The sequence below is a fragment of the Meriones unguiculatus genome, chromosome 9 (assembly GCF_030254825.1).
Source record: "Meriones unguiculatus strain TT.TT164.6M chromosome 9, Bangor_MerUng_6.1, whole genome shotgun sequence".
Taxonomy (NCBI): Eukaryota; Metazoa; Chordata; class Mammalia; order Rodentia; family Muridae; genus Meriones; species Meriones unguiculatus.
Genome location: NC_083357.1, coordinates 71,504,529 through 72,081,244, shown reverse-complemented (window position 1 = coordinate 72,081,244; position 576,716 = coordinate 71,504,529). Strand labels below are relative to the sequence as shown.

The 576,716-nt window shown below is 44.2% G+C and overlaps 7 protein-coding genes and 2 long non-coding RNA genes across 26 annotated transcripts in view; 4 read left to right on the top strand and 5 right to left on the bottom strand.

Annotated features, from left to right (window-relative positions):
- The window catches only part of Cby2 (chibby family member 2), an 8,776-nt gene extending 4,265 nt beyond the window's left edge, over positions 1 to 4,511 (top strand). For all 3 annotated transcript variants that reach the window (XM_021635076.2, XM_021635075.2, XM_021635077.2), the window contains one exon: positions 3,099 to 4,511. In XM_021635076.2, the coding sequence (XP_021490751.1) occupies positions 3,099 to 4,286 (1,188 nt within the window). In that variant the 3' untranslated portion in view covers positions 4,287 to 4,511. The remainder of the gene's footprint in view (positions 1 to 3,098) is intronic.
- A 48,811-nt stretch (positions 4,512 to 53,322) lies between these two features.
- On the bottom strand, positions 53,323 to 119,572 carry Siah3 (siah E3 ubiquitin protein ligase family member 3). The gene is made up of 2 exons (XM_021635068.2): positions 119,108 to 119,572; positions 53,323 to 57,371 (listed from the first exon to the last, which is right to left on the bottom strand). The coding sequence occupies exons 1-2, from the start codon at positions 119,240 to 119,242 to the stop codon at positions 56,703 to 56,705; spliced, it is 804 nt and encodes a 267-aa protein (XP_021490743.1). The 5' UTR covers positions 119,243 to 119,572; the 3' UTR covers positions 53,323 to 56,702.
- A 96,758-nt stretch (positions 119,573 to 216,330) lies between these two features.
- On the bottom strand, positions 216,331 to 283,233 carry Zc3h13 (zinc finger CCCH-type containing 13). 7 transcript variants are annotated; one of them, XM_060391458.1, is made up of 20 exons: positions 282,923 to 283,233; positions 275,178 to 275,303; positions 274,602 to 274,711; positions 272,966 to 273,077; positions 256,831 to 256,939; positions 253,142 to 253,281; positions 252,461 to 252,618; positions 245,398 to 245,595; positions 240,045 to 240,352; positions 238,314 to 238,922; positions 236,141 to 236,332; positions 233,410 to 233,493; positions 232,496 to 233,090; positions 230,345 to 230,448; positions 228,835 to 230,025; positions 227,704 to 228,210; positions 224,326 to 224,475; positions 223,049 to 223,249; positions 221,020 to 221,183; positions 216,331 to 217,156 (listed from the first exon to the last, which is right to left on the bottom strand). In XM_060391458.1, exons 2-20 carry the CDS (start codon positions 275,292 to 275,294, stop codon positions 216,986 to 216,988), a joined length of 5,220 nt encoding a protein of 1,739 aa, XP_060247441.1. In that variant the 5' UTR covers positions 275,295 to 275,303; positions 282,923 to 283,233; the 3' UTR covers positions 216,331 to 216,985. The 7 variants fall into 7 exon arrangements, with proteins under 7 accessions (XP_060247441.1, XP_060247439.1, XP_060247440.1 ...); XM_060391456.1 differs by having other exon boundaries at positions 224,326 to 224,478; positions 282,923 to 283,232; XM_060391457.1 differs by having other exon boundaries at positions 224,326 to 224,478; positions 275,178 to 275,300; positions 282,923 to 283,232.
- An 807-nt stretch (positions 283,234 to 284,040) lies between these two features.
- Positions 284,041 to 327,552, bottom strand: Cpb2 (carboxypeptidase B2). The gene is made up of 11 exons (XM_021635049.2): positions 327,314 to 327,552; positions 311,693 to 311,768; positions 310,220 to 310,344; positions 307,298 to 307,406; positions 304,960 to 305,061; positions 302,029 to 302,133; positions 297,673 to 297,783; positions 296,371 to 296,464; positions 293,728 to 293,930; positions 288,833 to 288,920; positions 284,041 to 284,356 (listed from the first exon to the last, which is right to left on the bottom strand). Exons 1-11 carry the CDS (start codon positions 327,382 to 327,384, stop codon positions 284,172 to 284,174), a joined length of 1,269 nt encoding a protein of 422 aa, XP_021490724.1. The 5' UTR covers positions 327,385 to 327,552; the 3' UTR covers positions 284,041 to 284,171.
- Positions 327,553 to 338,177: 10,625 nt separating this feature from the next.
- On the bottom strand, positions 338,178 to 429,556 carry Lcp1 (lymphocyte cytosolic protein 1). Of its 3 annotated transcripts, none has more exons than XM_060391454.1 (18): positions 429,470 to 429,556; positions 391,462 to 391,526; positions 389,874 to 389,986; positions 370,093 to 370,182; positions 368,897 to 369,060; positions 368,043 to 368,172; positions 366,120 to 366,252; positions 364,191 to 364,272; positions 362,578 to 362,743; positions 361,297 to 361,439; positions 358,658 to 358,753; positions 356,706 to 356,901; positions 354,742 to 354,820; positions 354,086 to 354,200; positions 353,014 to 353,147; positions 345,529 to 345,652; positions 343,014 to 343,138; positions 338,178 to 339,792 (listed from the first exon to the last, which is right to left on the bottom strand). In XM_060391454.1, the coding sequence occupies exons 4-18, from the start codon at positions 370,157 to 370,159 to the stop codon at positions 339,660 to 339,662; spliced, it is 1,887 nt and encodes a 628-aa protein (XP_060247437.1). In that variant the 5' UTR covers positions 370,160 to 370,182; positions 389,874 to 389,986; positions 391,462 to 391,526; positions 429,470 to 429,556; the 3' UTR covers positions 338,178 to 339,659. The 3 variants fall into 3 exon arrangements, with proteins under 3 accessions (XP_060247437.1, XP_060247438.1, XP_060247436.1); XM_060391455.1 differs by having other exon boundaries at positions 389,874 to 389,947; positions 429,470 to 429,537; XM_060391453.1 differs by lacking the exons at positions 389,874 to 389,986; positions 391,462 to 391,526 and having other exon boundaries at positions 429,470 to 429,552.
- On the top strand, positions 359,402 to 371,475 carry LOC132656512 (uncharacterized). Its single transcript, XR_009594266.1, has 3 exons — positions 359,402 to 359,553; positions 370,365 to 370,674; positions 370,926 to 371,475. It is a non-coding gene; the product is annotated as an uncharacterized LOC132656512 (long non-coding RNA).
- Positions 429,557 to 429,881: 325 nt separating the features above from the next.
- Lrrc63 (leucine rich repeat containing 63) lies at positions 429,882 to 466,507 on the top strand. The gene is made up of 9 exons (XM_021661001.2): positions 429,882 to 431,193; positions 433,860 to 434,549; positions 434,864 to 434,908; positions 436,718 to 436,878; positions 438,941 to 439,039; positions 447,524 to 447,660; positions 455,853 to 455,936; positions 463,110 to 463,352; positions 464,654 to 466,507. Exons 1-9 carry the CDS (start codon positions 431,079 to 431,081, stop codon positions 464,892 to 464,894), a joined length of 1,815 nt encoding a protein of 604 aa, XP_021516676.2. The 5' UTR covers positions 429,882 to 431,078; the 3' UTR covers positions 464,895 to 466,507.
- A 27,719-nt stretch (positions 466,508 to 494,226) lies between these two features.
- Positions 494,227 to 501,956, top strand: LOC132656511 (uncharacterized). Its single transcript, XR_009594265.1, has 3 exons — positions 494,227 to 494,320; positions 494,616 to 494,718; positions 501,724 to 501,956. It is a non-coding gene; the product is annotated as an uncharacterized LOC132656511 (long non-coding RNA).
- Rubcnl (rubicon like autophagy enhancer) lies at positions 499,305 to 535,361 on the bottom strand. 8 transcript variants are annotated; one of them, XM_060391445.1, is made up of 14 exons: positions 535,207 to 535,361; positions 534,911 to 534,983; positions 519,450 to 520,091; positions 516,200 to 516,282; positions 515,585 to 515,795; positions 512,648 to 512,708; positions 510,479 to 510,614; positions 508,796 to 508,941; positions 508,110 to 508,174; positions 504,518 to 504,756; positions 504,091 to 504,152; positions 502,511 to 502,664; positions 502,005 to 502,095; positions 499,305 to 500,282 (listed from the first exon to the last, which is right to left on the bottom strand). In XM_060391445.1, exons 1-14 carry the CDS (start codon positions 535,240 to 535,242, stop codon positions 500,170 to 500,172), a joined length of 2,112 nt encoding a protein of 703 aa, XP_060247428.1. In that variant the 5' UTR covers positions 535,243 to 535,361; the 3' UTR covers positions 499,305 to 500,169. The 8 variants fall into 8 exon arrangements, with proteins under 8 accessions (XP_060247428.1, XP_060247430.1, XP_060247433.1 ...); XM_060391447.1 differs by having other exon boundaries at positions 504,518 to 504,684; XM_060391450.1 differs by having other exon boundaries at positions 534,911 to 535,005; positions 535,207 to 535,352.
- Positions 535,362 to 576,716: the final 41,355 nt, after the last annotated feature.

The following is a 576,716-nucleotide window of genomic DNA, read 5'->3' as shown; positions in this document are numbered from 1 at the left end:
CCGTTAACCCCTGAATGGGTTCACCTGTTCCCTCCCTATCCAACTCACCCTGAAAATGTCTTCCTTCTCAAACACCATTATCATGTGATTTGGGGGATTAAGTTGCTAGCACATGAAAGACAGAGGACACGTGCAAACCACACCAGTGCATGTCCGGCTGCTCGCTGTCCCGGCCCATTCCCGAACTCTTCACATGGAAGGTCACCAACCCCGATAACTCCATTTAAGATTTTACCCCAAGAGTCTAGTCTTTAGAGATCACATAGCACCAGTAAGAGACCCTGGGGGTGTCACCGTCCTTTCCCCATTGCCTTTTGTTCCACTTTTCTCAGTTGGTTGCTTTGCTATGTTTTTTTCAGGGTCCGTGGGAACTGTATGCCACACAAATGCATTGCTGATTTAAAGCAGCTTCATTAGAAAGAAAACATCAGGAGAGGCTAGGCCTGTGCTCGGGAAGGATTCCAATCCACAGGCATCCTTTGGGTTTCAGGCATTCTGTGAGGGCTTTGTTGGTACCCAGGGTTCTTCCTGGATCCCCAGCACTCACACATTGTTAGGTCATAGCTATGAGTACATTATTTGCTCCTTGCTCCTGAAGACAGTATCTTGGTCACCTAATTCCTGATGGAGGAGATATGATGAGTCTCAGAGTCACAAGGTCCCTCCTATAACATCATTCCCTATACTCTTACAAGGAGCCAGCTTTGCCCCTTTTCACTTGTTGGTCTCTAAGTGAGAACATGTCCCAAAGATCAAGAAGAAAACTTTCTTCGTTGGTTGAACCTCCTAGGCTCAGTAGAACCCCTCCATGATGTTCCAAGCATGGACAGACCTCTTGCCAGGACCCAGGTCATCAGATAGAGTAGTTCAGCCAATGGAAGAAATCTGGGAATATCTCTGACCTGGCCCAGGTCTGCTACTGTGAAAGGCTGGGCTGTGAGCACCAGCTAAGGGAGCCTGGGGTCTTGAATCTATGTGTATTTGCTCATCTTTGTTGCTCGCATTTTGGCAGAACTTTTTGTAAAGCAATATATTCAGTGTTTCATGGTGGTTTAGAACTGGGATTTTTAAAGATTACCGGCAGGACTCTTTGGTCCTTGTGACAGCTTGTCCACTACTTGTCCTCCTATGAACTCAGGAAACAGGCACAGCAGCCATGTTTAGGCTCCTTTTAGAGGTGATGGAGAAACAGTAACTCCTCGATAGGACTCAACCATGGGCGTTTTGAGATCAAGGCTCTCGAGGCTTGGGACCATTACTTTGGGTTCTAGGTACAAGATGGCCATTGTCCTGTCCTGGTTTTATTTCTGTTGCTGTGATAAAACAGTCCCATATAAACAGCTTAGGGAGAAAGGGTTTCTCTGATTTACAATTACAGGCCACGGCTAATCACTGTAAGGCAGTGAATGTAAGATGCCTAGTCACATCCAGAGTCAAAAGCAAAGGGAGGCCGATTGTACACTTTCTTCTAGTATTTAGCTTGCTCTCTCCACTCTTACACAAACCCCCAGGGTAGAGTACTTCCCACGGAGGGCTGGGTCTCCCGGAAGCCATTAACCCAGTTAAGAAAATCCCTCACAGGAATGCCACAAGGACAACTCAATCCAGATAATTCTTCATTGGGAATTTTCTTTCCCCCTGGGTGATTCTGGATTATGTCAAGTTGATGATTAAAACCAGCCATCATGATGCTTAGTATATTGTGCAGGAGGCAGCCTTTAAAGGAGTGGTTTTCATATTTGAAGAGAGAAGGCAGGCAGGCTTCTCAGGGAATAGAGACCATGCATAAGCATTAACACACACACACACACATGCTCTCTCTCTGTGTGCACATATATACTCAGTAATTTTATACACTACTTTAGTGTATCTGTGTCTTTTCATGAAGGCAAGTGTGGGATGTTTTTCACTGTGGCATCAACAGGATGCTCAGAAATCTTCAGATTTTGGAGCACTCTACAACTGGGATTTTTCAGATTAGGGATGTTCAAGCTAAAATAATAATTCATTCGCCAGTGTTGTGAGGAGTAAACGAATTATGTAGGTAAAATGCAACCACATAACTGGCAGGGCTTCCTGCAAATCTCTGTAACCACGGCTCTGTGGAAATTAACACCTTCTTTGAGGAGATAGTTTTTCTCAATTAAAATTATAGAAACTGTAATTCACACAGCTGGCCCAGATTCTTATAACTTATAAATAGAAAGGTCAGAGTTTAAAAAAAAAAGTTGATTCTAAACTCAGTACTTTTAGTTTCTACCATATGATTGGATCTTATTATCTGTGGCTTTTCATTTTTTTGAGATCAGGGTCTTGTTGTATGAAACCCAGGTTAGCCTGGAACTTGCTGTATGGATCAGGATAGCCCTGAAATTGCCTTGAAGTTCTGGTTATGTTTCTGGCCTACACTGCCTCCGAGAAGTTGGGGTTACAGGCCTATACAGGGCGTAGCTCGTTATTAATAGACTTCATAGTTGTGAATTTATAGACTTTGATTAGAGCGCATCGGTGGTCATAGAATACTTGTGGTCATTTTTGGATCCGTAGTAAGATTGGGGGGAGGGGGAATGCGGCCAGGAATTGGGGTTCAGGTGCCTCTCGTTTGAACTCTTGTTCTGGGAAACGGAGTCCTGTTTATAGTTTATGCACCACTATGTTTTTGAAACTTTCGTGCTTCCTGTTGGTTTCACGGCTTAAAGTGGCATCTCCACAGCGCTGTTAAAGACTTCCTGAGTACAGTGTGCCTGTGCTGTGCCTCGTGGAGCAAGCTTGGTAGACAAACTCTACTCAGGCACGTAGACCCACTGTCAATTTACGTATTTGCGGGGGTGTCTTTAAATAGAAACATAACGTTTTGCTTGATCAGTTGACAGAGACTTTATGTCCAGAGCCTTCGAGGAACCTAGCCCAGCATTACCCCTAGGAACCAGGGTTCAGTATTCATTAATTCATAAGAATGCTACCCAGAAGAGCAAAGGCTTGGCTGTGTTTCCTCTGGAGGATGCCGGGAGGTCAGGTGAGGGAGTCTCTAGGCCTCTCGGCCCACCAGCAGTCCTTTCACAGTCCCAAGTTAACAGTTTCCCTTCTCTCTCCCATAGAGGGGAGCCACTGAGCCCTCCCTGAGGCTCCACAACCTGTACAGCACTCCTCGCTGCTCCAGGCAGGCTGCCTTGCCCCGGATGAGCCGCAGGGTAGCCAGCCAGCACTCCTACCCGCTCAACCGCTTCTCTTCCGTGCCTTTCGACCCGATGGAGCGCCCCACCTCCCAGGCTGACTTGGAACTGGACTACAACCCTCCCCGGGTGCAGCTGAGCGACGAGATGTTTGTCTTCCAGGATGGGCGGTGGGTGAACGAGAGCTGCCGCATGCAGTCGCCTCACTTCTCTCCCTCCTCCTCCTTCCACCATAAGCTGCACCACAAGAGGCTGGCCAAGGAGTACCTGCTGCATGAAGAGAACAAGTCTCTCCGGGATGAGAACCGGGCCCTGAGGGATGAGAATAGGGCCCTCCGCAAGGAGAACAAGATACTACAGATCTTTTGGGAAGAGCACAAGGCTACCTTGGGCCAAGAGGAGAGTCAGACGACCTCACCGTTGCTGCACAAGGACACAGCCTCCCAGGAAGCGATGAAGAAAGACGCCACTTCGCCCATCCAGCGCAGCAAGGAGAACACCCTACATCTCATTCGAGAGGAGAACCGGGCCCTCCAGCAGTTGCTGGAGCAGAGGCAAGCCTACTGGGCCCAGACAGAAGAGAATGCAACTTCCACTGAGGAAGGCAAGCACACCTCCTCATCCAAGGAGGAGCCCCAAAACTCAGGGCTTCTGCCGGACCAGAGCCCAGGCCTCTCCTCCCCGTTTGAGGAGCCCAAAGGGCCAGCCGCCACACAGGAGGACTCGAAGATGCTGCGAGCCCTGAGGGAGATGATTAACAACTTGTCTGGGTCATCTGGGGATGAGGAGGGCAAGGTGGGCCCCATCCTGGCTGATAGCGGGCAGCCGCTGCAGCTGCTGAGAGAGATGAGCCAGGCGCTGCAGGCCCTGCGGGAGGAGAACCGGCTGCTGCAGGAGGAGAACAGGGCCCTGCACGTCCTGCGTGAGGAGCACCACGCCTTCCAGGAGGAGAACAAGGCCCTGTGGGAGAACAACAAGTTGAAGCTGCAGCAGCGGCTGGTCATCGACACGGTGACTGAGGTCACAGCCCGGATGGAGATGCTTATTGAGGAGCTGTATGCCTTCATGCCAGCCAAGAACAACAAGGATCCCAAGAAGCCCAGCAGGGTCTGAGGCCTTGGCAGCAGACGGAGACACTGACACCAGGCCAGAGAGAATCATCAGCCTTCCTTTGTCTTCCTCACCTTGGTCTACCAGAGCAGAGCGTGCCTGTGGAATAGCGGAGAAAGGGCCATCCTAAAACCAGTGACACAATAAAGGCAGAGGAGGCTGGCACCAGCCAACACCGGTGTGGAATTATGGCTTCTCCTCTTCCCCTCTCCTTACTCTTTTAACTTCCTACTTCCTTTTCTTCTGCTCCCTTACTCCTCCTCTCCTCATCAACCATCTCATTATTCAGTCCCCCTTCCTCTTCCTTCAACACCTGCACTTTTTCTCCCCTTCTATAGTTAGCTGGGTGTGGTGGTGCATTTCTGTACTTTTAGGAATCAGGAGCCCGAGGCAGGAGGATGGTGAAATTTAAGGTGTACCTTGGTTACATAGTAAAAAGAAACAAAACAAAACAAACAAACAACACTGGCTTTACAAAAAGCAAGGGGTTGGGGAGGGGGCACAGGACATAGACAAGGGATGTAAATCTTTCGAGCAAAATTGAACTGAAGTCAGAGTTCCTGTAGACCTCTGCCCATACACATCACCTACCTTGGCAAAACTTATAAAACATGATGAATCCCTATGGACTCTTCATTGGCATGCAGAGTCCGTAGTTTGTTAGGATTCTCTTGCTACGTTCCTTAGACGGTGAGCCTCAAACTGTAACCCCCCACGCCTAGAAGTTTTTGTATGTTAACTGTGACCCTCAGGGTCCTTAGAACCCTGTGTGGAGGGCACTGCCATCTCTGACATGAAAACAGGACTTCCAAGCCAAGCCATTCACTGGTTGACAGTTAGAAAAAGCCAAATGGGGGACTTCTACCACAGAACAACCAGGTCAGGCTCTTTCCACTAATACTCACTGCCAGTTTCCTAGTGTCTGAAAATTAAAAGTCACGTTGGCCCCTGTTTTCCAGACTTAGAACTTGACAAGCCTTGGCCCCAAAGCAGCATCAGAAATCCCAGAGAGAGGGGGCCAATCTTGAGTGGCTTTGCTCTCACTCTTTAGTGATTCATTCACTTTGTGCACAGGGTGGACAGGGATGGATGTGCAGGAGAAGACTGGTGATTTATTTTTCCTGTGGTGCCAGAATCAGAAAAATGGGAAGTGGTTGTTGATGGGCCCTCTAGGCCTTGGTAGTTTTTTCCTCCTCCATTTGTTGAATTAATTCATCATTCAGGGTATCACAAAACATCACGCCTGTTTAAGTCAGTGTACTAACCCCAGGGTGTAGGGGTGGGGGTTACTTTTGTCTTCTGAGGAAACCAAATCGATTCTGTTGTTCTAGACAACAGGAAGACAAAAGACACATTCTCCTAAGGTTTGTGCTCCCAATAGTTAGCTTGGATTGATCTAGACAACAGCAGGTGGATGTCTCATGAGCTGAGAGTGCTCAGCGAACTTAATACTATTTACCCATGTCAACTTTCTGTGTTGATCAGAGTCTAAATGGATGAAAAATAAGCCAGACAAGCCATAAAATGCTATTTTTATGGAGTGGGGGGGGAGATTTATTTTAGAAAATTGCTCCATTGCAGTACAGCACCATCTGTCAAAGACTGCCAGCATTCTAGTGGAATCAAACTTCTGCCTCTAGTCCAACATTAGACCTTTAACGAATAGCTGAAATATTCTCTTTGCAAGGTGGATCTTGGAGCTGAGCCTCGTAGGTTTGCATTTTGAGAGCCAAACATGCTGAATTTCTTGTGCTCTATCACCTGGCCATTGGCTTGGCTGCCTTTCTTGGTTGCTACAGTCAACTATTCTTTGCTGAGTTCACTGGATCCTGTCCAGAGGATTAGCTAGCTAAAAGCTGAAGGTCAGGGTCAACAGAAAATATCCACAGTCTGAAACAGCTAAGTAACAGAAACTACAGCCCCAGAATTCATGGGGTGGGATTGGGGGCCATATTCTAACAGATAAACCTTTTGTGTAGGGTGCATCACTGTATGTTTTTTAAAATTATAAAATAAAGATGTACTATTTCAAACAAATTTAGAGTTGCAGAAATTCCTAGGGCATGGAGCTAGCCTTGGGAGATGGCAATTCATGAGTAGAAGTACATAGGAAGGAGAGCATGTGACCTTACGACAGGGAGTTTGTTTATAACAATCCTTTTGAGAACTAACCAAAGGGTCCCCCAAGAACTGGATTTCCCAGGAGCCCCGTAGTCACATTTCTGTTGCTGTGATAGAACACCATGTCCAAAGCAATTTATACACGAGTTTGTTGTGGTTTATGGTTCCAGAGGGTTAGAGTCCGAGATGGCTGGGGCAGCATGGCAGTAGACAGCAGGAGCAGGAAGCTGAGAGCTCATGTCTGGAACTGTAAGCAGGAAACAAAGCAAATGGAGTGGCTCAAGGATTTAAATTCTCCATCCCTTCCCCAGCGGTATTCTTCCTCCAGCACGAGATGCACTAACCAAGTTTCTCCAAGCTGGAAACCAAGCTTGAGACTGTGGGTGATACTTCCCATCCAAACCACCACAGGTCCAATCACCTGAAGACAGTGCATTCTGTAACTAGACACAAATCCACAAAACCCAAACAAGCATGGCCAGGAAATAAAGGATTTATGATCTTCAGCCGGTAAGAATACAGGAGTTATTTCCAAAGGGATCAAAAACAATGACCCCATAGAAGAGATATGAGGACAGATTCTTTGAACTCAGTACACTCACGACAGCACTTTAATGACAAGACTGAGCATGTGCAGTTAAGGAGTGTATTTCTGGGCATGCTCAGTTTAAGGTCATAGTTCAGGCAGGAAATATGGAGGCTGTATCTGGGCATTCTCAGCTCAAGGTTATGGAGTACGTGTTCAAAAGCTAAAATGATGGGCACATGGTGAGTTTGTGACTTAAAAATGGGATCAGTTGGTAGGGGAGGAGGGCTTCCCCTTTCTGAGGACTAGGGGAGGCGGCTAAGGAGAAGAAAGGCGGAGGGAAAGTGGGACCGGGACAAGGTGAGGGAGGAGGCTACAATAGGAATGTGAAGTGAATAAATTAAGAAAAAAAGTGAGGATATACCATGTGTATCTTTCTGCTTCTGGGATACCTCACTCAGGATGATCTTTTCTAGTTCCCACCATTTGCCTGCAAATCTCATGATTTTCTTATTTTTAATTGCTGAGTAGTAGTCCATTGTGTAAATGTACCACAATTTCTGTATCCATTCCTCCACTGAGGAACATCTGGGTTGTTTCCAGACTCTGGCTATTATATATACTCACTTATAAGTGGCTATTAGTCACATAATATAGGATAAATATATTAAAATCTATACTCCTAAATAAGCTAAACAAGAAAGAGGACCCTAGGGAAGCTGCTCAATGCTCACTCAAAGCAAATGGGATAGAAGCGGGAGAAATCAGGGAACAGGACAGGCGCCTGCCACAGGGGGCCTCTGAAAGACTCTACGCAGAAGAGTATCAAAGCAGATGCTGAGACTCATAGCCAAACTTTGGGCAGAGTGCAGGGAATCTTATGTAAGAAGGGGGAGATAGATAGACCTGGAGGGGACAGGAGATCCCTGTTGTTGGAGACAAACAGAACCAAAAAAGTCTGGGCACAGGGGTCTTTGCAAAGACCGATACTCCAAGGACCATGCTTGGGGATAACCTGGAACCCCTGCTCAGATGTAGTCCATGGCAACTCAGCCTCCAAGTGGGTAATGGGAACAGGGACTGTCTCTGACATGAACTGATTGGCCTGCTCTTTGATCACCTCCCCTTGAAGGGGGAACAGCTTTGCCAGGCCACATGGGAAGACAAAGCAGCCACTCCTGATGAGACCTACTAGGCTAGGGTCACATGGAAGGGGAGGAGGACCTTCCCTATCAGTGGAGTAGGGGAGGGGTATGAGAGGAGAAGAGGGAGGGAGAGTGGGATTGGGAGGGAGTGAGGGAGAGGGCTACAGCTGAGATAAAAAGTGAATAAATTGTAATAAAATTTTTTTAAAAAAACCAATGATAAGCTAAAAAGAAAGAAAAAAGAATGACAGATAGGAATGCCTTTGGGCATGTTCAGTTTTCTCCAAAAAAGTTTTTAAACCTAAAACAAAAGGAAATGATTGGTTGGGCTTGGGAGGGGAGGAGTGAGGGAGCTACAGGGGGGATACAAAGTGAATAGAATGTAATTAATAAAAATTAAAATAAGAAGGGGAAATGATCCTTTGAAAGTGCTTCAATGCAGGAATTTCCCCTTACATGTTCATGCCAAGCTTAGTGCTTAACCTTCCTACTTCTTAAAGGTCCCATAACATCTTAACGTTGCCACTCTGGACACCGAAGTTCCCCTCTTAATAAAACATGGAAGCTCCAACTAGACCATAATAGCCATCTCGAACTTTGCAGAATTCACAATGAGAATCAGCATCAAAAAGACTCTTGAGGGAAGCCCATAGTGCCAGATTCTGTTCTTGAACCCTTTGTTCTGGAATTTCCATAAATTAAAGTGACTTCAGCCTTCACAGAGTCGATGCTTGCCCGGTATGGACATGAGTGGAGAGGAGAGAATGATTTGATAAACTGTTTGATGGGGAAAGCCCTTCTCAGTGAACAGTTTATTGTTTTCAGGGTTGAGTTTCTGACTCTTCAGGTGAGAAGGGACTCACTGTGAAGCAAAGTCATTTTCATGCATTGCCGAGAGTTGCTGCTGGAAATGAGTTTTCTTCCCATTCATAATTTGGAGCCTCTCGTAGGATGCTGTTTTACAGCAAACTGAAAGTTCCTGATTGGCTCTACTGACTTCATTTGCATGCAGGTCTTCTCCAACCTGGACTCTCATCAGTTTCTTTCCCATGTGTTCGCTCAAACAAAGGCCTTTGTATCCAAGAACAAAGTTAGGGGCAGGAGACATTATTCTTTGTGCTGTCAAGAAAAGTGGTGGTTTAATTTATGGTGCTTTCTCTGTAAGCTTGACTTTATTTTTTTGCAGACAGCTCAGCCCATTTGGAAATTCTCCCCTTGGAAACTTTTAAGTACAAATAGTTTGTTAAGAAATGGGTCCGTGGGCTGGAGTGATGGCTCAGCCGTTAAAGGCTAGGTTTACAACCAAAAATGTAAGACATGGGTCCTTTGCTGTTCAGGGAATGTCTCATAAGCTACAAGAGAGTTTCTTGGTGATCAGTTACTTTCTGTGGGTCTCTTTGGATGGTTCTCACCTTTACCATCTCCTCTCCTCAGCCACACAGTCACGTGATAACCATCTCTCCTCAGCCTCCCTAGACAGCCCTAGTACCTTTCCACTTCTCTATTTACACTGGTCAAATCCAGTGCTGTCCAGTGTAATCTGCTGGGTGACAGCCGCAGCTACGATTTGATCTTTCCCTAGCATTAGTTCTAGCCATTCTCCATAACTAGGCTTGATTTTCTTAAATGTGAAAATATAACTATGGGGATTTCTTCCATAAAATCCCCCATTCTCTCTCCATGTCTTTCAGTTGAAATGGTACTAGGGTCTCTGACTTAAGTGATAGACCCTACTTTACATTCTCCTGGCCTCTGAATTCACTTATCAATCATTGCTTCTGGGGCAACCACTGGACTCCTTTAACTGGTTCCAGATGCCACCCCTGACTCATAGTAGTAACAAGACAGAGAGACAGAGACAGAGACAGAGAACAACGATTTTTCCTTCTGAGAAGGACAGCTGGAGGTCTGAGGAAAATGTACCTGAAGGAATGAAAAAGGCTGGCCCTAGGACTGAGTTGTGTCACCTTAATGTGATCGTGTTTGGAAACGAGGCCTTATGAGAGATAACTAGCCTTAGAGGAGGTCACAAAGGTGGTTTGAGGATTAATCTTCAGTGTTAACTTGACTGGATTTAGAATCAGCCACTCCACTGGTCACACAACAGGCTCTGTTACCCATACAACAGAATATACGCATTAAAAAAATCGAAGTCTGTCTCGCAACACAAAGATACCACCTGCCACACTTAATCTCAATTAGCAGCTTGATGGAATTGAGAAGGGCTTGGGAGATCAGGGAAGCTGACCTCAGCGTATGTCTGTGAGGGCATTTCTGGATTAGCTGAGGAAAGACATCCACCCTGAATCGGAGTGATAGTAGATACTAAAAGGGGGGTGGGAAGGAGGCCAGCTGAACACCCACATTCTCTTTTCTTTGCTTACTGGCCCTGTTGTGACACGAACCCTCCTGCTTTCTAAGACGTGGTGGACTTATACCCTCTGACAACATGAGCCAAACTAAATCTTTCCTCCCTAAACTTGCTCTCTCAGGTATTTTGTTCACAGCAATGAAAAAAAAAAAATAATATAGACTGTGCTCGTTAGCCAACTTGACACAAGCTAGTCATCTGAGAGGAGGGACCCTCAAATGAGAAATGCCCCCATAAGATCTAGCTATAGGGGCGTTTTCTTGATTAGTGATTGATGGGGGAGGGCCCAGCCCATTGTGGGTAGTGCCATCCATCCCTGGACTGGTGGTCCTGGGTTCTATAAGAAAGCAGGCTGAGCAAGCCACGAGGAGCAAGCTAGTGAGCAGCACCCCTCCATGGCCTTTGCATCAGCTCCTGCCTCCAGGTTTCGAAAGTGAGTTCCTGATCTGACTTCCTTCAGTGATGGGCTCTAATATGGAAAGTAAGCCAAATAAACCTTTCCTCTCCAACTTTCTTTTGGTCGTGGTGTTTTATCACAGCAATAGCAATGCTAAGATCCAGGTAGTGTCTTCATGATGGGGCTAGTGTCCTAAGAAGACACCAGAGAGGTGGCTCTGCCTCTGCCATGTGAGGATGCAACGAGCCAGTGGCTGTAAGCCAGGGAAGGCTCTCACTAGAGCCCAGATGTTGGCAGATGCTGGAGTCTGGTGGGCACCGGCCAGGATTTCCAGTTCCTTGTGCTCTGGAGCAGAGGCAGAGCCAGTTTATTAACAAAGAGTGTACTTCCAAGTAAGGAGCTGGGCCAGAGCTAGAGGAAAGGTTAGAACCCTGTGCCCAATGGATTGGGACCTTTTAGGTTGCTCGAAGAGTGAGAGCTTTGTTTTGTGCATGCTCTATTTCAGCTTGGCTTCAGTGGTGGTAGCGCTTTCCTTTTTCTTCTCTGGCTGGGCAAATCAGACTGAGCTTACCTGGGAAGCCGTGGTCTTTGCTGGGCTTCCTAAGGTCCTAAATCAGCAGGCGGGTCATTGGGTGGCTCTGATTCGAGCTACTGGCTGGCCGTTGGGAAGCTTTGGTTGTTTCTCACGTGTCCTCTGTCCCTCCCGCCGCTTATCCCAGGCTTGGGCAAAGGTCCAAGAGAGGCAGAGCAACAGCTTGTAAGCACCACCGAAACCTAGGCTCAGAGCGGGTCACACTCTACAGGTGAGCAGTAACAGGAGAGTCAGCTGAAGTGGAAGAGAGGTGAAATACTGTACGCCTCTTGAGGGCAGGAGCTGTAAAAGCCACACAGTGGGGCCATTGACGGTGGCTGTCAGTGTGTGGCTCTGACCCACTACCTTGTAGGGTGTCACGAGGCCCAGTTTCTTATCCGCCTGTCACACAGGAAACGAAGTTGCTTACTTCCTTCCCTCCCTCTTCTTTCTTCCTGTGATCACAGGCTCTGTCAGTTATAGGATTCTAAGGAAGAAGAAGGGGCTGTTTCAGATGCCCTCTTGGCTTGTCTGGGTTAGGGAGTCTTTAAACGTTTTTTTAGTTCAGTGGTCTGGTGAGTGGGGAAAGATTTTCCTCTTCAGACAGGACAGGTTTCTGTACTCATTCAGTAGGAGCCAGAACCCAGGCATTTGCCCTACCCTCTGTTCTTGCCCTTATTTCCTGTGATCATGAAACCACCAGCCATGGACAGTTCTATCTCTTTTGTATTTCCTGTGTCTGTAAGAGACAGGGTCTCCTGTAGCCCAGCTTGTCCTCAGAATTGCTTTGTAGCTGAGGATGATCTTGATCCTGATCCTACTGCCCTGTATCCCTGAGTTCTGGGGCTGTCCAAGGGGACGCATACAGGTGTGTGCACCAAGCCTAGTGGATGCGGTGCTGCAGCATGACTCCGTTCATGCCAGGTGTGCTGCCTGGTTATGTCAACTTGACAACAAGCTAGAGTTATCTGGGAAGAAGAAACACGGAGGGAAAAATGCCTGTATCAGATTGGCCCATAGGCAAGTCTGTAGGGCATTTTCTTGATTAATGATTGATGTGGGAGGGTCCAGCCCACTGTGGGCAGTGCTGCCATGGTCCTGGGTGGTATAGGAAAGCCGGAGGAGCAAGCCAGTAAGCAGCATTCCTTTATGTCTTCTGCTTCAGTTCCTGCACTGACTTTCCTTTAGTGATGGAGTGTTACCTGAAAGTACAAGATGAAACAAACCCTTACCTCCTCAAGTTGCTTTTGGTCAGGGTCTTTATCACAGCTATAGAAAGCCCTAACTAAGACTCTAGGCAAGCACTGAGCCCCCTTGCTTGCTCCCTCCCTGCTTCCTGACCATGTCCTTTTCTCTTTCTCTGTCAGGTCACTGACCCAGTTACGGCCTCATCTACTCTTGCCTGAATGATGATGGTCAAATCCCGTTAATCTAATTTCTTTTTACCCTGTTCCAGGAGAGCAATTTAAAACAGTCTTGGCTCTGCCACAACCTTTCTTCGGTGCTTTGAATAGCTCGTTATTTCTTTTAGTGAGCTCTCTCACTAATACATTGGGTTCAATTACAGCTGTGTAGGCATATTGATTCCTTTAGCTCAAAGAGTGTCCACGCTTTGAGCAGCCTCGCTGACTCATTCCCCCACCCCACCCCCATTCCCCGTTCCCATTCGGGTATCATTTATTATAGGTGCCATGATGTGGGAAAGATGTGTAGAAGGGCATCCAAGATGCTCAGAGCACTCTGGTGCCAGGTCTATCATCTGCTGTCTTGCCTTGTGCAGTACTCATACAGTGCCCCTGGGTATTGCATTCCACTTTTGAAGTTCCCTGCATCTCAGACATTCTTTGAGCTTGTGTATGTGTTTGGGTGCTTAATTATCTTCCAGGACTCAATTGGGAATCATTTATGTCAGGAAACTTTCCTAGAAGCTCAAGGTTAGGCTAAGGATGCAACCATTAGCTCTTTCCCCTCTTCTCCTCTGGGTTTAGAGCAAGAGGTTAGGAGTATGTTAGGGGTTAGGGGTTTGAGGTTACTGTTAATGTTAGAGGTTAGGGGCTAGAGGTTAGGGGTTAGGAGTTAGGGGTTAATGTTAATGTTAGAGGTTAGGGGTTAGGGGTTAGAGGTTAGGGGTTAGGGTAAAAGGTTAGGGGTTAGAGATTAATGTTAGAGGTTGGGGGTTAGGGTTAGGTAAGGGGTTGGATTTAGGGTTATGTCCCCGGTTACCTTGGCCCTTACTGTATAACCAAGAATAAGTTTTCTGTGTGTCTGCCTCTCTTCAAGCCTAAGAGTTCCTTGATGACAAAATTAGTCATTTTTCTAGCGAGCACCATTTCAAGCACATGTTATATACTCAGTAAATTAGGAACTCAAGGGAACATTTGGAGGTCGGGTAGGGTATGATGTTCACTTGTATGCTGGCAGAGCTCAAAACCCAGGTCTTGATCAGAGTGTCTTATGTAAATTTCATCAGCACAACTCGCTAAGATTTTAAGTCCTATGCGTTAAAATGCTGAAGTGAGTATCATTAAGAATAGATACGGTGAAGAATCTCTCATTCTCAGCCATCTTTGATCTTTTGAGCAGCAGTGGATGTGAAGGGTCATGGAACCCCAGACAGAGAGACAGGAAAGTAAGGATTTCTGGGGTAGAATGCGTGCTATTGGATGCAGCACGTGGGGTGACTATCTCCATCTCTACAGGCCAAGAATTTAATATTATCTTAGCTGTTAGACTCTGTAGACTCTTAGTTGTTACCAAATGACCATTTCCAAGATCACATGTGTACAACTAGGCTGGTGCAGAATTGATATTAGAAAACAAGGCTACCAGTCGTAACAACCAACAGTCAGTTTATGAAAACCTCCCATTTTGTTCTTGGATACTCCATCCCACCCCCACATAGAGGAAGTTGGGGAAATCTAATTTGACGCTTTTAGAAATCTAATTTGTTGGAGTCCAGTGACTACAGAAGTTTTTACCCAGGTGCAGTGCTTAGAGAGGTCCTCAGAGAGATACCCTACATCAGTGTCCTAAACAGCACTGTAACTGATCACCCTGCTGGGACAATGGTGAGGAAGGAAGGCAGATGCATTTCAAGTACTAGGGTGAAAAGAGGGTGGAAAAACTGTGCTGGTGATTTTCTAAGTAGTACCTGGTAGAGGAGACAGCTTCTACACAGCATGGGGAGGTAGAGCCAGAAAGTGCCCGTGAACTGTGTATGTTGTATACCATGATCTTTCCACTGAGTATCAGGCTATCCACTGCAACAGAAGGAGCTGGCTCATGGATGTTGAGAATCTGCCACCTGCAAGCTGGAGAACCAAGAAAGCTGCCTCTATGTCTTAGTCAGGTTTTTTATTCCTGTGAAGAGACACCATGACCATGGCAACTCTTATAAAGGAAAGCATTTAATTGGGGCTGGCTTACAGTTTGAAGGTTTAGTTCATCGCCGTTATCATACAGGCAGATGTGGTGCTGGAGATGGAGCTGAGAGTTCTGTATCTGAATCAGCAGGCAGCAGGAAGGGAGAGAGTGACACTGGGCCTGGCTTGAGCTTCTGAAACCTCAAAGCCCACCCACCCCTAGTGACACACCAATTCAAAAAGGCCACATATCCTAATCCTTCCAGATAATGCCATGCCCTCTGAGCCTATGGGGGCCATTTTCATTCAAAACGCCATAATGTATAACTCATTTTTTTTTATTTGAAGGCCTGAGAAGTGGCTAAGAGGTGGAGAGGGACAGGAAAAGATACATATCCAAGCTCAGAAGATTTTCACCCTCCTTCACCTCTGGGTTCTGCTGTATCTGCCCTTTGTACACTGGATGCCACTTGCCTGGGCTCATCTTGTTTCCTTGTGCTAATATCTCTTAGGCACACCAAGAACTGATGTTTTACCAGCTACCAGGAATCCCATGGCCCGGTCAATCTGGCATACAAAATTAACAGTCACACAGTGCAGTGGGGAACAGCACAGCTTAGCTCGTTTGTCTGATTTCAGGGTCTTCAGATTTCCTGATATTCCAATTAATTATTCTCCACCATTAATGAAAATCCATACCTGGAATAGATCAAAAACCTGATCTCCTGCAATGAAGCAAGGAGGGGAGGAAGGAGGAAACTGTGAAATAAAGTTGGGTGTGGCAGTATGATAAAAAAAATAATTGTGGGAAGAATCACTCTGTATCTCACAGCAACCCTAAATACTGCCTAATCCATCAAATTTGTTTTTCTCCATGAACGTGTGCCTGGAGGAGACTGCCCAGTGGCCTTGGCTGACAACTTTCAATATGGAAATAGTTTGTTGCTAAGTGTGCACATACCTATCTTCATATTCCTCATACAGGGCTGGAGTACAATTGAACAGTCTATCTATCCATACATACCTACATAGTACATAGGTATGTATGATAAACACATAGATACACAAGAAAAATGAAAATGTTGCTTTTGGATTAGAGAGAGAGAGAGAGGGAGAGAAAACAACCTGCCTACACTTCCTGAGAAGACACATACCAGTGAGTCTGCATTTATTTAGTTATTTATTTAGTGTCACACTATGGCCCACGCTTCAGTATGTGTATTGAAGAACAAAGCAGGCAAGGAGTTTACGTTCTAATAGGACAGACAAGTGATAGACTAGTAGGTACATGAGCAGAGTAACCTTGGGGAGGTCACAGGAAGAGGAAACGAGCTGTGAGGGTGCCGACAAAGGTGTCGGCATGGTCGGGAAAGGACTCTACAGCTTCTTAATAAAGATCTGCGATGCTGTCACGATCTGTTCAGGTGGCTACAAAGAATACCTCAGACTAGGTGGCTGTAAACACAAACTCTCGCTCGCCGTTCTGGAGGCTGGGAAGCGTGCTAGGCGTCATTATCTGGGGAAACTTGGCTTTCTGCTCTGAAGATGATATCTTCCTTTTTTGTCGTCCTGTGCTGGAAGGGACAAGGAGTCTAGTATATAAATGTGGGGGGTGGGGAAATGTACCAGCTCAGACCATCGCCACTGCACAGTTCTGGATAGATTTGTGACAGCGCAGTGTTCCATTCTCCCATAGTCTCGGCTTTCAGCATCCTGTGCCCACGGCTGACATGAAAGTGCTTCCCAAGTTCCCCCTCACACCCCCTGGGTAGGAAGGAGTGGCTAGAGTGAGCTGGAGTAGTTTAGGGCTCATATCTTCTCACTTTCTCTTCAACATTAAGCTCCAGATACCCCGAGGCCTTTGAATAGGCCATTTTCCTGCCTGGAAAAGTCTCACATATTCTTCATACAACAACTCTTTCTCTTCATTCACATCTCAGCACAGATGTCACGCCGGAGCCTTTAGGCTTTCTATTTCTAGTTTCAAATCCAACCTTACAGTCTTCAGAAGTCAGGGGGCTAGAAGGATAGCTCAGCGGTTTCTTTCCTCTCTTAGGTAAAAGGTCTTTGCTAAAACTCCCAAAAGGAGATGGTTTAACAAAACCATATATATATATATATATATATATATATATATATATATATATAATAGAATGAGGTGGCTCTGATGGCCCTCACCTGTAATCCTTGCACTAAGGGTGAAAAGCAGGACAATCATGAGTTTGAGGCCATCCTGAGCTACATAGTTATGGACCAACCTGGGCTATATCATAAGACTCCCTCATCTAAAACAAAGCAAGCAAGCAAACAAACCACCACCACCAACAACAACAAAACCAAACAAACTGAAGTAACAAAAAATGAATGTTGTCCTATTTCAAAATGGCCCAGTGCCAGACGCTTTTCTCTGATTTTCTCTGTGTGAGCCTGGGCAGGTTGTTGGAGCTAGAACTCCAGCAGCGTGGGGGTGGGGTGTGCTTATGACCGGGGCCCCTAGAGGGTTTTCCTTTCTCTTTTTACGCGTATGTCTGCATGTCTGGTGCCTGCGGAGGTCAGAAGAGGGCATTGGATTCCCCGGAACTGGAGTTACAAATGAGGGTGAGCTGCCATGTGGGTGCTGGGTCCCAAACCCTGGTCCTCTGCAAAAGCAACCAAGTGCTCCCAGCCAGTCGCTGAGCTCGCTCTTTAACCCTGCACCTCCACCCCTCTCCAGAGCTTTTAAGTCTCAGGAGTGTCCACTGTAAAGCCCCGGCATCCATCGATTCCTGTTCAGAGCTGTGTCCGCAGGCGCTGCGGATGGTCCCTGCAGACCTTCTCCTTCTGGAGTGATGGAATTCCCTGTGAGCCTGATGGGCGCTGGAATCAGCTGGGAGCTTAGCTTCCGGCACGCCCGCGGGAGATTATCCCTGAGTGTGTTCACTTGGGTGAGAGGAGCCGCTCACGGTGGTGAGTCCTTGGCCGGGAAGCGGGACTGTGTAAGCGGAGAGATGGAGTCGAGAAGCACCGCGCAGAAGCTGTGTTTCACGCCTCTGCTGCCTTGCATTTCCCGCCACGATGCAGAACAAACCCTTTCTCCCTCGAGTTGCTTCGTCTTGAGTATTTTATCAAATCACGTGCTCCGTCACACCCCCTCTGCGGTGGGAACCCTCGGAATCCAGGCCAGGCACCTCGGCTCCTCGCTGTCTTACAGATGCCCTGAGCGTGCTGGCTCCTCCGGGCAGACGCTGGTGGCCCTCAAGATGGATTCCCCTGCTCTGCGGGCCGGGCGGATGGAGGGAACGAACCAAGGCGCGGTGATGGGAGCAGCCGTGCAGCCTGCCCACCACCCCATCTGCGGGTGACACAAACACACAAATGGGAAAACGGCCGCACTAACCACTGGGCTTTGTTCTCATTCGGAAGACAGCCCCAACGCTGGATAACCGCTTTCTCCTCAAGAAGCCTTGGTATTTGATTCACAGCCCTGGCGACCCGCTTTGCCTCTCTGTGTCCTGCCCACTCGTTCAGCTTAGCTGTTCTGAGAGCCGTGTCTTCTCTCGTCTACCTGTGGAAGTCATCCTGCAGCTGCACCGTTCTCCATCTCACTCATCCCACTGTTTCTTTATCCCACCACTCCCCTTTGTTAAAGCCTCTTGCTAGCTTAGGAAACTCTTGTTCTCTCTCAGGGATGTCCTGGCACTGTGTATTGTTCCTCTGGGATTTCTTCCCAAAGATGGAAGCTCAAGAATTTTTTTCTTTTAATTTTTAAAAAATTACCTATTTATTATGTATACAATATTCTGCCTCCATGTACACCTTCACACCAGTAGAGGGCACCAGATCTCATTTGTCGGGAATTGAACTCAGGACCTCTGGAAGAGCAGACAGTTAAGAGCACTGTCTGCTCTTAACGGCTGAGCTATCTCTCCAGCCCTCTTTTAATTTTTTTTTTTTAATTCCCAACTTCTTCCCCATATAGGCGCTTGACCTGGGAAATAATCAGCTCTCTAGTGTGACAATACCAGGGACCAGGGCTTCATATGTCCATGATATTATGAGTCCTTTTCTGAAAAATCCACGGTGAGGGCTCAGCTTGCTTCTCCATCTCATCATGAAGATAAGAAGACCCCTGTGTGGTTTCAGAAAGGTTCCTCACAAATGTAATTGCATTATTGTCCTGGGGCCACCATAACCGATCACCACAAACTTAGCAACTTAATTGCAATTTGTTCTCATAGATCTGGGGCCAGAAGTCTGAAATCAAGTTGCCCACAAGGCTGGTCCCCCAACCAGGCTCGGGGTGTGTCAGGGGTTGGGGGGTTTCCTTCTTACATTTCCCAGCATTAGACATCTGTAGGCGTGCCTTGGCTTAGAGCTACCTGACCTCAGACTTTTCATCTTTCCACAGTCTTCTGGGCTGTCTCTTCTCTTCAGTTTAGGACACTTGCCAGTAGGTTAGGGCCTACCTGGTTAAGTGAGGATGAGCTCATTCTGAGACCCCCAAGTTTATTATAACTACAATGTCCTGTCTTCAAATAAGATGAGTTCCATCGGCCCCAGGGTTTAGGGCATGGCCACATCCCTTTACGAGCCACTGTTCTGCCTGCTTTTATGACCATCTCCCTCCCAGCTTTCTGCCTTGGTGTGACATTGTAACCAATTAGAAGCACATTGGAATTTGTGTGCTGGATCTCTAGACAGTCCCTATGACAAAGTAAAACATCTCTGAGAAAGGTCACTTGAACACTTAGTGCCCAGTAGCATGAGGCAGTGAAGAGGATCTTGGGGGAAAGGGGAGAAATAAGACCATTTTTGGTAAAGCTTCAGGAGCCAGCAGTGGTCTGGTGTGGGACATTAGGAGTAAATGCTATGGAGTATTAAGTTGAAAACTGTGGGCCTCCAGCGTCCCAAACCCATAGAAGGAGCCATGAATGAGAAATAAAGCCCCAATCTGAGTTCAAGTAGACCTAATTTTGCCTCATAAAAATGTGCAGTCACTCTCTTGGGCACATAGAGCTTGACCCTGAAATGTTCCCTGTCAGCTCATGTTGTAGGGCCTCCCCGCCCCCACGTGGTGCTATTTGGAAAACTTGTAGAATGTTGGGACCTGGCTGTTGGAAGCAGGTCACAGGAAGTGGATTGTTTGGGATCTCCTGACTTTGTCTCTTTCCCTGTCCTGCATGCTGCTTCCTGTTTGCCATCATATTGCTTACTTTCCTGCTGTGTAGGAAAACACCATGACCAAGGTGCCATGGAAGTTTTGACTATGTTATGTGAATATGTTTTTGTGGTAATCCAAAATGTGGGACTCAGGTACCCAGAGCTGATAAGAGCCTTGTGAGAGGGTGTGTGATCCTCGTCAGGTAGAAACCATCTCGTGCAGGGGTCGTGGTTTCTGCCAGCTGTAAAACCTCCTGGTGCAGACTCTGAGAAGATATAAATAGCAGTGGGGCGGGGGAGGGGAGAGAGAACTCTCTGCTTTGAGATGCTCCTAGAGAGAATGATTTGGAGAATGCTTCAAGGAGGCTGCTGCTGCTGGTGGTCCTTGTTGCTTTTGCTATTGCTGGGCTGCTGGGCTGCTGGGCTGCTGGGCTGCTGGGCTGCTGGGCTGCTGGATTGCCGGACTGGTGGTCTGATGATTTGTTACACTGCTGTGTTTGCCACGGCTGCTGGTTTGCTGATTTACTGGACTACTGGCTATCCTAACAATGAAGATAGAAGTCACCCCAAGGAACTACATCTGAAGAAGTCTACATTCCCTGTCCCTATTAGCTTTCTTTCTCTCCTACCTAGGGTTGGGGCATTGGAAGGGAGGTAGAGCCCCAAATGAAGCAGGTTTAAAAAAAAAAATCTAAGCCTACACCAAGGCAACTTGTGGAAGGAAGGGTTTATTTGGGCTTATGGTTCCAGAGGGGTAAGAAGCCGTCATGGTAGGGAGACATGGCAGCAGGCAGGCACGGTGGCCAGAGCAGGAAGCTGAGAGCTCACATCTTCAGGGTCAAGCAGTAAGCAGAGAGAGAGTGAACCGCAAGTGGGATGAGGCTATGAGATCACGCGCAGTCTGCTCCCACTGACGCACTTCCTCTAGCAAGGCTGCGCTTTCAAAATCCCTTCAACAGCCCCACCAACCTGGGACCAAGAGTTCAACTACATGAGCCCATAGAGGATATTTCTCATGTAAGCCGCCGCAGCCACGATGGACCAGCTGCCTCACGTGCCTGCCAGCAGGAATTGAACCGTTCCCGCTGTCATGAATACCATAAAGGATGCAACGAGCCACCCTGACCCCACGAGCCAAGATAGCTCTTTCCTCCCAGAGGCGGCTCTGTCACGTGTTTCTGCCACAGTGATGAACTGAGCAGTGAGCCTACACATCATACAGTCTTGCCCTTGAGGTATGTGTGTGGATCTTCTCAGTGGTTATTCTCAGAATGTTCTCCTTCTAGAATATTCCCCCTACCGAGCTGAAGGTCCCTAATGACCCCAGTTGAATTTAGGAACAGGTTCTCACGTATGCAAAACCCTCGGTTAGAACTGGGTCTTATTCTGACAACCGGTTGTCACAAAATCCCGTGTTTGCTGAGATCCAGTTGTACAGAGCTGGCCTCAAGGGGAGACGGATTTTGATTTCCCCATTGTATTTTAACTGCAGCACACTTTGGAACGAACCATTTGTGATGAATAAATGAATGACAGGAAGGATAAATAATTCAGACCTGTTTTCCTTTTAAGGGCTTGGAATGTTTGCCCAATGCTCAAGGTTAGTAATTGTAGCTCCAAGGGATGGAGATCTCATTTTAAATATCTTTTATTTCTATTAATAAGGGGGGGGGGGAGCACATCTCTGCTAATAGAACCACCTACAGTGTTTGCCATGTGAGGTTTTGTGTGGTCCTGTGTGCAAGAGCTTTGTATTTTGGAGCCAAACAGACCAAGTTCAAGCTTTGGTTATCTCATTTAATTAGTTAGGAGTTTGGGGGTAATTATCTTATTTCTCTAGGGCTCAATTTTCTGATCTGCAAAAGACGGGAGAGCAACCGTAGTTATCTTAGAGGTATGGGAAACCTGTGGCAAAGCACACTTTGAGAGCCTGCATCTCCTGCAAGTGTCTGTCATTACGACTTTCCTCAGAAAATCATGCTACCCTTCGCAGAACTGCTCAGCACCAAGTGGATTCAGAAGGATGGGCGGTATTAGGTCGTTTCCGTGCCCTTTGTGCTGGTAGAGGGGTGCAAAGGTGTTTAACACACTTGTTTATTAAGGATCCAGGCTTGCCAACCCTGCTTCCCCCAGGAGGATATGTTCTTTCCAGCTACCCAAGCTGGGGCTTAGCTCGTCTGTGATCTGCTCTTCCTGAGCCAGAACCCCGTCCGTGTACAGATACCACAGGGAAATTCACCGTCCAGGCTCACCAAGCACACAGAATGGCACACTGGCAAATATGAGTGTTATGGGGAGTGGGAGGCTTTATACATCCGTTTTACGGAAGTGAGGGTGAGTGTGGCGACACCCTGCTGTGGGTCTAACCCTTCCCCGAGGGAAATGAAACATCTTTTCTCTGATCCCGTATTAAGGCAAGGAACTAACAGGAATCTTTGATCCCATGCCAGTACCTGGAGAAATTACGAGGTCTCCAGGATGGGATAATAGAACATCATGGAGGCGCCTGGGTTAGGAAATTACTTAATCTCCATTCTTAGTGGCTGCTGCTTTGAGACAGCTGTGACAGAAAGGTCCCAAGTGCTATTGAGAACAGCTCATCAGTTCAGAACAAAGCTGATTATGTAAATTGTGCATTAAGATGCAGCTTCAATTTAATTTTACTCTGTAAATAAATGTCCCATTAGCATCCATCTGTTGCCAGTCAGGTAAGGCCTTCTCTAAGAGGATATGGCCAAGACCCCAGTGGCTTCTTTTTAAATGCTGATGGGGTGTGGGAGGGTGAGGATTAAGACACCCAAAACTCTCTGCGTAGAACTTAATTTTGTTCTTCAAGTGGCAAGTCAGCTATAAAATCAATTGAGGGCAAGAAGAAGCTGTGATTGGCCAAGAACAACGGGACTCCGCATCTATTTCTGGCCCTGCTCGTCAGGGACACACGAAAGCTTTCTCTGATTGTTGTCACCAAGATCAATAATAATTATAGCCAGCCGATTCCCTCAAAAAATAAAAACATTTCAGCTGATGAGAAGTGAACACTAAATTAGTGCCAGCTCCTTCGGCTGCAGGCCAGTTTATCAGGCAGAGACTCTGCTGAACCTGAGCTCTGACTCAGAACAGAGAGCTTTGGACAATGCCACTGGCTGGTTTCAGGGAGCAGAGGGAGGGCAGCAGGGAGAGCATGTTTCCTCCAGGGCCGTGCTGTCTAGGTGTCAGGAGGCTGAGTTCTAGAAGCTTCTGATACTCCAACAGGAATCTGTCACCACAAGAAGCAGAAGCCCTGCCAATCATCCGCCCAGCGGAGGATTAAAACCTGTTGTGTGTTTGGATAGCACTGTTGGTGGTGATGATGGAAGAGGGAAGAAATGAGGAGAAGGATCAGCAAGAAGCTGGCTGGGGACAGGCCCAGGAGACCCGTTGTGGCCTACACACTCTAACTCCTAAAGCATCGTTTTCCATGATGTTAGTGACTGCTGCAGCTTCCTGAGGACGTCCTGGGGAGGAACACACAGCGGCTCCTCAACCAGGGCAACCAGACACAATGTCACTATGAACACAGGCCTTTGAACATATCGTCAAAAGGAGACAAAAGTAATTCCTTCCTCCAAGATAATGAAGCGCGTGGATTCTGAAGAAGATCCATCCCTCTCTCACCTTCTTTTCTCCGCTGTAGGCCATGTCTGAGGCTGGAGCATCTTGCTCATACTGTATGTCCTCTGAAGTAGCTGGGGGTAGGGTGGTCTTTGTCATCGTCTCCGCCCAGCACTAATCTGACACTTTTCCTCAGCTCTGTAGCAGAAGGGATGAAACCTTCTAGAGCAGAGTGCAATAGAAATATAATATGGGCCACAAACTCGAGTCACAGACACAAGCTCGTGTTTCCTAGTCACCTTAGAAAACCAATACGGTAGCGCATGCCTTTAATTCCCAGCACTCTGGAGGCAGAGGCAGGTGAATCTCTGTGGGTTCAAGGCCAGCCTGATCTACAAAGCAAATTCCATGATAGCCAAGGCTACAAAGAGAAACCCTGTCTTGAAACGAACAAACAAACAAAATGATGAGACCAAGTCTAACAGTATATTTTACTTTACCTCCTATAATTTCAATATATTGCTAATTTTAAACTATTCCTGAGTTATGCCTGCATTTTCAGTACTAAATCTTCATAATTCACCGTGTTTTGCACTTACCAGAATCTCAGTTTGGACTGCCCACCTAGCACGCTCTCTTAGTCACATGCAGCTAAAGGGTACCACACTAGATTCTGCTGCTCTGCAGGGCTCTCTCCAAATACATGTTCAGCCCTGCAAGTCACACACACACACACACACTGCACACACACACACACACACACCACACACACACACACATACCACAACACCACACAAACACACCACACACACACACATACCACACACACACACACCACACACACACACACACACACACACACACCACACAAACACACCACACACACATACATACACACACACAAATACACCACACACACATACATACACACACACAAACACACCACACAAACATACCACACAAACACACCACACACACATACATACACACACACAAACACACCACACAAACATACCACACAAACACACATACACACACACACCACACAAACAAACACACCACACACACATACACACACACACACCACAAACAAACACACCACACACACACACACCACACAAACACACCACACACACATACATACACACACACAAATACACCACACACACATACATACACACACACAAACACACCACACAAACATACCACACAAACACACCACACACACATACATACACACACACAAACACACCACACAAACATACCACACAAACACACATACACACACACACCACACAAACAAACACACCACACACACATACACACACACACACCACAAACAAACACACCACACACACACACACACCACACAAACAAACACCACACACACACACACATCTCTGCTATTGTAACTTATTGAACAGAACATTTTTAGAGGGCTCATCCAACTACAAAGATCCATGAGGCATGTTTTTCTCTCCTGCTTTTATGAGTTGGGAAGAGCCAGGGAAAGCAAGCATGGCTATCAGGCTTTTCTTGCTCAACCTGTCCTTTACTGGAATATCCTACCAGACAATCCCTCATCTCACATAAAGTCTCCCTGGCTAGCAATCTATTTTGCTTGGTTCCGTCTTTTCTGGGTCAGGAACATGACCCAGAAAAGGACCAGTGCCTGATCTTAACAAACAAACAAACAAACAAAATCTGACTGTATAAGGTAAATGCTAACTAATGGGAGTGAAGAAAGGGGGAGGCAATGGAGGGAGGAGGAATTTGTAGAGAGGAAGGCATTTTCATTCGTCTGTCTGATGTTATGTTTTTGCTAACGTCCTTTGCTTCCTTTCTTGCTGCTGTGTTGCTGCAGTACTCTGAGCTCCCCTCCCCCACCACTCACAACCCAGTAACTAGGTGACACTCTCTGAGGACTGCTTCACTTCAGGAACCACAGGCTGGGCTAGTCACTGTCTCTCAGGACTGGAAGCTCTTAGTGGTTTCAACTGTGACTCAGTGTCCCAATACCTACGGGCCTGGTCCATACCAGATACACAGTAAAGGCCTGCATGAATACCTTTATATTAACTTTCACGAAATGACTTCTAAGCTGTTACTATTTTCAGTGGTGTCACGATTGAAAGCCAGAACTGGCCCATCTGCCAGCCACATGGCTGTTACCAAAGATTACCGAGACAACCACTAAAGCCCTTCGAATAGTCATTGGGACTTGTGCTTTAAAAAATGCCCACAGCATACTTCTCCACTGTTTGAAAATGTGGGTGTGCAAAGCCAGCAGGCAGGAGAAGATGGCTACCCCCAAAAAAGCAGTTGTCCATGGCTCTCAAGAGGCGGGATCATGCCATGCCATGCACAGCCTCCTGAGGAGGAACTGGCTCAGTCTAGAGCTCGAAAGAGTGAGAGGAAAGCATGGCCCTCGGTCCTGATTATGCTTTCCACAAAACAAGGCAAGGCATGGTGAGTGAGCTTAGGATTTTGACCAACTTCACTGATTTTAGGGGCTTTCTCTAGTGACCTGATACCTGGTCTAGGGTCTTGAGGGGTGTCAGACAGTGCCTCACAGTGTGGACATCTCCTGGGACCTGGGCATTGCAGTGTCTACAGGTGTTGAAGTGGCAGAACTACAGGAGATAAAAGGCTGGGCTCATTTGTGCACAAGTGACCCTGCTGTGGTCAATGGGGACATCTTGGTCCTTTAGGCTTTATGTAAAACTGAGCCTTACATGGCTTTGTCACTTGTCTTGGGGGATGGAGGTTGAGAACACAACCTGAGCTGTATTTGAAACCCTAAGCAGATTTTCTGACAGCTCCTTGAAGACTTCTGAATACGGGGTGCAAACAACGCACCCCTGATGATACCTAACTGTATGCTCCGCCCAAAGAGATCACGTGTCCACAAAGGATAAGTGTCATTACATGTGCATTTGCCTTCAACAAATTAGATTTTTAAAAATAAATAAAAACAAAGATCTGCCAGCTGGGATGAAATGAGGGCTAACTTCTTTTCTTCTGCTCTCCCCGTCACCCATAAAGTAGGCTCACTTTTGGAGGGGGAGACCAAATCTGGGAGGGTTGGGGGAGATGGGGATATGGCATGATGGGTTACCACATGTCCCTATGCAAATTGGACTTTGTTGTTACTTTGCATACCGTATACTGTGGAATGGTCCCTGGCTTGTTGCTCTTATAGCCTGTGGTAGGCACCGAACAGAGGGTAGTAGACCCATGGGTGTCGTATGTGCGAAAAGTCAAGTACGAGGGGACCCAGTGCAGCCTGGGAAATGTCAGAACATCGCCTGGTTGTCCTCTGGACTTTTCTATAACTCTTCAGCCCGTGGTTCACTTTTTTAAAAATTGAGTACTGAGCTCAATGATAGTTAAAAGTGAAGCCTATCTCAAAGTGTCCGACTGTCTCAATATGTCCCACCGAACTGAGGAGGTGACATAAGACGCAGCAAGGGGGCCTCCTAAATGTTGGTGTCTAAAAGGCCCTTGCACAGTTTTTTTTTCTAAATTTATTTTTGTTTATTTTTCTTTATTCCTGAGAATTTAATATAGACATACTGCTAAAATCACATATGTCCCCTGTTTCCTCTCTCCAACTCCCCCATATTGCCCTAGCACGTCTCCCTCCCAACTCAGTTTTTTTTTTTTTAATAACCCATGAAGTTCAGTTAGTAATGATCATACAATGTGGCCACGCACCAGCTAAGTTTTATCCAGACTCTAAATCTTCAAAAATTCTTTTCAATAAGCCCTAGCCTGAATAATCACAACAAAACCATACAAAACCAAGCACTCTATTGTTTGAGTAGATTAATAATAACAATAAAATTAAGAGTTACCAAAATCCTGGAGAATGGTTTTGTCTGGAAGTATAAGAAACCTTTAAATGTGCTAGCAAATTCTTTCACTCATATGATTGGAGGGTTATATATATATATATATATATATATATATATATATATATATGTGTGTGTGTGTGTGTGTGTGTGTATCAAAGGATGGCATTTGAGTGCTTCCTGATCGCACTGCACATGAGTGCCCCTTGGTAGCAGCTCAGTGCTTTTCAGTGAGGACTACCAAGCCATCTGAATTTTGGGACTGGAAAAATAATGTTCAGAATCTATTTTGCTCCAAAATGCTTCAATCAGAATCATTCCTTATGTACACACTCAGACTTATCGTCTTATAACAAAAGGATGTTTATACAGTGACGGAAATAAACTGTAGACAGTGGTAATACTGCTGAGGTGGATCCAAAGCTTTCTCAGAGGCGCTGGTGAGAGGACAAAGAAGACCTAATTCTGTTCTTGCCCACAGACAGACTTGGCAGGGTGCAGTCTGAAGCTTGGGCCATGGCCTCAAAGGAGTTAAGATTTCAGCTCCTGGGAACTTGGCTTTTCCTCCTGAAGAGACTAGGAGTTACTCATCCCAAGGCTGTTTTGTGCTCAGTTTCTGACATCCCTAAGAAGCCCTGTTCCCCCTGTGCAACACTCCTTGATTTGCTTCCTGCTGGCATTCTCTCATTATATGGTACCTCTCTGATGCCTCTATCCCATCCCCCACCCCCAAATATTGCATAAGATGCTGCAGTTCTTAAGTTTTTTTTTTTTGCTTGACACAAGACATAGCTTGTGCAAAAACTTCCAACCACAGATTTTCTATCTTCTTTGTCGTCTCATCTCCTGGCCCTCCCACTTAAGACCCTATCACTGAAGACTGACCTGGTTCAGGTCAACTAACAATACGTTACTTTGAAATAGCTTCTGTCTATATGATGCTCCATGTGTGACAGGTTCTTTTCTCTGTGTGTGCATGTGTGTGGTGTGTGCATGTGCACATGCACATGAGCATGAACATGAGAAACCCATATGGGAGCGGTGGGGGTGGCGATAGAGGTTTCAGGCAGTGGGTGAGACTCTCATAAGACAGACTCTCCCGAGGCAGGTTTCACTGGGAAAAGGCTATTTTAACCTCCGGGGAGTGGGTAGAGGCCTTCAGGTGAGTGTAAATCATTGGCCAGGATTAAGGTGCCAGGAATGCCTTATTTGCATGCAGGGGAATCCAGGTGCTTGCTGGACGTGACCTGATAAGGAGAGAATGTTTAACCTGGCTCCAACCGCTTGACCTCCTCCAGTGTGGGCCAAGTTGTGGGGTGCAGGACTTCCATGCACCAGGACACACGGGCCCGGGGCAGGGGAAGGAGTGGTCCCCACTCCTACCACTCTCGAGATGAGATTTCCAGCATTGGACATGACTTAACCCCACTCCTGCTCTGGACCAGCTCCTCCCAGTTCCACGGTACCCTGGATGAATGTAAAACACAAATAATTCATGAGTGCAAACCGGTTACACGTTCCTCTTCCAGTCAGCCATAGGAGACCAGAAAGAGCTGGCAAATAGCTGTGGTGACCTCGTATTTATCAGTCTGAACAAGGGTGGCAAAAAGGGTTTCAGAAAACAGCCAATATACTAATCATAAAAAAAAAAAAAATAGTTTGTTTCTCATTGCTTGAGGAGGCCCCAGGTGACAGAGAGCAGCTAGAGAAATCAGGCCTGCGCCTTGACTGTGGTTTCCAGGGGCAGTTGAAGAGAGGCAGGGCAGCTGCCAGCCCTGAGGTCTTGTAGAAAGTGAACAAGGATCAGTGCCAGGCTTTATTGAATCTGGCTTAAGCGCATTAAATTAGGAAGCACTCAATTTAGCTGGTTGTTTTCCTGATTTCAATGACTCCTCCATCTACTTGTTTTCTCTGCATCTCTCCTTCTCTCATGTTCCATCTACCCAGGTCCTGGGATTGTTAAAAGCGGGGCTGTTATTGGGACCAGCAGACCAGTCATTGGGAAGCTTTTATTTCCCATGATCCAAAAGGTTGAGTGAGTCCGTGACGACAAAGGATGAGGAACAAAGATGTGTTTGCAAACATTTTTGTCCATTTGCTGCTGCTGCTGCTGCTGCTTTTGTAAAAGGGGGCTTCCGGGGTGGGAGCTCCTTTCCTTCCTCTCTGCTACAGGGCCTTTAACCTTTGTCTGTACAGTTTCTGGTGTGTGCACGATGCAGCTCTTCACCAGAGACCCTCCATCAAATATGATTCTAAAGTGACCAAGAGCAGCCGCAGAGAGAGAGAGAGAGAGAGAGATCTGCCACTTCTCCTTACTGTGACTGATTGCGGGGTAATGCTTTGGTGCCTGACGTTATCAACCCGATGGCATTCGGAATAAAACTCGGGGCAGGTCTCTGAACTTCTAGACCCACTGTAACTGAGTTCAGCACCATCCCATGGGCTGAGGTCCAGGACTGACCGTGGAACAGTGTGCCCTCAAGCTTCTGCCGCTCTGCCTGCCCACCGGGATGGACCGTACCCTGGAACTGTGAGGTAAGACAAACCTTCCTTCCCTAAGCTGCTTTTTGGCAGGTGTTTTGTCACATCAACGAGAAGCATAACCTACCACAGTACCGAAGTGAAAACGTGGTGGACCTTGGTATGTTCTCTATAAGAAGAGGGGAGGGAACTGATTTGGGGGTCACATAGATGTTGGGTCGAAGTCTATAATGTTGAGGATCCATTTCTCCTCCTTGACAAGTGCTCAGCAATTTGGTCCCTTTAAGCATAGTAAAATAAAGAAAGCAAAGTCCTCCACACCCTTGTCTTTCATCCTGGTATGTTAGGGATCGGAGGAAAGTCACAGTAGGTCCGTTTGGGACAGTAGCTCTGTGTTTAGATGACGACCTCCCTCCTTTCGAGGAACCACAGTTAACGTATTTCAACATATGGGATATATTTAAGGGCTCAGTGAATACACACAGCTCACTGGAATGAAGGACATTCAGTGAAAGAGAGGCCATAATAGCCCACAGTGCACGCCTGTGTTGGAACAGTTTGTACCAATGTCGAAACTGATTATATAAACTACAACTCACTGGGCTGGGAAAATGGCTCCGTGGGTTAAAATGGTTTTTGCAAAGCCGGACAGCCTGAGATTGATCCCCGGCACCCACATAATAGAAAGAGTGAAGCCAGCACTGAAAGCTGCTCCCTGACTCACACATGCATGCTGCGGCACACGCACAGACACACATTCACGAACCTACATGGATAAATTACATGATTTTTTTTTTTTAAAAAAAGACTTTAAAAAGCTATGGCATACAAACACATTGAAAACAGAAGGGAAAGAGAGTCCAACCAAAGTAAAAAAAAAAAAAAATCATTCCATCGTTTTTGAAGGGAAACGCATATAAGTGCTGGGTGAATACACCCGCTGCATTTCAGATGTCAGTCAGTTTCTTGTTCACCATCTCTTAGAGTGAAAGGTGTAATAGTGACATTCAGCTGATGCAGATACACAAGTTCCCAGCACGCCAGCAGTCTCTAAGAATCAGACGGACACCAAAGAGGAGGCCCCTTGGGCTCTGTTGGCTGACGCCCCTCCTCCCCACAGGAAATCCTCAGTGTCCAGGCAGTCCTTCTGTTTCTCCTTGTCTGTACCTGTGGATGGGTACAACTGCCTCCTCGGAGGCTTGTTTTCCATAGAGGACAAAGTCTTACCTACCGAGCTTTTTTATTTATTTGTTTGTTTGTTTGTTTGTTTGTTTTTATGGTCTTGGTAGTGATAGTGACATGGCTAGACACTCCTAGGATTTCCTGACTGAAAAAAAAAAAAATCACCCAGTGAACCAAGAACCAAAGTCCCTAGAGATATCCTCAAGGAGTCTCAGTTTTTTGTTTTTTTACAAGTTCTAAAAAATACTAATGTTTGAAAACCAGTAACTTAGTGTTTGAAATGGTTTCTGAAGGCTGTTGCCAGCAAAGAGAAAGCTCACCTCCCAGAAGGCTGTGGACCAGGGGTAGGTTTATAGAACTTCCAGGAACCTAAGCAGGTGACCCCTTCCCTCAGCTTTCTACTCAGTTTTCCAATAGACCTCACAAGCAAGAACATTTGCGGAGGAATCTCTTAATCTTCTGTTTCTCTCGTTCTCGAACCTTCTGTGGACTAACCTTAAGATGTTAGTCCACAGAGGGCTGATAACTTTCCTGTAATGACAGAAAACTCTTGTCAGCTCCACTGGGCTCTCACAGACCCCTGGAGGAGCTATCCATGGCTTGACTGTCTTGATCCATGCCTTATGGGTCTGTTGCCAAACAGGGGGTGGGGTGGGGGGGAGTCCTTGTGTCCTGCTGAGTTAGATGGCCTTTCACTGACTTCCTTGGTTAAAGGCTTCACATCTTCAGGGGGAGCTGTTTGGGCTGCCAATCACCGGTAAGCTCCCAGCATTCCTCGGGGATGCTGTCTCCCCAGGCTAGCTCCTTAGGAGGCAGTGTCAATGCCATCTGACTTCCTAATGGACATATGCTCTTGGTGGTATTTCTAACTTAACATGTCCCAACAGAACTCCTTGTTTATTCTCATCTACTCTAGAGTGGCCCAGAACTTTGGGATTTCCCCTTAAACCTATGCCTCTCAAGCGTTCCACATCTAATCTACAAGTTCTCACAGCCTTTTTTTTAAATGAACAAATGATCTTCCTAAAAAATTCTTCTCTCATATGTCACACCCCATCCCAGTTTCCTTCCATCCTTTCCCCCCCCAGCCTCTCGCGAGACCTCGCCTCACTCCCCTCAGAAAAGAGCAGGTCCCTCGGGGACATCAACTGCACATGGCCTAACAAACCACAATAAGACCAGGCACATACCATCACATGCTGGACAAGGCAGCCCAGTAAGGGGGAAAGCGTCCCACAAGTAGGCAAAAGAGTCAGGCACAGCCGCTGCTCCCACTGTGAGGAGTCCCACACGAACACCACGCAACCCAGCCATAACATATCTGCAAAGGACCTAAGGCAGACCCCCACCCCCACCCCCGGTTGCTCAAGTTCCCACGAGTCCCAGTCAGTTGATTCTGTAGGCTGTGTTACTGTGGTGTACCTGACCCCTCTGATGCCTTCCCCCTTTCCTCTCCTTCCTCCACAGGACTCCCGGAGCGCTGCCTAATGTTTGGCTGTGACACTTCGCATCTGCTCCCATCAGTCGTCTCACAGCCCATCTTTAAGGCCTTTCTCGAGGATGACCACATTTCGGCATCTGGGTGAATGGTTTCTTGTCTTGGCTGTTTCTTTCCCCTTTCTGCAGCCTCTCTGCAATGGCCTCGTAAGTGGTCCCCTTCATTTCGCCCTCCCCTCCACTCTAGTCTGTTCCCAATAAAACAAGGTAATTTTCTAAGAACCTATTAGATTATGGCATTGTATTGATTTAAAAAAACAATAACTCCATCTCCCCCCATTTCTCCCAGAATAGAAATGAAAATCCAGGTGCTTTTCCGTGCTCTCTTCCATCTGCCCGGTAACGCCAGTGCCTCGGTTGTTCAGACATAAAACCTGTCGCAGGACACAGCCATCCTCAGTTTGGCACACATCTTCTTCAAGAACTTTGTGGGAAAACTCTCTCCATTCCTTCATTTCTTCATTCATCTTTCCCATCAAGTTTCATGCTTCAATATTTAATTTAAAACTGGACCGATGCGCTGGTGTTTGTAATCTTCTTACCCGTCCCAATTTCCCCACCTTTTTTACTATTCCCGGCCTATCCCAGTTTCCTTTCTACATTTCACTATTGTGAATATTACTCCCTGTGTCAATTGCTGTTTCTGTTCCTAGTCAGACTAAAAGTCGGGGATTTCTCTTTTGATTTCCTTCTTCTCTGTTTTGCTCCAATGTGTCCCACACGTTTGTATACGGCAATGTAATATTACAGTGTTCGAAGCTGGGACACCTGTGAGTCAGATAAACACTGGAGAGAAAGGAAAGGAAGAAAGCAAGGCAGGGAGGGAGACAGCGAGGAGAGGAAGGTGTGGTAGAGGTCTTAAATATTGAAATCAAAGTTGGTGGAGTTGGAGAGACGGCTTTCGCAGTTAACAGCATAGTTAACAGAGCCTAACTCGGCATGATGGCTCACAATTGTCCTTAAGTCCAGTCTTAGGGGAGCTGCCAATGTCATCTTCCGGCCTCTTCAGGCACTAAGTGTGCATGTGGTTCACATACGTACATGCAGGTGAAACATTTATGCAAAAATAAATAAATAAACTGTTTAAAAAGTAGAAATTGCTAGACTTAAATCAGCCCAAAACCACACCAAGAGGGAAGAAGAGCAACTGTTTGAAAACTGAAACAAGAGGCTTTCAGAACGCTGATGGCTTCTGAATGAGCTCATGAGTGGTCTGCGGAGCCTGCTTGCATTGATTAATGGTCCCCTGCCTCATCGATCCTCCATCAGTTCCTATTTGTGTTCTCACCTGTCGGCCACATTGAATTGTGAATAGCTTTCTTGCTTCTACCAGGCTTCTGGAAAGGGTAGAAGGAGACAGTCACCTAAATTCAGGTCAAGACAGCATCTTTACTGGAAGCCAAATGTCCACAGTGAAGAGATACCCCGGAAACGAAGGCATTCTCAGGGGCACTGGCGTTTATCTGAGCCTGATGTGGAAGCTTGCGTTCCTTCACTCCTGATGTAGGAGCAGCTACTGTCTATGGTATGGAGTTCTATCCAAGAAACATATTGGTAAGAGCTGGCAGTGTAGCCTAGTGGTAAAACAAGTGCTTAGCAAGCATAAGGCCCTCAGTTCAACCCCCAGCTTTGCAAAAACCAAAAGGAAAAAGATGCAGTTTCGTTAACACCAGTTTTTGCTTATTATCAACAGCCCTTGCGTGAGCATCCCACAGTGGTCTGGATGTTCCCGGGAATGTGGTTGTCTGTACCCAGTCTTCCTTGCAGGGTGAATTAGAGGTGGACTCACTTTGTTGGTATCTTCCAGCCTCCCAGATAGACCCATGTGATCCTGTTTGGTGTCCCGATTACCTTGGGCTGAGTTGTGAAAAGACTTCTGCTTAGTTTCAAGAACCCCGGGGTTACAAATGAGAATGACTCTTAAGTGACAGGGATTGTGGTAGCTTAAATAAACAGCCACAGTCCTTTGGCAGGTACCTGTCCGATCAGAAGACAGCTTTTGTGTCTTGCCTTGAACCTGAGTGGGACGTGGGATTAAGATAGTGATCCTGTATGATTTCAAAAGGTGGGACATTAAGTTCCACTTCCTTTATGTGAAGACTCACTCTTGAGCCCCTGAGTCACATACAATCTATCTGAGACAGACCTAGTGGAGAACCTGGAGAGGTGAGGAGAGAGGAGAGGAGAGGAGAGGAGAGGGGAGATGCAATCCAGTGAAAGTCCGAGTCCAGTGTGGGTCACTCTGCAGGTGGGGTTGTAGATTCACCTGCCCTTCATGCTTCCCGCTCCCCCAGGCCTATGTGAAGCTAGACCTGCTTCCTGTAAACGCAAAGCTTAGCCCAGAGCCAGCTGGAAGGAGCTACTTAATGGCCTCTTGAGAAAATGTGCTGAGGAAATGCCCAGAAGCAGGGAGCTGAGCATGTAAGATTTCATGGTGCCGTAGATGAGTCTGAGAAATTTAACTCGTAAGAATTAGGCCTGATTTATTTATTTTTTTAAAAGTTAGTTATCAAAGACATCCTGACTTTGGCACCCAACTGTTTGAGGTCAAACTCTATTTCTTTACTGGCTATGGATATTAAGCAACTTATATGAGCTCTTTGTGTCTACTTTTCTCTGATCACAAAAAGAGGAAAACAAAAACAAAAAACAACATTTTCTACCTTTGAGGTCTGTAGTGACGAGTGAGAACTAAACAGTAAGGCCTTGTATCCATGCCCGGATCAAGGTGGCACTATGTCAGAGTGGCACGAGCCTGGAGCACCCATGTCATCGATGAACTCCCCAGAACTACAGAGATTTCCGTTCTGATCCCCAAGGACCAACTCAGAATCACCACTTCAACAATATGCCCAGATCATTCATGTCTACTGGGATTTGAAAAACACTGTTCTTATAAGCTTCCATTATTATTGTGACACAGGAGATATTTAGAAGGTATCACCCTATCTTGAGTTCAAGGCCCCCCTGGATACATGGGGAAATTCATCTTAAAAACACAAAAACAAACAAACAAAAGACTCAAAAAAATTCTTAAAAAAAAAAAAAAAGTGTAGCACAGGCATGGTGGTACACGCCTTTAGTCCCAGCACCGAAAAGGCAGAAGCACGAGGATCTCTATGAGTTCAAGACCACCTTGATGTACATAGATAGTTCTGACCAACCAAGGTGACAAAGTGAGAGGAAGATCTTGTTTAAAAAAAAAATCATAAGGTTTTTACAAGATGGTCTGGCCTTGGGGATGTGGACACATAAAAGACAATGCCAAGTGGTACCACATGTGTCCAGGACCATCCTTTTCTCCCTTCCTGTTCTACTCTGTCCCTCAGTGCACGCTTGCTCCCTTGGTTTCCAGGCTTGCGTGCACCATTGCTGATAGCTCTTGGGGTGAGCATCTACCTCTCACCGCTCAGCTGTCATTCTGTGTAGAGAGAAAGCAGGAGCATCCTTGGCGTCCCTGTGCTGTGCCGTGGAAACTGGCTCTGGGTGCACACGGGCATCTCCTTTTGTTACCTGCAAGGGCGCCTGTAAAGTTTCCCAATCTTGAAACCCATTAAGAAAGAAAAATGCATTCCCTTTTGTAAAGCCTTAGACAGATTTGGCCCATTAGCGCTCTGCCAAGCTCTTGCTTGTGGGGTGAGTGTCTTAGTTACCCACACCTCTGCTGGCTATGTGTGTCTCCAAGGTGCCAGTTATTTAGACAGTTTTTACAGTGAAGAGAATCATCAATGTGAAATGACTACAGGCTAACATCTCATTAAAATTTCATTATTGCCTTTCCTGGGAGTATTACATGTGATGCTTTTTAAAGTACTGTTCTACTCATTTCTACAAGCAGTGTCTACCATGTTAATAGCCTGGAATATTTCAATATCTCTGAAGTTAAGGCATGAGAATGTAATGCGGAATGACTGAACCACGGAAAAACCCAACACCGTATCAGGAACTCTCTTGTCGCATTCCCATGCTTCACTAGCTCTACAGGAATCAGTCAAAGCAGGAGAGACTCGCTGCAGACATCAGTTAAGTAATCAATAGCTTCTGGGTTAGCTGTCTTTGGGCTCCAATGTCGTCACTTGGAAAAGTGACACCTCGGGCTAGGAATGTGTGACATGGCTTTTCTTTCTTTACTGGAGTCCTGTGGGTGGTTGGGTCTTGTAAGCAGGCTGACTAGCCAACTGCTCCCTGGAGCATGTGGCCTGTTTGACCATCAGGGAGGCAGTACCGGGGATGGTAACAGCCAGTTTCGTATTCTACACAGAGGAACTTAAAGCCCTACTTCTCCTGTGGACCCCAAACGGCCTCCTCTGCCACACTCAGCAATAGCATCATCAGGTGTGAAATAGCACAAAACACAAGGAAGGAAGACGCAACAGTCTCACCAAAGAACCTATGCCCAAACTGCCCCCTCTTGCTGCAGTAGCTTAATTCCATTGTGGACAAATTAACCAGATAACTTTATGTCCCTAGAGAGAATCATTTAAACTTGTTAAGCCTTATTCAAGCCCATGGGTGTCCAAAGGATTTCTGGACAAGTGGCCTCTCTCAATGAAGACATTTTTGTTTTACTATAATGAAATATTTGGTGACATCAAGACCATGTGATAGGCACCATCATCCATCCTTTCCAGTCACACATTGTATTCAGTAAAGAAATAGAGGAACGAGGGCGTGTGAGGCAGGCTGCTCCACTCACTGTTCAAGTTCTTACACAATCGACAATATTCACTTTCTTGCAGTTTTCCAATTAGTGGGAGAGAAATGGCAGTTGGCTACCCTAGGATCTTCAGGGAGATGAAGGAAAATTTACATAAAACTTAGAGAAACAGAAAAAAATTATTGGGACTGCAACCCTTGCTAATTTTCTTATTGTCAAAGGGATTCGGTAGAGAGCTGTGGACGTGGGGTATTAATCAAAGGTGCCCCTAGAACTTCCATCAAACATCTAAATTATGCCCGTTGCTTCTTCTACCTCCTCATTGTCACCAGATCCTTCTCAAATGACTTGGAGCCTTCTGGATTTGCTGTGTTGTCAGCATACAGTGTTCCTTCCACCATTAGCTCAGAGAACCCTTTCTTTGCTCCTGGGTTCCTCCGCCCTCCCCCTGGGCTCCCGCTCACTAGGAAGCTTCCTGTCATTCACATCACCCTAATATTGTCCAGGTAGTGGAAAGAGTGATGGTTTAAATAAAATGGCCCTCACAGGCCCAGAGGGATTGGCAGGATTAGGAGGCATGGTCTTGTAGGAGTAGGTGTATCACAAGGGGGTGGGCTCTGAGGTCTCAGAAGATCAAGCCAGGCCCAGCCACTCACTTGCTCTTCCTGCCGCCTGCAGATCCAGATGAAGAGCTCTCAGCTCCTTCTCCAGCACCATGTCTGCCTGCATGCTGCCATGCTTCCTTCCATGAAGAGAATGGACTAAAGCCCTGAACTGTAAGCCAGCCCCAGTTAAATGTTTTCTTTATAAGAGTTTCTGTCGTCATGGTGTTTCTTCACAGCAATAAAACCCTAAGACAGAAAGGATATCATATAACATATCATATAATCTATTCAGCATCCTGAATAGATTAAGAAAGAAAAAGATTTCAACTTGTTGTCAAAGATACTACTGTATGAACTAAGTACATAAAACTTTTATGTACCTATTTGTTTTTAAAAAGTCTCTTCCCACTGGAATATAAAATTATTGACAGCAGGCCCACCTTGTGTGTGTTCATCCTGACATGTGGTAAACAGTGCGATTTGCAGACCAATCTAGTCAGGCTTCTGCTTTCAATTCAGCAAACCACCATTGATCTTCCCTTGCAGGCCCAACCTTGTGTTGGATTCATGGACACAGCATGGTTAGCAGACACAGATCTGGGAAGATAGGCCCCCAAAAAGTTACCACATGAGCGTCCTGCATGGCGGGCACATCAGGTCCTTTGAAGATGAAGGGCACAGAGAGTGCCAGGAGTCCTTGGTTTCCCTCATACCCTGCCCTGTGCATCTTGCATTTGATGGTTGCTGAGTTCTGCGCGCATACACACACACACACACACACACACACACACACACACACACACTCACTCCAAGCTTATTATCCATGGCACTGTTTTAATTATATTTAAGTAGGATCTTTTTTTTTTTTCAACCACTGATTTCTTTCCAGGGATTGATTTTTTTTTTCCCAAATAAATGACCTCATTTTATATCATGCATGAGAAGCTTATATACGTTTAAGACCAAGAGTATTAAAATGAATGCTAACCTTGCTGGAAGGCTAGTGAAGATGTCTTAGTCTATAAAATGTTTGATATGCAAGAGAAGGACCCAAGTGCACTTCCCGGAACTCACGTACAAAACTGGATGTGCTTGTGATCCCAGCTCTGGGGAGGAGGAAACAAGCAGATACCTGTGTCTCACTGGCCAGTTAGTCTAGCCTGGTCAAGGCAAACTTCAGATCTCAGTGAGGCCTGGAGTACATGGCCATCCTAAGGAATGACACCTGAGATTTACGTCTCTCTAGCTTCCACATGCATGTCTGCATAGATATGCCTCCTTGCACACATGTGAGCATGCACACCTACACACATAATTGTGTGTAGATAGAACTTATAATTATCTAGGGAATTTTTGCTGAGAGCATTGGACTTTCCATGGCAATAAAAGTAATTATACAAAAACTGATTTATAAGTATGTTCATGGTTATCTTTTTCGTTCCGTTTTTATTTGGATGTTAACTGAAGACAACACATCTTATCAGTGCTTTGGAATTCACTGTAGCAGCAGTTTATTTTGAAAGCACAGTGTTAAATATAAAGAAAACTTCCTGGCACTTTGTTGTAGACAAAATGAATGGGGGTTACTAAAACAAAATGTGATGGTTTAAATGAGAATCTCCCCTGGGCCTCCCCCACAGGCTCATATATTTGCAGGCTTAGTCCCAGACTGGTGAAATGTTAGGAAAGGAATAGAAGGTGTGGCCTTTTTGGAGGAGGTGTGGCCTTGTTGGAGGAAGTCTGTCACTGGCAGTGGGCTTTGAAATTTCAAAAGCCCATGCCAGACTCAGTGTAACTTTCTACCTGCGGCCTGTGGGTCAGGTAGAAAGCTCTCAGCTGCTGCTCCAGTGTTAAGCCTGCTTGCTTGCCGCCATGATGATAATGAACCAAGCCCCTGAAACTGTGAGCAAGACTTCAATTAAATGCTTTCTTTTAGAGAAGTTGTCTCTTCACAGCAATAGAACGGTGATGAAGACATCAAGTAACACATAATGCACCTAGCAAGTTCAGCATCTTACATTAAAGCCTTTTCATAAGAACAGGACACAGAATAGAACTGTGACTAAGAACTGATGGATTAAACTTCTGTTCTATGGATAGATTGGAATGTTACAGGTCCAGAGGCTAACTACCTTATCTTGGACTAGTGTTAGACCCCAAACCCCAATTCTTGCCCACCACTGTGCCAGAACTAACATCCTGGGGCTACTGGGTAAAAACATCCTTAGAGGCAAGTACTACTGTCCCTGAAGCAGGCAACTCAAAAGAGTGAGAGGTTGGGGGGGGGGAATGGTCCAGTGCAGCAAGAGAATGCAGGAAGATCGGTGGAGTTGGAGACTCGTGGGCCTTCTGCAGAAATCCATGAGCATTTACCGCATTGACTGTGACCCAGAATTTGAGTCAAATGGAGACACTGAAGATTATGACTTTGAAAGGATAGAGGTAGCAGAGTTGTATGGGACAGGGAGGGAAGCCCACAGTGGGTAAAGAAGTAAATGCATCAAGGTTTTCAATTCTGGGCCTCAAGGTAGAACTCCCTTTGGCCTGTCTGTGTCAGGTTTTTCTGAGGCTCTTGTCAACGAGGCTTTGACCTTGGACTTTGGTGTCTTCCTTGCTTGGTCTGCATGACTAAGCCTTAGCCGGAACCCATTTAGAGAGAGCCTCAGTCCTTCATATTTTAGCTCTCTCAATATCTAGCCAAACTCCTTATCCTCAAGGCCATAAAGCTGACCTGCCTTCAGAAAAACCCTGTTAGGACAACTAATTCCCATGCCCTCATGTCTTCTCTGCATAATTTTCCACTTTTAACTCCTCCAATCTGTTCCTTGCCCATGAACTTCCAGTTTTCTGTGTATTCTAGGTTGAGCTTGGTTCCATACTGGGGGCTTATTTGTGGTAATTTCTGGGCAAGCTTTGGTATTCTTTCTTAGCTATCAGGAGCAGGGAGTGGAAAATGAGGGTGGGTATAGCGTGAGGTGTGTGTGTGTATTTGTGCACCTATGCCTGTGTATGAAGACACAGATGGGGACATGGAGGCAAGATAGATACTTTTGACATGAGTTCCATATGCAGAGTTCATTGAATAAGAATAATAATAAAATACCACGAAAATAAGTTGACAGCAGTGACTCCACTTTGTGACCCAGACGCCTTCTTGTTCTGTAGGAACCTCTCTGGGAACTTGGTGATTAAGCCAAGAGACAGTTCTTTGCAGAGAAGGAATACCTGGAAGATTGGGCAACTGGGCTCTTGAACAGGTGATGTGGATGGCTGGACTAGGCCCCACCGATGAGTGGTAGAAATAAAAATTTCCAGTCGCTATGGGCTGAAGTGGCTACGTAGACCATGGCGGCCTTGAACTCACAGAGCATCACCTGCTTCTGTGCCCTGAGTGCTGGGATTAAAGGCATGGTCTGATAATGACCCTTAGTCTGGCATCTAGTCATTATTTTTAACGCAAAGGCTGCTTTACCCACTTTATCCTTCTCCTATGACCTTAAAACGTCTCTAGATTGCTCCCTGAAGGGGAGTGCTGTGGTCTCTACTGGAATCTGTGCTCTCTGCATTTACAATTCTAAGATTTCAAATAAAAAGCTATATATATATATATATATATATATATATATATATATCACGTCAACTCTATTTCTTACAATGACATTATTTAAAAAAAAATCTATTTGTTTTTGTCTTGTAAAAGGCACTTAGCCCTGGGTCCTGGGTGCTTTATCACTGTCTCTTGAGTCAAAGCATTAGTTGGCCTTCCAGGAAGCTGGGAAGTTTCTAAATGAAGTATGTAAATACAGCTGTGTGCGCCTGGACCATGCCAGAGGGCCGCCTGCAGCGGCCAGAGGTTTCTCTTTGGGGAGGCTGTGGACAAATCCCAGCTTGTCACTCGTCCCCTAAAGATGGATGAAAGGCAACGTGGGTTTTACTGAAGTCACCTGTGTAACATCTGGTTATAAACCCACCGAGCCTGAGCTGGGAGATCAGGGTGGAGAGCTCCCCCGCCCATGTCAGCCTCCCTGAAAGGTGGCACAGCTCCTCAGCCTGCCACGAGAAAATTCAGCCAGTGCCATTTGCCCTCCCTGACCTGCCGTGCTTTCTGGTTTCCCTCTCTCCCGTTCACCCAATTGTTTAGAACAACTGAATCAAGCTGACATTTTGATAATAAACTCCAGGCTGAGCCCGAGTTTTCAAATTTAGTCTCTCTTTTCAGTAATGCTGTTTTCATCGATCCTGCTGGTTCTTTTGCAAGCCCTGGGCAAGAATGCAGACATTCTCTTGGGCATGTGTGCAAGAACAGGCTGTCTTTGCACAGAGAAGGCTAGGCTGCCTCCTGTTTTCTCTCCTTCATCCACTCAGGAAGCAGAAAGAAGGCTGGAGGGGTTGGGCGGGGGGGGGGGGGGGGGGCTGTGTCAAATGGAAATGTTTGGTAATTTCAAAGCTACCAAACCAAAACCAATTTTCTGTGGCGACATAGTCCTGGGCATAATATTTCCTCTTTTTTTTCCTTAAGTTGTGTCTTTTGTATTACTTCGACGCCAGCAGAAAAATAAGATTTCTCACCTACAGATGGAAAAGAGAAAAGAGGCCTGCCTAAACATTAGGTAGAAATTGCTTGTCAAGTTTGATCAATTCAGAGAAAATCCAAATCCCCTTTGAAGAGACACAGTTGATGCTGTGAGATTAGCTGGGTTGTCCTGACGAAGCCATTGTGTGGCTAAATTGTCTGCATATGCAGCCTGTTTCCTAAATGCACGATACATTTGCATCTAAATGGCCCATAAATAATTTGATTCTGCTCCAGAAAGTGCAACACAGAAAGCCCCTCCCCCTGTTGGGCATGGGAGAGGTGTCAGTAGGACTCTCCTCCGTTATTGCTTCCACAGTGCCATTAGCCCACAAGACGCTGGGGAAGACTACAGGAATCTGTTAGTGAGAACCCACCTCCATTAGGAGCTGAGATTTGAGTGAGCAGGCAGAGGAATCTTTCATTACGTACAGTGTTTGGTCTCCAGGTCTCAGGGCCAAACTGATAAAAGTAATAAGGAAAAAAAAAAAAAAAAGCTGAAGCTGGTACCAGGGGCCCGTCCCCCACGCCACACAACCACCTCTGTCTCAGCAATTTTGCTTTACCTGTTGCAGAGCAGTGTGAGGTGTTGATCACCGTGTCCTAGAGGCCTCCTGTGAGGACACAGACTACCTGTTCCTCCTGTCCAACACTGGGTTGTGTAGTTATAGCACACACATTCCTGCCGGTGGGGGGAGGGACTGGATACACCAAGGAGCTTTCAGCTGCTCATTGGGCATGACCGGGTGTTAGGGTCAGACTTCAGGGAAGGCCTGGAGAAACGGCTTAGTGGTTAAGAGAGCTTGCTGCTTTTCCAGAGGCCCTGAGTTCGGTTCCCAGTGCGCATGTCAGGTGACTTTCACTCTGGGGTCAGGAGTTCCAATGCCTTTCTCTGGCCTCTGTGGACACCCACACAACTGTGGCATGTGCCAGTTCACTCCTCCCCTGTCCCCAGCAATATGAAGAAGAAAAACAAGTTCAAAGTGATGGCAGAAAGCTAATACATTGCAGGTCAGAAGCCAAATCAACCTGGGCTATTTTTAGCCCTTCAGAGTGGCCATCACAGCACACCTCTGTGTGAAACCTGACGTCCTAGTGACTGTTAGGTCAATCTGGCTGGAATATATAAACAGGTCACTAATTTCCTCCGACCCAAGTCAGATGGCATCACCACCAGCAACCTTCTGTCTGCACTTCTCTTGTGTCCATTACTGCAAAGCTGTGATTTTTTTTTACGGCCTCCTTTCACGAAATTCGCAGTGTTCCATTCTTTTAAAAGGTTCCGGGGGGATGGTGCGTCTTGATTTAAGAAAGTTCAACACATTAAATCTAGTAGTTTCACACAGGAGAAATACGGGAGGGCGGTTATTCACTTTGTGAAAGGGTTCACAGAGGGATGCTTAGGGTGATAAATATTATATGTGGTACTTAGTGGGTGATTTAGGCCGTTGGTTCAGAAATATGTCTGTGGGCAAAATGCTGTGTACTTTCTTAAAGGGTCTTGGTGCTTTATTCTCCGGATTACTCAGCCTTTGCTGCCCAGTCCCTCTTGGTTGCTTTTCTTAACGTTGTAAACAACATCCCCAACAGAACGATGTAAGGGAGGGAGGGTTGGTTTGAGCTCACAGTTTCAGAGGATCTAGTTGGCGTGGGAAGGCATGGCAGCTGGGGCAGCTGCATATGTGCTAGAGGAAGGGTGAGGAGTGGGCTCCTCACATCCAGCACATCAGGATTTGACTTTTTTGGGGTGGGAGGGGGCAGGCTCGATGGCAGGATTAGCAGGCTCTTCTGAGAGACCAGGATCAGAGCAACCGAACTCAGGGTCCAGTGTCAGCAGGAACACACACACAGCTCGACTCTGTTATTCCATTGATCTTGAGGTGGGTACCTCAACTCAAATAAAATCAAATTCTTGGCTTCAGTGTAGAAAATAATTTGAGGACAAGGCAGTAGGAAGAAGTAGTGCTGGAATTTATTAAAAGTCAAAAGAAAGCTGCTTAGAGAAAGAATAGAGAGGAAGAGAGCTCAGGGGCATAGGCCTCCAAGAAAAGTTTCAAACTATTAAAGGCATTTAAGACATGTATGTTGGGGGGTGGCCTTGTGTGCTGTGTATTCAGATGCTGATTTCTGTGCCCAGAGATCTGGTTGCAGTCCACATGTGGGCATTGTCATTTCTATGACGACTCTCCTGTATCGAGGTTGTATAAACAGTGCTCTCTAATGATCTCTAATTGGTTAATAAAGAAGCTGAAGAGCCAGTAACTGGGCAGAAGGCAGGACTTCTGTTCCTGATCAGGGGGGGTGTCTCAAGTTGCGACCAGAGAGAAAGGAGGAGGAAAAGGTGGAGGAGGAGACCAAGGAGGAGGAGGAGGAAGTCACCATGGAAAGAACCAGGAGGAGTTCGCCATGAGGACAGAGAGTTACAGCAGAAGGCCAAGGCAAGACTAAGGTGGCAAGTAAAATGGCACATGGCTGAGAGGTAGCCAGACTAGCTTCATTGGGTTAGAACAGAAGAATAGCTACACAATTACAGAACTTAAAGCTTGTTGAATAAATCTAATAGGTCTCTGTGCTAATTATTTGGGAGCTAGGGCAGGAATCAGGAAAAGCCCCTACTAATACTTTTATTCAACACATATATGTTAAGCACAGGGGTTAAGGAAAGAAAGGTGCCCATGGGGTGTGGGAGGTGGGGAGGGCAGACACATCCAAGTGTGTTCTTCTCAGGAGAAAGCCACATTGTTTTTAGTGGCTCTCAAGACATATGTCAAAGTGCTGCTAAGAACCTTGGTTTATTTTCCTTTTCTCTTTGTTCCACAGGTGCCTTGGATGGAATTATTTGATAAAATCAAGAGCCACGGAGAGCTGTAAATGCGGTTTCTGATGAGAGTCCTGGAAGATTGTAGGCTTACAGTTGGGAAGGGAGGAAAGGCCTAAGCAAAGGTTTTTATTTGAAAATTCCTTCATAAAAATGGAAGGTTGCCTTCATGTAGGCAATTGGTACAACAAACGCTGTCAGTTTTACTAGAGTTCTTGCTTCTCAGCAGGTGAAAGCCTTCAGCCAGAATCCAGCGAGATGGACTCCTCTCCCTCCTATGTCCCCAGAATTTTCACCATTTTCCTTTCTATCCTGCCTCACCAACCATCATGGTATCTAGCAGAGAAAGTGATAGCCACAGAATTTCTGTTAGAAAAGTTATATGTTGTAGCTGGGTGGGGTTTGTTTGCTTGTTATTGTTTTTATTAAATCTGTTTACTCCCTGGCAGTATAACTCTCTCTAGTCCTGTAATAGCCTGTAAATATTTTCCTCGCCTCTTCCTCCTCCCCTTCTTCTTTCTGCATTGAGACAGAGCCTGCCTCTGTAGCCCAGGCTGGCCTTGAACTTGAAACCTTCCCCTCTCACCCTCTTTTGTGCTAGAATTACAGGCCTGCAGCCATGTTCCTGGCCTTGATCATTTTGATTCAACTGGCTGAAGTGGGTTTTGTCGTTTGCCACTAGAAAACTTAACTGGCGTGTTTTCCTTTTCTTGGCTGTCCTGGGGCACACCCACAGAATCACTGTCATCTTATGTCATCTATGCCCCTCCTGACAAGCTGCTGACTTCTCTAAGCTCTACCGTTCCCACTGTCTCCGTCTGGGCCTCACCCCACTTGCCTAGCCAACCGTGAAGGGAAGATTTTCCACAAAGATTACAATTTCTTCCACCCACAAGACCTTCCTACAAGAGATGAAAGCTATTAGGTTACAGTTTCATTTGTCCAGAAAATCTGGATTTTACAGGGAAGGGGTTGCATAAGTCATGTTTTATCCTTTTCTATACTTTTTGATGTGCTGACACCTGGGTCTTACAGGCCTGGTAGGGGGTGGGGTGTACTGTTCTCCCAGGATTAGCTAATTGCTAGAGATAGCAGAAAGCGTGCAGCACAACTGATCCAGAGCCCATATCCTGTCCTTTTATCTGTTTGAGAGACCGTTCTCTACCCTAAATCGCCCCAAGCCTAGACTCCAACCCTATAGCCCAGAATCCACCTCCCACCTTTCTGAAACTAGCCAACAGCACAATTATTCACACATTTACTCTGCTGCCTCTGTTCCTCCAGTGAAAGCAACGTACAAATCCAGGCTTCTTCCCTCCATCCTTCTGCCTCCTGATTGATCCTGTTCTTCAGTGTGCTGTGTGTGTGTGTGTGTGTGTGTGTGTGTGTGTGTGTGTGTGTGTGCAGGGGGGGGGAGGTGGTGGCGGCATGCTCTTCTCCCAGACTGAGAAATGTAATAAGCTTTTCTTGTAAAAAGCAATTGTCTCTACGTGTGAGACCCGGTGCACATTGTAAAACAGGAAGAACAAAGTTGTTTGCCCATGCGCCATCGCCATCATTTTCCCGAAGACTTTGTCTCTCACTGTGAAGTAGGTTTCCCATCCTAGAACTTTGGTGGTGTGGCTGTCTTCTGCCTCAGGGAATTCATTTGCAGGGCTTGCCACCACGGATGCCCCCTCGCTGCTGTGACGAAGGCTTTCGGTGTTAGGGACACCGACAGACTCAAGGATCCCTTTGCCGACTTGGAGCTCTTCTTTTGTGAGGAAACATTCAACCACCAAGCTCCCCTTCAAGCCGTAAGAGTTCAGTGGGCCCTTCATTTCCTCTTCGTGGTGTAGACGCCGTTGGAGGGAGATTGCTCACAAATATTCTCGTATTTCTGTGTTTGGGTCTGAGTAGCTAATTGTTCCAGAACCAGCTTCAGTTTCTGAAAGGAGTTTATTTATTGGCATATGTGTGCTGTATGCATGTGTGTGGCACATTCACGTATGTACACGTGTATGTGCCTATGCGTACACCCATATGTACACATGTGGTTGGCAGAAGGAGACACAGGATATCTCTTTCTGTCTCTCTTCACCTTATGTTTCTGAGACAGGCCCTCCATTGGAGCCCAGGTTTTGGCTGGGCTGCCCAGATAGCATGCACCCAGGATCCACCCGTTTCTGGGGTCATAGGTGTGTGCTGCCATACCTGGCTTTTATGTGGATACCTGAGACCCAAACCGGGGTCCTCATATTCCACCCATTGAGCTGTCTTCCCAGCATCCCTAGAACTATCTTTTCCGCAATGTGTAGCTAAGCACAATGACGACTCCCTGTGGACCAGATTAATTTACAGCAGCAAAGACAGTTGACTCTTGGGAAGGATTTGCTTACACGTTCCAGGATACTTCCTTCAGAAGAGAGGGTGGGCATGTTCTCCTAATCCCTGGGTGCTTTTTTTTTTTTTTAATGCACATGTCCTGTGTGTGCCAAGATACACCAAGCCCCTGATGCGTTATCCTATTGACTTGGTCGCTTGGGGATCCTGCCTCCAAGTGTTTCCATTGCTGTAAATAATAGACTATTACATTTGGGTGCATTTTCTGCTTATTTGCCAGCCTACAGGGGCATCATAAACCAGCCCAGCTTCGGCAATTGCTAATTGGGAACGGCTGTTGGCTTCTATTGTGTGTGTTAGGATCAACCTTGATGGTTACTTGATTAGGTGAAGGGAACAAGAAATTCCTGAGGGCGGGGACCACGTGTTCCTTCCCCAACTGTTCCTTCCGTTTGCTACAAGAGACACTCAGCAATGTTTTGGTGTTCAAATATTTCTCCTGTCTCCACACACTCTTCTTAATGGATCAAGAAGACTGGAGACCACTTTTTGCGTTGATAGCTTCTCTCTGCGTGAATGGTTCTGCTCTCTGAGACTCTGGGATTTAAAGGCACAATGAGAGCTGGGGAGATAGCGCGGTGGGTACAAGTGCTCGCTCACGTACCTGGTAGCCCCTCCGTGATCACATTTAAGTTCCCTGACAACCCTTTAAACCCCACCAATGTATGAAGACATTAGGCCTGCCCCCACACTTGACTATGTCTTGGTTTCTCACAGTTGCTGTATGGTTGCCTATACAGAGGTAATATTCTTTTTATGTAAAGATACTTCCAAATCATGTTAAAATAGCAGTGGGCTGTGCTCAAGGCTTCAGAGCATATGACCTCAAATATGGCTTCCCTCCTCATGAGAACAGGAGTTTAGATACAGAGACTTGAAAACCAGCAGATATACTTCTAGTCCATGACAACTAATTCTGTCCTGTCTAGAAGCAAGAATTGTCCTTGATTCTATAGCAGTGCTGTCCTGACCAGAGCCCAGAAACACCAAAATGCTAAAAGCTGATGGTTTAATTTCTGCCTTCTTGTTTTCGTCTTTCTTCTCCTAAAAAAACAAATGGCAACTTTAATGAGCTCAGACACCTACAAGCTATGGGAGACACAGATGCCCTGGAATCTGTGTCCAAAATAGACATCTGCCCAGATACGTGTGGGACAGCCGGACTGTCCAACTCACACCCTGTACCTCCGTCCTTACTAACCTAGAGCAGGACCCCCAGTTGCTGCTCTGTCTGGGAACCCTCCTGCTCCAAAGGCACCCTGTTTGCATCCTTTCTCATGAGCTCCATCTCTAATAAGATTTCTTTCTGAAACTCAGCCTTCCTTTGTCCACTCAATTCATTCTGAGCCTGCAGAACAAAGGCCCCGAAAGCCTTTCGCTGCATATGGCTTTGGTGGCCTTTGTACTCAAGGACCTCTGCTCACCACGCCCAACCCTGTCCCCATCACTCCTTTCCCAGACATAAACCTGATACTCACTGGGAATCTCACAAACAAAACTCTAAACTTTTATTGCACCGAGAATATCCTAACTTCCCTTACCACTCTGCTTGTCTCTGATTTTACCTTTCCTGCTGTGAGCCGCTCACGTACCTGGTAGCCCCTCCGTGATCACATTTAAGTTCCCTGACAACCCTTTAAACCCCACCAATGATGAAGACATTAGGCCTGCCCCCACACTTGACTATGTCTTGGTTTCTCACAGTGCCTTTCTATCCATTAATTCCTGTGCTTGAATCTATGTTCAAAGGTTCTTCTAAAAAAGTCCAACCCTGGTGGCTGGGGAGAAGGTTCAGTTAAGTGCTTACCGTGTAAGGATGATGACACAACTCTGGGTCCCTAGGGCCTATGTGAAAAGTTGAGCGTAGTGGTGAGCATCTGTAAGCCCAGCACTGGGCAGGTGGGGAGGGGCAGTGAGGGTAGAGACGGGAGGGTCCCTGGAGTTCACCTGCCAACCAGCCTGAAGTTCCTTTCTGCAGTGAGAAATTCCTTTTTGCTCTCACCAGAGTGGGAGTTTCAGAAAACTCTCACCTGCAGTGTGTCCAGCACCCGCTATGGCTGATAAAAACTAGAGAGAGAACTAGATAAAATAGTGAAGTCCTACAGAGAAGAATGGGCCTTCTCTGCTTCTCATCAAAGTTATTTACTTCCTAACCAGCCAGAAAGTGTTTGTGATTTAAGATGTCAGTCCAATCCGTGTACCGCCTCCCAAAACAACTTTTGTGGAAATCTATCAGAATGAGACGTCTTCCTTTGAGCTTGGTTTTCTGGCACATTCTCTGTGGTGCCCTGACATGGTACAATCCCTAGTTTACAGGGATTGTATAAATCCAACTGGATGCCATTTCCTTTGACCTCGGTGTTAGATTTGAAACCGGAGAAGTGTCCACCTCCTGTGTATTAATGGAAGTGGATATGGTACCTGGCAAAGAGCTCATCTACTTCTAGACTAATGGGAGGTAGTTCAGCGATTTCCTTCTCTCCTTCCTCTAGGCAAAGCTCACGTGGGGTTTAGCTCTGAGCTGTTGGAGGAAGGAGAATGATAATTCACACCACTCAGGGAAGGCCCTGAATGCCGCCCTGGTTTAGGCAGCTGGGGATTTTCAGGGTAAATAACTGCCTTCCTCAGGGATTTTCTGCTGAAACTCTTGGTCAGGGATGGGTCAGAGATTTAAATATAAATTCCCATCTCCACCAGGCAAGGATTTAAAGGATAAACCCCTTCTGCTCAAAGGAAGATTTACACAGTTGTAGTCACTTCACTGGGGGCTGTTTCCGTGTGCTGCTTGAAACCCTGGGGCCTCCACACCCTGGTTCACCCATCCATCCTGGCCGATAAACTGCCGCATCTCCATCAACCTGTACAGCCCTTTCTGCTCCTCTGTCCCCTCTACCTTTCACTGCCATCCCCCAGTGGCAAGAACAGGGACCTCTATTAAACACCAGATGACAAAATCACCGACTGTTCACAGCTGTTTGGGTCTCTGGTTATGTCTTGCTTCGACATCCAGACGCTGCCTCGGACCATCTTTATCTTCCCTCCCCTCCTCCTCTCCTGTCTGAGAAATGTTACCTGCTTCTCTTTATGGTGAGCCATTTTTCTCACTGGACCCTGATTTCAGAACCTGCAGGGGAGAGCATTAACAATCAGAGTCCTGGGCTCCACCCCGGCCCTCTCAATCAGAAATGCACATACTGGGGTTTAGAAATCGATCGAGGCAATCAACCCTTCAACAACTCCTGGATTCCAGGGTGCAGTGGAGCTGGGCCTTCCCCCCATGTCTGATTTTTGGAAAGGCTCCATTTTCCCTTTCATTTAGGCGATGCTCTCTCCTCAGTACTGAGTACCTTACTGTAGGTCTCTGAGGATATAGAGGGAGAGACAAAGCAAGTACCTGGGCTACTATTAAATGCAAGGTAGTCAATGACTTGGCCTGAAAGGTGCCCAGCTCATAAATATTCATGTTAACCTTCTCTGGTCACTTTTGTTCACTTTTGATCATTCAGATCAATTCAAGGCTCTTGCCCACCTCCCTTCCCCCCTCTCCCAAGTCTCTAAAAGCTTTTGTGAGAGCAGGAAACAGGTTCTGGGAATAAGGTGGTAGGAAGATTGAGGTTAGAATGAATTGACAGGCAATAGGATTAGAACCTTGCTCAATTCTGATCTTGGGAGTAACTAACAGTGGCTTGGAATTAAAGAATTAAACCACGAAGGCTTCTTTGACAAGCGATCTGATAGACCCAGAAGTAAATTTCAGAGACAGTGTTGTCAGGCAGAGGCAGGGGACAGCTGAGATAAGGGGTTCTGGGAGGCCAGGGCCAGGGGTGAAGCTCATTTCTTTCTTTAGAATGCAGGCAGAGAGGCATCGGTCCCACTTCTCAGGGCAGCGCAAGGTTCTGAAATAGTCCGAGGGGCACGGGAGTTATCAGTTTCCATTCACTGCTGGTAGCATCCTCTCCCTTCCATCCAATTATGACTTTAAATGGAGGCAAGCATGAAAAGCGAAGGGAGATAACGGAACATGAGGCAAGTGTGACAACTAGCAAATCTTCGTGCATTGCCCTCGGCCTGGTAGCTCTATATTGCTCTTCCCTCACGTGGCAGGGAACAAACAAGAACGAGCACATTCCAAAGGGCTCAAAGAAAGTATATCAAATGCAGTGTGATGGCTTTCCGTGGAAGAATATCACGCTGGTTTGCCACTGCTGCTTCTCTGCGATGTCATAAGAAAATCTTTTTTTAAAAAAAATCTATATCTGAATTAGGAGAGAGTGAAATGTTTCTGGATGTCCATCCTCTTTCTTATCTCATCCCCCAAAAGAGGTTTGACAAGGACAGGGGATGTTTCTGGTACACTTGAAGTGAAACATTTTCCCCTGAGGTTGGAAATTCGAACATAGGTAATGGCTGTGTTCCGCTGCTGGGGAAACTAACACGTAAGTACGGTAGATCTCCCAGGCCTCTTTTTGGTGGCGTTTCTTCGGTTGAACATCTTCAGAACAAATAATCGGAGCATCTGGATGCTAGTTAGAGCTGGTTTCAATCAAAGTCAGATTTTATGTTCAGCCTGAGACCCTCTCTCTCTCTCTCTCCTTCTTCCAGAAGTCAGACCCAAGTTGCAGCCTTGGGAAGCCTCACTTCTATCACACCCTCCTGGTTGGTGTGTGTGTGTGTGCGCGCGCGTGTACATGTTTGTGTGTGCATGTGTGTGGTGGAACTGGGAGTGTGCATACCCACCAACAGGTATGTAGAGAACAAAGGTTGATGGCATGTTGTGTTTCTCTGCCTAAGTTTTTGACTCGGGGTCCCTCACTGAACGTGGATCTCACTGATTCGGGAAGATGATCTGGCCAGCAGACCTGGGCAGCCTCCTCTTTCTGCTCCCCATTGCTGGAATTACAGACGCAGACCGCATCACGTGGCTTTTATGTGAGAGCTGGGGGCCCGAATGCTAGTCGTCACCCGTGCGCAGCAAGCGTTTTCCTGACTGAGCTTCCAGGGTCTTGAGACTTTTGTGACGGTGGGAAGCATGCCCTCCCTGGAGGTGTCCTTGATGAGGTGCATCAAACGAAGTAGTCACAGCAGGAAGGAAAGGCTCTGGGCTCTGTCTTCCCTATGACCTTCCCCCCACCTAGTACCTGCTCTGCCCCCTGGCTTCACAGCACATCAGGGTCTCACATTTCTCCCTTGGCAACGCATATTATGGGATATTTAAAACCACCACTTATTATTGTCCTTCTCAAATGTTCCATGTTTCCCATCTCAAGTTTCAAAGGAAAGCATTTCTTTAGAGAACATTTTGACCTACAGGAAAGCAAGATGGAGGGAGGGAAACCTGTGAGAGAAAATGATAGAGGATTCCAGTTTTACAGAGCTGGGTTTTGCTTTTAGGTCAGGGTTGCCAATAGGCTGGTTTTGTGGGTCATGGTCCTCTATGAAACCCATCAGATAGGATTCTGCACGGCGGCATAGGTTGGGGTGGAGTGGAGGGCAGTTTTGAAGGGTGTTCTAGGTGAGAAATACTCTTGGAAGCCTTGGAACTTTCTGGGGCTATCTTGGCTTGTAGAATTTGCCAATGGCTATAGCGTAAATCCTCCCGTACCGGCTAATTGCAAGCTATCACCATGGAGTCACTGCACGCTGAGTTGGGAGGCAGGCAGCGGGGCATCATTGTAAGCCCGGTCCTTGCAAATGGTTATCTGGGGCCCGGAAAGGAAAGAGTGGTGAAAGAATCAGGAAGTGATGACGCCTGAGTATTCTCCTTGTTTTAAATAGAATTTATTTATTCATAAGGTTATATATAAGTTAATTTTTAGTAATGTTTGTAATAACAGACCTACAAAAATTCTAAAAACATAACAATCTGAATACATGTCAGCTCTTGGGCTGGAAGAGAAGGAGACAAAAAAAAAAAAAGCGAAAGGCTACATTTAGTACTGAAATACTGAAGCAGGGGTTTCCATGCCGTTCAGAATTTTTATGGCTGGGTCCTTCCGAGACTCCGGAACGTGAGTTCATAGAAATGACAGGGATGGAGCTGGTGAGTAGCCTAGACTGTGGAACCAGTTCTACTGTTTGCTAAACTGCAGTTTCTCATCTGTTACATAGGTACAACGCATACACAAAGCAGCAGCTTCACGGGATTGTTTTGAGGGTTACATGGGATAATATGTTCCAAGTACTGACGCCCCTGGGTCACACAGAAATCTTCCAGTCAGTGGCAGCCACAGGGCCTACTGTGGCAAATATCCTGATCCATTTCTACGTGTCCCCAGCAGCTGCAGGAACGTTAGCTCTGTCCCAGGTACAGGTGCACATGCATTCTGTTAGGAGCAATTTTTACTGTATTGCTAAACCCCCCATCAGCCATTCATTGAGGCCGAGACTCAAGGGGAAGCGTGTTTCCCTTTAAATACCTTCCCAACAAACTGCTCACAAGTGCCAGTTCAAATATAGACAACTCATTTCTCTCTTAAGTGCTACTGTCTGTCTAGACCCTCTGATAAAACACAAATATTCCTCAGAGGGTATCATTGAGTGTCTTGGCATGAATGAGGCAACCAGGTTCCATTATCTAGGAACAAGAGGCCTGGCAGTGGGTGAAGGAGACAAAAGGACACGGAGCCACCAAGACTTCCACGTGCCTCTTCCCTCCCACCGCCTGGCACCAGCTTACTTCCCGTTGCCAAGATGCCACTAAAAGTAGATTTGACTCCAGGCTTTCCCTCCAAATTCTCCCCATCATTCTAGGGTAAATACAATCTATTCTCAAGTCTCCAATCCACTGCTGAAGCAGGACCCTGCTGAATACTGGGGGGTTCGCCTTCCTATACTGAGAACACTGAGTCCGGGGTGGGAGAGCTGAGTTTTAATTGTGGTCTGATGTGTGACGTTGAGAAGGTCATGATGCGTCTCTGAACCTGTGTATTGAGGAAAGTGATGCGGAATTTACTCAAGACTAAAAGAAAGAGCCTCTTGGTAGCAATAACACCCAGACACTTTTTTTTTATTACTGTCTTCCATTTCCAATTCACTTTGTCTTCTGTTTTTCAAATATTAGTTTGTAGAGAAAAGCCGTCTTGGGAGCACCGTAGTTGGAGGAAAAGAACACATTTCCTAACCTTTATTCTGAAGATTTCAAGGAGCCCCCGTTCCGATCTGTGTGGCATCATCGACTCATAATACAGTGTGCACTAAAAACAGCCTGCAGTTGCTCCTCGTTTGGCTCAGTAGAAAGGCAAAGGCAGCGTTGCAGGAGGCCTGTAAGCTCTAAATGCATTCTTCTTGAGGTGGTGTGTGTTTGTATAGTTGGGGCACCTATGAGGTCACAACGACCACTGGAAGCCAGGAAAGGAACTGTGGCCTCTGATGCCTGTAGACAGCTATGGAGGTCCTCGGTTGCAGGCAAGGAGCTTGATGATGACTCCCGGGGCTGACTCTGCAGCCTTGGGTCTGAACCATCCACGGTTGGGTGCCAACGGCCTAGAGCTGCATGTGTGATAGCTCCCAGAGCCCACAGGACCCAAACTGTCGCTTAGCACCTCACAGCTTCATCTTTGTGCTCACCTGTGAGCATAGTTGGTTGTGCTCCTCAGGCCCTAGATAGAGAGGAAGCCTAGGCTGAGAGTCCCAGGACGACTGGGAGATTGGAAAGAACTGTTTCTGTATCTCTATAAATTGATGCTTCAGGTGTGGGTTGACAGCAAAAGTGGCTGGAAAAATCACCCAGTTCGGGGGAAGGGTAGTGTGTTAGGATGAACTAATTTTGGTGGAGACAAGATTGCTGATGGCCAGCCAGGACAGTCTGCCTGAAACTAAATGTTCACTTGGAGGCTGACCAGGCCCAGCTGGTGTGCCTGAGGTAAGGGAACAAGCTGGAGAAAGTCCCACCCAGCCCTGTGGAGAGCTGTGTTGGATTCAGATACCATATTTTTCCCTAGCACCTGGACTGCGATGGAAAGGAAGTTGTGGACACAGTGGAAGGCTTTAAGGTGTCCAAGTTAGATCAGAAAGAAGGTGGAGTGTAAGAAAGGCTTCCCCCAGAGGCTGCTGCATGTTTCTAAAAACCAAACAAGAGAACACAGCCTGTGGGAGGGGGGAGTGGAGGGTGAGGCTTCCTTCTGCATATGCCAAAGTGACTCCTCGGCAGCCATATTTATGTACTGAACAGGGTCATAGAGCATGTTAGAGAGTGAAGAGTGGCCCAGAGTGTTTCAGGGCTGGAGGACCTGGTTGCTTCCCTCTGGGGTCCCCATGTTTGATGATGGGTGTAATTTATACACCATCAAGAACGGAGCGGCTCGCTCCCTGTCTGATATAAAAAGGTGTTACTCTAGTGAGGGGGCTGATGGATTTATAACTTCTACATTTAAAAGGTCTCTTTGAGGCAGGAGCGCCTTCCCTCCCGGAGGTGAGAGGTTAATTTGATACCTTCTCTTCGGCTGCTTTTCTCCTGCATCTTACCTAGCCTGCTTCTCAGCAGAGGCAAGATGCTGTTCAGAAAAGCACTGAGAACCTCTGGGTTTTAATAGCAAAGCAAAAGGAAATGGCACAGCCAGGGAATAAGGCCAGGAGAACCTGAAAATAAAAAAGAGCGTTTTTAATCTGACCACTGTCTCCAGCCCAGGAGTGGGTGAGTGCTTCTAACACAAAGGTTGCCTCCAGGGTGTGTGGAGGAGACACTGTCTCATGTTCATGCAGCTTGGCTTTGACCCCAAGGCTCCTGGAAAGATGTCGGTCACTGCTGCCTGGGTCTTCTCCCCGGACACACGGCCTCCCTCATGACAAATTAGGCTCTACCTAAAACAGCCTGAAGAGAAGAAGAAGGTGCTGTTTGGAAGCCCAGCCTCCCTTTAACTCCCAGCACTCTGCTTCTCTGTAATAGTGGTGTTCTCAGGGAATAACTATCCTGGCAGACTCTCCCAAAGGTTCTACAAAACTTTACCAACAACACAGGACAGATACCACACCAAGACCTCAAACCACAGATGTTTACATAGTATAATGCCCGTGGCAGACGAATACTAACACCACAAATTACCTGAGACGAAAAAGAAAGAAAGGAAGGAAGGGGGAATAAAAAGGTCCTGACATCTGGAGACTGGAGGCGCACAGGCAGCGATGGCTATCCAGTGACTCCCTCGCGTCTCACATCTCCACATCTGTGGCACGGACCTCTGTGGCGGTGATGGCAATTCCGATGGCGAGGCTGCCGTTGTCAGAGAAGAGCTGGGCCAGTGAGGTGTTGAGAACCAGGCAGTCCCCATCGGTGATGACTGAGTCCACACACTCCAGGACGGATCTCGGGGTGGCCTCCCATTTGAGACGCCTGTGGTTTCTGTTGAGCTCCAGGCGATAGGTGAAGCAGTCGGCCTGGGTCGGGGTCCCAATCAACATCATGGTAGCAAAGAACTGAGGGTGCCCTTCATGCCGTTCCTGTTTCCTGAGCACCAGCAGGAAGTGGTGGCCGAGGCAGGAGTGCATGATGATCCAGTCGGCCGGCGCAGGGAGGTGCATGTCTGTGGCCAGGAACACGATCTCTGCCCCCTGCAGGATGTCAATCCTGTGGATCTGCCGCAGGTGAGGAACCACCACCTCCAGGTGGCCCTCCCACGGGCAGGAGAACAGTGGGCATGTGCAGGGTGTCACCTGAGCGCTGTGCAGCCCGGCCTCCTGGTGGTGTAGGTGGCGGGGACGGGCATGGTGGCACAGGTGGCTGTGGTGACAGTGGTGGCGGTGGTGGTGGGGAAGATGGTGCGGGTGGAAGCTGCCGTGCTCGGCGGAGTTCTGAGTGATGGCCCGTCTGCTGGACACATACTGGAAGGAAAGAGAAAAGGGTTAGTGGGGTGTGGGGCTTGTCTTTGGTGCTGTGTGGCTCTCCTGATATTACAGTGCAGGTTTCTTTCCTTCTTCCTTCCTTCCTTCCTTCCTTTCTCCCTTCCTTCCTTCCTTCCTTCCTTCCTTCCTTCCTTCCTTCCTTCTTTCCTTTCTCTCTCTCCTTCCTTCCTTCCTTCCTTCCTTCTTTCCTTTCTCTCTCTCTCTCCTTCCTTCCTTCCTTCCTTCCTTCCTTCCTTCCTTCCTTCCTTCCTTCCTTCCTTCCTTCCTTCCGGGGGGATTAACCTCCTTTATCATCCTCACACCCACAGGCCAGGTCTTGAACTGGTTCTGCCTGATAAATGTAACGCTCACATTTCATCAAAGAAGATTCTCTGCAACTGATGGAGACCAACACAGAAACTCACAACTGGTCAAAATGCAGAAGACAACTGGCCGTGAGGTACCCAGCCACAGGTGATATATCTACCACACAGCTCTTGCACCTAAGGCTCATAGAACCTTGTGGCAGAAGGGTGAAAAGATTGTAAGAGCCAGAGGATCGGGACATCTGCTGTGAGACTGTCTCCTGGAAAAGATAGAGAAAGGACAAGATTTTCCAACAACACGGCTGCCTAAACAAGACCCAGAGAAGCACAACACCAGTAGACATGCTAATATGGATTGGGAAATCCTATAGGGCCTCACCCCTAGATAAAGCAATACAGGCAACTGAGGAATGTTGGTGGGGTGCCGGGAGAACTGGTCTTCCCCAGAGGTGAGCCCAGTAATCAGTTATATAATACCGAGTGGTCAGTCCTGAAATTGCGTACATAACAAACAGTAAATGGATATCCAGAAGGTCATGGTTACATATTTAAACGCTGGTATAGATAGACGTAACAGTAACAATTAAAGAAAATCGGGCCGTGAATTTGAGAGGGAGCAAGGAGAGGCAGGTGAGTTTGGGAGGAGGAAAGGGAAGGGGAGAAATGGCGTAATTATGTCTTAATTAAAAGATGTTGGAGTAATAATATAAATGAGAGGAGTAGGGTGAGATGGCTTAATGGCTCAGAGATGGCTCTCTTGCCCCCACGCCCAATAACCTGAGTCCTAGCCATAGGACCCACATGGTAGGAGGAGGGAACAAATTTCCTCAGGCTGTCCTCTGACCTCCAACTCAACTCCAACTATGACTCGGGGTATGTACACACACACACACACACACACACACACACACACAATGTGCGTGTGTAAGAACAATTTAAAAACTGAGGTGGAGAGATAGATAGCTCCATAGGTAAAACGCTGGGCCTGAGTTTGACTCTTCAGAACCCATATTAAAATAAAACCAAAACCATCAAACTGGGTTTAGTAACACACACTGGCAGTCCCAACGCTGAGACGGTGGGGACAGGCATTTCCCTGGGCTCCCTGGCCAGTGACTAACCAATTTACCTGGTGAGTTCCAGGCCAATGAGAGAACCCACCTAAGAAAAAGAGAAAAGAAAGAAATGGCGGGTTGTGTCTGAGGAACGACACTGACAGTTGTCCTTTGGTTTTCACATGTGCGCATACACTATACAGAAAATACATCTATGCACACACGAACATATACCCACACATACGTACATACTAAGAAACGTGGAGCACCTTGGGTGCCTGGGGGAAGGTGGAATTGAGATTCTGAAGACTCAGACCATAGAAATTCAATACTTGTGTCTTTCTGATAGGTAATGTCCCTTTCAAGTGGCATTCACTAGGATGGCCATCAAGCATAAGGAATGCTACTCCCCTGCCTCGTCCTCTTTTATGCTTTCTTGATGTTTGCTGTTGATTTTTATGTAGACAGTGGTGATCTGTAGATGTTTTTTCCTTTTGGATCATGCTTACTATTTATAGAAAAGAAAAAGACTTGCTGCAAAACCACTTGTCTTTCCACTCTCCCTGGGGTCATGCTTGTTGCATACTCTTCTGCATCCTTAGTCAGCCTGTGGGATACAGAGTGTTTGTGTGCACTCACGGTCCCCAGGGAGGGAACACCACCTGAAACCCCAACTCCGCCCTGCCAGACGCGTTTCTACCCTATCTGCGGCTCTCCACTCTGTAGCCTGCTCATCTCCAGGCAGCTTCCATCATGCAATCTCTCACTTCCTCTTCCTCATGGCAATGCGTCCATAAATGCTCTCAACACCAGACCCATGGCAGCCATTCCATAAACACTTATTCGGTACTTGCCACGGGCAGACACTGTAGACACTGTACTGCTAGCCGTACAGACACGAGCTGGTTCTAATGAACTGCAACTTTGACAAGGATCCTCCCTGTGACGTGAGAACTGCGATTCGTATTTCTCATCGGAAGAAATGGAGCTTTAATAGTAAGGAATATGCCTGAGGGTACAGAACTGGCACGGTCGCCTGGGGTTCATTTTTACATCTTCTGATGCTGGACCCAAAAGCACGTATCCGTGCCCACTTACCCACACCTTCCAGGCTCTGGTTCTTGTCTCAACTGGTTTGTGGGATTTGACCCATGGTCGTATTCCGTAGTGGGCCAGGCATGAGGCCTTCATCTGGAGCCCTTTCCTAGGCTACCCTCATGAGAGAAAAGTCCCTTTTAAGTTGCTTTGAGCACCTGTTCCTTCAGCTTGCTCCAGCTCACTCAGTTCAGGGGACAGGGTGAGAGTGTCTTTCACACTGGCCACCGTGGCTTTCGGAGGAACCGTCAGCTCACCGTGTCTAACGACAAAGCCTGCCTGGCTTCCCTTTCTTTAGGACATGTACATACACACGGGCACACATGGGCACACGCATGCAGATGCCTAGGCAATAACGCACATATGTACACAAGACAGGGAGATGGCCTCCTGGCAGTGGCCATCACTGACAGGCAGGTTGCTGTCAGAGAGCTCTGCTTTCAAGTTGTAAATTCCAGCAGCCAACGTCTATACTCTGGAGGAACTGAGCTCTGAGGGGCACTTCCTGTAGCTCTTGCATGATAAGCTTCCGATGGTCTACTGTTACTTATTCTATAAACCATGCCAAGGGGAACAGTTGTCTTTAGCAGCAAAGCAACGGAGGAATCCTGCAAGGGACGGGCTTGTTTTACCCTTCAGCATTCAGATAGGGAAGGGAATAATTAACTAATAATGTAACCTCTGCTAAGTGCTAGGGACTGTGGAAGGTAGATATTTTTTTAGGCGAATATTTCATCTACTTATTTTTCCACAGTAGAAAACAATTTCCTTCATGAAGGCCTGGCAGGTGACCCACTCTTCTTCTGCGCTCTGGGCTTTCGGACACTCGTGAAAAACCCTACAAGCTGTCTCGTACAAGACAACTCAGACTCTGAGAAGTCCGTTACCCCTCCTGGATTTTTCCAGCCACTGTAGCAAGGAACATAACGGCTGTGTCTATGGAGAAAATGAGTCACTTGTCCAAGGTCGCAAAGCTCATAGGACTGAGGCTGGGGGTAGAAGTGAAAGAACTGGGACATGGTGGGCTAGTCACAGGCTGAGTACGAGGAAGCACCTGTTGGCTTTTCTACGTGTTGGTCCAATAGCATTGATTAAGCCAATTTTCTTTTTGAGAAAATATTTCCCTCAAAGGATTGTCAGGAAATCACATGGAATGATGCCTGCAAAATGGATAAAAATGAGGTTGAGTGAAAACAAAACAAAACAACAAAAGCAAAAACAATGGGGTGATTCATGTCTGTAATCCCAGCACTTGGGAGGTGGAGGTAAGAAGAGCAAGAGTTCAAGGTCATCCTCAACCAGAGAGAGAGTTCCAGGCCAGCTTGGGCTATGTGAGACTTTGACTCAAAAAAAAGAAAAATTGGCAAGCCAGCAAAATAAACAAATAAACGTCACCCTCGCCTACTTGACCTCCCCTCCCCCACCAAACTCTGTTCACTGTTATATCACCATTTAGATAGGGTTTAGAGTGAAGACTTTGGCAACCTTGAATCTTGGCTGGCGCTTGCTGCTCTGTCTTGATGGGTTGACTTTCACACTGGGCAGCAATTTGGTCGAACACAGGCCACTGTAAAATCCCAGAGGCCTCAGTCTTGCTTTTGGCCTGGGCCTTCTGTTCCAGTGCTGGCCCAGTGCTGGCCCAGGATAGCAGAGTGACCTGTGAGTCCCTTCTCTGAGCATATGCCTTTCCCCAGTCCATGTCCTATTGTTTCCATTATGATCTGTGCAGCTGGTGGCAGATACAAATGTAGCACATTTGTCTTCTATTAGCTATTATAATGTAAAGATGTCTTAAAGCAGTGGTTCTCATCCTTCCTAATGCTGTGACCCTTTAATATAGTTTTACATGCTGTGGTAACCCCGAACCAATAACATTATTTTTGTGGTTACTCTGCAACTGTAAATTCGCTACTGTTATTAATTGTGATGCAAATATCTGTGTTCTTCAGTGGTCTTAGAGGACCCCTGTGAAAGGGTCCTTTGACCCCCTAAAAGGGTTGACATCCCTGGGTTGAGAATCATTGCTTTAAAGTATCTGGGAGGAGGTTCCTGGGTTATATGAAAATACAAGACTATTTTATACGAGGGATTTGAGCTTCCAAGGATGCTCCCTGTAGTATCCACAGGGAGCGGCATTTGGAAACCAAGCCCCACGGGTACTAAAAGAGGCCCACATGGCAATGGCCTCTGGAAGTTAACACTGGAGTGAGGAGCTGTTCTAGCTGGTGCAAGATGACATTACACTGAGTGAAGAGAAAAGGAGGCTTTTCTAGCAAGAACGAAAGGTTTCCCAGCAAGAACAGAAGGATTTGAGAAGCCAGAAAGAACACAGGGTGCATTAGAAGAAGTTTTGGGAACTTTCCTAGAAGCCGAGCAACATGGTACAGACGGCGAATAATGGGGTCATATGGCCACGGTCTTGTAAGCCAATCTTACAGCTGAAAGGACCTCCATGCCCAGAGGGGAGTAGCGGGAGGCTCTGGAGACCCAGTCGCTAGCTTTAGGGAACTCCTGTTGGTAGCACTGGCCTTTCTAAGGCGAGCGGCACAGCCTTCTCCAAACCGGCATTCAGAACGGGGCCAGCTGATGGTCCCTGTGACCGGTCCCAAGTGATGGCCCTTCTGCCTACTTTCTGGTTGCTCCCTTTCGGTTTCATCTTCCACTGTCACTAGCCATTTTTGTTTTGTAATTGAGTTGGTGTCACATGGTATACAGGGGCGAATTTGGAGGAGACTGAAGCGAATGCCTATGCAAATAGAGTGGGGCATTATGAACTCCCGGAGACCTGTGCGCTGTCTGCACTCGGAGGAAGAACTAAAAATAGATGCAGCCTTAATTCTTCGTTTCTCCCAGTTCCTTCTTTTGATGCAAAATAAGTTTCATTTAAATGATCCTGGGTGAGGGAGGTCAGGGGGCTGCTGGCAGGGAGAAGGGACTCATTTAATTGGCAAAATGCTAATCATTTTTGGAAAATGAATTCTAATCTTCCCATCTAATACAGTGGAAGTGTGAGTAATTACTTTCCTTCACTAAACTGTTAATGCAACATTAGTGATTACACTAATTAAAACTAATGAACTCTTAGCACTGATAAACCCTCAGTCAGTCAGCAGATGCCATCTTTCCATTGGCTGTGTTTAACTTCCCATTTGGAAGAGAGGTTTTGAATTAACCTTTAGAATAATGCACAAAATTGGGTTTAGAAATGTTAGGCGTTATAGACTGGGTATAATTCTATCCCTAACCATTAGTGAGGCTATTTCCACCAAGGGTGTAATTGAATTTTAAAACACATTTCTTAATTCGATCAGCCACACTCCTATGGTTGGTAATGGCTGTCCTTCTGAATCCCGGCTTCAGGAGGGGAAACCTGTCCTTGGAATTATCCTTCGCCCAGCTTCTGCTCCCTGTGGTCAGAAGGCTCACTCAGAGGGTTGTTTTTTTTTTTTTTTCTTTCCACTTACCTCCAGCAAATGGGCCATGCTATTTGAACAACAACAACAAAAAGATTCCTCACCCAGCTTTGAAGATGCTCTGACGTTTGTTCATGCTAGTTACCTGAGGGTTGAATCCTGGGAGAAGGGACAGATGCGATATTGCCGAGGCCTTTTATTCAAGAGTGGGAGAACAAACAGGTCGCATGGCATAACGTTAGCCTCGAGGATTAGAGAACGGGTCTAACGTCAGGGCCTGATCGCCAGTTAACAGTCAGGTCAGCCAAACAGTGAGAATAAACATGAGCCGGTGTTTTAGTGTCTAAACATTTTGTTTCCAGGAAGGGTAGTCACGAGAGAGAAAACCAAATGTTGTTCATTTGGTTTTCCTGCCTCTCCACACCTTTTACCCAAAACTTGCAGTGACTGTGAACATCGCAAGGAGGGACCTGGAACGCTTCACAAAGGGTTGTTAATAAGCGAGCTAAGAGAGAGGAGTCAGTGAGGCTGCATCACTGGAACAGGGCATCCCGATGTAGCGCAGGCTTCCCCACTGCCTCCCCGACCCCATCCCTGCTTCCTCAGGTTCAGGGCTCAGCTGAATTTCAGGGCACAGCTGGGTGACATGTTCCCGTGGGATGGACGATCACGTCTGAATTCTTCTTTAAAATACTTTTGCATAGTTTACGGGATCTGAAGGCATACATTTTAACACCATGCTTCCGGGGGCTGTCAATGCCTGGTTCAGGAATTCACACCTCAGCATGATCACCTAACATTTTATTGGAGAAGACCATGCACCAGAGATAATGAGTACAATCGCCTCAATTGGTATCCGTAGTTCTGATTCACACCAGATGCTGCTAATTAACACTTATGCATGGGTTCTCATTGGGGAAATTAGTGGCTTGTCAATCAGTGTAACAGATGCTAAGAATGGACTCTCTGTGCTGTGTGAGATTCAGTTAAGAGAAGTTGGATGAATTCTTCATTTGGCGAATAGGTCTTCAAAGCTCCTTCTCTAAATACTTAGTACCCAGCCTTCGAGATGGGACTTTCAGTAACTGGATACCATTCTTTAAGAATTCAGATTTGACTTCATTGTGTGCTGGAATTCCAGCCCTTGGAAGGCAGAGGCAAGAGGATCATCATGAGTCTGGGGACAGCCTGGGCTATGGTGTGAAACCTTGTCTCAAGACAATTGTCAAGATGCTTTCTAAATACTCATATTTATAACCCATAAATTTATACTGTGGTCAGCCTCAGCCAGAGAAGCTTCTTGGGGCAGGGAGTGGAGTTAATGCAGAGAATCATTAACATGTCAGAGTGCCAAGAGTAAGTGATGGTGGAATGTTTTGCCCTGAATGGGACATCTGTATTTCTCCCTCCAAGGCTCAGGGAACGTCGCTGAAGATGCGATAGGAAAAAAATGTTAAGAGTCAGAGGATGGGAAGATGGGCAGAAATACATCTTTTGGACATGACGTGGTCACTGCACTCACAAACTCACCGAAGCTGTGGACTTGTACAAGACTGGTCCAGCTAACACTTCATCATGGGTGGGAGGAGGGCTCATTAGGCCCTACCCCTCACAGGGAAAGCTATGGGTAGTTAATGGTTGCTGGGGAAAAGGTGTCACTTTCTTCAGTGGTGTAGCCACTGAGCAGTAGCTCTTGTGCCAGAAAAAAAAAAAACAAAAAAACCACCCATGCTCATGCCGGCAACTCTAACTGAATGAGTGGATCACGTGCAAAAGGATTACAAGAGAGTAAAAGGGAGCTCGTTGGGAAGAAGGTTTCAGAGGGAGCGGGATGAGAAAGGGCAATGAACATGACTGAAACTCACTATATACAGGCAGGACATTGTCCAAGACTTAAAAAGTGGGGGGGGGGCAACCCTCCAACACAGACAAAAAGAACCATTCCCAAATGCAGTTTCTTTTCTAGTGACTAAAATCCCTGAAGTTGGGATTGAGACTGTCGAGGCAGGATCTATCTATGACATCAGTTTACTCAGGAAGCGATAAGGGGGAAACGGGATGCTACTGCCAACAGAAGTAAACAACTTTGATGGACAAATCTATTTTAAACCAGAGCCCATGAGTGACAAGGAACACAAGGGCTCTAAAGAGACGGCCACACAGACAATGGTCTGTGGCCTCAAAGCCTCCGAGGCTGGTTCTCTTATAAATGAGATCCCTGTTGATGTAAGGGATGAGACAGGAAACAGGGATGGCCTTCTGAAAACAATAACAAAATGCATCCTGGAGTTTCTAGCCTGAGAGCACAGGTCTCTCCTTTAGAGTCTAGGTCCACTTTTTTGCCTGGACAGAATTAGTTGGTTTCATGTTTTTTTTTCTCTTCTCATTAGAATTACTGTTGATGTGAGGGCAGTGCCCGACACACACAGGTGCTTGGCACGCATTTGCAGCACAGATGTACTAGTGATCACCTCCTTTAGGACAACCACACTGGCTCAGTCCCTTACCACACTCAGCTGTATCAGCCATGGCCCCACCCCGATGCCCGTTGAGGCAATCAGCTCCGGGTAGGGATACTGCCTCGCCCCCTGACCTGCGATGTGGTCAGAAGGCAGCTGAGCATCAGACAACTTCTTTATCCAACCTGCACCAAAAGTCACTAGCTGGTGGCCTCTCCTCAGTTGGGCTGGAGTCACTGATGACAGGGATATTTAGTTTGCCCAGTACCACGTCCTATGGTGGGCATGAGCAGCACTTTGCAGCTCATTCTCAATGAGTGCACACTATTGGAATGAAAGAATGAGCACACATCTCATCAACTGAATCCTCTTCTTGCCCATATGCTCTGGTGGCTCTGTCCTCTGCCCTGGAGAAATGTGTGTGTGTGTGTGTGATCCCATGAGAATTCACAGTTGTGAGCTCATCGTAATGGAGTCCTGGAAACTTCTCACCCTGAACCCGACAGGTATGGGACACAAAAGCTGCATTCAAGCTTGACGAGTAGGCAGGCTCAGACCCATTTCTAGCTTTCAGGGTGGGAAGTGAAGGGGAAGCCTCAAAGAAGAAACTTCACATGCCACAGAGACATTTATTTTGCTTTTACTACTTTTGAGCATTTATTGGGATACATCAATTATTTGCTTTTCAATTTTAAGGGGCAAATGGATTGGGAAGTGCAGTCTGGTAGATTAATATAGGAAATTTGTCCATCCCCTGGGTAGTAGATCTAAACTGATTTTCTCTCCTGCACGTTTACAGGACCATTAACCTAACAAATGGGCGAAGAGCCCCACAATTCCTTATCTCTTATCCATCGCAGAAAAAGCTTCAGCACAAGCAAAGATGGTTGTTGATTTCTAAGTCTATCCCACCAGAAGATGAGTAGCTATAGTGGTTTGAATAAGAATGGTCCCATAGGCTCACAGATTTGAATGCTTAGTTGCCAGGGAGTGGCACTATTCCAAAGGATTAGAAGGATTAAGAGGTGTGGCCTTGTTGGAGGAAGTGTTTCACTAGAAGTCGGCTTTGAGATTTCAAAAGCCATGTTAAGTCCAGAGTCTGTCTGTCTGTCCCTTCCTCTCCCTCTCTCTCTTTGCCTGCAGTTCAGGATGGGACTCTCAACTATCTCTCCAGCACCATACCCGCCTGCCTACATGCTGTCATGCTCTCCACCATGATAGATTAAACCTCTGAAGCTGCTATCAAACCCCAAACTAAATGTTTCCTGTCGTTAGAGTTGCTTTGGTAACGGTGTCTCTTCACAGCAGTAGAACTGTGACTAAGACAGAAGCTAATGTGTTGTGTCCACCCAGATCCCTACAACACACCATATTCCATCCATATTTCCATACTCCATCCAGATAACTAGAGTGCTGGAATTCCTTCCTAATGGCTGAGTTAAGTCCCTGCAGTCTGTGCCATTCAGGCACAGAAGAGCTGAGCTCAAAGAATGTCAAATCCTTGAGCTCAAAGAGTGTCCAGTGAGTGGGTATTTAGGGGCAAGTGAGAAGAATTTGGATGTGTGAGCTGTCCACTTGGCTTTATGTGAGGTTTCTCACAGTGTGGGTTGAGCCCAGTATAAAGGAAAGAGGGACTGTAGTTTGGAACTGTGCACATAGTTTATTATGAAGGTATTAATTATTCAGTTAGAAAAATGAAACATATTTGTAGAGTCTATATCTGGAGTTTTTACTTTAAAGTATTTTAGGTGTGTGTGTGTGTGTGTGTGTGTGTGTGTGTGTGTGTGTGTGTATGCTTTCACTTGTAATTTTGCCATGAGCTCTGCAGGTGTTCTGGGCAGACCTAACTTCAGTCAGAGCACATAGTTAGAAGAAAGCTGCTTTCCCTCCATTTATCTCTGGCTCTGATTTTTGTCTGTGAGCCGTGGAGCATGCTAATGAGTCTTGTAGATGAAAGGATTTTTCTTAGAAGCAACTTTTTACAGACTTGAACTTTTATATTGCAGCTCCTGAGTGAGTGGAAGCTAGGCCTACCCGAGCAGTTTAAAGGTTAAAATTTAATTACCAGGAACCCCATTAGCTAGAAGCATTCCTGTAGCAGACGACTGAGGGAGGTGGGAGAGCAAGCTCAGCAGATCTGGACCCCCCCCTGGACTGTGGGCAGTAGTGTTGATCCATTAACCTCAGAGGCGGCTACGGCTGCCTGAATGCTCTTATTACAGAGAGAAGGCCGGCTTCTAGAAACTGATACATATGCAAGTCCAAGCATGGGGGGCAGGTATGCTTACACAATTCTGAGTGGTCAGAAGTGTGTCCTGGGTGGCATGAGACAATATAATGGCCTGGTTGTGCCAAGGCCAGGAATGCTTGTTTCTCGGTTCTTCAAAGACATCATGACCTAGCCAGGCATGGCAGTGCATGCCTGTAACCCCAGTGCTCAGGAGGCAGAGGTGGGTGAAGCTCTGAGTTCAAGGCCAGCCTGGTCTACAGAGTGAGTTCCAGGACAGCCAAGGCTACATGGAGAAAATCTCTGTCTCTAGGAGGGAAAAAAAAAATGACATCATGACCCAGAACTCTAAAAATTCAGCTTGTTCCAAGTCTCCAGCCTTCCCACCCTCTGCAGAGCACCCTTGAGTCAGCTACATTATATCCACCTACAAAGGTTCCCTTGCTCTAGATGGGTCAAGTCTGTCTGTTGCATGTTCCTTATAATACATAATGTATTTCTTTATCCAGCATCTTTCTTGACTGAGGGAAACGCGAAGGTTTCTTCTGCCTGCCTGGGATCTCTGCACAGAATTCTGATTTCTTACCTTAGTATTTGACTCTTGCCGGAATAAGTGAAACTGGAGAGCACTCTCAGAAGACATGGTGTCTACACCCTAGCATGGATGTAGCCCAAAGGCCCTTCCTGGATGCTTGTCACTCCATGGCCCATGCTAGCAACCAGAAAGCTGGAGCCAAGGGTCATGCTCTCTCTGTCTCTGTCTCTGTTTCTCTCTGTTTCTGTCTCTCTCTGTCTCTGTTTCTGTCTCTGTCTCTGTCTCTCTCTCTCTCTCTCTCACACACACACCCTGACATTAAGTTCAAATAACCACATTAGGCTTTCATAAAAATTTATCCTTAAAATGGGATATATGCTACTTTAGCAAGAGTAGATGGAAATTCAGGGATGTAGAATAGAAAGAAAATTGATTTTTGAAGTCACACTAATATGGGTATGAATCCTGAACTCTTTAATTAACCTCTTCATGCTTCAGTCTCCCAGTTTATAAAGTAGGAATTATAAGATCTCACAGAGGGTGGGTAAGGACTGAATGAGATTCAGAGAATGTTGCATACTGCTAGAGTCCAGAGTGAGAAAGCCTTAGGTGATAGCTATAATCACCACCATCAGCAGCAAACAGCTGGTTGACTGGGGCACAAGATAAAGACATGCCCTTTACATAATTTCTAGAATCATGCCTAAAGTAGATGAGATCATAAATCATGAGTGCCCTTCTAAATGTTCTTTAGAGACTCTTAATAATTTCAGTTGGAATTAATATTTTCATTGGCAAAAGCCTTTCACTGAGTATTGCCACCTAGCCACTAGAGAGTAAATTCTGACTACAATGCCCAGAGGAAGCCTAGCTGAGTACCTGGAATGTAACTGGTATTCACAGATGATTGCCACAGCCACCACCACCATTGTATCGGCAACATCTTCATCCTCATCACCACCACCAGCACCATCATCATTATTACCACCATCACCATCATTATTATTACCACCACCACCATCATTGTCATCATTATCATTGTCAAGCATTTGGTTAGAACAATGCTGCTTTGTGAGTTTAGGTGATCCTATGTACCATTATTAGTCATCCTCCCATAACTCTCTTCAGCAACTTCTTTCTTCCCCGAGTGTCTCTCCTTCAGAAGGAAGTAGGGGGGGAGTGAGAGAGATGTATGTGGCTGTTGTCTCTAGGTCTCTGATAAATGGGACAGTCTCTTAGGAGTAAGAATTTAGGAAGTCTGCCTTCCACCTTTCCATTTGTTTGGCTCACCTGTTGGGGGTTGTATTTGGTTGCCTCTGTTGTTAATAGCAATCTGGGGATGGGAAGGAGGATATGAAAGTCATACCTGAGTCAGAACAATGGATACCAAGAGCCCTGTGGGTCAGTCCTAGAGAGCCGCAGGACCTGGGCAGTTGAAGATTGGTGCTAAAGAAATTCACAGTCCTGCTTTGTGAGAGTGTGGAACTTGTCCTGTGTCCTGGAGCCAGAAAGCTCTTTCCTGAGACTAGAGTAAAGGGCTCAGCTCTGACACCAGGAAATAAATAAATACCTCATTGAATACGTGTCTCCCTTCACCCCAACCTGAGAACTACTGCAGCCTTCAACAGCTACTGATATAGCACCAAGTATTCTCATAAGTGAGGTGGGGCAGGTGTTTTATTAAGTCTAGATCTTTGCCAGATGTTAGGTGCATATTTAATAAAAATCAGGCTTCGGGGAGGTATGAAAGGAGAAGGGAAAATTGCTGCCCTCTGGGCTTGGGAGCTTAGCCATCCAGCCAAGTCCCAAATAATTCATTCATCCACTGCTCTTCTTTGAGTTATTACAGTTGCGAGATGTCTCTAAGGAGCAAGTTTATTAGTGTTCTAGGATAATTAGTTGGTGCTACTTCAAGGCAATTCGAATTGTCCCCATGTAGGTATTTCTTCTCAGAATTCACCATGGCTCCATTTCTACCACGGCCTATTTTTTTTTTTTCACTTCTCCCCAGGGGAGCGCGCTCACTTTCTATGCAGTTCCTAGACTCTCCAACACGCCTGGTCTCTTAATCAGAGATTAAATTTTCAGGCTCTAGTTCAGCCTTCTCTGGTATAAAGTTCTTGTCTTGTATAATGCCTCACACCTGGGTTCCCTGTGGCCACCCAGGAGAGTTGGCTTGCTTCCTCTCTCTCCTTTCCATGTGGATCAGTGGAGTGGAGGGCAGATCTAGACAGAGCTCAGCCCAGCCCAGAGCTCACATGTGTATAAATCATGTGTAGCATCCCTAACTGTTTCACAAGCACCAGGGTGCCCCTTTCACAATGCTGAGTGGACTAGATCCACCGTCCTCAACTCTGTGCAGTGCACACCCAAATCACCTATGTAACTTGTGAAAATACTAACTTGTCCTCAGAGGGTATGGGCCAGCTCCCAGGGGTAAGCTAGAGCTTCTGATCACTGTACCTTGAAGAGTGAGACATTTACTCACTCTCCTTTGGCCACTTGCATCAGACCCTTCCCCACGTCACGAAAGTACCCAGTGTCTCTGGAGGAATCAAGGAGAAGGTTCTAAATGACCCCAGCCATCACCCTCTGGGTTTTTGATTCTTTTCCAACCAGGCTCCATTGTCATCTTTACAGTGGAGGTAATGAGGCTGTACTCTGAGTTGGATTGCTGCTTGATTTAGTAATCAAGCACAGCCCTGCAGACAGCTGTTAAAGCAGGAATTCACGGAGGGATTTGGAAAGCAGAGCCTTGAGGGAATTCTTATCCACAGAATGGGAAGTTGCTTAATCTTCTTTCTATTCTATTAAATATACAGTATTTAAATTCATCTGTTAGTAAGGAACTTAGCTTTAATTAGTAAATTATCCATTTGTATAGCTGCCTATAATTTTCCATTTGGCTTAGTGGGGTTTTTATGTGCAGAGTTCCAAAGCAGCTTCTCTCTCTCTCTCTCTCTCTCTCTCTCTCTCTCAGTTTTAAGTAATAAGACATAAAAAATTTTCTTTTCTCTGGGGCCTACTGTTTTTCATACCTCTCTATATAAGAAATCCATCCATCCATCCATCCATCCATCCATCCATCTATCCATCAATCCCTCTGTCCATCCCTGTGCATTTTATGCTGAAGTTTGTGAGGTACTAGGGAAAAGATGGTGAACAAAGCAAGTGTGAGCCCTCTCCTCTGAGAGGTCACTTTTCTCAAAGGGAAGGACAATATTTCACCTGTAGGAAAAAGGTCAGAGGGTATCTTGGTCAGTTTCTATTGCTGGGAAGAGTCATCACTACCACAGCAACTCTTACAAAACAAAACATTTAATTAGGGCTGGCTTATAGTTTAGAGGTTTAGTCCATTATTGTCTTGGTGGGAAGAATGGTGGCATGCAGGTAGATATGGAGTTGGAGAAGGAGCTGAGAGTTTTGTATCTGAATCAGTAGGAAGAGAGAGTGACCCTTGGCGTGGCTTGAGCATTGGAAACCTCAAAACTCCATCCCCCAGTGACAACAAGGCCTTCTGCAACCCCTACTCCAACAAAGCCACACCTACTCCAATACTGCCATTTTTTTAATGACACTATGGAGGCCATTTTCATTCAAACCATCACCAAAGTGATTGCTGGTTTTAAGGTTAACTTGCCACAAGTGAGAATGACCTGAGTAGGGAGCCTTAGACAAGAACTCGACTGTTTAAATCTATGTGGCAAGACTCTTCCCCAATATAGGCAGCACCTTCTGGCAGCAGCTCAAATATGAAAGGGTCTGGCCAAAGGAAGATTCTTTGTCTCTTGCAGGCTTGGCCTATCCTCTTGAGGTTGAGCTGTTGAGTTGATTTACCCCATCGCTACTGTTTCATGCCAGTGTTTCTAGGCTTTCACTGTTGACTGAGACCAGCAGCTGTCCAGGAGCTCTCCAGGGTTTTGGCACCAGATTGGGACTGAAGAGGTGGGCCCAGCCTTGTGGTTTGAGCAACTATGGGATTGTTGGCCAATCCAGTGTGGGGCCATTATTGTCAGAATACTCTCACTGGTGATGCACCAGCCTTCAGGACAGCACATACTGATAAGGAAGGGGACAGGGACTCTGTGAAAAAGACAGAGTGGACATGTGGGTCCTGTTCCTCCTCTGCTTCCATGGTCAAGGGAAAACCCCCTTCTCTTTCAAACCTCAGTTTCTATGACTGCATAGGACATACAATACTTATGCCTCTCTTGAGAAGTATGAGAAATGACGCTTTAAAGACAAAAATCCACTTGTGAAGGAAGTCGTAGGTGAATGGAGCCCATGGAAGACTGTGTCTGAATCACATAATGCCCTAAAGTGGAGAAGGTTGAATCTGTCTGCATGGGGACACTTCCTGTCACTCCTTATGCTGCCGCCACACTCATCCCCATGTAGATGGTTTGCAGCTCATATTGCATTCCATTTCAAGATGAGCTTTTCTTCCTATCCTGCTTAGCTCATTCGTTGGCAGAAGAGCTAGGGTCCTGGATCTAATCCTAATGTCAAGGAAAGAGCAACCATAAAGAGGAGGAGGATAAATCTTCTGCTCAGAAAGGATGTGTGTAACATTCCAAAGTCAAGCCCTGGTGAGTCTTTCCTCCTCTGGATGGGTCATATCAACAGTCTCTTTTCTACCTCAGGTATCGGGCTCATGGGAATTGTTTTTATGTTGCTGTTTTCTGATTAAGAATAACATTTTCCCATTGCAAAAATTTTAGAAGGTTCTACATTGTACAAAGACAAGACTAGCATCCTCTCACAATAATACTCATCCCAATAGGAGTCTGTTAACATTTTCCTAGACATCCCTCCTGCCATGTCTTTTAACACAGATGCCTAGATATTGCAAATATTGCCTTACAAGTAACTTTCCCAGTTTGATGGTCATGAAATAATATGTGTCAAAAATGCAAATAAAAAGTGCCATTTTAGGAGCTCCCTTGGTCTTGGAGAACCCAAGGAGAACTCACACGGATGGGATATAATTGGCTTTTTTTTGTACCTTGCTGAGCAATATGGGATTGCTCCATGCAGTCCATCATTTATTTGTTCATTCATTAGGCAAACCACCTACATATTAAGGATTAAAAAGAGAGTAGGGATTTTTCACTCAGATCCTCAAAGAAGACAATGTCTTGTCCCAGAGTCGCTGAGGGAATCTCTATTCGTCTCAATGTCACTGACCTCTCTAGCTCCGGCCTCTCTTACCCACATGGTTCCCAAAGTTGCTGGCTTTGTCGTTGGAAACAGTGAGGCTTTACATGTTGACCATCCCCCCACTTTCAGCCCTGTCTCATTTTGCCTCTGGGTTTAACAGTGGCATAAAACTAATTTATAGCTCTTGCCAGTAAGAACACAAATTTTCATCTTCGCCTGTCAGGCGGGAGGAAGCTCTTGTTCAAATGAGTAATTGTTGACCCGTGCTACTTATTAGAGACTGCACTGGGGTCATCCACCCCATTTGTTGTTTTAGCACAAGAAATTAAGCAAGGGCTGTCTTTGTGGGTGACCTCTCCTGGGGCTGTGTCCACAGCAGACAGAGAGATGAAGCCTCCCTTTTACTGCCATCCCTCGAAAAGGGCGGACCTCCAGGGTTCCCCCAAGAACCCTGAGGAAAATGACTGTGAACCTAAAGGCAGGCGTGATTCCTTTATGTCGGTGGAGCACCTAGAATATTCTAGAAGTGTTGAGTGGAACATGCTTACAGAAATCACTACTTTAGCCTTCAGAAGCTCACCAATGCCCGGCACACAGGCAGCCATGTATTGATTTCCTGCCAGATGCATGGCATGGAACAGGGGATGTTCTCTTCAGAATCGAATGGCTTGAAGTTCAGGGAAGGCTTGTGTAACAGCTGACAGACTCACAGATAATAGGCGAGTCTGGGTTGTGGACAAGGAGCAAGCTTCAAAGGATGGTGTCTTAGTCAGGGTTTCTGCTGCTGTGAAGAGACACCATGGCCACGGCGACTCTTGTAAAGGAAAACATTTAATTGGGGCTGGCTTACTGGGTTCAGAGGTTTGGCCCATTTTCATCACGGCTGGCAGAATGGCGGCATGCAGGCAGACATGGTGCTAGAGAGGTAGCTAAGAGTTCTACATCTGGATGCGCAGGCAGGAGGAAGGAAAAGAGGAGAGAGAAGAGGAGAGAGAGACTTGGCCTGGCTTGAGCTTCTGAAATAGCAAGATCACACCTACTCCAACAAGGTCAATGTCCTAATCCCTTCTAATAATGCCACTCTATGAGCCAATGTGGGCCAATTTCATCCACACCACATCTTGGGAACAGGGAGGACTTGGTCTTTTCAGGAACTGATCCCGGCAGAACACGTAGAAATGAGGCGGCATAAGGACGCTCCTTAGTTTACCATGTCATTACATCCTGAGAGTTTCGTCACAAGGCAGAAGGGTTGTGAATCTGAAGTGCGTTTCATATAGCTAACCCACTGAGCATTCTAGCATAGGCCTTCTTCTGATGGGGAGGGTCGTTTTGCATTACGGTCAGGGCTGACTGGGGGCTACAGCTTGCTGCTGCTCCCCAAGAGTATCCTATGCTGTAGCCAACCCAGAGAGACCACATTTACAACTCAGAGCACAAGCTCTACCCAAGGTGCATTGCTCTTGATGCATTAGTGAAGCTGGAAGGCTGTAAACTTGGGACCATCTGTACAGAGCACTTACAAAGGCAGAGGAGGGGGAGAAGAGGTCCTTTTCACACTTTTAGTTGGTCCCTACGCTGGCTATATGAGTGGACATACGTTCTTTTTTTTTTTTCTTTAAAAAAAAAGGATTTATTTATTTTACTTTATGCATATGGGTATTTTTCCAGTACACACTACGTACGCATATCATGTGCATGCCTGGTCCCATGGATCCCCTGGAACTGGAGTTACAGACAGCTGTGAGCTGCCATGTGGATGCTGGGAACTGAATCCGAAGAACAGCCAGTGCTCTTAACCACTGAGCCGTTTCTCCAGCCCTGACATGTGCCCTTCTAATGTTGGTGTCTAAAACTATAATGGAAATATATATATATACAGCCTTTCACAGAGCTGCATACATCCTCTTGCCGCCTCTCTAGTAAAGAACAATATCTTGAGACATTGTCTCAGCATTATACAGTGTTTTCATACCCGTGTCTCCTGTCATCTCTTAGGTAAGGTCGAAGGCATTGGTTACTATGGTGGTTAATTTTCATGTCAACTTGACCGGCTTTAGAATCACCATGGAAACATACCCCTGGATGTGTCTATGCTTGTATTTCTAAAAATAGACCCAAAGAACCAAAGAGGGATAACCTGCTCTGAATGTGAGTGACACCATCCCATGGACTAGGGTCTCTGAATAAAAAGGAGAAAACAAGTAGAATGCCAGCATCCGTCTCTTTCTGTTGCCTTCAATGTGGCTAAAATGCAGCCAACTGCTTCATTCCTGTGGCCATGACTTCCTCGCCACGATGGACTGAACTCTCAAACTGTGAGCCAAAATAAAGCCTTCCTTGGTTTTCTACATTGTTCTTGTCAAGTGTTCTGTGACATTGAGAAGTAAAGTTACTAATACATTTGCTCAGGGGATGGCTATTGCTCATTGATAGACTCTGTGTCCCAGGCTTTGGTCTAGGCCACCTGATGAAGACGCAAATCGGTGCTGAGATAAGTTTTGTGGTGATGTTGACTGTTCATGCTGGTTCATGACCCAGCTAGCAGGAGAAGAGAATATCTTTCCTAGAAATTGTGACATTTCTTAAGAGAATTATTGCAATGTAAACAATTCAACAAAGTGGTGAGAATTAATTTTCTCCCAGTCATTGAGTCCTAATGAAACATTAGGGGGTGTTTCAGGGAATGAATGCTACTGAGTTAGTCTTTCCTTTGGAATTGGGGGGGGGCGCAGAAAGGAGAATGAGGAAAATTTCAGGATTGTCAGGGTAATTCTAAGTAGTAATAGTTACATACTAAACCGGAAAGCTCCATTTGCTGTCACCAAGGGCCACAGAAGCTCATGCCTTGGGACATTCAGCTGGTAATGCTGTATTCTGAACCACAGCTCAGAGCCTTGGTGTGGTTTACAAGAGTCCCCAGCTGGCTCCAAATCTGCATGTGTGTGTTGCTTTCTCAGGATGCAGTGGGAACTTCAAGACAGCAGAACGAAAGCCAGGCAGTGGTGGCACCCACCTTTAATCCAAGAACTCAGGAGGCAGAGGCAGGCAGATCTCTATGAGTTCGAGGCCAGCTTGGTCTACAGAGGGAGTACCAGGACAGCCAGGGCTACACAGAGAAACTCTGTTGTGAAAAATCAAAACCAAACCAAAACAAAACAAGACAGTAGAGCAAGAATCTGTACGGAAGCAGCCATGGACAAAAAGGCTTTCGGTTGCACTCCTCAAATCAACGGTGAGGCCCTATTGCTGAAGAGGACACAGACACAGCTTCTAGAACCTAAAGAAGTTCAGCTGTTGACTACCTAGAACCTTCACCCCTATGGACTAATGTCCATGGTACTGTAAGGTACCCTACACACTACCGAAGGAGAAAGGTGAACACCAACCCAGCTACAAACTTTTTATAGGAATGACCTGCCTGAAAGGTGCTAGTGCAATCATGGCACAAAGCCTGCTGGAGTGACCAGTGAGATGGATCCTATCCCTGATGCCATTTGTGTCACTAAGAACCTGAGACCAGATAGTCCAGGGCCCAGGGAAAATCCAAACACTGCAGCTCTAAAGGAAGACAGCCATAGAATGACTTCTAATGGCATTCTGCTGTGCTGATTGGTCAGTTTCTTGCTCGGCTGTCATTAGAAAAGCTTTCTCCTGCAGCAGACGGGGACAAATACAGATCCACAGCTGGACAAGGTACATACAGTAAGAGTCTTTGGAATACTCAGTTCTAAATGAGATGTCCCCATCAAATCCCTTCCCTTGGGGCTCAGGAAACTCTGTGGAAAGAAGGTGAGCCAGAGAGAATGGAGAACACCAAAGAAACAAGGCCTTCTAAACACAACAGGACCAAAGCACATATGAACAAACCAAGACTGGCAGCATGCACAGGGCCTGCCTGGGTCTGTGCCAGATGGGGTCCCAGTGCTAAGAGAAGTGGGCACATGCCCCCATCCCTAACCCAGAGGCTATCTCCAATTGATACCCACTCACAAACGGAAAGTGGTTCTCTCTGACAGTCTCACTTGGAATACAAACCACTCATGAAGGCAGGCTCCATGCCCAGCACAAAAACAAACTCATTTGGCATCCTTGGAGGTTCTTTGTCTCATAATGTTTTGTTGGAGCATTTTTTTTTTTTTACTTTACAGCTCCTTTGCATATATATATAATGGCTTCCCAGTTTGTGTTTTTATGGGATTCCTGTGTGTCAAAGCTATGTGTATCTGTGTCTATATGTGGTTTTCATGCTTTTTCTTTTTCTTTTTTTCTGTTTGTTTGTTTTGTCCTATTCTGGTGTGTTTGTCTTTGTTTTATCTTACCTCTGGGAGGAGTTGGGGATGAGAAAGCCGTAATAAGAATATATTGTATGAAAAAAAATCTATTTTCAATAAAAGAAGAATAAATAAATGTCCTAAGAAGTAAACTCTGCTTGGAACTTTGACAAACAGAATGCTTTGCATATTATGTTTTAGAAGCAGAATCACTGTAGTATTTTACGTGAGTTCATTATTGGCAGTAAGTTAATGTTTACATATTAATATCGTCACCTTTATTATTACCTGCCACAGTGTGGCTAAACTTTGGAAACACCAAGACAGGTGAAAGAAGCCAGTTACAAATGTCCATATGTTGCATGGTTTGCATTTGGCTAAACAAAAAGAACAAGAAAGGGGGTCTCTACAAAATCCATCTGAGTTTGTTCAACAGTGTACCAACCCGTGAGCATAGATCGTTAACATGTCAGGAGTTTTGTGAGCTGATAATGAAACATAGCCATTATTAAAATGAAATTACATAAGCTCAGAATTACCTAAATTATATTAAAAACACAGGAACACAGTGCATTAAACTTACTATTTTTAGTTGTCTAACAAGTTTGCCTCATATCTGTATCTGATGGCAGTAACACTGCAGACTTTAAAGCATTGCTTCCTAACTTCACGCCCCACAATGTGACAATTTGGGATTAGCCAGGGTACGAACACTTAAAAGCATGCTTTGTGTTCAGATGAAACTTCATGGTAATAGCACAAATGATAGAGGAGATGTTCTTTCGGTAGCTAAAACCATCATCTGATTTAGCTCAGAAGCTATTCTTGTCACTCGGGAGTGAGTGATGGGCTGGCGTGTATCTCTGCTACTTCATTTTTTATCTTGTTAGCATACAGGAAAATGTTAGCCTGCACTCGCACTGAAGATATACACAGTGACATGGTGACTTCCTTCCTGCCCTGGAGAATCATTGCAGTCTGAGTGTGTCCTATGTTAGAGCACGGCCGGTGGCTGGCTGTGAACACAAGAAGCCAGCAGAGCCATTGAAGGCTCTTGTGTAGTTTTAGAGAAGTTAAAACAAAGAGGGGCAGGAGAGATAGTTCAGGAAGTAAGACACTTGTTGTATAAGCGTGAGGACTGAGCTGAGGTACTGATCCCCAGGATCTGCACACAAAGCCAGGTGCAGTGGCATGGGCCTACAATACCAGCTGTAGGGAGATAGATCCAGGAGGATCCTTGAAACTCATGGCCAGCAGTCTAGCCAGACTGGTGAAAGGTTCAGTGAGAGGCTTTGTCTCAAACCAAGGTGGAGAGCCTTTGAAGAAGACATGAAAAATCAACCTTTGGCCTCCACATGCATGCATGTACAAAAACGTATACACACATCACACACACACATAAAGTAAAATAAAGATTATGAAGCATTTCATTGTGAATTGTGCTACATATTGTTATATTCTCAAAATTTATAAGACATGCACACACAGAGACATGCACACACAGAGACATGCACACACAGAGACATGCACACACAGAGACATGCACACACAGAGACATGCACACACAGAGACATGCACACACAGAGACATGCACACACAGAGACATGCACACACAGAGACATGCACACACACACACATACAGATCCACATGCTCATATTCACATACATATTCCTCCAGAAGGAAACATTTGCCAAAATGTCCCTTCACAGGTCTTCAAAACTTGGTCCCTGTTCTGAGGGAAGCTGAGGAATCTCCAACTTGGCTAAGCCTAAGATTCTGCTCCTCATGGGATGGGATTCCCCAAGTGCAAATTAAACTCAGCTATAAAGGGAAGAATGTCACCTTTACTGCCCAGCTCCAACTGTGAGTGTGCTCAGAATTTATTCCTACCTTGCATCGAAGGCTGAGCTGATCAAGGAGGCTGCGAGGCTGATGCCGCCAGCAGTGTGCCCCGTTGGGAGAGGGAAGGGGCTTCCAGCCCTGTTGTAACAATATTGATGATCCCTGCCTGGTCCCTACTTATAAAAGGAGCTGATGTGGGTCAATGCATCCTGAAGTGGATATAAATCCTGAGGCTGTCCCGCCTGACCTCTGACCTTTCAGCAGCTGCTGCCTTCAGGTAATCGGCTGAGCTGCTGAAGGGAAATGGGGACGTGGGTGGGGGTGGTCCCCAGTACCAAGACCTTTACACAGACTTCATAATTTCTGTGCCATGCTTCAGGTTATGCTGGGAATTTGTAGATTTCGAGTTAGAAATCATTACAGCGTTCTTTGTTGTGTTGACGGATCCATGGACTCAGAAATTTCTGTATACTGTAACAGAGGCCCCAGAAAAATCACGTGTGCCCACTAGAGATTGTACTTCATGGAAAAGTGTCAGGCACGGTCCCTTCTCAGGCCTAGAGTCTTTTGTTTTGCTACTTTGGATGAGAGGATCAATGGCTTAGGTCATCTACTTCTAGATTGGACAGGACTCAAATCAAGGGGTACTGAGCTGACAAGTCCCCAGGCTCCTTACCAAAGAAGGCTCTGTCTCCATAATATAAGGGTGTTCACAACGAATTCCCTTTCAGAAAGCGAACTGAGAGGCTGGGGAGCTAGCTCAGCCAGGCGTGCTTGCTGCGTCTGCAGGTAGACTTGGAATTAGATCCCCAGATTCCATGGGAAAGAGCCAAGCGTGATAGAGGCACCTGTAATTCCAGTGAGGTGCAGACAGGTGGATTCTGGGGCTCCCTGGCCAGCCAGCCTAGCCTACTTATGGAGCCCCGAACCGGAGAGAGACTTGTCTCCAAAAATAAGGTGAAAGGCTTTCTGATGAAAGACACCTGAAGGTGACCTCTGGCTTCCACCTGCACATGAATGCATGTGTATGAACATAACCCAACATACACACACAGAGAGAGCAATGCATAACTATACGTGAGTAATGTAAATTCTCTTATAAAATATAAACATATTACATTAAAATTTACTGAAAGCACCAACACCAGGTAATGGTGTCCTCAGGATGGGATTAGAGGTAGTGTGGCATTTACAAAGCATGCACACTACTTTTTTGGCTGGGGAAAAAAAAAGCATTATCTTAATCATAATGTAGTTGAGGAAGGAGGCCTGGAAGAAACAGGCAAAGAAAGACCAACCCAAAGAAATTCAGAGCAGCGATTGCCTGTCGCTCAGCCCCGACTGAACTGGCCTTGACACATGGCTCTGCATCCCGTGGCAGCAGGCTGATGGTTCAGGCCATGAGCGCAGTGGAGCTCAGACAACAGCAGCTGCTGCCAACATTCAAGGGCCTTGAACCCTCCCAGAAGGGACACCGGGATACCCAGATGCTCAACCCACCTCCAGCCGCCAAAGGGAGTGCAAGATGCTAGGCCAGCACCATCCCTCATTCACTGACTCTGGCTGATGAAGGCTTGGCCGGACTGCTATTTAGCACAGGTGCCTGAGTGAGGAATTGCCCACGCCGGGTGCTCACATATATCTTGGCTCTCATGTGCGTTGTGGGCTGATAGAGTACTGCCACCATCGACTCTGGATGCTTCAAACCCGAGAGGTATTTTTTCAAACTCTGCCAGCAGCAGCTGGTGTTCAGTGGCTCAGACAGGGGGCTAGTGATGTGGCCTGGAATAAAAGCAAATTGTCCTCTGTGACAGCGGCCAGTGAGAACTAGAAATTTAGGCCAGTGCATTTGCCTGGGGCTGGTTGGTTTTTCCACGCTGGGCTTGGAGTTGGGAGCAGTTGCTGTATGGGTGGGGATACTGATAATGTAACAAAATGATTAATTTGGATACATTTGACTGCTAAAGGTTGGCTATATTGTCACTGCAATTAGTTACAGTCATCTCTGGAGCTGAAAACGGCAAGTTTCCCTCAGTTGATGGTCAGCATGGATCTTTCAGTTAGAATAAAACTTGGCATGCGTACTGCCTACACGGGCCCAGGACGGATGCTCTGGAAATCCAGCACAGAGTCTAACCCAGATCAAACATGTGCAGCTTGTGCACCCATATCTAATGGTTGGCTTCCGAGGGCGTGTGGCTGAAGGGTTGTTCTAACGTGCCCAAGAGAGGCAAAATGAAGAAGAAACTTAAAAACTGGACCTGGAGTCCTAGTACAGTCATCTGCGTGCTGTGGGGTCCAGAAATATTTATTTAAACTCCATCAATTTTATCTGTAAAATGTGAATAAAAGCCAGAACTCCTGTCAGGGGTAAATTTTTGTAACTGAAAGGATTTCATGTAAAACTAAGCATACTTCCTGGGACAGAGTGGAAGTCAGGGATGTTGCTTATGATGGTGATGGTGATGATGATGGTGATGGCCATTGTCATGATTCCTCTCGGAGTTCAGAGAGGCAGAACAGGTGGGAAGAGGTGGGATGTGGTGACAGTGTTCTGGTCATGGTGGGAACAGTGAATGTTTCCCAGGGCAAATGGATGTTTTCAACTCTAGAGTTAGGCTTTGTAGGAAATGTGTTGATCTGCACTTTCAAGGACCTCTACATGAAACTCACTGGGTGACACTTTGCCAGCCAGGGAGCAGTTTTCTGAAGCCTGTGCTCTGCTGTCACAGTGTAGGAAGGTGTGACGACTTGCCTTGTCACTCCCTCTGGCTCTCTCCCTGACTGTCCCAGCCAGTCTGCTGGAGTCTTGGAGTCTACTGCTCTGGGCTTTTGTTTCTCCTTTTGAGCACTCACCTCTGCTGAGCTAGGTGTTCAAGGTCATTTGGAGGTGGGTTCTTGAGGGGTAGGTAGCCCTGTCTTAGGGGAGCCGGAGAACCTCCGCTCTTGACCTATGATCAGAGGGTTCAAGTCTGAGTATGTGAATTAGACATGGGAATAACAAGGTAAACAATCAGTGAGCCCCAATCTGGATGACCAAGAGACTTGGCAGTGAAGGACCAGGCTTGGTATGATGTCCAGAGCTTTGTAATCTTCACGGAACATTCACTCACAGCCTCTCATTTCATCCTTGCCCAGACCCCAGGAATGAAAACTTGAGCTGCTTTTGACAGATGAGAAATCTCTAAGAAAAATTGCCTGACTGGCTTAAGGTCCCACAATCAGGACATGGCAGGAAGTGGACAGATATGACCCAATGTGTTTTTAAACATTTTTCAAAAGGCCCCGGGAAGTCTATGGGGGCCATTCGAGCTGAGACTCCCAGCGGCAAAGGATATGGAGCCTGAAATGGCCTCTTTCTGTGGAGAGATAAGGACACCAACCTACCCACAAAAGCTGTGATCCAGAATTTGTCCTTCCTACAAGATGTGCAGTGACAAACACAGAGGAAATGGCCAACCAAACTGGCGCTACTTGAGACGCACCCCATAGGAGAGAACCAATCTCTGATACTATTAATGATCTCTGCTATGCTTGGAGACAGGAGCCTAGCATAACTCCTCTGAGAGGCTTCACCCAGCAGCTGATGGAATCAGATGCAGAGACCCACAGCCAAACATTAGACAGCTTGTCGAGTCCTATGGAAGAGTTGGGGGAATGATTGAGGGAGCTGGAGGGGTCAAGGACTCCACAAGAAGACCTATAGAGTTAACTAACTTGGGTTCCTGGGGGCTCATGGAGACTGAAACACCAACCAAAGAGCATACATGGACTGGTCCTAGGCCCCCTGCACAGCAGATGAACAGCTTGGTCTTTATGTGGGTCGCTAAGCAACTGGAGCAGGGACCCTCTTTGACTCTGATGCCTGCCTTTGTATCCTATTCCCCTAACTGGGCTGCCTTATCTGGCCTCAGTGGGAGACAATGTACCTAGTCCTGTAGCAATTTAATGTACCAGAGTTGGTTGGTACCCAAGGGTACCTCCCCGTTCTCTGAGGAGGAGAATGGAAAATGGGGGAGAAAGGACACTTGAGGGGGGCTGGGAGGAGAGAAAGGGGGCCGCAACCAGGATGCAAAGTGAACAAATAAATAATTTTAAGAAAACCTAATCTCCACATACAGCAGAGAGAAAAAAAAAAGAAATTAAAAATAATGCTTGCTTAAGAGCTTTCCCCCAAAAGACTCCTGGAGCAGTGTGAAAGGCGTCTTATTAACCTTCACGTGAGTGTAGGAGCAGCATATGACTAATATTACCGAGATTATAATGATCACTGTCATCACCCAGTCACTAAGCCTGGGCTACAGCTCTCTTAGTGCCTCCTGTGATATACGTGGATGCATGTACATTTATGAGGAAACTCCTGTGTGTGTGTGTGTTAGACATTCTTATTTCAAAATACCTTTAGCAACCATGAGGATATGATCTGCATTCCCTCTACGATTTTTCTGGTGTACCAGTGACACGACAACCTTTGAAGATGATCTACATGGGGTGGGGGTGGGGAGGTAGCACCCCCGGGGAAAGTTTGGGGTGTCTTCACCAGCTCATGTGCAGGCAGCACGCGCAGTTGCTGATTGCCTCTTGGGCTGGAAGGGGGAGCCTACATCTCTTCCCAGGAATGGGAAGGAAGTCAGTGGTCCTGAAGCCCACTAGATCTTCTAGGTTCCCAGCAGGATGTGTAGGGCAGCGAAGGGGTACCTTCCCTACTGTCCATCCCTGATCCTCATCCTTTTCTTGGAATGCTACACAGCTCAGATCTTTCTAGAATACAGTGGAAGCCATGAGTTTGCTGTCTTCAGAGATCCAACACAAATGAAAAAGAAAATACGATATTGATGGTTCTTGATGGTGAGGACTGTTATATAGGTCTGGGGGAAAGGAATGAACAGTTTTTACGTGTCAACTTGGTGAGTGCTCAACAGCAGCTAAGGGCTTCAAAAGAAAACAGACTGAGATCTGCTGTGGCTGATAATGGAGCTACTGTGTATTCAAGGGAAGGAGCTTGCTCTGAGGATTGGCATGATGGGGAGAAGCCGCCCATGCATGTGCAAGTATTTTTGAGAAGTCTGAATGGGATGTGTGACTAGGAGATAACGAGGTAGCTTGGGGGAGTCAAGATCTGCCCAGATCCAGTGTTTAAGGCATATTAAAAATCTAACAGGTGTCTGTGTCATATATTCCTATAAGAGTGGGTTAAATGATGACTGCTGCATTGAATAATCAAATGAATCGATATTGAATAATAAGCTTTATACAACAGAGATCCTGCAAAGCAGAGGAAATTTTGCCTCTTGATCATCTCTTGTAGTCATCATCCAACTAGTAGTGCTCAGACATGATGGGTGTAGAGCCATCCACTGGGATGTCTGCTCCATAATGGTGCCACGTTGTGGGGTAGGTCTAGATCTATGGATCAGGAGGCGACATCAATATTGAGACTTTATATGTGTGTGACGCCAGTTTATCCATACGTCTGTACAGCAGTTCCACGTCTTCAGATTTAACTGCTTACGGGCAGAGCTTGCACGTAGCTTTGCCATGAACGTGAGTACGGGTTAACTACCGTTCTTCAACACACGAGTAACAACCGTTTTAAGGCCTTTAACATTATCTGTTACACATAGTTCAGAGACCATAAACACCGAGGAGAGCGGGTAGAGTTCATATGCAAACGTTACGCCATTTGTACGGCAGACTCGAGCCTGTGGATTTATTTGGATGCCCACAGGGTTTGGAGCCGATGCCCCGGATGGAGGGATGGCTATCAATACTTGCTCACTCTCTGGTCCCAGGGGAACTCCGGCTCTCCCTGCCGCAGCCTGAACACTTAGGCCTCTCAACATTTCAGATTATTACATCCTGACCCGGAGGAAACACCAGGCTCCCTGGCATTTCCTGAAGCTGCCAGGCGTTCGCAGCACGATCTGAGAATTTGTGGTAGGGCACCCCTGAGTCCCATTCTTGCTCCTGCCTAGACTACAGAGGCTACACAGGTTGATGAACTCCCTGGGGTTGTTTTCTATGTGTGTGACGCAGCTGACGAAGGCTGGGGTGACACCGCACCGGGAAGAATCATGCAGCATGACGATAACAGTTACGACTTGTGTCGTGTATTCCACGAATCACGTCAATCACATGGCATATATCTTTCCAGTTGTTCTCACGGCAGAGGAGCCATCATCGGCCCGTTCTAGAGACAAGAAAACCGAGGCCCAGGGAAACTCAGCTGCCTGGCCTGGGTTCCCATGGGCAGCTGGATGAAGGATAGAAGTCTCGTGGTCCAGGCTGGACCCCTCCTCTGCACAGAGCTACTGGACTTTGATGAGCACCAGAAAGAGCTCACAGCACCATTTAACTGATGTTTCTGCTCTGTGCCACCATGTCACCCAGCCTCAAGGGACCTCCCTCTCTTCCAACAGAGTTTAGAGCTCCTGCCTTAACCTACCTGGAGGCCTTGTTTCTGCCAGGATTTCTACCTTAGATGCCAATGGCTGGACCACAGTTGAGACATTGTTGGGAGATTTGCCCAGGAAAATACGGTAATAGTTTCACTCAGGAAGAACAGGTGTGACAGCCACTTATTTCCACTAACGTCTACGCTGGGAAATAACGCACATCTATGTTTTAAAATCCTGTTATAAATTAAGGCAGCTGTGCTATAAAAGACTCGGGGAGGGCATTCTCAGGAACATGAATGTCAACATGACCCTCTCAGCAACAGCCTGTCCAGGTCTCTGCAATTACACATCCTCCAGTAGTGCGTCTCTGCCTCGCTCTGCTCGCTCTGACCAGCTTTGCTGGCTGGGGAATGCCTAGGCCTCTCTACGCTTGTAAGTGCTTCTAAGCTACTCTGGGACAGGATTGGCTCAGAGCGTGACAGCCACCGGGAGAAGGAATGCTGTAACTAACATCGCCCACAAGTAACGGCAATTAGTGGTGATGAAGACAGCTCACAGTGCTGCACTGAGTGCCTCGTGGCATTTGGTAATTATCTCATTGAAAAGAGGCAGAACTCGACACTGAGTAGGAATCTGCAGTAAGCTGCTAGATCTGCCAGCACCCGGGTTTCGAGACTCTAGCTTCTAGGACCATAAGATTATGAAGTTATCAAGTGACCTAAGTCACAGTCACTTGACGTATGACGTGACACTCCAGTCAACCAGCCTCCGAGTGTTTAGCAGCGGTCTTGCAATACTGCGGTAGAGCTGAAAAGTCACTATTGCCCAGCGCCCAGTAGCTACGGTGGGGCCGTAATGCAACAAATCACTCACGCGTTAGTGTTGGTGCTGATGTAAACATGCCCGCTCTGCCACTGGTCCTATGAAAATGTAGCATGTGAAAACTGTGGGGGACATGTTATGCTGGGCAATAATAATAAAAAAAAATGATTATAGAACTGCTTATACCGTTACGACGTTTTATCACTATTTAGAGCATCCCTTTTCCACATGGAAGCAGTTTATTGTAAGTACCATCCTGCTCCATGGACAACAGCCTCATCTACATCCCCTGCGGGGTCTCCTGAATGCACCGAGAGGCCACATTGCACCCCTGTCCTAGTCTGTCTCGGTCTGAGAAGTGCATGCTATGATGTGCCGGGGACGGAATGATGAGGCGTGCATCTATCAGAATGTATCTCTGTTGCTAAGCGTGCTGATAGTCCAGTCAAATGTGTGGTTGGTGCCTTGTGTGGTGGGTTTGAATGGCCCTGGCCCCTGTAGACTCATATATTTGAATGTTTGGTCCCCAGTTAGTGGGACTGTTTGGCAAGGACTAGGAGGTATGGTCTTGTTGGAGGAGGTGTTGTCCCTGGAGGGATGGGCTTTGAGGGATGGGCCCAGTCTCTGTCTCTCTCTCTGTCTCTGTCTTTCTCTCTCTCAACTTGTATATCAGGCGTGAGCTCTCAGCTACTACTCCGGTACTGGGCTTTCCTGCTTACTGCCATACTCCCGACCATGGTGATTATGGACTAAGCCTCTGAAACTGTAAACAAGCCCCTCATTAAATGCTTTCTTCTATAAGTTGCCTTGGTCACACTGTCTCTTCATCGCAACTGAATAGTAATTAAGAGACCTTGTTTCCACAGCTACACCGTCAGCCGCTGAAGGGTTGGGGTCACACTGCCTTCAGACCCAGTGCAGTGCCTGACACTCCGCATGCAGTCAACAAAGGTTGGTGCCGTAGGAATAACCGTCCTCACAGTGGGAAATGTGAGCTAGGGAGACCCCAAGTCAGGAAAGGGCTTGTCTTGCAAACACAGTGAACTGAGTTAGATCCAGACCCAGTGAAAAGCTGAGCTGGTATGGTAGCACATGCTTATAACCCCAGAACTGAGGCAGAGACAGGCAAATTTCCAGGGCTCACTGGACAGCCAGCCTAGCCAACTTGGCCAGTTCCAGGACACTGAGAAATCCTTTCTCAAAAAAAATAAAAACAAAAATAAAAATAAAAATAAAAAATGTATAGAGTGTGACAGAGGAAAGACATCAGGTCTACACACACACACACACACACACACACACACACCCCTACCATGGAGAATCATAACCACTGTCCTAATTAACTCAACAAAGATTCTAATTATGAGAGAGTGTATTGCAAATAACTCTGTGGCCCTCTTAATTATAACATCAGCTGAGATGTGCCCTACCCTCAGGAAATAACTGATCCTACTCACTGGGTTGCTAATCAATGAGTCTGGGAAAGAACAGCACTGATGAGCTTCCGTGCTCCACAGTAGGGCAGAGAGAGAGTTTGGACCGTTGAAGAGTCTTTTCCCCGTACCAACCTGATTTCTGGAAGACCTGCCTTTCGGTACAACCCCTCACAGACCGGGGAGGAGGAGCTGGGTGCCAGCTACGGATGACTTGTCAGAACCAACGGTGGCTGGCCCAGGGATGGTCACAGCTGTGTGTTGTAGCCTGTGCTGTCTGCCAATGTCCTTGTGGCATGGATCCCTGCTGTGACAAATGTCATCCCTGGTGTCTCAGAGGAATGTGGCCCATGCCCCTCAGGACCTGCTCGGAAATGACACTTTCCTGAGACAGGGGGATCTTGACTCTGACCTGGATAGTATTCTATTGCATTAAATCAGAAGAGGCAGGCTTTCTGAGCATGATCTGGGGCCGCGTTCTCGGCTCTGATACAGGCTCCCTAAAGGTGAGCGTCTTTCCATGAGCAGTTAGCCGTTTCATCCTGCAGTGCAGGCGGCATATTGAGAAGAGACGAAGATGAGAGGTAGCTGATTTGTATCTAAACAAGCCGCAATTGTGTTTGAGTGCTTTCCAAGGGAAGCTGAGTTTCTGAATTGCCGCTGGAGAGTTCCTCAGTACATGGAAAAGTGAGCTACACTTTAATAAATACAATAAGAAAAGATTAGGGGAAAATAGTATTAATAATGATTACCTATGGGAAATAGAATTGTGGGTTTATTTTTAGTTTCCTAAGTTTGAAAATGAACACACACATACATATGAATATATAATATAGAGCCATATATATGTATATAAAATCAGAAAAATGTCACTCTTTCAAGTGTATGTTCCTTTAGCATAGATGGCAGGTGTTTGAAGCTGCTATCTTTTTTGTACCAGCCTCTGTCCCCGGGAGCAACAGCGCCAGCTTGAAATGTCACTTTGTGAGGGTCTCTTGATTCAGAGGCTCTGAGGTTTCCCCTGGAAAACTGGTTCTCAACCTTCCTACTGTTGCAACCCTTCAATGTAATTCCTCGTGTTCTGACACCCCCCCACACACACACAATTATTTGACTGCTACTTCATGACTGTAATTTTGGCACAGTCATGAATCATAATGTATCTGATACGTAGGATATCTGTCACACGTGCCCTGTGAGGGCTACGACCCACGGCTCGAGAAACCAGTGCCCTAGAGAGAGAGGCAAACATCTGGAGATTCCTTAACCTAACTTCAACACAAAGCTCCTCCTTCTGTTCAGCCCGTCCCTGCGTGAGATTAAAGCTGAAAGGCCTTTATGTGAGCCTCAGTGGAAGATGGTAGCCTATAGCAATCCGGGTTTGCTTAAATAGGAAACGAACTACAATTCCTATCGGCAAGGTGCTTGAGAGTGGTGGGGTCTCAGCTCCAATTGTACAAAGGTCAGGGGCTTGTACCTGGCCCGTGCCACCACACTGGCTTAATCAGTCTGGGCTGGGACACCTGCCTCAACAGTTTCAGAATGCAGCCGGTACAGAGAGCTGTCTTGTCCACTGTCTCAGCTAGGCTCAGTGCGGGTAGGGCAAGCCTGCCCTATTTTCCTAGGCAGGTCTTTTTATAGCTGCTACTTAAAACCTTAAACCTTACCCTGCCTCTGGAGTTTCTCCAGTTTCCCTTTTCTTTCACCAAACATACAATTGATAGACCTTTCAGCTTGAAAACTCCGAATAGAAACTCTTAGCCCCCGAGAGCCCCATCTACTCCCCTTCCCCGAGCATTTGGAACAGTTTGGTGTCAGCATTCTTCTTTTTCAAAGACGCCGGAAGAGCCTCCTTGCCACTCTGGTACCAGTAATGTCTTGTACTCTCTTTAATGCAGTCGGTGTTGAAGAGGGATGAGGAAAAAAATTTTTTTCCGGTGGTTTAGCTCAGTGGACTCTGGGGTGGGGGTGGTGCTGATGAAGCCTGGGCTGAGGGTTGTGGCCTTGGGCGGCTGGCAGAGCAGCCCTTGCCTCCTCAATAGCACCGGGAATGTATCTCTGTCTCCACAGCGGTCCCTACAAAGCTCAAATATATGATTCCCTCTGTTTCATGTTCTAGACTGTATCTTAGGCCCAGTTTTTCACATTGCATATGCACTAGGCGAATGCGACTTAGCAGAGGTTTCAGTGAACGCCAGTGTGAGCTTTAAACTTGCAGGGTAGAAATGGCACAGCTCGCTCTTGAAGTCAATTCCTTTTACTGCCTTTGTTTCTATAAGCCTTTTGTTTGTCCACTGCACCATGTCCAGGTCTCCGAAGGTGGTGGCTGTGTTCCCTGTGTCAAGGAGTTGATGGAAGGATGGAGTGTGTAGAGTCTGGGCACTCAGACGCCCGAGTTGCTGTCGCTAAAGCATTGCTACTAATGAAAGGGAGAACGGAGACTGACCAAGTGGCGCGGGACAAGCTCCCTCCACCTGTCACCAGTCTCCCCTTGCTCCCCCATTCTCTCAACGCTTGATGGTTCTGGAGCCATCTAATAAAAGAAGAATTCCTACAGGATGGGACTCCAGGTCCAGCATTTCGCCTCCGTTTGCAGCTTCCTACATGAGGGTAATATTCTGGCAGACTGAAAACCACTGTTTGAGAAGACATGTGCTAAATGTCTTTACATTCCCCAGACGCACACCACCTGGCACGGGAGGCCCCAGAGTATGCTTAGAAAAAAACTGTTCACCAGAGTTGAAAAATCTAGATTAAAATTTGATTCTATGCTCGGTAGAGAAAGGAACCTATTCTCTTCGGGCCTAAGATTCTCCATTTATAAAAGAAAATGAAGTAAGTGGCAAGCAGTCCATCCCCTACTCTCTTCAGGGCTGTGTTGAGAAGCCAGAGAGCAGCGTGGTATGCTGATGTGATCACACTGCAGAATGCTGACGCTACGCAGGGGAAGGTAGCGTGACAGCATTATAGGGCTTGATACATATTTATTGATCCTCACGTGGTCTTACCTACCCATCTTTTCTTCACCCTTAAATATGAGACCAGGGGAAATAAATAAGAAATATAATTGTGCCTCACACCTCAGGACTCCCTAGGCATGTCACATTAATAGGTCTCTTCAGCTTTCCTCTAAGTGCTAATAATTCCTGGGTGTTGTGATGGTAGCACTTTCTCCCCCAAGATGAATTGGCCCAGGCTGAGAGCCAGGCGCCTTCCCAAATCTCATTACAATCAGCCTTGATGGCAGCCAGGCTTCGGAATGTAACACAATTAGAGCTTTTAAATCATTATCTCAACTCGGGGAGCGTGATGCTAATAAAAGGGAATGTGAGTGTGGAGGCAGGGATGGATGGATGTGCGGCCCGGACGCCGGTGCCTTGCCCCACAGCCCTCACAGTACGGGGAGAGGAATTGATTGACCTCACCATGAGCAGAGCTCCGGGCCAGCCTGGCAGCGTGCTCAGTGTCACAGTGCGGGGCATAACATTGAGCTGACCCCAGCCTGGCAGCATGCTCAGTGTTAGAGCTCAGGGTAGAGCACTGGGGTAGGTGACCCTCTTGCTACTTTGGATGCTCATCCGCTGTGAACTGCCCAGTTCCCTCTCTGCCAAAGAAACAGAACATTGGTGCCTTTACACGGCATCTTTATGAACAAAGAGTTACGTAGGAGACAGTGTGTCCTATTCTGTGGTTCTTTCTTCCCCTGCTGCCCAGCTTGAGTGGGTTCCTGATCCATCCATTCATTCAGCAGCACCTGGGCACGTTTGTAAGAGGTAAAGTACCAGGAGGACAGCATCCAAAGATGGCAGTCTTGCCACATTTCTACTTCCTGTTCAGCCACTGCGCCAGTAGTGTTTGCCACCCTTTTTATGGTACACGTCCTTGCCATTTTCCCCCCGGGGTACTGTGGTAGTCTTCACCTCCAGGCCCTTCTCACAGTTACCACACTACCCTGCCATGGAGTTCCTAAGGTGTAGGGCAGGGTCCCTCCTCAAAGACTTTTGTGTCTTTGCCCACATGATGGCTCCCTGGCCTGCTGTACTATCCTGATTTTCTTCAAACCGAGCACTCACACCACTTGGAAAACTCCTTCTTCTTCCTTTTGGTGCCCAACAGGAGCCCTCTGCTTTTGTTTCCGGTTTCTTCTTGGCCTTTGACCCAAACGTGTTTTCCTCTAAGTCTTATGTGGCTCATTCCAGGAAGATTCTTGCAATTCAGATGTGAGCTCCTAACATCTTTGTTTTCTTTCTTTTTTTCCCCTTTCCTTTCCTTTTCTTTTTCTATGCATGCAGGGCCGTACACGTATGTGTTTGTGCTACACAGTGAAGCTCATCCTTTCTTGGTGGCTCTTCCACCAGTTTTTCTTTGAGGCAGGGTTTCTCAGCTAAACCCAGGACTCTGTCACTCAGCTACTCTCATTTCTCATTTAGAGATAGCTTTCCTGGATGATCCAGCCCATAGAAGTTTGTTTTAATTCTTTGCAAAACATATACTCAACGTACTTGTCTATTAACTTATTTTTTTTTTAAATTCATTTCCTAATTGGACTGTAAACTCTGTGATAGCTTACTCATGTCACACATTGTCATACCCTTAAAGCTTAGAGGGGACTGGGCTCACAGTGGATGCCGACCAATTATTTGGGTGGGTGAATAGGTGAGTGAGTGACTAGGCAGAGAGGTAGATGGATGGATGGGTGGGTAGATGGACGAGTGAGTGGTGAGTGGATGAGTGATTAGACAAATAAGTGGATGGATAGATATATCAGCGGATATATGGGTCCTGGGAACTCAACCTTATGCTTACAGAGTAAGTGCTCTTACCCTCCAGACCATCCCCTCAGCCCCAGCCCCTAGATTCAGTTTTGTAAGGAAATAATTCTGTTGTTTGGTTAAGATGCTATTATTTGTCCTGCTTTTATAGATGATCTTGTTCCTAAGTGAGACAGAACTCTGCAGACGTTTCCAGTCTAGACCGAGAGATGCTGTAGCAGTTCACAGTTCTTTGAGGGATTTGGAGAGTTCTGGACAGCAGGGATGGACCTAGCCATCCTCAATCCCAGTGGCTTGCTACTCAGTCGATTCAGGAGCCTCGCAGGCTCTCAGAGACCCTCAAGTTCCTGCCTACATCACTACAACAACAACAAGTCATCAGGGAGGCTTTGTGTCAGAGCTGAAACCTCTTCCAATCCATGGCTGCTCCCATCAATAAAACCCTTGGCTTCAGCTGTATTCCCAGCCAGCATTGGCTTTCCCCTCCTTTATGCCTCCATATTATTTGTAACTCCTGTACAGTGAGCAGACTCTGCAGACATCCAACTGATGTCATCCACAGGCTCTGGGTTCACAACTGCCCCCCCCTGACTTAACGTGGTAAGTGATTTTAACCAAGAAGCCCCTGCTTTCTCTCTGCATTGCATCCCACCAATGACTTGGCCAATCCAGGTTCTGCTTGGAGTCTCTAACTCTGGGCCATGTCTCAGCCTCGCTGAGCCCTGGTGCTCTCATTTGTGAAATGAGAATTATTACTTTGCTGTGTTGTTGGAAGAGCCAAATGGGACGCCATATGCGTGGCCCGCCACAGACTCTAAACTCTCCCCCTTCTCCCTCCCCTCTTGCTCCTTGCCACATTCACACAGGGCTCAGATTGGGCACGTGTCCATCTCAATGGCTGAAGTTCTTGATCCAAAGCCTCTTCTAGAGAAATGCCATTCAAGCTCTTTGAGAGCCGAGGCTATCCCTTTTTCTTCCAATGATGCCTGAGATGGACCCTTATCCTTAGAAGGCATGAGATAGATAGATACGCTGTGAGTTTAGAAATGCTGTTCTGAATGTTTTTAGGAGTCTGTACAGAGGCCAGCCATTCCTTTGGAAGTTGCACTTAAGGGAACAGTGGGATTTTACAACTGGTATAATAAAGAAGCCATCGTCAGGACTTTGTGAGACTCAAAAACCAGTGCCATCCCAGCTGGCCCAATAGGACAATCAAAGTCTCCTCTCTTCTAAGAGGAATTAGATTAGAGCTAAAGCTTAAAATCAAAATCAAAAATCAAATGTAGTCAGCACCAAACTTCTTCCAGGAGCCCAGAATGAAGTTTATGACAAGAGCGGAAAAAGCCTGTTTCAATCAGCCATTATAAGCCCCAGGAGCTTCCTTCGGGTTAAAACCATGCAGAGAAGCTGATTGTGACCAGGCAGAAAAACAAACAAACAAACAAACAAACAAACAAAAAACAACAAAAAACAGTCAGCACCTAAATGTAGTAGCTTAAACCGAATGGGACAGAGAGAAGGGAGGGGATTTGGCATAACAGAATGGAGGAGACCTTGGTGATAGAAAGAACTACTCTACTTTTTCTTCATTTAGAAAAGCTGTAACTTAAAAAACAACCTGCCTTTTTCCACTCAGAGCATTATAGTAAGCAAGGGCCTACGTGGCAAATCCACTGGCGGAGAGTGTGGAGCTGACAGCACTCTAGTTGTCTCCGCACTGACTCTGGTTATCTCCGCACTGCCCTGAGAGAGAGTCGTGCTGCCTCAACCCACTTTGCAATCAAGTAAACTGAGGTTTCTGAAGACCGGGCCCTTGCTCAAAGGCAGCTCACTGGCAAGCCGAGCTGAGTGGGACTCCAAACACAGCCTGTGCAAGAAGTACGTGAATCTCAAGTGTGTTGCTTCGAGAACTGTAGCCCCTGTGTGCTCCAGGATCTGCTACTGAGGCCCTGAAAATGCACACTGGCTATTTTCTGAAAGGTTCTGTCATGCTGCATCTTACTTAGGTCAGAGAAGATGCCCCCCCCATCCATCCCAGCAATTATGTTCAGGTAAATTTGGAATCCTTGTTTCTCTGTCTTCACCAGTGTCCCTCACAGAAAACCAATGGGTGGCTTCCTCTGAAGCTGGCTGATGTCCCTCAGATACGAATGAGGCCACGAGAGCTGCATCCAAGAGCTCGCCTAGGCTGTGGCTCCGTCCTTTTGACTACATCTAACATCTGAAATGTTCTGGTGTTAACAAACCAGGCCAGCGGACCATTACATTAAATCAATCAATAAGTTTCAAAAACATTTTTCTCCTGCTTTGTGGAGGGGGGGGGCGCATCAAAACACGTTAGAGGACCAAGTTTGGATTGAGAATTCACAGATTTTTGTACGCCGAGTTCTAGAATGTAGCGAGAGAGCATTAGCTCCACACTGACAACCGCCCTGGCTCTTTCCCACATGTGGTGGGCATGCCACCTCAGCCTGCCCATCTGAGTTCCGTCCAGGCTCTACAAAAGCAAGTCTTGCCCTGTGGGCAGAGGGCCATGCTTGCTGCCGGCATAGTTCACGCTTGCAGGGGGTAGAGATGTGTAGATGACCAGTTTGGGATACCCAGAAAGAGGGGGTGGGAGGTGCAAGAGCCAGGCAGGAGTCACTTGTGGTTATCCTTACCTCCAAGGTGGAGCAAAGCCCTCTAGAGCTTGAGGCTCAAAGAATCTTCTTAGGAGCCTCAAGCAAGAGTGGCTGTGCAGACTCACTGAGGAGGAAATTCTCTTCATTACCTTAACTATGACTACCACTACCACCACCACCACCACGACTACTGATGATGATGATGATGATGATAGCGACGACAACAATAATTTGCTTCCCTGAGAGCTTGCCATACATCCACCAGGCAATGTTCCATGTATGGAGAAGAACTCATTAAGTGACAGCTTCTCAGAGCTTCCAGTTTGGTCTGGTGTGGGGATAGAGGCTTGGCAGTCTTGAACCACGATAGGCATATACAAAAATAGTGACGGAGGGATTCCTGACAGGGGATGACATTCAAGCAGTCCTGGAGGGTTAGAGCTCACCAAAGAAGCAGGGAAAGGTATTTTGTAGGGAGAACAGAGTGAGGCATCAAGGCTGTACATGGTATACAAGGGTATACATATGGTGCTGGGACCAATACAGAAACAGCAGGTATTGAAAGAAAATAATCAAGAAAGTGCTAGACATGGCAGGGTACCCTGTAAATCCAGCAGTTGGATGGGTGAAGAAATGGGGATAAGGACTTCAAGGCCAGCCTCAGCTACATGACAAATTCAAGGCCAGTGTGGTTGCATGAGATTCTGTCTTAAAGTTCTCTCTCTGTGTGTATGAATGAATTAACAAAGGCCTGGTTATTCACTGATTAAATAAATATGTATGCAGCCCCTGAAATATGCCAGGCATGGTTCTGTACTAGATATAATGCTGTGGGAAAGGCAGAGAAGATCCCTGCTCTCACTGGGCTTTCATTCTAATAAGGAAGCAGGGGTATCACAGGCATCAATAACACAAATCAGAGATGACAGATGTGACTGCTACGGATGACGGGTGGTAGAAAAGAGCGGATGAAGGAGACATGGTCAGAGATGACGAGGAAGCTCATTTAGTTGTGTGTTCTGCCACCTGCATGTGTTTATTGAGGGCCTGCTTTGGAAGGTGTTTTTATCATGGAGACGGAACAGTCACTGGTCCTGCTTACGGCATTTCTGTCTCGCAGCAGACTCACACACTGCTTCAACAGTCACACACCACATGGGAACGTGTGCATCAATATCAGATGTTGAAGGCGCTGGTCCTGTGAGATGATAATGGAGAGGAAAGATGCCATGGCTTGGTATTTTTACTGTACCTTTTCTGTGCATAGATGGGTCTGTATAAGTGGATACCGGGGTGATACAGCCCCACAGCATTCAATACAGCAGCCTGCTGCATAGACACGTAGCCTAAGCGCAGCAAGCTGTGCCAGGTATGGACACCTAGGCTGTCAAATATACCATATATTCACATGATTATGGGATTGCCTATTTGTGAGTATCTCAGCCGACATCACATTGTTAAGTGATGCTTACATGCTTCTAACCTACTGCTAAGTTGCATCCTGAAAAAAAAAAAAAAGATTTTTGACAGAGCAGAGCCAAGGATCCTGGCCTACACTGGTGTCTTGTAAAGGCTGCTTTGGGAGGTTTAAAGAGAAGTCCATAGAGGGAGGAGGCAAGGAGAATTCACCATACCAAACGGGTGGAGGGTGAGGGCCAGCGGATTGTTGACTGAAGCCAGCCAGCAGGCAAGGGTCCTGCCATGTCCAGCTTTGACCAGGGACCACACTTCTGTTGCTGTTTCTTTTCTTTTGTCATTCACTCTGCCTGCTCCCCACAACCCCTGCACTCATGATGTGCCTTGTGCATGAACGCACGTTTTGCACGCGGGTGGGCCTATGTGCCTGTGGATGTCTGTGCACCTGTGTGCAAGCGCATGGGGAAGCCGGACATTAATGGTAGGAATCATCCTCAGTTGCTCACCTTATGATTTGAGGTAGGGTCACTTAAGACCTAGACCTAGAGCTTGCCATATGGACAACGAGACAAGCTTGCTCTGGAGATCCCCTGCCACCACCGCCATCCGGTACTTAGACGGGCTCTGGGGATCAGAGCTCCCATCCTCACACTTGGATGGTAAGTACAGTCATTCCGGAGCCATCTCTCGGGCCGCTGTTTTTATCTCTTAATTAGAGCGCGTGTTTTTATTGTGGTAAATGCATCTGACATAACACTTAGCGTCTCAACTGCTTTCGAGCGTATAATTCGGTGGAGTTAAGTTCACAATATGCAGCTGTCATCACTGTTCCCAAAGGGTGCTCATTACTCTAGGCAGGAGCCGGGGCCGCCCAGCCGTAACACCCACTTCCTCCTCCCCTCGCCCCGGTTACTTCTCACCTACCTTACGTCTCTACAGATTTGCCCGTTTTATATAATCCGTACGAATGGAAACGCACCGTTTGTTATTTTGGTTTCTAGCAGATTTTTAAAAAATCATGATGCTTTTCATCTTTCAGGTGTCAAAGGCACTGGTCCGGTTAGATGATAACGGAGCTGAAAGATGTCACGGCTTAGTACGTTTCTTGCACCTTTTCTGTTGTATAGATGGGTCTGCATAAGCAAATGCCCAGTGTGACACAGCCCTACAGCGTTCAATACAGCAGCCTGCTGCATGGACACAGAGCCTAAGAGCAGCAAGCTGTGCCAGGTCTGTACATCAGAACAGCATTCTTTTTCATGGCTAAATCACGGTCCCACTGTATGCATTACCATGTTTTATTGAGTGACCTGTTGACAAGCCCATGCAGGTTGTCTCCACCTTTTGGCCATCGTGGGTAATGTTGTGATTGATATTCGTGCATAAGGATCTGCCTCCGTTTCCGGTTCTTGGAGGTACATAGCTGGAAGCAGAATTCTAGGTCATATGGTAATTCTGTGTTAATTTTTTTTTTTTTTTTTTTTTGGAAGGAAACTCCATTTGGCTTTTTATAGCATCTGGGTCATTTACATTCCTTCCAGCAATGTTCCAAGTTCTCCGGGTTCTCGGCAGCACTTGGCAGTACTTGAACCCTCAGAGCCCTGGCTCTACATCCTCTCAGAACCCCTGATCACCCACATGTGCGTTCTCTGCAGAGCCCTCAGTTTCCTCTCGTCAGTGGGAGGAATTCAAGGGGCTCCTTCTGAATTCCTATCACTAATGATGGAAAGCAGAATCAGAAACAGGAGGACTCTGGGTAAAAAAAAAAAAAAAAAAACTGGGTCAGCCTTGTGGGTCCAGAGGTTTCAGCCCGTGTTGCCCCGCTCTGTTGCTTGTTGGCTGTGGTAAGTAAGGCATGAGGTCATGGTGGGGACCGCACAGTGGCAGAGAGCCATTTATCTCATGGTGGACTGGAAAGGGGAGAGGTGTGGAGGGAGATAGCTCAAGGACAAGAACGGTTCTTCAAGAACATGCCCCAGTGACCGACTTTTTCAACTAGGCCTCACTTCCCAAGAGATTAATTCAGTGTTAAAGCCAGACTTCTGGACAAAGCCCCACATTTGAACTTTGCTTCCCTGGGGACCAAGCGTTCAAACACTGATCTTCCGAGAACATTTCATATCCAAAGCGCCATAGAACTGGAGAGCTGGTGAAGAGTTTGGGACCTCGCCATTGGACGACTGTCTTCCAAGGACTACTTCAACCTCCCCCTTACAGCCCTACTCCTCATAATGGAATAAAACTGCTCAAGGCAACAGCAGAACATGGAACAAATCAGCCGCTCCGTCATCTTCTCCCCACCTCTCTTCCATCCTCCGTGATCTGCAGTACTTTTAGGAGCCTGAAGCCTGGCAAAGCAGAACCTAAGCTCAGGCTCCCCAGGCTCTCTTACAGCAGGCCAAGCCCCTCCCAGGGCTCTCAGAGTATGGTCCAGCTAGCCTGAGAAAGCATCCCAGGTCTGTCTGTCTCTCTCTGCCTCCCTCCCTCTCTTTATATCTGTCTGTCTCCCAGCCCCCCCCCCCCGTATATGCGTGTACACTGCACCTGTGCGACAGTTGATGCCAAGTGTCTCCCTGTATTACTCTTCACCGTATGTATTGAGACAGGGTGTCTGATTGAAACCACGCAGTCATTTGCTAAGCTAACTGGCCAGCAAGCTCTGCACCCCCACCCCTGCCCCAAGAGCCTCTAGTTCCTGCCTCCCATGGCCGAGAGGCTCATGGTGTGGCCTCCTAGGACGATGCTGGTGGTTGAGAGTAGGCCCTCCAGTGAGCCCAGCAAGCACTTCTCCTCCCGAGCCGTCTCCCCAGTCCCCACAGCAGCTCTCTTTGATTCTGAACCTTTTCTTGCCAGTCCAGATATCCTGCATGGCACCCGGGGGTTCTGGAAGGAGCTACAAAAACACATGCAGGCTGGTTGGAGTCCTATTTGGAGCGAAGCAGGGCAAACAAATAACAGGATCAGAAACGGGTGATGTATGTATCCATGTCACCTTCCGCGAGGTGCCTACTGATCTGAAGCGTGCTGATGTGCCAGACATTCTCATCTGAAACCCACAATCCACCCCGGGAGCTGGCAAGGCGCGTGCTTGGATTCGCTTGGATTTTGCAAGCCGAAAAGGTGACTGCCCAAGGTCAGGGCTTAGAAGAACAGGGAAGGTCTGACTCCAGGACCTGAGTGGGCTCCTCTCCCAGCAAGCAGATGACTCATTTTGGTCTTGTTGGCTCCAAGCTGCCCAGGGCCTTTGGTAAGAACTGAGCCAGGCTTCCAACAATCAATCAAGAGTTTTCCTGAGGCACCTGCATGAGCTGCTCCCTAGTCTTCCCAGGCTGTTCTTCAAAAAAATAAAATAAAATAAAAGGCTTTCTCAATTTTTTGACCAGTCAGTGCTGAGGTCAACCTCCCATCCCCCGCCTCCCACAGAAACCACTCTTCTGTTCTGTCCCATTCAGCCCAGCAAAGCCCATTTCCCTCATGATATTCAAATTGGAAACCTCTTCCTGTTCTCATTAGTTTGGTCCGCAGCAGTCATTACAGACTAAACAATTAATCCCTGAATGCCAATTTCTTACTAGAATTATCCTGGACTCAACAGCTTATTTTCTTAGCAGTGAGGCTGAAGCAATTACTCCAGGCTTTTGTAAGCAAACCTGCTGTGTTTGGCACTTTGCGTGTGTTCATCATTGCTGGCTCCTTGTCTCTGCTCTGTATAACTGTGAAGGGCCAGCGCTGGTGGCTGGCAGCGGCTTCACTGCTTATCCTCCTCTGGTCTTGAACCTACTCCCTGCCTTGTTTCACCTCATGGCATGCCTCAGGAGACAGGCTCACCTTAGACTGTTTCTATCTTGGTTACCTGCTCAGGTATGACTTTTACTCTTTCTTTCTTTTCTTGTTTTTTTGCGGGGGTGGGGGGGAGGAAGGAGGGTAGGAGTCATCTAAGGATGATCTTGAGCTTGAAATTCTCCTACCTCCATCTCCTCCTGCCTCCATCTCCAATGTACTGGGTTACAAGTCTATATAAAGCTATACCTCACTTGACACAGTGCTGGGAATTGAACCCAGGGATCTGAACCTAGTAGGCAAGCACTCTACCAGCTGAACCACATCCCAAGTCCCTCATATCTTCAACCTCTTGCCTTCTTCTTGTAGTCCTTAGCTTCTGTTTATTAATTAGAGCTCTGTTTGCTAAGAACCCACCTTACACTAGTCGTTTTATTTACACTACAGCCTTGGGATATGGGCCCCTGGGGAATTCATCATCTGATAAGGACACAGCCATGAGAATGAAAGCAGAATGAGGTCTGAGCACTGCACTTTGAAGCTCTCCAGGGACCCAAGATGCAGCAGTAGCAGTAGCAGCAGTATCTGATCCTTCCCCTGGGACAGGCTCATCAGGAAAATCTTTTGCTGAAGAAGAGGCATGAACTGGGTCTTGGGAATTCCAGGGTGGGTGGCTAGTCTTTGGCTATGGCTGTGCTTCTTGCCGCTGGATGTCCCCAGTTGCTTGGGATACTTGCCAGTGTCATACTCTGCAGATGTGACATTCTGTCTATCTGGTCACATCCCCAAGACCTTAGGGAGTAAGGCGTTACATCTGCCATCTTGGTTCTGTGACAGCTTAGTGATAACTGCAGACACCTGCTGCCTGCTCCAGACAGAGGGAGGAGCAGGTTCTAGAGCCCCTTGGGCTGTCCACTGTGAAATTCTACCCTGTCTGGACGTGTGTCTCCTGGCCTACTACAGCAATGCCTATCTCTAATTTCCCAGATCCATGGAGGGAAATAATAATTTTAGTTTTCTCTTTTCTCCTCTGGGAGTTTTTAGGAGAGATATGCAGAAGTACACAAAGAAACCAATCTTACTAATTCTTCAGCAAGATGATGAAATGATGCAGACATGGTGGTACACGCCTGTTATCCCAGTACTTGGGAGGCAGAGTCAGGAGGATAGGTGTAAATTTGAGGCCAGCCTGGGCTACATGGAGAGTTCCAGCCCAGCCAGCAATACATGGTGAGACACTGTCTCAAACAAACAAACAAAACGCAGAGAATTTAACAGATACATCTGGTGATGTTGGATTGCATAACAGTCATTTCAGCATTGGAAATGTGTCCCTTCCTTGTATGTACGGCTTACTTCCATTCATAATTTGAAACTTTCATTCCCAGAGACTCATCTTGAGGTTACTAAGTGAATATGAGGAGACGTTTCCCTGAAGACTCTTTACTTGACTTGGGAAAAGAAAGTGAAAGAGAAATGCTTTCATGAGGACGCCTATATACCAGGTACTGGACTAGGTGTAATGGTATGAACCTACCTCATCCGCCTTCATTAACCTCACTATGTGTCTCACATAGTGAGGAAATCAAAACTCAGGGTGGGTAAGTGACTTGCCATAGTTAGGAACATTAGAACTAAACTTGAAGTCACATTTGAGTCCAAAGTATATATGCTCTAGTTTTATTTCTGTTTCTGTGATAAAATACCCTGAACAAAAAACAACAACAACAACAACAACAAAAACAAAAACAAAAAACAAAACAAAAAACAGCAACTTAGGGGAGAAAAGGGCTTAATTCAGCTCACAATTCCAATTTATTGTCCAATGGAGAGGTCAAGGTAGGAACGCCAAAGACCCACACCCACAGTCAAGAGCAGAGAGAAATTACTTGCTTGCTTGTGCTCTGATCTCTCTTCTACAGCTCAGGACATCCTGCATAGGGAATGGTGCTGCCTATAGTGGGCTGGATCTTCCCACATTGTTACTATAATTAAGACAATCCCCACAGCATGGCTTCAGGGCACATCAGTTTAGACAATTCCTCAAAGAGACTCTCTTCCCAGGTGATTCTACACTGTGTCAAGTTGACAGTTTAAGCTAACCATCACAATCTTTGCTCTTTCCAATAAATCCGTGGATTTTTTTTTTTTAACTTTTAAACCTCTGCTACCTCTAAATAAAATGAGTTCTGCTATATAATCAGCCTATACTTGCCCTTTCCGTTTTATTCTCTCAGATTCAGGTCAGGAGCCTTATCAGTTGAGCTGTCCAAGCCTTCTTCCATTTTATTCTCATCTCATTTATCCTGTCACTCCACCATTTGCTGTGAGTTACCTCAAACTTCAAACTTTGTTTGGTTTGAGTTGTTTTTTGCTTGTTTGTTTTGTTGTTGTTGTTGTGCTTTCTTTTTTTGAGACAGCCTCTCACGTGGAGCTCAGGCTGGCTTCAACTCATTAAGTTGCCAAAAACTGGTACTGAGCTTCTGATATTCCTGTCTCTACCTCCCAAGTGGGATGACAGGTGTGCACCATCACATCTCACTTTCAAGGCAGTGTCTAAAGTCAGTCCAACTGCAGATCCCTAGCTCTGCGCATCAGGGTTACCTTGGAGAGAGGCACAGAGCAAGTGTCACCCCTGTCATTCGTCAGATGGAGAGATCAAGGCTGAGTGCTCAGACAGAACCCTCTGGGAAGCAAGGAGGAGAGCTGGCGAGGCTTCACCCCTGAATTCTAGGTAGACCTCCTTCACCAGGTATGTTCAGAAGGAGCTGGGGGAAAGGGCTGGGGACTAACCTTGCTGTTCCTCATTTCTCCTGGATTATGGGCAAACAGTGTGCTTCTGGCGTGTGTGTCGGTGAGAACGCTGAGCAGGGTCCAGCCGGCATTTATTTAATTGTCAGAAGCAGACAGATCACATTGGCTTCAGTGAGGCAACCTCTTGATGCATACCCTCCCTAGCCCTTCTGGGCAGGGTGTGTGCCAGGGGAGAGCAGTCTGCTGCTTACCAGGCCAGTGCCAGCCTACTTACCTCCACATCACCCCCCTGAGAGATGCTGTGGTGATAGCAGGCAGCCTGGGGGGGGGGTGCAACTATCTGGCATGGCATTGAGTCAGAGTGTGCTGTGAGCCTTCTGCAGCCACTAGCGACGGCTGCCATGCCTTGCCTTCCTTGGGTGATTTCCCCCTGCCAAACCGCTGGGTGAAACTTTTCCTTCTCTCTCTGGGGCCACGGCTCTTGAGGACGGTGGCCTAGCATATTCATTCTGTACATTGCACGCAGGCTTCCTCCCCACAGATGTCTTATCAATAAATAAATGGAGAAAAGTATAGGGCATTAGGGAAGTTTGCCAGAAGCCTAGGTGAGGCTGAGCTGAATTAGGGAGGAGGTGCTCATTAAATTTTCCCTCCTCTTTGATTTTTAGGGAGATAAATTTAGCAATAACCTGTGGCTGCTGGTGCTAATGAGAAAGATGTTTCAAAGGCCCATGGTTCTCAGAGAAGGTGCTGTAGGAGAGCCATGTCTCTCAAAGGCCCCTTTTCCTTCTGTATAAAAAAAGATCTTTTTCCCCTTCTTTTTTTTTTAACCCTAGAGGAAAAACATGGAATGACAGTCTAGTGCCTAAAGAAAATTTGCATTCCCCACTGTCAAAGAAAAGCAAATCAGATATTACCCAGACAACCAGGCTGTCTCAGGTCTCAGGTCTCAGGTCTCAGGCTGGGGTTCAGTCCAAGTTTCAAACATTTTGTCTATAAAACAGGTAAACCTATTAAAAGCAAGTATCTGGTGCACAAACTTCTTTTGTTTGAGACAGGTGTTAGTTGGGAATTTTAGTGAAACTGTGGCAATGGTTTCCCTAGAATATTTTATAAATTTTTATACACCCTGAATTGGGAGAGCTGGACACCTTGTAGAAGCTTCCAGATAAACTATTCTGAAATCAGAGAAGAGAAACACATCTTAAAACAAGATTGAAAGTGTGAGCCACTTTTGACAAGTTGCCTTGTCTCAATTTCCTCTTGTGTAAACAGGTTGTGATGTCTAGTTTTATGTCAACTCAACACAAGCTAGAGTTTTTTGTTTTTTGGTTTTTTTTTTTGTTTTGTTTTTGTTTTTTTGTAAAGAAGAAACCTTAATTGAGAAGATGCCCTTACTAAATTGGCCCATAAGCAAAACTGTGAGGCATTTTCTTCATTAATGATTGATGTAGGAGGGCCCAGCCCATGTGGGTGGTGCTACCCTCAGGGTTCGTGGTCCTGGGTGTATAAGAAAGCAGGATGAACAAGCCATGGGGAGCAAGACAATAAGCAGCACGCCTCCATGGCCTCTGCATCAGCGCCTGCCTCCAGGTTTCTGCCTTGAGTTACCGCTCTGACTTGCCTCAGTGATGGACAACAAGCTGTTGCATGAAACAAAACTTCTTTCCCCAAGTTACCTGTGGTCATGGTGCTTTATCATAGCAATAGAAACCCAACCTAAGACATGAGGCACAGAGTTAGGCCTTTATTCTGGGAATGATATGTGTGATTTTTTTTTTCCTACATGAAACTATTTTGTAACAAATTTAAATAGTTCTGCAGATCCTTTTACTTAAGAGCATTTCATCCTTAGACACAGTGTTTTAGCCAGTTGCAACAGACTGTACCAAAAGTACTTTAATAAGATACTAAAACAAATGCATAACACCATATTACACACCCAAACACCATGAAGAGCATACCAATTGACAGTTTATACGAGTTTTTCACCTTAAGAAGCATAGTAATTGAAAATTTTTATTTATTATTTGTGTATGTGTGTATGTTGTGAGAATTCTGGCATTTTGGTTTCTTTAAAAACACAGAAATACAAGAACATGTTTTTGTGTTAATCCCAGGTTAGGGAAGTGGGGCTGCTTTGGACAGTCACAGCAGCTGATTATGGTCTGCTTCATGCTCTAGCAGAATCGTGGTTTTGCCAGCTGCAGATAGTTTTTGCAATTGTGTAACATTTGGAATTCTGGAAACTTTTCAGAGGATGTATAAATGCTAGGGCATAGGCAAGGTGGGTGGTTGTTGGTTGTTCGGGGAGGGATGCTTGTAGTTGGTTAGTTGTGCTCAAAGAAGAAACAAAGAGAAAAAATTATATTCAAGGATCTCTCTCTTTCTGTCTCTCTCTGTCTCTCACCATCTCTCTGTCTCTTTCTCTCTCCCCCCTTCTTTCTTTCCCTCCCTTTTATCCTGGTTTCTCTTCTATCTAGTGATAGGGGTTGAAACTGGAAAATTAAAAGGTAGGAAAAAGAAGAACTCACAAAGTAGAAAAGACTAGCTAGGAGCAAAGAAGAAACCAAAAAAAAAAAAAAATTAGAAATTAGATTCAAGGATCTCTGCCATACACTCTATCCTTCTTTCTCTCCTATCTGGTGGTAGGGGGTGAAACTGGGGGATAAAAGGTGGGAAAAACCTACAAAGTAGCAAAGACCAGCTCTGTGTGTGAGTGTGTGTGTGTGTGTGTGTGTGTGTGTGTGTGTGTGCAGGCATGTGTATGCCACAGAACATGTGTGGGTCAGATGACAACTCTTCAAGAGCCAGCTCTTTCCCTCCTTCTGTTGAGGCGGGGTCACTCTCATTGTCTCTGCTACCTGTGTGTTCCAGGCTAGCTGGAAGCTGAGCTTCTGGGTTATTCTCCTGCCTCTGTCTTCCATGTGACCAGAGGAGTGCTGGAATTACAGACGCTTACCACTGCATTTGGCTTTCTGAGGGTTCTGAGGATCAAACTCAGGTCACCAACCTTGTGTGGCAAATGCCTTTACCTGCTGAACCATCTCACTAGCCCAATAAGCACAGCGATTTAACCAGTGAACCAAAATTTGGAAGGCTAGGTAGTCACCTCTATATAACCATCCTAACATCTGCAAGAAACAGATGGATGACAATTTAGAACCAAAAGCATGGCTCAAACTGTATTCCTCTCCTAAGATGTTCATTCATGTGGACGTTCTTTCCCTGATGATGCCTGCTTTCCAATGTCAACTTGTGCTAAGTAGCCTATACATTTACAACTTTTGGACTTTGGAATAAAAAATAATGGGTTTGGTTTAGAAAAACCTTTAAAAATATGATTCACATTAATGAAAGCTTTGCTTTAGAAAAAAATGAAGGTTATGGCTGGTGGCAGTTCTCTACTGGATCCTCTCACTGGGATATGTTTTCCATATATATATATATATATAAAATCTCCATTGTGTCTTCCAATTAGTTAATTACAAATAGGAACCACCAAGGAAACACGTTTGTAACAGAGGTCCCTTGTAGAAAGACACAGCACATATTGCTTATAATTACATAATAAAATTTGCTTCATGATAGACCTATGTGATACAGATTTCCAAATATGTTTTCTGCATTTGAAAATTCGTCAATTTTGCCACTTAAAAAAAAAGTTTTGGTGAGAAACTCATTATTTCTCTTTCACTAGAGCCAACGTTGACATTGCTGTGTAAACACTGTCAACAGTAAGTATCTATTTTCTATTATCTACCCACTCATTTCCAAGGCAAAATGGAAAGGCACTTATCTCCCTCCTGTCTCAATGCAAAGACCTGTGCTATGTGACAGGTGGGAGCCAGAGAAAGAGACATCCTTGATGCAGATTTCCAAAGGAAGGGATGAGCCAGGGTAGATTGTTATGCGTACAACTCTCTTCTGTCATTCTTGGGTGTTATTTTCTTAGGGAGATACTAAAGCCTGGTTTTCTGAATAGCGTTTCTACTACATTTCTATGGATCATCCAGGAATCCAAATGTGTCCCCCACCTCTGATATGGTGCCTCATAATATTGGGAGCAGGAAGCAGGAGCAGCATTTTAAAGAGATTCCCAGGTGATTGTTACCTAACGCTATTGCACCAGTAAGACCATCACTGCTTCTGGGTCCTGGATCCATTCAGGGAGTCTGTAATGTCAAAACTTTTTGAATAATTATACATGTCATGCTCTTGTTTTTCAGTCATTCAGGGGTGTGCTGTGGTGTCTTGGCTACTTTTCTAATGCGATGCTAAGATAACCATGATCTGGACAACAGTTTCCTGCAGGCCTACAGTTTCAGAAGGTGAGTTGTGATGATTTTGGCAGGAAGCACAGCAGCAGGCAGGCAGGCATGCACTGGAGCAGTAGCTGAGAGTTTACATCCTGATTCATAAGCACAGGCAGAGAGAGAGAGACACACACTGGAAGAGGGAATGTCACAGGCTTTTTGAAACCTCAAAGCTTACCCCCAGTGACATAACTCCTCCAACAAGGCCACACCTCCTAATCTTTCCCAAACAGTTCCACCAACTGGGGACTAAGTATTCAAACACATGAGCCTTTGGGGGCCATTCTCATTCAAACCACATCAAGTGGTGTCTTCTAGAGGCTGCATGATGTGTGATATTGTACGATAAATCAGATTATTAATGTGTGTTTATTTCCACACTAACATTATAAGCAATATTTTCCCCTCTGTGTATTTCTATGAGGGCCTTCTCTTAAAAGAGCGTTTCTTATGTACCTATAGAACAGCCTCCTTTGTGGTTTCCAGTTTTAATTAACTGGAAGGTACAATGGATATTTCATACACACACAACTATATCTATATGTAGATAGATAGATAGATAGATAGATAGATAGATAGATAGATACACACACATATGCAAAACATACCCCATGAGAGGTTTCAGTAGAGAACTGCCATCAGCCATAACCTTCATTTTTTTCTAACTGGAAAAACTTTTGTTAATGTGAATAATATTCTCAGAAGTTTTCTAAAAGGAGCTGAAGTTCCAATAAAGCTTTTAGCTTTTACATGAAGATTCAAAAGTTGTAAAGTTGTTAATGTATAGGCTACTTAGCACAAGTTGACACTGGAAAGCAGACATCATCAAGGAAAGAACGTCCACATGAATGAACATCTTAGGAGAGGAATACAGTTTGAGCCATGCTTTTGGTTCTAAATTGTCATCCATCTGTTTCTTGCAGATGTTAGGATGGTTATATAGAGGTGACTACCTAGCCTTCCAAATTTTGGTTCACTGGTTAAATCGCTGTGTTTATTGGGCTAGTGAGATGGTTCAGCAGGTAAAGGCATTTGCCACACAAGGTTGGTGACCTGATTTTGATCCTCAGAACCCTCAGAAAGCCAAATGCAGTGGTAAGCGTCTGTAATTCCAGCGCTCCTCTGGTCACATGGGAGACAGAGGCAGGAGAATAACCCAGAAGCTCACCTGTCAGCTAGCCTGGAGCACACATGTAGCGGAGACAATGAGAGTGACCCTGCCTCAACACAATTTTATTCCTAAATGAAAATGCATTTTAGATGCTGTTGCCAAATTAATATTTGAACCTTTCTCGCCACACAAAATGAAAATGGTTCAGGAATAGCTATGATGATAAAAGGTTGTCCCAGCCTTTATTCTATCTGTGACGGTTAGCTTTAATTGTCAACTTTCCACAACCTACAGTGACTTGACGTGAGAGCCTCCATTAGGAAATGGCTACATCTGGTCGGCCTATCTATGGGGGATTGTCTTTAATTCACTGGTAGATCAAGTTCATTGTGGGCTACGCATCCCCTAGTCGGGGTTCTTCAAGCATATAAAAATGGAGAAGTGAACTCAGTCTAAGCAAACAAGTGGGTAATCAAGAAGCTTGCAGATGCTTATTCCCTCTCTGTTCTTGGATGAGGTGGCACAAGCTCCCCCTGAGTTGCTGCCTTGACTTTCCCATGATGATGGACTGTGACCTGGAATCCTAAGCCGAACAAACTCTTCCAGCCGTAAGTGGTTCTGTCACAGCAACCTAAATGCAACTAGAGCCATATCCCAATTATAAAATAATTACATTGATGCTTTCTTGACCTTCCTTAATGTACTGCTGTTTAAAAACTGAGATGGCTAATATTTATATAAATACATATTATTTGGCAATAGTGTTTCAATGACTAATGCTAAGAATTTTTTATTTTTTTTTTAGTAATTTAAAACTCACTGGGACTCTAGCATATGCAAATTCACTGTTTTGTTTTTGTTTATATGTTTTTATTTGTCTTTGTCTTTTGGGCTAGGCTCCTGCTCTGTAGCTCAGGGTGGTCTGGAAACTCACCATGTAGTCTCCACTTTGGCCTCAAACTCATGGTAATTCTCCTGTCTCAACTTCCTAAGGGTTGGGATTACAGGCGTGAGCCATCATGCTTAGCAATTAACTGGCATTTGAGAAAAATAAGCATTTTTTTTTTCTCCAAGTGGTCTTTTGGAAAAGGCGCCCTGAATGTCGCTTCCAGCCGTGGTTATGTTCATAACTTGTGATTATTTTTAAATTGTCCTGTCAAGAGGAAGTTAAATCTCACTCAACCCAAAAGCTCAGTGATTGGCTTCTCCTTCCTCCCCCTTGTGCATGCTCATTCCTGACTATCATTTCTCTATGAAATTTCCACTGAGTCTCTCAGAAATCAATACCATGTACATTTTCTGAAAGGCTTGGGCAATTTGCTTGAGTCTGAATGATTACTGCATTCTGCAGATCTGCGCCTGCCAGAGCGAGGCCGTCATCTCCCAGAATAAGGAAAGAGAAGCTGTCGTCAGGGAAAGCAGAGGATGCCTCTGAGATCCTCGCTATTTTCCGATGAAGTCTTCGACGTGGCTCACCCTATGAGAGATGCTATTTTTGGACAATCCTTTTCCCATTGGCTAACCGGATCTGTGTGTTAGTGAGACGTTCCAAGTAGATCAGCGGAATGGCAGGTGATAGAGCTTTCCTTTCAACTTCAATACTCTTTTTTTTTTTTTTTTTTTTTTTTTTAGAAACATCTTGTGGTGTGACCCAATGAGGAGAAGGGCTGAAACACAGATGTCTTAGGCATGGGTTCTAATTTTGACATCCACTTCCGTGTATCAAGATTTCCATGCAATTCCCCTCTTTAATGGAGTTCAGAAACTATAGACCACATCCCCTAGAACCATCATTGTGAATCCATGTTCCTATAATTTCACATGTACACCTACCTCTTTTGACTGTTTGGTGGGAGGATAAGAATTTGGTACCAATGTTCTGAGCTTTCTTAAAAATGCTGTCAACAAAATATTCCCAACTCCTTGGGTTGATTGTCTTTAAAGGGCTAACAAGCCCTTTTCAAAGCAGTTTAAGGTAGCACAGTTAGTACTGTGCTCAATAACTATAGGGGGATTTTAAAACTCACAAACTAAAAATTACATGTACAGTCTTCACATGAGTTCCCCCACAACGGAACCAGAGATAAGGACTCTGAGGCAATTGTTGCCTTGGAGGTTATTCCAGCAAGCAGAGGAAGAAAACAAAGTCAACACAAGCTGCAGGTGTCCAGCTCCCTGAGAAGCCTTGAGAAATACAGAGAAAGCCTCCTACGGTTACTCAGCAGGGGCTGGAGCACCATACCCATGTATATATATATGTTGATATACACATATCATACCCGTGGTCATACACACACACACACACACACACACATATAACATGAATGAAACATGCTCTTAGCTCAATATTTTCCAGTGAGAGAGAGTGCATTCAACATTCATCCACAACCTTGCCTGGGTTGTGATTTGTGAAGAGTCAATGTGAAAAGGCACCACATAAGAAGTGCCAAAAGGAACAGGGTTTTCATCCAAGAAAGAGAAAGCTGCTAACCAAAAACTCATCCATATCGGGTCAGCTTATTAACCCCTTTCTGTTTTGATATTCTGTAGGTTGGAGTGTGATAATAATACACTCCTTCCTAGTGACCATTAAAGGCTCAGTTCCACGCTAGACGGTTCTAGGACGTAGCCAGCCTTCAGTAAATGATAGCTAATTTTGACTGTTACCGCCATGACTAATCCAGAGTGTATCTGAGACAGTGAACAACTATTAACGCGAGAATCTCAGGATATGTGATGTATGTCACATGAATATCTAACTTATGGCACAGGAGCCTGAGTCTCTGAGTGGCTACTTGCCTCGGACTCCTTGACACATTTTGGCCGAGTCCTGTGACACACTGGGTCCTGTGAGGACCCATGGTGTCTGGGTACAAGGTCAGGAGTTGTCTGGGTTAGCTGGGCAGCCTGCTGTAAAACCTATATTGTTGAAATGATTTGGGTTCTGTCTCTGTGGGACCTATTAGATAAAATAACATTGTCTTTCCTCTATAAGCATGGCTTTTGATGACCCCTGCCTCTCACATTGTACCCTCTCCTCCCTCGTCACAAGGCGTTGTAGGGGTCAGGCGTAGGAGAGGCCTAACCTCACTCCCATCTTAAACCGCCCTCTCTTTGCTGGAATCTGATGCTGTGGGCTGGTGGAGACAGACCAGCAGCACAGAGCACATCCCTCATCATGGATTCATGATTTAAAAATACATCAAAGAACCCACGCATGGTATTAAGAGATACGATACCTTAAAAGTACAACTGACATTCCCAGGTAGACCACAATTCTAAATTATCCACACACAAAAAACAATCCTATTCTGCAATCGGAGGCTGGTTTCATCCTGGACTCTCAGCCAACGTGAAAACCTAGCCTTTGGTAACAGAACTTGATCTGTCCCGCTATTTGACCCTCTGGAGTGGTGGCTGCTTGGCTTTGGTGGCCCCTCATACGTGTCCAGGTCACGCATCTGTATCAGCCTTTTAGATATAAGAAACCGTTGTTTCTCTGATGCCCCATTGTAGCCCAGCTGGCAACATCCGAGAGCAAAGCTCCTCTAAGATGGCACCCAATATTGCCAGTGACTCATCTTACAGGAGCACCATTCCCTACCAGGGTGCCTGTTCCCTCGTGGTATTGGCACAGCAGAGCAACAGTCTGAATGCAGACCGTGAGGAGGAGACCTGTCCCTCCTGCCGCTGTGACCTTGGACTGCCTCCTTGATCTTTAAGCCTCATGGTTTGGACCTCGACTTTGAATTGGAATGTTGTTCTCCCTTGGAGAACATGCTTTGAAACTTTGTGCTGCAACAGGTATGTCTCCCATTGCCTTAACTCTGCTGTTTTGCTTCTCTGACCAAGATAGTATAAAAGGAGGGGTTTATGCGAGTCTTACTGTTCCATAGGGTTAGAGTCCATGATGGTGGGACAGAGGTAGCCGGCGGCAGGTGGTGGGAGCAGCCGCTGAGAGCTCACATCTGGAGCCACAAACAGAAGGCACAGAAAGCCCTCAAAATGGCTCAGCTCTTCTGAATCCTCATAGCCCACCCCATGACATAGCTCCCCAGCAAGGCCACGCCTCCTAATTTTCCCCAAACAGACACCAACCAAGGACCAAATATTCAAATGCCTGATAATTTGGGGGGGGACACATCTCTTTCAAGTTTTCATACTTCCTAACAGCTAGTTTGAAGAGTTTGTTCAGCCTTCCAAGTTAAACACAAAAACGAGGTCATATTTACACTAGGCCCAAGGATTCAGAATGTGCACCCCTGCCCAGCTGAGGATAAGCCACGGCGTACATTTAATTTGTGGGAAAGGCATTTCTGATGAACTCAATAGCAACAACAACAGGCATGATCACCACTAGCAATGGTATGATGCTGGGCCATTTTGTTGTGGTTTTTTTTTTTCTTTTGAACCCACACCCCCATTTTACAAAGAAAAAGAAATGAGGGTCACAAAAGATCAAAGATATCACTCAGGACCAGAAGTTCCTGACCCCAAAATAATTAATGCTGGAGGAGATGGAAATGATAACTACCACAATGTGATAATGATGCATTGTGCAATGAGTTGAAGTATCACCCTGGGCCCCATAAATGTGTACATTTACATGTCCACTGGGAAGCAAGAAGAGCCTATCCATTCGGAACTAGGAAGAGGTGAGCTCAAAAAAAAAAAAAAAAAGCAGCATTGGATCCCACCCTGCTCTGCCTCCAAAACCCACAGCTGGCTAAAACACCAAGCTTCCTTCCCAGCTCTGCCATTTGTAGCTGTGGCAGCCATAAGAAACTAGCACAGGGGAGCCCCCCCTTTGTGATCCCAGTCTCCCTGGCTGCTTACAAACTTTAACTTCCTTGCTTTGACATGCCCTCCATCACTCCCTGAGATCAGAACCCATGGGAAGGCGAGTCTCCATTCCCCAGGTGGACTTATTGTTCATGACATTGCGTATCTGAACAGGTCACCACACTGCTTGGGGCAAGATGACACTTTAAGCACAGTTAAGACAGTTGGCTTCCACCTCTGCTGTTAACTGCTAGGAAAGTCATCTGTCTTAACTTGGGGAAGCCATTCGCATATCTCTGACCTCTCTGTGGGTTTCAGAGGAACTCTGAGCTCTCAGTTGTCTCATTTCCCTAGACAGTCCTTGTAGGTAGAGAGAGCCTAGTTAGGGGAATTTCACAAAACGGGCTGGAGGATGCTGGGTAACAGACGTAATTTGCTCACCTCTGTCCAGCTCCCAGCCTGCTCTGCAACTCAGTCACTAATATACAGCTAACCAAATTACTGCTCCAGGGCCTGGGGCCTCCTGTTATGTGGCTCAGGAGCCTCATTTGCAATCACCATTAACCAGCAAAGCTGCACGGCTGTTTGGTGCCCATAGTGTCGTAGAATATTTGCAGAAATCAAGGGGCTGATAGAGGCTAAAGAGCCTTTGGTGTAAATGTGATAGAGGGTGGACTTTAGCCTGCCCGCCCCTCCCCCCCCAACTTCTCAGGTGGTAATAAGCAGTGAAATGGCTCTAAACTGGGCCGGAAGAGAGCCTGGGGGAATGTCAAAAGGACTGAGAACGGGGACCCTCTGATGTGACTATGTGGGTAAGAACTAGGTAACCCACATACCAGCTCTTCAACAATCTTACTGCTTTGAACTGCTTTAATGTGGGCATTCACAATGGGCACTCTAAAGGCTGCTCCTCTGTCTAGGAAAACACTGAGGTCCTCCGCTCCCTGTCCACCCCCCGCTGGGCTGTGTCAGGCACAATTAGCAAAGCCCCGGGGCAGTTCAGCAGTTTCAAAGACCACCCCACACAGCAGAGGCGCAACCCACGTTTGACTTGGCCGGTCTCACTTCTCTCCTTTCTCATGGAACTCTCCTTAGAGGACCGCCCCTCTGCCCCCTCTCCTTCCTCCCCATCTCCTCCTACCCTCATCTTCTCCTCCTTCTAACCACCTCTCCCTCAATTCCTACCACCTCTTTTCCCACTTCTTCCTCCCTACCATCCTCGCTCCCCCTCCCCTCGTCGGCTGCACTCACATTCATTTACCCAGTGAATGGATAGTGAGTGGAACCTGAGCAGCCCCAGTTTCAGATTTTGCCTCTGCCGGGCACTTAAATTAAAATCACCATTGTCCTGTATGCCCCGTGTGTGTGCATGTGCGTGCGTGCGTGCGTGCGTGCGTGCCTGTGTGCGTGTGTGTGTGCGTGTGTATGAGCGCGCGCGTGGTGTTCTTCTTGTAAATCCAAGATTAATGAATTATAAGAAAGAATGGCTGGGACCTAGCTGAATGGAGGCAGGGAGGTGAGGTAATAATGTTCTCTGGCCCAGTGTGGAGGAGGGCACTCGGTTATGCATCAGACAGGGCCTTTCGGAAGTTTGCCAGAAAGCGTTTTGCTAGCATTTCTTTTGAAAAACTCATTTATCAAAGCTGTGGTCAAGAGGAGGAAGTTACCCAGCCGCCTCTGCTCACTGTAGGCTTGGGAAGGGCTGAGGACTTGGGTGGGGGGAAGGGGGAGCCTGCAGACCCTTCCTTGGAGAACCTTGGCTAAAGGAACTGGCTGCGACACCTCTGCAGACAGGGATGCTTCTAGCGGGTAGGCCAATGGGCAAGGAACCAAGAGAGAAAAGCTGCCTAGTTTGGAAAGGGGCAGCAGATACAGGGAGTATGAGCTGGAGGCAGCCTGGGGCTGGGCAGCACCTGGAGACTGCTAGCCTGAAAGCGGGGCTCCCTGGAAGAACATCTTTTATGGGGGGGACACCATTTGGAATCCCAATCTAGGCAAAGCGTTACCAGTACAGGCAGACACAAACAGACACAGGAGAATCCAGGGAGTGAGTCCTGCTTACTCATTTCTAGGCAGGCACTTAAAGCCCTGACCTGTTCCAGGTCAGCCGTTCATGCCGAAGAACCCTTTAGAGTGGGCTCATGAGTATAAAAGCTCTATCCAGAATGTCTGCAGTCCCTGGGAGGCTCTGCTTTCCATCAGCTCAAAGGACTCCCAGGTTAGTGAGACCGCTAATGAAGGTGACCTATGGAAGCATAGAAGATACAATACATGGTCGTCTCTGCTCAGCACTTGCTTGCAGTCTTTAGATGCTGTCAGGAAAGCCCAGAACTGTTTCCACACAGTCACAGCTCCAGGCAGCCCGGGAAAACAAGGCTATGTTCTGCAGCCTCCGTCACCATTCCAGGTCTCAGCCTGCCTTACAAAGTGCGGGGAAGCATCGCAGATCAATAGCTATTTTGGGTTAACGTTGCCACAGCTTTCTTTTTTCCTCCAAAAGAAAAAAAAAAAAAGGTATCTTCTCCTCCCCATAGATCACAGCTTATTATAGCAAAGACAACCTTTTTGTGTGTGTGTCTGTGTGTGCGTGGTCTATTTAAGGACGTGAATGTTTAGGAAGAGAGCTCTTCTGCATTGGCTTGCACTTTTTAGTTTAATCAGCAGGACAGTGGTGCTTTTAGGTAGCTAATTAATTAGTTAGCGAATTAATTCATTAAAAAACATAAAAGCCTGAAGCTATCTGCTGGCCTCAGGTTGAGAGGTGGGTCTGCTGACCTTCCATCACCTGGGTCCTAGGTAAGCATGAACTGATGGGGACCCCACAGGAGAGTTCGGCTGCTGGGTGCGTCCTCCCGCCAGCCCATGTCCTCCCAACAGTGTGTGCACGGCCCAAGCACCGTGACATACAATCCACTGTGTTTAATTGCGGCGAGGCTCTGATGAGCAACGTTCCTAAGGGGATTTTAATGGGAGATGAAAGGCCAAATGAGCACATTCTGAGAAACTGTGCCACGGCATCTATTTCTCCGTTCTGTGCCTACGCCGTCCTAAGTTACCTTAAAGCTTTAAGTGACACTCTTTGAAGAGTCTATACATTACATGTATGCGTGTATATGTGTGTATGTGTGTGTGTGTGTGTGTGTGTTTAGAGGGGAAATTGCTACAAACACATTTATGCACTCCCCCCCACCCCCACCCCAAACGTAACTGTCTCTTAGCTTCAGAAAGCTGTGGAGGAGGCAGAATAGACATTCCTGTTGGTCTTAAGGATGAGGAGAGGGAAGGCTCAGAAAGGGTGAGTCATTCAAAGGCAACCTAAAGCCTTCTAGCCCTACTCTGAGCCCCTGAATTGGAGCAACGGGGCTGTTGGGGTCAACAAGCAGTATGAATGATTGCTCCTTCCCTCCCAGCAAGACCCGAGCACCCTCCCTCCCCCCATCATTGGCTGCAGTCAGTGAACCATGTAAATCCAAACTTTAGAACTGCTATGTCGCATAATTTTAAAAGGTATTAAAATGCAAAACAGGAGTAAACAATATTTCTTGCCACAGGGAAGTAACTAATACAAGTTGACAAAATAATGGGATTGGAGTAAGGTCTCCAAAGTGGCCATAAAATGAAATTCAAGAGTATTTTTAATATGGAAACTATACACTTGCTCTGCCAAGGATGACTGGAAGAGAATTCTCATTTATAAAACCAAGCCATAAAGAAAGAAAGAGAAAAAAAAACAAAAACACTGAACAGGAGAAAAGAGACGAATGAGTGGACATGAGAGAGGGAGAGCATACACGAATGCTTCGGGGAGATTTGTGGATTTGTCACAGTCTGGGTACCACAGAAAGCATCTCAGTACAAGTTCAGATCCCCTCCATCACGCTGCCCCTGGCCTCAGAGGCTCCAGACGGCCGTCAGTTTAAAGACTTCCAGGAACAGAAGTGAGGCTACTCATAAGAACTGCTCTGCAGCAAGAGGGCTGAGGACCATCCATCTGATCTTGAGAGTTTACCATCACACTGCCCAGCCACAGTGGTCAGAGCCACAGCTTTGGTCTCCCGGAGACAGACTCCCAGACTCTGTTGCAGACATAGCCCCTCCCCCTTGTTCCTCAGTCCCCCTGTACAGTAAAGATGGGCAAGCAACTCCCTAATGAGCCCTGCATTCTATTTTGTTTTCAGATGACTTAACCTTTGTGGAGTTCCTTGTCCCAGCATGCCCTTACCCCACTTCTCATCTTCCCCACATCCCGGGGGCAGTGGCTCTTCATTAATTTCCCCCTCTGGACTGTGATACGTAGAGGGCCTTCTAGCCCTGCGTCTTGGCTTAGAACATTGACGCGAAGGGATGAACACAGAGAAAGCAGCCCCGAGCGAGCAGCGAGGCAGCCACTGGCAACTCGGCAGCCAGCCGCCTGCAGGCTCCAGGCAGCAGCCGCAGCTCCTAGCCGGTTCCATTATTACACAACTGAAGCGAAGCCCTCTGGCTGCTGTCCTTGGTGGTGAAGGCTTACGTCCTGCTGGCAGGAGGGAAAGGAGCTAAACTCCTCCCAGAAGCACACAGACAGACAGACGGACAGGTAGGCAGACAGTCTCCCACGCGCGCTCGAGCACACACACACACACACACACACACACACACTTTGACACAGTTTGAGGACAAGGGCAAACTCCTGCACGAACAGCCCCTTGCCGACAACCAGGTCTTGTCTCAAAGCCCGCCAGTTCGGAAGCTACTTCTGCAAGGCCAAATCCTTGTGCCGATCGGCGGGACAGACAGCGATTTGGGTAACTTCTCAGAATCTTTTTTTTCTTTCTTTCTCCTGGGCACTGGCCCGGGAATGTTTGGGAGGGAGGTAAGGACACCTCTACCCTCCTCTACCCTTCCTTCCGTCCCTCCCCCTGGCTCCCTCCCCTGCTCGGAGGGCAGAAGGCACTGCTCCCCTGCTCCACTGTTGCTTGCGGGTCCACGCAGTCACTGCTAACAGCACCTAGCCACCCAGAGAGCGAGAACGAGGCAAACATCTCCAGGGCCCCGGGGTCCTAGCACCAGCAAACTGTTTGCGTGAGCTCCCCGGTAGAAGTCTCCCGGGGAAAGGCTAGAGCCCCCACGGAGGTGGCAGGAAAGCGCGAGAGGAAGTGACTCACCTTTAGGTTGTGCGTGGGGTTCACCACACAGACAAGCTGCCCAGCCGCAGAGAAAACCCGCTTAGCCTTGTAGTGCTGAAACCGGAGGTGAATGAGATCCAACACAGCCCCAAAGCACTGTGTAAAGAAAAGCATCACAACTTTTGGGGGGTTGTTGGCACAGCGAGGCAAGCGGAGGAAGCCGCAAGTCCTTGGGCTCTGAACGGAGCACAGCTTCTGAGACACTCCGCTCCAAGCCGGCTTAGCGCGCCTTCATATTCATCATCAAAATAAGACGGTTAGAATCTTGCAGCAGCGAGGCAGCCAATCAAAAGGACAGAAATGTTATCCTTGAGGTGCAGAGACAGCCAATAACAAATACCTCCCCTACTGAAACTCCCTGATGAATCAAGCCTGGCGGAGAATGTATTATTGAACATTACCATAGATCAGCACATTGCATTTATCTTGTGATTACAGCCAACCATACATAATGCTGGGTTAGATAGGCTGACAAAATTGATTGCTTAATGTGTCTCCATTTATTAATTGACTTAATTTAACATGAGAGCCTTTCTTAATGCTCTGAGCAACCCCCCATCCAAAAAAAAAAGCAAAAGAAAAAAATGTAAAACATTCACACCACCGAACAGGAAAGCATTGTGCTCCCAACAGGCAGATGGGTTCGGCAGCTTGTGGCTCACCAGAGCTGCCGGGAGAAAATCAAATACTACAAGACACTGATTCTAGATAAGAATTTGGCAGCTGCAGAAATGTGTATCTTTCAGTCTTATGCTCTGACTCTCTGCAATTTGGATTGTAGCCCCTTGATAAATCTAACCCGCCACTCTTTATTAAAAAAAAAATCTAACAAATGAGTTTGGAATTGAGGATGAAAATGCATAATATATATATGTTTCAAAATATAGTAATCACTGAAGTCTCTTTTATTAAAGCATAAAAATGCACAGAGCACGCGTCTAAAAATAATGAAACCCCTGATGCATGAACACACACAGAAAAACCTACACAGGGAAGAAAGTGCCTTGTACATCAGCAGAATAATTACAGATGCAGAGAACCTGTGCTTGTCACTCATTTGCATATTGGTGGGCAGCAAATTGCTAATTAACCAGTAGATTGTTGGAGACATTAAAATAGAGACTAGGAATACACACAGCAGAGCATTTACTTGTTTGTGTGAATGCCAGCAGCGCATGGTTGTGCCGGAGCAGGCAGAGACCGGTCCACTTCCTAGCTCCAACAGAGAGCGCTGCCCACCCCATGCCCAAGGTGGGCTGTGAGACCTCTCGTTGGCTCCTCAAGGAAGGCTCCTAAGCAGTATCTGGGGGGGCTTTGGGCTTCCAGGGAATAAGCTCCGTTTGTTCATATAGTCTCAGCCACGAAAGCCCAAGAACTGGGAATCTGGAGTTTTAGCTCTCTGGCTGTCTTTTCATTGAGTGGTCAGATAGACTTAGCTGCAGCCATTGCTCTGAGGTCATGGCTCTTTCCTGGACCCTTTCTGTTCCACCCCAGGATGGCTACAAACAGAGCCAGCACAAAATTGTAAAACTACTTGAAACATTGAGACTAAACAAACAAACGAACAACAACAACAACAAAACCCAACAATACAAAATAAAAAACTCTACTGCTTGGTTCACAGTAAGAACTCTATAGATGACGATATCTTTCTCGGTGGCACAAAGGCTAGATGTACTGGGGTCCCAGGGTCTAGGCTGCAAGAGATACAAGACACCTGAGTCTGTGACCTGGTCAGGCACTTACAATAAGAACAAACTAAAATACTGAAGAAAAGAACGTGCCAGGTTTAGGAAACCAAAGCAGAACCAAGGTTGATTTTAACTTGACTTTAAAGCCAAATCAAATTTATTTGTTTGTTTGTTTATGTTTTTCAAGACAGGGTTTCTCTGTGCAGTCTGGCTGTTCTGGAACTCACTCTGTAGACCAGGCTGTTCTTGAGCGCAGAGATCTGCCTGCCTCTGCCTACCAAGTGCTGAAATTAAAGGTGTGTGTCCACCACCCGCCGCCCAGCTCCAAATCAAATCTAAAGCAGGGTTCTCAACCTTCCTAATGCTGTGACCCTTTAATACAGCTCCTCATGCTGTGGTGACCCCCAGCCATACAATTATTATCGTTGCTACTACATAACTGTAATTTTGCTGCTGTTATGAATTGTAATGTAAATACCTGTGTTTTCCAATGGTCTTAGGTGACCCCTGTGAAAGGGTTGTTTGATCCCAAAGGAGTCAGGACCCAAAGATCAAGAACCACTAATTTAAAACCACAAGCTATTTAGTAAAGGAAATAGAATGTTAATGATTGCACTTTAACAATAAATGCACCTGCCAAATATATGACAATGTTTGAGCCAAGGAAACCCAAATCAATGTGATCTAAAAACAGGGTGTGTTTTTAGATCCACAGCCTGGGTCCTCGTTTGCTTTCTATTGCTGTGGTGAACACATGACCAAACGTAACTTGAGAAGGAAAGAGTATTTGGCTTTCACTTCCGGGTCATAGTTCATCACTGACAGAAGTCAAGGCAGGAGTCTGGAGACAGGAACTGAAGCAGGGCCATGGAAAACACTGTTTACTGGCTTGCTTTCTTTGGCTTTCTTAGAGTGCTTTCTTATACAACCCAGGACAAGCAGCCCAGTGGTGGCAGTGCCCACAGTGGGCTGAGCCCTCCCATATCAGCCATTAATCAAGAAAATGCCTACAGGAAATCTGATAGAGGCAAACCCTCAATTAAGGTTTCCTCTGTCCTACTGACTCTAGTTTGTGCCCAATTGACAAATGTCTAACCAGTACAGACCGTTTGAAACTATGTAGTTTATCGTAGGTTTTATAAGTAAGTGTTCTTAATCTATGGATGCTGTTAATTTCATGGTAAGGTCTAATAATGTTTATCATTAACCCTGTAATTATCACGATGGTATTGTCTAACCTGCTATCACAATCGGTAAAGACACAGACACCTGATAGATTTTAGAATGGCCTTATTTCACCTGGGGCATGGCAGAAATTCCCTCCTAAGCTATCTTTACCTGCCAAGCCCACATCCCACACCATCTGCTTTAATAATTTCTGTTTGGACTACCTCCCAAAATACTTGCTAATGTTCTCTATCTGGGCCAGTTTCCTCCATCCATGCCAATTGGCCATGTGTTCCTCCATGCTAACCCATCTCCCCCACCCCCTTCCCTCCTCCTCTGATACCTCTCTGCCTCTCCCATGATCCCTCTATTCCCCAAACCCTTGAACCTTAGCCACACCTACCTCCTTCGCCCTGCCCAGGTGTGTGGATATTTTATTATTAACCAATCAGGAATAATTTCTTAGGCAAGGTTTACACGACAAGAGCAGGCATACGTGAGAATGTGCTTCACTGGGCAGCAACCAGATATTGGGGGCCAGTAATTACCATCAGAACACACGGCACCAGACAATCTACAAAATCAGAAGCAGCTTTCAAAAGTTTATATCACTTGTAATAAACTTCCAGCAATTAAGCAGGATAACAGTCAATGTTTTTATGGTCTTTGGGGGGGGATGCTTTTTGTTTGTTTGTTTTGGAGTTGTTTACATGCAGTGTGTGTGTGTGTGTGTGTAAGTCAGAGGACAATTTGCAGGTGTCAATTCCAGCATTCACGTTTCAGGGGGAATTGAACTCAGGTTGTCAGGTTGGGCACTGAGCCTCTTGACAGCTTCCCCCTCCCCCTTACACACACACACACACACTTTTTTTTAAATAAAATTGAGCATATATTTCCATGTAGCCCTTGAAGCATGATTCAGAAGGTCTAAACTTCCACTTCTACATTCTTGGCTAAAATGGAGCTATTATTTCACTTACTTTTCATTTGGGTTTTTGTTTTTTTGCTTGTTTGTTTTTCTTACCTTACTAGAAGTAAATCCAGTGACAGTGGGATTTTTGCCATTATTTATTAAGATGTGCATTTTTTAAATAAAATGGCTATAAACAAGTAGGATGAGGGCCGAGTACTTTGAGACACAGAAATAAATGCTCTTTTAGTTTCATTAAAGGTTATTTCAGAACAGTTTCTGATTCATGGCAAAGTTGACGGAAGGCACGGGGAATTCCCTATGTCTGTGCCCCCCACACTTGGATAACTCATACACCATCAACACGCCCACCCGAGTGGGAAAGTGCCTTTGTAGCAACTGTCAAATCCCCGCTCACATGTACCTGTAACGCGGTGTGTGTTGCTGACGTGAGGCTTCACAGCATGTGTAGTACCTCAGGGGTCTGCACACATGTATCACAACAGATCTCTCGCTATGGAATCATACCAAAGAGTCACGCTGCTCTGAAAGCCCAGGTCCCCTCTGCTCATCCTCCTTCCTTCTTCCCAAGGTCCCGGCACCGCTGGGCCTTTGTTGTCACTGCTGCCTTTCCTGGACTGTCCTACGACTAGCACCACAAAGTATGCAGTCTTTGCAGAGTGATTTATTTCACTCAGTAACATGCATTAAGATCTCTCGTTGTCTTCCCGTGGCTTGAGAACTCATTTCTTTTCGGTGATGAATACTGTTTCTTTTCCTGAACGTGCTGCAGTTCATCTGTTCACCAATTGGAGAGCATTTTTGTAGCTTTCATGATCCCAAGCAATTATGAATTAGGACTCTAGAGGTATCTGTCTTAGTTACTTTTCTGGTGCTACGAAAAAATCGCCATGACCAAAAGCAACTTAAGGAAGAAAGCCTTTAATGTTTTATTATCATTTGTTTGTTTGTTTATTTGGGGAAGGAGGTCACACACATGCCATAGAGTGCATGTGGAGGTTAGAGGACAACTTGCAGGTGTCAGTTCTCGCCTTCAACTGTGTCAGCCCTGGGACTCGAACTCAGGTCGTTAGGCTTAGCAGCAAGCACCTGTACCCACCGAGCCATCTTGTCAGACCAAGAATGAAAGGCTTTACCTAGTACAGCTCCAGAGGGATAGAATTCTCACGGCAGGAAAGGCACAGCATGGCAGTGGGACTGGGAGCTGACTGATCTCATCTCATTCTTATACAAAAAGCAGAGAAAGAGCAAGAAGTGAGACAAAGCTCTAACCTCACAAAGCCCATCATCCCCAGTAACAGGCCGCCTCCAGCCAGACCCCTCCATGCTGCTGACACTTCCTTGATGCCGTGGTAACCACAGAAACATTTTATCTGCTCAGTAAGATGACAAACCAAGGGTCTTGCGTGTGACCAAATTCCTCGATCTCTCGATGTCTTCTATAAATGATGTCAGTTGTGTCATTCAAAAATTAAGCAAGAGTATAGAGGTGAAATGACCATGACTCACACTGAGAACTCCCCCTCCCCATCTTGTTCTCTCCACAAAGTCATGTGTGCAAATCAATACAAAGCTCTGAGAAGGACAGGAAATGCCAAAACTTGGTAGAAACCACTTTTGAAAACTGTTTGATATTACTTACTAAAGATAGGTAGCTAGGTAGGTAGGTAGATAGATAGATAGATAGATAGATAGATAGGTAGATAGATAGATAGAGACAGATTTCATAGGACCCAGAAATCTATTCCAGTACCTAACCGAGATGCTAATTTGACCTCCCCAAAAGATGTGTTCAAGGATTTTCATAACAACATGCTGAAATAATTAAAAACTGAAAGCATGCAATCAGCAATAAATAAAATATTTTACATGAGTCCTCTCTAATAAACTATCACACAGAAAATAAAAGCAGAATCCACTATTACTACATAGGCTACAGCAGGGACACAAAAAGATCTCACAGATATGGTTCTAGGGTAGAAAAGTCAGACAGAAAGGAATACATACACCATGGCTCCTTTTATACAAACTTCCCCTTTCTAGAGAAGATGAACTGGTGAGATGGCTAAGCCAGTGAAGGCTCTTGATACCAAGACTCACGTCTGGAGTTCAGTCCCTAAAGCCCATGGTGAAAGGAGAGAACTGACTCCCTCCAGATCATGCCTCCAGTGACTTCCTTCCTCTAAGTAGCCCTGACACCCTAAAGTCTCCAAAGGAGTACCACCGGCTGGGGACCAAATGGACCACACGTGGACCTATGGGAGGAAGTCCCTATTCAAACCGTAGCATCCACCCCAGCAAACTAGTGCGATAAATACGTCGTTTCTCAGAAAGTCATCAGATATGACCAGCACACTTTTCTGTACCGAAGATTTACAATCCCAATTATGTTAAAGTAGCATGTATGAGTGCACTATTGAATTCTGGCAAAAATGGTATAAATCATAAAGATGTTTAAAATCCACTGAAGTAATCACAAAGGGAGATACTCGATTACATGACATATTAAATTCTTCATGTCTAACTAGCAGAGTAGTATCTAACAATTTGAACACAAAGGAAAATAAAATATTGGGGATGTATTTGTCATGACTATGGTAAGATGTTTCCGTTCCTGATAAAGAACGCAATATACACTTGAAAGACTGAGGTTACATAGAAGTAAGAGACAGCAGATTGGGAATAGAAGCGAATAAAGGAAGAAACTAGAAGGCGACTAGAAGTAGAAAGCCAAGCTGGTGGACGGCAGAGCTTGAGGGGTCAGCTGTCCCCTGGAAACAACAGTTTCACACCCACCACAGCTGCTGTGAAATCGCCCTAGGAAAGCTCCAAAATACAGAATACATATTAAATGAATATTGCTTTTTTTAAAAAATGTTTTTATCTATGCTTATGTGTCTGTGTCTGTGAGAGCCTATGTCATATGTGTGCATGTGCCCAAAGAGGCCAGAAGAGGCTGTCTGACGTGGATGCTGGGATCTGAACTCGGGTCCCCTGGAAGGGAGAGGAGCAAGCACTCTTAACTGTCATCTCTCTATCCCTGTCTGCAGCTTTCATTGCTTAATTATCTGACAGTGAAGCAATTTTGAAAAAAAAAAATAGTTCACTAAGTTAAGAATATTCAGCAGAATGAAATCAAGGAAATGTGAATGAAAACAGGAAAATGTCTTTATCAAACTGATACTCTGTAAGCAAGCAACAACAAGGAATCGGTCATAGCTATACGTGCCTGGAAAGAATGGACAGGGATGTAGGCGCAGAGTCAATCAGTGCTGCAGTATTTGTAACAGTGAAGGATTTAGGCAAATAGTAATGAATGGAGAGGTAGTAAAAGATTACAAACCCCAAGATGATCCCTGTTTCTAGGACTGATCAAACAAACTCTCTTCATGACACTGACCGTCAGACAGACAAGATCATAATCTGCAAATATAATCTGCACGTCATGTGACGCAGTCAGTTCTGAGGATACACAAATGTCAAAAAGTAAACTCCAAGTGCCGTGTGCAGCATAACTGGCTTAGTTTGACTCTGAGGCCCCAAAACTTATTTCACGTGAATTTTGAACACAGCCATTCGTCCATAAATCTTAACTAGGAAATACTCTCAAAAAGTACGAACGATCTAGCTGCTTTTAGTAATTATTCTGTTAATGACGGTATTAGTATCAGTACAAAAATGTATCTCCATCTTCAGGAGCTGAAACGATTGTCCCTTCCCTGAATGTGTGAGTAAGCGTGCCGTGATGGTGTGTGGCACCTGGACCTTCCCTGACGGGCCTCAGCGCTGCTGTAGATCAAGGCCCCTGTTCATCTGTGTTTTCCCATTCTGAATGCTATAGCAATCACTACACTGATTCCCCTGTGCTTTATGTCTTAGGTGTGCATGAGACGGGGAAGTGAAAACCTTACTCCTTAACATCAAGGGTCTCCAAACCATGAGGAAGTGGGCTTAGGAAGCCATACGTGGGAGCCATGTAAGTTGTAGCCGTGAAGAAAAGGAAATATCCTTCACCTTCCCCATTCAGTAGACCAAGACTTTCTTCTTTAACTGTGTGGAGGACATATGGTATGACCCACTGCACAGAAACAACGGCGTACTCAGGGGCATGGCTACTCTCATCTCACTCCCCGGTAGCATTTACTTTAGAGAAACCAGAACTCACACGTAAGGACCCTCTAGCACCCAAGAGAATACCGCTGAAGTTTTCTGTTGCGCAGAATGAGCTTGCCAGCCATATGGAGTAGGCCCTGCAGGATGCCCCAATGCTAACCCCAGTCAAGACTTTAGATGACGGAAGCCTGAACATTTCATCTGCCATCAGATGGGAGTCTCTGACCGGAACAGGAGCTTAAGTGCTTAAGGTGTGCTCACCTGTAGAAGCTGTGATATAATTAGGGTTAACCTTTGCCTTTCGGCCACTAAGTTTTGAAGTTGTTTGACATGTGTATATTATGAATGAAGGCAATGAGTGATTATTTATGTTGCTGTAAAAGAATGGCGCTATGTTTGCGAGGCTGAGGAGGTTAGATTTGAATTGTAACGCCTGGTGCTCTGTTGATGTCCAGGGAGAGAAAAGGTAGGGATGTAAAAGGAGCAGATGGAAGAAAAGAAAGAGGAGGGTGCTAGAGAAATTGGGAAAAGGAAAAAGAGAGAGGAGGAGAAAAGTGTGGGAGGTAAGAGAAGAGGACGTGTTTTTAGCTCTTACTAATGAGAAGAGCTCCAGAAAGGAGTGCCCTAGAGGCCAGGGGTGGCCTCTCCACCATCATCCCACTTGAAACGAGAAGCCAATAGATTACAGCTCTCGGAAGCAATGGAAAGGTATAAGATGAGTTTGCTTTATCTCCTCATCCCAGAAAGGAAGGAAGGGGGGAAAAAAAGACCAGAAATAATGCCATGGTCTTGTTCGAGACTGAGAAGCCAACACAAAGTGTTCCCTGATGAAAGGGGATCACGGGTGCATCATTCAACATGCTAACTGCAGTGGGTGTCAATGTGTCATGTGTGCTTAAATCCCTGCACTCACGATGACACCAGAAACTAGTCAGCAACCTCTAGATCATGTTTGGCAAGTAAATGTATTTCGTTAGTACCTGGCAAGTAAAGAGAAGAAATGAAGTGTTGTGTTTTACCTTTTGTGAGTTACTATAAGGTGGCCATTCTGCTTGAAAGAAAATTTAAAAAAGCACTTATTTTGAACCAAATATGTGTGACATGATTGGGGAATATGGAATTGAGTTTCTCTGAACAATGCTGTTGCCTAGATGATCGCCGCCATGTAAGAAGTGACATGAACCTTTACAGTCACAGAACAAAAGAGGTAGCTCAGCTCATTCAGGAGGCCGGCTACAGGAAAGCTGGGAAGTTTCTTCTATAGGATTCAAATGTTATCTTTAAGGGGACAGTGGAGTCTTATATAGGATTCCTGTGCTACCTTTAGCATATTTGAGGAAGTTACAAGAATTTCATCTAAAACATAGAAGTTGATAGCAAGTGGATTTTATTGAAAGGGTCTAAAAACAGCTCAAAGTAATTTTGGCTCTTTTGTTGTTGTTGTTGTTGTTGTTTATTTCTCTTCAGAAAGGACCTTGCTCTGTAGCCCAGGCTGATCTGTAACTCATTATGTAGCCCAGGCTGGCCTTGAACTCAGGGCTATCCTTCTGTTTCAGCCTCCTTAGTGCTAGAATTATGAGTAACAGGCATGGGCCATAATGCCCAGCATAATTTTGGCTGGTTTTTTGCAACAGTCCATCACTCCACAAACACATGCTGTAGTCAGCCATAGCTAAGCAGTCTGCAGGCTATTGAACGCACATGTGGCTTCTTCACAGAAGTCTGGTTTACACCCATATAAAGGCACTTCCATATAAGCACCTAGTTGGAGGAGAATACTTGGAGAAGTAAATACGTGAGAAAAGCAGCCAGTCGAGACATGTAAATTCTTACTGAAAGAATAAGCTCAGACTCTGTCCATCAATGATGGCTGCTTCCGTCGAACAGAAAGGGCCGATTGTAGCGTCGCCTGTGAGGAGACAACACTGCTCATGGTGGAGGCTTGACAGGGAAAACAGACGGCATTTGCAGAAATGCAAATCCTCTAGATCCAACTGCCATGTTTTAGGAGAATGGAGGGACAAGAACAGTGGCATTACAATTACTAGCAAATTCCAGCATTTAGGAAAGCAAAGTATAGGAAAGTCCCATGATAGATATGAATGAATGAATGAAGAATGAATGAGAATGAATTCTGTCATTAAGTAAGAAAGAAACTGGAAAAAGAAAGAGGTATTAATCAGATGTCTGGGGGAGGGTGGCATACACAAAGGAGAAAACACATGGGGGGAGGAGGGTAATCTGCTTTAAATAATGTGAAAATGCCCCACATATGTTAAATTAGGAAAACCAGGATTGGGCACTGGAGTTATAAGACAAAGCCATTTTATTTAAGTAGAAATTTATATATATACAGGAAACTAGCAAACACAGTGACAGTTCTGGGTAAGAGAATTACCGGCACTGGACAATGCTACTCTGTTTTGCTGTGTGTGGCTCAGCCTCGGAGCCTGCACTCACCACCTGGGAGGCCCTAGATCTATTTCCTGTGTACTGGCTCGTTCTGTGTGTCACCATGACACAAAGCTGGAGTCATCAAAGAGAAGGAACTTCAGTGGAGGAAATGCCTCCGAGAGACCCAGCTGTAGGGCATTTTCTCAGTTAGTGATCAGTGTGGGAGGCCCCAGCCCATGGTGGGTGGTGCCATCTCCGGGCTGGTGGTCTTGGGTTCTATAAGAAAGCAGGCTGAGCAAGCCGTGGAAAAGGAAGCCAGTGGGCAGCAGCCAGCCATGGCCTCTGCAGCAGCTCCTGCCTCCAGGATCCTGCCCTTTGTGAGTTCCTGTCCTGAACAGTGATGTGGAAGTGTAATCCTAATTAACCCTTTTCTCTCCAACTTGCGCTTTGGTCTTGCTGTTTCACCATAGCAATAGAAACCTTAACTAAGACACCCTGACACTATTAAAAGCAGACAGACTACCTAACTAATATAGCGGTTAATAAAAATAGAATAATTTTGTGTGGTTTCCAAATCTGATTTAAGAATCAAATATTTTCAATCACCATAGCATATATCCTTTGGAATAGGAGAAATAGATAAAATTCGGTTTTTAAAAGTGAAAAAAAAAATTCATGCCAATAATTAGACTCTCTCTTTCTCTCCCTCTCTACCCCCTCTCTTTCTCTTTTTAACATGATAGCTCTATGCTTCCATTCACTGAGGGGGTTTCTACAGGAGAACTGATCAGTTCCCCTGGATTATAACAAGTTGATGGGTCTGTCTCCCTAACTACGTACCCTGTATTTTGAGAAGGTTGGTGTGGGCGTGTGTGTGTGGGGGATCTGCAGTCGATAAGATGACTCAGAGCCCTCCTTGGGGCTGGAATTGCCCTCTTGGCATTACTCAGACATCGGGGGCTCAGCTAGGAGGTTTGACGTTTAGCAGATGACAAACAGGAAAAGGAAGCGAGCAGCCTCCACAGAGCCCAGGTTGGGTACAGATGGTCCAAACGCAACAAGTTTACGCAGTAGTGTTGCCATGGCAACAGCAGCTGCTTCAAGCGACGCAGAGGGTGGGGGAGGGGAAGCTCTGGAGCTAGAGAGGCAGGGCGACTCTGTAAATCTTTCCTAGGAAAACGAGAAAGGAGATTGTAAAATAGGGACTCTTTTCCAGGAGAGCCTACTTTCACTGCATTGGAAGTGCCAATGATAAAAGGCAAATGGTGTTTCTCACATTATAATATGCCCAGAACCAAATGGGAGCACGTTGTCTCTTGTCATAGTGTCATTTTCCCTTTGGAGTCTCCCAACAACAGTGGACAGGCTTTCTTAACAGCTTTATCCCCTTGAGTGTTAACTACAGTGATGGTTTTCTGTGACAGTTTCTGTGGCATCAGTTCCTGTGGTTGAAAGATGCTTATTATGTTTTTACAGTGTTTGGACTTGAGTGGGAAGAGAGGGGAGCCATAGCTCTGCTCCCTCTCCCCTCCTCCTCTTCCCTCTCTTCCTCTTCTTTTTACTCCTATTCTCTTCCTCCCTCTATTTCTCTTCCTCCTGCTGCTCCTCTTCCCTCTCTTCTCCTCATCCCCTACTCTTTCCCCTCCTTCTCTTCCTCTTCTCTCCCTCTCCTCTTCATCTCCTTCTCTTTACTCTCCTCTTCCTATTTTTTTTTCTCTTCCTCTTCTTCCCTTTGGCTTTCACATGTAAATCTTTTCTTCTGTAGAGGAAAAGGATGAAGACAGGAATGGGAAGGAAAGAGGGCAGATTCAAGGCATGCTCTCAAGACATGTCAGTGCAGAGGAGGGCAAAGACAGGCCTGAGCAATTGAGCTGAGAAACCAGGAAGCGCTGAGTCAGAGCTCCCCGTGAGCCAAGAGCCTACCGTGAAAGTTATGGGGCAGCCATCTATGTAGCTCAGTACATCATGCTCAGCCTCCAACTAGAGAAAGTGAGAGTTGTGACACACAGAATCAGGGAAGTTTCTCTCTTGAGACCTCATCTGTTCAATAGTCAACTGGGAATTCTAAAGAACTTAGAGCCCTGCCTAACACTTTTCTGAAACCTATGTCAGGATGAGGCTGAGAGTCGGGCAGGTTAAGGAAGCATGGATCCGAAGCCAGCTTTGCTGCTCAGTGTTGCCTCATTTGAGTCACACCTGACAGGGGGCCCACCTCTGGGACCTCAGCTCCTTGCTCTGTGAACAGCACTCCCAAGACCAGCTTTTCCAGTGTTGGGGTGTGGGTCTGGCGCAGCACCTAGGACATGACAGTCATTATCACTTTCACACCAGTGTCTTTGAAAACTAGAAGAAAGGGGGGTCATCTGTGCTTGCTGCTGACATTTAAAGGTAAAATAATAAGAGAGGAAGTAGGACCAGAAATCTATGTTCAAGTTACTAATAGGCCCTGCATTAGTCAGAGAGAGAGAGAGAGAGAGAAAAGGGAGGAGAGAAGAGAGAGATGCTAAAAAGATGAGTCTCCTAGGGCCTTCAACTGGTTACATGAAAATGAACCACAATTGTCTTTTATATGAGAATCTTATCAAGCAATGTTTTCTGTTTTATTTTTAATGCATGTGCATGGCCTGCATGTATAGATTTATTGGTGCGCCTGTGCTTGTTTATGTGGCGGGCAGAGGTCAATGTTGCAGGTTTTCCTTGATTGCTTCCGCCTTGTTTTCCTTGAAGCAGAGTCTCTCTCTGAACCTAGAGCTCATTGATTAGTTGGCCTAGCTGGGCCAGTGAGTTCCTCTTGTTTCGCCCAACCTCATGCCCCAGGTCTGGAGTTACAGACTATACTCCGCCTTACCTGGCTTTTATGCCTGTGCTGGGAATCCAACAGATGCTCAGACACTTTCAGCAGGTGCTTTCTCTGAGCTCTCTCCCCATTTCCCAGGAAATGTTTTCACAGAAAGAGTTACGCTAGTGTTTGGGTGAATATCCAGGTGTTACAGATGACCCAAGCTGACGCATAAAATTAACCACCACAGAGTACTGTCCCACTGTGGGTCATTTGGTGCCATGGACCTCCTCACAAGTCAGTAGCCATGACCCTGAGGAGTCACATGCACCATGAACAGTGTCCTCCTGAAGCAGGCTGTAGCATGGCTTCTATCCAATGACCAAAGATTCTAGTTTTCATTTATTTGTGCTTCATTAGGAGTGCCACAGTTTGAAATATGAAATGGAATGTTCCCCACAGGCTAATATTTTAGACACTTGGTTCTCAGCTGATGGCACTGTTTTGGGAGGTTGTGGGGCCGTGCGGCACAGGGCCAACTTAGCCAGTCTTCAGTGTTACAGCCCAGTCCTGCTCTGGTCTCTCTTCTACTGCTTCCTGATCCACCATGATGTGAAGAGCACCCGCCACATGCTGCTATCACCATGCACTCCTCTGCCTTCCCGCCCTGCCTTCCTCACCTTCCTTTCCCCACTTGCTCCCCACCCTCCTTCCTCACTTGCCTTCCCACAATGATAGGTTGGAAATGGGACCCCAAATGAACCTCTCTTATTTGAAGATGTTTCTATCATGTGTTTTGACACAGCAACGAGAAAAGGAATATAAGGAGGAAATGAAACAAGACACCAGACATCTATACCATCATTATCAAAAGGCATTTCTACCCAGACCCAAAATCTAATATATGTGTGTGTTTGTGTGTAGATTATAAGTGTCTGTATCTATCTCTCTATATGTAAAGATGTATGTAGATTACTATATATGCCTTTATCTATATATGCATGTATAGAGACACATATATAATTTACATGCACACATCTATGTTCCTATCTTACATATGTGAAGGAGAAAACATTTAAAAGAAGCCTGAATTTGGGCCAGTCCTGCCTATGCTGAATGAGGAAGATTTGCTGCAATGGCCACTGTGTTAGTTGACACTTGAACCAGAAGGTAGTTGAAAGACAAAACTTTGTCAGGTACTCTAAGTTTCTCAGAAGAGTGATGCTATATAGATGCGAGCTCTGGCTGCTTTTAGAAAAGAAAGAAAGGAAGGAAGAACTGAGCAGACGTCTCTGAGGGCACCTGGCTTTTTTCTCTTGAGCAGGATCTCACTAGGTCTTGACAGCCCATCCCAGTTATTCCTCCAGGTTCTGGCTGCCTGCCCATCTTCTTTTGTGTGATGCCCTCCAGCTGTGCTTAGCTCTTTCTGTGATGTGCTGCTGAAAAAGGAGAGAGTCAAGGCTCAGAAACCAAGGACAAAGGTAGCACACAGGGAGGAAGCAGAGGCACCCTGCGACTCCGTAGCTGGATATGTAGATCAGAACACTTCTCCGGTACAGGCTGGAAACACTTAGTAAAGCCCTCTGGTTCCACCCCCAGCAAAGAACAGACAAGTGTGCAAAATGAACCGCAGCCACCTCAGGAACAAAATGTTTAATCATCAGAAGCTGGGCCTGGTGGCCCGTGACTGCAGCTCCTAGCTGAGAGAAGAGTGCACTTTCAGGGCAAGCCTGGGCTCCCTAACATGACCCTGTATCAACCACACAGACAAGGTGGAATGTGTGTGTGTGTGTGTGTGTGTCACACACACAGAGAGAAACATACCATTTATATACCATTATCACCTGGTTAAAAATAAAAGGGAGATTCAAGGAGGGCCTCCTCCCTAGAATCCTCCTTGTTACTTAGCTTCTTTGTGCCTGTGGATTGTAGTATGGTTATTCTGTGATATATGGCTAATATCCATATATAAGTGAGTACATACCTTGTGTGTCTTTCTGATTCTGGATTATCTCACTCGGGATGATCTTGTCTAGTTCCATCCATTTGCCTGCAAAGTTCATGATTTCCTTGTTTTCAATAGCTGAGAAGTATTCCATTGTGTAAATGTACCACAATTTTTGTATCCATTCTTCAGTTGAGACATCTAGATTGTTTCCAGTTTCTGACTATTATGAATAAAGGTGTTATGAACATAGCTGAGCAAATGTCCTTGAGGTAAGGTGGAGCATCTTTTGGGTATATGCCCAGAAGTGGTATAGCTGGGTCTTGAGGTAGTACTATTCCCAATTTTCTGAGAGAGCACCAGATTGATTTCCAAAAGTTTGCACTCCCACCAGCAATGGAAGAGTGTTCCTCTTTCTCCACATCCTCACTAGCATGAGCTGTCAGTTGAGTTTTTGATCTTAGCCATTCTGATTAAGTATAAAATGGAATCTGAGTTGTTTTGACTTGCATTTCCCTGATGACTGAGGATGCTGAACGTTTCTTTAAGTGCTTCTTGGCCATTCGACATTCCTCTGTTGAGAATTCTCTATTTAACTCTACCCCATTTTTTAAATTGGATTATTTGGTTTGTTGGTGTTTAACTTCTTGAGTTTTTAAATATATTTTGGATATTAGCCCTTCATTGGATGTAGGGTTGGTGAGGATCTTTTCCCATGCAGTAGAGCTGGTTGTTTTGTTCTATTGACAGAATAGACAGTGGAAGTGGATGTAGAGAGGGCACTGGGAAAGAGAGGGTTTGGGTAGGGAAAAGAAGTGAGGGATCAGATGTGGTGAAAGTGAGGCGGGAAGGTGAGAGGACTTGAAGAGAAAGGGGAAACTGAGGATTGGGGGCATCACTGAGACAAGCTGGATACCTGCAACAAGGTAGGCTACAGGGACGTTACGGGGATGGCTCTGGCTGGGCCTTTGAGCAGTGAGGTAGGTGGGAGGTGAACATGGACGCATGGAGACTGAGGAGGCCACCTTCTAGCCAGGCAGGACTTATAGTGGTAGGAGGAAAACATCAATCAAACTTCAACCAAAATTTACCTCACCTAGAAAATGTGCAGAGATAAAGATGCAGCAGAGACTGAGGGAATGTCCAGCCAATGCCTGGCCCAATCTGAGACCTGCCCCAAGGGAGAGAGCCAACCCCTGACACCATTAAGGATACTCTACTATGTTTACAGACAGGAGAGAGGCCCCACCCAGCAGCTGACTGAATCACTGAATCAGATGCTGAGACTCACAGCCAAGTATTAGACAGAGCTTGGGAAGCCCTATGACAGTGTGTGTGTGTGTGTGTGTGTGTGTGTGTGTGTGTGTGTGTGTGTGTGTAGGAGCAGGGGTTGGGGAATTCGGGATATAGGAAGGAGGTTGGGAGAAGGATAGAAGGACCCAGAGGGAACAAGAATGCCACAGGAAGACCAACAGAGCAATGAACCTAGACCTATGGGGGCTTACAGAGATGGAATCATCAACCAAAGAGCATACATGGACTGGACCTAAGCTCCTTACTCATATGTAACTGTTGGGCAGTTTGATCTTCATGTGGGTCCCTTAGTAAGTTGAGCAGGTGCTGTCTATGACATGAACTCTGTTGTCTGCTTTTGATCAATTACCCCTAACAAGTCTGCCTTGCCTGGCCTCAGTGGATAAGGATTAGCTAAGTCCTGATATGACTTGATGTGTTGGAGTGGGTTGGGGGAGGGGAGACACTCCTCTTTCTGAGATGAGGACGGGATAGGAGAGAAGGGTGGGAGGGAGGGACCATAAGGAGGGGGTGCAACTGGGATGTAAAATGAATATATAAAAATTTTTTTAAAAAAGAAAAAATTAATAAATCCAGAAAGCAGAGGGGGTACCTTTCTTAGGTACCTCTGAGTTCCCACCTCCAACTACAAGGGTTTTGTTTGGTGTGTTTGAAGCCTATGCACCCAGAAGGGGGATGGTTCTCAACATTATCTGCTATTTCCACCCTCCACTGTCGTTTTAACATCAACCTTGATGGTAACTTCTCGGATGAATTTTTTTTTTCTTGGATGGATTATTTTTCTCTCATGTTAAAAAGAAAGTCCTTTGCAGACACCCACACTGGATGACCCTTCCCAAACAGTCTTTGCAGTAAAGTAAACCAGCAGCTAATTCCATCGGAGGCCTGGGCACCCTCAGTACCACAAGGACGGCCTTCTTTAAGATTTGTTAACGACTTCTTCAAGAAAACCCTAATGATAATAGCAAAAAAAAAAAAAAAAATCAAAACAAACAAACAAACAAAAAAAAAAAAAACAGAATCTCTGGAACATAAACAAAGAATGTACAGAGAAAGGCCTGTTTCTTTTCTTCCTTTTTGCTGCTCCTGAAGTCTGGTTATTTGCAGTGGTTATAACAGCGGGGCCTGAAATGGTTGCTATTTCTTGATAATGCTGACAGAGTTCACCTTGAGTGCAGAAAACAGCCAGCACTTTACAGGTTGGGCACCACAGGAATGTCAGCAGATAATCGAGTTATCCTGTTCTGTTGGACTTCAGGCGGGTGGTCAGAGACCGAGTCTTCTGACCACATAAATGTGAAGAACCCGCAAAATGGCCTCAGACTTTCAGAGCCTGAGACACACAGCAAGAGAGGGACAAAAGAGGGCAAAAGTCGCTGTGCTCCTTAAACATCAGCAAATGGGGAGTCCACAGGGAGGAATGGAGCTGAGCTGGGAAGACAGGCCACCGCTTCACCTGCAGGGCGGGTTTACAAGGACAGCTTCCCTCTCCTGATTCTCATGGAGCAATGAAGTGGGGTGCTGCTTCTAATTAGGTAGCACCCTGCTTGAGTTTCCCTAGGAAGGTATGCACTCCATTCCAAGCCCAGGCATCCTTCCCTCCTTTGGGTCGCCTGCCCTTTGCTGCTTCTTCACTGGAGAAGTCCAGCTTCCCCTATCTCTCTGATTTAAATGGAGACTCACATACTGCCCAAATCTCCAACCAAACCTGCCAGGCATCCTAAAGAGGAAAAGGGTTTCAAGGAGGGAGTTATATTTGGCAAACGCATCATGAGCTCTGTGTAGCTCCTCATTCCCTTCCATTATGTTAATTCTTCTAACTCAATAACCTACTTCCCTTCCCCCATCACACACATTTTTCTTTCTCCTGGCGAAGGAGCTGATTGATGCTAAGGTCGGAATCTATCCAATTTTGTGATGGTCTAAGCACTCCAGGCAATTGGCTGGCAGCTGCCAGTGGCTGTCCTAAGCCCACATTAAAACAACCCCCACCTCTTCCGGGGACTCACTGAGGGTTCTGAGGAGTCTGGTGGGGGTATGTGGTAGCCGTGCACTGGCCAGTTTCTTTGCATGTAGCCACTTGTCCTGGATACGTGCCAACGTCAAAAATCCATGGAGGGTTATCCTAATGTTTCCTCTTAGATTTGTCTCAACCCGCCTTTGCCCTGCCCTGGGGAGGCACTGCCCCGGCTTGTTGGCATTGCTCTTTCATACACACTGCCCAAACACAATGCTTATTTATTACTCAATTATTAAATTTATTGGATGTGCTCCGGCTTATTACCCTCTGGGTGAATTTACAAGCAGGACAGGAACAAGCCACCGCGGCTTAATTTCCTCTTCTTTCTTTAATCAAGAAGTGTACACCTACTGTGACACACCCTCGTTGTTTAATAAAGCTTTTATGACGTACCTGTCTTCTCAAAAGCTAATCTTTCCTCTCGAGATGACCTAAAAGGCCCATATTGGTCCTTGACATAGAGAGGGCTCAAGATAGGACTCGCTGGACATCAAGTGTCTGCAGTGATGGTGGGGATGCTGGGGTCGGTGTCAGGAGTCCAAGCCAACTCAGGAGGAGTCCAGTCTCACCCAGGGTTGCTGTGGGAACGACAAGGACAAGAACGAGAAGCAACACACCAGAAGAAAGAGCAAAACCTCCACTCCCCCATCCTTCCCAACCTAGAGGGAGGTGGCGGTCAGAATAATATAATTCAGGTTCCCGAGTTTTCCTGTTCCAGTCCTCTCTCTTGGTAGGAGGAGGACTGTCCTGACACATCGTGTGCCCTCTGTCACTTACATGGGAAGAGGACCCTCCTCCATCAGCCAGTGTAGACCCACAGACTTCGCCATGTATCTGGCTACATATGAAAGGCAGAGAACTGGGGCTGTCTGTCATCTTCAAGTGTCCATGACGGCGCATCCACTGACATGCTACCCCTTCCAAAAAATGTCCTGCTTCTTTCATGGGGAAAGAGGATGCAACACTACAGCTGTGTGTGTGTGTGTGTGTGTGTGTGTCTGTCTGTCTGTCGATCTGTTTGCTTGTGTTTTTTTGTGCGTCTATTTGTGAGTGTTTGTCTGTATGTGTGTGTATCTTTGTGTGTGTGTTGCGGGGGCATTGCATGAACACACATGAGTGTATGTCCTCTCTCTGCATTGACCCCTGAGTTGTGGACAGACAAGAACATCAGAAAGTCTTGGAATGAAAGGAGACCCTGTTCAACTCATGCTGGCATAGCCAGGAACCAGACAGCACTTTCTGGAAAGGGGCTTTAGCTCACAGGTCCTCTTGGACTGGGACTCTTGGCTTTTACCCCAGGCTCTTGTTCAGCAATACCTGCTTTGAACCCACTCTATACCGAGGCCTCATACATGCTTTTTAGGGCTCTAAATTTGTCAGTGCAATGCTTTTTGCTCTACCTCTCGTGGCTCAAGGCTGGAACTGGGCAGCAGTTAATGCTGTTGCCCTCTCCTGGGTGCTTGCTGCCTCCAGGCACCTTCTCAAAGTATCAGTGGAATGTGGCCCAAACTATTTAGAAGCAATTGTAACCCTCATCTTCTGATTTTTTTTTTTTTAAGACTCAGAGAGCAGCCCAGAGCAGAGCTTTCTGTAACACCCATGTAGGACTTTGCTGAAGGGCTGGGGATCTGGAAAGAGGACTCCAAAACTCTGCTAAGCTTTGCATGCATTTTGTATCATGGATGAGAGTCAAACTTGCTGGAATGAGCAGTGTCCATGATATCAGAGGTGAGCCTGTGTTCACTCTGTGGATTCTGGAAGGCATGAGGGCTTATCCAAGCCAGTGCTAGCTCGCTCTTCTCCCAGCGAGAGTGTGACTCCACTGTACTTGGGTCAAGGGAGCTGGCTTGTTGTAGCCCAGGTCACACTCAAAAAGAGTGTTCAGAGAGAAGCGCCGGAGAGGAACTGGAGAGTGGTGAGTAACTCAGCTCTGAGGAAGTGTTCCAAAGTCGCCTGTTGATTCTTTTTGCTGTTGTCTGTGCAGCAGGAGGCTCTTGCAATCACCAGGCACCTGAGGGGGTCTGTGTAATTCCATACCACACCAGGGTGATCCCTGCACACTCCTGAGCCCGGTGAAGCTCACAGACTGCTTAATTACAGCTTCCCTGTCTTCTCTACAGTCTTGACCCTTTGGAAGCGTCTGCAAAAGTCTCCCTCCCTCCCGCATGTCAACTGTGTCAGCTTGCCTATCGCTTATGTCCTGAGGACACACTTCCATTTATCACTCACGTAGATGCTAGTTCTGCCCCAGAAACAGTGTGTGCACTTGTGGGGGCCCATGTGTGGAGGTGCCTGTGGAGGGCAGAGGTTGGTGCTGAGTGTCTTTCTCAGTTGCTCTCCTTCTAATGTTGTTGAGACGCTTGAATGGAAGCTCAGTGATTCATCTAGGCCGGAAGGCCAGTGAGCGGAGGAATCCACCTTTCTCTGCCCACTAGAGCTGCACAGAGAACATCACAGTGTATGGATGTTTACTTGAGTGTAAGACTCTTTACCAACTGAGCCATCTCCCCAGCTCTGCCTCTTCACCAGGACCTCACCCGCTCGCTCTCCCACTGCTCTTCCCAGCTGTTTGATGGGTGATGTGGTGCATCCTCCATAGGCGATATGGTGTCTCCTCCTGCGGGACCCTCTGCCGTCCCTTACTGGGTAGGCTTCACGGAAGACAAGCTTTCCTTCTTGGACCCCAAGGGGCAAATTTCCTCAGAGAACAAGGGCTACCTGCCATACTGGATAGATAGTCTTTCTGAGGCAGCTGAAGGGAGATGCTCACAATGCTTCTCAGTCTGAGACAATGTTCTTAATAGGTTGTGATTTATTAGTGGGCTCTGAAGTCAGCTTAGTGCTTTGCAGCTGGCGTGAGCATGTACACGCTCACGTGCGCGCTCCCACGGAGGAGAACAGAACCAAGCAGAGCAGAGCATCAGAATGCACTTTATGTATTAAAGGTCAGCGTCTTGGTGACATTTTTCTTCTAGTATGCTCGCGTACACACAGATAGGTTGAGTTTGTGTACTGAGGTGGGACCTAAAACATATTTCTGTTTATTTTCCAGCGTTTACTTTTATTGTGAAATTTATTAAATTCTGAGCAGCATGCATATGATTGATGTATTTTGGAGTCTAAGAAAATAGAAACTTGGGTTCCTACCATTTCAGCTCAGAATACAGGTACCCTGGACTCCAGCTCTGGGCCCTCTTGGTCTTCCTTTTCTCTCCCTGTAAAGACACAACCATTCTGGTTTTTTTTTTAAAAAAAAAGATTTGTTTCTTTCTATTTTATGAGCATGAGTGATTTGCCTACCTGGATACAATCTTGATATATATGCTAAGTTCTTAGAAGAGGGTGCTGGGTTCTCTGGAACTGGAGTGATGGACAGTTGTAAGTGGTCATGTGGGTGCTGAGAACAGAACCCAGGTCCTCCGCAGGAGCGACAAGCACTCTTAGCCACTGAGCATCAGATCTCCTGCCCCGCCATTCCAATTTTTATGATTATACCCCCATTATTTCTCTAATCCTAACGCTCGCGCATACACAGCGGGGCAGGTGGAGTGACGTGTGTCCTGAATTTGAATTCTATCTAACCTAGTCTGAGATACACTTACACTTGTCCGCTTCCTGTAACTGCTCAGTGGCCTCTGGGCCTCTCCATCAATGGGCAAGAGCCTCGTTCCAGACTGGAGGTTGCCAATTAGCGCCCGCTGCTTCCTCGGCAGGACTGGTGTTTCTCGGTACACACAGGATGGAGCTGCTGGAGGTTTGACTCCCGAATGCACGTGCTGATGTAGGAGAGCTCAACATTTTGATCTGTCTACCTTCCACCAGCTTACCGACCACCAGGTTGGTAAGAATATATGCAATGGTTGGTCTTAACTGTTAATGTGGAGTTAAAATCCAACCTAGGGGACACACCTCTGTGTTTGTGAAAACGTTTCCAGAGGGGACTGACAGGGGAAAGATTCACCCTCAGACTGAGTCACTGGCAGACAGCGATGAAGGGTCTGAGGAAAAGGTGGCTGCTTCTCTTGCTTCTTCCTGAGTCAGTACACCTGTCACTGCTGACATCATCCTCCCCCGACATTAGATTACAGCTCGTCAGCCTCCCCCACGGGCTGAATATCCTCAGTGCTTAGGAGGGCTCCAGAGCTCCAGCAGTGGAATGGGAGGTACCCGTTTTTGAAGAGAGAGCATCTCCCACGCTCTCAGCCTCTCAGTGTGCAGACAGCCACTGTGGTACTTTTCAGCCTACTGTATAGCCCAGTCTAAAATATTCCCCTTCCTAACATATTCTGTCTATCAGTTCCACTCCTGCTTAATGCAGTGCCTTTCTTATAAAGAACTGTGGTTAAAAAAAATAAAGCAGAGGAAAAGAGGCCGCATCTGCTCTTCTCTATGTGTGAAGAGAGTTGGAGTAGAAGGGTGCTGGCTCTTCCCATTTGGACAATAGTTGTTACCCATCATGCACCAAGCTCAGACCTTCATATTCTTAGACCACTTAAAAGCCTTTCGAGCCCATGAAATAACCAATGTACTCAGATAGACTAGTCATTTCCCAGCAAGACCCTTGATGTCCGGAGCACTGCCGGAGGCAGAAGACTCACAGTGGTTAGCAGAGTTAATTAGTCACAGTTAAGATCATTTATAAGGCCAGTGGACCAAATAAAGTCTCAGGAAGCACTGACCACCAGAGACAGAGAAACGCTTTATCTAGGGAAAAAGGATAAGCCTCCATTGATCAGATGGTGTTGATCCCTAAGGGGACTTCCATTCAAGGAGCTGCTCTGGAGAGCAGCCTCTCCAGGGGCAGGCCTTCGGCTGCTTGGCCACAGAGCATGGCTGAGGAGCCAGAGGGCGGGTATACATGTCACCATCCCGTCTACCATTGTAGTCTTCGAGGGCCACTGTCACTTTGATATGCTGAATCTCATACCTCAACCGGAAATAGGGGCAATAAACTTCCCCTGTTCCTATCGTAGAGCTGTGAGATAATTGCTTATATATCAGCTGAAGTTCTGAGTACGTAGTAACATGACACACAGCTGTGTTGGTTTTGTGTTTAGTTTTTGGTTTCTACCCATGGGTAGCCTACCCAAGCTGGCCTTGAACTCATTGTAGAGTCAAGGATGACCTCGAACTTGAACGTCTGATCCTCCACTTCCAGACTGCTGGGATTAGTGTGTGCCACCACACCTAGTTGTTTTGGTTTGGTTTGGTTTTTCTGGGGTGTGTGGGTGTGGGTGTGTGGGTGTGTGTTATTGAAGATTGAGCCCAGAGTTTTGTGTATCTAAACAATTGCCTAGCATGCGCAAGGCTCTTGGTTCAAGCCTCAGCAAGGAGATCAACCACACAAAGAAGCAAACAAAAACCCAGCAGGGACTAGGAAGTAGCAGTAGCACAATGGCAGAGAAGTTGCCTAGCATTTAAAAAGCCCTGGGTTCAATCCCTGCACAATCACAGAAAACAAAAAACAAAAAACAAACAAACAAAAAAACCCTCGCCAAACACAAAGCAATTACTCAGGGGGTACAGGCACCAGCTTCATAGGCCTGACAATCTAAACTAAGCTCCTGAAACCACTGGATAGGGATGCAAGGGGAGAACTGACTCCACAAAACTGTCCTTTGCTTCTACATTCCTGCCCACATTTCCCCCTCTGGTAATAGCAGCAACTATTATAATAATAGTAATGATGAAATACGTTTTAAGAAAGAAGACATTGAAGAATAGGCTGGCTGAGGACCCAACTGAAACTATGTGAGCAGACGCCTTACATGTCTCCTATGCTAGCTTCCTGAAGTAAGAAATCAAATCTTGCCGTTTAAGTGTGCGGCCTGCTCACGTTAAGAAGGCGTCTCTTCTACTTAGAGTCTGTTGACTGTGGAGGTCAGTGACAGCCTAGAAATACCTTCACAACCATTCCCAAGCAGTGTCGGAGCAAAGAGCTTGGTCTATGGCTTATCCATCGGAGAGCCATACTTCTGTCTGTACCCCTTGACTTTGGGTCAGATCTTGCCAATGAATGAGCAGCAAAGGAAACAACGGTTTTCAGAGCTTGGAGAAAGGGATTTAAGCGAAAGAAAATAAACAGAGAAAAGATTAATCTCCCTTCCTTCATGCTTTCGAGCAGTGGTTTCTCAACCTGTGGGTGGTAACCCCTTTGTGTGGGGGATAGGGGGAACACCTAAGATCATCGGAAAATTCAGATAATTACATTACAATCCATAACAGTAGCATAATTATGGTTAGGAGATAACAACAAAAAATTTTATGGTTGGGGGGTCAGCAAAACATGAGGAACTTGTATTAAAGAGTCTCAGTGTTCGGAAGGCTGAGAACCAAACCTCGGCTCTGAGGGGTAGATTTGCTTGCCAAAGCATATTGAATCCCGGTGCTCTTATCTAGTCCTAACGGTGATAACAAGGGGTGTCGCTTATAGATGTGTCATATTCTGCCATGTGTTAAGTAGGATTTTTTTCCCTTTCTATAATAACCCAATGAGGTACATATTTCAGAAGAGAGAACTATTCAGAGAGGGAAATTAATTTCCCCTGAGTCACACAGCTACAAAGAGGCAGAGCTTGGCACAAGTCCTAACGGGCTTGCTATGCTGCCTGCTCCCAGGAGGGGAGGTGTTCAGAACACGGGAAAGCATATTCAGAAAACAGAAAAAGTCCAAATCCTGAAGCCTCAGTCACCACCAAACCACTGGCATTCCATTTGCTCTCGTCCCAGGTCTCTGCAGGAGGAGCACACCTAAAGATACCGCCATATCGTTAGGCTATCAATGGCTGCCCTGGACTCCTCAGCACTGGTGCTGTGCACATCTCAGGGGGGGGGAAGCACCCCCACTCCCACCACCCCAACTTAGCCTCGCCCTGTTATTGAATCCTTCAGAGGCACTAGGCTCCAAGGCTTCCTCCCAGTACCACCCAAACTGGAAACTACCCCCACGCATGCTCCTGCACTCCCTCCTCTGAGGAGGCTGAAGGGAGCTGTGACAGCACGGAAACAGGACCTTCTGGCACCCATTGGCTATGTCCGAGCCTGAATGAACCTCAGGAAGTTGCTTTGAGACATCCCTACTGTCAGAGATGGACATAATTGTGCCCATGCCACAAATGTCAGGCAAAGGTACATAAGTGTCATGCTCAGGGAGCTCCAGAAATATGGCTCCTTCCAAAGAAGTGCTGGAGCCAGGTAGCAGGGACAGGCTCCTGGGTGCCTGGCCCAGGAAGGGGGGGGGCGCGTTTAGAGCCCCATTTCTCAGCAGACAACTGGCCTCACACCTCTGGCACATAGTGTCCTGGCCTAACTCACTCTCTCCAGAAGCCACTTGGTGATGGCTGGCCCAGCCTCATGATGAGAGCTCCCTGGAAGGGTCTCCTTTTCAGCTCCATACAGCTTTAGGATAAACATCATGTCCCTGTGTGTAGAGTGAAATACCCACCTGGAAAATATCAAGGCTGCCTCACTGTAGACACACACACACACACACACACACACACACACACACACATACACACACACGAAAGCATGTACAATTTACATTTTATTCATTTATTTTAAATATTTTTAAGATATGATCTCATGTATCCCAGGCTAGCCTCGAACTCTCTCTCTGTGGTGAAGGATGGCTGCCTCCTGATCGTCCTGCTTCTGCCTCCTAAGTGCTGGAATTAGTTGTGTGTCAGCTTTTGGCCAACCTGGGACTCGAACCCAGTCCTATGTGTATGCCAGGCAAGCACACTTAACTGAGCTACATCCCAGCCACTCTTTGCAATTTTGGTTTAAGGGAAAACAAAAACCCAAACCCTGCAGAGGAAGACTCATTAAAAAATAAATTATTTCCATCTTAAGGAGGAATATGAAACAACCTTCCTACAAGCCGTACGAAAAATGATTTTCCTGATGTCTCTCTAGGGCCCATGTTACATATGACAACCACCTTCTTCTAGCCAGAAAATGTGTCCCCAGAATTTGGTGTCTGCGTAGCCAAAGAAGTCAGAGGGATTTCTCAGATGTTTCCACTCAAACGAAGAGCAATGCCATGGCTGTTTAATGGCTCTACAATTCCATGGAGATAATATACCTTCTTGGTAGGATATAGGAATGTTAGTGAGAAAATGAAATCCCTGTGTTTTAAAAGTAGCCTGAAGCCTTGCTGCTGTGTGTGTAAGATTGCTGGTTCCAGGGGACTGGGAATGAGGCTTGTGATCTGTGTGGTGTAATCATTTTCCATTCCTTCCCTGGCTTTTCAAAATGTACGTTGCCTCTTTACGGAGCTTGGACTAAGCTTCTCTTTGCTCTTACTAACGAGAAACTCAAATGGGTCCCCTTGTTACTCAAAAGCAATCATTGTGTTCCAGTTATTATCATCTGAAATATAATCCCTGGGAAATAATTTGATGTTCTTTTTAAAAAGACATAGTATAAAATTTACCATCTTATCTATTTAAAGTGTATAGTTCCAAAGCACTAATTGCCTTCATTCTATACCGTCCTGCCAATTATCAGCCTGTCTGTCTGTCAGACAGTGACGCATTATGTAAACTGCCTAGGGTAACCTCAAACTCTCCAACGCTGGGATTACAGATTCGAACTGAAATTCCAAAGAAAAAACCCCCACTGTGTCAAAGATTCTATAAGAGGGTAAAATGTTGCAGACCAGAGCCAAATTATCTTGGGCTATTTCAGTCCCTCTGCAAGCCACCCATTGCCACCCCTAGGCCTGACATAACATCCTTTTGATGATCAAAAACTCCAAGTTGTATTTCCCACAGGCCATTGGCCTCACCAATCCAAAAATTCAGAAAGCCGTCAGATTGCCTCTGAAACCTATTAACAGAGTCACAGCTGCTTTGCTGCCACCCACCCACCTGTGGCCTCATCACACCCACCTGCGGTCTCACCTCTGTCGTTGGTAAATGGCTTGATTTATGACTTCTCTGTTCTGGAACGAATAACATACAACTTCTTCCACCATAGAACATGGTGTCTGGGGCAACACGCACCTGTGTTCCCATGCCATGGTCATTTTCATTTGGCTCCAGAAAAACTACCTCTTACTAGCTTTAAGATGAGAGATTGTGTTTTGGGTTCATGCGAGCACATCTGTGCCACAGCACCCATTTTGTTGTTCTATTTGTGGCCCCTTTCAATTCTCTCCTATTTTGGTCCTTGAGCAGTGTATATTCACACAAGTCACAGCACTTTTGTTGACTAATGGATATTTCTGCTCATTTTCTTCCAACTCTATTGAGATATCGTGCTTTCATCTTGTAGGCATCTCTCTTACACTTGGGAGTACTTTCATGCTCTTCTATCATTCAAATACTCACAAAAACACAGATATGTTTTTCTATACTGTATAGTCACTTTTATTATGGGGTGGGGGAAGAAGGAGACTTGGTCTTTCTACTGTAGCTTGGACTGACCATTTAAAGGCCTCGTGTGTGGGAGAGATTAAAAGATGAAGTCACACAGTGAAGATTGAATTCCACATTCAAATACATGTGAAACCCATTGTAGTGTATCTCCTGAGAGAACAGGAACTTGGTAAGAACAGGAAAACTCCATTAGATAAATGAGGAATAAGAGAGGTGGCCTCCCTGGCTAGAGGTGGGACCATTGATCCTGCTCTGAAGATCACCTACAGCGGCTTTGACTGGCTGGCTGCCCTTCTTAAAGAGAACCTGTTCCAAAAGCTTTAGGCCACTGTTTCTCAACCTCTGGGTCATAACTCTTTTGGAGGCTGAGGGACTCTTTCACAGGGGTCACAAATCAGATATCCTACATGCCAGATATTTACATTATGATTCATAACAGCAGCAAAATTATAGTTATGAAGTAGCAATGAGAATAATTTTATGGTTGGGAGTCACCACAACATGAGGAACTGTATTAAGTAAGGTTTTGGAGAGTTAGGAAGACTGAGAACCACAGCTTTAGGCCCTGCCCACTGCCTTGGGAGGCTGAGTACTCACTGAGGAAGCTCTAAGCCTCAGGCAGAGCTTCTTGACATCTGTCTCAAATTAGCATGTCTGCCCTTTGTCAAGACAGATTTTCTTAACAGACAACCTCCAAGTAGTGGAATGTGTCTCTGCCTATTTAAAAATGCCCCTGGGAGTTACCATGGTAACCTCCATCCATCGATAGTAAGATCAAATACTAAAGAGAGACTTCCAAATTGGTGTGGTCACTTGCAGCCACCGGGCTCTAGTCAGCTTTTGCTTTACGTCCTTATCTTCAGGAACCATGAGGAAAGCTCAAAAGTGACAAGGACATCAGAAGCATGTCCCCAGCCTCAGGTGCAGGTTTGGAGCGTCTTTCTCCAGCTCTGCTGATTTTCCTCTGCCCTTCCATCTTCTGGGCTCAAGGTCAGACACTTAAAAGCAGATTTGCTTTTTCATAAACAAGCACTGATGTGCAAGCCAGTGGCAACATAGCTGGCTCAACAAAGCTAGATAAATAAAAGATAGAGACATCTGAAGGCTTGAAAGGAGGAATTAGGTTCTGATAAAAGGTTAAGACAATTTCAAGAAAACTCAGTGACTGGTTTGTTTGTCCCCCAACCCCCACCCCATCCTACCCCCTTTGGGAACAGAACAAAAGTTACCAACAACCAAAATATTTGAATTAAATAATGTGACATGCTAAATGTGCTTAAAGTTATATTAACTTCCCACACAGTACTTTGTCAGTGTTTGGCTAGTACTATGATCCATCTCCAAGTGACAAACAGTATGCCTTGTGTTGGAAGATGTGCTAGCTGAGGTATGTGCTCAGGATTGTGATCAGGAAAGGCCTGTGAATGCTGCTGCAGCTTTGAGATTTCCCAGTGCCTTCTGTCTGAACTACCTGTGTTATGCCCAAGACTCGAGGACCCCAGAGACACCAAGGAGCAGATTCTGTAGCAAATGCAGTAGGGTCTTTATTACAAGCTGGGGGATGCAGCCATTCTCAAGTGTAGAGCTCCGAGCTCAGGGAATGAGGAATTTTTATTTAGGGTTAGAGTGAGAGACCAAAGAATTCTGGGTATTGGTTTAAAGTTTAAAGCACAAGCCTGAACGAAGGCCAGCCAGGTGGAGACACGTCAAGCCACCTGCAGGGGAGGAACTAGCCCTACCCCATTCTTTTCCTGCCCACTAGAGATGCAGTTGCTAGGAAACTGACCCAGATGGCCAGGCCAGAACCATCTGTGGTCTTGTCACCTAAAGTAAACCAATCATTTCAAAAGTCAATTTCCCTTACCCAATAGTGTAATGTCGAGGCATGTAACCCGCCTTTTGTGGTTTTTCCCTTTAAAAACCCTGTTTTCCTAGACTGCCCCACTGCCCTTCTCTTCAACCAAGGAGGTTGCTGCTACCTGGGCTCGAGCTCGTAATAAAAAGATCCTCATGTGTTTTGCAGTGGAGTCCATTCCTGGAGGTCTTTGGGGGGGGGGGGGGAGTCTCACGAATTGGGCATAACAATAGCACAGTTCAGGAACTTCCAGCTTAGTAGTTACATGATTGGGTGATATTCAACAAGAGCAAGCTTGTTACAAAGTGATTGGCTAACTAACATAACTAACATTAAATAAGCTATGTGTAGACCTCAGAAATGTTAGGTATTTCTGTGCTATGAATGCCATGAATGTTCTACTATAAGGTCGGTGGGCAGCCCAGTACATATGCCCTATCCTGAGGTAAGACACTTTCCCATAAAGTCTTGTTCCTGGAATTGGTGACCTATGGCCTAGTTCCTGGGACTGGAAACTTTTGGGGGGTGGGGGGAGAACAGGCCTAGTCCTCTCACGTGATCACTTTTTCATGGGCTGCAGCCAGCTTGGGAAGGGGGAGGATAGAAAAAGGCAGGGAATACTTATGGGGATCTCGAAAGAAAAAGATGCCCCAGTCCTGGAGTCTGGTAAAAGCCTCCTGAGGGCTGAGCATCAAGAATCCCAACACAATTAACATTTGCTTAAGTCCTTGCTTGCTTCCCAGCTATAAACTTACAGTTTTCTGGGAATCTCACTCTTTGCCATAAAAGGGCATGTCTGGAATGCTTTGTGCAACCCCAATGGCTCCCGGTTTTATCTTGTGAGACTGTGATTCCACTCAAGGCATCGTTGGAACCATTTATGACTTTATTTCATTTTTTAAAAGGAGAAAACAAAAAGGTTCTCATCAGCCCTGTGAGATGTAGCTAAGAGCCACAATAGGTCTATTTGGAGACAGCTCCGATACTTGAGAGTCTCAGCCCAGAACTGCTCACCGCACCCTCAGGCCTGCTCTCTTCTTTCCAGGAAACCTTCATTTCTGTTTTAAGTAAGTCCTACCTCTGATTAATACTGGATCATTCTGAAATTCTATTCTCCATAGAAAAATCAAGATTTACTGATTCAAACTCCTGAAGGATTAACTCCTTTGGCTCCTGTGGGTGACAAGGTGGACTTGGATCTCTGTCCTTGCTCCTGATGATGACAGGATTCTAGAAAAGTCCATTAGCCTTCTTGGTCTGTTCCATCCAGACATTACAACCTGACCCCAGAGCAAGAATAATGCAGGAAGCACTAGCTGAGGAGCCCAGGCTCTGGAAACATTCAGGTGAGGCAGCCACCTTGGTGTATCAGTTTCCTGGGGCTGTCATAAAGAAATGCCATACACTGGAAGGTTCAAAGGAATAAAAAAATTAACTTTCAAGTCTAGAAGTTCAAAATCCTAGTCTCCATACAGTCAGCTCCTTCCGGGAGCATTGAGGAGTACCCTTCCCATGGGTCTCCGCCTCTGGCCTGATGGCTCTTGGAAGGGCAGATGTGGCCCCTCCTCCCTGTCTCCATCTTTACATGATATCCTTCACTGTGGCGATCTGTCTTCTCATTTCAAAAGGTTATCAGTCACATTGAACTAGGAACTACGCAGACATAGGACAATCACATCTTGATTACTGGGCAAAGATCCCATGTCCAAATTCGGACAGGAATGGGAGAAGGGGTTGGGTGTGCACTCCCAATGTACCTTTTGGGGGGACACAATTGAAACTCCAAAGTGAGAATAATAATGAGCTGTTAAAGTAGGCAAGAATATGTTTAGCAAAGATTGGTGGGGGGCGGGTAGAGAAAATGTGCTGCAAGGAGAGACAGGGCAAGGAGACCCAGCAAACAACTCTTCAGAGAGGGAAGAGGGAAGAGATGCTTTTCTCTAGTAGTGGAAGAGAAATTATGTGGCCTCATCTTGTGTGGCATTTGTGTGGGGTCCATATCTGAATGGGTAAGTGGGTGTCTCAGTATCCCCTCAAGTAGTAAAAGTCATATCACCAGTTGTCTGACTTGACACTGGCCATTTGTGGTAAGGTGTCACGGGTCATTAGGGATCAGCATGTTTGTATATGACATCCCAAGTGACTGGGGTCCAGCTCAAATGGCCAGGGTCTGTTGACATGTGGAGATTATTGGTTTTTCTTTCTTTTGTCTCCATATAAATTCCTCCTGAAAAAGATCGTGACTCACAGATTTGGATGCAAGTAGTTTCTTTGGGCTGTGATCCCCAGAGACACTGGGAAGTCAGTGAGTAGAGAGAAAAAGAGAGAGAAAAGCTGGCTGAGAGGGCAGCTGTGAGCTATGGGCAGTTAATGCCCCATCTCACTTGGGCTTCTGGGAGGCCATGTTGGATGGCCCCCAGTCTCCACCTGAACAGGTAGTGTGTTTCTCCTGTTCTTGATGAGGGCTCTCCATTTGCAGCCTGCACGGGGAGGCTGAGCTTAGCTAAAAAGCTGAGCCAAAAGTGCAGTCAGTAGGAGAATTGCCCAGGAGAATTGCCAGGACTATCATGGACTAACAGTTTCAGGCAAATGGGGCTTTTCTTCTTTTCGTTGAGAATAAGGGAGACGTGTTATGAATTATCTTGATTTCTTTTCTAACATTGCCAGATAATTGCTTGATCAATTTTGAGAGAAAAGACATTTTTACTTGAAAATAATTTTCTTCTAGCATTGCCTAGCTTTATGGCACCATAAATATTATAAGTGGATCATCATATTGTTTGAGCCTTAAGTAGCTTTGTGCCTCTGCCCTAAACTTTCTTCCTTTTTTTTTTTTTTTTTTTTTGATTTGGTTCTCAGTCTTGTGCCCAACTCTGCCCCATCCACACTTATCCTGGGAAATTCCCACTCAGTCTTTGAGACCAAAACGTATTTCCTAATTGACTCTGACCTCCTCTTAGACGTAAGGATGCTGCACGAGGTCATGGACCCACACATATGTAGATAAGAAAATGAAGGAATTAATTGGATCACAACGGTGACAACCCAGCGACAGGTCTGTGCAATTTGTTACGCTTCCAAATGTGTCATAAGCCATAAACACCTTGAAAATAGACTAAATTTTGTTTGAGTATTAGTAAAATGGCCATGGTATGACGAGTTATCTTCCTGTGGTGTCATTGTTCTTTGAGAGGCTACCTTCCCTGGGCCTGTCAGTATTCTGCTCATGTCTTCTGTTTGACTTCACGCAATGCCTCCTTGCAAAGAGCCAACCCAACCCCCATCGTCCCTCTCTTTTCCTCCCTTTCTCCCTCCCTCCCTTCCTCCTCCTGTCCCCATCCTTTCCTTCACTCCTCCCTCCCTCCCTGTCTTCTTGCCTCTCTTACTTTAAAATTTGTATGGATTTGTAGCTGCCAGACAGGTTGATGATTGGAGGAAGGAATATAAGGACAGATGAGATGCAGCTGCTGTGACCCTCCAATCCACAATGTGCACGGCTGCTGCTCTCCATGCATCCCTGCTGCCATGATGCTCTGCTTTTGAGTACAACAGCAAAGCGCTCGTGGGCTGAACCCTCTGAAATCAGGAGCCAAAACAAATGATTCCTCCCTTTGGCTGTTTCTGTTATGGATTTTGGTCACAGCATTGAAAAACTAGCTAACACAAGGCCCAAAAGACTAAGCAGTTTGGAATCAGGATTTGAACCAAGCTTTCTTGATTTTTTATGGGGCATAAACTTGAAATAGGACAAAATCTCCAACTGAAATGCCCACGTTAAGCTGAAAAAATAGATAAGAAATAACACATTGTGGGGCACTGCTTTCCCATGTCCACTGAGGGCAGCTTCCTCTGCAATTACTAAGCCCTATCTCTTGCTACAGGATCCAGCTACTGAAACTTAACATCACAGTCAAGAAATGGTGGATCAAGGACTGGCAGGGACAGTAGGGGGAGTAACGCCAATGACTGTCAACATGTTTCCTTTTTCTTTAAAATGTTAAAATGTGAGACCAGCATTTAAAACTCAGGAGGCTTTACCTGAGACACAATTACTACCTTCTCTTGGCTGGTGCCCTGGGTCTGCATTCCTCACCCTCCCCTACTTGCACTCCATCATTCATAGGAGCATCCTGGTACCCAGACTCATCTGTGGCCTTGACCGCTGTCGGAAGCTGTGTCCCTCCGCACACAGTTGAGGCACCTGAGGTGTTTGAGGAAGGAGGAGGGAGTTGCATGCAGAGTTGAGTTACTTACTTCTGTGTGAAGGCCAGAATTGGCATTTTAAAAATTCATCGTCTTCTAGTAACGAAACTGTGTTTACAGAGGGCTGTGCCTCTATAAGAGCAGCCAGCTTTGAGCAAACATTATTCTGGAATGCTCACAGCAGAGGCTCTGGGAAGTGGGGAAATGACTGAAACTGCCACTGGTAAAAAAGAAACAGGCATAGAGGAAAAGCCGGCTGTCCCTGAGGGCTTATAGTAGCCAATGTGACAGGATTGTCACATAGGAGGCACATAGGCAATGCTGCCTATAGCTGAGAGCTTGGCACACAGTAGGTGCTCACACTGGGGCTAATGAATTAGATTCCAGAGTAGGAAGCTCCTCTGTCCTTCTCTGATGGAGGCAAAATGCAAAGCTGCATGTTTAGCCTTGTAAATGCACTTTCCAGGCTGGGCTAGAACAGGTATTAGGGTTTGAACAGGAAGTGTTTCCCACAGACTCTATGTCTGAATCTTGGCCCCCAGCAAGGGACGTTCTAGAACTTTCAGAAGGAGGTAGGAAACTAGGGGTGGGCCTTTGAAGGTCATTCCTCCTTCCGGTTCCGGCCCAAGCTTTCTGCTTCCTATCAGCCTCCTCTGAGCAAGCAGCTAGTTCACGTGCCTTCCCTGCCTCGATGGATCCTCTGCCGCTGTGAACCAAAGCAAACCAGTTCTCCCTTTCGTGACTTGGCCAGGTAGTTTTCCAGGTGATGGCAGTGTTTGGTAGGCAAGGGTCTCTTATCTTCAATAAGGTTGATTACGAAATGAAATTATTCTACCTTACAATGCCCGAGGACAAAGATCTCTATACTGAAGGAATAAAAGCAACATAATTTTTTGGAATTTCTTATTTCAAGATTGGAAATAACTTTGTGGGATTTAGATTTTTTTTTTTTATTTCGTGTGCGTGTGTGTGTGTGTGTGTGTGTGTGTGTATGTATGAACATTCATGTCATGGCTTTTTTGTGGAGGGGTGGTTCTCTCCTTCTATCATGAGGGACTGTGTTGGTTTGAATAGAAATGGCCCCCATAGACTCATGTGTTTGAATGCTTGGTCCATAGGGAGTGGCACTACTAGGAGGTGTGGCCTTGTTGGAGTAGGTGTGGCCTTCTTGAAGGAAGTGTGTCATTGTGGGAGTAGGCTTTGAGGTCTCCTATGCTCAAGCCCCACTATGTTCAGTCCAGTGACACAGTCTCCCTCTGCTGCCTGGGATCAAGATGTAGAACTCTCAGCTCCTTCTCCAGCACCATGTCTGCCTGCACACTGCCATGTTTCCGCCATGATAATAACGGACTAAATCTCTGAAACTGCAAGCCAGCCCCAATTAAATATTTCCTAAGAGTTGCCATGGTTATGTCATCTTTTCACAGCAATGGAAACACTAAGACCAAGGGATTAAACATCAGGCTTGGTGGCAGCTGAGTTTACCTGAGCCATCTCACCTGTCCCAACTTTGCAATTTTCTTGAAGAACGTTTCGACGTGAGAGAAAAGACTGTGCATTCCTAGGCACAGGACTGGCCTTTCAAACCTCCTCTTTGGACAAGAGTGTTCAGAAAAGAGAAATGAGGGGAGTCCTGGATGTAAGGAGACGAGACACCCACAGCAGATGTCAGCAGATGGTCGGGTCTCAGGTATACTTTTTTCCAGGCCCCAGAGAGATGATAATTGAAGCCGTACAACTTGTGGAAACCTATTACAAGCTCTAGGGAATGATAAGGCAGAAAGCATAAAAATGGAATTAATAAGGGAAATGCAATCAATATCTTAAGACATCTGCCCATGGGGCAGAGGAGCAGAAAGTGGAATTTTTCCCGAGAAAGTGAGAAGCAAATAATGAGAAATTAACAACCAGTTGACAAAATAAGTGTCCCGTAATGACTGCATCTCTCTGTTGTCATGGTACTGAGGCAGAATTAACTTCTCAATTTAAAATTTCCAGGCCATACCAAGGATATTTTTTTTCTTCCATCACCAGCACACCCCACCCCCCTCTTTCCCTGTAAGCTGTGAACTGACAGTGGAAGCAGGACACCAGGGAGGTAGGCAGGGTGAAATTCACCTGGTGTCAGGGCTGTCACGGCAAGGAATCGGGAGGCAGCAGGTCCAGTTGTTGGATAAAATCCTGCCAAGACAGGAGTCCCATGGAATATTGACAGGTTCCTTTAGGATACATCCTGTCGTTCCCTGTCTCATTGCTGCTACCAGCTAGGTGCCCAGCTTGAGCACTGGCTTGCCTCTTGCCTTGTGTTGATGCTTAGCAACTGTCCCTGTTTTCTTAGCCTCTGTTGACTAAGAAATTGTTGGGCAAGTTAAATGAATGCTACGTACTGCAACCTGCAAACATCTTGTTTTGCTGTGGGCCTGAAAACTTCATCCTTTCTGGCCTACCAAACACTTTGGTGGGAAAAATTTGGGCTGTTCCAGTCAAGAGAGCAGCATGAACTGTTTCCCAGAGCAGCATGAACTGCTGTTCCAGGAGGCAGGGCTGTTCTAGGATGGCTGCCTGCAGCCCTGATGTGGAAATGATGGCTTGATATAAAAATCACACTCACAGTTGCTTCCATCAGTTGGGCTGATTTTTGTTCCAGGCATGAGTTAATCTTCCCCTTCACCTTTCAAGATAGATTCTCTGTCTGTACATGAGGAAACTGAAGCTCAGAGACAATGCAATGAGCTTTATGTAACATACTCAGTTTCATCACGTCTGGCCCTGCAAGTGTGTGTCTGTCCGGCCTTTGCTCTCTGTGTTTTCCTTCCCTGACCCCATTTCTTTCTCATCAGGTAGAGGGAGAAGGGTGCCCAGCAGACCAGAAAGAGAGCTCATGAGAAGGTCAAAGACCTTCAGGACGACCTGTCTGGGTCACATCCTTTTACCAGAGCTGTAATCTTGACGAGGGGCAGTCCCAGCCTCTATAATGAAGATGCGGATGGTGCCATTGTGCAGGCCAGCCAGGGAGATGGAGTAATCATGGGACACGCTTCCGTGTATTTAAGGTTCCATCGGCATTGATTCACATGATCACTGTGGGATTCATCCGCTCAACCAGAGAATTCTTGACAAGAGAAAGAAAGAAAGACACAGGAGAAGCAGTGAGGCGGAGGAAGCAGAATGTGGTCGTTAGTACTAGGCAAACCTCGGAGACACACAGGGCAGTTTCCCTGCTAAAGAAATAACTAGCCTTGTGGCCGCCAAACTGAACAGCAGTTATGACAGACCTTCTGTCATCTCAAAAGCAGCAAGGGATGCTGTGACGAGAGCTGGTTGGTAAAGACAGAAGGAATGTTAGCCGCTTCCAAAGGCCACGTTTACAACGAGCACCAGAAACTGCCTCATCTTAGAGGAACATCACATCCCTGGAGATTTTGTTCTTAGTGTCTAAGACCAAACCTCAAATGCCTTAAAATCGAGGACCCAGGATTGACTGTGATTCCACAAATGGGAGGGCCCTGTGTGAGGTACTAATGAAGCATGGAGGTGACCAGCAAGTTGGAAGACTGGGCCTCAGCTGCTAACTGGGTGGTTAAATCTCTCCCCGTCCTCCTCATTCTTCTTCCCCTCCCTGCCTGACTCCCTGTGGACCACTCTATTCTGTGTACGCTTTTAGCTTTTACTTCCTACTCGGCTTAGTTTATTTCCGCTGCCATAACAAAATTCTATATGCTGGGTAATTCCTCAGCTATACAAATATTTTCTGAGCATGAGGTAGAGGCTGGTGCAAATCTGGTCTCTGGTCAGAGCTCGTTCCTTGTAGGTCCTTTTCCGTGTTCTCTTGTGGCAAAGGGGACTAAACAGGCCACTACACACACTACACACAGGCAGTCTACACACATTGGGTAATGTGTGTAGACTGCAGTGTAAGGCTTTATGGTCCCACCCTCGTGGCCTGGTCATTTCTCGTAGGCTTTATGGTCCCACCCTCGTGGCCTGGTCATTTCTCTTAGGCCTGGACTCCCAAATCATCACACTAGGAATTCAGTTTTAACTGAGGGGTTCTGGATGGGTATGTACACTCAGGCCACGGTGGCTGTAAATCTGGGAGTCATTGCAGTAAGTCCATCCCCTCCGCCCTTAGACACAAGGGAAATTAGCTGTCACCTTTTTTGGTCACTGAGTTTTCCCACCATCTGATGGAGGGTGGAGAGGGCCTTCCTGAGCCAGGGTGTCATTTGGAAGATCACGGGCATTCTATCACATATGTCCCCCGTGGGGCATCTTAACTAATGGCTTCTCCAATGGGCAAGTGCTTCTGGCCTCTGCTGACTGGACCAAGGAAGTGACTAGACCAAAGCTGCCTAGATTACAGAGACAGGGTCAGTGGGTCCAGTCTTTGACTCAGAAATCTTAACTTAGAGGGGCTGAGATGTAGCCCGGTTGGTAAAATTCTTGCCTATCATGCATGAAGCCACAGTTTGATCTACATAAAACTACATACAACCAGATAGAGTAATGAGTGCCTGTAATCCTAGCGCTTAAGAGGTAGAGGCCTCGGCTACCCAGTGAATTTGAGGCCAGCCTGTGTTATATGAGAACTTGTCTTAAAAGAAAATAGAAAATCCTTAGAGACCAATTTAACTACCTTCTGGCGGCCAGCGCTATTGCTGAAAGGCTGTGCTGTAAGTAGGGGACGGGACTGTCATCTGGGATGCAGACACCATGACCACAGCAACTCTCATAGAGGCGTTTAATTGGGACTTATAGTTTCAGAGGTTTAGTCCATTGTCATTATGGTGGGAACATGGCGGCATGCAGGCGGACGTGGTGCTGGAGGAGCTCAGAGTTCTACCTCCAATCCTCAGGCAGCGTGAAGAGAATGTCCACTGGGCCTGGCTTTGGCAACGTTAAAGCCCACCCCCAGTGATGACTTCCTCCAACAAACAAAGCCACACCTCCTAATCTCTTTTCAAGCAGTGCTACTCTCTGATGTCTAAGCATTCAAACCCAGGAGCCTCTGGGAGTCATTCTCATTCAAAACACCGCCTGGCCTGATTTAAAACAAAGAGATGTGAGAAGTGTGGCCATTCCTGACTAGGGTGGACCCCCCCCACACACACAACAGCTTCTGTCCTCCCCCCAACAGCTTCCGCCCCAGTGCAGCCACCCGGTCCCCACTCAGGGTGAGTGGCAACAGACTCGTCCTGATTACAGGTCTCAATGATAAAAAGTGCAGCGGTGACAGAGCTGGCTGAGCCGGTCCTCTCTACTTCAGCCAAGGAGCCAGTCCGGACATCCATCACAGCACGGAGAAAGCCTGACATCATTCCTGCTGCCAGAAAACGCCGGAAACGACTTTCTTCTATCCCAGTTTAGATTCTTCTACTGTCTTCCAGGACCTCTTCTCTGAGACCCCTTCGAAATGCTGTCTCAACATCAAAGCAAGTCAGCTTGGTGTGGTTCTGAGACCGCAGTGGGCAGTGGAACCCTGACCCTGATGATTGCCAGGCCTGCCTTTGGGCGATGGGGAGCTAGGTCCCTGGCACCGGCCTTTAAAACCATCCCAGCCTTTCTGCTCTTTTTATTTTGATACAGGATTTATTTGACACACTACTGGCTTAGGCTGGCCTTGAACTCACCCTGCAGTCCAGGCCGACCTTGATCTTGTAAGCCCCCTGACTCAGTCTTCTAAGTAGCTGAAATTACAGGCCTGAGCCACCAAGCTAGCTCGTGGAAGATTTTCTCTTTTCTTTCTTTACTTTTTTTTTTTTTTAAAGTATGCGATTCACTTATTCAACATATATTTATAAAATCTATTATGGCAACACATTGTTTTAGTATATATAGTACCTATGCAACATACTGCACAACACCCATTACCTACTGTGTGTAGACTGCAGTGTGCTACTGCAATGTACACTATCACTCTATATAATATATATCACCCTATATAATATAGAGGATATATATTGCATGGGCTGTATACTATAGCAGATTGTCTATAACGTTTAGGATGCAGAGTCTAACAGCATCGCCTGGCATATAGCACGCTCTCAATGAATGTTCTGCGGAGGAGGAAAAGCAGCTTTTTGCAGAACTCAGCTTATTTAACTCATTACAGCTCAGGCTAAAGAGGGTCCAGTTCAGGGCAGAGGACCCTGTTGTTGGCACCAGGAAGCAACAGGTAGAAAGGAGGTTTTTGAGAAAAAACCCACCATCCCCTCTTTCCCATGCCGTGCCTGGAGCCAGCTCCCACCCCAGGGCCAGGCTGGCCTTTGGGGGCAGGTTTTTGAGAGAAACAATGGTGAAAGTGAGCCCTTGGAAAATATTAAAAATTATAGGTAAGGGATGGTGAAGCAACTCGGTGCTAGAGTACTTGCCTGATGTGATTAAGGCCTCGGCCTCAATTCCCTTGGATGTAATTCCCTCCAAAATGAAGGGTGAGGGGAGGGCCACACCCTTAAAAGCAAGACAAAACTTTGCATCTCACCCATGTAAAGGGAAGGTTTTGGGTTTCCCCACCCTGAAGCACCCCGGTCTGCAGTTTTCCCTAGGGTCTGACCCCACCAGCTTTTTCCCTGGCTGACAGATTCCTATTCTCCTGCCGTTCAGCCTCTGTAAAACATTGCCAAATGGATTGGATTTAAATTCTAGGTAATAAAAACATAGAGTAAGGCAAAAATAAATGGAATGCTTTGAGTAACGTGCTCCGTCATCTCATAAAAGCCTCTTAAATTGATTACCTCAGAGCGCGTGGTGTAGACTTCAGAAAGACCATATCTGGTGTGGGGACCCTGGCAGAACCCCAAGCGGAGCTGGACTGCAGTTGCTGCAGTCATAATTCTTCCTCATGCTTTATGCTTGAAGCACAGGGCTTTGCATGATGAGTTTTTCTCCCTCCTCTAGGGCATTTTCTTAACGTCAAAACCTCATTATTAAAAGCAAGTCCAGACTCACTGGGTCAGCAGATATGTTGGCTGCAAAAATTCCAAGGATTGTTTTTCAATGGTGACAAAAAACAAACAAACAAAATCCACAGGAGCATATAAGAGTCACCCCATTATTTGGAAGACCTGTTTTGCACAAGTCCAGTATCCCTTTCGTGGGGCTGGTTGGGCCCAGGATTGATGGGCAATGACTCTGAGCCCTCATCCTGGTACTTAGAGGGAAATGGTGACACTGTTTTGTGGCCAGAGCACTCCTGAGGGAAGGGAGATTTCTTTTTTCCATCCTATTCTGGAATCTCCTCTGACCTGTATCTTCCTGTTTCCTGGTGGCTGCTCCGGGCTTAGGGGAGGACTGAACAGTGGAACCAGGATGTAGATGCAGGAGTTCTACAAAGTGTAAGGACCACATGAATGATTTGAAGGTAGGAATGTTTGACTAGACCAGGTCACTGTCATCTATGGCTTATAGAAATAGAAGATTTTGCAAGCTGTGTGTTAGATGGCCACAGAAGGTGACTGATCCAATGAAGAAAGGCAACCTAGGTGTTTTCCCTGGGCTGCTTCACACTTTGTGGTAGTTAGCCTTACCAAGTTGGTGGGAGTTAGAATTAATACACAAACACATTTATTGGTATAGTGTATGTCACTAGAGGTAAAAAGGCCCATCCTAAATGCACATGGCACCGTCCCATAGGCTGAGGTTCCTGACTGAATAAAAAGGAGAAAGTAGGCTGAATACAGGATTTGTTCTACTCTGGTCACATGTCACTGAGGTCACATGTGACCCACTGGCCTCTTGCCCCTTTCACTCTTGGTAGCATACCCTCTCCACCATGACAGAATGGTTTCCCCCGGAACTGTGCACCAGACAGACCTTTCTTCCTTTGAACTGCTTTGTGTCAGGTAAAATAAGTACAACTGGCAATAACCATATTATGAGAATTAAGTAAGTTCCAGAAACACAAATTTCGCATGTGTGATAGTTCAAATGAAAATGGCCTCATAGGCCCAGAAGAACTGGCATTATTGGGAGGTGTTGTCTAGTTGGGGCAGGAGTGGCCTTGTTGGGGGAAGTGTGTCACTGGAGCAGGCTTTTCAGAACTCTCAGCTCCTTCTCCAGCATGTCTGCCTGCATGCTGCTACACTTCCCACTGTGATGATAACAGACTAAACCTCTAAACCGTAAGCCAGGCTCAATTAAATGCTTTCCTTTCTAGAGTTGCCATGGTCATGGTGTCTCTTCACAGCCATGGAAATCCTAACTAAGACAACATGTTTTCTCCCATTTGTGGGTCCTAGACATTATAGAAGCACAAATCATACATTCCAGAGGACGGAGTAGAAGTGAAACTTCTGCTTAGGAAGAAAGGGGACTCAAGAAAAGGGGAAGGAATAGGGTATGAAGGAGGGCAGGCTCAAAGTACATTATATACTTGCATGAAAATGGCCTATATAATCCTGTACAATAAAATTAAAGTGATAGATTATAGAGTAACCGGAGAAGTACTGTCCCTTGGTTTACACAGGGACAGATGGACGTGTTTGGAAAGTGACTGGTAAATTCTGCCTGTGTGACTCACACAGCCGTGTTGAGCTCGTGTTTAAGCCACAGTGATGCTGAGCCTGTGTTTTACATGACCGGAAGAACCCCTTGCTGGTCTTTCCTGCCTTGGCCTAACAACACCGCCGTGGGCTTACTCACCTCAAATAGAAATGCAAATCCGTTATACCCTCTTAAAAAATCTCAAGGTTTTCCCAGCAGACAGCTAACGCTGGCATCGCTGGGCTGCCACTCTGGTCACACCTCAACACTCTCCCTATTTATTCATGCTATCCCAGCTGTGTAGAGCTGAAAGGTCCCTAAAGTGATCTACAGATCCATCTAATGACCTCTCCTATCTTTTGGTCTTTCATCTGCCTACCCAGTAACAGACTCCTATTCATCCTTCAAGACCCTGTTTACCCTATGACCTATTCCCTACCCCCAAATTTCTTAACAACTGTGTTTATGGCTTCTTCCCGCCAACACAGCTCCTTGTCCAAACCTCTTTCCCAGCACCTCCCACAGACTGTCTGACTCTCCAACAGGTTAGTTGTTACATAACAAAGTCACAAGGAAGATTTTTCCAAACCCCTTTCCTAGTCTGTGCACTTGAGAATTCTAATGTGGCAGGTCAGTATGGGCCTGAGATTCTTGTATATTTAAGTGCTGGTTTGGGGGGGTCTGATCAAGAACTTCAGTGTTGAACTGGACCTGTTCTTTTCTCACCACTTGACCTCAGCAGTGGGGCATTTGGTAGACTCCTAGTTGATGTGGGAAGTAAAAATAGAGAAAGAAGCAAAAGGATAGAGGTGGGGGTGGGTGGGAGGAGAAGGACAAGAGGGAGAGAAGGAAGATGGGAGGGAGGCAGAGGAAAAAGAGACAAAGGGAACAGAGAGGTGAAAGCAAGAACTAGATGGAGATGGGTGTTTAAGGCTTACTGGAAGGATCTCAGCCTCAGTTTCCCATGCAAATGAAGTGGATAGTACTTCTCCCATCATGCCATGATATCACCAACCATAGACTCTTGGTATGGAAGAATGGTTTTTAGGTTTGGTGGGCCCTGGCTGCTTGTGGAGTCTAGGTCCTGAAGGCAGAGATGAAAAGGGCTGTGCCCAGCCAGCTGCACCCTATGCCCTGCTTCCCATGCCCACAATTCTACCATTAAGCTGGCAGGTGACAGCAATGCAGCAATGAACACTCTTCATGCAAAGGATGTTTCCCGGGAAGCATGAATGTCTGTTTTCTGATTAAATGAAGAACAGTTTGGAGACAGTCTCTTGACGCATCCTCCACTTCATATTCTCTACCCAAAACATAGAATTGATCCAAAAACAGAGACTTCCCCCAGAAAAACAGAGTTCTCTCAGAACCCCCTGCACTGTTGCTAAGTATATTCTTAAATAGATCAAATATATCCTTGAAGTCAGTCAAATACTTACCTAGATCTCAGAAGTACATTTGAGTGACCTGCCAGACATGTGTAGCCTAAAAAGCAAGCAACTGTAAAAAGCACATCATGCGAATGAGGTTGAACAATGTCAGGAAAAGAAGGGAATGACAAAGCAGGCTTGTTTGAGATCCAACTGGTAAGCAGAGTGGTGGGGTCCATGCTGTGGTTGAATTTCACTAATGAATGTTTTAGAAGGCAACAAGAGTAGTGGTCACAACTCATACTGGGCTCATCATTTGATATACTATTTATGTTTTTTAAAAATATTTATTTATTTATACAGTGTTCTGCCTTCATGTAACCCTGCATGCCATAAGAGGGCACCAGATCTCATTATAGATGCTCATGAGCCATCATGTGGTTGCTGGGAATTGAACTCAGGACCTTTGGAAGAGCAGCCAATGCTCTTAACCTCTGAGCTATCTCTCGAGCCCCTATTATTTATGTTTTGAAGGTTCACTTTGCTTTAATTACATGTACATTTGGATGTCTTTGTGTGGCTACGTGTGTGTGTGTGTGTGTGTGTGTGTGTGTGTGTGTGTGTGAATGCAAGTACTTACATACTCCAGAAGAGGGCGCTGGATCCTCTGGCATGTAGTGCCAGGTGTTGGTGAGCCACTCCTTATGGGTGCCGAGAACCAAAGCCAGGCCCTCCAGAAGAGCGGCAAGCATCTGCTATCACTGAGCCGCCTCTCCAATCTCCTGGTATCTGTTATTTTGTACTCAGGTTGGTTACTGATAACTTCTCTTTTAACTTTACAGAAGAAAAGTACTGAAGCCAGACTGAATGTTGCCTGGAGACTTAAATTAAGCTCATCAACCCAAGTGTGATCTTTCTAGGCCTAAACTGGGATGGCATTGTTAGAGGTCAGAGAAAGTCACAAAACCCTGGAGGAGCTAGTAACAGTTTAGCATTTGAATCCCCTTCGCCAAAGATACATTCAGAGATGGCCTTCACAATGATTAGGACCTGTGTCGGTTAGGGCTGTGAAAGGCGGAACCTCACTAAACGGGTTTATAAGATGCAGACTCCCAGCTGTGTGGGTTGGCAATGGAGGTCCCAGTTGGATCCCTGCCCAAGCTAATTACCATTCCAGTTCAACATGTACAGTGCTTTTCTGATTCTCCAAATGGCTGCATGTTGTTCTTAAGTAGCTTCTCTGATTATCCTCTGAGCACTGTGGTGGCCTCTTCAAACAGAAACAGCTGTGCAAGGCGAACACATAAGCAGAAAGGATGGTAATTGGGGGGGGGGAGAAATGAGGACAGTTTCATATGTTCTTCTGACTATAAAAAAAAAGTATACCCAAATTTCAGTCAACTGTGCTATGTTATCTGGGAGGCAGGAGAGGTGGGAAACGCTAAAATCATGTGTTCGTAGCCAGCTGGAGGAATCGTGGGAGCCTGCAAAGTGAGGGAGAGTGGAAATGGAGAAAGTAAAGGTGGAGAGGCTGGCGAGCAGATGAAGGGAAAAGAAAAGAGACTGTGTGCAGAAATCCCTTATCTAAAACGAGTCCAGCAGATGGTAACGCGTACCAAGGTGCCTCCTACGATGATCTCAGCGTCACTGATGGCAGAGAGATGCTGTGGCCCAGTCTTTGCTTCACTAAAGGGAACGCAAGGATATTGCTTTAACCATTTATCCCTATTTTCAGAGACTTTTAAAAAATTCTTTTCTATTTATGTGCATTGTGTGTCTGTGTATGAGTATGTGCACAGGGGTGTCAGTGCCCACGGAAGCCAGAAGGGGGAGTAGGAAGCTTCCCTGGAGACAGAGTTATAGGTGATTTGTAAGGTGCCTGACAATGTGTTTTGAGAAAGGAAATTCTGCTCCTCTACAGGAAAAGCAAACATGCTTCACTGCCGAGACATCTCTACAGCCCTTCACCCAGCCCCACGTCATTAAATTAAAAGAAAAGAAAATGGGATCCCTTCAAGAAAAGTGTACTGTATACTTGAGATTTATGACAAAAGAGGAAAAAATGGGTTGAGGGGTATTTATTGGTTCTCTGGCTTTTGGTTTTAAGGTGGAGGCTTAGGCCGTGTTTAAGCAAGTGGCAAAAGAAGAGAGAATACAAACAGACCAGGCTCTAACCCCTGTCCCAACACAGATTTAGACTTGATGTCTGCTCAAAGAGACACACTGGGCTTCTAGAAAAATAAATGTTTACATCCCACCCCTACTCAGTGAAAACAGCATTTTTTTTTTTTTTACCATTATCTTGGTTACTTTTCTGTTGCTGTGATAAAATACCTTGACAAAATTAAATTTAAGGAGAAAGGGTTTATCCTGGTTCACAATTCAAGGAAACAAGGCATCCTAGCAGGGAAGTCAAAACAACAGGAGCCTGAAACAGCTGTCTGGTCAAAATATGTCCGTAACAGGAAGCAGAGAGTGGACAGGAAGTCAGGCTGGGCTGCGCAACCTACATAAGGTCCACCCTGCATTGACTTACTTCCTTTAGCAAGACTCTACCCCCTAAAAATCTCACCACTTTTTCAAATAGTACCACCAACTAGAGATCAAGCATTTCGGGGAGGGGACCTGTGGGTGACGGTTCACATTCAAATCACAACCATAGAGACAAAGACGTGAATGCCAGTCTAGATGGCTGTTACGGTTTGAACTTGAAGTGTGGTTCTGTTCTGAAAGTCATAGAGCATCATCAGGGTGGGCTTGATCGGCGGAAGCAGATTATCAGCAGGGGGTCTTTAAAAACTAACCCTGTCTCTGGTTCCAGCCATTGGTCTCTGAATCCTGTTCACTGTGGTGTGAATTACTCTGGTCTCTGCTCTGTTGCCATGGGAACACCTTCAGCTGCACATTCCATTCACCACAGGTTGAACCTGTTTCTTCTGTCATACCTTCCCTGCCAGGGAGGCTGAAATCACTCTGAAACCAGGAGCTGAATGAAGTAAAGCCTTTCGCTCTTAAATTGCTCCTGCCATATATTTTGTCATGACAACAATAAGTAATACGATGATCTACTTACATGAGAAAATAGGCACTATTTTGCCACAAAATAAACAAACAAACAAAAATGTGAAAAATCTAAACTGATGTGAAGGTGATTTCTCAATACATCCTCCTGGAACCGAATTGTAGTCTAGGAGAGAGCTCAGGAGGCCTCATGAACAGCAGTTGATGGAGATGATACTCATTTCTTCCTGCTTCAGAATTCTTCATGTCCCTCAACCCTACCCCACCTATCCCAAAGATCCCAATGGGGATAATAGGGCCTTCTTCCCTAGAGGGTCTGTAATGAGTTCCTCTTTATTGACCTAGAACAAAGAGAGCTCAGAAAAGGCAGGAAGGGTTTTTGAAGACCCCAGAAGTAGCCATCCATATCTTCAACCAATTATTTAGAAGGATATATCCTACATCTGCAAGCCTCTCGCAGCTAGGAGACAAGGAAACATCATATATGGGGCCCTGAAGAGCTCAAATTTGTAATGCTGGGGGTTTGCACTAAACAAGGCGGGCAAAGATTTTATGGACTTAAATTCTAGCAGGAGGTTGAGACAGTGAACTGAGTACATGATAAATACATGGCGTAGTAAACGGTATCGGCCCAAAGTGATAACTATTACGGAAGAAAGTGGTACAGGGCCGTGAGATGAGGGCGGTGCGATGGGAGGTTTGGGTTGCAGGAGCTGGATGTGTGGGGGTGGCAGTAGACCTCACAAGGAGGCTTTATCCCATTCTACAGTTATCTCCCTTGGCTGGTCTATATTCAGTTACACAGCCACGGCGTCCTTCTCCAACTGTAATGATCATACAGATCCCCAGGGGATGCTGTTAAACTGAGATCCTGATGCAGGAAGTCTCTGAGCCCACACATTTGTAATAAGCTCCCAGGGGATGACTCCCAGGGGAGTCACTGGTTGTCACATGATAGCTGGACCCTTGAGGCTCCATGGAGCTGTGGCCACACCTGACTTCTCCCCTCTCCATCCTTAATGCAGCCATCCCGAATGTTCTCCATAAATATGTGAACTGAGAAAAGACACATAATGGGGGAGATGTCAAATAACACTAATGAATAGCCGGACTCTGATGACTGACTAAATGGGTCCCTTTCAGAGGCAGGGCCTCATCACAATTATGTTCATTTGTACTTTACTGTAATAACATTTAAGGCATACAGAATTAATTTAGTCTTAAACGGGGATGTCGTTAGTGCCCCTGAAAGATTTCTTGTCCTGGAATTTTTAATGAATTCATCATGAATTTGAATTTGTTCTATCTATAGCCTCAGGGCTGGTCCCGTGCTCAGAAAATGACCCATCTAGTCTAATTTGATGGGTGCCCGGAATGGGCCATCTGCTCAAAATAATTCTCGCTCTGACTCCAGAAAATTCACCATCGGAGTTTAACTTAATAAATCAACAAATAATTTGACGGATAATTAAAGTCAGAAAATATTTACAAAATACTTATTGCTTGCAAAGAACTGAAGATCGTGAAAAGATGGATGACAGTTTCTGCCTGCAAGGACCTTCAGCAGTCTGTGAAGATTAAAAAAAATAATAATAATACACATTCAGATGTGTAGACAACATGAAGCTTCCTCGGTGGCTTTTTTTTTTCCTTTTGCAATCTCTAGGCAGTTTCACTGGGGACAGAATGTAACAATGTCCCCCACACTTGCTCTGAAGTCTGACAGGGGATGATGATGTTCATTGTGGCTGACGGGGGTCCTTTCCGATGAACTCTCTCTCCCTCTGAGCCTGTTTCATTATCTAGAAGAAAAGTAATAGACCCTCCTGCTCTTCTTCCTCTCTATTTAGCTCTGAGACCTACAGAAATAACACTGCAAAAGCACTTCAGACACCACAGCATGCCCGAACCAGACTTAACACAATGGGTAACTCTCGCTTCCTTGAGTGGAATAAGCTAGGATCATCGCTCCTTCTCTCAAGAGACCCTTCAGGGTATTTTCCCAGGGTAGGGTCAGATGTGGCGGGTTATAGGACAAACTGAACCATGGCCCTTTCTTCTCATGATTCTGCAGGTCACCCAGGGATGTAAATACTAGCAGTCTATTCAGGCAGGACAAAGGTCAGGGCAGGACTCCAAGGGGCACGCTGAGAACAAGTGAGAGGGTCGGGAATTCTCGAAAGTGACACAGGAGTCAGGAGGAGGGAGAGATGGTCATTTCCGGAGGGGGGGATGCAGCACAGCCATGGAAGAGAAGCCGAAGGCAATCAGAGGAGAGGAGAGCAGTTGGAGTGTGCTGACAGAGATTTTGTCATTTCTTACGGAGATAATTACAACCCAAGGCCACCAGCTGAGAGAGGCTGGAAATAGAAATGGCACAGGAGCCACTGAAATGAGATTGAAGGATGCCTGAGTGAGGGGTCAAAGGCACGGGGGCTCTCAGAGGCCTGGGAGATCTCCACCTCCTTTGTTTGTTAGTTGTTTCAGTGACAGGGATTGGACCTAGACCCTAAAGCCTGCTAGGCAAGCCCCGCCACTGAGCTATATTCCCCCAAGCCCCTTTTGAATGTTCTGATTTTGAGGCAGTTTCCTCGGCTAACCTTGAACTTCACTGTTAGCCCAGGCAGGCCTTGATCTTGCAATCTTTCCATCTCATCCCTCCAACTAGCTGGGGTTATCAGCTACCAGACTTGTAAACCTCAGGGCCTCCAGCAGAAGAGAAACTAGGGAGGAAGCGTGGGAGAAGCACCATTCTTCCAGGTTCACTCTGACCCACACCGGAACCACAGGCAAAGGCCGGTAGCCAGTCACATCCTGTGTGTCCTTGCGTTTGTCTCACATGAGACACTGTGTGCAGGAGACTAGAAGCTAGAGCTAGAAGCTAGCATGTGCCTGAGGAGGCAGGGAAGGTCCCGGCCCTTTTGAATATACAGGACCAGCAAAGGAGCCACCTCACCCTGCCAGGAGCTCCAGGGCCACAAGCTGAGCTCTGCACTCGAGTGGGGTCATGGGAGCTCACTCCTAGCTTTGGTCTCTTCCTCCCCAGTGCCTGGGAACACACCAGAAGAGTCTCAAGTCTCTGTTCTCTCTAAAACCAATCTCTCTGTGCTGCTGATGTGTTTCCTGGGTCCCTTGAATTCCTTGTCATTTTCGTTTCTCTGCCTTGAGTCTTGGGCTTCACCCCTTTATTGAGTCTCTGCCTCCAAGCATGGAATGCTGTACTGTGTCTTTAAAACCCTAAATCAAGCTTCCCCAGACTGGCCACTCCTTGGCTGATCACTCCTTCTCCTCAACCCTTCACTGTTAAACTTCTTGAAAGTCAGTCTTTGAGGCTGAACAGATGGTTAAGAGCCCTTGCTGCTCTTTCAGATAACCTGAGTTCAATTCCCAGCACCCACAATCAGGCATCTCACAATCTTTTGTAACTCTAGGTGCAAGGGACCTGATCTCTCTCTTCTGGCACCTGCACTGGTGTGGTGAACACTCAGGTGCACACACAGGTATCCATAAATAACTCTTTTTTTTTTTAAGTTGCTCTTCTTTCCTTGTTTCTCCTTTCCCGCCACCAGCTCATTCCATTTTAAAAGCAACATGTTTTGAGGCTGTCGTGGTGGGAGATACCTGTGATCCCGGCATCAGAAAGGCCAAGGCAGGAAGACCAAGGGTTCCAAACCAGCCTGGACTATGCAGTGACATCCCATGTCAAAAACAAAAGATGGCATTAAAAGGTTTTTGTTTGCTTGGTTATAGGCTTGAGTCAGATTACTGCAGAACTTTGGAGAACACAGAAGAATATTTAAGTACCCACAAGCCCACCATGAAGAAATAACCACTAACTACTCATATCTTAGCAGGCTTCCTCCTAAGTCTCCTTATCTATGGGGTTTGATGGATAGATGGTAGGTAGATGGGTGTATGTCTGGACAGACATACAAGCAGTTACAGCCATTCTAATCTTTTATTTTACAAGTTTGGCTCATTCGGTCTTGTACTCCAAAATTTGCTTTAAAGTAATATTCTAATCCCAGGCGCTTAAATGTTCTTAATTGAATTAATGACTAAGTATCATTTCATGTTTGATATCCTGTATTGGACATTGACATATTTTTTCCCCACAATTATAAACAGCTTTCTGTCAAAATCTTTGTACAACATGCTCAGAAATGATATCCTGGGCTAAAGGTCTGTGACTTTTTAAAGGTGTGACATTAGTGCATTCAGTTGTCCCTGGATATCCTTGGAAGTGTTCTTATAGAGCCCTGATTAACACAGGTAGCATTTGATAAATGTAGGTAAATCTCCCCACACTTTAAACCACACCTAACACCAAGGAATGATGCAGTCACTGCAGTGCATTGTGTAGTAAATCGCAGCAAGAGAAAAGGTCTGTTTACATTTGGTACGTGCCCGACTTCTTGCCAGATATTATGGACGAGTCCACAAATGTGAGCTGACACAAGTGGAGGCCCAGCTGTTTCTGTGAGCCACGTGGTAAGGCATTTCACCAGCGCTGTGTACAGCCCGTTCTTTCTCTTTCTGACTCTTCAGCCTAACTTTGCTCTTTCTAACTCGGTCACAATCGGATCTCCCCTCTCCACAGCTCCAGTCTCCTAATTCTTAAATCCCAAAGGCTCCCCATTTAGCACCCTCATTGTCTCTGCAGTACCGGTGAGTCACATGGCCCCTTCCTCCTGCCTTAGCATTCTGATTCTTGGCAGCTCCGCTTCCCCCGCGAACTCCTGGATGGTCTCTCTCCCATGCTGACTCTTCACTGACTCCCGGGGTCCCTGTTCTTCACTGGCTATGTAAATGGCTCATAAAGAGGAAAGATCACCATGGGCAGTGCCACGCTGGGCAGGTGGACCCGGGGTTGTATATGAAAGCAAACTGAGAAAGCTGTAGGGAGCGAACCAGGAAGCAGGTTTCTTCATGGTCTCTGCTTCAGTTCCCGCCTCCAGGTGCCTGCCCTGACTTCCCTCAGTGATAAATTGTGACCTGGAAGTTATAGATGAATGCATCTTTCCCTCTCCCTGTGTGGGTTTTGGTTAGTATTTCATCACAGCAACAGGGAGCAGACTAGAGTAACCACCAAGGAAAACAGTGACCTACATTGGAGAGACAAAGATGCACAGAGAGAAAGAGACGCAGAGAGACAGGCAGTGTGGGATAGATGGATTGACAGGGATTAATTTGGAGAAGTGGGTCCGCTTTGGAGGGTGATGTGGGCTTGGCCAAGAGAATGAGGAGGCAGACGGTGGACATACCTTCCTGGTGCTCCAGAGCTGGTCATCCTGGTAGAGTGCCCTTGCAAGCCAGACCTGGCCTGGTCCTGCCCACAAACTCCCTCTGAGTTCAGTTGCTTTCTCTTGCCTGAATCCTTCTAGTTTTCCTATCACTGCAGCAGAGGCCAAGAGGCCATAGGCAATGCTTTTCTGTGGCCTTACCTTCTTGCCCCAACCCCAGAGTGGGTCAAATTCTGGTCCAGTTGTAATCCATAGAAACAAAAATAACAAAACTGCCTCTACCATCCCTGGTAATTCTGCTGGGTTCATGGCAGGCTCCTATTAGAACATCAGAGCAGGCCCCTCTGCTCTTTCTTTTTCTCTGCCTGACCCCTCACCCTCAGTATTTTTACACCAGAAGACACCATCATTTAGAAATCATCACTGCCATCCTTAGAACACCCAACAGCCCTCAATGCCTTAATGGAGAGAAAATTATCAGTATGATCACGGTTCAAGCCCTCAGCTCCCTTACGGGATGTTAACTCCTCGATGTCCATTATGGGCCTGTGGAAACAGCAGAGACCTACCACTTGAGACTTCCTGATTGCAATCGTAAACGCCTATAAAAACAGACATACAGCTCTCATGTTTATGAAAGATTGATTCTAAGAACCTTGCAATCCTCCCGAATCTACAATTTTCCCCATAAAAACAGTCACACTTCGCCTGCTAAATGACTTACTCCTGTTCCCCTCAGTCCTGACATCAGCAGCCAAGGTGCCTGCCCTCACATCTAGTTAGCAGGGATAGGATGCACAAACAGGCAAATTTAAGTGTTATTCGAACTTGTGTGTGTGTGTGTGTGTGTGTGTGTGTGTGTGTAAGTGTATGTGTGGCATGTGAGCAGAAGCCAGGAGAGGCCTTCAGGTGTCCTGCTATAGCTCTCCCCCTTCATCCTCTGAGGAAGAGATTCTCTCAATGGACTTGGAGTGAGGCTGGTGGTCAGCAAACCCACTGATCCTGTCTCTGCCTCTCACAGCGCTGGGGCTGTAGGTACACACATCCAAGCCCAGCGAGTTGTGTGGGTTCTGGAGACCCCAGTTCAGGCCCTAAAGTGTAAGACGCTATAAAATAGGTGGACTGCTCTACTACACTTGTGAATAAATATTGCACAATTATAAACTATTAACTGTTCACAACCAGGTGTGTGGTTCACCCCCCACCCCCACCCCCTGTAACCCAAGTCCAGAAGAGCCAACCTTGGCTACAAAGTGAGCTCCAGGCCAGCCTGGATGGTACAGTGAAATTTTAAAAATAAACTATTTGGGCCACTCAAAGGTAGAAATACAAAAGAATTTTATAAGTAACCTGATTTGTGTTTTATATCAATATTTTTTAATATGAGAAGAAATAAGCAATGAGCATGCGAAGATTCCAAATTTGAGCATGCCTTCAGCACACACATCATATTTCATTAATAATTGTCCTAAGTAGTCGTCTTTGTTTGTCTTCTTGCTTTCTGCTGAAGGTTGAAGCACTGTACACATGTAGATTCTGATTTCTCTACTAGCTTTTTTAGCATGATATAAGCTTATTAATTCTTTGAAAATTTCATGTACACACAATGCATTTTGATCATGTTCACGCTCACAACAAACCTTTAACTCTTTCCACCTTCACCCCACCCCTCACCAGCTGCTCCGGACTTTGCGTCTCCTTCCTTCCTTCCTTCCTTCCTTCCTTCCTTCCTTCCTTCCTTCCTTCCTTCCTTCCTTTTATAATCGACCTACTCCAGTCTGTGCTGCCCAGGTACTCACAAGTGTGAGGCCATCAGCCAGAGCATGCTCAGCCTACTAGGGGCCCCAACATTAAAGAGACTCTCCTGATCTCAGATGCTGTTAACTGCCAATAACTCCTCCCCTCTGGGTAAGGACACATGAGCTCGCCTCTCCTCCCTGATGGAATGCTGACCAGTTTGGTCTCGTGCAGTTTTTGTGCAGACAACCGCAGATGCTGAGAGTTCATGAGTGCAGACGTCCTGTTATGTCCAGAAGACACCGTTTCGCTCCGGGTCTCCCTAATCTTTGGCTTTTCTAATCTTTCTTGCCCCTCTTTCAAGATGCTCCCCGAGCTTTGTGAGGATGGAGTGTGATACTGAGGTCCCATTCATGACCGAGCACTCCACAGATCTGTGTTCCCTGCACTTGGATCAGTTGTGCATTTCTGCACAAAGGAACTTCTTCAGTGAGGTCAGAGAGCTGTGCTAATCCGTGGGTACAGAATTAGAAATTTAGAGGGCAGTTTGATACTGTGAGTTTACCACGGGGGCCAATCAGCTCCCCAACCATGGGTTCTTGACCAGATTTACAATACTAGGCATACATTTACTCCTGTGGGGCAGGTCTTAAATCCAATCAGAAAGCAGTTGTTTGCCTCCAAAACATTTGTACCACTGTTGTGCCCATGGTCATCTCTTGTCACACTAGTCCTTATTGTAGCTTGTGAGATTCACAGCTGGGTAAGATTGCATACCATAACACACACACACACACACACACACACACACACACACACACACACACTAGCAGCAGCAGCAGCAGCAGCAGCAGCAGCAGCCTGCATAGCAACTTTTAATACTATGGAAGTATTAATACTAAGTATTTATGGAAGTATTTAACACTAAGCCTGCGGGGAGGAAGTTCCCTGGTCAGTGCTAATTTGATTTCTCCAAATCCTTTGACAAAAGTGCATGGTGTCTTCAGCAATAGGGTCTTACTGTCAAGTTCCAGTGGGCAAACAATAGAATAACAATAGCTTGTACGGAGGCTGTGGAGGACAGAAGAAGCAATGACAAGAATGCTTTGAGCTGTTACTTAAGAGGTTACTTAAAATAGATCAGATGATCTGTTAGAGCAGGAAGAATCATGCCAGAACACAGCATGCTCTTAGGTAGCCTACTAATCCAGCCCATGACTGACACCTCCAGAAAAGATACCAGAGCCTGTTGAAGAGGAAGCCAGCTAGCATCTTCCACTTCAGCAGGACCTGGGGTGGACAGGAGAGTGTAGTACATAAACCTTTTGCCAAATCCTCTGCCATTCAGAGGCACAACTAGAAAAGAACTATCTGGAACCCATTGTCACTTCTGGTGCCTGATATGAGAAAAGAGGAAGTCAGTTGGCCATACAACCCAGATGTGCCAGAATGCAGGAAACAGAAGCAGACGCCCAAGAAGAGGTCCATACAAACAACTAGACAAAAAGGAGATGGTCTGAGAAGGTGCAGCTTGGCACTCAGGAGCCTCAGTTCTAGCTGTGGCAGTGGATAGCACATTCCTCTCTGGAGTTGCGGGAAACCTCGCTGCTTTTTAAAAAAATGAATCCTTGGCTTTGCCTTGTCTTCAGTGTTTTTAAATGAGTTTGTTTGAAGGTAAGGGTGTGAGTTCTCCTTAAGCATTAATAAAAATGTCCTCTGTGGGTTGCCCTTCCATCACTCATTAAGATTGATTTCACGGGCCACGCTTTCCCTATATCTGGAGAAAACAAACAAAAAAGAGGGACCCAGAAAACAGAGCCTTCAAGGGGAGGTGTGTGGCCTCAAGGTTACTGGCCACAAAGACAGCCAAGGTCTGGAAGGAGGGGGGTGGGCTTCAGATGATACCATCACCCCTGATGCTTGTGGGGCGGAGACAACACACCTAAGTTGGTAGTCCTGATTTTAGCTCAATGGCATCCACAGGCTGACTCAGTGCCTCACTTGGGCCTTCACAATGTGTCTGGGCTGATTTACTTATGGGTGGAGACAGTCCCAGACACTCCTCCCCCCCAGCGCTCCAATGCTCACAGCTTTTCATGTACCCCTCCAGTGCAGAGACCTCCCGTGACTGGCACTGACAGGCTCGGTGAGCATATTAGAGAAGAGGAGACACCCTTCCTGCCCTTCGGGGGCTGCTGGATAGCAGAGGATTCAGGCTCTAAAGAGCTGTACATACACTATACAGCTGTCAATCTACAGGCTCAGTCTAGAGGCTCCAGATGCTATGTAGGCCTCCCAACTACTTGGATTTTTTCCTCTTGCTTTGCTTCAAATTCCAAATCCTTCTCCCTCACTTTTCCTATCGTGTCTGCAGCTAGCAATGGCTGATGCCACCAGTACCTCAGGGATGGAGAAATTCCATCTCTGTGTAAATTGATGTCTCAAGCCTGAATCCAAGGTGTCCATTAAGTAATTCTCCGACTGCATATTAAATAAAATCAGTTCAACAGAGGCTCTAAAATCCTCACTTAGTTTTTATATATAAGTTATATAAAAACCCAGCAGTGGAAAATATTTCTTACCTCACAGACAGCACTGTTTTGTTCAGAACATATTTTACTCCATCTGTTGATAGAGTCCAGCTTAGCATCTGGACTAGTGTTCTGAGTGGACAGATGTTACGTTTCAAATGAAATGTCATGAAAAAAATGTAAAACATCTCATTCCATGTTTTCCCATTGCTTGCAGGATGACATGATAATATTTTGAACATGTTTGATTAAATATATTATTAAGCTTTATTAGCATTTCAGTTTGCCTTTTTAATTTGGTACAAGAAAGTGTAAAACTGCCGCTATGGTTCAATTACATTTCTATTGAACAGTACTGGTCTCAAGCCTGTCCCGTGATGGGGGTCAGAGGTCTTCCAGAACCTATATCACTCAGGAAAGGTCAAGTTGGGCCTGTGAGATGCCTCAGAAGGTAAGAATGGGTGCCACTCCAAGAACCTGAGTTCAATCTCCTGAACCCATGGTAGAAAAAAAGAGTCAACCCCTAAAAGCTATCCTCTGACCTCTACATGCATATGGTGGCATGTCACAGCTACACACACACACACACACACACACACACACACACACACACACACGGGTGGGTGGGGGAGAGAGATTCATCATTATTATCAGCGTAACAAAAAGGTAAGGGCTCTATTTCTTGCTGCCTTCTCCTGTCTGTCCCAAATCCCATGTTACAGACATGCTGGGGTCTATTGAGCTCTGCCAGTGGCTGTCCTGGAGCAGCAGATATAAAAGGGCTTCCCACTGCACTACCATTCCTCCCTAAGGAAAGGATGCCCAGGCCTGGCTCTCATTTCCAGACTTCAGAAAAAGGTCTCTGTCTCTCCTGCCTCCCCACAAAGGACACAGATGATATTCCGTAAGGCCAGACTCCCATCAGGGTGTCCAGATGTCTGAGGCAACTACTTTAATACAGGAAACTACTCTAGTCCCTTCTCTATTGGAAACCTGCAAACACATTGTTTCTGTGGATCTAAGCACAGACTTAAGAGCCTTGAGTCATCCTAGGCTACCTACCCGGGTAGAGGTAGCTTTTAACATGAACTGGATGAAACAAACATAAGAAATGTGACTAAAGAAAGACAATGGAATAGAGGTAGATCCAGCAATTGGGGACCCCAAAGTTTACACAGCTGCAAGAAAGCTATGGAAAAAAAACTAATGTACAAATGTTTTACATTTTTAAAATTTTATAAAATATATTATCTTCCAAATATATTGGCAAGATCTCCTCTATTGCTTTAGAACAGTGGTTCTCAAACTGCAGGTCGTGACCCCTTTAGGGGTCAAACAATCCTTTCACAGGGGTCACCTAAGACCATCAGAAACACGGATAATTACATTATGATTCATAAAAGTAGCAAAATTACAATTATCAAGTAGCAGGAAAAAATAATTGTATGGTTGGGGTCACCACAACATGAGGAACTGTATTAAAGGGTCACAGCACTAGGAAGGTTGAGAACCAGTGCTTTAGAAGGGGCTGTGGGAAGCGGGGCACTCATTAGCTAGCATCGCCACATGACACAAGGGATCCCAGACCACCACCAGCAGAAGCAGCAACCGGGAACTTGTTGCAAATATCAATTCTCAAAGCCCAAGCCAGAATTACTGGGTCAGAAATTCCTAACCTGGGCCCAAAAGCCTTAGTTCCACCAGCACTTCAGGAGACACAGGAGCCAGAAGCATGGTTTTGCCCAGTTTTGAGTTTACATTCTTGCTCACCCTGGCAAACCGCTCAGCCACTGTGGGCCCCAATTTCACTATCTTTAAAATGGGACAACAACAGAAGTAGCCTCAAAAGGTCATTGTGTAGATAATGCATACAGAATTAAGTTAGGACTTTCCATCCTTCCTCATGAGCTTAGCGAGTTACAGGTTGTGATTTAGGAAGGTCTGTCTTGGCTGTAGCATTGAAGGGAAGGTTGTGGGAGAGGCAGATGTTACAGAAGAAGCTCTATCCATACAATCACAAAGGAACTCACAAGCAACCTTAGCCCTCGTCTCGAAGACCAATCTTATGGCTGCTCTAGTTTGGATCTGTTCTAAAAGCCCATCTCATTAAGGCTCAATCCTCAGTGTTGTTATAGTGGGCAGTGATACAGACTCCAAGAAGCAATGCCTGTTGGGAATCTTCAGGTCATTGTGAGTGCCTTGAAAGGAACAGTGAGACATTAGCCCCTCCTCTTCATTTCTCTTCATTTCCAGGCCTGCTCCTTCATTTGCTCCCCAGCATGGGTTGCCACAGGCTCAAAAGCAGTAGGGTCAACTAAGCATGGCCGGAAACTGAAATTCTGAGCTCTAGCTCTCAGTGCTCGTTACAGTAAAATCTCACCTAACAGAGGCCTTAAACTGGTTTTTCTTTCCTGGTATCAGGTAGGTGAGTCCTGTGGTAGCATCTTGTCTCATCCCTGTGGTTAACAGGGATGGCCTCTTGTTCAAAGGATTGGAATAAGGACTCACATATCTGCAAAATGGCAAGAAGACTTTATTCAACGCAATGTGATAGAACAGGTCAGGCACATACATCGCCAAGAGTCACCGTGGGCCACGTGAGTGAAGATGCATGGCTTTCTTTCATGGGATTCAAGAGAAGGGTGAGTATGAATGTGTCTTTTTCTTTAAATCTTGATTGACAGATTAAGTTATATAACCTCTTTTCTATTGCGAAGTCCCTTCCCATAATGCATATTAATCTAATCACATGCATGCCCAAATATGCACAAGCATAAGACGGTAAATAGGATGTCTCTCTGAAAGATCACTTAGAGGACAAAGTTCATTTTATTGCTCAAACCAGTCAAGGCTGGATGCCACCCCCACACACTCCCACAGATTTGATGGAATCTCTCTGAGTTTGATGGCTATTTAAGGGACGAGAAATGTAGCCCAGTGTTCAGAGAGGGGTGTGTCTGGAGCTGGATGAACATGGAGGTCCTAGGCTGCTGACGGGTTTCTAGGTGCATTGTTTGGAGTGGGGCTGTGTGTGCAGGATGTGCAGGCAGAGGCCTGAGGCTGCCGAGAGCACTATCAGAAGAGGACTGTGTGTGTGGTGCAAGCCAAGCAGAGTCCCAGGAAGCTGAGCCGTTCCCTCTGCTCGTCTGCCTCAGAGTCACAAACCACCAGCAGGGCGCACCTGTAAGAGACATTTTGGATTAGGTTTAACCGCCAAGCTGGGTTTAGCGCTCTGTGAGCAATTATCTTGATTAGGCTTACTGAGGTGGGGCCTCACTAGTCCGTGGTCTGAAGGCTAAACTGAGTAAAAAGAAAAGGAATGAGCTAAGCTCAAATATTCATCCCTCTCTGTGTTTTGGTGATGGATGCAACGTGACCAGCTTCCTCAAGCCTCTGCCACTATGGCTTCTCCATCGAGATGGACAGTACCTTCAAACTGTGACCCCAAATAGATCCTGCTTTACTTTTGTTGCTTTTTTTTTATTTTTTTAAGGGGATTTCATCACAGCAAAAGAAAAAACTAAGACAATGCCTGTGATCAAATCCCCGAGAAAAGCAACTTGGAGGAGGAAAGGTTCATTTTGGCTCACAGTTTCTGAGGATTCAGTCAGTGGTTGCTTGGTCCTCATGTGCTTGGACGAAACAGCACGGTGGCAGGAGTGTGTGGCAGAGGCTGCTTCTAACAACTTGGCAAACAGGAAGCAGTGGAAACGTGCTACAGGAAGTTACATTCAAGATACAGCTTCTAAGGACATATCGCCAGGGATCTGCTTCTTACAATTAGGTCCCACCTCCTACCGTTCTCCACCTCCCTACAAAGTCATATTAGGAATCCATCAAAGGACCGGTCCATTGAAGACCTAACTATCTCTGGAAATACCTCTTGTTCCACCCAGACATTCTAACATCCTAACCACTTGTTCCTGCAGTCACACTGATTATAAACTCCTTCCAGGATGGCTGACCAGTGCCCCTCTTTTCTTCTGGATGGAATGCTCCATCCAAAGACATTTATGACCCCAAAGGTTCCATTAAGTGGCTGAAGATTATCTAGTGCAGATAAATGTCTAAATGTGGTTAAATTAGAAAAACAGACAAGCCAGGGACGTGTGTATGACATATTAATTTTCAGCCTGTTTCTGCTCGTCATTGAGCTTACAAGGTCTGTGACATGCTTTTGTTCTAACTGTCAACATCTTGCAATTTACAGTGTTCCCTGGAATCCTTCTTTGGGTTGACTGGGGCAGAAAGAGATTCATGATGACAACCTTTGTGGCTGCGGGCATCTGCAGCCACACTGGTGATGTTATTGGTGTGAAAATGAATTGGAAAGGAAACAAGGGCAAAGACCATCTCTTCTCTGGAATGAACAGAAAGGCCAATGGTTGGAGCATAAAAGGCAAGAGGTTGCTGCCAGTGTGGGGGCGGTCGCAGGCCTATTTTCAGCATTCTGACCCTCTACTGCCTTCAGAGGTAGGGGACTGTGCCTGAGTGCAGAGAGGTCAAACGAGTCTGACCTCCAGCCTTGAGTGCCCAGGTTAACTAGTGTGCTTTTAGGGAATGAGGTTAAATGCTGGGGGGGGGGAGTGGGCAAGGCAAGGAAGACAGGAAGAGAGGAGACAGTGGAGACAAGAATGGCCACCTTACATCCTCACCCTGTATCAGGATGGGCTTTCACGGCCTTGTGTCTCCAGGGCCTTCTTCTGTATACCACTGCGGTCACTCTTCTTGATCCCCATCTTTTCCAAACACCAGACATGAGCCTCAGCATGGTTTCCCGGATTACAGGTGTGCTCATGGTCTCACCTCTCTGAAAACTCTGTGGGAGCTGAGACTTGACACTCCAGGCCAAGATCCCGCCCCACTCTGTACCTGTCCCTTGGGTTGTTGTTTTAATGTGGGGAAAAATACCCAGATCTGAATGAGGAAGAAGCCCAAGAGGCAGGAAGAGTCTCTACCCTCTGTTTCCAGAAAGGAAACAGGAGCTTCTAAAAAAAAATAGTCAGGGCCTTGGTGAGGTGCTGGCCAGCATCATGCTGGAAATTAGCTGGACAGGGCTGTGACAGGGGCCGACGGTGCTCATGCTCCCCGGTTTTGATTGACAGAACCACAGCAGCATAGTAGAGAGTAAGCAGACTGTGACTGGACTGGGGGAATCCAGCCACAGCCAACAGCCAGCAGAGACAGGAAGGAAGCCCCTACCCACTCCTGCCTGTCTCCTCTTGCCCCACCCCATCACTGTGCTGTGCTACACCACCTGGATCCTTCCTCCTCTTCAAACATGAAGTGGGGAAGGCAAGGGCATGTTTACTGGGTTCCATAGGTTGAACTATATGTGTCTTATTAATTGGTATCATCTCAGCAAAGGCTCGTTTTCTAGATGCTGGTGGGTACAGAGTTTGGGTGATGTGGTTTGAAGACTGAGTGTTCCCCAAGGTTCACATACTGAAGCCTTGGTTCTTGGGGTGGTGCAGTTGGGAGGTGGCTGAACCTCAAAGAGCTGGGGCCTAGTAGGAGGTCTGCAGGTCACCGGGGGACATTTCAAAGGGAATCATGTTCTCCGTGCCTCTCTCTCTTTTTCCTTTCTTCTCTCTTTTCTTTCCTCTTCTCTCTTCCCTTTCTTTTGTTTCTCCTCTCTTCCTTTTCTCATTTCCTCCCTTTCTGTCTCTTCTCTGTTTTTCTCTCTGCAGCCCTCACCAGAATGGAACCATTTCAGACACCATTCCAAAGCTATGTGCAACATAAACCTTTTTTTCCCTATAAGGTGACTGTTTCAAGCATTTTATTACAGTAACACTAGTCAATTAATACAAGTGACTTGTTCCAGGTCACAGATCGGCTCATGGAAGATGAGGGAGGATCCACACATAGACAATCCAGATCCAAAGTGAACTTGGCTCTAATAGTTCTCACCTGTAGCCCCGGAAATGGTGCATCAGCATGACTTGGGGGTTTGTTGGATACTAAAATTCCTGAGCCATATCTAGTGGTGTATACCTGTAATTCCAACACAGGAAGCAGAGGCAGGAAGATCAGAATTCAAGGTCACCCTCCAGTTCATAGAGGTTCAAGGCTGCCCTGGGCTACATGAGATCTGGTCTCAAAAGTAAGGGGTTGGGGGAAGGGAGGGCTTTATCCTTTTTTCCCTCTACTCCTGAGACTTGGGTAGGGCTATCAGTGTGTTCTCAAGTCCTCTGGGGATTCTGAGTCTGCTGAAGTTTGGGAAGCACCAACTGTGTCATTTCCAGTAAGCTGCCCAGGGTCTCATATCCTTACAAGCCTACATGAAATTGACTACAGCCGATAACATCTTGTTTTTGAGGGTATTGGAAGGAAATTGATGGAGAATATTGATGTGGGGTGAGGAGAGGTTGGATGGGAACACCAGGGCCTCCTGGCTCCTTCCAGTTAAAGAAGAGAAGAACCACAGGCGCCAGGGAGAAACCTGGGCCTCAAACTGGCATTTTCCCTGCCCCTTGTTTTTGACCTGCTTATATGCAAACTGCCTTCTTAAAGCCTCTATTAGATCTCTGGCTCCAAGGCAGGGCCTTAGCCATTAATAATGCAGACCTGCAGAAAAAGCCTGGGTGCTTGCCTTTAATTTTCTTCTGCTTTTCATACACACACACACACACACACACACCAAGTCTTATACTTGAATTAACCTTTCATTTTCTAGGTCTATTTTTGAAACTTTATAAGCCAGACTAGTACTTTCCAGAACTGCTCTGTGAGTCAGCACAGGCCGTGCGCTGCACAATACAGGAGGAACAGTCACAGACACAGCCTTTCCTGGCTCCTGGAGTCCTGAGACACTACAATCCTGATGCTTTCAGGACATGACTCCTGCTGGTAGCCTCCCTGTCTTCCCTTCCTACTTGGCTTCACTTCTTCCAGGTTACCCGTCCATCCATCCATCCATCCATCCATCCATCCATCCACCCACCCATCCATCCATTCATTCATTCCATGGTTATCCTACTTGACATTTTTGCCCAGGTTGATGTGCTGCTGTCCTCATGCTTCCCCTTCTCCCAATCTTCAGGCCACCCAATACTATACTTTCCTGCTTGGAGATCCAAGGACATTGGGTTTTCAAGATCCGGAGCAGAGTCCCCTGGGAGCTATCCCATCCTTAAACTGTCCTAAAGTCTCCCAGGTGAATGAGGAAAGGGTGAGCCTTCTGGATGAAGCCAAGCAGAGTCAGTAAAATGAGTCCTCAAGAGAAGCCCAAGCCTTTCGTCTCTGTTTAAACAAAGAGCCTTTGAGAGTTGGTAGGGAGGAGCATCTCTGCCTCTAGAGGGAATGGGGGGGGGGAAGAGACACAATGACCTTGTCTGACTATGTCAGCAGGCTGCTAGCCAGGAGAGGGACTGAGCAGGTAGAAGGAGGCAGCCTGACGAGCTGAAGACCACATCCTAAAATCTGGACCTCCCTACCAGAACACTCACAGCACCTTTTCCACCCACAATTCCTGCACATGGACAGCTCATGAGCATTTTGATTGCTTTTGGAATGAGATCAAACTCCCTACTCTGAAAGAAAGCCAGCCTTCACCTAGCACCCCAAACTACGCCTAGTGCAGGCTTCACCCAGCACCCCAAACTCCGGCCTAGTGCAGGCTCTTGGTTGCCAGGTCTAAGGATCAGATATTACCCTCCTTGTGTTCTTCAAGACAGGGTCATTGAGCCCAAAAGGCACTTAAAGAGAACACGTCTCTATTGGCCACCCGCCCCTCCCCAAAGAGGAAAAGTGTCTGCCACAGCTCTGTGGCCTATGCTTGTAGGTTCACTAAGGTTCTCCCACCTAACCCCCAAACCCCACCACCACTTACCCCCACCTGCCCCCACTCTCCTCTGAGGTAATGAAGCTTAAGATTTTAAGAAAATGAGACACTAGGCTTTTTGGAAGATGCACTGGGTAGTGATGTTTCAACTGTTAGGGACCCAGAATCCCCTGTGCCTAAAGAAACATGGATGTTTTCTCAGAGTTTCAAGATTGCAGAGGTAGGGCGTGGGGACCAGGGGGTTAGGATTTCCTCCAAAGTCCCAAATCATGCTGACTTGGCCTGAAAGTCCCGGCCATGCTGTGCAGTGGTCAAAACTACCTGGACAGAAAGCTTACAGCATTGCTCTTTACTCTGCTGCCTATGAATCCTCACCGTTCCCTTCTCTTCCAAGACCTGGAGTGAGAGAGCCGGGTTAGTCAGCGGGATGGTGTGTTTCTGCGAGGTGGAAATAAAGATGAAAATTGCATCTGCCCTGTGGGGCCTCATGGGAGCTACCCAGCTTTTCTAGGAAGCACCAGACAGTGCATTTTCTGGGCTCCAAGGACCTGAGCAGTCTCCATAGCAGCCACTCAATGGCGCCACCTTAGGAAAGTGGCCATGGTCCTCAGAAGTGCAGGGCTGGCCATACTCCAGAGGCAAAAATAGGCAAAGAGCAGGATTCAGGCCTCAGCAAGGGGTTGCCAACTCTTGATTTAGCAGAAACAAGAAATGCCTGCGCAAGTCAGCTTGCTGCTAAGACATGTCTAAAGTAAGAGCCTGCTCACTGCCCAGCCTGTGTGGTGTCAACAGGAAAATCTGGCTCTCACCTAAGAGACTAAGAGGGGGCTTTAGTCTAGAGCCAAATATGCCTGACCACAGTCCAGGAACACAGCTTCAGGTTAGCTCAAATCCCATGTTCCAACATGGTGACAAGTTTCGTGAGGTTTCTATGGTTATAGAAAGAACAAAGTTACAAATCGAGGCTCGTTTCCAATGCATCGGTGGAGACGTTGGGCAGGTGGGTTAGAGCAGAATGGGAAAACCTCTGCTGTAGGCCTTACTCTGGTGACATATTCAGCCTTTGGGTTGGTAGAGGCCAGGGATCTGTTAGCGTATTCACATGAGACTGAATGGGTGCACACTGAGGAATAAATTAAACACTTCAAGGTCAGGTAACAGATGAGAAAATGAAGGAAGAAGTGGGCGTGGCTGAGGAGGTGTCATCCTTTGGCCAGAGCCAGCAGCATTGTGTACCCTGCTAGGTGCACCCCCATATTAGTTGCACTTCACTCTGGGATACGGGAAGAGTCCACATTTAGTGGGCACATATTCCTGTACACCTGGGTTAATTTTATGCGCCCGTTTGTCTGGGACATGGGGCAGGGGACTGGGTGTTCCTCAGATGACAGTTTTCTATGAGTTTAGCATTCAAATGGCTACCCTAGTGAAGCAGAAGGCAGGCTCCCGGGTAGGAGGGCCTTGTGTTATCCATCAGAGGCCTAAATAGAATATCGACCCTTTTGGGAGAGAGAGGGAATGTCCTCTGCCTTGGGCCTTGAGCTGAGACAGCAGTGGTTTCCTTTCAACAAGGAAGAGCTAATTCATAAACTAAATGCTTTCATAGGCTGAGGAAACAAGGTGGGGAAACCCTCACTTAGGCCTAGGTTTGAGTGTCCAGGTAAGACCCCCTAGAAATTACTGCCAGGTTGGAACTTAAGAGGCATGGTGAAAGGTACATGAAAGGGCATGGACCTCAGGGGCATGCCTCAGCATATGGGGTCATCAGCCTGGATGGGGTGATGGCTAGTTAGGGAGAGTGTGCAGAGTTTGATGAAAGGGCTGCATTCTGAGCTGTGTGAGAAGACAGGATAAGGAAGGCAGGCCACCAGCTTGGGGCTCAGGGAAGACAATGCAGGGGCTCAGACTGCATTGTGGGAGAAGTAGATGTGGAGCTTAGAGAGATGAATCCCACTACATCTAAATGCACAGCCACAGGCGAAGCCAGAGAACAAAGACCTCCATCTTGTGTGTGTATGTACACATGTATGGTATGGACAGGCTGGAGAGCAATGTCACATATCTTCCTGGATCACTTTTCGAGACAGAATCTCTCACTAAGCATGGAACTCAGCTTGGCTAGGATGGTTGTAATAGAGCCCGGGAAGGATCAGATCCTCCCACCTCACTTTCCTCAGTACTTGAGGCTGAACTCAGGTCTCTGTGCTCGGATAGCAAGAACTTTACCAACTGAGCCATCTCCCAGCCCTACGGCCTTTTCTTCTTTTCCTCCCTCTCCTCCTGGCTCTTGTATACCCCTGGCCAGACACATCAGGAAGTCATTGCAAGGGTCCTTAGAAATGACACGCTCTGACGCAGTGAGGGAGAAGAGCACACACACACTAAGCATCAGGAGACAGAGAGAAGAGAGGACCACAGCAGAGGCTGGCTTCCACAGCCCACGGTGCAGCTTATTGAAAAACAGACAGACATTCATCTTTTCTCTTGATCATCCAAGTTACCAAGACTTCTCCAAAGCCAACTCAAATTCCAGAATCTTGTCATCTGCCTTAGCAGGGACACGTCTCCCCGAGCACAGGTTCCCCCAATCCATTACACCTTGAGGTTCAGGGGTAAGCCATCCACCCACTCTCCAACCCCGTATGCAGCAGCGGGCTGGGCAGGCAATGCTGAAGAGCTGCTGCCATTCACACACGGGTAGAGAGGGGTGCACACGGGAGTCACGGCCCACGGGAATTCTGAAGTTCACTTGGCACAGGTGAGAATTCTCTGCCAGGACTTGAGATGTGGGGGGGTCACTCCGTGATGCTCCTCCCCCAGGGCGTCCTTCATCTTCTCGGACAAGCAGCCTCTGTTTGCAGTCTGCAAAAGTGGGAGGGCCCAAAGACCTTCCCAAACTTTGTGTTCTTTGTGCCAGCCAATCGCAGCGTGTCTGACAGCCTAGCGCCTGAAACCTTCCGAGTCTGTGTCTCCTCAGCTGCATTCACCCCATCCCTCATAAAGAAGCTGGAGAAGCAGAACTGAGACCCTGATAGACATGTGTGCATGTATGCATGTGCTTGTATGTATGTAGAGCCATGCTCTGGGCAAGGGATAAAGGCTGTGTCATGTGTCTATCATAGGTGTGTGTTTATGTGTGTGAATATGTATGTAAATACACACATGCATGCAAATATGTGTATGTGTATGTGAGTGCTTGCATATGTTGAGTGCATGTGTGTGTGTGTGTGTATGTATGTGCACGAGTGCACGCACATGTAGCTCCTGTCCAACTGGTGCCCTTTCTTCAGGGAAGAAGCTGTGCGCCAGCAGGCACAACTGTATAATAATGAAAGAGTATAAGAAAGTGTAGCGCACAGGGAGGCATTTCCAGAGGTTCAGCTGTAGAGGGTACGTGAGTGTGTGAGCGTTGGGTGCCCTGTGATTCCAGGGCGTGAACAGGACCTTTGTTTCACGTAAAAGCATGAACGCTCTGTGAGAACTCCTTTCCATCAAAAAGTTGAGAGCAGCCTGGGTGCATAGAGAGACGTCTCAAAATGAGTAAATAAATAATGTTTTTTTTTCCTTCCAGTGGAATATTTTACGTATGTATATAATTTTTGAAACAACATAAAATCTCAACTGCAGTAGGGAGAAATGGCTTGTGTAAAAATGTCACGTCGGTGTGCTCACTCGCAGCTGCGGTAGAAGACACAGTGACTGAGGGAGTGGATCCCTCGGCAGGGTTGCGAGTGTGACAGCCATGTGGTAGGCTGCCTGACACCGGTGTGGCCAGAAGTGCTGAAGCTTCCTAAGACTTGGCAACGTTCCAGACAAAACAAATTGCAAATCATTCTTTGAGTTCCGGAGCAACGCTCCCGTACTTTCAGCTCATGAAAAAAGAAAAAGAAAAAAAATTTAGTATTTATATGTAAAATGGAATTTGGTCAAGATTTAGTTAATTGAGGGCTGGAGAGAGATGTCTCAATGGTTAAGGGCAGTTGCTGCTCTTACAGAGGACCAAGTTTGGCTCCCAGTACCCACATTAGGAGGCTCACAAACACCTATATCCAGAAGTTGATACCCTCTTCTGGCTTTTGTAGGCACCTGCACACACACACACATTCATACATATAAATAAAAAATTTAAATTTCAAAAAAAAATTAAAACAGTTTAGTTAACTAAAACCAATTTTCGCCTACCATTTGTCTGTTAGGACATTCAAAAAGATGCAGGTTGTGGGTAATTCTGCCGTGACTCCGAAAGCTGCTGACATTTCCTTAGTCAACCCGCACCAACGCAGCAGCCCCTCCCCTGGGCGATAGGAGTCCAGAGTCTTCCAAAGTTCCAAAAGGTTCCCTGGGACTGTGACAGGCTCCCATACCCAGGCTCTACCCTACGACCAAATAGAGAGCTACCAGACAGTGGTCGGTGTCTTATGGGAACTATGGGACTCGTGCCTCAGTTGGTAGAACGCTTGCCTCGCATTCACGGAGTTTCCACCTCTGCGTACAACCATGTATGGTGGCACACGACTCTCATTCCAGCACAAGAGGAGTGGGGGGCAGGAGGATCAGAAGTTCAAGGCCACCCTGTCGTTCTTATCAAGTTCATGGTCAGTACGGGGTACCTGAGACCCTGTTTCAAAAGGGCAAGCCTGAGGGACACGGATGCAATTTAAAATTCTCCAGGTACTGCACCGAAGAAGTAACAGGAAGCAATGAAAAGCGACTTTAATAATATCTCTTATATAACCCAGTTTACTAAAAGTATCATTTCACCACCATAACCCATAGCAAATTCTTAGACAGTTTTACATATCTCGCCCTAACCGAGCTTTGAAATCCATGGTGATGGGTCCGTCTTTGCATGTCAGCTCAGGGGAGCCTCGCTCTGTATGCTCTAAGCCACAGGCAGCCGCTGGCTTTCTTATTGCCTTGTACGGCTCTTTAGAATCTCAAGTCCCCTTCCTTGGCATAAAGACATCTTTAAACTCTTTGTCATAGATTTTTTTTTTTTTTTGAAACTTAGAAAATACTGAGTAAGGTTTCTAGACAGGCATGTGGGCCCTGTGATGCAAGGGATACCCTGTTCCGAAGGAGCCACAGGGGTGAGAGATGGACGGAATCATGCCGTCCAGCTTCACGGAGCGCCCAAAGCCACAATTAACCTCCACTAGCCACACTTGGCTGAGTGCTGGCTGCAAACTGAAGGCCCCCCTTGAAAACGATGGAAACAGATGTTCTGAAGATGATGACCTCTCCTCATTAATTTCAGAATACACATGCCTGTTAATCTCCACCCCACCCCCACCGCACCCCTTATTGCCAAGCTCCACATAGCAGCATATTCAATGTCATTGGGAGTCTCCTTTGGGGATGTTCAATACATCAAATATGAAGGTTTTGGAGGCACTGAGAGGAAGGGAGGAGGAACAAGAGAGCAGGTTGAGGGGGCACGTTGGGTCCAGGGAGGGGCTGCCTTTGCCTCTGGCAAGTAGTTGAGGCCTGAGCTGAAGAGAAAGCACCAACCTGGGGCACAGAGACAACAAAATCAGAACAGTGTGGAGGCTGAGGAAGGCAGACCTCAGGATTTCCAGGGACACGACTCGCTCGGCTCATCTTACGACCTAGCGCTGGCTGTCTTGCACTGGTTGCCATCACAGGGCGTGCCATTGCAGCTCCAGTCAGGCTCGCAGGTTCAACATCTTTGCACAGTGCTGGGAAAACCATTGGGACTTCGTAAACTCCAGTTTCCTTCCCTTTTACGACCTTCTCCCACAGACCTGGTAGATGAAATTTATAGAGGCTGGTAGCTCCAGGGACCTTCCAGCACTGTCTGGGAAATGGAGAGTGCATTCCCCCCAGAGGTATGTGTGTGGCGGGGTAGGGGGGAGAGGGGAGAGAGGTAGATTCAAGGTGACTTTCTCCACAGAGTTGAGGCTCCAGAAAAGTACTATGGCCAAAGAAAGCCCTGCTCCTAGTATGCCCGTGCCTCAGTCCATCGACTGGCTAATGTGCACAACCCTCGGAAGGGAGATCAGCAAACACAGAGGTGACTCCATGGATTCTCTGGTGTCACCCTAGCACGGCTGTGTAGGGCAGTAGGCAGCGGTGGCAGCAGCAGCACCCGCTGGCTGGGCCCTGGAAGAGAGGAGTGCTTGCCACCACCCATCGCCTCTGACATCCCAGGACAAGTGCTCACCCCTTCCCACTGAAGGTTTGCTGATGCCCCGGCTGAGGACTGGGATGTCATCCGTTTTCATGCAAAACCTTATGCTATCAGTACTTAGGCGAAATTTCTGTTTCCTTCACAAAAGGGGGCCTCAAGGGGTTTTAACTTTTCTCCTTGAAGGAGGATATAAAATGCCCTCAGCAACCTACAAGGCCTCAAGCAAAGCCTTGGATAATGTCCCAACCCTCCTGCTCTCATTCCTACTCTAGTTGGAGTTCTACTCCCTGGCAAGAACAGTAAAGAGAGGAAAGACCCAGTGCAGACTCACTCTACCTGTGGAGTGAGTGAGATGTTCCCAAAGTGGAGCGGAGATGCTGCTTGTGATGTGGTAAACAGCTCATATGAGCCTTGGCTCAACTTTCCTGACTTTGCTAATATTGGTGAGGTCATTTTACTAAACCGGAGTCAAAGGACAAGCAGTGATTCCCTCAATTCAGGTCTTGTTTTTGATATCTGTCTCCATTTTCTGGCCCAAAAGGGGAAGTGAAGCCAGCATGTCCTAGGATGTAGAAAACAATCCATGTCCCTCAAGTCCCCTGTTTCTTTGCTAACCGCATGGGATTCATGGCCTTCTGGGAAAGCATGTTTGGTTTTCACTGGACTGGGTAAGGTATGCTGGGAGTCCTGAAGAGCCTTCTACATCTGAGTAAGGGCTGCATGTGGTACACAGACAAGCATGCCTCAGGAGAGCGAGAGGGTGACACGAGCTCCAATTTCTCTCCATTTTAGGATCAGGCCTGACTTTAGAAGAAAAGTCATCAGTTTTAGAAATTAGGCCATAGGTCACCAATTCCAGGAACAAGACCATAAAATCCCCTATCCAAGGAACAGCCTAGAAATAACCTCAAGAATGGGAAAAATATCTTAGTCCAGGATGGGGTATCTGTGCTGGGCAACCTTATCTCATCCTGTAGTTAAACATTCATGGCAAGGGTCTGCCCTGCAGACTATCAAAGCAGATGCTGAGACTTATGGCCAACCTTTGGGCAGAGTGCAGGGAATCTTATGAAAGAAGTGGGAAACAGTAAGACCTGGAGAGGACAGGAGCTCCACAAAGAGAGCAACAGAACCAAAAAATCTGAGCATAGGGGTCTTTCCTGAGACTGATACTCCAACCAAGTACCATGCATGGAGATAACCTAGAACCCCTGCACAGATGTAGCCTATGGCAGTTCAGTGTCCAAGTGGGTTCCATAGTAATGGGAACAGGGACTGTCTCTGACATGAACTGATTGGCCTGCTCTTTGAGCACCTCCCCCTGAGGGGAGAGCAGCCTTACACGGCCACAGAGGAAGACAATGCAGCCACTCCTGATGAGACCTAATAGACTAGGATCAAAAGGAAGGAAAAGAAGACCTCTTCTATCAGTGGACTTGGGGAGGGGCATGCGTGGAGAAGGGGGAGGAAGGGAGGGATTGGAGGGGAGGAGGGAGGGAACTACAGGGGGGATACAAAGTGAATAAAGTGTAATTAATAAAAATTAAAAAAAACATTCATGGCACAGAAATGTAGCTAACTACTGCCTGGACACAAGCCAATGAGGAATTTACCCTTGGAACTTTCCTGACACCCACCAGTGACATTTCAGATTACCTAACCCTCGCTAGAATTCCTCTAGTTTCCTACAAAAAGGACTGCAAGCATTTGTCTAGGGTCACCATTTTTTTTAAATGTTTGACCCCTGCATGCAGGTTTTTGAGAATAAAACACTCTTGCCAATTGCATACGTGAGTGGTGGTCTCCGTGAGATGATGTCAAACTTAACAGAGGGTGTTGCTGAGTATTCTCTGTGGCCTAGAGAATAATTTATGATAACCATACTTTGAGTTTTGAATGAGTGGGTTTATTAGCTCCATATAAAGTGAAAGTAAAACAAAAATTAGTGAGATTGGTAGATGTTAGATAGATCAACAGACAGACAGACATATAGCAACACACCATTACATCATATACTTAAAACATCCCTTAGAAACCAACAGGGGAAGTCCCTTTAAGGCAGCCAGCTGGCATTCCCAATGGACAGAGTTCCAAAGCAGAGCCAAATGACACCTTAGGAAAGGCTTTCAAGAAAAAGAACAAATAGTAGAGATGACATTAAATCAGGGGTCCATAACACCTAGTAGAAAACAACTGGGGAAGTTGAGGCAGTCAGCTGGGATTCCCAATTGAGTTGTTTCTGCACAGACTCACTTCCAAAGGCTAAATGTCCGGCCTCCTGCTCCCACAAAGACATTTTTATGGAGACTCAACAGTAATGTCTGCTGGAAACAGTTAACCTTCTAGATGATCTCAAGGGCACAGCGATTTGTTCTTTTTCTTCCTTGTCATAGATTTGTCATATGACAAGGTGTCTCGAGGACACTTTGAGACAAACATGCCTGACTCTGGAAAATCAAGGGAAATCCCACTTTCAGACCCAGCTTCTCAGTGAGCTCAAACAGCACATGACAACTCACCAATATAATGCTCATTACTACCCAGAAGCTCCTAAGCCACTGCCGGAGTTCTTGGACCCCGGTGTGACAGAACTCTCTAGGGTACAAAAGTAAATGAGACATTGCATCCTCACTTGCAAATCTATCTGGAGCATCACACAGATCCCAGAAGGTCTAACTCCTCAGCGTTGGACAGCAGGAAGAGATGTCAGTGGCAGGCAGTGCCCTCTGGCATTACAGCTGTTCTTCAAGGCATGGGTAGTGGCTCTAGCTCTACACGTTACAGCTCTTGTGGAGGCCCAGGAAGTCAAGATCCATAGCCCTCAGCAGCAGCTGCCATTGCAGCTTTCAGGCAAGCCTAGCTATCAGGATTCCTTGCCAGTGGCCAATAATACAACTTCTGAGACTTTTTACCCTAAGGCTTGCCATCCTCATTTCTCCATTCCCTTGTTCCCACCTTGGCCACTGTCTCCCGGTTCAGTGGTCTCCTGTGATGGCGTCTAATGCAGGGGCTTTGGGGAGGCAGTTTGGGGCACCTTTTCGCTGTGGCTGCCGCTGTTTTGTGCTGCTCCTGAGTCCCAGTCCGTGGTTCTGCCTCTTTCACAGCTGTCCATGCTGCTGGTCTCATGGCGGTGTTGGCGGTCTTTGCAGTTCAGCCTGTGACGGCCTAGTTCTGCTTCATCAGCTGTCAAGCAACCACTCCAGTGTTCCTGTGGCTCTGCTGCCTGCCCTGCCATCACCACCACTCAGCTGCTTTCTGAACCGCCCTAGTGTCTCTGATTTGTCTTCATGTTACCAGCCGAGTCAGCTCTAGTAATGGCAGGCAAGAAAGGACTACAGGAGAGGACCTGTGTATTGGATCTAATGTCAGCATGCCAAGAGAGGCAGGAAAGAGGGATGTCGATCAGCCTAATCAGTTGGTGAACTTATACATAGGCGAAGGGATGACTGACCAATCATATAATGAAGGCTTGTGCTTGCACCAGCCGTAGCAAGTGTCTCTTTTATATCTGTTCCCCTCTACACGGCCACCAGGAGAAATGTTCCCTTCAGCGACCCAGCTGGAAATGGCTGCAGGGTCATCTAGAGTTGACTTGTGATAGCAAATGTGTGTGTTACAAACAGGTTAAAAGTCCTGACTGCAGCTATGTATCCTCAGGAGCCAGGCAAGATACTTCTGTAGTAAGTAAGTAAGTAAGCCTTCAAGATACTCAAGGCTTCTGTCCGGTGTTCAGGGTAGCAGCTGCTCCTGGGGTCAAGGTAGTCTGTCCTTGGCCATTGCCTGCTCAAGCAGCCAGGACAGCAGGGAATCAACGGCTGCCAATCACAGTCTCTGAGTTACCCCTTCTCATTACATTGGATCTAATGTCCAATCTAACCTACATTAGAGCCAATCACAGAGTCGACCCATCCCCCAATGCCTTCACCTGTTTATAGGAAAACGGACATAGAGAGAGGAGTGCTTCCAAGTAACAAACAGATTTTAAGAGTTAGTGCTTTCATAGCCTAACGCTCCTGCCCAGTACCCCAGGGAGAGTTGGCTCTCTCTTCACCTTTCTCACAAAAATCCATCTTCCAAAGCATGGCGGCACAGGCTTGTAATGCCAGCAATATGCGAGTAGAGGTGGGGGGGATCAGGAGTTCAAGGTTATCCTTAGCTACACAGTGAGTTCAAGACCAGTCTGGGCCACATGTAACCACACAAACAGGCCTCGTGAGATGGCTCAGTGGCTCAGTGCACAAACCAGCCAACTGGAGTTTAATCCTAGAACCCATGTAAAGGCAAACTCTACAACTCACCATGTGCATTCACTCCTCCCAACACACACACATTGTACACACACACACACACACACACACACACACACACACAACACAGCAGAAACCTCCCTCATGGGCCCCTTGCACGTCATCTGTTGCTCATTCTCACACATTGAAATGAAACATGTCAGACGTGTCACAAATGTGCTAACAGGACAGAAAACTGGCATAAGATAAGTAGGCAAAGGTAGTGATCCCAGAAGGCTTCTTTGGCTGCCACACAGTGCGAAGAATAAGGACTATCATGGGAGGGGTGCCAAGGAAGGGTGGTGTGTGGGAAAACAGAAAGAGAGGGAGAGAGGAACGGGAAGGCGCTGAGGAAAGTGAGAGGGTTGAAAGCTGTCTAGGAAGGAGAGGTGGGGGAGACCGGAGCACAGGACCTCAAGTGCCTGAGAAGAAGTATTGGAGAGGAGAAAACTCCCGAATCAGAAGTGTGAAGAACCACACATGGACGGCAGGTGTGCTGTTGGGGGGGACCAGAGCATGGGAAAGTGGTGCACTTTTGGACAGCGGCTATGGTGCCTGGCTATGTCTTCCCACTTCAGCTCACTCAGGCTTTCTCACCATAGGCCCTTGAGACAGGCTCTCTCACTGAACTGGAAACTTGCTGTACTGGCCAGGCTGGCTGGCCAGGAAGCTCCCAGGATCTATCTCTCTCTAACCCCTGGGTATGCTGGTTTGACTGGCTGTATCTGGAATTAACTAAAACCCCATGCTGCTGAGTACGCCTGTGGGGCAGTTTTAGTTAACTAGATCATTTGAGGTGGGAATACTCACCTCTGATCCGGGCCACACCTTCCGCTGGTAGCCTATGTCAAGGACAAGGGAGGAAGGGGCTTTTGCTCTTTGCCTCCCCGCCCACGCTGTCTTTAGCAAGTCCACACGTTCACTGGCATGAGAGCCTACTTCTTCCAGATTCTGGCATATACTGAAGACCAGCTGAGATATCCAGCCTCGTGGACGGAACAGCAATTGGATTCTTGAACTTCTCATTGGGAGGCAGCCATTGCTGGACTAGCTGGACCAGAGCCTGGAAGCCACTCTAATGAACAGATCACCCTGATAGGCCTCCAAACCACGTGTGCAGCTGCTGCTGACACATTCAGGTGTGTTCCTCTCACCTGACTCCGCGTGTGTCTCGTCCTATTCCTTCTTAATCAGTAAAACTTTTCAACCTTGTTTCATTCTCGCTGGTGGGGAAATTCTTTTCTGTGGAATCAACTAAGAAAATCTGGGTACTCCAGAAGAAGCCCCTGAAAACCTCTCAGGCTTCAAAGCCCTGAACAGAGGGTTGTAATTTCTGGGGCCAGAAGTACAATGCGGTTCTTCAGAAAACCTGAGTCCTACATCTGAACCAGGGTTTTAGATCCTCTCCATGTATCATCCTTGGTGGCAGTATTGTTCTCTTCAGGGCCCCCAGGGCTCAGTTTTTATGGCTCTGTTGTTCTCCTTTTAGAGCTCCTGTCCCCTCCAGGTCTTTCTATTAGATGTAGTTCTCTGGCATGAACTCAGTGGAAGGCTCTCTGATCACCGCCCTCTGGGGAGGGGAAAGGGGGGACCTGCAGCCTTGCCAGGCCACAGAGGAAAACAATGCAACTAGTCCCAATGAGACCTGATAGGCTAGGGTCAGATGGAAGGGCAGGAGGACCTCCTCTATCAGTGGACTAGGGGAGGGGCATAGGGGAAGGAGGGTGGGATTGGAAGGAGATGAGGGAGAAGGCCACAGGCAGGATACAAATTGAATAAATTGTAATAAATGATAATACTAAAACTTTTTTTTTTTTTTGAAAAAGAAAACCTGAGTGCTGCCTTTGCCAGGATTATGGCTCCCTCCTTGAGTCAGAGAGTGCTGATAGCCAGATATCACAGAGGGATATTTTAGGCTGTGGGTTTTCCTGATTCTCAGCCTAAGCTTAGCCTGTCTTTTCCTGGCTCCCCACTATTTTGCCCACTCCATTTTATTCTTTCAGTTTTCACTTGAAAGAATCAGTGCAAACACAGAGGGCTTTCACACAGAAATATCTAACATATAGAAAAAAAAAAAACCACAATAAAAATGAGGGCCACCTCTCTATCTAGTCAGCTCTGGCTAGGGTGGCAAAATGCTGCTGTTTGGGCAGTTTAAGCAACGAGTATTTATGAGTATTTATCCCTCATGGTGCTAGAACCTGGATGTCCAGGACCAGAGCATCAGCATTGTCAGAGCCTGGGGAGGGCAGTGCTCTCCTCATGTCCTCACATGGCCTTTTCTTGGTGTATATACAGTGGCAGGTAGGCCTGTTGTGTCTTCCTTTCCTTTTGAGTCCTGCTCCCAGTCATGAGGTTTCTTATTTACCCCCGAAGCCCTCCAACCCCCATTACTTTTGGGATGAGAGTTGCAAAAATTTGTAGTCCTGTTTCTGAAGTGTTGCCTGGTTGTAGCAAGAGCTGGGAGATAGACAGGCCTGGTCCTTTAGAGACTAGCCATCTCCACTTCGTAGCCCAAACTGCTGACCCTTGGCTGCTCTCCTCAAGCGCTGGGGTTTCACTTTGCCTTCATTGGTGATGTTTGGGAATCCCTGAACTCCAAGGCAGCTTCTAGAGTGAATGATAAAGCAATCCATAAATTAGACAAAAGCTGGAGAAGAAAGGAAATGCCCAAATCATGGTTGTTTGGGAAGTGAAAGAGATGGTTTGTCATCTAGGGGGGAAGAATAAAACTGAAGGATGCCCTGCTCCATCTCACCTGTGATGCCAAGATCATTCCAGGGATTACTTACTGTCAGGATTCCCATTTGACAAACAAAAACCCCACAGAACTCTGTAACCTTTCGACGTTCCTAGACACAGGGCAAAGAGCAACTGAGGACATTAAAGAGAGGCCAGGATTTCTCTTTGGGAAACAGAAGGGAGGAAAATGGAAGTTTCTTTCAAAACTAGGACTTTCCCACCATATGCGGGGTTAACATATGGGCCAGGGCATTGGTGTGATGGCCAGGCTTACAGGTTAAGGCTTGGTTTCTTCATGGTAGATTCAGCCACAGATCAGTGATGGGGTGGTCGGGGCTCTGTCCTGTGGATTAACTCACTGAGGAATTCCTAATGTGATATCATCAGCAGATGCCGGGAGGTAGAGCCTGATTGGAGAAAATAGGCCACTGAAGGAGTGCTTTTCAGCATCTTGCCCCTGGTTGTTCCTTGTGACTCCGATGTCCACATGTAAGCAGGCTCCTCTCCTATGATTCTGCCACCACGGTGCTTGGTTTCAACACGGGACAACACAGCCACCGAAGCTGCAATTATTTTAACAGGACCACAGGACTAAATGTATAAAATGCCACAAACAACAGTCTCTCCATAGCCTGCAAACTAAGCAGTGTCGTGCTCTGTCAAGAGATTAATCTCCGTGGTAGGAGGAGTTGCCACCATTCACACAGGTTTAAATACTTCCTCTCCTCTTCTTCCTGAAGCACTGGCTTCATGAAAGATCAGCCCTTGGTTTGGAAACCAGACTGAAATCCTGATGGTTTCTGTCAGTTCCCAGATGTGGGTCTTTTTGTTTGTTTGTTTGTTTGTTTGTTTCCAGGCAAGCTGAATTGAGAGTTCATTTTTGTTGACTGTTCTTGTTCTTTGTCCTCGGGGAGCTCCCATGTAAGTGCTTTGACTAGAAGATTAGATAGCTGTCGTGAAATCCCAGGAGAAAGATAGAATCTAGTAAACGCACTTCTGTGCTAGCCGGCTACTCTTCAAGCTAGCAGGATATCTTCATTAGTTAATGGGTCTGTCGAAAGAACTGATAAGGTTGGGCTAAGTATTGATCATTTGATCAGCATTATTTAAAAATTTCCTGGACTGAGTTAGTTGTGATGTCTTTCCTGGGTGTGGAAAAGGGCAAGAACTGGAAGTAGTAAAAGCAAAAAGTGTAATAAAAACATACTGTGAAAATAAGCAATGGTATTTGTCATTTCCTGTCACTATTGAACTCGATGCCCTTTGAAGTTATTCCTACTTACAAAAGCAGTTTATAAGGTCATTAAAACGTGAGTCATTTTATCCCAGGTCTCCTGAAATCCCCAAGTTTTCTCTCTCACCAGAACAAGTTCCTCAAACACCTCTTACACATGTTCATTTAAAAGGCTGGGGTCCTTTACTCATTGCTTAACCAAAGACAGCCAATAATCCCGTGTGGTGTCTGAGCCCTGAGAAGAGGCATGGAGAGGTTAAATACTCTCCCACCGAAGCTCTCGTTCGGAATCCCAGCATCTCAAATTTGCCTAAGCATCTTGTATCAAAACATGCACTGGCAGAGAGCTAAGAGGAAAGAACGCAAGATCATCACCAGACTTTGTGCAGCCATGTATTACAGCAAAGGTAAGGAGTGGGGAACAGAAAACACATAAGGAGTAGAAATATGGGCCAGGACTACCCATAACTGACTTTGAAGGACAGTTACAAGCACATAAAAATTTAGGAATAGAGTTTCCACGAACCCTTCCCAAGGAACTGATTTGAGGACAGGTTTTAAACAATCAAAATGATCAGTGGGATGTGGGCACAAGGACTTGGGAGGAATGGTAGACATTTACTTGAGGAGCTTGGGCTGGTGGAAAGGAACTTAGAGAAGTTGATGCTGAAACTATGGGAGACAGTATGCTTTAGATTGCTGACCATAGGTTGTCTTAGCGTTACAATTGCTGTGATGAAACACCATAACCAAAAGGAAATGTGGGGAGGAAAGGATTTATTTGGCTCACATGTCCCAAATCACAGTCCACTGAGGGAAGCCAAGGCAGGAGCTCAAGCTAGGCAGGAACCTGGGTGCGGGAGCTGATGCGGAGGCCATGGAAGAACACTGCTTACTGGCTTGCTCATTACGGCCTGCTCAGTCTGCTTTCTTATAGAACCTAGGACCACATGAGCCCTCCCCCCCCAAATCACCAATTAAAAGAAAATGCCCCACAGGTTTGCCTGCAGGCTGATCTTATGGAGGCATTCCTCTCAAATGACTCTAGCTTGTGTCAACATAAGCCAGCATGCAGACCAACCACTGAAATATGGAGAGTGAAAGTGGAGAGCATGTGGGAAGTGAAGAAAACAATTATTTTATAATAACTATAATTATATAATATAATAACTATAATAATATAGTCATTTTGAGTAATATGCTTGGAAGGATCTGGGAAGAGGATGGGAAAAATTACTTGTCACTCTCATATAGCTTAATGTGAGGAATTGATGAGTAGGATTCAAAAAGAGGGACAAAATGTCATACACAAAAGAGAACATACAATTAGGATACTCACCTTCCCTTTCTTAAAGTGACCACAGGTGACTGTGAGAATGGTTTCTTAATCTCCTGACCCAGAACACCCTACAAAATCATGCAAGTTAAGAGGTTCAAACCTTTGTGATCACTTTAAGAACACCTGTGAAACTGCCCAGGCCATCCAGTGTACCATATCTAAAATCCACCAGGTGTCCAAAAGATGTCACTTTAAAAAAACAATTTTGCCCTTCCAACAGTATCATGGACTCCGTAGGTGCACCCAGGCCAAACACTAGGACTGGGCACAGTATTGGTGGCCCAAAAAGAGTGCTGTATTTTTGTTGCACTTGTTTGAAAACGCAGAGAGTAAAGCTGAATTTAAGGGTCTAGATGCAGATTCTCTAGTCATTGGACATAGCCAAGTGAACAAAGGAGCTAAGGTGGGCCATCAAATTTACAGACCTGGTAGCCAGATTAGCTCATTGATGGGCTGCCCCTGCCACATTGAGATGATCCTCACTGAAGAGAAACAAACCGGCCCAAGCCAGAAGAGGAGGATACATCAAAGAAAGGTACCACCAAAGAAACAAAAACATAAGAGAAGGGGGGGAAACTAAGAAAAAAAAATGCAATGAAAAGTAAAAAAACAATAACAAAAAAAAATAGATACTTGGACAAAAGTATAAGCCTTTTTTTTATAAGGTTTATTTTATTTTTATTTATGTGTATACATGTGTGTCTGTGTGCTCGTGCCTATGAGTGCAGATGCCCACAGAGGCCAGAAGAGTACATCAGATGCCCTGGAGCTAGAGTTCACCAGTGCCAAGGAGTGAACTTGGTTCCTCTGACGAGCAGCAAGGTCGATCCAAAACTTTGCCCGAGGCCCTGATGCGTGGAGAAGGGATATAGTTCCCACATGCTTAGCAAGGGCAGTGATGGCCTAGAGCCTGGGCCTTGGGGAAGCTGTGGGTTTGGATCCTGAAAACCAAATTCTCCTCCCAAGGTCACTGTGTGCCTGGTCTGTGAAGCCCTGAGTTTCCTCTGTGCAGGGCTGCTTGATTAGCTCCCTGCCGACTTTGTTCTGTGGTATGCTAGCCTTCTGTGAACTCCGGAAACTGCATAGGAGACGCTGCACTTCTTAAGTAGTCTGGCATAAGATGCAGCTTGTGCAAGGCCTCCTGACCCCAGATTTTCTCACCTTCCTTATTTCCTCAGCCCCTGGTACTTCCTCTCAGGAACCTGTCACTGAAGACTGACCTGCTGGTCCAGGTCAAGCAGAAAGTGCTCTTAACCACTGAGCTATCTCACCAACCCCAAAACATAAGCCTTTAACCACAGAAGGTCTGAGAGAACACATAAACCAGGAGCCACCATAAAAGACTAGGAGGTGGACTGTATCAACCATATCATTAAAAATAAGTGAGCCTACCGAATCCATAAAACTAGACAGAACTTCAGGTTGTCCAGTCAAGCAAATATAAGCTCTATTCCTAACGTCTTATTAACCAAGAGATTTGGATATGTTTAAAAAATTTCGAACCATTTTTAGTAATCCTGATATACCAGACTGGTATCATTATTCTATGTTTGCGTGTGCTGTCTCAGGGAAAGGAAAGCGCATGGTTCTGATGCTATTTGGTGAAGCAGAATTTGTGTGTTTGTGTGAGCGCATATGTGCATACCAGTGCATGTGAACATATATGTGGATGCCAGAGGTTGATGTCAGGTGTCTTTGTCAAGCTTTCTCCACCTAATTTTTTTAAGACAAGGTTTTTCACTCATCTGGAGTTCACTGGCTAGGTCATCTCCTAGCAAGCCCCAGGGATCCGCTTATTACTATTTCCCCCAGTACTGGGAATGAAGGACCACTGCCGCTCCTAGTTTTATATATTCGTGCTAGGGCTTGAACTCAGGTTTTCATGCTTGCAGAGCAAACACCTTACAGACTAAACTATCTTCCTCAGCTGTGAGAAGCAGGTTTTGAACGTAAGAGAGAGGAGATAGTGGTGTGAGACAGGAGAGATTAATTGAAAACTTTGTGGTTCTGAATTGAATTTAAGTGTGCTTGTCTTGATATGAACTCAGTGTTTTATGGGAAAATAAAATATATGCATTTCTTGTTCCATTCATTTAAAAGGCCTGGAATCAAGGTTATAGTCTCTATCATTCCCCACCGTGGTGATTTGGATGAGAACGGTCCCTATAGGCTCATATGTTTGGTCCCCAAACAGTTGGTGGAACTGTTTGGAAAGGATTAGGAGGTGTGGCCTTGTTGGAGGTGTGTCAAAAGCCCATGCCAGGCCTAGTTTTCTCTTTCTCTGCCTCCAAGTCATAGAGCTGGATGTAAGCCCTCAGCTCCTGTACCATAGCTTCTCACCTGCTTCTATGCTCCCTGTCATGATAGTCTTGGGCTCTAAGTCCCTCAACTGAATAAATGGTTAAGAGTTGCCTTGGTCATGTTGTCTCCCCACAGCAATAGAAAAGTAACTAAGCAAGAAAGCAAGAAGGGGTTTTAGAGAAATGGCTGAGTAGGTCTTGGGAAAGACATGCATGTAATGATCCTTAAAAATACAGGAAAACAGTGAGCTCTTTTTTTTTTTAAATGCTGAGTTATACCAAAAAAAACAAAACAAAACAAAAAACACCTTGAAAAATCAATCTGATATTAAAACCTCATTCCTCAGAGAGGCTCCTGCTTCGTCCAAAGCGAAAGCTCTGCTCTTTAAACTGCTTCAGCTGTCTTCACGGTGGTTACTAACTGTGGATGTGCCCGTGAGTCTTGGATGTTCCTGTTTGCTGCCTGTTGGCACAGGCTGTACGTTGTGCATGGACAGGGAGTTCGTCTTCACCTTGGGCTCAGCATCTGGAATGCTGTTTGGTGCTTACAGGCATGAGGTATTATTAGGAAAAGAATATCTCGTTGACACGCAGGCAAAGCTGAAGGAATCTGGCAGGTGGTTTCTTTTTGTAAAAAGGCTATGCTAGAACTGAAACCAGGCTAGTAAGCATTCTTGACCCAGGCCCATTTTTTGTCCCTGGAGAAAGTGGTGACAGTATCTTGTCCCACTAGTAAGAGCTTGGTTTTATAATTTGACTTAATTGCCTAATTAAGGAAAATGGGAGGGAAGAGGTTCAGGAAATATGAGCCTTATGAGGCTGACTAAAAAAAGACATTCTTTTTTTTTGGGGGGGCAGGGTTTTTATGTGTAGTCTTTGCTGTCTTGAACTCACTTTGTAAACCAGGCTGGCTTCAAACAGAGATCCACCTGCCTCTGACTCCCCAGTGCTGGGATTTAAGGTGTATGCCACCACACCTGGCCAAAATAAATAAATAAATAAATAAATAAATAAATAAATAAATAATTCTTATAGTCTATGTTTGGATCAATAGTTTTATGATTTCCAAAAGGACCACTTCATTATCAGCTAATATCTTGCTGAAGAGCAGTTGACCAGAAGTTAAGGGTGAGATTCTGCAGGATGGAAAAAAGAGAGAGAGAGAAAGACAGCAGAAAAACTGGAATGAAGAGGGCTGTGAGGTTGAGGGAAGAACAAAGGAGTGCAAAACACCAGAGAGAAACAATTAAGAGCCACAGTGGCTCATAGTTTAGAAATACTTCAGGCCAACATGCTGGCGAGGGCATGGTGGTGTTCATGATGTCGGTCATGTGGCAGAGAGGATCCTTCTGCCTGGAAATACAAGCAGAGATATCTAGACCAGAACCAGTGCCAGGTATAATCTTCAACAATCTGGACTCGCTGACCCACTTTCCCCAGTCAGACCCTACCTCAAATAGGCTCCAGAGTCTTCAAAAACAATGCCAGGAGCTGGAGGCTGAGAGATCAAAACAGGATCGGAACCCCAGAAAGGGGACAGAGTTCTAAGCTCAAGCCTGGGTGGCTGTGACCAGTTCACAAAGCGAAACTTTCGCACCTGATTTCCTCTTTCTGATGCTGGCCTCCCTCTGAAGGGAGGTGTCACATGCCTGGGGCGGGGGAGGCTCTTACCTCATGCCTTGAGGTTGGGCCAGGTACAGCCGTCTAACCTTGAGTAAATTTCTCCATTGTTTTCAGCCTGCAGGATTTCATGAGAAAACAGGCTGATAAGAGCTCCCTTAGGAGAACTTGATAGTAAATATTCCAGTTGGAGAGTGCAGAAAGTGAAAATTAAGTTGATGGTTGTGACTTTTGGCTCAGTAGATCGGCTCCACCTCCTGAATCTGTGCTTCCTTAAGTCAAGGAAGTAACTCACCTCCCCAACCCCTCTCTGGAGCTGGGCCAGGCACCCTCACATGGATCTGTGCATAGCTCAAAGCCCGTGCAGAAGGATTTTCTTTATGGGTGGAAAGGAGAGCTGTGGGTTCTGAGACAGCAGGCAGTGGGCTGGGCCCGTTGAATTTACCCTGCAGTCTGCCAGTTCTCAGGAGGGGATTGCTCCCCAAATGGATGCTCTACGTTTCGAATGCTCAAGGCTGAATTAAGATCCAGGGGTGTGGGGGATGTCTGAAGTTCAGTCAGGTTAGGTCAATGGATGTTTAGTTTGGTCAGTGGGGACTGTGGAAACCATTAATTGGGTCTACTGGGCTGAGGCTGCTCCACCATCTTGGGTTCCCACACAAGCTTAGGGTAACTTACTCCCTATACTAGAACAGAACTCAAGTCTGACCGGTCAGAAACCACCAACTAACCTCTAACTAGGGGTGCCCCACTTTAACCAGTCACATGCTGCCCAGCTACTGTGCTGTATTTTAGGAACCTGTTGTCAGAGTCTTTGACATCACTTATGACTTAGACTCAGCAGGTTTATTTAGATTCTCAGTATTTAAGCTGTTCCCACAGTGGAAATACCAAAAAGGCTTACTCAACATTATGCACCAACAGCGGGGGAAAACATTTTCATAATTTAAATGACTTTTGGTTTATGTGTTCAAAACACATTCAGGATCAAGGAAATGCCTCCGACCCATCCTTCGTATCATAAATAAGCATTTTTTTTCCTCTTCCCATGTAGAAATACAATGAGGAAAGACTGAAGCCTCCACACAGATGGGTTTTGGAGTGTGGGTATGAAAGAAAGGAAAGTGGTGTTAAAGGCCATCAATTATCTGCTCTCCCCTTAAAGAATCCTCTATCCTACTGTTTGTGGCAATGGAAGGAACTGGAGACTCATTTCCAAAGAGTAGAAAATTCACTCTTCGTTTTCATGCAACATATTGAATTCTCTGCATGTATGGACTAGATGAGTCGATAGAAACCTGTACATATTTGTTCCATTTTAAACCCACAAGGGAAAAGAAACAGTAAAATGGTCCTGGGATACACTGTATAATTAGTGTAAACTGAAATTTCTAGAAGAAACGGTTGTGGATGTTTTGGTTTATGATGTGTTTTTGTTAAATTCCAAGTTGGGGACTTTAGTTTGTCCACACCTGTTAAGTGTCTCAGGCAGAGTGTGGTCTTTGCCAGGTAGAATTGGTTGAATTCTGAGGACTTTGAGGGGTATAAACATGACAGCCCAGAGGAAGAAGGCACAGCTGTTTGGAGGAGGACTGCTTGCTGCTGGGTCGTCCTGCTGCTGCATTTGCTGTTTGCCAATCTGCTGGTTACCTGGACTTCTGGATTTCTGGGCAACTGATATTGGTATTGCTTCCAAAGGAATCCTACGACCCCACCCAGCGGGAAGTAGCAGAGAGAACTCTGCTCTCTGTCCCCACTAACCTTTTTTCCCTCCTATCCAGGGTTGGGGGGTTGGAAGGGAGGTAGAAGCATAACCTAAATAAAGTAAATTTGTTAAAAAAAATCAAGAAGAAGCCATACATGTGTTAGGGATTCTACTAGGCTGACTGGCTGGTAAGTATGTCATGCCTGTGGTCTAGGCTGTCCCACACTAAATGCATCTGATCTGACCTGGGAAGCTAAGCAGAGCTGGAAGTGCCTAGTACCTGGATGGGAAAACGTCTGGATGGTAGAGCCTTGGAAAAATTCAGATCCTTTAGCCCCTTAATAGCATTTAGCACCCGCTTTCTCTATGCGACCTAACAGTCTTTTATTAGGTAGCTAGTCAGATACAGACAGGCCTAGGGGACACTGAGTGTGGGCCCATCTCCTCCTGATCCCCAATCAGAATTGGACCCTACCTCTCAATGTCCCTGGTAAGACATTAATTTTAAGAAAGAGAAAGACCCACAAATGCCCTCCTTAAAATACCATATGAAAGGAAGCAGGGTATCATAATTGACTCGCCCTAAGATTTAGAGAACCAAATAAGATGAAGGAGAACAGGGTTTTACGGAGGCCCATTTAAAGGAAGACCACCTCCTCTTGAAAGTGTCTGTTTTTTTTTTCATAGATTTATTGTTATTTTTTCTCTTTTCTATTTCATGGTTTTTGGTCAAAAGAATGAGATCTGAGTCATATGCCCCTGCCCTGGATGGCGACATTACATTCTAAATTGCTCAAAAGATTGTAATACTGCAAACAGTATTGTCGCTTCAAGAGTTAATTAAAATAGACCTGTCAATGACTTGGGCAGGAAACTACTCTTTAGGAATACTATCTGTTCCAGATAAGTAGGTGGGAGGAATAATTATCCCCTTATTGATACATGCACTGATATACCCTAGATGCCCCTCCCTTGATATGAGCGATTATTGATTCTCAGGACTAAGCCTATCCACTTCCTGCAACTAAAAAAGGATAACTTTCTAACTAGAAAAGGATAACTTTCCATCTCACCTTTTGGATACTGACCAGTATCCTGAACCAGCTTGCCCTGACACCTGGGGCATTTTCACTTTCTCTAAAGTCTGGCTCCCACCCTAATGCAGCAGCTCACAGGCTTGCCAACCCTGCCTGCTTTCCTGAACGCACACTCAGAGAACATGGCTTTCCTCCTCCTCTCCACCCCCTTCCTTCTGGCAGCTTCTGGAGCCCCCACCTTGCCTGTGCTGCTTTTCTCTCAAGCCCTAAGAAAACTGTCCTTGAGTTTCCTTTCAAGTGAGTCCATTTAAAGTCTTTTGTCTTCGAAACTAACTGGCAAAAGTGAACCTTTCCTGGGAACACATTCAGCTATCAGGTAAGACCTTTGGAACGTATTAGCTCAGCAGTCACAATTTCTCTACCAACCCTAAAGCTGGCAATATCATCTAAGACCTCACCTGCCTGCCCACTGTTTCCACCAATGTATTCAGTGCCTTGTTTTACAATTTCCTTTGGTTCTGTGTCTACAAAACCTTCAGATGTCTTATTTTCTCAGTGGAGCATGAGCATCAGACAAACCAGCATAAAAGGCAGAAGCCCTGACTATTGTGACACTGTGGAAAGACACAGTTGTGTTCATGTTGTTTCTGACATAGCACACTCACGGCAACTGTGGTTTGCATTGACATCAGTTACCAGTATATCCATGAAGTACTTAACCGACTGTGGTCTGGGTTATCATCTCTCCACAAAGCCCATGAGAGCCAGCATGGATGAACTGAAGCAGCCCGTTCCCCCTCTCTCTACCCTTGCCGCTTCTTAGAGATGCATGCTACAGTTTAATTTAAGCTGCACCCAAGAAGTCTTGATGGGAAAGAAGAGGTAATAGATACTGGCTATCTAGTTAAACACTGGAATGTAAGATTCTTTTCCAAACAAAATCAGTCAAAGGGCTAGCCTATACTATGCTAACATCTACAGTATACTATATTATCATTTATACTAACCTTTCACGTGTGGCCACTGAAAATGCCAGCATGCCGTTTCACAGATATTTGTTAGCCTTTTACACTTCAAAATAACTAAAAAGGCTCGTTGGTCAGGTGCATAATGTTAAGAGGAAAACTGACTACATTTGCCCTTTAGGGGAATTCCCATTGTCCGTGAATAATCAGATTCAAGGTTGAACCCACTTAGAATTGTCATTAGCACAATATGAAGATTAATTAGGGAACAATCGCTTTACCACCTGCCCAGGGGTAGATAATAGGTTTGTCAGCTTAAGCGACATTTTTAAACTTAATGTCTGTGATGGGGAACTGTTCTAGGCAGTTGGTTGACTGTGATGACAATTTTGACAAAGCTTATTACTGCTTCAAATGGCTCTTGATGACTTGTGACAGTTGAAATTCTTCCTAAGGGCTGCACAGGAGGTGGCAGTATCCGGCTCCTCCATTCTCTGTCACATAGCTAGCCCAGGCAGATCACAAGCTGTAAAACTCCCGACGCCCACTAAAAGGATATAAAAGCCAGATATGTTCCTTTGTTTTAGAGCAGTGGTTCTCAACCTTTCCTAATGCCGTGACCCTTTAATCTGGTTCCTCATGTTGTGGTGATCCCCAACCCTAAGATTATTTTCAATGCTACTTCATAAATGTAATTTTGCTACTGTTGTGAATTGTACTATAAATATCTGTGCTTTTCAATGGTCTTTGGGGGCAGTGACCCACAGATTGAGAACCACTGTTTTAGAGGGTTTTTTTTTTTTTTTCTGGAGGCTCTCTTTTCCCTGACCCAATCATCCTATTCCTGACAGGCCTTTCATTACTCTTAGTTAGGCCATCTTGTCAGGCAACCTCTCTCCAGCCATCATGGAAAGGCTCTCTTCCCCTTAAGGAGCTATCATTCTGTTTTTAACGTATTGTGTTGCATACCGTTCCTTTCCAACGCTCTCCCATCTCAAGGCCTGCTCACAGGCTTGAGACCCTTCTGTTCAACGAAGCTAATTCAGAGGGGCTCCTTTCCATTTGCCACATTTTTCTTTTTCTCTACATAATAGTTTTTTATGTACACAAACCAAATAGAACTCGGCATTTAAAAGAAGATGAGACTTTAGCTCCCTCATTCACAAGTGGCTACCCTGGGCAACTGAACTTAGACAGGGATGGTCCAAAGAAGACAATGTCTCCAACTTGAACAAGCAAATCCCTTCTTCGCTGCGAGTTTGTCCTGAGTTTCCCACCAGAGCTGCTCAGTTCATGAGTTGTTGATTCAAATCTGTGCTTTGAAGGTGGACACTTTGAGGATGGGGATGTAGCTCAGTTTGTAGAATGCTTGTTTGGTACGCACAAAATCCTGCCCCAGCACCGCATAGAACCAAGTACATCCCTTCAATCTCAGCACTTGGGAGACAGAGGCAGGAGGGCGAGGTCATCCTCAACTCATATCTAGTTTGAAGTCAGCCTGGGAACCAGAGACCCTGTTTTTAAAAACAAGCAAACAAAACCCAGCAAAGTTGATATTTTAACCATAGTTTGGAAAATAATCACTTAGTGTCTAAATATAGAAATGTGTTACTGCAGATGATAGTAATATACTGTACTGTTAAATATGTGCAATAATAGAAAAAGTGGTGTTGAGAGGACAGGATGAACACAGTTATTTTGCTGAACTGTTATTTGATGTAGCTGAAAAGCAAGTACAAACAGGGAAAGGAGGCTGGGGGGGGTCGGGGATTGTGAACAGGATAGAGGAAGCAGCAACAGACATTCATGCAGAATGCTGTACCTTCATGACACTTTTGTGCTATGGTACAATCCTGACAATGCTCAGGATGAATAGGGGAGCTCAGAGTTTCATGGATAGCCCAACATTGACCCAGGAATATTCAGACAATGTAAGAAGAATGAGGGCATGATAGGAAAGGATGTGGGGAGAAGGCCCATTTGGGAGCAAGACTGTGACTTTGGACAATGTCCCACAGAAAATCTAAAGCATCCATGAGTTTTTAACTTGAAGCGAAAATCCTAGGAGCTGGAAAAATGCTACAGACAAATGCCCTTTCTTTGGAGATGAAGTGATGCTCAGAGGGATAGTTTACACAGCATTTACACAGTGTTCTGGTCACAATACTGAGAACAGATGAAGAAGATGGAGCTGAGCCTAAGTGTCCAAGTATGGAGTAACAGCCGGTGGCTCTAGAATGGTCCACAGGAAGTGACATTCAGAGCTGGCTGTAATGACTTACATCTACAATCCTAGACCTCAGGAGGCAGAGGCAGAAGGATTGCTATGAATTCCAGGCCACCCTGAGCTGTACAGTGAAACCCCATCTCAACAGAAAAAGAAATGAGATCTAGGATCTTGTATTAACTATTTTTGTATTATTTTATTTGTTAGCCACTTGAATGTATATTTATGTCAGAATTATTCATTTTCACATGATTTTCCTGACCTGTACCACATTTTAGTGACCAGAAATAAGGTATGGCTCCCACCTCCTGCATGCAGGTGCCAAGCAGGCATCCTGGGTAAACTGAAGGATGCTTTGTCCTAAGCTGCTGATTACACAAGAATGAACTTCTGTGGGTTTAACCAACTGCAGACATAGTGCAGTATTGTACTTTAAAGGCAATTTTCATGTATATTAAAAAAAAAAAAACATGCAAAGCTGCATTTGAAGTGTAGTTTGGAGAAGGGACAACATAATCCTGAACTTCTGTTGAGTATCATACAATTGGCATCATCAGGTCTGAACTGGCACCATTGTTCTGTTACTACTGAAATTGCTGAAGAGATGGGTGGTTGGCAAACCTAATACCCATGATCAACTCTCATCTCCATTGGGCATTTCTAAGGTAAGGGGCCAGAAAAAAAAAAAGTCTATTTCCCAGCCTCCTTTGCTTTTAGAGGTATCCATGTGATGAAACTATGACATATGATTCCTACCATTTATCAGAAATATAAAAGATACAAGCCAACCCTTGTTTATTTAGTCTACATTGAGAGTGTAACCCCAATAGTATTTACACATGGGTGTTGAAGAAAATGCATGCCGAGAGAACTGTATGGGGGAGGAGGGTCCTGTGAACAATGCTTTACATTTAGTGTGGCTAAAACTTCAGAAGAAACATGCTGCCCAATTTTGTTCATCCCCCGCCCCCAACAGCATGTACACAAACAAGCAAAAAGACTGGATATAAACGGAAGTTCTATTTCTAGTGAAACCAGGAATAGTTTCGTGTAGCAAGATATTCAGAAGGGCTTCCCATGTCTCTTGTTTGGAACAGTTAGGGGCAGAGAAGCAAGACCAGCCATGAAGTCTTCCCAGACTTGTGCTGGTTCAGGTTGGGCAGGGCTATACAAAGAAGGGGCCCCACTAGGAGGTGGCATGTCTCTCTGGCATCAGCTAAGAAGATGGTACAGCCATGAAAGACAGAAGGCAACCGTGGGCTGGATTTCCTGCAAATCATTCAATAACATACCATTCAGAAAAGCCATCAGGTGACAGAGAGAAAAACACTACAAAAGAAAAATGGGAGGGAAAATTTTGAGCGCAGACGTTACAGAAAAAACACACACTGAGCAATGCAACGAGACAGAGTGAAATAGAGGAATAAAGAGTTAAGTTTGTTCCCTGGGTCATAGGCTGAGAATAGTCCTCACAGCAGGAATGAGGGAAAGTTGAGATATCACTTAAATAAAGAAAAGGCTGCTTGGATACTAGAAGCCAGTAATACAGTGTGTGTGTGTGTGGGGGGTGTCTCTCTATAAAAATTCTAGAGGAGCCAGAAATCCAAAGAGAACCTGGCACTTGTGGTTTCACCTACACATCATTTGAAAGGTCAACTGAAGAGCTGATCAGAAGTTGGGATGTTCTTCAGGAAGGCAGAAACAGGCACAGAAGGTCCAAGGACATGGCCTCTGATAATGATGGTGGGTGACAAGTGCACAAGCATAATCTTTAGCCCAGGATGGGTCACAGGGAGTCCCAGAAAACCTATTCCTAAAGCTCAATTAGGATGTGCCCGTGTGACAATGACTCCCCAAATCTGGCAGAAGCAAACAAGACCTGTCTCTGGGTTGGAGGGTGGCAACTCACATCCCGAATTTTTCCTACATACAACTTTACAAACTTTATTTTGTAAGTAAAATGACTAAGCCTAAAGGTAACATATATAAAAAAGAAATACAGACCCCAGAGCAACACTAAATATTAGTATCGTCAAACACATACTCAGTCGTTAGCAGGTAAAACATGGGTATTTAGAGAAAACAGCAGTGACAGCAATGCATTATAGCCTCTAAAATAAAACAGAAACCCGTGAGTTCATACTGATAAGAGGGAAGAGACAAGAGGGTAAGGACAGCTGCCAGAGCAGAATTCTGACAGATGTGGGAGAAATGACAGAACTAGAAACCAGCACTTAGCAATCACGGAGGCAACAAATACAAAATAGATATAATTAGTATTAATGGTTTCCCTTCAATGTCTTCAATGTGTATAAAATATAGACAATATCAGCAGTTTTCTTTTATGTCTACATACCTTTTCTTCTCCAGTTACTTTCAAACACTCGTTCTCGTCTTAAAAGTAACACGGAGTTACTTCTCTGCCTTTAATAATTACTGTCATTACTCTCATTGCCTTTAATAATTACTGTCACAGGAATCCTTACATATATTATCATGTAATGTAACTTATAAATAACTTGCTTTATTTTATTAAAAATATTTTAGAGACAGGGCATCACTATGTAGCCATGGCTGTCTTGGCACTTGCTACATAGATCAGGTTGTCTTAGAACTCGGAGATCTGCTTGCTTCCCGAGTGCTGGGACTAAAGGTGTGCAGCACCGCACCCAGAATACCCATGTCTTAGACTCGTCCTACCTGGCCATGCTCCTGTTTCTCTACTTGGCTTTTAGACCATGGCTGAGTCTCTCTCACCACTCATTATCCCAGGCTGTGCTTCCCAGCCCCACAGTCTGCACACTGTTAAGACCAGTTATCTGCACACCAGTGTTTTGTCCTAGTTCAGTAACACAGGGCCTAAATTTAGTAACGCATATTCTAAAAGCCTGAGGTAAATTTGCAGCATCACTTACTGTCAGGGACAGTCACCCAAGCAGTGATAATTTACAAGGGCTTTGGGGAAAATGTCCACATTCTGCTCCAGATAGCAGTGCCGAGCCACCTGTAACTCTTCTATGTTAAACAAAAAGGCAACACTTTGGTTTGTTACAGGTTCTTTCAATCAGGTGATGCTTATACCACAAGAACAACACTGTTTCAGACCTCTCTAAGCATCACTCTCCATCCTGGTGCTGAGCAACCAGTTAGTATCCATCAGGTACCAAAGAAAGCCGTTCTAGTCCAGATGTCAGCACACCTGTCTCTCCAGTCCCTCAGCCCCCAAAGCTCCTTCCCATCTTTGCCCTGCTGGCCCTGCAGGTTTCAGGTCTTTTCTCACCCAGAAGACCTTACCCAGAAACCTAAAATAACACCTACCCTACGCAGTCTTTCCTTCTACCTACTGCGGTTCAAAAGTCTGCTTATGATTTCCTTGTTTTAAATAGCTGAGTAGTATTCCATTGTGTAAATGTACCACAATTTCTGTATCCATTCCTCCGTTGAAGGATATCTAGGTTGTTTCCAACTTCTGGCTATTATGAAGAGCTGCTATGAACATGGTTGAGCAAATGTCCTTGTCGTATCCTTGAGCATACTTTGGATATATGCCTAGGAGTGGTACAGCTGGACCTTGAGGTACCACTATTCCTAACTTTCTGAGAAAGCACCAGATTGATTTCCAAAGTGGTTGTACAAGTTTACATTCCCACCAGCAATGGAGGAGGGTTCCCCTTTCTCCACATCCTCTCCAGCATGTGTTGTCACTTGAGTTTTTGATCTTAGCCATTCTGATGGGTGTAAGGTGAAATCTCAGGATCGTTTTGATTTGCATCTCCCTGATGGCTAAGGACATTTAACATTTCTTTAAGTGTTTCTCTGCCATTCGATATTCCTCTATTGAGAATTCTGTTTAGCTCTGTACACCATTTTTTAATTGCATTAATTGGTTTGTTGGTGTTTAACTTCTCAAGTTCTTCATATATTTTAGGTATTAGCCCTCTGTCAGATAAAGGGTTGGTGAAGATCCTTTCTGGTGGGAACTAGAAAAGGTCATCTTGAGTGAGGTAACCCAGAAGCAGAAAAACACACACGGTATATAACCACTTATAAGTGGATATTAGCCATATAATACAGGATAAACATACTAAAATCTATACTCCTAAAGAAGCTAAACAAGAAAGAGCCTAGAGAAGATGCTCAATCCTAATTCAGAAGGACAAACGTGATTGACATTGTAAGCAGAAGACAGGAAACAGGACAGGAGCCTACTACAGAGGGCCTCTGAAAGACTCTACTGATCAAAGCATTGAAGCAAAGGCTGAGACTCATAGCCAAACTTTGGGCAGAAGGCATGGAATTTTATTAAAGAAGGGGAAGACAGAAAGACCTGGAGGATATAGGAGCTCCAAAAGGAGAGAGAGAGAGAGAGAGAGAGAGAGAGAGAGAGAGAGAGAGAGAACGCCCTGGGAGCCCTGCAGAGACTGATACCCCAACCACGGACAATACATGGAGAGGACCTAAAACCCCAGTTCAGATGTAGCTCAAAGACTCAGTCTCCAAGTGTGGTCCCTAATAAGTGGAACAGAGGTTTTCTCTGGCATGAACTCAGTGACAGGCTCTCTGACCACCTGTCGGGGGGTGCAGCCTTGCCAGGCCACAGTGGAAAACAATGCAACCTGTCCTAATAGGCTAGGGTCAGATAGAAGGGGAGAGGACCTCCCCTATCAGTGGACTAGGGGAGGGGCATAGGGGGAGAAGAGGGAGGAAGGGTGGGATTGAAAGGAGATAAGGGAGGGGGCCATAGCTGGGATACAAATTGAATAAATTGTAATAAATGATAATAAGCCACTGAAACTGACAAATCCACAAAAGTGCACACCAGAACAATTTGAAGAAATAACTCTATAGTTGGGAAATTCTATCTACAGCTCTATGTAGAAAGGTAGTCAACAAAAACTGACATCACCTTCAGAATAGTGTATCACTATGACCAAAATGCCCACACGGAAAATGCAAAAGGACTAGTGAATTAAAAAAAATAAAAAATAAAAGTACTATAAAGGCTTTTCAAGGAGAAATGGACTTTTTTCTCCTGAGCTGGGATTCAATCCCAAGCCACAAAGCAAGCATTCTACCTATGAGCCCTACTTCCCAGCACCATCTACCTTTAAGATTTATCTTATTAAATTATGTCTGCATGTGTCTGTACACCTGAGTGCAGGTGCATGCTGAAGGCAGAAGCAGCGATCCTTGGAGCTGGAGTTCTAGGTTGTGTGAGCCCCCATATATGGGTGCTGGGAAGAACAGCAATACTATATTGGAGGCTAAATCACCTCTCCAAACCCATCTGCCTTTAACACTAGCAGCAGGGGTTCTGCTGGCAATTCCTTCCTGAGGGTCTGAAGCATCAGTGGTCACTGGACACCAGCAGCCTCGCTTGACTGGACAGTAAGGAACAAAGCGGGCTTAATGTTCCACAGATAAGGCCAAGTCACAAATTGCTAATGTGGCGATGAGGTAGGATGGGCAGCATCTGACTTCAGTGGCCAGGGTGGGGGGTGGGGGGGGATCCTGTGTTCAGTGGCCAGGCCTTTCAGCCTAAGTTACTACTTAGGCATGCTTGGAAAATTTTGTCAACAGGTGCCCACGGAAGAGCTGATTCAGTTACTTGACCATGTAATTCTCATTTATCTTACACTGGGGAAGCAATTCTGCCCTTTCTCTCTACCTAGCATCTAGAATTAGGAGGCACTATTACAGCAAGCGAACCAGCTTGTGAAAACTTTAAAGTACAACAGACCATACTTACAAACTGGAAGGTTTTCCAAGATATTCCAGAGTTCTTATAAAAGACTCAACAAGACTCAGGTGGCATTTTATCTGTGAAATACTGGGTTTAAAAACAAAGACTGAATAATCTTCTCCAGCTGGGCATGTGAAGCAATGGAAACCATGATCTCATGCAAAATGGATGACTCTAAAGCTTTCCTCTGCTGCTTCACAGAGAGGCAGAGTCGGCCATAGAGTTTCCATATGTATATGAGACAAGGTTTTTGTAGCTCTGGCTGTCCTCAAGTCTGCTATGTGCACCAAGCTAGCCTCCACATCACAGAATCCCACCTGCCTCAGCCTCCCAGGCTGGAGGTTTAAAGGTGTGTACCACCACACTGAACATAAATAGGTAATTTCAGATATTCTCAGTACTAGTGGACAAATGAAGCCATAATTTTTGTTATATTTCATAATCCTGGGAGCTATTAGTTCTAAGACTTTAAATGACTTTTTTAAACTTAATCCTGCAGAGAGCAATGCTATCCACATCAATGAGGAAGTGGTTTCCTGCTGGCACTCACTCTCTGAAGTCATAACTTTTTTTTTTTTTTTTTTTTTTTGGTTTTGTTTAGAGCATTTGGAAATAGAAAACGACCCCAGGAAATTTACTTACATTCACCCTTCCTCCTCTGGTGAAGCATTTTTCTTAGATAATGTTTTCAAAGTTACTTTGAAAATAAGACTATTTCCTTTGCTTTGTGGTGGATATCTTACGTAACAAATGTTTCTTGAGATTGATGTAGAAGAAACTCAAAAAGAATTGATGTTATTAAGAGATAACATAGATCTGCTTAGAAGTCATTAAATCACACAAAGTAGAATTTAGCTATGGGAGCGCTGCCAACAAAAACCCCAAAGATAAGTAGTATGCTAACTAGCCTGTTAGAGGTAAGTGGAATTTAGGATGTGGATGACGTAAATGTTTGTTTATCAGGATGGAGCAGCTATCAGACCCAGCCCCAAAGAATATGCTTCTAGCTGGCAGTCCAAGGGGCAGCACAGGGTCACAATGAATGTTAAATCCTGTCTGCCACTAAGCCCACAATTCTCAGTTTTCATTGAGAAAAGCATGATTCCGCCAGGTGGGCAAGATGACCGTGGGTAACAACTATTCAAAAAGAACACTGGTGTACTTAGATAAATCTGGCAATATTTTTGTGGTGTAAATCATCTGGACAGACTTGTAGTCTCCAGTCTCTGTTACATTTGTTCAAAGTGTAACCCAGGGCCAGGACCTAACAGTGTATATACAATGTATAAACCTAAGGTATAGACAAGCTGGCACTATCTTTTACTCTAGGCCGACCCTTATGTGGGCTTCAGTCCCAGGCAGCGTGAGATTAATTCTGAGCTCTTCCTGGATTTCTCCCTGGGAAGACATGCTATTTCTAGAAGAGGGTGGACAGCAACACTGCCCTACTGTCATTCTGCAGTCTTCAGAGATGGGCATATGAAGCCAGAGACAGGAACACAGGCTCATGGCTTCAACAAAACCCCTGAAAAGCCAGGAGCAGATTCAGACACTTCCTTTACTATCACCTCAGTTCTACTGTCTGCCTGAATCCCTCAACCTGCAGTCCGTCCCAAGTCCTCCTAAGAGGACGTCATGAGTTAAACACACAGAGAACAAAGCATTCTCAAATTTAGAGAAGTAAACTTTACATAGTACAGGATGGAGGAAGGCGGCTCAGCATGAACATGTGGTGGGAGGGTTTTTACCCTGATGACAGGCTGGTGAACTCTTCATTTGCTTCCAGAATTTTATCTTCCAATATCCTCACACATAGACATGAAACTATAATCCTGATGATATATGTTTCCAGGTGTCTGGAGTGCGATTAATAAAGAGCAAGGGAAATCTACAACAAGGGAACATACATTTATTAAAAATAAAATAGCACACAGTCTCTGATAATGAACAATTAAACCCCATCAAGAGTTCAAAGACTTCCAATATATAATGTAGCAATGTACATGTGTAAAAAAATCCCATGGAGTCATTTATTTTAGAATATTCAAAGAAACAAAAAAGCCCACTTGGGCTTTTGGAGGAGACCGCCTCCAGATGCACCCTAGGCAGGATCCCTTGGTGCTCTGTACGGCACTGCAGTCTGTGCAACAGCTTCCATCTTCGTCCTTTCTGAGCAAGGTCAATTTCTGTGTGATAATCCAGACTAAAAATCAGTGCTTTTATTTCACAGGAAGTATTCATAGGCTGGAAGAGCAGGGGTGACCTGGTCTCCTAAAATCTTCAATTTTAATGAAGACATGGACGAAACTACGAAATCTAGATGCTTTCACATTATTTTGCCTGAGTGTCAATTACTGTATAAAAATTAATGTAAAATCTTAAATAAACCAAAACTGGTGTCTCTAAAGACTGAAGTTCTTCATTCGTGGTGTGGCTGATGAATCTTCTGTCTCTGTAATTAGCAATGCCTTCAAACCGAAGAACTTCAAGAAAGATGACGCACTGCTGAGAAGACAGAACTGAAGGGCCGTCCTTGGTTTCTGTCTAGGACACACACAGCTCGTGCTGGATACTGGATGGTGCTACTTTACCATCATCAGTCTTCTCTTGCCCGGGGGCATGGCAGGTGGTCTTCCTCTTAAATAACCGAAGGCTCAGCCGAAGCAGCTCATTGTCTACCATGGGAGCGCTTGTGTATGTCTGCTTCACAGTCCCCTATTTGGACGAGAGAAAAGCAACAAGCTGTACATTGCTGGGCAACGGGGGGAGAGAGAGGCAGGGTAGCCCCACCCCAAGCCCAACATTAGCTGAGCCCTGACTCTGAAGTCCACCAATGTTAAAGCAAAGTTGGGCTCTGTCCAAGACCAAGCAAGCACGCTTCAGAGGACAAGGTGGGGGACCCAGTAGTTCCCAACGAGTAATCACTGCGGCTAGTCCACATCTCTAATGAGAAGCAAGCACTGGCGCCCAGCAGAGGCAGCATGTGCTGAGCTCCTGCTTCTCTTGGGGATGCAACAGTGCCCATCCTGCTGACGCACACTTGTACTCAACCCTGCTTTTGCCTGACAGTGAGAGAAGAATTGCTTCTTTCTCATTTGTCCTTCACAAGCTAAACACTCTTCACGCCTTAAGAGCCTGTAACACCTGGGCTGAAGGACTGGATAAAGCGAACTTTTTATGTGCAATTCTATGAGATTAACTATATACAGACTCATGCAAACACGGTGGCGATCGGGTAGACAGGGTCTGTCCTCAGTGAAACACCCGCTCATATTCTCAGCCCTCACCCTGGCAACCACTGCAGTCTTCCATTGTTGACCTCTCCCAGAATATCACAGAAATATAACCCAAGCCTACGCTATTGCTGTTAGTTCCTCTCTTTAGCATAATGCCTTTGAGATTCATGCATGCTGCTCAAGATGCCAACGGTTTGGTTATGATTTGCTGGTAGCGACTACTATTCGGGCTGTGTTACAGTTTACCGACTGGCTACAGTTTACTGACACGGGAGGTGGTTTCAGTCTGGGAACAGTGTGGTCAAGTTTTAGCTCCTTAGGCTATTGATACAGGTAATTAACAGAATTTCACTGCAGTCTTAATTTACACTCCCTAATGGCTAGTGATGACACATCTATTCATGTGCTTAATAGCTATCCACATTGGCATAATGTCTGTTTAAATATTTTACCATTTTTAAAAACTTAATTTTCTTATTAATTAATTTCTTATTAATTCTTGAGAATATTTGGGATACTGATGAAGTACATACTGTAAGTACTGTCTCCCACTGTTTGTCATTTCATTTTCTTATCAGGTTCCTAATTCACGAAGATGAATATTTTATAATAAAAAATTAATTTTAAAAATCAAAACTATTTTATACTCTCCCCTGCCTCTCTTAACTGGTCATCTTTTTGTCTGTCTGCTTGCAGAATCTGCTCACTTCCATTTAGCTCAAATTCTATTCTTTTACCAATACTAAAGAGATCTTGGTTGGATTTTTTAATAGAATTTTATAAAATCTGCAGAGCAGTTTTTCAGAGACTCATAGTAGGGGTTTGATATGTAGATCATACTGAATGACTTTAGAACACTGACCAGTCTTTCATTTCCAAGGTAACTCATATTTGCCTGTTGTCCAGGAGTCACTTCATATATTCCTGGATTTGATTCCCAACATTTTTGAGGATCTTTATGACCATCTTCACAAGAAAGGATGAGGAGCAGTTTTATTGCTAGAGCTGTGATATCAGCTGGGAAGTGCTCCTGATTTTCCTCAGCTTTCTGGAAACACTGTGCAGAATCAGTGTTTGTTTTCACTGTTGTATCTCTTTTCTTTTTCTTTTTTTTTAATATTTAGCAGATTTAAGAGTGGAAAGTTCAGTTTTAGAAGGATCTAAATTGAGGTAGATATAAAGCTACTTAAGCTTCCTGTTACTTCTTACACAGACTTGGTAGTTTGAGAACTCAGTCTACTCCTTATTACTAAACAGAACTTTATATGGGAACTTTTATTTTCTTGTTCAGTGCTGGGGATTGAACCCAGAGCCTTGGGCATGTCAGTCAAACCCTCTACCACGGAGCCATACCCCAGGCTCTACTAATCTCCTACCAGCCGTGGTATCTGTAGTATCATCTCCACTTTTATGCTCAGTACGGCTCATTTGTGGATTCTTCTTAATCAGTTTAGCCAGAATACTATTCATTTTTTAAACGAACAAACAAAAACAGCTTAAGGTTTAACTATTTCTCTAATGTCCTTCCATCTCCAATCTTGTTAATTTGCTATTATTTCCTTCCTTTTATTTGCTATATGTGTGCTATTTAATACTATGATGCTAAAATGATAAACTCATATACAATAGGTATTTGTTTCTTCCTATTTTTTTCCAAAGGTACTTTATACTTAACACACTTCAAAGTAATTCTCCTATAAAGAGACGATGTCAACTATGTGGTTAATAATTTTTCCACTTTTGTCATTAGAAAGGAATTCTAGCCCTTCTCCCAGGATACAGTCTTGTTTAATACTTCTCTTTTATAATAAGATAAAACTTAATCTCAGCATTCCTCACGAGGATGTTGAGCATTAGAAACTGTTCTTTGGTTTTGTCTCCTTCTTTCACCTTGTGCTGTTATTTGTAATCCAGGTTGGCTTTAAACTCAAGATCCTCCTACCTAAACCTGAGTAGAGTTCACAAGCCTGAACTACCAGGCCAAGCTAGTGCTGATGTCTTTAAGACTGAGAAATCTAAATGCTCGCAACTCTTTCTGCAGATGGGTCAATTAAAACATTTATAATGAGTCATTCAAGTGTCACAATGTGTCATATGGTCCATTCATTAATTATCTGTACTCTAAATGACAAGATGAAAGGTTCTAAACAATTCTCCACAAGAGTTTTCAGGGGTGTCCGAGCTGCTATAGTTTTTGAGGGACACAATGGTCCCATAAATATTTTTTATACAAAGCAGGCAGTATCCTGAAGATACTGGCATACTTATTAGAACCAGCTATAACATGATGCAAGTGCTAATTTACAATTGAACAATTAGGATGATGGTGGCTGTTGTTAGTGCCCAACTGCAGAGGACTCACGATACACATGCCTAGGGAGGGGGGTGGTAATACTCTCAAGAGAAATGTTGAGTTGAGAAAGGCAGCCAGCAAAGATGGCCATCCAGGCAGACGAATGAGGAGATAGTAAGTAAAACAGGAAGAGCAAAAGAGAATGATGACTATAACTTTTTCAAAACATAATTTTGAGCCAGGCCGAAAGACGATAGATAGATAGATAGATAGATAGATAGATAGATAGATAGATAGATAGATAGATAGAGAGATAGATAGATAGATAGATAGATAGATAAGTAAGATAGGATGGATGGGTGGGCAGGCAGACTGGCGGATGGGCTGAGATAGACAGGTAGACAGACAGACAGACAGACAGACAGAGAGATAAACAGAGTGTGTGGGGGGAGACAGAGACAGAGGGAAGGAAACAGAGGGGCAGAAGATATGGAAAGAGATACAGAAGGAGAGACAGAGAGAACACTCATAGAAGCCAGAAGACTGCACAAAATAGATTATTATTATTTAGAGGATTGATATTTGCCCAGCTTTAGTGATTTAAGCTTACAAAATAAAGTATAGTTTCTCTGTGTCAATTATTTTGGGAGTTAGGGGGGGTTAAAGAAAAACTGTTGCTTTATTAATTTCATGCTACAACACAACAACTAGAGTCCCAGTTTCCAACTTTAAAAAACCAAAGACTCCTTCAATTTCTCATCAGATCCCTCGCTTATCTAAACTACCTCTTATTTCTCATCTTTAGTATCCTCCAGTAAATGCTTATATACTTCAATATGTTTTCTTTTCTCACATGCAAAACATTTCATATAAGGTTTTTGTGCATGAAGTGTAGAATGACAACTGCCAACCACAACCACCACTCATCAATACTCCTGAGGATGAAATGTGAATTCTTCCTTTATGTGTCTGGCAACTAGGAAAGCAGATTCACAAAAACAGTCAAGATTAAAAAAAACATATTATTCCTACCACCCACTGCGTGGTACCTTTTCGTTCTTCACAAGCTGCTTCCGGATTGCAGAGTCCCGTCGGAAACATAATGCTTTACAACATGGCCCCAGGTCACTAAGAAGACTGGCTCGCTCCTCTTTTCGCAGTAAAGCAGCCATGTTGAGAGCCCCTAGTTCATGTTCGAAAAGGCCGTCTGCATCTTTCAATCAAAACAAGTATGCATTAAGTTTCCCTAGGAGGCAAGTGTCACCACTGACTTATCTGAACACTTCAAGAACCTTAGTGAATGACTTGTAGCAGCAATGGCTTCCTGTGAAGGGACCTTCAACACGTAGTTATGTTTCAGTTCTTAATAGAAACAATTGTGTGATGCGATTTTAAATTTAAGATGTTTCAAAAGCGGACTTCAGAGGGAAAATGAGGCCACTGATAACTGACTTGGAAGGAAGGTCCAGGAAGAACATTTACACCAACTCCAGTGTCTGGCCTAATACTCTCTACCACACACAGCCCTGGATTTCAGGACTGTTCTACACCAAGAGACAAATGTAGTCACGGCAGAGACAGTGACCGCTACAACCTCAACTAAGAGCAGTGAGGTGGTAGCCAGATGTCTCAGCCACATAAACGCCAGGACAATGTGTTAAAGCCACAAAAACGTGGCTTTAAATCGTACCATAGAAGGGAAAAAGAAGAGCACTCGACACACGCATCGACTCTCTCATATACACACACACACACACACACACACACACACACACACAGGAGGAAAATTTTGATTAAAACATTAGGCTGGGATAAGGTAAACAAAAAATGGGGTTAGCAGGAATTATTTTCTGAAGGCTACAGATCTAACCAAAGTAAAAACAATGTGGCAAGAACGCTTAGGCCACTTTTCAGGTTACAAAATATTCACAATCACAATTTATTAGTAGTATTAAAATTGAGAATTTTACTGATTATGGGAATAGGCCAAAGAAAATGGGCTCATGAAACTTTTGAAACAATTTCCCCCCAATTTTTTGTTTAAACTTTTATGGACATAATATAAATGTGTTAAATCATGGCGTTTTCGCTTTCACACCATCCCCTTGTTTATGTATCTGCTCAGCCTCAGCCTCTCACTGACAAAAGAATTAGTAAGCTACAAAACAAACAACAGAACAAAACCACTAGAATCCATACATTAAAAGGTTCAGATTTGCTGGATGTGGTAGCACATGCCTTTAATTCCACACTCAGGAGGCAGAGGCAGGTGGATCTCTGTGAGCTCAAGGCCAGCCTGGTCTACAAAGCCAGTACAGGACAGCCAGGGCTTCCACAGAGAAACCCTGTCTTGAAAAACAAAACCAAACAAAAAGTTGAGATTTACTAAAAGTTGTTGAGATAAGGTGAAAAATAATTCAGATAAGTATTTTCTGACTAAATCCTAACAGTCAAACATAAGCACAGAAGCACTGTTGGCAGTATTTTACCTGGTGGAGCAATTACAACTACACCTCAGGGGAACAGAAGACGACGAAGAGATGAAGTGACAAACAAGGTGTTCTCTGGGATACAGATCATGGGCCGTACCCACCACGCTAAACCACTCTGTTAAAGGCTCAACCTAGATGTTCCAGTTTGGGTAGATTCCTCTGCTTGTTTCCAGGTAAAAAGGGTGTCAAGTCGCCCACAGTTTACTTAGGAAAACACCTACCAATTTCCTGGAACTGTTTGTTTAGCCTTGGACAAACCTCTGCGCACCCTGACACATGAACTTACCTGTTAAAAGCAATGTTCTCTTTTCTACGGGGCTGCAATTGAGCCTAGCCTTCTGCCTATGCTCTGCCACACAGAGCTAAACCTTCAGCCCTCAAAAATATTTTTAATATAGAACGTTCTTTTTCTTACTTTACAACTTTTTTCCCCCCAGAATTAAGCCTTTCTTGAACCTAAGGAATAATATAAATAACTCTTAACACAGTTCCTAGAACACAAGGTCTACAAGACAACCAAATGGAACTGTTCCCAAGAGCACACTAACAGCTACAGCATGGTACAGTTAAGGAAAAATGAAGTTACCTTTTGGTTTTTCTAGAAGCTGTTGACATGTTTCTTTAACTTTAGTGAAGAGCTCAGAACCTGCCAACCTTTTAGAAATCCCAACTCGTAGTAGAACAGCTCCAGGTGTGAACTTTAAGAGTGCAGCCCCAGGCTCTCTTGGTTCTTTTGGATGCTTTGGCATAAGCCCAGACCAGTCCACATCTATCACATCTAATGGATCTGTAAGAAAGTTAAGGAATTAAAGACAGGACTTTATTTTACACCAAGAAACTGCAATCTGAGGCTGGGAAGATGGCTCGGCAGAGAGAGGTGCCTGCAGTCAAAGCTGTCAACCTCAGTTTGAGTCTAGGAACGCACATGGTGGAAGAGCAGACTCTCAAGAGTTGTCCCTTTGAGCTCCACACACGCCACATATCATATGCCTCACCCCCAACAAAAAAATAAGTGAAAGAACGTAAAAGACTAATGTGGTGAATATTAATGCATAGCAGATAATCTACTGAAAAGGATGTCACAAATATAAGGTCAAATGAAGTAAGTATATTTTATATATCCAGACCAAGTAAAGCGATTCCTTATGATAAAAACAACAAAATGAAATAAATTAAGTAGGTGTGCGGCACATGCCTATAACCCCAGGGCTTGGGAAGATACAGTCAGGAGAATCAGAAGTTCAAGGTTATCCTCAGCTATAGAGCAGGTTTGAAGTCAGATTGGGTTACTCCTGTCTCAAAAAATAAAATAAAATAAATGAATGAATCAAATGAATGAAAAAATTGTGCAATAAGACCCTGACTGATTCAAACAGCTCCTTAGTGTGTCAGGAGTACTGCTTCAGTGTCCACTCAAATGAGCAGGAAAATACGCGGAACACAGTAAGGACACATGGAATGGACACATTTCAGAAAAAGAACTACATTAACAAGGTTCAAACAGCTTTCAACTACCTCAGTTTTCAAAAGTTGTTTAAGTTGGCTTGGGCCACCACAGTTGTGAAGGCCTGCACCACACACCTGCCATGTCAGACACTGGCAAGCAACTGGGGTTTGGTGAGGTTCTGGATGAGATAAGTAAGAATCTTAAACTCTGGAAAAGAAATCTTACAATTCTGCTCTTCCTTAGGACACTCTTCCACAGGCAGTGTGGATCAAGAATACAGATACATGCACTGTAACATTCTTCCTAGTGGCCTTCCTTCATTAAGACATACTGGGAAGTCTAAGTGCCCCTTACTTCTTACAGCATGGACGAGAACACACGACACACCAACTCTTCTGAGCTCTGCAGTGTATTACCTGGCATCTTCTCCTCCTCCTGCTGGTCCTCTCTCTTTTCTGCATCCCCTGCCAGAATTTCATCTAGCTCGTCATCACTGATGGGCTCATATCCTTCCCCAGCACCAGATCCTAGTGAATGTGCATCATCTAACTTGGATTCGTCGTCTCCTGCTACACAGACAAATTAAGCTCATGTCATAAATAAATAAACAAACAAAACACAATAAACAGAAGGGAGTGATATCTAGTGGAACTGAAAGGCAGAGACTATTGGGAACAATAAAAGGTCATAAAAAAAAAAAGCTGAATTCTTTTTTAAAGCCAGAAAACTACATTTCTTAGCCAAACACTTGATAATTTAACCAGAAAAATAAATTTTACTAGTTATAGTTAATATTAAGAACACAGTAGCAATACCTAAACACAATGTAAGGTCACAACTAAAACACAGAAGCAATGCTGAGTACGCACACTATACTGACAGTTTCACACATGTGTTACCCTGCTTCCCTCCCTCTTCCCTCTCCTTCCTGTTGGAGCACTTCTTCCACAAGTCCCCATTCCTATGTTGTGTTGTCTCTCTGATAATAACACCTGAGCATTGAGAAAATCTAATTTCAAAAGGCTGCAGTAAAAAAAGCAAGCTATAGTAACTTTTTTAACCAAATAAACTCATTTTAAAAACTCACAAACCTATTTCAAACTGTACTTTAAGCTCAAGTCTTAGTCTATGATATTTAGCTCATAATACATACCTTATAATAGTGAGGCACAAATGTGAAAATGCTTTTAATTGCCCCTACCTCTCAATTCTGCTTCTCTGTCTCAATATTTTCTTTTCCTTAATGAATAAAAATTTTGGAAGAATGCTGTAATAATATACGATCAAAGTGTTTTCTATGGCACCAGTAGCATAAATTCTATTTTGTTATTTTATCGACTTTTTCTCTCAATTGTTCCCAGGGTACACTTTTATTTCCTGCTGAGTTAGTTGTAAACCTAGTCCCCAAACTATAAATATGCTTAATTATTTCTAAACTATGTATTTTATGGATCTATAACCCTTGTTTTCAAACTGTAATAACAGGCTCATGGGCATGCATTTGCAGCTTAAAAAGTATGAGGCTATGAAATCTTTCTAATAATTCTAATAGTTTTTCTACTTTTCAAAGAAAAGCCCTTTATGTACTCTCTATTATTCTCAGTAATATCAAAATGCTCCTCGTTTATGAGGTCAGTGCACAGCACCCTTAGTGAGCTTTCATACAAGAACACCTTCTTTGACCACCCTGAGCAGTGAACTGTTACTAAGGAGAAGCGTGACCTAGGGCTTTACCCCTTCTCAGCCAATTACACTTTTATGCTCTGTAACTTGGTTGGTCAGCAGAGCTGATTTTCGGTTTCTTCAGTTTGAAAATCTTGACCAGCTTAATCTATACACACAGCCCACAAGCAGAGCAGCTGCACTGTTTCATCAAGATCGTCAGACCTGGTTGCCTGGAGCAGCAGCAGCTGATGGCTTTGTGCTCCCAGCTGAGTGGTCCAAGGAAGCACGGGTGGGTCTGAGACACGTGCATCACTGAAGCACAGGTCAGCATGGGTAGCAACCCCTGAGAGCGGCACTGCTGTGGCTCCTGAACGCCTCTTCCACAGCAGTCTCCTCCCCATCGATGGCTTGCTGATTACTCTTTACTATTAAAAAGTCTGCACTTCACCAATATCCCCACTAACTCATCTCCAAGCAAACAATTCTATATTATAATACTAAGACATTTCTAAACATAAATGTACATAATGGAGTTTAGGTTGTCGAGCTTATCTAACTGGCTTTTTTCTACCTTGCGTTGAGTAAAATATTTACACAGTACAGCAAAAGATTCACTTCTAAATTTTTATGCCCTATTATCTGTGGTCACAATAAAGAAGTAATATATTCAATATGAAGACAGTGACTCCATCCTAAAAGACCTATTATAATAATTAGTTCAATTATATTCAATTACATCTACACTGTGTGTGAAGAACGCACACATAGGCAGAGTATCCGCAACACAATACATCCATCCTCACATAGTCCTCATGACAAAGGATAAAAGCAATGAGTCATAAAAAGGAGGCTATAGGGAAGAAAACACGGGAAAGTCATTCTCATACAGTGCAGAGATGTTTACGCAGACAGACACAGCACAGTGGAGGCTGAAAGGGCAGCTGCACTTCGCAGAGAAACCTCCACAAGACAAGTGATACAATAAGGTTTTTGGTTTAAGAGACGATAAAAGGGAAAAGGAAGGATAAAGAAAGGTGAGAGAGTAGAAATGCCTGTGTCACGTTGTCTATGGCCAGGGATAAATACTTAAACAGTAATATTTCATTATTTTTGAATTGCTGTAGGACAGCATTTGGCCACCATAAAGTCCACTGATTTAAAAAGTTACTGTTTAGCATGCGTGTGCGCGTGCACACATGCGCACACCCTTTGACTTGACAGAGACAGCTCTACCTTAGCTTTCTTCCTACTATAGTTCACCTCAATTCTGAGTATGAAGAACATGAAATCATGAGTCATGGTTTTAAAGATTTAGGCTTCCTTCATAACTAAAATGAATTGAACTGACCTGAGCTGTAACAAACTGAACTAATTGTCATAGCTTTCTTTGACTCAAGCTACTATCCTTCCTCTTCAAAATGAATCTGTCTGGCACAGTGGAGTGAAAGATGGAGGAAAAAGGCAGTGGGGACAAAGGTCCCTTTGACTCAAGACTGGTTCTGACTGGGCCAGATGGCTGATGTGGCTCCGTGTTCTTACTGGAGGACAGGGAGTGCCATCAGGCTGCTACGGTCAAACTGCCATCAAATAGTTTGGTGGGTAGTGTTATAACATGGTCACTTTCAACTGCCCTAGAAAACAGGAACCACTAACAGCTATTTCATTCCTCACTTCAAATACTGTCATGAGCTTAGGCAAGGTCCTGCTATGTAGGCGATCCTGAACACAACTCCTTGCCTCAGCCTTCCTGGAGTCAGGACTATAGATGTGAACCATTATGCTCAGGTGATTTTTTTTTTTAACATTTAAGTAAAAGATGTGGTTATTATAAGGTGATAGGTAATACGCCTAAGTGACCTTTTATTCCAATATTTAGGCAGCAATAGAAGTGACTGTTGTAGCTTTTGATGCTCTGCTCCCTACCTTTTACTTCAATCCTTACTTCTTTATTTCATTAAGCTCTTTCACCAAAGTTGCCTTGCTACTGAAATGAACACACTTTTACTCTCACAGGCTTTCAAGAATGGAGCTGGTTCGTCTGCTCACTGGTAGATGACTTGGAGAATGCTGCCCTGCAGCGAGCTGGAAAAGGGATGGGGCAATACAAGAAAGAACAGTGGCACCCTCACCTTCCAGACTCTCTGTTCTTTCAGCTTTACTCACATCTTCAAATCCTTGCACAGACCCCAGGTCTCTATCCATTCTTTCTTTATCCAAGGCTACAGAGTCCCTGGAACTGCTGTCGAGGTCTCTTTCATGTTCACTCTCCAATTTGGCTTCACTGCGTTTCACAGATTCCGAATGAGAAGTCTCAAAAGTTCTATCTCGTTCTCTGTCCCTTTCTATGGGGTCAGCAATCAGTCTTTCTCTGTCCAAGTCTCTTCTTTTGTCTCGTTCTCTCTCTCGTTCCCGAAGTCTATCTCGGTCTCTGGTCCGAGGCCACTCTTTATCAGCTTCCCGGTCCCATTCCCTCTGCCTTGGATCTCTCCGGTCCCTCTCCCGCTCTCTGTCATGCTCATACCTATCTCGTTCTTGAAGTCTGTCTCTACTATCAAATGACCCAGACCTTGAATGAACCTGCCGATCTGACTCCGGGGAGCTTCTTCTTGAGCTGTGGCTTCTGGAATCCTGGCGATCTAAAGCAAGGTATACATATGTAAAGTTATCACAAGAAGCAGAAACAAAATGCTTCACTTTACAGGTCCTTACAATGTACAACGTCTCTATTTTCTATGCTCTGTTTATATATTCTGTACTTTTAGATCTGTAATCCCATACATCCAAAACCATTTTAAGGAAAAATTTATCTCTCAATTAAAGTGCTAATTAAAGTATTTTCTCAAGTGTCCTTGTCTATTTCCACTATAGACCAAAGCATCTGTAACACACACACACAGAGGAGCAGGCATTGATACAGTTGATTGTTCTAGTCTTTGATCTCTTCCCTATCTTGTTTTCTGTAGCACTGGCTGCAGGAGCGCAGAGACAGACAGTGAAATACGTAAGCCTGATCAGCAGTAAGACATACCACTAAGATCCTCATGTGAACGCTCCATTGCACATGCTTCTTCACAAGGTCGGTATGAAAGAGGCAAAAGCTGAGATTTTAATGAAATGGTTAACCGTTTGTTTTGTTTTCAACTTGTATGCAATTTCAGGCAGCACGTAAAATAACCAGTTTGGCACCACTTTAGGATTATAATTTGGATAAAATATACTACTACAGAAACACTTACTGGATCACAATTCAATTTTATTACCTGAAGAAGTACTTCGACTGGGTTCTCCACGCTTTAACTGATCAATCCTAGATTTCCTCTCTCCTGTGATCTCCAGACTTTTTGTTTTCTCTCTATCTCTGGAAGCACTATGCAGCACTCTCTTTCGACTACCCTGGTCATCCCCACTCCGATGAGCAGAATCATTTGATGGGGAGCGCAGGCGACCAGAAGTGTGGCTACGGTGACTTCGATTGCTTCCAAGACTGCTGCTTCTCTTCTGATCCACCAGCTTGCGATGTGGTGTATCTTCTAAGGTCACATGAATGGCCTCGACTTTCTCCCCTCGAGTCCGATGGCATTTTCTATGTGAGTCTTCACTGGCATTGGTACTGGAGATGGAAGCAGAGCTGGAAACGGCGGCAGAGGTAGTAGCAGCCACAGATGAGGAGGCAAGAGAAGTGGCTGAAGTACTTGTAGCAGCCACAGGAGGTGGGGGAGGGAGAAGAGAAGACAGAGGGGAAGGGGTACTACCAGGAGTGGCTGTGGCTGCACTGTGCTCTGGTTCCATGCCCTCTGTGCGATCAGGCACATCCTCATCGGACCAGTCACTAAAGGCTGTATCTTCTTTCTTCAGTGGGTCTTCGAGAATGCCATCCTTGTCAGTGGAAATGTCAATCAGCTCCTCCTTGATGGCCAGAGGGGGCGTGCGTGGACCTCTCCTCTTTTTACTCTGAGGGGCTGCTTCTTCATCAGAAACATCAGAATCACCTTTGGATCTTTTACGCTTTTTTTCAATGTTTTTCCTCTTCTGTGCTTTTTTTGGTGAAAACACTTGCCCATCTTCAGATGTCTCAAGGTTGCCCCTCTCTATTCCAACATCGTCCTCTTTTTTTTTCTTAACAGGTTTCTTTAGAGCTTTTGCTTTTTTCTTTTCATCATGGGCTCGCTCAGACCCATCGCGGTCACGATCTTCAGCTTGGCGGTGGCTAAGTAGGTCTTGTGCACGCACTCTTGAGCTATCCATGCTTTCCGCCTGCTCCCTCTGCCTATCTCCGGAAGAAACCTTCTCTTTGAGTTCTTGCTCTTCATAGCGCCTTGAACTCTCTTTTCTTTCTGATTTACGATCCTCCTCTTTCCATCTACATTGCCTGTCATCTGTGAGGTGTGATGGGCTGAGAGAACGAGATTCCTGTGGTCGTACAACCTGGCTCAAGAGTCTATGCTTTTCATCTATACAAGAAATAAATGTAGTCACATCTTCATTAGGTCAGTAAACAGAACATCACATTTAAACTACAAACTCACTTTTCATTTTAAAACCTTCAGAATGGCAATAAAAATAAAGACTTAATCTGTAAGAAACAATATTAGGAAAGGATAGTGGCCTTGTGTACAATGGTATTCCTAACACACTTCACTCACACGAAGAAACATTTAGCAGCAGAGAACAACGGCATTTTGCAAAGTCTGACTCATCAGTCGCAATGAATGTAAAAGGATGGGCTCCCGGCTGCGATGAGCATGCACAGACAGAAAACAGACTACTCACTTTTGTCATCCCCACTGTGGTAGGTGTCACTGTCTGGAGAATGCTCCCGCCTGCGCTTGGGGGACAGCCGGGGGCTGGGACTCCCTTCGTTTCTATAGCGCTTCCTAAATTTGGACAAATACAACTTATAAGTTTCCACATGGAGAAAAAGACTTCTGTGCTCTGCTTTTTACCAGGATTTCTTCACTGTAAGCAGAATGTACAATCACAGGACAGCAACACTGGTCAGAGCTGTACTCACAAAGGCCACGTGGCTTTTAATAAAATTTCTTTTACTTCATTTGCTAAAATGTACAACTGTGAATTAAAAGTCCACAGGGACACTCCTCTCATCACACACAAAACACTCAAGGGAAACTTGCCAGATCTAAATACTAGAAGCTGGTAACATACAGCAGAAAATCAATCCAATAACATTCAGCATTATAATTTGTCAACTTCATATGCCTCATGCCGAGAAGAGGAATAAGAAAAAGCCAGTGTTACTTTGGGAGCTAAAAAGCTGTGAGCATCACTTATAGCCACATTACTTTCATGCAACCTAAGTAAGTTCCTTGGGGTCCCCAAACCTAAGTTTTCACATCTGATATTGGGAGAAAAAGTAAAAGCCCTTCTCATAAGACTAAAGTGAGTTAAATACATAAGTCCAGCGCCAAATGGGCACACTTTGGGTACACTATAGAAAGTCCGGTAGTCATTTTCATAACTAAACTTTAACTGAATAGTGGCTTAAGCACTTTGGGTAAATTTTTCTCATATGCTCATTAAATTCTGACTTTTTTCATGAAATTCTAAAATTTTAAGAGTTAACACTGTTTCTAGAGACCAGGGTGAAAAGCTGAGAAAGAAAAACAGCTCCTTACACAGATGAGTGAGCATGTGAACCGGGCAGCCCAGGAAGAGCGTGACAACTCATACTAGCCCCAGCTCATGCAATTCACTGTGCAATGCTTTTTCTAGCCAGAGGTGGCCTGTTTCCGTATTGTTGAAATTGGGGTTGGCTCAGATTGTTATACATGAGAGAGCAAAGTAGAAGTCACACTATGAATATGGAGGGGCTCTGGGTTTCCGAGTCTGAACTACCTCAGGCAACAAGGTTACACAGAGGAGAAGTAGGTCCCTGGACTGCTAGACATGTGATGAGGCACTTTGGGCTATTCAGGCAGGGTAACCTTTCACATCAACTACAGATGTGTTATCAATGCTGAGTGACAAGAGCAGAGGACACACTGCCAAGCCCAGGTATAAGCTGGCCCACCTACAAAATCCTGAGGAAGAATTTATTATTTGACTCTAACTGCTCACTCTTGGGGTAAACTGCTAACACAGCAAGGGATAGTTGATATACTAGGATAAAATTAAATTTAAAACACAAGAAAACCCATCTAAATTTAAGAAAACCCAAAATTAGAATAATAAAACAAACACTATGGTAAGTCAGCAAAACTATATAAAACAATGTTTTTTTAAAAAAAAGTTCTATGTATGTTCAGGGCAAAGAGATGAAAGAGCAATGAAAACATGAAGACACTAGTCTCATTTAACTATTTTTTTGGTTACATGTAGCATCGTTTCTAAGCTTCTAGGTTCAACTTTTGGGTTGGATATGAAAAAAAATCAGGAAAAATTGCTACTGCAATATAATATAAACATGAAAAAGTATTAACACACCATGGAACCATAGACAAACCAAGATAAAGACTTAAACATTTTAGTCTTAGGAGACAGAAGAGAGAGAAATGTACATTTGCCTTACAATGTCTAAAGTTTACATTCATTACTTTCTGTGTTTGTTTGTTTGTTTGTTTGTTTGATCCTGGGTTTCTCTATGGAGCCCTCCATGTCCTGAATTCACAGAGATCTGCCTGCCTCTGGCTACCGATGTGCTACCACTGCTGGAGACATTCATTATTCTTAATGTAGAGTGAGGGAGAGCGCAGAGATAGACTATTATGGAGAAATATAGCCCTGGAGTCCATAATAAAACTCCGAACTAGTTTTCTAGACAGCTACAGACATTTGGGCATGAACGGCGTGCGCATGCGCGCACATGAGGCAACTCTGCAGTACAGGGAGGAGAGCGACACGGAGCGTCCAACAGAGCACCCAGAACCCTGGACTCGACAGAGATGAAGGGCCCGCCCTCCTTACTTGGACTTCCTCTCCTCGTGGTTGTCTCTGGGGTTCCTGTCCTCTCGGACATCCTCGCGCTTCTCCCTTCGGTCATCACGTCCCTTGTCTTTATCTTCCCACTCTCTTTGCCGCTCTCGTTCTTTTTCTCTTTCTCTGGCCCTTTCTCGCTCCCGCTCCCGCTCCCGCTCTCTCTCGCGTTCCCGTTCTCTCTCACGCTCCCTTTCCCGTTCTCTCTCCCTCTCCCTCTCTTCTCGCTCTCGCTCCCGTTCTTTTTCCCTCTCCCGCTCACGTTCCCTCTCTCTTTCTCGCTCTCGATCATGGTCACGTTCTCTCTGATCTCTCTCTCGTTCTCGCTCCCTCTCCCTCTCTTTCTCTCTCTCCCGCTCTCTAGCTCTCTCTCTCTCTAGTTCTCTTTCTCTTTCCTTTTCTCGCTCCCGATCTCGTTCCCGCTCTCTCTCCCGCTCCCTTTCTCGCTCTCGATCCCTGTCTCTGTCTCTAATCCTTTCATCTCTTCTCTCATCCACTCTGTCTATTCTTCGTTCCTCTCTTCTTTCATCACGCTCAAGCTCCTCACTCCTTCCCTGATGTCGAATAGGTGAGCTTGGTCTTTGATCTACAATAAAAATCAAGTTTGTCAGTGATAGGTTTGTCAGGTAAACTATAGGTAAGTCTTAAATTTCATCTGAGTACAGAGCATCAGGTGACAGTAGCAACAAATTATACATCAAGTACTGCACTTTGAAATTAACCATGTGAACCTTTAAAAACTATTTTCTTAAAGATGACATTCAACTGCCCTCTAGCTACCCTGCTTTCTGCTTCCCATCACGCCCCACCCTGGACTGATCCATCCTTGATTTCACTCTGCATGTTCGCTACCCTGTCTGCAGCCCACTACTTTAATCCCGCTTTCTACCATCTCTATGCTTCACCTCTTATCTTCTCTGTACCCCCAGCAGGATCTGAGAACACTGATGGCAAAGGATAGGGGCAGCAGGAGGTGTAGAACATAGAAGCTGAAGGAAAAAAAATTTCCCTTGTAAGTCACACCTCTAATTTCAGTCCCAAATATATACACACTAAAGCACAGCTATAACGTAAGAAAATAAACAAACCAATGTTTAAAACTTGTGGCTGCAATATTAATTTCTAATAAATTAGAATTAGGGGTACTGAATGTCCAAAAACCTTTGTCAGGTTATCTGATAAATCAAATCTACAAAATTCCACATTATGCACTTAAAATAACTGACTCATTGCCTCTTAAGTATTTCCCTCCTCCAATCTTCACGCAACTCCGACAGAGAAAATGGATACATGCTGCTCAATAGGAAAGTAGTTTGGGATAAAATACATGCACTGGGGCATGGCACGGGCTCTTCTCTAGAGACAGCTAGTTTACCAGCAACCACAAAGATGTGATCTAGGCCACTGCACTCCAGGAGACTACTTTCAAGCTATATAATAATGTCTACTGGTTGGTTATCACTAAATCATGCTACAGTATACTCAACAGGCTGGCAACAAAAATGTCTATAAGTAGATAATTTTAGAATATTTCTAAGTTCAGTATAGTTTATTTGCCTTATCCCTGATGAAAACAAAACAAAATTTGTCTACATTTTCTCCTTGAGAGTTTGTAGGTCTTTTTCAAAAGTTCATAGAATTTTAAAGTTCAAACAAATTGAAATCCTACTTAGTCACTGTTCCTTCTTTAAAAACCTAGGAACTATGATGTAGAAGTGATTCTGACAACTTTGCCAGTCAATCAGAAGCATTAGAACCACAGTCTGTTTTTCTCCTTTTTACTTTTGCTGAAATCCATTACAACTTTAAATAGATCTATTATATCATAACTTTTTCCCAGCACATCTATATTTAGGAGGAATTTCTGATTCTGTGAGTATAACCAAAATCACCATTATGAAATAACCTGATAAAACAAAACCAAAAAACAATATGGCAATTTCCCAGTGGTTCCTATCAGTGACCTCTGGTGCAACAGCACCAGAAACTAAGTCCAGTCACTTTAATGGCAGATGAAACCTTTATGATCCCAACCAAAACTTCCCATCTTAAAGGAAAATACAAAGGACCTACAAATGCCACAGTAACATGCCAAACTGTCTTTCTTCTGATCTCTCCCAATAATGTATTCTTCAAAGCTGTGCTTTCTTCATGCAGGCCCCAGTCCCGTTCTACAGAAGTACATAGACTGCATTCTAACTCTTCTTTCTGTTCCAGCCCCTCTGATACAGTTGTTTTATTAATGCAGAACATTTTCAGCTCTGTCAGATGATGACATCATCAACAGTCTAAGTGGTCTGTATCTTTGCCTTCAGCTCTCAGGCTAAATGCATAATATGTTTCTCATAAAAACTCGGATCCACATGCTTAAAAGCAGTTACTTGTAGACAGTGAAAAGTAATTAAATCTGATGACCTAGAGGTTGTTTACAGCCTGTACTTTTGTCCCTCTTTAGTCTTTTCCTCCAACTGCTTTGCACTAATTACAGGAGACCACACTCCAGCCTCAGAACCTAATGCTTGCTACTTGGGAGCAGATGAGCCTCTCAGGCCTGTATGTCTGACATCAAACCATCTACGCTTTCCCACCATTTCTTCCAGCAAGCTGACACATTCTCTGGGCTAATGCAGGCAATACCTCTTTACTTAAGAAGCTTTCTTGATATTTCACAGAACTGTCACTTTGCCTAACAGAACTTTACAGAGTCCTGGCAATCACTCCATCTCAGCTGTCTGTGTTGTGCTTAGACTGTGGAAGTGAGAAAAAGGTCCATCTAGCCTCTCTCCATCTCCCCCCTGCTCACTGTACTACAGCCACACCAATTCCCCCCCCCCCCCCCAGCTCACCATACTATGGCCACACCAGTTTTCTTTCATACTCTGGGACATGGTAGAATACCTCCCATCTCAGGAATTTGTACCTACTCTTTATTCCCAAAAGAATATGTTTATCATCTTGCAAAGCTGCTGCTTCTTTCGCCTTTACACCTCTGCATAAATATCTTTTCTTGATGTTTAATAGAACTATAAAGTAGATGGTATCACAGCGACTCTGTTCTGCATCTAATCCTTATGTACTTCCCAGTAATCTGGCTACAAAATTGATTAAAAGATCATTTAGTAGATTATCAGGAAACTTGTACTTGAGATGTACAAAAGAAATAGCTATAGCAAGTGTGGATTCTCAGGACAGAATGTAAGCATCATGTTTTTCTGGGTAATCCTCACCGTATTTTCCCTCTCTTTCTCAATCTCTCCCTCTCCCTTCCTTCCATTCTTTCTTATTTTCTTAGCTGATCTCTGACACTCTGTAAAATTACTGACAACAGGTAATTATTGAGTAGCCAGAACCTTCAGCTGCAAGGGTTTAACTGGTAAAGGCACACAAAAATCCACATTCTTTAGAGCTGCCTACCGCATGCAATAGTGTAGCCTCAGCTCTTCAGCTTTTCAGATCAGATGCTGGTAGCTACTGACATGATCCTGCACTCCACAAAGATTATGTGAATACCTTCAAATATGTTAACAAGTATAGATCCTAACCTATATTTCATGTTAAAAAATGACTTGATACAACTTAAAAAACCATTTTTCCCCAGCTGTCGAGCACGAAAGGATACGACACTGTTTGACAAACCTCGCTCTCTGTTGTCCCGACGGTCTCTTTCTCCATGCCTTCTCTCAAAGGAAGAGTCCCTTGCTTGATCTCGAGTGTCTCTCTCAGGGTATCTGTCTCTTTCAGGATAGCTGCTTCGAGTTTCCCAGCTGTCATGGTAGTTGCTGCTGCCACTGTGGCTATCCATTTGGGAACCTCTTGTTCCTCGACTTCCTAAATAAAGGGTGTTCAAATACATTTAACAGAGCCACTTTAATCAACAAGTTTATCAGTCGTAATCTTTCCTCAAAACAGTATAAAGTTTTAATTTTTTTTGTATTCTAAAACGTTACAGACACTGTTAAACAAAATAAAGTTATATGGACTATATAAAAAACTATAGAACCCAAGCTCTCTAAGGACTGACTACACCACAGTAAAATAAGACACAGTTTGTCCTGTCTATAAGGAAGTCACCTGATGGGAACATAAAGCTACAAAGACTGACTTAAACTAATTCCCCAAACAGTAAAACAAAAAATAAAAGCTATTTCTTCATATTTAATAAAGATACAACACGAAAAACTAAAAAAAGGGGGATATATACTATTACTTTAATTGTATGTTTATTGTGATGACATTCTAATATAGATCCAAGGTAATTTGACAACATGGAGGGGTATCTAAAAGATGTGAGAAGCAGGCATGGTTGAAAAATCCTGAACAAGCTTAGAATCTCAACAGGAAAAACAAGAGATTAAAGCCAGCTGAGGCTACAATGAGACCCAAGTCTCAAAACCCAACAAAGTAAAATGTGAGAAAAATAAATTATGTTCATTGTTCATAGTAACAAAACTCATAACAGTCACCAAACTAAAAGGTACCTGAATGTCACTCTCAGTGGTGATGGGTTAAATAAAGGTAAATCTACCATACAATCATACTTGGCCAGAAAAGAATGACAATAAATTGTATGTACCCCAACAAGATTGTGCTAAGTGAAAAAAGCCAGTGCCAACAAGATTCATACAGCATGACTCCATTTATAAAACATTTCATGAAACAACTGAGTCCAAGATGGGGAGGAAATGGGTATGGTTACAAGGAGCAACACACAAGAATCTTTCAACAGTCTGATCAGCCTGGTTAGGGGAAGGCAATATGACCACTCACATGATAGGATGTACATGCACAGACAGACACACATATGCACATAGCTTGTGGCCTTGTTAATTTCTTTTTTTGATACTGTGTTAAGATGTTAACACTATCAAAGCCAGTGCACAGAAGATTTCATTTCACTATAATATCCTATGAAACCTTCAAAACAGGTTTTAAAATTTTTTTAAATGCATAAAATCTTAATGGGAAAAGGTATAAATTAATATGCTAAATATAATTCAATAGTTTTTCATGAAATTGCAAAGTTTTCTAATATTTACATGAAAAAAAGTAAAGGATAAAGAAAAGCCTAGAGGCTAGGTAGAGTAGTGTATGTCTATACTTCCAATGCTGGAGAACAGGGGCCAAGATGATCTCAAGCTCCACACCAGTCTAGGCGTCACACAAAGACCAAAACAAATAGACATTTTCCTAAAGCAATAGCCAAGACAACTATAAAGCAGTTGAAAGACCTTCACATTTAAATGTGAGTCTCTTGTAACCCAACAGGGCCAGAGCAGCAACCAGTGAGAGGCATAAGAGATGTGAGTGTGCAGTGCTTGGGAAGAGGTTAGAGAAAGGGATGAGGAGAGAGGTCAAACTAATTAAATCTCAGCAGCCTGAGACAGTCAAAAATATCTCACAGTTATCTGGATTAAGAAAAATGATATGTGATGGTTTGAAGCAAGTATAAATACTGAAGAATACATAAATCAATTATTTTTTTACATCAATTTTGAAAATACATCAGTTTAACTCTACTTGAATAATCATTTGCTCACGCACACACCATTTTATTAGAAATTACTTTCTTGTGATTCTCCTGTACTTGTAGCAATTTTCATTGAACTCTACATTAATCAGTACAGTGGGCATGACTTACCCAACTCAAGTTTATAATTCCAAAACGCAATTCAACTGATTTTCACCTGACTGCATATTCTCACAAAACACTAACAACAAATGTAATGTATTTAGAAAAGAAACTTTAGATATTTAATGCTTTCTATATACATATACAAGGTACAATTCATTAGTATGCCAAAAACCTTACCCTTTTCAGGCAGCTCTGGTCCTCTGCCCCTACTTCTGCCCATCCGGTCATTTCTAATTTCACTTCGAGACTCACTTCTAGAGTCATTCCTTAGCTCAACTCGAGAACTCTCTTCTCTCAGGTGGTTTCTGCCATAACTGCGCGTTTCTTCCTGGTACACATCCTCCTTCCGATGACCATCACGAGCATCACGAACATCGCGGACATCCCGGGCATCGCGAACATCCCTGGCATCGCGAACATCCCTGGCATCGCGAACATCCCGGGAATCTCGAACATCTCGGGCATCCCGAGCGTCCCGAACATCTCGAGCGTCCCGAACGTCCCGAGCGTCCCGAACATCCCGAGTGTCCCGGGCATCTCGGTCCCTGTAGTCATGGACATCCCGAGCAGATCGAGAATCTCTGAGGTCACGGCTCTCCTTGGTATCTCTGCTATAATCCCTCATCTCTCTGGAGTCGCGGATGTCTCTGGAGTCTCTCAGTTCCCTGCGGTCTCTAGTGTCTCTCCGGTCCCGGCTGTCTCGCAGTTCTCTGTCATCCCTGTGGTCGTGTTCAGACTCTCGCTCTTCTCTGGTATCCTTTTCTCTATCCCTTTTGCCTCGAGTTTCTGTAAGACAGTTTTAGAAACAACTCTAACTCTGTTTACAGTTGCAGGGAACTAGATAATATTTCACATAGAGCTCTTGAAATTTTATTGAAAAAGATTCATGTTTTAAACAGAAGAAGAGAGAATAAGAATAAAACACAAAATTAAACCTAGTATGGTGACACCCACCTATAATCTTGGTTCTGGGAGGAAAAGACAGGACGATCCCTGGGGCTGTCTAGCCTACTTTGTAAGAGAGGGGTCTCAGCACAAGGTGGAGGGTAAGTAATAAGAGGAAGATAACTAACAGATGCACACTCTGGCCTCCACATGCACACATGTACACCCAACTGCCATGTATGTGCACACACATGAACATGTACACATGGGGATCACACACAAAGAGATGAGAGCTATTACTGTACACAGCATCTCAGCCTGAACTGGGAGAGCAGACCCAGCCTTAACTTAACTGTCAGGGATCCAGAAAGAAAAACTCATCTTACTGGCTTCTGGGGCATCAAGGACTCACACATGGGAAGAGCTCTGCTTCTGGGCCATACTCCCAACCACTACTCACTTCTTCACTATGATCTACACCTGGAAATCCCATGTGTCAACTGCACTGACCTGGGAGTTTACCCTGGCCTCTCTCCTTTATCAAACTTTCCTAGTGCTTTCAAACTTGGATCATATTTTTCTGCTTTTCTTTCACCTTCCTTGGGTTGTCTGCCTGTCTGTCTGTCTGTTCTGTGGTGCTAGGGACAGAAACTTGTACTCACACAAACTTTAGGTAAGTGCTCTACCACTGAGCCAACTACCCAGCTCATTTTTCTTACTGTTTTTTTTTTATGATACAGTAAGTGACACTTTAACACTCAGACGGCCAAAACTACTCATTAAAATATCTTAGAAGGTGGCACCAGCTTACATACCTCTAAGTGCCCTGCCCACTTGTGTATACATACTATTTTACATTTCTCTACATTTAAGCGTTTGCTAGTGCTGTAGTCTGCATGTTACAGAAGACTCAACACAACACTGTCCTCTTCTAGTCCTTATGTAATGAGAAATACAGATGTGCAATTTTTAATTAAAGTCAAGAACGACTTGAAAAACAAAAATCACAAATATGGAGTATACCTTCCCTCCTTTCATGACGCCGATCATGTGATTGTGAAGTCCGCTCATGATCATGCCTCCCTTTCTCTCGCATTGGAGAGCGATGTCTTGGAGGACTTTGCTTTCTCTGAGGAGAAGATAGACAATGCGTTGGATAAGGAGAGGCAGAGCGTCGTAAAGATGGAGTTAAAGTCCGCTGGTAGGATGGGGAAGGAGTTCTTTTCCGACGAGGAGAAGGAGAATGTCTCTGAATAGATGATCCTGACTGTGAGGATGAAGAATGATGTCTAGAAGATAGAGGAGAATGGTGCTGTCCTGGAGAGGAGGACCTATGAGTAAAAATAACAAGAAACTCATTCAAGAGTTTTCAATTCCAGCCAAGAAAAATTTTTAAAAATAAGATGGGATATAATGTTAAAACTGGAAGTATAGGTAATAACTCAGGATACATTTTAATTCACAATGCTCTAAAAGGGCATTGCCTTTTAAAGATACAACTGATCAACAAGTCAAGTGCAAACAAGCTCTAGAAGAGATCTTGGAGATGAACCTGCAACTGCCACTTTACTGAACCAGCACAATCCCTAACTACATTCTAAATACGTGTCCTCACACCCACAAGTGCAACAGACAGAGACCATTACAGAAGCCCACAGCCAATCAAAATGCAGTTGTGGAGCCCAGGACCAACTGCTACATCCAAACATAGCTCTTGCACTTAAAGCTCAGGGATCACCGCAGAGGAGGGAGTGGAAAGATTCTGAGAGTCAGAGGACCAGGCAGTTTATTGTAAGCTTATGTCTCCTAAAGTCTCACCAACTTGACTGCCTATACATGAGCTGAACAAGGATGACATCAAGAGACATGCTAACATGGGTGGGGGGCTGAGCTCATGAGGCCTCAACCCTAGACAAAGAACTACAAGCAACTAACAAATACCTGAAGCAGGAGAAAGAGTCTTCCCTAAGGAAAGCACACCAACTGTTCACCTAATACCAGATAGTCAGCCCTGAAAATATACATACAAGTAATATTATACAGACCAAGAACACTGTATTATGTAATTAGGAACACGAACACACACCCCAAAGAAAAAGAGGCCATGGATTTGGAAGTAAGCTGGGGAAAGTACATGGGAGGACTTGAGGGGAGGAGAGGGAAGGGGGAAATAATGTATTTATATCATAATGCTTCAAATAAATATTAAAAAATGAAAAATGACTGCCACAGAACTGCAATTCCAAGTTACAGTTAAAATTAGTTTAAGTGGTCCTCTTGATGCTTGGGCTTAGGTTCCGGTAACATGGCTAAATGTACCAAGAAGGTTAGAATCATTGGGAAATATGGGACTGGCTATGGTGCTTCCCTCCAGAAAATGGTTAAGAAAACTGAAATTAGCCAGCACACCAAGTACACTTGTTCCTTCTGTGGCAAGACCAAGATGAAGAGATGAGCTGTGGCACCCAGCACTTTAAAATTTTAAATTATATTCTGCTATACTCATAGATCACTGCCTAGCCCAATTGTCATCAGAGGGATGTCATCCAGTAACTGATGAGAGCAGATGTAGAGACCCAAAACCAAATACTAGGCACAGCCTGGGGGAAGCCCTGCAAAATATGGGGAGGAAGGATTGTAGGAACCAGAGAGTCAAGGACACCATGAGAACACAGCACACAACTAAGTAGGGCTTATTGGGGTTCAAAGAGACTGAAGTGACAAACACCAACCCTGTATAAACTCTCCTCTGCATATACCTTATGACTGTGCATTTTTTTTTGTTCCGGTGGGAATCCCAACAGTGGGAGTGGGGGGAGGCTCTGACTCGTTCATCTGTGCATGGGACCCTTTTCCTCCTGCTGGGTTTCTTTGTCTAGCTTTGATATGAGGCTTTGTGATTAATCTTACTGTAACTTGTTATGCTGTGTTTGGTTCATATCCCTGAGAGGTCTGCTCTTTTCTTCTTTTTGTTTAAAGGGGAAACAGTAAAGGCCTGGATTGGGATGTGAAAGGAGGTGGGGAAGAGGCTAAGAGGAGTAGAGGAAGGGAAAATTGGTAGCGATGTGATGTATGAAAGAAAAATAAATATAAAAATATTTAAAAAGAAAAAATAATTTAAGAGTATCTATAATATTTTTTGATGGCTGGCTCAAAGAACATACACACAAAAATTCCAGCAATTAATAACACATATCATGCAGCCCATTTCTATTAGATCTTGGCTTTATCATCAACTACATTTTTTTTCTTATATACCCTTTTAATTTTCAGAAAAATGTTGATTTTAAGATTCTCACATTTTTCTCTTTCCTAATACTATAACAGTCAATGACCAGCAGGCATAGCAGCCCATGCCTAATCCTAGCACTTGGGAGGCAGAAACAGATGTACATCTCTGTGAGTTCTAGGCCAGCCTTGTCTATAGCGAGTCTCAGAATAGCCAGAGCTATATAAGAAAGATCCTCCCTCTTCCTTGACCCTCAAAAAAAAAAAAGTAGCAACAGCAGCCAATGACTGCAGATCAATACAGGAAGTGGCAACTATGGCTGAAGCCTGACTGGAAACTGATTCTCATATGCACTGCTTATATTCTGGTAGAAAAAATAGAGCATGGAGCATATATGCATATATATATATATATGTATATATATGTATATATATATACATATATATATAATGCATATTTTGCAGCTGAAAAATGTTAGAGAAAAAGTAATTTGTTTAGTATCATCTATGGAAGGGAGTCAAGTAAAAAGTCTGTCCTGTTTGTGTAACTTCAAAATTTTGATTACACTAAAATTCAAAAGGAAAAGACTAGCCTCTCTTGAGAAGCCCAAATCATGGAAAGTGAGTGTTGTATCCTTTCCTGTGCCTCCCCTTTAGTTCCTGTATTAAAATCTGTATTAAAATCCTTCTTTGGAGAGGAGATGCACGAGGAGGCCAGAGCAAGATGCTGAGCAACTTCCTCTGTCAATCCCTGTCTTATGGCCTTGAGAAAGGCTCTCAAACTGACCTAGGAGATCACTGTATTTGGTAGGCTGGCTAACCAGTGAGCTCTCAGGATCCCACAGCAATGGTGGTTATAGACATGTACAGCCATGACTGGCTTTTTGTTGGCACTTGAGAATTGACCTCAGGTTCTCATACTTGCAGACCAAAGCTCTTACCCACCAAGTCATCTCCCTATTTCCCTAAAATCTTTATCAATTCCAACTGTTAGAGAGAGAGGGAGAGAGAAAGAAAGAGGGAAAGAGACCAAGGACACTATAAAAGATTATACTTTTCAAGGGAAGCATTAATCTGAAAAGTGATTAGGGATGCATCTGACTCTCATAAAATTTGTGTTTCACAAATCTCATAAACCAGGAAGATAATGAATACAGATAAGAAAATCTTCAATGAGGTCCATGCAAAGTAATTTACACATGTTAAAGGTACACATACTATGACCACATAGATTTATTTCTAAAATCCAAGAGTGGTTAAACAATTTCGAAAAATGACTAATGCAGTACACTGCATTAACTAAAGAAAGAAAACAATCACTCAAGAATATTAATACACAAAAACATGCAACAGAATTCAACACCACTTACTAATCACTAATCCTCAGTAGAGATGGGCATGGTAGCACATGCGTTTAAGCCAAACCTGTGAGTCTAAGGTCACTCTAGCCTACATAGCAAGTTCCAAACCAACTGGAACTATATAGTGATGCCCTGTCTAAAATAATGAGGAGGAGGAGGATCAATAAGCCATTTATGAAAAACTCACAGTTAATATGTCACTCAACAGAGAAAGAGTAAAGTTTTCCCTATATGACAGGAATAAACATGAGTGCCCTTTTTATTCAACATAGTATGTAAAATTTTAGCCAGAGCAATTAGGCCAGAAAAATAAAAATGGGAAAGAAAAAACAGTAAAAGTATTTGTAGATGATATAGTATCTTGTATGTAGGAAAACATGATTCTACAAAAAAAAAAAAAAAAAGAAAGAAATTTAAGAAAGAAAAAAGAAAAACCCTCTTAGAATAAATGAGTTCAGTAAAGATGTAGGAGAAAAAACAAAACATCAGCTATATTTCTACATACTACAATGAACAAATCTGAAAAGAAAATTAAGGAAACGTATTACAATGTATCCAAAATAATATACTTAGGAATAAATCTAAGCAAGGTGGCAAAAGACTGCTAAAAGAAACAAGTAGAAGTCAGGTGTGCTAATGGATTCTAGACCTATAAAGCTGCTTGTACTAATGAAAGCAATCTACAACCAAGGCCTATCAGAGTTCCAATACCTTTTTTATTTTTACAAGAGAAAAATTTTATCTTAAAATTTATATAGACACCTAGGAGAGTTCACATAGCCAAAATAACTTTTGAAAAGACTGAAGTTAGAGGTTTCACTCTTTCAGAAATCAAAACACAGTACACAGATTTTTTAAAAAGCACAATACTGACATATTTACAGGGACCTTCCTAATGAATTTGAGTGTTATCGCATGTCCATATGCTTCCACACGGGAGCACATACAGAACCCTGCCGTTGAATGGTTGAGCGCTCAGAAGGAATCCCATAAACCAATGCTCAAATGCCCTTCCTCAAAGATGGCAGAATCAGTTAAAGGGGAAAGCAGTCACTTCAACAAATGTGATGGCCAACTAAATCTCCACACGGCCTGGCAAATGCACACACCAAGACAATACAACCCTCACAAGAAAACAGTGGAAAAGTTTGTGTACTGGGCTTGGCAGTGATTTCCCAAAGAAATATTTGTAGGCCTGTGGTTAGACAGTACTATTTAAAAACAACGTAAAGGTGAAAGTAAACCAAATGCTCTTCATGGAAGAATGAATAAGCAAAGTATGACTTGTGCCATATGAAATATTACTCACCCTTATGAAGAAGAGATTTCTGCTACATGTACAATATGAATGAGATATTATACTAAATGAAGTATTATCCAGATAAACATTATCCAGAGACATTATACTAAATGAAGTATTCCATGATTGCATGATTCTACTTCTGAGGAATCTGAACTCATTAAATTCACAGAAACACAGTCAGAATTATGTGTGGGAGGGTACAATGTGATGAATACAGTTTCAAATGTGTAGAATGACATTCTGGAGATCTGTCTCACACGGCCATCCATACATGCAACACTACACATCTAATACAGTTATCATTTTCAATTTTCACTTATAGTAAATAAACTAGAATAAGTTGAAGTTAAATAATGTATAACTCATAAGTCACTGTGGGAACTATTAAATGTAATACACATTTAAAAAACAATAATAATTTTAAAAAGCCTATGGCCCACAGCTTCTGCAGCTTCATGAGTCTTGACTTTACAATTCTACTTACCTTGGCTTGTCTCTTTTTTCTCTTTGCCTTTCAAATTCCCGTCCTCTGTCCTTTCCATCTCTTGGTTTTTCTTCTATCCTGTCTTTCACTTTATACTTTTCTTTGTATTTTTTCCCCAGAATGATATCTTCTAGTATAGGAGGAGGTGGACTGGGAGTCCGTGGACCTTTCTTTTTACTTTGGCTGCTTTTTGAATTCCTGAAGGTACACAAAGTTACAGTTAAAAAATCTCAGTATTTCTTGAACCCTACCTGGAAAATTTTAAAGGAGTTTTTAAAAAGCAGCAACAATTCTTTTCAATTATTTGCCCTCTTACTATGCTGTATTCTAATAACCAATATTCAGGGGAAAAAGGAGGAAGAGTTTCAGGGAAAAGCTTTTTTTTTTTTTTGGTTTGTTTTTAAAGCTTATGTACAAAAGTAGGTGAAAAAGGTTAAACATCACTAGCTGCAGTGATGGATGCCTGTATCAGCCCTTGGGTGGCTGAGGAAAGACTGCTGTGAATTCAAGGCCAGCCAGTGCTTCAAGAATACTAGGTTAGTCATTATCACAGAGCAAGACCCTGTCTTAAAGCACTCTCTGTAGAAGACATCAAATACAAAAGAAAAAATTACTATACCAGCATAACTATTATAAAGATCTTTAACACACTTCAATACTTCTGTCTGTTCCTTTGAATATCTTGTCAATTAAAACTAGACATCCATGTACAAAAAATGAAGTTGAACTTTTATCTTGTATCACATACAGAAACTAATTTAAACTGGATTAAAGACAGAAACATACAACCCCAAACTTAAAATTCCTAGAAGAAAACATGAAGGAGAATCAACTTGGCAATGATTTCTTGGCCACAAACCTGTGGTGCAGAAAAGAAACAGACAAATGGGACTACAGCAAGCAACCTTAAGCACAGGGAAGAAGTGATATTTGTAAATCATTCAGAGGTTGCTGGAGTCCAGCCCCAGGTGAGGTCAGGCCCTGAAGAAGAGTGGATACAAGAGCAGCAATAGAGGAAGGAGTCAAGCACAGGGGATTTTTACATCCTGACTGGCTGGCAGTCTGGGTGCTTTTTTATTTATACAGAATTTGGTAGGCAGGAATAGATGCATGTTATTCCAAAACATAGATTTTTGTCCCTGGACACACATTTTAACTTCTGCTTGGTCATAAGTTTAGTTATCATTGAGAAACCATGACAGAACAGAATTACTTTCCTCATCAATGCCACAACCCAACTTTTTAACAATATTGCAGTTTCAAGGGCATATTTTGCCAAAGCATGACAACCTGTTCCCAGGCTGGAGTTCTTGCAGTTTCAAAGGCACTAGACAGAAAAAAATATCCAAGCCAGCCCGGGCATGTTGTCATTTCCCAAGCAGTGTATTATAAACTCTTAGTAGAGTGCTGGTTGTCATTAGGCCCAAGAAAAGTCTTCAGGCCAAAACTGATGCAGTTATTATTTAATTTCTGAAATAACACATCATTTATATTTTATATAACTGTAAAATTTATTTTTATGTTTAATCTTTGTATTTTTTATTCCTGGGTTATATGACACCATAGTGACCTCATATAAATAAACTTTTTCTAAGAAAGGGAGGTCTTAATATTCTTTTATCATTTATTCATACCACTCTTTGTCCATCTGTAGTAGGAAGAAGCTTTTAATTAGATCTGCTGCCAACTTCTCTAGCCCACCAATAAGGAAGGCATAAGGAAGACCTTCAAGAAGGCCCAGATAGAGTATCTCCCTAAAAGTGGGAAGGGTAGTATGGTTAAGACATTCCTAGGAAAGTGCATAAATGATTCAGGAAAAAAAAAAAAAAATTCCATCAATCCAATATCCCCAAGTTGGATAAATAACAAAAGATCCAGGCCAAGAGTGGAGACTGTACCACAGCCATTGCATCACTAGGCTCAGCTTTGCTGGACCTTTGTCAAACAGCTGTGCTGGCTTTATGATTTTTGCTGTTCCTATTAGATATGGCTGTACCAAGAGGTGGTCAGAAATGTTTTTGCTGTTATTATAAGTCAATATCCCAGCCATATATCCACCAGCATCTTTCACAGTGTTTCACTGGAATGAATAGATAAAGTGCAGGCATTTGTCTACAACAAAAGGCAACTTAGAAAATCACATTATTATAAAAAAAAAAAAACCTCACCCTGTGAGCCTGCCTAAAATAGATGCTCAAAACTTTTTAATCAAGTTCACAGTCACAAGTTTTGATCATAATGAAGAAGGTACAATTAGTTACATCATCTAAAAATGGCTTCCCCAACACTGTTACTAAACATTTTTCTAAATCTTTGAATCTCATTTAAGAAATCATTTCCAACTCTGAGATCACACAGATGGCCTCCTAAAAATCTGGAATTTTGCCTTTCATGGTTAAATATTCAATATCTTGATAAGTGGTTTTTGAGGTACAAACTATCATTTGGTACTTTAAAATAGTTTTATGTGGCTTTAATCCCTTATATATTTAAACCTGGCCGACTTGGCCTGGTAACTGGCACAAAAGCTTAATTGAACTGCATTTCCACGTTAACAATCTTTTCCCTAAAAGCTAGTCAGTGATCTCTATTTCAGAGTATTTACTGCTTTAGATAAGAAAGACAAAGGAGACTCAAAATAATTGTTTCTTTATTCAGGTGATCTAGCTTTTCTGTCTCAATACTTGTAAGACATTATCCCTTGAAGTTTATTTATTTTTACAAAGCCCAGGACTTGAATCTTTTTCAACACCAGCCCACAATCAATGAACTGTCCAACATAAATCACTGTTCTGCATGGCTCACATCTGGGTCTCTTGGTCTCTCAAGTCCAATTCCTGTCATTCCCATCCTTTTGCCAGAAACTCAAACTTGTCTTAAAGTTGAATATTTTTCTTTTAAGTCACAACCATTTTACTAATTTCGTATTTTAACAATACGAAATTTTCAGTGTACATGAAAAATCTTTTCTTCCAAAAACTGTCTTTACACAGATCTTTTTCAATTTCAAATCAAACCTGTCAAAGCAATATTCTTATGAATATGCTACATGTATGAATCTAGTATCTAAATTTATTCCCGTTTTCTGTGTGGACAGTTTTGAATATCCATCTACTCTCAGTATTCAGTGTCATCTTAGGACTTTAAGGAGCCACTAGTTTTCATACTTCTGATGCAATTGTCATTGCAGCTTATTTCATATGACCTTGAGTTCTGTAATCTCAGAAGTCACTGGATATGTAATTATAATGGATAGCATAGTCCTCAGAATTCCTACTAATATTTTTCGAAGATTAAAAGCATAAAAACATTTGATTCATGGTTAGCCTTCAGAAAATGGAGCTCTCTTAGCCCATATTCCTCTGTTTTAGAGTAGATAACAATAGCCACTTACACAAGTTAAGAGATTCCTAAATCTGATGACTGACTCTTTGCATCCTTACCTTCTACCAACAACCGTAGTAGCCACAAACCTCAATACATTATTTATGAAATTACAGAAGCCATTTATGTACAAAATGGAAATAAATGTCTCTATTTCTAAACATTTGCTCACTTTCAAGAGAATCATGACAATACTTATCATCTGTGATAAGATTTTTAAAGATAAAACATGAAGCCATTCTTGAAAAATAAAAAAGTACTTCTACATTACTCCATATAATAGAGATGAGCTGGATGTTCAATAATCTTTCTGGCCGAGTGCTGAACCACACTCTAGAATTCATTCTCTGAAACTGACTAAAGGATTTCCATCCAGGCTACTGTCCACCACAGAGTTAAAATATCCAGTTATTTTCCTTATACATTCCAGTCTCTCAATTTCTTGAAAGTCCAAGAAAATTTCAACATGGTCAGAGGGTGCATTAGTACCCATATGTGTGGAGGCTCGAAAACAGTCTCATGTGTCATCCCTGTGAAAGCTGCCCAACTCCAGTATTTCACCAACTAGGCTAGCCTGGTTGGCCAGCAATCCAGGACCATTCCTGTCTCTGTCTCTACAGTCAGAAATTACAAGTGCACACCACCATGCCTGCTTGTTTATGTGGGCTTTGGGAATCAAACTCAGGTCTTCATACTTACAGGCTAGTGCTTTAGTGACTGAGCCATCTCCCCAGCACAGAAACACCCATACTGATTCTGTATGCATGAGAAACTGCTGCTGTGTTAAGTTACTAACATCTTGGGATCTAGCTATTACCACAACCATGGATGTCCTAAAGAACTTATTAAAATAAGGGCAACAGCAATATCTGTGTATGTGGGAGGGTGTATTTGTGTATAAAATAACTACAGAAGAGGTCATGAATCCAAGAGGTGGTAGAAGACCATAGGAGGAGTTGGAGAGGGGAGAAGAAGAAATGGTACAAATAGAGTGCACTCATGTATGAAATTCTCAAATGTAAAAAAGCAAAAGTTCAAATTTCTTCATATCACCTTTAAAAACACAGAGTTGACAAAAAAATTCTATTATATTGTATTGTTTTCCAAATCTTTTACTATTTTAAAGTCTATCGGTTATCTTTTAGCAACACTAAATCAACACACTTCCTACTCATGGCACTAAAGCCCACTGTTTAGGTTTACCATTTTTACATCATTCTGTAACTATTTTGAACAACTTTAAATATATTCCATATTTATTTTCATAAAAATATCTATACAGAAAACCCTGAATTAAAAAAAGCAAATGGTCAAAACAGAGAGTGCATTTATTGCAAATCACATTGTAATATACATCTCTTGATATTATCATATTATATCTTAGAATGAATATCAAAGAAAGTAAGTCATTTTTCAGAGAAAAGTATGACTTAATTTGACAGTAATTACATCTTTCCATTATGCTAACCTAGAAAGACCAAAGAGTCTGTTTATCTGTCTTCAGTTGATTTACTGGCATTGGTTGAAATAGCCTATTCAATTGTTAACAGAAATTCCAATTGAGTTTAGCATACCTCCCAACAATTTATAGTATGATTCAGCAATTAAATTACAGTAGGTTACCTTCAGGTTACAGCTGTAGCTCACTGATACAATGATTGCCTAACACATTCAGGGCCCTCACTAACTGCCAGCAACACACACATGCGTACACACACTATCTGAGAGGCTCAACACAATGTAATGCTGCACAAAGGCTAACAAGGTAAATCAACAGGTAAAAGTACTTGCTGCATGAGCCAGATGAGCTGAGTGTGACCCTGGGGGCCCATGTGATGGAAGGAGACAAATGACTATCAGATGTCAAAAGCTGTCCTCTGACTTCCACATGTGGTGTGCCGTGGTATGCGCACACTCACCATCCCGTACACAATAATAATAAATATTAAAAATAAACACTATACTTGCACGAAGTGTGTTAGTACATATCCATGTGATCCCCACACTTGGAAAGGAGGGATAAGACCTGGTATCAGTTCAAGAAAGCTTTAAAGAGATGAGCCTAAGCTACATCAGACTGTCTCAAATTAAAAAAGAAAAAGTGCTGCTTTACAGGACCTTCACTCAATAGTTTAAAGGTACATCTTAAGGTCAGCAACATATTGGAATATAGTGTATAGAGCAATTAAATGTGATAAATTTTAAATCAATAAATCAAAGGATGAGCTAATAATAAATAGTAAAAGATTGTATTTAAAACAGATTAAAATTAACCCTCTATATCTAAATAGTTATTAAAAACTCAATGAAGAAAATACATTTCAAAGAATGCATAAACAGAAAGTAAGAAAATAAAGGCTGATTGGGTGATATGATTTGTTGGACAAATGGATGGACTGAGGACAAGCTATATAGTTAGGCAAGTTAGGCAAGAAGAGCAAGTCAGGATAGCGGACACCAATCTAAGTGTCAGCCTCTTTCACACCCCTTCATTCAAGAGCACTTGTTGGAAGAGCTGTGGAAAGATGGAACAATGAACCATCAAGATTCTAATTTTCAAGCTTCGATGTAAAGGTTCTAAAACATACATGCCACGCTTGAGATAGAAGGCAGACGGCAATTAGGATGAAGAGAAATCTATACAAATTCTGACAGGGGAAAAATAGGGAAACCTAACAGGAAATTTAGAATTTAAGCTAAAGCCTGCAGGACTAAATATAGAAGTAGGCAGACAGGACATTAAATAAAAATATTGACAAGACAGAAAAGGTCAAACCATAAATGTCATTCTTAAAAGAATGAGTTTCATTTTGAGAAGAAAGAAAAAAAACAGCTTTTCAACAGCATAAAAATTAAATGGAATTGTTCATTTTAGATTCCTCTTACAGCATCTACAAAGAGCATGGGCTGAGGTGTGGGTGAGTGAAAACATGCACGCTTGTTCAGAGGTGGGCACACTACAAAGGCAAACACTGCACCTGGGGTCTGAAACCAAGCTTTATTGTGAATTCAGCTACAGAAGATTTGCCAAATAATCTATCAACATTACAGTAAGTTTTTAGTTAAAAAAATAAAAATTAGTATATGTACCTTAATTAAAACATATATAACAGAGAGACATTTAAATGTCTCCTGTCTTGTTCCTTATGCTCCTTAATGCAATTATATTTCATCATTCCTATTGTTATTTCTTTAGCTGATGACTGTAATTCTAATCAATACATATACTGCTGGCTACAGACTTTAAAGCATCTAATAACTTGACATGTAAAAGAAATAAGTAGAATACTCCCTGTATATAATTTATCATGCTTAAAAACTAAAAAGCAATATGTTGGACAACAGAAAGATAAGTATATAGTATACACAGTAAAAGTTAAAACATGTTAAAAAAAAAAAACTACCTGAACAAAGAAATGTATTGCAGAATATATTTATGTTCCAATTCAATGCATAAAAATAGTATTGACTTTGTAAAAACGATACACATTGGCTAAAGTATTAAAAAGATAAGCATACACATTACACAAAGTCCAAGAAATAGAAAACTCTCGCGAGTGGGTGTGATGCGGATGCTCACAGCCTGTGCTTAACTCTGGGGAGGAAAGGTGAGCCTATGGTATCAGCCACCTTCCAGCATCAAGTTCAGCAGGGCTGTTGCTGAGATAACCCTACTGACCTCTGCTGGTCCAACAGTGGAGAAGCCACCACCGCAGCCTTCCGCTCTTTCTTGCCAGCTGAAGAGGTCTTAGGGCTGGACTTTCGCTTTGGTGATTTACTGGACTTTCTCAGAGAGGGCGATGGAGACAACTTTGCTCTAACCACTTCTGGGGAAACCTGTCAAAGTAATGTGGTAAGCCAATTCAGGAACTCATGAGGAAATAAAAACGGAGTAAAACTTAAAAGCCAGAGCAGTCCCACCATTGCTACGAGTCCAGCTCCACAACCCACACTTTCAACTTACATTAGCTAAATGGCCCAAACACATGCAGATACCAAGAAAGCACTTTAAAGTTACAATTTTTCAAAATTTCCTAGGAAAATCAGAAATTATTTCCAAATGAATTCCACTTCCATACCTTAGAAAAGCGGACAGGGCAATCTAGAAATATCGTGGGCCTGACACGAATAGAACCCATTTCATATCAGGCAATGGGAGTGTCAGTTTGGTTTAACAGCAAAAACACTTGAACTTAAAAGCCATGTAAAGATTGAAATGATTAATTTTTTATGGTGTAGCTGATATGTGGGGAGCTGTCAGTTTGTCACTGTCCTAGTATGGGCTAAGATACAGCACGGAGCTGACTTCTGTGGCCAATATCCATGTCTATTTAATATATGTTCACTTCGACACACATACCTCCTTTTGAATGATAATTTCTTCTCTCTTATCCATGTTTTCTTGTTCCAACTTCATTAATTCTCGCTGTATTTTCTGACGCTTCATTTCCAGTGATAACTCATGAACATAATCATAATTAATATCTCCATTGTCAGAGTCTTTAAAAAACAAATTCCATTATTTGTTAAACATAATTATGTACAGACTTAGATTTTCCAGCTAATATCCATAGAAATTTCAACAATGTATTCTTTCATTAGAATAATCTTCTGTGAAGAACTGAATTCCTTCTGAAAATCTAATAATAAGGTTTCTATATTTTCTGACAGTGACTTACGGTTATCACATACTTGGGTTTTGTTACAAGAGATTTCTAATAGCTACAATTCAAGCTGGGGTAAGTACTGATGGAGCATTTGGATTGCCTATGGCCATACCACTGGAAAAAAAATAGTTAAAAAGCAAAACAAAAGTCACAGTCAAAGCACTCAACTATACACTGAGGACACCAAAGCCGTCCATAGTTCACACAGGGTAAGAGACCTACAGCCTTGCCGTATACTCTTTTCTAAGGTACCCTTAAGCCAGCAGGCATTTGGAACATTAGTTCTCCAAATCTGTCCTTTTTATTGAGACAAATGATTTGTATCTAAAAGGAAAGTTAACTAATTTTAACACCAACGTATGCTAACTGTAAGATGTTTGAGCATTTTCATTTCAGTTGACTTAAATTATCTCTTTAGATCAGAATCAACCACTCATTCAATAAATCTGATGCTATCTTTCATGTCTAGTTGTTTCTGATGAAAAGACTATGAGTGGAATATAAGTGTGTTTTTTGTAGGTGTGGCAGGGAGATAGAAAGAGAAAGGAAGAAAGGAAGGAAGGAAGGAAGGAAGGAAGGAAGGAAGGAAGGAAGGAAGGAAGGAAGGAAGGAAGATGGGGAGTCACACAAAGATCTTTTCTTGCAGGGCACAGCCATTCTAAGTAGCTACTGGCACTCAACCCCTCACCCAAGAAACCTGGAGGAAGGAATCCATTGACTTCCAGGCTAACCCTTGACTGCACTTGGCTTGGCCACTGCCAATGTTCTTTCACTACACCTGTAGCACTTTAGACCATTTGTCTCACAGAGGTAAATAAATAAAATGAACTTTAAAAAAAAATTACTAAACCTAATCCCACCTGATTACTTTTTTTTTTTCTTGAGACAGGGTTCCTCTATGAAGCCCTGGCTGTCTTGAAACTCACTCTGTAGACCAGACTGGCCTTGAACTCACAGAGATACGCCTGCCTCTGCCTCATTAGTGCTGGGATTAAAGGTGCATGCCACCACCGCCCAGACCATTTGATTACTTTAAATATAAGAAAATGGATATGATTGCTGCACACAATTCAAATGCATTACAATGCCAACTGTTCATTCTAGCTTGGGGTAGGGCCAGTAACTGTATGTTCATTACCTGAGCATGGAGTATGATTTCTAGGAATTGGAAAAATACATGATGACAATGGTATATTTAATAGCAGAAAAAGTTAAAATATATAACAAGAAATAGATGCCAGTAAAGAAAGGCTAACATTAACTAGATTCTTATTAATTAATGGAAGAACAGATAAAGGACATGAACAAAGCAATTCACAGAAACAAAAAGAAAAAGGCGTAAATTATATAATATGCCTTCTAAGGGAGTTATAAAACATTTTTAATTGCAGCATTGTTTGGCACAACTGTAGGTAAGATCTAGTGTTAGAATGGAAGTCAGTACATCTATCCTATAAACTAATTTACTAGTATGGGTACAAGTCTTAAGAACATTTATACACTTTAATAAAGCAAAACAGGTCTTGAAGAATATAAATAAGGATTGAAAACTAAATATTTTGAGAATTTTTTTTACACATTCTCACTTAAACTCTTTTGTTTTTGTTTCGAAACACGGTTTCTCTGTGTAGCCTCGGGTGTCCTGGACTTGCTTTGGAGACCAGGCTGGCCTCAAACTCACAGAGATCCATCTGCCTCTGCCTTCCAGAATGCTGGGATTACAGGTGTGCATCACAGGCCTGGCTTTACTTAAAAGTCTCAAGTAAATACGAGTACAAAGAGAAATACGAAGTTCCCTTTATTCTCCTCAATTGCCACCCTCACAGCATCGACAATGCAAAGAGCAGCTTAGTGTTGCAAACGTAAAACTCTTATTTTAAGTGATGGAATTGCTAGGCATACTGGCTCGCACCTTTCATACCAGCACTGGGAAGGCTGAGGCGCAAAGGTTATGAGTTTGAAGGCAGGTTGAACTACACAAGGAGATCCTGTATCAAAACAAAGAAATGAACAAAACCCCTAACAAACTACAAACACTGCCATATACACAAGGTCTCTTCATGTCATACACATAGCTCAACTATCTGCACTTTAGTATTTGTAAAGCATTTCATAAGCTAAGTACACACGGCTCACATGGTCAGCCTTGCTGTTATATGCTAAGTACACACGGCTCACGTGGTCAGCCTTGCTGTTATATACACATGGCTACATGGTAACTGCCTTGATTCAGGAGTGCAAGTATTTCTCTATGAACTTTCTCAAACTAGTTCTCCAGAATCAAAATATAATTTCTGTTTTTACTTTGGCCAAACTGAACTCAAACAACTTTACCAATGAAAACTACCATTGGTAGTTTACAAACATTAGTATTTTCATTTCTATGATACTGATGGGTAGACAATTCTTTGTTCGTGTGAGCCTTTCTCTGCAATGAAGTTGAACACTTTTTAGCCATTTTTAGTTCTTAGGCATTACCTATTTAGAATGTCATGAGTTTTTTAACAGAAGTATCTTCTTACGTATCTGTGACAGTTCATGTTTATATGGTATCTTTACTAATGCTGACATATGGCAAGTTTTTTCTTCTGATGTAAGTAACTTCTACCTTTAATTTCTTCAGTTAAACCATTTTTAACTTTTATGTATTCAAATCTTTGTGGCTTTGGGGTTTTATACTTTATTTTCGAACAATGAATCTGCCTACAAAATTACCGAAGTACCTTCATGCATTTTCTTCTCCTGTAATGATTTAAAAAAAAAAAAAAGTGGTTCTACATGATGAACAAATAAGGAAAGAATTAGGAAACAAGAAAAAAACCAACAACCATGGAGGAAACAACATGGCAGCAGGCAGTAGGTGCGGCATGGCACTGGAGCAGTAGCTCAAAGTTTACATTCTTATTCAGAGGCAAGAAGGACAGATATTAGGAATGGCATGGGCTTTTGAAACTTCAAAGCCTACTCCCAGTGACACAGTACTTCCTCCAACACAGCCACATTTCCTAATTCGCAAATAGTTCCACCAACTGGGGACCAAGTATTCAAATATATGAGCCTACATTCAACACCCTTGCCGCTTATACATACAAGAAAAATGAAAGGTTTAGACGGGAGCATATCATAATAAATGCACTAAACTGATGAGAAAGAAGAAAGCCAGGTTTCAAATTCAATGGGATACATTGAATTTATAGAGTAAGAGAAAGACCTCTTACACAGAATAAAAGAGAAATAAATCCTTCAATATATTAACTCATTAGTCAACTACAACAGGATTCTGAAGCAACATGAAGATCACAGTTGAAAGGTATCTCAAAACCCACAGAGGCTAAGTGAATAATTAAAATTCTATTAGCTATGCAAGGATTTGCAAACTCACCATCTCTGTTCGTTTCCCACTCTACATTTTCTTCTTCACTTTCTGGAGTTCTCTCCTTAACAATTTTTATGTCTTCCTTGTCTCTATGTCTCCCTCTTGAAGATTCTTTCTAAAAAGTACATATATATATACACATTCTGGTTAGCATATGTTTAAGACATTATGAGGTCATTATTGAGTATACAGTATGTCCATTTCATTCAGCTTTGCTTCTGGGGGAGGAAGATTTGAAATGTCATTCATCTGCAAGTTCTAGTACAGCTACATGAAAGTATTTATTTACTAAAAAACAGTAATATGGTAAATGTAAGAAGTAGCTCAGATATTTTAAAAATGCAACATAACCCAATGCTTTGATATTCTACTCCATACTAAGCTTCTATGTGAAAATCTACTGGGTAAAAAACAGTTTAAAAATGGATACAGTACACAGAAAGATTAGTTAAGTGACCATATATGAAATCCAATTTTAAAAGGCTAAACTACTAAGCAAACTCTGAAAATAAGCATCTAAAACTTATGCCCTAAAAGAACAGCTATTTTCCTATATACCAAAGGATGCATTCAAAGTCATTTTAATAATTTTATAAATGCTTTTAAAAAACCAATTTTGGTTAAAGCAAATGTTATTTAACACAATTAATGTATTAATCATTAATACTGTACCTAAAATACTATAAAATACTAGGGTTTAGATGTTATTCCGAGTTTAATAATAACTTATACTCCAAACTGGAAAACAGTAATTCAATTTATAAAGTAATTCAACTGAATACCTTGTTTTAGAAGATTCCAAGCCATATTTTACTAGGTAGTGAGAAAATAATCAAAGCCCCTCACAGTGAACTTAGCACTTTTAGACATAATCTAAATACTAACTATGAATATCAGATTAAGTGCTCAAACTTCTGAGTACTTCTAGCCATAAAACTTGATTGCCTGAAACACAAATTAATTTTTCTTTAAAGTTTTCTTTTCAAAGAGTCCCTATATATTGTACACATTTAGGTCTCACTTATAAACATTACAAAAAACTATGTAAGCACAAAATGTATAATGGAAAATTTACAAAAGATCAAGAAGATGGCAAAAGGGAGGGGGAAAAAAAGGAAGACAATTACTATAGCGTGAAGTGAAGGCTGCTACAGTGAGAATTTTGAAATTTTAGTTTCTTTAAAAAGCACGAATATTGGGACTGAAGGCTGGTTCAGCAGTTAAGAGCACTACCTGCTCTTCCAGAAGTCCTGGGTTCAATTCCCAGTGACCATATGGCTCACAACCACCTGTAACGCGATCTGAAGCCCTCTTCTGGTATGCAGGTGTACATGCAAATAGAGCACTCATATGCATAAAGTAAATAAATAAATAAATCTTTTATAAAAATGAACACAAATATTTTAAGAATATATTTTTATTTTAATCCCAGGCATGGGGACATGGGACTTCTTCATAAGAGCTGACTATGATTTGCCTCTTGCTCTAGCAGAGGCATGATTTTGTCAACTGCAGATAGTTTCTGCAATTGTGTGATGTTTGGAATTCTGGGCACTTTTCAGAGGATATGTAAATGCTAGGGCCCCCAAGAAGCAGTGTTATTGGCTGGTTACTGGTCATCTTAATTTGTAGTTGTGTGCAAAGAAGAAACAAGAAGATGAAATTAGATATCCTGATTTCAAAGATCAGACTTGCCTCAAAGAACCTGATTCCCATAATCAGCAGGAAATAGTCTAATGTTGCCCCAGTTCCGGCCCCTGACTTTATTCAGGGGTCTCTTTCCTTTCCTCTCCATCTTTTTTCTCTTATGCGTTTAAAGGGTAGAAGAAAGGGGGTGGAAAAGGGTGGAAGAAAAAAGAACCCACCAAGTAGTAAAAGATAAGCTACAGGCTGCAGAACACCAGTGAAGAACTCGTCTATGTCCAAAGCAACTTCTGAAGAGTCTGTGAATTAAACCAAAAACAAATACGCAGCACATGGCCATACTGAAAATAATTTACAAGAAACTACCTCCAAAATACTGAATATAACTAGCTTTTTGTGGCACACACAAAACCCAGCAACTAAATAAATAACAAGGGTTTCAGAGCAGTAGTGCTGGAGGAGCAACATACTCAGCATAATCTCTATCTGTACGTAACAGACTATGGAACAATACAGTTCACCAGTTACACAAATAGTTCACACTTTTAAAAACTGTCTAATCTTGACTTGTCCACGGTTTTCTGTACAACTCTGACTCTGGCCAGAGATCACATAGAACATCTATTATTATCTGTCATACAGTCTGCACTCAGGCTTCAACATGAATTTCAAGTTAGAAGGTTAATTATTTTCCTAATATATGGTAACCAACCCACTTAAAATCATAATACAGGACATTATCTTGATAACACTTAAGGCTTTAGTTCATTTACAAGTGTGTAGGCTAGCTTTATGTCAACCTGACACAAGTTAAGGGTCATCTGAGAAGAGAGAGCCTCAATGAGAAAATGCCTCCATAAGATTAGGCTGCAAGCAAGCCTGTAGGGCATTTTCTTAACCAGTGACTGATGAGGAAGGGCCCAGCTCATTATAAGTGGGGCTACCCCGGGGCTGGTGGTCCTGGGTTCTATAAGAAAGCAGGCTGGGCAAGCCATAGGGAACAACCTAGTAAGCAGCGCCCTTGCATGGCCTTTGACCAGCTTCTGCCTCCAGGCTCCTGCTCTGTTTGAGTTCCTGCCTTGATTTCCCTTAATGAACTGTGACTGTGGATGTGTAAGGCAAGTAAACCCTCTCTCCCCAAGTTGCTTTTGGTAATGGAGCTTCATAACAGCAGTAGCAACCCTATCTAACACATTGAGAGTACCCTATTTCCCCATTTTCTCTGCTTATTGGGCTGTTAACTTTTAGGCACATCACTCCTTTATCACGTGTGTAGCAGTCTTTTAGCTTCCTGAATTTCAATAGAATAGTTTGATATCTTTTAATCTCAAAGATATTAATTAGAAGCATGACCTTTTTATTATTTTATTGTGTATTCTAAAGTTAGCCATCCCAGAACACATTCACATTGGAATTCTGTTAAGCAACTACAGTATTTTAGGCCCAACACTTAAGACTGGATTATTTAGGAGTTTTAAAAGTGTGAAAGCTATTGTCATTGTTATTGGTTACCCTGATCAGAACTTGAAAATAACATTATTTTGCTAAAGACACCGCAAACCTGAGTCATAGAACATGAAGAAATCTAGCTAGTACTAGACTGAAAGCTTCATTGCCAATGGTTAGCTTTCATAGTGCTGGAAAATGCTATGCACATTACTGGAGAAAAGTAATCATCAGTCTCACCCAGCTGTGCACCCTGTCGCCTACAATAATGATTTGCCTACCAAGATATACCTACTAGTGACTAGAGTTATGGAATCCACAGTCTAGGACTACCAATAAGGCCAACAATCAGCAGCTAGATAGGTCATATGCCCTAGGGAGAATCTACTACTATTACTCTGCTAAGTGGATATAGCATTAAAATAACTAATGATTTATTACATCCACACATCTGTGCATTTCTAAACTGCACAGAGAAGCTTTTTCTTGCAGTACCTGGAAATTAACAAGAGATCCACAACTGATTTGAGCACAGAAAATAACAGACTTCAAAGTGCTCTGCCCTAAATGGGATAGATGGATGGATGGATGATGATATACATATATCTCCATCCCCTCCTATCTCCCCTCAAGTCTCAGGGTCCTCAGCAACAGGGTAATAACTGTAAGAGCCAGAGGTGCTGGACAGCTTCAATCAAACAGTATTTTCTGAGACAACAGGACAGTTGCATGTATGAACAATTCCACAGCATGCATAAGACCTGTACAAGCTCAATCCAGACAAAATCCCATAGGGACTGGGGAGGGGGCTGTGAAGTCCTAGCCTTCACTGAGAAACTACTGGCATTTGATTCTGATGGGAGAGAGCAAGCCAGTTTTCTTTAATGGTGTGACCTTGATGCAGCAACAACAAATACAAACTGGCTAGGTTTAAGACAGAGAGAGAGAGAGCTGGGGTAGTGGTGGGGGAGATAAAAACAAGAACATACTAACTTGAGTGGATACAGAGGTCAGGTGTAGTGGGGTGGGTCTGGAAATTGAGGGAAGGAGGATGAACATAATCAAAATACATTACATGAAATTCTCAAAGAATATTATTAAAAATTTCAAACATGCTAATATTTTTATATCAAACCCTAAGAATTTATCAACTGAGTAAGGTTTACAACTGAATCATTTAAATTAAGAGCAAGTTGTGATGCCTAATAAGTCCATGCGTAACTTGGGAAAATGTTTTACTTTTCTTCCACTTCAGAGATACAAAGTCTGTGGAGTATAACTTTCAGTTATATTCACTTTTCTTGAATGTTTACTTGTGGGGCAGATTATGTTCATCCTAAGTCTTATCTTACATAGTAAGGAGACATTTTAAAGAATTTGAAATAAAAAAATATTGAGACTAATAATTGACAACCAATATTATAAGTGAATAAGTAGCCAAATAAAGTGGTCTGTCTTTGTAAGGAATATAAAATCCAAATCCAATTTTACAGTAGAAAATGTCTTATAACACTATATAATTACAGAAGTCCTTTATTAGAAATTTTAACAAGGAAAAAATTAGCTCCCAAGGTTTCCAGTGGTAACTCCCTTCTGTATAACCTTCCACTCTCATTTCTAGAGGGTTCTAATCACTGGAAAATTCATTCTTAATCTTTTTTGTTTTTCAAGACAGGATTTCCCTGTGTAGCTTTGGCTGTCCTGGACTCACTCTGCAAACCAGAGTGGCCTCAAACTCACAAAGATCCACCTGCTTCTGCCTCCCTGTGTACTGGGATTACAGGCGTGTACCACCAGGCTTATTCTTAATCTTTATCTCTCAAGATTCTATTGATTAGGACTACTTCTAATTGCTAGAATTATACAAAACAGATTGAGCACTTCTTCTTCCACATGCTGACTCTTTAAATATTTCAACATCGTTACTAAATTCCTTCAATACCTTTTTCTTTCACACCAAAAGCCAGAGACACCAAAAAGCCAGAAAAAACTTGTGTTTATCAAAGATTTGTATTTCGTGATCTTCACACTTCCACTACTCTACCATTTTCTATACTAATATGCTGTTCTAGTTAGTTTTCTGTTGCTATGATTAAACATTAGCCAAAATCCAACTGAGGGAAGAAAGAGATTATTACATTAAGGGAAGCCAAGACAACAGCTCAAGACTGGAACTAAAGCAGAGACTTTTTTGAAGAGCAATGAAAATTATTAGACTTGAATGTCATCAACAAGCCGAGCATCCCTAATTCAGAACTCCAGCATCTGAAATGCTCCAAATCTGAGTTTCTGAGCAGCAGTACAAGCCCAAGCCGTGTGGAAACCTACAGCTGTCCTCATAAAAAGTTCCACTAAAAACAGGTGCACAAAACCAGTGAATTATACTCAAGCTTCATGTACACATTACATGAAACACAAATTTCACATTGAAATAGGGTTGCTATCCTCAAGATAGCTTACTATGTAAAAGTAAAAATCCTAAAGTCTGGAGAGGAAAAAAGCTAAAATTTAAAACACTTCTGGACTCCAGCATTTTCAGATGAGTCATATCCATTTTTTATCCCTAAAATGTGGGGACTGAAAAAGAGAGATGAGACCATCACGGGGTAGCGACAACAGAAAGAGATATCAAGAGTTCACAGAAAAATCCCACACTAAGATACATATGGATACTTAAACTTTGTAGGAGAAATATAAATGAAAACTAAACTGGCACACCATCAATTCCCTTTTCTTGCTGGAAAAAAAATTATGGCAATACACACCAAAGAAGCAAAGGAAAACAAACAGCCACCATACACACCAGCAACAACACAAGGCACCTTAGCCAGACTGGCAATGACCTGCTGGCACAGCAGACCTACTTCCTGAGATATATCTTGCTCTAAGACACACTTAAAGAAAAAGTACACAGTCATTCACCACAGCTCTACAGCAGGAACAACATGGAAATAACCTAAATTCCTATGCACAGAAGACTGGTTGAACAATGCATGGTAAAGTCATGAAACACTACATTAACTACAAAAAAGCCTTAGAAGTCTCTCAATATTGTTAGGGAATGATCCCCTGCAAAAAAAAAAGTTTAAAACGTCAAGTGAAATATAAGAGCATCTTTTATGTAAGAAAAACATTACTCACAAACTTAAGTGTATACACATACGTCTATGAACATATACATTTAACGTGTACATACATACAAATGCACATAAATACAGATAAAAACAGAAAGAAAAATAAAAATGGTCTATGAGGAACAAGGCAGGGCAATCAAAAAGATGGAAGCCAGACTTTTTAAGGCAAACTTTTAAAATCACATATTTCCTATGTTTACAAAATTAAAAAGAAATTCCTATATATCAATTAGAGTATCACAAATTAATTCATGCATATAATAACTTGACTGCTTAAAATATAGTAGCTACTTAAATCCCTAATGGCCAGATTTAATAGACATATCCCAAACAAGGTATATCCTAAGAACTAGGAAGATATTTAACTTTTCAAAAACCTACGCATTAGTTATTCTCTCATTTCTATGACAAAGACTGGACAAAACCCAACTAAATGCTTGAGTTTATTTTGGTTGATATTTCGAGGGAACAGCCCACACCAACAAAGAAAGAACAGCAATCCTAGCATGGATCAGGAAGCAGAAACCAGACAGGAAGCAGGGATGGGCTGGAACCCATAAAGCCCATCCACAGTGACCCACTTCCTCCCATGAAATTCCACCACTCAGTTCCCCAATCAGGAAGCATCCAACTTGCGGTATACAGGAAGCCCAAAGAAAGCTAGAAAGTGAAAATGACACAATCTAAAACCATAGTGCTCTTAATTGCACCCCTGCGTAGGCTGGAGGAGCTAAAGTTCAGGGTAGCCTGGGCTACATAACAACAAGCCCCTAGCCCCCTCAAACTTAATTAAAACATTGTAAGAGTTTTTTTTTTGTTTGTTGCTTGTTTTGTTTTTGTAATTCAATTGCCTAGTTCTGGATGAACTTCGTAAATGTTGAGTTGCAATGTCAAAAAGCCAAACAGCCCTACAACCCACCAAACTGCCTTCAGCTGAGGATGAAGTTTTCAAACACATGAGCCTATACAGGACATTTTACATGGAAACTGTAACACCCTGCTAGTAATAATAATGTTAATTGTTGCTGTGAAACCACTAAATATAATATAAAATGTGTAAGATGATGAGAGGGACTAGAATTTTCTGCACAAAAAATACAACTGTAAAAGCCCTGAAATACTATATCTGAATGATTAGAACTGGTTTGTTTTTAAAAGAAAATACATACTTCCTGATCACATTTAGTAAAAGGCCTTAAAAACTGTGACTACAAATTTCATGATGACTGATACTCCAACCAAGGACTATCATGGTGATAACCTAGACCCCCTGCACAGATGTAGCCAATGGCAGCTCAGTCTCCAAATGGGCTCCCTAGTAAGGGGAACAGAGGCTGTCTCTGACATGAACTCAGTGGCTGGTTCTTTGATCACCTCCCTGAGAGGGGTGCAGCCTTACCAGGCCCCAGAGGAAGACAATGCAGCCGGTCCTGGTGAGACCTCATAGGCTAGGTAGAAAGGAAGGAGGACGTCCCCATCAGCGGACTGAGGAAGGGGCATGGGAGGAGAAGAGAGAGGGGAGGGATTGTGGGATGAAGGAGGGGCTATAGCTGGGATACAAAGTGAATATATGTAACAAATAAATAAAAATTTTTAAAAAAACCTCTAATATAACAATAGTAAACCTTTAAGTATACAATGTATTCGCATAACAGTAAGAGAGACCAGAACTTCTGGGTAATGTCAAAGTGCAGAAAAGAAAATGTATGCAACAGAGGAACTACCAGAGACTACTGAGGAGGTAGGTGTTAAAAAAAGTAAGATAAGTTACAAGGAGAGCCACACATTGAGAAAACACATTTGCAACATATATATTTCACAAAGGACTGGTATGCAGACTCTATAAATTATAAATGTGTAATAAAACAAAGACCCTAACATATGAAGAAAATACACCAACAAAAACACAAGAACAGAGACAATAAAATGTGTGTATGTGTTAAACAAATAGCCAAAGAATATTAAAAGATGTGTAACACCATTAACCCTCAAAAAATGCATTCTGGCCTGCCCATGTAGTCTTAGACCCTCATTCTTAAATTCTACCTAAGTAAGCAAAAACCCAGAAGCCCTGATATACATCATCTAAATTGTGCTGTATCACAGACTACTATGCAAGAAGAACAGCAAAGTATGGATACAACAAAGTGGTTGCAACCTAAAAGTATTAATTAATTGGTTACACTGAAAGAATCAAGACAGAAAGATATATTACAGGATTCTAATCAAATGACAGATACGGACACTTCAAGACTGGGTTTAGAGCAGGGAATGGAGACATATTTTGAGTTCACAGAAGTATGTTGAATCTTGATTGTAGTGTAACACCTTGTTGAGAATAATATGTACATGTGATGTGTACATGTGTCAGGAAGCAGACTATATATTGGAATTGGAATAGGTGTGTTTTATTGTTTTCAAATTGTATCTCAACAAAGTAAGAATGAAAAAAAAAAGACTTCTGTGTCCAATATAAAGATGGCTCACAAGCTAAGAACATGGAACATGTAGATTTAGAGAAGTACGATAATGGTGGTAGATTAAAGTTGAAGACATCAGCAAAAACACAGAGTTAATTCAACATAAAACAGGAGGTCACTAGAAATAATATAATATAATATAATATAATATAATACTAGTTGGCATAACACATATTTTTATATTCTGTTAGCTAAGACATTCTACCACCCAGATTTTGGTTTTTGATACCATTTTATAGTAACAGGAACCAAGCCACATGCACATTTGTTCTTCTTTGTTATGCAAAGGTAACGTGTGTAACAATTTATCCACCCTTGGTATCCAGCAACAGGTGAGAGGAAGCCCAAACTATTCATATAAGTAAACCCATATGGAAAACTGAGGCTTCCAAATGACTAATACCAGCTTTGAGACATGTGAATAGATAAGCCTTCACATGATTCCAATCTACATTCTTTCAGCCCTTTGCTAAGGTTCATGCATCAAGAAGAGACAAGATATCTATTCTTGACCTTTCTGAATCTGGATAGGATTCACAAGTACGGCAAATGCATGGTAGCATGCAATCATGTAGTTTTTCTTATTAAAAAAAAAAAAAAAACAACTATGTATGATGAAAATAATATCATAATTACTCCTGTACTGTTTGGTATAAAAGTTCTACCAGGTAACATGTTTATATCTCTGCTTACACTTTTGTACCTAGCCTCCTTTTTCAATCTTTCCTTTTCAGTAAACCTTTCATTTGATAGTTTACCCCCCACAGCAATTAGCTTCCTAAACTGTTAAGTTAGTATCATCCCACTTTCTATTTTGCACTTACAGTCTTACTTTTTCTAAAGAATTCTTACTAGTACTTCCCCACTTGGTTTTACCGTAACTTGGCACAAGGGAACAGGTACTTTACTTACTATTACAGATTGAAAGCAAGGTCATGAGGCTTGCTCAGGATATGGTCAATAATTGCTACCTTCTACCGAAAGCGTTCCACTGCAAGAGTCCTGCTTACTGCAGCAGCTATGGACCCAATCCCTTCTTTAGCCACAGTCAGTCTTTCCTCATCTAGTCAGAAATATCAAGACACGGATAGAAAAGGAACAAAGCACATGGCTGGAATGGCAGTAAGAAAGACAGGGAGACAACTGTAGGACAAAACTCGTAATGAAGTATGCATTCTGGAAGAAACCTCTCCCAGACACAATGCACATACTAGAAACAAGTTTTGATTCATAACAGGACAAAGCTTGGCAACTAAGAATAGGAAAAGATGTAGTATAGCATATTGTGATGTCAGAATAATGCACAGGGAATAGGCTAGATGTTGGCCATCATCTTGAGCTTCACCTACATGGCAAAACCATAAAGAGTAATTTAAATAATAGCCAAATTAAACTGACCCATAATAATATTAAGTCTAAAGCAGAAATTTAAAGCAACTGACAAATTTAAAAAAAAAAAAAAAACCTCTGAAATGTTCATTGTATGAACAAGAAATGTTCATAAAAATAATAGCTTAAAGCAGCTAAACTAACTTCACTTCACTTAACAAAGCTGGCCATGGTGGCACTTGAGGAGTTAAGGTTTGGAAGCAGGACTGTGAGTTTTGAGGCCACTCTGACTTACAGTATCAGAGCTGTCTCAAAAGCAACCAAGAAACCCCACAAAACGAAATATACAAGTTCAAATGACAAATCTTGTATCTCTTTTACCATAATAGAAACTAAAGAAAAAAACCTCAATATATAGAAGTAAACCTAGACCACTTGTCCATTTGTCCTGAAGAAAGGTTCTGTGTAAACAAAGGGACCATCCAGAGAAGGTCTCTAAACTCTAAGAGACATTTTCCTATTACCATAAACAACTTAACCTATTCTTAAATGTGACTACACATTTAAGACATTTCCTAGGCCACATTTATGCCTTTATCACTGAGAAATGCTTATTCTCACTCACTACATTCAAGCGTCAATTTTGCTCTCAATGCTAATTTATTTGCTGTGTCAGAATTCTGAAAAATAACAAGCCTCTGTTAGAGAATAAAACACAAGTTAACTACTATATTTGAAAGGTTCTGTAGATTCACTAAAGTATTAACTCCCTGCGTACTCAAGCTTGACTGCGTCCCTCACTGAACTAGCTCAACTGTATTGCATTCAATTTGAATCAAGAAGGCTGCCCTCTCTAACAGAAACATGCAACAAACTGGCAACCTTACAGTTCTTTACTATCACATGAGAAAGAAAATAAAGCAGGTAAGAGTAAATGTTAATATATTCCATTTAACTCAAATCTGTCATTCCAATATGTAATCCAGTAGAAACTGAAGCGGAAGTTTCTGGTTTCTTTGAAGACTCGGTTAAGTCATGTGATGTTTTTGCTGGAAGCTGGCTTGTGAGAGGACATGTGATGTTCTGCTATGAGCTCTCTCCTTGCAGGAGGTGTGACTTTGACCAGCTGAGAACATTCATGGGTGGACTCTGAGAGGAGATACATAGAAGCCCACGGACAGTGAGACATCGCTTTTTGGATGGACATCACTGTGCTGATCTTCCTGCTTGACTTCGCAGAGAGAGGTGTTTCAGAGAACTTCTCGGGGCAATCGAACTGAGTCTCGCTGACTTGTGCCAATCTTCTGAGTCATGCTGATTCGTGTTGCTGCTTGGTGATGGCCTTAGACTGGACTGCTGGAATCCACACAATGAAGAGTGGACTCATCCCAAAGAACTACTTCAAAAAAGGTCTACAACCCCCTTTACCTAATAACCTTCTTTTTCCCCAACCTCTGGTCAGTGGGTGGAAGGGAAGTAGAAGCATTTGGGAACCCTAAATAAAGTAGGTTTGGTGAAAGATCAAAGCCTACAAGAAACTGACATTTATTTACTTTCATGCAGAGAGTCTGAAGCTCAGTACACATTTTATACTTAGAAGCACATTCTAAGTGAGGCTGAGCCAACAGAGACAAGGCCACCAAGCTTTCCCAACTGAGGCTGCGTTTCAGAACACCTTTTGTTTAAGTGAACGGCACAGTAGCTACTCAGCCCTCACCCTGTGTTCATAAGCTATAGCAGGATATAGGTATCCCAGTTCCTCAAGGACAGCAGTCCTGTAAAACTCTTCATACTTAACTGCATTATTTTCCCCTCTCTTTTCTGTCTTTTCAACCCATAAACCCACCCTTCCCTGTGTCATGTTCTGCAGGGAGTAGTTTACTTTGTCCAGTATGCACTCTGCTTACATCTCCAACACCCTATTACATACTATGGAATTACAATTTATTTATGAAGCTGTCTCTCCACAAAACCGAATATAATCCAGCAACCTTATAATTTAGACACACTGGAGTAAATGTCAGTGAGAAGGAGTGAATCCATTAACTATGAAAAAACTGCATGCCTATCTCAGTTCTGCCTTTGTTATCTGTATCCTAAGATCTCCAACAAGAAGTCACTATATGAACACCAGCATGGCATCACATGCTGAACACACCACAGAGGGAGACTCTTCATCTGTCATGCAAAACACTCAAAAACTCACAACCTGAAATGCGACCAAATTCAAACTCTCTGCTTACTTAATGAATGAATCCACCAATACCTGACCACTCCTGAAACACTTAACTCACCCCTTCACTGCCTTTAAGGATGGCCTCATCTAGGGAAAGCAACAATCAGGATTTACCTGGTTTTCTTTCAAGGTTTCCTCATTTTATGTGAGTAAGTGTTTTGTCTAGACATACATCTGTACTTCACTTGTGTATCTGGTGTCCTCACAGGCCAGAAGAGGTCATCAAATCCCTTAGGACTGGAGTAACAGACAGTTGTAGCCACATGTGGGTGCTGGAAATTGTACTCAAGTCCTCTGGAAGAGCAGCCAGTGCTCTTAACTGCTGAGCCATCTCTCAAGCCCCAGACTTTAAATTTCTTAATAGCTAAATTTACTATTTACTAATGTGATCTGAACATAGAACTTTTTATAACAATATATTTAAATATGTGTTAACAACCTAAATCAATGGTCACATCCAATTCCTGTTAAGAGGCTAGAGTTCATTTAAATTAGAGAACAGAAGAGCCATTTTAATACCACTTTATGCCATTTATTAAATTGTCAGCATAGAATGGCCAATCCTACCCCTTCATCATAACATACCAACAAAAGCCAGTTCCTAATTTATAGATAAGACAACTGAAAGCGGAGTCTAGCTAACAATACCTAGAGGTACTGTCCACATTATAAATCCTTCTGCCTGAGCGTTATACTAATTCCAGTTCATCTAGTCAATGCTACACTTCAGAGCCGACTTAAGTTTCAAGGCATCAGATTTGCACACACGCTCACACATACCCACTGGTGGGGGAAGTACTCAGAGCCTATTAATGTTTTAGGACATTTTAGTCTTGATATTATTTATTTTATATAAAACATATAAGTCATAAATCTTTATGACCCTATATCATAAAAGTTTTTCAAATGACACCTAAAGAGCAAGCAAAATAAAATTTAAAAAAAAAAAAAAAGCTGGGTGCAGTGATGCACGCCTTTAATCCTAGCAGACTCAAAGCAGCCTGGTCTACAAACTAAGTCGAGGGTAAGCAGGGCTATCACACAGAGAAACCCTGTCTCAAAGGGTGGGGGGGAATATATATATATATATATATATATATATATATATATATAAAGTAATTTGAATTTCATAAAATCCAAAACTTTCGAGTTTGAAAGAACATGAACAGAGTGTGAAAACAAGGTACTGGGAAGAGTAGCAGCTGTTGTTGTTTTAGGGAGTGTCTCTATCTCTTGTGGCCTTAGGCTGATCTGCAGCACCCATGCAATACTGGACATGGTCGAACACATCTGTATCCCAGCACTGGAGAGACTTGAGAAAGGTGGAGCCAGAAGCTCAATGGCCAGTGAGAGAGCCTGTCTCAAAGGCAGGGTGTAGAAACGCCACGCAGCACTCAGTGGGCACAGTGGGGTTAGCGAAAGAACACATGAAGTTAGGAAGAGAAGGTTATGTGGAAGGTCGGGTAGATACAGAAGAGGAGCTGTTAGTGCGGATGTTATACACATGTTATTTACATGTGTGAAATCCTCAAACAATTTTTAAGGTATTTTCATTTGTCTGTTTTTAAAATACAGTGGAAAGTGATAGGGAAAGAAACCCACACGCACTGTAATTACAGCTACATCTGATGCTGAGATCCTATGTAGTACCAGCTACTGGAGAAACTGAGGCAAGCACACTGCCTGGGCCCAGGAGTCTGGCCTAAGCACAGGAGCAGATGACACTGCTCCCAATCTGGAAAAAAAAACAAAACTTAAAACATAGTAACAATGCACAGAATAGTATAAAATTTGTTTTAGGTACCTTAAAGACGAAAGCAAACAGGAATTGTATGCTAATTCTGATAGTGTTTCTTAAATTTTAAGTTATTTTAGAGTAAAAATAGTTAAAGGAATAAAAACAAAATTTTAGAATGGCAACCTTATTTTTTGGTATTTTTTAACTTAGAAGAAAATTACCTGTATCTGTATTAACAATTAACCAATGAACAATAGCCAGCTACCAATTAATAATGGTAAAGTAAAAAAAAAAAAAAAAAAAAAAAACTTATACTAAAAATTTGATGGTAAATATACAATTATTTCACATTAATAACTAGAAAAAAATGGAAAACTTGAAAGCTTCAAAGAATGTATTTTACCTGTACTCAAAATATAAAGAACTTTTACAACTCAATAATAAAGACAGCCCGCCTTAAGAAGTGGGCAGAACATCTCCAAATATGCATCAGTAACCAGTGAGTGTGTGCACAATGCTTGCCACCCTCCTTAGCTATCACAAAGTAAAATCACAATTAAATTAGGAGCTGGAAAAAAATCTATATGGAGAAACTGTAACCTTCATATCCTTTTGACAAAAGGTAAAATCAATACAACCTCTAACTGACAGTCTAGCACAGTGGTTCTCAGCCTGTTCACGATCGCCTAAAAGTCAAACGGCCCTTTCACGGGGGTTGCATATCAGATAGCCTGCATATTAGGATTTACATGATTTTGTAACAGTACCAAAATTACAATTATTATTACTTTCTTGCCTGAAGGAGGATTCAGATACCCCCCAAAAGATGTTCCAACACTCCAAAGATGTGGTTTTCAACCTGTGGGTCACAACCCCTTTTGGGGGTCACGTATAAGGTAACCTGTATAGCATATATTTTCCTTACACTTCATAACAATAACAAAATTACTGTTATGAAGTAGCAATGAGGTAATTTTATGGTTGGGGAATCACCACAGCATGAGGAACTGTACTAAAGGGTTAGAGCATTAGGAAGGTTGAGAATCATGGCTCTAGCAGATCCTCAAAAGTGAAGGACGCTTACATACTGGACGCTTAGCATACATACTGGACAGTTAATACTGACCTTCAATGTGACAGGATCTAGAATCTCCTGGAGACACTACTCTGGGCTTTTGTGAAGGAGTTTCTAATCTGGTTAGCTGAAGTGAGGAACTCCATCCTCTGGACTGGGGTCCTGAACTGAGTAACATGAAGAAAGGAGGCTGAGCCCAGCCCTCACTGTTCTCTGCCTGCCCACTCTGCAAATGACCAGCTGCCCGCACATCTGCCTCCACACACTCTTGCCACGATGCTACTGCACCTCCAAACTCTTGAGCCAAAATAAACCATCCCATAAGTTGTTTCTGTCAGGAATTTTGTCACAGCAACAGAAAAGAAACTATGAACATGTATTCAGCAATTCTGTTCCCCAGAATACAACCAAGAAAAATGATCTCATATGCTAACCAAAAACTTGTACATGAGTGTTCTCACTCTCATGGGGGAAATAGCGGAAAGAGCCCAAATATCCATCAGTGACAAGCGAATAAACACAATAAGGAACACTAATAATGGAATATTCTTTGAGAAAAATAAAGACAAAAGTATAATGCATCTTATAATCTTCCATAAATGTTAAAAGCTAACTGAAGGAAACTAGTCACAAGAAACGACAGCTTATATGGTCCATTTAAAGAAGCACAAAGGGTGGACAAGCTATAAAACAAAAAGTGATTTCAGGCCTGCCCACAGCTCATGAGTGGGGAGACAGGAGTGACTGACAGAAGATGCAGAGTTTCTTTACAGAGGAATGAAAACAGACTGCATGGCTGGCTACATAACTATATACTGCTTTTAGATATTCATGAGTTCCCGGAAAGTTCAAAACCTTTTAGGTTCAATTAAGTACACAGAAGAACAGACAGTTTTCTCAGGGAATCCCTGCCCTTTAAATTATTTATTCACACAGAATACTGTACTGTCTAATTATAGACTTAACATAAATTTATCATACACCTTAATATTTAGAGTAGAATTTATGAAAATAAATGACTACTGATATTTAAGTGGGTTCTATAAGTTTTATGCCTACCCTAACAGGTGAGGATGACTCCTCTGCGTTCCGTTTCTGGGATTCAGAATCCACATCCTGACGCTTATTCTTCATTCTTTCTCTGAGATCACCTGTAGGTCTTTCTGGTGACCTGTGATACAAAACAACAAAGATCTGTAAAATGATGTTTTATAAGAATAATACAAACAACTTCATAAAGACTGATATAATTTTTCCGTCTTTGGTGCCTACATTTCTGAAAAATAACGTTTCAGCTTAAATAGTAATATTTAAAAATATGAAGATATTTACAATTTTTCTCACAATGCCATTCAACATGCATGTTAACTTACACAGTATGTTAAGTACTGGTAATACAAGTAAGAATGTATGAAGAAAATAATATGTAAATAGCAGCCTGAGTTACTTCCTGTTTACCATGTAAATATAGCAGCCATATTGTAGTTGAAGGACAATAAAAACGTTAAGTTATAAAGTAACAAAATTATTCCAGAGGTAATAGCACTCCCATCCACACATATGTATGGGAAAATATTTCATGCACCTTAAAAATGAAAGCCAACAGCCATCAAGATGGCTCAGTGGGTAAAAGTGATTGTCATTCAGGCCTGAAGGAAAAAAACAGAATCCCAAAAGCTGTCCTCTGACCACACCCACACACTTTAAAAAAATCTCCAATGGCTAATTTTCAGGTTCCCTACTAATGAAGTAGACAAAGCAATCAACACACACACAATTTCAAAACTAGGTAAATTCTTTGTTTATCGATTAAATTATTTCAGTAAAAAATACTATATATGTTACTTTTAAATTTATTACAATCAAAAGGGGACTAAAAAGATTTTTGTTGTGCAAATTCGGTTTAGTCAAGTTTCTATCAAAGGCAAAATGACATTCTGCAAAGGAAATGTTTATCCACGCATAAACACACTTACATTTTAAAAATTATTTGTTTGTTTGCTTCCTGTATGTCTATGGGTATTTTGTCTACATGTATGTCTGTGCCCCATGAGCATGCCTGGTGCCTGAGAACAGAAAAGGGCACTGGATCCCCCGGGACTGCAGTTACAGATGGCTGGTAGCCAACACGTGGGTGCTAGGAACTAAACCCAGGTCTTCTAGAAGAGCAGTCTTTAATCACTGAGCTATCCCTCTAGCCCCTAAACACATTTATATTAACACAGTACCCTAAGGATTTGGCAAGTATATTTTATAGTAAAACTTATATACCATACAAATTTAAAATGCCTTTAGAAAACTACAATTAAACCTCATTTAAATGTTACAATGTTAATAGTGAATAGTCCAACTTTACTAAAACTAAATTCCCACATCTCTGATAAGCAGCAATTTAATACCTAACTAGGGCTACAAGAGGCAGGAAGCTTTTTAGGGGCTGTTCTCCCCAGACTGTCTCTTCACAGGTGTTCACTGATTTGAATATACATATTGAGAAAATGATCTATTACACTTTAAAGGTAAGGTTTTATTAATCTTAAAAGTAACAAGCAAAAAACCTTGCTAATCTTATGACTGTTAAGAAGACTATCCCAAAAGAGAAAATCTGACCTCATATATGGCTCTAGGTCGTATTTTTACACTAAATTGTAAAAGTTATTTTTAATACTCTAGAATATGTTTGAGCTCTGCTTACCTTCTGTAATTGCTGCTGTAACCTTTCCCACGAGGCGAAGGTCCATGCACAAATCTACATGTGTTTCCATAGAGGCAGCTGCCAGTCTTCAGCCAGTTGCGGCACTGTGTCTAGAAGGCAGATATGACTGTGAATGTCTGAAGAAAAAATGCTACCAGGGCAAAATCAAACCAGAGCAACCCAAACTAAAGTTTATGTTCCTCGAGTAATAACATCGTAAGGAAATGAGAAACCATAGGAAGATATGCATGGGGGTAGGGAGAGGGCTTACAGGAATGGGGCATGAATAGGATCAAAATACACTGTATACATAGAATAAATAAAAATATTATATAACAAGGAATTTGCAAACCTTAATTCCCCTCTTTATAAAATGACATTTGCTAAGCCAACCTCAGGATGAAACAACACATCTTCCTGAATAGTAGCAAGAAGGACATCAATATTAGTAGTTTAAATGTTTCTCCCAGTGCACAGGATCGAGGCTAGGGCTTACATGCTAGGTAGCTCTGCTACTGTCCCACACTCCTAGGGCCTTCCAATAAGCTCCCCATGACCAAAGTAGTAACAACTCACCTCTGCTGTGCTGCCAGTGCTGGGTCCAAGACGCTCAAACACACTAGGTCTTCTGGATGTACTCTCAGATATAGTCTTGGTGTTTTCCACTGTGACCTTCCTCCTAATTTTTGACATTTTGAACTACTTTAACCAAAAAAGAGAGAGTTAAAACTGTAAAATCTTTCACTTTTACATGCCTGAGCCTAAAACTTCAAACAGATAAAGCTATGGGCAAAATTCTAAAATCAAGAACTTTTTCTTGAGGTAGGGGCATGGACAGAAAGACACCCAAGAGGATACCAGTAAACAAAAACTCGTTACTGCTCCTGCATCCCTTCCAAGTCTGTAACAACTCTGGAATCTGCTCACTAGACCTGCACCTACTTTGAACTGGACATTCAACTTCAAATGTTATCTTATGAGTTACTTAAAAAACTGTTGTAAATTTTAGTAGGTCTGTCCTTTAGGGGAAGACTGGTAGCCTAACAACTGGTTAACTAGAAAAAGTTTGTAAAGGAAAGAACATGGGGAAATAAGCCAGGTGAAATCTTAACTGAAAGTAGAAACAGCTCTTGATATTGTTTAAGCAGCTACAGAAGTACTGTTTCAAATGAGTGTGGAACAGTCTGGGTGTGGTGCTACATGTTACTAAATCCCTGCAGGCCTCAAGAAGCTGAGGCAGGAGGATCTCCAGTTCACAGCACGATCATGTCTGGAAGAAAATAGAAAATAAAACAAACAACAACAACAAAACAGTATAGAAGGAAGGTGAATATAATTTAAATATTCTTTGGTATAGAGGTCACAGAAAGGCAATATGATCAGAAATATTCATTTTTCAGTAATACCAAAACCAACACTCTCCAAAGTATTTCTATAATCTAACACACACTGCCACAAAGGTCAAAGTTGCTAAAAGAAATGAATGGGTCATTTATGAGCAATAAAAAAATAAAAACTGCAAAAGTATATAAAAAGCCAAACAAAGCATTAAAAAACTAAGACTATAATCAGAAAACTAATGTAATTAGTAAACTGAAAATGAACACTGAGGTGACGGCATGTTAGAAAACAAATTCCAGACCAAGTAGTGACTGATACTGATACTACAGGAAAAAATGGTCGTGACCAAAAGCAAAAGAGCTAAACTACACGACAGTTTATATTACCTAAGCATTAACAGAAAATTTAATTATCAAGTCATTAGAAAGACCCATGGCAGCTAAGGAAAGAGTTAAGTCTATTTGGTATACAAGTCTTGTGTGCAAGTGTGCATTCCTGAGTATTTGAATCAAGATCTCCTGCAGCCCAGTTTGGGCTTAAATTCAACATGTAGCAGAGGACGATCTTGACCTCTGATCCATCTGCCTGCATTGATTTCTGGAAATGCAGGAATGTACACCCTGCCTGGTTTTGTATGCAGCGCTGGGGACTGAACACAGGGCTTCCCTACATTTTCTAATGGAGCTACGTCCCCAGCAACGGAGCTAGTCTGTATAAAGATTACAGATGCTCTTTAATAAGGCTTCAAAATAAAGAAAATTGCATGAAATCACAGCACCAGCTGGGTATGTGGCAGAGCATACCTTAAACCTAGCACTCAGAAAATTAAGAGGACTGTGAGTTCAAGATCAGCCCAGAATAAATAGCAAAATCCTGTTTTGAAAACAAAAATTAAAGGAAGGAAGGAAGGAAGGAAGGAAGGAAGGAAGGAAGGAAGGAAGGAAGGAAGGAAGGAAGATCCTGGAATATAAAATCAAAGCCAAAAATTCAATAGTGATTACAAAAATATTTCATTAGTTAGGTCATTTAGGTAACATTCTGATAGAGTAAAAAAAATAGAAAAAAGTTTGACAAGTAAAAAACAATGTCAAATCAAGAAGAGGAAACTATAAAATGATACATCAAGGTGGATTTAATTGTGAAGTTTATATTACTAACTCTAACAGAAAATGTAACCTTTCTTTTAATACAACAGATATTGGAAAATAACTCTAAAGTAATTAGATACTTTAAAACAGCGTAGAATGCGACATACATGAGCAAAATCAATTGTATCATCCATTCTCCAAGAGAACAAAGGAGCTAAATATATATTAGCATCAGTATAATGTGTATCTTTAATTTTTCTAAAACTTGTGTTCAATCCAAACCTGGACCACACCTTCTGGTAAATGTGCAAGGGAAGATACAGCAAAGCCCATACATCTAGCTGCTTATAGTATGGAACACGAGTGAACTGGGAACTTGGAGAAGTCGTGCAGAAAAACAGCTAGAAACAAAAGTTTTTATTAACTGAGAAAAACACCTAAAAATGTACACTTCCTATCTATGCAGAAGGCAATAAGAAATAAATGTTAACTGGGCATAGTGGTACATGCCTTTAATCCTAGCACTTGGGAGGAAGAGAGTGGCTGATCCACAGCCAGACTGTTCTATAGAGTACAAGGGCTACACAGAGAGACCCTGTCTTTAAAAAACCCAAACAACAAAAATAACACACACATACACACACACACACACACAGCAGAAAAGTTTCAAGATAAAAATGCATCTTAAAGCTCAATTATAATACTATCAATCAATATGTAAGTACACATCATGATTCCCAAACATTTAACAAAACTGAACAGATTCTAAGTTCCCCTATGAACTAGCTATTCAGAACCTGAAAAGAATGCAAATCTTTTTTCTCATGAGTACATGGTCTCATCCTAAAATACTACCTCCGGGGGGAGAAAGGGATCACTTTAACTTTACATTTTCCCCCCATCATCACTATCAGTAAAAATAGGTTAGTTCTGTCCCCAGCATTCCTACCCTCAATGTGATTCTTCTTTGAACATCCCTTCCTGCCAAAAAATAGTAACAGATTACCAATGCGACAATCTATTTGTGATGGCTATTCTTGTTTGTCGATGACTATATCTGGGATGAACTAAAACCCAAGGGCCTGGGTACACCTGTGAGGAATTTTCCTTAATTGAATTTTATGAAGTGGGAAGAACCATCCTAAATCCAAATGTTTTTTGAGGTGGCAAGCTCTACCATAAATCTGGACCACATCTTCTGGTGGCAGCCTATATAAAGGACAAGAAGGACAAGCTTGCCCTTTGCCTACTTGCTCTCACTCTTGCTTTTCTGGTACTAGATCCTACTTCTTTTGGATTCTGATGTTTACGGAAGACCAACCAGTATTCTGATGTATACTGGAAGCTGAGACATCCAGACTTAGGTACTGAACAACCACTGGATTTTTGACAGCGATTGCTGGACAAGCTAGATCACAGCCTAAATTCATTTCATATATATATCCATTCTATCCATTGTTCATCTATATCAGCAGCTCTCAACCTGTGGGTCTCAACCCCTACAGGAGCTGCAGATCAGATATCCTGCATATTAGATATTTACACTATGATTCATAACAGTAGCTAAATTATAACTATGAAGTAGCAACAAGATAATTATGGTTGGGGAAATCACCACACCATGAGGAAATGTATTAAAGGGTCACAGTGTTGGAAAGGTTGAGAACCACTGCTCTAGAGATTCCTGCTTAAAACACTATTTATTACTATATCTGAAGTACTGATCATCTGCCATCTCCTTTCTTGGTCTTCTAAAGTATCCGAGTAGTCCCCTACTACTACTTCTTTACCTGATGTCTCTTACATTTAGATCATCACTGCTCTCCTCCCTGACTGCGAGAATGCATGGCTTCATAGTTTCTCTTCAATTCTAGATGCCTAGAACCCACTAGAATGTTACACCAAATGAAGAATTACAGATCCCAACATACAAGCCACACTCCTAGTCCTGCATTCTTGCTAGTAAAAAGCTACTTCCAATACAAACAGAACTGCTTTTACAGACAGCGCGGAGAATGACTCAAGATTCACCTGTAGGGGGTAGAAAGATGGCTCGGCATTTAAAGCAGCTCTTGCACAGAACCATGGTTCAACTCCTAGCACACACATGTAGCTCACAGCCACCCATAACTTCAGTTATAAGGGATCCTGCACCCTCTTCTGGCTTCCTCAGGTACCAGGCACACATGTGGTGCACATAAATCCATCCAGGCAAAACATTCATATACATAAACCAAAAATAAAATAAATCTTTTTTAAAAAATTCACCTACAGGGTGATTTCCTAGGAATTTTTAACCCCAGCTACTACTTAGCCTTCCAAGTTAAGGGGGAAATACAATGAAGTAAAAGATGTATTCTTGCCTCAGAATCCTACAGTGCCAGATTTTGTCCTACAATTACATCTAGGTTATAGAGGACTAAAACATGAGGCACAAAAGGTAAAAATAAGAATGAAAGATATCCATCTAGAATGAATCTTCCTGCTTCAGCTTCTTAGGTTCAGGTACAATGGTTCTGGAATGAACACCTCTGATAATTTGCTAAGATTTGGAAGAATGCTCCCCACCCCCCCAAAGACTTAGAGTAAAAGCTTGGTCCTCAAGGCAGTGGGAGCAGAAGGTACTACAGACCCTTTAAAAGATAAGTCATAATAGGAAACCTCTGCATCATGAGGCAAAGGGATGCTTTCGAAGGGAGTTGTGGAACTTGTCTGTTCATCTCTCCTTCTAACTCCACTCCCTGACTTGTGTCACCTACCCAAGAGCCCAAAGGAATAGATCTACCCTTGGACATAAATCTCTAAAGCCATGAGTCAAAGGAAGATTCCTTTTCTTCATAAGTATCCTGTATCAGGAATGTCATTACAGTAACACAGTTGATTAATAGATTTTCATCTAAGAACTCCTACTAGCAGTCCACAATAGGACATTGTCTTCAACATTACTGGCCACACAGTTATGACTTTGCATGAAAAAACACTTTTTATTTGCATAAAAGATAATATAAGCTAAAATCTCATTTGTTGAAAAATAAACACATACTCTGCAATATATCACAAAACATTTCTTTTTCTTGTATTAAGCCATGTAAGTAAAAAACCATGTAATCAACTGATGTGAAAGCTTAAAATTTTTCACTCCTAAATGCTAGGTTCACAAAGAAAGATGAATACCACAAAAGAGTAGAGTGTGGATCTGATTAAAGGACAAAAACCATTACTGAGATAGATACGAGTGCTTCAAAGTGGAGTAGAAATATGAGACACAGAAACAGAATTGTGGGTGCCAATGTCTTGCCAATCACAGAGACTGTAAACCAATAACTTGTTAGTAAACCAATTCTTGTCTGAAGATGTTCCTTCATATAGTATTCAAAGTATTCTTTGGTGTAAGCTACCATTATCTATTTCATCGCTGTCTTTCTCAAATACAGGAGTTGCCATGCAGTTGTTTTCCTTTATCTGGTCTCCTTTGGAGTGTAATAAACATTTGAAGCTTTCATCATCTTCTTTCATTAAAAAAAAAAAATTTCAAATTCTTAGGCATTAATACTGAGCCTATTACGACAGAAAATATATCTCAAATAGGAGAACGGCTCCTCTCATTCAGGGAACAATGTACTCTGATTTCTGCACCATAAACATGGCCAAGAAGGGAGAGTGACAGGTGGCTCTTCTTGAATTAAGCAATTATTTCCAAGGCCTGCTAAAATTTTGTCAGTATAAAATATGCTAATTGGGAATTCCCTTATCCTAAATCTTTAAGCCAGGTATATTTTAGATTCAAATTTTGGAAAATTAAAATAAATATACATATTTTATATTTATTTTTATATACCATGTAACATATACTACATATATATATATATATATATATATATATATATATATATCTTGAGACTTACCTAGGTTTAAATTCAAAATTCATGCTTAATACAATATAAATTAACACTAATATTTAAATAACATATATTGATGTGCAAGTTACACTGTGCTTTAGTATTTTAATTTTATATTACAGACATTAAATAAAGGTAGGTAACTGTGTAATCTCCAATCCAAGTATTAACCAGACCCGATCCTACTTAGCTTTTGAGATAAGGTTCCTTCAGAGTGGTATGGCCATGGAAAGAGTATACACCTCAAAATAAGTGGTTAGTGTTCACTCTAAATCACCAGTAAAGAGAAAGCAAATAAAGAGGCTATATCCCTAGACTGAAATTTAAAAAAAAAAAAAAAAGGAAATGTTGTTTATAAAATCCCAAACATTCAATTTTACCAATGAAGACTCAGGAGACAGATGCTGGTATGAAAGCCTTCTAGCTCAGAGGCAGAGAAAACACCCAGCTGACTTTCCTCCTTAACCACCACCTCAGAAGGAAAAAGCCAGTTCTCCTTCTCAACACTGTCTGAAAACCCCTTCAAAATGAATGTTCCTCCTTTCTACTTCCATATTTCTACCCATCCTCCTGACTTCCTCTGACTCTATTTTTTTATGTCAACTGGTTGCTTGCTCCGCCTCTTGACCTATGGGTGACTTTATTTAATTGTGTTTGCAATAAACTGAAAGCTTCTGGAATAAAGGTGTGTGCTAGGGCTGAGCCACAACACAACTAGCAACAGGTTTTTCCAGGAAATAACACAATCTCAGGGTGAACAGTGTGATCAAAATATCCTGCAACACCAAAACTGAACTGATGTGCATAAACCTTTATTTACATTATTCCTCAACAATTCGGTATAAAAGTTCTTGTATGGTATGTACATCATATCATGTATTAGAAGTATAGAGATGATTGAAAGTATATAAGATATGGACACGTTCAAAGACTTCATCATTTTCTACAAGTAAACTGGAGTTTCTTCAGTTTGGGGCATATGAGCCACTGCCTGGGTCAACCATGTTCCATACAACTACATCCTATACCAGAGGCTCACACCGAAACTCAAGTTTCAGGACACAACCATTTGCACACAAATAGCTACATGCCTCCACCAGTTCGCTCGGTCTACAGCTGAAACCGTCGTCTGCTTCAATCTAAATAATTAAGCTGGAAGTTGTTTGAAAATCTATACATTGTGTTGCAAAATACTGTTGCCTGGGTTCTAAAGCTAGTAATGTTAAATATTACATAGCAAAACTGAACACACAGCCAGAACCACAGTCATTTAGACTGAATTGAGCAACCAAATCAGACATTAAAAACCTTAAATGCCAACCTCAAAAGTTCCATTTTTTTTTTTCAAATTACTTCTTTAGAAATCCACAGAGCAGCAGAAGACTGCACACAGGCATAACTGTCAAAGTTCAAATATCTGAAAACTCGTAATAGAACTAACTTATGGTCCTGCCCTTCGCAAACAAGATCCTACCAATATCCACACAATGCTACCCTACTTAGAAAACGATACTGTCAGATATACCTTCTCCTTTCCTTCCACCTTCCCCTGCTTCTGACAGTTGCCAAAAGTGACTACTTGGGGAGTGTAAAGACAAAGTAGCACTCCTACACTCCCAATAGTATTTATTACAGCCGGGAAGTAAGCAAGGGCAGAGACAACCAAAACCAAGACTCCTTTCTCCAACAGGTCTGGAAGACATGAAGAAGGTAACTCTTAAATCCACGATCACACTGCTGCACCCTTTAACCACACGCCAATGAGACCATCGCGCCAGGGCAACCGAGTCCGCCTGCTCCGTGACACAGACTCCAGAATCACAACCAGAACAGACAGATCTAAGCACTGGGAGCTACTGCAGAGTTAAGGGTGGGATGCTCAAGCAGAGTTCAGAATTCCAAGCGGCATAAGCGCAGGATGGATGGCAGAGCGCTCACCTCCCCCGCCGAGCCCGGCCCAACGCCTCTCCCTGTTAGCTCCCCAAATGCTTACCTCCTCTCCGAGAACCCTTGGTAAGCGCAGTCTTCAGGCGTCCCTGCCACCTCAGCTCCGACTGTCCCCGCGCCGGGCCCCGGGACGACGACGAGGAGGACGCGCACGCGCGGCTCCCAGGAGCTAGCCCTCCGCGGGCGGGCGGACGCCGGGAACTGGGAGCAGCGGAGCCGCCCGGATCCTCGCCAGGCTCCGGAGAGCTCGGGACGCCAGAGGAGACACACAGAGGTCGCTGCAGGGCAACGCGCTAAAACCGCAACTCTACCAGGCCGCTAGCTAGGCAGCATCTACAGGCCGCCGGAAGTCGCGAGTTTGCCCTGCTCCGCCGCAGGCCGGGCGGCTTCCGGCCGCCAGATTAGTCGTCAGCTAGTAAGTCCCGCCCCTCCCGGACTACGCCCCCCGCGTCGCCGGGGCGGTGCGGGGTCTGCGCCTGGCGCCTTCTGAGTACTGAGGTCTGGGGAAGGCAACGGGGAGCCAGCTAGGGAGGCCCGGGAGCCTCAGTTCACTGAGGGCCTCCTCTTAACTGTTTTCTACCGCGTGAAGTGCCACTTTGTTACTGGCGGTAACCGTAGTCTGGCGAGCTTCGGAGCCGCAGAAAATGACATCCGCCCTGCCCCCGCCTGGGCTTGTTAACTGGAGCAAAAAGCTGTACGCGGCGGGTTGTGCTTTCAAGAACAGGAGCAGAGACTGATTAAAAAATTGGAGTGGAAACCCTTAAGATGCTTCAAAGTGCCTTTGCTTTTGCTGCCTGGACCCGATGATCTCCGTAAAATTAGTGTTCGAGTTGCCTAAGAGGAGCTGGAGAGGCGGCTCCAGCCGTTAAGAGCGGTTGCTGCTTCGGCAGAGACTAGGTTTGGTTTCCAGCACCCACGTGACTGTTAACAACCTTCCGTAAACTTCAGTAACAGCGGACCCCAGCGCTTTTTCTCTGGCCTCTGATGGGTTTTAGCACGAACCTGGTGCTTAAACTCAAGCAGGGGCACACACACACAAATAATCTTAAAACTGCTTAAAGATAGCTGCTCATCATAAATCAAGGGGTGGAGGTGGGGGTGCCAGGAGCTAACCCTTTTATAATGAACAAAATAAAAAAGGTTAAAATGACACGTGAGCCATGGTCACTCTTGAGCTCAAAACATTGTGCATTTTATTCTTAAACAAAACCAAGGAAACTCATGAAAATTAGAAGCAACAATTTGGTGTTGCTGAAATCAGTAAAATAAAAATAACGGGGGCATAGGCAAGGGCATTAAGCGTTCCTGATGACATGCCAAGCTATTTTAGAGACTGCGGCCAGAGCTTCTGCACAAGTGGGTTTGATGTATCTCTCAGGCAGCAAGAATCCGTATCTGCCTTTATCTCGAAGTTCAATCGTAAATGAATATTTGATGCCCAAATCATAGATCCAATCATCGGAACCTCCAGGCGCTAGGTCTAAAAGAAGATAAAGAGATTATTTTGAAATAAATTTATTTCAAATCAAGTAACTTTTTTTTTTTTAAGAAATGAAAATAACGGCTCTTTTTCTGATTAAGTTACCTAAATTTCTCATCCGAAAATTGTGCACATCGAAAACATGTTAAGAAAAAAAAACAACAATGCCTTTCTGGGCAGTATTGGCGCATTCCTTTAATTCCAGCATTGGAGAGGCAGAGGCAGGCAGATCTCTTTGAGTTCAAGGCCAGCCTGGTCTACCAAGTGAGTTGGGGGGGGGAGGGGAGAAAACAAACAAACAAACAAATGTTGCCCCGAAGGCAACAATAATCTGACCAACCAGTGATAACTGCTGATAACATTTTAGTGCATTTTACAATGCAGGCGTTTTCTGGCTTAATTTTAATTACATAAAGTCAAACAGTTCCTGCCTACTATTTTGTAACATTCCTAGAGGTAATTATGTTAACATTTTTTCAAAGGTGTCATTACTGAGTTTGAATCTACATCATTTTTAATGATTTTAAGGGACTGCTGTGTAAAGCTACCTATGATTGATTCAAATAATGTTGTAGATAAACAACTTAGTTTCTTTGGAGTGAGCACCTTTGTTTATAAATCAATGTTTATTATTCAGAATATTTTCTAGAGTTAGAATTACTTGACTAAGGTTGTGTAACCTTTAACAGTTAGCACACTTGTTACCAAGTACTATTCCAAAGAAAAGAATCTAGCCCCCCCCAGCAGGGGTAACTACAATGCCTGCCAGCTCCCGAACCTCTAGCAAGAATCATGCACCCTGGCAATTTTCTGGGTAAAATAATAATAATAATAACAATAATTATAATAATCAATTTCTTATTTAGATTTCTTTATCAGTGAATTGCATATTTCTATACATTGTTCATTTTATATTTTTCTATCAATTTCCTTGATTACTTTTCTACATGGTTAATTTTATATATTGTTTAAAAGAACAGCGTTTATGTTATTAGATCATGTTGTAAAGATTTTCTCACTCAAGTGTTTAGCTTATGGCAGAGTTTTTGTACTTTAAAATTTGATCAATTTGACATTTATTTCAGTGAAAGATGTATTAGTAACTCAATTCAGCTTTGTCCAGGGCTGATAATTAAATAGTTGAGCTGGTGTGACATATCCCCTTTGTCAAATACCAGGTCTCCTTATATATTTGGATATCTTTCTGTGCCTGTTATTCCTGCCTAATAATCTGTCTCTTCCAGGCTCAGTTCCACACTGTCTTAATTATGCTGTGTTTATAACATGGTTTAATGCCTCAGTGGGGCAAAATATCTCCTATTTGCCTTATTTTCAGTATTTTACAAATTCTCCTACCATATGTATGCTTCCAAATAAACTTCAAAATCATATCAGTGTTCATTCGATTACATCAAATATACAAATCAGCTTAGTAAATGTTCAGTGTTGTTTACCCATCACAGAGCACGTCAGCTTTCTTCAAAATTAAGTGTTCATGGGATTGCTTCGATTACACAAATCAATTTAGGAAAATTTTAATAATGTTTTCCTACTGCCCAAAACATTAGATTTTGCCTGTTATTTGTCTTTCAGTAAATTTTAGATTGTTTTGTACTTGCTACATATTTATTGCATACTGTGTATACTCATGTAACATTTAACAACCCACATATATGTGTACATATATATGTGTGTGCATACAAATATGTTCATACATGTTGTGGCAGGCAATCAGATCTTCTTCTCCCCCGCCCCGTGTGTGTGTGTGTGTGTGTGTGTGTGTGTGTGTGTGTTTGAGATAGGTCACACTGTGTACCTCAGGCTAGGCTGCAACTAGCTCAAGTTTGCCTCAAGCTGGTGATCTTCCTGCCTCGGCCTCCCCAGTGCTGAGATTGCAGGAGCATGGCACCATACCTATTTTACTCTTATTTTCTGCCTAGTTGCTTCTGTATGTATGACATCTACATTTGTATATATTCAGCCTGCAGTCAACCGCCGTACTGAAAACTATGTTAGTAATAGTTTCGATTGACGGTCTGAAAATTTCCAATTAATTCTATAATGTGCAAAGAAGAGCCACTGTACCCTTTTCTATCTGTGCTGGGACTGACCGAGAGATTTGTCTTCATTACTTATGCTTTTCTGAGACAGGACCTCATAGAGCCCAAGGCAGCCTCAAACTCTCCTGAGTTATAGCCCAGGATGTCTCTGAACTCTTGATTCTCCTGCTTCCATCTCCTGAGTGCTGGGATTATAGATGGTTTATGCACTGTTTCTAATATTTCTAAACTATCCATCAACAGTGGATGCATTTAGTCATCCAAGAATATTTCTGATAATTATGCTCAACAAATGCCTAACATTTATAGTTCCATTTTTTTATTCTGTGTGTGTTCACGTGCGCACACACAGAGACCCACCGACATGTTCTAGGTGAATGAGTGTGCGGAAATTCCCTACAACAAAGGCAGCTTGGGCCAGTGACACCAAAGGACAGAAGTATGTGGCCCAATCTGATAGGCAACTCGAGGGATCATTGAAGACAAAGGAAGAGGGAGAGCTTGGACTTCCTGCCAGTAAAGCATTTGATACTTATAGCAGTAGTGAAATGAAGCAAGTGTTGTTAACAGCCTAGTGCCAATCATATTAAGTGAGACCCTGGGATTGTCTCAATCTCTTTCATGCCTTTATGCAAAGTATACACTGTCATCTGCACGCTACTTAATAGTTCTCCAAAGGTATGCGACCTGCAGAGAGTCACCTTACCACATAGCTCTGTCAGCTACACTCATCCTCACCCCTATAGGGCTCTCTTATTTTCATTAAATCACTGAGTGAAATCATACTTTATTTCACCATTTGTTTGCATCAGGAGTAGGCAAGGCTTTTTTTTTTTTCCTGAAAAAGATAGGATTAGAAATAGTTTATGTTTTGTGAGCCATCTGGCCTCTGTTGGCAATTATCTTGGCTGTCATAAAAGCTGCCACAGATAATATGCAATTTAATGAGCACGGCTATGTTCCAATAAAACTATTCATGGAAACAAATATGAATTTCATATAATTTTGATGTGTCAAAATTTAATTATTTTCATGTTTTTTTCCCAACATTTAAAAAAAATGGAAAGCCTTCTTGGTTGGAAGGCTATGAAAATATGGAGTAACCTGGGCTTGGTCAATGAGCTGCAGTTTTCTGACACTTGTTTATGTGTTTGTTTGCTGTTCTCATCCCATTTTTGTGTAGCAATTTCCTCCTAGATAAAACATTCCAGCAGTGTGCTCTAGGGCTCCAGCTTCCCTGAGGCATCACCCATGCTTCGGTGATAAGGCTGTCTTTGAATCATTTCTGCTCCCTTAGGCAGCCTCACCTCTGTATCTGTAAATAACTCCCAAACTCTCTGGTTCACCAGAGAGAGGCATTATCCCTTCTTCAGTCTGTTGTCAGTTCCCTATCTGGAGTGAGTAGACATTTGTTCCCGTCTCCCCGTGAATCCTGTCAGCTAACACCCTATCCTTTGGCTTCAGAAGAACAGAGCAGGGTTTACCAGCCTAAGCAAGAGTTTCTCAATAAATATATCGCAGGAGAAATGGATCAAAAACATTTGTTGAGTTTGCCACAACCAAGCCTCACCAGAAGCCAGGAAGCAGGCTGTCACTAAAAAGCATGCGATCCAAATGACATCTTCTAGATTTATATATCACCTGATAGCTGTGGGCATCTTGTACACTCTTGACCTTGCATGGCCTTTTCTTCTTTTCTTAATTAGTATGATACTAATTATACAACCCCCACTCTATAGAGATAAGCTTCATGTCTCAAATACCACTTTGGCTTCTTATTTTGTTGCTGTTGTTGTGTGTGTTATATCTAAATGTGCACACACACCTGCCTCTGGAGGCCAAAGGAGGACATTGGGTGCCTGCTCAATTACTCTCCATCTTATTTTCTTGAGACAGGCTCTTTTAGGACACTGGGCTAGGCTGGCAGCCAGAAAGCGCTAGCAACCTTCCTGCCCGCCCCAGCCCCCACACAGGTGTCGGGGTTACAGATGCACGTGGCCGTACGTGTTTTCATTTGGTCATCTGTTTTAAAGAGGGATCCTGAGGATTCTAGCTCATGCCCAGCCCTGTGCAGCTATCAGTCTACACAACTTCATTTGGCACTGTCACTGGTTAAGCCATGCTTCTGTATCCAATCATTATGATTACTCTACATACGATCCTGTTTAAAGATTGGATTTGGAGGACTGAGCCTCTACAAGACACCAAACAGACATCTCCTCTGTGCCTCACGGTCTAAGCCATCAAGAAGAAACACTGCCCTGAAGAAACCTGGCCCTCAGCCACAGCGTGGTTGCCCAGCATACTTGAGGCCGTGGTGTCATCCCCAGTGCTGAGAGAATGCAGAGATGGAACAGGAGGAGAGGGAGGAGAAGGGAGGTGAGAACAGGTGAGGGGAAAGAGGGGGAATACTTACATAAGCTTTCCGAGCCACTGCCGTGTGTATACCTGATGTTTTTATTAATATTTTCAATCGCGCGAACCGCTTCACTGGCCACTAGTGACTAGAAGCAATGGGAGAGACATGTTGGTCAGCTTGCAGGTCTGAAACAGGAGAGTTTGAACTTTCCAAACGAACATAAGCACATTAATTTGGCCCAAGTATATATGCGAAAAGCCCAGATTTATCCAAAGAGTAAATTTAAAAGATTATAATAACTAAAAAAAAAAAAAAAAGCAGTTTTTCAGTTTATGGCAATCACAATTGACTGGCTTTCAAAGCTAAACTCTGCCAATGCATTGAATGTTGTCTTTAATTTGCATTTTAAAACCTCACATGGCTTTTCAGGAATTAATTTATTATGTAAAATGAACTAGATATTTATAATCCTGGAAGCTATTCCATTCCTAGACAAAATTGACACTATACTTTAAATTCCGCTTCTCTAAAGTGTACACACGCACCCACGGCATGCACAATTGACTTCTGTTGGGTATTTGTCCAACGGCTTCAAGGATTCATCAAATGAAGGGCTGTGTCCCTGATAAGCAGGCTCCACTACACCTTATCCCAACTCTCACCAGTGGTTTCTGGAGCTCCCGCTTAGCATTTTATCTTCTCTAAAACTGGAGCTAGCATCACGGTACTCATTGTCAGTCACTTGAGGACCCAGAGGGATATCTGTCACTATTGTGTTATGCCAGTTTTTTGGGTACAAAAATTGGTTTTGGGAGCCAGGCTGTATGGGTAAGTTAGGGTGCTTGCTGGCAAGCCTGATGACCTGACTTTAACCCCTGGGACCCACAGTGGAAGGAGAGAACCAACTCCTGCAAGCTGTCCTCTGCCCTCCACGTGTGTGCTATAACATGTACACTTGTATGCATGGGCCCATACCCACATGTGCGCGCTCACACACACACACACACACACACACACACACACACACAATGAATAAATGTAAAAAAAAATAATAATAAGTTTGGGGACCGGAGAGGTAGATTAGTAGTTTAGAGCTCTGGTGGTTCTTCTAGATGACCTTGTTTCTATTTCCAGCACCCACATGGCAGCTCACAACTGTCTGTAACTCCAGCCCTAGAGGATCTAGTGCCATTTTCTGGCCTCCTCAAGTACTGCATGCATGTAGTACACAGACATACATGCAAGCAAAATACCCATACATATTAAATTAAAAAAAACACACACACAATGAAACTTCACTATTTACATGATAAAATATGAATTGGCATTCAAACACCTTTACAAGCTGATCTCATCTACTTCCTCATGCACCTCCCTCCCCATTGCAGGCTATTTGAACACTCTGTGAACCCTGAGAATTGTGTTGTTTACTGGAGAACACCTGTTTTTAGTTGTGGTGTGCTCAGCACTAGCACACACCTGTTATCCAAAGCTTTCTGCTTGACTATTATAAACAGGATTAAATAATGTTAACCCAACCCTGCTCAAATGTAGCCTAGGGCAGCTCAGTACCCAAATGGGTACCTGAGTAAGGGGAACAGGGACTGTCTCTGTCATGAACTCAGTGGCTGGCTCTTTGACCTTCCCCCCTGACCCCCAAGAGTGGGGAGCAGCCTTGCCAGGCCACAGAGGAGGACAATGCAGCCAGTCCTGAAAAGTACCTGATAAGCTAGGGTTGAGAGACCAAAAAGATTAAAAATTAGCAGCTATTATTAAGGGCTAAACTATGTGGGTGGAGAAGTCTGTTGATGCCCTGAGGGGAACGACTGCCTTACTACATTCTTTCCCTACCTACTAGAGATAACAGTTGCTAGGAAACTGGCCAATCCCTCTAGGGAGGGACACCAGGTCATTATGGTCTGGGGACCTTCCTATAGCCAATCGATTCAAAATGTAGCATTCTGACCAATAGATGCTTGCCAGGCAGGAATTGCCCCTGCCCTGGGCATGCTGGGAGGAACCAGAATCTATATATCACCCAACTAACCTGGGCGCAGCGCGCTCATCTCCCACCGTTGGGGCTGTGTAGGCCCAAGCTGCAGCTTGTAATTAACAATAAAAAGACCCTCATGTGTTTTGCAACGGAGTCGATTCCTGGAGATCTTTTGGGGGCTCGAGAACTGGGTATAACAGGGTCAGATGGAAGGAGAGGAGAACCTCCCCTATCAGTGGACTTGGAGGAGATGGAATAGGAGGAGATGAGGGAGGGAGAGTGGGGTTAGAAGGAATGAGAGAGGGGGCTGCAGCTGGGATACAAAGTGAATTAACTGTAATTAATATAAAAAATTTAATTAAAAAATAATATTAACCCAAAGTTAAGAAGAGCAAATAACCAGTTGACAGGGAGTGAACATGGGAAAGAAACCCACAGAGAGTAAGAGGAAGTCAGGAGGACGGATAAAGAGACTGGAGGGACATTCATTTTGAAGGGGTTTTGGAGACAGCATGGAGAAGGAGGAGGGTCAGTTGAGTGCTGACCTGTTTGCCTTTCTGAGCTAGCAAGCTTTCACACCAGCATCTGGCTCCCCGAGTCTTCAATGGTAAAATCAAACAATTGGGATTTTATTGCAAACAACTCCCCCACCACACACACACATACACACAGCTCGCTGAGTGTGCTCTTATGGAAAACACCATCTCCTCTGTGCGGGAGGTCCTCCCTTGCTCCTAGAAACCTCTCAGTGCCTGGTTGTGATGGCGGCTGCCCCTTGATATCAATACATCCATCAAGGACGGGGCTCATTATATCCTACTTTCTACAGTTCCAGGCAGCTGTGACTTCTGTTGCTCTCATGCGGTAATGAGGATACATCATAAGCTGTCTGTGAAACTCGTTATGGATCAGCTCTCTAATCATATGGAATTATCCTTAATTGCAGGGCTTACCTAATGCTTCTTTGAATGTTGACAGAATACAAAGTTCTACCCATAATAAGCAGTCACGTAGCTAGCAGCCACCAAGTAAGGTAAAACCAGACCAATTCTACATGGTAAATATCCTTTTATTTCTATAATTGTTGTAACCTATTTGAACTCTATATCACCTCTATTGAGACCCACTTGAGTTCTTAGCATAACTATGGCGCCCCTGTTAACACCTGCTGTTGCCTTTAGCATATCAGAAGCCATTTTGTCTCCAACTCTCCATTTTGATTATAAGGTAAAATTAAGTTCAAGTTCTCAGGCCCCTATGTGCCTGAGACCAGGATATGATTCGCTAGTTCAATACTTAGAATAAAAGAATAGATGTTAAATTCATATTCTGCTTGGGTTAAAGATAAATGTATGTTCTGTTAGAGTCAAGACCGAAACATCCTGCCACGTTCCTTACTCCCAGAAAGCTGGAAAGCCTTCAAGAGCTCCCCTAACCCTAAATCCCAGCCAATCGGCTTAAAATGCTTTGTCTAGCTACTGAGTCTAGGAATAGACTTGGAACAAAATCGATTATGTTTAGCTAGTCAAAATGATGTGATGATGCCCCACCCTTGTTTCCTACACCAGGCTACCTAATTGTTACTGGTTATGGTTTTTTTCGTGTAAGTCCTGCCTTAGAAACAGATCAGTGTCATAGTCTGGCTATCAGATTATGGCTCTGATTGGTCAGTTTTTTTGTTCAGCGTTCAACAAACTTCCAGCAATCTGAGTCTGGTGTTTGAGTGGTCAGTGTGCGGCTCTTCTTGAACTCATAACACTAATACGTTAAGTAATAAATAAAATGAAATAATGAAACTGATAAACATTTCTTTAAAATGTTTTCTTTGAGAGTAAAAAACAAATACCAAGTATGTTTTCGTTTTAAACACGCTGTTTGCAGAAAATGCAAAAAGAAATATATTTGTCATAAATAATTGCCAGCCTATTTAATGCGGCTCTACTTTACTCTGTTAAGAGAGCCAGGGAACAAAGAATGGCAGTTGGGGGCTGGAGAGATGGCTCTCAGAGGTTAAGAATGAGCAGTAAGCACAGTCCAGTAAACAGGGGTCAGCCCTTGCCAATGCCAGGGCACCTCTGCTGTCTGGAAAGCACCTGGGACAAAGGTTTATCTAACTCTGGGTATAACCAGGTGGTTCTCAATCCGTGGGTTGAGAAACTGTACCCCTTTAGGGGTTACATATCAGATATCCTGCATATCAGATATTTACATTATAATTCATAACAGTAGCAAAAGTACACTTCTGAAATAGCAACAAAATAATTTTATGGTTGAGAAACTGTACTGAAGGGTCAATTAGGAAGGTTGAGAACCACTGGCATAAGCCATTGAGAGTCCTGCATCCTTTACACCTGTTAAGGTGCTCTGTTAAGCTGAACAGAGCATCTGGGACCAAACAGCAGTAAGAAGACTGCAGACTGTGTGGGCCTTCTTTGAGTGTGCTGTATTGTCTGCTACATTCCAAGCAGGTTTGTCTCAGTGGAGCCACTGATGGTTCTTTGACAGCACCAAGCCTTTGGTAGTTAAAAAGGCAGTGCTTAAATAGTTCCCACTGCTGGCACCCACAGAAGTGAGGGGCCGCAGTTAACCAGAGGCAAGCTGTCCTAGGAAGTCAGTGACAATCACGTAACCCCACCATTCTCAGTCCCCATGATAGAGAGCAAGTCAGCTAACAGCCCTCTCCTGTCTTCTATGCAGTTTGTCTAACATGGGGAAGCCATTCCTTGGGAATGAAGTTTCTATCCTCAGCTTAAGGAGAGTGCTTAGAATTCTCTTAGTGAACCTCAACCCAAGCTGATTCCTGGCAGAGTCAGAGGTAGAAAAAACACCTACCTTCCCTAAAGAAAAAAACAAACAAACAAAAAACAAAAAACAAAAAAAGCCTTACGTTTTTGATTCTTGGGCAGAATGTTGTTTTACTCCTAAAATGCTTATGAGAAAATGAGTAAGTGGCACTTACCAGTTCCTCATGGTCCTTGCTTTTGCTTCTGTTATAGGAATAGGGAAACACTATTTGTTGGGCATATGAGTGCATACTGATGTAAGCCTTAATGTGGTTGATGTTTCTTCTCAGGAAGTCAGCCACTGCCTTCACCTCCGGCTCAGACTCTGGATAAAGTCCACAGTAAGTTTCAGAGCAGGAGAAACTTGATGCACCTTCCTCTGTAGCAAAAGTGTTAAGGTGACATTATTAGGAGATGTGTGCTTCTCTGCATTCTACAGCGCAGCAAATGCAGAAAACATGGATAAGGGGAGGCTCTATAAAGAACATATTTATGATGTCCAATAGACATTGTCTGTGTTTCTTTTGAAGATAGGTATTTATAGCAAACTTGCTAAGGTCCTTCTCGGTGGATTTCCCTTATTCCCTGGGGGTAGCCATCTTGAATCCTGAAAACACAACCAGGAAGGTCACAGATGTTACCTGTTTCTAAACTTTTGGTTAAATGAGGAAAAATAAACTGAATTTCCTTAGTCATTATAAATGAATTCATTTCTGGTCTTAGCAGCATAGTTCATAAAAAAAAAAAAAAAAAAAAGAAAGAAAGAAAGAAAAAGGAAGCCCTCAATGAGAAGTGAGACCATGGAAATAATTCTCTGGATCTGTTTACAATTAGAAACGTGGGTTATGACATGCAATATGACCATGATGCCTGCTAACAGAGTAGGCTTTATTAATTACTGTGAGTGAGAGGTCATAATATGTATCCCTTTGTATGGTAATCTGATGTGATGACTATTCCTGGTTGTCAACTTGGCTACACCTGGAATTAACAAAAACCCAAGGGGCTGGGTACACCTGTGAGAGATTTTTCTTAATTGAATTGTTTTATTTGAAGTAGAGTGTATACATTCATCTATATGTGTGTATGGTGTGTATGTGTGTGTGTATATATATATATATATTTTTTTTCATTCTACAAGTTCTGTTCCTCTAAAGAACCCCAAATAATATGCCTGCCTTTTGGCAATTTTCTTTGTCTTTAATTCACAGGAATGGAGTCTCAGAGAACCACATTTTACCCAAGCCTTGTGTACAAATTTTCAATATGGCAGATGACTGAAGCTCATTGTGTAATTTAGAAACTTGTTTGTACTTTCTTACAGGGTCATGTTATGTAGCCCAGTCTGACCTTGAACCCTCTCCTCTGCTTGCCTCAGCCCAGGGAGTTCTGGAATTACAGATGTATGCCATTGTTCCTAGCCCATAGTTGTTTCTTGGTGTAGCATTATGAACTAAAATGCTGAATGTAGTGGGAAGAAAGAGTGAACTTACATCTGCCTCCCTGAGAACAAATTGTTCCCATGAACTAAGTCCATGCTCACTGAGACCTCAGCTCATTCAAACCAAAGGACGATAAATTCACACTGTGCCTGTTTTTATATCATTTTAAATATTTCTTAGTATTTTATATTACTCACGAAAAATGAACTTGTTAAGAAAGGTAATATTTAACACAAAAGCAAATATTTTCAAACACTACAAAATTACCTATACAATTGAAAAAGAAGGTTGTGTCTTCTACCCTAGTCTTTGCTATCCTGATAATGAACATGGCTTGTCAAAGAGAGATCTCTGATAACTTCCTTGGTATTCTGAGATAATTTCTTTTTAAACTTAGACAGTAGAAGAGACCTTTAAAAACTGATCTGTGTTGAGTCCTCGGCCTTAAGTGGATCGCCTATATCAACCCCTGAGAGGAACAGGAAACATTGTGGAAGAGGCAGAGGAATGTAAGAGCCAAAGGACTGTGAGCAGAGCTTTGAAACACTGTCTTCTGGGCATGACGTGGCTGCTGCAACTGTGGTTGGCTGTGTGTGCCTGTACCAGATCAAACCAATCAAAAACTCTACCATGGATACGGCCAGAGCTCACCAGGCTCCATTCTCCAGCCGAGGAGTCATTTGCAATTGATGGTTTGGTGGGGGAGGTTGTCATTTTTTCTTTGTGGATTCAGTCTTTGGTAGGTTTCCCATCCTCATGCAGGCAGCTCTGGTTGGACTCAGTCAATTATAAAAGCAGGAGAGGGAAAGGGAGGAGGAAGAAGGGAGAAAAAAAGGGAGAGGGAGGGGAAGAAGAGGAGTTAGTGAAAGAGGGGGAACCACAGTTTAGGACAGTTTGGGGAGAGTGAGAAAGGACATTGAAGATGGATATAATCAAGAAACATTGTCTATATGTGCAAGATTATCAAAGAATAAATAAAAATGAACTGGTTCCATTTTCTTATTTAAAGATAAGCCATTCGAGGCCAGCCTTGTCTGCAGAGTGAGTTCCAGGAACCCTATCTAGCCAGGGAGTGGTGGCACACGCCTTTAATCCCAGCACTTGGGAGGCAATGGCAGGTCTCTCTGAGTTCAAGGACAGCCTGGTCTACAGAAGGAGCTCCAGATCAGCCAGGGATACACAGAGAAAGCCTGTCTGGGGTTGCGGGAGAAGTTAACGTGACTTGTAGGCTCCAGTCAACAGTCACAGCACTACACTGACTTCAGATGTTTGTTATCAGATCACCCCCTAATTCAGACAGGCCTCCTTTAGGACCAGTTGGAATGCCAGGGCTGTTCTCACCATCTTCATGAAGAGATGCACGGAGCAAATGCTTACCACACCAGTGCCGGGAAGCGAAGTTCCTGTTCAGGTCTGTGCCCACGCAGGGGTTGTTCTTGTGGATAGAACGGTTCTTTCTCCACATCCGGTTCTAAAGGAATCAGGCAGGGACAGGTAATCAAGACAGACCCTCCTGCTGGAGCAGCTTGTCTCTGGCACAGTCCTCTCACACAGCCCCACCTCCAGCCAGGTTCCAGTCACACCCACTCGAACCTTCAGCTTGAACTGAACAAAATGATGGCCTCTCATGGATTTTGACCTATACACGTACAAAAACCTCACTTGGCTCTGTTAATCTGCATGCTGGCTTTCTTAGCCCCACCTTCTTTAAACTAATTTCATGTGCAAGCTCATTTTGACCTCCTTCAAAGAAAAGTAAAGCAGCTTGTAGCTCAGCGCAAAACTTTTGCGCTGTGATCACAGCGATCCCTCTGCAGTGCGCTGATTTGGGTTGGTATGTGCTAGTCTTGCACTGTAGCCCAGGCTACCCTGCAGAACTCTGTTTAGTGGAAGCTGACCCCAAACTCCTAGCAATCCTTCTGCCTCCTGACAGCTGCTGGGATTACAGACATGGGGCACCACTAAAACCATGAGCTTTTATTTTTTAAGAATTTTTTTTTTGAAATGTGGGGTGAAGTGTTTATTAATAAAATGATGATGCAATGTTTAGGATTGTCTTAAAAAATATGGTGGGCAAAGTAGAAGGCAGGAGAAGACATAAACGAAACACAACGGGTCTTGAGTTGGTGAAATGATTTGGATCTGTAACATTCCCAAGAAGCCCATGTGCTGCTGCAGGCTTGGCTGCCAGTCTCTGGCATTATTGGGAGGAGATGGAAATGGATTTCTAGCAAAACAAACTGAGATCACTGCAGAGTGTGTCCTTGCAGGGGATGATGGGACATTGGCTTCCCCCTCTTTGCTTCCCAGCCATCATGACAGGAAGGATTCTTGTTTCACCATCTGCTTCCTGCCATGACCTCCACAAGCCTCATAAGCTGAAATTTCTGAAACTCTGGATCAGAACCAACCTTTCTCCCCTCTACGCTTTTCCTCTCAGGTATTTCGTCACAGCAACAGAGAACTTACCATCATCACCGAGGCTGTGAGATGGATGTCTAGGAGGTTAGTGTACCGTCGGTATGCAATTAAATCTGTTTCTTATGGATATTTGAAATTTCCGGTAATTGAACACTTTTTTCCCATAAGAAAACCTTGTCACCAAGGCCCAGGATTCCATGAATAATTCACCCTGCATGCCTGTATTTCCCAAAGTCTGCTTCTTTTGCCTTCACCCACCTTTTTCCACGTGTAGTCATAGCCATCTGGGTTTATCACTGGCATAATGTAGAAGTCCACATGCCTCAGGAGATTGGTATACAGCTTTTCTCTCCCGTAAAACTGAGTTACCTGCAGTTAAACCAAGGGTGCTTAATGTCTCGGTTTAGATCCTTCTGAGCTTGGCCTCAGTTTTAAACCAGTGCTCCTCTCTTCCTGGGTTGTTTATTTCAATGTGCGGAATTCATTTGCAAGAAGAGTGACAAACCCCGAAAGTGACTGGATTTGCAGTACTCGGATACCATATGGGTCAACGCTTTGTGCAGAGTGCAGAGGCCTTCCTATTTAATGAGGACAGAAACATAGAACCACCCATTTCTAAACTCTGCTTCAAACATCAAGAAAGGATACCCTTTAAAGCCATAAGTTTACGATGAAGATTTTAAAAAACAAAGCAAAAAACAAACAAACAAAAAAACTCCGTATAGTTCAGCTCCTTTTCAGTACTCCATAGTAACCAGGGCTCTTCCTAATTTTGCTTTGGACCAGTGGTTCTCAACGCATGGGTCACAAGCCCTCTGGGAATCAAAAAGTTCTTTTACAGGGGTCACCTAAGACCATCTGCATATCAGGCACTTACATTACACTTCATAACAGCAACAAAATTACAGTTATGAAATAGCAGTGAAAATAATTTTATGGTTGGGGGTCACCACAGCATGAAGAACTTTATTAAAGGGTCACAGCATTAGGAGGGTTGAAAACCACTGTTTTAGACCCACACTTAATTAAACAATTTTCTACATAGTCCTTAGAACTTGTCTTGAACTTTGTTTCCACTTTCTTTCCCTCACATTTTGTCACTTGCATGAACATGAGTTATAGGCATAAAGTTATTATGCAATTCAAATGGCGATTTCTGTACCCCCCCCCCCCATATCTGGTTGCAATCCTTGTTCTGAGACTCTTCTCTCTCAATGTTGTGTGAACCCTGCTCTCCAATTGTCCCCTGATATGTCAATAAACCAATTTACAGCCAATCGCTGAGCATGGGAGAGAATAGGCTTAGATTCCCTGCCAGCCAGGGGAGGAGGGGACAGAGGAAGAAGTAGAGGATCAAGTCACTAGCAGATGTCTAGAGGAACCAGGAGAGAGAGCTCAGCAAGAAGCTACCAAGTGCATGCATCTCTAGGATATACACTGGGAGGAAACCAGAATAGCTTAGAGGGTTCAGAATAGAGTCATAACTGCTCAGTTCTTCTGATGTGAAGGTTATTACTAAACAAATATAATAGAGTCTCAATTCTTTGTATGATAGCCGGGTTAGAGCGAAACTGAGAAACAAACACAGTTTTATAAAAATAACCTTAACAGTGAGCGGCAGTCATCATCGGGACCTGAGTCTGTAGTGAGACTTTCGGTTTCTTTAAAAACCCAGTTAAGTTATATGAATATATTTTTGTTTTAATCCCAGGAATGGGATATGAGGCTGCTTCAGTCTGTCCACAGCAGTTAACAATGATTGTCTTATGCATTATCAGGGGTGTGATCTTTGCTGCAGATAGCTTAATTCTGGAAAACTCTTGAGAGGGAATAAATGACAGAGTCCTGCGCAGGATGGGAGAAAGGGCAGGATGGGAGGAGGAGGAGGAGGAGGAGGAGGAGGAGGAGGAGGAGGAGGAGGAGGAGGAGAAGTAGAAGAAACTAGAAGAACAATAAGAACAGCAACAAGAAGGAAGAAGGAAGAGGAGCAAAGGGAGAGAGGGAAGGAGGGAAGGAGGAGGAGGCTGCTCCCCCTGCTGCTCCTGGTTGCTGCTGTTGCAGTTTGAAGAAAAGTTGGAGATATCTTGACTCTGAAGATTGAGGCCACTCTGATGTACCAGTGAGCTGCAGCTCCGCTGGCCATGCAGGTGTGAACACATTAGTCTCAGCTTCTGCTTTTGCAGAAATAGAAGGGATCCAGCTCGGCCTCCTGCGAGTTAGTGAGAAACAGAGAGGGGCATGTCTGACCCTGGGCTTCTTCTCAGAGTCAATTAACACCTTCACTGAAGGTGGACTATGTGTTTTTGCAAGATTTAGTAAGGTGTTGGAGGGAGTAAAAGACTTAAGAGTTAAGATTTCGATTCTCCTTTGACTCTTTTGACTTTCCAAAGTAAAATCTAAGCTGGGTGTGGCGGCACACATCTGTGATCCTAGCACTTGGGGAGGAAGAGGCAGGCAGATCTCTGTGAGTTCAAGGCCAGCTTGGTCTACAAAGTGAGTTGGACAACCAAGGCTGTATAGAGAAACCCTGTCTCAAAACCAAAACAAAACAAAAACAACAACAACACCAAAAAAAAACCCAAAAAAATCTACTCATGTAAAACCTATTTTGAACACAGTGCCTTAGGAAAACTTAACCACTGAGTTAGGCAGCTCCAACCCCATGTAAATTATTTAGAAGTATTTAAATTTACTTTCTCTCCTGCAGTGGTTTGAAATATTTTAAGGGCCAGTGCCCTGGGTTAGTTTTTAGGCAGGTCAGACTGGAATTTCATGAATGCTCACTCAGTGGAAATTACTGACAAGATTATTGACGTGAGTAAAAAAGTACTGACTGAGTACTATTAAGATAAAAAAATACTTGATGGTAAGATCCTCAAGCCATATCTTGGCCCTTATACCTCCAAAGTCTATGTTCTCATGGTCAACTTAAGAATATTTGTAGAATAAGTAAAATAATCTTACAAAGAATCACCAAGTGGGTAAAGGGTAACAGGAAGAAAAGGTGTGTTGAGAGGGCAAGGTATTCGGGAAAACTTTGCTAAAATGAGTCATTGCCAGTATGAACTTGAGTTTTATTCTGGCTATTTTAGCCTTCAGAAGTAGGTGAAAAAGAAATGTTGTGACTTTCTTGCAAGTATCTTCTTTGTCAACTAGCTGATGGTCCCTTTATTAAATCTATCCATCTTGGGTAATGTTCAAGGCAGCCCAATGACTGGGTTGATGAGGGTCTGGTGAGTTGGAACCAATCTCATTTGGTCCACATAGTTCCAGTGGTGGGTGGAAACAGTTCAGTGGGTTTAGGGATGCTACACTGTAGCTGGCTAACAATTTCCTTAGAAGTTCTCTGAAGCACAAGAAGTTCTAAAAAGAGGTTTATTAAGAAGACTCGGGCAGTATACAACTCAGAAGTTTCAGGAAAACCCTGAATCTGATCAGATGTACAAGGTACCTCCCGTGCCAAGTAAGAGGTAAAAATTTCTGGGGAGACAGAGACGAGATGAACTATGTGGATGAGGATCAGGCTAGCCAAATTGTCTGAAAGAGACACTCTTCAACCTGTAAAGCTGCCTGCAAGTTGTGCAGTGAGCTCAAGGGCTCCAGCTTTCATGAATTGTCAGGTTTGCTGGGGTGGGCTTTCAATGAGAACCGTTGCCTGGAGGTCATCCCTGCTCCTGGATCTAACCCTTCACCCACAGATCAGTAAGTAACCCCACTAAACCCATTGTTTTTTTTGGGGGGGTATCCTTACTTTGGTCTGTGGCTGCTTCCCTTTCTGGGTTAAGTAGACATTTATTTATTCACATTTCTCCAGGAATGGTGTCATATAATAAATTCAAATTATTGGGGGAGGGAAGGTGGTTAGGCAGGTGATGGTGGTTAAGACTATTGCATTTGTGAGGACCCAATTCAGGCCGAAACGACTTGGTGTTTGATGTGATCCATTTGTTAAGAGAACTCTCATCAGTGATGTCTTAATTTCCTGAGTGATCTATTTTGTATTATAATATTCATGAATACCATTATAAAAAAGCTATGCATTTTGAATATTCCAGTACATGTCTCTTTGTAGTAAGCAAAATGGATGGGACATACGCTCATTTGTAAGATTTGGAGCACAGCCTTATTGTTTTTATTCTTTCGGGAGGCTTACAGCCTTCCTATGTGCCAATTTCACAGCATACTTTTTGTTTTATACATGGCCTTTTCTTAATACCAATTTCTTCTTCAGGGACAGATTTTTTTTTTTTTTTAATTCTGACACATGGAAAAGCATTATCTGCTCTGTAAGTGTTTGCTTCGTGTTCAGTTTTCAAGGATGGGATATGGCAAAAGATGTCCAGACAGTTCAAACTGAAGTGATGATTGATGATGACGATTACGACCAAACAGATAATTGCTTCAAATATTTTTCTACTTAGGAAGCTTATCACTTAATAGTAAGTTGTTTCTTAATTATCATTCAGTGTGGACACTACGGTTTTCCAAGCTTCACTTGTAAAGCATGAACCAAGAATTCCAGGATGTGATGTGGGGAAATTCAGCTTAATTGTAATACAGTTGATCCTGGCTCCAGTGACCCTGGAGAAATGCTGGCCTATGGAAAGTACTTACGTAGCCTACAAACCACAAGCAGAAAGCAGGAGAGATCCACTCTCTGGCATGGATTCCACAGTCGATCCATATGGCATTTTTGGCTGTTTTTTCCTTTCCTGAAACCTGCATACACACACACAAAATAAAATAAAATAAAATAAAATAAAATAAAATAAAATAAAATAAAATAAAAATACAACACAAACAACACTTCCCCATCTTTTCTTTAAGTCCACCCTTTCAATGGACTTACTGCAAATACATTGTTCTCTTGAAAATTTGCAAAGCAAATTTGAAAGCTGGTGAGATGGAAGGAGCAGTTGCTTAGGTCTGATGCATGGGTGAGTTGGGAATGATGTTGAAGACAGGACTGTTAAAGTCCTCCGGGCCCTGCATTATCTAGACATGCAGAAAGAGGAGCAGAGACCTGTTGCTTTGAGTGTCTTTACTCCTCAGAGGTGCTGGTGGGCAGTTGTCTGCAAGAAGGATAGAGACTTCAGAAATACAGACTCCCTCAAATTTCCCCCACAGAGTACATACTATTTCTCCACTTCATCCCCAAAGGATGAACACATCGTTGGTTGACTCATACAACTGGTACCATTAGATTAGGGACAGAGGCTTTGACCTGATGCACAGGACAGAGGGCTAGTGCAGGGGGTCAGCTCTGTGGAGCAAGAATAATCAGGTTGTACACTGTGACCTTTGATGTCTTTAGACGGATTCTCAAGGCCAAGCCAGCTAAAATCCCAGTGTAAATGGAGGAGAGGCTCATGAAGTCCCACCTCTGGCTGGGGAGGAAGCTGGCAACTGATGGCTGGTGAGGGAGGGAGAGTAAGTTTTCTCAGGAATGAGGCCCCTGAAAGCCTACTGTGCTCCCATAGTGCACATATGGACAGCACTGAGAAAGAGTGTGTGCGAGCGAGCACATAAAGCTGGGGGAGAGGAAGGAGAGAGATAGGGGAGGAATTGAAGGAGAGGGAATGAGGAGGTAGATTTGATATATACATACACGAAATTACCAAGAAAATAGAATTCTCACGAGCATTTCCAAATCAGTCAAAATTTGTTTGACCTAAAACTTTTAAAATGTTATTTGTAGGAGTGTTTTCCTGCATGTGTGTCTGCACCACGCGTGTGCCTCGTACTCTCAGAGGACAGATGAGGATGTTGAATCCCCTGGGCTGCAGTCACAGATGGTGTGAGCCACTGTGTGGGTGCTGGGAATGGAATCTGGGTCCTCTGAGAGGGCAGCCAGCACTCTTCACCACTGAGCCAATTCTACAGGCCCCATAATTTATTTGTTTCTTTAAAATTAGTTATAAAAATAAATTCAGGGTATGGAGGAAAAAGAATTATAAATTCAAACAAATGTGGAGAGGAACCAAAACAAGCAACAAAGAAAGTGAATATTGTCATTTACATCATCCTGGGAAGGTTTCCTTCCCTGACCGCAGTTAAGAGGGAAAGAAAAATGGCTGCTAATGGTCAAATTACCTAATCAAATAAATGTGGATGATGCCATCAAATCAGTGCCAAGAAAGTCCTTACTTGTCCAGGTTAGTTGCCTTATTGATCATTCATTCATTCATTTATATTTATGTACTTTAGCTTTAGGGATACATTTCCTGCTGGCTCTGACACTGGCAAGATGTGGGTCTTCAGAGACTCACACTCCTCAGTTAAATAAATGTAAATCTTGATGGAACCAACCAGGCTGCATGATTTTTCTCATGTGTTCTTTCAGCTTCCAGACACCCCAGTAGCAAGATGCACACAAAACGAGAAAGCACTGTGGGTGAGCACACCAAGACCGTGCCCATGGAACTGATCTGGTTAGCTAACTCAAGCGGTAGAGGAACCCAGCATGCCTCATTTCTGCCTCGAGTGTGCACTGAAAGTTCTCATCCAGGGCAGATTGAATCTAAGATCCAGATTCGAAGTCTTATCTTTGAGTGACTGCAAAGGTTTACCTGTTACAAGTGACTATGTACCAACTCTATGCCACTAAAGCAAATGTATGTTTCTATTAAGTACATTTATGCAGAGCTTTTCTTTAATTTTTTTTTAGAGAGAGAGAGTGTGGGAGAAAACAGAACTATGGAATTGGAAAGTGTGACCGGTAATGTCATCGTAGACATGATGGCTACAGCTTTTCCAGTGTTCACCTTCACTGATCTTCCCTAAGCACCATTTATTCAAAGAAAACACCCCATACAAGGCAATATTACTCTCTCCTTTGTTTGGATATTGTCAGCTACAGGGTTGGAAAAGAAACCCTCCTAAAACGATATAGATGGCAATATTTAACTCTCTTTTCTTCTTGTTTTTGTTACTCTACGTATTTGTTAAGCTCTTCTCCCTTATTTTCATAACCCGAAATTATTTTTGGAACTGGCTTTTAAAGATCAAGTTCTCGCTCATAAGATTCTGCAGCTGAAAGTAAATAACCACACGGATGGTGAGTAAGGCAGTAGCTACAGCACTGCCTTGCTCTCTGTCCTTCCCTGATTTGGTGGCTCAGCTCCTACTTTGGCTAGGCTATTGTTTGTCCAAGAGCAACTCAAGATACACAATCTCTCCCAGCCAATCTAAGGGAGGTAGTGATATAAATAAAAAAAAAAAAAAAGGGGGTGGGTGGGTGGGGAGTAGCCCAGGCTACGCCCTTTGTTTTATGAGTGTGCTGGCTGAAGCCCACACAAAGTGGCTTATCTAGTTGGCGAATGTGATATGAACACAGGTGGGGCAGATTCTAGAGCTGGCTTTCAGTCTTATAAACTCATCACCCAAGGGGAAAATGTTAAAGTTAATTTATCCCTAAGGAGCTAGATATTAAAGTTAAGATACACTTGAAATAAAAATACTTGCCGAACTCAAGGAAAAGTAGAACTAAGTCATAACAAACACCATTGGGGAGTTAATCTCTTCCCTAAGTGGCTCTCCTCATACCTTTAAAACGTAAAGTGGGCGCTTCTCATATGACGACCCGATGTAGATTTTCTGGAGCATGTTGGGATGGCGTTCAGTTATAACCTCTATCCAGGAATAGATCTATGTGAACAAAAGTATCAGGTTAGGCATAGAGCATGTTCAAAGGAGGTCCTTGACAACAGGTTTGTCATAGGGCATGTTCAAAGGAGGTCCCTGACCACAGGGCACAGGCAGCTTCCTCACATACAGGAGGTTCATCTCCATTCTTTACAATAAAGGAACTGAAGAACCGAAAACACTCAGGAGGAGGGGTTTCCTCTGCTGAAAAGGAATAAAAGGAGAGTTTTGATGCATTCCAAGGATTAGGAGAAAAGTGAAGCAGCTCTAAGAAGCAGTGAACAAAGTTAATCTTTCAAATGTGGCCTTGGAAACCATTGGCTTCAATTTGATTTTATTTTATGTCTATGGGTATATGTCTGTGCACCACTTGGGTGCCTGTGGAGGCCAGAAGAGGGCATTGGATGCTGTGAAACTGGAGTTACAGACAGCTGTGAGCCACCATTTGGGTGCTGGGTATTGAAGCCAGGTTCTATAGAGGAGCAACCAGTCCTCTTAACTGCTGAGCCATCTCTCCAGCCCAGACATTTTTTATTCATTTTCTGGTTCTGAGGATGGAATGCAGGGCCTTGTATGTGACAGGCAGGCACCCTACTACTAAGCTATGTCTTTCGCTTTTTTGTTGTTTTGTCTTTTGAGACGGGATCTCATTATGTTACCCAAGCTGGTCTTGTTCTTCCTGCCTCAGCCTTCTGAATGCTGAGGGTATGATCTTGAGCCACTTTGCCAAATTCCAGAGTTCTTTTTAGAGCAGTGGTTCTCAACCCCTTTGGCAATCCTCTATCTACAAAATTATTTACATTACAACAATTAGTTACAGTTATGGAATAGCAGCAAAACAATTTTATGGTTGGGGGTCACCACAGCATGAGGAACTGTATTAAAGGGTTGCAGCATCAGGAAGGTTGAGGAGTACTGTTTTAGAGGTTTATCACATTGAGACTGCCTCTCTACATGTGGTCCTTCTACCAAGCATCCTGTAGCTCACATTACAGAGCTTAAAAAAAAAAGAAACTCAGGGGAAGGGGAAGGGAGGTTACTGCTGTGATAGTGTCTGTGGAACAAGCATGAGGACCTGGGTTCAGATCACCATCACCTGTGTAAGATTTAGGCACCTCGTCATGCGTGTGTAATCCTAACACTGGGGAAGGGGGCATATGTTGGGGCGGGATGGAGACAGGCAGACCCTTGGGGTTCACTGGCCGGCCAGTCTAACTGAATCAGTCACATACACAAATGCACACATTCACTTTTTAGGACGAAGAAATGTGGGCACCATTTTTTCACAGGAAAGTGTCAGCATCATTGTTTACACCAGAGACCTAATGAGATTGTTGTGACAACAAAGGGGAAATATGAAGGGAAGCTGAAGAAGGCAACTGCACGTGAGCGGTAGCTTCATTCTGGACTCTGTCCAGCACAGAAGTCCAGTTGAATCTGAGGCCCCATCCAAACTACAACAGGAGGAGAAATTATTTCTCTGGGGCTGACTTTAGCAACCCCTTTAAAGCAGGCATTGAATTATCATGTGATTTGAGATATCTGAGACCAAACTTGGTCATTAATACAGACCAAGTTCCCAGGTACACTTGGATCTTCTGAACTCATGATGACCAACTCTTTGGTTTTGTCTCTGGGAACTCTCCTAGTGTTGATTTCACACACTAGATTAACCAACTGGAAAGAAACAGATGATTTCAAAAATGAAATATAAAATTGATTCTCATTACCCAAGTCTTAGGTGTGGTTTTGGCCAATTTTTAGGCAACCCGTCAAAGACATCCTGGTTTAAAAGTTCCTACCCAGAAGGACAAAATGCACTCATTATTCATTTATGGCATTCAAATATAAGTGGATATAACCCTTTAACTCTGTGAGGTAATTTGGCCACTATTCATTAAGAATAAAATTCAGGTACTGGTCAAAAGAGACATGAATGATTTCAGTGTGGCAGTCCTATTCTTTATTTTCTGTTGTTATTAGCATTCAATATTTCTGTTAGTATTATCCCCAGAAATTCCAGATACTGTTAGCCTTACATACACATGCCATTGTATAGCCAATTTATCAAATATGGGGGCAAACCTTCCCAAAGGAGAAATCAGCAAAAGCATAAATTACTGCCCTTTAATCAACCTACATATGATTCAAAATAAACCCTTAGTTGGTTATTATTCTTTGAAATGGCAATGCTGGTTAAGTGAAAACAGTACCTTTGAGGAATGGCATGGTAACTTACTTCATTTAGTGAGTGATACTGTTCGTAGTAGGATGAGGAGGCCCGGGGGCTGAACGTGTCGTTGGAAGTCTGCTGTCGAATTAGATCCTCCACATCGTTCACCAGGACACTGATAACGAAACAGAAGGTGAGCGGCTTCCAAGCCCGATGCTGGCTTCCCCACATGGCCCATTGCAGGCCGCATATGTGAGCTTGTGGGAGAGTTGCCAGCAGGTCCAATGAGCAGTTCAGCAACTAAAACAACACAGCTGTCTATGGAGACAAGATGAATCCACAAGCCCCTTTAGCAGAGCCTTGTGGACCCTGGGGAGAGGATATGAGGTTTAACTTCAGGACTGCCTAGAGTTCATCCTCCTCTATCAGTATCCATGTTTCTGGACTGTGGTCCTTCAGTGTGTCTTCTATGAGAATAGTGATGGCTGATTTTGGTTATCAACTCGACACACCTGGAAAGAGGGATGTCTGTGGTGCTGGGAAGAGGAATGTGGGAGGAGAGATTGCTAGTTGATGTAAGAAGGCCCAGCCCACTGCAGATGGTACCATCCCTAGCAGATGGGCCAGAGCTGTTTAGCCGAGGTTGCTGGATGTGAGATCAAACCAGTAAGGAGTAATCGTCTGTGGTTTCTGCTTCAAGTTCCTGCCTTGACGTCCCTCAATGATGTACTATAATATGTAAGATTAAATAAACCCTTTCCTGCCCAAGTTGCTTTTGATCTTGGTGTTTATCACAGCAAGAGACATCTGGCTAGAACATGAAACATCAGTCCAGAACAATATCTGTTTTCTCTGAAGGACGCAGGAGAAGCAGACCACCTTTCTTTCTTATTTTTCATAGGTGTGGTACAGATGTTCTGCAGGATGATACACGAGCAGGCCTTTGCAAGTCAAAATGCAGGGCAAGGTAAGATTGAGACTGTTAGCCTGCTTACCCTACTGACTAGGCAAGTACTTTATCAGAATTGTCAGCTGGGATGAACAGTTTGGAATCAGCTCTCAAACTGCTCAAAAGTTTCTTCATTTAGGCCAATGGCCAAAAGCCAAGACTTAGATATCTGAATGTTATGAGTTTGACTTCTGCCTCCACCACATTTCAACTGTTGACTTGTAAGACAAAAAAGAAAAAAAAAAACAACAAAACTAAACAACTTTTCAGGGCTGGAGAGATGGTGCAAAGCACAGGCTGCTCCAGCAGAGGACAGAGTTTCAGTTCCCAGCATCCACACGGAGGCCCACAAGCATCTCTTGCTCCAGTTCATGGGATTCAATGCCCTCTTCTGGCCTCTGTGGGCACTTCACAAAAGTGATGCACAGACATACATGCAGGCAAAATACCTCTACACATAAGATAAAAATAAACGAATCTTTAAACGGTTTTTCCCTCTGCCTCTGGGAACAGCCTCTACCTTGCACAGTTCTATAATGACATTGTATGGGTTGCCTCAGTACACTCAGTACAGTTCCTGGAAGGGACAGTAAGTGCCTCTAATACATCATCAACAATTCTCCAAACATATTACACAGAGGGTGTCCATTGGCACACATAAAAGGCCATGGTCGCAGGAAGTACAAAAGGACAGCAGAGGGGGGACCCTGGCTCAGGAGAAGAAAAAGTAATCCAGAGAAACTAAAAGAGAGAGTGGACTCTGAACAGAAACAATACCCAATACGTTGTTTTGTTTTGTTTTCTTTTGATGCTTTTAAATCACTTAAGCTGCACAGTCAATGTTATTTTATCTCCAGTATACATTTATAATTTCTACAAGATCATATAGATGACTAAGTGTCACTGACAAATTGCAATGTCATCTGTCTAGCTGAGGGCCCGGTCTTCAGAAACATCCATTAACTTTGAGAAGAAAGAATTCATGACAGATTTGTCTCCTTTTCCAAGAGCTGTCCCAAATCTTACCAAGGTGTGATAGTTCCTGTCAACCCGAGAGCCTCCAGAATCGCTGAACAGACAGGTTTCTGAGCACATGAGGGATTTTCTAGCTTTAGGTTAAGTGATACTGGAAGAGCCATCTTAAATATAGGTGGTAGATTCCATGGGCTGGAGGGGGATCCAAGGCTGAATAAAAGGGGAAGAGGGAGCCAGCAGCTACATTCATTGGTCTGTGCTTCCTGACTGTGCATGCCATCGCTCTTTGTCTGCCTTGATGAACTGTGTGCAAATTCTTCTGCAATGGCTTTTTTTGCTGGTCAACTTGACTACATCTGGAATTAACTAAGAACATAAGCACTGGACTTATTTGTGAAGAATATTTAGTTAATTAGATCATTTGAGGTATGAAGACATCTTAAACCTGGATCATTTGAGGTCGGAAGACCCATCCTAAGTCTATAATAAGGACATGGAAGAAAGCAGCTTTTGCCTTTTGCCTGCCTGTCCTCTCTTTCACTGACAAGCTCCTTTGCCCTGCTGCTGAGGCGTTTCTTCGCTGGTATTTAGAACCTGCTTCTTCAGGATTCCAAAGTACACTGAAGATCAGCTGAGATATATTAGTTCTAGAGGCTCTGACATCCTCTTCTAGCTCTGTGGGCACCACACATAGTGTGTGCAGGCAAAACACCCATGCGCATAAAAGCAAATAAAATTCTTTGCAAGTATTCCCACTATTAAGTGTATATGTTTTATATGCATATGTAATCATATATATTACATATGGCTACATATGCATAGTATAGGTCTAGGAAAAGAGTAGTAACAGAAAGAAGAGAACGAGAGATTCTGAGAACCGCTGAGTCTTAATTCTGATCAAGGACTGAGTTCGGTCTTGAGTCTCATCCCCCGAGTCTGTCTCTGAGACTGCCAAGTCACAATTTTAATGCACTCAATTTTTTTCACAAAGCTATCACATCATCTTGGTCAAAGACACAGTAGGTGTCCATCGTCGCTGAAAGCACATAGCAAAGGAGACCTACCTAAATGGAATCCTGCTCACATTTAAGTGGGCTTTCACGCTGTCGACATCAGTCACATTGACAAAAAAGTGCACTTCCTTTTTCTTCGTAATGAGTTCAGCGGTCACTGGCTGCCAGAGAGAGACCTGCAGTTTCCAGGAGGAAATCGGTAAACTGAAAGCGGAGTTGTTGACATCATTTGAACCCGTAGCTAGGCCCTTAAAAGCCGTGTGTGTAGAAGGGCCATGGCAAGGGCGCCCTCTCAGCCGTCTCCACCCCGGACCCAGTGATATAAACACTCATTTTGCAGGGAGCTCTTTATATCCACTATCACTCACACTCCAGATTCTTAATATTTGATGGGAAGATGAATACATTTTGACTCTACTGTGGAGCTGATTTCTACTTCTTTCCTCCACAGTGCTTTCACACTCATTACTCATTAGAATATCCACTTTGCTCCTTAGAATGTCAGCCAGACAGACATTATCGTTTTCTTGATAAAGATTAGCCAATAAAGGATCCTAGCTAATTTGTCTGAAATCATATGCCCAGTATCAGAATAAGTAGTGAGATTCTGAGGTAAATGAGAACACAGTCCCGTGACATATGTATGAAAATGTCAAAACAAGACTCAGGATTGTTTGTTTGGTTTTCGAAAGCTAACTAAACAGTAAAAGTAGAAAGTAAACAAGGAACGGAACGAGGTGATTAAATTTGAGAGCTTTAAATCTTTCTCTAGAGAGATTTCATTTTCATCTTGTGAGAGGGCCACTTACATGCTCCACTCAGCTCTGAGCCTGCCAGAGGTCAGGTGACCCCTAGGGGTGGCCCATCAGGAGGAGGACCTGCTGTCCAGGGCCGCTGCTCATGCTACCTGCACACCGTGTGTTCACGCAGAGGAGGGATTCTTGTAACAAGGGTTTTTGCTGCAGCAAATCTATGTCTGCCTGACCTGGGAATTGCTCTGCAGACTGAGAACTATCACCGTGACCCCACCCCCTGCTGGTTGTCCCTCCTCTGCCCCTCCCCCTCTCCAGCTCCCCCCTCCCTTACCACTGCCACCTCCAAACTGATCTGATCTCTGTCTCCCAGAGCACACTTAATGAACACAGGCTCATTCATTCTCTGCTGCCTGCCAATCTTCCATATCTTGAACTTGTGAAGGGGTGGGGAGATGGGACCCAGATAGAGACATTTTAATAAGTGTTTCCTTATGGCTTATGTGCCGACTACTCCTTGGCTAAGAAGCACTGTTCTATAAGCAAAAAGCTGTTAAACTTCTGTTGGTGTGACAGCTTTGGGCTGGCGTGCTGACAGCTTTGAGGTAATACTATGAAAGTGACTGGAAAGCTACTCACACAGATAAAAGATAGATCCTGGAACCCAAAGGCGGTGTGATTTTAGCCGGATACACGTAGACAGACTGGTTGGGGTACATAGTTCACAGTGCTCACGGGGGAAAGCTAACGGAGATGTAAGCTAGGGGGTTACCTCATAGGATGTAGTCAGATTCTGAAGAACTTGAACTTGTCTCGAGGTTCTAGGAAGAGCAGACAGAACCTGGCCACTGGGGAGGAAAACAGGGTTTTGGTGAAATAACAACGTGAAAACAGCACACATTTTCCTGAAGGAGCTTCTAGGTTGTTATAAGACAGAGACAAAGCTTAAAGAGTGTTAGGCCACAAGCAGACTCACTGTAAAGGGGTAGCAGCCTCTTTCTCACACTCACACTCCTAAACAATCACAAAAACACAGGTCTGGGCTTGCAGAGCACCTATCTCTTTCCTCTCCCTTCTGTGTGTGTGCACGGGTGCACAAGGACTTGTGTGAGACAAAAAAGACGACGGATAATAAATTTGCTTTTATTTTATTTTATTTTATTTTATTTTATTTTATTTTATTTATTTTTACATGGTGAGAGGAGAACTCTAGCTCGCTGTCCCTGAGAATGTGAGTTAGCAGAGCCTTCATGAAAGCAGTGTAGTGTTTGCTTAAAAAAGGAATATAGAGTGATAATATGATCTGACAATCCTGATGGGCATAAGGAAATGAAATTAGTGTGTCAGAGACATCTGCTTTCTCACTTTTGCTGCGATATTCCTCACTGCCGTGGAGTCAGTGTGAGTGTCCACTAATAGAGAAGCCGATAAAGAAAATGTGATAAATACACGCACACACACACCATCCAGTCATTAAAAAGAATGAGATTCTTGGAGAGGAGCTCCAGCTGGAGAGATGGCTCAGTGATTAAGAGCATTTGTTGCACTCGCTGAGGACCCAGGTTCAATTCCCAGCACTAAGATGGCAGCTTGCAACCATCTGCAGCCCTAGTTCCAGGGGGTCTGAAACCTTCTTCTGACCTCTGCAGGCATCAGGCACTTACGCAGTGCACATACGTAGGTACGGGGCAGGAGAAACACTCATATACATAAAATCAATGAGGCAATGTAAAAGAAAATAAAGAACGAAAGAATGAGATCCTGTCATGTGTGTTAGCAGAGATTATGTTAAGTGAAACAAGTCAGGCACAGAGAGGCAAGCGCTATGTGGTCTTATCCACATGTGGGCTCTAGAACAGATTTCAAGAAAGGGGGGTGGGGCAGAAAAGTGGTTCCCAAAGAAGCTGGGAAGTATAGGAGGAGGTGGGACAGAGACGAGGAGAAACAGGATTGTGCTGTGTATTCACACAGCTAGAGGAGAGGATTTGAATCTTTTCACAAAAAGAGGATATATCTGTGAAGAGCGGACATGCTAAATACCCGGATCTGATTAGGCGGTGAGCGTGCGTGGCCAAACATGCCAGTGTATCCCACAAATACGAAGAGCTGCTGTGTCAATGAATAGCGACATAATACTGAGTATTCGAGACACAAGAGAACATTTGTGTTAGCACCAGTTTACAGTTTATTGCACTATAAAGGGAATGTCTGTGAACCCGTCACCCCACTTAAGACGGTGGACCCTGTCATCCCAGGCCCTCTCAAGGCAGAGGGGAAACCACCCTGAAGCCATCCTGAGCCTGGGTCACGGAGCCATTCCCAGCTCAGCCTGAGCTACGGAGTGAGACCCTGTCTCCAATCCAACCACAACGCCCCCCCCCCCCCATACACATAGGCAGAGGAAGAACAGAGAAGGCTTTCCATACACACGTGGGGCTTCCTGTGTGCACCTTCTTCTTCTCCCACACTCCCACACTCCCACAGATGCCCAGCACCTTCGCTCTTCACCTTTGCTGTTCACCCCTCGCTTTTCCTTATGGTAGTGTTTCCTACGCACAGCTACGGACAGTTGTCTATGTAGATCCCTCAGAGATTGTTTGGATTTATTTGGTTTCGATTTTAGTCTGAATTTTGTTTAAGAAAAGGAGGGGGCATGGCTTGGGGGTGGAGCACGTGCCCATGCCTGGTCATTGCACATATCACAAATTTTGTTAAAATTTAAAAGATCGTACGATCTGTACTCATCTCCGAGTTGTTTTTTTTTTCCCCCACTTATAGTTGTATTTTCGAGCTTATTGCCATAGCTCATGCTACAAGAATTTCCTGACAAGTGGATTTGCTGATGCATGAGGCGTGCATCATTTTTTATCTCACAAGATAATGTCAATTGGTCCTTTACTTTTTTCCCCCACTCATCTGTATTTCCAACGGGAAAGACTTCCTTGGCCTCCTCTTGCCAACACTTGATGGCATCTGCCATTTAACTTCTACAGTCAACATAGCACAGAGATCTATATTTTTTTTTCTGACTTTACTTACTTTTAAAATTTTGGCTTCTAACAAAAATTATGTACACTTTTAATGTTCCAATTATTTAGTATTCCAATTATTTAGTATTTACAATTTTCACTGTGTTATTTTTTATGTAGCTTATTTGCTCTTTTTTTTCCTATTCATTCCTTTGTACTTGTGTAGTAATTAGCTAGAATCATTTATTTATTTATTTTTTTCTGGGTACTAGTCATTATCAGATACTAATACTGAAAAAGTCTTCTACCAGTTTTCAATTTGTCTCCCTGCCCCCTTTTAATTTTCTTTTGTTATTTCCAGGGTTGCAACTGAACCCAGAGCCTTGCATATGCCAGGCAAGTGCTCTGCTCCTGAACGACGTCCCTGGCTCCTTTATAAGATATATTTTTATCCATCATTTTCTTACCAGCTTGCATGTATAAGAGTTCTTTCTAAACCTTGGAACACAATAGCAGTCACACCCATTTCTTTTGTCTTTCTTTTTAAAACTTTCATTTTATCTGTGTGGGTGTTTTGCTATGTGTGTGCAGTGAGCATGAAGGCCAGAAGAGAGTGTCTGAACCCAAGAACTGGAGTTACAGACAGTTTTGAGCTGTCACATGAGTGCTGGGAGTCAAATCCAGGTTCTCTGGGAAAGGAGCCAGTGCCCTTAAACCACCTCTCCACCTCCCCAACCCCTTTGTTTTCCCTATTTCTTCTTTTAAGCCTTTGGAAACTATTGGTAGGAAGTGTAGGAATCTCTCTCTCTCTCTCTCTCTTTCTCATGATCTTCCTCTATCTCCCATCCTTTCCCTCTTAGCATCATTTAATCATTTAAGAATCTCCACTACCTTCCATGGGTATCTAGGTTAGAGTCGACGTGGGTTAAGTTTTCATACTAGCGGACAGGTGAGAATGTGCCTCAAACTATGTCTTCTTCCCAGACTGCAGAAAAGCTGCACCCCTGAGCCTTGGGCATGGTGACACTGAGGCCCAAGTTTCAGACAATGGGGATGTGCATGGCCTTTCCTCCTGGGGCTAGAGAAAAGAACCTTAAGACACTGATTTAGGCTCCTAGGGTGGAGAGTACCAGGGAGTACTGTTTTCTCTTGATAGGTGACGGGGAGAAATGTCATAACGTGGAGACTTGCGTCCCTCTCAAATGTGTATGTTAGAATCCTAGTGCCCATGATGGCGTTAAGATGTGAGGGATTTGGAAAGCGAAGGGGTCACAAAGGTAGAGCCCTGTTGAATATGATTAGTATTAGTGTCCCTATACAAGAAGCCGGAGAGTGACCTCACCTGTCCCTTCCCACCGTATGTGAGCAATGGAAAGACAGTGTTTCTGGGGGGATCTGCTAGTTCATGACCTTGGATTTCCAGCTTCTACACAGTGAGAAGTTTCTGTTGCTCATAGCCTGTAGTTGAAAGTATTCTGTTGTTGTTGTAACAGCACAAATGGACTACTAATGAAGGCTTTACTGCACTAGGCAAGGCTATTTCAGGATGTGCTAGCTGTTGCAGCATAGTCTGAAACGATCCTCACAAATACAGGACGGCTCTCTCTGGGCTGTTGTGTTTTAATGGGGGTTTTGTTCTTTGCCTGTGTCTGTCTCCGCAGTGGTGAGGTTAAAAGCACTCACCATCATAGCTGGCTTTTTTTACAGGGGTTATGAGGATCAAATTCAGGTCGCTGCCTGGACCATCTTCTCCAATCTTCAAACATTCTCAGTATCTTACAGAATGAGCTCATGCTTTTCCCACCTCCTTGACCCTCAAAAAGCCTCTGGAGAGATCTGCTCTTCCGCCTTAAATTAAAAAAATCAACACGTGCCATGTTTCATAAGGACCTTAAGGTTTCCATGGTGAGTTTATTGAACTTGAGGTTCATAATTTGGGGAAGATGGACGTTCTCATGGTGGATTGCCTTCTTGGCTTTCTTTAATATTGTTTTAAAGTTTTGTCCATACATATATTGTTTATTTTAAAATTATGCTTGTTCTAACAATGTCACTTTTTTTTTTTTTTTGTAAATGGTGATTGACTGTTCCAGATCCTAGTCTTTGTTGCCAAGATATTCAAATTAACTTGATTTGGGGATACGAAGGTTTGTTTTTTTTTTTTTTCCTGTTCTCTTTGTATGGTGTTTAAATTGTCAACGTGACACAATACGGAATCACCTGGGAAGAGTCTGGGTAGAATTGTGTGGAGGGATTGCTTTGATGAATTTAATTGATGTTGGAAGACCCAGTCCACTGTGAGCACCAACACTCCCTGGCTTGGGGCCCTGGACTGTCCAGAGAGAAGAGAGCAGCTGGGTACACAAGCCTTCATTCTCTCTGCTCTTCACCATGGATATGACTGTGCCAAGCTCCTGCCGCCTTGACTCCCCCACAGTGACGACTGTAATCTGGAACAATTGATCCAGATCATTTTAATGTAGTCATTTGGAGATTTTTTTTCTCTTTGCAAACAGACATTACAAATGTATACATGTCTATGTTTCTTTCATTTGAATGCTCATGGAGCCTTTTTTGGGGGTGGGTCTCTTATATTATCCTAATTGTAGAAGAGGAAGCAAATGATTTTTAAGGTTTCACCATTAGAGTCCTTCTTGTAGGTGCCTTTCCTCTTTGCTGAGTTTTTATCATAAAAACTTGATAAACTTGGCTTGTGTTTTTATGGGTTGAGCGTATGGACTTCCTGTTTTACCTTCTTAATTTGGTGAGATCCCTTAGTGAAACTGGAATCTGTTTCCTCACGCTTGCTTTTGTATATTCCTTTCTGCTGTACAACATTTGCAAGAACTTACGAGTCCCTAGCGATGCTCGTATAATTACGGCAACACAGGAGTGTGACTCAGTCTCAATTTACTCTATGTTTGCAAACCATTTACTCAGAGAGGGAGGACTCCTTAGCAGATTCACTTCTGCCGCTCACCATCCAATTTTGCTGCAGGAGATAATTATGTAAAGAGAAAAAGAAAGCAGCGGTTGAGGGTTTGTAGGTATGCATGGAATATGTGACCTACAAGAGGGTTATCAGGTTTGCGGTAATATTGCAGGTGGTATTTAAATTAAAATTACGTGTCCCGCAGTGGTGTTGCACACCTGTAATCCCAGTACTGGGGAGGCAGAGGCAGGCAGATTTCTCAGTTCTAGGGGAGCCTGGACTACAGAGTGAGTTCCAGGATAGCCAGGGCCACACAGAGAAAACCCTGTCTCAAAAAAAAAAACAAAAACAAACAACAAAACACAACAACAAACAAACAAACAAACAAAAACATAAAAAGAAAAGTAATAAAATAGAATTAACTTAGGTCTGGGGCATTTTCTAGAGGATAGTTTGTTTTTTCTCTCTCTTTTATTTTTGGACAAATGCTGTCATTGAAATATAAAAATGCATACTTATATTTTTTTGTTCTGATATCAGTCCTTGCTTTATTTAAAACTAATCTTTAGAGCTAGCTATGGTGGTACATGCCACCTAACATCCAGGAGGTAGAGACAGTAGGATTGCAAATTCTCAGCAAGCCTGGTCTACATGAATTCAAGGTCAGTCTGGGTAACAGTAAAACACTGCCTCAAAATAGCAATAACAATAATGAAACAAATCTGAAAACAAACAAACAAACAAACAAACTCAGACTTTGCTTCTGGTTGAGGTGGAGAAGTTGTAGAGGCACACCAACATTGAGGCATGTCCAGACAGGTTTTAATCTTACTGCCTATCATAACCGTAGCCATTTTGTTTTTAAGTCTCCATTTTGATCACAAAGTGAAATTAAGTTCAGGTTCTCAGGCTCTGCCTGTCTGAGAACTTGAATAGCCTTTTACTTACAATTCAGCACTTACTGAATGTTCTGCTTGATTAATGATATATGTTTCACTTAGACAAAACCACAACGCCCTGCTAGGTTCCTTTCTCCTGGACTGTGAGGAACTGGGAAGTCCCCTTGACTATGTCCTAGCCAATCAGCTTCACTGCTTTGTCTAGCTACCTAGATACAGCGTACTTGGAAATGCTTTGTTTAGCTGGTCAAAATGATGCAAGGCTGTCCCCTCCCCCTTGGCTCCTACACCTGGTTACCTGGTTACAGTTTTTCTTATAAAAGCCTGCCTTAGCAGGGATAAAGATGAGCAGAGATTGAGGGAACGCCTAACCGAAGACCCATCCTACCAGAGAGTACCAACCCCTGACACTATGAACGATGCTCTGCCAAACTTGCAGACGGGATCCTGACAGAGTTGTCCTCTGAGAGACGCTACCCAGCAGCCCCTCAAAACAGATGGCAAGACTCACAGCCAAACACTGCTTTGATGCCTAGGGTGTTTTGTGGAAAAGTGGGAGGAAAGAGAAAAGGGCCTGGAGGTGACAGGAACTCCACAAGAAGACCAACAGAGTCAATTAACCAGGGCCCAGAGGGGCTTGCTGAGATTGAAGCATCAACCAAGGACCATGGAACTGGAAGTAGGCCCCCTACAAAGATGTAGCAGAGGAGCAGCTTAGGCCTCATGTGGGTCCTCTAGTAAGGAAAGTGGAGACTGTATCCACACAGACTCACTTGCTGGCTTTTTCATCACTTTTCCCTGGCAGGACTGCCTCACCAGACCACAGGGGAAGAGGACATGCTCAGCACTGATGAAACTTGATGAGCTGGGCTGGATGGAAAAGAGAGCTCCCCTTTTCTGAGGAAAATGGGAGGGGGAGTGAAACTGGGAAGGGAGCAGGGTTGGGCTATAACAAGGATATAAAGTGGAAAAAAAACCCTAAAAACCAAAACAGACCTGCCTTAAAAACAGACTGGCATTACAGTCTGGCTCCCGAGCCCAGACTGTATCCCTGACTGGTCAGTCTTTGTCCAGCATTCAATAAACTTCCATCAGTCTGAGTCTGGTGCTCAAGTGATCAATGTGCCGGTATTCCTGAACCCATAACAAAGTAAGCATCAGACATACCTCTGCATGAAATAACTAAAAACCTGAGCAAAGTGCATGAAGCCATGAAGCCATGACGCCAAAGACGCTGGACACCAGCAATATGACCAAAGGCAATGCTGCAACCTGAACTGGAGCCTGGACCAGAAGAAAGGGGCTGATGGGAAAACCCAACTGTTTCTTAAAAGTCTAAAGTTTAGTGAATAAGGCCAACCAGTGCAGGTGTCTCAGTTTTGACAAATGTAGAGTGACAGTGTATGGTGACGTCATTAGGAGGGACTGCGTGAGGGGCAAGCAAGAACCCGTTGTGTTTCTGCTGTAAATTTCCTGCCACTCTAAAAGTAGTTATCTTTTTAAGATTTATTTCCTTGGTTTGTATCTCTCCCTGCCTCCCTATTTCTGTCTCTCAGTGTGTGTGTGTGTGTGTGTGTGTGTGTGTGTGTGTGTGTCTTGGACTTTGGCAGCATCTGTGTGATGCCCCCTGTGGGTTCCGGGAACCGGACTCCAATCCTCTGCAAAAACAGCAGCTGTTCTTAAGCTCTGCACCATTCTCCAGAGTACATTCCCCTAAAAAGACACCGAATAAAAGATTTTATGAAAGAAGTGTACCGAGAACTATGGAAGCACAGAAGAGGGGATAATAGCTTTTTTTTGGTGTGTGGGGGGAAGGGCATAATCAGCCAAGGCTCCATAGACGCTGTGCTGGCTAGTTTGATGGCAGCTTGATACGAGCTATAGTTATGCGAGAGGAGGGAACTTCCGTTGAGAAAGTACCTCCATAAAAACAGGCTGTAGGCAAGCCTGTAGGGAATTTTCGTATTATGGTCGAGGCCTCTTATGGGCAGGATCACCTGGGCTTGTGGTCCTGGGTTCTATAAGAAAGCAGGCTGAGTAAGACAAGAGGAGCAAGCCAGTAAGCAGCACCCTCTATGGCCTCTGCATCAGCTCCTGCCTCCAGGTTCCTGCCCTGCTGTAAGGTTTTGTCCTGGCTTCCCTTAGTGGATGCTGACTCAGTGTATGCCAGCCAAACAAACCCGTTCCTCGGCAGGTTACTTCTGGTCACGGTGTTTCATCACAGCCAGGATAACCTTAGCTAGGACGTAAGGGTTGATTGACTCAAGTTAGACTGGCTGAGGCTGAACATAGGGAGTCCTAGAGCTCCTAGGGAAATGGCAACCTGCTCCTTCCTCCAAGTGTAACACAAGGGTGTTCAGGGAGGGAGGAGAATAGTAACTAAACAGCAACAAGCTTAGGGCGTTACGTCCTACGTCTTCCGCATCGCCTCCCGCTCTTTAAGGCGCGGGTTGAGTCTGAGGCGCTGTAACTGAATGTGGAGCTCCTAAAACCTCCGGCAGGTTTCCCGAACGCATGAAGACCGAAGATTAATTCAAACCCGAGCACCAGGTGAAGGCAGGGCGTTTGTGGTGGCACCCCCCTTTGTGGCTTGCCGTGGCTTCACTCCAGCTTTGGTTCCAAACCTGCAACACGCGTGCACTCTGCGGCAGCAGACCACGCCCTTCCGTGCATCGGCCCGAAACACCTCAACTCAGATTCCCGACTATTCTGTTACTATGAACCGTAGCGCACGGCACAAAGAGTTAAAACGTCTTCTACCACGTTTCCTCGGAATCCGCACGCCAGCATCACCTTTGGATCGTATTGTTAGGATCCCTGATTTTAAAGGTTGCTGTTTGAGTCACTGACTCGTTTCGGAAAAAGCCATTAGATGAATTCTGGCTTGGGGTCAGGACAGAATCTCCAACAATTTCTAAACTGGTTCTAACAGACGTCTCCCATTTTGTTTGAAGTATTTATGTGAGGCACCATTCTCAGCACTGAGCGCATAAAATTAGAATATTGATTAACACAGAGAAAGTCGGAAACACTCTGTATGCCGTAGTAGCCAATGCTCTGGCAGCGTTTACTCCTTTGTGTAACAGTAAACTAACACTCTCCTCCCATTAGTTTGCAGATTTGTTTTTATATTTATTAAACAATAAGATTCCATGTTTACTGAAAAACTGTTTTGCAACAAATTTCTTTGCTTTCTGTATCTATTTTATACACCTACACGCCCAGGATAACAGAACAATTCTTCAGGTAAAAGTCTTAGAAAGTCCTTCCATACAGAAGATTGTAAAAGCATACTGATAAATTCGGACTTCATCTCATAAGTGACTCTGAGTAAGGAGAGAAATGTGATTGGCCATAGGGTAGAGGATGCTTTTGTTTGGAGAACTTTGATAAAAAGATCCTGAATTCTGGACATCACTGAGAAGAGAAAAAAGTGGCTCAGAACAATAACCTGAGCAATTTGATATCAATCCCTGGTCCAGGTTTAGCATAATCCATTCAACCACCACCTAAGGGCCTATGTTCAAGGCTATGTATTGAATCATTATTCAAAGTGTCAATAACTGGAAACACGTGCGCAGATATCCTAGGGCATTTTCCAGTTATAAAGAAGGAATTTGATTTATAACAGTTAACTTGGGGGATGATTTTCATGATGTATTATAAAGCAGCGAAACAAGATGAAGCAAACTGAAATATGGTCCTATTTTTGAAAAACTAATATAAAAAAGAAAACTACTATGTATTAAAAGCAGGAGAAAGTTATGAATAAACAAAGAAAATGTTGTGAACCTCAGCTTGTATGGCTGTCTGAGAAAAAGAGAGGGCAAAATATGACTTTTTAAAATCACAGGCATCAAATCCAGGGTCCTGTACATAATTACAATTTTTTTGTTTGCTCTTGTTTTTTTGAGACAGGGTCTTAATATGTAGCTCTGGCTGTTCTGGAACTCACTTTGTAGATTAGACCGACCTCAACTCTGCCTGCCTCTGCCCCTCAAGTGCTAGGATTAAAGGCAGGCACCACCATGCCCAGCTAATTACATTTTTTTTAAAGAAAGGTCTAGCTGGATGTGGTAGCTTAATTAAGCCTTTAATCCCAGCACTTGGGAGACAGAGGCAGGTGTATCTCTGTGAGTTCAAAGATAGCCTGGTCTACTGTGAGCTCCAGGCCAACCAAAGCTATAAAAAGAGATCTTGTCTCAAAAATAAAATAAGCAACAAGAGAGAAGGAGTAGGGGGGCAGTCAGTGGATCTAAAATGGTTCAAAAAATAATTAAGATATTGAACTGATGTAGAATTACACAGAAAGACATAAACACCCAAGAAATGAGTGGAAGGATGGCCACTGACGTGCTAAAGAGATTTTTCTCTAGGTGGCATAATTTCAGTGTTTCCTCTCTAACTTCTTCTTAAAAAAAAAAAGAATCAAAAAAGAAATCTTATAATTTTATTGACTGAGAAAAACCAAGCCAAACCAACAACAAAACAACTACTAAAACCTTCCTTGCCTAAAGAAGGCGCCATGGATTCCAGGGCTGTGGAGCCTCTCTTTCTCTCTCTCTCTCTCTCTCTCTCTCTCTCTCTCTCTCTCTCTCTCTCTCTCTCTCTTTGTCCCAAATCACCAGGATAAGCAGAGTGCCAGCCTTGCACAGTATATTTATTTTAACACATCTTATTCTTTGAATGGTTGTCCCTATTAACTATTGGCCACAGTAATTCTGCTATTTTTAGTGCAGTTAGTGCAAGCCTTTTTTTCTCCAAGGGCCTGACAACCTTCCCCTGTAGTGTGCCAGCATTCTCTCCATGGACCTAACTAGAATGGCAAATCCATCATCGTGGCCAAGAGCACCCCCTTTAGGGAATGGGCGCTTTCCTTCCCTTTCATGGCCAGCATCTCCACTGCTGGTCTATGCCATGACTTTCACCCTTGTTACTGTCCCGGAAGCCAGACAAGGACCTGGAGCCAGAGAGCCGTGGCGGGCACTCTGCCACAGACCGGAGCTTCGCAACAACAAGACAGATGGTGAGACCCCTAAACCATCAATTCCAGGAGGCCAGGCTCACCCATTAGCAAGAGGCTGGGCACAGATGCGCTAGTGTAGAGCAATGCTGGAGCAGTAGCGAGGAAGACATGACCTTCAGCGAGCTACAGGGTGAAGAGAACACAACATTCCCAGGGCCAAGATGGATGAGCAGCCAGTCAAACTATCGCTCAATCTCTACAATCAAAACACGTCAAAGCCAAGCAATGAGAGGGACTGAAGACAAACCACCACAACCTGAACTCACAATGCATTGTCTAGTTTCCAGACTGGAGTCGGTACTCACTCCCAGACCTTCTTGCCAGAAGGAGGGTTCAGATACCCCCCCCAAAAGACACTCCAGCACTGTAGGAAAGGTCTAAGGCAGTGGTTCTCGACCTGGAGGTCACGGCCCCTATGGAAGCCATATATCAGATAGCCTGCATATCAACTATTATATTATGATTAATAACAGTAACAAAATTACAGTTATGAAGTAACAACCAAAACAATTGTTATGGTTGTGGGTTGGCTGGCAGCGTTAGGGAGGTTGAGAACCATTGGCCTAAAGGGGTCACGACTCCTTTCTCCAAGAGTCCTGTGACAGTTAACTCAAGCTACTCTGAGCAGTGCCAAAGGAGGTGCTTAAATGTTTTGAGGGCTACTGGCTGCAGGGTCCACGTTGATACTCCACTCTGGGCATCTGGGGCCTCAGACTAAGTCTAAATCAAGGTGGGTGTGCCTGATACACAGAGTTAATAAGGATTTCCCCAGCCCCCAAATGTCTAATCACAGTGATCATACTCAGAGTTGATACAAACCCCACACGGCTCCTTGCTCGGAGGGTAAAAGCTCTAATCATGTGTGTACTGGGGGAAGGAGCTGAAACTGCCTTCTCGGCAGCTATGATGGGACAATTAAAAACAGCGCCAGTGTGGCAGGAAGGGCTGAAGGCTGGTGGTGGCAGGTCTTAGCAGCACGGTCTGGGTCTGTCGAGAGAGTACTACAGTTCAGCTCCACCCCCACCACCCCAAACTCTCTTCCCTCCTTCCTCCACAGGTGTGGATGGCATCACTTTCCAGGAAATGGCTTGTATGGTCAATCTCCATCTCAGAGTCTACTTCCTGGGCAAAAATTTCCAGAAACAAATACAAATTCCTACTGTGTGAGATAAATCACAAAGAAGGGCCCAGGAATCTTTGAGGCTGCTCCAATCACATAAATTGGTTGAGCAAACAGGCAAACAAACCAAAAGCTTAACCTAGGAGGTTTTCTTCTTTGTTGTGGATTTGTATTTTCAGTGGCTGAGATTGAGACTCAGACAGTCGCAGGCTGCTTCCTGGTTAGACTAGCCGAAATCACACCCAGGCAGTCAGTAAACCTCACCCTCCTGTTCCCCCAAGTCAGTTTTCTGTATGGGATGAGGTCCTCTAAACACTTTTCCAGAGATGGGGGATTTTCAAGCTTCCCTCTTCACGCTGATTAGCAGATTCATTGCAAAGTTTTTCTTTGAATGATAAAGACTGAGAAATTTGAACAATGCCTTCACTGGAGATAGTATTCTAACTTCTGAACGCAGATACTTTGTATTTCAATAAGAACCAAGGTCTGTCAGTGGCTTCAGAGTGGCCTGAAAAGCCATGAGATTTTTCTGACTTTCTGTGTGTTCCGGTGGAAAAGTAATCCCAGGGGGCAATGAGAGATGAAAAATAAAGGTATATTTTGTTGAATCGCTATAGTGATTATTACAGCATTTGCACAAGAGATATCTGAGAAAAAAATCTTATACTGAAAATAGAGTAAAAAGTGTAAGTTCAGAGGGAGAGTAGATAGATGGTAGATACATAGGTGCAGAGAGAGGTCAATGCATTGATAGCTGATAGAGGTAGATGACCGATGGATGGATGAGAAGACAGAAAGAGAGAGTCTCAGGCTGTGATGTGGTCTGCTTTGCAGTGTTTGGGGCCACTGGTGGTCTGCTCTTTGAGACAAAAATAATGTATCTGTGGAACTAATAACTTTAAAAGGATGACTGACATCATGTACCCAGCCAGAACATGAGGTCAACTAAAAGCACGTGCTGTGGTCTCTGATGCCCTCCATGCCTTCCTCCCCAAACCTTTCTCTTCTTTTCCATCCAGGTTTCTCATTTTTCTTTTCCCAATGGCCTGGGCTGGCAGGCTGCACTTAGTCATTGCACAACACAATTAACGACTTTGTTTACAAGATTCTTGGCTAGTATTTTATTTTTACCATTCCTAGTATCTGGCCTTTAAAATCAACTGAATATGGAAATGTGGACCTCAGCTGCCTTCCTCCTTGGCATACGGGATTTATGCCTTTAAAAAAGCTGTTGTGTTGTTGCGGTTCCAGGACGTTTCACTGATGAGGGTTATCAAAATGCACCTACAAATCAGCCACGAGGAGATTGCTCCAACACAAACTGTTATTAGGAAAATGATCACGGGCAAGAAAACAGTAACAAAGAAAGGCTTCAAGGGAATGCCAGCTGGTTGCCGCTTTTTAGAAAGGTTTAAATTCTAACCCCCAGAAATAAGAATTTATCAAAGGCTGTCACTCTGAATGACATTAGATTTCTCTTTCAGTGGTAGGAACAGGTTACTCCGAAAAAGCGGAGCTCAGAAACGCTGCAAGGAGGGGAAGCTCATCCCATTATTTCTGGTGCAGGGGGAAGAGTTCAGAGCTCAGGGATGCTCCAACATGGCCGCTCTCTTCCTCTCTTACAGGTGGCTCCTCCAGGTATTCACAAGTGCTAAATATTTTCCACCGAGTGTTATTTGGTTAAAGTGTAATAATTTTCTCATCCCATTCTACAAGCTTAAGTGTCTATAAAATTTCAGAGTATATTCCACAGCAAAGAAAAAAATTAAAAACCGTGCGAAAGGGAAATTTTCTTGCTCATGTCTTCACCGTTTCCTTTTGCCCCTTTCATTTGTTTTATTTAGCCCTGCTGAACGGGTATAGATTTGATGATTTTGTAAATATATGGAGAAATGTTTTTGGTGTTTTGTGCTACCGCACAATCCTGTCTAGTTTAGTTTCCGATAGAATCATGATGGCAGCCCAAAGCCAGCTCAGTAGTGTTCCTCTGCAGTCCAACCATACCCTGCTTGGGAGGGTCGTGCAGGAGATCAGAAATGCAGAGGCAGCATGGGCAACAAAAGAAGCTATTTGGTAGAGGTAGGGTGTGAGAGGAGAGGAAAGGAAGAAAGAGGAGGGGAGGAGAGGGGAGGGGAGGGGAGGGGACGGGAGGGGAGGGGAGGGGAGGGGAGGGGAGGGGGAGGGGAGGGGGAGGGGAGGGGAGATCCCTAGAGTGCAGGGTTGAAGGCATTTAAAGAAAAAACAATGTGGTGTCCAGCCTAGTAGGTGAGTCAAACACACTCCTAAATAACAAAGATTTCCTTCCCCTCCGCTCACAGACGGTGGTGTTGCCTCTACAGTAACCTGGTTAGGGTTCGATGATGTTCTCGGAGTTTGCTCCTGCCTTTCTTTTAACAAAAGACAATCATCACGTTATGGAATACTAGACCCTACAAAGGTCTTAAAATCATACATACTTGACTATTAATAAAATATAGGCACACAAGCTACCAACTGTTCTAGCAATTCTGTTCCTTTTACCAATCCATTAATAACCACTCTCTCACAATGGGATTTGCTGCTGGGTTCTTGACAGTCACACTGAACCAAACAGAATTAACCAGCTATTACGAACACAGCTTCAGACAGACAACATGACTTAAATGATTGACTATTCTGTGGGTTTTATGACTCACAGAAGGTTTTTAGGGGTAGAATTTTCCCCTCCCATACTATGCTCAAGTGCCATCTCTTCCTGGTTCAGTCAGGGGAAGACAAGGACCTACCTAGCTCAAAGACCACTAGAAAAGGGTTATAGAAGCCACACAAAGAAAAAGCAAAACAATTCTAAAATTATATCTACATTTTAAAGCTTAGCGTTGACTAGTTAATAATTATAACATGGCATGTTTGCTGCAGCTACCATCCCATGTATTATATATACTGTGGCCAGATTTTATTTGTTTTCTGAGCCATTTGCAGTCAAATATCCTCAGGAAATCACCCTACTAAAAGCAAATGAAGAAGTAGCTAAGGTTTTTCTATCCGTCCATTGGAACCCAACTTCCTCTCCTCGTCTAAGCCCAACAACTACGTGAAATCCAGCTCTAGTTCATAGTTTTACCTTCTTTTCCCTCCTGTGCTCTATGTACAAGATGAAAATAAACATTTAGTTATTTAGCTGATATTCTGTGAGTTGAGACAGAAAGAACAGAAATCATGTGCTATGAGAAGGTACAAGTAATTTGTTATGATCCCGTTTGTTTAATCTTCATAGCCACTGAATATACTTATCACAGTGGTAAAATCAGAGCAGAACATGAAAAAATATCTAGTGATATTCTATCATCCCCAAATCACTTTATCTAAGTCTCTGAAAGAACTGTTCGCCCCAGGACACTACTTTTACTCTGTGAAAGGTAAACAAGCGAGGAGCCAGCCCTGTCTAGAGCCCTGGTGGTACATTACCTCTGAAAGGCGAGGCCATGCTGTCCAGAGAGGAGGATGGCTACCAGGACCCCAAGGCCATAAAGCTTCATCCCAACAATGACTTGCTGAGCCACAAAATCCCTCCGGGAGAAAGTCCCAGTTAACTGATTGCCTAAGAATCTTCTTTACACACCGGTTAAAGTATAACAGTGGTGCCCTCCAGTTTCCGTAGCTCAGCTGACTTAGGTTCCATTTCCACAGTCTAGAAGAATCATACCCATGCAATTAGGTAGGCTGTTTGATAACTGACCCTTCAAAAAAAAAAAAAATATATATATATGGTGAGCACCACCGTCCTGTCTGGTTTAGACAGTCTCAACCCCGACGTTGTGACGTGACACGTCACATATAAAGTTTATACAATTGAACAAAACAAACTCAAAATGTTTCGTAATGTTGTAAGTAAACTTGTGGTTTTCTATTGGGCCTCATTCATAGTCATCCTTGGCCTCTGACAGATGCAGAGTAGCCTGTGATGGCAGGGTTGACCCACCGGGGAGAATGATTAACCCTTCAGAGAAGAAGGCTTGAAAGTTGTGTGCAGGGCATGGTCTGATACACCGGACTGACGAGATTTTGGGCCATGTCAAGGGAAGGCTGCAATGAAACAGAAAGCTATCTTCCCCTGATTGTGTTGTTTTCAACATTTTCAACTTAGGGGAAGACATAAGGGGAGTTCTTCAAAGCTGTGGCTTTTAAAAGCTCAGTAGTGAAGTCTGTTTAGAGGAGTCTAGAGTCTCCATTAAAATATCTTTCCGTGACGGTAGGGGCTGATAGGTCCACCATCCAGGCTGCTGTGGGAGCTGGTACAAGCAGTAAAGAGTTTAGGCAGCTCTGAATTATGTTTGTTCAGAGAAAGTCATTGTGGTAGCCACCGTCTCAATCAAGGCCTACCACCCACCACTGTGCACCAGCTAGCATCCTGTCTAGAGTCAGGATGCATCTGCCCTCTGTAAGTGGAGAGAGTCGCGACGGTCCTCCCCACATCCCAGCTGGTAAGTAATGTCCTGGAGGTTAGGGCGGGAGAATTTGCTGAGTACTCCATCAACCCTTTCCACAACAAACAAACAAACAAACAAACAAACAAACAAACACAGGATGTTGCAGACTTCTTCTAAGATTTAAAACCACCGAAACAAAGTCAGTGGGCTAAGATGACCTCCACTGAAATGTTTTGTTTTTTTGTTTGTTTTTGTTTTTTTTTTGTAAAGCAAAGGAGAAATAAGAAAAAAATATGCATATCTGCTCATTCATGAAGAAGAAGCATGGGAAAGATAGATTATATATTAATGGGTTTGTTCTCCCACAGGCATGTGTGGAAAGTTGACAGCGTAGCAATAGCAAAGGAGAGACATTTATTTGAATAAACCTTTTGAAGAGGGTCATGCTATGCTTTCACATCCCCAAGAGAAAGGAGCGTAAATTTAAATGATGAACACAAACAAGAGCAAATGGATCTGTGTTTCAACTAAATAGCAAACACAGTGAAGAGGAGAGGAAAACTAGCCTAACTAACTCTTCTTTTTCATTAAAAATAAACTTTTTCCCCCATACAACATATTCTGATCATGGTGTTCCCTCCCTCATCTCCTCCCAGATTGTCCCTAACTCTCTCTTCTCTTCAACTCCATTCTTCCCCTCCCTCCTTAAAAAACAAACAAACAAATAAAAAACCAGAATAAATTAAAGCAAACCTAGAAAAAGCACAAGAAACACGTACACGCACAAAATCGGAAACTGTAATATACAAGCTAAAAATCAGTGAGGTTTAGAAAAAAAAAAAAAAGCCCAAACAAAGCAATATGGTACAAAAAAGAAAGAAAGGAGAGAGAGAGAGAGAGAGAGAGAGAGAGAGAGAGAGAGAGAGAGAGATCTACAAAAATATCATTGAGTTCATTTTTTGTTGGCCATTGCTTCTAGGCCTGGGGCCCGCCCTTACATGGAGTAAGACTCCATTGGAGAAACGAATTTTTTTGTTGTCAAGCAGTTATCAGTTGGAGGTAGCTTCTTGGTTAAGTGTGGGAGGTTGTGTCCATTTCTCTCCCTCAGCACTGGGACCCCATCTAGCTCAGACCTGCGCAAGCCCTGTGCACTCTGCCACAGTCTCTGAGAATACATTTGTGCTGGCTTTTAATCCTCATATATGCGGACATATGTGCGTTTGTGTGGATACATGTGGATACATATGTGTGCACATGCATGCCCATACACACGCATGGATGAGTTTTACCCTTTGTTAGCACAAGAGGTAAGATATTCTGACCCCAAATAGTAAATCTTGTGCTACATACTTTATGTTCTGTGTTTCCTAAAGAAAGTATGAAAGTCAATATATTTTTGGAGACACCTCTTCCTGCTCAAGTTATCTGGGCATTTCCTTAAGCAACGCTCTGCAGAGCGGCATGATCTTTTACGTGCTTTGTCTCTGACTGTATTAGTTAGGGTTCCTATCTCTGCGATGAAGCATCATGACCAAAAGTATCCAAATCACAGTCCACTGAGGAAAGCCGAGGTGGGAACTAAAACTGAAAACGATCCAGGAGGCAGGAGCTGAGGCAGAGGCCATGAAGGAGTGCTGCTCACTGGCTTGCTTCCCATGGCTCTGCTCAGCCTGTATTTTTTTTTTTTTTTACAGAACCCAGGACCACCAGCTCAAGGATGGCGCCACCCACAATGTGCTGGGCCCTCCCACATCAGTCACTAAATGAGAAATGCTACAGGCTTGCCTACAGCCTGATCTCACAGAGGCGTTTTCTCGTCTGCGGTTCCCTTCTCACAGAGGACTCCAGCTTGTGTCCAGGTGGCATAAAACCATGCAGAATGCTGGCCGTAACTTTCCTTTTCCGATAGTCCCAAACGCTAGTCTAGTTGCCCTTAGCGTGCATAATCGAGGCTTCCTGTCCTAGGGCCTCGTGCAGTGATCATGTGAGCGGATCACTGCTGTGCTTTCTTCTCAACCCTTCTCAGACCCGTTCCTCCAGCCTAGATGTGGATTTATCCTTTAATCTTTTGATTTGAGGATTTAGGTGTTGCTTTAATTTTAGAAAACCACTCTTCCTTCTTCAGCTGTTACGTCTTTTCTAATCCCGGGGGTGGAATGGAGGGGGGGACTCCCACTGGAGTTTGCCAGTCATTCCTCCATGCCCAAAAACTAACTGTCCTTTCACACTTTAGGAAATTGTGACCTTTGCCCCTGTATGTTCCATTCTGGGTACATTTTCCTGCACTGTCTTTAGATTCACTAATGCATTCTAACAGACTGCGTAGGCACTGGAAAATTATCTCAGCAATGGGTATACCTTCCATATGGAGTTTAGGTGCTGACCAATTTTGTTTTTATATCATTAGTTTAAAAATGCAGTGTAAAACTACTTTATTGCTCAATCTTTTACAGCAGGATTGCTTAAGGTCTGCCTTCCTTCCTCCCTCCCTCCCTCCCTCCCTTCCTCCATATCCCCCTCTCCTCTACTTTCTATTTCTCCAGTACTGAGAATGAACCCAGGGCCTTGCCTGTGTTTTGGCAAGTACCTCACCCCTGAGCTCTAAGCCAGTCTCTCTTTCAGATCACGAGAGCACTCCGAACACTTCTTTAAAGTCAGTGTCACACTGTTGCCCCAGGTCAGCTACATTCAGAGCGAACTCCTCCCGCTCCTAGTGTTGGTTTTGTTGCTTCATTCGCGTTTGTGTTTTCAAGGATGGAGTCTGCTCACTTTGAGTAGGGCGTCTTCTTTGGAGAAGGAATTTTCTGTTTTTCTCCTTCTATGCTCCCTTCTCGCTCTTCTCTACTCCCCACTACTAACGCTAAATTCCCAACTCCCCCGACCCCAGGCCTTCATGTCTGGTTCAAGTTCTATCTTAAGCCAGAATTTGGATTTTCTATGTCAAAATAACGCTATGGCTTTCAAAATGCACACAACAGGCAAGGGCAAAGTGACCCCTGCAAACCGGCAGCCTGTTCGGAAACTGCTCAGGGCAGCAGTGAGCAGCCGTCTGAGATGCCTTTGACCGTGGCAAGCACAGCAAAGCACACACAGATCCGTGCAGTTGGCTTCACCTTGCAAAATGTGTGGACCAGAGTACCACACGCCCCATCAAGGCCCTACAGCAGTGTGGCCCCAGTCAATTTCTCCTACTGCAGCAGCCTCTGCTCTGGCTCTTCCTCTATGGTGTAACTTTGCCAGCTCTGGAACATAGAGGGATCATACGGCACGCTACCTTTTGTCTCAGGGATTTTTTTGGAAGTGTATCATAAAGAAATTTTTTTTAAGATCTCTTTATTATGTACACAGTGCTCTGCCTGCGTGTGCACCTGTACACCAGAAGAGGGCGCTAGATCTCACTATGGATGGTTGTGAGCCACCATGTGGTTGTTGGGAATTGAACTCGAGACCTCTGGAAGAGAAGTGAGTGCTCTCAACCTCTGAGCCATCTTTCTGGCCCTTAAAGAATCTTCCTTACTGCTGGGTGGCTTTCAGTTACGACTGTAACACTTGTTTATTCTTTCTTCCATGAAAGGACATCAGGCATGCTCCCTCATGCATATAGCCGCTATGGTTAGTCTTCTGCAAGGCTTTTTGCATGCTGCCACTGCTCTTAAGTAGACACGTGAGAGTGCCATTGCTACGGAACAAGCATGCTGAGTTATTAAGGTCCTAGTCACCCACATTCTTCTAATTTGCTGGAGTCAGTCTTTTCACTGGAAAGCTATTCTAGTGTGTCTACTGTGTGGCGGTCCCTCAGGTCGGTTTTAATTTATATCTCTATGATGAAATGTTGGGAAACGTTTTCCCATTCCTATAGACCATGTGTTGTATCTGCATATCTATCTGTATATGGAGAGTGATACATATGGAAATAATAAGATATATGATAGCATATATCTTGTATATTGCATATTTAGTGTGGGTATGCATTTATTTGCACATAGGCAGAAAGCAATGTTGGTTAGAATCATGTGGTTTTGTATGGGGGAGGACAAATGCCACTGTTCAATTTTGTGGAGGTCAGAGGACAACTTGCGGGGGTTGGTTCTCTCCTTCTTTTTTGTTTTTCATGACACAGTTTCTCTGTGTAGCCCTGGATATCCTGGAACTTACTATGCAGACCACACTGTCCTCAAACCCAGAGATCCACCTGCCTCTGCATCCCAAGTGCTGAGATTAAAGGCGAGCGTCACCATCACTTAGCAGTTCTCTGCTTCTACCATGATAATGGCAGGGATTAAATTCAGGCCATCAGGATTAGCAGTGAGTTCCTTGCTTGGCCTGCTGAGCCATCTTTCTGACCCCTATGTCTTATTTTTAATCAGATGCTTGTCTTATTAACTGATAGGTAAGAATTATTTCTTCTGGAACTCAGTACTTTGATGTATAGATTATACAAATATATGTATACACACACATACATACATTCTCTTGGTCTCCTGGAAGTTCATCTCCTGAAAAAAAAAAAAAGGTTGCTAAGAGCCTATATCAGAGAGTTGTGGTAAGGGCTCAATGGAGTGACATTTAAAAGCAATTGGCAAAACAGGTGTTCAGCACAGCTCATAAGTCTTGAAGAGGTAAGTGAAAAAGTGTGAGCGCAGGCCAGTGTATGCTCTGCTCAGAACCTCATCTGGCCTATCACAGTCTCAGAATAACTAGTCCTCTTTATTTTAGGTGATAAACTACCATACAAAGAGAGAGCCTGGTAGATTCAGCAAACTGGACCATGGCCCTACTCTGGAACCCATTTCATTCAAAGGCCAGTTCTCCAGCAAATTTGGAATATTAGGTGGCAAAAAGAACCTAACAAGGATTTCTTGAAGCCTCATAACCTCTGCCTTTATTAAGGTGGAAGCTCCTGTAACGATTGCTGCCTTGGAGTTTTTCCCAACTTCAGAGTGAGAACAAGGGCTAGGACCATGGTGGCCTTGGCCAGCTTGCTTCAGACACAGCACTTCAGACTCATTGCTAGAGAAGCATTGAGAGCCAATTAATTCAATGTTGTTTTTTTTTTTTTTAATTATGAGTTCAGGTGCAGCTCAATTTTCCAAGCTTTGCTTTCAAAATTACTCAGCCATTAAAGCTGCATAATCTTGGGAGGCTTTGAAGAACATAATTGATAGATCTTTTTACGCTTCACACATTTTCGCTCATGTTTATTCATAGACAATGAATCTGTGTTATAATTTACACCAAGTCTTAGGGTGTCTGGCTTTCTCTATCTCTAAAGGGGAAAAAAAGAGGACGCACTTTAAAAGTCATTGAAAAAGCTGAAAGCAGACAGCACAATCCCAGGTCCCGATATCCTTGCTGTGGTGAGAAAAACTGAGCCTGAGATCTCCAACACCCAGAGAGCTGCCTGATTTCCTGGCAGGAGAGTGCTCATTGGCTGGCTGCTTAAAGCAGCGGGGAGAGCAAGGCTCATTGCTGGGACATTTCCTTGAATTGATACTCACTTTGATTGTCTACTCTCCTGCCCTTTGGGGTGACCCTCCAGATACAGAGCAGTAATTCTCAGATGTCCCTGTATACCCAGGTGCTTGGGGATCTTTTCAATATCCGTGTTAAACCAACCGTATCTGAATGTTGGAGCGATGGTTACGGGCACAAAGTTTTTCTAAAGTTCTTATGGTGATTCCAATGAGCAGCTGCGATGCTGGGTAGCTGCTCTGAGTCAGCCATGCCCTCATCAGCCCTGTAGGAACTGGGTCTCAGAGTAGGATATGGGGCATTTATGCAGCAGCAAAGTCAGATGGTTCCTGTGTGCTTTAGAGTGTGAAAATCCCTCCTAAGCTTTTCCATTGTCCACCTATTTCTTGAGATAGGGCAGTCCCTTACTCCCAACTATACTGGTCTTTTGAGTGTGTGTGTGTGTGTGTGTGTGTGTGTGTGTGTACATATGCACAAGGTGCCTATGGGGTCCATTTTTATTCAAACCACCACACCTCCCAAAGACCCCACCTCCAGATACCTTTGACCTATGACCTTGGGGGTTACATTTGTGAATCTTTTAGAGAAACGTTCCAACCAAAGCATGAATCAAGTAGGGGTTTTTGAAAAATGAAGATTATGATTCAGTAGGGCCGGGGGACGTCTGAGACCCTAATGTCTAAACAGCTTCCAAGCGTACCTTGTCTGGGTACTGTAATTGGAACAGAAAGGATTGGGACTTTGAACAAACAGTGCACCTTTATTGTAACTGTCTGTGAAGTCATTCGATTTTATGTCAGATTCCACGGAGCTTCAGAATGAGATATTTGCCTGCACTGTAGGTTCTTAAAGATTTCTATTTCAAAAATAATGTGTGATAGCGCCCTATTAACCAAGCTACTTATTTAAATGGAATTCTTCAAATGTCAGACAATATAAAAATTAGCGTCATTTTGCCTTCTTGTCTCTGTGCATTAATAAATGTGGATTAACTAGATTGCCTGTGTTTTGTGTCTGTCATGGGATTTTTTTTTCTAAGTTTCAATTTCTCCCATCATCCCTTCCTGGATCTACTCCTTGTTTATATCTCATTAGAACACAAACAAGCCTTTAAGGGATAATAAAAAAAAACCAAATATAATATAATAAGATAAAACAAAAACTAACACATAAGAATGGGACAAAACAACACATAAGAATGGGACAAAACAAACAGAAAAGAGCCCAAGAAAAGACAGAAGAAACTGACTGATTTCATAAGAGGACCTATCAGTGTTGCTCGTTCTGATCACCAGTCTTTTTGGATTTGGGGACTGCAGAGCCTCACAAAGACCTAATCATTTGCCTACCCCCTCAAGAATCCCATTAGAAAAAAAAAACAAAAAAACAACCCACTAACCTGGAAGCCATAATATATACCCAATATGCAGGCCCCATGCGTGTTGCCCCAGTCTCTGTGACTTCATATGTACATTTACCCTGCTGATTTAGAGGGTCTTGTTTTCTTGGAGTCCCCCATCCCCTGTGGCTCTTACACTCTTTCTGCCTCATCTTGTGTAGGGTTCCCTGAGCATCCCATTTAGGGACTCGTGTTCCAAATACTTAGTTTGTGAAGAGCAACCTCTAGTCTTGGCAATAGGCTGTGCTATTTGCATTAAATTTTAAAATATGTAGATATAAAGGGCCAACAAGATGGCTCAGGGGTAAGGGTGTTGGCTACCAAGCCTGACCACCCGAGTTCAGTCGCTACAGTCCACACAGTGGAAGGAAAGAATCAAGCACCACAAGTTGCCCTCTGATCTCTACAAGTTTATCATGGAGTGCACACACACACACACACACACACACACACACTAACACAATAAATAAATCAGTCAGAAAATTACAAAATATATACATACACTTAAAGGATAAGAAAACACAAATGCTGTCTTTCAGAAAGATGGAGAAAGGGTGCTGAGTAAAGGAGCCATTGTCACCTGGAAGGGTAGGGCAGTGATTTCCGTTACCAGAATCTCATTAGGAAACTCTCGAGTGACTGATTTCATAAGAGGACCTATCAGTGTTGCTCGTTCTGATCACCAGTCTTTTTGGATTTGGGGACTGCAGAGCCTCACTAGGTAAAACAATGTCAGGTCTACAAGAGAACACTGCTAGCTTCCCCCCCCCCAAGGCTGTGTGCCTTCTACTGGTGTGGATGAAGAATAAAGGTTGAGGTAGCAGATAGAGTAACTGGAGGGAGGTGGACCCAAGGACTGTCAGGGACACTGGAGTACATGGACCCATGTCTCAGGCACTAAACACCAGTGTGGCATAGGCTGGTCTGGGTGGCCAAAGAGTTCACACAGTCTATGAAAGGGGCCGATGGGTTGCCCCTGGGACAGCCTTGGTGAGCATGGTGCATGCATGTCTAAGTGGTTGTAGCTTTGCAAGTCACCTGATTCAACCATTGCATCATGTGGGCTCCAGGGTCCTAATTTCCGGGCAGACAGCAGTCCACAGCATGCTGAGACCTTTCCAGGTAGGGCCATTTCATAACTTTCTTTGTAACCACATTTGTTTGTTCAGCGTTTCCCACAGTCCATCGCATTGCTTGTAACTAGTGGAAATCACATTCAAAACCGCTTCTGCGCTTTCACTAAAAACTGGGGAATGTGCGTGGTTTTGTGTGTAAGTCAAGGTTCCTGCCTACTTCTTATCCATCAGGCCTGAGCGTCCCCACAAATGTCTGTGTTTCCTTCATTCAGAATTGAGGTTTGAGTTCCCATAGTACTTCATTCCTAGCTTTGCTACACCTTTACTGAAGTCTGCACTTTAGCTGTATATCCATGCACGTGTGTGCATCATCTCTTCACTGTAGTAACATCTTTAGGCATAAAATGGAAAAGTTTGGATTGGCTCATCTGTTTGTCCCAGGTTCTATGTAATATAACTTGAGGAAACTTAAAAGAATCTCTGTCGGTCGTACTCCTTCAGTATGTAATGAACTGGATGGTCAGATGAATTGGTCAATTAAAATGAAGTCTAAGCTCAAAAACTGGGTATGCTATTACTCCCTTTCGTCTTATTTGCTAGTGCAAAAGACTGAGTCAATGTAAACATCCATAAACTATGAATCAAATCCAGCTTGGACACAGACACAGTGCGAAGGACCTATCAAAAAAGACCGAGCTGGGTCGCTATGTAAAGATATGACTCCATCTTCAAGATAGGGTGTTAAGTGGAAAAGAGTGAGGTAAGGAGTAAGAGCATTTTAAGGTGTAGGTGTGACATGTGCACAGATATCCCTGGGATAAAAAATAAGTTGTAAGAGCAGTTGATAACTGGGCAGAAATTAGAGGAATTAAGACAAAGGCAGTAGATGGTTGATGGGACAGTACTTTGGGGACCACAAGGGTGGAACTTGACCACTCCCGTATTGTAAACGCCTGCTGTGCCAATTCTAAGCCTACGCTGTTTTAATAATGGTTGGACAAAAATTCAGCTGCCTCCAGCGACCTGATACAAGACAGCTCCAAAGCACACCTCTTGCCTGGGGTAGAGGGATGGAGTGGCAGCTCTCGCCTACAGTTTAGATAGAGGGAGTGGCTTCTATCTACTTCAGGTCCTTGGGTGCAGTTCAATTCCTCATGCCTCACTTGGTTTGCCCACACGAACTGAAACCATAAAAAAAGCTAAATTTTGTCCTTTAGGCTACAGAGTACCTTATCTCTCATCCATGATGGTTCTCCATTCTTGGTGGAGCTGACATGCTATCCCATCTTTGTTCTGTGTGCTCACGTGTCTATTCCCAACCAGCAGCATCGGCAGCTTCTTCATGTGCGTGGAAGACGGATACTGTGTTCATACAGGGGCTGGAAATACATCCAGCCTAGGAAAGAGCCATTTTTACATGGGCCGGGAGTGCATTTTATATGCCAAAGCTCGGTCTCTCAGTCACCGTATAGCGGTGTGGCTTCTTTGTGCCACACTGGCGGCAAGTTTCTGCTGTCTCAGCAGCCTAGCCTAGCAGGAGCTGGCCACTGCACACCCATCCCTGCCAGAGGGAGAGCCAGCCCAGGGTGAGAGGAGGCCCCAGATGTTACTGACTCGAAGCACATTTTCTCAATTCACTCCAGAAGTTATTTCCCTCATCTCCAAGCCTGATTCTCACGATTGGGTTCAAAGGGTTTTGGACAATTCTTGTTTCAACTCCCTTCATGTAACTAATGGCGACATATCCCTTAGTTTTTCAGCTGAAACAGTTTCCTTACTATGCCACTTAATCACACGCCCAGAGTTTTGTGTGGTGTCCATTTTTCCCAGTTACTTGAGTACAATGACTCTCTTATATGGATACCTTCTTCAGTCTTTATATGATTTCTTATAGATACCAAGTATTCTGTGCTCATAGACTGCATGCAATCTTTAACATATCCAGAAACAGCCAGTATTGGGAACATTTTATTTGGAAAGATTTTTAACATGATTTATCTTCGTTTTCCATTAAGGCAATAACATCCTTCCTTTTGTGGAGGCAGATGGGGAAACAGCATCTGAAGCTACATCAAGTTCAGACTAAAGTCACAGCCAGACACTTTGCATTCAGATGCAGCAGGAATCCCGGGCTGGGAGCTGGAAAGGGTCATTTATTGGCTTCCTGATCCTACTGTGGAGGAATGAAGCCAACACCCCATGTTTTCATTGCTTTGGAAGATGACATCCTTCCATCCCTAAAGAAGACACCGTTGGGATAAGCCTTCAGTAAGGCAGAGGGAGGTTAGCTTTGGTTCACAATGCTGTGGCTTTTAAGCTTTTGGTAGGTTTTCGTGGAAATTGCTTATCTAGTGGGGCTATTCAAACGCACAATGTCCCTTTTAGTTTGTTTTTTAAATCCAGGCAGTTCCTCGTCAACATTCTACCCTTGACATCCAGCTACATGTGTGTATATGCCTGTGCAAGCATTTGGGTGAGGAAGGGACATATATTATTGGCACATATCAACCCCCAGGAACTTTAGTTGGCGAAAGGCTTTTGTAGTACCAACAAAGTGAGTGTTGGTAATACTGGCAGCAACCAAGTATCCTGATATTTAAAAGCAAATGAAGCTGAGCAGGGTTGTTTCTGACTGTCACTAGATACCACAATGACCAGACACCTAACAAACAGGGCTAAATGCATGGAGATGCTCCCAGAAGGGTAGAGGCTTTGTAAACCCTCCATATCTGCCCTTAGTAGGTTTACTCTTCACTACACTTTCCTTGAATCCCCAGTTTTGCAGGCTCCCAGAGACTCCCGGGATGCCCAGAGCTTGACTGATTTGTCAGATGCTACAGTGGCCTGGAGACAAGAATGGCAAGAAAGGGAACCACAGAGCAGGTAGGGTTCTGAGGGGAATGGGGCAAACTCACAGGGAGACAGGCTGAGAGAAGGAGATGCAAAGAGAGGCTGTGACCATCCCTTGTGGGCCTCTAGCAACAGGCTTTATTTAAGGCAAGTTTGATGATCCCCTCCAGGTCCTCACTCTGAACAAGGCAAAAAGCAGCGAGAGCAAACAGGCTTAAGAGATAAGGAGACCATTAAGAACACTGTAGTTTTTATCCTTGGCTACCAAGGAAAGCAGAGCAGGAATCTGAAAATAACTTCTTTAAAAATTTTTTTTTTCCTGGTAGAATTTCAAAAAATGATAATAATAAAAAGGAGAGTCGATCTTCTGGAGGAAAAAAAAAAAAAAAATAGGAGGGAGAAGCACATACTGCTAAGTATAGTAAAGCTACTTGGCCAAACAAATATGCGCTTTCTGGAATCTTATAGAGTGTCTCCAACGTTCAGTCCTTTGGAATGGCTCGAATGGTCCTCTGTATCCTGGGAGCACCCTGTGCCGACTCCCAGGGTTGACTGTGTCACGTTCTGGCTTGCTGGGTCCCTGGGCCTTACACCCTTTTCATCCCTTTCCCCATGAGGCAGGCAAACACAGTCATGACCATTTTAGGGTTCACTTCAACCAGGTCTTCTGGAAGGGCATACACTCGTGCACCAATTTTTCGAGCCATAGAGATGGCATACCTGAAAGGGAGAACAAAGGCAGATCTGAGCAGCAGTGGGGGAGGAAGACCCTTTAGGAACATAGACAGAGCATCCTTGGTGAGGGCGGGGCTGGTCACCCATCTCCCCACATGTGCAGACCAATCTTGGCTCAATAAGCTCTCCCCCCACCCTCCCGAAGCATCAGTCCTGTTGTCTAGTCTTATGATAATGGTGAAACATATTTTGCCCTTGAAGAATTTCCCAACTTCTATCTATGCATATGTATATGTGTTCATGTGGGTAGAGGTCAGGGGTCAACACTGGGCGTCATCTTCAATCACTCTTGACCTTATTTTTTGAGACAGAATCTCTCGCTGAACCCCAGTGAGCTCACTGATTTGGGTAGGTTGGCTGGTCAGCAGGCCTCAGGGAATCTCCTGCCTCTACTCCAGCCCTGGAATTATAGGTATACATGACCACATATGGCTTTAAGCATGGGCATTGGGCATCTGCACCCAGAGCCTGTGGTTAAGTGGCAGGCACTTTGCCAATGGAGCCATCTTTCCAGGCTCTCTGATGCTGCTTTTGAGACCCATTGGAAGAATAGTCTTTGGGGGGTACAGAGAAGGTCCAAGAACTGCTAGGGACAAGCACAAGCTTCCCAAGGACTGCATTTCAACTGCAGAAACAGAAGAAGAAAACTGCCTGTATACTATCTTGCCGTGCATAATTCCCGGGTATATAATTTCTTGTTCCGTGTACAGGGGTTTTTATTTACAGTGTGTGCTGCTATTAGAACAGTCGGAGTTTTGTGTGCTGCGTTTTTCCAATGAACCCATCACAGACACACTGGAGCCTCAGTGTCCTACGCGTTACATAATCTCTGTTAGCTGTGACCTGTTTTCAAATGAATCCAAGCTGTTACGCTCCTTTGTTCCCTCATTTGCCGTAACCCCTTGCTGCAGCTACTCCACAGATTCTCCCCCACTTCCTCCTGCTCTCCAAAAGAACATATTCGTGCTTTAGTGACCGAATTAACTTAAGAGCAATGCCCATTCTTCCTCCTCATCCATCTCTCAATAACTTCCTCCACAGTAATTACTAATGAAGGAAAATGAACGCTTCCACTACAAAACACAGAGGGAAAGTTGCATGAAAATCTGTGAGTGCAAAACAAACAAACAAACAAACAAACAAGAACAGAACCCAAAACAAAGCCCCTGACATAATATTGCCTCAAAAAACATAACCATTCTTAGCACTTGGTGGACTTTTTCTCACCACACTTGTTTTCATTCATTTCACAGTGTGTGTGTGTGTGTGTGTGTGTGAGCTTGCATGTGTGTATGAGTGTGTGTGAGGCCAGAGGACAAGTTTACATGTGGTTCCTCGGGCTCTGTCCACATTATTTCATACTTTTTTATTATCTTAGTTTTTTGGACAGTGTTTCTCACTGCAACTCACCATTTTGACTAGAGTGACTAGCTAATGACCTGCGTGGATCTGCCTGGTTTTGCCTCCCTGGCAAAGGGATTACCTCCCAGGCTACCACACTGTTTGAAGGCATACACTTTACTCTCAAACTCTTCAAACTTTTTTTTTTTTTTTTTTTTGTAAAGACGTTTGTTTGATTTTGTTTTGTTTTTAAATGCTAGAAATGAATACAGGGCCTCCTGGATAACAGGGCTTGTTCTTCTCTCTGTCTCCAGCCCTGAGCAAGTTTGAAAGAATTCTGTGTCTTGTCCTTGAATGGCAATGCACAGGGGCCAGGCCTCTGAAGTCAGATTCTGAGTCTCCCCCGTGCAGCTTAAAAACTGTGTGACTTTCCCAAGTCCCTTAAGCTGAACTCAGTGCCCAGGACTGGCTAGTTTCAAGCCTTTGGGTTGTTTCATTTTGTTTTCTTGGTGTTCGTTTATGTAGAATTTCTGTCTCTTCCATCTGCTTCCTGATGGCTTACCTGTCCTTGCAGATGGGATGGGTGCAGCTCAGGAGTCACTTTCTCTAAAGAGCTACAGTCCCCTCCTGTCACCCCATCCTTGTACTTCCCTTTATCTATCCCAACAAACTTTTGCAACCACAGTTTAACTCTATCCTCTCTCCAACACACTGTATGGAGAATTATCATATGGGGAGCAAGGACCTATTTTCCAAAGCTGAACACAGAGAAAAGGGCTCTGCTGGGATTTTAAGGCAGGGATTACCATGAATTCTAGATTTGTAGGAGACTTGGTTGTGTCTCTTCTTCAGGATATGGGGAAGTCATGAACCCCATAATCTCCAACTGTGACCTTATTTGGAAATACAGTGGCCGCAGATGTCACAAGACAAGGTTACGCTGCAACAGATCCAATATGGCCTGTGTCTTCATACAGGAGAAGACACAGAGGGGAAAGGCAGACATGTGAAGTCACACACACACAGTGGGTAGAGACAGAGATTAGGGTTATGCTTCTGTAAGTCAACGCCAGGAGAGAGGCCTGGGAGAATATGCCTCAGAACTCTTGGTATCAACCAGCCCTGATGGCAGCTTGATTTCTAGTTTCTCTGATTAGGAAAGAATGAATTTCTGTTGTTTTAAACCACCCAGTTAGTGTGTACGCTATCATGGCACCCCCGGGGAGTTAACATGAATTCATCTCAGAAAGGAACCTCTGCAGAGCAACAGTTCGTAAACTTTGTATAAGAGGCCAGACAGCATCCTGTCTTGGCCTTTCAGCTAAGGTCAAGTGAAGCCCAGACAGTAGCTCCCTTAGGTTTTGCTGCAACTTCTGAATCTACGTAAATAAATGGACTGTGATCCAATCAAGCTTTATTTATAGTCCGCAGGCTCCCATCCTACAGGGTTCAGTGGGCAGGACAGGTTACATGGTGACTCAGCTGGTGACATTCCCAACAGTGATCTCTGTTCTGCCTACTCGCCTCTGTGGATACTCATGAGTGAAGTGCTCGTATGTGAGCTTTACACACCAAGCTTTAGTTTTGAAATCCATGGATTAGGATTAAGAAACTAGTTTTATAAAAGAGTGTAGCCTTGCTTATCATTCAGGAGGATAGTTTAGGTTTTGTTCCATCCTAACACAAACAATCTTAAACTGCTCCTGTAACCCGCCTACACAGATAAGGAGACTGTAATACATTATGAGAAGAAAGATCAGAAATAGCACAGATGAAGTATTTGTACAAGGCACAAACATCAGATTCCACAGCCACCCAGCTGGCACCTGTGCCCCCTTCTCTCGTCCTGCAGTTTATTTACATACTTTGCATTGTTGAGTTTCTCTTCATCATCCAGGTTTTCTGTCTTTAGAAGGTCATAGTTTATGGAGCCTGGTTGAATGGCATCAATGAGATCCAGGACTGGGAGGCTGGTGCTAATCTTTGGGTCCTAAGTAGAGAGAAAGAGGGTTTATCAACATATCCTGGAGTTACTTCTGTCTGCCTTGAGGGAAGGGGGTAGCTCCTTCTTCTTCTGTGTAGGCTAGACATAGAAAAGAAGCGACTAAAGATGTCAGAAGAACCTCGCTTTGGATAAGAGGAGCCTCGTGGAGTGCGTGGCAGGAAACAGGTGAGGGTATGGGTAGACCCGGTGACAGTAGATCCTCTTTCTCCGAGGAACTTGGGGAAAACTCAGGGTTTCCATGGAGACAGCAATAGTGTGATGAAACACAATGACAGCAACTAACACACTTTGCTCAGCCTTTTCTTGTCACCACATGCCTCAGGAATAGGCATTGCATTTATTCTTTTGTTTTACCTTTTGAAGCCTATTTTGTAATAGAAGCACAGCATTGTATGTGTTCATCATGCTTTGAAGTACATAGGCATTAGGGGGAGGCTATATTTAGCTAACAGATGTATATAGCCTTATGGAGTGGTCATTTTTGTGGTGTAGGTGTTTAATATTGACATTTAATCTTTGTTACTCTGCCCAGTGCTGGGAACTGAACTCAGGGCCTCATGCAAGTCAACATATGCTGTAGCACTGAACTAGGCCTTCGGCTTCCACAGTGAACCTTCATTTACAGAGAAGAGGGAATCTCTAGGGCTGAAGGAGTTGCTGGCAATTGGCAGAGCTGGGATTTGGACTTAACAGCCTGGACATCTGTAAATGTTTGGATGTGCACATCTCATGTGTAGGACGCTCCTCAGACCTGGACGCACAGAGCTCCGCATGTGTGCTTCCTCTATTCATGGTCCCGGGGATAAGGAGTGTGCCTGTGTTACCACCAGCGCATGCCTGAACGGTGTGAATCAGAATGAACTCTAAGGCTTGTACCAGTCCCCTTGCTTTCATTTTCCTATACAGGTAAAGCAGTCATTTGTAGTATCAGAATGAGTCTTTTTTACTGTTTCTTCTTTGCGATAAAAGAACTACTGCAGTTTAAAACTACGATGGAATCATACCCCAAGGCCCTGCCTTCCCCCCCTGCCTTCTGCCCTTGGTGTGGAGCTGACAAGGGGAGAGAGGGAGTGGGCATCTAGCCGATGAAATGGGCTTATTTCCCAAGTGGTTAATCGAGAGTGAGCTGTATTCATAGTTTTAGAGTCTCACTGAAAAGGGACTCGGCTAATCTGACCTTTCCTTTGGTATCACCACGAGGCCCTTTTTAATTAGTGCTGCAAATGACTTAGTGAGAAGCCAGAGCAAATTAAGCCAGAATGACCTGTGGAATGAGGGAACTGTCAAGTACTCCTAAAAAGTGACTCTCTCGGCATGGCTTATCAAACCCGGTCCCCACAAGAACTCCCAGGACACCAGCATGGAATGGGTGTTCTCCAAGGAGAAGCGACTGTGACTGGCCAGTTCATAGCCATGGCGAAGTGACCCGTGGCCACCCTGCCCCAGATAAAGGTACTTTCCCTTCACCTTAAAGTACAGCGCCTGCATGTATGGACTGTGACCCCGAAAGCCTCCTAAGCTGTACAGTTTCCTTACTTACAAACTCCGGAAAGCGGCAAAGACAAAGTCGGAGGGAAGAGCCCCTGGGACTCAGAATGGAACAGTAGCCGGGATGCCTTTGAATTCATTCGACCCAGCTGCCTTTCCAAATCTCTTTCTGGAAACATCTACTCATGTCACTTACTGGCCTCCACTCTCACCTGTGCTCAGCCACCCGGGCAGAGCAAAGGGCCTGAGGTGGCGCGGGGCCGTCCCACATCCCGGATGAGCTCATAGCAGATGGAGCTTGTGGCGCTGCCCTACCAGGCTGCCTTTGTCCTTCCTGTGGAGAAGAGACTTTAATCTCTCTTCTCCTTCCTGCGGGTAGGAGGGATCCTTCCCCACAAATCCTGCCTTTAAGTTAGAACACTGAAGTTGCGATGCACGGACATTAGTGAGATATGGATCAAGTTTCCAGGTCCTTGAGAAAGAGTCTTGCTAACAGACAGCCAAGTTAATAAATCTCATAATATATAATGGCATTATTAATAAAAAAAGGATTGGGATAAAGTACATATTTTCCCCTCCCCCAAAAATATCACATAAGATATCCTTTTGGTATTTTACACTTTACCATTATAATGTAAAAAACTCTAACCTGGGGAAGCATGCACATTAGAAAAAAAATTTATTACTGTGTTTTATACTGTTTCAAAAGAATAGGGTCTAAAATGAGTTGCTTAAAAACTGTTTAAAAGTAACAGTTTATAAGTAACTGTTCAAGGAAATTTGTTAGTGGAATGGCCATGAACATTAAAACAGAAGTGAATCATTTAACAAAGGCCCCTCAACATTTAATGAAAACAAAGGGAGAAGCAGAAGATGAAAACTTTTACCTTGAAACTAGAGATGGACGAGCTTTTCTGCGCCTCCTTCAACGTTTCATTCACCCAGTTGACAATAATGTCATCATTGACCTTCTGTCCACCACCAATCTCTTCCAGGATATTCAGTGTGTACCTGAATGAAATCAAGAATGATTATTATTATTATTATTTTACAGAAAAGTAGCTAAGATGTTCTCTTCTTTCTAGACAGACCATGAAAGAGAGTCTGAGCACTATTTATCACATTGGAGAGGGAAAGGAGTATTCAGTAACACTAGTCGCTTCTGCTCATCCTATGTTCATTGCTGCTCTGCTCACAACAGCTAGGAAATGACACCAGCCTGGAGGTCCATCAACAGATGAACGGGTAATGAAAAACGTGGTACATTTATGCAGTGGGATGTTACCTGGCTGTGAAGAAAAGTGAACTGTGAAATTCCCAGGTAAATGGAAACAATTCATTCTGAGTGGGGTAACGCAAACCAAGAAAGGCAAACACATTTTCTCTCATTTGTGGAGGCTAGCCTTGAATGTTCTGGGGAAGTACATTCTGTTTGGAACACCCACCGAGGTCAGGGAATTAGTCATGGGCTGTCAGGGGTGACTGTCAGGTGAAGAGGAATAAAACACAGTGCTATAAAGGGTTATACAGGGGGAATGGTGGTGCAGGAGGGGTTTAAAGGGAAGAGTGATGGGAAGTCAGAATAGAGGAGGGGATATGGGGAAGGATAATTAAAGATAAAGACCTTTAAAAAAAAGTCCTAAAAGGTCTTGTGGAAACCTATGATAGCAGAAGCTTCATAAAACACCCCCCCCACACACACACACAAACGTATAAAAAGAGTTCAAATGGAGTCACCCTAGACTAACTTGGCAACTAAGCTCCGGTTTTTATAGTAAACTACAAAGCTAATGCTCTCTTGTACCTGCTGCCCTTGCTCTGGGAAATAAGAGCAAGCAGGAGGGTGGAGATGGTGGTAGGGCAGGAGGGTAGAGATGGAGCAGAGGATGCATCTAGCCTTCAACATTATTCTTAAAGGGACCAGACACATTAAGAAGCAAGGGCCGTGAGTTAATGTCAGAGATGGTCCCTAACTCATGGACTGGCTCTTGGATCACTTCCACCTGAGCGGGGAACAGCCTTACCAGGCCACAGAGGAAGACAAAAAAGTCAGTCCTGATGAGACCTGATAGACTATGGTCAGATGGAAAGGGAGGAGGACCTCCCCAATCAGTGGACTTGGGGAGGGGCATAGGAGAAGAAGAGAGAGGGAGGGTGAGATTGGGAGAGGATGGGGGAGGGGGCTACAGCTGGAATACAAAGTGAATAAACTGTAATTATTAAAATTAAAAAAAAAAAGAAATCCCCCCCCCAAAAAGCGGGGCCCAGTGAGACTGCTCAGCAGGTAGAAGTGATTGTCATACAGGCCAGAGTCAGAGCTCCAGAACCCATGGAGAGGTGGGAGGACAGAAGCAGCTTCACACAGCTGTCTTTTGTCCTACACACTCGAGCTGGGGCATGCACACCTGTACCAACACCCACAAACACATCACAGCCACCCACACCACCACTACACAGATAATAAATAACATCATTTTGTTAAAAGTTAGCATTCTTAAATTTAAAACGTCATGAAAGTTCCAGCAGTGAACAGAATAAAGGGGAAATATCAGCAAGTTGTTAGGAATACAGTCACAAAGACAACCTCAGTCTTTCCACAGTGGTTTTAGAATTGGTGTTTTCCCAGGGAAAACATTTGGTATAGGATCCACAGGGTCCTTGAAATTCTCCTGCAAGGAGTTGATAACCCGTTTCTTTCTCAACTGGAAGGAAGCCAGCAGGTGAGCCACAGGCAGGCTTGCTGACATCATGGTTCAAGTGTGCAGGAGTGGGTCCTATTACCCACCAATGACCTCTTCTCAGACTGGAACCCAGGAAGCTGGAGATTGGCTCTCACCTCAGAGGGCCTGCCTGAATGAGGGCACCATCTACTCAGGTGCCTTGAATTCTGCTTACATCATCCATCCTGCAACTCACTCTAGTGACCTATTCTACACAAAGCACAATATTCACACAACTGTCCCCTGGGATTTCACTTTTAAAATTCAGAATTAGAGTGGTGCCTGGCTTGCTCTGGGCTAACATAGCTTCCTGCCATTGAAAATGGGAGCAGCGGCCTTGGAAGCTTTTGTCATTTAAAAATCTCTTTGAATTAAAAAAAAAAAAGGGTTTATTTATTTGAACATTTGACTGTATGTATGTATGTATGTATGTATGTATGTATGTGCATGTACCTGGTACCTGAGAAGGTCAGAAGAAGGAGTTGAGGGGCCTGGAACTGGAGATACTCTTAGTTTGAAAAAGATCCTGCCTTTACTAGCAGCCATATGCATTAATTTATTTGCATTTAAGACAATATTTAAGAATTTCTGCCCAGTGAATGGTTCAGCGAGGCATGGCCTGAAAGTAATTACCTCAGTAAGTCTTTCCTATGTATAACCTGATGGGGCAAAGCGACACAACCTTCTATCTGCTTCCTTCATTCCAGATGTGTTCTTCCCCTTGTCAGAAATCCAGCCATCCTCTGCTGACCAGCTAAGGAAACAAAAGCTGAGTTTTTCTTCACTCTCTTGACTCTGGGAATTAAGTGCTACAGGGGAGAACCAACCTCTACCCAAAGATCTGTCTGTTAGAACAAAAGTCCACCAGAGAACAGAGAAGCTCCTGCTGGGCTGGCAGAGGGGGGGTGCTTTTGAGGTGGTTCCTAGCATTCCGGTCTTAACAATAACCTTTCAGGGTGGCATAGAGTTCTGATGAGTACAGAACAGTCTTGCTGCCACCTCTAACACAGATTGGTTGAGTGAGAAAGGCAAAGAGCAGGAAGATTAGAATTGGGCTGTAATATCAAGTAGTCAGTGCAGGAAGCAACTGCTCATTAAGATACAGATTCAAAACGTGAAACAAAGGCCCAGAGACAGCTCTGTGGGTAAGAGCACATCCAACTTCCGCAGAGGGTCTGGGTTTTAGTCCCCAGCACCCATATGAGGTGGTTTACAACCACTTTTACTTCCAGAACACCCTCTTCTGGCCTCCACACAAACACAAAGACTCACACACACACACACACTTTTATTTTTTTAATTATTATCACACGCGACTGTGTGACTGTGTTATTAGCTAGAATGCTACTGACAAAATCTCAATATTGCCAGCAACTGTAAAACACACCGGGCTGAAGAGCCTTTTGTCCAGATGAAACAGCATTGTGAGCCCCAGGTCCAGCCGGTTCCTCTCTCAACAAAAGAGGACTGATGTAGGGTGACTGTGAGAGCCCGGGAAAGATGGGATAGCCGTTGCTTGCCCTCCTGCCTTCCCACAGTCAACACTCGTTTTATGTATTTAACATTTGATAAGAGGGACAAAGCTTGGTGTTTTGTTTGTAGAGGTCCTAGTCCGAAGTCACCGTCCACAGCCTGTGTGGCTGGAGGGAGTGCTCTCACTTGCCTGCCTTGATGTCTCTGTTCTCTTGTTTCACTCTGGCATTGCCACCTGCTGGAAGTTTACTCGTTTTAAGCTTTTGTCTCCTAATTTACACATTGTTTGCCAGCTGTCCAAGCTTAGAATGATTTCCATGCTTCTGAAGGGGGAAAGGCAGGCTTAGGCAAAATGACAAGCCATTTATTGTCCTGATAAATGACCAAATTAGCATATCTGTGCGATCCAAGTGAAATAAATTGTACCTAGACCTGGATGCAAATCGAATAGATCTGTTACTATGTGTCAGGGAGAGGGGGAAAAAAAGAAAGGAAAACAAAACAAAAACAAACCCCTTCTGGTACCATTTACATAATCACCAGTCATTTTTCCTCCTTCAATAGTAATGTATTTCTCTGTCCACTTCTCTGTATGCAGAAATCTTCTGCATACAGCTGCAGCAGCAGACAGGACTTACCAAATACAAGTCAGCCCTATTGAAGGGCTGGGGGCCATGTGTGGGTGAAACTTCTGAGAAAAGCCAGCATAGAGAATAGTCTAAAAAACCAGGAGCACCACTTCCTCTGGGCTATGAACAAACCCTCTCCTAATAATGGACTTGACAGTCTGAGAGCCTTACCTGTGTGCAACACACACACACACACACACACACACACACACACACACACACACTCTTCCCCCAAACAATGTGGCTAGTCATCTGCTAGCAACCCAGGACCCCATCTGTATTGAGCTGAGGGCATACCCATCTCTGAATGATGGAATAAGCTTTTCCTTTCCTTGATGGGTAAACACAGATAAACCCTTTTCAGTCATACTCCATTACGTCTGAGTAACACAATCTGGCCTAGACAGGATCCGGGGACACGTACAACAAGACAAACTGCGTCCTCAAATGAACTTCTAGGAAGAATCTCCTATCTGTCCTCTAATGCCTTTACATAATTGGGAATGTATACAATTAAGATAAGATGCATGTGAGGCAAAAAAACAAATACTTAAGCCTATCAAAATAAGAGTGCTCAAACTGTGCTCCTACTAGCCAAACTCCTGTGCTCTCAAAAGGAAGCCCCCAATACTAACCAGTCCCCTCACCCATGCGGCTTGCTCTCACCCTCAATGGAATAGTTTTTTCTGATTTGCACCACTGTCCACTTCTGAATAGGCTTGCTTAGGTTTTCTTATCATTAAATTAGAACATAGAAATACTATCCTATATCGTAATCCATGAGAAAATGTATTTACAACAATGAAAATAACTTTTGCTTTAAAGCCATGGATACCCAAAGCCTTTCTGTTTAGAATTCAAAACATATGTGAAAGCAATGAAGCTCGTTTAGAAATAGTTCATGGACCTATATACTGGGGAGACTGGTACTTAGAAACTTTCAGTCAAGGGTGTCCAACCCATGGCCTGTGGACCCCATGTGACTGAGGATAGCCATGAATGTGGCCCAACACAAAAGCCATAAACCCACCTAAAACATTAAAGATGTTTTTGAAATTTTGTTGGTGACTCAACTGCATGGTGGCTCTTGAGCGTAAGCTTTAAGGATGACAATAACACTGTGTCACAATGTCAAAGGTGAGACATACCTACTGTGATTTGAATGTCAAAAGTTCCCCCATGGGCTCATGCAGTTGAACACCAATTGGTCTCAGCTGGTGATGCTGTCTGGGAAGACTGTGGAATTTTTAGGTGGTGGAGGAAGTGAGTCACTGGGGGGGTGGGCCTTGAGGCTATAGAGCCCAGCCTCGGTTCCTGTTCAACTCTGCTTCCTGAATTGGACACAATATGATCAGCCAACTTCCTAGAACTAACAATATGACTTCCATGCCTGTCTTCTCTGCCATGAGGATCTATATCCCTCTTTGGACGCTAAGCCAAAATAAACCCCTTTCCCTTTGAGCTGCTTTTGCCTGGCTATTTTTATCACAGCAATGGAAAAGGAACTAAGATAATGACTGCATGTGACGTACAGTAAGACAGACAGGGTTCAAATTTCTTTAGCTATTGCGCTCTCCCACACATCATGAAATCTATATCTTATCAGTTAGGAGAGCCCCAATTTTGAGAATGGGTAAAGGCAATGTTGAGTCGGGGACTGAAATACACCATGATCACTCCTGATTATCTTCCAGCTAGTGGAAACGATGGCACAATTACATCAAGAACCAATCATGAAAATTGGGATCTGCAGATGTGAGCTGAAGCTGGGTGAGGGACGCAATCACAGTGTCTTTGTCATGACCTTGTTAGTCAGAATATAACCTGACATGTGATTTCTAGAGCTTCCCTGAAGGTACAATGTAAGTTATGTCACACTGATGGAAGGATATAAGATTCTACCTGAATGTGATATTTAAAGAGAAACAAGTTTGTTTTTATTTAATCTGTTTTCTATTTGTATTCTCTTACGGATATCCGAATATCACCAGGTAGTTATTAATTAACCAAGTTTACATCTGGCTCCCAAACATATCTAAAGTTCTCTACTAAAGAACTTTTATAGAGATAAGCTTTAAAGTTCTTTATTAATAGAATATTATGACATAAAAGGGAACAGACATCAACACCTAACACACAATGTGATTTAGACTTGAACAGAAGGAAGGACGGGATAGTGGCCTCTGGAAGGAAAACAGGGGAGCTGAAGAAGCCCTGAGACTGCACATCTCAGAGAGGTCTCCAAGCTGCATGCGAAGAGAAAACTGAAGAAGATTTAAGGAGCCTAAAATTTGCAGTACAGCATTTTAGATAGGAGAGTATTGGCATAAAAAGGAAAGCATAACCAAGAAGGAAAGCCCCAGGGATCTTCAGAGGGTTCCTTCAAATTTCAACTGAGTTTGGCCCAAGGCACTCATTTGTGTCTGGGAAAAGAACAGCATGAACACATGGAGAGCACATGAAGCTTGAAATGATTTGGTTCCCACCAGCTGAAAGGAAAGAATTAATAACACACGGGTCACCAGTTAACATGCTCATTTAGTTTCTTATTAATAAGCAGGAAATGAGTTCTGGAAGAGTAAGCTCAAACCAAGCCTCAAAAGAGTGAAACTGGGCTGAACCTAACCCCATCTCAGAACAAAAACCAATATATTGTTAAAGGAATATAAAAATATCCTGTAGCAAGGAAGGGAAGCCTTATAATGTTTGGCACATGATCAGAAGAATAGGCACCATGCAAAGAAGTAAGAGCATAGGGCTTGCACTGAAGATAAGAGTGGGTAGAAACAGTCAAGAAAAGGAGCCATCACATATCCATAACTATATCCATATGCTCAAGAAATAACTTTGCACATACTCAAAAGAAGCATATTTCATACACAGGAGCAAAGGCAAGGGTGACACCGGGTTTCTGCTTTTAACAACACAGGCAAGAAGACAGTGAACAGTATTTTCAAAGCACTTAAAGTAAAACACATGAACATAGGACCCTACATTCAGAGAAAACATATTTCAGGAATAAAAAAAAGAAATAAAGGGTTTTCTGGCTTATAGAAATAGAAACTATTCATTATAACAAACCTGCACTTTTAGCAGGATTCTAGATGTAGGAAAAGGATCTAAGGTGGAGATGTAAACCTATCTGAAAGTAATTCACTGTATTGATACTAAGTAGCTGAAGGTTAGAGGATGAGAAAAGATAAGCCAGTCAAAAGAGGAAGTAGGGGTGACTATGTTAATGCCAGGGAAAAACTGTGCAGAACCAAGAACATGACCAGGCACACAGAAGGACACTCCGTAATAAGGTAAAAGTAGGATTCATTCAGACAAACTAATAATGTAAAACACTAATGAACCCACAATAGGTTTTCATAAGAATTAAAAATTAAAAGAAAAAAGTAGTGAAAAACAAAAAGCACTTCCTTATTTACTAAATTTAACTTAAGTTATGGTTTTACTACATTAAATCACTTTCCTAAAAATTTCCTATTATGTTTCCAGATAAATGATCCATTCACTAAAATCTCATTCATCCCATGGATCGGATTACCTTCTCATGAGCTGCCAAACCAGTGCCAATGTGAGAGTGTGGTTTCCTTCATTGAGATCTTGTCCTGCGATGCCAACTAGGGAGAACTTAGCTTGATTCTTCCCCAGATCCACTGCATAATTACAGTTCTCAAGCTGTCAGTGAGGCAGAAAGGAAACGACTTTTATGGCATCATCTCGGTTATGATGAACATCAGGAAAAGATGATAAAGATAAAGACACAAAATAAAACATCAGGCCCGCATGATCTCAGCTATCGACCGGTTGTGTGCTAGTATGGTTCTGTGCGTTACGAAGGGAAAATGCTATGATCCACATCAGAAGAAACATATTCTCATGAGGACTCTCGTGAGCATTCACACCATGTAGCGAGCCGCCGTCACTTACATCTGTGATACTTCTAAAATAGCTAGATTTTTGCATACAGACGGACTGGAAGATGTACACAGATGTACACAGTGGATAGACACGCAGGGCATATAGCCCCATGGCCACTCAGGGATCGCTAAGGGACCACAGATGGCAAGCAAGATGGCTCAGTGGGTAAAGGAACTTGTCACTGAGTCTGACGAACCGAGTTCCATTCTTGGAACCTGCACACGCACACAGGAAATAAATAAATATAAGAAGAATCACAGAGCTGAGGAGTGGTAGGAAGTGGCTGTGTCAACCCTATTGTCACAAAACAATGTCCCCCCTGTGTTGACAGCAGCCAAACCGTACCAGCCAAGCTGTGAGCACAAGGCTCCAGTTCTTTAGAAAATTAGAACGGCGATCTTGCAGGGGGCCGGAGGGAGACCCTGTGGCTTTGCTTGCTCTAATTAGTTAGATCAATTGGAAAATTTTCACGATAATGTGTGGGGACACCCAACACGAATCACAGATCAGTAATCAACCGCGATGACGGGGTTCACTGTCATGGAAGTACTCACAGGGTCTCTCACGGCTGCTCTATTATTCAATCCCCACTAAACACTCGAGGAAGCCTGGTCACGTGGTGGAATGTTCACAAAGCGCTTCTGCAGGCTAACCCCGCCACCTGCTCAGGAGCCACCAGGAAACTCACTGTTTACCTTTTTCATGTTGCCTCCGAGCTTGGGGTAGGGAGGCTTGTTGACTCTGTTCCAGTCAACAGGGACTTTGATCTTCTCATAGAGCTGGAAGATGACCAGGGCGTCCGATAAGTCACTGAAAAAAAGCAAGCACACAGAGTTCTCAGAGATCCAGCGTCCTGCTTGGGGGACGGCACAGTAAATGAGGCTCATAGTTCCTGCAACATTCCCACGAACCCCGGCAGTCTGCCAGGACCAGCTCCATCTTTAAAGATGTAGACATCGGGATTCAGAGAAATAGATTTACTCTTCCGGGTGACTAACTATGCCTCTTCCATGGACATGAACTGCCTTTAGGCAGGAAAAGGGACATGGCTTTAGCAATAGCACATGAGACGCTTATCCGCAGACTTAACACCCTCTGACTTGCCCGCGCCTGAGTGGATGGGTAGAAAGTTGTCACCTTGCAGAGGTGTAATTGTGGTATTGAATGCAGGTGCTAGCTGATGCTCTGGAAGTGGGTTTCTTAGCAAGGCAGGCCACCGTGGCATTCCTGCGTCCCACCGTGGTACCCATTGGGAAGAAAGCACACACCACAGTGGGACGGCGTGGGGGGTCCTGCGTTCTTTTGGGGTCTCTGTGCTACATATGGAGGATGAGCTCCCGATTCTTCTTACCTGTACAGGTGATTGACGCGAGGGTTGACCCCCAGTGAGTTCATCCAGTTCCTGAACGTCCGCTCTTCCCTTGTCTCACCTAGATCAGTGGAGACTGGTTAATACCTGCTCTAGAGCGGGGCTTATAATCTAGGTTTATCTATGGTGTACAGAACACAGATGAAAGCTATGAAATAGATGTGCTAATTTCTTCCCGTTTAATTTCTACAAACATGTCTACAGCATTTAACAAGAGGTGGCGGCACCAAGTAGGGTCTATAGAGCCAGCTGGATGTACGGAGGGAGGAGGCAGCTATGCCGTTTCAGGTGCGACGGGGGAAGAACAACATAGCCCAGATTGGGAAATGTGGAACTAGTGCTTCGTTTCTGGGGCCAGTAGAAGCTGAATAGGAGTGAGGAGAGAGTAGAGCATTTTGGAAGGCAATGAGACGTAAGAGTGCAAACATGCGCACAGAGGAAGCAATAGGCGAGCTCTCCGGATAGAGCACTGGGAAGCGGTGTGGCAGGGGTCTGCGTAGCGTGGCTGCAGAGGTAAGATGGCCTGCAGGTTGCAGCCGGGACTGGGAATCTCTGCATGCATGGTTGCAGGTTTACGGTGATATATTAGACGGTGCCAGTCGCTGCAGGTCCTTCTGTTTGATTGCTGTGATGAATTCTTGAGCAAGACAGAGACATAACGAAAGCTTTGCCAGATGTGTCTGGCTGCGGTGTGCGGGATTACTGAAGGGTGATGTGCGTTTATATTAAACACACAGAAGGGGTTGTATTTGGTACCGGAGTGTGGGACACATTTAACCGCTCGAGGAATGGAGGAACAGGTCCCTAGGATCTAACTGGCGCATGAGACAGTATGGGTCCAGAAGAGGAGAAAGGAAAATAATCTCGAGGGCATTTCAAATGAAGAATTATTGGTATTTGTTTACATAATCGAGTAAGAGTGCAGGGCAGAAAGATATCTTAGCGGAACTCAAGACTATTCGTTTTGGAGACTGAAATAAAAACAAGACAAAACAAAATGGGATGACAAATTGAAATGAGAATTACTACAGGGAGGCAGAGGATGCAGGAAGTGGGGAAGGCAATGGGGAGAGAGGAGAAGCGTCCGATTCTGCTGTATATGTGCTATATCGAGAAAGACCCTAACTGTGGTGCTAAAGTGACAGCTAGGAATGGATGACTAGTTGGCTTGATGCACAGATTGAAGATCAGGACGAAAAACCAACAAACCATGGGTTAGCCAAAGCATCAGCGCTGGATAGGGATGGACGCTGTGCCAGTAACTAGAGAAAAGTACTGGTGAAAAGGCTTTGGGCAAAAAAATAACCTGCACCTCCTTGAGTTAACAACGTTCATTCAATATTAATTTCCACTTTAGTTTTGTATCACTGTAGAGATCAGCTCATGTTTTTAAAAGGCCCAGTGAACATCTCTGGAACCACTAGCTGGCAGAAGCTGAGCTGATTGGAGCTGCATGCCACTTGTCCCATATTAGGGCTTTAATGTGTAAAATATAACTGTCAGGATTCTGCTTCAAGATACTCTCTTGTTCTAATGACCAGAAAAAGAAATAAAACAGAAATGAAACATGAGCAACAACATCCTAGAATAAGTTGGATATCACTTCACAGGCTGAGCGGTGGCCATTCCTTGCCTCTAGGAACTAACATGGTCCATTAAGTACGTAAATTAGGATTTTGGAGCTTAGAATTTATTTCATCCAATAATTAAATATATTGTCTTCCCTAAAACAGTTAATTCTGATAATGGATGTAGAGCGGATGTGATGTAATTGTATTTGATTACTGCTGCTTGGCTATAATTGACTTGATTAATTCCCGCTATTTGTTGTAGATTGGAGAATTGATGGGTTTGCGTTTGCTTCGGGGCTGATTTTGAATTGCCACTGAGCCAGAGCTGTGAGCATTTTCCCCCCTGAACATATTAAGCAGCTACATTATGGTTACCTTCGAGAGCCCCCCAGTCAATGTCCTGGTTCTCTGGTTTGTGCAAGGCAGGGTATTTGTTAAAGAGGTTGGCAATGAAAGCCAGGTTCAACTTGGGGTTCCCTCGGACAACATCGGTGGCCGTGACAAACTGCCGACAGCCCAGCCTCTCCGCCTGCTGCAGCATGCATTCTGCCCTCTGGATGTCATCCTTCTCCTGCAATGAAAAGGATGTCAAGGGGCTGTGTCAAGGATCCGTATGCATGTGGGCACGCATACCATGAAAGAAAACAGGGTCTCACTAACGCTGGATGCCTAACACTGGTCGACACCTAACTGCCTCCCACGACTACATACACCACACGCACCCAAGTTGCAAAGTCACAGGTTCCGTATCCGAGGCCAAGATCCCCTCCCCGTTTAACAATTTCAAGTGAGCAGCTGGTTGCCCTTTTCAATAGAAATGCATGCAAATCCGACGTCTTACCATCTGCATTGATTAAATTATTTCAATTGTTAAGCTTCCTCTTGTCACAGTTTTTTTTTTTTTTTGCACAGACTTTGTGAGAATTTGCTATTAAAAAGGCTACTAAGTAATAATTTACATTCCTTTTTCTAATTCATAAAAGGCATGTAACAGTCATAAATTAAGGACGTCTGATTCATACAATTACTTTTCCCCACACTGGGTTGGTTAAAATCCAAAGTAAGTGTCGAACTCCATACTACCACGGTAAATACAGCATAAAACTTGGTTTGGGCAAATGTCAGATTGTGGACTGTAGCACAAATGAGTTAGGACAATTCCCAGTCATTTGTAATCAGACTTCTTAAAAGGAGACTAAGATGTCTTAGAGGATGATCCAGTCTTTGTAAAGTCCACGAGCTTTCACAGAGCAGAGCCTTCCTTTAGAATTATTCCTTAGGCCGCGGCAGAAATAGCAACATGCTCGTTTCATGAACATCACTTCTTGTTTGCTTTTGCTTCATTTCTCCTTCAGAGAGGATTTCACTTCAATATTAACTCACTGGACTTAATCCCAGTGACAATAAATGAGGCATGTGAACAGACAAGGCAATGTGTGAAGATCAGGGTTATAAGTGGTGGTAAAACTGAAGAATGAGAGCTTGCCTCCGCCACTGTGAAACCCAGGGTCCTCTCCCAAGCACCGGGAAACACGCACGAATGAAAACAAAACAACAACAACAAAAGGCTAACGACAGCAAATAACAATAACAAAAAAAAAACCAAAAACCAAAACCCTGTGAAGAATTTTCTTTTGATTGATCACCACTCAAAGCAGATGTTCTGCCCAGTTTTCTGTTAACTTGACACAAGCTGAAGTCATCTCAATGGAGAAAATGCCTCCATCACATTGGCCAGTAGGCAAGTCTGTAGAGCATTTTCTGGATAATGATCAACATGGGAAAGCCCATCCCACTGGGGAAAGTGCCACTCCTAGGGAGGTGGCTTTGAAGGCAAGCTGAGCAGGACAGTAAGCAGCATTCCTCCAAGCTTTCTGCTTCCCTGACTTGACTGGGAAGTGAAAACCAAATAAACCCTTTCCTCCCCAACCTGCTTTTGGCCACAGTGTTTTATCACAGCAATAGACAGCTAACTAACAGAGCGTAGATATCGTAAATGAATGGTTATTATGAGTTGATTGAAAATAAAAAAGCTACAGAAAAAAAAAGAACAGTGTTTCAATATTTCGACCCAGGTTGGTGTTGTTGAGCCTTTGAAACGATGGGCATTATAAGGCGCTTTGAGTGGAACATGACATTTCATTGCTATTCATTTCTTATCCTGGTGTTTTACATCCAGCTTCTTTTCCATAATTATTATCAAAAATTGCTGACAGAGTTCAATAGTTTGCCAGGCACTTAAGCAGAACAGGGGCCAGGGAGACACCAAGGAACAGTGAACACCAAGAAGGCATGGTGCTCTCTGAAGACAGTGGGCACAGACTTACCCTCAGGCCTGACATGTCAATCACAACAGCTGGGATTCCTTCTTCATCTCCCTTTGGAGCCACCTGCTCCAGCAGGTGGTAATAAGCTTTGGAGTCCTGAGAAACAGTTAAAAAAAATTACAATTTCAAAACAGTGGAGCTAATTGCACTATGCTTAACACAACAATCATTTCCTAAAAACACTGTGTTTCTTATTCTTGTCATTCAGGAATGTAGCAATTAACTGAGCTAGAAACATTCACGAACTGGAAGGTTCACTTTGTTCAGCTGTCTACTGTATCTGTTTTCTCTTCAAAAAAAGTCTAACAATTAAAAAAACAATACAGGACCAACATAAAAGGCAACACCAAGATTTCCTTGTCCGTGAACAACTTATACATGAATTAAATTGTATACAGGAAAACATGTCTATACCTTTACACTGCTATAGAAGTCAGCCAGCTAAGGGTTAATTAAAAAAAAAAAGAGTGACAGAGAGAGGAAGCAGAAGTTTAAAGCAGAGTTTAAAAATACATTCAAATGAAAAAAAACACATTCAAATGGACAATCAGCCAAAGAAAAGATTCCAAAGACAGATTATTGAGACATTAGCAAGTAGTCTAGTTTTGTTTTTGCAAATTACAATATATTTATGTGCATATATGGAAGGAATACATTCTAGTGGAGGTCAGAGAACAACGTTCAAGGGCCTGTTCTCCCTTTCTCCCACGTGGGTCCTGGGAGTTATAAGTGTCTGTCCGCTGAACCAGCTCAATGCCTTTTTTTTTTTGAGCCAGGGTTTCATCATGCATCCTGGGCTGGCTGCCCTTGAACCTAATGTTCTCTTTCTGCAGCCTCCCAAGTGTTGGGATTACAGGCCACAAGCAGCCTTTCGGTAAAGGAGAAATATCACCATGGTAAGTCTATTTCATATCTTTTTAGAAACTAGAAAATAGACAGACTGGGTTATAACGAGTTGGGCTGGGTCTGAATTCTGAGGTTTTACTGGATTCCTTAAAGTGCTTACTGACAAACAGAATTTTCACAGTCATGAGCTTAAAAATGCAGATTTATTCTCAGTCAGTGAAAGCACACAGAATTTCACTTCACTTGCTGAGACAGTTTTAGAAAGCCTTTTAGTTTAGTTTAAATACTGAAAACTCAGGGGTTGCGCTGCCTGTAACCTGGGCACACGCCTCACATGCCTGTCCTGTGGCAGCTCTCTCTAGAGACACAGGGCGCATAAGCACTGTTTAAGTGTCTCACTGGCCTTCCCAAGGTCTGAAGTAATAGTTAATGACTTTAAGAATGTAGCCTTTCAGCGAGAGCAAATCAGGCTCATGGCTAAGGTCTTAATAGTTTTCCAACTATGTCAGGACAAAACTCCTGAGCCCGGTTTCGGCTGGTGGTGCTGGAAGAACGCTGGTAATCAGTGCAAGCCTGCTTGGCTGAGCGGCCCGGGAAAGGGGCGGGGCTTCTCGGCTGCATGCTTTACTCTGATTGGCTCTGCGCCTGACATATGCCGAGTACTGAACAGCACCAAGCTGTTCAAGTCAGTCCAAGCCACGCAGCAGCCAGAGGCCTTTGTTACTCTGTTATAAGCCTGCGGGCTCTAGGCAGGGCATGTGGCCCTTTTCTCTCGCTCTTTCACTTTGGAGAGAGCCTCCATCTCTGAGTGGGTGGACACTGACGTCTTTCTTAACGTCCTACCTCCACAGCTCACCCGGCTGCTATAGGGACTGCTCTCTAATGCTTCTGGGCTGCCCCTTAGGTGCTTTTTACCCTAGGCGGTCTGTCAGCGGTTGTTTCCTCTCAGCTTCCTGGCCATTCTCCTATGGACCTCTCAGTTCTTTTTTTTTTTCTTTTTTTGTGAAATCCTTACCTTAGAGCCTGTGGTGAGGATTCAGTGAGCCAATCACGCGCTTATTAAAGTATCTAGGCCAATGTCTGGCATGCAGCAAACACTGTGCTAACTATTATTAGTGATCAGAAAGACATCTTTATTTTAACATTTGAAAAGGAAGCCCTCTAAGATGGCACTATTTATAAAACCAGAGACATTAAAGTCTTACAGACACTTTCCTGTCTTAAGATTTATTTGCAAAAAAAAAAAATATTTTTTTTTAATTTTCTTGCATGAGTGTGTGCATGTGTATATATCTGCACGTATGCACATTGCCCATTCATACACAGAGGCCAAAAGAGGGCATGGATCTCTTGCAAAGGGCTGGACTTGCAAAGGTTTATGGGATACCAGGCTTGCTGATATGGGGATGCTGGTATCTAAACTCCGCTCCTCATGACTACACAGCAAGCTGTTAACCGCTGAGAGCCACTCCGCCAGCCCCTACAGGTACTCGCTTTGGCTTAAAAGGAGCATTTCCCTTGCGGCATGATGCTCTCTTGATGACCTACTTCCTAATGCTGAAACTCAAAGCAAGACTCCTCTCCCCTTGAAGCTTCACTAGGACTCTTGGGCACCGTGTGTGTGTGTGTGTCCCAGAACTAGCGCTTCACATTAAGCCTTGGGGGGTGGTGAGTGATTTGAAACAGAACCACACGAAGCCTAAGCTGCTGAGACACGGGGCCCAGCAACTGTCCTTTCCCCGTTGGCTCCACAAATCCCCTGCATTGTGGCGTGTTCAGGGGCGTTCTCCTACCTTGATGTCGGTGCTGAAATTGCTGATTTTGTTGCAGCCTGCGTTTTCCAGGTGGTAGTTAGCCCACCGCAGCAGGAGCTCTTCGGGGGACAACTTCATCAGGTCCTCTAGGCTCTCTCCTTCTCTCAAAAGAGCAATCAGAGCTGGAGAGGCACAACGAAAACGACCCAACATAAGTACAAGGATGTTTGGGGGCAGCCCCTGACATGGGGCCCTGGTAGAAGAGCAAAGAGAGGCATGGTCCCTCTAAACGTAATGTCTTAAAGCCCTTCCCGTGAAATGAGAAACTCACTAACACTTCCTAAAGGTGGCACATTATTGTGAGCTAACTTATTAGTCCCTATTTTTTAATTAGAAAGGACAAAGCACCAAGGAATCTCAAGCCTTTTGCCTACGAACACTAGTTACAGCATAAAGGTTACCGTGGTGACTTCCTGGAAGTACTCTGTTGGGTCTATCAGACCACACTTCATATCACAGTGACACTTCTGCTTTTAGGAGATCGATTTTGTGATCACGACAGTGTTCTCTTTTCTATTCCCGTTGGCGTTTTATAGTCCAAATGCTTACCTGTATAATTATAGCAACTGAACAATGCAATCAGCTTTCCTCTGTGTTTCCCCAGATGAATAAATATTTTTTGCTTGGTTGGGTTTACATTTAGTTGATTCGATTTTGCAAATCAATATTCTTTCTCTTGGGTTTCAAGATTCCTATTTGCTATTTTTTTTTTAATTTTTGCTTTTTAAATGCGATGCTTAGTATTTTGGTTTTAAAGCGGTATCTCAACATTTTCACTGTTGATTATAATCTGAACACACAGATTTTAAAAACACAGATCTCTGGGGCTGAAGGGATGGTTCAGCAGTGATGAACATGGCTGCTCTTCCAGGGGATCCATGCTCAATTCCCAGCGCCCACATGATGACTCACAACGTCTATAACTCCAGTCCCAGGGAATCAAACACCTTCTGGTCTCCAGAGGTACCAGGCATGCATGTGGTTTGCTGTGAAGCCTCTGTAGACAATGTGAGCTGTGAAGCAGCTGCTGGGCCAGGGTTCCAGGCAGCTTGAGCTATATATTTCAAAGCACTATTGCTGGCGTGTGGCCTCTAAAACCCTTTGCACTATCATTTTAAAAGTCTGGTTTGCATGGAGAAGGTCTGCTACTTTAACCGAGTGGTTTTCTCAGCTGGAGAATGCCCAATGTCTTCCGCCAGCCACGGATACAGGCAAGGTTAGAAAGCCACGCTACTCACAGCACCTGACGCTTTATCTTACCTTCATTTCTGCTGAGCTCGATGTCAGCAAACAACCCGATCTTGATGACTTGCCACAGGAGACCCAGCACCAGATAAGGCTTCCCCTCCTTCAGGTCCTCAGCCCCTATGTTAACCACGTGGCACCCAATGGCCGAGGCAGAGTTCAGAGCCAAGTTCAAGTTTTCCTGGAGGAGAAAAAACAAAAAAGTATGCAAGGTTGGTGCCTTCACTTGGCTGAGGCCAAATGATGAGCAACAGCTGGGCTGTTGTCCTTCTGGCATGCTCACAGACCCAGAGGCAAGGTCTTCGCTACTTTTAACACTGAGGAAAAGCAGTAAAATAATAAGGAAGAAAGACCTAATAACCCACACACTGAGCTTCTGCAGTGGCCTACTCAGTCAGACCAGCACCCAGTTTGGAAGACCCTGGCATGAGATTAATGAGTCCTGTGTTCTCTGTTTTGCCCTCTGAGGAAGCCTGTACACCTAAAGCCTCTGTTAGCTGGAGGAAGTCATTGCCCTGTCACAGCCTATGGCTAAGAAGGCCAATTGTTGATGTAAATTAGGGTCATTAAAAAAAATAAAGAACAACAGAATGGCCTTTTTGATTTGCAAATGTAATGTCGTGGAAAGAAAATGATATAAATCAAATTCCCAGAGAAGATGAATGGGTTTTTAACAGACCGAGCTACTGAGTCTCCATGCTAATTAAGAAGTGTGCAGATGCACACAGGTGTGCAGGTCCCGGGGTGCTTGGAAGAGCTGGAGTGCTCAATCTCCATGTCCTCTTTAAGGAAGAGGTCAGGGTCAGAGAAGTAGGTAAGCTTTTTTTTTTTTTTTTTTGTATGTATGATAAATTAAGAACTAAACAAACTCTACCAGAAAGTCCTTCCCAACCACTCCAAATAATAAATTTTTAAAAATACTGTTTCTATTATAGCCAAGATTCGGAGTAAATCTAACGGTAAATACACTTCCATTTGTTCAATTATTGTTCCCAATTTGGTAACGTTTCCATTTTAAAAGGACATAGAGTTGCTCAAGTCCAAACAGGAAACAATGGATTATTCATGATTTGAGGTATTAGACGTGGTTTCTGAGCTAGAGAATTACAATAAGGTTAAAATACTGGGACATAAGCTAGAAACACAGTGGATTTCCTGCTAGTGACCGTTTCGGTTAATCAGCAAATGGAGGGATAGAAGCAGGTTGTATGTATTCCAATCTTGGCTGTGTCAGAAGGGCTGTGGAGGCCTCCAGAGCATTTCCCATTTTTCATCCTTTCCTTGCTTAGAAAGGCTTCTCTTTTCAGCTAATGCTATGTGTCTGGCACCAAGTCAAAGATAAATTGGTAAGAAAAACTTATGTTACAATTTCAGCCAATAGGAATTTTATTCTTACGTGGCTTAAACAAACCCAGCTGCACATTCTAACCTCCTTTCTTGACTGATACAGCAGTAAAACATGAGACAAAATGTATTCTTCTATCCACTGGGTGTAAGACACCATTAGGCAATGCCTAGGTTTGGGGGAAGGAAGGCTGAGGGCTTGCAGAATGCTGACTCAGCAGCGATGGCGCACGCGCACTCTCACCAGCCAGAGGCCACACTTGGGGAGCAGCGGGGAGACAAACCTGAATGGTGAAAGGTGTGAGCTTCTTTTTATTGATTGTCCTCTCATCAATTGTGTCTGGCACTGACAGGTTGACCATTTTACTGAAAGAGAAACAGCAAAATTAAAGGAAGCTGCTTTCTGGGCGGCAGAGTCCCGTACTATTAGATTTAAGTTCCAGCAGGACCTGAAGTAAGCATGTCAGCACCACATTCTTTACACACCCTGTAAACAATCTGTGCCACCGTGGGTAGGTTCCGAGTCTCTGTGGGAACCGGCAATGCTCACGAAGCCACCTCAGCACACGGAGGTAAGAAGTGATGGTCCTGCTCCATTCACTCACCTAAGCTATAAACGTGCCCGGTTTCCCTTGGAAGGGTGGCTCTCAGCCTTCCTAATGCTGAGACCCTTTAATACAATTCCTCATGTCGTGGTGACCCCCAACCATATAATTATTTCCTTGCTACCTCATAGCTGTAGTTTTGCTACTGTTATGAATCACAATGTAAATGTCTTGAGACCCAGGATATCTGATATGTGACCCCAAAGAGTCACAGCCCACCGGAGGAAAACTACTGCCTTAGAACATTATTGAATTCTCGGTGGATAATTAAAGCAAATCCCTCGTGACCTTCTTAGCCTTGTAAATTGTCCCCACTACGCAAGAGACTGTTGATATATTTCTGGGTTTATATAATGTCTACATTTCCATTTGACATCTGATCAATACCTTTAACTAAACATATAATGGCTTCTCCTATCATTCCATAGCCATTTGATCAATGGGCAATAAGTTTTCCTCATGTAAGTATTTCCAATACAGTGATCAGACATCTAAAGCAAGCAATTGTTGTTCATGAAAAACTGATTTTGTCCAAGTTATTCTTTGTTTAATCTTCAATAGGGAATAAAACGAAATCTCTCAGTAACTTCCATTTTATTTAAAGAAAAAAATGGAAGACAGATCTCCAAAAGGAAGCCAGACTTGGTAGTGCAGGCCCGTAATCTCAGCTGCTCAGGAGGCTGAGGCAGGAGGATGACAGGTCCAAGGCCTGTCTGGGTTACAGAATGGGCTCAAGGCCAGTCCAGCCACCTTACCACAGCCCTGGCTCGATATTGTAAAAGAGCAAAAGGGAGGCTGGAAATGTGGCTCAGTGGGGCGGGCCTTGCCCAAGATGGAGGAAGCCCTGAGTTTTACGCCCTAGGGCAAAAACATCCAGATGGAACAAACCCAAAAAATTTTGATCACTTTTACTTATTTATGTGCATGTGTGTGTGTGTGTGTGCATGTGTGACTGTGTGTGGAGATCAGAGGACAACTTGCAAGAGTCACAGTTCCCTCTTCCTCAGGGTTGAACTTAGGGCATCAGGCTTGGTGGAAGGTGCCTTGACCCACTGGCCAATCTCTTGGTCCCCCAAAAAGCAAATTTAAAAAAAGAAATTGGAAAAGGTGACTGTTTCCTTTTAGTGAGAAATCAATTTTAATAAACTATCCTATAGTTACTTTTAAACATCTATTTTCATAACTCTGTCGTCTGTGGGCCTGCTTACATGTCTAGATGTGCACATTCATGCATATTTAAACAAACTTCCACTCCCTTGCCTCCTTTCTCTAGTCTATCCACCATCAGGGTAGGTCATGTTCAGATGACCCCAAAAGTAACTGCTACGGCCCGCACCGCCGTGTCTCAGTTTATGGATAAGCTCATCTTTGTACTCTGCATCTCTTCTCTCCATTCAAACAACAGCAGTTTTATGGCTTTTACTACAGTTAGCTTCTGAGGTTACTTTATTCCCCTGGACCCTCTCAAGGGGAGTTCATCAAGGTACCCCACACCCATGTAAGCATCAAGAGAAGTGGCTGACAGTAAACACACTCAGCTGCTGATATTTCATTAAAAAGCAGGGCAAGAGAAGATTCTTTGAAAATCCAGAAGGAACTTTCATTTACCAAAGAACTATGCCATCCCCTACAGCGTTGAAGAGATCATCGGTGTTTGGGTTCATGGGGATGACATGCCGGCAGTCAGGGTCATTCTCCAGGGCTTTGTTTATCCAGTTGACGAAGGCATACTTTTCTTCCTCTACAAATACAGAATTGAAGTGACTGACATGCAACATGAAAACCAGACAAAGACATTATCCATATGGACCTCACATTCTCATGCTCGAGAGAGATACTACAAGGTTAACCAGGCCACTATCTCATCATCTTGTATGTACTAGTTTTGGAAATCAGAGATTTTTTTTTTAAAGTCTTGGTAAAACCCAAGGCTCTGCCTTCTCCCTAGTACCATGCTTTGGAAATTGCGTGTCACTGAAAACAAGCGTCTCTTGGAGGAATTCTGATTGTTGAAGCTAGGTAAAGACTGCATAGTGAATCACTGTCCTGTAGATTCATAACTTTGATATAATAAAGGTTTGAAAATTCTTAGATTAGAAAACAAAGAACAAGGCTAGAAAATATTGGGTACTTTCAGAGCCATGAAAACTACAACAATAACTGGTTTGATAAGATAGACTTACTAGCGCAACTGAATCTAAGATCCACTTCATGAAATAAAATCCATACCCGGCCCTGTTAAAAGGCCCAAGAACCTGTGGCTGTGCAGGCCACAGGCCTTAGTAGAGAACACATTATTGCTCTGCTCAATGAACATAGTTAGAAACTGATTCTTACGACATGATAGGGCATCTCTCAATCCGTGTAGGAGAAGCTTTCAGTAGATGGCAGTTAACACAGAGATCCCTGGCTGATCAACTTGCAGAGAACATGAAGCTGTGGAGTGCTCACCCTAAAGGGGACATACCTATCACAGCCCCACCCTCCAGGCTGGAAAGATTGTAAGAGCCAGAGGTAGCTGTTAATATCAGGAAACAGCGTTTACCAGAGGCAACTGGGCAGTTGCACATAGGAACAGTGATTATGACAGTATGCACAAGGTCTGAGCAAGCTCTAGCCAGACAAAATTGCAGTATGCAAGGGGAAAGGCAGGGATAAAATCCCACCACTATCCAAGGAGAGGGAGAGTCCATTTTCTATAATGATATGACACCTGGTAGGTCAACCATACGCCAGGGCAGGGCCCACTCCCAAGACTAACTAAGTAACAGAAATTAGACTCAGGGGGGAAAGGAAAAAAAGAAAAAAAATCTCAAAATAGAGTAGGAAGGGATGGGAGAGTGGAGAATATGGTTATGGGGGAGTTGAGAGAGGGGCATAAATGTCCAAAATTCATCATTTAAAATTCTCAAAAAATAAAAGTACATTTTAAATAAGAAAGGCTAAACTTTGTCTCATCAACTGTGAGCAATGTCTATCCACAAACTTATCTTTAACATTGACTCATCTTTTAGAAAACTGAAATTTGGGAAATGCTAAATAACTGCACCATTTGGGATCTTAGAAGCTTCCATTAAGGCTGCTTCACATCAGCCTTTAGAATAAATAGAAAACTTCTTTCCCCAATCAATATTTTTTTGGCCACTCAGCAGGTGTTGAGAATAATCATTATATTGAAGACTAAGACTGAAAGGGCTAATTTTGCCCATATGATTTTTAAAGAAGTTTTTGGGAGCTTTTAAAGCATATTTGAAATGCAAATGAGATCACTCAGGACAGGAAGCTCCCTGGAGCTCAGGCAGCTCCTGTGTCCCGTGCCTGGAACTGGTCCACTAACGTGGGAAGATGGGTTTCTATCCGTGCAGGTGTGCTTGCTTCTTTGCTTTTATCCCTTTGGTTTGCATACCAAATACCAACTCTGTCACCCCAGAAAGCCTGGGCCCTTTCTCCTCATCTTATTTTCCTCCAATCCTCAACTCCGTCATCTCTCAGGCTCTCTACCTCTGCTCCCCACCCATCAGCACCGCTCACCTGAGTAGGAGTGTTGGGTGCCAACGCTGGACTGCTCAGAGGTGCCGCCAATCGCACAGATTCCTTCCTTCTTGTTGATGGCTTTCCGGAAAGTTTTGGCAACCTCGGTGCTTTTTAGGCCATGGAAGACCTGTAAAACCGTAATATATATATTTGGTTCATTTGGTTTTGATTTTTTGGGTCTTATTATACAGCTTAAGCTGACCTGGTGCTCATTATGTAGCCCAGGCTGGCCTCGAACTCAAAACAATCCTCTTGCCTTAGACAGGGATTACAGAGGTGGACCACCACACTGTGGTGGGTTGAATAGGAATGGCCCCCACAGACTCATGTGTTTGAACGCTTGGCCCTTTGGGAGTGGCACCATTAGGGGGCATGGCCATGTTGGAGTAGGTGTGGCTTTGTTGGAGGAAGTGTGTCACCCTGGAGGCAGGCTTTGAGGTCTCCAATGCTCAAGCTACGCCTAGTGCGGCACACAGTCTCCTCTGCCTGTGGATCAAGATGTAGCACTCTCAGCTTCTTCTCTCACACCAGCTCTGCCTATATGCTTCCATGCTCCCCGCCACGATGATGATGGACTAAACCTTTGAAACGGTAAGCCGGCCCCAATTAAATGTTTTTCTTTAAAAAAGTTGCCATGGCCATGGCATCCCTTCACAGTGATAAAACCCTAACTAATACACACACCCAGCTAGATTGAAGGCATTTTTAGAATTCCAAGCTGCAGTCAAGAAAACCACAAAGGTAAGACTAGAACAAATGAAGCAGGAAGGGAAAGATCATCTCTCCGGATATTTACTGGCACTGAGTTCAAGTTTCAAATGGGTCAACCTTGAATTCAGTATTATGTTCACCTTGATGAATTCATCGAAGCTGATCTTCCCGTCTTGGTCCAGATCACCCGTGGCCATCAGGTTTTCTGTGATCTCTCTCACTCGGTACCCAGGCAGAGGCAGGCAGGCAGCCTTGAACAGGTCATTCAGCTCACTGCAGCTGATGTAGCCATTGCCATCGGTATCTGTAACACAAAGGATAGAGTGAAGCTTTGGGGTAACCTGGACACAATCGTTAGAAAGGCAAGAGATACTAGATGACAGGTGTGGCTGGAGGGAGTCACGGGTCTCAGCCTGACCCAGACGGAGGCAAGTATCTGCCAGGAGGGCCATTGCTACTGCAGCCAGACAATCACATCACTTCCAACAGCCACAGGAGACGGCTCATGATTTCAAAGCTTCCAGTACCATGATATTTAGAAACTCAGGCATACATGAAAGGGCGAGTATACATGTTCATGTGTGTGAGAGAGGGCATACCTACAGGTGGAGGTCAGAGGACAACCTTAGGTGTTGATCCTCAGGAGCCATCTTGTTTTTCAAGACAGCGTTCTCACACTGAAGCTGTAGCTCACCAGTTGGCTAGACTAGCTGGTTTGTGAGGCCTAAGGACTCACCCATCTCCAATGTCCCAGGGCTGGGATGACGAGCACATGCCACCACGCCCAGCATTTTCTTTGGGCGCTGGGAGATCAAACTCAGGTCCTGATGCTTAAGTGGCAACACTTACTGGCTGAGCCCTCTCCTCATTCCTGCGATCTCTTGGGAATTCTTATGGAAACTCAAAAGGAAACCGCAAGCTTACCGGTGAGGAGTGAACGGATATTAAAATAAGGAGGTCAGATGAAAGCTCCTGAGAAGTAAATAATGATGCAAAGCAATCATCTGCAGGGAAAGGCTGCAGGTGAGCAAGAGGTGTTCCTTGTTTTAACCAGGAAGGAAGCGTTTTTGTTTTTGTTTTTGTTTCTTTTGTTGTTGTTTTCAAGCACACCTTTCAGAAATCAACTCTCCTGGGTTCTCAACCTTCCCAATGTCGTCACCCTTTAATCCAGCTCCTCACGTTGTGGTGACCCCCAGCCATAACATGATTCTTAGGTGACCCCTGTGAAAGGAAAGGTTGACCCAAACGGACCCACAGGTTGTGAACCCCTGCTTTTAACCAGTTCATGGAGCAACTCACTAGAGAATGGTGCAAGCAGGGTGTTGGGTCCACTCACCGACTTTGGCAAAAGCCTCTCTGAGCTCCATCATTTCTTCATCAGACACTGATCCTCGGGTGGCCATTTTGACTGCTTTAGCTGACAGACCTGAGAGGAGGAGGACAGAGGAGTGAGCGTTGGGCACCTCAGTTCAGAACAAAGCCTGTTTGTTAGAGGACGCGTTCTCCCCATCCTCCATGGCTAGTAGCCATCTTTCAAAATGTCCCAGCCTCCCATATGGGGTCATCAAAGACAGCTGCCTACAATTTCTTCCCTCCCTGTGCCAACAGTTGGCTTCTGACATGGTGAGGACGTGTGAATTATTTTTGACCTTTTAATCCGGCTGACTGAAGGATTTCTGTGACAACCAGAAGACGGGGGAAATGACACCCAGGACTGGAAATTCCCACCTCATTCACTTTGTAATGTTCATTCTTGGACTGCTCATCCTTTGTTGAACCCACCAGTCTCATGAGGAAGACATTGAAGGAGAACTAAATACCAGCCCGTCACGAACCCCCAGCTAACGGATTCACCTGGCAGCCATCTGAGCAGGCCTTGAACTCTGAGCCAACATTACAAGAAACAGGGACAGAGGTGGTAAGGTTACTATATTCTGGAGTAATTTAACACAGAAATACGCAATCAAAACATGTTTAATCAGCATCTTTACAAATGTCACCATGATTACCTCTTAAATTAATTCTTGGCCAAGCCAGTAAAAATGCTTTATAGATTCAAAGAGTTCTATGCATAAGTTTGACCGTGTATAGTCAAGGATGAAGAAAGGAGGCCACCTTTTAAAAATTAGTATGTGAAAATCAGAAACACATTTTTTTTTGTTTTCTCAGAAAAGCTTGCTGCTATTCCTGAGCATCACTGCTTCCCTCTAGCGGTCAGAAAGAATGAGCTGGAAAAATGGACGTCTATCCTTGGCTTCTTGTTAATCTACATACACATCAAATGGGGGTTTCACAGAAGTCCGCTGGATTTCCTGGTGAGGAGTGGAAAGCTGGCCGATGACACGTCTAACTATAATTTCATTCTGACCACTGAAACAAAATTATCTATTTTAAAAGGTTTCAAATCTGTGGCAAGGGCACTTTAAATCACTTTCCTTTTTTTTTTAATGTTTTACATCACTCTGAGGTGCTGTACTTGTTCTCAACAACAACTGATACCCACATTTGTATCTTAGTTCAAAGGAGTTTTGCAAAAAATGACTGTAAGAGGAGAAGGATGGAGAAGGAGAGGGCATGGAGGGAAGGTGGCAGTCAGATCACTAGTACGTGTCTCTTGGGGGTTGCTGTGCTCTGTGAATGAGGGTGTGATTGTACAACCAGCCTTCAGCATGTCCTACATTCCTCCAGAGAACCCATCATACCACTATCTTGTTAGATATAGAAGGCTAATGATAATAAAATAAATTTCTAATCGATCATAAAAGGCTTTTTAAACGAGTTAAAGTACAACTATGTAGATAATTTTCTGGCCTTTCATACATGTCTCCAGCTCCTATAGATGCATATGGTGATGAAGAGATGAGGTCGTGTTGTATCTCCAAGTCAAGGGAAAGGAACCAACTTACAACTTGGTTTGTGGGTATCCACAGGAGGAGACACATCCTTACGTTCAACACATTTTTTATGAACACCTACTATGAGCCACACCCCGCTCTTTATTTCAAGTAAAGTATGAACTTGTTAGTTACCTTAAATTATAAATATTAAGAGTGCGAGAGTGAACAGGGTTGTGGAATCCCAACCTGGCCCTATGTTTTCACAGAAGAGTGTGCGATTATTGAACACTGTGAGAGACTGCTGAAAGGTTTAAGTAAACACAGGAATGATGACCTGGGGAATTGGCAGGACAGCTTAGCAGTCAAGAGCATATACTACCCTAGCAGAGGACCTGGATTCCATTCCTAGCACCCACATCAGGTACCCCCACCAACACCTGTAACTCCAACCCCAGGAGACCCAATGTCCTCTGGCCTCAACTGTACAAATGTTGTTCACATAAACTCATGCAGGCACCCACATATGCATAAATAAAAATATAAATATTTTTAAAGAAAGAAGCAACAAAAGAACCATAGCACCAGGTGAAAAAGGAACTCTAAAGATCATGGTATAGCGAAGAAGAAATATTTTGCCATAAATATCTCATGTCTCTCCAGTTTTCATGGTCCATATGCCCTTAAAAGAGAAAAACGGTTATCTTAAAACACAGTTAGCAGGGCATGGTGGCGCACATCTTTAATCCTAGCACTCGGGAGACAGAGGCATGGGGATCTCTGACTTCCAGGCCAGCTTGGTCTAGTGAGTTCCAAGACAGCCAGGACTACACGAAGAAACACTGTCTCGAAAAACAAAACAAAAAAAGAAACCCAAAACAACAAAATAAAACCAGTGTGTTGGTCAGGAACAAACACCTAGTATAACACCTAGGAATATACTTTTCAGAGGTTTTCAAGCAGGAGGATCATCTCAGAGATGCAAGATTAATTTCATGTTTAAAAATCCCCAAGTCTCCAGTAGTTCAATGGCTTTGAACAAAGAAAGAAAGAAGGAAATAAAGCACAAAAGAAAGAAAGGAAGGAAGGAAGGAAGAAGAAAGGAGAGATTGAGGGGAAGGAAGAAGGGAGGGAAGGAAGGAAGAAAGGAAGGAAGGAAGGATGGAAAGAAGGAAGGAAGGAGAGTTTACGTAGTGTCACAAGTAGACTGAAGAGGAGAGGTTGCAGTTGACAGTTTAAGTTGCTGTGACCACTGTGAGCTGTTGTAGGGCCCAGATTTACACAGATTGCAGCGTTTCTTTCACCTTTTACACTGAGCAGTAGGACCTTGAAACAACCCTGCTTTTAGAGATGAAGAACATCAGACGAAGTTTATTACCGTGCTCTGATTTATACGCAAGAAAACCGCTATGGAACTACGTGAAATGCTTTGTCTGTGTGCCAGAGGCCCGGCTGGTGTTCCCAGGGCAGCGAAGAGAAGAGAGAGGGTGAAGCTACCTCTAAAAGGGTCAGTAAAGACCCTGACTGAGAGGAGACTCGCTTCCGCAGAGTGGGGCAGGACATGACTACTATTACAACACGCAGACCAGCCGCGCCTAAGAAGGGCATCGCTGCAGCGGCACCTAATGTTAGGTATCGTACATAGCTGATGTGTTTGCCTCAGGGGACTGTGCCCATTTTTATTCATGCACATCTGAAGGGGTGGTCTGGCTTATCCCCTACCGGCCCGGTCCCTGGGGGGAGATGGCACTTAGCAATACTAGCACCAAATAGGCAGCAGTAAAGGGTCCTATACTCTGAAGTCCCAAAGGAGGGGAGAGGTCAAGAAAGCATGCGTGTGTCTTCCAGGGCATGAATGAATACTTTCGACTCAGGTTTACAGACCCTGCGGTAAGTTCCAATTTATTTATTAATTTCTTTCGGGAGCTGGGGCCTATATATGTTAACCATATGTCAATATGAGGCTATAGCCCCAGCCTCCCCCCATGCCCTCCCTTTTGGTGAAACATTTAATTGCATGTAATAGTGTCGGGGAGTGTATGGGTGTGGGTGTACCACAAAGAGGACAACTTAAAGGAGTCAGTTGCCCTCCTTTCACTACGTGGGACCCAGGGATCAAACTCAAGTCATCAGGCTCAAGAACCTTTACCCTTTCTGATGACTGCGTCGTTCAACAGTGCCCTGCCAGAAACCATTTAAATCAGCAGTCGGTCCAGGAACTTCATTTATGAATCACTCCCCAAATCACAGATCTAAGAAGACAAATCATTTTTTTCTGGGTCACTTCTGGCTGCTAGTTTCCCTGTGAGAACTCCAGCTTTACAGAACACTCCCCGCAGAATCTCAGGACAGTTGGCTAAAGAGATCACTAGGTTTTCTTTTTCTTTCTTTCTTTTTTAAAATTTTAAGACTAGGCCTTAGCTCAAGAAGCCCCCCAAGCTGCAGAAGCCACAAAATATGTTCTTTCTTCAAAGGTGACAAGGTCTCTGTCTCTGCTTCCAGATATATGGTGTTTTCCAGATGGGTCAAGGCCAGTGACTCAGAGGATGAGTTATTACCAAAGTATTTGACTCATATTTCCTGAAGTCTGAATGGAGAAGCCATTTATAGGTGTTTCCAGAACACAATGCTGAGGGATTGGCAGAAGAAAACGGCTCCTCTAAGTGAGCGATTACTTGCAGGTGGAAATTTCTCAGTTGCAGAAATGCTCACGAAAACAGCAAGAGGAGGGGAAAAGTGGCCTGTCTTGATATTGTTATTCAGGGTACTCAGGGTTTATCAGTGTTGAGAAGAGGGACAGTGATGAGCAGTTATCACCCTGCTAGAGTCCTGGGGCATCTGCCACCCCGTATCGCATGATCAAGGAACCGTTCTGACTGTGCCCCACTTTCCTTGCAATTTGACTCTGTAGGTGAAGGAAGACTGGAGATTTCTGACTCATGGTCCCAGTTGCATCTCAGCAACCTCAGGACAGCTGCAGGGGAAACTACAAACCTCCCAGACACCTCTGCGAGCTGGGAATAACTGCAAACACACCGTCTGGGCAACACCAACAGTACCTGGCCAAGTGTAGCTTAAGATGACTAAGACATGGAGCAAAAATGTCACAAGATTCTGCAGCGAAAGAAAACGCTCACCGTTTAAAAGGGGGGAAAATGTTTGCTCTTGCTTGGTGCTACCTTCCTGTCTAACAGGGACACCCTTAAGGAGAGCTAATGGAAAATGTCCACGGATACCAGGTCTGCATCCTAACTTCCATAGAAATGATGACTCTGAAAGTACAGTTTTTAAATGACTTTGGTTTTATTTCAACTGTTCGATTATAGGGATTGGAGAAATGGCTCTGTGGTTGAGAGCACTGGCTGCTCTGGCAGAGAAGGTGGTTTTGATTTCCAACACCCAGGGCTCGTAACTGTCTGTAACTCCAGTAACTCCAGCTCCAGGGATCCAGCTTCCTCTTCAGACCCCCACAGGCGCCAGGCACACAACCAGTACACAGGCATACAAGAAGGCAAACACCCAAACACTCCTTCTAAAAAACGAATTCGGTTACAAATGGCCTCGGATATAAATGGGTACTTAGAGGGACTCTTACAAATCTTTATTATGAAGTTAAACCTCAAATTTGGCCTTTTATTTATTTATTTTTTTTTCCTTTCTGCAAATGCACCAGTTTCCCCACAGGCTATTCTAGGGCACAGAATCCTTTCTCTGTAGCCTGTGACCTAAGGGCCTCAGGGAAGAAGACAAAGGAGGCCTGTCACAGCAAGCCTGGGCTGTGTAAACACCATTAGGAAAGCCTCAGGCCACAGCACTCTGACAAGCTCACCACCGTGGTGCTCTGAAAGCCTCTATGGGTCGCCATTCAATTGAGGAGCTTCTGACACTATCCAGACAGAACCAGGCATGCAGATCCCAGCCCTGTCTCCAACTCAAGGGACCATGTTCCTCAATCCGTCCTTCCCAGAACATCCCCAACACCTCTGCTCTCTGCTAATTTATCCAAACCAAGGATGATATGGCAGGCTGGAGTTTGAGGATACCGCAGGGCCTCCAGCACCCTTTTCCCTGGTACTAGTACCTCTGGTATTAGCCTCTTGGGAACCCACAGCTGCTTTTCGTCCTACCTTCTAGCACATGAATTTTAAGAACCACGCTTCCTCCATATCGAAAGCTCAGGACATGCCAAACACATTTGTTCAAAGAATTGATACCAGTCAACATACTGATATTGCTACCTGAGTATCAAACACCACACACTCATCCTTTCACCCCCACCGAGATGCTTTGCTCTAGCTGCTGGAGGATGCAGGAAATAGTACAAGAACACGAGATCCAAAGAGTCTACAGCTTGATGAAGCCCACAGTTAAATGTCAAGTTTTGAATGTAACACATAAATGATGAATGTAATGTAAAATGGTTAACAAAGCGAGAATTTCTGGAGCTCACGAACAAATGAGTGAAAAGGTTAAACATAGACCTTTGAGAATTGAAAAAAAAAAAAGAAGACTATAGGATAATGAACATAGAAGCCTATCTAAAATTAAAATAGCATCCCGGACATCATGGCATGGACCTATAAGCTGATCACACCTGCTACAGAGGCAGGAAGATCTCCATGAGTTTGAGGCCAGCCTTTGCTACATGGTGAGAGTTCCAGGCCAGGCAGTACTACCCTGTCTCGAAATACAGAAATACAGGTATAAATAAATAAAAACACCAGACACTCAAATCATCCTACACAATCCACCAAATGAATAAGTGCGCCAAATGAGTCTCAACTGAAGTAATGGGCAGGAGGACTGAAGGGAAGTCCTGTCTAGGCTCTCAGGAGGACAGCTTGCCTGCCTCCTCTCCCGCTTGTTCTCTGGGCCTCGGGTTCCTCATCCCTAAATCGAGAGAGGAAGTCTCTCCCATGTCAAAAGTGTCAAGATTCCACTCTGTGGCTGAGCAGTGGATACGTAGATTAGAGCCACGCTTGCAGTTGGTATGAATGCCCTAAGGAGCAGTGGCTGTGTGAGCAAGTGGGGGAGGGGGCCTGGCTCCCAGGGGCCAGTCTCTGTCACCCGCCGCTCTTACCTCCTCAGCACACACAGCTGTTCCAGATGCATCTCCTCACGGACCCCAGGCAGACGGCCCTGCTCAGCTGCCCAGCGGAGCAGTTCAGAGCAGGAGAGCTGTCAAAGTGGCCTGTGGGACCTATTTTCTGGGATGTCATCACACACAGTTAAAGACAAGCTGATCCAGTTCATCCCTAGCTTCTAGGCAAGACAGTGAACAGACTGTCCCAGAAAGAGAGTCATCTAGTATTTTCTTTTAAAAGACCCAAATAAGGAAACCCTATAACCTCTCTGGTGTCTCATATCCCTGCCTTGTAACCTAAATCTTTGCCGATGCGATTACAGCTCCTTCTTTCTTTGGCTAATCTCAGGGGGAGCTACAGGAGCTGTTCGATTCATAAATCTCCCACCCCCGGAGATGGTTTATCCTTTCTAGATGTTGGTTTAGGAGTTTCTTTCCCAACTTTTAAATTAATTTGCATTGCTGTCTTCTGAGTTTGTGCCAGCTTCCTTAACCAGTGAACATGGGAGTATACAAGTTGCTATAAAGAGCCATGAGATTCCCGACGGGGTTACAGAACCGTTATGCGGCCCAGCTACCCCCACTGTCGGGTATTTACTAAAAAGAAAGGTTAAGAGATCACCGCACCCCCATATTACTGCAGTACTGTTCTTGATGGCCAAGAAAGGCCAGGCATGGCGGCATACACTGTAATTTCAGCACCTGGGAAGCTGAGGCAGGAGAATGGTAAGTTGAAGGCCAGCTGAGCTACATAGCGAGGTGCTGCCTCAAAGAAAAAGAATGGCCAAGAAATGGAAACAATTTAAATGTCTATTAACTGATGACTGGATAAAGACAACATCACATAAAAGCGATGTTGTCTTTTATACTCTCTAAAAAGAATTATACTCTCTAAAAAAAAAAATAGGAGAAATCCTCTCAGTGCAAGAGCATAGATGAATATATTTCAGAATATATGGAGAAAGACAAATACTACCCCATCTCACTAATATGCAGAATATACGTGTATATGCATGTATAGTTGACCTTGGGGAAGTCGAGAGTAAAATGATGGCTGAAATACACTGTCACCGCCGCATGGAGGAATAAATTCAGGAGATCTGCTGAGCAGCATGGTGACTACTGGTATATGCTGGAAAAGGCTGAGGAAGTGGACAGAAAGAGTTGACTACATAAAAATGTAACTATAAGGTAATACACTCATTTAACAGTTCCTACATAGAAATATATATATATATATATGTATCTCCAATACACACACACACACATACACACACCCATATATATATACCAAACCTATGTTGCACACAAGAAATACTATTCCACATGTCAACTGAAAATCCATTTGAAGGAAAGCATTTTAAAAACAACAGTAACAAACTTTAAAAGACCTTGTATTTAGAGTCATGGAGACTTAAGTGATGGAGTGTAAGGAGAGCCCTCATACTACCTCTGCAGTATTTCTGTAACTCTAAAAGTAGCCAAGACCAACACTTTATTAAGGTAAAGAAAAGCATAGAGCCATAGACTGTAGGGGTGGACTGTTTACCTGAGTGTAATTTGCATATCAGTCCCTGGGTTATGAAACCCATTCTCTGGCAACTCTAAATATGCACACTTAGCAAACTCATAAATCTGTGCAGTTATCCCTTCGCCTTACATCACTAAATATCTGCTGCACCCCAGGCCCCTGTTAGATGCTGAGAATACAAAAGTAAGATGTAACTTGTCTAGAAAGGAATTTGGACACCACTCAATATAAAATCTATGAGGACTCCTTAGATTCCCAGGAAGAATTTGTTCCCCTGGAGAGAGATAAAGACACCCCCCCCACACACACACCCCAGAAGGAAGACACATAGTGTTACAGCTCAAATGTATCCTTCGGAGTCACCCTTGTTAGTAACGGAATCCAGAATCAGCAGTGTTAGAGGGAGGGCTAATGACACAGTCCTCATCAGCCATTTAATTCAATATAGCAGGGATTTCCTTCTGGTGGAATCAGGTTGACCCACTCTCTCCCTTTCTTGCCTGTGCTTTATTGCCTTTTGCCTGCTAGCATGGGGTGAGGCAGAGGAATTAAACAGAACCCTTCACGCTTGGATGACTTTCCAGGCTCTAATCTGAAAGACATGAATCTCTCTGATTTATAAGCTATCCAGCCTCAGGCATTTGGTCACAGTGTCACAAAATGAACCAAGAGGCTCAGACTCAACAGATGAGTAGGAGATTTCTCGAAGGTCAGTCGGCCTTTCTCCTCTTTTCTGTGGGATCTTTAACCCAGAGCCTCTAGAGAGGCCTTGTCACCTAGAGTCAGAGAAAATAGTAAGTAGCTAAAACACAGCGGAAAGACCTGGATGACAACAAAAGCAACTAATGCCTGCTGAAAGCTTTAGCTACATTATGATACTGAGGTCTCAACTACTCTCCCACGGAGCATTACTGAGCAGGTGAGGTTAAATGACCAGCTTAGGGTCATGTAGCTATGAACTGGGAGCGGGGGCTTCCTTATGATCTAAGTACTCTGCCTACTGCATTCCTGTTTCCTTTCTCTGTCCTTCATCAGGAGGACCCAAAAGGAAACTCCAAAATCTCAAAGCCCTAGTGTCATGTTGATTATAGTCCTACAAACACAGGACTGGCACTATCTGGGGAAATTATAAATGTCTCTTCTCTAAAGGTCCTGGGCATTTTAAAGGAATGTTAAGACCGGCAAGACCACCACCAGGCTTGATCTTTCCTGCCTATGTCCCCATGGCTCCCATGGACACAGGAAGGCTGTGTTTGGGAGCCCTGACTAGGCTGCTTATCTATTATCGCTTTGTGAAGCAGATGTCTTGTCTTGGGTACTGAAAAGACAAAGCTGCTTTCAGGGTCACACAGTCAAGTGAAGGAAAGCCACCATGAAAGTGAAAGCATACACTACCTTGAGTAGTTTAAAGATGTCACCATGGTACTGTGAGAGCACAAAGGAGAAAGCCCTGGATTCTGCCAAGGAAGAAGCGGGGAAGAGGGGAAAGGACAGAGAAGGGATGGGGGGAGAAAAGATGTGGAGAGAAGAGAGAGACAGACAGACAGAGACAGACAGAGAAAGGAGGCAGGAAGGGCAGTGATAGGGAAGAGAGATAGGGTTAAAAGAAAGGGAAGGCTTTCCAGAGAAGGCAATATGGAGCTAAGTCTTAGGGACTCACTATGGAGTTTTCCAGGTAAACAAGATGGCCGCTTGTCTCTGTAAAACAAGAGGCAAGCAAAGCATGCAGAGATGGCTGATGCTGGCGAGGTGTGGCTGAAGTCAGGGACGTTTGATGCTGAACCCCCCAAAAAAGGAAGCAAGGGAGTTCGGTTCTCTTGTTTCCAGAAGGAAAATGTCAGTGTTCCAGACTATACTGCAATATGGCAAACCCCCAGCCCCCACAGGGTAGGTAGTAAGATGCAAACAAGGTGCTTCCACCTAGAGCCAGTTTCCTTAGAACACCCGTCTCTCAAGAGAAAACACTGCTTTGAGAAGGGAGAACTGGAGATGCCAGAATTGGGAAAATGGGGCACTTGAGAGAGTACAGAAGTGAGTCAGTGACTAGTCTGAAAAGAGAAGTAGAATGTCCCCAGTCTTAGTGTGGTCCAAACAAGTTGTGGGGACACACATCAATAAGAATTCAAGAACCCTAAGATTTGGAGAAAAAAAAAATCCCCAAATCTTCACATAAAGGAAATGGTGGGGGGGGGAAGGGCAGGTGTTAAAAGAAAACACAAAGAGCAGAACTTTTACACACTTATCTTAGGGAGCAGAGTTAATTTCTAGTCTAGATGTAAGAAATAGTACAGTCACCACCCTGAAGTCACACTTGATTGTGTATACACCAGGTATGTTGTGTGAGCGTACACCATGGTCCGGCTCTAGAAGAGTTTAGCATGCCTTGTTCCGTCTCCTAGGCCAGCTCCCTGCACACAGTCCTAGGAGGTCCACAGATGGCGCAGACCCGGCAGGTGGTGCCAGAAGCTGCACTGATATTAACTAACCTTATCTTAAGGCTCTCTGAGCTCTGGCTTGCCTGAAATACCAACAGTGGAAAGTACCTCCTAACAGTTGAGGAAGTGTGGCCAGGCTTGGAAAACACGCAGTAAAGTTAAGAAAAGCCCAACCACATCCACCATGAGCTGCGATGAGAAGTGAGAGAGCTTTGGGCATCTGAGATAAAGGACCCTGAGGCTCTCTTCCCCTCCCCCTGGGTACAGCAAATGCCCGGAACAAGTCCCCTAGGCTGGCACCGTGGTTCGCCCTGCTTGTTCAGTCCCTATATCCCCAGGTACTTCCTATATTTGAGTTTGAGCTGAGAACCAATGGCCACATTTGTAGATTAGCAACACAAGCTCACATTTATTCTTAGTAAAGTGACCTCACATTCCCAATGGGTTCAGTGAAGCTGTTCCTTCAGAGAAGTCACGGGGGGGTTGGAAAATATTCACTAATACCAATTTATGATGAGATGTTTCTTTTGTCAAGCTTTTAAGTGTCACAAAGGAGAAATTTCAGTAGCTACACAATGCCACCTAATACTTTCATAACTCCTAGACTTTATGTCATAATCCATCAAGCATTTATTTGCTTGCTTCTCAAATATGTTTGTTAAACAAGTTGACACACCCAGAACAGAGTTGGGATCTCTTACTGATAGAAAATGTGGCATGAGGAATAACCATTTAATACTCAAGCCCAGACAGGAACACTTAAGACTTACTGTCAGGTCACACCTAGGTCATGGTAGAGGATACAGAGTTTCAATACACAGACTAGGATGGACCCTTACTCTTGATTCTCCAACCTCAGGCTCTGAATGATGGGGGGATAGGCACACACCACTGTGCCTGACTACCATGTAGGTTATTTAAGATTTATTTATTTATTTTTATTTAACATGTATGAGTATCTGTGCCTGCATACCTGTACAGGCCTGGTACCTGAGGAGGCCAGAAGAGGTCATCAGATTTCCTGGAACTAGAGTCACAAGGGTTTTGAGATGGCTTGTGGGTGCTGGGATCTGAATCCGGGTCCTTTGCAAGAGCAGCAAGTGCTCTTAACCTCTGACCCTGCTCTGTAGCCCCCAAATATGTAGTTTAAATAGACACAGTTTGCACTTTTAAGAACTTATACACAAAAAAGAAATCATGCATTTAAAATGAAAGAAGCAACTGTGAATCTTGATTCTATGAGCTACTGCTGTGCCTGGAGACAAATCACTTCTGAAACCTCCCTAAGCCTCATGAAATGAGACAATGATACCAACTTTACATGGTTATTTGGGGAACTAAAATAGCAAGTATATTTCAAATGCTTGGCATGTTGCTGATCAAATGTAGTGTTGATCAAAGGCGGCACACTCATGGATACAACATGGGAAAATCGTAGCCAACAATGGACCCAAAGACATCAAAGAAAGCAGACTGTAGTCGCTTCTATTTACAGAAACTGACCACCACCCACTGCTATAATGTGCAAAGTACGTGGTGGAGAGACAGGAGAGAAAGAGATAGGGAACAGTTTGAGTACTATAAATAGGGGCATAACTGGAGAAATGAGGGTAGTGAGGAACAGCCTGAGGTGAGCGGCCTGTGGTGCTGCCCCTGAGGGCCGTGTCTGGCTCCATTGCCCTGTGCCTGTGCCCATGCTGCCACCAAAGACATCCTTAGTCTGGGTTGCCACGTGGTATCAAGTTGACATTCAAGGGTTTCACAGAGCTGGACCCGCCCCTCACTGGCTTTGGCACACTGTAGAGCTGTCCCTGCCTCTTGCCAGTTGCAGCTAGCCAGGGCAGTGCTGGAGAGAGCTGGCTCTTGTGTGGGTGCAAGGGAGCTGGTAGGCTAACCAACTCAACTACCACCCAGGCCCAGATCCAGGGCTTTTAGCTGGCCCACCCCAACACCTACCCCATCTATGAACTGCTACAGTGACTGAAGCCGCTGATGCTGCAGATCCAAAGATGCAGGATCTCCATGACACAGGATAACAACAGGAATCTATCTAAGAGGAGTCCCAGTGAGGATCTAGCATTGATGGTATAGCAGAGGCCAGAAGCCCTGAATCAGACCAATGACTCATTGCAAGGAACATTTGCAAGTAAAGATGTTTGGACAAAAGAGTACAGTGTGTGAGACATTGTGACAGTGTAGTCCTCATGGTGAGTTTTTTTTTAAATGTTTTAAATTTTTTTGTTTTGTTTTGTTTTGTTTTTTTTGGGGGGCACAAGGGTAGAGGATTGATGTGAAGGGACAGGAGATGAGTGGGATTAGGGAGCATGGTGTGAAATTCAGAAAGAATCAATAATTATTGAAAATAAAGTGGCCTCAAGGGTTCAAGAGATTTTCAGTGTCTGATAGGGGTCAAAGCCAGAATATGACTCCACATCTGTGTCCATTTGCTCCCTTTCTACACACTGTGCCTGTCGTTTCCATGAACAGGGACTATAAGCCATGATTTAAAAACCTCTAAAATAAGGGTCGGTGAGATGGCTCAGTGGATATTGACTCTTGCTGGGAACCCTGATGAGCTGAGTTCTATCCCTGGGACCTGTCCTCTGTCTCCATGTGTGTCATGGTATGTGCACATACATATGGAATAAACATGTAAATAAATAGTTAAAATAACAACTGGACAGTGGTGGTGCACACCTGTAATCCTAGCATTCAAGAGGCAAATGTAGGCAGATTTCTGTGATTTTGAGCCCATCCTGGTCTACAGAGTGAGTTCCAGGACAGCCAGGGCTACACAGAGAAACCCTGTCTCCAAAAGAAAAAAAAAAAACTGTCAAGTATTTACAAGTTTCTAAAACACAGACATTTGCACAAAATTGGAGGGAGACTCAAGGCCCGAAAGCACAGGCAAAACCACTCGGATAGCAGATAACTGAAATGTCCCAACTGCCATTTTCAGTGGTCAGAGGACAGAAACAGAACTGGTGATATTTTGATGAAAAATCTCCACATGAAAGACAGTGAGGCACAGGGAAATCCAAAAAGTTTCCACGGTGCACACTACCCTTCATCATTCCAAAGAGGAAATTAAAAAAACAAAACAAAACAAAACATTGGAAGTGGCATAGACAGCTCAGTTTTAAGACAAAGACCAGTGCTCATCAATGGAAAATTACACATCCGTTCCCCTGCCCCCTTTACTTTCTCTTGGTACCTGCTACCTCCATTTCTCCATAAGGAACTTGTATTACCCTTGTCCTTCCTTGGATGAAGGTAACTGATGGGATTTGAGTCTGAAATGTTTCCCCACAGACTCATGTGTTTGAGGAGCTGGTCTCCAGAAAATGATGCTGTTTCTGGAGGTTGTGCAAACTTTGGGTCTCTGGCCTGCCTAGCTGAAGAGAGTCTCTTGGGGTAGGCCTTGAAGGGGGTCTGCCTTTGGCTCTGGCACAATCTACCTAGATTTAGATGTGAATCTGCAAGTTCCCACCACCATTGGTACAGAGGTTCCAGTTGCCAAGCCCTCCCTGCCTGGATGGAACAGTAACCCCCAAAGGGTAAGTCAAAACAGGCCTCTCCACTCTTAAAGTACTCTTGTCAGTTATTTGGTCATAGATCTGAGAGAAGCAATAGAACTTTCAGATTACACACCCCTTATCCAAAACATTTGGGACCAGGAACGGTTCAGCCCCCAGAGTTGTGTAGGTCTAGGGATATTTGCGCGATGCCTATCCAAAAGACTAAGATGTGAAATATTCTAGAGTCCGAAACTTCCTGGGAATTCTATCAGCACTCAAAAGGTACTGACTTTCAGAGCACTTGGGTTTCAGCTACTTCAATTAGGCAGTTGAGCGACTATGAGCCTGTGCTGTCAAGGAGCTAAAAGGACTCACACTTCAGAATGTCCACTTGAAGTTAAGAGGACAAGGAGCCACGCCAACTGAAAGTCTGCCTGAGCAACAACACAGAGGGCAACACGCAGACACCACACAAGTAACTTTAGGTAGTTCTTCACTTCATTGATTCAGAGACACACCTTGGATAAATTTTAACGATGGCTGCTAGCATAAAGAACCAGCACACAGGTTATTACAGGTTATTAAAGGCTAGGCAGTTATCTCATTAGGCCACTTCCCCGTGGAAAGGGTAAGCAGAGAGGAAATGAAAACCAATGATTTGGGAGACTGCAATTCACGTGCTTCACTAACCCAGTACCAGAATCTGGTGCCTCGGCTTCCTACCGTGGATGAATAAAATCGATGAGATCCACACAAGCTCAGCTACCAGTGTGTTATGTGTGTGGGAGTCAAAAAGGTGTCCATGTAACTTGCACTAAACTAAACTAAGAATCAATACTGCAACCGCAGAGCCATGGCTTTGTTGCTTCCTCAATTTAACATCTTAGCGCTTTCTTCCGGGGGATGGCGGGGGCTGACCATATTTGAGAAATGGCCTTTGTGCAGCTTGTAAGTGGGACTGACATACAGCAGTCTCTGATACTGAGGAAAATGTATTCTAACTCACTCAGTGGGCCCCTTTCAACTTCTGTTCTTGCACTCACAGTTAAAACAATCCTCCATTTGTAAGCAGTCTTTAGAACACTTACATTTAGCAATTACCATGCAATTATAGGTATAGTGTACAAATTAAGTGACTTCATTCATTCATGCTTGTCTGTCACGGCCCACGAGGAAATGTGAAGGCGGCCTAACGGAAGTCATTCTCAAATCGTGAGACTGAGAACTCTTCCACCTTTTCAGAGGAAAAGATCATGCTGTGTGGCCTGTCTGCTCTAAAATACCAATTACAGTCACATTACCAGGACAGAGCACATGGTGATGATGAGGGTGGGCATGACAAGGGAACGGCTGCCAATCAAAGCGATTGCGCCATGGCTGCACTCCTTCAGGCGACGTCACAGCCGCCTGAGCTCAACTTTAGACCTCAGGCACGTGTCCGCGCTATAGTTTGCTGTGTTCTAGGACCTTCTCCGGAATCCGACAGTTGATACAGAACTCATTCAATCACAGAAGATCAAACGAAATGGACGAGGGAGCAAACCTGCTGCCAAACACGGAGATGATGCCAGCGTTCGCTTCATGGGACTACAGTGTTGACCAAATACTTTCTTATGCCTAAGGCCCTCAGAGGAAGGCCCAGTTCCGAGCAAGCGGGGGGGGGGGGGGCGCCTTAGCTGTTATTATTAGAGTGATAACTGAAATCCCTCCTCACCACCCCTCCCCACTCCCTCCGGTGCTTGCAATCTCTTACAAGATGGAGCTATTATGCAACTGATGGGAAGACATGCAATGATGGAAATTGACAAACTGAAACAACAGGAAGAGTGAGCGGTGAAGACAGGAAGTTGAGTCAGAAGGAAGCTGAGGGAAACAACAGGGAGCCGCCATCTGGAAGCACCACGGCTTCAGCAGCTGGAGCAAGATTCCCCTAGGAGACGGATATCTGGTCGGGATGTAACCACTTACCACGTCAGAAAAGCCATCAGTGTTTTGAGGTCAGAAGTGCACTGTCATCTAGCAAAACAGGGACACTGAAACCCACCAAGTCGGCCAACAGATTAGCTATAGATTTCCATGGGCTCTAGCTTCGGTTTTCATTTTTGCATCGTTCAGTATACAAACTGAATAATGTCATTTCACCGGATATCTGTGAACTGGGAACCAACCACTTCCCCCAACCCCCCAAAAAATCCTGGGGAGAAATTTAAATTAATCTGAACAATGTCATTCTGCTAGAACTCCTGTCATGAGTCATAAAGTCCAATGACATTATAACCTGAACTTAAAAACTTTTAGGTCTTCTCAAACACGAGCTAAACAAGGGAATTTCTTAATTTCAGCTCATTTAGCTTTGTTTTGAGATTTGATTGCCACCTGCCCTGTATGTGGAGAGGGGCTGCCCTCTTTAGGTTAAAAAGGAAAGGTGACTTTAGAATTGTCTAAGAACAATACAGAGTAATTGAGTAAAGTTCCCGGCTCGTGTTCTCGTGTTCACTGTCATAAACAAAGGCCTATCTTTGGGAATATAGCTTGTATAAGGATTATCTAGTTAGTACGTCTGTAACTGTATTTAAAATAAAATAATGCACACTTGTCACTTATTTCTGAAGGCTCACGTCATTGTATAACTTCTTGTACTTCTTGAAGTTAATGTCCATTTGGTGCTGCGAGGCAAAAATGAAGAACAGAGTCTTGGGAAAGACACAGGACAGTAGCTGCAGCACAGTAATTACTTCTGCACCTTCCTCCATCACAGTCGCCACAAAAACTCCCAGCGCTACTAAACCAGGAAGTGAAATCAGAGACTTTCACGTTACCCAACAAATTCATAAAATATCCATGTGACAAATGCTCATCTCAATCAGTATCTTCAGCAACTTTACGTGGAAGGAGAGACAGAGAGGGAACTCCAGTCTGTGAGTGTGACAGGACAGAAAAGAACAATTAAGATACAATCATTGCCATACTGGCCCTAAGGCAAAGCATTAGGTAAGCTCCAGGCCTAGCAGTTAGTGGAGGAAGCAACCAACAGGGAGGCTTTCTGTGAAGGACCTGTGTTTCCAAGTGGCCAGTGGGGGCGGGTAGAACTCAGAGGAGTTATAGAGAAGACCATTAAAGAAATAGAGTGAAAAGGAGTGAAACAGCATGGAACTTTCTGGTGGCTTGCGGTCTAGTGCGCCCAGAATGTGGGTAGGCAAGACAGGCAGGGGGAGGGGAGAGGTTCAAGTAGAAGGAAGTGGCATGAAATAAGGCTGAGGAAGTGGGCTGAGGCAAATTCGTGAGGGTACAACAATTCTTAGTAAAACTGTTAATGAATCATCCCGCCGTTACATGAAATCTGCCAAGGGATCTAGTTATGAAAACCCAACTCCTTTTGGGTGTCTTGCAAATTCTGTCTCTCTCTCTCTCTCTCTCTCTCTCTCTCTCTCTCTCTTTCTCTCCCCCCACCCAACCACACACAAACTGCGTCAGGCTCTCTGATCTGCTTCAACGATGAAAGCTTCTACCAGCATGCTTCGCGCAAGGAGGGCTTTGCCGCCAGCACCTGAAACCGGGGCCACCTCCCGCCCCACCCTGACTCTTAAGACCTTGCAGCAGTAACTTTAACACCTAAGCCCACTCCTGATAGCTCAAGGCACTTGAGATGATTCCAAGAAATCATGTGGCTGCACAAGCTAGGCACTAAACAGTAACCACGTTCGTTGCCGGCCTTTAGCTAGCTCTCCGCACGCACGCTGTAGACACAAACCCAACCATGTTCAAACGAAGCATCCTCTGAAAGAGTCGGATGCGTTCAGAGTACACACCGGCACTTTGCTTCCTGCCACCCCCTAGTCAATACAACGCGCAACAACTTACACAGGAGTCCCTACACCGTCCTAAATTATGCGGGACTAAACAGTGTGCAGTGTGGAGGACCTGCAAAGGTCCTCTTCCTGCTCTAATTTAAACGCACACGTTAGGAGGAAATGTTACTCACTGGCCATCCTTCTCCAAAAGTTTCCAAGGTACAAGTAGCGTTCAAGTTAAAACCCTCCATTTTTTTTGTTTTTTCCCAACTTAACTGATTGTTGCAAGGTATAACATACAAAGGAGGTAAACGCTTCTACAGGGCCGAGACTGCTAATGAAATGTCTTCATGAGCACCCACTGCCAACCACCACAGCAGTACCCTGGCCGGCATTTAGGCCCCAGAACCGCCCTCCCTCCTGCTTCAGAGATGAGTAAGAAACTGCTTTGGTTGCGTGGCAGGTGGATGCTTCAGCAATCCAAACGTGGTTGGCATTAACTCTGCCTTACTCATTTTCATTCCTTCCCAGATAGAAGGGGGACATCGTATTGACAGCCTTTTATATCTTTGTTTCGCTCCCATTACGATCTGATTAAAATTTATTTGAAGATTTGGGGTTTTTGTTTTGTTTTGTTTTGTTGTTTTGTTTTCAGCATTTTCTGGGCCTTAAGCCTCTCTCCTGCTGTGTTTCTGCTGTTTTGGGGTTTTGTTTTTTGTTTCTACTTTGAAACTAGCCAGACGAGCACTGCAAGTGATGATTAATGGTCAAATTCTGGAAATTCACATTTATAGAAAAATGGTGAATTCCATTTAAATTTGGCAACACAAACATTTATGATAAAATTTTAAATTTGACATCAAAATGTGTGTTAACAAGCCACCACTTTTTTTTTCTCCCCCAATGGAGAGTTTTGCCTTTTTGCCTCTGTTCTTGTTTTTAAGTTGCCCCGCTAGAATAGTTTTTGACAGTCAGAAACACTAGGTTTCAGCATGTGTGCTGGACAGCTTATGTGTATCATCTGAAAGCGATAATTTAATAAAAGCTGATAGGTGCTACAAAACTTCGAGGATTCAGCAATTTCAAAGACTTTCCTCTGTAGACAGGAGGCTTTCCTCCAGCGTTTAACTGGGCTTTCGTTTCAGCCTTAACAAACAGGAAAATAAGCACTCAGAGGTGACCACATTTGTTGGCGTCAGCTAGCTGTCCACACACTGTAGACACACACCCAACCATGTTCAGATGAGGCATCTTCAAGAGACAGCCCTACAAAAAGTAGCACAAGCCAACCCACAAACTGCCTTTTGTTTTTAGAGATGAGGTGAAGGAGAGAAGACCTTTCATCCTATGTAAGTCGAAAGCATAAGCCTTAAAAACTCCACTGTCAAAAATCACTCGCATAACCAGCCCCACATCTGGTAATGCACTACCTAAGATGTTAACATAGCCACTAAGTGACTATAAGGAAGTTTGTGTGTGTGTGTTTTTAAAGAAAAACAACCACAGATGCTAAAATTAAACCACCCCCATTAGTATACCAAGCAGCACAGTCCAAATGATCAATATGCACTTTCCCCGAAAACATTTTAAAGTTGACCAAATCAGAGTAAATAGCCTTCCTGAAATAGAGCAATCGGTAGGTATCAAAACATGGTTTGGCTTTAAAGATGGGGAAAAAGTAACTACTTTTTTTTTTTTTTTTTTTTTTTTGGTGGGGGCTGATAACTGCAGAGAACTTGGCCTCCCCAACACACACCCAGCCACCCCAGGTGGCTTCATGTCCCCGTTAGTGGGAGGAAAGACCCACAGTGCTCATAGGACAGGTGCTCACGCCTTTCAAGGCGAATCCCTCCAGCCCCCAACAGCAGAGCCCCAACTGTGTCCCAAACACTTCCAACAAGCAAAGGGACAAGAAGCAACTTTACCTTGCCGGGACGCTGTCCTCAGTAGCACTGCTGTGTGGTCAGAAAGGCCAGTCCTTCAGATCTGCAGAGCAGCCCTGTCAAGCAGGGGTGTGTGGTCACAAGGCAGGAAGTAACTGCAGTGGCAAATCACCAGGCAGGAAAGAAATAGATTTTGTCTTTATAAGGACATTTTACTCAACTTTTTTTTTTCATGTCTCCTCCTACCAGCAGATCACCTGACAACAGGTCACAGTGAAATCCTGAAGCCACCTTCCACTTCCTCTTTGTGAGTGTTTTCCTCTTTCCCTGGGTCTCTCTCAGGAGGCCCTGGGCTACTTAAGCCCTTCTGATCACAGATAGGGAGCGAAGGTCAGCTCCTTAGCTGAACTCTTCTGTCTGACTCTAGTTGCTAAAAGCAAAACCCCGGAGATTACCTACTTTCAGCAGGGATAAACAAATTATTCACTTCCAATGAAAAGATCTGAGGGAAAAGGTGGCATGTACCTGAGACGAGCCGAAAGGGATTTCCATGGAAGAGCCTGCCCATCCAAAACCAACCTTCCTCTCTCTCTTACCCCATTTAAAACCAGCCCCTCCCACTCTCAAAACAAACAAACAAATAAACCAAAATTATCTCTTTAAGTGCAGGATCCATAAAGGAAGGTTACTATATTATTTACTCATTTTTTTTTTTATTTATAGAACACCCATGAGCTATGGATCTCTTTAACCCAATTAGAGAGTTCAATTATTTAAACGTTTCCTGTAAAGAAGAGTGGTGAATCCTACTGGCAGCTATCGCTCCAAGGCTAGCTTCGTAGAGACGAGCTCCCTGCCGACAACTGGATCTGGGTTGTGCTGAACCGAATATTGAGTACAGTCATCTACACATTTCCTGCAGTCGATATACTTCCAGCAGTAACAGAGATGCTGTCCTTTAGCCTCGGGGTTGTAGGCTACAGCTGGGTTCCCAGGTCAGATGGTGAAGATGCCTGCTTATTCTACAGGTATCTGTGTTTTCTAGGAGCCATGACTGCTGTCAAGGCATAGCATTATTCCACAGCCTCCGTCTTCCTTGGCTTTTTCGGGTTGCCTTCAAAAGTTCTTGGTCTTAACTTCTAATGTTTCGATAAAACCTCTTCATTGATCTCCTCCACCAGCTCAATGAGGCAACTTTTTTCTCAGAAACCCACAGGGTTTCTATTGCTAAAGAATGGTCCTAAAGAACTTTCTAGAAATGGTTCTAGGAAGAATTGACAACTCCTTTGGATGTCCTGGGTAAGAGTGAGGTGCTGAGTAGGATCCCAATTAATATGTAGCAGAGAGGACTCAAAGATACCTGACTCAGTTCAAAGGAACACCCAGGCGTTGTTCATATGGGACTGATAGCATTACACAGCAGTAAAATGCTGGTGGCTTCCACCCCTGGGAACAGTTCTCACTCAGTGATCTACAGGAGAGCTCCATGGCCTCCATGGTCTTCTGAAGGGGAAAAGTGTGCTGACCGGGTATCTGCTGATCTGCTTCTGCACTCTTGTAGTTTCAGAATGGAGTAGAGGCCCAACAGCCATGCCTCATCCATATTTTGCCTCATCCATATTTTGCTTACCCAGCGGACAGAAAACAGGAGCATTCTGTATGCGCTTGTGCCTGATCACAGGAGACCCGAGGTATCTAGAAAAGAAAAGGAGGGCAACATACTCATGCATTGGTTCCTCTAGTGTGTGAGTATCTGCCAAAGTGGACATGGGGACAGAAATAAAGCACAACCATTGCTCTCCAGGAGGACAAAGCCTGGCGCAGGGAAACATGCTCAAGAGATGGCTGAGAACAGCGTGATGGGAAGCAGGCACAGATTTGAGGGGAACTGAAGTGAAACTTTCTCGGAGTTCCAGCAAGAATCTGGTTCCAGTCATCTGGTTCCATCCGGTTGGGTCATGACAGCGCATCCACTGGGTAAGATGAAAGCCACTGAGCAGGTCATCGCTTATCGCCACCTTATCAACTGACACAGCCCCTTCTCCCTCAGCCCGGGCTCAGCTCTGATCGTCCTCAGCCACCTGTCACTGCCCCCAGCCACATGCTGGATTTCACCACCCGGGTCCCTCCCTTGTAATCTCCCCATCTGCCTCTCCCAGTGATGAGAATCTACCCAGAGGTAGGCAGCTGTGTAGCAGGAATTACACCAGACCATTCCAGGCAAGGCTGGGCTTTTCGCAGTGTTTAAAATCACTTGTGATTATTAAACAGGAGAAGAACTCTGAGTTTTATTGTTTTTAGTTTCTCTGCAAGCAGTACACTCTCTTTTGCTCTGCACCCAGATAGCTCTCCCACCTTCCCTCCATAAGCTCTACGTCTCCACTGCCCCTCTTCCACTGAGCCCAGCCTCTGCTTTGGCTTCTCTCTATCCCTCCTATCCTCCCAGAATTCATCTGTTTCCCAGGCCTGCTTTGAAATTACAACCTCAATCTCTAAGACCAGATCACCTGCACAGTGGGGTGGCCCAGTAAAAGTTCTAGAGTAGGGAAGTGGGGTCAAAGATCAACTTTACTGATGGACTGGTTGTATGACTTCAGGTAGATTACTTAATTGCATTGGCCTCGAGATCTTCATCTAGAAAATGCCCCAGAGCAGTATCTACTTTGTGCACTTGTTGGGAAGATTAAATGCTCTGATGTGTAGTGATCTGGGAAAACTGCCTGTCACAAAGTGAGTCCTGTGTGAGTGCTGACTCTTCTTTTAATATTTATGCCAGGCTGTGGACTAGACCAGTCACTTATATCATTTCACTTATTCCTCCTTCATAACACATGAACTAAATATTCTTTTCTTCAGCTTCACAGTATGTTTATTGACATATGATTCATTCATGTGGCATAGCGTTTACTCTTTCAAAATACTTTTATCCTATGATCAGATTTGTATACACATCATGTTATACAATTCAAGAATATTTTTATCATCCCCAAAAGAAACCCAATACCAATTTCCGCATCTCCCACATCCTCAGCCTCCACAATGACTACTTCCCTCTCAATGGGTTTGTCTGTTCTCAACATATCATGGAAATAGAACCTTGTCTTCCTGTAGCCTTTGTTTGTTTATTTGTTTGTTGTTGTTTGAGACTGGGTTTCACTGTATAGCCCTGGCTGTCCTGAAACTCTTTCTGTATACTGATATCTGTCTGCCTTTACCTTTCAAGTGCTGAGATTAAAGGCATGTGCCACCATGCCTGGCTCTGGTAGCCTTTTGATTTGGTCGAGCCAGAGTTTTGTTAGGTAGGCCTCGAACTCTCAATCCTCTTTTCTCAGTCTCCTGAGCTCGGGGATTACAGGTGTGTTTGATGACCAAACAATCCCATGTTTTCTTGTGTATATTTGGTTGGTTTTTCTCACTCGGCAAGTTTTCAAGGCCCATCCACGTTGTGCCATGCATCACTACTTTATTCCGTTTAATTACATTTAATTACATTCTTTAATCTTTAATTACATTCTATTTTATTTATTTTGTGGGTTTTACAGGCCAAGGCACACATTGTTGGGGCTGGAGGTCACAATTTTTGGGAGTCAGTTCTCTTTCACCATCTGGGCACACGGAATCAAACTCAAGTCTTCAAGACTGGCAGCAAAGCCCTTACCTGCTGAGCCATCTCACTGGCCCTCTGTTCATCTTCATAAAAGAAGGTCCCACGTTTTGAGACCACACTACATTTTATGGCCCACCACTAGTCAGTTGGTGGCCATTGGGGCGGTTCTGCCGCTTTGCTGTTATGAATGTTTGTATACATATTTTGCATGGCTTTGCTTTCTAACCAGACAAGATGTACACATCATTTTAGAAGTTGTGCAAGACTGTTTGGAAAGCACCAGTCCACAAAACATATTTAGCTAAAATTTAACAGAAATGAGGACACTGTGTAGAGCCTGTTGATGGAGTTTTATTCTAACAAGTAACCCTGTAACAGAAGTGTGTGTGTGTGTGTGTGTGTTGTCCAAAATGCATGTAAGTTGAACTACAAAAAGCCACTGCCTTGCCCAAATCTAGTGCAAGTTATAATCAGATTTAGTCTCTTAACGATCTTTAACTCCAGATCGTTTGGCTGTGCTTCTAAATATTTCATCTGCTTATTTCATTTCTATTTACTTGCTTTTTAGGTTTATTTTGCTAAAAGGAGGCATGATGTTATATGTTTACTCTTCCACCAAAATATTTAGGGTCACACTTTGATTTTGTGTAGGTTTATTTTCAAACCTTTACGTGCTTGCTTGACGGGTCGGCGAGCTTCAAAACCCCCGAGCAGTAGCTGACCTGCTTACAAAGTGGAGGAGGTCTTGCATTCCCAGGGTGGGACCTGCAGGAGACAGGCGCACATTCATCTCACCTGCATCTGTTGCCACACCTCTGTCAGTGACCATGATCAGAAAATGTCAGTGAGTGTCTTGGGACTTCTCGTAAGTCACAGGTACGTGAACTGTCGCTTTTTGAAACAGCTGTAACCTGCATCATTTTCTGAATTTCACTTTTTAATATTTAGGAATACTGTAGAGATGACACTTTTATGGGTTTGACATTTTATGAAAATCCAATTTGCAGCTGCAAGCAACCATTTTCCTTCCACGATCTACCCGACAATAACAACTACAATTAGCTTTTATTACCAACCCTTTTCAGTTAAGGATGCTAAACTTAGCATTAGAAAGATGCAAAGTTGCCCTCCACGTGGTAACTGCTTATATAAATTCTCCGAGAGGCCTATCACACTTCAAGAATGAATTTTAGGTTGATATTTAAAATATCTAATTATGTTAGCTCTTTGATTTGGCTTGTGAATGTCATGTTGTTTAAAGAATCATTTGCCTTCTCAGCTAATCAAGACAGGGATTGAATTTGTCTATATCAAATGCACATTAGGTGCTGGGGGGGGCAGTGCCTGCTCTCCAGAAGCCACTCATTTGGGATGTATGTAGCAGTGTTTATGTCTGCCACTAGTCCCTTCTGTCTGAAGTGATATCCACCACTCTCTCTCTCCTCCCATTTTCTGGCCAGCATCTAAATATTTCTCAAGCACAGACCCATACTGTCCCACTCTTCCACTCTCTTTATTGTTTGAATTCTTGTTCATTTGAGACAGCGTCTCTCTATATGTAGCTCTGGCTGTCCTGGAACCTGGGCCTGTAGACCAGTCTGGTAGTGAACTCGTAGAGATCCACCTGCCTCAGCCTCTCCATTGCTGGGATTAAAGGCATGGGCCACCACACCCGGCTTCTAAAATGTGTGTCTATTTGTGTGTGGTGTGCATATACATGAATATGCATGTCTCCATGAGTTGGGGTGCATGTGGAAGCCAGAGCTTGACATCAGGTGTCTTCCTCAACCACTCTCTACTGTACATACAAAGGCAGAGCTCCCTTCCATTTGAACCTAGAGCTCACTAGTTGACTAGCAAGCTGGTCAGCTTGCTCCAGTGGTTCCTTGGCTCTGCCTGGAGATCACTGGGGTTATAGACAGCCTGCAGCATTCACCTGCATGTGTGCGACTGCTAGGGAATCTGAACCCTTGTCCTCATGCTTTTACAAGTGCTTCAACCACAAAGCCGTCTCCCTAGTCTTCTGTGGTTCCTTAATTGACAACATGTGGGGTCTGGGGAGATGCTTAGGTGGGGAACATGCTTGCTGCACAATCATGAAGCCCCAAGTTCAACCCTCCCCACCCAGTACTCATATGGAAAAGCCAAGTGTGGTGGCACATGTGTGCCTGGTAACATCAGCGCTGGGTCGATGAACATAGAATTCTAGAGGCTTGAACCGTGTGGCCTATTGGACAAGTTCCAGGTTCACTAGCCTGTCTTGATCCCCACTAACCAAGGTAGAAAGTAAAGGAAGAAGACACTAAATTTAACCACTAACCAGCCCTGCCTTGCTTCCCCATTTCTCTCTCTCTCTCTCTCTCACACACACACACACACAAAGCTAGAAATTGTGTGTATTCCTCATCTCACAAACTTATCATTTTGTAATGACAACACTGAAAGGCAGTTTTCAAGTATGTGATACATTAAGGATGGTCACCATGCTGTCCAACGGATCTCTAGAGTTTATTCCTCCCTCTGAAGTCTGTACCATTTGATGAGCATTTCCCCCATTGTCCTTCCTCCACAATTACCGACTACTCTTTGCTTCTGCAAGTTCAGCAGCTTAAGATTCCATGTATGAGAGATAGGTACCATGTGGTATGTATCTTTCCATGCCTGCCTGGCTTATTTCACTTAACATAGTATCATCCATATTGATCATTGTTTCAAGGGACACATTTCTTTTAAAGGATATATAGTATTCTGGTGTGCGTTTAGACACACAATTTCTTGATTTGTTTGTCTGCTGACGAGTCCTTAGGCTGACAGCACAACCTAGTCCTTGTCAATCGTGTTTCAACGTACACGGAAGTACAGACCTCACTCCCAAAGGCTGGTTTTAATTCCTTTGAACATCTACCCAGAAAAATGATTGCAGGTCATATGGTAGTTCTGATTTTAACCTTTTAAAGGAACCTTCGTGCCGCTTCCCATAATAGCCAAACTAATTTACATTCTGACCAACAGTATGCAAGTGTTTCTCTTTCTCCACATTCTCCACGCCACTTGTCCTTCGATACTTTTATAATAGTCATCCTGACAGGAGTGTGACGACAGCGTGGTGTGGTTTCAGTTGCACATCTGCCTGTCATGTCTTTTTAGTGCTCTGTGTGACTCTCTACCATAGTGATTAACACGGGGTGTTAGAATTTTAGTGTGTGTGCTAAGCTCAAGGTTACCTTTGAGTTTGTGAGTCTGTCTTTTAGTTCTGTTTTTGGGGTCCCTAGCATACAGTATGTTTGAAGTAAGAGCCTGATGATTAAGTAAATGCCACAACCTGAATGGTTCTGGACTTGGGCTGATTGGGGTGATGGGGAAAGAGAAAATGACAGATACAAGTAGAAAACGCTGGGATCAGATAGGCTGTGTACAGACAGAGACATGCCAGCAGCAGCTCAGAAGCCTAGCTCCTTTGTTATCAATAGCACAAAAGAGGAGGTAGATTGGCAGGTCTCTGTAGGGGAGCAGTCTCAGGCTGCAGTTATTAGAAGAAATAAATTCTGTTATTTTTATGAAAATGGATATATTAAGTAAAGCAAGCCAAGTTTAAAAAGACAAAAGGCACATTCTTTTTCTCTTGTGTATAATATAAATATGTAATATGTTACATATGAAATGAAAATAGACAGGGGAATATATAGCAGGAGGAGGAAGACATGGTTGGTGTTTCTTCACATCTTGGCTTTAAGTAAAGGTCAATCATTCATCAACCTCCGTACTTGGACTATGGGAAGACCTTGTCATTCCCATAACCTGACCTGGAACAGCTCTTGCTAATCCCAAGAGTTTGAGGCATGAGGGCCCTTGACATGGCTGTTCTCATGTCAACACACATTCATCTACTCCTCACAGACAAAGGCATTTAAACACACACAGGCATGCAACCATAAAGTTCAGTTGACAATGAAAAGTAGAGTGCTTAGGAACATCAACAATGACTCGTAGACAACTGCTTTAGGACCTAAGAGCCCTAAAAGGAAAAGAAAGAAAAAGTTGGTGGTGAATGAAAACATCGCAGTCAGGGTCAGAACGCAGGGTCTGAAGGGCAGGTAGTCTCCAGGTCCCTGTGCCCAGGAGGGTCAGTGTTCTAAGACACAATTGGAACTGAGGTAGCAGTGAGAGAATGGGGGATGGGGAGAAGGGGAGGGAGAGGAGTCTCACTGGCAAATGGGAAATACGCTATGTATATCAGAAGAATCATCTTGTTTCTATGAGACAAAAAAAAAAAAAAAAAAAAAAAAAAAGAATGGAGGCAGAATTCAGAAATTATCCATGAAGGTGATGGGCAACTTCATGTACCTAGGGAGCAAAAGAGTGACGGGAGGAGAGGATGGCTCCCTGAACTGTAAGCAGGAATGAACACAGGGGAAACGGGAGGAAGAAAAAAAATCAAGACTCTGGTCCTGATGTGGCAGTGAGCTGGGAAAGCCTGTATGGGAAACACCAAGCTACTTTAATCATATGAGGGGGATTGGGGGAGAGAGGGCCTGAGGGGTGGGTTCCCTGGGCCACACTGAGAAGTGATGAATGCCTTGTTACATGCTTGGGATGCTTGGAGGCCTCAAAACACAATTCTACATTTTTAACCTAAATATCAGTAATTGGCCACAGAAAAGAGCATCTGGAAAAGGAGCAGAATAGTTAGGAGTGTGGAAAGTTGTGCAAAGGTAAGGACATCAGGCACCCCCCGAGGGGAGTCTAGTTTCAGGAGACAGATTAAAGCAGTCCAGGGGCGACTGTGGACACCCGTGAACAAGGCAGCCGTTTACTAAACTTACAATCATCTCACACTGCTCCCTCTGAGCTCCTGGACTCACTGAACGGTGCAGCCATCCACCACCCAGTTTCCCATCCAGAAATGGGGTGCTCCTTGTCTCCCTCTTTTATTTCATTCAGTCTCCTCCTTCCATGATAGGTAGTCAGTCATTTTCTCTCCTTAAGGCCTATCTACCTCTCGTCCCATTGCTGGGACCATCACCTTGTACCCAGCTGAGGGCCAACCTCCACCTCCAGGTGCCTTCATCTTGATCCTCCAGTTTCAGCCTTACGGTTTTTTCTAAAACACAGGCACAACCATGCCACCTCCCGTTTATGCTTTCATACTGGATTTTATCCCAGTGAAGGCCCTGTGCAGAAGCGCCTACAAGTGTGGCCTTATTTGGAAATGGGATGTTTGGAGATGATTAAGTTAAGATGAGATCATTGGGATGGACCCTATTACTGTCTTCCTTTAAAAAGGGGAAATGCGGGCACAGAAATCAGAGTGATGTCGTTCTAAGCAAGGATGACAAAAGATGCCTGGAAGTCATCAGGAACTAGGACGGAGACATGGAGCAAGAAGATGTTCAACTTTCAGAAGGAGCCGACCTGCCGACACCTTTCGTTCTAATCTTGTAGCTTTGAGAACTTACGATGCGTTTCTGTCACATTAGATCATTCAGCTGGTGGTCACTGTTGTCACAACCCTGAGAAAGCCAGTACAGATCCTAAAGTAGCTCTCTATTGCTTGGAGAGGATGACAACTGATGTTACGGTCAACTTGGCCGGCTAGTAGCACACCTAGGTACCCGGCCAAACACAGTGCATTTGGGTGAGTTTTGATTGGAAGATGGAGTAAAGCACGAGCCCCTCCCTAATATCGGTGGCCTTTATCTAAGCCACCAAAGGCCTGGATTCAGGAAAAGGCAGCCCCATCCCCACTCCAAGATGATGTGAATTACTCATATGTGGAAGAGAGAATTTCCCCTGGCTAGTTGCCTAGAACTGGGACACTGACTTCTTCCCTTTGCGCCTACACTGAAGCCCTGGGCCTTTCCTGGGTCTCGAGTGTCCTAGAGTTCAGAGTAGATCTGTGTCAGGGACTTTCCTAAAAGTCTTGAAAACCATCAGCCTCTATAATCACACAAGTCACTTCCTATAAATCTCTTGGGGGTGTTCATTCGCATACACATCCATCTAGCCTCGTCTGCCTCTCTGGAAAATCCTAAGACTTGATATAAACACAGACTGAAGGCTATCATAGCTGAGCTCCGTTCACTGCCCCACCTGTCTCCTTCACGCACTCCTGGCGCTGCATTCTTGAGAGTCAAACCACTCAGCTGTGCAGTCAGGTTCGTTATGTACCTTGCTTTCTCTCACCAGCGATCTTTCTCACATGTGTTCCCTGCGTTTCGATCTCATCCTTCAAGCCCACCGTAGTCTTCTTTATTGATTTTTAGAACAGATATCTGTGAAATGCTTGGCACTGTGTTGAGAAGCTAACAGAGCCAACTCAACCCTTGGCCTCCTAGAACTCTCTATCTTGTTGAAGACACCGGCTCATAAAGCAGGAGAGTCCAGGAGGGAGTTAGAGGCTATGAGATACACAGACTGTGGAAGTACTTCAGCTGAACCCCTAGTCTGTGATGTGACAAAACACATACACACCATCGTACAACGGGCGTCAGCATAACGCAGGACTCTGGGCTAGGGGGTCCTCTGGAAGGAGCCCCAGGGGTGCAAGATGGAGCCTAAACACAGGAAGCTTGGCAGTTTACACATGGAGCAGAAACACATGGAGCTGAAACACTGGATTCTTAGGAATCCAGTAGAGGATGTGCCCCGTAAAAAGGAAGTAGACTAAGGTAGTGGAAGGCCTGCGACTTCCAGCCCCAAAGAGAAGAAAGAGCTTCCCAGGATGAGGTGAAGACAGATGACCTTCTGTGCTTCACTTTGCTATAACAAAAGAAATGCAGGGGAAGGGAAAACACTCTTAGCCATTGCTATGGGTTGAGTATTTGCTCCTGTATAGGTTCCTGTGACAGTCTGCCTGCCCTTGAGACAGAGTTAGGAGATGAGACTTTAGAGAGGTTATTAGCCCTGGCAGCTTTGCCCCTTACGGGTGGGGCCATTACAAAGGGGGAGTTCAGCTCCCTCTTGTTCTTACCTTCACCTTCCACCATGTGGTGGCATAGTAAGAAGACCCTGCCTTGTGCCACACCTTGGGACAGACTCCAGTCCTCCAAACTGTGAGCTCAAGTGTTTCTGTCCTTCTGAATTATACAGTTTGTGAAATTGTACGATAATCTCACAAAATGGAAAGGGATGTAAATGTGAGGAGCACTATCAGAAATAGCACTCTAAATTGGAATTTGAGGAGGAGCTTGAAAAATTCTGATAGCAGGGCATGAGGACCAACAGGCAGAGAATCAGAGGGGGGAGTGGGATGGTAGAAAACTAACACAAGCTGTACAATGTTCAAAGAAATGCAACGCCAGAGAAAGGGAACCCGGGGAAGTAACCAGGGGAGGGAGGAGAGGACGGAAGGAAAAAAGGAGGACAGTTAAGGAAAGAGAATACCTCAGAACGGGAAGACTTAGGTTTCCAGATGGAAGAGGATCCGAAGAACCTCACACATGGGTGCACATGGACCCACACTGAGAGCTATCGTGAGAACCTCACACATGGCTGCGCACAGACCCACGCTGGGAACTAGCCTGAGAACCTCACACAGTGGGCACACACAGACCCACGCTGGGAAGTACCATGTGAACACCTCAGGACAGTGGATGTAAAGGAGAAAACTTGACATCTCAAGAAAGAGAATCAGAAAGGACAGAGGAACCATTAAGTCAGAAAGGCTCCAGCTTTCTCAATAGCAATGTTGTAATCCAGAGCCCACTGCAGAGATCCCTTTTCAACTTAGAAAAAGAAAAAAAAAAAAAAAAGGTTTTCATGGTGCGTTTCCAAGAATGCAAATAGGCCATATGTGTTTTCAGCAGTTAAATGTCTCAAGAAAACACTTGTCCCATGAATTCTTAGGAATCCAGTAGAGGATGTGCCCCGTAAAAAGGAAGTAGACTAAGGTAGTGGAAGGCCTGTGACTTCCAGCCCCAAAGAGAAGAAAGAGCTTCCCAGGATGAGGTGAAGACAGATGACCTTCTCTCGCAGAGGGGCAGAGACCAGACAGAGGACGGGGACTTCAGAGGGTCCTCTCCAGGAGGAGAGTGGATGCATGCTTTGTTTTGTTGGGTTTTGTTTTTGTTTTGTCTTCTTCTAGCTTTGTTAGAGAGTCCCACGTGGTATTCATATAACCATGTAGGAACCTAGCAAATTAAAAAGATACAAAATTATAGTACACGCCATTGCTTGGGAATGTTTTTTTTTCTTTTATGAGTTTTTATTTGTTTGTTTGTCTGGGGTGTGTGTGTGTGTGTGTGTATGAATGTGGCCACACGTATGCCTCTGGGTGCATGGGTGCATGTCATGGTCAGAGGACAGCCTCAGATGTCACTCCTGGAGGAGTTCTGGGATTAGAGACATGTACGCCCTGCCTGGCTTTGTGTGGGTTTGTGGATTAGAAATCAAGCCAGCATACTATGTGGCAAGTACTTTACCCACGGAACCATTCCCCAGTCCAGTCATGATGATTTTGATAGTTGTTATAAAAACTGAATATTGATTTGACTATAACATTGTTATAACTTATCTTAGATAATTATAGATGAGGATCAAATTCACTTCTAATGGCAAGTGTGTATAGTCATCTTTATGTACGTGAACCTAAGCAATCGAGATATAAGCACAGCATCCAAAGCTTTGGAGCCAATAGTGGAGGAAAGGGCCTCATCCTGGGGAAAATGGTTGTTTCTACGGAGGAGAAACCAGAGAGTGTGATTTACATTAAAACGTCAATGTTTCATTCCGTCATCAAGTCTACCCCGTCTTTTCTTCTTTGGATATCAGTAGGGAGCTGGAGAAACAGCTCAGTCAGTGAAGTCCTCTCCTTGCAAACATCAGGACCTGAGTTCCATCCCCAGAGCCCTGATGAACCCCTCATAAAAACAACAGAAGGCCTAGTGGCATGTGCCTGTGAGCTCAGCCCTGGGGCGGGGAGGCAGGTGGATGAGCTTGCTGCAGGACCAGCCAGCATTTAGTGAGCTTCCTGCAGGTGAGAGAATGCATCTCAGAGGGGAAAAATGCAGATGATACCTGAGGAATGACACCCGAGGTTGTTCTTGGCCTCTACAAGGATATAAGTGCACCCACACGCTCTCTCAAATCTCAAGTAGGATTTTTATTTGCATCTATTAGATGTCCATTACAGGTGCCTTAACAAGATACTATTTAACAGTCTCAGTATTTTCTCTTTTTAACGGTAAGGCAAACTGAGTCTCGAATGGGAAAAACATCTTTGTCTACTTTGGTTCCCTGCAGCTGTACTCTGGAAACATCTCTAGTCATGTTCTCCATTCTTTAAATAGAGATATGAATCAGCTACTATCTCTCCACGTAGTAGGTCAAAGGATGTCAGTGCAACTTCAAGCTGGCTCATATGACACCATTTCCTTATTCCAGGCCCTCTCCTGCTTATTCAGTAAGCCAGTGGTTATGGTATACAATAAAGGACTTTAAACAGATACAAAGCAAGCAGGTAAGAAGGACCAGGCCATATGGGTGCTGGAGAGATGGCTCAGCAATGAAGAGCAGTTGATGCTCCTGCAGAGGACCTGTGTTCAGTTCCAACACCAACACTGTGGTTCACAACCAGCTGTAACTTCAGAGCCAGGGGATCCAATACCCCGTTCTGACCTCTGTGGACAACAAGCAGACATGTGCACACACATGCGTATAATCAAAACACCCCTACCCATGATTTTCTAAATAAAATCTGAAAACAGGAAGAACTACAGGGAATTTGATCTAAGCAGAACGGGAAATGAAACAGGCCACTCCAGATTATCCTAATGGCAAACCAGGAGCTGGAGCGGAAGTAGCTACTAAGGAAAAGGCTGGGGATCGTGGCTGAGGATAAGGGACATGGCAACGGCTGCAAGGCCCAGCTGGGGTGGTAGCAATGGGCAATTGGAACAAGAGGCAAACCAAAGGGACACACGAAGCCTCTCTCCTGCAGAGAAAGGAGGACGAGGCTCACTGTCTAAAGACACAGGGGATGTTGATTCCTGGGACTGGACTGAGAGATTTAAGCAAGATAAAGATGAAGTCTGCCAGACCAGGAGAGGTTATGGTGACACCGCAGAGAAGTCAGGAAATCTGGCCAGTTTATAGAACCAGCATATTTCAGAGATGAAAATATACAGCAAGGTACTGTCCAATAAAGCACGCATGGAACAGAATAAAGGAACCAGAAATAAACACACACACCACTACATCCACCTAACCGCTGACAGAGCTGTCAAAAACATTCACTGGAGAACAGACAGCCTCTTTTATAAATGGTGATTGGAGAACTGAGTACCCACGTGTAGGAGAGTGAAACAAGAGCCCTTATTCATTATGGCCAAGGACGTAAACACTGTGGAAATAAGCATGAAGGTTTCCCAGAAACAAGCAATCATAGACCTAACATATGACTAACACATGTCACTCCTGGGAATATACATCATCACGGAGCAGAGATCCTTGTACACCCATGCTTAGTAAATACAACTCACAACACGAAGATAGGAAGCAGTTTAGACGTCTGCCGGGAGATGACCAGGCAAAGAAACACATATATGATAGAGTATGATTCAATTATAAATTGTGCCATTTTAAGGAAAATAGATAGAAATTAGTATGCGAAATATAAAATAAGCTAGATTTAAAAAGAAAAATAGCACATGCTTTCTCTCCTGTGTGGAGCATATACATTGTGACAGCTATTCCTGGTTTTCAACCTGACTGTACCTAACTCAGATCTTTGGAGCTGGGAAAAGACAGGTACTCTTTAACCTGGATCTTGAGGTAGGAAGACCCACCTTTAATCCAGATATTTAATCCAGATCTAATCTGGGCCACACCTTCTACTGGAAGTCTACAGAAGGATCTTTGATCACCTCCCCCTGAGGAGGGGGAGGGGTAGCCTTACCAGGCCACAGAAGAAGACAATGTAGCCAGTCCTGATGAGACTTGATAGACTAGGATCAGAAGGAAGGAGAGGAATACCTCCCCTATCAGTGGACTTGGGGAGGGGCATGGGTGGAGAAGAGGGAGGGAGGATGGCCTTGGGAGGGGAGGAGGGAGGGAGCTATGGGGGGATACAAAGTATAATTAATAAAAATTAAAAGAAAAAAAGGATATGGAAGAAGAGGGAAGCTTTTGCTTTTGCCTGTTTGCTCTCTCCTCACTAGCAAGTCCATTTCTTCATTGGCATGGAGTCTACTGAAGACCAGCTGAGACATTCAGCCTTGTGAACTGAGCAACTTCTTGGACATTCCAGATGGTCCATTGATGGCCAGCCATTGTTGGATTAGTTGGAGCATAGACTGTAAGTCATCCTAATAAATCTTTCTCTCTTTCTTTCTCTTTTCTCTCTTTCTCTCTCTCTATAAAACACATAATATATATTATGATATATCTTAATATATTATATAATTTATAATTAATCTATATTTATATATAATTAATATAAAGAGACATTGAAAGATTCATTCTATAAGTTCTATATATATTCTATAAAGATTCATTCTATATATTCTATAATATATATAGGAAAATTCATTCTCTATGTTCTGTTACTCTGATTAATACACACACACACGTATTATACGTACAGGATATGAAAGTGGACCGAAAAATATAAAGGAGGAAAAAGAGATATAAAAGGAGGTGGTGAGAGAAGTGAATAAGGAAAAGAGGTATGTATGGTCCCTCTCATACACAGAACCTGGTTTTAAATATGTATGTGTTTATATAAACAGATGTACAGTGTGTTACAAAATCAAAAGACCTATTTTGGGGGAGGAAAAGGACCATCAGGAAGAGGGATGGAGAAAACGGCAGACTGCAGAGTGATCGTGAGGAAAGCCCAATGATAAACATGCATGAAAACATAAAGAAACCTGTTACTTTGCATGCTTACTAAAATCTTAATATTGCAAAGAAACATAAGAAGAAACACGTAAAAAGGTTGATAAAATGATGACTGTTGGTAGTGCTTTTGAGAAGAGTGGGTACACAGTGACAAACAAGAGAGGGGCCAGTTGAAGTGAAATGGCCCTGTGCAGGAAGAGTCATTATCATCATCTAGGAAGTAGGGAAACCTTCGGCGTGGCAAATGTTGGGTGCTCGGCTCTAGTTCAGTACACTGAGACTGTGTGTAATTAAGATGTCAGGTTTGATTATTGCTGAAAGCGTGCAAGGTGTAGACAATTGATTCAAAGTCTGTTTCTCCCGAGTCTGTCTGTCTTCAGGTTGTGGTTCAGGGCCACACACTCCTTCATTTGCTCACCAGAAATTTGCTGCATACTCCCCCCATGATCAGATACTATCAGAGGTACTGGAGATACAACAGGGCATGAATAAGAGATCGGTTCCTGACTGCAAGGAGTCCCACATTCTAGCTGGGAGCGAGAGATAGCACACAAGGTGACTAAGTATACATTAGCGGCAAACCCTATGGAGAAAAAAATCACACCGGGAAGCAAAACGGAAGTTTGTGTGCATGCTATGTGCATATGAAGTATAGCACATGGGTGGAAGAGAATGATGTGGAATTGAGTTCTAAACAGAATTACCTGGAGAGGTCTTTCTGAGAAAGCAACATTTGAGCAGAAACATGAGGGAGAAAGGACTGACAGGAGGGAACACGGAGCAAGCTTGCACATAGTTGGGCGATACGAATTCGAGGCCAACGGAAGGAGTGCAGATGCCCCGAAGAAAAGTGTGCTATCCCTCTTAAAGGCTGATGTGGTACGGCAACAATGAAGGGAAGAGTTGAAGCAGATGAGGTCAGAAAGGTCTGATCACAAGGGCTGGCTGAAGTCTACTCAACACCGATCTCAGAGAGGGGTGAGGAGTCACACAAAGAGGACACAGAGCTCTGAGTAGGCACTGGTTTATGACGTCTGAGGCTGGCTGTTACAGGTTCATATCTTCCCTTTAAATTTCAATTTTCAAATTACCCAAAAGGGTGTAAAAGTAGATAAAAAAAAATTCCTTTTTGCCTTCTACTTAGCTTCACCAAACTTTAATTTCTTAGATAGCCAGTATCAGAAAATTCTAGAGAGTGTTGGATAGACGGCAAATGGCTTCTAAGGAGAAAAGTAGACATGATTTTTAAAGTTTCACAGGACTGACTCATACCCCACTTTAGTGGACATACTTCTAGGTGTCCATGATAGTCACTGAGGATCAATGGACAAGTGGCCTTGAAAACAGCCTTCTGGAGTCAGCAAAATACTGGTTCTAGATTTTGATTCATCCAAGTACTTACTAAACCACTATCCAGTCCCTATCCGGCCACTATCCTGAGCACCTGGTGTGCTCTAGATGACACAAAAGAGCATCAAATATCCAATGAAGATATCCCAGCGAGCCTATGAAAAGTCCAGTTTTCACAAATGAAAGGAGAAATGGGAACGTTCTGAATGTTCTCGTATATGGTGTGCCTAATTTTTTTAGCTGGATTTTTAACATGCTCTTCAGCTGCATACTTCCAAAGAATTGAAAGAGAACCAAGGCTTGACATGACGTAGCAAGATAGCCTCTGTCTAAATTGGTAAATCACAACACGTTCAGCCAAAGCACGCTGGTCTAGAAAAGTGTCTCAGGACTAATGCTCTAGACTGGCAAAGACCTGTGGTCCAGGCCCATCCTTGAGTTTAGCTCTAGTTCTAGTGGCTCTGGGGAAAAGTCCTTCCTTGTTTTTGGGGCTGTTTGTTTGTTTTGTTTTTGTTTGGGGGGAGCTGCTCTCAATTTGGCAACACTCCTGCTTTAGTTTGAGGGCTGCGATTTACCATCTACCATGTGCTTAACGCTTGGAAGTTGAACGCTTCTAAGGCCCAGTTTCCTTATCAGCAAAAGAGGAAATATGAAGGGTGCTTACGTCACAGTGCAGCTGCAAGAGGTAAATGAGGAACTGCAGGGGGTTCCTGAGTACAAAGACTTAGCTAGTAGGTACTCCAAAAGTTCTAGTCATCATCCTTACGGCTTTTCATTATAACATCATCATAACATTATAATATAAATTCAGCATCGCTCTTGAAAAATCTTGGATGTGAGTTTCAAGAGGACCCGGAGGTGGACGGTAAGGGTAAGGAGTTTATTAAAGAATTATTAACATCGTAGACAGACAGGCAACAGCGTGGCAGGGGAGAGGTCAAACCGCAGCACCAGAGATAGAGAGCATGGAGGCAGCTCTGAAGAGAGGCCATCAGGGCCCATGTGACAGAAGGAAGAGGGTCTCTCTGCACCCAGCCTCTCTCCCGTTTGATATTGGCTCATCTCCTTGTGAAAGCCCCTGATACCTGGAAGTCTGCTGGCTAGAGACTGCTTCATCTGTGCTTCATCTTCCTTAAGCCCCAGGTTGGGAGAATCAACCACACTAGAATTTCTCCAATGAGTAAATACATGGGAACATCCGAGACATCCAGAGTTGTCCTCACCAATTTCTGCTACACAAGCAAACTCGAAATTTGACGTGATCTGACTGCTGACAGTTGCTGTTGGGTAAGAACTGTAAATGGAAAATCAACTTTACCACGAGATACAAAACATACGCAGAAGCCAAACCAGGCGTTTTAACAGTGGTAGGACCGAGTCCAATTTTGGCCTTGAATCTGATGCTCACCCTTTCGAGGCCCGGGGTCTGCGCCGTCACCCAGGCTACCTGCCGCTCCTTCTGTGCTAGTTCAGCCCTTCCTTTGCTATCTCTGAACTGAGAATTCAGTGACCCCCACTGGGTCTTTGTTTAGCAGTTAGTCCTTATTTCCTCAGAGCCACTACTTTTCTCATCAGCGCTTAAAAGTATGGCAGTCACATGGCCTCCATTCAGAATACTCCTCAAGGCCAAACCCTGCCTGCTAGTGCCCTGGTACTGGAGTACCCTTCTGTACTTATGTCTCACGCCCATTCTCCAGGGAGACTGAGCGCCTGTGTGAATGAGAATTGCTAAAAAGAAGCCACCTGAGAAGGCTGATCGATCAGAACTTCAGTGACATGGGGAGGCTGGAATGTTGCAGGTCTAGAGCCTAGTTAGTAATTATCTTGGGCTAGCTTCAGCCCCCTAAACAGCCATTCCTTGTTTATGATTCAGACTTAACATCCTGCGACTAACAGATAAGAAGCTTTTGTAATGCATTAACAAAGCCCTATCCTATTTATTTATTTATTTATTTATTTATTTTCTACCAAAAGGGCTAAGAATGATATGAGTTAGCAGCTGAGGCCGATCACTGAGATTTCCCTGGTTGGCTGGAATGTACTTCTGATGTTCCCGAGTCATGATTTGGCTCTAGAATAAACTCTATCCCCATTTGAGGTGAGAGTTATGTTTTATTTTTTTTTTGCCTGTTTGTTTTTTTCATCAACGGTTGTAGTACCTGATGTGGGGCTCCAAGAATGATTGATTCACTTTTTACCAAGAGGAGTCACTTGAATGGAAGTGAGGCGCTGTCACGGACCTTCTGGCATTATATCCTCTGGGGGCTGCGATGAGTTCTTTCTCTCAGGGAATTGTCAGCTCTCCTCCCTTTGCTCAATGGACCCTTTGTTTGCTCTAAGCTAGTTGTTTAAGGATCCTATTCGGCAGATTCCTCTCAGGTTCTTTGTTTGTTTGTTTTGTTTTCTTTCAAAGCATTTGGTTTAAGGTTATCTATTTTGTTTGTTTGCTTTGGAAGTATTTTGGTCTAGACATTTGTTTTGTTTTGTGGGTTTGTTTGCTTGCTTTCAGATCTCCAGAGGCGTTTTGGATCCTGACTGTCCAGCTTATTTTCAGCGTATGTTTAGATCTTTGGAGGCACTTTGGTTTCTGTTTTGGCTGGTCTTGGTTTTCTTTGCTCCTGGAGCACTGTGACTTTTTACCATTTGGCCTCTATCTGCTGACACTCCTCAGCTACCAAATTCTCCATTTTTCCACGCCTTCCCTGGCTTGCCAACCTTGCTAACCCTTTGGCTTGGGGATTTTATGAGTGCCTGCTCATAAAGTGGCACTTATTCCCTAACACCCAACATTGTGGCATTGCCAGGAGAGACCCCACAGTGTGCAACCAGCCAACAAACACACTCCATTCCTGTGTTGGAAATAACCCGATCGGTTCTTCTGGGAAGACACACACAGGGTTTGACCATCCTGCATCCAGATGAGACCCAGTGCGAGAAATCACGGGGAGAATGCCAAGAAAGCCTATCTTAGAAACAGTACAGAAGCCTGAACCCAAACCTATAACCCTAGAAGGTGTAAATAGCCTTAGGGTTTTTCAGGAAAACGAAGAAAGAAAAAAAGAAAAAACGAAAGAGAGAAAGAGAGAGGAAAGAAAGAAAGAAAGAAAGAAAGAAAGAAAGAAAGAAAGAAAGAAAGAAAGAAAGAAAGAAAGGTTTCCAAAACATAGGCAGTTTAGAGATAAACCCTCATCCAGTGCGCCAAAAGGGGTTATGACTTTCAATTTGCAAGTATTGTGAGAATGGGGAAATGTAACTAAAGATGACATTGCATTACCTTTCCTTCAACAGGAAACATTCGATGCTCCAAAACTGGTATTTGGGGCTCAAAACTAAAAGTCTTTGGCAATAAAGCCAAAGGCAACAAATAAATGGAATGTAAAAGTCATCTCTAAAGAGGGAGCAGATTATAAAATTGGTAATTTACAAAAGTTAATAAAGGCTCTAAAGCTATGTGAGAGTTTTAAAAAAAGATGTTGAAAATGAATAAGAAATTTATTTTTAAAACTTTAGAGGTTATATCAGAATTAGAAATAAATTCTAAGAATAATCCCCTACTCTCTAGTCTTCCTCTGAATTCTTTATCACCTAACAGGACAAAACTTGGTATCAAAGGCAAAGACTATGGCCTATTTTAAGACAAAAGAAAATGAGAGAGAGAGAGAGAGAGAGAGAGAGAGAGAGAGAGAGAGAAGGAGAAAGGAAGAGGGATTCCATGCTACACCTGTAATGGCAGCTTTCCTTTGGGGAGCTGTACTCACACTTGGAGCTGCCTGATTTCCCCCATAAGTGTCTCTGTATGTTTGCATTACAATATCTTTAATATATAGTATGAAAAGTCTTTTCATCATTGGAGCCACAAATCCCAATTTGGCCAGACTTGAGGTCCCTAAAGCTTGAGAGACTTCCTCAGGCTGCTAAGGATGATGGGAAGTTACGTCTCCATCCCCTAAAAGCTAAAACTTCAGGTGCTGAGATTCACCTTGAAATGTCATTAGTGAGTTTCCTTGTCTGTCTCTTGTCTGGTCTACTCTGCTAAGCACTGCTTGCATGATACCTTGGGTTCCTATGCTTGCAGTTTTTTTCTGGCTAAGTGTTTGGGTGCCACTAGAACACAAAATGGACATCCTTACTCTGTTCTTGGACCAGATGGAGCAGCATATGACTTTTCTCGGGAATTCATAAGAGCTGAGCCCCAGATAGCCTAAGACTGGCTTCTAGCTCCAACAGAGCAGCTTCTGACCTCTCCAAAGCAACATTGGGAGTAAATGCTTGCATACTTCATCTGAACCGGAAATCTTGGCACTCTGCTTTCCTGCCATCTGTAATGCTAATAGCTCAGGACAGTGAGTCGAGACCCCTCTGGAGGTCGGATACCAAACACCCTGTATATAAGCTATTTACATTACAATTCACAACAATAGCAAAATTACAGTTAGGAAGTAGCAACAAAAATAATGTTACGGTGGGGGTCACTGCAACGTGAGGAACTGTATTAAAGGATCGCAGCCTTAGGAAGGCTGAGAACGAGTGGCTTAGAACGAGGGACTCCCAATGATAGTCTGAAGACTGGGCTGACTTCTAGGACTCTGAAGATCAAACTAAACAATTTTAAGCTTTGTATGTTCTCGCTCTATGAGAGTTTCAAAAAGGTGGCCACCTGAGCATTTGCAATGACCAAGTGCTGCGGAAGTGGCCATATGGAACAGAGCAGGCTGCCCAATCCAGATGGGAGTCAGGCCAGATGCAGGATGGGAACCATCCTCAGGGCTAACACCGGGGCAGGAGGTGATGCAACGCAACGCAACAAACAACAGCAAAACAAAGCAAAGCATACTACTTTCATTGCTTTCCTTTTTCTTTCAGATACGCGGAGCTATGGGAAAGATGGTTCAGCTTCACTGTAAATCAAGAGTTAAAAAAAAAAGGAGAAAACCTTCGGCCTACAATAATGTTGAGAAAAACATTTTCGTCAGCAAAGGCATCTCCCCTTCAGCTATTTAGCTCTCAAGAAGAGGAAAAGACCTTTACCTCAAGCTCACACGACAAACTTCACCTTTTGATCTTTTATGCTACAGCTTTCTCGCTTCTTAAAGAGACAGAGACATAAATTTCCTACTTAAAAAAAAAAAGACTCAAAAACAACTGAATGCACCTAGATTTCACGTAATTGTATGAATTCATGTCATGTGCATCTATTATAGTTATTTTCATTATGTGTCGTTTGAATTTTGAAAAAACGAACAAACTGGACATTTTGTTTTTTTATTCATTTTTGTTGTGTGTTAAAATATACATGCACGTATTTACAAATGTGAATACTTTGATAACTGATGAATACAGACTCTCACAAACTCAGATACTCTGAACATTTTAAAACCAATTAAAATTATATCTTCAGTCTATTGTTTCATAAAACCTTGAAGCACTAATCATTTGTATGAAAACATTCATGAAATCATAAGATAAATATTTCATTCAACTATAAAATGTAATGCTTTAAATGTAGATTTTGATAAGAATTTCCTTCCAAAACAGGTTCTAAATAACTATAGATTAATTATAAATTTTATTTTAAAATGTCAATATAAAAGCTATTAAGTGTTTTTATTTTAGTTGGAGCTCCTTTGAAATAATGGACACACGTTTACAAAGGTCTGTGTCAAGTTTTCTTTTCTGCAGTGAAGCTTACAGGAGATATAATCCAAGTGAACAATAATATTAAAAATCTGGGTTTTTTTTTTTTTTTTTAATCTCCTGTGTTGCTGCAGGCGTATGCACTGTCTACTTCTAGTTTTGTATCATTCACTCCTTTCCAAACTGGCTTGTAAGTACTCCCGCAAACTAAAATTGTTACGCTAGATCCACTCCCTTCAGGCTCACAGTAAAACTCAAAATTTTAAGGGAAAAAGTCCCAACAGGCTACCATTGGCCACATCTCCAACCCACAAATTAGAGGGACAAAAGACTAGCAAAAGATAAAGGGTGTATTTGATCAGTGCCACCATTTAAATGAAACAAGGAGAGATGGTTAATGGTCTTATGGCTTTCTTTAGGACAATTTACAAGAGTTTTTAAATAAAAAAAAAAACAACCTTCTTTTAAACGAAAGGATAGGCATAATTATACGGTTCTGGTCAAGATGGTAGCTCCCTGATCTTCAGGGTTCTTCAGCATGAACCCTGCTGTTTGAGGATAAAAAAAGTTATAAGAGATGGCTTCTCCTGTGCCAGCTGCAGTTCTTTCTATTGGATAACTGCTAAATGCCAAACGCTGCATTTTAAGGATTAACTGGATCACTTATTCTCTGCTTATAGGTATGTTTAGTATTTACGTGTGCATGTGTGTATATATATATATATAAAACATTTCATGTGTTAATACATAAAAAAGCTTTTAAAATATTTTAAGGATTTTTTAATCACTACTGTATTCTCCAAGGTCCATATCTTAGCAGGGCTTGTGCAATATACAACTCTAAACATTCTTTTTCATGTCATTTTAAAAATCTGTTTCAAGGCTTACAAAAAAGCATTTTGGAGTTTATCAATAATCTTCATAATAATGTATTTGGGACAATGATACATTTCTGCATTTTTTTTTGTTTTGAAGAAAGATAAAATAGTTTCGGCAAAATGTTTGCTAAATAATTAACATACTTATTACAAAAATAAATTGATGGCTCAGAAGAAATAAAGCTAAAAATGCCAAACTTTATCCTGCTTTGGTTTCTCATAAACCTAATGAGAAATGAATGATTTTTAAAAATACAAACAAGTTCAAAGTGCCTGGTTTAATGACTTAACTTTTTTACAAATACTAATTTAAATTGGATAAAATTACTATTAATGGTTTACTGTGTTTATAACTGTTACATATTTAAGATACCATATATATGCTTTATGTAGTTTAGGTACAGCTTCCTGGTATTTTCATTTAAAATTAATTTATTAAAAATGTTTTCCAGCAACAAATCAAGTAATCCAGTTAAAAAATGAGGTACAGAGCTAAATTACAGAGAATTCTCAATAGAGGAATATAGAACGGCAGAGAAACACTTAAAGAAATGCTTAGCATCCTCAGCCATCAGGGAAATGCAAATCAAAATGACCCTGAGATTTCACCTTACACCCATCAGAATGATTAAGATCAAAAATTCAAGTGACAACAAATGCAGGAGAGGATGTGGAGAAAGGGGAACCCTCCTCCATTGCTGGTGGGAATGTAGACTTGTACTACCAATTTGGAAATCAATCTGGCACTTTCTGAGACAATTAGGAATAATGCTACCTCAAGATCCAGCTATACCACTCTTAGGCATAGATCCAAAAGATGCTCAAGTATACAACAAGGACATTTGCTCAACCATGTTTGTAGCAGCTTTATTTGTAACAGTCAGAAGCTGAAAACAACCCAGATGTCCCTCAACTGAGGAATGGATACAGAAATTGTGGTACATTTACACAATGGAATACTACTCAGCAATTAAAAACAAGGAAATCATGAAATTTGTAGGCAAATGGTAGGAACTAGAAAAGATCATCCTGAGTGAGGTATCCCAGAAGCAGAAAGACACACATGGTATATACTCGCTTATAAGTGGATATTAGACATATAATATAGGATAAACATACTAAAATCTGTACACCTAAAGAAGCTAAGCAAGAAGGAGGACCCTGGGTAAGATGATCAATCCTCACTCAGAAAGACAAACGGGATGGACATTGGAAGGAGAAAACAGGGAACAGGATAGGAGCCTACCACAGAAGGACTCTGAAAGACTCTACCCTGCAGGATATCAAAGCAGATGCTGAGACTCATAACCAAACATTGGGCAGAGTGTAAGGAACTTAGGAAAGAAGGGGGAAATAGAAAGACCTGGAGAGGACAGGAGCTCCACAAGGAGAGCAACAGAACCAAAAAATCTGGGCACAGGGGTCCTTTCTGAGACTGATACTCCAACCAAGGACCATTCGTGGGGATAATCTAGAACCGTTACACAGATGTAGCCCATGGCAGCTCAGTGTCCAAGTGGGTTCCATAGTAATGGGAACAGGGACTGTTTTCTGACAAGAACTCATGGGTTGGCTCTCTAATCACCTTCCACTGAAGGGGATGCACCCTTACCAGCCACAGAGGAAGACAATGCAACCAGTCCTGATTAGACCTGATAAGCTAGGATCAGATGAAAGGGGAGGAAGACCTCACCTATCAGTGGACTGGGGGAGGGGCATGGGTGGAGAAGAGGAAGGGAGGGTGGGGCTGGGAGGGAATGAGGGAGGGGGCTACAGTTGGGCTACAAAGTGAATAAACTATAATTAATTAAAAATAAATAGATAAATAAATCTCAAAAAATGTTTTCTGAATTCTATGCTAATAATAGTAACAATGATTTAAAAAACTGTCAAGCTACAGGAATGGTTATGGATATATCTTTTTAGTAAAAAGAAGCTTCGGGAGGGCAAATGGCTTGGGGTGAGAAAAGATTTTATATGAGAGATCAAAGATTGTCCCAAAATGGAGAGGGATGAGAATAAAGTTAGAAGATGAAAGTAAGTTGTAGAAATATTGTGAAAATAAAACTTAAAGAAAGTAGTCACAGCTATAACTAAGTCAAGTATAAGGTTATTAAAATTTTAAGGTCAAAATTTAATATCCCAAGATAGTATTTATGTTTGATTCTGTGTTTACAACAGTATTTTCTTAAGTGTTAATCTATTCTTAGCAATGTTCATAAAAATGGCTTAAAAAAAAACAAGAACTTTGTCTTATTCTTTTACTAAATAGACATTTAAAAGATGTGGTTAGTTTTTCTTTTTTTTTAATGTTTTCCCATAGGGCAAAGCCTTTGCTTGTTACCCACAGGAAAAATTCTGTTTAGAAACTTATTTCTATTTGAGGCATTCCTACTAAATTACATTGTGATTGTGAAATTCTTTTTAATAAATTCTTTCAATAAAAAATTAATTTAAATCTGTTTATAAGCTCTAACCTATTAGATAAGCAAATAATACTAATAAATTGTCAAAACTGGTCAAAGTTTTGGCTTTCTTCTAAGATTTATTCTTTTTGAAAAATACACACTAGAAGTATTTGGTGTCCTCTACAAACGCTTAAGTAAGAACTATGTAAACTATCTCTATTAGCAAACTATTAGAAAGGATTTATAACTGTGATAACTGCAAATTCAAAGTTATAGTGTCATTGTCGCAGGATAAAGAAAACCAGAGGATTTCATCAAGTAAAAGAAAAACACCATAGGACATCAAAGATAATGCGCTGACTGGAGGAAGAAGACTGTGTCCAGGCCCTTCTAACCACTCCTGGGCTGCAGACATGAGCTTCCTGTCATCAAACACACTGGCTTATCTGGGAACACACTCACAGAGACTTCAGAATTGCTGGTTGATGATCATCTGCGACTCCACTAATAAGCAAGTGGCACAAATAACCAAACATTTTCCTCATTTTTCTGTGTCTCTTAAATCCTTTTATAATCGAGTTTTTAAATTTGCTCATGATATTTCATGTTGTACTTGATATATCCCTAAACAATGACATAGCAATAATCTTGGTTTTAATGAAGTTTTAAGTGAGGATATTATTTTCTTTCATAAACTGTTTTTGATATGATTGCTTGTTACCCAGAACCCTTACCTTACTCAAAACCAGTTGTCGTGTTTAAAAGATTTAAGTATATTTAGTCTTTATGGAAACAATTTTTCTCATTATTTAATTTGGATTAATAAATCTAGCTTTTAAATTGACAGAAACTTATTTTTAAATCTTCTAAAAAAAACTCCATATTGGGTTATCTATGTTTCAAATCAAATTCTTACAGTCAAAACAAACTTTTTCCATATATATATATAGATATATATATATGAAATATATGAAAACACATGCATTCATATGTTTTTATTAATGCTAAAAATGTTAATACAAAACAACTACAACAGTATCAAGTGCCCTATAACATGTCTATGCTTAACAAAGTATTTTTAACTTTATTTACTTTAGGTAGACATAACCAAATGTTTGGGTTAAATCTTCTTATCCAAATTATGCTAAGGCCATCAATCTGTAATAACAAGAACATTTCATGATATTTATGCCTTAGGTTCTACTGTTTCTTGATTAACATTTAACGTGTCATATGGTCCAGTTAGCCAGGACTTAAAAATTAAATAATAGTTGTATTTTGCTCATAAAAAGGAAATGGATAATACCATTAAGTAGGGTAATAACCTGTAGGCAAGAACTAATGCAGAGGCCATGGATGACTGCTGCTGAGTGGCTTGTTCTCCACAGCTTCCTGAGTCAGATTTCTCACACTATATAGGACCACTAGCCCAGGCCTGGCACTGCCCACAGTGGCCTGGGATCCACCCATATCAACCATCAATCAAGAAAATGTTCAACACTTAGAGCAACGTTCACTATTCTCAGCCATCAGGGGACTGAAAATCAAAATTGCTTTGAGATGCCATCTTATGCCTGTCAGAATGGCCGCGATCAATAACACGAGTGACAGCGCACACTGGCCAGGATGCAGAATCAGGGGAAACATTCATCCATTGCTGGTGGGAGGGCAAAGTGTACCGCCACTATGAAAGTCAGTGTGGTGGTCCCTCAGAAACATGGGAAATGGCCTGTCTCAAGAAACAGCCATCCCACTTTTGGGCATATACTCAAAGGACGCTTTATGCTTCCACAAGGATGCTTGCTCAACCGTATTCATTGCTGTTCTATTCAGAATAGCCAGCACCTGGAAGCAACCTAGATGTCAACTGAAGAATGGATAAATCAAATGTGGTACACCTACACAATGAAGGATTACTCAGCTGTTTAAATAAAATGACATCATGAAATTTGCAGGCAAATGCATGGAATCAGAAAAAAAACATTTACCCTGAGTGAGGTAACACAGATCCAGAAAAAAAAAAAAAAAGATGGTATATATTTGTTAATAAATGATAATCAAACTATAATCTAAAGACCCAGAGAAGTTAGGCAGAGAGGAAGGAACTTGGGAACAAGGGTGTCACATAGATCTCCTCAGGAGGGGGGTGTAGAATAGATTATATGGGTGGACGGGGGTCGGGGGATGGGAATGGGTAGATAGGGTGGGTAGGGGAAGGGGAGGGGCAACAGGGTTGAAGGAGGAAATTCGGGGAGAAACAGCTGGAATTGAGGGGCATTTGGGAATGGTATGGAAAGCTAGTACAGTGGAAACTTCCTAAAACAAAAAGGGCAATCCTAATGAAGCTTCCGAATAATGAAGGAGATGGAGTCCCACTTGGCCATCTCTTGTCACCAAACAAAGCTTCCAGTAACAGGACTGGGGTTACATCCAACTGTGTTGGCCGAAGGGGTCCTGTGGAAATCTCTAAACAGCCCAGTCCTAGAGTACAGGTTGTTCTCCACAAACTGGCAGCAAGGCCTCATGGCTGACGATGACACCCACACAACTTACTGAACAGGGAGAGGTCGAGCTAGTGCCTACACAGAACCTTCATTTTAGTGCCTTTGGTACAGGAAGGTACTTTGCAGGCTACCAAAAGACAAACATAAACACCAACCCAGCCACAATCTATGCTGTCTGCAAAATATGCTAGGGGTAGGTGGCACAAAGCTTGTGGGAGTAGCCAACTGATGTCTAATTTGACTTAAGGCCCATTCCACGAGACAGAACCCATACCCAACATTGCTTGGGTGACCAAGAACCAGAGACTAGATAGCCTAGAGATGTATAGTAAAATCAAACACTACTGGTCTAAAAGGGGAAAAGAAAGTAACAATAAAAATTCTTCTAATGACATTCTGCTATACTCATAGATCAATCAATGCCTTGTTCAACCTTCCTCAGAGACCCTTCCTCCTGCAGCAGTTGAGAGCAAAAACAGAAACCCACAGCCAGACATTGGAACAGAGAGACCTCAGAACACACGATTCCAAACAGGATGTCTCCATCAAATCCCATCCTTCAGAGCTCAGGGAAGCCCACAGAAGAGGAGACCGAAAGAGTGTAAGAACCAGAAGGGATTGAGGACACCAGAAACTGGGGAAATGTCATTTGAACTTACAGAGAGGTCCCCTCCCACGCTGTGTGTGTGTGTGTGTGTGTGTGTGTGTGTGTGTGCGCGCGTGCGCGCATGCACGTGCGTGCGTGTAATAGCTTTCAGTTTAGTATTGTTGTGGGATTCCTAAGTGTGTGAAAGAGTGGATCTTTTCTTGTGGCTGCTCTTGGGGCTCTTTTCTTTTTGTTGATTTGCCCTGTCCAACTTTGATGTGAGTTTTATTTTAGCCTATTATATTTTATTTTGTTATGTTTTGTTGTGACCTCTTAGAAGTCTGATATTTTCCAATGAGAGACAGAAACCAAGTGGATCCAGATGGAAGGGGAGGTAGGGAGCAACTGGGAGGATTAGAGGGAGGGAAAACTGTAATCATGATATATTTATTGAGAAAAGAATCTATTTTTAATAAAAGGGGGAAGGAGAAAATGTCCGATAGACTTGTGCACAGGCCAGTCTGGTGGGAGCATTTTTCTCAACTGAGACTCCTTCTTCCAACTGACTCTAGTTTGTGTTAGCTTGACATAAAACTAGCCAACACACTGTATGCCACATATAAATGTTATTCCAGACACAGAGGACAAAGGGAAGAAAAAAAATAGGTCTGGATAACGATGGCTAAGAGTTCTGATGGAATCTAGAAGTTTCTTTCTCAATGGTTTTACTGGCTATTCCACTCTCCTGAAGACTTCTGTCCTGTCTACAACTCAGCCTCATCTACATCAGATCCTAGAAATGAGCCTCCCTAGCTATGGCACATAACCCATGTGCCTGTCCCCGCATGTACAAAATGTGATACCTGTCTAATAGGTAGAACTAGGAACAAGAATTCTGGAAGAAAGGTGAACCATGTCTGCAAGGGCTGATGGACTGATTAAAACTTCAGGGACATCGAGAGGTTGGTATGCTGCAAGTCCAGAGGGTAACTGCAGTTTATCTCCAACTGTCTTTAGATCTACACATAGCCATTCTTTGCCCGCTTCTGTGGTGGACCTAACAACATCCTGTGACTCACAGATAAAACCGGACATAACATCCCGTGGGCAGCAGATTTAAAACACCCCTTTGGAAGGTATTAATTTATCAAATTCTAGTTTCCAAGCATCCAAGGCCTAAGAATACTAACAGATAACACACGAAGCCAACAGCTGAGATTCCTCTGCTTGGCTGTAACCCACCCCTGAGGTTTCTACCCATGTCTTTGAAAAATGGCTTGCTTTAAGGCTTTCTTTGTTCCGTTACTATAAAACTTCATGACACTGTTTTCATATTAGAATGCGGAATTTGGGGAAACTTAAATCCGTGTTCCCGGTGGGCTGTGGTCACTTAATTTTGACTACAAAGTAAACTGTCTCTTATCCTTTTTGAGTGAGGGCTGGGCTTTTATATCAACACAGATGATAGACACCCCACACACACTTGCCAGTACACTAACGTTCAAGTTCCTCCCATATTTTCACTTCCAGCTCCCTCTACCCAGATTCTTTCCCAGGAATTTTGGGTACTTGGTGAATATCCCCTGGGATTCATAGAGAATAACCGTGTGTCCAAGTCCTTATCCATCTTGGTAAACATTTCATGCTTATTGAAGAGGATGTGTGGTCACTATATAGTATAAACATGCCTCTAAAATCAAGCCCATTAGCTGAGTTATTAAAAATTCTATCACCCCAGCAGTTTCTGGTTCTCTTGACCTTTTGTTTTCTGAGACATGTTTCACAGCAGCAGCAGCAGCCTCAAAATCCTCTTGCAGAGATGGACTTAGCCATGTTTCCTTGTAATTTTGCCAGGTTTTGCTCTGTGTATCTGAAAGCCGCGCTGTTACAAACAAGCTGCGGATAGTCTCACACGGGCATCTCACCCCCTGCCATCCACTTCGTCCAGGGTTATTACACTGTTTGGCCGGCTTTGCTGGCAGCTTCCTCTGGAGTTATCTGAGCACCCTCTTATCCCTGTTTTGGAATGAAGGCTTCAATTTTAAGACCCCCTAGCCTAGTGCAGGCGTTTCCCTTTCAGTTTTCTGCCTGTGGCAGACCAGAGAACTCATCTCCACTCTTTATGGACACAGGACAACCCTAGTGCCACTTCCTGAAGGTCCACAACCGAGTCAGACATTCCCTCCCACCCCCCCGTGGACTGCCGCCATTTTACCTCCCATTTTCTTGTGATTTAGCAACAAGGTCAGCTGTATGTAATGATAATCAGGATGAATGTGCCCCTTCCTCTTGAATTGTTGAGGAGAAAGAATTGACAGTTACCGAGTATTTTCATTCTTTTTTTTTTTTTTTTTTTTAGTGTTCATGCATACATGCGTTCATGGTGTGTGTATGTGTGTGTGTGTGTGTGTGTGACATATGAGTAGTGGCACATGCTGCCACCCATGCATGAGTATACCAAGGCAAGAGGTTGGCTTCAGCTATATTCCGCTATCAATCTTGACCTTAGGCCAGCAAGCCCCTGACCTGCTTGTCTCTGCTCTCCCCGCACTGGAGTGGTAGATGCACACCCCAACACCCCCACAAGCTAAGTGCTCCTCGCTTCTGGCACAGCTCGCACTTTATCCCCTGAGCCATATCTTCAGGCCCTAACGAACATTTTCAGTGCTCCAGACACAGCAGCCGTTCGTACTGGGTAGAATCCCGTTAACTTTCCACAGCTTCTCGTAGAGTGTGCTCCATCGTGTCGCCGTTTCGTAAATGTAAAAGATAAGGCTTACAGGGCCTTATAACTTTAAGTCGTATTATTGGTGTGTCTCATCTTGAATCACACAGGAATCTCATATAATATCTCTGACAGTCACTGGGGGGGGGAGGGGGCATAACACACACTGCAAAGTAAAAACAGGCAAGGCACCTGGATAGGCCATTTACAACAGAACACATTCAGCAGCGAGCACAGCCGTGAACACTGTTACCAATGAAAGGCCACGGTTAACAAGACAAGGTGCTGCTGACAGTCTCTCCTAAGCCAAGGCTCATTCAAACTTCTGGTCACACGGTAAACACAGGGTTAACAAGCGCTCATGGAAGCCTGCTTATGAAACATGATGTGCTGATTCTGGGTGTAAGATGGTCAGACACTAAGGTCTCTCGGAAGGAGGGAGCGCGTTCTCAGGCTTCTCACATTCTCCCTACTCAAGGGTTCAGTAAGCACTATGCACTCAGGGAGGTCCGCCCGCAGGGCAGTGCCGGTGCTGGGAGGAAGTCTATTCCACACGAGTTTCCTCATGGCGTGGGGGAAGAAAAATGCATCGTCTGGTTGCCTTACACCTTGGCCTTTCCAAAGGCTCTCATCAGTGAACTCAGCATTGAGAAGCACTAGCCCACGTGTGTGTATAAAACAGAATGCCCTGCTGCTGGGTGAAGATGCGTCACTCCCTAAGTCCTCTCCTGGAGTGGAAGACGGAGGCACATTTTCAGATCTCTGACATTCTCTCTTACTCGTATCACGGTAATGAATTACAGTTTTGCCTAATTCCCAGCATCAGTTAGAGCAGCGGCTCTCAGCCTGTCGGTCGCGACCCTTTTGGGGATCAAGTGACTCTTTCAAGGGGTTGCCTAAGACCATTGGAAAATATAGATATTGAATATGACTCGTAACAGTAGTGAAATTACAGTCATAAAGTAGCAATGAAAATAAATTTTACGGTTGGGGTCACCACAACCTGAGGAACTGTATTAAAGGGTCACAGCAGTAGGAAGGCTGAGAACCACGGAGTTAGAAGGAAAATGAATACTCACTCCTACTCACTGCTAACAGGAGCTTAGAGTGAGATTTTGGGGGACACAAATATGGAATATTTCATGAAAAAAAAGCTTTAAAATATTTATGCTACTTGGAAAATCCTCTATTTTTAGAGGAATTGCAGGTTATGGATTTTAATAGTATATTAAAAATATATTAATAGTATATTAAAAATGAAAACATGTACACATACTTGAATATGAAATGTTTTTATATTTCCTTTTTTAAGTGCCATTTAGTATAAATATATGTAGTGTTTATGTGTATGTGAGTATATGTTACCTGAAAATATCAACAGCTATTTCTACATGAAAGGATTATATGAAAATTTTGCTTCTTTTGAATCTGCATAACATAATTTTTCTACAATAAATATGCGTAAATATCATAATCCCCAGTTCAGTGTTTAATTAATAATACCTGGCCAGACTGAGAATCAAGGCATTAAGCCTATAAAAATCAAAGCTTGTACTGAAAGCATAAGATGATTTCCTTACTGCTCCACATGATGTCTGAGAAAATTTCAAGAAAAAAATTGAATTGATTAAAATGGTAATCTTGTTACATCATACATATATGTGTATGTATTCATACATATATCTATATCGCTCTTGAAATATTGTATTCCGAACAGTAGGGGTTAGAAAGAAGAAGAAGAGGAGGAGGAAAAGGAGGAAGAGGAGAAACTTTTTATACTTTCAAGTTTTTTTCCTAATGAGCAAAATTAATTGGTAATTAAAATAAAGCAAGTTGGAGAAAGGGGCTGATCAAAATCTACAAAGTAAAAAGCTGACTTTGCCACTAAATCAAGTAAATACCCCATGTGAATCCTTCCCCCCCACCAACGCTTGATAAATACCATTTAATACATAAAATCAGTCAGAATAGCCCTTGAAAGTTGAATAGAGATAAAGGCATTTGTTCTCCAGCGCTAGAATACGTGAAAAATCCAACAAATTCAACCATTATTTGTCAACAGTGTGAGCAATTGATTAAGAGTTATTTGGATTATTTGGGTATGAATTATGGATAGAATCACAGAATATGAACAGGGAAAAGCTCTTAGAGGCAAGGAAACAGTCACTGAGGTCAAGCAACTGCAGCTGCTAGACAGCGCAGACCACAGTTCCCACCTACTCTCCCACACCTTTCTGTGGAGACAGGAGGAAGCCACGCTGTCACTGACATGGTAATATTTCTCACGGGGATTTCAGAGTGTGCTTTCGACAAGTCCACCCTCCCTTCAAAGTGGAGCACAGATCCCCTTCCCTGCCCCCATTTCAGGAGGCAAGACCTGGAGCCTGTGTCTGGCTAGCTCAGGGCAACCTCCTCAGAGAGAACCAACTTCTACAATAAATAGGTGCAAATATCATAATCCCCAGTTCAGCATTTAATTGCTTGCTTCATCCCCGTCCTCAACAAAGCCCCTTCCCTCCTACTTCAGAGACATAACCTAGATACCTGGGATCAAAGCGTGGGTTGATCTTTTGTGCATTTGTTTCTTCAGGCTGGAGGTCACTTGAGAGAACTAGCATTCACACAGGAGACGGAGCCTCCTGTCTTATCTCCTCTGGAGCCCTTTCCCCTCAAGTTTCCTTATTCCTTTAGCTACAGCCTATCAACAGCCCATTTACAAATCCCAGCCTCTGCTGTAGGAAGTGCTTGAAGCTTTCAGAGCCCCATCAGGCTAATATCTGTACGCATTACCTAGAACGCCTCTCCTGGAGAACTCTTTTCCCTATGGAAATGGACACAAATAAGGGAAACAAATACTTTGGGAAGCACTCTGAACCAAATCTCGACCTGAGGAATGGTTTTAAGATCACAACAGCTCACAGTACAAGATTAGAAAAACCGGTCCTTCTTGTCCCTAACTAAACGATTTCTGCTAATGGAGCCAAGTTGGATGTTAACCCCCCTGGTTCTACTTTCCATTGCTTCAGTAGACAGCTCTCAGTCCTGTCACCCAAATGCCAGGATCGTCAATGCCCCTGTTACTGCTATTTTATTCTTCTTTATATACTTTTATTCTTCACTGAAGACATCAAGTGCCTCACAGGCATGCGCTGCAAACACCCTGGCTGAGCAAGTGTAGAGAGGCGTTTCTTCTTCCCAGCAACACCCGAGTAAAGGGATACACACATTACAAATCCCCTGGACGTGATCTCTTTAATGCTTTCAGTGTGGGTATGGACTTGGAGCTGAGTAAGAAGAAACCGTTCTGTCTTTCTGCACCTCTTGAGAGCAGTGCTACCTTAGAGCTATTCCATTATGATCTGATTCTGAGTGGTGCAGAGGAATTTTAATTCAGAACATGGCTGCTCTGGCAAGGGACCACATGCAGAGACCTTCTAGGTCTATGTAATCCAGCTGGAATACAACATGCCTTTACTCCGGGACAGAGGCAAGCAGATCTCTGAGTTCAAGGCCAGATCTCTGAACAAGTTCCAAGTAGAGAAAAGCTTAGGTCCAAGTGTGGTAGTACACACCTTTAATCCCAGTGCTCAGGAGACAGGGGCATGCAGATCTGAGTTCTAGTCAGTTCTGTTCAATCAGTTCATTCAAGAGAAAGTTGAGAGGCAGTGCAGTGGAGCTGAGTTCATGACAGTTCTGTTCATGGAATTCAGAGGCAGTTTTACCAGGAGAGTTTTACGAGGGGAGGATGGAAGAGGGTGAGGGAGAGAGAGAGAGAGAGAGAGAGAGAGAGAGAGAGAGAGAGAGAGAGAATGATAGAGGGGAGAGGCAGTTTTATTGGGACAGTTTTAGAGACAGGTTGAAGAGAGAACAAAGTAGACACAGGTGAAGGCAGAATGAGCCAGAGAATGAGAAGAAGCCAGAAGACTAGAACAGAAGATAGCTAGAGTTAGTTTGAGGCCAAGCAGAGCAATTCAGTTAGAGGTCAAGAGAGAAGCCAGATTGAATCAGTCAGCTGGGAAAGAAATTTGAGCCAGAGCATCTGAGTTGAACCAGTCAGCAAGAGTTCAGAAAGCTAGAAAGGGTGAACTTATTCAGCAGTAAGTCTTGGAGGCTGAAAACATTGTAGGCCCAAAATAGATTGTACAGAGGCTAGAAGCTTCCAGGATTAGGCCTAGGTTAGAAAATAAAGGCAGTAAGCCTCCAAGACAACAATTATACCAAGTGAATAAAAGATAATTTTGCCTTGCTTAGAAGTGCGGGGAAGGGAAGAACAAAATCCCCGGCCCTTTTCCCCAGGCTCTGGGACACCCTGCTTCTTTCTTTGCTGGGAGTTACCTCAGCTGGAATGACTGGCAGGGGAAAGGAAGGAGACTTTGTGTATCAGCAAGGAAGATTTTCACATGAGGTAAGCGGAGAAGCAGCGTCCTAGAACATCCACTAATGTCAGTCCTGATGAAAGTTTCTGACACGAGTGCATTAGAGAAGTGGAAGTCCAGCAGAACTGTGACATCACTGTCAACTGTGTGGCCATGAGAGAGAGAGAGAGAGAGAGAGAGAGAGAGAGAGAGAGAGAGAGAGAGAAAGAGAGAGAGAGAGAGAGGCTACTGCTGCAATTGTCCAGCTGAGGCAAAAGACCCAAAGGTCCTCAATACAGAATACCACATGTTCACGCTCAACTGACCCTAACCCACCATTATCACCTCCTTAAGTAATCTGCCATCTTTATACAGTTACAAACAGAACGTATGCCCAATCCAGACAGCGAGAATAAGGCAGAATGCTAGATTTGAAAGGCAAATGGTCTTTTCTGCTGTTTAAGAGGACAAGCTGCTATTGACACTTAGGATGAAGTCACCACAAAGCATTTCTAAATGCGAGAGGAACTTGCTCAGCAGAAGTGCCGAAGTTCACGCACCTTACAGGCATATGGATGTTTCGATTCTCAAAAGTTTTGCAGGTAAGGAAACTTCAGGGGCTTAAAGATGCTAGGCAATGAGCCTGAAAACCAAGCTAACAAGTGGCAGTAGGGAGATTTGAACCCAAAAGAGCAGACTTACGCTACACAGCCCTTGATTAAACACAGCAGGGCTTTCCATGTCGCAAGTGATGAGTCTGGTTAACACTTAAGGACAAGACATGTTAAAACTCAGAGCAGTACAATACAGCCAACATTAGAGCAAGGAAAGAAGTATTCAACTTTTTGGTCCCAAAATTTCTGATATCATCTATTTGCAGACTATGCAACTTACAATGAAAAATGATCACTGCAGCTAAGAAACACAAAGTCTTCCTGAGTTTTTGGGAAAGTATGAGTAAGCAACGCTACTGTATGCAAACAACAGAATACCAAACTGGAGGAAAAGAGAAAGAAAGGAAGATCGGTTCAAGCATTTACAGGTACGTAAGGCTTTGGGATTAACCTAAAATTTCATTTATGAAGCTGAAATAATAAAGCCTCAAAGTAATATTTAATGACTAAAGTTAAGGCTTTGTGCCTACCAAAGTGATGTGTACAAAGGAGGCACTCTGATGGATCCTTCCAGAACTAATGGCTGAATTCATAAGCACAATGTTCAGGACAGACAGGCATTGTTCCTTCATACACTTGAGCTGTTTCTTAACTCCACGCTGTAGATTCCATGACATTTCCTTGTTGGCAATGTTTTTCTTCTGGTTTGAATCCCAGGATCTCTAACTCAAACAAAGGAAAGGAAGTACCATCCATCTTGAGAAAGAAAAGGAAACATCTGGCCCCGAACAGTGAAGCACAGAGGCGAAGCTCTGGCCTTTGCACGGAGACAGAAAGGATGAGAAAAGCAACCACTAGCAACCGCTTCCATCAAAAGGCTACATTTGCGTCTGAGAAAACACAAATCCGTTCTCCGCTAACACAGAAGGGCGCCTGACATAAACGTACGTCTTTAAAGCCACACAGTAGTGACTGGTAGAGACTAAGAACATTCTCAACATGCACAGCTAATATCAATAGTTGTAAACACAGGCCAAGAGAAAAGGATCTGTCTCAAAAGCATTTTGGTGGCCTAAGAACTCAATATAGGAACAATATTCATTCTTTAAGGAAACCTCTAAAAGTTACCCAACCAAAGGAACACTAATATCTTCAGTTATTTTCACACAGTAAGATGTTAGATCTATACTGGCCAAAGTGTTTAGCAAACTTCTGCCCTGTTTGAAAGGAAAATCAATCAATCAATCAATCAATCAATCAACGGCCTGTGCAAAATGATGAAGATCTCTAACACACATTTGATATCATCCAACAGTGGCATCCTTTCACCAATGGCAAATCGGAGGTTCTCTGCACGTGCTCGATTCTTAGGACAATCAATGGCATTATCTGCAGGGCGCTCAAGTCTCTGTTGTTACGTAAGGCTTGATCTCAATGTTAGCAATAACAATAACAACATGACGAAGGATGCCTATAACTTGGGTGTTCAGCATAAGCTTCGTCACCTTCACACAATCTACTAACAGCAAAAAAAAAAAAAAAAAAAAAACAAAAAAAAAACCTGCTGTTTGTTCCGCAATGGTTCTGGAACTTTAAAGCCCAGGAATGGAGCGCCCTCATTTCCAAGAGAAAAACAGTATTTTAAAAGAAGAAGAAGAAGAAGAAGAAGAAGAAGAAGAAGAAGAAGAAGAAGAAGAAAGAAAAAGAAAGGTGAGGTGACTGTATGTACAAAAGTAACAAATTAAATGCAGGAAGTGCTAAAGTAATCAGAACTGAATGAAATGTGGGCTTTCAAAAAATCTATCCTGTATTTATATTATTCCCATGGAAAAACATGTAAGCTGACACGGGCATGGAAGGCATATAAAACCAGGGATTTCATTTTCATCACTATCTTATTTTCCTAAATGCTTGCAGCTAAGTGGCAGTAATAGTTACAGGAAACAAAATATTTACGACTGCGGAGATTACATATTAAACTGCCTTAGGTTCTGGCCTGGGAGTTGCCAGAAGAAATCTTCAAGGAATGACAAAGCATTTTTTTTTTTTAATTAACAAATGCACTTGCCTTGATTTTGACTATGCAAAACTAAGTATACATTTTAAAAGCCGAGTACCAGTCGGTGAAACTGAACTCCAGTAGGTATCAGCTTTTAAGAATACAGATCTGGCTTCAGAAACTGGTCTACCCATCTTTATCTTTAAGAACAGAAACATTTCTGATGTTTAGAAAATATGAACAATAGACATTACGAACTTGGCCACGAGATTTTGCCTTTCTGTCTGCTTCTTGTCCTTCTGAGGAACTAATCCATCTAATGCAGACACAGGCAGAGGTGGAATAAAAGCCATGGTTTGGAAAGGGCGCCTAATTTAGAACAAAGTAATGGACACGACAGAAGCACATACTAACACTCCACAGGACTACAATTGAACAGTATTACCCAGACTCCTCTTTAACTATTATTTTCCCATTGTTTTAATATATGGGCTTGCTCCTAAGGGTTTCTCCTTAGAGAAGACTTGGTTAAGTAAATGAATCTGGAAGTCTCTGATTTCAAACTCCCACACACCCTTAATTAAGAGGAGAAACATAGAAGGGAGAGGCCTGGTAGGAAGTGTCCCTTCCTTTAAATCTCAGTTGGATTTCCCCACCCCTGTAACAGGTTCTTTCCAATTTTCATTCTCAAATCCCCAGAGAAGCAAGCACATATAATGCTAGCACATACGATATATCTACCACTGAGAGCACTCAGATTCATTGCTACCGCGACAGAGACAGCAACAACAGGATAAACACAAAACCAACCACTGTGAAAAGCACTCTGGAACCGCTCGCTCCCATTCCCACAAAGTTCTACTCCCACCAGGAACTTGGAAAAGCTCAGAAACACAGAACAGGTTGCACCCAAGAGACAAGGAGGAAAACAGAATGCGCGCTTTGGAGACCAGGGTTTTACTGCAATATGAAGTACCGGTTGGCCAGCTGCCCAAAAGTGGAGCGTTAATAGAAAATGCCAGCCCAGACTCCAGACACTCCTGTCATGCCATGTCACGGAGAAAAGTAAGCAAACGAAGAGTGGCCAGTGTTTCTAAGAGTAAGAATAGTAATAACGATTGTCACCACAGCCTTCCGTACAGCTGCACGTGGAGCCGCTCCTCCTGGCTCCACCGCTCCAGCCTCCTGGCATCCTGCAAGCTGCCCGCGGTAGAAATAGGGGCCACGGGCCTGGGGCGGTGGACGGAGTGGGCGGGTCCAGTGGGCGGGAGCTGCGGGCCCCGCCCCTCTCTCCGGGCGCGCCCGGCCCTCGTGCGCCTGCGCCTCCCACCTGCTTCGGGGTGGCCCTGGTTGGCGGTCCCCGTAAACGCATCAGACCCGGCCGCGGTTAGGGCTGGGGATGGTGCAAACGGACCCGCGTCCGGCAGAAACACCGAGCCCTGACTGGAGACCTCGCTAGACCGGTCACCGGCAGCCAGGACCCAGGGACGAAGGAGATGGACGTGGGAAAACTGGTCTGTCTGATTGAAGGCCGGGTCCGCAGGAGCCCGCCTCTTCGAGGGGGTCTTCCTTACGAAGTGTCCTCCCCACGAAGTGTCCTCCCGACGGAGGAGACTCGCTGCGGCGGCCACGCGCTGGCAGCCCGCAGATCCGGAGCGAGCGCTGGCCTGCAGTTACCTTTCGCGGGTAAACCGTTCCTCTGCACCGCTCCAGGGTTCCCTGCCAGGCGCTCGGCGGGGCAGCGCCGTGCCAGGCGCTTCAGGGGTTGTCCTGAAAACAAAGGCGCATTTTTTGGGGGTGGGGAGGGAGTGCATCTTGAATCGTAGTTTCCGTGTGAGCTGGGATTCCCCGCCATCCTGGAACACCTCATTGTATTAAAGCCTGCCTTGATTTTAGGTTGCGTAATTATGGACAAATTATGTCGGCTGAAAGTTAAAAATAAGTCACTGTCATACGAGAAAACAGTTTGTGAGTGGTTAGGTATTGTGGGATTTCAGAGGCTTTTACAATAGAAGGATCTTTCACATCTTTCTTTTTTTTCGACCAAAACTTCTAAATCTATACTGATAATATTTGGGAGGAAGTGAATGAAATGTCATATCTACATTGGTGGGGTCACCATTTACTGACTTGAAAATGGCCTTGGCTGGTTGAATTTCTCACTCAAGAGTGTTAGCATTGTCCCAGTTAATAATAAAATGTTTTGTCTATATTAATTATTAATCTAAACTTTTAAAGAAATCCATTCTGTCACGCCCTACTCCCCACCACCACCACCCGCGTGTAGCCCAGGCTGATCCTCCTGTCTAGGCTTTCAAGTGTTGGGCTTACAAGTGTGTTCCCCAACTTCTGATTTTAAATAAGTTTGAGAGCAGGGGGTTTGGCTCAGCGGTGGGGACATTGCATAGCCTGAGTGAGGCCATAGTTTCCGTTTTCAGTACAAAAGGAGAGTCTTGAACTTTCTGAGTGCCCCTCTGCCTCTCTCAAACCTCGTGCTTAAGCCTGTATTAAAAAATACATGTAAGTTTTAAAAATGCTTCACAAAGGTTTTAAATGATGGTTTTTACTCTTTTTTTTTTCTTCTCACAAATAGATTCTGTTTGAACTCAGTGTAGTATTAGCACAGAATGATATTTTGATAGATATCCTGACAGAAAAATACCTGTCAGGGTATTTTCTAATCGACAACCACTTCTCTTCAGTAACAGTCCATTCTTAAGAAACTTCAGTTTTCACTTAACCAACCGCTATGCAGGAGAGCGAGAATCAGTCATTAAAAACACAGCAACACCCGCTACTTCTTCGGAGACCCTTACCTCCAAAGCTCCCTAAGTTGCCTTTGTCTAGGAAGAAAGTTCGTACAGGTATGTACAGATATATGTATTAATCTTGGTGTGTGTGTGTTTGTGTGTGTGTGTGTGTTCATAGAAATTCCTTGCCTTATATAATTCACAATCACAGTTGAAGACAGTTATTAATAACCATAACGCAAATTTTTTGTTTTAAGGTGACAGCGGCCAATGATCAGTTCTATAGGTATGTTCACTGATTGATCTACATTTGTGGATTTGTTAAATGTGAGTTTACTTATTGTTAAAATTTATTTGAAATCTCCAGGTCAATAGTTCTTTCATTCATGGGAATAAAAGATAAATGAAAATATTGGTTCCCCAACACACCTATACACCCAGCTGGATGGTACTGGACGACTTCTGCCCTCCTGGTTCAGCTCCCATAATATAAACAGGTGTTCTTTTCCTGGTCTACTTAGTTCTATGTTTCTTGAATTCGTGTGTCTTTTTTTTTTTTTTCTTTTTGGTGCGTGATTTCAGTCTAAGCAAAAGAAGATTGTGATGCGCTTAGCAGAGAACACGTGACAGAGGAACTTCCTTGATGTGTGTTGTTCTTGACTGTGAGGCCCATGTAAACAAGTCAATAATATATTCTACATATTAATACATACTTACTGTATGTTTAAACAATATGTCCTTAAATTCAGAACATATAACCGCAAGATTATGTGTATGTGTTGATTGGTTGATGAAAGTATTGAGAGCGGAGTCTTAAAAAGAACCTAATCTTATATTTTTCTCAGGAGTTCCGTGTAGGGAAGTTGAGTGTTTGCTAAGTTTTCACAGATCATGAAGATTGACTGTACTTATTAAGCACAGAGCTAGGAACTGGGGATAAAAATAGCTAATAAAACCAGATCTTTCTCATTTCCTTCCGTTAGTCTCTGTCAAGTGGGATAGATAAAAATCTCAAGTAAATGTAAAAATCATCCTGTGTAAATCACTATAAACATGAGCCACTTTGGGGGCTGGAGAGATGGTTCAGTGGTTAAGCACTGGCTGCTCTTCCTAGAGAACCAGGGTTTGATTCCCAGCAGCTACTTGGTGGCTCACAGTTCCAAAGGACCCAGTGCTCTCTTCTGGCCTCTGAAGGCACTAGGCATATGTGTCATGTAGGCAAAACATTCATGAACCACTTTTATAATGTAACTCTGTGTAGTCTTTTCAGTCCTGTATATCTGTATATTTCTCTATTAACTATTACATTTATAAAAGCAATGGTATTTCTTTGTCATTCCCTTCCGAATCTCCTCTACTTGCCTTTATTGATTATATTATTTTGATGCCAACTTATATATTGGGAGTTTTATTTATAATATTAAATTTATTATGTTTTGAACTATGCCTATTAAAAATGTGAAGAGCGACATAACCATCACCTCCAAATCCCACACAGCCATTGTTGTGGTGTTTGTACATTATCCTTTCTGTGTGTTTCTGTATCTACAAGCTGTTCTCTAAGTAGCACCCGCGGTCGTGCAGGCCGAGAGCTCATTGCCACTTTCCGTGCGGGAGCTTTTCTATTTGTCTTTTCCTTTAACTCCATATTCTGGTGCAGAATTCCTCAGTGTTGGCACTACAGAGGCTGTTTGCTTTCGGTAGGTATCTTGCAGAGTCTATGACTAATAGGCTAATTCATCTTTTGACTAATTGGTCTTTTGACCAATCCAGAACACTTGCTCATCGTGGCTATTTGAGATAGTTGTTCAATGAATGAACAAATGCAGTGGCTCAATGTATAGTATATATAATGTAAATATAATTTATAAAATAAATATTAAAACACTGAACAAGAACCTTTAAGTGGCTAAAACGGGAACATACTTTTCATCACCTAGAGCTAGTGACCTTGTTTTTGCTTTTCCTCACCTTTCAATTAGCCGCTAATAAGGGGTTTCACACAAAATGAAAATGTGAACGAGACAGGACATGGCAGCCGTGGATGCACTGTGTGTCCCGGCAGTGGTACAGACAGGTGTAGCTAGCAGATAGGAGAAGGTGCTGGGGTAGGAACAAGGCGTGACTTAAAATGGGATAAAAAAAAAAAAGGGGGGGGGGAGACTGTGGTTTTTGAGAGCAGAGGTTAAGTACTGGAAAAGTGGGAATATATACAGTAGAAGAGCAAAGATCATGGTGAAATGATATGGCTAAGGATGCTGGCATGCATCCTTTTTGTTGTTTTTGTTGTTGTTTTCTTCCACCGAGGCGGTCCTTAGGTGTTAGGGAAGATGTCAGATTTCCTTCAGCAGACACTCCTCCATACCAGGCTCTCTCGTCAAGTCCCCCTCCGATGGTCTGAAGTGGGAAATTACAAGCCCCTCGCCAGCACCAAAAGGAGAGGGAGAGTAACAAGACTGATTGGTGTGTGTCGATAGCGCTTGAAAGACTGCTTTTATATTCATTAAAAATCACTTGCTCCATTCATGGTACCAGAGTCTCTCTTTACATCTTGTACCTTTCCCCAAGGCTTGCTGTTCTTCCCAGAGCCGCTCTCCATCCTTTGTAGGTCATTTAGCTGTCTTAGTTGTTTGCTCAAACAGTTTGACAGAAGTCTCCCCGAAGGTGAGTGAGGCGTGAGTAAGAAACGGAAACCAAAGGCTCAGCCTTTGGCAGCTCTGTTTGGGACAGCTTGGTAAATACAGGTTAATTTTTTACTCTTCCCGCTTTCTCTTGTTCAGCGACCACTCACGAAACTGAGCAGTCCCTTGTGAAGCTCTCTCGCCACGCAAGCGCTTCAGTGAAAATCGGCCACAGTGTTTCTACATCACAGAAGACTGTCAGCATTCAGAGCATTTCTCTGGATTATTACCACAAGACACCTGAAAGGGTGGTCAGCGCTTCTCGCGGAGCGCATTCCATCCACTGGAAGATCCCACACAGTGTCGCTAGGTCCATGTTTATCCCAACTTTCCTGCCGGCATCTTCTCAAGTTTTTAGGAACAAGTTACACCAAATAAAAGGATCCAGAAAGTTCAAGAAGAAAGACAAAGTGGAGGAGGTGTTCACTCAGACGCCGTTCAGCAACGCTTTAGTTCTTTCCAGCGAGCTTCCCAAATCTTTTCCCGCTTCTTACTCTAGGCGTCTAACTGCTACCTTAAAGATAGTAACCCCGTCGGAGTCTCGCCCTCTCATGAAGACTCCAGAGTATGTTCAGAAGGTCTCTATTCTGAGAGATGTGAGTGTAAGCGAAGTCCTTCTCAGCCCTGTCCCCAGCCCTTCGTCTATAGTACCAGAACCACGGTGGGCGGAACGGCCACAGCACACCTTATCCATCAACAGAGTGGTCCTGAGGGTTGCCGCTCTCCCGGAAGCCAGTATTCTGCCGATGCCTTCCGTACCAAGAAAACCTCAGAGGCAGGCTGAGATAGGTAAGTGAAGTTGAACCATGGTCTTCAGTAGTTGGCTCAATCAGAACGAAAGGGAGACAAGTCTTGAGGAAAGGTGATCAAGAAGTTCAGAAAGCCTAGAAAGGAGACAGTGAGGAGGTGCCTTGTAATGCATTGGGTGGGACTTAAAGTTGAATGAGAATAAACAGCAATTTAGAGGGTGGCCTAGAGGTCTCTTGAAGAAGACAGGAAGTGCTTACAGCTGCATCCCAGTCCTTTACATGATGAATAATTATAATGAAATCACCCTCAAAGTTGTCCTTTTCTCTCCTCCCCCCCCCCCCCCGTTTATTTAGAAAATGCCGTAGAAACTGGAAAATTAGAACTCCCCAAGCCTGAACGTAAGTGCTGGCTTTATACCATTCTTGGAGAAATTATAAGATGATTCTCTCTTGCCTACATATGTCTGTGATTTTGTTTGTGTAAGTGTGTAATGCACACATCTGTCCTACCCCATTTGCAGTCCCTCAAGCTGTACACATTGACCGTCAGCCAGATGTTGTACTGAGAATGTAAAAGCTGCCGTGTCCTTTATCTAGACGGGGTTGATAGACACACACGTGTAAATGCCAACTCTCACTACATGCTGGGCACTAGTCTAAGGGCTTGGACCTTAGTCAGAAACAAATGAGAGCCATCTTTAGGGAAACATCACATTATTCAACTGCCAGAGATGGTGGCAGACACTGGTCATCTCATCACTTAGGACATGGAGGCCAGATTGGGCTACGTAGTGAGTTCCATGCCAGGCTGGTCTATAAGACATTATATTACCTAAAAAGTTACCCTATTTTGGATCTCATCTTTACGGTCTACCTACAATCCGAGGGACATAGTATGTGGCCGACAATGTATCATTTTCAAGCAAACAAAAACAAAATGAATGAAAAGTAGCAGAAGTAGTATTATCTGACAGATAACAGTTATCTGGTCCTGTCCGTTATTGAATAACTTTTATTTGAATAACGTTCTTGCCAAAGTCAACAGTTAAATCTACCAAAATGTGCATAAAACAGCTGCCAAAGCATTAGAAAGTAACCAATGGAGGCATGACTCAGGTGGCCATAATCCCCAAACCTAGAGAAGTTTATGGATTAGCAGGGTGGATGAGCAGGGAGCAAGCTGCCATCTTGTGTCTTAAAGGCTCATCCTCCTGTCCCCCTCACTCTATCCCTCCTCCAATGACCAGATTTCACTACACAGATTTCAATACACATTTCTAAAGGTTGTGATTACCCTTCACTTTAATAGAGTCTGTGTAAGAAATTAAGAACTGAACACTTTTGTTGTGGTTCTTCTGGAGGCTTCATTTCTTCACTAAAGCAACTATAGACACTGTGAAATGTGTTTCTGATAGAGCATAAGGGCACATATCTTAAATTCCAGTACTCAGGAGACAGAGACAAGCAGATCTCTATGGGCTCAAAGCCAGCATGCTCTACATAGTCTGAAAAAAAAAAGTGTTTCGGCAAGTCATATAGCAAAAATATTTGCAGATTTGAAATATATTTAATAGAATTTCAAAATATTTTCAAATTGCAACTTGATATATTTTTGCATAGACCATATCCGATGCAAGCTAATCCCCATAGGGGTCGTGATCAAGTAAATTTAAATGTAGATGATCTCTACTTTGCTAACTGCTGGGTAGTTTCTTGTTTTCTTTCCTTATCTGTATGGCCTCTCCACACTGAGGGAAGAGTTAACTTGGATAGGCACTGGTGCCACATATCAGGGGATCTTAGGTTGTAAGTGAAGATGTTCCTGGGGAAGTGACATTGGAGCTATGCTTTTACAATGCCCGTTGTTAGTTCTGTAAACCAAAACGTTGTCCATTTAATATATAGTGGATAATTTTTTCAATTATCTTTATGCATAGCCACAAAATGCAGAGATTTGATCCAAGCTTCCAGGTAGAATCTATCAGCGAACATACAGTTTTATTTTGGAAAGACAGTTTTACAGGCAAGACGCTCCATGTGGCACCCAGACCGATCCAGAGTAGGTGGGTGAAGGATCTAGGAAGGTGATTTGAGGAGATCTGGATACTTAATCCCATTGGTAACTCATTCTTGTGAGAGCATCCGTGTCACTTAGCCATTATGTAAAAGCCATAACACACCAAAGTTTTATGTTTTGATTTGTTTTAGCTTTAACTAGAGCCATGAGAAGAAGAGAGCCACGCGGCTATGTTTTGCGAGGGGAAGGCTTAAAGACTATCACAGGAACACGCTATGATACCCTAGTAGCGATGACCACCCTGGCTATAATACATTGCCAAATATATGGAAGAAATGCACTTAATCTTAAGGTATGCTGGAGCTCTTTAATAGTAATGCCCTCTGATTGTTATCAGTTTTTGTTTGTTTGTTTTTACCTTCAGTTTCCCAATGTAGGTTAGCTTCTGTTTGAGTGAAGGAGCCTCTCCTACCACAGCAGAGCCTTCCCAGGAAGTCTGCACATTATACCTCTAAACTTCCATGTTTGTCTGCGGTTCACCAATGAAATTTAAAAAGGATGTTGAGATCCAGAGAGATTATACTGTTTTTTTGTTTGTTTGTTTGTTTGTTTGTTTTTGGTTTTTTTTTTTTTGTTGTTGTTGTTTTCCACCGTTTAGCCTGATGAGTGGGATTGACGTCTCCGTTGTTCTAAATGACTAGGCGCTTTAGACCTTATGTCAAGTCTGACGGGAGGCTGGTTTGCACTGAACAGCCGCACGGCCCAACAGGTGAATCGCAGCAGTACTGGCTGTCATTTCTTAAACACACAGTGTGTTCCAAGCCTGTGCCCCTCCTGTAGGGCGGGCAACTTAAAACCTTCATTTTACAGATGCAAACAGGGAGGTTGCAGGAACATAGCTTGCACAGGGCCTGAAGGTAAGTTAGCAGAGCTGTACCTGTACCCGGAACTATGTGCCTGCTTGTTTGCGCCTTTGCGCCAGGGTCTCCTGAAGTGACTGTGTAGCTGTGGATGACTTTTGATTTTCATGCCTCCCCGTCCCAAGTGCTGGGATTGCAAATATGTCCCACCTACATGGTTCTGGGCCTGGGCTCCAGGGCTCCGTGCATGCTGAGCAAGCGCTCTACCAAAATAGGCTACATCCCTAGTTTCCCGGAACTCTTTGACCTCAAGGATATATACATTTGTTTTGGGGGTTCCCTGTTTGGTTTGGTTTTAAGAAAGAAAGGGGGCGAGAGGAGGAGAGGGAGAGAGAATATTAACGAGTTTTAAAAGTTTCACCTGTTACTCAGAGTGAAGTATGCTCTTTTCTTCGTGTTAGTAAATGAATTAATTTTATCACCTCAGCAGTCATGTCCCTACTCAGAAATAGCTCCAGTTGATCACGTAATGAATGCATTCTGTAGCCCTGGAGGGACATTTCATCGGGAAAGCATCTTAGTTTCAGGATGCTTGTCCAGTTCTTTTCACTCTCAGCTGAAGAGCATGTCTTGAATACGTGTGACACTGTGTCTCAAAAGGCCGAAGTGGTAAATAATTAGCAACAGTCCAGCACAGAGCATTCACACATACATCAGTCCCCAGCTGAGAACTTGGCTTTTTGTCTTTGTTATGCAGCTTTTCTTTTTTCCTCTGATGGGAATTGGTTTTGAGGATTTTGAGTCTCAGGATTTCAACGGGACGTTAATATTTTAGGATTGTCATGTGCTCTTTGGGCATTTCAGTGTTTGGAATTATGGCTTTTAGAACCATAATCACCCCAACAGTGGTCTTAGACCTAATAAATAAGTTCAGAAAAATTACAGTCAATAAGAACAACATACGAAATCATAGACTGTGTTTCTGTACATCAGAAAAAGAAACTAGGGAAGTTGTTCACTGAAACAAATTACCCATAGAAAAATGAAGACATGCTCATCATCTCTTAAAAATAGTTCAGGCTTAGTGGATAAAGCACCTGCATTCAAGTCTAAGGACGTGAGTTCGAATCCCCACAACCCACATAAACCTGGGCATGATAGCATGAGTATGTACCATGTGATCCTGAGAGGAAGCGAGAGAATCCTCAGAAGCTCATGGCCAGCTAGCCTTCTGTCTGAGAGGTGGGGCAAATATTTCAAGGTGGAAGGCAGAGATTGATGCCCAAGGTTGCCCTTTGAATGCTACATATGCCCCATGGAACATGTGCCTGCACTCACTCATGCACACACACATCGCTGCAGAGAACAGACATGCAAAGAACAATACAATTTAGAACTACATAGAGTTCTACTTTTACCCTTAACAGATCAGGTTTCAACAGTGCATCCTGTTTGCGAGGTTGTATCACTATCAGATAATTAAATATTGTACAAAATTGCAAGAACTTACTGTTAGTAAGTTGTTTTGTTGTTGTTGTTGTTATTTTCCTTTAGGGATTCTTTCTTCTGAACTGTCCAGACTTAACAGTTTTGGCTTACCAACTGGTATACCTCAATTTATCATTTAATAACCTCAGCCACTTTCCTAGAGAGGTGAGTCTACCTTTTTATTGTCTATTTTGTTATAATTTACTATTATAAATAAAAGTAGACAGTGTAAGATAGCCTGAAGATATTGTAAAATAAATACATGTTAAACTGCTTGCTTATTAGACTTGCTTATTAGAAGTGAAGAGAGGGTAGCATATTTTTCTTTGGAAATTTGATGACATGGGCCCTAAATGCAATATTACACCAAACTCTCAAATATGTTCTCATGTTTGCATAATGTGTAAAACATAACTTGATTCTTTTAACTTTTAGTAACATTTAAAATAACTTGTTTGTGTGCTTATCAGAAAATTAAAAAAAAACAAAAACAACAAAACAAAAACAAAAACAAAAACAAAACAAGTTAGCCAGCAAGGACTGGGGTGAAACAGTTTGTCTACAAATGACAAGATCATTTCACTCACGAGCTCTTAGCAGCTGTCGTTGTCCGCCCAGGACCTGCGCAAAATCAAGCCAGTCAACACTCTAGTGTGGATGGGAAGGGATCCTGAGTCTCCCCTGCTGTCTGAGGTGCTATGAGCAGTTGAGGATTGCTGGGGGAGGGGCCAAGTATGTTCTCTTGAAGTGTATGGCCCACTCCAGGGGAAGGCCTCATAACCATGACCATGGGGGCAGTACAAATTAGAGTAATGATGGGCTATTGAAAGCGAGAGAATGTGATGCTGGGGGAATGGATCTGACGTTAGGAGGAGGAGCGGGAGTGCATATGGTTAAAATACATTTTATGTATGTATGTATAAAATTTTCAAAGAATTAATAAAGATATCATTTTTAAAATGTTAGTGATCACCTAACATTGTAACAAGTTTTAGTTGTCAGAAGGCTAATATAGGACAACCAGGCACAGAGTGACTTAATTTTATATTCTTTTTCAAATAAGTGAGACATTATGACTAATGAGGACAGGTTTTGTTTATTATTGTCTTAGTCAGCTTTTCACTGATCACTGGATTTTTGTGAAATGATTTTCAGAGGATTGGATTTTCGTGAACTGATTTTTAGCAAATTGGCCTCTCTCTTTCAAGAACTCAGTACTAAAGCATTGTTTCCAGCAGTCCTGGAAACATGTCTGTTATGTGGATCTTATTCCTTGGCAATGAGAGAATGCGCACACACATGCATGCCCCGTGCGTGGCATAGTCTACGCTGATAGGAGCTATGAAGGAGCGTGTTAGTGGAACAGGGTGCTGTAATGTGCCGTATTTTCACAAAGGAGAGTCGGTTTTTACTTCTAATTCACAACACTGTGTTTATTAACTTAACAAAGCCACGTTAACAAGGATTTCTAAGAAATACAAGGATCTTGGTTCTTCACGTTTATATTTCTCCTGAATAAACGCGGGTAAGGAGTGTTGGCCAAAAAAAAAAAAAAACCTTTTTCTCCATTGGGAACAGAATGCACAAAAACAAGGGTGGGATTGTGATGGAGGAATGGGAGCTTAAAATGCAGATCCGCACTGTCCATTGACTGGAAAATGGAATGGACAAATACAAGGGTGTGATTATGATACGAGAACACGATGCTAAAATGCAGATCTGTGCTACAGATGAAATGTGGAGATATTTTAAGAAGACATGAATCCAGGAGAGGGGTTATTTAAGATGAAGGTAACCACTGAGATGGAGCAAAAGAGGGTGTGGCCATGATTGAATTACAGTATGTACATGTCCCAAAATATAATAAAACCCATTATTTTGTACAATTTACGCTAATTTTTAAAACTTGGGACCTGAAAGCTATGGACAGAAAGTAAAAACACAAGAAAAGACATAGCAGCAAATAGTACCCAGGAGAAAACTGAAGTGGCTACAATAATACAGACGAAACAGACAAAATAGTAACACACACACACACACACACACACACACACAGACGCATACATGCACGCGCACACACCCACACGCCTAAATAGACACCAAAACATACAACCAAAAGACAAAAAGAGAGAATGAAACCTCCATACAAAACAATATGAAACCAAAAAAAGCAAAACTCTACTAAATATTGGGGTTTTTGTTGTTGTTGTCCAAGTATTCCTAGGCGTGAGGCCTATCCTAAGGGGTGATTAATGTACACTGTGAGACTCCTTGGAGAAAACTAAACTGCTTTTTCCTTTGCCAGCAGGTATCAGTTGCAGATAGCAGATTAAGGGTAGGACCCCGTGTCCACTTCTTCATCTCAGGACTGGGAACCGTTCTGGCTTGAACTTGTCCTGGTCTTATATATGCAGCCAGTTTCTGTGAGTTCATATGTGCATCGGTCCTGCTGTGTCTGGAAGACACTGTGTCCTCAGAGTCATCCAGCATCTCTGGTTCTTCAAATCCTTCCACCTTCTCTCCTGCATAGACCTCTGAGCTTTGAGGGGCAGGGTTTGATGAAGACATCCCATTTAAGACTGGGTCCTCCAACATCTCTTACTCTCTGCACGTAGCCCCATTGTCAGTCTGTTTTAATTTTCATCTATTGCAGGAAGAAATGTCTTTGTTGATAGCTGATGGATGTAGGCATATTTTTGTTAGCTATTTTATTTGTGTTCTTATATCTATCACCTTTCTCCACCTAAATACCTTCCGACCCTCCAACACTAGGTAGGCGAGAAAGAAGGTTAGAGGAGAAAGGGGACATAGACCTTTTTAAGCTACTTCCTGCTGATCAGGGTTGTCAGGTTCTCGGGGGCAGGTCCAATCTTTGTCTGAGTATCTGGCAATCCAGCAAACCGCAATCTAGAAATAGCAAACCAGCAGTCCAGTAATCCAGCAACAGCAAAGGCAGCAGCAGGAAACAACAACAGGAGGGTACCAGCAGCAGGGGAGAGGCAGCTGCTGCAGGCCCTCCCAAGACTTTCCCATTTTTACCCTATCAAGTGCTCCCAGAATTAAACTATCTGGATCTGGCAAAAATTACACCTCTGCCAGAGCACAAGACACATTATAATTAATTGCTGTGGACAATCTGAAACAGCTCCATATCCCACTTCTGGGATTAAAAACTATATATATTCACAGAACAAAACTGGGTTTTTAAAGAAACCAAAATTCTTACTACAGAGGGAGGCATTGATCTATGGATATAGCAGAATGCCATCAGTAGTCATTTTATCGTTATGTCCCTTTAGAAGAATAGTAGTATTTGGTCTAGTCTCAGGTTCTTGGACACCTTATCAGTGTTAGCTGTGGATTTCACTTCATGGAGTAGACCTTAAATCCAAGCAGAAAGTGGTTGCTCACTGCCATGACATTTGTGCCACTATTATATCAGTATGTCTTGTAGGTAGGTCAGTGTTGTAGGTCACACTGTTCGTAGCTGGGTTGATGATTACCTTTTCCCTCTGGTAGAGTGCAGCGTACCCTCCAGCACCAGTAACACCAGTCAGTAGGGTGAAGCTTCTAATTAGCCGCCATCTTGACTTCTCCATGATTGGCAAATAAGTAAGCATTATCTTCAGCAATAGGACCTTATCACTAGGTAACCAGTACTCTTGTAAATAACCTGTGATGTTCGGGAGGTATCTCCCAGACCCCATTTGCTCAAGACTCAAAAAGATGTAACCCAATCCTGGCCCTGAAAATTTTAGTTGGTGGCATAAGATGTCTAGCTGGGGCATTGTCTCCCTACTATTGCCTGACTCCACTTAGATTCCTTCTGTATATGTATGTATTTTAGGAAGCTTCTTCAGTAATAAGTTTCCGTATGTTTTTTTCAAACAACCTTTAGTGCTAGTTGTCCCTCCCATATTCCTACATTACACTTTTCTTCCATCCCCCCTTCATGTTCAATCCTCCTATTCTAGTTTCCCCTTTATATCTCTATACTAGATCCTATTTACCTCTTCATGGAGTATCCTCTCCTCTCCTCTCCACTAGCCCCTTACTAGGTACTTAACCTCTGTGTTTATTTGGATTGTAAATCCATATCAAAGGCTTAAAAAGCTAATATTAACATACCAAAGAAAGCATAAAATATTCATTTTTTGACTCTGGATTATTTTCTAATTTGGTCCATTTACCTGCAACTTTTATAATTTCATTTCTTAACAGCTCAGTAATATCCACTATGTAAATGTGCAACATTTTTATTAGTCATGCTCCAGCTGGTAGACATCTAGGCTCTTCCCAATACACGGTTCTCACAACTAGAGCAGCAATGAACATGGGTGAAAAAGATCAGTCGTAGGAGGTAGAGTCCTTTGGATAGATGCCAAGAGTGATATAGCCGGATCTTGAGGTAGACTTATTCTCAGCTTCTGATTTCCATAGTGCAAGTTTATACTACAAGCAGAAATAGATAAATGTTCCCCTTACTCTACATTCATTTTTTTTTTAATCTTTGCCATTCTGACTAGTATGAGATGAAATCTCTAAGTAGCTTTAACTTGCATTTTCATGATGGTTGTTGAACATTTCATTAAGTGTTTAAGTGCTTCTCAGCCATTTGTGTTTCATCTTTTGTGTGCTCTCTGCTTAGTTCTGCTCCCATTTGTAATTGGGTTGTTCTTTGTTTTGGTTGGTTGGTTTTTTTCTAGACATGGTTTCTCTGTGTAAAAAAACAGCCCTGGCTGTTTTTTCCTGGACTCACTTTGTAGACCAGGTTGCCCTCATACTCACAGCAATCCACCTGCCTCTGCCTCCCAAGTATTGGGATTATAGGTGTGTGCCACCACTGCCCAGTGGGTTATTTGTTTTCCTGATGTTCACTTTTTTTTTAATTCTTCATATATTGTGGATATTAACTTTACCAGATGTATCATTGGTGAAGAACTTTTCCTCTCCTATAGACTTCTTTTGTCCCAATGCTGGTGTCTTTTGCTATACAGAAGCTACTCGGCTTCTTGAGGTTCCGTTTATTAATTTGGGTCTTAATGATAGTCTATTAGTGTCCAGTTCAAAAAAGTCCTTTCCTGTGCCTATGAGTTCAAGTCTATTCTGTATTTCATCATCTATCTGATTTAGGATATCTGGTCTTCTCTCGAGTCCTTGATGCATTTCGAGTTTTGTGTGGATTGATAGAAATGGATCTATTTGCATTCTTCTATATGCAGTCATCCAGTTTGTTAATGATGCCTTTTTTTCTTCAGTGTGCTTTATTGTTCCTTTGCCAAAAATCAGTGTCCATAGGTGTGTGTATTTATGTCTTAGTATTCAACTCAATTCCATTGGTCAATGTGTCTCCTTTTATGCTGGCGCCATGCTGTTTTCATTCATAGAGCTCTGTTTGTACAACTTGAAATCTGGGGTGATGATGCCTCTAACAGTTCTTTTATTATTAAGAATTGTTTAGCTATCCTGAGTCTTTTTGTGTTTTCCCTATGAAGTTGAAGATTGTTTTTCAATTTCTATAAAGAATTGTGTTGGAATTTCGATGGTGATTGGATAGAATCTGTAGATTGCTTTTAGTAAGATGAGACATTTTAAGGAAATCAATCCTACCAATTCATGAGCATGGGAGATCTTTCCATTTTCTGTGGTCTTTTTTTCTTCGATGTCTTAAAATTCTTATCATACAAGTTTTTTACTTTGCTGGGTTATTTATTCCAAGATCTTTTTTGAGCCTAAGATACTATTTCCCTGATTTCTTCCTCAGTTTCTCATGTGTATATAGAAAAGCTACTGATTTTTGTGTGTTGATTTTGTACCCTGCTGCTTTCCTGAAAGTGTCCAACAGCTGCAGAAGTTCTGTGGTGGAGTTCTTATGGTCTTTTATATATATAACTTTATTGTCTGCAAATAAAGTATTTGACTCCTTTCCTGTTTGTATTCCCTCGTTCTTCTTCAGTTGTCTTATTGCTCAAGCTAAGAATGCAAGTACTACATTGAATATATGTGGTGAGAGTGGACAACCTTGTCTTATTTCTGATTTTAATGGAAATGCATTGAGTTTGTCTCAGATTGATGTTGGCTCTGGCTTCTGGTAAAGGCATGTTTTATAGGCTTTTGAAGTTTGTATTTTTGCACTGGGGTCTAGGCATCTGGACTCATGCTTGAGGTGTTCCTTGGTGTTGAGATCTTGTTGGGTGGGTGTTTTGTCCTTTGGTTGCTGTTCCTGTTTCTGGATCCTAGGTAAGTGTGATGGCTATGAACTCCCTGGTAGAGAGTGTTTCTCTGGGTCAATGTGTGGCTGAAAAGAATGGAAACTGACTAAGAAGTAAGTCCGAGAGGAGCTGTGGGAAAGAGATCTGGGTCGCTTAGACCCACTAAGAGGCAGAGTCTGCAGTGAAGGGAGATAGAGTGGGGGGGGGCTCCTGTCAGCAGACTACAGGACTTAAAAGAAGACTGGAGAGATTGTAATGGAGAACAGGAAGTTATTATAAGATTGCAGTGATGTAATAATCTGAGTGTGACACTTGACAGGCTACTGACAAACTAGGATGAAGCCTTCTCTGGAGATACTTCCTCCTCTCTCATCTCTGACTGATGGTCTTATATGAAAATATGAGTTGATCAAAAATTAGGACTTTTTCAAGATGGAAACATTCAGTCCTGCAAGGAAGCCCTTAAAATGGGGGGGGACACCTCAAAATCGCTTCAGGAAGTCTGTGAAACTTACTAGATACAGTACTTATCTCTCTTCCCCGAAGAATAAGCAGTAAAGACTGCTGAGAGTCACATCAGAAGACTCAGAAGAACAGAGCTGAAAAGAAGTCTCTGAGCTAGCCCGGCTGCCTTGTTGAAGCTGCCAGAGAGGTTTAGACCAGCTGAGTCACTTGGAAAGGACACTCTCCAGCCCGTGGAGCCCCTGCGGGCTGTGCAGAGGGCTGCAGTCCCAGCTTCCTGAGCAGCCACCATGCTGGGTTGGCTTTGGTGATGCTATTATCTTCCAGTCATTTCTGCTCCTGGAAGCAACCTCTCACCAACATTCCTGTAAGTGACCCCAATAAAACTCACTGGAGTTTGGAAATATCCAGACTTTGGTCTGTTATAGGCTCCTATCTGCTGTGTGTGAGTGTGTGTGTGTGTGTGTGTGTGTGTGTGTGTGTGTGTCCCAGGAAAAGTCTTGTCACACAATAGTGTGTATATATGTTTCTGTGTGTATGTGTACATGTGTGTGTGTGTCCATGAAGGCCAGGAGAGGATATTGGATCCCCTGAAATTACAGGCATTGGTGAGCCACCCAACTTGGATACAAGGATCAGAACTCCAGTCCTCTTCATGAAAATTAAGTGCTTTTAGCCTCTGAGTCATTTCTCCAGCCTTGCAAGGATAATTCTTGAGTCACTGACATAAGAGTACAGAATTTTTACTGTCTCAACATATCATCATATTAACCCCAAGGTCTTGTTTTGAAGGCTTTGTTCTTTTAATTCGTTTTGTTCTAATTAATTCATAAATTAAAGCACCACACACCTAGTTTAAGGAAGCCTTTCAAGCTTTCTGCATCACAGTGAACTCCTGTACAGTTCATTAGAGGAGACACTGTGGAGCCAAGGAGCTGTAGGGTTTCACTTCCACTTCCAATAAAAATTACATTGTTATTGGCCTCTCCACCTCACAGTCACACACTCATGAAAGAAAAACCAGCTCCTGCTATTAGCCAGTCTACCTACCAAGACCACGTGGAGTCTGAGCTGGAACACAGGTCAGTGCATCATTCAGTTCTTCTCAGAGAAATTTCTTTTCGCCAAATGTATGGCAACTAAAACAGAGACTTTGAACTGGCCGGGTGCAGAGAAGAGACTGAGTCCTCAGCCCTAAGTGAGAGAGACACATAGCACGCCTCTCACCCCAAGGCTCAGAGATCTGTGCAGAAGAGGGGCAGGAAATGTGGCAAGAGCTAGCGGACTTCATGGGAAAAGTGTCTTCCAGCAAAAGCAGGGCAGATGCACAGATGAAGTTATGACGGCGTGCATAAGCCCTGTGCAAACAGAATTCCAGCGTGGAGAAAGAAGGTGGGCACAAAGCCCCACCCCTAACTGAGGTGATTGGCATTTGATAATTACGTGGTGTGGGGAAGGCAGTTCTCACTAATGGTGACCCGTGGCACGTCACTCACGGTCCCGAGCAGGCTTCATACACAAGAAGGCTTGTCTCACACAAACAGGCTTGTCTCTCTTTCTCAGTGGTCAGAGAAAGAGAGGGCAAATGCATATGAAGTTGCCTGGGTGGGGAGGTGGGCGTGGCGGTGGATCTGGGAGGCCTTGGAGAAGGAGCACGAATGTGATCAAAATTCATTGTATGAAATTCTAAAAGAATTAATAAAATCATCATTTCAAAGGGAAAACTAAGGTAGATCTTTATAGACTCTTTATAACTCAAGAGTCCTGGTTCCCTCCTTACTTATCAGTCAGCCGTGGTCTTTTTTTCTAAAATTATTTATTAAGACACACAATATAAGCCAACGTGTTTTTTCATACTAATTTTACTGTATTGGTTTAAAGCATTTGCAGAAGACACACATGATAGTTTGTATACTTGTCATCTATTTAATGTCTGTTTTGTTTTTGTTTTTTGGTTTTTTTTTCTATTCTCTAGGTATTTTGTCTTAAAAATCTGCAGGTACTGAAAATGAGAAACAATCCTATGAGGGAACTCCCTTCTGATATCTATCAGTTGAAGTACCTTAGGATTTTCACCATTGCCTTTAATTTTATTAAAGAACTTCCTATTGGGTAAGGTCCATCACCTAAGGTAGACACAGAAGTAAATTATTTGTATTTATTTTCTTTAGTTATTCTGTTAGAATTTGCAGATTCACTTCTTAACATGGTATTAAAAAACGATCCTTCCAGCTCCACAGAAGTCAGTTAGTATGGCTCTAAGGAACCCACATCTCAAGACGAGCCATTCAAGTGAGAACCCTACCTACCCACTGATGGTGCTTTTGGGTGTAGACAACAGTGCACTTGGAAGTTGGAGCTTTGAAACTTTTGGTTGAAAGCTGAGGATGAGGACCTGAGGATCTGTGGAAAGTAATTTGATCATTCTGGCCCTCAGTGTTGTACTCTACACCCTAAGGAGATTGGCCTATGTGACGGCTAAGAGGCTTTGAGGTCTTATAAGAATGCACACATGTGAGCATAGAAAGGTGAACTCCTCATAGGTAAGCTAGTATTTAACTCTTAAGGAAAATTTTAAACTAAAACTTTAACCAGTATAGCAAAATAAGAGACCTCTTACAATTAAGAGTTTACCAAACTGAATGTGGTAGGCTAAGGAGTGTATGTGTGTAAATTTGAATGCACATAACTATATACATACAAATAATTGTATACATTCGTGTGCGTATACAGCAGCTAAATAGAAACTCATAACAGATAATCTGTAATCATAATTACATACTTCAAATAGTCATAACTGTCAACTAAAACTTGATTATAATTAAAGAGTCAGCCTTTTTCATTGTTATACATCGGCCAAACTATATAAACTGTTGGTTACAATAAAATGCTACAGGCACTTTAAACGTACTAGTATTTCTGTAACAAAGTGCCGTTATTTTCATTAAATATCATTGGGTATGTATGTGTACCAAAGACAGATTGGCAGTGAGAAACTTAACAGGAAAATCTTACTGATTTCAAAGGAAATGTAGAGCAGCCTGTGACATAACTGAAAAATGTGCGTTAAATGAAAACTCATCCAGAGAGTGATGACACCACAAAAGATGAGGGTGAACTCCTTGCTAAAAGACTTGTCAGGACTCTTGCTTGCTTAGCAAAACAGACTTGATGCACTGTGGCAGGATTTAGGAAGCATTAACTGAGACCAAGTAAAGCGCAGTGAACCAAACCAGTCTAGAACTGGTCTGAGCCGGTTCTGCCCCCAGATACATTTTGTGCTTTGGTTGTTATTGTCTGAAGCAGTCACCCAGATGTGACAAATGACAATCCATACTTAATGGAACAGTAGAGTTAAAAAGACCTTTACAAATTGAAATGTGATGCCCTTGTCTCCAAATGTTTTAATTGCCATAATTGAAAATACAGATTAAACAAGTTTGGCACTCTAAACTTTCTAAAATGTCAGTATCACAGAATACATAAAATATACTATACACATATGGAAAATTAAGTTATATATATAATATTTTGCTCACCATTAACAACTATAATGTGACATGCACTTACTGACTTAGAAATCCTAGCTTTTGTGTCCCAAAGAGCATCTGAAATTTAATGTATTACAACAAATCACAGTATATAATTGAAATTTTGGTTGAAAGCGTTAGGTTCCTAGATATTTTGGATGAATGTGCGCTCTTCTTTAAAAAGATCCTGGGAGAAACAGCAACACACTGGGCACTGGTAGATGAGAGAGGAAATTACAGAGACCAGGTGAAGGGAACACTTGGGATATGCAAAGGCAACCAGATGCATCATGGGAGACAAATGAGTCTATCTTTTCAGAGAAGGACGATGGGCAGAATGAAATACAACAGAGAGAAGCCCAGTCATAGGAAAGCCAAATGGTCAGAGTAAAAGCTACAGAGAAAGTTTGTGGCCAACCTGAGCTACATTTTAAAAAATGAAACACATTGTCGTTTTCTGTTATTACTTGTCTAAATTTTTACTTAATATTTATGTTAAAGCTGTTTGTCCTCTGCTGTGTTACTTGGGTGACTACATTTTCTAAAAACATGACGAGGTGCTTGCACAGTGTTTTTCCACTCCTAGCTAGATCTTTGTAGTTGCCTGAGATCCATGAGAAGGCACAGTGCTCCCCAAGGCCAGCTCAGCACTGTAGACGCTTGGAAGATTGGCAAGCCACACACATCCTTCATGTCTACTGGGAAGGTTAGACAAAGTGCACTTGATTTCAGGAACACTACAAAAATCAAGGAAAAGTGTCTTGTAAATTGTTTTGTAAATTCTTCCAATTGTTTCTAAAGCTTTTTCATTTCCTCTGAACTTATATGTCTTCAGTGAAGTAAAACATCCAGAGCCCTGGAAGTTCTTTTTTTCCCCCCTTTTATTGAAAATAGATTTTTCCTTTTCTCACATAGTATATCCTAATTACAGTTTCCCCTCCTTCTATTCCTCCCAGTTCCTTCCCATCTCACCTCCCATCTGAATTCACTCCCTTTCCATGTCTTGTTAAAAAGCAGGCTTCTAAGGGATAACAGTAAAATAAGATATAAGCTAAAATAAAACAAAACTAACCCACTGGAATTGGACAAAACAAAGAGAAGAAAAAGAGTCCAAGGAGGCACAAGAAACTGTGAGATCCACTCCTTTGCACACTCAGGAATCCCATAAGAGCGCTGAGCTGGAAGCCATAATATATCTGCAAAGGACCTGGCGCAGACCCGTGCAGGCCCTATACATGCTGCCTCAGTCTCTGTGGGTTCAACCTCTGTGATCGTTGCTCATGTTGACTTAGAAGACCATATTTCCTTGATGTCCTCCATCCCCTCTGGCTCTTACATCCTCTTACATCCTTTCCTCCTCTTCTGCTGGGTCCCTGAGCCTGGAAGGGAAGGATGTGATGGAGACATCCTGTTTAGGGTTGAGTGTTCCAAGGTCTCTCACTCTCTGCGTACTGGCTGGGACTCTCTGTGTTTGTTCTTATCTGCTTCAAGAGGAAGCCTCTCTGATGATGTCTGAGCAAGGAAATGATCCATGAGTGTAGCAGGATGTTATGAGGAGTCGTTTGTTTTAATGTTATGTTCTTTTAGAAGGACAGTAGTATTTGGTTTTGCCCTAGGTCCCTGAGCTATGTAGGCTCATGTTCTTGGTAAACCAAGCAGTGCTGGGTAAGGGTTCCATCTCCTGGACTGGATCTTAAGTCAAATCAGACTTTGGTTGGTTACTCCACAAGCTTTGTGCCACCAATGCTCCAGCACGTTTTGCAGACACCATTGTTGATCAGTGTTTGTTGTTGGGTTGTTGTTTCTGTTTTTATTTTGGTAGTTGGGTGAATGTTCTGTAAATATCTATTACGTCCACCATTTGGCTTATAATGTCAGTTAACTCTGGCATTTCTCTGTTTAGATTATTTCTGGATGATTTGTCTGTTGATGAGAGTGGGGTATTGAAGTCTCCCGCTATCAGTGTGTGAGGCTCAATATGTGATTTAAACTACTGTAGTAATGTTTTCTTTTTGAACTTGGGTACCCTTGTGTTTGATGCACAGATGTTAAGAATTGCAGGGTCCTCTTGTGTTTTTCCTTTAATAAGTATGTAGTGTCCTTTCCTATCTCTTCTGACTGGTTTTGGTTTAAAGTCTCTTTTGTCAGATATTAAAATGGCTACATCAGCTTGCTTCTTAGGCTCATTTGATTGGAATATCTTTTTGCATCAATTTACCCTGATGTCTGTCCTTTGTATTAAAGTGTGTTTCTTGAGTGCAGCAGAAGGATGGATCCTGCTCTCACATCCGTTTTGTTAGTGTGTCTTTTTGTTGGGCAATTAAGACCATTGATATTGAGAGATATCAATGAGCAGTGTTTGTTGATTCTTGAGCATGGTTAACTCTTTAGGTTGAAGTTTTCCTTCTAGCCTTCTGTAAGACAGGTTTTGTAGATAGATATTGGTTAAATTTGGTTTTATCATGGAATGTCTTTATTTTCTTTATCTACTGTGATTGAAAGTTATGCTGGGTATGGTATGGGATGGTAGGTATGGTATGGTATGGTATGGTATGGTATGGTATGGTATGGTATGGTATGGTAGCCTGGGCTGGTATCTGTGGTCTGTTAGAGTCTGTAGAGCATCTGTCCAGGACCTTTTGGCTTATTAGAGTCTCCATTGAGAAGTCATGTATTATTCTAATAGGTCAGCCTTTATATAGTATTTGGTGTTTTCCCCTTGAAGATTTTATTATTTGTCTTTGCTCTGTATGTTTAAGTGTTTTGATTATTATGTGCTAAGGGGACTTTCTTTTCTTTTTAAATTTTATTTATTTATTTATTACAATTTATTCACTTTGTATCCTGCTGCAGCCCCCTCTCTCGTCTCCTCCCAGTCCCACCCACACTCCCTCTTCTCCCCCCCCATGCCCTTTTCCTAGTCCTCTGATAAGGGAGGACCTCCTCCCCTTCTATCTGACCCTAGCCTATCAGATCTCATCAAGGCTAGCTGCATCCTCTTCCTCTGTGGCCTGGCAAGGTTGTAAACCCCCCCCCCCGGAGGGGGGAGGTGATCAAGAGCCTGCTGCTGAGTTCATGTCAGAGATAGCCCCTGTACCCCTTACTAGGGAAACTGAAAAGCCTATGGGCTTCCTCTGAACACTGGGTCTAGGTTTTCTCCATGCATGGTCTTTGGTTGGAGTATCAGTCTCTACAAGTCTCCCTGGGCCCAGGTTTTTTGGCTCTGTTGTTCTCCTTGTGGAGTTCCTGTCCCCTCCAGGTCTTTCTATCTCCCTCTTCTTCCATAAGGTTTCCAGTACTCTGCCCAAAGTTTGGCTGAGTCTCAGTATCTCCTTCAATACCTTGGTGGATAGAGTCTTTCAGAGGTTCTCCTTGGAAGGCTCCTGTCCTGTTCCTTGTCTTCTCCTGCTTTCTATGTCTATCCTGTTTGCCCTTCGGAATGAGGATTAAGCATCTTCCCTAGGGTCCTCTTTTTTGTTTAGCTTCTTTAGGACTATAGATTTTAGTATGTTTATCCTATATTATATGGCTAATATCCACTTATAAGTGAGTTTATACCATATGTATCTTTCTGCTTCTGGTTACCTCACAGGATGTTCTTTTTTTTTTTTTTCCCCACCGGGATTTCCTTGTTTTTAATCGTTGAGTAGTATTCCATTGTGTAAATGTACCACAATTTCTGTGTCCATTCCTCCGTTGAGGGACATCTGGGTTGTTTCCAGATTCTGGCTAATATAAATAAAGCTGCTATGAACATAGTTGAGCAAATGTCCTTATTGAATGGTGGGGCATCTTTTGGGTATATGCCTAGGAGTAGTATAGCTGGATCTTGAGGTGGCAGTATTCCTAATTTTCTGAGAAAGCACCAGATTGATTTCCAGATTGTACAAGATTGTGGAGAAAGGGGAACCCTCCTCCATTGGTGATGGGGGCTTTCTTTTCTGATCTAGTCTATCTGTTATCCTGTATGCTTCATATACTGTGATAAACATCTCCATCTTTGGATTAGGAAACTTTTCTTCTATGATTTTGTTGAAAATATTTTCTGTACCTTTGACCTGGGTTTCTTCTTCTTCCTCTATTTCTATTATGGTGTTCTCATAGTGTCCCAGATTTTCTGGATGTTTTGGAGAAGGAGTTTTTTAGATTTAATATTTTCTTTGACAAGTATATTCATTTCTTCTATTCTGTCTATAATGCCTGATAGTCTGTCTACCATTTCTTCTTGTATTCTGTTGTTGAGGCTTGCCTCTGTGGTTTCTTTTTGAGTTCTTAAATTTTTTACTTCCAGATTACCTTCAGTTTGGGTTTTCTGTATTGATTCTGTTTTCACATTCAGATCTTGAACTGTTTTATTAATTTCTTTTTACTGTTTGTGTTTTCATAGATTTCTTTAAGGAATTTGAAGACCTCTATTATATTCATAAAAGGCTGCTTTAAGGACCTTTTTTTTCAGTTCTGTTGCAATGCTCAGGGCCTGCTGTGGTAGGGCTGCTGGACTCTGATCCCAGCCCTAATCAGAGGCCTTCTGGTGCAGTGGGACCGAAGCTGGGGTCACCTGAAGGTGTGGAGACACAGATCATTTAACCCCAGTCTCTAGAGTCTCTGAAAATGTGCCTGACGGGTTCCCAGGTGCTGCTGCCGACCTAGGACCTCACTGGGAGACAGATTGTCCGGTTATCCAGACTCTCCTGTCCCATTCTGCAGGTAGAAAAACATGTCACGGGCGATCAGAGGCCAGCTCCATCCAGAAAGAGGCCAGATCTGCTGGCTAAGTAAAGCCCTGTTTTTACACAGGTGTCTAGACATCTGGATTTGGGAAGGTTGTGATTCTAGGCATTGATATCTGCCCTTGCTTTTGTTGGGAGGAGAGGGTCTTTTCCCCTTGGTTTCTGTTCTCTGGGTTTTAGGAGAGTGCAGTGGCTGTGTGATGCCTGAAAGGAGACTCTGATAGATGTGGCCACAGGGGTTTCCAGGTAAAATGTGTTTCTAGGAATTGGGAGCTGACACTTAGGAATGGGTATGGTCTGGGGAGGTGCACAGTAGGAGGAAAGCAGGGTGTTCCACCAGGATCTGCTTAGTCCCCTGGTAATGGGGGCAGAGAGTAAGGAGAGGCCACAGAAGATGGTCTGCTACAGAGCCTGGGATGGGCCTGGGAAATTGGAGGGTTGGAGGGAGAGGCGAAGATCTGCAGTTAGCCTCGCTGCTTCCCTGACCAGGCTAGTCTGTGGGTTCCCAGGAAGTGCCTCCTGGAGTTTGTGGCTGGGATAATGGGATAAGTGAGGGGAAGGAAGTTGAAGGGGAAGATCTCTGTGATCCACTGGTGGGCAGAGAGGAAGTTCCTGAGGCAAAAAAAAGTAAAATATGATCTTGAGTTGAAAAAAAAAAAAACCAAAAAACAGACTAGGTAGTATCAACGTTTTCTTTACAGGAATGAAAACAAAATTTGGGGGACCACTGTATTGAAAAAGGTTATCTTACATTTTCCTAATCAACACAAACAGGTTCTCAGAGCAAAGGAGTTTAGATTAACTGGGGTTCACTCATTTTTGACTTACTCGGTGAGACACTGGATAGACAGAAGTATAAGATAGAATTCCCGGACTCCAGAATCTCATCATTGCACCATGGCACAGGGGCCGAGAGAGAGGTAGCCGGCACTCAGAAGTGTCAGCTCTTCCAGCTGTAAGGATTTGGGGAAAACACTGTGCAAGAGGCAACATCTAGGTTAAGATTTCAAATATGAGAAGACAGCGACCAAAGAATCAGGCCTGGGCAGGTGCTGCATGGCATTTGGAGATACATAGAAGCTCTCTACCTACCCATGCAGAAACAGTGGGAAGTTAGCAAAGTCCTGGGCTCACAATGCCTTAGCTGATGGCCAGGCAAGCAATAGTCCAGGTTTGTTTGTATAGAAAGAGGCAGATTTTGAGACTAGTGCACACAGAATGGGGGCTCCCAGGGACTGTGATCAGGATACTTGGCCATTCAATCCCAGTCTTCAATAAGTGGTTTCTATATGCGCCCCTTAGGAAACAGACTCATGAGGCCAGAGTTGTGTGCTGTACAGCCATTATATCCTCTAGTTCTTACCTCCGTCACTTGATGGGAAGAAGAAAAAAAAAATCAAAGTTATTTCACTAGGAAAGTCAGAATCTACTTGGGTTGAACAAAGACCCTCAAGAGTCCATGTCCGCATGTAAATGGAAATTTCTCAGGTTAAATGGGAGTCATTCTGAGTAACGGTGGGCCCCGGATCCTGTGACTGGTGTCCTGGGAAGGAGACCCCGTGGAGTAGGAGGCAAATGGTGCTGCGAGCGAGCCGGGGACAGGCGAGGGCTGCAAGCAACCCCTGGAAGCCAGGAGAGACATAAGGACTCTAACTGAAGCCTCCAGTTAGAAGGACCCAGTCCTTCCCAGAGCCGGGTGCTGGCGTCGTGGCTCCTGAACTTTGGAAGGGCGGGGTCCTGATGTTTCCAGCTACCCAGCATTCAGGTAGGAAACAAATGTAGAAACCAAGAAAAATCTTCAGATGATAAAAGATTCTTAGCTAACTTTTGTTAAGTGAGGCTTTCCCCCTCCAGTGATCTCAAAGCAGTCTGTACGGACAGAAGAACCATTTTTCAGGGGGTGTTCACGGAACTTAGACTACCCGTAATGAAAGGAAGCTGACATACCTCTCGGTGTCTCGGGAAAGTGCTTAATTTCTGAATGTTTTAGTTCCCAGGGAGAATGAACAGTCACTTCTGCAACTCATTGTTATTTCTGTTTAAGGTTGTTTCATCTGTCTTTTCTTGAGGAACTTGATGTTTCCTACAATGAACTAGCGCATATCCCAAATGATATCCAGAGACTCAGGTATTTACAAAGTAGTAGATTCACAGAAAAGGACTATCTCATTAATGATGTTGGGTAATGATAATGACGAAGAACTTAGTTTTCTCATTTGTTTCAGTCACAGTCTATAATCTGTGCATCGTGGGGCTTGTTTCTTAATATAATTTGAATCTCTAGTAAGATGTATCTGTAAGGTGTATTTACAATGATTTGTTTAAAGTAAAACCTTTTAACAGAATAACAAGCTATTTTGTTCATTTTTGAAGTGGGTATATATGACTTTTATACATTTCAATTTACACACACACACACACATATATATATATCAAATTATTTTACAAGTTAACAAGAGTCCTGAATTCACTTGTTTGTTTTAAGACAGGGTCTCACAATGCAGCCTTGGCTGATCTGTATCTCACTATGTAGACCAGACTAGCCTCCAACTCACAAAGATATGCCTGCCTCTGTATCCTGAGTGCTGGGATTAAAGCCATGTGCCACCATGCCTGGATCTGTGTCTTTATTATTTATTATGAATTTGCAATAATGACTGATAGGGAAGATATTTTTTAGTAATTATCTCTTGACTAATTTGTCAAGATTATTTGTTCTAATCTTTAAGATTATTTTATATATTTGCCGCAGTACACATGAACACAAACTTGACACATAAATTGCAGTTGTCTTGAGTTACACACAATTTTTGTTGATATTTCTCATTTTAAAACGTATGACATGGTCTAGAGTAATGGCACAGTGGTTTAAGAGTATTTACTGTTCTTCCATAGGACCCTACTTCATTTTCTAACACCCACCTTGGATGGCTTGCAACCACCTGAAATTCAATTTTCAGGATCTGATGCTCTCTTCGGGTTTCTAAGGGTACTGTGGCACATACATGGCATACACACACACACACACACACACACACACTCACACACACACACTCACATATACAAATATATAAACAATAAAACTAAAATCTAAAACATTATGTACTCTTAATCTTTCAAATATTTCAATAAATGATTTTTCATCCCGTGTCTGTATGTGTGTCTATGTGAGACTGTGTGCATGCGAGCACAGGTACCTGAGGAGGCCAGAAGTATTGAAATCCCAGGAGCGTTACAGGCAGTTGTGAGCCAGTTGGCGTGGGCGCTAGAAATGCAAGTCAGTCCTTAGCCGTGTGTGCTCTTAACTGCTGAGCCATCGCTCCAGCCTCTCAAATCTTATTTTATGCCCCTCTGTGGGATGCCCAGTTGGCAATGCCCCACCGAGTGCATGGGCTATCTCTTTGGCGTCTGGCTAGTCTTTCGGTCCTGGTGGTCAGGACAGTGAGCTGTTAAGTAGTCAAACTCACCCGTTCCCAACAGCTTTACTCAAAGCAGCGGTTCTCAGCCTGTGGGTCGCAACCCACATGGCAAACCTCTGTCCCCAAAATTATTTCCATTAAGATTCATAACGGTAGCAAAACTACAGTCACAGAGTAGCAAGGAAAATCATTTCATGGTTGGTGGCCACCACAACATGAGGAACTGTGTCAAAAGGTCACAGCATTAGGAAGGTTGAGAACCACTGACTTAAAGGAACACAGAGATAAGAAGTGCTCACAATATACACTTAAAACACCATTAACACCAATACTGACTTTAAGTGTCTAAATCATGCTTAAAACTTGACCATTGCCCTAACGGGAGGCATAGTACCCTTTTCTCTAGCTCATCCTCACCTCATAGGATGGAAGGGATCTTTCCAAAGTTTCATTTATAAGGGCATTTATCCCATTTGTGAGAGCTTTCTGTCAAAACGAATCACTTCCTAGTGATATTTGGAGCTCTACCTCCAAATATCTTGGGAGTAAGGTGTTCAGTGTAAGACTATCGAGGCATTTTTAGTGCTGCCAGGAGCCCTCCTCCCACCCCACCAACATTCCCCGATGCAGACAGAGGCTCCAGCCAGGTTTTTCGTTACATTCTCCCCAGATGTATTCTCAGTCCTTCAGCCTGCCTGCAGGAGCCCCTCCTCCACTATCTCCATCCCTACATCTTGGTGCAGACCCAGGCTGACCCTAATTCTGTCCTGCTACTCCTCACAACCTTTCCTTCTAGCCCATCTCTATTCCTTTATGTCACATGTTGACCCTAAAACAGTCTCCACTGAAGGACCCCACAGCCACCACACTTAGCTTGAGTATCCAGAGGGAGCAACAGCAGCCGAAGGACAGAACACACCCACCCAACAAAACAAGACCTGAAACTCACATCAAGAAACACTTGAATTAGAGTTAACTCTGGGTTCCTAGATTGCAGTGCAGAAACACAACATGAACCCCAAGGCATCTGACCTCCTCCAGAAGGCAGCAACCCTGTTGCAACATTCTCTGATAAAAACAATTTAGATGAAACACAAAACATGGATTTGAAAAGAGCAATTTTGACCATGTTTGAGGACCGTAAAGAGCATATGAATAACACAAGGAGTCAGTTGAATGAAATAAAACAATTCAAGATGTGAAAGTAGAATTTGACAAAGAAATTGAATCACTCAAGAAAGTCCAAATTGAAATACAACAAGAAATGAACAACTTAGATGTCAAGCAAGAATCTTGGAGGTAAGCCTCACCAACAGGTTACAAGACATGGAAGAGAAAATTTCACGTGTTGAAGACAAGGTAAAAGAAATGAATAGCTCAGTCAAAGAAAATGTTAATTTTTTTTTTTTAAATCCAGGCATAAAATATCCTGGAAATCTGGGAAACTATGAAAAGACCAAATCTATGAATAATTGTTTTGAGGAAGAAAAAGAAACCTAGGTCAGAAGCACAGAAAATAGTTTTTAAACAAACCATAGGAAAAAAAATCCCCCGATGTAAAAAAGAAATGCATAACAGATTTAGAAAACAGGATCCATCTTTGTGGTGCATCAAAAAAGCACACCTCACGAAGAATAGACATCAGGGTAAAAGGATGGAAATAGATAGTTCAAGCAAATGGACCAAAGAAGGTGTAGCTGTTGTAATACCTGACAAAACAGACATCGGTCAAACGAATCAGAAGACATAGGGAAGGACACCACATAATCATTACAGGAAAAAGTGCACCCAAAGTAACAAACAGTAATACACACTGGAGCAGCTTCAAAATCTTCAAAAATTATGCTTGTTAAAATAGATAGCTGCAAGAATGCAATAGAGCCATATTTAGCATCCTGAAATAAAACTCAATTCCAAATGGCCCGAAGACACATAACCTGTGCTGGGTAGTTTTATGTCAACTTGACGCAACCTAGAGTTACATGAAGAAGGGAACCACAATTTATAAAATGCCTCTATAACATTTGGCGTGAAGGTATTTTCTTAATTGCTGATTGATGGAGGAAGACCCAGCACACCGTGTGTGGTGCCATCCCTGGGCTGGAGGCTCAAAGTTCTGTAAGAGGGCAGGCTGAGCAAAGCCACGGGGAGTAAACGAGTGAGCAGCACCCCTCCATGGCCTCAGCATCAGCTCCTGCCTCCACGTCCCTGCCCTCTTTGAGTTTCTGTCCTGACTTTCCTCAATGACTAACAGTGCTATGGAAGTGTAGGTCAAATAAACCCTTTTCTCCCTAACTTGCTTTTTGGTCATGGTGTTTTCTTGCACCAGCAGAAACCCTAACTAGGACATAACCTGAACCTGACAGAGGAAGAAAGTGGGCAATAGACTTGAACTCAATGGCACCAGAAAGGAATTTCTGAACAACACACCAATAGCACAGGCACGAAGACCAAAAATTAATGAATTAGAACCGTAGGAAGGCAAGTAGCTTCTGTATGGAAAAGGACACCATTCTGACAAAACAGCAGCCTACAGACTAGGAAGATATCTTCACCAATTATCTGATAGATGGTTAATGTTGACTATATATGAAGTACTAAAAAAAAAATTAACATCAAGAAAACAAATCAATTAACTGTGGTGCAGAACTAAGCAGAGACTTTTCAAGAGGTGAAACACGAACGGTTGAAAAACTCTTAGCCATCAGGGAAATGCAGATTAAAACTACTTTGAGATTCCATCTTATACCAATCAGAGGGGCCAAGACCAATAAAAACAAATAACAGCACCTGCTGGTGGGGAAAAGGGGACAGTTATTCATAGCTGGTGGGAATGCAAAGCAGTCTACCCACCATGGAACTCAGTGTGGCTGTTCCTCAGGAAGCTGGGAATCAATGTCCCTAAAGCTCAAGATCCAAATACAGCGTTCTTGAGCCTATGCCCAAGGACTCTGCATTGTACTGCTGATACTGCTTATCTATGTTCATTGTATCTCTAGTCACAGTACACATGAATTGGGGGGAAAAAAAGCCTAGATGCTCATCAACTGATGAATGCATAATGAAGATGTGGCACGTTTACAACAACGAAATATTTGGCTGTTAAGAAAAATCAAATGATGAAATTTGCAGGTAAAATTGCAGTTAGAATAAACTCTTCTTGAATGAGGTAAAAACAGATATTCTGTTTTGTTTTTTTATTTGTGGATGTTAGCTCTTAAGCTTTCAATATATGTGCTAAAATTCAAACAACCACAAAGGTTAAGTACCTAATAAGAAGGAGAGGATCTCCCATGAAAGGGAAAATAGAAAATAGTGTTCTGGAAGATAAAGGGGAGTCTACAAGAGGCATATTAAATAGGAAGGGGGATGGAAGAGAAATGTAATCAAGGGAATATAGGGAGGGACAACTAACACTAAAGGTCATTTGAAACATATGGAAAGTTGTAGAAGCTTCCTAAGATATATCCATATATAGAAAGAATTTAAATGGAGTCATCAAATAATGTGGGAGACACTTGTCCCCACCCCACAACCCAGACATCTTATGCCACCAACTAAAACATCCAGTGCCAGGAATGGGTTACATCTTGTTGAGTCATTAGCCAAAAGGGTTACATGGAACCTCCCCAAACATCGTAGGATGGTTAAAGTTGCTTTCCACAACTTTAACAGGTGAGGTCCTGTAGTTGAAGAGAATGCTCATTTATCTCGCGGATCATGGAGAAGTTGAGCTGGTGCCTAACTAGAAGCTTCAGCACTGATGACTAGGATTCATAGTGCTGGAAGGTACTCCGCATGCTACCAGAGGAAAAAGATAATCATCAACCCAGCTGCAAACACTATGACCTACAACACTGACTCACCCGCAAGCTATACTGGGATAATAGTGGCACAGATGTTATTGGCGTAACCGACCACTTTATGCTTGGATTTAAGGTCTCCTCCATGAAATGAAACCCTCACCTTCTGCTGCTAAGCTGATCAAGAACCTGAGACTAAATAGACTATGGACCCAGGTGAAACCAAATACTTCTACTACTCTGCTAAAGGAACATAGCAATAAAATGCCTCCTGATGACATTCCGCTATACCTACAGATCAGTGCCTCGCTCAGCCGTCAACAGAGAAGCTTCTTGCAGTAGATGGGAACTAACACGGGACCCACAACTGGGCAATATGCAGAGAGTGAGAGACTGGAGTGCTCAGGCCTAAATGCGATGTCTTTGTGAAGCCCTACCCCTCAGAGCTCAAGGATTTATGCAGAAAAGGAGGTGGAAGGATTGTGAGATGGATGAGTCTAAGAACAGTGTATCTTCTTGACAAAGCAGGACTGATACTCTACGAATTCAGAAACTGGCTGCCTGTACAAGACCTGCACAGGTTCAAGCCAGGCAGGGGCCCAGCGCTGAGAATGAGACTGTGGATGCATGGTTTCATACCTGACCAATAACTATTTGCTGCTGATACATGCTGGCAAAGGAAAAATCAATTTATTTTTTCCAATGGACGATCACTGGGCATAGTAACCACCCTTAGGGTAGGTCCAATGCCCTATGATTATTTCAGCTATCACAAAATGACCGCCATGATTTTGTTCAGTGATTTTTTTTTTTTTTTTTTGGTGGGGTTGGTTTTGTTTGTTGCATGTGTGTGGGTGTGTATTTTTGGTTTTGGCATTTTCGTCTTATTTTGGCTTTTGGATGTGTAGTTTTTTTTTTCTTTTTTTTTTAAACAGGGAGAGAGATTAAAAAAACAAAGATGGGTGGGTAGGGGAGGTGGGGGGTCTGGGAGTAGCTGGGGCAGATGAAGAAACACGATCGAAACATACCATATGAAAAAAATAATTTTAAAGAGCATAGGAAGTGTGTGAAATGTTCATATCATAGCAGGACTCTGCTGCTATCCCCAAGGCTTGTGTGGCCTGCAGAGGGGACATGGTTGTGTCCATTTTAGACACACCCACTTTGTTCTTTTAGAACAAAGTAAGAGTTTGGGATTTCCCTCACATTTAGCTGACCACAGGAGGTACAGTGGTCAAGCTGTACTCGAAAAGTTGCGTGGTCCTTCTGTTTGGAGCACCCTCTTGGCTCATTATTTTTGTCAGCAAGAGTTCCCATTAGAGAATCCGATTTGGAGCAAGAGGTATGTAAGACTAGATCGAGGAACGTTCAGACTTGCCCACCTGCTCCTGTTCCTAGAGGCATATATCAGCCTGTTCGTTTGCAAGGCATTTTGACGATGATTTGATGCTGGTATGCCTTTCGTGCACTGAAGCTTTTCTGTCCAAGCACTCATTAGAAAAGAGATAAATAGCTGCAGGAAACATCACCAAGTCAACGAGAAAACTCAGTCGCCCTCATTCTCTTTGTGTAAAGAGACAAGGATCATTAGAAACCACTGACACAGTAAAAGTAAGGGAGCAAAGTGCCAGGGAGGCAAAGCATAGCGGAACTGTGTCTTTTAAGGTTACATATATCACTGTGTTTATTAGGCATTCATAGAAAAGTCCTATATCGGTGTTCAGCTTGTCTCTGAAAGTGATGTCTTCCTGTGTGTCATCCCACTGTGTTGGTGTGCTGTCGCACCTCTTAGTCTTTCTGCATTTGCGGCTATTTCTTTTTCCAGAGTCATAGCAGCTTGCAAAGAACCCTAAATGCACGCACCCACTGTTTCATTCACAGAAACGCACCCCTTTGCATAATAATATATTGGTTCAGTTGTTTTATAAGGAAACTCTCTTGATTTCAGGAAAATATCAAAATAGATACTTTATTGCCACTAGTTTTAGTGCCAGGTTTCAAGAATACCAGCGCAGAAACTTGTTTGAATATTATAAACTGCATGATTATCTTGTAAAATATGATCCTTTTTATGTACAGATCACTTGAAAAACTGACTGTTGATGGAAATTATCACATGACTTCCTTTCCACCTGGAATTTTAACGCTTAACTTGGTCAAATTACAGTTTGCTAATATGTTCACTAGTAGTCATTTTTGGGTAGAGAATTCCTTGAATGACCCCCTACGGCTTACTGAAATTTGTTCTTTCTTCATTGTTAAAAATGACCTTCACAAAATTTATGATTCCGTCCCAATGAAAGCTAAAAATCATCTGAGAAGGTGAGTAATTTTTAACACACTCTTTATCAAAGCGCATTTCTAAGTATTTTACTAAGGCACACACACCTCCACACACACTTCTTCATTTACCCATTCTTGCTTCGTAGTTATACTAATGTAGTCTAAATCAGTCGTATTGCATACTATTATTTCTCCAGTTATTTCTGAAGCTCAGAAGAGTATGTTGCTGAGTCAGTGGACAGTATCTATGTGTATGTTAGTTAAATCTCTTGTATGAATTACTAAGTACTTAGAAGCGATTCCCTTCAAAAATTTAGTTCCAAGGGATTTGCTTTACTCCATCCTGACATGAGAGCTATCAGTAATATATCACATAGGGTCTTTTGTTTGTTTGGGGGTTTCTGGTTTTGCTTTTGTTTTGTTTGTTTTGTTTTGGGTTTGGGGGCTTTTGGAGTTTTTTGGTTTGTTTGTTTGCTTTGTGTTTGTGTATGTGTGTGGGTTAGTGGTTTGTTTGGTTTGGTGTTGTTTTTGTTTTGTTTGTTTGTTTCTGTTTCTTTTTTTTTCATCACAAATCAATGAGCAATGAAGACTTTGTTACCTAATCTCAAGATTATGATTCTTAGTACAATTTAAGCTTGTCTGTTATGTCCACAAGGTATATAACTATTTTTGACTATTTAAGTAAGTCAAATCATCATTTCTGGGTTGTACAAATATTTATAGTATGTCTAAGTAGAATGTTTCCTCAGGAACATATAAAAGACCAATATTGACTAAATAAAGACATTGCTATAGCATAGTTTTGATCTTGATGGTCCCTCAAAGGACTGTGTACTAAAGTTCGTATCCAAGGTGCAGCAACTGAGACATTTGCAGCCTTTAAGAGGTGGGGCCTAGCGAAAGGTTCGTAGCATAGGTCATGGGAGAGATGCCTTTTAAGGGAACTGTGGGATCCCAGTTCCTTTTGTGTCTTGGCCACAAATGAGTGGCTTTGCTCTGCCACTGGCACGCTCCATGATACATATGAGAATATAGCTCAGTAATAGTTTGCTTATGTAGAATTCACACAGGCTTGGATCTAATCCCCATCCCCTCAGAAGAGAAGAATCCACAGCCTCACTTGTAAATTATAATGCACTGTGCACATTTACTTCTGCTTTAGAAAAATGGTTCCTTGCACAGATATCTAATCTGTTACTCCACTGTATTTAGAATTTAAATTTAGACTTCACAGTAGGTGCCTTATCTAGATGTAAGCTCAATTAAAAAAAAAAAAAAACAAGCATTAATTCCTACATTAGGAGAAACTGAAATATCCACTTAACATTTCTTCTTTTCAGCTTATCCAGGTGTGACTGGTGTCATGGTCCCAAGTTTGGTGTGGGCTTTCGCATCATCCGATCCTGTAATATGTTTGGAGAAAACCAGATTCCTATTCTGTTTCACGTCTGCTCTTCTCCCTGCTATCGGGAGATGAAGGAAAGCGGTTTTGTCTTACTAGGCTTTCCTTTTGTAAGAATACCTCTAAATATGGACTGGGTTAAAAAAAAGATGCCTAACGATACAGTAGTTCTTTTGTGAAGTCCACAAACGTGTGTATATGTAATTCATCTCTTCAAGCGCAGATTCTGCACAGAGACCCTAGGGCTCTTCTCTGCTGGGTTTTGTCTCTGATGCTCCTCCTCATGAAAGTCTGAGTGTTAGGAAACACTGCAAAACTGCAACTCGGGGACTAGGAAAGGCCTTCGGACGGAGTTCAGCGGGGATCTTTAGAATTTCCTGGAGAACGTGTTTACCTTTGCCAAAAGGACAGCATCTTACACCTTGTCTTTTCATGAACCCATATCCAGTGACAGGCCAGCAGCTTGAAGCCATCACCAAGAACTGTCACATGAGGCCACAAAGTTATGTGTCTGGGTATTAAATGTTAGTTTGTGCATTTCCGTGAAAACCTGGTCAGTGCCAACCATCTTGACTGGTTTTCTTTTGAGAATAAAAGATTAATTCCAAGATGACTTTTAGTGTTTTGAATTGCTCTCTCTGCCCCTTAGAAATCTAATACACTCTTCATTGGTTATCTTGGCCTACACCCCATAAAACTGAGACTAACTTCACACGCCAGCACTGAATTTACCGTAGCCTTCAGTGATGGCCAAATGAGAAAGCAGAACCCAGACAATGACACCACAAAGTGTCCACCGAAAGTGCAACTTGACGCTTTAAGAGTTTGCTTTGAGAGCCTGCAAGATGACTCAGCAGTTAAGAGCCTTGTTGCTTTTTCAGGGCACCCAGATTTGGTTCCCAGTACCCACATAGCGGCTGGGAACCATCAAAACTCCAGTTCCAAGGGATCTAATGCTTTCTTCTGACCTATGAGGGCACCAGGCTTGCACATTGCCTACATAGATACATGCAGGTAAAACATTCATACTACTACCACTGCTACTACTGCTGCTGCTATTGTTTTTTGTTGTTTCGAGACAGGGTTCCTCTGGGTAACAAGCCCTGGCTGTCCTGGACTCATTTTGTAGACAAGGCTGGCCTCAAACTCACAGAGATCCGGCCGCCTCTGCCTCCGACGTGCTAGGATTAAAGGCTTGTGACGGCACACCTGGACTGCATACAATTAATCTTTAAAAAAAAAAAGTTTCAGAGCTTATTTTGTTCCAAAGAAGGTGTGGTGGTTTGAATAAGAGTGGCCCCATAGACTCCTGTGTTTGGTTCCCAAGTTGCTGAACAGTTTGAGAAGGATCAGGAAGCGTGGCCTTGTTGGAGGAGATGTGTCACCAGGGACTGGCTTTGAGGTTTCAAAAGCTATGTGCTGTGCCCAGGTGATCGCTCTACTTCCTGCTTGCTGTCTGAGATGTGCGCTCCCGGCCATGCCTTCATTCTAGTTATGGGCTCTAACCCCCTGGAGTCATAAGCCCAATTAAACATCCCCTTTTAGAAGTTATGCAATAGAAAAGTTACAGCAATAGAAAAGCAGCTAAAACAGCTGTCCTCTTCATTCTCTTCGCCCAGCTTCTGAGATCCACCCTTTCTCTTCATTCTCTGGTCTCTCCATAGCCCAGCAGGGTTATTTGCTGTCCATTGGTGAACACACATTTAACAATTTTAAACGGCGCAGAATTATTTCATGTACAGCATGGTGCTTTTTTTGTGTGTTTGTGTGCAGTTAAATCAGTCTAAAATAGTGATAGTTAAGCTTAATAAAATAATCTCATTTACACGTAAGCTTACAGTCTTTGTCATCATGTAATTAGAGATTGTCATAGAGCATAAACTGTCAGATTTGTGTGTATCATTTTAAGAATAAAGAAAAGATAAGATAATGAAGCCAAGATTTTGTAAAAGGTTTTAATTGTGTGTGCGTGTTGTGGGGGCATCTTTGCCTATGGGCTGGGTGCTCACAGAGATTGGGCACTTCGGCTCTGCTCGGAGCTGGAGTTACAGGCAGTTGTGAGACATCCAGCATGGGTACGGGCAAGCAGTGTGCATCCTCTGTCAGAGCAGCTGGAGCCATCTTTCCAGTCCTTCAAAATAATTGCTTTTATTATGGAAGTCAATAAACAGATGTTTTGATATTCTGCTTAATTTAAGTAGAGATAGGCAAAGTTTAAGGAGTAGATTACACTGTGTTCTCGAGGAAAACAAACTATAGTAAGATAAATAATGACCACACACACAGATAATCCAGAAAAGGATATGGCATGGCAAAGATTAATTCAGTCAACATATGATATGCCTAAAGGCATAAAATAAGGTAAAAATAACATAAGGTTAAGTCTTACTGGTGCGTTATTTCTTCATGATCACCATTGCCCTGTAATGTGTCCTGAGAGGGGAAATATGAATTGTTTATTTGTTTTTAGAACTAAAGGTTGAACCTAAGACTTTGCCCATGCTAGGCAGGCTCTCTACTCTTAAGCTGTGTCCCTACTTGTTAATTTGAGAATGGATCTTACTAACTTGTTCATACGGACCTTGAACTCACTCTGTCGTCCGGGCAGCCTTGAGCCAATTTTCCTTTTGCCTCAGTCTCTGCAGTACCTGGGATTACAGCCACCAGGTGATGACCATAGCCTGAGTGCCTAGATTGAACTGAGAACAGATAATAATGCTCTGAAGGAAACGGAAATATCACAGAGACATTATATAGAGACAGATGCACAGAGACAGAGGAACAATGTGAAATGCACTTGGAGTTGTGTCATTATGATAGAGTGTACAAACCCAGTTGCAAAGAGCCCCTGTAGATCTGCGAGGCAACCAGAATGTGTCAGGGACATTTGTTTTAAAACATACCGTCAAGCCTAAGAAGTGAATCTACCCTGTAATGCCAACACCCTTTGAGAAAGCCAAAAAGAATTGACATGAGTATATGCTTATATGCCTTTATATAATGTGTTACCATGCTTAAAAATAGAATTATCAGCTGGGCATGATAATTAATCCCTTAATCCCAGCACTCTGGGAGGCAGAAGCAGGTTCATCACTGTGAATTTGAGGCCAGTCTGGTCTACAAAGTGAGTCCAGGACAGCCAAGACTACATAGAGAAACCCTGTCTCAAAACATAACAAAACAAAATATATGTGTGTGTGTGTGTGTGTGTGTTTCACAGCACATCAAAAATTACATTTCGATTTTAGAACTTTTTTTCTAAAGCTTTAGAAATAAAAGGTACAAGGACTTTAAAAACTCAGATCCCTGACAGTGTTTGCCAGTCATGCACGAGGCCCTGTCTTCAATCGCCAGTACATCAAGAAAAAAAAAAACCAATCTGTACACAAAACAAATCATTCTGCATAGAGTTACAGGGCAAACAGCACACTTTGAATATGACAGGCTGTTCACTAAGGAATCTTCACTGAAAAATGACAGAAACACATTGAACCAACAAAGGGAAGTACATTGCTTTGTGCAAGTGTCCACAGGCAACATGATTCAGTAGTTGAAACTGTGTCATTAAGGTGCTATCTCTCTTCCTGTCTGTCATCTGTCTCTTAGCATTGACTTTGAAATCTGTCTCCTACACAGTGTTCTAGTTCCCTTCCTGTTCCTGTGATAAAAAACACTGACTCTAATGGGCTCTGAGGCACTCAGCAATCAGGTTGTCTTTCGGTTTATTCCCACAAGCATTCCTTATTCTACCATGCTAACATAAAGGTTAAACTGACATCACGCCAAGAGGGAACCCATTGGCTCGGCAGAAATCAGCTGATAGAGGGTTCCACTGGGAAAACTTTGCTGGTGAGAATATTTCAGGAGATTTGCAGGCTCCACTCATGCCAGGAGAACTGTACTGGTAGTGGTCCTTGAGCACGATGGCCAGTGGTTATCCCTGACAGGTGGGCATGTGTGAGCTCAGCAATGGTGCCATAAGTTTGAAGGCCTTGAAAGCCAGGGCCACATACACACTCTTGCCAATGAGTATCAGTAAAATTGGTTGGAGAACAGCATTGCAATCCTAGGGGCCACCTCCAAAGTTCCAATTTTTTTTTCATTGCACTATCAGGGCTCACATCCTAGGGCTGGCTCACTAACAAATTAGTGTCACCTTGGCATGTTACCATATCAAGGCCTGTCTTGGGCTTGGCTGTATCTGAGCTGCCTTGTGGCAGGCTTCTATCTTACAGGCATCACATTATTCTAGATGACATATAATGGTTCTCAAGTTACAAAAAATTAGTCCCATTTATTTTCCTAACACTGGCCTAAAATGATGTGGGGAGGACAGGAGCTATTTGGTTTACACTTTCAAGTCATAGTCCATCACTGAGGGTAATCAGGGTAGGAAGTCTAGGTAGGAACCAGGGAACTCACTCAGCCAAGAAAGGAGAACTTACAGAGGAGTGTTGTTTGGTGGCTTACTCACTCAGGCTCCTGCTTTCTGATACAACTCACGACTATGTAGGCATAAGGTTATTGTGTAATTCAAATGCTGATTTCTACAACCCCCATAGCTGGTTGCAATAGTTGTTCTAAGAATCTCTCCCCAATTGTTTCCTGGCATGCCAATGAAGCCTATCACTGAGCAGGGGAAAGAATAGGGCTGGACTTTCTGCCAGCCTGGGGAGGAGGAGTTAGAAGAGGAAGTAGGCAATTCAGCCACAGGCAGATGTCCAGGAAAGATCAGGAGAGAGAGCTCAGCAAGAAAAGCTACAAAATGCAAGTATTGCTGGGATCCATGTTTCGAGGAAGCCAAATTAGCTTAGAGAGTTAAGGAAAGATTAAGAACTGTTCAGTTGCTGAGACTCTTAGCCAAACTTTGGGCAGAGTGCAGGGAATCTTATGGAAGAAGTGGGAGATAGACAGACCTAGAAGGGACTGGAGCTCCACAAGGAGAGCAACAGAACCAAAAAATCTGAGCCCAGGGGACTTTTCTGAGACTGATACTCCAACCAGGGACCATTCATGGAGCCAACCTAGGACCCCTGCATAGATGTAGCCCACGACAGCTCAGTCTCCAAATGGCTTCTTAGTAAGGGGAACAGCCCGGGGCTGTCTCTGACATGAACTCAGTAGCTGGCTCTTTGATCACCTCCCCCTGAGGGGGGGAGCTGGGGCAGCCTTACCAGGCCACAGAGGAAGACTATTATAGCCCCCTGATGAGACCTGATAGGCTCGGGTCAGATGGAAGGGAGGAGAACCTTCCCTATCAGTAGACTGGGAGAGAGTCATGGGAGTAGAAGAGAGAGGGTGGGCAGGATTGGGAGGGGACGAGGGAGGGGGCTACAGCTGGGATAAAAGGTAATTATAATAAATAAGTGAAAAAAGAGTGGAGTATCAAAAAAAGAACTGTTCAGTTATTGTATTGTGAAGTTTATTATTAAACAAGTACAAAAGTCTCAATTTGTGTATTAGCTGGGTTAAGAGAGAAACTAAGAAAAACAAACACAGTTATATAAAAATAACATTAACAGGACAACCTGCTACCTGCACTGAGAATGGTGTCACCCACAGTGAACTGAGTATCTTACATCAATTAACAGGACAATCCCCCATATACATACCAACAGGCCAATCTGAGCTGTACCATTTCCCAAGTGAGGCTTTCCTCTCAGGCGACTGTAGGCTACAGTTAAAGTTGTAAGATCTGGAGTCTCACTGCTTAGGAGCTCAGGATGGCGCCCTTCCCAGGAACACTCACAGACCACAACTCGATGCAAAAGCAAGAGGTTTTATTCCAATCGCAGAAGATGACGACGAACATGGAAAGCACAGGGTTTTTATACCTGAAAATCAGACCACTTTTGCTCTATAGTTTACAGCTGGTTGTAGATAGTTTACAGCTGGTTGTTTCTCAGAACAGTTCGCCCTGCCCTTCAAGAGCTCTCTGCACCTGGCTTCAATTCAGAAAATCACAGTTGTTTTTCTCATTCCCGGGTGGTCCCTCAAAGTAACAATTAAAGATAACCAGAACAGTCAGAAACCAAGAATAGCCAATAATAAGTCTAACGTCATATATTAGAATCATAGGAACCTCAGAGAGACATATTCATTATTCCAGCTGCTACTTGAAAACATGTCCAGTGTGATTTCCATTGACTCCACACATGTCTTAGTTAGGGTCACTATTGCTGCAATGAAACAGCATGACCAAAAAGCAACCTGGGGAGGAAAGGGTTTATATCACTCAGTTCCGTAAAACAATTCATCATCAAAAGTAGTAGTGAGAACAGGAACTCATGCAGGACTGGAACCTAGAAGCAGGAGCTGACACATCAGCCATGGAGGGGTGCTGCTTACTGGCTTGCTCACTATGGCTTGCTCAGCCTGTTTTCTTATAGAACCCAGGACCACCCAGCTCAAGGATGGCACCATCCACAATTGCCTGGGCTATCCCCCATGAATCACTAATTAAGAAAATGCCCTACAGGCTTGCCTACATCTCAATCTTATGGGGGCATTTTCTTTACTGAAATTCCCTCCTTTCATGGATGACTCTAGCTTGTCAATAAAATTATGTCAATAAAACTTGTTGGGGGTTGTTCTGGTGCTTTGTTTTGATGCTAATTACTGATCCTCAAGATCTAGTTACACCTATCCTTGTTTTGTTAACCTACCTTAGACATTTTTACCTGATTGGTTGATTAAAGGCCTATACCTGGGCAGGGTAGAATGGGGTAGGTGTGGCTAAGATTCCCCGGGCTTTGGAGTTCAAAAGAATCATAGGAAAAAGAGATGGATGGGAAGAGGAAGGAGGATGCCACAAAGGGTTAGCATGGAGAAGGAACCACATGGGCAGGGAGGAAGGACTCCAAGGATGGCATGGATAGAGAGAACACCAAGATGAAAAATATGAGCAAGTATCTTGGGATTATGGATAGAAGGTAGACCCGATGAGGATGGTTAAGGCAGATGGCATCGGATGGGGGCTCAAAGGTGAATGATGAAGTTATCGAGTCATTCGATAGGTAGAAATATCTGCCCAGCCCAAGGTAAATAAGTCAATTATAAAATCTAACAGGTGTCACGTGTCTTATTATTTGTGACAGCGGGTTAAATAATACTGCTGCAAAAATTACAGGGCAAATAATTACAAACATTATATAGCCCAACACTCTTTTATTTACTAAAACAAAAACTAGCTAATTCGATATACAAATAATGATCACTCTCTGGATGGAATGCTATCACTGGCTACACCTGAGTCATAGGCCCATTCCTAGAACTGGAAAGAGGCAGAATAAGCTTCTTTCAAAACACAGGAGCTAGATTCTACACTAGAGAATTGTTTTAGAATTCCAAACTGAAAGGGAGAAAATTGTCTAAGTGTACCTATAGAAGGCCATTGAACTTACTAATAGCTAAAAAGTTATTACATGTGACAGTAAAACAAAAGAAGGGACTAAATACATAAATAGCTACTACAATCAAAATTGCATTTATTTTATCTTCTAAGACTTTTCTGTTTGAAATATTTGTACGCATATACAAACACATATTCAAAGTTTATCGCTACAAGAATATTTACAACCATGAAGAGTCAAAAATATTCCTAAGTTTTCATTAACGGTGCAGTTGGTGAAATGCGTTAAATCCATGCAAGCCAATATTGGTTGGCAATCTAAAAAAAAGGAACGATATTTATCAAGCGTGTCTTTGAGGAAGTTTTTAGGTTGGGTTAACAGAGGTGGGAACACTCCCCGACTGTACGGGCTGTGGTCACAAACTGAACACAAAGATGAAAGCTAGCTGAGCATCATCATCTCTCTCTGTCTCTGACATCATCATCTCCTGACATCTGCCTCATTCCTGCTGCAATGCCCTCCCTGCCGTCATGGGCCATATCCTTAAACTCTGAGCCAAACTTCCTTCCCTAAGTTGCTGTGCTGGCTAGTTTGATGTCAATTTGACACAGCGAGAGTCATCAGAGAGGAGGGAGCCTCAGTTGAGAAAAACGCCTCTAATAAGATTGGGCTGTGGGCAAGCTTAAGGGCATTTTTCTTAATTAGTGATTTGCGGGGGAGGGCCCAGCCCATTGTAGATGGTGTCTCCCTCCCACTCTCCCGCTCCCTCTCTCTCCTTGGGACATCAGCCGGGTACTTTTCTGCCTCTCTGAGCTAGCAAGTTTTCACCCCACCATCTGGCTCCTGAGTTTTCATTGGTTAAATCGAACCGTTGGTATTTTCATTTATTAAAACAACAATGGATCAGATGTAAGCCTTCAGCTACTGCTCCAGTGCTCTACCTGCAGGCTGTCATGCTCCCTGCCATAATGGACATGGACTCTAATCTTCTGAAATGGTAAGGAAGCCCCCAATAACTTGCTTTGGTCATGATTTCTCTTCACAGCAATAGAAAAGTTACTAAGACAATAACTAATGAACTTTTAACTTTCTGTAAACTCTTACTATGGAAAAAAAAGTTTGCATTTGACTTATCCAGAGCAAAGAATATGCACGTATATATTTGATTGGAAGTTGGTGGAATATATATATATGTATATATATATATATATATATATATATATATATATATATGTAATTCCCAGTTCAGAAACTATTTAAAAGGGAATGATGTATGCCTTTCATTATTTCTCTCCGACTGTCCAGTCTCAATAATGAGCATCTTTTATTTATTTTCCTATATGCCAAGCACACATAACCATGTAGCTCATGTGTAGAAAAACCTCACTTATTCCAGTAAATCCTTAAGGGTTAGGAGCTTTGGAGGATGGGTGGGTTTTTGTTTTCTTTTCTTTTGTTTTATATTTTATAATTTAGGAGTTCTGTTTAGCATCATTTGTAATCTAGTTGAAAATGCAGATTCTCAAACCCACATTAAATCACAGCCCCCGGGGCGACTCCTCAGGATTCTGCTCTTCAGTAGATCTGACAGTTGAGAATCGCTGCTTAAAACATGTTAGATAAACGATGCAGGTTTAGTATTACAGACTCTAATGTCTTCTACTTAGGCTCTACCAGTTGCTGTTATTATTGAGACACTTCGAAAATAATTTATAACGGAGCTGGAGAGATGGTTCTGAGGCTAAGAACACCGGCTGGTCTTCCAGAACACCCAGGTTCAATTCCCAGTAACCACTTTGCAGCCCCACAATGCTCTGAAATGTACAAGCAGGGAAAATACCATACACATAAAATAAAATAAATAAAAAACAATCTTTTATAGCAAAAGAGAATATTAAAAAAAACCCTATAACAATTATCCCAAGTCCAAGCTTGTAGTGTTCCAATGCTGATTACTTAGCCAGGTATGGTAGCATTTGGGAGGCAGAGGCACTTGGATCTCTGATTGGCAGCCAGCTTGGTCTGCACAGGGTGTTTAAGGCCAGCTAAGGTTACAGAGATGGAAGGATGGATGGATGGATGGATGGATGGATGGATGGATGGATGGAAATAATCTACCCCATGGTGGGGGGTGGGGAAGCTGCCAGGAACTTGTCATAAGCCCCAAATCCACTGTCAAGTCTACAATTCCAGAAGCACTAGCAGTGGGAGAGTAGAAACAAAAGACTATCTCACTTCCTAGGCCTCCGTGGTCCTTGTCTCGATCTCTTCGTCTCCTTTGCCTTGCCTTTCATTCTCCCTCTTTTCCACTCTATCTCTCCTTTGTTTCATGGCTTCCTTTGTCTCTTCTTGCCTACTTTTCTCTCCTTTCTTGTGTGGACACTGCTCATAACATGTAAAGTACGGAGGAGCAATCAAAATAATCTTTATGCTGCTACTGCTGCCTCTGTGCAAGCTACTGCTTCCTTGGTTGCTTGCTTAAAATAGATTTTTAAGTCTATAGTTCTCCAGTTTCTTTTGCTTATAAAATACAATGACCTTTCAAATGATTGAATGTCAGTGGTGTTTCTCCTGAATTTTTCATTTGTCATTTCCACTGCATTTGGGGGTTGGGAGAGGATGCAGAGAGTAATACAAAATTGATTCTTCTTTCTGACTCCTCCAAGTTGTGCTTAGTTGAGCACATCTAATATTTAAATAGTATTTCTTTGGCTACTGAGAAATGCAAATGTTCTGGATGCAATTAATCTCAGAAATCCATGCATCCTCAGAGCAAGATGCCAACTCATTCTGACCACCTCACTCCTTCCTGGTAGCATAGAGGCTCTGTGTCTCACAGTGAGAACTGCTGTGTGCAGTTGTTGAGGGAGGGAGAGATGGCTCAGCAGTTAAGAGTACTGGCTGCTTTTCCAGAGGACCCAGGTTCAATTCCTTGTGGCAGGTCACAAGAGTCTGCAACTCAAGTCACCTCTTGGCTTCTGGTTTCCATGGGCATCAGATATACATATGGTGCACAAGCATAATACAGGCAAAAGACCCATAGCATTAGATAGATAGATAGATAGATAGATAGATAGATAGATAGACAGACAGACAGATAGACAGATAAATGATAGATAGACAGATAGATAATAGATAGATAGATGATAGATAGATAGATAGATAGATAGATAGATAGATAGATAGATAGAATAGCTTAAAAGAAAGATCATGGTTGGTTGGGGACATTCATAGAGTGTAGTGATGTATTTACATTTTAACGAATTGTCTCCTTGCTCTTTAAAATGGAGGGCATGAGATTTCTCATCCCACTGGTTCTTCACCTATCATGTAGCGCTCCATTTTGCATGTAGCAAATAACTCATAAATTTGTTTGACTGAATAAATTCTCAAAACAATAATATCCTGTGTGAAGGACTTCACACATTCAACCGTGTTAAATCTCTTCTCAGATTTAGGTGAGCTACATTAGCTCTAAGTGTATTCTCAACTCATACAACACATTCACAGTCACGGTCACTTAGGGCTCTTGGGGAGGAAAAGCCTCTGCTTTAAAGAGCTGTAAACTATAGCAAAAAAGACTTGAAGCTAGCCAGAGGGTGGGGAACACTCACCACATCTGCCCTTGCACCATCGTGGCCACAGAGACTGTCCAACAGCTCTAACGCCTTGTCCTCTAAGCTGGACCTGCCTCTGAATGCCGTCTGTCTTTCTGTTGGTTCTACACTTTTCTGTGTTTACACATTAGCACCTTGCAAGTACATTTGATACCACCTCTCTTCTGCTCATTGAGCTATGATTGGCACTGGGTTGCAACTATGACAAAGTACAAAAAAAAAAACAAAAACAAACAAATGCAAAACAAAACGGGATTTTTACTGTCTTCATTTTTAGCCCTGTGGCTTAAACATCAAATGATGTTTTCCCAATGAGGTACTGAAAAGAACCTGGGAGGAAGGTGGTCAAAACTGGAGTGAGGACAGCCAGTTGTCTGTCTGCCTGGAGGACACCTAAGAGGTCTGTGTGTTGGGGTTGAGAGAGTTGATTCAAAGGGACACACTGGGTGGCAAGACTGTCAGCGGGTAATGTGTTTGCCACACAAGGGTGAAAATGTGAGTGCAGCTGCCCAGAATGCACACAAAAGTCAGACATGGTACCGGCTGTCTATAATCCCAGCACACCCAAGTGGGAGGTGCAGACGAGAATCCCCAGAAGATCACAGCCCAGTTAAAATGGCGTATGCATTGGCAAATAACAAACGCTGTCTCAAGGTGAAAGGCCACCCAAGACTGTCCTCTGACCTTCACAGGTACACTGTGGAATAGATGCGGCTGCGCTCATACACATAAATACAGAGAGACAGACAGACAGACAGACAGACAGACAGAGAAAGAGGCAGGCAGGTAGCAGACAGACACAGACAGAGAAATAGAGAGAGAGAGAGACAGAGAGGGGCAGGCAGGCAAGCAGGCAGACAGACAGGCAGAGGGAGGTGTTTATTAAGTTGAGTATCGAGTGAAGGAATTCCTTTGGAGAGCAGCACAGCTGAGGTAAGGCTTCAAAAACCACAGCGGTTGCTTCCCCTTGCCCTGTGCCAAGTGGAGAATCATCCAGGCACACTTGATAGTGTTTAGAAGTGTTCCCCGGAGTATCAGCGACAAAGGGCACTGATGTCAGACACCCAAAGGACTGAGAAAGAAAGAGACTGACCACTGGCCTGAGGGGGCCAAGCAAAGAGAAAGGAGGCTGTGGCCTAGTCAGAAGCTGCAGGTCCTTATATGGGACAAAGATGTCTGTGTTTTCCTCCATGGGTGCTACAAACAAAATCCAGGTTTTCTACAAGAGCAATGAATGCTCCTAATTGCTGAGCCATATCTCTCCAGTCCCAAGTCAGAATTTCTCCCAACACAAAGCAGAAAAAGTTTTGTTACCACGGGCCAAGGGGAAACATCATTTCTGACTTCTCAAGGTTTACTGGAGTAAGCTGACAGACGTAATAGAAGGAAAAGAAAACAATTTTGTTAATGGGCAAAAGGACAAAAGTAACAGAATGCGGGTGGGGTTTGCAGGAGAGCTAAGAAGCTCTTAGAAGCACATTCTCTCCTTCTGTAGAGAAGGAGAATGAGAATGCAGATTCATTTGTGGATGTGTAAGTACAAGGGTATCTCTTTTCAGCATCAGCACCATAGAAAGAATTGCCCAATTGGGAATTTCCAATTTCATTTTCTCTCTATTTGGCAATATACCAAGAGAGGAAACCAGAATGACCTCTGGTCCTTGCGTACCAGAACCAGCTTTTGGCTTGGCTCAGAGAAACCTTAAACCTCCCTATATTTAGATTCTACCTGAATTATTGGTAGATAATGGCTCTGGGGATAGTCTCTTTGGAATGTGAATGAGCCCAACAGACAGACCTTATCCATGATGAAGTTCTGTCCAGGTGTAGCTACATTCCTGAGTACTTGGGGGCCTGAGGGTATGAAAGCTGTCAAATCCTTTCATTACCAGGTCTTGGTTCATTAAGAAATTGCAGACAGCAATTTCTCTGTGTGCCATATAACACTACATTTGAGGGTCTTAGCTATCTGAGCCCCAGTTGGATATACCAGAGATTTCACTAAAAGGCAGGTGGAGAAAACAGTCTCAGAAAAGGCATCAAAGGTAATGAGAGAAAGAACCAAGTTGCTCTATGCAGCCCCTCCTCCATGCCATCATCCTTATTTGGGCTCTCCTTGTTCAAAAACCATGACTACGCCTCCAGTCTGAAGCCGCTTATGACATAGAGGATGTGTGAGGCTGATGGACTGAATGGCCTGCTCTTCCATTGGAGAGCATCTTTCTTGATTCCTGGAATGTGAGGAGCGTCAGGATCCGCCTACTACTCAGCATTACACCTCAGGATGTCTGTCCAGCCTTCATAGCATTTCAGAAGCAAGCTGCTTGCCTATGTCTGTTTGCCCCTTGTGAAAATGGGAACCCACTAAATATGCACTATGTTTCAAGAAAAAAAAAAAAAAAAAGCAGAGGTTAAGATAGTCTTTCAAAACTGGAGGAGTCTCCAGAACAAATACATGTGTGGCCACATTTCCCTCCCAGCTGAAATGTTAAGGATCCAACTAGAATATTCCCAGGGAGCTCAGAGAAGCCATGGACCATATCTTTTGAAAGTTCAGCGAGAGACATTAACTGTGTGAAATTGTAAAAACAATCCTTCCATTTTCTTTTCTTTGTCTCTCGTTCCAGTACTAACGAAAGATGCCCACTAACTGACCTTTTCAACCCCGGATCCCTCCCGATTTTGTCGTACACTTTTAATTTGAGGAGTGAGGTATGAAAATGGCAGCATTACCCAAGCAATTTATAGTAATGCAAAATTTGGCTCTGTAAGCAGATCAATAGTCTCCATCAGACAGAGACACTTACAAAAAGCCATTATCTAATTGGAGAGCTATGCCAAAGCACAAGGTTCAACAATGACCTTAACTGAACATTTCTTATCCCAGAAATCATAGTAATAGTCCTTAAAAGAGCTTCAGACAAGAGTGTTTCCTTTCAGTCTCATGAATCATACAAAATAATTGCCTAATTGGGATTTTCCAATTTCATTTTCTTTCTGTTTGGCAATACACCAAGGAAGGGACCCAACATGACACCTGGTCATTATGTGTCAAGACTAGAGAACCCTTAGACACCCCTACATTCCCTCCCCCCCCCCCCAGCTCATTCTCATCTTGTGATAGAGGCATCTGCTCTCATACCATTAGATCTATTTATTTGCTTCCCAGTTTCCACCGGGCAAATGGAATTACAGTGATTTGCATTCCTCGGTGGATACAAGTCAATAGGATATCCTTTAAACACATTTCTTTTTTAAAATTTACTTACTCATTTTATTTTTATGTACCTGGGTGTTTGCCTACATATATATCTGTGGACTGCAAGCATGCCAGGTGCCTTGAGAGACCAGAAGAGATGGTCAGATCCTCTGCAAATGGCATCACGGACAATTATGGGTGCTGGGAATCTAACCTAGATACTTTGGAAGAACAGCCAGTACTCTTAACCACTGAGCCACATCTCTAGTTCCAACAGTCGACATTCTGACTAAGATAAATAAGTTTGAGAAAAACAGAGACAGACTATGACCTTGCAAAGATAATGGAATGCTAATGAGGCCATGTCTCTGCTTTAGGATCTATGTTTTGCTCAGGCTAGCAAGACCTGCCCAACACCAGACCCTGAAATCCTCTGAACACACAAAGGCTCCCCAAGAAACAACTTTTGGGGAGTTGTAAGGAGTTTTCAGCATCGGGTCTAGACAGAGGTGAGCACCGTGGCCCTTCTGAGACTCACCCTTGCTAGTCATTCAGCTGCTGAGGTATAGGGGCAGGTAGAGTCCACTGGAAAAGGAGACTCAGAATTCCCTTCACGAAAGGGCTGTGGCTGGAGCCAAGCACACTTCTCCAGGAGGATCCTGAGAACAGGAGTCTAAACTCCATTCCCTTCCATCTAGCCCTGCTAGGCTCCACCTGGGCTCTGCATTGACTGCCACCCTGTACTCTGACAATTCCTTTCACCTCATCCCAAACCGCACCTGTGCCCTCTTCCTCTGTCTTCTCCAGCCTTCCCTCTGCTTCCTCACAGCAGAGCTGGGAGCAGCCATCTGTGGTAATCGATCTAGACTCTCAACCTGAGGCTGGATTGAGAAATGTCTAGGGGGGTAGGTAAAGCGCACCACCGGTGGCTGTGCCGGTGGCGGTGTTTCCAGACACGATTAGATCATGAGTGTTCCAATGAGAAATGCAGCAAACTCTTGATGGACTCAGAGCATGATGGTAAACAGGAGGAGGTGAGGCAGAGCTGAAGGAAGTGGTCCTGGGAGCCTGACCTTGGGGTTTAAGCTTGTCCTGGCACCGTCCTGCTCCTCCGGGTTGCTTGCTTGGTTGCCTTGAGCTGAACACTTCTGCCCCAACATGCCCTCCCACCATGAGGGCTAAAAGCTCAGAAAGTGTGAGTAAAACGAATAATTCCTTTTTTGTGGTGGTTGTAGCACATATTTAGGTCACAGCAACACAAAGTCTGACTGGCACCCTGTCTAAACCGCAGCCCATTCCTTACCAGCCCCAAGCAATCAGGACGCCCTTTTATTATTAATCAGCAAGGCCCCATCTTCAATTCCCGTGAAAATCAAACAGAGTCACATCCTAGGCTCACCGAAGTGCCCCAGGGAAGTTAACGAACATACACTTGACACACGTTTCCAGGTAACTGAATATTTCCTAGAATCGTGCTGAAAAGCACACTAAATTTACCCCCCCTGCACACACATACAAAATAGCATGTCCCATTCCCTTATTTACATAATTTTCAGACGTTTCAAGAGATCTATCAAAAAAAAATCGAATGGGAATCGAGTAGGTGGAGGGACCCAAGCTCCCTGGTTATAATGGCTTTCCGGTTCGCTGCCACACGGTGCCCTGGGCTTCTGTGCCAACACCCTGTAATACATCTCAACTAGAAAGACCTTTGATTTTTTTTTTCATCACAAATTACACCTGACAGTTGGTGAGCATAGGTTGAATGCTAGCTGTCTCATCTGTTTCTCACATCACTCAGAGAAATGCTGCCAGTTAACATCTCTGTTTTGCAGGTAACTTCAATCAAGTAAAGAAACAACAGATCTTGAGCAGTACTATATAGCAGGTTGGAGAAATGTACTCATGTCTGAGCCTCTGTTATAGAGAGCTAGTTTGCTTTCTGCAAGCTTTTTGCCACGTCTAACTCATACCCTAGAAAATGACACCATCCTCCTTCCCATCAGCCATTTGAATTTTTCTTATTTTCAACTCCATTTTCTGGTAGTTGAACTTTATAAACTTTTTCAATGTTACGGGGCATAAAAACACAGTATGCATCCTCCTGAGATGTTAAATGCTCTGCTTGGGGCTGGCCTAAGTGTTTTGTTTTTTAAGAAAGAAGAAAGGAAGGAAGAAATAAAGGAAGGAAGGTAGACAGATGATAGATAGATAGATAGATAGATAGATAGATAGATAGATAGATAGATAGATAGATAGATAGATGAAGGGAAGCCTAAATGTACCAACCCTTACTCCTCCTGTGGCTTGTTGGAGAGCAAGGAACAATTTTTAGGCCCTGAGAAACTAGACAGAAGTTAACTCTTGTCAAGAGAGTGGATGTGCCCTTACCAAGAAGTTGACCAGCATAGACACAGGTGACAGGAAACGTGTGGGTTTGCATGTGTCAGAACTAGCTCTAGCCTTGCAGGCCTGTATGGTTGCCCTCATGCCAACCACAAGTATTGTGTCCCAGCCATGACAAGAGCTGCATGCCCCTCCATAAACAGTCACCAAAACCCAAAACTTAAGCTCATTCTGCAGAAAGCAGGCACACACTTCGGGGGGGCGGAGCATCTAACTGCAGAGAGCCCTTTGCTCCCACCGCACCTTTCACACCATTTCAGAGAGCTACATCAAGTAGGATGACGGATGTTGCAGAGACCACAGTCTGCAGGCCACCGTGGCCCCTCCCTGTTGCCTTCCCTCGACCTTTTCCTGGCTAGCAATATCTACTATCTGGTGCAGCACAAAAGAGCAAGGCTTTCCAAAAAGATTGCGTCTCTAAAGTTGATGATAGACGGGGCAAGAGAAGAAAAACCAAATTACCAGCTAATTCAGACTGCATTTGAATTGTAAGTGCAATGATCCCCGAATGCGAACGACCATCTTTTGATCTGTCCATAAGCAAAACAGCTTGAAGGAAGAAACAGAAGGTGAGAAAGACGATGCGGAAGCAGCCTTCCTGCTTGTTTTCCAGAAGATTCCACCGCCGATGAATACCATGACAAGATGTGTTCTCCAGGAGCTGTGTCTTGAAAGGATGATGAGGCAGCTGCTCTGCAAAGGAAGTCACACATTCAGATGGCAGGCGTATCTGTTCCCTCTTGCTGCTGTAACCACGAACCAGTGGCTTAAAACATCAGCTCACAGTTTCTAAAGGTCTGAAGTTCGAAATGAGGGTTTGGGGGTTAAAGCTGGTGGTAATTTCCCTATTGCATGGTCAGCTGATTGGCAATATGGATTCAACCAGGAACCCCAGTTCCCTCACTGCAGGGTCCATGACCTCGACACAAGCTCCAGGGATTTGGTAACGGGAGCCCTTTCTTTTTATTTTTTTTTTCCTGTTTTGAATTTATGTTTATTTTACATAAAGAGCATACTCCAATATTGTTTTAACACTTTTCATCCCCCATTTTCTTTTTTTTTTTTTTCAATGCAGTTTATTCAGGAACCTTGAACAATCCTTGGACCCTGGGGAAAGCCAGCCCACAGCTTAAATAGCCTCTGGGTAGCCAACCCAGGCGTGCCTGCCGCAGTTAGAATTTTGGTTTCCTTAAAAACCTAGGTTTGGGTTATGTGAATGTGTTTTGTTTTCATCCCAGGTGTGAGACACGAGGCTGCTTTCGATTGCTTATAGCCGCTTTGTCTGGTGCTCTGGCAGGGGCATGATTTGTGCCAGTGGCAGATAGTTGGATTCTGGGAACTCTTGAGAGGTTATAAGTGGGAAAGCCCTAAGAGGGTCTCCTGTGACTGCTGCCTCTCCTGTTGCTGCCCCCTCTCCCCCAGCTTCCCCCCAGCTGCTGCTGGTTCATCCTGCTGCTGCATTTGCTTTTCCTGATTTGCTGGCCTGCTGGATGTCCTGGTGACGCAGGTTGGACTTGCGTCAAGGAGCTATGTTCCCATCCAGCAGGAAGCAGGTCTACGCCCCCTTTCCCCTCTAACCTTTCTCTCTTACCTAGTGTTGGGGGCTTGGAAGGGATTAGGGTAGATAAGGGTTAGAAGGGAGGTAGAGGTATAAGAGCCTAATAAGGTAGCGTAAACATGCCTATAGCCTGCCACAGCAGGAATGCTTCAGCCTTCACCCTCCCCTTCTGCACCACCCTCCAGTCCACCCTTATCCTCACCTTGCTCACCTGCTCACTCACACAAGCCTCACCCTCCACACCCCTTCACCCCTTCACCCTCTCCATCACCCTCATGGCACTCTCCACCTCACTGGCAGGCTTCCACCCTACCCTTGTCCTCCGCACTTGCATCTCCAACCTCACCCTCTTCCTTCAGGCCACACTTCCCTTCCAAGGCAACCCGGCAACCTGGCTCTTTTCCCTGCCTCCTCACCTCAGATGGAGCCTGTAGGCTGCTGGGCAGGGCCCTCTGCTGAACTGCATCTTCTCTGGGTCATTTCAGGGATGCTGCTGCTGATGCCTGAGGGCAGCTGACCTCTGCTTTGTGAAGCATCGCAACCACTACCTTTTGGTTCCTGCAGCTTGCAGAACTATCAGCGCCTCCAACTTCTGGGTCACCCTACTGGAATATTTTTTGTATGAAAACTATTTTTAATAACACTCTGAGCATTTTTGCTAAACGGTTCAAGTTTCTAGAATTTTCAGTATCTGTGAAAGACAGAATTGGGTCCACGTGATGCTTCGAGAGCTGGCTACACAGTTCTGGAACCGAACACGTTTGTGAGGGAAGCCACCGCGCCCAGAGCGATGCCACCGGAAGCAGGATATGTTGGCCACCATCCGTTCTCACACTGATGCCGGGCCTCGAGGAGGGAGATCAGACAAATGGCGGCTGAGCTGCATCAGTGAGCATCCTTGCCCTGCACTGCACCTTTATTTATGGTAGCAAGACAAAGGAAGCATCTTACCACCAAGTAAACAGTTAGCAAAGAGTTCCCATGTTAAGAAAAAAACAAAGGAGTGCCATAGGTCAGAGGGCTGGCTACTAGCAGAATGACTTTAGACAGTGATAGAGTCTATAAATATATATATATATGCAATTATACGTTTATTTGTGAAATACGCATATATAATTATATGTGATTTATATAAAATGTACATATCACATTCTTCATGTGTAGGTATACATACGTATGAAAGAAATCGCACTCAGCAATCGGCAAGAATATAATAACTTTTGAGCTATGTGGTAGCTCGCAGTAGTTCTTCCAGATTGCTCACACTCCCCTGCAGAAGGTTCATCACAACCACACCTGTTGCCATGTGACTTTCCACACCCTCCTGCCCCAGCTGTTCCTTCTGCTCATTAGCTTGGGGCTTGGCCCGGAACCTGCTCTTTAATTAATGGGACGGAAGCAGATGGCATCCAGTGCTCTCAGAGCTGTTGCAGCATGTTTCAGCCATGGCTTGCTGGCTTTCCCCGAGTAGAATCGCAAGTCCTACAGGATAAGAAATAAGCTTTTCTTGTAAGGACCTGAATCACGGTTGCTCCTGAATCTAAGGACAATAGATTAGGTAAGAAATAAAAACCCTCTGATCTAGTGGCATCTTGAGTATTAATGAGGCAGGTTTTGGAGTGTTTGCCCCTCAACTTGTTTGGGGTGGATTGCTTTTTTACTGTTTTTTGTTTGTTTGTTTTTGTTTGTTAAGACAGGTGCTTTCCATCGTTCCATGCAGCTCAAGCTGACCTGGAACCCAGTATGTAGCTCAGGCTCATCTCTAACTTGAAGTAATCCTCCTGCCTCAGCTTTCCTAATGAAAGGATTCCAGTTACAAGCCACCACACCCAGCATGATTTTTTAAATCTTTTTTTTTTAAGTGAATTGAATCAGGTAAGAAAAATGCTAATTTTTAGAAGACATTTTAAGCAGAGCTAAAGTTTCTATTTCTGTACAAAATGCCTTTATTTTATATCACTCTAAAATAGCAAGTTAGCTGATCATTGGATTCCAGGCTGGTGGCGTTTTCATTTTAGCGCTTTGACATGGAGGTCCGGGAACTGCTTTAACGTCATGCCTGCCCTCTGTGTAACCAGTGCCCCTCTGTCGGCAGCCTGTGAGTCTCCTCATTGTTTCCCATGTCTCTTTGTCTTCGATGTTGCAATGTGTGATATGTCTAGCGGGAACTTGGTTTTGCTAAGTTTGGGGATTTGGTATGAATCCTCACATGGAAGCTATACTATTCCTTCCTCGAAAACTCTCAGCCATTGGCTCTTCCTTGTTTTCTGTGTGTTCCAGAACCCCTGTTAAACGTGATTGGTAGCTTTGGTCCTCCATTTCTTTTCCCTTTTCATCTGTTTGTTCTGGTATACAGCACTCAGGGGTTTTGTCGTGCCCATCTTCCTGTTTTCCATCTGTTTCTAATATGATATTTGTTTCATACAGCTCACTTTGATAATGCCCTTTTTGATCCTGTCTGATTCTTGCTGACTATTTCTCGCAGCATCTATTCTTTTGTTATGGTTTGTAATCCCATTAAATTAGTCACTATAAATGTGCTTATTAGCTTCAGTTGTCTTTTTTTTTTTTTTTCACATTCTCCTCAAGCTAATCTTGTTTATTGAGGCCTTCTTGGGGTGTGACTTCCTCTTTGGACTAGTCATCGTTTTTAGCTGTAATGGTTTTTGGCAGACATTATTTTCCTCAGAGTATTCTCAGGCACCTTGGGTCATGGAAACCTCCATTTGTTCTGGAGAGAGCTGCAGGGTTTCCAATGGCTCCGGTTTAGCCTTTTTTTTTCACTCCTTTGCTGGAGTTTCCCATTCTTCATAAAGAAGATATATTCAGACACTGTGAACAAGGTCCGTGTTTGCATGGGTGATTTTTCCCATATGTTCATAAATATGGTAATGTTTCTCACAACTTCCTCAAGCAAGTGGACAGTTTCAAAATATGTGTCAAAACTTCCCCCGCAGATTTTCTGTCTTAATGTAAAAGCCAGAAAAAGCTCCGAGGCGTGAAATGCTGTTATTCTATGAGCTTCCTCACCATCCTCCAGGCACCGCACTTGCCGTTCTAAAGTTTGATTAGTACCAACCAAAGAGTTAAAACTGTAACTCCTCATCTTTAGTGCCTCAGATATGTCACAAGGGACACGCCACTCCAATTAAAATAAGTCACATGCAAAAGGGAGACCAAGTAGGAAGGGGGCTAGAATTCCCGAGGTGATTTTCTGTGTCAATATGGCTAACCTGCATGGAAATCCCCAGAACAGTTCTAGTCAGGATCTGCCTATATAGGAGACATTCCCATGAGGACTGTTGGAGGGCAGAGCCAGGTCAGACGTTATCATTACTGCTCATGCACACTTCGATGGATCTGCTGACCGACTTTGTGGAGGAAGTGGTATCCAGGCCCACAACCCCTCTGTCTTCTGTGGGATCTCTTCCTTTGTCCTCCCACATTCTGTATTCAGCCCAGTCCACAGCGGGAGTACCCACAAACTAGCCACCACAGTGAGACTGCAAACTCGGAGGCAGAGGAGCCAACATACATGCTCTGTGTTCACAAAGGAATGGGCTGTGTGCAGCGGAGCTCACACACTCTGTCTCCTGAAGAGCTGAGGGGAGATGGGGTTCTTCAGAACAAGGAGGACAGTGGAGTATGCAGAGCAGATACTGTGACCGCCACTGTGACTTCTGGCCATGGAACTCAAGGCAGCCTCACTGGAGGACACTCAGGGGAGCAGACCCATGACTCCTCTATCCTTCCTCCCTCAACTCTGATTTGGGGGCTGCTAATTATCCAGACTCACTTGGAAGCCATTAACACAGAGCACGGCAGCTGTCCTGGGGTGAACAAAAGGATGGGCGGGGCATTGAGTGGGCGAGGAGAAATAAATTAAGACACCCCATGGGGGCTCTAACCTCTTCCACTCTTCACAGCATATCGGAGGTAGTGGAACCCTCGGCTCTGTGACCTCACCCTCCATCCAGAAGGAGTTCACCTGAGAACAGAGAATGCAGGCTCAAGTCTATGAAAATGGGGCTCCTTACTCCTAGGTTTCTAAGGGAGACTTTCAGTCACGGTCTGTTGCAGTTTTTAAATAAAGCAGCCTCTTCAAGGAAAACCCCTTCTCCCAGGTGTGGCCGCATATAATCATGGCTGCCTGATTCCTGAAGGCAGCATGTGGGGTGTTGTTCTAAAAAAATGAAAATCCCAATGTTTCTATTTTACCAATAAAGACTCAGGAGCCAGATGCTGGGGTGAAAACCTGCTAGCTCAGAGAGGCAGGGAAAGCACCCAGCTGACCTTCCTTCTCAGCTCACATCAGGATGGGAAAAGCTCCTCATTCTGCTCCACGCTGTCTTGAATAACCCTCAACTCAGTCCCTCCTACTCTTTAATCCCTGGTTTCTTGCTCTGCCTCTTGACCTAGGTTTAACTTTATTAAGTCCTGTGTACAGAAAATTCTAGGGTTAAAGGTGTGTGCTAGGGCTGGGTGGACCACAGCATAATCACCTGTTTACAATAAACAGAAAGCTCTTGGTTCAAACATGTGTGTGTGTGTGTATGCGTGTGTGTGTGTGTGTGTGTGTGTGTGTGTGTGTGTGTGTGTGTTAGGGCTCAACCAAACCAAACAAGGAAAAGGGTTTTATAGTTTCTTGTTCATGATCAGATATTCTGCAAGAGTAGGGAAAGAGGAGATGCAGTCGAAACTGTTGACTTGGGCCTACCTGCTGCTCTTTCCTGTGCAATGTGCTTCGTTCTCTTGGGCTTTTATATATTTTAACAGCAGTAAGTTTCCAGAGAGAGCGAGAATGGAGTGTGTACTTGATGCACTACAATTCTGCAGTGCACAAACACCTTTCCTTGAACTAATGGAAGTTTAGATGTAGCGGCAGCACAGAAGTGTTTCAGAAGAGCTGCCACACTCAGACATCCAGGCCATTCCCAGAGCTTTGGAGAAGCGATTTCCTCGTTTGTTTTGTCCTCGTCTTCTCCACACCGTTCCCATTTGCTGCCACGCTGTGAAGGTTGATGGGGCGTGAGGACAGGCTAAGCTGGGATAGGCTCCAGCCCTGGCGATCTTCTCCAACGAAAGGAAGATCACTTTGTTTGTTTGCTTGCTTGCTTGCTTGCTTGCTTGCTTGCTTGCTTGTTTTGAGAAAGGCTCTCCTTATGCAGCTCTGTCCTTCAACATTCATCAATCTTGCCTCCACCTCCAGGATGCTGAGATTACAGGCATGGACCATCACACTCAGGTTAAGGCTTAAGATGGTGCTTCTCAACCTGTGGGTCACAATCCCTTCAGAGAGTTGAATGGCCCTTTCACGGGGTCACATATCAGAGGTCCTGCATATAAAATGTTTATATTATAACTCATAACAGCAGCAAAATCACAGTTATGGAATAGCCATGAAAATGATTTTATGACTGGGGATCACTACATCATGAGGAACTGTATTAAAGGGTCACTGCATTAGGAAGGTTCAGGACCACCAGCTTAAGCCTTATCTCTGGCTTATCTTGGATACAGTGAAATCACGAAGGAATTACAGGAGGTCATACCTGGTACATGACTTGTACAAACACCTGCTCTATAAGCACAAGGTATATTGTTCTCTAAGCATGAGCTATACTCTATAAATACAAATTTTGTTAAGTAAAAGCGTAACAGTTCACCAATAATCATTAGTGATTATTAATTCGTCAGTTAATTATTGACTCATCATCTTAAACTCCTTTTAAACAGAAACACAGGGAGGACTTTGCTGGCAGAGAAGATGGCAAGAACTGAGGCAGAAGCGAAAGAAGCTGGCTGCTTCCCTGGAAGCTAGGCCAATGGGGGGAACACCAATGCAGTACAGTCCAGTGAGCAGAGGAAGAACCTCGGGGTGGGGGAAGCAGGGGTCTGATAACGGGAAAGCATCAGAGTGTCGACAAATGGTTGGGGGATGGATGAAGAGGAGGCCTCAGAAAGGAGGCAGTTATTAGCGATGATGTCACAGGGACGGTTTAGAAGGGCATGGAGATAAAGCGTGGTCAGGAAACAAAACAGCAGAGGCAAGAGGGTTGACAAAAGAGAAGGCTGCTGAGGATGGGGGGTACAGAAGCAGGGTCTGGTCAAGGAAGCTGCTTATACTCAGCCATATTAGCCAACCACAGGCTTCCCGTCCACAGCACTCCCACGGACTCTGTCCCTGAGATCCAATTCTGATGCTCACTGCTCAGTTTACAAGGGGAGGTAGGAGCTGACACGGAGGAATAAGCCTGAGGGGCAGCACACGGAGTTTTGAGAGGCAACCCTAGGCCAGGCTACCAGCAGACCTGCCCCAGTGGGTAGGTAAGGGGTTATGTGGTATCTGCAAGGAACTTCTTAAACTCGGAAATGGTGGCCCATTCCTCTCATCCCAGTCCTCGGTAAGATGAGGGAAAAGGATCATGAAACGATTGACAGCAGCCTGGGCTATGTAGGGAAGACCTTGTTTCAAAATCAAACAAACAGAAAACCTCAAAAAGAAAACAAGCAAACAACAAACTAACCAAGCACCACCCCGGCAACGACAAAATCAACAAGTGTGAATGCTTTCAGTGGTGCAAGAGAGGAACTTTATGTCTGTAATTTTGTATGAGGCTGGATCACGATGGCACACACAAGCGTGGAAACTTAAAGGGAGGAGCCAGGCCCAGAAACACTTAGAAGTCATGAAAATTTGCTGCAGGCCCTGGAAATGAGATACCTGTTTGCCCAAAGGATGGACCCAAAGCTTCTAACAAACTGTTAATAAACTGGCAGACACAGGCCCATAATCCCAGTAGTTGGTGCCTGAGCCTCAGAGGTTGCGACTTGAAAGCCAGCCTGGTCTATATCAGACCTCACGGATGGACCACCCAGAATCCTGCTGTGGTGTCCCTCGCAGAGCCTTTTTCCAGTTCTAAAATTCCAGGTTTGCAAGGGATCAGCAAAGTCCACCCGCTAAGCCTGGCAAAGGACATTCCGGAAGGTTCAAGGCAAGCCTGTGTCACCAGTGCCCCCTGCTGGACATAGCTGGTGTTTACAGCAGGCACAAAGGGGAAATTACACAGACAAAAACCACGCCTGACGGTGGTTCAACATCAAGGATTGCTAGTGGTGGCTGCTGATCTCCAGACCTCAAACATTTGACCCTCGAGAGGGTCCTGTGTGTAGATAGTGTTACTCTCACCAGCAAAACTGGGACTACTGGGGAGTTAGAGGCCTAAGTGACCTGTCGACAGCCATAAGTCTGAGGCCACTGAGTGAGATTTGGACCATAGAGCCACCCCTGCTGCTTTATCAAGGGACGTTAAGCATTTCAAAGAGATGCTTAAGGTGAAATACAGATTACTCACAAGTATTTTCCACTACGGAGAGGCAGCTAAAGGGGGCCAGTGAACCGGTTCACTCAGATCCCCCCTCCAGATCCTCGCAGAAAGCCACGTGTAAGTAATCCCAGTACCGCGGGGGCAGGAAGCAGAGGAGCCCAGAGCTTCCTGGCCAGTCGGCCTGACCAAAGCAGTGAGCGCCAGAGAGCCTATCACACAACACAAGGTGAAAAGTGACTGCAAAGGACCCCTGATCTCATGTCAGCCTCTGGCTTCCACGCAGACCCGCGTGCAAAGCACGCGTGCGCGCAAACACACACCCAAGGTAGACTCACATGATATCAAGATTACAGTTATGTGCCAGGGAGGAGCTCGGTGACGCAAGAGGTTTGAGAGGTGCTCCATTAAACAAAATTTTACTTGCGATTGTTCTCCACTCACGCTAGAGTTTTAAAACTCTGTGAGCCTTTCGAAACTCTGTGAACTAAGAAGAGAGTATTCAGACGAGCAGGAAGCCATCGGCCTGAGGCCGTCTTCCTATTTTGAGTCCTACGTAACAATCTGTAACCTCAATATGTAAACACCCTAAATGTGATTTGCTAATATGTATTATAGTATAGGTTATATGAATTATCTATAGTATATATTACATTAATATAGTGTATATGTTTACAGTATACGGATGCATATATGTATAATGTATGCATTCGTCAGTCAGCCAATCACAAACTGCAAGCTTCAGCCGATTGCAGGGATCTCTAGAGGAAACCATGCTAAAGAAGGCAAGCACGGAGCCACAACCCATCTCTTTCTTGCCTTTGAGGTTGTGCCCAGCCTATCGCTGGCTGCCCATGCCACCCAGTGGAGCACTGAGCATCTCCAGGCCCTGAATACTGCCTGACGCACGACTGCCCAAACAACAAATTTATCTCCCTAAAGGCTTTAATAGACCCGTGTTACCCAGACTCATTAGATGCGGGCTTCTCGTCGGGTTCTGTTGTTTAGCGTGCTAATATTCTGAACCAGACAATTTGTTATGGGCGCATTTAACGGCCTGCCTGTTCTCCACTCCCCAGCCGCCAGCAGCAGCGCCTCCCTCCCATGGCTGAAACCCCCGTTTTACACCATGGAACTCTGCTGTTCAGGAGCCAGCCGACGGACAAATGTCACAGGGCGGTCACATCTGCACAGATTGGGCCTTCACCCTCCAGCTGAGGAAATGACAGCCCTGTGAGGTGAAATAACTCTCTCCTGAATGATGTGGGACATGCTTTCCAAATCAACTCTGGCCTTTGGCCTTTGACCCTTCCCTAGCAACACTGAGGATGGACTAGGTCTAGAGACAATTAGCTCCACAAAGCTTTGCTCTAGTCAATGGCGTTCTTCACAAATTGTCAGATATATTATTTTTTCTTCCATTTGTGTCCCCTTCACCCTCACTGAAGACTCTTAGACACACATGAAAGGAAAGAAACTGGCACGCATGTGGAGCTCAGAGGACGATTGTAGGAATCAATCCTCCTCTTCTAGCATGTGGACCCAGAGGTCATACTGAAGTCATCAGGACTGGTGAGCCATCTCTTCAGCTGTCAGGGGGAACTCAGACTGAGGCAAGGAGGATGGGGCCACTGAGGCAGGAGAAAGTGTGACTCCTATAGACAGATGCTCTCCCCAAAGGTTCACACTTCTAGGACATAATAGCTCTCTGTCAGTCAGCTTCCTATCATTGTAGGAAAATACCTGAGTTAACTCCGTTTAAAGGAAAAAGGTTGCTTTGGGTTGATACTTTTAGACTTCAGCCCAGAATTCTCCAGCCATTTGGGGACCTAGACGGAAGCAGTGCATCATGGTAACAGAAGCATATGGTCACAGTAGTCGAGAAGCAGAGACAGACAGGCAGGCAGACAGACAGACCCAGCAAAACCCAGAATGGACTCCCTTCAAGGGAGGGTTACCAATGACATAATTCCCTTTTACAAGGACCTACAGTCTGGCAACTCTGCCACCTCCCACTAGTGACACAGGCTGGCAACCAATCCCTCATCACACAGGCTTTGGGGGACATCTAAGATCCAAACCATGATACTCTCCCAAGAATTTAGAATTGCTTCCAGAGAGATGAACCGATCACAGAAAACAACACAAGTAAGCAATATTTGTATAATGCTAACTTTCTGCTGACAATGGCCTTTAATGTTTGACCTTCAATTTTTGGAGGAAGGTGAAAAGGTCACATGAGGGGTGCTTCTCTAGATACCTCAGATCCTTAGAACATGCAGGGACTCGTGACTGTCTGGTAGGAAAAAAAGGGGGAGAAAGATTCTGGCCCTTTCTCCACACTGAAATACAATAGTCAAACAGTCAACCTGTACAGAACAGACATTAAACAAGCAGAAAAGGTGGCAGCCAGCCACTGTCTTTGGGGTGTCAGAGGGGTCCGAGAGGAGGAGGTGAAGGGGCTGTTATTCACAGGATGCATGGCGTTACCCCAGCATGGTAACCGCCAGTACACCTGTGTTGAGCGCAGAGGCTGGCAGGAAAGAAACTTGCCATTGGGGAAAAACTAGGTATCTGAGTCCTCATAACCATTCCAGGCTTCCTCTCAGAGTCTTCTGGCTTCCCTCCTCCACACTCCGTAGGCTCCTGGGCGGCTGTGCAATGAGGCAGCAGCTGTCAGGAGCCCAACCCTCAGTGAATTCAAAGCTTTCATATGCCTTCTCCACGTTGTACTTACAAAGGGCAATATTACTGTCAGCACTCCATTTACGGGAAGTGCTCTTTTCTTCTGAGTAACCAGTTATCAACTGAGACGCTGTGCCGAAGTGACACAACAGCATGAAGACCTGACTCAGATCCCAGCACACACCCGAGGTGTGCACAGAGGCGAGGACCTGTAATCCCATCCTGGAGAGGATCCTCTGGTCTTGCTGGTCAGCCAGTCTAGTTGCTCAGCCAGCTCCAGGCTCCCCAGCAGAGCCTGTCTCAAAGAGCGAGATAGAAAACATATAGGAAGACAGCTGAGGTCAACCTCTGGCCTCTACATCCAAACACGTATGTGTACACACACAACTACATACACAGACACACATTATACACACAGGCATACACAACACACACACGCATACTGTTTTATGTTCAGAAGAGGAAACATGCAAGGAAGAGTATGGTCCCACTGTGCATACAATGTATCCTAGCATGACCACTGTCGGAGGCGCGGAGCAGGACACGTGACAGAAGCAGCCAGGAATGACAGAGCAATAAGCACCTGCCCCGGGTGGCCTAATTCTGCCAGCTAGCTCTCCCCTCTTGCAGGTTCTCCCAATGCCACAGCAGCGCCAGCAGCTAAGTGTTCAAACTCTGTGCCTACAGGACACAGAGTTTCAGACCACAAGGGGAGCTATTTCCCCAGAGCCTTCAGAGGCAAGGGGGTGCATTCTAGTCTCACAGTTCTGGGGACCATAATGAGCAGAGAGAACAGGGATGGAGTTCAGATCCAGTAACTGGTGGTTGTCAAGCCCTTCCCCCAAGCCTGGCATTGGCACATGCTCAATAAACGTTGCTGATTGCTTTTAATGTTAAACGGTACTTCGGGCGAATGGGACTGCGGAGCAGAAAATGATAATAAGCAGGGATAGGGTGGAAAAACTTCTCTGCCTTGGTCCAGGAATGTGGCAGGGAAGTTACAGGGTGAAAGACTTATTCATAGGGTTGGTGAGTTAATGCACCCTTTCTGGCCTCCCTGGGCTGCAGCCTCCTGTTCTGGCTGAAGAGAACATTGGAGACATATCTGCAGGCCTTTAGCATGTTGGTCCCTGCCTTAGGTCTAAGCCAGACACTGCCCACGGACTGCTGCTCATTCACCAGCCTTACTGAGGTCGTCGCCGGAGGGGGCTGGGGCAGAGAATTGCTGTTTCATTGTCAACACCCCTTGTAAAGTGTGCTTCCCTAAAACAAACATCTTGAGGACCTGTCTCAGGAAGAAATTTCTTAACTGGTTTGAAAGGGGAAATCCTCGTTCCCCTTTCTCATTCCACCAACAACTGACACAGTTCTTTTCTGAATGATGCTGTGGCCGGGCAGACTCAAACAGAAATTGACAACTCCAGCATGCAGAGGAGGAGACAATGGCTTGGAATCCTTGAGTGTGTAAGCGGCTAGCTCTCCCAACCGGCAGGGATTAATCACATAACTTCAGTGTGTGGTATACCAGTCTCTACACTTTTTTTCAGGCCTCTCTATGTGCCTCTAACCTTCTCTCATCCCTAGGTCTCCTCATCCTACCTTATCCTACTGGTTTCCGGTCTGTCCTTGGTAGCTAGTCATCAGGCTTTCCCTGAGCTCCAGGAAGCTGAGGTCTTTGAGGTGGTCTTTCTCCTGCTAGCTCTCTCCTTACAGGTGAGAGACAGGAGCTCTGGCTCACCTCAACTCTACTCCTCTTTAGAATGAAGCTGTGGGTGCCTGGGAATCCAGAACTCCCTAGAATATGGTTCCAAGACTCCCTCTAAAGCTGTTGAGGATTCTCCCCTTCGTTTGGCCTCCTAGAGGTAAGTTATGTTGCCTCCAAGTATCCCAAGGGGGATAGAGCCAAAGTGCAATGGGAAGGGAGCAAGTGTCAGCCCAGGGCAAGCTATGCCCAGACCATTGTGTTCCCGAGCAAAACAGGAGATTTTGAGATCCAAAGCTGCTCTTACCGGGTGCCATAGAAGCTATATTTATGAAGAAGGAGAATACTTCGATTTAGACATACAGTCTGTGGGTCCTTGTTTGTACTTTAAAAAAAAAGACATTATAGGGGCTGTCGCGATGGCTCAGCACTTAAGAACATTCACTGCTCCTGCAGAACCTGGGTTTGGTGCCTCAGCAACCATCCTTGAACTCCAATTTCAGGGGACCTGATGCACCAAACAGGCACATGGCACACATACATTTACACAAGAAAGCTAGCTTGCTCCCACCTCCCCTGGAAAGATACAGCAAGCGCATGCAAGCAGTTTAGCAACTGCCCTATCTCCCAAGCCCCTAACACCACATTTAAAAATACCCTGGAAACGTGCTTTGTCTTTTTCCTCAGCTTTGGGGCGGTCTTTCAGTTTTACACTAAGACAAGCTCTCACCTATCCAGTCCTGGTTCTTCCTGCCTCTTTAAGGGTCCTCTCTCCCTTTCTTCTGTATATGCATAGGCCTTCCTTAGGTCAGCTGGTGAGCCCTTTGTCCTGCCTCCAACCCACCCAGCACCCAGTCCCTGCTCTGTCTTCCTGGAGCAGAGGCCACGCTGTGCCCCGCCTCCCCCATTACTCCAGCAGCAGTTTGGCAGCCCCTCGGGGTTAGACGTCTGCCTCAGCGTTAGGGGTCTGCAGACCTCTCACCCCTGTTTTCCTCCCATCAGCTCACTAGAAAACCCCAAGTGCCCTGTAATTTACTGTTACCCAGGACTGGACAGCAGCATTGTACCAGCCCCAGCCCCAGCCCCTCAAGCTTTCGGCCCTTCTCTTGTCCCTCATTGACATTTGGCTCACTCCACAGCCTCTGCCTCTGGTCTGTCCTCATAGGGCGTTCCTCCAGTTATTGGATAACCCAGGGGCCTCAGACTGGATTGAGAATAGAATTCTCTTCTGGCTTATTCCCCAGGGCCACACAGAACAAACTCTGTGCTGTCTCTCTATCCCACATCCTCCGAGTGGCCTGCTCGGGACTGTTGACAGTGATACCCAAGGACAGTGTTCTGCTGCTTTCTCATCTATCCCCATCCCCCATCTGTGAGAAGCTAGGCAGGGAAGTGATGTTAGAACGCTGGCCAGACTCACAGACTGCTTTCCAGAGTTCAGCCCGGGGCAGCCCAGGAAAGGTCTGGGTTTTAATGTCTTCTCCAGAACTCACATGGAAATTTAGCTTTTGTTCTGGACAGTGCTGAGAGGAGGGACTGTAAGAGCCAAATGTTAACCTGTAAGTCCCTCTTGCCCAGGGACAAGATAACTTTCTGGAATGCTGGGAACTGTGGCTCCTGGGATGTCACGAGCCACATGTGTTCACTCCCCTGAACAGTTTGTCTGAACTAACGACACCAGACGCGCTTGATCAATCTAGGTGAGAGGTACCTAAGCCGGGAACACATCAGGATGTATGCTTGTCTCTGATTAGATCTGCTTGGAAACGAAATGCATTATGGGTTTTGCCTTTTTAAACTCCTGCAAAACATGACTCAAGGCCTTTCCTTGGGAACCCAGGGGTGGGCCTGGCCAGAGTCCGTCTTCCCAGCCAGTATTTGATGAAAGCCTGGCAGATTTTGACTCCCACCAGCAGGCCCCCTGCTGATAGACTGGCTCAACAAGTTCAAGGCCTGATCAGCACACGTCACACCACAGTTTCGGGTCAGTCAACCATCCTGTTTTCAATCTGACCAACCCTGAAGTAAGGGAATGAAACTCTTTGATGACTTTAAAACTTCCCAGGCCTTGAGAAGAGACTGGGTTCCTGCTTTTCCAGCCCCGTGCTGACAGTCTGTTTCTGTGTGTGTCTACTCTGTGCCTGTTTCCCCACCCCCAATAAATGCCATCCCTAACTGTTCATTGGGTTGGCTGTGCTTGAGACTGCCTTTTAATTCTTCAACCGGCAGAGAAAATGAACCCCATCAAGACCCCTAGGCTGTACCATTACTAGGCTGTATCACTCCTGTCACAAGAACAAATCGATCACCACGGGATTATGTTTCTGATAAAAGCATGAATCCAGCCTCGCTTCCTCTCTCTCATGTGTCCATTTGTCCATCCACCCTGTCTGGTGCCGGGGGAGAGTCTTACCACATGCTGGTGCCGTGCTCTTGATCTTCCCATCTCAAGAACCATCAGCCAACTAGCCTTATTTTGTTTAGAAAGTATTCTCTCACAGCTGTTGAAAAACAAGCTAACACATTTAGGAAGAGATGGCTTCACTGTCTCCCCTCAATCTGGCTTCAGTCCCCTGTGGACCCCAAGGGAGTGGAAGACTTGTTTGAATGTTAGGTTCAAGTTTGCTTTCATCTGAAAATTAATTTGGACCCATAGTTCTTCTGTGTTGAGTAGCATAGCTCACCAGGCTTCAAACCACCGCTTTCCAAATTCACAGCCAGCCGGGACAGCTAGGGGTTAAGCTGGAGGGTAAGCAGCCCCATCCCCAGTGCCTTAACCAGAACTACAGTAAGAGAAGCAGCATTCCCCTCCACTGCTCTGTGCTTTGCGTCTTGTCCGTGGCTAGCACAGGTCTCTGCCCATCGGTTTATCTGCTGTGTCTTCACAGCTGGGTGTTTGGTGGGCAGCACTGGAGAAGACCTCCAGAAATGCCTGGAACTGTGACTGTTTTTCCACAGCTGAGAACTGCCCATCGTTAAACCCTCACGGCCCACCCAAACAGCAGACCTACTCATTTCTCAATTCTGCTGTGACAAATAACCAGGAACTTGGCAGTTTAAAACAACAGGAAGTTGTTCTCTCGTAGTTCTAGATTCCAGAATCTGCAACGTGACAGTGAGCTGTGGCACCCACTGTTGGTCCTTCCAAAGGCTCTGAGGGGGCAGCAGTGTCTCTTCTAGCTTCTGGTTACTGCTCACGAGCCTTGGCTTGCAGGTGCATCATTCCAACCCAACCCCTGCCTCTGCCCTTGTCTTTGTGTCTACAGCTCTGTCCACACTTCCTTCTTCTAATAAGGACATCAGTCATTGGGTCAAAGTTCATCCTGCGGCAGTGTGACCCTGCACTACCTGGATTACCCTAGTTCCAAATATGTCACCAGGGCCTAGAGTTTGAACTCTATCATATTTCGGGTTGATTTGTATCAACCCGAAATGGTAGGTATTCTTCCAATCCTCATGTAACAAAAATTATCTGCTTATACCTAATTATCACTTACTGAATCCTCACCTATGACAGGTACCCTGCTGGGTGCTTCCTGTTTACTCCTAATCCCCATGTTAGCTGCCTACCCAGGTCACTCAGCTAGAAATAGCAGGTGTGGGGTTGGATGGAAAGTCCTGGCCTGAAATTCTGCCCAGGTCTACACAGCAGAATGTCTCTGGGAAGGCCCACCCTCCTCCCCTCACATCTGTTAATCTCAAGGTGGCATCACGTTCTGCCTGCCTGTGGCAATCATGACTGGGATTGTTACCGGAATGCACCAAGTACAGGAAGTCAGTACAGCAGCTGGATGTCTCACGGTGGGCGACGGCCTGAGAATCTCCTCCTTCCAGCAAGTCAAGCCGAGGAAGGAACACCCCTGCCTGTGCAGTTTGAGAAGCTCAGCCTGGGCACAGGAATGCTAGGCAATATGATACCTAAGTGCCATTGAGAACGAATCAGCCTGAAGATATTCTAGTAAGGGAGCTGGCACCATGTGTCTTCAAGTCGGAGAGAAAGTATGCAGGAGAGAGAAGAGAACCCGTTTCAGGAAGCTGTGTAACAGTGAAAAGCATTTCACCAGTTCCGTGCGCCACTGAACTGGGTCCTTAGTGTTTATGTGCAAAGTGACACGGTGCTCACCCAGGGCTCATGTGTTTGAACGCTTGGTCCTTACCTGGGAAGTCTGGAGCCTCGAGGCCAGCATGGAGGCAGAGGTGTATCACTGGCGTTAGCCTCTGGAGGTCTAGCCCAGCCTTGGCTCCGGGCTAGCTCTCTGCTTCCTGCCTGTGTTGTGTGAAGGACTCTGTGCCATGCGCTCCTCTGTTAGCCCTGCTGTCCCTTCCTCTCCAACAGGCTGAGACCATCAGGGTGAATAAGCCTCTCCTCCCTGTGATGGCTCTGGCAGGTATCCTGTCAAGTTTCGAGAAAAGCCACCCTTATGCAGCTTAATGAATGCCTCGATTTAGGGCGAATGACTGAGAGCACACTATTTAGTAAGAGTACTTTCTTGCCAGGAGTAGTGACATACTACTGGTCCCAACACTCAGGACATAGAGACAGGAGGCAAGTTGAAGGTTATCCAAGGCTTCATAAGAAGAATTTTCTTTATTTTGTCTCACAAAATAATAATAATAATACAATAATAAAATAAGTGAAAATAATATTTTATCCAAACTTACTTGTTTGTTTTTTAAAACTCCATTCTTTTCAGATCACAAAAAGACAAAAAGTACAACAAGTCTTATAAAAAGTACCTAGGCTGGCCTGGATCTTCTATGTTAGTGCAGAGAGTCTTAATTTTAACTCTGCCTCTACTTCCTAAATGTGGGGATTACACATTCATGTCACCATGCTCATCTTTCAGAGTCTGTGTTCTGTTTTTGTATACCCGGGAAGCTGGATCATGAAAAGCTAGAATGGAGTTTCGGTCTCTGACTCCCTTGGTTTAGCACAGACTATCCTGACTAGCATGGGACTGAGATGGCAAAAGGGTGACCTCATGAAACTAACTCATCAAACAGTGCCATCTAGAGGCAGCTGCTCCAAATAACAGCTCACCTGGACCTCGGTGGGCAGCTGAAGCAGTCATCCAGAAAGGACCATAAGGATAGAGTTGGCATGTATTCAATGCAAGCCATGGAACCAGTAAAATAGGAGACCAGCACAATGACAGAATGCCATTCAAGAGGAGTCTTTTTCTTGAAGGAACAAAAGCTTGGCCAAACAGAGTTCCCCTGCCACATTGTTCCATTACAGTGCCAACCCCTTGCACAAACAACTCTGAAGGAAGAGGAATTAAGACCTTCACCTTGTCAGTTACAGTTCATTAAAAAACAGTAGGTTCTGTATTTAGCTAAAAACAACTATCCCGGTGCAATTAAAGTGTGAAAAAATTCTTTAAAAACAGCCAGTAGCAGCAAAAAAAAAAAAAAAAAAAAAAAAAGGTCAAACATTTGTAAACAAACCCTTACCAACACCCCTATACATAGTAACAAAACTTCCACGCTTCTTGAAAGCATTAAATATATACAAGAGTGGAATTCAGATACTTAGTATCTGAAACAGTATTACCAGGGGCAGACACAATTTGGCATCATCACAGGGTGTTTGGGACTACTCTCAGGGCCATCACGGAGCTGCAGAGGGCAGGCTCTCCAAATGCTGTCTCCGAGCTTCGATCCTGGCACAGCGGGGGCACCTTGAAGACTGGAAACACTCTTTGTGGAAGCAAGCCCTGCACCCTGCGAGTGAGGAAATCAGTCATAAGCAAATGCACTCCTTAATTTCGCACATACCTGATGGATGCTTGTTCCCATCCTGGGGAAGGAGGAAACCGAATCGACTATGCCGAAACTCTCGGGACTATCAGTCACTCAGCAGCTCCTGGCTGTGAGGTTCAGGAACTCAGTGGATGTGGCTGATGCTACATGCCTCCAGCTCAGCCCCAGCGCTAGGGGCAGGGCCCCTAATCTTAACTTGGTGGCTGATGGTTCTTGCTAAGTGGCCTTGCTTCTCTGGAAATGGCCCTAAAGGTTCTCAACACCTTGATGCTGCGACCCTTTAATACAATTCCTCAGGTTGTGGTGACCCCCAACCATAAAATTATTTTCGTTGCTACTTCCTCACTGTAATCTGGCTACCGTTAGGAATTACAATGTAAACACCTGTTTTTCCGATGCTCTTAGGCGACCCCTGTGAAAGGGTCTTCGTGACCATCAAACGGGTCGCGACCCACGGGTTGAGAACCACTGCTCTAAATGGGCAAAGCTGCTTAAGCCAAGGTCACTCTCTTTACTTGGCATCGGCCTGTATCTGGTGACTGCTTGCTGCGGAGTTGAAACAATGCTGAATGCTACCCACACTGCTGCCCAGAGTCCCGGGAGACTGCTCAGGGCTCCTTGTAGCCCACCACTGCTCAATATTTCCCCCTGCCCGGGTCTCCTGCCTTCACATCTCCACAGATATTGAATCCCTTCTGGTCCGGTTCAAGTCTCTTTTCTGGGGACCCGTCCTGCAAGACTAGGGAATCCTAAGAAACCATGTTCACATAGAAGGTGAAGACGGGAAACCACCCCCCCCCCAAAAAAAAGAAAAAAACATTCCTCCCATGCAACAGAATTTAGAGAGCACAGGATTCCCTCAGCAGCTCCAGCTCTTATGAGACAAATAACTGGGCCTAGGAGATAGCTCAGTTAGTAAGGCGTTTGCCGCATAAACATGAGGACCTGAGTTCAATCCCCCAGAGCCCATATAAGAAGCTGGGTATGGTGGTGCTCGCCTGTAACTCAGTGTTACGAGACAGAGACAGGAGGATCACGGGATGTGGGACAGCCTAGCATAACTGCTGAGTTCTAGGCCAGGGTGAGACACTGTTTCAAAAATCAAGGTGGATTGTGCCTGAGAAATGACACTCAAGGATGTCCTCTGGCCTCCACACATGCACACATACTGTCTCCATCCAACCCACCCTCAAGAACACCCTGCATCACTGCGCTTAAAGACATAGCTGTAGTTAAGACTGAAGGCAGTGGCTTGAATGAAAATGGCTCCCATAGTGCATAGAGAGTGGCGCTGTTAGGAGGTGTGGTCTTGTTGGAAGAAGTGTGTCACTGGGGGAGGGGCAGCTTGAGGTTTCAGAAGCTCAAGCCAGGCCCAGTGTCACTCTCTTTCCGCTGCCTGCAGATCCAGCTATGCCTCCACACCATGTCTGCCTGCGTGCCGCCGTGCTTCCCGCCATGACGACAATGGACTAAACCTCTGAGCTGTGAGCCAGCCCCAGTTAAATGTCTTCCTTTGTAAGAACGTCTATCCACATGGGCATGGTGTCTATTCGCAACAATAAAACCCTAACTAAGGCAGTGAGGTATTATTCTGTTGGAGTTAGTACTGTGGTTAAGCTATTAGGCTGAAATTAACTTTGCAATTAGGTAAAGCAGTTACGAAAGCTGGTGTTATTGAAGTACCTGAACATCTGGCACAAGTCGTGGTCTGAAACGGGAAGATGACAGCCGTGCTCCGGCAAAGCTCACAAATGAAGCCTTTCCCCTGGCACAGCTGCAAAAGAAGGCGTCTGAGGCCACAAGTCGACACTGATTCTTACGGTAGGGAAACTGGGCTACCGTTTACCCAGGACCATAGAAGCATCGGTTTTTCAGCGTGTACCATTTTAGCCTTTAGAAGGACAGATCAGAACAATAACGATAACAAGGATGACAAAAGCCACGTTCCACAGTGGCTGCGTCAGGGCAGAATGGGCTCCTACAGGGTACGGGTGTTCAAACCAAAAAGCTGCAGGCTGCCATCTTGAGTTCCAGTGGGATGTTGTTGATTAGCTAATGCAGGGCTGTGATTGAGTGCTCTCCATGCTCAGGGCTCTGAAAGCCACGTGTGATCAATCGTCAAGTGAGAAACGCCTCCCTCCCGAGATCCTGGCTCTAAGGAGTAAACCTGCCCCCAGGGGAGCCCTCACCTCACAGCTGTCCACATGGGCAAGAGAAGCTCTCAGGATGTCCTTGAACAAGGGTGCCAGCAGTCCTTTCTTGGTCCTGAGGAGGTCCTCCATGGAGAACAGGTGGCACTCATCAGTCAAGTGGCTGGGAACCTGCTCAAACTCCTTCAGCACACTGCCAGAGAGGAGACAATTCCCTAAGCTCCCTATGCTTTTTTTTTTTTTTTCCTCCAGTTGAAAGCTCTCTTGGGGCTAAAGTGCTTGCTGTGCAAGAAGAGGGCCCATCTCCAGATCTGCCGTACCCGCACAAAACCTGAGCACTGCAGTGCAATCCCAGCGCTGGGAGGCAGAGCCAGAGGGTCCCCAGAGCTCTCTGGAGCCAGCCAATTGGCAAATGAGCTCCAAGCCAAGTGAGAGACCATGTCTCAAAAACTAAGGTGAACAGGGCATGCTGGAACACGCATGTAATCTAGCACTCTGGGAGGCAGAGGCAGGCAGATCTCTGTGAGTTCGAGGCCAGCCTGGTCTACAAAGTGAGTCCAGGACAGTCAAGGCTACACAGAGAAACCCTGTCTCAAAAAACAAACACAAACAAGCAAACAAATAAATAAATAAGGTGAAGCTTCTTGAGGAGACACCCAACATCAATCTCTGGCCTCCACATGAACACAAACATATGTGCACACAGAAGCACACAAATATATATGTATATCTATGCCTTTATAAATTTGCATCTGATAATGCGTGTGTGATGTAAATTTAGCTATTATCCTATTACTGAGCACCTGTTAGATTTCTATGTTATTTCTTATTTTAAACTTGAATCTTGACTAAATTTCTTTCTGTCTCTGTAAGAATATCCTTGGGGTAAGCTTTAAGACATCGTTTCTGGAAGCCATGCTGTCATGAGTAGCGAGACATGCATCCTGCCTCTATGTGAGGCCATGGGAGCCCTCACAGAGCACTACTCACAGGCGGCAGAGGCAGCGCCTTTTCCCTCACTGGGCAAACTGAAAAATCAATATGCACACACAGGGAGATACTACTCAGCCTTCAAAAGGAAGGGAGTCCTGACACGTGCTGCAGTGAGGATGGACCTCGAGAACATTTGAAGAGAAACAGTGCAGTGATAAAAAGACACACCTTCTGTTATTTACATACACGAGGTGCTTAGAGTGGTCAGATTCATAAGGTGGGCTGTCAGGGGCCAGGAGGCAAGAAGAAGGTAAAATGGTTACAGAGATTGGATCTTGCGAGCGCTAAAAAGTTCTACAGATGGATAGTGGTGGTGGCAACACAATGGAAACACCTTCCACATCCATGAACTGTGTACTTAAAGTGGTTGGGAAGGTGAGGCTCTATTACATGGGTCCATCACCATCTATTGTATTTACTATATATACATTATATCTGTAGTCTGACTGGATGAGGTATTTACTTTTATCCTTGCCCTTTTTTTTTTTTTAACTCTCTTTTGTTTGTTTCCTTCAGCACTGAGGGTCAAGAATAAAAGGTTCTAAGAAGCCAGAGATACTGGGGGAGCCAGGACCAGGAAACACATACAAGGTGGGTGTGCAGAGTGTCCCGGCTGGGATTCATACCTGTTGGCAAACCTGCAAGTCTTCAACAGTTTCTTGATGTGAAAAAGTTGCTCCTGGATGTCCTAAGGCAAGAAGCCAACCGGAGGGAATGAGATGTGTGGCCAAGGACACTGGCAATGCACTCAAGAAACCGTAACGTTATTTGGAGTCCTATGCCGACGAGCAAAAACAACTTCCAAGCAAACAGCCCCTTTGGCAGGGGCTCATAACTGCATCTTTGGGTCCACAAGCCCTGAATAGACACAGGTTTTGAGGAGCCTCGGAAAGAGCCCACCCAGGCAATAGGCTCCAGGATCATTAACTCCACAGTCTTTCTGCCTTGTGGAGAGTCTGAGGACACTCTGAAACCAGAGTGACATGCCATTTCCTAACATGAGACATCTAACCTCCAGGACTCACTTCCTCAACCATGGAGGCATCAGCTCACCTTCACCCTATCCAGTTCCTTGGCTTTTTCGTAGAGGCTATGATGCCCTCCCAACAGGTTGAAGACAGGCTGGTGCCATATGCTGTCCAGTAGCCATTTAGAGAAATTGCTGACTTGGTACTTCCTGAAGTCCCACATCCTCAGGATCCGCGCAGGGATGCAGGACTCTGCAGATGAATGGCAGCTGTCACAGAAGTACTTCCCCAGATACTCACAGTACCGGAGCCGCTTCACAAACTCTGTAGAGGGCAGGAGGGCGACACGGTGTTCATGATGCTAAGAATCTGCCCTCAGCCACCTCCCCAGTCCTATGCAAGGTTCAGACTCAGATGAACATTCACCGTGCTAAAGCCAGATCCAACCACCAGGCAGCACAGCTGCGGCACTGACTTGGGAATTCCACTGTGGCCATTCGTGGCTTGCTTGGTGAGACAGAGGCCAGAGAAACAGACTCCTCCCCCACACTCTCGGACAAGGAAGATGAGCACAGCAAACTGCAGTGCAGCAGAGACCTGGAAATCTAGCTGAGTGTGCGGGTGCTATCTGCTGCCGACAGGAGCTCCAACGACAGCTCAGAATCTCAGGCTAACACAATGCAGCACAGAACCGGGTTCAGAGATGGCCCCATATGAACAGCATATTCTAAAGCAGTGCATGCATGGTGTTAGAGCATATGTGTGTGTGTGTGTGTGTGTGTGTGTGTGTGTGTGTGTGTGTGTATCAGAGAGAGAAAAAAATAGCTGAGAGAGACCTAGACCTAGACCTTAGACTCCCAGGAAGCTAATGATGGACATCTCTGCAGCAAGGGAGAAATTATTCGCTTCTTACACTTTTGAATTTGCTACAACAAACACATGGTGCTTCTGAAATTTCTCCAGTAAAATATTTTGATGGACAGAAGATGTAGGGATGAAGGTGACAACACCGTGTCCTCAATACTCTGGCTAAGAAGGAAAACAACCTGGCCAAAATCTCCCGTGCGGCCATCTTTCAGCATCTTTAGCGTCCAGGGTGACCTGAGTCTGGTGTTTGTCATTTCCTGGTTTGACTCATAACTGAGACAAAGCAAAGTATAATTCTAGTTGTTACGTTTGCTAGAGTCGGGGAGAGAAAGAACAGCATGGTGGATGGGGGCCAGAGACTGCGCCCCTAACACACTGTAGATACTGATGATGCCTTGGAGAGCAGCAGACAGGAACACGTAGCCTGTTTCCCAAGCTGGTTAGTGGTTAATATATGTCATTCTAAGCTTGTAATTCCTTGGAACTTTCACTGAGGAAAAACAAAGAGCAGTGAGGTCAAGCATTGCAGTAGGGTCACACAAACAGTGAGCAGGGACACACAGGCAGTGAGCTGAGACAGGGACACACAGGCAGTGAGCAGGCAAGCTCAGCTGAAATACAGCGAAGCTAGACTACCCCACCCCCTCCTTGGGGGGTTCAGGTGCTGAAGGGGAAGGGGAGGAGCTAATGTCTTTGCCCTTGCTGAGTTATCCTGTGGGGGAGGGAGGGGTATGCTAAATCGTGAAATCTCCCCTAAACCAAGAGTACAAAGGGTATGGTTCTGAGCATACCGCTCCAGGGCGGCCTCTGACCTGTAACCTGCTTCTCTGATCAGACCTGGCGAGATAAAAAGCGACAGGAGGACACAGGAGACAGAAACTTCTTCCTGATATAACCCACCTTCCCCTAACATCTAAGTCCCCACCATCTCGGGATCTCTTCGCGCGTTCACCAAACTCCATTGAATGCGCACTGTGCTATCATCAGCACAGAATAAATGATGTCCATCCCTCTTCCTAGGACCTTGAGGATAGGAAAAAAAAAAAAAAAAAGGAAGGTTCCTAAACCAGTGGCTGCCGCCAGCCAGGGTGGCTTTGTCCTCTGGGGACATTTAGACCTCTGGGGTATCTAGAGCCAGTTCAGTTGTCACTGTTTGGAGGCTGCTAGGGGGCAATCAAGTAATGCAGAAAAAAAAAAAAAAAAAAAAAAAAAAAACCCAAACACATGCAGGCCCCTCCAACTCATCAGAACTGGAGTTGAGGAACCCCCTCCAACAGCTGTTTTCTATCTCATGCCATCAATGACATGAAAAACAATTCTGGAATTGGGTTGTCCAGCAAAACCTCTTAAAGACGTGGAAATGCACTGCTGTGCTGCCCAATACAGCTGCCAAGGGTGACCTGGGTTCCTGAGCGCTGAAAGGTACCAAGTGTGACTAAGAAATCGCTAAATCGTTCCCAGAGATGATGACATCAGACAAACCTATGCTGCACCTACTCTGCAGTGTTTTCCTTTTCTCCGTCTTCTTTCCAAGCCACAGGCCCTTTGTACATGCTGAGCACCCCACATCCTGGAGACAATCATTTTATGAAAGCTCTCATTCCCCTCTCCACCTCCATCCCAGATTAAGTTTCCCCAGTGTAAATTCCACAGCAGTCTTGCCTTCCACCTTCCTTATCTTGCTGTCCAAGGTAAAAAGCAGATACCATGAGGGCAGGCCCTGCAAGTTTCCTTGCTATGTTGATAGCATTTTGAATGATCTCAGGAAGGTACTTAGTGATGGGTGGAGACAGTCATGTCTATGTGGTGTCTGACTCCTGCATTTAACATTTAGGATGACATCAGGAGGTACAGATGAACTAACGGATCTTCTCGTTAGGCTAGCTAGGAAAACATCATTTCAAGAAGACACACCATGATTGTGGTACGCAGTGAGATAGAGGAAGCCCTGGCTGGTTCTGCTTTCAGTCTTAATGTCTTGAAATAAACATCTTCTCTTAGAGAACAAGCAAGCCCCTGGCTCAGCTGAAAATCTTGCACGGTGTCTCTTGGGGAAGTCTTGTTTGAAGGATCTTGGCCATGCCAGAAATGAGTCAGCGTGTCCTCAACTCTCAGAGAAGCCTTGCCAGGAGCCATTTGTTGACTCTGTGGGTGTGCCTACGTGACCATCTTTTAAGTGTTACAGCCTTAGAGGCTGGAGGTGAAACAATGAACAAAATCAACAATGTCTCTGACTTCATGGAATTTATGGTTCGGTGATAGAGACGGATAAAAATCTGTAAACAAAACTAGGAGGGATGCTATGACGGGAATAATCAGTAAGGAGGATGGTTGCATGAAGCAAGCACACACAACTCCCCGTGACCAGATGGGCAGGTTCTACAGCCATAGAAGATTCAGGAGAGAGAGGAGGGTTAGAAGAGGGGGTATGAAAAAAGAGAGGAAGATGAGGAGAGGGGAGAAAAAGAAGATAAAGATGTGAAGGAAGCTAAGAGTCACTGGGAAGTCCACAGGAAGGCATTCTTGGGAGAGAACACAATAGGTCCAAACCCCTAAATCAAGAATGGTTGGGTTCTTCAATTGCCCAGTGGAGAAGCAGCCTAGATGCGGGTTCTTCTTGCTCCTGGCTAGTTGTTCTGCTTTATAGGTCCTGGTGGCCTCCTAGTAAAAGACAGTGATACCTCCACAAACCCTTTACAACACACTCACACCAAAAAGTTGGCCTCACACCAAGGCGTTACACAGCCCAGCTCTGCTGACTTTAACTCCATTGCCATGGAGCAAGCAAGCAGCGCAGGACCCATACTTACTGGGCTGTATCGGAGTTCCGCATCCAGCACAGAAGAAATTCTGGGCCACTACTGCTATGTCCCTTCTGAGGACAGAAAATGGCAACTGTTACCCGTAATCTATTACATACTCTCAGAACAAATTACAATTAAACAATTACGTACATACAACGTGTATGGCCACATATATACATACTATATAAAGTTAGCTCCTTCTTGTATAATTTTAGCTGTCTCCAGGCCTCTGTGATTTCATGGAATAAAGATTTTATTTGCCTCCTGTTACACTTTTCAACTACAGGCAATCTCCTTAAAATTAAATTCTTTCTTTTAAAACTTTTATGCATTCATTGTTTTTAATTGCACAGTAACTAGTCTGGAAAATAGAAGGGTCTCGTTATTTTAAATCATTGCATCTTATTTTTGTTTCAGCATTAGCTGCTTAAATCCTCTTGAGGCCTAATTAATCTAGAAGTGCTATCCAATGTTCATAACTGGGGAGACAGAGGTACAGTTTGAACTTGAGTACTTACTTAGCACCTCCAAAGACAGCAACAGAGTGCCAAGAAAACTAAGCCAAAACCACATTTTTCCTTTTCCCCTCAGCACATTGTTTTTCTTTTGTTTCCTTCCACAGGAATCAGGTGTGACCCATCACAACAGATTCCCAGTGGAACCTGGGATTCCAGGCAGCACCCCATCCTTACTTGACTGGCGGATGAACAGTAAGGATGATTTGGCATCCAGGTGGCACCCAGTCTTCGGTCCCTGGGGCTCTAGACTTAAGCATGATTTCCTGTGTTGCCTCCACACTGGAGTCAAAGTCTTCCCCAGCATGCTTTTCACTTCCAACCTGCACGGCACACACGAGAGGATTCGGGGGTGACCTCAGAAACCCACATTGCAGGTGTTTAATTGAAGTGGGCTCTTGAGTGTGTTTCCCATTCAAATTTACCACCAGAAATTGAAATTGTTTTTAGCTGAACTAAAGGTCTTAGCACAGACCCCCTACTTCCCACTGTGCCTACTTTTTAATTTTTTTGAATGACTGTATATGTGATGCCTGAGAAGAAGGTGTCAGATGCCCTAGAGCTGGAGTTACACGCAGTTGTCTGATGTAGGTGCTGGGAACTCTACATTCCACAAGAGCAGCAGCACTGAGCCTGAGCTGCCTTTTTAAGTGTTTTCAGCTCATTTGTTTCCAGACTTCCCACGTGATGAGAAGGGCTCTTTGACCATGGACATGCTGTAAGAGTAATAAGAGTAATAAGAGGGAAAAATGAAATGTCACCTCAGGATACTTGGGAGGACTGCAGCATTTTAGCCAGCCTGCAATACCAGCATGACAGAGGCAGCATCCGGGGCATAAAGCAGCAGACAGTCAGAGCCTTGGCAGAACCCTAGCTTACAAAGCTGAACATCTACCTTGAAATCATACATTTCCCCATTGTCATTTAAAACCCAGACTCCTCTGATCAACATCCTGAAAAACCCCACAATTTGGCCGCTATCTTTCAAGCCCCTTCCCATGAAACACACACACACACACACACACACACACACACACACACACACACTATCCTACCACAACTAAGTTTTTCTGCTCACCTAGGCTCCAGACCCTTCCATTTGTGTTCCAACGGCTCTTGCTAAGAACACTTCCCCGCAGACACTATTTACCCCAGCACTACCTAAATAACCAACACCTGCCTCTGGATCTAAGCTGTCCAGTCACTCTTCCTAAGTTCCTCTGATACAATTAGATGCCTGCCCATCCTGGCCCTTCCAGGGTGATTTTTTTTTTTTCTCAACCTTCTTTTAGCATTTGCTACCATTAGGGCTTTTGTTGTTGTCCTTCCTCCTCCTCCTCCTCCTCCTCCCCTTCCCCCTCCTCCCCTTCTTCTTCTTCTTCTTCCTCCTCCTCCTCTTCTTCTTCTCTTCTTCTTCTTCTGGAACAGCATATTGCATGCAAAGTCCTATGTGTGTGTTTCCCATCTCTCAGCTAAGAGGGACATCTGCATCACCACTGCCCTGCCCTGCTCAGGTCTGGGCCCAGCACTTAAAATAAGAGTAATAAGAGGGAAAAATGAAATGTCACCTCAGGATACTTGGGAGGACTGCAGCATTTTAGCCAGCCTGCAATGCCAGCACTAGGAAGGCTGGAGCAAAAGGATTCTGTAAGTCAGAGACATAGCAAGACCTTTTCCCAGAACAAGTAACAACATGATGACTTGTTCAGTTATTCTCCCTGATATTGAACAAGTGATCACGGTCATTTTGAGACCTCTGACCATCTATAGCCAGAGAAGGAAACACAAATATTTGAATCCAACCGTGTAAGTGAGAAATTAAGAACGTCGGCTCCCACACCGACTGACTTCCATACTTACTCCCGAGCTGGCTGCTGTCACGGAGCCTGGCAGCCGATGGTGACTGACTTCTGACAGCATCTGGCACTTCCAGAATTCGTGGAGGAGTTTTCTGGCTAGCAGCCCAGCAGGACTAAAGTCTGACTTGCAAGTTACACTGAAACACAAGAGAAACGAAAAGCTGGACAACTGCGTAGGGAGTACTGCCAGCAGCTTCGGCGTTTCAACTGCTGTGTGAGACTGACTCTCCGTTGCCAGCCAGGCATCTAATGCTATACAGTTCGCCCATGACCAGCAACCAGAGTCTTTCATTTCTCAAGGGTACTGAGACCTGGGGTAAGGTGAAAAGAGCCCTGGACATAAAATCTGAAAACCAGGCTTCAAGTCCTTCTTCTGATGTTTAACAGCATTGCAGGGGTGGCCCATCCTTTAATCTCAGCACTGTGGTGACAGAGGCAGGGGGGCTCTCTGTGAGTTCAAGGCCAGCCTGGTGTATCTAGCAAGTTCCAAGACAGCTATGACCACATAGTGAGACTCTGTCAAGGGGTGGGAGCACTGTGACATTCTTTTATAAGCCTCAGTTTTCATGTGTATCAAACAGGGCTTTATATATAAATGCACAGGAGCTGGAGAGCTGACTCAGCGGTTAAGAGCACTTGTTGCTCTTGCAGAGGACCGGGGTTTGGTTCTAACATGTACATGGTATTCACAACGATCCCCCCAGGAGGGGGATCATAACCCCTCTCCTGACCTCCAAGGATACCTGGCATGCATATGGCATACGTACATACATGCAGGTAAAACACTCATAAAATAAAATTAATCTAAGTTTTAAAAATAAGTGCACAAATACATATGCAAAACTGCCCAACCTCCCTGTGAGGTTAAATGAGGTCATATACAATAGCACAGAGGCTATGCATATGGCACAGAGTGACTTTGGGGGTGCTGTGCCTTAAATGTGGGCAGTGTCCTCCAAAGGTCCTGATGCTAAAGGAGTGGATGATGGAAGCTTGGGGAGGCGAAACTTAGCAGGAGGTCTGTAGATCATGGCGGGCGGGGACGGTAATTACAAAGGATCATGAGAACGTGCCCTCTTACCGCTGATTCTGCCTTGATGTTATGAGACACCCTGCCCTCACAGTCAATGAACGGATCGTGTCTTTGGGCCTCCAAAACTGAGAGACAAATAAATCTTTTTTTCTCTTTAATTTAGATGTCCCAGGTGAACAAAAACTCCTGTTCTAGGGGTGAGTGGCTGACTTCTAGATGATAGTCTTGTCCTAATTTCCTTTCCTGTTGCTGTGATAAAATTATCTGACAAAAGTATCTTAAGGAGCAAATCACTTGTGCACATAAAAAAAAAAAAAGATTTTTAAATAAGCCTCAGGAGGAAAAATAACTTAAGGGAGAAAGGATTTGTTTTACTTTTTTCTAATTTTTACATTTTCATCTTATAATTATAACATTTCTCCCTCCTCTTTCCTCCCTCCCTGACTAATTTGCTAAACCAGCATAAGCCCTAACAACAATCTATAAAATACATATCCTCATACCCGCAGATGGATGTAGTCTCCGCCCCTCATCAAGGAAACTTCTCTTTGCAACAAAGACTACACAAAACCACAACCAATCAGAATGCAGAGCTGTGGAGCCCAGTCCCAGGGGACACACCTACAAAACACTCCTTCGAGTAAGGCTCAGGGAACACTGCAGAAGAGGGGGCTGAAACTTGTTAGAGCCAGAGGATCAGGAGTTTGCTGTGAGACTGTGTCTCCTAGTGATATTGGAAAGGATTGATTTTTAGCTCACTCTTGAAAGGATAACTCTTCATGATGGAGAGGCCAGGGCACCAAGAGCTGAAAGTAGCTGGTCACATGACACAGCAGTCAGAAGAGAGCCATGAATACAGGCATGCTGGTGCTCAGCTCTCTCTCCCCCTGCCCAGAGGACAGTGCCACCTACAATTAAAATGGGTCTTCCCATCACATCAATTAGCATAGTCAAGATGATCCCCACAGGCAGGCTGGGGTGCCCAACTTTTAGGTGATTCTGGATTCTGTCCATCTGACAGGAATCCCCATTTATGGCTAGCTAGGCCACAAATTCTGATATTAGTGACATAGTATGCACAGTGACACCAAAGAAACCCCCAGGGGTTCGTGGCTGTAAGCACAAGAAGACAGATACCTTTTTAAAAAGTTGTAGAAGCGTCTGCAGCCTTCCATGATCTCATTGGATCCCTCAAGCTCTGTGGGAAAATGAAAGGAAGGATCATAGGGCCTTTTAGCCTGCCTCACTCAGTTAATTTAATAAGGACACAAAAATAGGAGGTCTCTGCCTTCAGGGAACCTGCAGGGGCTAACTACCTCCAGACAGCACTGTAAGACTCCAGATAACCACCAGAGATGAGATTTTGTATAAATTTCATCAAAATAGCACATCAAAACCTCACAGCAGCTCTAATGTCTGTCTGCGTACTTGCTCAGCTCTACAAGTGAGACGAACAATTATCAAAACACTAGAGACAAGGCAAACAGCTTTTCCTTTGAGGAGCAGAGACACAACCTCATCCTGGGGAGCTTTCCCCAAATGTCCCTGACATGATGCTGTTGGTATGTGTGTGGTATGAGGGAGCTGGGTGCCAGGAGGTCTCAAATCTCACCTAACATAACCAAGTTATGTTCGCAGGCCTCTCTCTCTACAGGAGAGTAGGAAAGTTTCTCAGCCACTGGGCTAAGCTGGAGCACAGCACACCCTGAAGAAATAAGGAAGATGGACTTTATCATCGGAAGCAAGACTGGGGCTGGAGAGGGGGGCCAGTCAATAGACCATCTGCTATGCAACCGTGAGGACCCAAGACCAACTCCCAGAACTGACTGAAAAAGCTTCTTGTGGTAGTTTGAGCTTGCAATCCCAACACTGGGGTGGGTAGGGGTAGCTGGACCTTGGGGGCTCATTGTAGTCAGCCTGGCCTGATTAGAGAGTTCCAGGCCAAGTGAGAGAGTTTGTCACAAAACACAAAATCAAAAATGAGGGTAAGTTCATGACACGCAAATTGTCCTCTGAATTAGACACACACACACACACACACAAGCACACACCTGTTTAAAGTCATATACATGCTGGGTGATGGGGGTACACACATTTAATCCTAGCACTTGGGAGGAAGGCAGATTTCTGAGGCTAGCTTGGTCTACAAAGAGGGTTCCAAGACAACCAGGGCTATACAGAAAAATCCTGTCTCAGATAGACAGACAGACAGACAGACAGACAAGTAAATAAACACATACACATGAATACCACAACAGACAAATAGCTCAAGAGTAGATTCCCCCGCCCCAGGCATGCACAAGGCCCTGGGTTCTATCACGATATTGTAAGAAAAAAAATGATCTCAGGTGTGATGAAACCCACCCACAGTATCAGAACTTGGTAAAGGCTGGAGAACTGCATGGTCAAACCAGTCTGGGGTATATAGTAAGACACTTTTGAAAGAAGAAGGGGAGAAGGAGGAAGACAACAAGGAAGAGGAGGAAGGAAAGGAGAAGGAAGAGAAAGAAGAGGAGGGAGGAGAGAACGGCACAGCCCCCAACTGACAGATATTGCAGGGCGACAGGTTCTAAAGCTGCAGGAAGCTAGTTTAAGACCTACCTCCCAGTCACAGTGATTAAGTGAAACAGGCTGATGCAATCCATCTACTTTTTAGACATGTTTGAAAATTTCCCATCATAATACAAAGTTTAAAATAGAATTAAAGAAGGCTTTAGAAGGAAAAAGAAAAGACAGTGCCAGCCTTGCCATGAGATACATAGCACAGGGCACGTGATTACCCTGGCTTGAGTCACGACCCTCCAAAGTTCATGTCCACCTAAAACATGTGAAGGTGGCCTTATTTTGCCATAGAATCTCTACAGACAGAAGGGAAAGCCATACTCCCTGACCGTGGGTTGTGAAGAGTTAATAGATGAATGGTGCAGGCATGTTACTTTAGAGGTTAACTCTGCCTGCCTCGAAGCTGGAGATACAGTTTACTAGCAGTGGAGAAAAGGGGGTGTTTTCAAGTTGTACAGGAATAGTGTTAAGTCAGGGGATCTGGGAACCCACCAAGTAGGCAAGTTTGAAAGGTAACAGAAAGACCCTTGTAAGAGAGGCTCAGGGCATAAAACACAGGTCTCTCAGGGGCATCATCAGCCTGGAGGAAGCAACTGATGGAGATAAAATCTGCCAGAAAGTAAATATGGGGCCTGGGGCTGAAGACAGGGCTTGTTTTAGGAAATGGATGCAAACTGTCATTGCCAGCAAACATTCATTGCCGGCTTTGGTGCCCTTTCCTCTAGAAGGGACTCCCTGGGTTCCCAGCTGCCCTTGCTTAGTGACCAGGCTGTGTCTCACCTCTTCAACAGTGTTATTTATCCGCCTCTCTTCCCTGGCCCCAGCTCCAGCACATCAGCTTTGCAGACAGTGTTTTTGCCACCGCTGAGTCCCAACACCAAGTACATGACGGCCTCATTATTTGCTAAATGAATAAAAGAGGACCACTGGGGCAAAGAGAAATGAATGTGGGAGGAGAGCTAGGAGGATGCTAGGTGATAGAAAATAAAGCAAGGCTGAAGATAATAGCAACCCATGAAAAGGAAGAGTGAAATTTAGGGAAAAACAAAACAAGAACTGTCACGCCGGCCAAAGGATCGAGAGCATGAGCTGTGATCACAAAGCAAAACAAACAGCCTTGGTGGGGACCATTCCCATGGGTTCAACCTTTTCATACTACAAAGTGAGATTATCACTAACGAAGTACATGCCAAAGACCCTCAAAATTTAGTCACTGAAAATAACATATCTTTCTCTCTCTCTCTCTCTCTCTCTCTCTCTCTCTCTCTCTCTCTCTCACACACACACACACACACACACACACATACACACATGCACACCACAGATTTCATAATGTTCTAAGTTAGCTTCTCATTTGGAATTGAGCCATATTCATGGCTGACCAGGGTGCATGTCACTAACAGGCCATAGACATCTTCAGAGGGCTGAAAAATGTCCCTCTTTCAGGACTGGACAGAGGACAGGCAGCGTGCATGGTGATCACAGCAGTGTTCCAGCGTTTTCCCAACTTGCCTTCATGGCCACGGTCCAAAGAAGCAGAGGACCCTGGCTCCTGCTTTGCATGGCTATAAAAGGTCACCTCAGCGTCAGTCTGATCGTTCCCACGTGACCTGCTGGCTTCCTCTGTGGCCCAGCTCTCTGGCCTCTGCCGACTCAGGAGGCTGCATTTCATGTTCTCCATTACTGCGATAATCATGTCTGCAGCATAAAAGTGGACATCTTCCTGCAGGGAAAAAACAAAAGTCAGTTCAAATAGGAGCGTAATCAACTTTTCCTTCAGTATATGGATTAGAAGCACCCCTACAGTGACAGGAATTAATTCATTTTTCAGGGATGGAGATTAAACGACATCGCACAGAGTAGCAAGCACCGTGCTCCCGACCCCCATCCCCAGCCACCAACTTGAATGTCTTGGGATAGAGCACCCTGAGTAGGTGATGCCCAGCACCTGGCATAGTTCATCAGGCACACAGTGCCTGAATACCTCTCCGTTTAGTGCTCCTGGCAGCCTCCACCGAATTCTGAAAAGAACCCTTTGGCTGTGCCTCCTCAGGGCAGTTTCCATGGTCACATCGAGCAATGCTACCAAGAGGCTCAGACGCTCTGTGGTTGGGAAGATCCACTCACCTTTTCCACGTCAAGGGGCAGGGTGAATGTCTCCGGTGGGATGAAATTCCAAGAATGGCTTCTTCTGCTGCTCCCAGCAGCACCTGCCAACACAGCGAGTCATCAGAGGTGCAGAAAAGGGGCCTGGGGAGATGGCTCGGTCAGTAAGGTCAATAACGTGCTCGCTGGGCCAACGTAAGGACCTGAGTTCAATCCCCGGTTACTCCCAGTATCAAAGAAGAGGAGGAAGCAGGACTACCCGGTCTCCTGGGGCCTGGTGGGCAGCTAGTCTAGACAAATGAGTGAGCTGCAGGCTCAATGAGAGACTGTCTCCAAAAGAGGGGGGAGGGTGGGGAATGACAGAGGGAGACACTTGGTCTCCCCACACACATGCACAGAGGGGAACACACACAGCACAAAAGAAACACACACACATACACACAGGAAAAAAAATGGGGAAAACAAGCCCAAAGATGACCTGATCAAGCAAACCCAATCATAGGGAACAAGTCTTCAATATCATTACGGAAAAACAAAACAAACAAAACAAAAAAAAAAACAATGACAAAAAAACAGCACAACTCTTGAAAGATGTGGGTGACGGAAAAGGAAAGAACCTCTTGACAGACGCAGCCTCCTTCAGTCATTTCCACAGGAAACTCATGGAGTGGCTGGTGGGGGCGGGGGTTATCCTCAGAAAACCATCAGAAAACCATCAGAAAGGAGAGACCCGAGGAGAAAAGATGGTGGGAAGAGGAGCAGGCCCTGGGAGATATCTGCAAGAGAGAGGGGCCCTGAGAAATACAGGATCACTTCCCCAGCTCGGGGTGACTGGCCCCAAACTTCCTGTTACATCCACAAAGTCATCTGAAAGCAACCAGTCCTCCAGTCAAGCCCAGTCCGCCGCGTTGTGTCATCCGTTTGGACAGCCTCACCCGCTCCTTCCTGGCAACAGGCACCACCAAAGCAAGGAGTTCCCATCACGTAACTGCTAACTGCAGCCTTGGAGGGAGTGAGATGTTTGTGACAGCCAGGAGAGCAGCATTGCCCGGACCTGATAAATTAAAATAGATGCTACAAATGCCCTGGGGGCTGTGGGTCCTCAGATGCTGGACAAATGCAGGCCATCACCCTGATACTTCATGTTGAACAAAGTGGCTCGGAAATGGAAAACCAGGGACCTCCTGGCTGGGGTCCCTGCCAAACATTTTGGGGGCAGGATACAGGGCCATCCACCACTACTGCAAACCATCCTGCCACTGTAATTTGAAGGCCACTATTGATGAAATTAAATTGCTGGCTTGTCTTTTTTTTTTTTTTTTTTTTTTTAACAAAAACAGGAAGCTGGCAGGATTTAGCCCCCACGTCATAGGTACAGACCTCAGTGTGGAGAAAAAAGCCAGATCAGGAAGATCTGGTACCCATGATGCCTTGGTCACAAATCCTCTTGTTCCTTGAGTTGAGATTATTCCGTTATAACATAAGGAGACAGAGAATGCAAAGGTATTTTGCAAATAAGTAGATCCTGTTCAAAAACTCTAGGACCCATGAGATTGTTTCTAAGGCCTCAGGAATTGCTTCCATCCACAAGTTGAAGGCTCCATACCAGCTATTAGAGATGTAGCAGTCCTGGGAATGCCTATGTTTTAGTGGCCAATATTTGTTCTCCTTTCTGCTGCACCGCATTATCTGGGCTTCTGTTAATTCCATGGGATGAATCTCTTCACCAAACTTAAGAGTCTTGCCAGGTACTACGGCTCACACCTAAGATCTCAGCACTCAGAAAGTTGAAGAGGACTGCCATGAGCCTCAGACCAGCCTGTGCTACAGAGTGAGACCCCATCTCAAAACAAACAAACAAACAAACAAACAAAAAAACACCTTAAAACACTGCATAGTTTTTAAAGGTACTGATAAGGATTGCCGGGAGAACCCTGCCTTCGTACAAAAGGGGACATAGTACCCGTCTTTGCTTTGGGGTTCATCTTGACCCATTGCTTTTCTAGGAGAAAGACAAAGATGCAAAAGAATGCTACTGCTTCTTGCACTAGACTATGACAGATGGGATTGGGCCTTAAAGGTCATGGTCAATCAATGGCTTGTTATAACTTGTTAGCACGATGGTTTATATGGGAAAAGGCTTCCTCCAGGAAGGCAATCCAACAGCAGGCTTACTTCTCAATTAATGACCTCTAAATCTGAAAGCTGCTCTTTACCCTGAGAACTAACTTCCTGGTTAAGAAAGATAGAAAGAGGAGGCCTGATTTGAGAAGCATTTTGCTCAGATTTGGCTGTCTCACAATTAGCCATTGAAAGTCAGTAAGAAATAGATATACACACAGGCAGAGCACAGGTGGGTAACAGCTTTTAAAAGTATTTTGCAGCAAACAACAACAACAAAATATTTTCCAGACTATTTGAAACAGGGCTCTACACCCACAGCATGAATACAACCAAATGAAACCTTTCAAACAAAAACAGTGAGCTGAATCTCGCCTCTTACTTTGAGTGGACTAATTCATTCAGAAATTTTACTGTCTTAAGAATATGTACACTACTTTACTCACTGCAAGGGGAGCCCTTTCTCTTGTCTTTTTTTGGGGGGTGGGGGAGGGGTGTTTTGTTTTTATTTTTCTAGGACAGGGTTTCTCTGTGTATCCTTGGCTGTCCTGGACTCACTTTGTAGACCAGGCTGGCCTCGAACTCACAGAGATTTGCCTGTCTCTGTCTCCCAGAGTGCTGGGATTACAGGCGTGTGCCACAGCACCTGGTGAGAGCCCTTGTTTTCACACCAAGAGGATTTCGATAGCCTTTGGGGAGTTCTGTGGCTACTGTTTTCAAATTGGCTGTTTTCTCAGCTGTCTGTGCTAGAACGGGAACGGGCGAGACATGTCCACCTGCAGGAGCACTACTGGGCAGCCAGTACCTTTTGCATCTGCAAATGTCATCCCCACCCACAGTGGGTTGGTTGTTCCTAACGTTCTCCCTGAAGACAAGTTACTAAGGCCAAAGATGGTTCCTGGGATGATTACTAACTATGCTGAGCTAAAATGATGACCTTCCTCTCCTCACTGGAAGGAGACGATATCCAAACTACTGACTATCACAGAGTCTGCTGATACCATTAAATGAGCTGACTCATTGGCTTCTGGTCAAAGTAGAAGGCCGTAAACTTCATTTCTCCTGGCAAAGACAATAGGCGGACTTTCAAGGCAGCCCAGAGAAACGCATGGATGGAGAAGAAATGAAGGAAGCCACCAGCTAGAGTTACCGTCATCTGCAGAAGCTGTCAAACGAAGAGACTCAGAATGGGCACCGTCCCCCCTAGGGGATAGGGAAGTCGCCACAGTCTTGGGGTTTTTGAGCAGAGATCCATGCTGACAATGAACCTCTTGCTCTTCTGGAGCGGGGGAGGAGAAGTCGCCATTCTTTCCCTCGGTGCCATGAGCAGAGCTGCTGCAGATGGCGTCAGTGCTGTCCTCTGACAATGGCGTCTCAGCCAGGGAGTCCCTGTGGGGCAATGGCGGAAGGCCCAAGGGAGAGGGAGTGTCCACCACCAGGTGTTTCCTACTGCTCTGCACTGTTGCTCTCTGGGGGCATAAGTCTCGTAGCGGCTCCTCCTGCATACACGGTGGGTTGATCCAAGAAGCTTTGTGCCTCACGAGCCTCACGTCTAATTGGCCACGGGGATGGTCAGTGTCCAGGAGGCCAGGCAAGCCATCAGTGTCCTCAAAGGCACGGCTGGTCCCTTCACAGGCGTCCACAGGAGAGTCTCGACAGCCTGTGGACTGGGACACCATCCTTCTATGTGTGGAATGAACCTGCTCAAAACCCAGCTCCCCAATGGCTGTTGTGCCACTGGACACAATCCTTGAAGTCATCACATGACCAGATGGAGGTCTGAAGACTTTGCCTGCAACGAGCAAGAATCAATCCAGGTCAATCCAGAGCCCAGTCATATTTTTGGTTATACATTATTGTCAAGAAGGAAAAAACCATCATTTTCATTTATACCTCATATAAACTTCTCCTTTTATTTGCAAGCAAAAAAAAAAAAATGATGATAATAATAAATGACTAAATCAGACCAAAAACGAAAGGAAAAACAAAAACAAATGAACAAATAACAATGGTTAAAAAAAAAAACCAAACAGTAGCTGTGGGATAAGAAACATTTTTGCAAGTGTGAGCATAATTGAAAAAGTCAGGAAGATCAAATAGCAATATCAAGATCAAAATAGTAGTATATCGAAAGTATTATGGTAAAATTACCATCAAATCAAAATTGGGATTGCCATGTTAAAGTAAAGATATATTTATGTCTCTTTCTTCAGGACTCATTCTAGTCTAGTCTTACAGCAAAGCACTAAAATGAAGTAAGACAAGCACGAAAACCTTTGTGCGTGTTGATTACGTCAGCTTGAAACGGATGACACCTATAAGACTTTAGCATCAGTTCCTAATACTTTTAAATGATGCTGTGAATCTAGAACCCATCTTTAAGACGGTTCTGTCTGGCTGTAGCTATAGAATGTGATCATGGTTAAAATGTTGATCTTCACAGTGAGGAGCCCTTTGTCACGATCTCTCCAGGCCCAGCAAACAATTTTTTTTTTTAACCATCCACCTTCGATAGCAAGGTGGGAGAAAGTCCATCCAAGTCAGCCTTCACACAGATGCTGCCATCATGGCGAGAGCCACAGCACATGGGATTAGCATTATGTCTCTGCAGCCAAATACCTGAGAGAAAAGCAACTTAAGGATTTACTTGGCTCATGGCTTCAGAAGGGTCAGTCCTTGGTCACGTGACTCAAGTTGCTGGGTACAGTGACCAGGTACGTGATGGCTGTGGGAGTGTGTGGCCAAGTCAGAGACAAGGGTCCTGGGTGAGACATGCCTTTCCTAGGTGTATCCTCAATGCACTGTTTCTTCCAACCATTCCCACCCTCTCAGAGTCTACTCCTTCAGAGGGTTAATCCATCAGGTCAGAACCCTCATGACGTAATCGTCTCTGAAGACTGTGTCACAGACACACCCAGAGGGTTGTTCTGTCCAATCTAGGTGACAGACAGAGGCAGGCAACTGACTGGGAGAGTTCAGAGTGGACCCCAGAGCATTAAGCATCTTTGCTCTGTGGCACTGACTCCCATGGGCACATTTCTACTTGACTTCCCCTCAGCGCCCGGCAAGTCTGTCATACTGGACATTTTCCCAGTGAACCTCATTTTAATATGCCTAAATCAGACTCTGACACCCCTCAAATGCGCTCCTCTCCTGCTTTTTCCATCCCAGGAAGTACACTTCTCAGTCACCTGGGCCCAGGATTTTAGAGCCACGTGGGACCCCATACACCCCTAGGTCTCCATCCTTAATCCATCAGCAAGTTTAGAGCCAGCACATTCATTTAAGCCACTGTCTTCTCCCACCTGGATATCCACCTGCACAGTAGAAAATGTTTTCTCTCTTTCTGCTTTTACCCATCCTTAACCATAGGCATTCACAGAGACTCTTTATAAACCCAAAATGAGATCTCCAGTTCCCTCAATCAAACCCCAACAGCTTCCCATCAAATCAAGAACAGAACCTACACTCCTTACCTTCTTCTTAAAGCTTGGCATGGTCCTGGCCCTGAAGATCTCTCATTTATGGTCTCAGCCCCTGTAAGCTACAACAACATAAGAGTCTCCTGGACCTTCAGTTTTTCAGCACGCTGAGGGTACAGTTCAAGTTCTGCCTGCAGTGTTCTTCCCCCAAGTGAACAGAGCCCGGCCCTCTCTTGTCATGCATGCCTTAGCTTATTAAGTACTTCCTTAAAGACATGTTTCATAACTAAAGGCACTTTCCTGGTCTCCCCCTGCTACGTCACTCTGTTCAGTTTTCATCACAGAAACACTCACTTCCTGATTCTTTCCAGCTCCTTCTAGTGGGTCTTTCTCTGCCCCTGACTATAAACTCCATGACAGCAAGGGGTTTTGTCTGCTTTCTCCCGTCTCATATCCCCTGTGTCTTCAGTTATATGTGAGAGCTCAATAAATGCTTGTGGAACAAATGACTATAAACAATAAATTGGAAATGAGTCAGGAGAAAAAGCCTTCTTTGGTAAATGTGGTAGTTCAGTTATTAGGACACAATGGTTTTCATAAGAATAGAAATGAAGCTGGGCAGTCTTGGAACACACCTTTAATCCCAGCACTCAGGGAGACAGAGGCAGGTGGATATCTGTGAATTCGAGGCCAGCCCAGTCTACACAGCCAAGCCTACACAGAGAAATCCTGTCTTGAAAACCAAACCAAATCAAACCAAACCAACCCCCCAAAAAAAGAATAGAAATGAACACATGCCTCTTAAAGATATGAAAATTTTCTCACCCAATGTGGACATTGATAAGATATAAATTCAAACACATCAAAAGAAACTACATATAAACATTGTTCTTAGAAGTCTTAGGATTTCTATTATTTGAAGGTTCTGTATTGTGGGTCCATATTTTGGAGTAACATACATGAAGAATATATAATGTGTGTGAGCATATGTGCATATGTGTGCTCATGTGCACATGCTTATGTGCCTATATCAGCCTGTGTGAACCTCCTGAAAAAACTGCGTGAGTCCCAAATCGCCACTGAGAAAACATCACAGGATGAGAGCGTCCATGATAACGGCCAGAGCTCACCACCCCAAAGTGTTCCATCTTTCTTCTTACCTCAAACCCCACCTTCTGCTTCAGTTTCTCTTTGCCACACATCTTCTCTTGCCCAGTAACTTTGGATTTTATTTACAAAAGAAAATAATTACTAGGGTTCTATAAAAGGCCCCAAACACAGAAACTCGAATAAAAAGTGAAGTGTTCCCAACACTCAAAGCCTCTTGAGCCCCACAGATGACTGCTGGCCATTCCATTCCTCTCAGGCCCTTTGCAATGAATGGCCACACTTATGTCAGATCGAAAGGTTTATCTTCTCTCTCAAACGCACACATTGTATCTGTCTTAGTTACTATTGTGTCCCTATGAAATGACACCATGACCAAGGTCAAAGGAAACATTTAACTGTGGGCTTGTTTACAGTTCCAGAGGACTAGCCCATGATCATTATGCTGAAGGCCGACAGGCCTGGTGCTGGGGCAGTAGCTGAGAGCATTACGTGATTCAGAGGCAGCAGGCAGACACAGAGAGAGAAAGAGAGAGAGAGAGAGAGAAAGAGAGAGAGAGAGAGAGAGAGAAAGAGAGACAGAGACAGAGACACAGAGACAGAGAGATTGAGCCTGCTGTGGAGTTTTGAAACCTCAAAGCCCACTCCCGGTGAGGCACCTCCTCCAATAGGGCCTTACCTCCTAATCTTTCTAAACAGTTCCCCAACTAGTGACCAAGCATTCAAAGATATGAGCCATTCTCATTCAAACCACCAAAGTTTCATAGTGGACACAGTCTGTAATTCATCTTATTCTCTTTCAATAGTGTAGCAGAAAGGTTATTTCACACTCATCTTAACTTATTTTTAAAAACCATGTATCTATCTTTCTTTATTTTTTTTTATTGTAGGAATGTTTTGCCTGCATGTTTATCTGTTTGCCATGTGTGTGCCTGGTTCGTGTGGAGATCAGAAGAGGGCATCAGATCGCTGGAACAGGATTCACAGGCGATCCCCTGTATGGAAGCTAGGAACTAACCCCCAGCCCTCTGCAAGTATGGCCACTGCGCTTAACCACTGAGCCATCTCTCCAGTACTTCATCTTAATTTCTCACTACTTTCTACAGTATACATGAACAATAGTTTATATAGCCAGACCCCAGACCCAACAGATAAATATTTATTTCCAGCTTTTGAAATGATTTATTAATTTATACTTTTAGGTGCATTGGTGCTTTGCCTTCATGTATGTCTGTTTTGGATCCTCTGGAACTGAAGTTACAGACAGGTGTGAGCTGCCCTGTGGATGCTGGGACTTGAACCCAGGTCCTCCAAAAGAGCAGCTAGTGCTCTTAACCACTGAGCTATCTCTCCAGCCCCCCCCTCCAGATTTTCATTACTATAAAATAAATATCATTGAGAGACTTTGTTATAATATTTTGGCTGACTTTCTCTTACTTGTCCTTTCTCTTATTAGCTCAGATTTTAGAGTCCACAGTTCAAAATGACCCTGTTATTCCCTGGAGGAAAGAGCTATGTAAATAATTAATGTTTTACTCCTTTAATTCTCTATACATTATATTTGTTTGTATAGAGGGGAGGGAGATGATCATGTGAGTAAAAATACATGGAAAATGAACAGTTTCAGATGGTAGAGCTACCTAATGGTTTGTTATTTAATTTTAAACAGAGTCTCACTAAGTAAGTACCTAGATTGACCTTGAACATCTGATTCTCCTTCCTCTGCCTCCCCAGGACCGGGATTACAAATGAGCACGCCATGACCCGCTCATGGTGTTTTCTATAAACGGATACAAATTGGAAGTTAAGTCAGGACAACCTTACTTGCAAGCATTCCATACAGAGAAATGAACATAATTCACTGAACAGAAACAGACTTCCTTTCGAGGGAGGAACGCTCAGAACCAATGTTTGCTTTACATTTTCCACCTCACAGAAATGGCCAGCAAGTGCTAGCTTTGCTGCATTATAGAATTAGATAATATTAGAGCTGAAAGGGTCCATGGAACCTCATGATACCTAAAGTCACAGGCAAGCAACGTCAGAGCAAAAAGCCAAGAGACTGAGACTAGATAGATCATGAACCTAAGGGAATAAAGAAATACTATTGTTCTGCTAGAGAAATGTAATAAAAGGACTCCTAACAACATTCTGCTATATGGAACACCTGTGCACGCTACCTCAATCTCTGAGAGTTCATACGTATGTCCATCATGTTGTGTCTAAAAGGTCTTGTTTCCTTGTCTTCCATCCCTACTGGCTCTTACAATCTTTCTGCCTCCTCTTCTGCAGAGTTCCATGAGGCATGAGGTCAGGGAAGGTGCTTTAAGATTGGCAAATGAAGGTTAAAGGGTCTAAGAAGGTGTTTTATGAAGGATGGAGGAAGTCGTATACAAATGTTTTAAGGTCGGTAATTACAAATAGTGAAAGTTAGAGGAGATAAAGACTTAGGTGATAATAGAAAGTGATTTGGTTATAGAACTTTGACTCACCAAGATAGATAGATATTGGATGCTTTCTCCAAGGTTGCCAAATACAAATGGTCTGGTCATTGTGAATGTAATTCTTACCTGGTAATTTTCAATCTTTTTCATATTGTATGAAAAAGTTTATTATTGTAAAAAAAAAACAAACCAAACAAACCATTGTTGGACTAAAACAGGGAGATGCTGTGGGATGGTCTGTGCACTGTGTATTCAGATATTAATTTTTGTGCCCCAAGATCTGGCTGCAGTGCAGACACGGGCATTGCCATTTCTATTGAAGACTGTCCTGCCTCAGCATTGTGTGGAAATTGCTCTCTGTCATCTCTGATTGGTTAATAAAGAGCTGATCAGCCTATAGCAGGGCAGGAGAGCCAGGGGGTCTCGGTGGAGACGAGAGATGAAGGCATAGGTCAAGGAGAAGGAGGCCATGAGAAGGTTGCCATGAGGACAAGGGTGGAACAGGAGCAGCCAGGGCAAGATGAGAGGGCAGGTAATGGAGCACATGGCTGGCTGAGAAATAGTCCAGACCAGCCTAGGCACGCTCGAGTAATTCAGTATCTGCCAGCTTAGTGCTCTCAAGCTTATTAATAAATGTAATAGGTCTCTGTGTCATTTCTTGGGAGCTTGAGTGGGTAATAGAAAAAAAAAAAACAAACTATATTTTACACACAGGCCCTGCCTAAATCTAAGCCAGATGGAATCTTAGTTCTGAGAAAGGAAGTAGACACAAGTCCCCATCCCTAACCCTGAAGCTATCTGCAGTTGACAACTGCTTGCAAAGAAAACATTAGTTTTCTCCAGTGGAGACTCCCTGGGTATACGCAAACCACACATAAGGGCAGGCTACGTGCCCAGTAGTAGATGGTGGACAAAAAACAAACTCAGGGGTATTTTTTGGAGTTTTTTTTCCCCTCATATTGCTTTGTTTGTGCATTTATTTTATCTGACTGGCCTTGTACTTACAAATTATGGTTTCTGGTTTTGTGCTTTTAGAAGATGTGGAGTTGGATTGGTGGGGTAGAGAGGTGGGGAGAATCTGAGAGGAGATGAAGGAAGGGACACTGTAATCAGAATATATTGCATGAAAAAATATTTTTAATGAGTAAGAAAAAAGACTCCTCCTCCAGCCATCTCTATCTCCATTTCCAGCGCTGCTTCTCTCCCTCACCTGAATCCCATTTTATCTAATCTCATTTAATCAAAGCACATGTAATCTATGATGAGCTATTGCTTTAGTTTCCTACGGGCCCATCTTCAGAACTTAAAATCAGCACAATGAGGACTCGATAATTATGTTTCAAGTGGATTAATGAGAAAATGAACCAATTAGTGAACAGCACTTGAGTTTAAGAACTCAAATCATTTCTGTTGCCCAAGAAAGAATGTCCAAAATAAATGTTAGCCAACCAGCTACTAGTCCAACTTACGGCCTATGCCACAAGAGAGAACCCTGGTGAGGAACACACACACACACACACACACACAAACACAAGACCTGAGAGTGAAAGATAAAATTTTGTATTTGCTAATTGAAAAAATATGGAGTAGAGAGCTGGCTCAGCAGTTAAGAATACTTGTTGCTATTGCAGAGGACTCAGGTTCAATTCCCAGCTCACACCCACCCATCAGCCCAGCTCCAGGGTTCCATCAGGTATACAACACGGTGCATATACATGTATGTAAAATATCCATACATATAAATTCAAATAAATCTAAAAATACTACATACATATTTGTGGAAGATGACATGATATTGTGAAATATGTCTGTGTGATGGAATGGCTGACTTGAGACAACCAACACAGACATTTTTTCTAATTTGTTCTCTACTTCCGTGATGAACATCATGACTAAAAACAGCTTGAGGAGTGCGTATGATAGCTAATCTTAGTTGTCAACGTGACTACATCTGGAATCAAGTAAAATGCAAGCACACCGGTGGTGGATTTTCATGATTGGATCATTTGAGGTGAGAAGACCCACTATAAATCTTGATTATTTGAGGACAGAGGACCCACTCTAAATCTGGGCCACACCTTCTGGTGTCAGCCTACATAAAAGGACATGGAAGTAAAAAGCTTTTGCTTTTTGCCTGCTTGCTCTCACTCTCGCTGGCACATTCATCTATCCTGCTGTGGAGGCATTTCTTCACTGGTGTTAGGACCTAATTCTTTAGGAATCTAACTAATAGCTAAGACATCCAGCCTCATGGACTGAACAACTACTGTATTCTTGGTCTTTTCATCCGGAGCTCACCATTGTTGGACTAGCTGGATCACAGCCTGTAAGCCACTACAACAAAGTCTCCATGTATAAACACATGTATTTCATTCCGTCAGCTCTGTCCCTCTTGGGAGCCCTGACTAGCACCAAGTCAGGGCTGGAACTCAAGGCAGAAACCTGGAAGCAGGAACCAGAGACCACGGAGGAGTGCTCTCCATGGCTTGCTCCATTTTCTTTCTTAAATTTTCCGGAACTACCTTCCTAGGGATGGCAGTACCTACAGTGACCTAGGTCCTCCCAGGTCAATCATTAATTAAGAAAACATCCTCACAGATTTGCCTACAGGCCAATCTAATGGAGGAACCTTCTCAAGTGAGGCTTCTTCCCAGATGGCTCTCACTGTGTCAAATTGAAGAAAGACTAACCAGCACACATTCTCACTTATTTTTTGTGTGCATGGTATGGTAGTTTGAGTGAGAATGAGCCCTTGAAGGCTCATAGAGTTAACTACCCAGTTCCCAGGGGGTAGATCTGTTTGGGAAGAATCGGATCTTACTGGAGAAACATGTCCCTGAAGCCTTTGGATTTCTTATGCTTCTCAGTGAGCACTCTCTGCCTTGTGGTTGCAGTTCAGTCTGTGAGCTCTCAAGTGTTCTTTCGTTCTGCCATCTGCCATGGGCTACCTCTCCGAAACCATAGGCTGAATTGATGCTTTCTTCTGTACGTCGCCTCGGTCATGGAGTTTAATCACAGCAACAGAACGTAACTAAGGCTCATGCTGAGGACTCTCAGAATAGACAGTTACTAGTTATAGTCCTAATGTCACAGAGGAGATCTTTTAAACTGATTCACTTTGTCTGAGTAAAACTGGACATCTCCCTAATTTGTCTCCATCCGTTAGCCCCTGCTAACCACCATTCTCCCTTCTGCTTTTACCTGCTTTGGCTATTCCACATATGAATGAGCTATATGGCGTTTATCTTGTTGACTGACTTATCTCACTTAGTACAGTACCCCTAAATTTATGCATGTTGTCCAAATGACAAGATTTTTATTCTCTTTAAAGTTGACTAGTATTCTGTTTGTATGTGTGTGTGTACATACATACATATATATGTATATATATATACTGCATTTTTAAAATTTAGCCATTTAATGGATATTACCCATTTCTGTGAGACTTCTCCACCACTTGGCAGTTCTGTTTATAATGTTGTGTGACTCTCCATAGTGTTCCCACAATGGCAGCGCTATGACATTACCACCAACAGCATGCAAGGTCCCCTTTCTCCACATCCTCACAAATGAAATTTGTTGTGACACATTTCCTGGTGTGTTACTGAAGAGTTTAAGTTAGCCTGGGTATAACTCCATTTTGAAATAAAGAGCCATCTTGACTGGGAGCTGAATTCAGGTACCAGGAAATATCACAGAATGTACACTTGTCAGAAAACAAAGTTAACTCTCCTAGCAACAGCCTCCAGGAAATATCACAGAATAAATACTTCATAGAAAATAGAGACAATCTCCTGGGCAATAATCAATGAGAATCGGTTGGGAATTGGCTGGGAAAATTCTCCCCAATGTTTCAGATATAGTTTAGAAGAATAGCAATTGTGATCATATGCCTTAGGCAATTGTAATTATGAATCAGAGGAGGTCACCTCGCCCCTCTAACTTTTACGTCAAGGCATGACCCCCCGCTTGCTGTCATGGAAACATGTGCCCCCTACTTGCTGTCATGGAAACCCCAAGCTTGCAGTCTTTCCCTTTAAAAATCCTGTTCATTCAGGGCTTGAGGTCCCACTTCTCCACTGCTGCATCAGTGAGACTTGGGCCCCGAGTTCGATCACTCTCGTAATAAAGCTCTCTTGCTCTTGCATCGAGTCGTCTCCTGTTGGTCTCTGAGGGTCCCGTGATCCTGGCATGACATTACTAAACACACCCAGTGGTAAGCCGATGTGGTTAAAGATGAGTGAATCTCCAAACATAACATGATTCACTCCGGACTGAACCTACTATGTCAAACCGAAAACAATAAGATGCCCAGAGACGTAACTCCAAGCTTCTAGATAGCATCCAGGATCAGAGCAACCAGAGACAGCCAAAGGTCAGAGCTTTCCTGCAACAGGTGAACATTATCTCATAACAAGGTCAGCAGGAACAACGTGGCGTCTTTTTGCAGTGGCCTCTGGGTGACATCACAGAAACTCCTCTTTGCTCTGGCTTTTAGTAATAGAAATTTGCTAATGGTTCTGCCAGAAGCACAAGGAGGGGGGATAGACAGCCATTAAAAGTGATAGGTGTGGTGGCACAAACAGGGGACGGCCTGAAGGCAAGAATCAGAGAACAGCAGAGGTTCACTTAAGGGACATTAGAGTTGCCCAAGAGTCTCGGGTGACCAACTTCCTACGGCTGTTACACATTCTCATTTCCCACTCTGTTTTCTCAGTGAAATCTCACATGAGCTCAAGTGCTAGTGTATCAGTTTGGGAAGTGAAATGGGACCGTGAGGGGGCTCACCCTAAGCTTTACTTTGGTAATCAGCAGAAGTCTTGACACCTGAGCCAAAAGTCTTTCCATGTGGATTCACAAAGCGCATGCTGGCTGGCATTAACAGGAAACCTTCAGTTTTCTGGGTAACGCAATGGTAAGAATTTTCCTGTCAGGATAATTTTTTTTTTAATGCAGAATTAAGAGGCTTGGAGTGGTGGCTCATGCCTAGAATTTCTGCACTTGGAAGGCTAAAGCAGGAGGACATGGAATTATGGGATAATTTGATCTATTAAATGTGCTTAAGGCCAATGTAGGCTACACAGTGAGACCCTTTCTCAAACAGCAACAGTCAAGGTAAGCTTAAGAACTGAAGTGCTCACTGGACTTGCTGGCATATGCTTATAATCCCAGCTACTCAAGAGGCTGATGATTCTAACCTGATGAACAGCATGGGTAATGAGTCAAGATTCCGTGTAGCTCAGTGCTGTGGAACTTGCCTAGCCAACACACAAGAGCATGGCTCATTCATTCTCCACTCCCTCAAAAGAAAAGTTTCATTCATGTACCTCGTACTTTCTCAGCTACTTTAACATGCTACATAATTATAAAGCACATGGAAAAAATGACACATTGTTTTTGTTTTTCAATGACTCTTCTTGGACCCTAAAAATACCCTGAATTTGAGCGATAGTGGCTTGAGTAATATTCCGCTTTTAAATGGCGTGGGTGGAAAACAATAGTAAACAGCCTGTAACTCCAACATCCAAGAGGCAGAGGCATAAGGAAAATCCTAACCCTGAGTCCAGCTTGAGCTATGTGTTATGTAGCAAGACCCTGTCTCAAAAATAGTTTCAATAATAAAAAAAAAATCTTAGAAGTAAAAAAGTTTCACGACACTCTCAAGATGTGCTCCAACTATGTCCTATGACTCCAGTGACTTCTGAATCCTACCTGGAGCACTCCATTCCTCTATCACTTCAGCATCTGGTCTTTATTCAAATGGACCCATCACCCTCCAACAGGTGTGCGCTGTCCTGTGTCCCACACACTTTCTCTCTGTAGTAGTTTTCTTCTGACATCGTCCTCCTCATCAGTTCATAGACCTGTACAGCATTTAGCTTGTGCCTTGAACTGTTCTAAATTTTCTACATGTATCTGTGCAAACACACACACACACACACACACACACACACTTATCCTTTGATTAAGGAAACCATCTTTCAAGATGTTTCAGGTTATTACTATCCCAGCCAATCCACAGTAAAAATAAACTCTCTTGCTTTCCAGGCAGCAGCAAAAAGGCCAGAGGGTGAAGGTGAGGTGAAGACTACTAAAAGTCAAGACTAAGAAGTCCTTGGCATGGGGACAAACTTGGAAGTCCTTTAACGGGGGAAGATGGTCCAGAAATGTGGACACAACATAAAATTAACTTGTGTTCTAAAAGAAAGGAAGGAGAAGGAAAGAAGGCAGAGGAAGAAAAGGAGAAGGGTTGGGGAAACCTGCCTGACCTCCGAACAAACAGAAAGAAAGCCACCTCTTTATCCTCCCAGCACACTAGCAGATGCTAACAGGACTGTCCCTTAGGGAAGGTGCACATAGCCTAAAAAAGCCATTTTCATGGGTAGACCCAGGAGCTCCAGGCCAAACTAATGTAAACCTTAACTTCTCAGACACACAGGTGAGGGGAAGAAGTTTAAGGCTCATGACCCAAACTGCTCTCCAGACTGACAGTACTCATCACTTCTGTCACTGCTACCTGGGCCACGTGAGTGAGAGTCACACTTTTATTTCCCTGACCCCCGGATCTCTACAAGACTCTGACATGAGAGTGAGCCATGAAATGTTCGTGTTTTTATTCCAGTTACAGAACAATTCAGGTCATTTGCCTGTTGAGCCGTGTTTATATGTTTTTAAATATTAGTTCTCGTCTCCTTAACCGTCTCAAAAGCTGTCTCTTCAAGACCAACTTCCAAATGAGGAGACAGCAGAGAATGATACTGCGTATTTTTTCGTGGGTCTTGTGTCTTCAGATCCACTAGAGTGTGTTGCAGTAAAAAAAAAAAAGGGGGGGGGACGAAGAGCATAAGGGGAAATTGTCCCACTACAAGCTTCATTACTTGACATCACCTTGAGGAAAACTGGCTCATACCTGGGCCTCCAGGTTCTTCCAGCCGCAACAACAAAACCTCACAGACACACAAACCAACCTCGAGGGCCAGTGCGCACCCTTCTCTCTCTTAGTAAATGTAACCCAAAGATCCAACCTTTTTTCCTTTAAGAAGAGATGATTTTCAATGCTTCGTGAACCATGCTGACTGTGGTTTCATGTTCCGTTCCTTTACCATTACCCAGCCGCCACATGACAAAAACAACCATATCCGAAACCTCCTTTTTCCCCTAAGAAGTATTTTTTTTTCTCTTTCAGTTCATACTCTATGTGGTCACAGAGCATCTACTCAATACGGGAATAGTATGACTATTTCATGGATCAGAAAACTGAAACCCAAGCAGGGGGCAGGGAAATGGAAAGTGATGACCACACAATCATCCAATAGGCTCTTTGGAGACATGTTCCACATCATCCATTCTCAATCCCTAAGCAACCTTAAAACCTAGGGCAGAGGACACACACACACACACACACACACACACACACACATACACACCCCTCCCAGGCAGTAAGGTGATTTCATGACAGAGTGATAAGATACTTAAGAGCTCTGTGACCTTGAACAAGGCACGGAATCTCTCCGTGTTTCATTTTAATTTCCAGCTTGTTGTGAGGACTTGCTGAATTGCAGCATGTGTGGCACAGGGTGTTCTCTGAACGTTCAGTTTGCTGTCCTTGTCATCTCTATGGCAAAGCCATTCCCAGGTCACCGTAGGACAGGTTAGGAAGCCCTCGTTTTCATTCTTCACCCTCTAACTGAGTCTTCCTTCGGGTCCTCTTATCTAAAATGTACAAACCAGCCAGAGATCTTTAGGGGTCATGATGAAAAGGTGTTATAGGGTTGACAGGCACCAGTGTGGCTCGGATTTCCTCTCTCTGGAAGCTGTGCCTGGTTGCCTAAGAAGACCTGCTCAGGTGTTAACAGTCACACAACCAACCATGCCAATCTCTCTACATCAGAAAGATGAATCTATTTTTAGTGCAAAGGGGAAACTATTCAAATTTGTCTGTTGTGTTATACATGTGCATTCAGATGAGCCGGGACATGGACCAGTAGGCCGTCACTCTTTCTTTAGCACCTGATCAATGAATCCTGCTATCAATGGAGTTGCTTCCACTTGAATATTAGGCTGTGGTTCCACAGACTCTTGCCTGCGTAAGAACAAACAAACAAGGGAGTTGAAGAAACGGTTCAGTAGTTGGGAACACATGTTGCTCTTACAGAGGACCCAGGTTCAAATCCCAGCACACCCACATGCTGGCTCACAACCATCCGTAGTTGGGAGATCCGAGGTCTTCTTGCGATCTCCTTGGGCACCAGACACACACATGGAGCACAGACATACATGCAGACAATACACTAAAAGAAAGAAATCTCATTTCAAAAAAACAAGAGGGTGGAATGAAAACTAATCGCGTCTAGGCCTCCAGTTCTGTGACCCTCACCTTTCATCAGCGTTCATTGCAGCCCCTTCCCCGACCCTACACAGGTCCTGAGCAAATGAGAAGACCCAGTTCCTGTTACCTAATAATAAAGGGCGGTGAGGAGCAGAGTCAGATGGAAGGCGACCAAAAGGAACTGAGAGCTGCCTCGGATGGAAAAACAGATGTGCTTTGACTCTTGCCACACAGAGTTACACAAAGACCAAGTTGGCATGGAGCTTCTGCTGGCCACTGCGGGCAGGAACCGTGGGCCCAGCACTAGCTTGTAAAGGCCACACTCGATGCTTTTCCGGGTTACCCCTCTCCCTACAGTTCATTTCTCTTTCAAACTCTTCGGGAAATGGAACCCCGGGCTCTCTCCCTTCAGCAAGGGAACTGAGGGTCAAGGAGGTACCATGACAACCATTTGGAAGTGGGACGGGTCTAAGAAACCTCAAGTTTGCTAACTGGTCCCCAGTCCTTTGCCACCTTGACAAGTCCAGTTAGGTGTGGGGATGGGATTCTCACAGCTCATGTAAGAGCCCTTGGGGAACCAAGAAGACCCAGGGGACCACCTTGGTTTAAGTCTCTTTACTGCCCCAATGACATGCCTGGCCAACAGCGCCCATCTTCTGGCCCTTGCCATCCCCCAAAGAGCACTCGTTTTGGAAAGTCACACAGCAAAAGTCCTCTTCTACCCGCCGAGGAACAATTTCCTACAGCTCCCGAGCAACCACGACATTGCCCTGACCACTCCCCCGGGAACACAGGTCACCCTATGTCACCCCTCTCTAGCCCCCACCCCCACCCCGTGCTCCTCTCTCCTCCGCCCCGCCCGTGCCCCGCCTCCCGAAGCCAAGCCAGCACAGTCCGGCCCCGCGCTGCTCCCGGCTGCCGTCAGGGGTCAGTCGCTGCTTCGGGGACACGCAGAGAGGACCTGGGTGCAGCCCGGACGCGAGTCCTCTTCGCTTAACCTCCGCCTGCACCGCCTGTGATCTGAAAAGCTCCAGGAAAGCGAAGCCTGCGCCTGGACGCGGGGACGCGGACCCTCGGGGACGCGCCACCGCCTGGGAGCCCTGGACCCGCGCCTCGCCGCCACGCTCTGCCCGCGGGGACGCCACCGACCCGCCAGCCCTGCGTAAAATAAGCGCGAAACGCAAACTTGGCGCAAACGAGCTCCCCGCCCCAAACTCCCGAGCTTCCCCTACTCGGATGCCACAGCGCCGAAGTCAGCGAGCCTAACGGAGACCGCGGCTTACCCGCGCCTCCTGGCAGTTATACCCACCTAAGAGGCACTTTGCCCTGGGGCAGCGACAGGTCCGGATCACCCCGTCAGCGTGTCGCCAATAGCTCCGGGTCTGAGGGTGCAGAGGGAAGCTGCTAACGAACACATGAAGTTTTCACCAATAGAAACCTGAACGAGCAGCCACCCTCGGCCCCTCTAGGCGGCGCAGGGTGCTCTCTGGGGAAATGACTGGGACCTTAATCCAGCAGACAGGGCCCCCCACCCCAACCCCGCCCCACGTCCTAAACATCTCTGCAGCTAATGGGGAAGTTGGTCTCTACTCCGCAAAAACCTACCTCTGTCACTCCTGAGGAGCCCTTGGCCTTGTCCATCGTGGCTTCCAGGTCGTGATGTAAACGCGATGATGTTTTGGGTTATTTGTCTAGCATCTCTGAAGCACCCCCGGTGCCTGGAACATCCCGGTTTGGATGTGGTTTAAACTTAACTACTTGTTGCCTCGTTGGAGGAAGTTAGAAATCAAGAAGACGAAGTTAGCTGAGTACTAGCTGCCCCTCATGTCCCTCCCCTTCCCTTGTGGCCAGTTTGTTTGGGCAGGGGAGGCGGTTTACATTAGGTTAGACCTGATCACCCGCAGGGAAAACCTTACATTAAAAAGTCAGAAAGAGGAGCAGGTGTGGGGTCAGGAGGATTGCAACTTTGATGCCAGGCCTGGGTTTCACAGCAAGCCTATTTCCAGAGAAGTCAAAGAGCAAACTGTGTAAGTTAGTGCAAATGTGTGTTGCTCAGCTGCTGTGCCTGCTGCTTTTTTTTTTCCTTTACTTTTTTTTTTTCACCTGCTAATTTTTCCTAATTGTCTTAAGCATCTAAAGCCATCCCTGACGGAAACAAATCATCACTCCTGTTTGAACAATAAGGGATCAGTGGCCCACAAAGCTGTGTAATAACTCGTCTGAAGGCACACAGCTGGACAGCACAGTCAGACGTTTCAGGGAGTTGGCTCTAGCAGCAGATCTTATGCCCAGTGCCTACGGAGCATCAAATAAGCAGATAAATTATGAAAAGGGGACCAGATGAGAAACCTGTTTCAGGAATATCTAAAAGGAAAGAAGTCGCAGGGCGGGGCAAGGGAAAGAATCTTGCAGTAAATGTCATGGAGAACAAATTGGTGTTAAGGTTTGAATCTGAGATGTCACTACAGGTTCCTTTTTTTTTTTTTTTAACTTGTTTTTCAATGGCTGGTGAGATTTTGGGAGATTCACTAAGATTTTGGGAGATTTTGGAGATTCACTAAGAGTGGGGCTTTCACGATTGTAGCCCAGCTCCAATCCCTCAGCTTTCTGCTTCCTGTTCTGCTCCTACACAATCAAGCCTCTGCCTCCCTCACCCCAGAAGACAGACTTGTCCCTGCCACCCTGACCGCTGCCAGCTGAAACTCCTCTAACGCTGTGAGCCAAAACATACTTTCTCTCCCCCGAGTTAACTCTGCCAGGTATAACACTACCAACCAAAAAGTAAAAGCAAATGTTCTGAAGATGGAGGTGAAGCCCAATCGTAGAGATGTGTGCCCGGAGTTCAGACCCCAGCACTGGGAGAAAGTGACTGCCAGATGGCAGAGGAAATGAAGTTCTAGTTAGGGAAAGAATTCTTGGGTGGGTGATATGTAGGTCAGTGGCAGATTTCTGGAATGCCTGGTGTCCTAGATTCAACCCACAGTTCCTGATAAAGATAAAAAAAAAAAAAAAGGTTTTAAAAAAGAAGAGTTTTCTCTTAAGCTGGCTGGGAACTTAAGAAGGAGTTTTGGTCAGTCTTGTTTGAAATTGTCTTTGCTGAAATTGTCATAAGGCAGGAGGCCTGCTAGGAGAGTGCCTTACGAAATTTGAATGTGCGTATGCTAGCTCATTTTGTATGCCTTACCAGCATAAAATCCTGAGTTCAATTCCCAAACCCTATGTTAAAAAGGGGGTGGGGCTGGCCATGGTGGCATGCTCCTATAACCCAGTGCTGGTAGGTCAGAGACAGGCAGGTCCCTGGGGCTCCCTGGCCAGCTGTCCTGGCTGAGTTGGCAAGTTCTAGGCCAGTAGAGATCCTGTCTTCATAAACAAGGTGACTAGCCCTCGAGGAGAGTTGATAGCAGGAGTTGTGTTCTGGTCTTTTTGTATACCAACACAAACACTCATGGGCACACACACATACATATCTACACACACACACACAACCCTACACACATACATAAGCACACACATACACACACCCTATACCTCCCCCCACACACCCCTACACACATACATACATATGGCACGTATACAAAGATCTTAAATATTTCATATCCAGTCACATTGGAGGGCTACACTTTGAAAGGGAATTGTAAAAACTAAAAGGAAGGCTCAAGGCCACAGCATTTAATTAAACACTCTCTGGGTAAGAGGTTCTCAACCTTCCTAATGCTGTGTGTGACCCTTTAAGACAGTTCCTCATGTTGTGGTGACCCCCCTAACCATAAAATTATTTTTGTTGCTGCTTTGTAACTGTGATTTTACTACTGTTATGAATCATAATGTAAATATCTGATAGGCAACCCCCGTGAAAGGGGGTCAACACCCCCCCAAGGGGTCATGACCCACAGGTTGAGAACCACTGCTCTAAAAGTCTGTTGGGTCCCTTTGGCGATGCGAAAGAACTTCCCAAACATTAAACACAAGGACTGGCCTTCCTGAGGCTGCCTAAGGGACTAGCCAGTTCTCAGTCACTGATTACTTCAGCTGAGCATCACCCCTGTGAAGCGTAGCCTGGTCTGCGTTTCCCCATCCCCGGAGAAGGCCAATGGCAAGGAGGTCATAGTGCCCTCCAAGGCCAAGACTGGCATGAAAGACAGGAATGTCAGGGACAGATTAGCACGTTAGCCAGCCAGCATTGGATGAACACACACACACACAAAGCTCCCTTGTGGGCAGACCATCCTCATCATCGCAAGGGAATAAGGGCCTGGCAGCTGCCCGGCAAAACCCAGCCAGGCTTCACAAGAAGCTATTGTACTTCCAGCAGAGCTTTGACCCTGCGTTTGAACTCAGCTGACAGAGTCGGCAAAGGGGAAACCAGTCTGTTCAAAACAGGAAGGAAACGAGATGAAACAAACTCCATAATAAGCCACCAGATGGAGCCTGACGGTATCATCCCCACACAAGAAGTCAGGGGAGGGAGGGTGATCGTCGTGTACAGACAGGAGAGACGCCGAGACATACGTGGAGAGGGACAAAACCAACAAGGAAGCCACGCTCAGATGCTCTGCGGCTTCACTTCCTGCCAGCCTGCCTTAAACAGGCATCACCTACAAGAGGACAGATTCAAGTTTTCATTTACAGGGGAAACCTAGAACAAATCCATAGAGACAGAAGAATAAATGGACTCAATGAGACTTAAGGGGGTTGCCCATTACATACAGTTTACTGTAGTGAAAATGTACACGCATAAATTTATTAAAATCCGTTATCATGATGCGATTCTCCTTTGGACTGAAGGTCCAAGGAAATGCAGTATGCCTGGGAACCTTAGAGAGTCTTTCCTTGAGTTTTAATAAATCTTGCATCATGTGCTTCCTGTTGGAGGTGCCAGGGCCCAGCCTCTGGGTCATGACACCCCTCCAGGAGTGAGAAGGAAAGTAGTCTTAACTTTTAGGTTTGTTTTGTTTTTGTTTTTGTTTTGCTTGTTTTGCAATAGGCTTTCACTCTACCCAGGACGCCTTGACCTCCTGGGCTCATAAAATTGTAAGGAGGCCTGCTTGGGCCTCCTTAGTAAGGGGCTCTGAAGGCACACACCACCCTAGCCTGTCAGTCACTGCTCTGTGACTGACACCTGCTGCTAAGTAACTTGGAGCACTAGAGGGCATGCTCAGAGACAGCCACCTTGAAGGGAATTCTTTGCCTTTAAGAGATGGAGATAGTTAACAAAAAGAGTGTGGATCTATCCCAAAGCACAGACACAGGCTCAGTCTATCACCAGTCCCCTCAGGCTGGTTCCTGGAGGGGACAGGACAAGGAAGGACCCTGTGGCTTTTGTCTGACTCATTACAAACACCCCGGGTTTTAGCCCTTTCCCCTACATTGTATAGATTCCATCTCTCCTCTTTAAAAGTAGTTTTAGCTAGACTAGCAGAACCGGAAGCTGTGTGTGTTTTCTGGTCTGTTTTTAAATTGGCGTTCTACATGAATGCAGCCCTGACTTGCTATTACAAGTAAAAATAATACATAGTAAACGCGAAGCTAGCCAGGACTACATAGGTAAATGCTGTCCAAAAAAAAAAGGCAAAAGTTAAGAACTAAAACTGATGATGGGGGTGGGGAGTTACCCTGGTGGCAGAGCACTTGCCTAGCTTGTACAAGGCCCCGTTCAATTGTTTCTATCCTGTCTTGCTCACTGTGCCACGAGCCAGGAAGAGGCCTTTCTTCATGCCTATCTTCCCCTGACTCTCCCCGGTTAACCCCGGATCTAATACTGTGCTTGGTAGCATCTGGTTATCTCATGAGAGTCTGAGACTTGCCATGTGGTTTGTGGGATGTGGTCTGAGTGTACTCTCACAAACCAGAAAGACATCCAGCTGAGGTTAGTCAAAGCCAGGAGCGGTTAGTACGCCCAGAGGTCAGTGCTTCCATCGTGCCCCTGAGGTCTTCTCTGGCGGGCTTTCAGCTGCGTTTTCATTCGTTTTCCTCACCCTTGCCTCAGTGGTCATCACACCACTGGCCGTGTCTTCCTCCCTTTGTATCTGGGTCACCAACGTCATCTTACATCCTCCACCGGCCTCTCCTGGTGTTGACCCTTGTCTTTCGGTGCCTCTCGACTGATGCTTTGCTCATGTTGTGGCAGCCATCTGGCTGAGCTTAGACAACACCCCGAGTCATTTCCATGTAGACTACATCCATGGTAAGGAAGGGCTGAGAGACACAAGTAAACTCCTTCGTGGCTGGTGTGAATTTTACTTAAGAGCTCCAGTTCACTTGGTATCCCTACTCAAGTAACCGTCAAGACGTTTACATCTGTGCTATGTTGGAGAGCGGGTCCCCTCCTTGGCAGGTCCCAGGAGCTCTGGTCTTTGTTCTGTCCTGGTGGGTGTAGAAATTCCCATATTCAAGGTCAATGTTAGTTTTTTCCAGTTGCATGCTCCACAATAGGTGTAGGCATGGGGGGGGGGTCCTTCACCTCGTCCTTGTGGTTCGCTCACTCAGTCAGTACCCAGATGTTTCCTCATGGAGTTGCCCCCATTCACGGCCTTACACATCCCATCACAACATACAGGTAGAAAAACATCGTCGCCACATCTCCAATGGGAAAAGCTCATACACACCCTCTCCACCCGCCCACTCCATCCCACCACCCCCTACCAGACCCAGGTAACCTTTGCTCCCCCCTTCCACTTCCTCCCCTCCCATCCTATCCTAGAGCCACAGTTACACGGAATCCGGAATCCTTTAACAACCTTGGAGGACTCTGAACCCTGCCAGGCTGAGGGAGGTGAGAGAAATGTGCTCAGACTGGATTCAGGAGCTGCTGGAAAACAATAGGATTGGGAACGGATCCCTTGACGAAGTATCAGCCACAACAAAATTCAAATGACTGCTTGCGTAAAGTTGCCTAAGCTGTTCAAACCTCCAAAACAGCAGTACGCTGAACGCCAACAGACACTGGTTTCCAGGCTGAGTACAAGTGGCATCTCCAGAAAAACGCGTCGATGCAGGATCAGCCTCTCCCATCTTACCAGCCACCCAAGTCCTTCAGCTTGATGTACCAAGCCACCCTCTACTTAAAGGTAGGTGCTCTGTGTCAGTATGCCTGCAGGGACAAAAGGCACCAGCCAGCCAGCAAGAGCATCCTCCCCATCCCTCTCCCCACGGTTACACCTTCACGGTAACCGGTAATTACCGCTTGTCTTCATGTGACGGTCCCAAAGCTTCCTCCGATTACAGCAGAGCCTACGACATGGAGAAGAACGGGCTCCGGAGCTGCCCACATCCTAATTCTGGAATCTGTAATTGTCGTTCGTGATGAGGAAAAAATTAGAGTTGCGCGTAGAATCAAAGGCCCAGTTATTGGTCTGCATGTCACCTCTTACTTTTCTTCTCTGAAGAGTTCTAACAGTAAGAAATCGCTAAGAAGGCTGGAGAGATGGCTCAGCGGCTAATATCAGTGCATACTGATCTGTCAGAGGACAAGAGTTCAGTTCCCAGCAGCCACAGCAGAGGGCTTGAAAATACATTGGCTCCATGGCATCTGATGCCCTCTTCCGGCCTTCACTGGCACTGCTCTCTTGAGCTCATATGACATCTCCAATAAACACACACACACACTCACACACACACACACTAAAAATTAAATAGAAGCTTTTCTAAAAAAATGAAATTGGCAAGGAAGGATGAACTGTGTTGGGCATGGTGGTTCATGTCTGTAATCTCAGCACTTGGGAGGCTGAGGCAAAAAGAGTGCCATGAGTTCAAGACCAGCCTGGATTACATCGAGTTCCAGATCAACCTGAGCTATAGAGTAAGACCCTGCCTCAAAACCAAAATAGCGAAAGAAAAGTTGGTAATGCAACTGTGTCAACTTAAAAGCACAGTGAATCTGTGACGGTGATACCAACTTTGTACTTGAAGGAAAAAAAAATGCAGATTCCGCTCATAAATCGGTTCTAGTCTTGGCACTCTGGGGGACTTCCTCATATGAGAGTAAAGTTCATTTCCATCACTGTTTTTAGACTGGCTGGTGAGAGAGCGTGTGACAGTCTGCTGGACACTGATGACACTGAATTTTGTGCAACACTTAGCACTAGGGCTCTGTGAAGAAGCAGAGACAAGCGGAACGAACCAAAGAGCCATTGCAATACTCCGTCAGAAGGGCCCCTGCATGCTGGTCTCATTTCTGTGGTGTGGGGACTGGTCTCAGGCAAAGGCAGAGTGACACCATGGTGGGAGAGAACCCTGCCTCTTGGGTTGAGTGGCTAGTGCTTTGTAGCTAGAGCTACACACTGACCACACTCCCCAGCTCACGTGGGGAAGAGGATTTTCCTTTGCATCTGCCATTTTAAAAAGGACCTATTAGTTGAACTGCTGAAAAGCAGTTCAGCAGAGCAAAAGGAAAGCCTGTCTGGCCTCTGCTGTGGACCCCAAGCTAAGCTTGGCTGGAATACAAGAAGGAAAAACGAGAAGGTTTGGGATGAATATCTGCAGCCCTGGAATGGAACCCTTGTCCTGAGAGCAGTGGGGCTGATAAAGGACTTCGAGTCTCAGGTGAAGAACAAGCCAAAAACCTAAAGATAATGACTACCACTGCCCCGCCATCCCCTGCAATCCAAGGGTCTTTGAGACAGCGCTTCCCAAACAGCAAAGGCCATAAAATTATCTGGCAGCCAGGAGTCCCCATCATCAGCAAGACTCAGATGAAGCACCCCACTGAGCTGCTGCAGGCTCTGACAGACCATTCTCTGAACATCAGACTTGTAGAGAGATGTGCCGGTTAGGTTTTTATGTCAACTTGATCAGAGCTACAGTCATCTTGGAAATGGGAACTTCAACTGAGAAAATGCCTCCATCAGATAGGCCTATAGTCGAGCCTGTAGGGCATTTTCTTGATTGATGATGGATGGGGGAGGTCCCATCCTACCGTGTGTGTATGGGGGCATGAGGGATCCCTAGGCAGGCGGCCCTGGGTTGTGTAAGAAGGGAGGCTGAGCAAACCATGACGAACGAGGAGCAACAGTCTTTCGTGGTCTCCTCTCAAGTTCCTGTCTCCAGGTTTCTGCCGAAATTCCCTGCTCTGCCTTCCCCCGGTGATGGACTATAAACTGTCAGCTGAAACAAGACTTTCCTCCCCGGGTTGCTTTGGGTCATGGTCTTTATCACGGCAAAGGAAACCTAAAACAAGCGAATCCTTGTGAGTGTCTGCCATTGGCTTCTCAGAGCCTGTGGGAAGGGGAGGATGTAGCCAGAAGGCTCATATAAAGCCCTTTTCCATCCTCAAGCAGTGATGGTTTTCTGGGGAGAGTGCCTAGGCAGAGAGCACTCCGACCATGTCCTTAGACTTCTATTTGGAGCACACCATTACTTAGACTCTGCACGTTCTGCTCAGAACCCTGTCTAGTCTTTCTGTGTTCAGTTACCAAGTGAGTTTTGAAACTTCCTTCTCCTGCTGTCTGCAGTGAGATGACACCAACCCCCCCACCCAATTTCTTGAGGTTGACACAGAAATCACAACTCTCACCTCAAAAAGGATAAGACATCATTTATGACGGAGTCAAATTGGAGTGACTATGGCCCAGGAAACAGAGAGCTAGGTTACCTCAGGTCCCATGTTCTAATGATGAAATAGTTTCCTGGAGGATTTATTTATTTATTTATTTATTTTAGGTTGTGGGGAGTTGAGACAAGGTTTCTCTGTGTAATAAGCCCTGGCTGTACAGGGCTCACTTTGTTGACCAGCCTGGCCTTGAACTGACAAAGTTCCACCTGTCTCTGTCTCCTGAGTGCTGAGATTAAAGGTATGGACCGCCACACCTGGCAAGTGTTTATATAGTAGCAGAACAAGGAGAGTTATGAACCAAGGCATAAGATATTTAAAAAATAATTAGTAGAAATGTCAGAGAGGGGGTTACAGTGAGACAGGGGAATCCCTCTATAAGTTTCAGGTGCTGTCTGTTAACTCTCTTAGCTTTGGGCTTGGGTCTGCTAACTAATGGTCTGGTAAGCTAAACTCCAAAAGTTTTCTATCTGTTATTCACAGGATGTTAGGTCTAAGACAGAGGTGGGCAAAAAATGGCTAGTTAGAAAGCCAGAGCTGTCTCAGGGTGAAATATAATTAGGCTTTGGACCTGTAGCATTCCAACATCTCCACATTTGTGCAGTTCTAATTAGATGATAGATCTTTGCAGACGTAGCCTCTCCTCGAGAATTCTTGTTTTCACAGCAAACCAAGATCATCAGATTCTCCAAGTGTGATCAATGAGCCTTGATTTGGATACGTTAGAGACTCGAAGAGAAGTTGCAGATAGATAAATAAGACCCTTTCAAATCGGTGCTGCAGAGAGAGAAATGGGAGTCCAGCAGTGTGTGTGTGTGTGTGTGTGTGTGTCGGTACAGCATATATATGCGCATTACACAGTGTAAATGAGGCTGGAAAGGAAGTACCGAGCTGAAATCCAACATTACTGTCCAAGCGCATTTTAGTTAGGGTTCCTATTGCTGTGATGAAACACCATGACCAAAAGTAACTTAAGAGGAAAGGGTGCATTTGGCTTACACAGCCTGAATCACACTCCACTGAGGGGAGCCAAGGTTGTCAGCGCAGGAACACAAGCAGGGCAGGATCCTGCAGGCAGGAGCTGATGCAGAGGCCATGGAGGGCTGCTGCTTACTGGCTTGCTCCCAATGCCTTGCTCAGCCTGATTTCTTATAGAACCCAGGACCACCAGCTCAGGGATGGCACCACCCACAATGGCCCTCCTCATCAGTCACTAGTTAAGAAAATGCCTTACAGATTTGCCTACAGTCCAATCTTTTAGCATAGGCTAAAAAAGAAAATGAGATGTCACAGGCGTTAAGTAACGTGCAGGGCACCAAAAACTGTTCTGGCACATGATGGATGCTGAGCCTGGCGATGACCTCCATGATGGTGACAAGGAGGAGAGGAGAGGATGGGAAGAGGAAGTGGAGCAAGAAAAAGAGAAAATGGAGGGTGGAGGAAGGAGGAGGAAGAGCCTGAGACGGTGATTAGCTCAGGAGCCGGGGGGAAGAGTCTCCTCAATGCTGGTCGATGTTTAACAACTGACATCCAGAAGGCCACTGGGTAAAGGATACAGTAAAATTAATCCCTGGGTTCTCCAAGGTTGATGTGCTGAGGGCATGAATGCCAGAACACAGGAGTCTCACTCATGTCACTCTCCCACCAATACTGAGTGCTCCCCATTGTTAAAATGGTAACTTTCGTTTTATGTAATTACACGCATGTTGTCGAAATAAAACAGTTTAAATTTAAAGTACAGGGGTGGTGAGATGGCTCAGCTTACTGCCAAGCATAACAGCCTGAGTTTGATCCCCAGGATGGAACTGCTTCCTAAATGTTGTCCTCTGGCCTGTAACATGTGTGTACAAGCACAGGGAAGCACAAGTAATAAGTAAACAAATAAATACACGTACATTTTAAAAGTAGGAAAACTGTTGAGATTTGTATACATTCTCTATTCCAACAGCGGCATCTCCAATACCAGCCCCGAGGAAACAGAAGCAGAGTGACTGTGGATCGATGTCAGCCTAGTCTACACAGCAAGTTCCAAGCCGGCCATCGCTACACAACAAGACCCTGTCTCAGAGACGGTAAAAGAAATAGGTTCTGTAGTTCAGTTAATAACATAACAACAACAACAACAAATGTGCGGAGACCTCAAATATCAACCTTGATACTTGAACCTTACCCCATACACAAAAATAACGGATCACAAAGCTAAGCGGGAAGACCAAAGAGTGCAGCTTTTAAACAAAGGCCAGAGCGGAACCAACTCCTTTTTTTTTTTTTTTTCTTACTACTTGAGGTGAGCAGCAATGGTGATCATGTAAGCAACCCTCCAGCCTGCTTCACAACAGGAGCAGACCTGAGTTCTTGTGGCTGTGGTTGAAAGCCCTGTGCTCCAGGGGACACTCACTAGCCATGACTCCTGAGAGATGCGTCTCTCTGGGCCTCGGGTCCCATCTTCATAAACGGTTGCAGCAGTAGTAATAACTAGTACATGGCACTGTCGTGAGGATGAACTGAGACACACAGTTGACACAACTGAAAAGATTAGCATTGGAAATAGATGCCGTGAGCATGATCTGCAACTGTGGCTTTTGGTTTTTTGAAACAGGCTTCCTCAGTCCTGGACTCACTTTGTAGACCAAGCTGGTCTTGAACTCACAGAGCTCGGCCTGCCTCTGCTTCCCTCCGTACTTACTCTTTAAGGATCAACCTCTGACTGTCCCACACTCGGTCAGACTCATGACCCTGGCACCTAAGCTGCACAGTGTTCCCTAAATGAGTGGGTATCATGTTGCTGTAGAATCTAAGCAAAAACAGACTAAGGTCTGACTTTGGAGATAAGAGACCTTTTTATTCCAGCTTCTGGGCTGAGCTTGGTAGTAACATGCATCCAGGAGACATCTCTGTGGGTTGAAAGCTAGCCTGGTCTACATAGAGAGTTTCAGGCCAGCCAGAGATACAGAGTAAGACCCCTTCTCAAAAAGAAAAAAAGAAAGAAAGATTATCTGGCCATTTTCCCTCTTTGGATTTAATATGAATCTTCCACAAGTATTACTCCCTAATAATAGCTGATTTCTCCACTGTATCAAGGATTCAAAGCAACATACGCCGTAAGTGATATTTGTGTTTTTGACAGTGCACAGGGTGTTTAAAGCATCTAAGCCTCAGTGTATTTGCTTGTTGCATTTGTGAGTGACTATTTTAGTGGGACAATTTTGAAGATTAAAATAATGTGAATATTTATTACAGCAGTCATAAATAAACCTGGAACAATTATTACTTAACAACACTGTGAATATTGCTGTAACTTTTTTCTTAACTGCCAAAGGCAATAACACTTGATTATGTGGCTTTTTAAATTATTTGCTTGACAATTACTTATTTTTTAATTATTTATGTGTGTGTTTTGTGTATGTGGGTACTTTGTCTGCATGCGTATTTGCACACCAGAAGATGGCATCAGACAGCCATGAACTGCCATGTGGGTGCTGGGAATTGAGCTCAGGACCTCCCGAAGAACAGTGAGCACTCTAAACCACTGAGCCATCTCTCCAGCCCCAATTACGTGCCTTTTTAAATGAGGATTAATGCGATAATAAATGACGTGGTAGAACTGCTGAGACATCGTGAGAATTTGACAAATGTTATCTTTCTTCGGAAAAAAACTCTATACTAGTTGCTTGTTTTTATAGGCTTAAACACACACACAAATACACATAAGCACACGCACACAGCAGGGGGGCCTATATCTGTGCAATTCCCATGGTCAACACTGATCCCACTCTGTAAGAACAATCTACACATCGTTCCTTGACCCTCTGCTGTCCTTGGGAGTCTGTGGAAGTCTCATGTCCAGTCAGAAAGTCATCAAACTTACTGTGTAGACTAAATTGAAAATTCTTTTTACCCCTCCCCCCCCCGTTTTTCTTCCTTTGTTGAAACTTTTGTTTGATGGGAAAAGGATGGTTTCTATTTATCCTGTGTTCAAGGATTATTTCCTCCACATCCAAACAGATTTGTAAACTGTATAATCACGGCTTGACCCTAAAGACCTTTGTGGTGCTTTTCTCTTCTCCAAGTTCTTCCTCTGAGAAGCTTGTCATTGATCATCTGAACAAAGCCCAGCCGGCTGCTGTCCTCGGCTGCCAGCTCTCCGCTCACTCCTCTTTTACTGAACCAGACAGCTTCATGCTTTTTTTCCCCTTCCAACTGACTTTCATACTAAGAGTTGTAAGTATCTCAGTACTGCGTCCCAATAAATGTCTTTTTCTTTAAACAAACAGGCTTCTTTATAGGTGGATAAATAAAGCAACTGCTCAAGACATGTTTTCGGGCCACATACTTGGAGCTGAGGAACTGTGCCCTGTGTCAAAACCACAGATCATCAGGTAATGCAAAGAGGTGCGTTAGCTATCTGACACCCCTCCCCCCATCCATTTGCTTGATCTGCAAACTCTCCGGGCTGGCAAGATGCCTCAAGTAGAGTGCTTGCTGTGCAAAAAATGATGAACTGAGCAATCCAGCGCAGGAAAGGCAGGGACAATAGGACCCAAGAGTCTCAGTGACGAGCCGGCCCAGTAAACTGGGATCATCAGGAGCATGGGTCATCTGGTCCCAGGATCATCAGGGTCTGGTCACATGGCACCCGTGGTTAGAAAGCGGACAGTGATGCATGCTAATGCTGTTCACTTTCTCCTTTTCATTCAGTTCATGACTCCAGCCTGGGGCGTGCTGCCCACCTCCTAGAGGCTCCCTCACAAATATGCCAAGCAGTGTGTCTCCTAGATCCTAGATACTGTCTAGATCCTGCCAAGTTGATGACTGAAACCAGCCATCCCAGGGCGGGGGCAATGGAGGGACATTGGTCACCTACTTTTGTGTGAGGGTTTTCCTGTTGAGTGTGACAGAGTGAGAACACAATACACTGACAGCCGCACTTGACATGTTCCAGTCACGTAAATGAAATTAGTTCTGAAATTGAGCCGCTCTCTTCTGACTCTTTGGAGGACACTCTGTTGTGTGTTGGGACCCTGAATGGCTTTGCTGGACAACTTTCACCTGCTATCTGTAGCCACCCTACTCCTTCAGCAGGAAGCCACACCAAGATTCCCTCTCCAAGAAGAAGCCCTGACAGTTAGGCTGGCCCCCACATAAGGCCCTCAGAAAATCAAGTGCCATCTCCTCAGATGGTCTTCGAAAGACTATCCTTTTAGGTTCCCTCTTCCTCTGTCTTACTGGTAACAGAATGTCTGTCCACACAGGAGACAGAAACAAAGACAGTGGGAGTTGAGGGCAGAGGGGGAGGGGAGGGGAGAAGTCCGGAGAGTCAAACATTTACTCCTGACAGTGAACAAATGTAGGTGAGATCTGGTGATCTGAATGGACCCATGAGATTCTTCTAAAGTATAAAAAGATTCCCACTTCATACACAGAAGTGCCCCTGCCCGCAGCTCTTCAGACTCCAGCTGGCCAAGACAAGCTGGGTAAGAACCTCCTACACACAGCTCACAAACCATCCATCACAGAGTGAATGAGAGTTGAACCGCAGAGCGAATCAGCCATGGTACAAGTTTCTAATTTCATCGCCAAAAGGAATGAAAGGTTTTGTTTTACGGTTGTGTCTTGCTTTTGTTTGTTTGTCTTGCTCTTTTTCTTTCATTCTCTGCCTCAGAATTACCACACACACACACACACACACACACACACACACACACACACACGAACACGTCAGTCAGTTCCAGGCAAGGCCACTGATTTGGAAAATCGACTATGAAGCAAAATCAACTAGAGGAATAACTTCCGGGCTCCTGTTCAACCCAGAAAATACTTCTGGAGACCACAGACAAAGCCCTGCATGTAAACAAGAACACACAAACAGAGCGAGAAGGCCCGGCTAGACTTGAGAGGCACATTCCTATTACTCTATAAGACCCTGGAATTAGATTCTCAGTATTATTCAAGGGATATAAACATTACAGAACTAGAGCTCTAAACTCTGTGCTGGTGTGCTCGCTTTTGAAAACCCTACATTAAATTCTTTCTTTGCAGGAGACCGGTGGTTAACTCCTCCACACCAATCGCTTTGATCCAAACTTGGACAATTCTTCAGCGTTCTGAGTGTTTTGTTGTTCTCTCTGCCTGACATAAAGGCGTTTTGTGTTCCTTGCTTTGGTGGTGTGGTTGTGGGCATCAAAAAAGAGAGCAGGACCTTGAAATCTCGAAACTGGGTTTACTTCTGAGCAGCCTGGAAGAAAATGCACAGTCTTTCTGGAAACCACAGAAGGCCTGGGATTGGAGTGGGGTTGGGGGGAGGCCAATTTAATGATAATGATTTTTGCTAGACCCAAGTGGTACAGTACAGGCAGAATGATCAGACAGAAAATGAAATAAAAAGAAATAAAATAAAAAGTGTTTTGAGAGCAACAGTCTCATAATACACAATGTAGGTGTCAGTTAGGGTTTGTGGTCCCCTTCAGTGATGGACAGCTTGCCTAAAGTGTACACAGCCATGAGGTCCCCAGCACCTCAGAAAAAAAAGGAGAGAAAGTAGGAAAGGGAAGGGGAGGAAGAAAGGGTAGGAAAAAAAAGAAGGAGAAAGGACAAAGTTAGGAGAGGGAGGAATAAGAGAAGAGTTGGTAAAAGAAAAAAAGCAAAAAGTAAGTGATCTGTAACTCATGTTTATAATCTAGCACTTAGGAAGATGAGCAAAAGATCACCATGAGTTCAAAACCAGCCTGGGCTATGTAGTTGGTTCCAAGTCAGCACGGGCAACACTGTGAGACCCTGCTTTAAATAAATAAATGAGTAATATAAAGAAAAAAAAACCAGCAAAAGAGTAGACATAAAATACACATATGGTTTATTTCTATTCATATTGCATTCCAAAGTGATGATTCCCAAGTCTACTTTTTGAAAGATGTATTCGTCTGTACACTATAAATGTGACACCTAGGTCGGCGCTTCCCACTAGGGAACAGGTTTGGATAGGCTGTGTGAAGGTGAGGTATGAGGAGCTCGTGACAATCTCCTAATGTCTGAGATGTAGCTTCTAGGTCACGCTACAGTCTGACTGTGTCCCCCAGATTCGTAGGCTGTGAACTTGATTCCAAGTGCAGCAGGCAGGATGTTGAGCTTCGTGGAAAGTGTTTACAGGTCATGAGAGCTTACAATAACAGAAATGTCTTCTGTCTGAATCTGGAGGGGGAAATTCAGGCACTGGGCAGGGCTGGCTTATTTGAGAAGGCTCCGGGAGAGAATATCTCCTCCATGATCATATCCTAGCTTCCTGTGGTTGCCAGTAAATAATGTTGGGTGATCTCTGCCTTTAGAAGCCTCCGATTTCTGTCTCTAATTTTACGTCATATGGTCTTTGTAAGGTCTGGATAAGATTGTCCCTCATAGGCTCATTCATACGTTTGCATGCTTAGTCCCCAGTGATTGACTGGGAAAGATCAGGAGGTCTGGCCTTGTTGGAAGAAGTGTGTCTTGGGGTAGGCTTTGAGGTTGCAAAAGCCTGTGCCTGTGTCTTTTTCTTTGCCTTCTGCCTGCAGCATGGAACGCTGTCAGCTACTGCTCCAGCGCCATGCCTGTCTGGTTCTCGCCATGATAATCATAGACTAACCCTCTAAAATTGTAAGCAAGGCCCCAGTTAAATGTTTTCTTTGATAAGAGTCACCTTGGTCATAGCAGCAGAAGAATAACGAAGGTCTTCCTCTCTAATGCGTGTCTCTGTATCCAAATCTCTCTCTCCTCCTCTCCTTCCTCCCCTCCTCCTCCTTGATTTTCCCCATTTATTTTTTGAAACAAAGTCTTGGTATGTAGTCCAGGGTAGCCCCAACCCCTTCCCATTTGGGGAGTCTAGGCATATGCTCGCATGCCTAACTTTAAGTTTTTTTAAGGACAGCCATCTCTGAGAACACCCTGATGTAGCCTGGCACAATCACAACTTGTTTACATCAGTAAAAACTCTGTTTCCTAGTAAGGTCACCACCAACACTGGGTGTAGTTAGAACTTCCTAATGTGTCGATGGAGCAAGTTCAACCCACAATATCAGCTAACAGAGTGGGAGAAGCCTGTGACCTCTACCGATGGAGACAGGTGGACGAGGAAGGAGTTCTGTGCTCATTCCAGCCTCGTTCCTACTTTCACTGCTCTTAAGGCCAATTACAGACTGTATGCCATCTCTCCTCTATTTCAGGCCTTGAGCTTTATTCACTTAATGCTTTCTCCAGATTCCACTCAAGCAGACTTTGTTCTTGTAACTCACTGATGTAAGGTGGTTGGTGCTAAAATTAAACATCCTGGGCACACAGGGACAGATGGCCATCCTGACTCTCACTGGCTTTGCTTCTTCAGCCTGCTTGCTCGTCTTCTCTCCTCTGCTGGCACACAGCGTGACATGTTTACAGCTTTGTTAAAACTGTGGAATGTTCCAGCTTATCCCTATCCAAGCCCAGCACTCGGAATTATCCAATAAGCAGTGAGCTTTTGTGATTTGGTAAAATCACAAGAAATGTTCAGCTCTGCAGAGCCACACCTAACTGCCCACACTGTGGTCGGAGAAAACCAGAAACCTTGGGATGACAAGGCTGTGCTCCGGAGTGGCCCTCCTTTGAACTAGGCGTGTACATAAGTCTGCAGCACCCACTACTAGGCTCTCTGAGAAGCCTGTGTTGTCTCTTCTACCTCCCACCCTTTCTTCTGCCACAGCCAGGGTGGGGTCCCCACATCTGTGTGGAAAGGCTTTCTGAAGACTGTCAGAACATTGGCATGGCCAACTCTTAGGGCCAGTGCCCAGTAGAATGGATAACATTTAAAAGTCTGATCACTTTGAATTCTGGCGAGGACGTAGGACTGGAACACTCAAGCATTGCTGACGAAGAAGTGGGGATACAACTCTCAAACATGGAAAAGTTTGGTCATCTGGGACTCCATTTTGTTCTGTTTTACGAATACTCATGCACACACCACACACACACACACACACACACACACACACACACACACACACACACACCATTCTCTATGTAATAGTATACATTTCTCCAACCCTCACAATCAAATTTGAACGGTTTCTGCTGTAATGTATTTCCAGTTTTTCTGGGTAGGGAAAATAGAAAGGCTGGTCCAGCCTAAATTGGTTTGGGGAGCACACTCAGTAAAGTAACCTGTCTCTCAAGTGAACTTTTAGAGAGAATCCCCATGAGCATCCAGTACCTACCTATACCTAGGCGTGCATAGGATTAAAATCAGATGCATTGTGGGAAGAGAGCTGCACAGTAGAAATGCGATTATGTGACCTAACCTATATCCCAAATCAGAAAACCACATGAGCCATGATCCTTGTCCTGAACCACATAAAAGGAAAACCCAAACTATAATTGGGCCCTCGAGTGCCTTCACTCATGTGACCCACTGTCAATCTTGACTGTGTCATTCATTCAGTCTGTACTATCATTTCACTCTGAATAAAGTTACCTCACTACTTCTGCAAATCTAGGTGAGCTCTGATTTTCACTTTTTTTTTTTTTTTTTTTTTATAACAGACCAAGAACCTAGGAATACTTGAGTCAGACACACTGACAGATAACAGCAAACCATCACCTCAGGGTTTGGAGATTCTAGCACGTGAGTGGAAGGAGGGCCGCAACCATTCAGCACACGGCACAAACATTTATGCAAATACATGGCCAAGGATGCTCAGAGAAACTACTTGTAGTAGCTACAGCTGGACGCAACTTGAATGGCGAAACAGTTTTATCCACACAGTGAAAGAGCCATGCGGCCATTGATGTACACTCTGAGAAGGATGGTCACAGCTTCAAAACAACTGAACTAAGTGAACGATGTTAAAGAAGCCTGAACTCGAGAAAGAAAATGCCAAATGCAGGCTGCGTGCTCTCGTTCTTATCAAATTCTGAAAGTGCAAAGCAACGTCCCGTAGTGACTGAAAGCAAATCAGTCATTGCCCGGGGAGAAGGGGCAAGAAAGGATGGGAAGACAGATTACAAGGGGGTAGGAGATGGCAGGAGTGCTTATCGCCTTGCCTGGGGAGAGAGTTTGGGAGTGTGCACAAATATCCAAGGGCTTCAAACAATACGCTTAACGTGCCTGTCTCAGAGGCCAGGGAGATGGAGGGAGCAGCGGGTGAAGCCCCCGCCACACAAGTCCTGTGACCGGAACTTGAAACCCCAGCATCCACGTACGTCCTGATGGACATGTCCACCCACCCACAGCTCTAGCCCCAGAGAGGTGGAGCCAAGGGATCCTGGAGGCAAGCTGGCCAGCTAGACCGCTAATCAGCGAGCTCTGGGCTCAGATGTGACACCCTGCCTCCATACGTGAGGTAGAGAGAGGCCGAGAAAGACATCCAGCGTCAGCCTCTAGCCCCTACATGCATACACATGGGCACTCATATTTGGCAAATTGCATACACACAGCAAGGCTGTCTTTAACTGGAAATAAATGAGTGTATGTTTCAATATCTTTTATGCGCAAACTGTACTGCAAGAAAGGTTTTTTATTATTATTATTATTCTATACATACATAACAGTCACATCACTTTTCTCCAGTGCTCTGAGAAAGTCAGTGATGTCTTGAACTGCAGAGCCTCTTCCCGCCATACCACTGTGCGATCGGCTGAGGGTTCAGGTTGGTGTTCCTTGTGGGATTCCGATGTGAGAGGGACCTGCTTTCCTGTCTTCATCTTGGGCAGCCAAAGCACTGGGAGAAAGGCAGATCGGATACATTTCTAATCAACCTGCAAATGCAAACATCTCCAGAAATCTGTCTGTGTTTCCTGTGATGCCACCCTCAAGTCCTATGTCCACACACGAAGAGCCAAAGGACACACAGGCTAATTCTCTTTCACACTGTCCCTGCCTTTCCATGCAGCCATGGGGTGGCTTTTATGAGATCTGCAGCCAACTTAATTTTAGTTTGCCCGACAGTTCTCTAAATATTTTATGGCACAGACTTATTTAATCAGTCACTGCATGTGCTTTGAATGTCTGCAAAAGATGAAATCTTCCAGAATGTGGCTCTGGAGTGAGGCTCTGAAGGACAATGATGAAGATGTGGCACCCCAAGCAGATGGCTAAATGTGACCCCAAACTGAATAGGATGGCTTTCCTCTGTGATCCCAGAACTTGGGAGACAGAGGCAGGAGATTAGGAGTTCAAGGCCAGCCTCTGCTACAGTTCCAGGTCAACCTAGACCACATGAGACCCTGCTACAAACAGAGGTACAATTACTACCAAACTTAACTTTATGTTTATGTAGGTGTATAAGTGTGTGTGTGTGTGTGTGTGTGTGTGTGTGTGTGTGTGTTTAAATTCTCTAAAGTTCAGGTGGACTTTGAATTGGTGATCCCTTCTGTCTCAGCTTCCTGAGCACTGGGATTACAATCATGCTTAACACACTCACCCAAAGATTTACTTATTTTTTATTGTCTACTTGTTTATTAGTCATTTACCAGGAAGCTTTAAACTGAGCTTTTCTGTCAAATAATAATAATAATAATAATAATAATAATAATAATAAAGATTGGTGTTCTTAATACCTTTGGGTTCAAAGATATTGCTACAGGAATATTTATCGACCCTTTGCTTTTGGGGTAAGCATGCTCAGAGGACAATTCCCACAGGAAAGCAAGTGCTTCAGTTACAGTGTTCACAGGGAATTGGTGCCAGGATACATATGGCTACCAAAATCCAGGAGATGCTCAAGTCTTTTCCAAAAACAAATGCAGTGTTTGTCCAGAACCTAAGCTCCTCTTCTCATAAACCATTTTTTTGAGGGTTTCACATGGCCCCAGCTGTCATTGAACTCACTGTATATCCGAGGCTGGTGCTGAACCCTTCATCTTCCTGCCTCTGTCCTCTAGATTTGGGGATTAGAGATATGAGCCACCATGTCTGGCTTTCCCGCCCCAGAACCCAGGCTTTAGTAGGTCCTCAGACCTTAGCACAACTGACTCCAAGACAGAAGTACCATTCAGGCTGTATATAGTTCATCACTTACACAGCACCACCTGCCAGAGTGAAAACAAGGGCCTAATCCATCAAAGTCTATAGTCCCTAAATGTACGAACCTTGTGTTTTGGCTTCTGGAGTTTCACTTCTGGCTACCTGTTCTTGTTAACTGAAGTATGTCAACCCAGGGTGGTTTTGTTTGTTTGTTTGTTTGTTTTGTTCTGTTTTGCATGTGTGCTTAAAAGCTCCCCCTGAGCTGAGAAAGGCTCAGGGCTATCCTGGGATCCCAAACACCCAGTACAGTTGCCTGCTGGCTAATAAAGACTTTCTATTGGCTGAAATCCATGTCAGAACAGCCTCCTCTGATGAATACCCAGCAGTATTCCTGTATACTGAAATCATCCCTCGATTACTCAGCACACCTGATAAAATGCGGGCTCTATGTAAGTAGCCATCATGCCAGATTGCTTAGGGAAGGCTAGGAAGAAATGAAGCTGTGCAGGTTCAGTTACAGCATAATTTAAACAACATCTTTGAGTCAGGATTGATTGGATCTGTATATATAAACTTACAAAGAGGATGTACTCTGGAGTTTTTGCCTGCTCTTAGCATATCCCACAGGCATTCATTGCATCCCTGTGTGTGTGTGTGTGTGTGTGTGTGTGTGTGTGTGTGTGAACTTATTATCCACCTATTATCACTCGGCAGCTGGGCTCACACACACACACACACACACACACACACACACACACCCTGCTGAGTCTGTTTTTCTGTATTCAGGGATGATCACTGAGATTAGATAACCTATTATCAAGAGAATGATGTTTAAGTACCCTTGTGTGCTGGCTAGGTTTTGCTGTTGTTATTATTGTTGGTTGGTTGGTTGGTTTTTGTGGTGTGTGCTATCGTCCTGACACAAGTTAGGGTCATCTGGGAAGAGGGAACCTCAATTGAGAAAATGCTTCCAACAGATTAGCCTGTAGGTAACTCTATGGGGCGTTTTCTTAATTAATGATTGATGTAAGAGGACCCACCTCACGAGGGGCATTGCCATGGTACTAGGAACTCTAAGAAAGCAGGCTGAGCAAGCCATGGGCAGCAAGCCAGTAAGCAACATCACCTACCCCATGGCCTCTGCTTCAGTTCCTTCCTCCGGGTTCCTGCCTTCAGCTCCTGACTCAACTTCCCTTCGTGATGGACCTGTAAGCCAAACAAACCCTTTCTTCCCCCAGTTGCTTTTAGTGGTGGGGTTGTCTTGCAGCAATTGAAAGCAAACTAGAACACTTTGAAAGATGGGCAGCTGGTTGTGGGGGGAGGGGAAATGAGAGAGGAGGGACCAGAGGAAAAGACATGAGCTGGATCATGAAGTTTCTGCCCTTGACCTTCTGGGACTGTGGGACTACAAAAGAGTTTTCATCTCTGGTCTCACCATGCATTTTGCAGAGCAACTTCCTAAGGTCGCAAGGGGAGATTGCAACTATCTAACTACCCCTTCAGCCTGTGGAATATTCTGATACGAAGTTGCTAAGAGACGTTGCAACAATCAATCGCAAGGCAGCATCGCAGAACTTCATTGCTTTTGTCTTTTAAATAGAAGATCACCAGAGGGCGCCAGACTTCATCTTAAAAAAAAAAAAAAAAAGCTACCAGGCATTGAAAAGTTTGAAACAGGTCACCTAGTTCAAGCCGGTTCCTTATTCTTTAATGTGTGCCTCTGCTCTCTAATAAAATTGTAAACATATATCTTTATATTATTTTTCATGAATTCCGATGTTGATACTTGTTTTCCAAACTCAATATCTTGGTTTAAAAAAAAAAAGAAAAAAACCCCACTAAATTATTATTTCTTGCGTTTGGATTCAGGCCTAATATTCTAGAGCTGATGAATTCAGTAATGAAACATCCAGAAACGCTTGTTGATACTCATCTTCCAGGCTGGGTAGCCCAGGCTTGCCCGTGGGTGCTCTGCTCACTTGTTTGTTTATTTACCCACTTAGCAAATCTCTCTTCCGGTTTTACCATGTGTGGGCAAGGTACTCGGTGCTGAAACGCCCTTGCAAAGCCGTGGGGCCTTCCCCTGAAAGGGTTTATCCTCAGAGATGGACCAGACAAGCGTAAACAGACAAAGAGGAAGGAGTGGGCCGTGCTCTGAGGTGTGGTGTCTGTGTCACCGCGCTGTCTGTGTGTTCCCAAAACCTCAGCTGTTGATAGCATAGGGATAAGAAGCCTGGGAAACTGTGAGCTAGGCCTCAGTGTCCATTCTTCAGGGCTCTCTCTCTGGTCATGAGCTCTCTGATCTCCTAGACCTCAGTTTACCCGTATAGAGTTGAAGCGGTTGTTCTCAACAATCTGTGAGACTGTCCTCAACCTCAAACAGAGCATTTCGAGGATCTTTCAATTGTGGAAAAAACATGGAAATGTTTATAAACACTGAAATGCGCATGCGTGTGTGAGTTTGGATTGCCACACTAACAATCCTGAGCCCTTCTAAGTGTGGGATTCTGTGATGTTGAATGCAATCACGTGTTTTATGCATCCACCACCGTTTCTAGAGCATTCCCATTGACTCAAACTGAAACTGTATGCATCTTCACTCCTCCTCCTCCACCTCCTGGAATGGCCGCATTCTGCCTTTTCTAGCTCAGTATGATTACCCTAGGTACGTCATGTGCAGAGTCCCGGGGCGTTTGTCCTTCTATGTATGGTTTATTTCACTTAGCACAGTTTCTGTAAGCGTCTTCAGTGCTGAGGCCCATATCTGTGTCTTGTTCCTACTTAGTGATGAAATCACTGTATCTGGCGGAGTTATTTTGAACTGACTGTTTCTGATGACAGCATCTGCACAGCTGTTCAGAGGATCTCAGTTCTGGTCACATCCACCGAGCTCTCTGCTCTCTGGATCCAGGCTGGCCAGGCTAGAACTTGGAGGGCTGCATTTCCTGAGGCATCTTGACCTGTTCACCGGCTGTTAGCTCTCACGTGCTTATCCCGTTCACACTGCAAAGAATCAGAGGTGCTGGGGACTGGGGAGACTTATAAACAGCACTTTTTTTCTCACAGCTCTGGAATGTCCAAGATCAAGGCACAAGGAGGCTTGATGTCCGATGAGAGTCTGATGTCCAGCTGCTTTCTTACTGTCGGCACATATGGAAAGGGACCAGTGAGATCTCAGAGTTTTTCTTCTTTCTTTTCTTTGCTTTTGTGATTTCTTTGTTTATTTTGTGTTCACATACGTGGCCACTCAGAGGATAACTTGCAGGAATTGGTTCTCTTCTTCCATTGTGTGGGTCTCGGGTTGCCAGGCTCGGCAGCCACTGAACCACCCCATTGGGCCTGGAGTGTCTGTTATCAGGGCATAGAGCCCAATCCTCAGGGCTCCACAGTCACCCACGAGCTAATCACCTCCCAGAAACCTCACCTCCATTTCCTCACACCATTCCTTTAGGGTTTAGCATTAAAAATGTGAATTGCAGGGGTACTTGCTCAGACCCTAACACTTACCTATCCTACCTATGAGCCAGCTATTGTTTCTCTGTGTCTGTTGAAGAGAAATCCTCCCCTCCTGGTGTGGACTTATTCCCTCATCCAACCATCCCACATAGAAAAGACAAAACGAGCGAAGGCACACCACTTCCTTTCCCAGGTTCAACTGAGATTGAAGCAAAATGAGCTGTAAAAAGTCCCGTGTTCTGGTGTCTGAATCCTGGATACCCCATTCATGCAAGTTATCAGAGACCGGAAGAAATAAGCCTGGGAAATGTGGTGTTAGATTATAAAAGACAGAAACAAAACAAAACAAAGCCAGTTTGCCAAATGGACTCGTATGCCTCACTCCCCTCTAGATTAGAGGCAGGTAGGCGACCAATGGCTTAGCCTACACAAGGCTACTATTGATTTTGAGAGAGTTCGCCAAACTCACTCGCAACAGGGTAAGATGGCTTCATTTTCAAAGAGCTTCCCTCGAATAAGAGAGTCTATGGGAGGTTCGCAATGCCTAACACCCTCCTCTGCTTGAGAACCTTGTGGGGCAGAGACAGTGGAGACCAGACTAGAGGTTCACAGTCAGGCCAAAGAATTTCACACTAAAAATAAAGAGCCTCAGTGATTCAAGCCTCCGCTTTTCTAACTGAAACACACTGGCAACATGGGCTTTGTATTAATACCCACTATATAAGATGTATAAAATCAGTCAAGTGGACTGGATAGGAAACCGATGCTGCTCCCCCTTCCTGAAGGCTGATTTTTATGGGTCCGCTCCCCAGCAGCGATATGGTGGTTGGCAGTGTTTGGGATGGAACCATAATGCCCTGGTTCGAATCTCATGCAGTTCAGTCTTTTCTAGCTGTTCTTCCTTGGGCCAGCGTCTTGAATTCTGTAGATTTTCTCTGAGATAGAAATAATAGAAGCATCTCTATCATCTTTGTTTTGTTTGTTGTTGTTGTTGTTGTTTGGTTGGTTTGGTTTTTTGAGACAAAGTTTCTCTGTGTAGCCTTGACTGTCCTGGACTTGCTTTGTAGGCCAGGCTGGCCTCCTACTCACAGAGATCCACCTGCCTCTGCCTCCATGAGAGCTGGGATTACAGGTGTGTACTCCCAGTTTATCTCTATCATCTTAAATTAAATGATAAATATAAAACCTCTAGCTTAATGGTGATAACAATGCTAAAAGGCTTTAAAACTGCATTCTTATTCTTAGCCAACTAAGCTCAAAGACATACTCTAAGGAGGCAGGCGCTCTGTACAAAGCCAGCCGACACTGGCCTGAAGACATCCATATTGGACATATCATACTTTTTTCTTCCCAAATCTGCATCTGTCCATCTGCATTTTTATTTCTATTTTTGTGTGTGTGTGTGTGTGTGTGTGAGTGTGTACACATATTCACAGAGAGATCAAAAGAGGGTGTTAGGTCCCCAGGAGTTACAGATATTTGCTATGAATGTGAATTCTGAGGGTCAAACTCCAGTCCTCTGCAAGCCTCTTGACCCCCAAGATATCTTAGCATCCTGATGACATCCCTTGCCATCTGGGTTGCCACGGTGAAGTAGAGACAAACTGTTCTGCATAGACTTTGGTGTGTTAGCAGACATTTTATTTTTCTAAGGCAAACTCACTCGGCAGCTGGGCTCACCTAGGAGGCAGGAAGTGCTGTCTGCCTCCCGCCAGGAACATCTATAAGCTAGACTTGGTCCTTTGTCCAGGTCCCTTGAAAAGCATCACTGCTCTTTACCTGGCTGAGCCCTTGGCATCCGAAGGCTTCCTTCTAACCTTCCTCACCCTCTAAAGTACAGCAAAGACCACCGATACCCACCGATATCCACATTCCTTTCCCATGCCATCCTCACAGCCCTCCATCCTCAAGGAATTATTCCTCCCCTTCCTTTCTAAGATCAGGGCTAAACCCCAGTGCACTTTCTAAAGCAGAAACCAAGAAGATGATCATGGTCAACTGATACAAGGAGATTCAAGAAAAGCCTGCAATATCTCAGGATGGGATTCTAGAATAGCTTTTTGTATAGAGTAGTGAGGCAAAGGTGACCCCCGCCTTCCAGAGGCCTGGGAAGAGGACCACACCAAGTAAAGTGTGCAGGGCCACAGCTCTGTTTCAGCATGGACAACTGGTTGCCAACTTGTCTTAGAACACCAGAGCCTCTGCTATGGAGGACTGTAGAGAAGCTTTAGGTCCTGGAGCTCCGCTTAATATCAGAAACACACACACACACACACACACACACACAACTTGGGTATGGAGGACACCATCCATTCAGTAGAAAATTGAAGTTTGTCGAGTGTCTCCTACTGGGATGGGGTTCCTTGAAGCTGAGTTTGGGTGAGCCTTTCCTTGGGGAAAATGGGTGCCTCAAATTCTAGATATCTGGTCAACCTTCTCAAAGTATATCAGTTATTTTGGCAACAGCAGCGATGAAAGTCACCTCCAAGTTTCACAGATTCCTATCTGAAACAAGAACATCTGAAATTAAGCTGGGCATGGCTGCACAAACCTAGCGTTCGGCCACTTAGGGAGTAGGAGATCAGCCAAGGCGGCAGTTCTTAACTCGTGGGTTGCGACCCCTTTGGGAGGTCGCCCTGTCCTTTCACACGGGTGGTATATCATATATTTACATTATGATTCATGACAGTATCCAAATGACAGTTATGAAGCATCAACGAAATAATCTTATAGTTGGGGGTCAGCACATACAAGTATTAAAGCATCGCAGCAGTAGGAAGGCGGGGAACGGCTGGGCTCTAAAGCTGCACTCCGTCAAACAACAGCAGTAACAACAAAAGCTGAAAATGTTCAAAGTAAGGGCAAGAACTCTGAACGGCACACCGCACATCTATCTTCCCAGCTGCCTGCTCCCTTGCTGTGGCTGACTCTTCCTCTCCTGGTCCCCCTTCTTCCCCTTCCCCGCCCCAGACAGTTTCAGCTTCTCCAGGATTGTCTGTCCCCTGCTCTGAGCCTGTCCTACCACAGTTGCTCAGTTGCAAAGCAAGAGCTCGGGTCCCTACCACAGACCTACCAGTCAGAACCTGCCTGTCAACAGAGCTTCACAGCACATTTTATGGTCACAGTCTCAGTAAGCCCTACAGTTCAAGAGACTGCAGGAAAGTGCGTGGCCTGCAGGAAATGCTTCACTTGCTATCTGTAATGAAAAACTGGTTTCAAAGTTCTCAGTCTCTACGAGACCAGTGCTTTCATAAAATAGATGAGCATGTTCCGTAAGAAATATTAAAAGAAAAATATGGAACGCAGGGCTAGAGAGACGTCTTAGTGGTTAAGAAGGCACTTTGCTTCCCCAGAGGACCCAACACCAAGGGAAAAAGCTCACGATTTCCTGTAACTCCAGCACACGCGTTCATAGACACATGTGCGTGCATCCCGGCCACGGCAGTCAGTCTTGACTACTTTAGGCCAGCTGATGGTAGGCCTAGTCCAAATGTTAGAGGCAGCTGTGTGACTCGGTTCTGACCAGTAAGAGGGAAGCAGAGCCTGGGGCTGAAGGAGCAACGTTTATCCTGGAAGACGTGATCTTTTCCCCACAGAATGTCTCATCTGGACACACTGCCTCAAGCATCTCCCAGGCTGTGGAACAGGACCTCTACCAAGGGAAGAGTGGAAGTGGAGGACGGGAGGGCTGCATTTCCACACTTCTCTTTTTGAGAAGGACAAGCTTCTCGAATCCTTCGCCATAACCGTGGGTCTGACAGCCCTGGGTAAGTTCTCATTCATCATGCTGTATGCTCTGCCCTCTCCCGTCTCTCTATCCTCACTGAACTGTGTGTTGTTTTAAGAGGAATGTGGTCCCAAGCCTTACTCCTTCAGAAACTTGGGTTCCGGGGCAAGTTAGTTGAATTCCAAACTGTAGTCTCCTGTCCTGAAGAAAAATTAACACGGATGGGGTATTACCCAGGGAAGATTAGAAGAGATGATATATGTTAACAAAACAGTAAGATTTTTCTTTAACCTTTATTGAAAGCAGCTGGCACGTTCTCTTTAGTTTCCTCAGCGGGGTCATCAGGCACGTCTCGTTTTCCTCTGTTTTTGCTGTAAATATTTCCCAGTTACACCTATGGCGGACCCTCCTGCCCTCCAGCACACAGGCCTTCCAGCTTCTCTTCTTCTCCTTCTTCTCTTTCAGAGCAGCACCAAGGGAAAAATGTCTTCCGGGGCTCTCCTTAGAGAAAGGTCACACTGGCACGCACGCAACATCGAAGTCAGAAGGAAGTAAAACATACAAGGAGCAGAGGAAGGGGGGAGTGAGAGAAGGGGGGGAAAACCAGCCAAAACAGGAAGCCTGTCCCCTTGTATGTTCATTAAAAGTAGAATAAAAACAAACCTAATAAATAAATTTTAAAAATCTAAAACTCAGGAGTGGAAAACAAATGTAATGACGTGTTTGGACAATGGTTAGAAAGTACATGAGAGTACTAATCCCATGAAACATGGTGAAAATACAAAGGATGAGACGGCTCAGCAATTAGCAGCTCTGGCTGCTTCTCCAGAGGACCTGGTTCTGGTCCAGTACCCACACAACACCCTCTTCTGGCCTCCTCAGGCACCAGGCATTTGCACGGCGCATAGACATACATGAAGGCAAATCATCCTATGATGAGAGAAACACCCACACACAGAACTAGAGTTCAGAGTTCAGAAATGAAACCAATTCTCTGGCCACAGTACCTGTATGGGAAGAGCGGCTGTGCTTTGCCGATGTGTCTTTGTGGGATTTCGCTGTGTGAATGTCTGTGTCTCCATATCTATATGTGTTTCTTGTGTTTTTTTTTTTTTAATCTTTTTTGTTTTTTTGTTTTTCCTATTCAGGTTTCTTTGTTTCTATTTTGTCTTATTTAATAATGTTTTTTTCTTTCTTTTTTTAGATGCCTGTTTTATAATGAGACAGAGCAAGAAATGGTGTGGATCTGGACAGATGGGGAGATGGAGAGGATCTGCAAGAGGAAAACTATAATCACACTATATTATATGGAAAAAATCTTTTTCAGAGAGAGAGAGAGAAGACCATATGAGCTAGAAATCTCACTGTTAAGCACTAGTAGTGAAATGGAAATGTATATTCACATAAAAACTGCTTGTGAATATTTTTAGTGACTTTATTTGTAACCGTTCCAATCTGGGAAACACACTAAATCCTCTGACCTGAGAAAAAGATAAAAAACAAAACAAAAGACACTAACTGTGAGTAGAAATCATGGTCTCTAGATAAATGTCTCCCCTTACCAAGGCCACTTGTCACTATCACGAAGGTTTTTAGCTTATGGATCTGGGGATGCAGGACATTTGCTCATCGTATACAAAGTCCGGAGTTCAAGCCCCATGCGACAAGTTGTCTGCTTGACCAAGTCTAGGACAGCCTGGGAGATGGGCCTCTAGGCATGCCTTGGGGGCGGGGCAGGGTGGGTTGGGGCAGGGCGAGGTCTTCTGTATTGTTAATTGATGTGGAATCTATCTTTATTGTTTTTTAATGAGCAGAAGTGTCATGATATATAATGATGTCGTGTGCCACACAGGCTCATGCCAAGGGGTGCCCCCTGAGAAATTATGCCATGCAGCAGCCAATCTGGTGTAAAGGGGGTTAATTGAGGGAAGGGAGGGGAGGGCTGGGAATTTGGGTAGAGGTGACGAGTAAGCCATAAGGGTGGAGGGTGGGCAGAGAGAAAGGGGGTGCGTAGGACAGAGAGAGAAACCACAGGAACAGAGAGAGCTGGATGATGGACGGAATACATTGCTAGGTCCCTGAGGACAGGCCTTTGACGACTATAACAAGGCTTCTTAATCTTTTTTTTCCTACTTATAACTGACTTCTTTTGGCTAGAGATATTTTTAAAAACTTTTATTTGCTGACAGTTTCATCCGTGTATATAATTCACTTTACTCCTTCTCACTGTCTCTTCCTCCCTCTCCCAGCCAAAACCCCTTTTGGGTAAGATGCACCTTAATTGTGGGTGGGAGGGAATCTTGGGCTGTATGAAATGAGCAGATCGGTGCTGTGCTTAAGGATTGTGGATGTGTTGGGGCCAGCTGCTCCCAGCTCCTGCTGCCTGACCTCCCTATCATGTGGAGGGTACCTTGGACCATAACGTAAGCTGAGCCATTTCTCCCTCAAGTTCCTTTTGTCAGAATATTTTATCACAGCAGCAGCCCAAGAATCTATGGCACCCTGGTTCAAGAGAGAGAGGGGGGAAGAAAGGAAGAAAAGAGGTTGTCAATAACAACCTTTTAAAGGATCCTTTTAAAGGATCTCTTTCTGACCTGCATTTTACCAGAGGGCAAAATTTAGGGAAATCCCCAGTTGCTCTGTTCCCCAAAAAATGTATATTCTGACAGTGAGCACTTCAGAGAGATGAGGGGCTATCAAAGGAGAATTGAAGCTGGACACCAGGAAGAGCTTTCAGGCCTTATGCACTCAGATGAAAAGAATGAAGAAATTGTTCAGTGAAATATTCTTTGAGCACTTAAAAGACATTGAGGGAGCTGATAGGAGAGTTGGTAATTAACAGTCATTATGGTACTCTGCTCCCACGACTGTCTGATGAGGTAGACAACTGTAACAATTTAAGACATGAGGAAGTCGGGAGAAGAAGTGGCTCTGTGGGTGTGGAAATTCCTTGACACACCTCCAGGAGCACACGTCGCTTGTTGTGTAATGGACGAGCCAGAGGGCCTTGCCTCACAGATAGACCTGATTAGCTGCAGTCCTCCTGAGCCACAGTGGAGTCCGGTTCTTTTATGCAAGCATTAGAGCTGAGGAAGAGTGTGTGCTCAGCATTATGAAGAAGTTTAAAGCAGCCAGGGCATCTAAGCACAGCAAATGTGCTTCAGGGTGTTTTTTTATTTTGTTTTATTTTGGTTTTTTTGCTAATTTTAACACATAGTTCTTGCAGAAGATTTGTTTTTAATCTAGAATATGTAAGGGAAAAAAAACCAAAAATAATTAAGAAAAGAAAAACTTTATCAAAAGAAAGGAGAGATAAGTAATTCAGTGAGGCAAATTTGGAGCCTCCATGTAAATCATACTGATGTGGAGGGAAGCCTTCAGTCTTCCTGTGTCCAAGGTTCTGGAGTCTGGTTGACTACAAATGAATAGTCCACACTCTTTTCCACCATCCAGTTCTTCCAGTGACCATAAGGGCCTGGAGACAACTATGGACTCCATTTTGGATATATGATACAAGCATACAGATTTTGCTTCACATTTCAGAGGACTGGTGTATGCCACATTTATCTTCTTTACTCTATCCGCATGGGTGTTTTGCCCCCATGTATGTATGTGAACCCAATGGTGGAACCAATAGGCCTCACCTCTTCATGGTTCCATCATTTTAACACTGCCACACTGAGGACCAGGGCTCTAGCATGTGAGCTTATAGCAAAACGCAGTCACGGAGATGAGTGGGCTCTGCTCAGCTCTTTTCCTGCCCTCCCCTCCTTTCCCTTCTATTCTCTCCTATGCTAGCATCACCTCTCTCCTCTTCCCTTCCCCATTTCTCTACCCATCTCTCCCTCTCCTCTCCCTTTCCTCTCTCCATCCTTCTTTACAAATAAAAAAATAGACTAGAATTCAATAGAATAGAATGGAACAGGGTGTTGTGTAAGAACTGGTTCTCACAGTTAAGAGGTCAGCCTGAAGCTGGGCTAGAAATAAAGATGACTTAATACTTTAGCCAAGAACACAGGTGTTAGGACACAATAATTCCAGCAGTGTAAAACCAGGGTAGATGCTACCGGCGAGGGCAGGGCTGCATCTGTGGCTAGAGGTGTGATTGTCCAATTACTGGAAAATAAGGATTAGGAGCCCAGGAATCCAGGTAGCAGGGATTGCACAAGTTTGCCCTTCTGTGACAGGGAAATTAAAAAGGAGTGATTATGTGTTAAGGTGAATTCATTTTTTTTTAAAATAAGTCTTGGTGCTTATGGATGTAATCTAAGAACCTAGGAAGCGGAGACAGGAGGATTGCTGCAAGTCTGAAGCCACCCTGGGACACACAGCAAGTTTCAGACCAGCCTGGACTACAGTGTGCCAAATAACTAACTTAATACCGATTGTCTGATTTGTTTGTTTTTGTTTGTTTGTCTGTGGCTGGGTCTCAGAATCTAATAAGGTCCAATTAAATCAATCTTCACCCAGTAAGCCACTCTCTGAACTTTTAAGAATGCTTACAGTTATCAGTACACAGCCCCCTAAGAACCTTCACTTATATTAATCCAGCCACAGTCAGTGAACAGGTATGATTTTCCTAAAATATTACGTAACTGTATATTGAAACGTGGAGATAAAGCTAGAAACTTAATGGGGGAGATGAAGAATGTGCAGAAATTCTCCTCTGGGGCTCTTGAGCACCCATCAGTTGTCTGTAGCCCCTCTAGGGTAAGCCTTCGAACAGTAATGGCAAATTACATGGTCTAAATAGCATGACTGGGTTTCAAGCTGCTTACGCCAGGCTGGAGACATGATGTTTGCTTCTCTTACTTCATTAACCTGACAGCGTGGTCCTGTCGAGTTCCATCTTGGATGTTCTGATTATTGTGATGAATGGCGGAGTAAGCAGCCTCAGACGGCCATGTTGTTCTGCCCTGCTCATCCCAGCAAACCCCCAGTGCGCTCATGTATCTTCTGCCTACAGAACAGTAGGTTCCAGCTGCCGAGGTCAGAGGCCAAATGAAACTTCACCAGATGCTGATTCCAGGAATTCTCCTAGCACCTGGGGCTCAGGTTTAGCGCCAGGATCTAGCTATTCCTTGGAGACCAGGCCTGGGGCTCAGAGATCAGGCGCAGATGGATAAGAAAACCCTGCCGGATAAGAAAACTCAGCCCTGAAGGTATCTCACAAAAACAGGCCATACAGGTACCATAGCCCGGGTCCCTGGACATATGAGTCTGAGCCTTGCACTCTGCAGAATCCTTTCTGAATCCTTAAACTTCCTAGAGAGTTCAGGAGGATGTTTTGATACATACTTTTTTTTTTTTTTGAGATGGGGTCTCTCTGTCTGGCCTGGGTTGTCCTGTTCTCACTTTGTAGACCAGGCTGGCCTCCAACTCACAAAGATCTGCCTGCCTCAGCCTCCCAGAGTGCTGGGATCACAGGCCACCACACCCGGCCTTGATACCCTCTTCTCTGTGAGTCAAAAGTACGTAGCTTTATGCATGCCGGTTTTAGATGTGTTCTTGACAATGAAAACACCAACTGTTGGTGAAAACCCTCTCGACAGCTATTATTGCCTCTAAGATAACATCTGAACTCTTGGTTTGGCCACAAGATGATCAGCATCTGGTCCTGGATCTCCTTTTACTTCCCTCCCGGGCCCTTATCCTAGCAGCCACACAGGCTACACCACTGCTTCTCAACCTTCCCGATGCTGTGACAATTTAGTACAGTTCTTCCTTTTGTGGCGACTCCCAACCGGAACATTATCTCACTGCGACCTCATACCTGTAATTTCGTTACTGTTATAAATCACACTCTGCAGGATATAGGCTATGTGACTCCTGCGGCAACTGTCTTGGTGGTTCCTTCACGGAAACGTGCCTTTCCAGCCTCATGCTGCCGGTCACACTCCTACTCATCCTGGAACCTCAATGCCACCTCCACCTTGAAGCTTTCCTATTCTTCTGTCCCGTCCACCAAGTTAGAGCTATTCAGGCAGGTGGTGGTGACGCACACCTTTGATCCCAGCACTCAGGAGGCAGAAACAGGTGGATCTCTGTGAGTTCGAGGCCGACCTGATCTACAGGGTAAACCATGACAACCAGGGCTTCACAGAGAAACCCTGTCTTGGAAAAAAAAAAAGAATTAGAACTATCCAATCCCATGCCCCCAGGAACATTTTCTTCTCTCTCACCACACTTCTTATCTTTTGAAGTCTCTTCGAAGAGGTGTGATGTGTGTCTTCATAGGTGTTGAGGAAGATTATTGTGTAACGGGCAAAGGAAAAGAACCAGTCTTGCCTTGTGCCACACATACCATGAAATGAAGACTAAAGGACAAAGCATGCAGATAACAACAATTAAGGTTTTTTCCTTTATTAAAAAAAGAGGGAAATGTGTATTGAATATCTTTCGATAAAAAAAGAGCGATCTGGGAAGACAGCATACCGTGCAAAGCACTTGCCATAATAGTGTAAGGACCTGAGTTCAAGTCTCTGGTACTCACATAAAATTCAGATGCAGTAGTACACTTCTGTAATCCTGGTGCTCTTAAAGCGAGATGGGAGGTGGAGGCAGGAGGATCCTTGGAAGCTTGGGACCACATAGCCCCATGCAGAAAAACAACAAAGAGATCCTATCTCAAACAAGGTGGAAGGTGAGGCAGTGGTTGTCTTTTGACCTGAACATCAGTGCACCTGTGAACACACATGAAAGTATATGTACATGCACCCACATGCATATACACATGCACACTCACACACGCCTCATGGCTATGTTTCATTTACCAGCATGTGCGTCCCGTAACTCCTTCTTCCAGCTGATCACAAGGAACAATTTTGCTCACTGCACAGCATTCATTTATCAGAGCTTCCAGGCTGTGTCTAGATGACCTAAGGACCAAGTGTCTGATTTCTTTCTCCAAATTAACAAGGGGACCTCACAGGCTGCAGTCCGGGCTTTCCGCACAAGAACCAGATAGGGTCTCAAGAGAATAACCAGTAAGAATAAAGAGAACAACCAACCAAGCAGAAAAAGAAAACAAAGATGAAAAGCAGAGGGAACTCTCTCTCATCCTGGAAGAACACACACACACACACACACACACACACACAATCATGACTTTCATGATTGGAAACCATTTTTACAGTTCTAGCTTCGTGGCATCACAGAGTGTGGCCCATACGGGCAAGAGATCCTTGGAATCGGGAAGTAATGCTGTGAAAGCCTCTGAGGGCTACAGCAGGCTGTGGGAGAGACAAGGGGATTTCAGGACAGGCCTGTGGGCACAGGGTCAAGAGAGCCAACAACTGTTGAGCAGCACAGCAGAGAGCCATTTGCATCCCTGTGCCCATTGGGGAGGGGGTCAGGTGAAACTAGGGGGCATCTAGCAGAAAGGCATTCCATAGACTAATGTCGTGTTGAAGGACACTCTCAGCTGTTTCCAGAACCACACTGCTGAAACAGGAAGGAAGTGGGGAGAAACACCCCAGTCCTCTAGTGACAGAAACTCGTCTAATCCAACTGTAAGCCAGAAGGTGAAGATGCCTTACCTTGAAGTCTGTGGGGATAAGGAAAAACAGGTAGAAGAGGGTGGGAAACAGATCTGGGTAGGCTCATGGAGGAGTCAATGCTCCTAAGTCCATAAGGTAAGAGAGCTTACTGGATGGTATACTCTCATGTAAATGGATGACATCCCCAGGAAGAAAGTGGGGGCAAGGGGAGTGCTGGCCTTGTCTTCTAGACACTCTGACCCCCAAGTAGAGCCAGGCTCAGCTGACAGCAAACAATGGTCACAAAAGCCCTCTCTACCTCGCCCCCTCCCTGCCTGCTTTATCTCTGGACACCACACAGAGGGACTGACCCCAAATTCCTACTTTACTCAACAAGCCAAAGGTTCTGGGGGATCATGCATTGGGTTCAGGCCTTCCTCTGAGAGGCTATTGGCTTTTCCAAGTGGGTTCCCACATCCTTTTCCAAGCCCTGTCAATGAACACTGATGTGTCAAAGAGGATGAGATGGTTTCCACACCCAGAGCCTTTGAGAGCTCTGCAGGAACCCAGGGGCTGTGAAGCATAAGAAAACACAGGGTGTTTGCAGCAGAATGGAAGCCTTTTGTCTTCACCCACAGCAGAGTCAGGGACTCCAAACTGCTGAGCTCTGGCTTCTCCAGCTTACAGGGGAAAGGACTTCTCTGACCCCATTGTCCTAGGGAAGCCCAATGGGTCATGTTTCCGGCTTGGGCCACCAAGGCCTCTTTGGCTTTTCCTTCCTATGCACAGAATTTCAGAAGTCACCAAGTTGCTGAATTTCCTCTGGTAACAGAAAAAAAGTCATTATGGTTGAATGCAAGGAACTGATCTGACCCCCAGGCAATGATTTCTTCCTGCAAGTGACAAAGCCTGCTTCCTCCAGCTGATGATGAGCCCTGGAAACACACCGATGTGTTTGCAAAAGCAAATAGTGCACAACAGACCTGAAGCCCTCTAGTTCATCCATCCGAAAAGAAGGATCATGTTTTTCTATTTTAATTAAAATTTTTCATATTTATTTATTTAGCATGAAGGGGGTTCAAACATGTATGCCAGGGCATGTGGGGCGCATGTCAGAAGATAATTTGTGAGAGTCTGTCCTTTCCTTCCACCATGTGGGACCCAGGGATCAAATCTGATTGTCAGTCTCAGCAGGAGCTATCCAGCTGGCCCAACAATAATGTTTTGTTTTCTTTTTTTTTTTCTATTGCGGTAAGTTTACAGGATATAAAGTTTATTGTTTTTCTTAATCATTTAAGAGTGTAATTTTGTGGCATTAAAGGCTCTGAGTCATGTTTTAAAATAAATAGCTATTAGTGACCCCATCATCTCACTGAAGAAATGTCTCCAACAGAACTACAAAGAGAGAGCTATTAATATTTTTATTACAGTTTTTTTTTCCTTAAAGGAAAAATGATATTCTGCTCCTACAAGAATGATGGACTGCTCCTACAAGAATATCATTCTGAGTATTGGGAAAGAAGTTAAAGGTTGTGCCCCTCTGGGCAGGTGTGGACTTAGACAAGGAGATTAAGGGACTGCCCTGAGTTCCCAGTCTGCAGGAAAGTTTGTTCTGTGCAGCATTGACCCTTCTATTTGCCAAGCGGAAGTCTCCAACCGAAAGACTCAGTGGCAGCAAGTGGCTTCTCTAGGCTTGAAGAGGAAATATCTCTTGTCCCTCTCCCATTAGCAAGGCTGGTTAGAGGGAAAGTGTACTGTACCTTGTGAGTTTGGATTCAAAATCCACATCTGGCTCTCTGGAGCTTGCTGCAAGGCACTTAGGCTCTCCACATCTCTCCACATCTCATCTATAAAGTGGGGATTAATAAAATGTTCTACTTCAGAGTGCGGTTCTAGGAACTGGAGGAGGCAAGAGGATGAGTTAGAATGACACCAGCTGTGCCGTGTTAACAAGCTCCAGGGCCTCAGCTGCTTCACCTGGCAGAGCAGCACTCCTTGCTTCTGTTAGTCACGAGGACAGGATGGCATCTTACCTCTGAGAGAGGCCTGAGCTGCTTCCAAACAGCAACACTGGCCTTTTAAGAGGCCCTAGCTTTTCATCAAATGGAGGCTTTGACAACTTCTGCTTTTTAGGCCTTGAGGTGACTGTGTCGTTTCTGGTTATAACCCGTCGTAAAGAAGCATGTGTATCTGATAGGGCCCACAGAAAGGCATAGCATCCCCTAAAACAGTGGTTCACAACCTCCTGTCATTCTCCCCATCTTTTTAGGTCTTGGAGTAGCCAAGCTTGACTATGAACCAGTAGTCAATAGAGCCTGGCAGACAGCATCCACAAAAGGTCAAGTTCCTGGTGTCCAGGAAAGGAGCAAATTGTAACAGCAGGTGGTACATGTCCAGCAGGCTTTGCAATGTGCTGAGAGTGCAAGTAGCCAGGGCAAGGTCTGGGTGGTACATGCCTATAATTCTATATCTTCGGGAGGCTGAGGCAGGAGAATCACAAGTTCAAAGTTTGTCTGGGCTAGAGAGTGAGTTCAAAGCCAACCTTGGCAACTTATATGACTTGGTCTCAAAAGGTAAAAGACAGCTAGGCTGAAGCTCAGGGGTAGAGTCCTGGCTGATATGTGCAAAGCCCTGGGTTCAGTCTACAGCAAAGAGGCTGGAGTTGGGGGGGAGGGGCATTAGGTTCTATCTTGCAGGGTTGCTCTTTAAGCAGAAAGAAAAACAACTCAAAATAGATTCAAGAAGTCCCTGAAAGTGACCAGATTCACAGTCCTCTTACTCCTACAGTGAGCAATACAGCTGCTGAGATTCGCACCCAAAGAAGCCAAGCTGTAAAGACTCTGTGACCAATCACACCAGCTACCTGGAAGAAGCAGAAACCAGCCAAGCTGGCTGTAAGAGGTTTAGACTGACTGAGGCACCTGGAAAAAAAACATAGCCCAACATAGATAGTTGAGCTACCTGCAGACTGTACAGTACACTCCAGGGTCCTAGCTTTGTGAGCTGTCACCCATGCTAGGGTGGGCTTTGGTAATACAACTGTCTTTGAGTCTTTTCTACTCCTGCAAATAACAATCTCCCATATTCCTCTAAGCAACCCCATTAAACTCATTGGTGGCCAGGCATAGTGGTGCATACCTTTAATCCCAGCACTCAGGGAGGGAGAGGCAGGCAGATCACTGTGAGTTCGAGGCCAGCCTGGTTTACAAAGAGAGTCCAGGGTAGCCAAGGCTACACAGAGAAACCCTGTCTCAAAAAACAAAACAAAACCAAAACAAAAACCCTCATTGGTGGCATAACTGTATATTAGTGTGTCATAGACAATCTGGGGTGAGTAGATGTGAGTGAGTGTGGGTATGTTAGTTTTTAGTGTTCATAGAAAATTTTAAACTCTGGAAAAGAGAGATTTCCATTTATTAAAGAAAATGTGTTGCTCAGTTTCCACAATTGAGCTGCACCTTCTCCTGACAGTGTCTAAAGCTGGGATGTTCTCTTCTCTCCTAAAGGACAAGTTTACCAGGAAGAATAGTGTTTTGTTTGCAAAGCCAGGAACTTTGATAATCCACCCCAAAGCTGACTTTATCTGTTCTGCCAGCAATTACCACCCAGTTGGGGCTAATGGCATAGTCGCTGATAAGTGGTGTCAGTGTTTTCATTCTTCATCTTGCCAATAAGATCCTGTGGTCCCTTATCTGGTCCTGGAGCCAAATGCCTAAGAGCAGAAGTTGAAACCCTGACACTTCAAAGCCCAGGGCATCCTGAACAAGCTGCTAGTTGTTTGTGTTGGGTTTTGTTAAACAGTGGGCTGTTTCTGCGCCAATAAAAAGGCAGGGAGCCTAGATTTTAATGTTACCCACTTATGCGTAGATTTTCATCCTGCGTAGAAAGAAATGGCTTCTAAGAATCAAATTTGTTTCTTTCCTGAAATTATATGTGTTTTGTCAGCATCTCATAGAAACGTCGGATGGGAACATAGTTTGTATGGCAAAGTGTTTGCCAAACAAGTGCAAGGACTCAAGTTTGACACCTTCCCCCACCCCCTGCCAGGACCTGTGTAAAAAGCTGGGAGGGATAGTGCATGTTTGTAATCCTAATGCTGGGGAAGCAGAAACAAAATGGATCTCTAGGGTCCGAATACTAGCAAGCCTAGCTTTCTCTATGAGTTCTAGACCACCAAGAGACTCTGTGAGAGAAGAAACAAAGAAGGGAGGGAAAGAGGGAAAAAGGCAGAGAGGGAGGAAGGAAGGAAATGGTGGAGGGAGGGAGAAAAATGAGACCTAAAGTTGTCTTCTGGCCTCTACACAGTTGTACACCGATACAAACCAAGCTAAAACAAGACTAGCCATTTGTGGGGACAATGCCCATAACCCCAGAACTTATGAGACAGAGGCAGGCAGATCTCTACAAGGTCAGTCTGTTCCACATTGAGAGTTCTAGGACAGGCATGGCTACATAGTGAAACACTGTCAAAGAAAAAACAAAATGAAAGAAACTTTGCATGGGGAAGCAGTGTACAAGTCATTTTCCCAAACCTCCACACACCCTATCAGCACTGGAGAGACCAGGCTCCATCCTTCACCGTCCTTCACCATCCTCCACCTGAACCCTTTTAATGGCTGCCAGCTCACTCATAGAGTACTGGAGACATTGGTGTGGAAGCAGTTACAGTGCTTGGACAATGACATCTGTTTAGCCCCCACAACCACTCCTGGGCAGCTGCATGGCAAAGAATAACCCAGAATACAAAGACGTAATTGGCTCCGTGGTACTCAGGTCCCACTAAAGCCAGAGTCCAAGCCTATATCTGTTTTCTCTCAAACCCCAAGCTTTTCTCCAGGAAGTGCATTGTTCCCCAGTCCCTTTCCGGCAACCCCAGTTCTCCTAAGAATGCGCTGAAACACTTAGTGTAACGTCAACAACTTAAATCACTTTACAGTTTAACCTGATGGCAAAACTGGAGATAAGATGCTGTCAACAGTACTGTAAATTGGATATCATATTCACATTTGAAAGGAGTTTCAACAATCATATCTGAGCATCCTATGGGAGACTTAAGTCAGTCTCCATTTTGCCTATTACAGAGTCTGAGCAGTCACTGAAATTACTTGCTGCGGAAGCTAGGAGTAGAGCCCATGTCATCATGAATGATAAGATTATTGCTATTATTTCGATGTCATATATAACAGCATATTTTTAAAATTACAGTATAATACTATTTCGATCATAGTAATACATTGTTACTAGTGTTATTATTGGATAATGCTATTATTATCATATATCCTAGGCTGGCTCTGAACTCACTGCAGAGCTTGAATTCCAGATCCTCCCCCCTTCTCCCCCCTCCCCCCACCCTCTGAGTGCTAAGATTCCAGGTCTGAGGCAGCACGCTCACTTTTGAAATGCGTACGATTGAACTTGTGGTCTGGCCCATGCTAGGTGAACCGTTCACCTACTGAGGTACGCCTCCGTCCCTAACCACACCAGGTTCTTCAACTGCTGCTTTTGTGCTCTTTCTGCTCCTCTGTGCTGTGGACTCTTTCTGCTCCTCTGTGCTGTGAATGATGAAAACCGCAGTCAATGGCTGGCTCTTGATGCAACCTCCTCATGTGGGCCATGAGGAGGCAGGCATCATTCCCACCCTGGTTTCCACGCTACTTCCTGTCTTTTTTCCAGTACGCCATTGAAGAGACTTGGTCTCCCTCATAAATATGTCCTACGCCTACTCTTCAAGCTTGAATCCCAAGGAGCAATTCAGTTCCCATCAGCGTTACCACTTGACCTCCAAGCACTCTATCATCAGCCACACTTGGTCGATGTTCTGGGGACTGGGTCTTTGAAGTGGTGAGATCAGACACAGGCAGTCTCTGGCCATAGTGGTATAAAGTGCTCCTCTATGGACCGCAGGATGCCAAACAGCTGCCTCTAAATATCCAGATGTTTGGCATCCATGTAGAAGAAAACTTTGATTCGTTGGCCAAATATGCCTTCGTGGTGTAATCAGTCCACACCCTCTGGGATGATTTTTTGGCATCCCGTAGGCATTGTTTGTTTCTGAGTGTATAGATTTTAGTATCTCAGCTTCAAGATGGTATCATAGAGCACCCCCCAAAACACACACACACACACACACACACACACACATAAACACACACTGCTTTCCAGTGTGCAGTTCTTTCCTCTTGCTGGCCAGTCTGACCAAGACAGAAAGACAAAGCAAAACAAAGATTTTATAGCTTCTTTAATGAGCTCAACACATCTGTATCAAAGGCCAACATGGTGTTCTGTTGGAACACGAGAAAAGGGGGAAACAATCCTTGCTTTTTCTCTTACATCATGGAGCCTGGCATAGGAAATGAAAGGAAACTTCCTTTCATTCATCTAGCTTTCAGGCTTGGACTTTGCATAGAGTGATCAATAAAAAGTGTTTCACGAAAGTTTATTCTCCCTGTTGACCTCATCCTCAGAGACCCTGAAGGAGGCGTATTTTACAGATACTTAACAATGAGTACTGAAGAGTGCTCTAGAGAGGAAAATCACTACTCGTTAAAGATACCAGCCACTCCTAAGCAACTTCTACTCCTAGGACAATCTTGCTGCTTGTGTTACCAAGAGTCATGTCTATTCTGTTTGTAGCTGTCAGTTCTTATCAGGTTCTGTGTCTGTTTCTCTGGGTCTCTTGACACTCTGGGAGCTTCTGGAGGAAGAAGATTCCTCACTAACTCACAGCATGAGCTGCCCATCAGTATTTACTGGAGAAATGATGACTGAGTGTGCACACACACTTGGAATGCGTGATTGGCATGATGTTTGAAATGTCCTTGATCTGGACCTCTGAAGGTTTCTCAGGACAGAGCTCAACTCTTGTCATAACTGCTATATTAGTCTTCTTGTTGCCGTAGCAGATGAGTGCTATGGACAGTTTGAAAGTGTACATTTATTTGGGCTCAT

Bases quoted from the DNA above. Each gene is read 5' to 3' on its own strand.
- Lrrc63 (XM_021661001.2), top strand. From the start codon at position 431,079: ATGCAGGAGAGCGAGAATCAGTCATTAAAAACACAGCAACACCCGCTA. The intron at 434,909-436,717 runs GTAAGTGCTGGC...GATTTGTTTTAG, and splicing joins AGAACTCCCCAAGCCTGAAC to CTTTAACTAGAGCCATGAGA. The intron at 436,879-438,940 runs GTATGCTGGAGC...ATTTTCCTTTAG, and splicing joins GAAATGCACTTAATCTTAAG to GGATTCTTTCTTCTGAACTG.
- Cpb2 (XM_021635049.2), bottom strand. From the start codon at position 327,384: ATGAAGCTTTATGGCCTTGGGGTCCTGGTAGCCATCCTCCTCTCTGGA. The intron at 297,784-302,028 runs GTAAGTACTTTC...GTTTAACTGCAG, and splicing joins GCTTGTGGTTTGTAGGCTAC to GTAACTCAGTTTTACGGGAG. The intron at 293,931-296,370 runs GTAAGCATTTGC...CTTTTGCTACAG, and splicing joins CGCTTCCCGGCACTGGTGTG to AGGAAGGTGCATCAAGTTTC.
- Lcp1 (XM_060391453.1), bottom strand. From the start codon at position 429,521: ATGCCAGGAGGCTGGAGCGGTGGAGCCAGGAGGAGCGGCTCCACGTGC. The intron at 358,754-361,296 runs GTAGGAGAACGC...ACTGTTTCTCAG, and splicing joins ATTTCAGCACCGACATCAAG to GACTCCAAAGCTTATTACCA. The intron at 343,139-345,528 runs GTAAAAGTTTTC...CTCTCTACTTAG, and splicing joins CGTCCATCTCTAGTTTCAAG to GACCCAAAGATTAGCACCAG.
- Rubcnl (XM_060391445.1), bottom strand. From the start codon at position 535,242: ATGGACAAGGCCAAGGGCTCCTCAGGAGTGACAGAG. The intron at 534,984-535,206 runs GTAGGTTTTTGC...CTGCACCCTCAG, and splicing joins GCTCCTCAGGAGTGACAGAG to ACCCGGAGCTATTGGCGACA. The intron at 520,092-534,910 runs GTGGGTATAACT...TGCTCGTTGCAG, and splicing joins CAGGGCAAAGTGCCTCTTAG to GCAAAGTCTTCAGACCTCCA.
- Zc3h13 (XM_060391456.1), bottom strand. From the start codon at position 275,294: ATGTCAAAAATTAGGAGGAAGGTCACAGTGGAAAACACCAAGACTATA. The intron at 233,091-233,409 runs GTGAAGCATAGA...TTTTTATTGTAG, and splicing joins GGGTACAGAGAAGATAAGAG to ATCAAAGACCAAGCTCACCT. The intron at 223,250-224,325 runs GTAATACACTGC...ACTTTCTTACAG, and splicing joins GGAGGAGGAGAAGATGCCAG to ATCCATTAGATGTGATAGAT.
- Siah3 (XM_021635068.2), bottom strand. From the start codon at position 119,242: ATGCTTTTCTTTACACAGTGCTTTGGGGCTGTGTTGGATCTCATTCAC. The intron at 57,372-119,107 runs GTGAGTCACTTC...CTTTCCTTCCAG, and splicing joins ACCCCACGCACAACCTAAAG to TATGTGTCCAGCAGACGGGC.